The sequence below is a fragment of the Anolis carolinensis genome, chromosome 5 (assembly GCF_035594765.1).
Source record: "Anolis carolinensis isolate JA03-04 chromosome 5, rAnoCar3.1.pri, whole genome shotgun sequence".
In the NCBI taxonomy this organism is placed as follows: Eukaryota; Metazoa; Chordata; class Lepidosauria; order Squamata; family Dactyloidae; genus Anolis; species Anolis carolinensis.
This window is the reverse complement of record NC_085845.1, coordinates 184,786,548-185,274,134: the sequence shown is the minus strand read 5'-3', so window position 1 is coordinate 185,274,134 and position 487,587 is coordinate 184,786,548. Positions and strand designations below refer to the sequence as shown.

General features: G+C 40.4%; 8 protein-coding genes and 4 long non-coding RNA genes across 47 annotated transcripts in view; 5 read left to right on the top strand and 7 right to left on the bottom strand.

Annotated features, from left to right (window-relative positions):
- Positions 1-803: 803 nt before the first annotated feature.
- Positions 804-60,331, bottom strand: ipo8 (importin 8). Of its 4 annotated transcripts, none has more exons than XM_008110420.3 (26): positions 60,114-60,331; positions 53,175-53,256; positions 51,849-52,005; positions 50,422-50,580; positions 49,610-49,766; positions 47,335-47,424; positions 45,416-45,510; positions 44,542-44,626; positions 43,966-44,100; positions 36,586-36,685; positions 34,722-34,798; positions 33,326-33,442; positions 32,074-32,163; positions 31,399-31,564; positions 29,315-29,475; positions 28,918-29,043; positions 28,637-28,703; positions 27,112-27,237; positions 25,435-25,532; positions 23,833-23,928; positions 22,223-22,443; positions 15,994-16,199; positions 14,259-14,480; positions 12,873-12,989; positions 12,548-12,643; positions 804-6,592 (listed from the first exon to the last, which is right to left on the bottom strand). In XM_008110420.3, exons 1-25 carry the CDS (start codon positions 60,195-60,197, stop codon positions 12,588-12,590), a joined length of 3,090 nt encoding a protein of 1,029 aa, XP_008108627.1. In that variant the 5' UTR covers positions 60,198-60,331; the 3' UTR covers positions 804-6,592; positions 12,548-12,587. The 4 variants fall into 4 exon arrangements, with proteins under 4 accessions (XP_008108627.1, XP_016849079.1, XP_003220871.1 ...); XM_016993590.2 differs by having other exon boundaries at positions 12,548-12,640; XM_003220823.4 differs by lacking the exon at positions 12,548-12,643.
- Positions 53,665-55,631, top strand: LOC134299166 (uncharacterized). Its single transcript, XR_010006321.1, has 2 exons — positions 53,665-53,713; positions 54,848-55,631. It is a non-coding gene; the product is annotated as an uncharacterized LOC134299166 (long non-coding RNA).
- Positions 60,332-71,851: 11,520 nt separating the features above from the next.
- On the bottom strand, positions 71,852-108,730 carry caprin2 (caprin family member 2). 14 transcript variants are annotated; one of them, XM_008110408.3, is made up of 21 exons: positions 108,634-108,729; positions 96,871-97,139; positions 95,472-95,534; positions 92,900-92,986; positions 92,215-92,453; positions 91,871-91,953; positions 90,742-90,933; positions 90,214-90,257; positions 87,896-88,612; positions 86,717-86,758; positions 86,274-86,390; positions 84,335-84,466; positions 83,979-84,054; positions 82,838-82,890; positions 81,947-82,060; positions 81,296-81,451; positions 80,608-80,791; positions 78,064-78,252; positions 76,013-76,116; positions 74,991-75,054; positions 71,852-72,743 (listed from the first exon to the last, which is right to left on the bottom strand). In XM_008110408.3, exons 2-21 carry the CDS (start codon positions 97,120-97,122, stop codon positions 72,175-72,177), a joined length of 3,477 nt encoding a protein of 1,158 aa, XP_008108615.2. In that variant the 5' UTR covers positions 97,123-97,139; positions 108,634-108,729; the 3' UTR covers positions 71,852-72,174. The 14 variants fall into 14 exon arrangements, with proteins under 14 accessions (XP_008108615.2, XP_062837183.1, XP_062837186.1 ...); XM_062981113.1 differs by having other exon boundaries at positions 76,013-76,113; XM_062981116.1 differs by having other exon boundaries at positions 78,064-78,189.
- Positions 108,731-117,514: 8,784 nt separating this feature from the next.
- On the bottom strand, positions 117,515-134,287 carry sinhcaf (SIN3-HDAC complex associated factor). The gene is made up of 6 exons (XM_062981124.1): positions 134,107-134,287; positions 125,759-125,909; positions 124,660-124,759; positions 124,090-124,216; positions 122,915-123,065; positions 117,515-121,230 (listed from the first exon to the last, which is right to left on the bottom strand). The coding sequence occupies exons 2-6, from the start codon at positions 125,884-125,886 to the stop codon at positions 121,068-121,070; spliced, it is 669 nt and encodes a 222-aa protein (XP_062837194.1). The 5' UTR covers positions 125,887-125,909; positions 134,107-134,287; the 3' UTR covers positions 117,515-121,067.
- Positions 134,288-136,765: 2,478 nt separating this feature from the next.
- Positions 136,766-267,128, bottom strand: dennd5b (DENN domain containing 5B). Of its 4 annotated transcripts, XM_062981105.1 has the most exons (23): positions 266,782-267,128; positions 209,455-209,520; positions 195,377-195,486; positions 191,888-192,554; positions 187,150-187,337; positions 174,664-175,200; positions 174,159-174,390; positions 173,498-173,648; positions 168,783-168,876; positions 164,657-164,767; positions 162,488-162,619; positions 159,444-159,596; positions 157,752-157,830; positions 156,134-156,215; positions 153,131-153,259; positions 150,126-150,247; positions 147,403-147,548; positions 146,066-146,184; positions 145,388-145,575; positions 144,419-144,501; positions 143,394-143,520; positions 141,525-141,699; positions 136,766-139,913 (listed from the first exon to the last, which is right to left on the bottom strand). In XM_062981105.1, exons 1-23 carry the CDS (start codon positions 266,918-266,920, stop codon positions 139,730-139,732), a joined length of 4,014 nt encoding a protein of 1,337 aa, XP_062837175.1. In that variant the 5' UTR covers positions 266,921-267,128; the 3' UTR covers positions 136,766-139,729. The 4 variants fall into 4 exon arrangements, with proteins under 4 accessions (XP_062837175.1, XP_062837177.1, XP_062837178.1 ...); XM_062981107.1 differs by lacking the exon at positions 209,455-209,520; XM_062981108.1 differs by lacking the exon at positions 164,657-164,767 and having other exon boundaries at positions 266,782-267,127.
- A 5,697-nt stretch (positions 267,129-272,825) lies between these two features.
- Positions 272,826-274,855, top strand: LOC134299165 (uncharacterized). Its single transcript, XR_010006320.1, has 2 exons — positions 272,826-274,241; positions 274,325-274,855. It is a non-coding gene; the product is annotated as an uncharacterized LOC134299165 (long non-coding RNA).
- Positions 274,856-283,361: 8,506 nt separating this feature from the next.
- On the top strand, positions 283,362-302,139 carry etfbkmt (electron transfer flavoprotein subunit beta lysine methyltransferase). Of its 5 annotated transcripts, XM_008110403.2 has the most exons (5): positions 283,362-283,641; positions 291,025-291,150; positions 296,768-297,156; positions 298,350-298,480; positions 301,564-302,139. In XM_008110403.2, exons 3-5 carry the CDS (start codon positions 296,837-296,839, stop codon positions 301,905-301,907), a joined length of 795 nt encoding a protein of 264 aa, XP_008108610.1. In that variant the 5' UTR covers positions 283,362-283,641; positions 291,025-291,150; positions 296,768-296,836; the 3' UTR covers positions 301,908-302,139. The 5 variants fall into 5 exon arrangements, with proteins under 5 accessions (XP_008108610.1, XP_062837181.1, XP_008108611.1 ...); XM_062981111.1 differs by lacking the exons at positions 283,362-283,641; positions 291,025-291,150 and adding an exon at positions 292,384-292,529; XM_008110404.3 differs by lacking the exons at positions 283,362-283,641; positions 291,025-291,150 and adding an exon at positions 294,840-294,925.
- An 8,206-nt stretch (positions 302,140-310,345) lies between these two features.
- amn1 (antagonist of mitotic exit network 1 homolog) lies at positions 310,346-329,219 on the bottom strand. The gene is made up of 7 exons (XM_003220791.4): positions 328,980-329,219; positions 328,449-328,581; positions 325,020-325,164; positions 315,521-315,738; positions 312,281-312,337; positions 311,966-312,077; positions 310,346-310,893 (listed from the first exon to the last, which is right to left on the bottom strand). Exons 1-7 carry the CDS (start codon positions 329,033-329,035, stop codon positions 310,820-310,822), a joined length of 795 nt encoding a protein of 264 aa, XP_003220839.1. The 5' UTR covers positions 329,036-329,219; the 3' UTR covers positions 310,346-310,819.
- A 33,445-nt stretch (positions 329,220-362,664) lies between these two features.
- LOC134299164 (uncharacterized) lies at positions 362,665-372,482 on the bottom strand. Its single transcript, XR_010006319.1, has 2 exons — positions 371,328-372,482; positions 362,665-364,427 (listed from the first exon to the last, which is right to left on the bottom strand). It is a non-coding gene; the product is annotated as an uncharacterized LOC134299164 (long non-coding RNA).
- A 12,096-nt stretch (positions 372,483-384,578) lies between these two features.
- On the top strand, positions 384,579-415,682 carry resf1 (retroelement silencing factor 1). 2 transcript variants are annotated; one of them, XM_008110401.3, is made up of 5 exons: positions 384,579-384,589; positions 387,785-387,898; positions 405,946-411,272; positions 412,211-412,288; positions 414,624-415,682. In XM_008110401.3, exons 3-5 carry the CDS (start codon positions 405,974-405,976, stop codon positions 414,770-414,772), a joined length of 5,526 nt encoding a protein of 1,841 aa, XP_008108608.2. In that variant the 5' UTR covers positions 384,579-384,589; positions 387,785-387,898; positions 405,946-405,973; the 3' UTR covers positions 414,773-415,682. The 2 variants fall into 2 exon arrangements, with proteins under 2 accessions (XP_008108608.2, XP_008108609.2); XM_008110402.3 differs by lacking the exon at positions 384,579-384,589 and adding an exon at positions 386,526-386,865.
- Positions 415,683-438,178: 22,496 nt separating this feature from the next.
- On the bottom strand, positions 438,179-443,316 carry LOC134299163 (uncharacterized). Its single transcript, XR_010006318.1, has 2 exons — positions 443,177-443,316; positions 438,179-438,418 (listed from the first exon to the last, which is right to left on the bottom strand). It is a non-coding gene; the product is annotated as an uncharacterized LOC134299163 (long non-coding RNA).
- bicd1 (BICD cargo adaptor 1) overlaps positions 442,467-487,587 on the top strand; it is a 134,383-nt gene continuing 89,262 nt past the window's right edge. For 4 of the 12 annotated variants that reach the window (XM_062981095.1, XM_008110393.2, XM_003220819.3 and 1 more), the window contains exon 1: positions 442,468-443,315. In XM_062981095.1, coding sequence (XP_062837165.1) covers positions 443,103-443,315 — 213 coding nt within the window. In that variant the 5' untranslated portion in view covers positions 442,468-443,102. Of the gene's footprint in view, positions 443,316-487,587 lie in introns of all 12 variants that reach the window. The other 8 variants (XM_062981097.1, XM_008110394.2, XM_008110395.3 and 5 more) reach the window with 3 other exon arrangements.

Below are 487,587 nucleotides of genomic sequence, written 5' to 3'. Positions count from 1 at the left end.
AAGATGCGATAATTGACTTTGCTCTCTGACCCATCATTTTTCAAGTAGTCCTCCTGACATAATATTATGGAACTGAGTCTGGATGGCAAACTTTGTTTCTTCTTAAATCTTTATTTTCTCAATCTCCAACTCTAAAGTCATATTTGCACTTGATATGTACCCATATCAGGATTACTGCCATCAATGCAGTCCTATTCTGGTATCTCCAAACTAGGGATAATAAAAATACAAAGAGAGCAATCTCAACCCTGTCCATCATGCTTCTGTTGCTCTGACTTTGGGAAATTGGGATTCATTTTCACATCATGCATTTTAAAATAAAGGAGAAAGCAGATTCTGCCACTCTTAAGTTCATTCAATAGAGACCCATCTTTGGTAAATAAGCTCACTCACTCACCTTATATAAACTTTATATTTATCTGGACTAAAGAAGCCTTTGTAGGCCCAAGCTCATCAATGTTGGCAATACAGGGCACAGCTACAAAATGGAGCTAACTCATCTTGCCCAGCTCTACCATAAGCATTCTCCTTGTATATGTTTCTATTTTTTAATACCACTTAATTTTAACACACTACGTGGCAGCATTCATAAAACAAAGCTATCTTAACAAGTGTGCTTCTTTTACAGTCTCATGTTGTGCCGCCTCATTGACAAGCAACAGACAAATTAGCAAGTAGTCAAATGATGTTTGGTATTCTGCACACTGCTGGGGCTTTTTAACTTCTGAGCAGACCTTGAAATGTGATTTATTAGAGAAAAAAGGCAAAGGTCAGAGTTCCACACAGAAAAAGAAACTAGTATATATAGGAGACCTCAAAGCAGACACTTTTATTATGGAGATGTCTAGAATTTTATTTTGTGTTCTGGATCCAATGAACTGCCATACAGGTACAGCCACAGATTCAGTATGGAGGCTAAAAGCGGCACCCAGAAGTAAAGAGAACAAAATCAAGGCAATCCAATACACTCTTGGAAGTGCAAGGCAGACAGAGGGCAACAATGTTAGAAGACATCCTGTTAGCAAGCACACATAGGACAGATGGTCCTCAGGCTCATAAAGAGTGGTGTTTCCAATATAAACATGTTGTTTCCATAGAACAACTCCTACAGAAATGTCAATAACTGACATACATGTGAAAATACAGCATGAAAGTAAGTCTAATATACAACTCACTTAGGGACTAATTGGCAAATCACAGAAGAATGATGAACCACAAGACAATCCTAGAACCAATTATATGGATGATCCAATGAGTATTCACTTGTGCGAGGGTAGTGACCACTCAGAAACATTATTTCTGAAATACAGTAATCAAATGTCAGAATTTGCTCAAACTAGTATGACATCATATTTGCATCAAACACCCGCAGGTGTATTGCTAAGCATCTGGTTAAACAATCCCAATCTCAGCAGAGAGTCTGGATGGCACAGCAATCTGTTTTGAGTGCTGGGTCCAGACTTAGGAAGACTCAAGTCTTAACGCCCTGACATAGCCCAGGTTATATACAGGTGGTCTTGAAAAAACACCTCTGGATCATTTTCTTCAGTGTGTGTGTGTGAGAGAGGGGAAGTTAAAAAGGGAAAGAGCAAAAGAGGGATACTTATGCCATAACCTGAGTTTTTGTGAGAGAAGTCTTAAACAAAAACAACCTTTAACAACTCGGAATTATAGAGCAGCAAATCTCATAGGTCTCTTTCACATTACCTACTGAAGTGGCCTTTTTGTCTGTGTTGGCCAATGAAACACAGGGCACACTGGTGAAAAATGAACTGAGTTAGAAGAGACTTAGCCACCACTTTAGTTGTAGCAGTGGCCTTGCCCAATCAAGGGGGAGACTTGAGAGAGATGTAGAGCGCACATGATAAGCAGAAGGGCTCTCAGGTGTTGCTAGGCTGCGCTAATGCCTCCTCTTTGGTTGCACAGGCTAGGCTTGATGGGATTTGCATTCCAACATTTCAAGGCCACACATTTTCCAAATCTGATCGAGTTCTTTCTAAAATGTTGAACTGCATAGAACACATAGGCCTGATTGCCAAGAGAACATTAAAGATTTTCCCTAGATGGAGGGAAAGTGATCTAGTATGTAGAGTGTAATACAAAGCTTTTGCTACTTGACAGCTTGGGAAGTAGTGCTCTCTCTCTTTTTCTCTCTCTGATTTAGAACAAATCGCTTAGTAATCCTAGAAAACATTTCACAGTGGAGACTTTTTACAAAGAGAGTCCAGTGTAAAGGAATATTAAAACATAAGAGGCACATATGAAAAACACACACACACGAGATGGTGTTCTAGTTCAGCAGGAGTCAGTAGTGGATTTCTTCTCAGCTTTATGGTCACCCCTCTCACAATTCGTCCAATCTATACAGGATCTCTCCTGGTGCCAAAGGCCAATCAGGAAAGGCTCCAGCATCCTGGAAACTCCTTCACAATTCAGGCTGCCTGTGTGTGGAGTTGTCATAAAACTGAAAGTGGTTTCTCTGCTCTTGCAATGTGACTCCACCAGCCTACAGTACAGTTTCATGTGTAGTTACACAAAATTTTAAACTAAGTTAAGTTAAAGCAGATCAAGACTCATTCACAATTGAGGAGAAACTGTTCTTTCTTGCATTCTCCTTGTAGGAGGCTACTGTTTCAATGCAGTGTTTGTTTTGTTACCGTAACTATGGTGATTCCTTCAACTTTAGTCAAAGGCAGAACAAAGAAAAGATGGAGATTCTGCCACCTGGCATCAATTTTCTTTTGAGAACAAGGGTTTGAAATTTAGCAAGAGGGAACAATTAGGTTTGCCTACATGTTTACGGTTCTGGTAGATTAAACAATACAAACAACTCCATATTTAAGAACCCAGAATGCCTGTAATCATCACGACAGTAGCAGAATTTGGCACCGGTTGTTTAAAGACAGATGGAATACTCCTACGGGTTGCATGCCCATGACTTAGATATCTGTCACTCTATTACTTAGTAATAAGCAGGGTGAATTGATGTTGAAAAACATTGTCTTTGAGGTGATGGGAGACAACACAAAAATGCTACTATATACTGTCATAAACATGATGGCCTCATTTATACATGCCAGTCACTACCTGTTGGTGCAGTCAACAAGCACTGAACAGACAAATGTGAAGCAATCACTCCTTCTTGGGCTTCCAAGGAAATCTGTCTCAAGACAGCCCTGTCATATCTCATCTCAACATCAAAAAACAGTAAGATAGATGCAGGGGGGTGCAAAATGATGAGGCAACATGTGAGACCAATGAGATGCTCAAGTATTTCTCAGTGCAAATGCCTATTAGGGGGCAGGCACTTCTCTAACAACTGTCTATATAGGTAGCAGAATCTCAGCATCTATTACTCTCCAGGCACTACCCACCATCTAGTTAACTGAGCAAGTAGTCTTGTCCTAATCTTCCTTGCACACCATAAACTAGGATATAGGAGAGAAGATTTCCCTCTGTTGTGATAGTTTTAAAAACATAGGAAGAGTTGGGGAAGGAAACATTAAGACAGGTGCCCTTTTCTCATTGGTAGCCTAATGTGGTGTGTTCTAAGAGGAGAGGTACCACATCAGATGAACCGGCTGGGTCTGTTATACTGCCAAATGATTTGGATGTATCAACAGTGCTATAATACCATGCAATGATTTCCCTGGTATTCATTGAGGACAATCAGTACATATTTTTGTTCCTCTCTGATTGAGCTATGGACAGAATCCTGAAAGATACTTCCAATCCTCTAGAAAAGGCCTGGAAAATTGTTGGTGCATGATGCTAGTGGTTATACTTTTCATACAGTTCCAGGACAGTAGCATGAGAAAGCAACTAAACCTCATGGCTTTGAGCAGCTTGTTTCCCCAATGCCTCATATTCTTTATGATTACAGCACTTACGTCCTTCTTCCTCCTGTCATGACTTGCCTACACTTGAACACTTATTCCAGCACAGCACATCAGCAGGATTGCTGCTGGGATAATCAATTCTACAAGGAATTATTAAAAGAAGAAAAGTGAGATGATAAAAGCAAAATGGGCCTAAATGCTAAGAAATTTTCAAAGTATTTGTAAGGAATACAATGATACTACTTCTAGCATTTATGCCCAAACATCAACTCTTATTTTCTCCTATTTTAAAAACTCTTATTTCCACACACTCTCCCTATCTTTTTCCATCCTCATACCAAACGCATAGTGACAGTTTCCAGAAAGGCAAAGGAAATGGATTATAATAGGCTAAAACATGTACACTACATGAAGTGTCTTTGGGACACAAAGGACAAGATCAACAAGGATCCAAAACAAATTAAAAAGGAGGTGGGAGCTCATCACTCCAGATAAAAACCTAAATAGAATGTAAATGTTAACTTGTCAGAGTCTAAGTGAATTGAATTTTTGGAAGGAGTGCACCTCTTTTAAAATGATATCAGAATGAGATTGAGTGGTGCTTGCCAATATATTCATTTCACAGGTACACCAGTCAGTACACCAGTGTTGCTTTTGTATACTGGGAATCTTAGCCCAAGATCAAAGTACAACATATAGCTGTAACCAAGTCAGTTATGAAGGCTGCACTCATGTTCCAAACATAGCTTTTCCTTTCCAAATCCACTGAGGTAGGTGTCTGATCTTAACCCTCATGCATGTATATTTTAAAGCAGGGGAACCATAGTTAAGATATGTTCACATCCTTCAGCTTGGTGTATCTGTTTTGTATGAACACAAAAACAAGAAATATCTCAGAAGAAACATCTGTCAAGGATGGCTAGAAACCAGAGCAGCTTGAATACCACACTCACAAAAGGAATACCCAATATTGCTAAGTTAAGGAGAGGGCAGCTAAAGAGAGAAATAGATGACATTTGAGCATGGGAAAGGTCACCTGATAGTTAAGGACTCAGTCCAGTCCACATCATACAGACAGTGATCAGTAGTGCTAAACACCCACAACCCCTCCCACATTTTCAGCTAGGTATCAACTATCTGACACCATTCTGCACCAATCTTCTAATTGACTATTCCACTCATGTTTTGCTCAGAAAACAAAGGAAAAATCAAAATGATCACCCAGTTGCCTTATACAGGATAAGGGAAAGGCAACCAATAAAAACAATTCTTTAAATCCTAGGTTTTCATTGCTGACATGGGTTGGAAGAATGATAAGGATTCTGTGCAAGTAGAAAGCACTCAAGACAGATATCATAAGGCTGACACCTACTTACAAAGCCCACCATCTGATTACTGATACACTAATAAAATCCACAATGGCACTCTCCTTTTTAAAGGTGTGGAAATCCTCTTGATCTGAAGGGGCAAGGCCAGGAGCTTCATTGCAATATCAACAGACTTTTCTCGTAAAAGATCTGCATGTCTTCCAGTTTCACTGAAGCAGTGGCTTTCAGATTATTCTCATGAACTCTTAAGGTATCTCAGATCAGCCAAAATACTTGAAGTTAATTTTACAGCCCCCCAAATAGACAAATGCCCACTACCTATAGCAGATGCAGATTCTGGGAACGATAAATCAGAAAAATAACATTCTCAGATTCTGCAGCACACACATTTTCCAGAAAGACCGATTTACCACTGCTGTATCTTCCCTTAAGGTAGGCATGGGCAAACTTTGGCCCTCCAAGTGTTTTGAACTTCCAGCTCCTACAATTCCTAAACACCTGGAGGGCCAAAGTTAGCCCATGTTTGCATTAAACAATGTAAGTTGCCAGGGTGCTTTGGACAAGTTCTGATCTATACATGACAACAGAGAGACCCAGTTGCTGCAGGCCAAGAATGGGATGGAGACAAGGCAGGATAGAAGGGAGCTCCCACCACCCAGGGTAGAATGCATGAATGAGGTCCTCTTAAGGGGGTGGGTTTTTTTCATGGAAGATCTGCTTTCTGAGAACACTTACAAAAACATACTTTTTATAACTCTAGGGAACATTACCTGAATGTACACAAATGCAGAAAAGTGGAAAGATTTGTGATGGGATGTTTGTGACTGACAAAATGCAGCCAAAATTAAACTAGAGTAAGGTAACTGAAGAGCATGGAAAACAAGGTCTGAAGTGTGCCTATAAATGTCCTTCCTTTAAAAAATGAAAAAATACAATGCACTCCAAAATTCTTGTGTTCAGGCAATCCATATGCAACAGAAGGCACTGTTCTCCACGGGACCCCTTCATTTTCAATGGCAAAGACCTGAGAGGTGCAACTCCATCCAATTTCAGGCATCTGCTGCTCTGCTTCCTTAGCAGAAGGAAAAGGGACAGAGACTTTCTTTTCAGTTCAACAACTTATAAAAATACCACAAGACTTTATACATTACAGTAGCTGGTTAGAAAGAGTGTCTGAGTAAGAGGGTGAGAAGAGGGTTAGCCAATGCCTTTCCCAAAAGGGAATCTTCCGGAGCCTTCCCTTGTCCGTTCACAAGTCACAAATGATGCTGTCGTTTTAATAAAATGCAATAATGAAATATTCTGTAGTCTCTTTAAAGCATTTTCCCCTTCAGTTGGTTCCCGGAGCACTGCCAAAGTTAAATCCTGAGACCAATTCTTTATTATTGAATGTGAAGCCCATTTGCTGTTCTATCCTTTTTCTTTCTAGAATTAAGAGAAATTAGAAGTATATTAAGACAGATAGCATGTATGCCTTTATAGGACCAGTGACCCTTATCTTAAAAGAAGCAGCAGCAGCAAGTGGAATTTCTACAGAATTGCTAGTCCACTGATTCATCCATTTATGAATCAATGGAATTTACATAAGTATCTGCTTACCACTCGGTTGGAAGTAGCAATTGGATTTTGGCCATATGAAAGTTAAAATGAGCTTAATGCAATGTATGCAAATCACCCACTATCCAATCATTTTAACTGGAGGCAAATAAGAGGGAATCCAGTTCTTTTGATATACAGTACATATAATGCAGAACATCCATTGCTATGCTATAGATCGAAGAAAAAGTAACTTGGACAGTGGTGATAAGCTAGTTATAAATATGATTCATTATTATTTGTTGGAGCCCCCATGGCGCAATGGGTTAAACCCTTGTGCTGACAGGACTGCTGACCTGAAGGCTAGCTTGCTGATTTGAAGGTTGCTGGTTCGAATCTGGGGAAAGCACGGATGAGCTCCCTGTTAGCTCCAGCTTCCCATGTGGGTACATGAGAGAAGCCTCCCACAAGGATGCTAAAACATCAATCATTTGGGCGTCCCCTGGGCAACATCCTTGCAGATGGCCTTCTCACACCAGAAGCGACTTGCAGTTTCTCAAGTCGCTCCTGGCACACAAGAAAACAACATTAGTTAAACATATATCCTGTTTTTCCTTCCATGGGTTCAAGGCTCATCTCTTGTCCACTTTATCCTCAAACAATCCTCTGAAGTAGGTCAGGGTAAGAAGGACAGGTTGCTTACCTGTAACCGTGTTTCTTCGAGTGTACTCTGTGAATTCACACTAATGGAGAAGGCTGCGCCTGCGCAGGCTCCAACGGATACTTTTCCAAGCTAAAGTTTGAAATTTGGCGGTAACCCCGCCCCTCTCCCCAGAGGGTATAAAGGGCGCCCTCCGCGCTCGCTCTCCAGTTCCTACGCCGCAAAGGCAGCGAGAAAGGGAGAGGTTTGCATGTGGGGAAGGAAGGGCGGGATTGTGTGAATTCACAGCGTACACAATCACAACATTGTATGTGAGCGATAGTCTGTAAGAATTACAGAGGTAAGTATAGACCGATTCCTTGAAACAGAGGTAGAGGTATTCATGAAATACATTTCAGTGCAGTGGGTAAGTATAGTACACAAGCACTACATTAATGAACCCATGAACATATCGTGTAAATAAAGGCTGAATGACAGCGGTGAACCTGTAAGAAAGGACAGCAAAAAAACTGGTTTTGAGTAAGGCAAGTAACGTTAGGAAAGGCAGGAGGAAAGGATAGACCTGGCAAAGGCCGAGTCCCTGAGGTTCTTTGAGTCCATCCTGTAGTGTGAAACAAAGGGACACCCCTCAGGAAGGCAGTAGAAGTGGAAAGGCCCCTCGTTGATCTAGGGCGGATCGAAGAGGGGGGTTGGCGTTTAGCCAGCTGGTAAGCGAGTTCGATAGTCTGAGCAATCCAGTGTGAGAGTCTTTGAGACGAAAGTGGTTCGCCCAGCTTATGGGTAGCATAAGCCACAAACAGTCTAGTTGACTTACGTATGTCCTTAGTCCTGTCCTTGTAGAAAAGGAGGGCTCTCCTGACATCCAGGAGATGAAGTCTCCGCTCCAAAGAAGAAGAAGGATTAGGAAAGAAAGCAGGGAGTATTATGTCCTGGTTAAGGTGAAAAGCAGAGACCACCTTAGGTAGGAAGGTGATGTCCGGGCGAAGAACAGCCCTGTCGTGGTGGAAACGGAGGTAGGGTTCGTCCACCCGAAGAGCAGCCAGGCCTGCGCACAGAGGTGATAGCGATTAGGAAGGCAGTCTTCCAAGAGAGAAGGTGAAGGTCAGCGGAGGCCATAGGGTCAAAGGGAGCTGAAGCTAGTTGAGAAAGGATGAGTTCGAGGCTCCATCCGGGAGTCGGAGGTTGAACTGGAGGGTGCAGGTTGTTGTAACCTCGAAGAAAGGTCTTAATGAGGTTGTTAGAAGAGAGAGAGGGTTGTCCCTGACATTGGAAATGCCAGGAGAGAGCAGCGAGATAGGATTTTATCGAGGCCAGAGAGAGTTGACGATCCGCAAGAGAAAGTAGGAAGTCCAGGACCAGCGGGATCGAAGTAGAGGAGGATCGACGTGTCGGTCCCGAAGGAAGGTTTGGAATTTTGCAAGCTTGTAAGCATAGGCCTTTGACGTGGCCGGCTTATGGGCGGCACGAAGGATCGCCTGCAGGTCTGGGTGGAGAGAATTTAAGGAAGTATCCTCCAGGCAGTCAGGTGTAGGGACGGGACGTCGGGGTGGAGGACCTGTCCCCTCTGTGAAGATAGTAGATGAGGGAGAGTTGGGAGAGTGCGGGGAGGATCCGTGGCCATGCAGGGGCGATCAGGATGGCCGATGTCGGCGTTAGATAGAGTCTCTCTATTACCCTCGAGATGAGAGGGAAGGGAGGAAAAAGATAGACGGGCTCGAGAGTCCAGTCGAGGAGAAACGCGTCTCCGAGACAGCCCGGAGTCGAGTTTGGAGGTAGTCTCGCTCCGAAGCGAGGAAGTTGAGCGTTCGAGGGGGAGGCAAAAAGGTCCAGAGCTGGCCAGCCCCAATCGTCGAAGACGGATTTCAGGATTTCGGGATCGAGACGCCACTCGTGGGGGGAGGTCGTTATTCTGCTTAGAGAGTCTGCTAGCGTGTTTTGAGCCCCCGGAAGGTGAACCGCCGACAGGGTTATGTGTCTCGCTATGCACCATAGCCAAATGTCCAGCGAGAGAGCCATCAGTTTCCTCGAGCCCGTACCCCCTTGTTTGTTGATGTAGTACATAGCTACTGCGTTGTCCGTTTGGATCAGAACAGTCTTGTGGGGAAGAAAGCGAGCAAACGCCTGGAGGGCTTTGAAGACTGATAACAGTTCTAGAAAGTTTATGTGGTGAGACTTCTCCTGGATGGACCAAAGGTCCCTGACAGTGAGGCTTGACATGTGGGCTCCCCACGCAAAATTGGAGGCGTCGGTCGTGATGGTGACTGACGGAAGGGAGGGATGGAAGGGAAGTCCCACACAAACGTTCGCTGGGTCCTGCCACCAACGAAGGGAGAGGCGAACCTGGTTCGGTACCGTGAGAAACATTGAGCTCGGATGCCGATGGGGTTTGAAAGAGTCTATAAACCATCTTTGAAGAGGTCTGAGACGTAGTCTGGCGAAAGGAGTAACCATGACCGTGGAGGCCATGTGACCCAGAAGGACCTGGACAGAATGGGCTCGGATCCTGCGGTTGCGGAGGAGGAGAGAAAGGTGTTGTTGAAGGGCTAGGAACCTGTCCTTCGGTAGGGAGGCGGTTTCTGTGATGGAGTTGAAGAGAGCTCCGATGAAGCGGATTTCTGTGGCCGGGAGGAGTTGGGACTTTGCAACATTCAACTGAAGGCCCAGCCGTTGTAGAAGAGAAAGAGCTTGAGAGACGTGGTTTTAAAGGGATGAGGGGTCGGACGCGACAATCATCCAATCGTCCAAATAAGGAAAGACCATTATGCCCTGTTTTCTTAGGTGCGCGGCCACCACGGCGACCACCTTCGTAAAGACCCTTGGGGCTGTGACGAGGCCGAAAGGGAGAACTGGGAACTGGTAAGACTGTCCCAGGAGCTTGAAGGAGAGGAAGCGCCTGTGAGATCGACGTACTGAGACGTGGAAATACGCATCACGTAAGTCTATAGAGGCAAAGTAGTCTCCGTGTCGGAGCATCGGGAGAATGGAGGCCACCGAGACCATTCGAAATTTTGAAGGCAGAATGAAGAGGTTAAGGCTCGCAGGTCGAGGATGGGCCGAAGACCTCCGCCCCTTTTGGGAACCGTAAAGTATCTCAAGAAGAAACCTCGAGTGTCCTGCTCGGAAGGAGAAGGCTGGATTGAGCCCTTTGCCAGAAGGGAGTCGACCTCGGAGCATATTTCCGGTGAAGGGTCGGTGTGAAGGATGTGACCCGTGGGGGGCAAAGTTTCGAATTCCAAGGCATAGCCGTCTCTGACAATGCGAAGAACCCAGGCATCTGAGGTGATAGACTCCCATTCGCGGTAGAAAGGAGCTAGGCGATCGAGGAAAGAGCAGAGAGGAAGGTTCTGGTCGGAGCCTAGGAAAGGCATGGCAGTGGCAGTAGTAGTGAAGGTAGAAAAGTCCCCGAGAGAGTGGGCGTCAGGCCCGTCGTTGGGGTTGTGGCATAGCTGTGGCACCTTTGCCTCGACCTTTTGGGACCTGGTGCTGGCGGCGAGGTTGTTGCTGATGACTGTGGTGACTCGAGCTCGACGAGCGTCGAAATGGTTGGTGACGAAAAGGCTGAGGGTAGCGACGGTACCGTTGCGGGAACCATCGGGTCTGCTGAGCCTGAGGTTGATCGGTCCCGCACTTTGTTGCGAGGATCTTGAAGTCATGATTGGACTTCAGTTTGTCATCAGTACCAGAGTTGAAAAGGCCCTGAGTGTCGAAAGGAAGGTCTTCAATCACTTATCGAGAGGAAGAAGAGAGTCCTGAGGACCGAAGCCATGCATGCCGTCTGATCGCAACTGCGTGGGCAATCATCTTTCTGGCGGTATCGCCAGTGTGTTTAGCCATTTGAATCTGGTGGTGTGCGAGGGAGTCCGGCTCCTGTTGGAGGGTCGAAAGGACTGACCGGTCTTCGTCAGAAAGTTTGGCGAAGAAAGGTTGGGCTTTTTCCCAGAGGATCTGTTGATAAGCGCCCATGCAGGCCCCGTAGTTCGCCATGTGGCAAAGGAGGAGAGCGCCAGAATATAGCTTGCGGCCTACCGCATCGAATCGTTTACCTTCCCTGTCGGCAGGGGAGTTGGACTGTCGACCCGACGATTGGGAGGCCTTTACCACCATGGAGTTTGGATCAGGGTGATGCTTGAGCCATTCCAGGGCTTTATCATCGGTTCAGTACCAGGCCTCTATTTTCTTAGAGATTGGAGGTATCGAAGATGGAGTCTTCCAAGATGCCTGGATTACGTCCAGGAGGTATGGAAGAAAAGGCTGCAAGGTGGCTGGCGGGGCTTGAGCTTGGACCCTCTTGAAAACGGGGTCGGTAACAGCTTTTTAGGTTTGCTTAATTTCCATCCCCAGAGCGTCTGCCATTCTGACCATCTGGTCGGAGAAAGCCCGGATAAAGGCCAGGCAAAAGCGGCAGGTACCGACGACGTGACTTTCACCGAGGCAGAAAAGGCACTTAGCGTGACCGTCGGAATCTGGAATCTTAGCGGCACACTGAGTGCACCGCTTAAAACGCGTGGTCGACATAAGAACGAAGAGTCCGAAGTGAGCTTTGCGGCAGAAAAAAAGGAACTGGAGAGCGAGCGCGGAGGGCGCCCTTTATACCCTCTGGGGAGAGGGGCAGGGTTACCGCCAAATTTCAAACTTTAGCTTGGAAAAGTATCCGTTGGAGCCTGCGCAGGCGCAGCCTTCTCCATTAGTGTGCATTCACAGAGTACACGAAGAAAAAAAAGTAACTGATCCAAGGTCACGCAGAGAATTTCATGGATCGGGGGAAATGCATGCTGGATCTCTTAACACCCAGTTCACCATTCTAATGATAAACCCATTTTTTTAATTACATCGTGAATATCTATTATACATGTATAGAACTTTAACATGTATAGAATACATTGTCTCCACTCTGATGATGCTTCTTTGCCCTTTTGAACTGAAAAGGTGTCAGAAAATTGGTGATGGTGGAGAGGAATACAAATGCCTGGATTCCTTTTATGTCAAGATTCTTCATTTTCTACATGTTGTTGTTGTCAGCAGTGCGGCCTTACACACTTATTGTCTGCAATGACTTATACATCACATTTTTCTTAGCTTATACCTATCTCTACTATTTAACTTTTTCAGAGAAAAGGGAAAGAGAAACAAAGAGTAAAAAGAAGCATTTAAAACCAGTTCTCTCCCTCCTCTCCCTGACTTACTCTAAAGCTTGGCCTCTCCTTTTTAAAGGTGTGGAAATCCTTATGAAACACTTCCCTTCCGCTCCACCCCAGAGAGGTTCCAATATACAGAAGCTTCTTTCAACAGACAAAAGTAAAGAAAATTAAAATCTTCACCACCTGCTCCTCTTTTTGTGCACTCAGAACAAAAGCATCTCTCCTTTAAAAAAAAATTGTGTTATTTTAAGCCTGGAACAGCTTGAATTACATTACATGGTTACAATGACGAAGGATGCCTATTTACACAATTACTCTCTCTACAAATATCTTGACAACAAACATTAACTGCTTCAGAGAACAGGCAAACCTGCAGAACTCCTCCGGTGTTCAGCTAATGCACAGATTTCCTGCAGCTGGGTCTTCTGATCATTGCTGAGTGGAGTGGTCAGCAAATGGTACCAGGCCGCGTCTCGGCTCTGTACTTCTATCAACAGAGAATTAATAGATCTTCTTTTAAGACAGTTTTAGAAAGCTAAAACAGATACAGTTTCAATATCCTTAGCAGCCATAATGCAGCAAATGTTAATTTTATTCTTCTACCTTGTTCGTGTCCTATCCTTGGCATTTAAAAAACTGAAGATATTTTTAAACATAAATGAATTGTTATGCTGACACTGTTGTTGCTGTTATGTGCTTTCAAGCCATCTCTGACTTATGGCACTCCTAAGGCAGTGGTTCTCAACCTGGGGTCCCCAGATGTTTTTGACCTTCAACAGTTTACAGCTGGTAAACTGGCTGAGATTTCTGGGAGTTGTGGGCCAAAATACCTGGGGACTCACAGGTTGAGAACCACTGCCCTAAGGCTATCCTATCACAAGGGTTTTTTGGGAAGATTTGTTCAGAGGGATTGGCCTTTGCCTCTGAGAGAGTGTGACTTGCCCAGGGTCATCCAGTGGGTGTCCATAACCAAGCTGGGATTTGAACCCCAGTCTTTAGTTATAACCAATGCTAAAACCACTATTCTATGCTAGCTCCTATATTAACTGTTCGCTCATACTCCACCAGATGTTGGACTCCAACTGTCATCAACTCCAACCTGTGTGGCCAAAGGACAGGAATGGCCAACTACATCTGGAAAGTCGTGGGTTTACTACCTCAGTTCTAGCCCAATTCTTGCTGCAGAGACATCTTCTCACTCAGGCTGGATCTACACTGCCATATATACCAGATCAAAGCAGATAATCCAGATTGTCTGCTTTGAATTGGATTAAATTAGTCTACACTACCATATAATCCAATTCAAAACAGATAATCCAGATTTTATATGACAATGTAGATGGGGCCTCAGTCCCATCATTCAAAAATCTTTAATATTAGGACTGAGACGGAATTCAAGACAGCTAACCTGCAAACCCTCAGATGTAATTCTTATAATGGTGGCCACTGGAAAAACAGTGGTTCATCAGTCTTTGCAAGAAAATCATCTGAGGTTTAGGCTTTCTTTCTTTTAAGAAAATTTAGAAAAAGTTAGTTTTGAACTATGTTAGCGGGGATTATGAGAACTGTGAGCCACAGTAGTATCTGTATCTTGGAGCAAACTTCCATCTTAGTAGATCGTAGATATATATATAGCTATATATATACAGCTTGCTGAATACAGATTTTATTTTTCAAAGGTAACAATGAACCCTGCACCTCCATTCTTGGAGACAAAAGTAGTCATTTATTTTTGATGCATGTTAAATGTTAATACCTATTAGTGCCTGTGTAAAGAATTGATATTCATCCACAGCATCTTCCAAGTCAATGGGAGTGCTGAAGCCTTCTAAAGCAGTTTCTTCTAAAGCATCATCATCCCAGTCATCGTCGTCGTCATCATCATCTTCATCCCCTACATCACCTCCGCCGCCTGCATGGTTCTCCTGCATTTCCTGGGTTACTTCATTTGCCTCCTCTTCATCACTTGGAATCTCTTCTGTAAATAAGTTCATTCTTTAATAAAGCACTAAAGCACTTCAACATATGTGGAATATAAAAGAAGGCAAACACATTTATTTGCACCTCTAAAAAAATCCCACTAATCAAACAAGCAATTTGAGTTCTGCACTTAAACTAATGGAATTTCTAGTGAGCATCAAAGTTAATGAGTAGTCCTTAAATTATAATGTTGGTGGACGCAGCCAGGGCACAAAAAGGAAAATATATATTTTTAACTGAGGTTATTGGATGGGGTTCTTTCCAAGTTACTTAGCTTCAGAAATTAGCACCAGGAAGCTCTTTTGAAAATAATTATATAAAGGAGCCAGTTTCCATGGACACAAAGCTGACTCATGGACACAGAGTGTTTTCACTGCCATCTAAGCAGACCCTTTTGCTATGTCTCATGAACAAATAGTTATAATTCATCACTGGGGATAAGGTAAAGCGCTACCCACTAGGAAAAAAGTGAGAACAGTCACCCCACTAGGCAAGTGGATTCCTGGAAACAGAGAGGAAAGCCAGATGGCCACTGCACTTCACTTGGTATGACTTCTGGTTGTGGGATTGTTGTTTACTTTGAATAGTACAAATGGCGGTGTTTAGGTGTATTTCTCATGCTATTTTCTCCCCTGCTCCCATACTCCTTTTGGGATTCAAGCCCTGGTTCTTTGGGTTGCTTAGCCTTCTTTTCCTTTATGATATTCTGTTCTTGACTCCAGAAGAACTAAACACACACCAGACAGGTGCCATCACAGGTTTGATTTTTTTTTGGCAGGGTGTCTTATCTTGCCATGGCAGCTTGTGTGCCTTGCCACATAATCCTAGTCTCTCTGTATTTCAGAACCTGCCACTTTTCTCCCAGGGCCTCTTCTGGGAAGATTACTTGTTAATGCTATTTGTGGTCTGCATGTTATCATTTATTTTTCACAGGGATGGCAACCATTACTACATAGTGGCTGTCCTACTTTAGATCTTGTATTCTCATCCCACTCCATGTCTGCCATTTCCCCCCATTAGCAAGAAAAATGAAAACAGTGCTGATATCACAAATATCACAATGGCATACAAGGAGGAGAAAGAATGAGGTCTGTGGATAAGAGTGCCATCCTTCAGCAAATTTAGTAAGGATTTAGACAACTCTAAGATTGTCAGCTGTTTCTCCATCTGAACACCATCAGCAACATGAAACATCCTGAACTGTGATGAAGACAAAATGATGTTTTGGATATAAGCAAAACTAAGGGTTAAAAATGAGACTGAAAAAATGAAACCAGTCTGGATTTCTCCAGACATCCTGCAAAGGATGAAGGAGATGAGGTAATGTGCCTATGAATACCTCCCTCAAGATTTTTTGAAAGATACAAGCCCTCCTACTACTTGCTAGCTGAAATATATGATGACATGCTGAGAATAATAGTTGAGAAAATAATCATTGCTGTAGCAACCATTTCCCCCTTTCCAGCTCCAAAATAATTTCAATCAGAATGTACAAAGGAATCTTTTGGTACCATTATCTTCTGTGTCGTTCTTTTCAGCTCTAGCACGCTCTTCATGTTCTGTATGCTGCCGGGTGGCACACACTTGTTTTAGGCCCAAGACCAAGAGGAGAACGGATGGAACAATTTGCGCAGCCACTGCGTCGACAGCAGGAGGTCGGTTTGGCAGCCCTATCAAGATGCTCAGTCCTATGATGCACATCTTCCTGTCATGAAGGCTGAAAACACACACATACACCGTTGGCAAAAACATATCTGTAGGCAAGCCTTTGGCATGTAAGCTGGTTTGCTGTTTTACAGAAACAAGCTGGTTGAGCACTGGCTCTAATTATTATGCTTAACACAATTTATCTGAATTTTTTATATTTAAGTTAAGCTGATGAAAATAGCAAACATCTTTTAAGGTGTTTTTATTATTTTCAGCTGCCTTGAATACCGTTTGCATAGAAAGATGAGGTATATAACAAATACATTTTCAAAATGTTACAAAACCTGATGGAAGCTCTACGGAACAGCTGCATATAGATCTTCACATTCTTCAAGATCCTTCTAGTTTTTTTTCTTCTTTCTTTTTATGTTTCGGGAGACTAACACTGCTTTGAAACTAGTAAAAAAAACCACGGTTCATTCCCTTTGTATTATGATCAGGGTTGATAGGCACCTCTCCAAATGATACACAAGAAAATGTATCTCCCTTAGATTGCTTTCTATCTGTAGCAGGTCATTGCAATCCAATTGAACACCATGGCTTTAGCCTGCAGATCCCTATTGTAAGCATCGTTCCTGATGGTAAGTGAACAACAGAAGGCAGTTCAGCAGGCCATATGCAGATTTTCCTTTGAAAAATGTTTTATGTAATTAACTTTAAACAGGCCAGGCTTTTCCAAAAGAGCCTCTGCTCTGGCTCCATCTACTCATATGGAAAAGGCTCTCTTGGTGATATTGTGTTGCCATTCTTGGTATTTTGTCATCTCAGAATTGTTTACTACTCAGGCCATGGTGGGTTGTCCAATGGTGTTTTACACTGTGTCATGTTGTGTTTTATATTGTTCTATTATAATGCTGTCTTATTAATTTTACTATGTTATATTTAAACTATATTGATTGGGCTTGTCCCCATGTAAGCCACCTCGAGTCCTTTTGGGGAGATGGAGAAGGGATACAAAAATAAAGTTATTACTATTATTATCTCTACATTATGCTTTTTAAAGACTGGTTTTGACACATTTTATCAGTAATTTTTAACGGAAAAACAATTCATTGCATACATACTTCAAAGGTCCTAAACATATAGTCTCAATTTTTTTCTTTAGGAGAAACAGGTGTTATGCAATGTGCTGGCCTTTTATTTGTCATTATTGGGTTTTTTAATATTTTATGTTTTCTTCTGGTTTTAATTTTAGAATAATTTAACTACCCTAAGTTGATCTGAATCCCAAACTGGGATAAAAGGGAGATTACTACTACTACTAGTAGTAGTAGTAGTAATACTGCTGCAGAAAATCATGAAACAAAATCAGACAGGAGAAAACAAATAAACCCATGTGAGAGACTAAATATCTAAGTTATAGTAAAACTTAATGTAGGGCTCACATAAATTTGATCTTCATTATTACCATTCTCAGTTGAAGCTATTCGAAGATGCACAAAAAGGAACGCCTCTAGAGCCACAGATTATGTATAACAGAGAAATCTATGATAGGAAGACATATTATCTTGGTATGGAACGAATACATTTTTCTGAAGAGGTATAGTTATACTTTATGATCAAGTGAAACTGGCTATCATGGTCTGTATCTATAGGCCCAACTGTTCATTCTCCCCTCTATATCTGTTTCCACTCACATTCCCCCTGAAAGTAAAAAGAAGACCATTTTGAAGCTCTTTGGGAAAGCCTGGCTTGTTTAAAGTTAATTACATAAAACATTTTTCAAAGGAGAACCTGCATAAGGCCTGCTGAACTTACCATCAAGAATTATGCTTACAATCATGTTTCCAAAATAGCTCATTTAGTAGAAGGAATAGGGATCGACAGGATATGACCATGATGTTCGACTGGACTGCAGTGCCCAGCTACAGATAGACAGCTATCTAAGGGAGAGACACTTTCTTGTGTACCACTTGTGAGATGCCTATCCATACTGATTCAGAATACAAAGAGGATAAACTATGTTTTTACTCTGTTCTCAAACCAGCGTGTTAGTCTCTCAAAACATCAAAAAGGAAGAAAGGGTGGCAGCACCTTTGATTTTTTTTTGTCTGAGCTTTTTTGGATATAAACCTAAGTTGCTTTTAGAAAAGCATAACTTGTAAGCAGTCTGTTGCTAAACAAATATATGCAGCTTACTAATGAGGTAGATGCTGGCCCTTTGGCAAATTATAATGACATGGGGCCAGCTACATATCTGAGAGCAAAATTAATCTGAACTAGGTTAAAAAAGGAATTCTGCATTCTATAATTAAAATTAGTAGAACGATTTAAGTAAATGAGAGACACAAACAAGGAACTGGAGTGGGAGATGGAAGAGAAGTAAAGAGAAGAGGAGAGTTTTTAAATTAAAAAAACTAGGAATACTGTTCCTACTGAAGACATAATTAGCATTCAAAGTATGTGCCTCTACATCAAATTAATGCTGCAACAGAGCTTAAAATTGGAGGTGCTATTTTTTAAAAAAACCACTATTTTGCAGATCCATCAAGTAACTCAAAAGAGGATTTGGGGAGAATATACATTTTCAAGAATAAGAAGGATAAATCTAAATGGGTTTTAGGAAAAGGGAGATCACGAAACAACAACTAATAAGAGTGGGCAAAGGATGAGGCAGAACCTTGCAAGGCTTAAAAAAAAAGATTGTGGCACAGATTGGAGATGTCCTCAGTTTCTTCTGGAATTTTAGGAAAGTTATAGTCTAGAATATATAAGAGTTTATCCCCAAAATGAATCGAGGCAAATGATTATCAGAAGGAATAATCTTTAGCACTCAGAAAGGAAGAGAATAAAAATTCCTACTCATGAATTATAGAGAGCTTTACACCAAGACCTGATTTCTTTCTCCCAACTAGACTGATTTTGTTTGCTTTGGGGACTGAACTTGTTGCCTTTTGCATGCAAAGAATGTGCCCCACCACAGAACTAGAGTGACCTCATTAGGATGGCTGCCCTTACAAAACCACTCCACAACAGTTGCCTCTAACATTAAAAGGCTGCCCTGCAAGGCAACCCACATAAGAGATAACCTTCAGACCATAGGCATTCTTCAACAACTAACTGCTGAGATAGTTTAGTAATTAGGCAAAAGTAATGAGGCATGCTATGAGTAAAAGATCTGTACTTTAACCTACCACAAACCCACTAGCTTTTTAAATGTCATAAATTGAGAACAGCTGTCATTTATTCTATAAGTGTGCACAACTCAAAAAAACTGCATATGTGAGTAAAACTAGTGTGGTCATTACTGACACCATGAATCAAGATCATATATGGATCACTCGAGTCTATCATTATTAATAATAACCACATTATGCTAGAAAGAACCTCTTTCAGAAACCTTATGAAGTACTCTTTCTTGAACATCAAACGACACATGAGAAAGCAGTACTGAATACTGAATTAAAGCAGTGCCATGACATGGAGCAGATGCCTTATGGCCAACTTGTGCTTCTGCACACAACTGTTAGCAGCTCACAGGTCAAACCAGAACATGAAACATTATTCCTACTGCTTGTTCTAATTTCAAAACCATCCCAACTTTCTTCTTCTTTTTTAAAACAGAAATGTATATCTTGAATAAGATTTTAATTGCAGTTGCAATGTGGGGGTCTTAACAAGTTGTCCTTTTGTGCCCCATGCCTACAGGCTAATTGGAAATGATGCAAAAAGCTACTCAAAGGGAAGGAAAGTACATAACATTAATTCCAAACAGAATTCTCTTTTTTAGATTTAGTACAATAAGTCAAAAAGCCTTTTTTAATTCTTAAATTCATACTAAAGCTAGGACACCTTGAAAAGCTGGATATTACCCCTAACCACAGAATGTAGTAAAGGTAATAAAGTCATTTTACAACACACCAGAGCGGTAAACGTCACATTAAAACTACATTTACGAGATGCTATAACGTTTTGCAGATATGTAACGTCAAATCCAAGACAAGAGCAAATATTACAATATGTCAAGGCAACCAAAGCAATTAATGGTCTCTGTTTCCAATTAAAGACTTCTTGCTAGATAGCAACTTTGAAGGACTATTGCCTGTTACTATTATAGTAATCCTCTACATAAAACAAATTCTGATGGGCTATGTATACATTGCATTACAAGTATCCTACGCTTGTTGAAATTCATTTTTAGTTTTGGTCCAGCTCTCTGATCTGTTGAGGTCATTTTGAATTCTGATCCTGTCTTCTGGACTATTAACTATCCCTCCCAATTTGGGTCATCTGCAAACTTGATAAGCATGCCCTCTAAACCTTCGTCCAAGTCACTAATGAAGATGTTGAACAGTACTGGGCCCAGGACTGACCCTTGCGGCACCCACACTTGACTAGTTTGCTTGCAAGAAGGTCATGGGGGACTTTGTCAAAGGTCTTACTGAAATCAAGATATGCTACATCCACAGCATTCTCTGCATCTACTAAGCTTGTTACTCTATCGAGAAAAGAGATAAAATTAGTCTGGAATGATTTATTCTTGAGAAATCCATGTTGACTTTTAGTAATCACAGCATTCTTTTCTAAGTGATTGCAGACTGCCTCCTTAATTATCTGCTCCAGGATCTTTCCTGGTATTGATGTCAGGCGAACTGGGTGGTAATTGTTTGGGTCCACTTTTTCCCCTTCTTGAAGATAGGGACAACATTTGCCCTCTTCCAGGGTGCTGGGACTTCTTCTGCTCTCCAAGAATTCTCAAATATTATTGTCAATGGTTCTGAAATAAATTCTGCTAGTTCCTTCAATACTCTTGCATGTAGTTCATCAGGCCCTGGAGATTTGAATTCATTTAGAGTAGCCAGGTATTCTTGGACTACTTCTTTGCTTATTTTGGGTTGCATTTCCCCTATTACTTCATCCGCTACATATTGCTCTGGTTGAACACCAGTCTCCTTTTGGGAGAAGACTGAGACAAAGAAGGTGTTGAGCAGCTCTGCCTTTTCCTTATCCCTTGTTAGCATTTCTCCATGCAGAGGCCCTACCATTTCCCCTTTCTTCCTTTTTCTACTGACATAACAAAATAACCCCTTTTTATTGTTTCTTTTATTGTGCCTTCAGTATTTTGGTGTTAAGAACCTCCCATCATTAACTCCTGTTGCTTTGAGAATTCCTATCCATAGGATCACACTCAGTATTTGCCTGAATTTCCTGAAGTCAGCTCTCCTAAAATCTAGAATGAATGTCTGACTTCTCTTAGTTTCCCATTTTCTCTACAGCACATAGTCACTCCCACCTAAGGATCCAATATACAGACAGTTCCCAAGTAGTTACAAACAAGATAGGATCTGAAGGTTTGTTCTTGTTGAATTTGTTTGTATGTCGGCACAGGTATATTTTTAAGTGGAACTACAGAGATACACACACACACACACACTAGCTTTCGATGGTACAGAGAAGGGTTAAACCCTCGTGTTGTTTGTTTTATTGTTCACCTCACTTTTTGTCCCTGTAATAATTGGATTTTGAAAAAAATGGCTTGTTGTAGAAACAAGGATTGGTGAGAAAGTTTCAGTGGAGACACCTTTTCCCCATAGTAACTCTTTCAAGGGTGAATTTCCCTTCCGAAGGGTAGATGTCTCTCACTTACTGTTGTCTCACCCCTGGCGCAGTGGGTTAAACCCTTGTGCCAGCTGGACTGTTGATCTGAAGGTTGGGTTGGTGACCTGACAGTTGTCAGTTTGAATCCGTGAGATGGGGTGAGCTCCTGTCTGTCAGCTCAAGCTTGCGGGCACATGAGAGGACGTCTCTGTAGATGGCCAATTCTCTCACACCAGAAGCAACTTGTAGTATGTTCTCTAGTAGCTCCTGACACAATATTTTTTTAAAACCCCTATTCTTAACTATGAGTTGTTTGTAAATTAGTGATTTGTAACTTGGGGACTGCCTGTATTATAAATGCATCTTAATATGGATTTTAAATATAAGTTGCTTTGGGAACTAGTCTCTGAAAATTGTGATTAAATATTTAGTATTTTCACAGGAATCTCGGAAAGTTAAAAAAGAAAAAGGAGAATAAAGCATATTGACACTTACCCAAGAAAACAATCTGTATCATTCATCCACTGATTTATAAACTGTGCAGTGATAGGTTCTGGGTTGTGAGAAAATCGGATGTTTTCTAAAGTGTGCAAAAGGAGGGCGGGATTATAATAAAGAGCAGCAATGGCAACCTGCAGACACATAGTGCGGAGCTCACTGGTTTTGACGCCTCGTGTTAAGCGTTCTAGAACAGCTTCGACAAAGAGAGGGATACACTGGGGATCGACAAAGGAAATGTTGGGAGGGAAAGAAAAAAGGACAAAAGAAACAAGTTTAGACACATTTTCAAAGCATTAATTCCCCAACCTGTTGGAGTCAAATATAATTGTCTTTCATTAAATGCTTTCATGATGCTTGCAATTCTGTGTTGTTATGCCCCTTCAAGTTATTTCCACCCAAAGACAAACATATTATGAGGCTTTCTTGACAAGATCTGTTCATGGGGATTGGCTTCTTTGAGAATGAAAGACTATGACTAGTCTACTGTTATTTGGTGGGTTTCTATGGCTAAGCAGGGGCACAAACCCTGATCTTCAGAGTTGTTATTCAACACTCAAACAACTACACCATGCTTTAAGGGAAATTATATAATTACTGCAGAAGAATCTAGTTTCACAGGGCTTGGATACCTGCCACTCTGGCATTTTCTCTTTCCCTCTGTCCTTTTCCCCTTTACTTCCTTACCCCTCTTTTTTGCTAGTGTTTCTTTGTTCATTTAGCTCCTAGGCCCTAACTCAGCAGCAGGCTTGTTTATTTCTCTCTGTCTTTTAACTGTCTGAAGGGTTTGGGGTCCCTGCTGAGCATCACCTACGGCTGCTTAGAGATTTTCTGGAGAAATATATTTTCAAGGTTTGTTTGCATATTCCTCATTCCTAGTAAATAAAAGTAGTACTGCACGGCACAGTCAGATTTAACTTAAATAAAATTAATTAGCTCATTTAATTAAAGCAAAACAATCCTTAGGTTCCTTACAGGTTTCAAAGCCAATCAATAAAATGAAAACAGTCAGGCATACATTCTATAGGTCTTCTCAGAACTTGACCACAGAATAGAAGTAGAAGATTTACGAATGTCTAAAGACGTATTCTCTCTAGGAACCGCTAGATAAAATATTTCAATTCGAAGTTGACCATAAAATCAAATGGGGGGACCTAGAGATTCCTAGAGAACATATTAATCACATTCATGAATATTCACATCTATAAAAGTTTAAATCACAAGTGTGGAGGGAATACTGTATGTTAAAGTATGATAAGCAAAGTACTGCTTGTGCCATCTGGTGATTGTAATACGTAATAACATTCTGATATTAGAATATGCTGTCGAAGGCTTTCTTGGCCAGAATCACTGTGTTGCTGTGAGTTTTCCGGGCTGTATGGCCATTTTCCAGAAGCATTCTCTCTTGACATTTCACCCACATCTATGGCAGGCATCCTCAGAGGTTGTGAGGTCTGTGGAAACTAGGCAAGTGGGGTTTAAAGAAAAATGCTATCTTCTTAGCATTTACCCCAACCTATCTAAATCCTATATTCAGATATGTCATTTTCCAACCAGTATCACAACTGTATCTTATAAGAAAAGCAAAGGTGTGTGCAGAACATTACCTGATCAATGCCTCTCCCTTTGCACTGCAGAATAATGACCTCCAAGAGCTTGGCTGCATGACACTCAGCATCCTCGCCTGCGTCACCAGTTAATACCTAGCAACAAAATCCATGACAAATTTAGGAGAGTAGCTGACAAGGCAAAGACAATACTTCCTTGGAGAAATTTAAACATGGATACAAAAGACACTGATACATGCAAGGTGGCACAGTGCATATGTGGAAACTACTCTGTCTAATTCATGTAACATTTGACAAGGCACACTTCATTAGAGAGCGACCTTTCATGTGAATGAACTGCTATATAAGAAGACAAGATATGCATTTCGACTGCACTGAAAGAAAAGTAATTATACCTCTGGGTTTTTGAACCTCAAGCTGCTGGACAGTTTTTAGCCAGTCTTCAACATGCAATTCTTAGGCAATGTGTTGAAGTGTCTGACAATTTCTCAGCTCCAGGGGTTTTTAGACCAGACAGATTGTCCAGATCCATTCTGAATCTTCAGGCATGGTTAGGAGATAACAAGACCTGGCTCTTTACTTGCATTGAGCTGATACTCTACTCTAGATTTTAATTAGAACTTTAAAGGAGCTATCGAAGATGCTAAGTATCATTAAAGTAGAGCTCCTACCCTGCATGGCTAAAGATGACACTAAACAGAGCAGATTCACTGGTCCAAAGGCATTACAGCCACCAGCCAACACTACTCCTAGGGCTGGCATTTATATATGGTTTACGCCCAGGCAATCTGAAATATCCTGTATCCCCATACAAACCTGCCTGAATTTTGTGACACAGAGATGTCTGGTGAGGACAGTCTTCTTGGTGACTGCCCTTAAGTCATGGAATTCTCTCTGACTGTAGTTTTCCCCTCACTACATTCATTCCACCAGAAGGGAAATAACTTCTTATTAAAGCAGGCCACCACCTTTTAATTGGCATTGGCAAAAAGATCTTTTAAAGGAATGCATAGTATTTTATCTAAACTATGCTTTAAAGCTGTTTTAATCATTTAACATATTTTAATTGAACTTTTAGTTTAATATATTAAACTCTTCTATTGCACATTGTTCTTGCAATAGCATAGAGAGCTTCATGTTACTGGAATTAGACTGAAAGGAGGAAAGCAAAGACAATTTTACACATGTGCTGTCAAAGGATTTCATGGCCGGAATCACTGGGTTGCTGTGAGTTTTCCGGGCTGTATGGCCATGTTCCAGAAGCATTTTATCATGACCTTTCGCCGACATCTATGGCAGGCATCCTCAAGAGATTGTGAGATTACAATGCGGGCAAAACATCAGTAGAAAATGTTTCTGGAACATGGTCATACAGCCCAGAAAACTCCCAGCAACCCAATTTTACACATGTCTCTCTGGCTGTTGACACAAAGATGTATATAAACAGAAATGCTAAAGATTGTGGAACAGACTCATCCTGCAAAATGAAATTATAAACAGAAATTAAAAAGAAATTAAAAATTTAAATTAAAACTGAACACAACTCGCTATGGCCTTTCATTTTTATAAATTTTAATTCTCATTTTTGAACTTATTTTGTGTACAACAGTTTGCAAAAATTTGAACAGATGTAAAACTGACCTTTTTACACATACTGTAAATTATCTCCAAGTTTTTGGGATTTGTCAATAAAGTATCAGTATCAACAGTGACATAGTTGTGCAAGAGAGGCATCATATCTAGACAGAGAAAAGCAAAAGAGTTATTTTTGAGAGGAAATGGAAATTTAACATTGAATTGTTGTTATTCTCTTTTTAAACTACCCACTTCTTAACATAAAACTTCTTAAATTCATAAAGAAACAGAGTTTTACATAGTTTATGCAAATCTGCTGTAAAATATGTATATCTTGGTCTTCTTTTAAGGTCTACAGGGAATTTCTACAGAAGTTATCACATTTTTATCCTCCCAACAACCTTGTAAGCAGAGCCTCAAAACTTACTTCCTTGAACTACAATCTCCTAAATCCCAAAGGCAACACAGCCAGAGGCCTTTCGAGCCGAGGAATTCTAGTACTTCTGGTGTCCCCTGCCCCTAAAAAAGTAACTTTTCCAAGCTTGCTGGATAGTTTAAGTTTGGAGACAGCAATTTTTCAATTGCTTGCCAGTAATAGGAGCGAGTGTGGCTTAGTAGTTTGACACTGGGTTCAAATCACTGTCAATCATGGAAACCTGTAGTATGATCTTGAAGAATTCACACACTCTCCTTCAAAGGAAGAAAATGGCAAAACTCTTCTGAAAATATTCCACAAGAAAATCTTAAGATAGGTTGCTTAAAGTTGAAGGCACATAACAACAACTGCTTGTAGTTCAGTAGCAACCTGAACCATAGCCATCCTCAATTTAAACCCTTTGCTCAATAATTGGCAAATGAATGCAACAGTAAAATGAAGTAGCTGTTTTAGCTAACATTTTACAATCTATTCAATGTTTTATTTTGTACTGAACTGCTTTTATCCATATCACCCATTAATGATATAAATCCTACATCAGTACTCCACAGTGTAAATAAGTACCAACCGAGTTATGTTCCACTTCCATTATACAACCTCTACACTGGATAGCAATGTAGTTCAATAAATGTATATAGGAATTGAGTGCACATAGTCATCAACATATTCCACAATGTACATGTGCATACTACTCTTTTTATTGCACAGCTGCATGCATTAACCATGTGTCAAACTCTATTTCTGTCATCTTAGCCTTGGATATATCCACTAAAAAACCCTCCTCAGCTCTGAAGAAGGCACTGCAAACAACATCATTATGATTTTGACTATGACTATTAAATTAAGCCTGTCAATCTGTAGAGAGATGGTAGAAGTATGGGGATAATTTCTGAATACAGATGAGTAGCTGAATAATGTTTGGGAGTAGGACCTAAACAGATGTTTATCTCTCCCCATGACTACCAGAATGACAGGGAAATCTACAAAGTAAGGAAAATCATGCAAAATTAACTTAGTATTTATGGTTTATCTAGACTCATAAAATGGAAGAGTACACAGGCTTACACAGGGCTTTCCGGGGCACAGCCAACCCTGAACATAGAACAGTGAGGGGAAAAAACCTTCAAGGTTGCTTTCACTCACCTGAGACAAATTGACAATTGCCACACTCTATCATAGCTTTCCAAACTACTGCAAGCCAACATTATCCTTCAATCAGGCTACTTCCACAACTTCGCTGTTTCAGTCTCTTGGGTTATTATAACATTTATCAATTTGCTTTCAGAGTATACTACAGAACTCATTACCTACAAAGTACTCGAAGCAATCCTGCTGAAACACTTCATATAAGACACCCAAAAGCTGCCACATTTGTGGTGAAATAAGGTGGCATGTCAAGCTGTATGCGAGAGAGAGGATTTCTTCATAAAATTCTGAAGGGAAGCAATAAACACAGAGAAAAATTAGATTTGGAAAGGTGGCTTTACAAATTTCATACAAACTGCAGGGGTATTTTCTAGCCGTGAAGCATTTGTGCAGCGATTTTAACTCAAAGCGATCCTTTTCCATGGTATTTTGATAGCAAGGTTACTAGGTTATGTGGAGGGTAAGGTAATCAATGGCATTGCACAGATTTGATTCAGAGCTTAAACAAAACTGCTTATTAAGTGGATGCATAGAAAAATTAAAGTGGTGGGACAAAACAACTTTATTTATCATTCCTCTTGCAACTCTGCTAACTTGTCTTGACTGAGAAAGCACTCTGAACAAATCCTCAAGGGGTTTAAATGGAGTGCAGAAATTATTTAGAGCAGTTAGGAAATCAGTCAATGGATGTAAGCTTCCACACAACAACAACAAAAAGAAAAGAAAAAGAAAAGAAGAAGAAGTGGAGAATGGGAGATAGGAATACGTACTTTTAGTCACTCACTGAAATTTTCCAACTTTGTTACGTTATCCAAATGATAATTGGGTGAATTCTGGGATCTGTAACTTTTCTAAGCTCTGATCAACTGTCTTTGGAATATTTGGAAAAATAAGGCAGGCAGGCTCTTCCAAGAGTGCCATGTACACTGATGGTGCTATAATGGATAATGATAATGATGGATTCTTTGTTCAATTTTCTACCTCAAAGAAAAAGCCTCATGAACAAAGGATGCATCTACATTGTAGAATTAATGTAGTCTAACACTACTATAATTGCCATGGTTCAATGCTATGGGATCCTGGAATGTACAGTTTGGTAAGCCACAGCACTCCTGGTCAGAGAAGATTAAAGGAGTTCTAAAACTACAACTCTCAGGATCCCACAGGACCAAGCCATAGCAGTTAGTGGCAATAATTCTACAGTATAGACACATCCACACTTAATCACTCTGGCAATGGGTTTTAGCTATTTATGTTACTCTTTCTTAAACTGAAGTGAAAATGAACCTAAAAGATGGCAAACTTATTTAGATCATCCAGTGACTCTGTGGTTTAACTGCCCTTTGAACCCAGAAATGGACTGGTGCAAGTGCTAACTCTCCCATCCTCTCCAGCATTGCCCACCTTAAGTAGACATGAAGAATTAAATTGGACATTTTTAGTCATGAGCCGAAACTATAGTGGTTAGTAGAAAAGTACTGCCCACAATATCAACAGAAAGACAAATAGAAATTGAATCTATTGATTTAAACTTAATATGAGAAGAAGAGAAGATAAAGATGTAATACATTCAGTATCAGGTTTAAAAGCAACTTGGTTCTCTCTCATACAAAAATAATCTATCAATATTTCCAAGCAAACAATCTACAAATAAATTTTAGAAGGCTTGTGTTGAAAAAAAAGTACCTATTACATGCTTTTGCAAGACAAGTCCAATGATTTGTAAGCAAATGCTCTCCAACTGTTGAGTTATCTGGAAGAGGATAAAAAAGACCATTTGTATCAAATGTTCATACTGAAATAACAAATGTTCTCTGTTTAAATGAACAATTTCTCTAGCAAGCTTTACTTTATTTTCCAGTTATTACTAGCTGGAAATCTTCATGCAAAGATCTCAGGAGGAAGACTAGACCCACACAGGATCCCCTATTACCTTGCATGGTTCTAAAGTGACAAAGAAGACTCACCTCCTTGTGGTCTTGCACAACGGTCAGAATCGTATCAATTGTATGCAGGATCCCCATGGCCATAACAGTTTTATCCTCCATTTCTTCATATTCTTCACTTTGAAGAACTTTGCCAAAGATCTCTGCCTAAAGAAATCAAATACAAAAAAATATATGTTGGGTGAATAACCACATATTGAAGAATGAATCCTGGCAAAATAGAAGCTCTCCTTCTTTCTTATATGGCAGAAAATAGATTCCAGGGCTCTTGCAAAGCATGATCTTTGCAAACCTGAAGATCAGATGTGGTGATCTGAATTGGCCCCAACTGCCCCAACTCCTGCAACTCACAGCTACGGCTCTACAAACTAACATTCCCATGCCCAGCACATCCCTTAACAAACAGTTCAATTCTTACCAAATGTTGTGTCATTTCAACAGCAATTGTTGCTACTTCCTGGCTATATTCACAAATCAGCTTCTGGATTACATTGGTGAGATCATCGTTCTCAGTCTCTCGGACAACAAGCAGTAGCTCCTGCATAACAGCCCTGATGCAGGGCTTAATGTATTCTTTTGCTAGGAAAGAGAGAGATATTAAAAAAGAGGTGATACCAGGGATCTCTTAACTACAGTTTTAATCCTAGAGAGAGGTGAAATTCAACAATTTGTTCATACGCCAAAGGCCGAGGGGCCATAGAAGACTAAGTGATATTTAGATATAAAGAAGACCATCTTTTTTTTTTTACAGCTACGAGGGTTGAATGAAAAGCAATGCCTCCACCTTCGTAACTCCTCAACAGATGGCAATACTGGTAAGCGGCAGGTACTGGCTTGTTCAGTACACTCTCCTCTACACTTCCATTTGTCGGGAAGCCTTAGCATTGAACGGTTGTGTTGTTAAAGTGTGAAGGATGGAACCCTGCGCAGACGGTCGGTCAATGCGACTTAAGCAACATGCAGTCATTGAATTCTTGACAACAGAAGGTGTCACCCCAAAGGAGATTCATCAGAGAATGCAAGCTGTTTATGGTGATTGTGTTGATGTGAGTACTGTGCATTGTTGGGCGAGTAAGTTTAAAGATGCTGAGGTGGGAACATCTGACTTGCGTGACAAAGAGTTGGACATCCTGTGACAGCAACCACCGAGTTTCACAAGTAAAAGGTTGACAGCTTGATTCAGGATGATCGTTGTATCACTCAAATTTCAAGCATAATCGGCATTTCACAATCATCATTGCTTTGCTTGGCTATTGGAAGATCTGTGCACGATGGCTACTGTGAGACGCTGGTTGTGGAAACAGAGTGTCGACTTCTTCCGTGACAGATTCAGAAAACCTTTTCATTGTTGGCAAAAATGTACCAAATTCTCTGGTGATTATGAGGAAAAGTGAATAGAGGTAGTTAAAAAGCACATTCTAAGGATTATTTATGCGTTTGATTTATTAAAATATTCCCATCCAAACTGAAGTAACGAAGTTGGGGGCATTACTTTTCATTCAACCCTCGTAGATAACATTGAAAGTTTAGGTTTTGACCTTGTTTTTCACTTTTATGATCCATATGCAGGCATGCACAGTCTGTCTTCTCTTTCTGAAGGTTTTACTGCTATTGGGAGTACTAACAGATTATATGGCAAACTTAGGATGTAGAAAGAGCAGGGCTGTGTCTGTGCTTTTAAAAAGCCATAGATGCACAAAAGTCATCATGTGTGTATAAAATCAATCAGACTTTCAAAGGAAGACTGATGCTCTCCAAAGGTATGTGATCTTCAAAACCATCCCTCTATGGGTTGAACTTACACTCGGCTGTAGTTTTGTGATTTAATATCACACAAGCTCAGCAGATATGCCAAATCATGCACCATGTTCATTCTAACCTACTCTAACATAATCATAACATTTCCCCAAAGTCCTTGAAAACCCAAATACACAGACAAAAGTCAAAAGAAACAAACTTTGCCTAAAGATAGATGTTCCTAATGATAGCTCAGAGAAATAGGCAAAATAAATCATGGAGTGATAGTGAAGGGAGTTAAACTGGAAGCAAATGACTCTGGCCTGGGATGAGTTGCAATGGCAAGAAAAGGAAAAAGAAAATTATATATATATTTAAAAGCAAAAAGGAAATAGTCTGCTTTGAAGATGTTAGAGAAAAGGGAGTCAAAGAAGAGCAAAAAAAAGGGTGAGGATACCAAAAGAAACAGAATTCTGCCCTGCAGACTAGGACACGGAATAATGGCTTCAAACTACAGGAAAGGAGATTCCACCTGAACATCAGGAAGAACTTCCTCACTGTGAGAGCTGTTCGACAATGGAACTCTCTCCCCTGGCCATGGTGGAGGCTCCTTCTTTGCAGGCTTTTAAGCAGAGGCTGGATGGCCATCTGTCAGGGGTGCTTTGAATGCGATTTCCTGCTTCTTAGCAGGGGGTTGGACTGGATGGCCCATGAGGTCTCTTCCAACTCTACTATTCTATGATTCTATGATTCTATGATTCAAACCTTGCTCTTGGTGGCTTATTAAAGACTGAAGTGCAATGGCCGCCTCTACTTTCACAGGCATTTCTTTGTCATCAATCAGGCATTTCTTTGTCAGCTCAACGGCATTCCGCAGATTGAGTTCATTGTGAAATTTCAAAGAGCTGAATGAATGAAGGGTCCAACAGGACTGAGGGATAAGAAAAAAGCAAATGAAACAGTACCAAAGTTTGGTTATTTTGTTCAGAAACAGCTTACCAACCATCAGTCAGTGAACTCAGTTTTAGAACCATCTAAGTGACTTACACAGCTCAATTAAACACATCTGTACAAATCAATTAACATTCGTAATACAAAAATACTTAAACTATAATTCAAAATGGACCCATGAACATGTGCAAGAAATGACTGTGCAAGGTAAAATCCTTCATATGACAAATGCTGTGGTATATGTTCCCTTGATCATCAGGATGGATTCTCAGAGTCAGGATAGTCCTTCAACTATAGTAGGAAAAAGCAGTTAAAAGGTCCCAGTGTACCCCTTTGAATGTCTGCCATTCAAACAATAAACAAGACAACTACTACCACAAGGAAAATAATTGGATACTACCTCAAAGCTTTCTGAAATCAGTTGAAAAAAGCTATAGTGATATTAAGACAGCACCATTGAATGATGTATATACATAGATGTTTACTTACTCTTGCTCTCAGATATCCCAGATTTGACATAAACAATGGGAAGACATGATTCTGCAGCATCAGCTCCATTTGATCTTTGAATACACTCTTCTGATGGAGTTAACAGAAGCCATAAAAACAGTTAATCACTATTTTGATATACAGTATAATGTCTCTAGAATAACTGAATCAACACAAATCAAAATAGTTATCTAGCTTAAAGTTCAGCCTTTAAAGACATTCTAAACATTTTATTTTTATTTATTAGACTTGTATACCGCTACTCCCAGTTTGGCATGCAATAGATTAAGAATGCAATAGATAAACATGCAATAGATTAAGAATATTTCATTGCTTAGTTTCAAAGTGACACATTACTGTTCTTAATGGGGTTGCTCATTCTAAAAAATTAGGCTTGTAGGCTGGGGTTGCTCCCAAAAAGCCAGATTGCCACAGTGGCCAATAGTAGTTGGATGAAGTTGGGTGGCCCTATTTCTTTTAAGCTTTCGGCAGGCAGACCAAACAGTGCTGTTCCGCATGACATTCACTATTTGCAATTGTTTAAAAACTGGTTTCTAGGCTTGTTTTAGACTGCTTTTAAGAGTTTTGAAGGGATATTTTAAGTATTTTAAAGATGACTTTATTTTTAATTAGTTTTTATTTGTTCATTGCCTCAGAAGCACTAGTGGACTGGAAGGCAACACAGAAACACACTAAATAATAAAAAGAATGAACAAGAGCACTGTAAAGCTATTTTTGGAACTATAGCTCTAGAACCATGCAAGTCGACTTGGAAGTAATGGTGGGAGAGTTTGGAAGTTGTGGTGCAAAAAGTAACTTTATCTTAGAACAAGCATGCACAACCTAGTGTTTGAGACTCCAGCTCCCAGAAGACCTGGCCTGACAATTTCATATTTAAGATGCATAAAAGTATTCTTGTAACAGCAGATCAGAGATCTCTTTTCAGTTTTGAAGATAAAAAGACACATTTGTGAAATACACCTGCCCAAATAGAGGGTACATAAATGGAACTGAATGTTTAAATACGATTCTAGTAGGCCATAGCTCTTTAAGCACCTGATAGTATATAAATCAAATATATATATGCATATGGAACAGAGGAACCATGAAATAACTTCAATTAGAATTAAAGAACTACTGAGCACACACCACCTGGACATATACTTGTTTTTCAGATATACACATATGCATTCTGGTTTCTACATTTAAACAAGCAATCCTATATCTATCTTATGCGTACTTAGTCATTTACCTTCAGCAAAATATCTGCTAGAGAGCCAATCACATGTAATGCACCATCTTTCTTCCTAGGGTCAACATTGGGTTCAGTCAGAATCTGATAGCAAAATGCCATCATTTTTGGTAACACCTTAAAAATGGGACAAAATACAAAAAAAAATGAACATTACAATTAATACTACAACACTTTCCTTTCAGAAATAACCTGTGTGTGTGTGTCCGTGTGTGTGTGTCCGTGTGTGTGTGTGTGTATGTGCTTGTGGCTCTCAATTTTGAGAAGGAAAACACATTTTGGAACCTTTGCCACATTACAAAGGAATACAGAGATAATACAAGAAAAACAGATTTGTGTGCTTGTTTATGGGAAAGTTGACCTATCTCTGGGTATGGGGTTTTTTGGGGTTTTTTTTTTTTTTGGAGTGTTGAAACACATATTTCCTCTCACAAATAAAAGATACTCATTTTATAGAAAGCAAAATGATGATCAGAAAGAGACACCAAGGACCAAACCACATATCCACCCTCCCAAATACAAAACAGAAAACAATCCAGGCAAAACATATAACCTTCTGAAACCACAAGAAGCTCTCTCTCATGCATTTGTGTGGAAGGGCCCTCAAAGGCAACAGAGAGAGAGAGAAGACCCAGTCCTCAAAATCCTCTCATAGGATGTTCCCATCCCCAGTACTGCTTTCCACTGACAGTTTTTCTTCTTTTGGGTGGAAAACCTCAAAGGATAGCTAGGGATGCATCCACCTACAATTTCTTTTTTCTAGGATTCCTCTGGAGCTCATGCAGAACCCAGGGGGGTTCTCAAAAAGGAATATGGGCTAAAAGGCTGGTGCTTCACTTTACAGAACACCAGATTCCCATTTTTATTTTTAGAAATCTAAAAATAATCAAGAGGAAGAATCAACGAGTCAGCAAGTAGAATGCAAGAATTGAGAGCACCCAAAAAGAGCTCTGCTCCTGCACAAGCAGGAAAAGAACTGATGACCCTTAGTAGCACCATTTAGAATTTCCTTTAGCTCCAATGTCTCCTCATGTGGTTTTCTGCCCATTGCTGGGCAGTGGAAGGGAGAAACTCCTATATGTAGGTTCTTCCCTTTATCACCAGCCCAGACAAAACATGCTGAGTACCAAAGGGCATACCCATGGTCACCACATTGGAGAACCACACCTAATCTTAAATTAAGAATCAGTTACTAACAACATGACAAGGGAAGAGATCATATATTCCACCCTTGAGCTCCAGGGAAAGAGGGTTTGCAGAATGCAGGAGAAACATGCCATGACAAATACAATTATAAAAGACAAGGAGATTAATACAGATACTGCCAAGAACCTCTGGTTGATCAGGAAAACAAACCCGCAAATGCCATAATGCTTTGACAGATTATAATATGTACCTCTTTTCGCTTTTTTGCTGCAGTGTACAGAAGAAGCTGAGCTGCTGTTGAAGGGGATGCATAATCCTCAAACACGTCTTATGAGGTTTCCAAAAAACAGAAAAGAAAAGAAAAGTGAAAATTTTGAACAAATCACTCTGAAGTAGAGAAAACAAAGTACAAACTAGAAAGTGAATGAATTTTTGGATGTCACCTTAAAAACCTCCTAGAATTCTTGCATGAAAAAGTGTGTGTTTTATTTTATACTTCAGGACTGTGTGGTTGCTGTTACTATGCAGTGATGGCTCATGAAGCTTTTGTAATACTAGTAAGATACAGAACATGTCAGATGATATTTAAAAAGTTTCTTTTTAAAAAAATCAGCAATTACTAACATAGAAAATTATTATAGTGGGTCCTTGGTATCCATTGGATTTTGGTTCCAGAACACCCAGTAGATATCAAAATCCATGTATGCTCAAGTTCCATTATATAAAATAATATAGTAAAATGGTCTTCCTTATATAAAATGGCAAACAATTAAAAACAAGTGCCAGAGAGATCCTGAAGATCTGTGAAGCAGTGGGAGGCTTCAACAGAAAACAGCAACATATCAGTATATTTCTTAATTGTTGCAAAATCAAGGTTGAATTTAACGTCCCCCCCCCAAATATTTTCAAGCCGTAGTTGAATCCGTGAATGCAAAACTACTGGATATAGCAGGTCAACTGTATATTATATGTTTCCTCAAATAGTCTGCCCAGCCAGATTTTGGAGAAATTATTTTTGAAGTACTGCATTGTGCTCATGTTTTAAACTATGCTATCAGGTATTTGGGAGGTGATGAGGAGCAGACTGCTGGAGATGTTTTGGGTCGGTATTTGGGGAATGTTTTAACTTTTAAATGTAATTTTAATTATAATTATTGTATTTAAACTTTTTAATTGATTATACAAATATCTGTTTTAAATTTTTGTGTTCATTTGTGTATATTTTAAAATTCTATTGTGTTGTGTCATGTTATTGTTAGCCACCTTGAATTCTTATGGGGAGAATAGCAGAATAAAAATAAATGTTGGTTGGGGGAATTCATAGAGCTGTAGTCCAAAAGGTAATGTTTCTAAGCTCTATTCTAAACTTCCTAAGTAATAGCAGAGTAGTGTGAAAAATGTGTGTGCATCTGCAAGCAATCATGCCATCAAATTTAAGGCAAGAAGCAGCAGAGTATGAGGTCTAAAAATACAGTATTGTGTGACAGCTACTTTGAAAAAGACCTGAAGAATAATGCAAAATCAAAGTCTGCTTAAAGTACATCCTACCCCAAGAGATTTTGCAACCCATATTAAAAGAATCAGGAGGAACCTATAACCATAGAATAATCCAACAAAACTTCACTGGCACCATCTTTTTAAACTGAAACCTAGTACTTTAACAGTAGTATTAGTATTATTGAATGTTATGCAAGTGGTGTTCTTGGCCAATTACCCTCATTACCTATAGAAAATTTACTGTAATTTTAAAGACTTTTCCCTTTCTCATCAGGTAACTGTTTTATTGCTGGCTTTTAAATGAAATATTTATAAAAACGAGTTTACTACTTAACAATATCACTAATGAGAGAAAATCCTAATGCATTTTTGTCTACCCAGTTCCATCTCCCATTTTCGAAGTTTCCTTTCTTTTAAAACACTATTGGCTCATAGCTCATGGGTTCATAGTTCACAGTTCAGGAAGCAGAAATCCAAGGAGGAAGAAGACTGAATAGCAAAACAGTGTTGCCTTGAAATTGGGAATGTTCATTTTCTTTATTTTAGAACTCTTTGCCATGTTATTAAAATAGGAACAAATGTATAACTGTTTTTTAAAAGAAGAGCTGAATGAATACCAAATTTCATGCGGATATACTCATAGGGGTCCTCTTGCCAAAGCTCTTCATCCTCATCTCTATAACACATCAGGGAGAAGATCACATCTTCACACAATGCCTTTACAAAGAGGGAAAAAGTGATGGCTCAGAGCGGGATAATTGCATAATTGCACTGTTAAATACCTATCCCAAAAAGTTATTCCAATAAAGTATCGCAATAATACAGCATGCTACCCACTATAGTTACTTAATGTAGCAACTGATTGAGGTCTTCTCTATCACCTTCTCATATCTCCTGATTTGAAGTCCCCTCTATCCACTATTATGGATCTCAGTTACTCTCTATTGGGATGAGATGTAATTCAAGGCTCTTTTTTGTTTCTCCAACATTCAGGAAGGGGTATGCACTCCTTAATGCTTTCTAAATGCATGTAAGAATGTTTTGGAAAGTTATAGCTAAAATCCCTTGCCTTGCTTTGATCAAAATTGTCACGACCCAGGCGGCAGAGGCACCAATAACCATACACAGAGGCCAGAATCTAACTAATATCTTTATTGAAGAAATATATAAAGTTAATAAAAACAAGTATAGAAAATAGTCCAGAATTAGACCCTTCAGGAAAGGTCAGAATTAGTCCAAAAAAGCAATGTCCAATAAGAAATATTAAGGTCCAAAGTTGTAATCCAATAACCGAAACACTCACTTTGCCAAGCAAAGTGAGGGGAGATGACAAGGTCCTTAGTCCATAAAACTTGAGCGTGGCTAGGAAATAACTTGATACTTGAAACAAGGCTTGAACGTGGAACAAGGTAACTAAGAACAAGAACAAGGTCCGTGGAATAACTTGGTAAAATCCGTGAAACAAGGCAAGGATTAGTCCTGGGAAACAAGGCAAAGTCCGTAGGTAAACAAAGGCTGGGAAGCAAGGCGAAGGCTGGATAGCAAGGCAAGGCTTGAGCTGAAGCGAGGCTTGAATCGGAGCGCGCTGTCCAGACACAACTCGCTCCGTAGGCTGACGAATTGACTCCGCGAAGTTGCTACGCGGGCAAAACACCTATATAGAGTCCAACTTTCTCACCAAAGCGGTTCTCTGGGAATCAGAAAACGAAAGCTAAACTCTGAGACCAGATGTTAAACTCCTTAAAGATTCTCACGAGAACCAATGTTAATTGGCAACATTCTTAGCTGCTATCCTCGCACTCCTGCGCGAAGCTGAATCCAAACTTCTCTGTTGTTTACAAAACTCCCGGCGCAAGAACACGGGAGAAGTAGGCTCTGGGGTTGTTTGACATACTTCTGGGGCACAACTTTCTTGCAGGTGCAAGGTTTCCAGATCTGCCTGGGAAGGATCTGGCTGAGAGGAATCCAGTTCAGACTGGGAAGGTAAAAAACCCAAGTTTTCATCTTCATCAGGGATTACAATGTCCTGAGCAGGACTACAAGGCCCATGGTTCATCACACTATCCCCCTCCTCAGGGCCCCTCCCAAACTGGGGTCCTCTCCCCGAGGCGCGAGGTCGCGGTTTGGTGGGATAGGTCAGATGAAAGCGACGGGTTAGATCAGGAGCATGGACTGTGGAGGCGTCTTCCCAAGAGCGTTCCTCAGGCCCAAAACCCACCCAGTCAATGAGATATTGTAGGCGGCGGCGATGAAAGCGAGAATCCAAAATGTCCTCAACCTCGAACTCCTCCTCCCCATTCATCAAAACAGGAGGGGGGGCCGGTTGGTCTGTATCAGGACGCACACCATCCGCCGGAAGGAGCAGGGAACGGTGAAACACTGGGTGAATGCGCATTGAACGCGGAAGTTGGAGTTTGAAAGTCACGGGGTTTAATTGCGCCACCACTGGATAGGGGCCAATGAAGCGGGCATCTAACTTCCGGCATGGGCGGTGGGAGGGCAGAAAGCGAGTGGACAGAAAAACCCGATCTCCTACCTTGATTTCGGGGCCCGGCTGGCGGTGTTTGTCAGCGTGGCGTTTATAGTCCTCCTTGGCTTGGTCCAGTTGCTGGAGCAAAAGTTGTTGCACCGCTGTGAGTTCCTGCAGCCAATCCTCTGCTGCGGGAACTTCTGAAGTTTCAATGACAGGGGGAAAGAAACGTGGATGGAAACCGTAGTTTGCAAAGAACGGCGTTTCTTTTGTAGAAGCTTGAACTCCATTATTGTAGGCAAACTCAGACAGTGGTAACAGAGAAGCCCAATTGTCCTGTTGGTAGTTTACATAACAGCGAAGATACTGCTCCAAAGTGGCATTGGTGCGCTCCGTTTGCCCATCTGTTTGGGGATGATGAGCTGAAGATAAGCGAGAGTCTATGCCCAGTAGTTTTTGTAGTGCCTTCCAAAAACGAGAGGTGAATTGAGATCCACGGTCTGTGACTAAACTCTTGGGCAATCCATGTAGTCTGAAAACATGCTGAAGAAATAGATCCGCAGTTTCTTTGGCCGTGGGGAGGCCTTCGCAGGGAATGAAATGGGCTAACTTGGTGAATAGGTCCACCACCACTAAGATCGTGGTGAATCCACAGGAAGGTGGTAGGTCAGTGATGAAATCCGCGGAAATTATTTCCCATGGGCGAGATGGGGTAGGAAGGGGGTGCAAAAGCCCTGAGGGCTTCTCCCTTCGTATCTTGGAGCGCTGGCATACTGGGCAGGTGTTGACATATTTTTCCACATCCTTGCGGATCTTGGGCCACCAAAAATCTCTTAGGATCAAATGCATGGTTTTAAATAGTCCGAAGTGTCCTGCTGGTTTGCAGTCATGACACAGACGAAGCGCTTTTTCCCTGCCCGGTCCGGGTGGGATATAAACATGATTTCTATAGCAGAGCAGCCCATCTTTAAGCGAAAAGGGAAAATGCAGACCTTGGCGAAGTTGGTCCTGCGCCCAGGCATCTGCTTGCTGACTAGCCCTGATTTCTTGAGCACAGATGGGTCCTGGAGTAGGGGAAGTTGAACCAATGGGACTGGATTTGGTGTTCCCCACTGTGAGCGTGGCAAAGTTCTCAGGTTGTAGCAGTTGGGATTCAAAGGTCTCCTTGCGTCCTGCAGCGTATTCCGGTTTACGTGACAGGGCGTCTGCTTGCTTGGTTTGAGCTGGGGTCACATAATGGATCTGGAAGTTGAAACGTTCAAAGAATAAAGCCCAACGTTGCTGCCTCTGATTTAGTTTGCGGGCAGTTCTTAGATGTTCTAGATTACGATGATCAGTGTGGACTTCAATGGGGAATTTGGCCCCTTCTAGCCAATGTCTCCAAGTTTCAAAGGCTGCCTTTATGGCCAGTAGTTCTTTTTCCCAAATGGTGTAATTCCTCTCTGGTGTGGTTAGTTGACGAGAATAAAAGGCACAGGGGTGGAGGTGATCTCCCACCGGTTGTAAGAGTACAGCCCCAATTGCCACATCAGAGGCGTCCGCTTGTACCACAAAAGGGGTTCCAGGATTTGGGTGCTGTAGAATTGGCTGGGAGGTGAATAGTTTCTTCAGTTGCTGGAACCCTTTCTCTGCTTGATCAGTCCAGCGGAAAGGCTGCTTTCCACGGATGCAGCTAGTGATGGGGTCGGACCAGCGGGCAAAATCTGGAATGAACTTGCGGTAGTAGTTCGCGAACCCCAAGAAACGCTGCACCTCTTTCTTGTTAGTTGGCGCCCGCCATTCCAATACTGCTGAAACTTTGGCTGGATCCATGGAAAGCCCTAGAGGCGAGATGCGGTAGCCAAGGAAATCTACCTCTTGTAGATCAAAAGCGCATTTTTCTAGCTTGGCATAAAGTCCATGATCCCGCAGTCGTTGCAACACCATTTTGACGTGGTTCTCGTGTTCTGATTGTGATCTGGAAAACACCAAAAAATCGTCCAGGTAGATTATCAAGAATCTGTCTAGATAGTCCTGAAAAATATCGTTGACAAAATGCTGGAACGTTGCGGGAGCTCCGCATAAACCGAAATTCATAACTCGGGACTCGAATAATCCGAATTTAGTCTGGAAGGCGGTCTTCCACTCGTCCCCTTCTCTGATGCGAACTAGATTATAAGCCCCCCGAAGATCCAGCTTGGTGTAGACCTTGGCTCCTCGAAGTCGGTCCAGTAGATCCGAGATTAAGGGCAGGGGATAGCTGTTCCGCTTGGTGATATTGTTCAATGCTCTGTAGTCCACCACCAAGCGTAATTCCCCTGACTTCTTCTTCACAAACATCACTGGGGAGGCGGCTGGGGATTGAGAGGGTCTGATGAACCCCTTGCGAAGGTTTGTCTCTAAGAATTCCCTGAGAGCTTCTTGCTCTGGTTCAGTCAGGGAGTAGAGATGCCCTCGCGGGATCGGGGCCCCCTCCACCAAGTCAATGGCACAGTCATAAGGTCTATGTGGGGGTAATTTTTCGGCTTCTTTCTCATTGAATACATCCCAATACTCGGAGTACTTCTTTGGCAAGGTGATGATGGGCTCGGAGTCTGTGGCATGGCATACCTTGGCTACGAGGCAATGGTTTTGGCAGTACGGTGAAGCAAACTGCAGTTCTCTGTTGGACCAGGAGATGTTAGGGTCGTGGAGTGTCAGCCATGGAATTCCCAAAATCACAGGGAAATGGGGAACCTCGGTAACAAAGAAGGAAATCTCTTCCATATGTTCCCTTATCCACATCCTGGTGGGTTCCGACCACTGGCTTACGGGGCCCGTCTTGAGGGGACGGCCGTCTATGGCTTGCACCACACGGGCATTCTTGAAATCATGATATTGTAATCCCAGAGAGTCGGCATACTCTCTATCGATGAAATTGTTGGTAGCTCCAGAGTCTATCATGGCGTGGATCATGACGGGTCCCCTTTTTGCTGACCATAATGTGACCACGAGAAGGAACAGGACCCCGGTTGGCGGCTCTTGGATGGATTTTTTGACCGGGTTGGCGAGCCTCTCTACACCCGGTCGTTGGCTTCCCCCGCCGGCTGTGTGCCAGTCGGCTCAGACGCCTTCGACTCCGTGGAGGACGCCGCCGCAAGACGGGCGGCAGGCTTCCCTTTGGCTGGGCACTCTCTGGCGAAGTGGCCCCCGTTCCCGCAGTACCAGCAGAGGTTCAAGCGTTGACGACGGGCCTTCTCGGCGGCATCTAGTCTGGGACGCACATTGCCCAACTGCATCGGCACCTCCTCGCCTCCTCTGGGGTATGGGGTTGGCGGCGGGGGTCTCCACACCGGACGTGGCTGAACACTGGCGGGAGCGGGGGGTTTTGCCCCGGCTCTACCGCCCTGGCCTCGAACCCATTGTTTCCTGTTGGCAATCATGACTTCAGCCCGTAAACATTGATCAATGAGTGCCTCGAGGGTCTGGGGAGGATCCACCTTGGAGATTTCTTCCAGCATTTCAATGTTGAGACCCTCCCGAAATTGTCCTCTGAGGGCTACATCGTTCCAGCCGGTGTTGTGGGCCAGCACGCGGAACTCGGCTATGTACTGAGACATGGGTCTGTCTCCTTGAAGGAGGCGCCGGAGTTTGTGACCGGCTGCCTCCAAATTGTCCTCGATTCCCCAGGTCTCCTTAAGGTGATCCAAGAAGCGTTGTGCTGAACTTAGGTGGGGGGAGGCTTGATCAAACAGGGCCGTCGCCCAGCTAGCCGCTGGTCCGTCTAGAAGACTGTAGACCCACGCCACCTTGATGTCTTCTTGGGGAAACTCGGCATCACGGGCCTCTAGATAAGCTTGACATTGGCGGCGGAAAACATGAACCTTAGCAGCTTCTCCAGAAAACTTGGTAGGCAACGCCATGGCCGGGAGGCGAACTCCGCGCTCCCTCAACCCTTTTATTTCTCCATCCTGCGCGTTGAGTCTGTCACGGATGCGGTCCACTTCGTCCTTGCTGATGGTGTAGCTGAGCGGCTGTCCAGCCGGCGCGGCTCCGGTAGACATCCTGGCCTCGGTTAGTTGGTGCTTATGGGTGGCGGAGTCAAACTGTCACGACCCAGGCGGCAGAGGCACCAATAACCATACACAGAGGCCAGAATCTAACTAATATCTTTATTGAAGAAATATATAAAGTTAATAAAAACAAGTATAGAAAATAGTCCAGAATTAGACCCTTCAGGAAAGGTCAGAATTAGTCCAAAAAAGCAATGTCCAATAAGAAATATTAAGGTCCAAAGTTGTAATCCAATAACCGAAACACTCACTTTGCCAAGCAAAGTGAGGGGAGATGACAAGGTCCTTAGTCCATAAAACTTGAGCGTGGCTAGGAAATAACTTGATACTTGAAACAAGGCTTGAACGTGGAACAAGGTAACTAAGAACAAGAACAAGGTCCGTGGAATAACTTGGTAAAATCCGTGAAACAAGGCAAGGATTAGTCCTGGGAAACAAGGCAAAGTCCGTAGGTAAACAAAGGCTGGGAAGCAAGGCGAAGGCTGGATAGCAAGGCAAGGCTTGAGCTGAAGCGAGGCTTGAATCGGAGCGCGCTGTCCAGACACAACTCGCTCCGTAGGCTGACGAATTGACTCCGCGAAGTTGCTACGCGGGCAAAACACCTATATAGAGTCCAACTTTCTCACCAAAGCGGTTCTCTGGGAATCAGAAAACGAAAGCTAAACTCTGAGACCAGATGTTAAACTCCTTAAAGATTCTCACGAGAACCAATGTTAATTGGCAACATTCTTAGCTGCTATCCTCGCACTCCTGCGCGAAGCTGAATCCAAACTTCTCTGTTGTTTACAAAACTCCCGGCGCAAGAACACGGGAGAAGTAGGCTCTGGGGTTGTTTGACATACTTCTGGGGCACAACTTTCTTGCAGGTGCAAGGTTTCCAGATCTGCCTGGGAAGGATCTGGCTGAGAGGAATCCAGTTCAGACTGGGAAGGTAAAAAACCCAAGTTTTCATCTTCATCAGGGATTACAATGTCCTGAGCAGGACTACAAGGCCCATGGTTCATCACAAAAATGAAGTGCTATGACACATGCATGATTACCACAGGAAGCTGTAATGCCACATCTCTTCCTCCCTCTTCAAGTTACATTAAGCAAACTAAAATGCAACAAGAAGTTTCATCATGTTGCAAGTATTCCTGCTTCTGTTCCATGTCACTGACTGCCACATATAGCAGTACAGAAAGTTGCAAATCAATGACATATCACACATTTAGCATAACTTTTTATGGGAAGAGAAGGGGATGGAGATAAAGGCTCTTTAAGTGGCAGCCAAAACTGTCAACGACTTCTGAAAAATCCATTCTAAACCCGCCAAACAGTGCGACTCAAAAATATGCACACGTAAAACAACCATGCTATTCATTAATCTTTTTTTCACATGACTTTATTTGCATACATTAATATTTTATCAACACTGTAATGTTTTATGATAAGTTCTAACTGAAAACCTTCAGCAGTTGCTTAAGGGCATACATTATTATTATTACTGCGCTCACCTGCATATGTGGTTTCATCTGCTTCCAGGTTATACAGTGATGGACTCCTTGGTTCAAATAATTTAATGTTTGTTGAAGGACACGAGGAGCGACATATTCTTTCCTCCTGTATTGGTCCAAGATTTTTAGAAGGACCTAAGAGGAAAAGAAATAGATTTGACAAAACCTCCTCATAATCTGGGTGTCCGCAGAAGCATTTTCATTGATTTTTAAAACTCTTTCAATAACAACAGTTAAAAAGGTACATTTATCACATTCCCCGTTGCTTTTTAGTAATACCTAATGAGCATGTGATGAAATAAAAGGAAGACTTTAGAAATATGTGGATAGCTACTGGCAAGATAAATTAAGAGAACAAATCTGTATGGAGTTTCTGCCCAAACAGCACAAACCACTTTTCATTTTCATGGAGATGCCTTGTAAACAGTTGGGGAAAAGCAGCCATCCACACCACTGCTCTTCCTTCTCTCCCCAAGTAAGGGAATGAATGCCTTTAACTTGGTTGTACATGGGACAATTTCAAATGCAGCTGGAGAGCTGCCATGCTATTTTACACAACAAATAACAAATCTTTACCTGTTGGATTCCCACGGCATAGGTTTTCAAGAAGAACTCAGAAAACGCAAAATATTCTTTTGTTACATTTCCAGGACTGCCATATCTTAAAGAAGCCAAAGTATAAATATATAAATATTTGTGGTTAACAAATACAAAAATACTACAGGAGCTTTTATGTCAAAGAGAGATATGTACTATTGAACCTTTCTTGTGTCCTGATAATCCTTTTCACTCACAGTGTTTAAGACATATTATACTATTCAATCTGAGGGGGGAAAAGAGATATTGAGCCTTTTCAAAATTGCCCCAGTCTGTGGAAGCAATCTCATAGATAACATAGTAATTTTAGCAGGGTTTTCTGAAAACCTGGACACAAGATCAGAAAATCATGGGATCGCACTATTTACCTGTTCTTGACAGCACACACTGGGAAATTGCATCCACCAATTGGGTACTGACAGGAGCTTGATAAGTGTTACAGCTCAAAAAAATAAGCAAGTCTCTCTAACTCAAATCTAATTTCCACCAAGAGCTCATCAAATAGTTTTGATAAGTTTCAGTCTCTAAGACGAGTGGAATAAAGCTGATCTATCATACTGTTTTACTGTAATGGTTATAAAGTGCAAAATACATCATAGTATCTTTGGGGACTTACTGGCTTCTTCATCAGGCAAAGATGGTAAAAATTATACAGAAGAAGAAAAGAGTCAATTACCTTAACCTTCATGGCCACAAGCCCTTCGCCATGAAGGTTAAGATAAGACAATTTATAAGATGATAGAGGGAAGAATAAGTCTTGTCATTATTAAAGCAATGGAAAACATTAATACTTAAATTTAAAATGACAAAAACGGAATGTAGAAATTCTATGTGTCTGTTACCAGCATGTTACCTTTCAAAAAGACGAGCAACAATCCGCAAAGCCCACTTCTTACATTTCCACCACACCAGTTCCGGCCTATCATCTTCATCGATTTGTAGAGTCTCCTAATCAAATGAAATAGTTCAGTCAAGCATATATAAATAGACCCTAACTAAGAAAGTAAAATGAAAATTAATATGTATCATTGGAACACAAATTTATCTCTTAATGTTGCTGAGCTGACAACAGGTCATTTATCACAAATTCTTAAACTTGGCTTCAGGGCCAGGCAACCTGGTCTCCGCCAGATGTTTGAATGTAGAGTTCCTATTAGCCTAAAGCAAAATGGCCAATGGACTGGGATTAAGAGGAATTATCATCCAAAACCTCTTAGCTCCAATCCAAGACAGTCTGTGTTTAAACAAAAGTGGAGCATGTATTTTTAAAAACAATAAAATAATCTCTCATATACCTAACATAAAAACCACGTTAACAATGATAACAAAAAATGTCAAATGTTGCCAGAACCATAACAGACAGTCACACTATATAATATCAATGTCATGTTTACTAATCCTGTACCCATGGGTTTCTGAAGGTTTCAGTTTCAGTTGGAGATCAGTTACAGGCATAAACGTTGATACTGAGGATACTGTGGACATTAACACAGCAGACATATTCAAAGGAAGGATTCTTGGCTATCCGATCAGTCAAACTGAACATTTCTTCCTGTACTGCTAGTCTTCACTTTTCTGCCTTTAAATCTGTACTTTGAGAAACTTTGGCAGTTTTTTTTCGTGTCAGGAGTGACTTGAGAAACTGCAAGTCGCTTCTGTTGTGAGAGAATTGGCTGTCTGCAAGGACGCCGCTCGGGGGATGCCCGGATGTTTGATGTTTTCACCATCCTTGTGGGAGGCTTCTCTCATGTTCCTGCATGGGGAGCTGGAACTGACAGAGGGAGCTCATCTGCATTTTCCCTGGATTTGAACCAGCAACCTTCAGGTCAGCAACCCAACCTTCAAGTCAGCAGTCCTGCTGGCACAAGGATCTAACCCATTGCACCATTGGGGGCTCCACTTTGGCAGATACTGCAAGAAATAGACACACTGGACATGTGTTTTTTTTTTCGTGTCAGGAGCAACCGGAGTTGCTTCTGGAGTGAGAGAATTGGCCGTCTGCAAGGACGTTGCCCAGGGGACGCCTGGATGTTTTTGATGTTTTTACCATCCTTGTGGGAGGCTTCTCTCATGTCCCCGCATGGAGTTGGAGCTGAAAGAGGGAGCTCATCCACGCTCTCCCCGGGTGGGATTCAAACCTGGCAGCTTTCAGGTCAGCAACCCAACCTTCAAGTCACGAGGCTTTTATCCCCTAGGCCACTGGAGGCCTTGTATGAACTGGACATGTTCATACAAGGGAGCAATCTTGTGACCAGAGGAGCACGCCTTAAACAAAAGCTTTAAGGCCATCAAATAAACTGAGAACTTATTTTCTGAAAAGAATCAGCTTTCCACACAAACACATTCATTTCTGAATCATGCCTTATCAAATGGGACTTACTCCTAGATAAGCCCCATAAGCAGTCTAAAATAACCCAGTAGAACCAAACAGGCCCTAAACATCCAAACAGGAAGTTTCTGTTAGCCTTGCTATGCCTGAATAACATGTAGCTTTATGTGAATATTTAACTGAAACTGGAAAAATGTAAGCAGAGTCACAGTGACCACAAAGGTTTCTGGTTACGTTCTTGTATTTATCATCTTGCATTTCATAAAATTATTACATTCTTGCTGAGCTGGTCAACACAGCTACTGGAGATAACAAAAGTTTAAGGCCACTGAAAATGAAGGAAGTACATTCATACACTCATGCTAAATATCCACTTTCCCATCTGCCTACCAGATGTTTTCCAGTAATGTAAAGCGTTTTCCATTAAAATAAAACATACATACAGGAGGAACACTTCTGTCAATGACAGATCGGAAAATCTCCATCCACTGAGTCATGGTTTGGTTATTCATCAGCTGAAGTGGCAGTGCATACTGAAATAAGAGAGAAAAGGGGGGATAAAAGTAACATCAGTTTGAGATCAAAAACAAAAAAAAATGTACTACATCTCTAGAATTTTCTATGGTGCCTTCTGGAAACTATTCTTTGCTTTTATGGTTGGTGGAGATGCCACTTCACAGAATCATAGTATTGGAAAAGACTACAAGGGCTGTCCAATCCAACCCCCTGCCACATAGAAACACAAAGATACTTCCAACAGATATCCATCCAGTCTGTATTTAAAAGCCTCCAAAGGAGACTCCACTACACTCTGAGATGTCATTTCTACTGTCAAACAGCTCTTACCATCAGGAAGTTCTTACTAAGGTGGAATCTCTTTTCCTGAAGTTTGAAATTCCTGAAGTTCCATGTCTCCAGAGCAGCAGAAAACAACCCTGCTCCATCTCTAATTTGACATCCTTTCAAATATTCGAATATACCCATGTCATCTTTTAACATTTTTTTCTCCAGGCTAAGCATGGAGGCCCAGCTCAGTAAGCCACTTCTCACAGGGCATGGCTTCCAAACCTTTACTAATAGGAAGTATAGTATAGGCAGGCAATGCTTTTTGCTTCATAGGACATAGTAGCATTCATGTGGCATCTTTGGTACACTAAAAACCTACATGACAGCTAACTAATCATCCATGGCTAACAGCCAGCAAACACCTGTTTTGCACTTCCCATAATTTTAAATTTTGAGGATTTGTTTCTTAGTTAGACTACTGGAATATGCAGAATCAGCAGAAATATAGAGAAGGGTTTTTTTTCATGGTAAAACAAAGACCTAACAAGCAACAAAAAATAAGAGCTAAATTCATTTTTTACAAGGGCCTGTTTCACCCCCTGAATCCTGCTATAGACAATAACGGGCCTCACAACTGAACCATGCCAGCAAACCCTTTCCTATTTTTTAAGCTCATTTCACGTTAAAAGTAAGACATGCACTCGAGCCAAACACCATTTTAATGCAAAAACGTGGCTCTTTTAACTACTGCCACATTGTTGAATTAAGAGATAAGCCACAATAAAGATTTTAGTATGATTATAATTTTGCTCAAAATATATCAACAAATATTTGCTTACCAAAGCAAAGCAGTCCATAATTTCACTTCATTATAAATCACAGGAACTAAACTTTAAAATCCCAACATATGAACACTGCCTATCAAGACAAGTCACCCTAGAAACCTCATAGACAGCATTTAATTTTCATAAAGATAACCTCCCAAACTCCCCAGGGGGTGGAAGTACACTGCAAGAAGTTTCTTGGACTGTCTCTAGGAAACTCATAACTGAGCCCTAAGACAAATTGACATGGCATGTCGGTTCTAATCTGAAAACACCTCACTAAAAATTACAATCTGCCAGCAGCAAGACTCAGATGTGGTTTCACAATGTGTGCAATGTGTGCTGTCTGCCAAGTTCCAGTTTCTTAGAGATACACTCCCCTTGGTCATGCTAAAACAGGGTTGAAAGGGGACTGATCCAAGCCCAGGGAGTGAAATATTGTGATTAATTTTAAATAAAGGGGAAGGAAGTCTCTTGCTTTGATAATATGTCAGTATCTTCTTACTGATGAGCGAATAAGAAAACACACATAAGACACATGGATAAAGTCCTCATGAATGGCAACACATAAAGAAATCAATTCTTGAAACACTTTTAATAAAAAGCACTATCATCCCATCTTAGCACTGAAATAGGTATTCACAATAGATAAAATAGTCACATTTAGATATTTCCAACATTGCAAGACATGTCCACATCATTCTGATACCAGAAGTGACACTGAGTTGGCTACTTTGAGGTGGCATGGCAGCCCCATTTTACTACAAAACTGTGGCTCTTGGAAATGTGTTTTGATTCCTACCCATCTTTGCAGTTTTCTTTATCTGAGGACTGCTAATAGCTTATTTAAACATTTTAACTTGAAAAAAAGTGATCTCGACAACAAGACACTCTGAAGCATTCATATGTAGCTCATAGTCTAAAGCAGGCAAGGGCAAACTTCAGCCCTCCAGATGTTTTGGACCAATAGGCTGGTAGGAATTGTGGGAGTTGAAGTCCAAAACAGCTAGTGGGCCAAGGTTTGCCCATGCCTGCTCTAAAGAAATCAAGGATGTTTTTATCAGAAATTCATCACACTTCTGAACATATTTGATGCTTAGGCTCATACCTGAACAAGTGCATAGAAATTTTTTAGGATTTGTTTCTGAAGGAGCACTGAATAGTGGGAGTTGTCAGGAAGGAGCTGGATCATCTGCTGTTGAATCCGAGGCAAAAATATCTGCATCGCAGCAATGAGGGGATCACGCTCCTCAGCCTTCTTGTACCTGCAGACACAGACAGACTCAAAATTGGTCAGGTGACACTGTTTTGTTCATACACCAGTAATTCTACATTTTGAAGAAGGAATCCTTCCCTTTCTTGTAGATCTGCAGGATAAAGTGCAAAAAATCTTTAATAACCATATTCAGAATGGATGGGTAAAATGTTTAGCAAATTTTTCTACTGCCAATGTTATTCATTTTCTCACTCACCAAGTTAGAAGTAACTTGATGGAGGGAGTTGCAATTGACTCCCAGTTTAAGGAGGGATCAAGTAATTTATGATATATCAGCCATAAACTTGAAACTCAGTAAAATATTAATCAGTTTCTCATGAAGTCAATGACCGAGCACACTTAAATTTACCTGGAGAAGAAATTGTTTTTCCATAGAAACAAAGACAGGCAGAAATGGCAAGATGTGTGCTTCAATTTATGTACACCTCAACTCTGCCTGTCCTATGTAGAGTAAAAGGATAACATCCCAGCAGCTTTCCCCTGAACAAATGGATAGGCTGCTCTCACTCTCTCTCCTACCACCTCTGAAAAGTTATTCTTACAAAGAACCATACAAGGGTACAGGAATTAGTTAAGATCTCTCCAGACACTGTCATCTCTATCAGTTTCTGGGAAAGGAACCTCCATAACGACAAACTACTTACTCATAGGTTTTCACAAGTTGGTACAGGCACAGTAGGCTTCCTAGCCAGTTCCCGCTATTTGGAGACTGCAAGTAATAGCCTATTTTGTCCACCACTGCTGTCCAGTGTCCCGGGAAGTCATGTTTTATGATAAAACGGAGACACATTGTCAGCTGAGCCCTGAAAGAATGGACAAGAAAGAAAGAAGGAAAAAAAGATTATATTGATTATATGAAAAAAGAGAGGAAAAATTCCAGGAAAGAGTCAGAGGTAGATGAAGATTGTCTCACATAAATTGGCCCCCATGGTTTTCTGCCACCAGTTTCCCTCTGGAAATTATACTCCTATGCAAATAGATTTTTTAGTGTTTACTGCAATTTGACCAATACATATTTGTACTGCAAAGAAGACAACCTGGAAGAATTTACATCCTGACAAACAAGATATCAGTCTCTTTAGACGCCTGGATGGTAATTTAGGGCATTTTATGGTAAACATTTGAAAGAAATTGCAAAATTTCATTTTGATCTCAAGCAGGGTTTGGGCAGACTTCAAACATCCCCAGATATCATTTTTGAGCATTGTAGAGCTGAAATCATATTGTCCATTCTAGATTTTGCATGGGCTAATGATAGTAATGTGCAATCATTACTGTTTGCAAACAAAACAATAATTTTGGCCCTGGGGGGAGTACTAGGGAGCCACATGCAACCTATGGCTACATTTTGCCCGCTCATAATTAGGTTTATATTTATTTGCCTTTATTTTAGATGAAACCCAAGCACAGGGTATAACTTTTGGTCTTTCAGACTTTTTTGCCTATCACCTGCCTCGCCCAGCTTAGCCAGAGGGTTGGGAAATTATGGGAACTGTTGTCCAACCATCAGAAAGGCCAATCAATCTCCAAATCAATCTCTGGCAGCACTATGCAGTGGAGGTGAAATACTATACCATGCTTCACCAACCAGCAGCTAAACATGGTCCATCTTACATCCCTATTCAAATCTAATATCCGCATAATGTTAATAAAATGCACAAGGAGGCCAAATCTTATTGTCCATTTCCAGATCCTGCATGAGATCACATTATGCCATCATTACTGTCTTCATCTGGACCACTTAGTAGGCAGAATAAGGAATGTTCGCTCTCTTGCTTCTCTAAACATTGCCACTAACAAGATATTTGAATAGTTTTTCGATTTCCTTATCATCTGGGAAACAAAAGGATACAGACATGTATACTGCATATCACAAACAGCACTTACCATTACCCTTAATAAAGAACTATTTCATTTTTAGGGGGAAAAATTAATATAAAAATTTGAAGAATAAACAATACAAAGCAATATCTGTATAATTTATTCCAAACATAATTATTTATTTCCATGCTAGATGTATTAGATATAAAAGTAAGAGATTTTTGGCAGATGTTCTTGAACCCTGACAAACCTCACTAAGTCTGGAGAACGAATGATTCCTTCCACAATGTTATCTCGAATCTGCTGTCGATCATTTTCATGAATGTTGAATGGAAATATCACCTCACCAGGTGGTGGCTCTCGATCTGGCCAGTACTGTGTCACCATGTTCTTCAGGTAAATAGCCGCTGAAATGGAAGAAGATGAAATACCAGTGAATATGTTGGGGGGGGGGGCACTAGGAGGGACACAGATTAACAACCTATGTCTGAAACAAATAACCACAGAAATCTGTTATGGGAGTCCTAGTGGGAAATAACAAACATGTATTTGTAGCTGAGCAAAGCATTAAAAAGAAACAAAGGCTCCTTTCAGTCACACAGAGGTCTGTTACACTGAAGTGGCTTCATAGCTGCTTGGGAGCCTGTTCCTTGTAGATGAAACTGATGGCATGAGTCTTTCCTCTTGACTGATACATCTCCCTTCTGGTGGCATGACAAACAAGTGGAAAATATATCTTCATATGGATATCTTTTACAGTCATATGGAACACACCATAAGGAAGCAACTGCCTTGCATCTGTCACTGCCACAGAAGAAAAACGGGCCCCTTGGGAAGTGCAATCTCATACATATGAAGAGGCCTGGAGCTACAAAGCATAACCCTTTCACTGTTCAGTGTGCACTTTCTATAGTCAAGAGTTAACAAATTACAATCTAATAATTCCAGGTACACACAATCTTTTTTAATTCATATGCATTACTGATTCTATTTACTACATAGATCTATATACTGTACTAACAAACATAAAATGATTGCAACAGTATACCACAGGAAACCTGACACAAAATACTAAATTAGGGTGGGAAGGACAATAAAAATAATCAAATAACAAATGAAAACAATATTACCAGGTTGCTTTCCAGGGAAAGCTCAAATTCACACACAAAAAAACCCTTGAAGTTCTACAAGGGAAGACTCAAAGTCCTAAAAAAAAATCATGTTGGTAGCCTTAAGGCAGACATTCAGGCCATGCAACATCATGAAAAGGGCCTCTCTTGAAGACCACAGTAACCACATAAGGAGATAACCAGGACTGCTTCCTCAGTATTTGCATCCTGTAAGATAGAACTGGCTATAAACTGAATACAGTGATGCTTTGCAGTTTACACTTTATGCCAGCTGCTTGACAATTTAGATGTAGATCTTCCTAGAGAAAAATGAATTATTGCTAAGGAAGGGGTGTATTTTTTGTCCTGACAATCCATCCACATACTAGGATAGCAAGCATTTATGTCAGCACAGGACAGGATATATTCAGTATGTAGAAGCAATTTCTAGAGTAAATTTAGCTTACCTGCCTGCCGGACTGGGAATTCCACTTGATCAGAAACAATGATTTGTAGCAGACTAGGAGCAAAGTTGATAATCTTGTAAGACTGAAATGTAAAAAAAGAATTAATCAGCAAAGCATGGCATATTGATAAATGTTGAAGATTTAAGGGAGAGTTCCAGGTCTGGTAAGCACTTGCAATGTCAAACAGTTTTACAGAATATTTATTTGAAGGGAAGAGTGAAACATATGCTTAACGCTCTCTCACTGAACACAGACCAGATTATATTCAATGGCATAGCTGTGTCAATCTGGATAAGAATACAAAAGCATCTGGTAGTACCCTTGAGACTGAGAGGACACAAGGGCACTACCAGATTTTGGCACAAGCTTTTGTAGACTCAGTCTGCTTAATCAGTGTTGCAGTGAAAGTATTATTCTGTTCCAGAGTCCAAGGCTATGTTTGATAAACAGTGAACAGGGTTTTTTTTAACATATGCCCACTTCTAATTCTGCAGAACTTCAGAGTGGAAGATATTTTAAAAGTTTCCCTTCCAAATGAGGTATGCACACATGTTTTCATTATAGGCACAAACTAGATTTGGATACATAGTATTTTTAAAACTGAATGATCAATACTGGGAAACTGAGAGACTTGCAAATTGTTGAAAAGAAAGTTTGAGGGCCCATGCTTTAAATTTTCTTTCTCTTGTCTACATTATATTTTAACCCTTAATGGCAGGCATTGACTTTTACATATTTCCAACAGTTGAAAATCTGAAATGGAAATGGATAAACCTTACTAAGCAAAAAGTTGGATACTAGATGTAAAATGCAGAGAAATTTACTATTAATTATCATACAAGAAGAGTCAACTTTGTTACAGAACCCAAACAGCATTAAACCTAATAGTAGACATTTGACGATACTTTCTTCCAAAGAGTTTTGACAATGTCCCATGTTTCAGCCATATTTCACGTTTCTTTGGATTTTTAAAACAGACAAAAAAAGCTGGACTAAAAATTGTTCTAACAAATCTATTGCATTTGTGTTGAGCATGTATTTAAATAGACAAACAGAAAGATAGCAAAGAAGGAACAATGTCAGCGAGCTGAAACAAATGTTTCACCTCATGTGAACGTGTGCTTTTTGGTTCTGGGCATTTGGATATTGTGGAGTATCTGTGGTTTGGCAGCTGCAAAAAAGTCTTATGTGGACATTTTTATAATCTCTTTGGGTATCAAAAACACCCCAGATAAAAGTACTCACTAGAAGGTGAATCTTTTAAATATACCTGGATAAAAATTCAAACATTGTCCTAGTTCCAAGAGCTTTCGCAATGCAAACTAGAAGTTCTGTGTGCCCAGAATCTTTCCTCCACATGTTAGTGGAAAATTCAAACTTTTGGGGTGTAATAATGAATTGTTCATCCAGTTTTGAACCTATTTGAATGTAATCCAACAAGGCAAAAGGGCAACTATGTACTGTATGGGACGTCTTAGTCTCATTGACCATATCTTAACCAACTTCTGTAACTTAAATACATTTTCCACAGAAACCAGATGGCTTTGAATTGATACAGCTGACAAAATTTCCTTCACAATTCCTCCTGGTTCAAATAGAGCTCTTTTTCTATCCAAATATTTGTGGCACTTCTTAAGCTGCCTTGGCTCATGAATTTCTTTCTCCTCCTACAGGTCCAGCCACTCAACGGTACCAAAATATACATGAACATAAAGTAAATCTAAGACCAGTCCTGGTGAATCAGCACTAGCCACTCCTGGACAGCACCCAACAGCATCTATTGATGTTTTCCTCTGGATATATGCTGTCTAATTTCTTGACACATTCTCTGCAGTTTCACAGGATGTTAAATTGAAATGAAAATAAATACTACGGGGATTTTATCAAAAGGCTAAGAAAATGTTTATAAACCAATTCCCAGCAAAATTGTGAAAGCTACCCACTGCATGGCTATCACCCTCCTCCCACCAGACTCAAATCAAGGAAGGGCTTCATGAGAACCACCACTCCTCTTGATGTTCCTCCAGCAACAGCAAGGGTGTCCCTTTGGGCAGCTAAACCTGGCAATTCTAACTGGATGGCCCCCCAAGAGGGTCTTCCTCCAGGGGCAAACCAAGAATGGGCAACTTGGAAGTCCCTGAACAGACTCAGAAGTGGAGTGGGCAGATCAAAAGACAACTTGGCAAGGTGGCACTACCTGGAGGAATCCTCCACCTTGTGTGACTGTGGAGCTGAACAAACAACTCAGCATATGTATGCTTGCCCACAATGCCCTGCCTCATGTACGGAGGAGGAGTTGTTTAAAGCTACAGACAATGCGGTTGCTGTTGCCCGCTTTTGGTCCAAAACTATTTAGTTGCTTGTGATTTCTTTTTTTTTCCCCATTATTTGAAATGTATTCGTTCTACAATGCTTTTGACACAAAATAAATAAATAAAGCAAAATGATAAAACAAAAGCAACCTAATACTCAGAAGTGTGTATTTCAATCCATATTTAATCCTAGAGAAATGCACCGATCAAGACATCAATTATTAAGCATCACAAGATTCAAACCAGAAGCTCCCAAGGCTAGGCAGCTGTTGCCAGCATCATTAGGACCGCAGTCAAAAGGAACTGCAAACAGTAGACCTACAAACTGGATGATACCAGATGTGTTTTATCAACCCATTGTCCGTTATAAAACATCAGATCAGCTACATCTTTTCAGTCAAAATAACTTGTTTCTTAACTGAAGAATACCCTCAGTCAAGACTACACAAAGGTGCAGTCCAAGTGAATAATGACCATTCTGCCTTATGAATGTGTACACACCATTGGTTCTCTCCAGTCTCTTCCTCATAAAAAACTATCTTCAAGAAAGAGCATCCTCCAAAAGGTGTGAGTAACCAAAAAAGAGGGTCCACTATAAAAATATAATAAAAATCCTTTCATATCAGTATTGATATATTTCATATCAGTATTACATTTGCAGATTCCTTCATACCATCTATTTTAAATATATTGTAACACACACACACACTTAACCCTTTCAGGCCAATAATTTTTTCCACATACAATGGGTCATTATTTAGCCCACCAAAAATAACATTGGCAACACAGTTGATGTAAAATAACCTACCTAACTACATATTATTTAAGATTATCCTTAGGGGGACAGTGTGGTGTGTTACTGATCCAGAAAAACAGCTCAAAAATAAAGTTTTTGATTGGCACAATATTTGAGGATCTTCTTGTCTCTATTTCATTGTCAGAATCAGAGCCAGAGTTTTATAGCGGTACCAAGAAATAGCTTTTAAGGCCTGTGTGGATCTAATATGGGATAAAGACATATTGCTGTTTGTACTTGCTTTGAAAATTTATTTGTATCATATACTGCCCTGAACCCATATTTTTCCTATTAGGAAAGTCCCAAACAATGCTTTTGCCAAATGAGCAACAGATTAACTTTCTACTGAGTCCTTAAATCCTTTATTTAGAACATATGAAACCAAATGCTGGCAGCACAGGACTTCTTGGATCACTGGGAGAATCTTGTTCACTAATTTTTCATTCTGTCATGTAGCATAGCTCAACTGTTTTGTGCCATTTTTAACAATGTATTTGCCACAGAATCATATTCTTGACTTGTGGCTGAACTATTTTTTTGTACATCTGGATTTTATACCCCAACCTAATGGCGGGCCTCTGCGTGGAGAGGGTGGTGAAATGCTAACGGGATAAGAAAAAGGCAGAGCTGTTCAACACCTTCTTTGCGTCAGTCTTCTCCCAAAATTGGTGTTCAACCTGAGCAATACAGAGCGGACAAGGTAATAGGGGAAATGCAACCCAAAATATGTAAAGAAGTAGTCCAGAAATACCTGGCTACTTTAAATGAATTCATGTCTCCAGGGTCAGATGAACTACATCCAAGAGTATTGAAGGAACTAGCAGAAGTCATTTCAGAACCACTGGCAATAAGCTTTCAGAATCGTATTTATTCCCCACCTCTCTTCACAGCTCAAGGTGGGTTACAACATTGCTAAAACACATAATCAAAACACTTAATTATTTTAAAATGCTCTGTAGAATACAGATATTAATACCAAAACACATCTCCACAAAATACTCAAGCACAGCTGGTGGGGAGGAGGGAGAGAGCTTTCTCAGGGGTTGCCCCTCCCCTTCCGGTCACCTCTGGAACTCCCTTGTAAAAGAGATCAAAATGGCCCCCTCTTTAGGTAAAGGTAAAGGTTTCCCCTGACGTTACGTCCAGTCGTGACCGACTCTGGGGGTTGGTGCTCATCTCCATTTCTAAGCCGAAGAGCCGGTGTTGTCCATAGACACCACCAAGGTCATGTGGCCGGCATGACTGCATGGAGTGCCGTTATGTTCCTGCCAGAACGGTACCTATTGATCTACTCACATTGGCATGTTTTCAAACTGCTAGGTTGGCAGGAGCTGGGGCTAACAGCAGGCACTCATTCCGCTCCCGGGATTTGAACCTGGGACCTTTTGGTCCGCAAGTTCAGCAGCTCAGTGCTTTAACGCACTGTGCCACCAGGGGCCCTGGCCCCCTCCTTACTCTCTCTTAAAAAATAATTGAAAACTTTCTTATGCACTGAAGCATATAGAGAGGAGGAGGCACAGAAGATCAATGTTTAGATACCATGGAAAAGAAATGGCTTGTCACTCTGGCTACATGGGCTTTTACATTTTTAGTTTTTTTAATCTTTATCGGATTTAATCCTCCAGTCTGTTATTAATGTTTAACTGAAAAAACGTAACTTAGTGATGTCATTGTCTAATGTTTGGCGCTATCTTTACTATTATTTTGATATGGATGTTGGGATGTTTTGGGATTTGGGTGGTTTTGGTTTGTTTGTTCTTTGTTTACCATTGTACGGCATCTAATTTTGCTGCAACTTGTTGTAAACCACCCTGAGTCCTCACAATGTGATTGTGGTTTTCCTGCCCCTTGGAAGGAGATTGGACTGGATGGCCCACGAGGTCTCCTTCCACTCTATGATTCCATAAATAAAGTTTATTATTATTATTACACATCAAAAGTCAGACAAAGTGGAAGTTTAAAATGTAATTTTGTCATTAAACTGCCTGAATTATTGGGTTGCTGTGAGTTTTCCAGGCTATATGGCCATGTTCTAGAAAGATCTCCTGATCTTTCACGCACATCTATGGGAGGCATCTTCAGAGGTTGTGAGGTCTGTTGGAAATGAGGCCAGTGAGGTTTATATATCTGTAGGATGTTCAGGGTGGGAGAAAGAACTTTTGTCCTTTTGAGGCAAGTGAGAATGTTGCAATTGGCCACCTTGATAAGCATTTGATGGCCTTGCAGCTTCCAGATCTGGCTGCTTCCTGCCTGGGGGAATCTTTTGTTGGGAGGTGTTATCTGGCCCTGAATGTTTCCTATCTGGATTTCCTCTGTTTTTTTTAGCGTTGCTCTTTGTGTACTCTCTTGATTCGAAAATTTTGTAATACTGGTAGCCAGATTTTGTTCATTTTCATGGTTTCTTCCTTTCTATTGAAATTGTCCACATGCTTGTGGATTTCAATGGCTTCTCTGTGTAACCTGACATGGTGGGTTGTTAAAAGTGGTCCAGCATTTCTGTGTTCTCAAATAATATGCTGTGCCCAAGTAGGTTCGTCAAGTGCTCTGCTATGGCTAACTTCTCTGGTTGAGTTAGTCAGCAGTGCCTCTCGTGTTCCTTAATTCGTCTCTGGGCAATGCTGCGTTTGGTGGTCCTTATATAGACATGTCCACAGCTGCATTATATACAGTAGACTCCTGCAGAGGTGAGAGGATCCCTCTTGTTCATTGCCGAATTTATTTATTTATTTATTTACAGTATTTATATTTCGTCCTTCTCACCCCGAAGGGGACTCAGGGCGGATTACAATGAACACATATATGGCAAACATTCAATGCCAACAGACAAACAACATATATAGACAGATACAGAGGCATTTAACATTTTTTTTTCCAGCTTCATGATTCCGGCCACAGGGGAAGCTGTTGCTTCACTGTCCACTAGTGGCTGTACTTCCTCATTCCTTTCCTCGTGTTTTGCTGGCAGTTTTATGATGTTGTAAATTAGTTAAAATAGCCTCCTGCATAAAGCATATCTAAATTTCCCTACTTAACAGATGCAACTGTCTTTCGGGGCTGCATAGGTCAACAGCAAGCCGGGCTATTTAATGGTCGGGGGCTTAACCCGACCCGGGCTTCGAACTCATGACCTCTCGGTCAGTAGTGATTTATTGCAGCTGGTTACTAGCCAGCTGCACCACAGCCAGCTACTACAGAATGTAGTATTTATTGGATTTTGTTGGAAAATTATTTAAAATATTGGGCACAAGGTTACCATGAGGGCTGGGCATGACATAAATATTGCGTTTAGACTCGGGTCCCATTTCCAACACATCGCATTATGGAGCTATATCAGGCATGGGCCAACTTGGGCCCTGCAAGTGTTTTGGACTTCAACTCCCATCATTCCTAACAGCCTCAGGCCCTTTCCTTTTCCCCCTCAGCCGCTTAAGCGGCTGAGGGGGAAAAGGAAGGGGCCTGAGGCTGTTAGGAATGGTGGGAGTTGAAGTCCAAAACACCTAGAGGGCCCAAGTTGGCCCGTGCCTGTGGTGGACCTTTTTGGACTTCACTGCCATCATCTGTGGCCATCATGGCTTCCCTTCCTCTTCTGGGGCTTTTGGCTGAGAAGAATTGGCAAGACTCCCTTCAGAGGAAGAAGGCCCCATTTGCCAGAAAAGGGTGAGAAAAGGCAGCCATGAAGGGGAAGGAGAAAAGCCAAGCCATCTTCCTGAGGAAGGAACAAATCTCCCTCACACAGAGAGGGAAGAGAAAGAAAGAGCCGCCAAACCCGGAAGTGCCCCCTCCTCCCTCTGCCAACAAACAGTGGGGCCGGCCCTGAAGAAAGACTCTCACCTGGTTGAGTTCATTCTCAGCCGCCAGCCTCAGCTTGGGGTCGATGGTGCCTTTGAGGGCCTGGATGATCCTGTTGGGATCCATGGCCTTTGCTTAGCGAAAAGAAAGAGGTCAGCGGGAGGGGAGGGTTGTGCTTTAGGGGGAACAGCCGCTCCTCAGTCGCTCACCCGCTTGCCTCTCTCCAGAAGCCATTCACCGGTTTACGACAGTCGGGGGTTGTCGCGAAGCACCTGCTTTACGTCCTCTTCCTCTCGCGGGGCTGGAATGCAGGGCGCCATGTTGCTGTACGGAACACATGCTATTCCCCTCTCCTTGGCCTACATCACCTCCCTGAAACTAGAAGCGGCCATGATTGGTTACGGAAAGAGCACTCTGCTTCCAGACTTCATCCCTTCTGCAATTGTTGGTTAGATGCAACAAATGATTATGAGTCGGATGAATTTATTAAAAACTGGAGGAGAGAGTTTAAAGAGCGAGGTTCACTTTCATATTGATCCAACAACTGTAAGTACAGTAGAGTCTCGCTTATCCAACATAAACGGGCCAGCAGAACGTTGGATAAGCAAAAATGTTGGATAATGAGGGATTAAGGAAAAGCCTATTAAATGTCAAATTACATTATAATTTTACAAATTATGCATCCAAACATTATGTTTTACAACAAATCGACAGAAAAAGCAGTTCAATACATGGTAACGTTATGTAGTAATTACTGTATTTACGAATTTAATAATAATAATAATAATAATAATAATAATAATAATAATAAGTTTATTTGTATCCCGCCTCCATCTCCCCCGAAGGGGACTCGGGGCGGCTTACAGCAAAATCAAAATACAAACAATGATAAAGTATAAAACATCAGGACAAAAACAAAACCAATAAAAATATACATAATAAGTTAAAAACACAACGCAGAATTAAAACATCAGGTTAAAAACAATGAGGTTGCAATAGTGGATAAGCAAAGTGTACGGTGCACATTATGGGTAACAAATTCATAAATAGATAAAGTGCATTAGAATCATTTTAGGTCACATTTGGTACGGTAGGGAGGAGTCCTGAGTAATATCAATCAATAAGGAGTCGGGAAGAGCGACCAGTGCAAAAGGTCGAGGAGCATAATAATTGTGATGGAAAAAAGATGATCTTAACCAAAGGCCTGAGTGAAAAGCCAAGTTTTCAGACTCTTCCGAAATGCCATCAAGGTGGGGGCTTGCCTGATCTCCCTAGGCAGCGAATTCCATAACCGGGGGGCCACTACAGAGAAGGCCCTGTCCCTCGTCCCCACCAACCGCGCTTGCGATGCTGGCGGGAGCGAGAGGAGGGCCTCCCCCGATGACCAAAGAGACCGTACAATTTAGCACCAAAACATTGACTAAAAAACATTGGCTACTAACAGATTGACTGCACATAAAGATAGAATTGCATAAAATTTACAATAACAACAATATTAAATCCATAACAAGTTCAATCCTTGCTGCCTAGAGAAACAGCTGTGGATCTGGGTGGGAGGCAAACTGTTGGATAAGTGAGACTCTACTGTACTTACAGTTGTTAGATCAATATGAAAGTGAATTTACTCTTCTTCCCTGTGAAGTGTTCCTGAGGTGCAGTAATATATTGAAACTTACTTGTTTTACTGAATAAATAACATAGTCCCAGTAGGGCTATACACAACTTACTGAGATTACAAGTATTTGGTCTAAGTCAAGTCCTTCATTTCCCCCACAAAAAACTAATCTTAAAGTTCTCATTTTCAGAATGATCCTCAGAATAATTGTAAACTATTTCTCCCTATATATTATAATGCTGAAATTTCTCTCTAGTTGAGACTAGCAATTGGATTGAGGCCTGACAGTATTATTGTCAAGGACAGAACGCCACAAGATTCAAAGTAACAGAGTTTATTAGTTTACAGAACTCAAAAATGCCCGTAAAACACAAGGGCCAGGCAATTTTTGCCTTTAGGAGCAAAAAGGGGCAAAAGTAAATGTTCAAAAGATAAACCGGATTAAACCGAAGTTTAATCCGGGTAAAAACAAACTGCTTTCTTCAGCCTGGGTATAAACAAAACGAAAGCCAAGGAACAAAAGATACAAAGAATGCAACTAATTGGCAGCAGATTCCTCTCTGCTGCCAACACTGTGTTTAGAGTAACTTGCGTCGCTCCCACACACACACACAGCAGACAGGATTCCAACACGAACAATTCAGCCAGGGATTTTAGCAGTAGAGTAGACCAGTTCCGTTCCGTAGATCAAAGCCAGAAGCAGACGTTTGTAGTTTTTCCAAGTCCAAGAAGGGGGGAAGACAAGCCGTGGTCAGTTCAGTCCGAGTTCTCAAAGCAGGAGATGGCGTCCGTCAAGAAGACGACGGAAGGTCAAGCTAATAAGAGTAAGCACAGGTTTGCACAAACAAATGCCCACACAATCCCTCCCGCCGTCTGACCCTGGATTCCAATCAACTTACGTCTCAGCACAGGAAAGCACACAAGTCTTCAGGGAAGCGTCCCACACACACACACGAATCCCAAGCGTTTGCCCAGATTACCTTGCCCGACGCAATTTGCAATTGCTCCCAAGCCCCATTTTATGCCAGTTACAAATCTTCATCACTGTCAGCTGCCCTCCTTAACCCGGGCGTTTCCTCATCACTTTCCTCGTCAGAGCTGGAACACCTCTGACTACGCCCAACAGCATCTCCAGCTGTGGATCCCGTCCCATCCCTCCAGCTACGCCATGGGTCTAATCCTGAAGGTCCCCATTCATCTTCTGCCCCATCATGGCCAGTGGCCCCCAATTCCTCCCTTACCCGAGTCCAATCCATCTCATCCTCCTCTGAGCTAACCAGCCCTTCCTCCATTCTCTCCGTGAACCCTTCGAAAGACTCTTCGTCAGAGGGTGCTGCAAATATGTCTCGCAGTCTTTTTCTCTCTCGCTCCTCGAGAGTATCCGACTCTCGAGGAGTCTTACGCCCACGCCTATCAGAAACAGAGCCACGAGGCTCAATCATAACACTATCCCCTCTCACAAAGGCCTCCTCCCCCGATGGCGGAGAAGTGGCAATGATACCCTCCGCTATAGCACCACGACGACTAGAGGTATCAAGTTTCAACAGCGAACGATGAAAGACTGGATGGACCTTTAAACTAGACGGTAAACGTAAACGAAACGCAACAGAAGAAATCTTTTTAACGATAGGAAAGGGACCCAAATACCGAGGCGCAAACTTTCCCCCAGCCTGTTTAATATGTTTGGAAGATAACCACACCAAATCCCCTTCTTCCAACTCCTCCCCTGCCTGCCTGTGGCGGTCAGCCTGAGTCTTCTGCGTTGCCTTAGCTTCCAACAGTAAGCGACGGGCAACATCATGCAATGCAGCCATTTCCGTAGAGCGGTACACAGGGTCCGAAGAGACCACATTGGTCGACGGCGCCACACCTCCCCGTGGGTGAAAGCCATAAGTAAGCTCAAACGGCGTATGCTGACTAGACGTGTGCACCGCATTGTTGTAAGCAAACTCCGCCACCGGTAGCCACTTCACCCAAGCCGTGGGTTGATCTAAACAAAAACAACGCAAATACTGCTCTAAGAGCCCATTAACCCGTTCCGACTGTCCATCCGTTTGCGGATGGAAGGCGGACGACACGTTTAACTTAGTCCCCAAGCACTCATGGAAGTGTTTCCAAAAGCGTGACACAAATTGCGGAGCCCTATCTGAAATAATCACCTCGGGTGCTCCGTGCAAACGATAGATGTGCTTAGTAAATAGTAAGGCCAACGTAGGGGCCGCCGGAATGGTTGAACAAGGAATAAAATGAGCCAGTTTACTAAATAAATCCACCACCACCCAAATACAAGTATAACCCCCAGACTTAGGCAAATCTGAAATAAAATCCATGGAAATGATTTGCCATGGCCTCTCCGGAACAGGTAGAGACGACAACAACCCTCTAGGGCGCCCAACAGGCGTCTTACTCTGCTGGCAAACGGCGCAGCTGTCACAAAAGCGCAGAATGTCTTGCCGCATCTTTGGCCACCAGTAGCTCCTGGTGATAAGCTGTACGGTCTTGAACCTGCCAAAGTGCCCAGCCATGGGTTCGTCATGGTGGGCTCTAATCACCTCCAACCTGAGGGCCCCCACTGGTACGTAAACCTGCCCCCTACGCACCAATACCCCGTCTTGATCTTGGAGATGCGGCAGTATGGTACGGTTACCTGCTGAGAGCAGCATCAGTTGCTCCTGTGTCCACACATCATCTTTCTGAGCCTCAAGGATCTGGTCATGTAACCCGAGCTCATTATCTACAACACACAGCGAGGCAGTAGGCAAGATGGTCTGACATACAACCTGCTCATTGGTCTTAAATTCTGGCTTGCGGGATAAAGCATCGGCCCGCAAGTTTGCCTTCCCCTCCACGAACTGCACCTTGAAGTTAAACCTGGAGAAAAACAAAGCCCAGCGGATTTGACGCTGGTTTAACTTCTTTGCTGTTTGCAAGTGCTCTAAGTTCTTATGATCAGACCTGACCACGATCTGGTGCCGTGCCCCTTCAAGCCAGTGCCGCCACACCTCAAACGCCACCTTAATCGCCAACAACTCCTTCTCCCATATGGTATAGTTCTGCTCGAAGGGTGTTAGTTGCCGCGAGTAAAATCCACAGGGACGCAAGGTCCCTGAGGAATCCTTCTGAGACAATACAGCCCCCAACGCGTAGCTAGAAGCGTCCGCTTCTACCACGAATGGTTTGTCAACATCAGGATGGGTTAGTATGTTGTCCGATTGAAAACTAGACTTAAGTTGTAGAAACGCCTCGTGAGCTTCCCGCCCCCACACAAATGGCTGTTTCTTGCGCAGAAGCTGCGTCAAAGGTACCGTGAGCTTTGCAAAATTCGGAATAAACTCCCGGTAGTAATTAGCGAAACCTAAGAACCTTTGTACATCCTTCTTAGTCCTCAGCTCCTGCCATGAGTTGACGGCGTCAACCTTATGTGGGTCCATTTTAAGTTCCCTACCTGACACTACATGACCTAGGAACTCCACTTCAGGCACATGAAAGACGCACTTGGAAGCCTTGGCGAAAAGCCCATTAGCCCGCAGTCGGTGCAGAACCTGCTTGACATGTTGACGATGTTCTTTCTCGTCCTTAGAAAAAATCAAGATATCATCCAAATAAATCACTAAAAATTGGTCAATTAGGTCCCTGAACACATCGTTCATGAACCTCTGGAAGACCGCAGGAGCATTACAAAGCCCAAAAGGCATGACTCGGAACTCGTGGCATCCGAAACACGTGTTAAATGCCGTCTTCCATTCATCCCCTTCCCGTATACGGATTAAGTTATAGGCCCCCCGCAGGTCAAGCTTGGTAAAGACCTTAGCCCCTTGCACCCTTGATAACAGTTCCGAGATTAAAGGGAGCGGGTACCTATCCCGAATGGTGTATTTGTTTAGGATCCGATAGTCGCAGACCAGCCTAAGTTCCCCAGTCTTTTTGGCTACAAAGAATACTGGTGCCGCAGTTGGAGAACTAGAGGGGCGAATAAACCCCTTGGCTAAATTTTCATCTAGAAACTCCCGCAAAGCTTGCCTTTCCGGTACAGTCAAGGCATACAGCCTCCCTGCTGGCAGTTTCGCACCTTCTGCCAACTTGATGGCGCAATCATATGGCCTGTGCGGTGGTAATTTGTCCGCTTCTCTTTTACAAAATACATCAGAGAACTCCCCATACTCAGCAGGCACTCCCTCCATATCAGAATGAGTAACATTTAAAGTGCAACAATCCTGCCTCTTTAAGATCACTTTACGTGTTGCCCAATCTACTTGTGGGTTTACTACAGCTAGCCAATCCATCCCCAGGATCACATCATATCTAGGCAAGCTCGTAATATCCCACACAAACGTTCCCGTTACTCCCTGCACCTCCCACGTTACTGCTGAGGTTTCCTGGTTAACCACCCCAGTCTCCAGCAGTCTCCCATCTGCTCCTTCCACCCACACGTCGCATGCCTTGCGCACTTTAGGAATGCCATGCTTCTTAGCAAACTCAATATCTACATAGGAGACCGTGGCTCCTGAGTCCAGCAGTGCCAAAGTAGAAACAAGTTCCCTTCCCCCAACAGATAATGTAATGGGTACGAAAACATGCTTCCTCCCCTCAGTTGACTGCTTGAGGAGCCCTAGTGCGTTGGACTCACGTCGCACTAGGGCTGGCCTTTTCCCGAAAGCTGGGAAGGTTTCACATTACAATTTTTGGCAAAATGCCCAGCATTCCCACAGTACAAACACAAGCCCAGCTGCCTCCTACGGCTCTTTTCCTCTGTAGACAGCTTTTTAAAGACCCCAAGCTCCATGGGCTCTTCCCCCATCACCACAGGTGCCCTGGTTACATGCATGGGTGGCGCACACATTGCTTTTGAATGTTTACGAGCCTCGAACCTTGCGTCTAAACGCAGCACCTTAGCTACTAAGGCGTCCCAGCTTTCAGCCGGCTCCAAGCGTGCTAATTCATCCTGGAGCATATCACTTAACCCGGCAGTAAATAAAAGCATGAATGCATTTTCCCCCCAATCCAGCTGGTGGCGATACAGGTTAAACTTATTTAAGTAATCCAAAACAGTCCCCTTTCCCTGTTTCAACCGATACAGAGCCCACCCAGCGTTCTCCGTGCGGAGAGGATCCCCAAAAGTATCAGTTAACAACTTTTTGAAATTATTCAAATTGTCCTTGACTGGGTCATTTCCCAAAATTAAATTAGTGGCCCATTGTCCTGCGGGACCGGTCAACAAACTCAAAATAAAGGCCACCTTGCTAGTGTCTGTAGGAAAAGCATGAGCACTGAGCTGAGAAAAATAAAGCTCCACTTGTGCCAAAAAGGTTGGCAACTTGCACCTGGTTCCGTCAAAGCGTTCAGGAGTCAAAATATGTCCTTTCACGGCATGAGCTGTTTGGCTAACGGTCACAGCCGTTTGCAATTGGTCTAATTTGGCCCTTAACTCATCCATCGTCTTCCTGACGGGTTTATTGCTGCAATAAACCTTTTATGGGCGTCGGGCAATCTGTCAAGGACAGAACGCCACAAGATTCAAAGTAACAGAGTTTATTAGTTTACAGAACTCAAAAATGCCCGTAAAACACAAGGGCCAGGCAATTTTTGCCTTTAGGAGCAAAAAGGGGCAAAAGTAAATGTTCAAAAGATAAACCGGATTAAACCGAAGTTTAATCCGGGTAAAAACAAACTGCTTTCTTCAGCCTGGGTATAAACAAAACGAAAGCCAAGGAACAAAAGATACAAAGAATGCAACTAATTGGCAGCAGATTCCTCTCTGCTGCCAACACTGTGTTTAGAGTAACTTGCGTCGCTCCCACACACACACACAGCAGACAGGATTCCAACACGAACAATTCAGCCAGGGATTTTAGCAGTAGAGTAGACCAGTTCCGTTCCGTAGATCAAAGCCAGAAGCAGACGTTTGTAGTTTTTCCAAGTCCAAGAAGGGGGGAAGACAAGCCGTGGTCAGTTCAGTCCGAGTTCTCAAAGCAGGAGATGGCGTCCGTCAAGAAGACGACGGAAGGTCAAGCTAATAAGAGTAAGCACAGGTTTGCACAAACAAATGCCCACACAATCCCTCCCGCCGTCTGACCCTGGATTCCAATCAACTTACGTCTCAGCACAGGAAAGCACACAAGTCTTCAGGGAAGCGTCCCACACACACACACGAATCCCAAGCGTTTGCCCAGATTACCTTGCCCGACGCAATTTGCAATTGCTCCCAAGCCCCATTTTATGCCAGTTACAAATCTTCATCACTGTCAGCTGCCCTCCTTAACCCGGGCGTTTCCTCATCACTTTCCTCGTCAGAGCTGGAACACCTCTGACTACGCCCAACAGCATCTCCAGCTGTGGATCCCGTCCCATCCCTCCAGCTACGCCATGGGTCTAATCCTGAAGGTCCCCATTCATCTTCTGCCCCATCATGGCCAGTGGCCCCCAATTCCTCCCTTACCCGAGTCCAATCCATCTCATCCTCCTCTGAGCTAACCAGCCCTTCCTCCATTCTCTCCGTGAACCCTTCGAAAGACTCTTCGTCAGAGGGTGCTGCAAATATGTCTCGCAGTCTTTTTCTCTCTCGCTCCTCGAGAGTATCCGACTCTCGAGGAGTCTTACGCCCACGCCTATCAGAAACAGAGCCACGAGGCTCAATCATAACAATTATCCTGGAAGCTGCAATAAGGAGCTACAAGCCATACACTTCTATGAAGAATGGAGCTATTTTGATAACTATAGCTATGTAACTAGCTATGTTGTATTTTTCTGAAAGGGAAGCACTCTGGGCAGGATATAATTTCTTAATAAGGCAGTCTCTTCCCCTTCACTGTGACTCTCGCTGTTTAAGATAAAAGAGTTTAAGAAGAAACAAGTAATACACAAAAATAGCCTGGGAGCAGGAGCTGTATGGAGCACCAGGACTGCACTTTGAGCATCGCACTCTATATAGTTCATTGCTTCAGGGGTGTCACACTATTGTTTGCCTTCAAATAGTGAAGATGTTCTTCCTACATTGGACTATTCCTATTTCCTCCAAACAAAGCCTTGCAAATTATTTAGATTCTACTCTTGGTTTCTCCAGAGCCACATGGCTTTTGTCAGCACTGAGTTCTATTATTTGTCTTTGTCCCTCCAGCTCAGCTGGGGGCAGACCATTTTATGCAATGTTCAAGAAAAGGGTCCTCTGTTGTTAATTTGTTTTGTTTTTGCTTTTTTGGTTATGTTTCATGGGCTCTTGCCTATCAAAGCATCCAGCTGGTGGTTTAAAGGAGGTGAAAGCTGTCCCCCAACGTCTTTTGAAATAATGTTGTCTTGCCTAGTTTGAAGTTGGTGAGGCTGAAAATCTTGAAGGAGCTGCTGCATTTGCCAAGTCCAGGAGCAGGACCTTGAAACTTCCAAACATAGCTCTGCCTTCAAACTAAGTTTGTAACCCACTGTGATATTCTCTCTATCCACTGAAGATAATGAACTGATATGGTAATAGGTTTTCTTTCTTTTCATGTCCCAGATCTCCTTGTCCACTTTTCTTCTTGTCTTGTACAGTTCTTCCTATTCTCCATTATCTCTTTCTATATTTTGTTTTGGTGACTGATGACTCAATTGCATTGGCAATCCTCCTTAGAATTATTCTCTAACTTGTCTATTATTCTGTGTCTTAAATCGCTTTCAACTTACAGCAACCCTAAAGCAAAACTATCTCTTCCCCACCCCAGGGCTTAAGAGTTTGACTTGCTTAGAATCGTGCAATGATTTTTCATGGCCAAATGAGGATTCGAACATTGACCTTCTCCCTGTTCCTCATGAACCAGTCCTCAGCATTCTGAAGGTTTAGGTTCATCTTTTTCATGAAGTCATTTACTATTGTGGAAAAACAAAACCTCAAAAAATATCTACAATGAGTTGAATAGATAAAATAGTATTCAAGTTCTCTATGTGTTTGCCTAATTTTTTCAGTTTCGTTGGAGGTGTAACATCTATTTTAAAATAGATACGACAACATTTTAATGTAAATAAAAATTCATCGTCATCTGTCTCATAAATGGGTTTTTGTGCCTGAGCAGAGACTATTGTGTTGAGGTCGCAGCTAGATCAGCCAAAGAATCACAGCTGCAGGTAAGCAACTGTTTTCCTCTTCTCTGGTAAGCCTTCGTCTCCTGAAAGCCTTCAGGATTAGCGGGTCACCTTTTAAGCAAGTAGAATCATTCTCCCCAACCCCAGTACTATTTAGACTAATAAAATAAGTAGTAGATATTGTTCATTCTGGGCCTATGCTATCCTTTCAGCCACAGTAATTTTGCCATAAGAAAACCATGACTCCCAGTATGTTGTATTCTGAATAAGAAGGCATACTCTTGTGCTTCAGCATCAAGGATATGATTGTTACTCAATTTGGCTACTAATTATGTACTAGTAATATCCTTGACTACAAGCAGACCCTGGGTTATGAATAAGATAGGTTCAGTAAGTTTGATCTTAGGTTGAATTTCTATGTAGGTTGGAAGAGGTACATTTTTGAGTGTTATTTCAAATCCAAAAAACATAGTTTTAAAGTTTTGGATAGCATAGGAAAGGATCAATACCCTTGTAACGTTTGAGTCTTTATGTCCCTGTTCAGAAAATTTCACCTCATATTGTGTCCTTGTATTTATTTATTTACAGTATGTTTATTCCGCCCTTCACCCCCCCCCCCCGAAGGGGACTCAGGGAGGATCACAATGTACATATACATGGCAAACATTCAATGCCATTAGACATATGACATATAGACACAGAGGCAATTTTAACATTTTCCAGCTTTCGGCTTCATGAGGGTATGCTCGATTCCGGCCACAGGGGGAGCTGCTGCTTCATCATCCACTGTGACACTGAGTCCTTGATGGAGTACTTCCTCATTCTTCCACACGCTGCTGGAAATTTTTATGATGTCGTAAATTTGTTAATTAGCCTCCCCGCTTAAGGCGGTACCTAAATTTCCTACTCGACAGATGCAACTGTCTTTTGGGTTGCTTAGGTCAACGAGCTAGGTGCTCAATACGACCCGAGCTGGCTTCGAACTCATGAGCTCTTGGTCAGTAGTGATTTTTCCCATGATAAATCTTACAGGCATGATTTCCCCTTCCTAGGGGTAGACTTCCCCGAGCCATAGGTGAACCTTCTTCTGGTCTCAAACCAAGTCACCCTAACACCTGGAACCTTACATTAAGAAGGTAAAAAATTTTCCCCTGAGATTAAATTTAGTCGTGTCCCACTCTGGAGGTTGGTGCTCATCTCCATTTCTAAGATGAAGAGCTGATGTTGTCTGACTGCATGGAGCACCGTTACCTTCCTGTCAGAGCGATACCTATTGATCTACTCACATTTGCATGTTTTTGAATTGCTAGGCTGGCAGAAGCTGGGGCTAACAGCAGGCCCCGGATTCAAACCGCCAACCTTTCTATCAGCAAGTTCAGCAGCTCAACGGTTTAACCTGCTGCACCACTGAGGGCTCCTACATGAAGTAAACAATCCTAAAAGGTAGGCATTTGTTCCAAATGAGGAAAGGTAGATGCCATCATGGTACATGCTACTTAATAGCTACAAGGACATAAATCTTGTATTAGATAAAAGCAGAAAACTAATAGAGCAAAGCATTTCAAAAGATTGATTCACATCTTACTAGCATCAGGACAGTTTTTATTCTGTAATACAAGAACCAGGCCTTTCTCCTGCTGCACACATTATTGACTACTCCACACCGCTCCAACATAAGCAGTTAAAATGGATGTATTGTGTTAGGAGGAGCATTCATGTAGGACTCATGTAAGGAGGTTGACTTCTAACAAAAATTGAAATGCTTCTAAAATTAGTTTAATACTAGGTTTTTAAATAGCTACGTTTCATGTTTGTTCTTGTAATTCTAAAAGTAGTGAGGAAAGGGCCTATAAAATTATCTAAACTATTTGCTTTGATTCTTTAAAACTGGCTTTTTAATATAGAAAAAAATATTCTTTTTATCTTTGTATAGCAAAAACATTTAACTAGGAATTCTGGGCAAAAATCTCCACCAATCGCTATTTCCTCCACTTGAACTGTAGATTATATTTGGGGCTTTCTACATACCAATCCATGTATGAACTTTCCCTCTGAACAGTATCAAAGATCATTTGTCCTCATATTTATTTCAGTAGTACAGACACCAATACTAAGGCATATTCAATTTTTTTATTTTTAGGCACAAGGCATTGTGGATAGCCTAGTCTGGAGGCAAATTTGAGTAGTTTACTATGATGATAATTACAGTTCAAGAATAAGTGCAAGCAAACATTCACAGCTTTACCATCAAGGCTACATCACAACTGATAAAGTGCCACATCAGTGCTGATCCAACTCCATCTCATTGCAAGACAGATCCCTATACCCACATTTCAGAGTTGTGTTATAAGCAGTCAGTATGCAGTGCAAACTATTTCCCCTAGTTTTCACCTTCCTTCACCAAACTGTTTGGAGCAGCTTTATTGTAAACATAAATATTCAGTCTTGATACAGGAGGTATCCTGAGAATGTAGAATATTTCCAACTACTTCCATAAATAGCTCCTCTATGGAGACGCAGCCAAATCTGGTCTCCTTGAAAAAGCTGCAGGACTGCATGATTACTAGCAGTCTCATGATCCGGAGCACCATCATTGGCATATGCAGATACTAGAACCTCTTCGTTTTTCATGAGGTTCACATACAGCGGAACATTCACAGCCAGCTTCAGCATATGGAATATGAACACATAGGTGCCATTGACAGGACAATTGAACCTACCAAGTTGGATATCAAAGGTATTGCCAAGGTTGTTTAACAGGAGGTCAAACACGATGGGCTGGTCTAGAGTCCCAGGAGCCAAGTTAGAAGTTCTAGCAGCAGAGAAGGCAACTCTCATCTGCTGCGGGAGGGGATAGACGTGCACAGGAAGGATGGTGGCTGCTTGGCCTGCCACTGGCATGTCAACAGGAGTAATGCTGCGGGAGTCACCCTGCCCAGAATCCCCACTGTTAAAGGCCTCACTGTCACGCTCTGGGCTGCTCACCTGAGAAGAATCGCTCCAGCCGGCTGTTGAAGATCATGAGCAATGGTTAGTTCTGAAATACTCTTAAAAACCAGTAAAAATAAAAAACACATTTTGGACTCTTTATGTTTATTTTCTCAAGCCTATATGTGTAAATTACTTTTTAAATGAGTCATCTGCACACAACCTAGACCAGGCCTGGGCAAACTTCGACCCTCCAGGTGTTTTGGCCTTCACCTGGAGGGCCAAAACACCTGGACCTAGACACATGTTATAGTTCTCCTCCCTTACAATTTCCTATTAATATTCCTTTTGAATAAAGATGGAGACATACCTTCAAGAGATAAGTGTTTTCCAACAGCCCTCTTTTATTCCAGTTTTAACTTTATAGAACCTCATCACACTAGAGCTTGAAACCAGTTTAAATCCAATTTAGGGAGGGGGCTTTAAACAGCTCAGCCAAACAGGTCCTGAGCCTCACCAAACTACCAACCTCAGAATTCTGCAGGAGGCAGAAACCGGATTTAAAGTGGATTCATGCTCTAGAGTGATGAGGCAGTAAATCATCACATATACAGTCTATGTACAGATTGAAAGTATCCTGCTATGCTTCAATCACCTTCATTCAGCTTTCTGATCCCCAAGAATTCCTAATCTGGCCCAACATTTTGGTCAGCATTTCAAAATGCTTCAGTTTAGTGATGGAATCAGAAGTGAATGCTATGCAGACTTCCTGACCCACAAGAGCCTGCCAACTAACACTGTGTAGAGTCCAGCTATAAGGGCAGAATTGTTTCACAGTTGACACAAGGGCCAAATAATTCAACGCTGCAAAAATTCAGTTTTGCTGTCAACTAAATTTCCTGCCCCACATTCCCCAAAGGGTGAATGTGTGGGGGATATGTAGCCAGTATGCTTCTGCAGTGATCCCAATGCTGAAGTAATTCAAGTCTATCTTGAACCAGGAATTGTAGAAATTTAGATACCAGTTTTAATAACAAGCAGAGTAATACACATCCACTATTAAGGGATTTTTGTTTAGTGATTTATCAGATCCACTGCATGTTAAGTCTATCTGGTTGTTTGCTAGTGCTTGTATAATTTTACAACTACTCCCAGGTCCTTTATATATTGTCCTTCAAATTAAGACTGAATTACGATGACTTTTAGTAATACGCAGCAATAGACACTTAACAAGTTTAAGCTGCAGTCCAAAGCAATTCTAGTAAGGTATAAATGTAACTTGAAATAGTTATGCATTTATAAATGTGCATATAAAAGATTGTTCTAAGTGGAATGTATTTCATATACAGTGAATGCTTTCTCACATTAGCAATTGAGATGCCTGGTTCAGTCTCACAGCACAAATGCACATTTAGTTTGTGTGATTTGTAGCATCAAAAAAGGACACATCTTAAAAATCTGTGTTTTATTTAGTGTAGAAAACCAAGGTACCAATTATCAACTGCACTGTCAATCAACACTAACTGAATGGATGCTTTCTGGTAGCTATGACATTTGAGTCTCTGCTTCTCTTCCATTTCTCTCTGTTTTCCTCAATTCCCTTCTTCTGAAGTATTCTCTACCACCGGTTCTACCTTGAGCTCTACCTGATGAACAATTCTCCTCCTGTCTGCTGTCTTGCCTGTAAGCTAAAACACAGAAACTTTTAAGGGTTTTATGAAGACTGGATAGAGTTAATGGCATGGTTCAACTGGGCTGCTGTATTCTGTTTAACAGTCTGAATGTATTATTATGGTATATGAACTGCAACCGAAACTCGACATTAGTACAAGTTCACTTTGAGCCTCTTCCAGCCTAAATGAAAACTTGAACTCCATAGCCAGAAACTGCAGGGAGTGAGCAGAAATCCTGCTATATCTTCAGCTAGAAGTGAACAGCATTCTATAGAGCTGTACTTCAGCTGCATGAACAGCTATTTGCAGCATGTTGCTGCAGGAGTTGAAGCTCTTCTGTCAACAGAAGATGCCAACAATGGAAACCCTGCTCAGATCGATCCACATTTTGTACTCAACAATTCTGTTAGAACATAGCTCTGAGCTTGAAACTCAGAGACAAGGGCATTATTGTCACTTTAGAAAAGAAAGGAAATAACTGGAAGAATGTTTCTGCTTTCGCTGCCCATAGATGTTTGACAAAACAAATAGCATTGGTTCCAATGGCAACAGCTCAGTCAATCACTCCGTTAATGGCTATTCCAATAAAAAAACATATTGTGTGCAAAGCATATTTGGAGAATGAATAACCATGGAATATAGTTCAAACTTTACCTCTTGAATTGGCACGGGCACTGCTAACACCTCCTCGTTTATAGTTCTGCTGATAATTCACATCCTAGGAAAAATAATATTTTTTCTATTTAGTAAAAGCAACAACCTTTCCAGCCATATGAGAATTTCAGCTTCAGGTATCTGGGATGGGGGTTCAGGGAAGTGTGCTATAAGAGTTTTATGAAATGACTTTTTTTACTACATGCCCCAGAATCCACAGGTCAAAGCTCACCCCTCCGGAAAAAAAAAATCCTATTTCCAAGCTCTGGCTATTCTTGTACCACCATGTGAGATGTCTACAAGGCAGCCACAGATTTGGGTAATCCACAGCCCATGTACTTAATATCATTGAAATTAGAGGAATTCTCAATAAGGGTTGTTGTGTGTTTTCCAGGCTGTATGGCCATGTTCCAAAAGCATTCTCTCCTGACATTTCACCTGCATCTATGGCAGGCATCCTCAGAGGTTGTGAGGTATATTCTCATTCCCATAAAGCATGCATAGCCTAATCATGACCATGTCGTATTCCAATGATACTGAAGGTGAATGTGTTTCCTTAAACTAGCATGTGTCTATATATTGGATTGTGCTTTTTCCTGCATGGCAGGGGTTGGACTGGATGGCCCATGAAGTCTTTTCCAATTCTATGATTTCAAATCAAGGGTATGCCAGATGATCAACCTTTGCAGGAGGCACATCTATGCAGATAACTTATTCTAAAAGATGGATTCATGCCATTTGTCAATTCAATAAACATGACACATAAACCCCAAATTATACACATTTTTACAGATGAGATGTAGATACAATATTGGGTATATTGCTTTAGCTCTTTCTAAATGACATTTCAATATTACCCTGTAATAAATCACATGCACTTTAAATGATGTTATATTTGTAATGCATCCCTAATCTAATTATGTTGAAGTCTGTACCTTCTTTTACTTTCTGAGCAAACATCAAAGCCAATACATACAGATTTAGTATATTTTGCAAGGCTGCAGCACAGAACTTGACATTACCCTCTGAGGATACTGTATGGGAGGATAATCTCTGCCAGGAAGCTGCAATTGGCTGTAGGGACCATTAGGGGCAGAAGGTGATCCCCTATATGCCTCAAAACCTGCTGGATGAAAAGATGATAACATTTTATCTTACCAAATATAGTTTGGTTTAAGAAAAAAGTCGTGGCATACTGGAACAGTAAATTGCTCGAAAGGGAGCAGTATGGACTCCTATATCTAACCAAAAATATTATTTGTAGATACTAAACAAAAAACCAATGTAGTGCAGAGTACTGGGGAGTTTAGATGTTTGAAACATTTTGCCCCAACCAACATATCAAATAGAGGAGTAATTTTTAATAGCAACAGTTGGTCCAGACTAAGCACAAGACTGTAGAAACAGGATTATTTAGTTCTTTAATACTTGAACAGATATTCAAATGCTAGATAGAATAAAAAATAGTATCTACACAAGCATCCAGATGTTAATACTAGGCATGCATTCTGCCATTCAAATGACCATCTTCATGAATAGTCAGGGGCCTATAATAATGTTGATGAACCTAGCAGGAAGACCTTCTTATGAAACTGGTATATCCAAGTATACCAAATTAAACGTAGAAAAAACACGAGAAAACTGTGGAGGGCTGTTTCTCTATGGAACTGCTGCCATACATTTCCAATATGCCCAATGTCCATTGGTTAGTCATAATTAGTCAATAAAGCACGAGGTAGCCATTCCTGTTGTGGCATTAACTCTTCAACATAAAACCAGCCTATATGCAAAGCAAATTGTAGCTACCAATTTCCACAAGTGAAACTGAGAATGGACTAATTCACTGACATTCTGGGGGACAGACTTCAGTGTGACACACACGCGCGCGCGCACACACACACACACACCTGCTAAACCAGAAAAACTCCCAGGTATTTAAAAAGGCCAGTGGCACCCCACCCCCATCAGTCTTTTTTCATTTTAACACAATTATTTTGAACATTAAAATACATCTGGTCCAGAGGAAATAAGATTTGAACAATTCACTGTACAAAGCAAGTGCTTCTGTGACCATGATTGGCACAGTGAAGTTGTTACTTTGAAGGCCCATTCCTGTCTAGGAAAAGGAGCCAACCATGCATGGATGTGACTGCCCAGGAGGATCCCTGTCTCCTCTTTTAGTTCTGTTCCCAAGTCATGAAAAGCTCTTTCTATTCTTACTGGAAAGTAAGAATAGAAAAGCAGAAGACTTGTCAGCAAATGGCATGCTTGGATGGCTCATCCAACTTAGCCAGAAGTGACATCCAAGGGCCCTGCAATGTGCCATTCTCAGCCAGCAAAGAAGCCATCTATTCATCTATGTGAGTTCTACCAAAAAGAACCCAATTAGTAAAAGTGTGTGTATGTGCGTATACATATACAGTAGAGTCTCACTAATCCAAGCCTCGCTTATCCAAGCCTCTGGATAATCCAAGCCATTTTTGTAGTCAATGTTTCCAATATATTGTGATATTTTGGTGCTAAATTCATAAATACAGTAATTACAACATGACATTACTGCGAATTGAACTACCTTTTCTGTCAAATTTGTTGTATAACATGAAGTTTTGGTGCTTAATTTGTAAAATCATAACCTAATTTGATGTTTAATAGGCTTTTCCTTGATCAGTCCTTATAATCCAAGATATTCGCTTATCCAAGCTTCTGCCGGCCCGTTTAGCTTGGATTAGTGAGACTCTACTGTACAAGAATCTATAGCCAAGAGAAAGCAAGGGGAATATAGTTATGAACTTTCCTTGGCGATGCAAGATGAAATAATTGAAGGAGGACCCAGGAATCCAACAGAAAAGGAATAACTTAAAAACAAGCAATCCTTCGTCTCACCTCGATGGCAATAGGTCACCTATGAAAGAATGGCTCCTTTTCCAGTGGTAGAAAATTGACATTTTCACACCATGTAAAGAAACTGGTGGAGAGAAGTCTGGAAGCTGCACTTTGTTATCCTCTGCTATTTGTAAGTAGGCTGTATCAAGTTGCAACCACCGATAAAAATGTCTATAGAAATCATACATACCTTTATAGCCACCAGGAGAGCGGTAAGAATTGGCCACTGATCTTCCACCTCTGAGGGAACCTCTGGCGGATCCACCACGGTTTGTGACAAAAGGCTGAGGTGGTCTAGGGAAAGTGGCTGTCTGTGCTGCATAAAATGTGAGACTACCATTGCTTACAGGAACAGCTCCCTCAACCTGGTAATTACCTGCTTAAAGTGAGAAGCACACTTTTTAATTACTCCTATATTCTACTGCATAAAAGCCAGATGACTTTTCTCTTAATGTATTTTCCAGCCTTTAGCAGATTTAAAACTAAAGAGTTCCAGGATTGTCTACAACACTTGCTTACCAACACTGCTACTGCCATACAAGGAAGCAAGTACAAGCATGATTGTTTAGGCTTGGATAATGGACCAAGTGAAATAATCAATTAATTCAAGAGTTTTCTTCCTCCACTATAGGAAAATATATATAACTGCATATTGATAAGGGCGGTAGTTATTTTACAATGCTAACCATACTAGGTTGAACATATACCACTTCCCATCAAAAGCTGTCCACATATCAGAAAAGCTTGTAAAAACATTGTAAAATTTGAAGGACAGTAGAACAAAACTAGCAGATATCTAAAAGAGCAACATAAAGTAGTTGATGGAAACAGCACAGCCATATAACAGCTATGAAAATAAAGTGCTGTTTGTCTGTTCCCAGATGATGTGGGCACTATTAGGGAAAATACTCAGAGAAGATCCTCTCTTTGATAACCACTGGTCACATCTCAGACAACAAAGAAAGCCTGAAAAGTATTTTTTGTGAGAATTTCAAGTGCAGGCACCATAGAAGTGCACAATGTTCAAAAATTCCTAACAGTCCTGATGCTCGCGATGTATTTTATGAATGTTATTTTACTGTTATTGTTTTAATTATATGTGCTGTTGTATTGTTTTATCTGTTTATCAGGCTTGGTCCCCATGTGAGAGATGGAAGCGGGTTATAAATAAAGTTTTTAAATTATTATTAAATTGGCACAAGCCATTGTTTTCCTGTTTCACAGGTTGAGATCACAGGAAATACCTCAAAGCACAGATGTTTCTTAGTTTCACCATATTTAGAAGTGGCAAACAGAAAACACAGCAGAAAAGATACCCTCCAAGGAGACAATAAACCTTCCTGAAAAGGGCCTTCTTTCTGCAGAGGATTTGAGCTGCTATCACTAAAAAAGCTTCCCTAATGCCTTCCCTAGTGAACCACACAAATTAGCAACAATCAGAGTGTCTTCCCTCACAATTTAATCTAATCTGCAGATGTCTGGTTCTGAGTCACTGCTAGACATTAAATGTATTTTTGTAAATGTGGCAGTACTGTGGCCTATAAAAATGGCACCTCACCTCACCTAGAAGAGATGAAAGGGAGAATTTCAGGTATAGACAGGCAGTCCCCAAGTTATGAACAAGATAGGTTCTATAGGTTTGTTCTTAAGTTGAATTTGTATGTAAATTGGAACAGGTATATTTGGTAAGCATAAACCCAGCTGAATATATACGGTATGTGCATGTATGTATGTACATACACACTGATAGATAGCACAGGAAAGGGTTAACATCCCTGTGGTGTTTCCTTTGCTGTCTGTGCATCAGTTCTGAAAATTTCACTTCCTTTTCTGTCCCTGTGATAGTTAGATTTTGAAAAAAATGGTTTGTTGTGGAAGCAATGATTGGTGTCAAAGCTTCAGTGGATTCACCTTTTCCCCATGATGACACTTTCAGGTGTGAATTTCCCTTCCGAGGGATAGATTTCTCTAACTTCCTGTTGTCTCATCCCCATTGTTAACTATGAGTTGTTTGTGAGTCTGATGTTTGTTAACTCAGGGACTGCTTGTATAGTGAGAGAGACTCTCTGATGTGGCTCTCTACATTAATTCCCTCTGATTTAGTAGGAAAAAAAACCAGTCAAGTCCAAGGCACAACATTAAGAAAGTTGGTATATCTAGTTATTTCAGATGAAGGTAGGACAAGCAGAGCAATTATGAGAAGCAGTAGCAGGCCTCATTGCAAAAAATCATTCAATTGAGAAATAAACCTTCCTTGTTCTATGGAAATCACACAAAAGCAGCCTAACTCTGAAATAAAAATGCTTAAATGAGCATTACAGCTCCCTTTACTTATTTATTTATTATTTTATTTATTTTATTTATATACTGCTCTTCTCCCCCATGGGGGGCCCTTTAAAACAAGCATGGAAAAAGTTTGGCCCTCCAGATGTCTTGGACTTCAACTCCCACAACTCCCAACAGCTGGTAAACTGGCTGGGATATCTGGGAGTTGTCTAAACACCTGGAGAGCCCAAGTTTGCCCATGCCTGCTTTAAAAGGTTCCTAGCTGCATATCTAATGAGCTTCTTCAATGTTCGATTAGGAGGAAATTAACATTAAGCACCTACCCCCAGCCTTACTGATGTTATTGCTCACTAAATACTGTGAAGCACAATCATTGGTATATCCACTAAGTAGTACCCTAATTTCCTGATCTCTGCAATCACAATTCTTGCACTAGCGCTTTCCTTACCGTTTGGTAGAGACTCTTGAGGAAAAGCAGTTTGTTCAGCATTTTGAGAAAGCTGTAGTTTATTCTGGGGAGGAGTCTGTGTACTTGCTGTGGAAACATTTACATTATATCCTGTAGGATGCAGAGAATTTTCTTTGATATCCTGCTCTCTACGAGGGGGCAAAGGCGCATTCACTTTGAACACCTGCAACAGAATACAAAATGAGGAAAATTGGGCTTACTTGCGTAAGTAAACTATCTGAACCTTTTACTGCCCCATCTCATCAAAGTCCTTAGCCCAGAGCAGAAACTGAAGCATTTCTCATTTGAGCTGTATTGTGAATAATAATAATAATAATAATAATAATAATAATAATAATAATAATAATAATAATAATAAATATCCCGTGTTATCTCTCTAAAACAGAGACTCAAAGTGGCTCACAATAAAACCAATACAATATACGGCAATATAAAACCTAAAATATACATTCAAATAGAATTAAATATTAACAGTATTAAAATAAACAGTTTAAACCTTTAAAACCAAGTGAACAGATCTATTCCATTCTCAGAAATATTACAACCAACCACATTTTATAACCACTCTTCCCTACAACATGCATGGATTGAATTTCAGCTAGGAGAAAACTTTGGATTTGTAACCTTTGCTTTATTTAATCATGTTTGGTTCAACTAATGCACTTACAGTCTGCATGGCCTGAAAAGGAGGGGCTTTTAGGTTAATAGTGCTGCTGCTTGATGGAGGAGACTGGAAGGCTTTCCCTTGGGATACTGGTGATATGATAGTCCTTGAAGGTGCCAATGGTATCTCCGATTCACTTGGAACAGCAGCAGTAGTAGCCTTGAGAGGGGAAAAAAGCATCATTATAGTCATTTCAGTGGGAAGTAGTTTAAATTTTTAAACCCTGTGCCATCAAAAAGCAGCGGTTTCTGCAAGCCAATAGTTGGGCTTGCCAAAGAGCAGAATAGTTTCTGTTCACAATTTGGATCTTGCGATGCATTCCATTTCCCATCAGTCACCAGTGACTATAGGAAACATATTTGAACTAGACACATTGCCTCTTTAAATGTTTGTATTTGTAGAACTTAATATAGATACAGCTCTTTATGCAAATGGACTTTGTCATATTAAGCATTTATTGTTTATCTACTTAATATGTTAATAACTATACTGCAGCAATTCTACTGCTATTCAAGTTATCACATACCTATAGCTTTTGTGAATATTCAGGGCTGTTTCTAGATAATCTGTGTAACACAGCCCTAACAGCACAGAAATAGCTATTCATCAAAGTTCAAAATTTCAGTTTAAACATATTTAATGTATTGAACTTACCTGACCAATTTCACTCTTTGGAGACACTAATGACTCAGAAATCCCCTGGCTTGCCTGATATAAAGATGAGGATGAATTAAACATCTCAGGTTCTTGAGAGTTTGAAACAGCTGTCTAGAAATACAAGCAAGTTCAACATACAGTTGAAATGCAGCATGAGAACAGAACATTTCACAATAGAGAAATGTGATCTATATGTGATCTATCTAAGAATGGAACCTTATTGACTGGGGGGAGCTGTTGGTCTTAAGTAGAAAACTGCAAAGCTTCCCAGGGGTGCCTCTTGCACTCCAGCCAGGTTGGCGGAGGCGAACAGAGACTAAACACTAATGACTACTTCACAGATCAGTAATATGACTTTTAAAGATGTGGCTACAATTCACATACCTAACATAGAATTAAGCTTTTGTATTGATGATTTTTGAATGAAAGCAAGCCGTTGACCCTATAAGAGGGATTTACAGTGTCTCTGAAGCTGTTATAAAACAGAGTGTTCCAAACTTCGGCTGGGATCTCCATAATGCTGTGTACAGTTAATACCTGGTGCTTGGGAAGCTAGAATCAATTTGTGTGGACAATGTGAAACTGTACCGTATAAGAAATAGGTTATTCAATATTCAACAAATAGTTCAAGCAAGTTATACATCTGTGCTTTCACCAAGATGTTTTATTTTTAAAAAATATACAGCTCAAGCATCAAAAATGCTTTGAGATTCCTCTTAAGCAAAAGTTGTATCTTAAACGACCTGTTTTTTTAAATCTTTATTATGACAAATCTTAGAACTGTTTTACCTGAATTGGTAAATTATATACCTTACCTAATTTCAAGATGATGTAAAGCAATTTCATTATTTGACACATATCTTGAAAAGTGTTAAATTTCACTCTTACCTGTACTGGCTTTTCAGGAAAATTATTTTGGCTTGAAAGTTGCTCATTAGAAACTAAAATTTTAAAAAAAAGGGGGGGGGAGAGAAAAAAAAGTTTGGTCATAGCCACAATACATTTTACATTTCTGAACAGCAATTCTGCAGGCAATCTACTTCTATACAGTACAGGCAGTCCCCAAGTTACGAACAACATAGGTTCTGTAGGTTTGTTCTTAAATTGGTTTGTAAGCTGGAACAGGTACATTTTGTAAGTGTAATACTCCCCCCCCCCCCATATAAATAAACAAAAGCTTTAGAACAGTTAACACTTCTATGGTGTTTGTTTTGCTGTCCGTGCCCCTGTTCAGAAGATTTCACATCACTTTCTGTCTGGATTTTGAGAAATTTGGCTTATTGTAGGAATAAGGATTGGTGATAAAGCTTCAGTAGAGACACATTTTCTCCATGATAACTCTTCCAGGAGTGAATTTCTCTCCCAAGAGGTAGATTTCTATCACTTCCTGTTGTCTCATCCCCCGTTCTTAACTATGAATCATTTGTAAGTTGGAAGTTTGTAACTCAGGGACTGCCTGTATATGTATTTTCTGGTAATCCACTGTTCAAGGCAACACAAACAGGTATGCATCTATTACTTAGGTGAATTAATCTGTCTTTCAGTACTTCACTTTGATTTGTTTTAATCCTCATAGCATATTTATACAGTATATCATGAAGAACTAAAAGCCTTCTCACACCTAATTTTTTTTTAAAGAAATTAGCTGGCTATAATCAAAAATTTGTTTCCATATAATAATTTTCCTCACAAAAATAATCAAAAGATTAACAAAACTTCAAAACACATTATTCGCCTTCTTTGTTCAATATTAAATGCTGTAAAAAGAAAACAATCCTCGTGTTGGTGGTGGGAATTGTAAATGTTTTGTATATCTACGGCATGTATTTTTTGTGTTTTAAAAAATAAATTTAACAAAATATACATTAAATGCTGTTCGAATTTGTCTCCCTCCCATTTCTCTGTCATTATTGTTTAAGATTTATGCTGCTGTCTGTGATCTGCTTTTTATGGCTTTGTAACTTATCTTGTACTCAAGAAGGCTTTAATGCAAAATACAATATAAAACATTTTAGATAAATTTAATTACCTGTAGAATCAACTGGAGGTGCTTGGGATGAATAAATGGCACTTTGTGAAGGTTTATCAAAATCTAGAAGCGAATCCTTGAAGACAAAGCAAATTAAGAGAGAAATCTATTCAGAAATGTACAGCAGGAGTCATGTGTCTTTCATAATGCAGGGAAAGTTTCAAAATAGAAATCTGTATTACATGGACTGTGACACAGAAGAGATGTATAATATTTTTATAATATATATTTATTTTACAATATTTATTTATGTATAGCCTGCTCTCCCATCTTAAAGGAGACTAGAGATTACATCCTGACTCTCCTACATTACAGATTAACTTTCTAGTGGTACCATGTTAACATAAGAAACATACTTGCATGAAATTGTAGGTCCCCTGTATCTGAGTCATTAAATCCTGCAGTTTTTCCCTTCTTAACACTGGATCCTTTGGAAGACTAGAAACAGAGCAAAATTCTGCCGCTGTCTGATGTACAGGTTTAGTAACCTAGTGAAAAGGAGATAAAAGGGCATTAGGAAAACTGGAAAATCAGTGTTACCAAGCCAACCAAAAATGTTTGCTCCAGGAGCATGTTCTATAGTTTAAAGCAAGAGTGGGCCCTGCAGGAGACTTTAAAGGCTTCACCTGGCTCCTGCAAACAGAAATAATCCCTTTTGGTCTCCAACCATCCTTCATGGGACATTCTGGAGTCTTCCTAACCCCCTAGACAACATTTTAAGAGGGAAAAAAATCTTATTTGAAAACTCACAACATTTTGATTCCAAGCATGAGGAAATGTTCTCAATACTCCTTAAGAGATTGTTTTGGGCATTTTGGAGAGGAAAAAAAATTAGGGACACCTGCACGTTGCCCACTACTTGGTTAAAGAGATAAGTGATTTTTTTCTAAATGGAAATGTGCATTTTACATTCCTCAACTCTAACTTTAAACACAATTACCATAAACTGAAAAGGCCAATGAATAAAGCAGAACTTATTTCAAAGTAAATATTCATAGTCTGTGCTTCATATGTACAGTCATCAACATATTTCAAATGTTTTTTTTCAGAATTCTTCCGCCTAGATATGTTCCTTTCAAGCAGATGTGCTCCAATACATTACTTAAGAGAAAATTTGGTACCAGAGGCATAAAGAACAAGAAAAGAAAAAATAGGTTCCTGCACCACATGAAAAAAAATAATTCAAAGATTTCAAAAAACTTTTTATTCAAAATTACACACGTGAAATTAAACAAACAGAAGAAATAAGCCTCTTATAAGTAAACAAAATCATGTTCTAGAGATCACTTAAAGACTTTTTCTAAAATGCTTTCAGAATTTTCTTTCACTAGTTTCCACTTTTCTAATGATTTCCACTTGGTGACTGAACTGATATATCTGTCTTTTGTAAAATGCTGCAGATAGTTGATGAAGTAGGCTTATCTGCTTTCCCCTCTTCTCTGTTTTGTTGTTCATTCATGCTTGGTAAAGAGTTCTGAAGGTAGTTGCAGTTTAACTTGCCTGCTGTAGACAGGAACACGTGGCTACAGGAAGATCAGTGCAGCAGAAACTCATTCTTTCTCCATTCAAGCTTTATTGGTAAAAAATAACCAGATTGTTGTATGTCTTTCGGGCTGTGTGGCCATGTTCCAGAAGTATTCTCTCCTGACGTTTTGCCCATATCTATGGCATAGATGTGGGCGAAACGTCAGGAGAGAATACTTCTGGAACATGGCCACACAGCCCGAAAGACAGACAACAACCCTGTGATCCCGGCCATGAAAGCCTTCGACAACACAATAACCAGATTGGTGTAGTGGTTTGAGTGTTGTTCTACAACTTTGGAAACCAAGATTTGAATCTCCACTTGGGTATGGAAAACCTCTGGGTGAATATGGACAAATCACATTCCCAAACTAATCATGCCAAGAAGAGCCTGTTATAGGCCCACCTAAGGGTAGTCAGAAATGACTAGAACGCACACAACCGCAGAGAAACTGCTGTAGCCTGACCTCCTTTGCCATATACCCAATGCTGATGCTGCTAAAAACTTTGCAGCTAAATAGGAGCCAAACAGTGGTGCTTGACAAGCACAAAACAGCTATGTAGCTTCTTTTTCAGAGGGTCTATTAATTGAGACACGTTTGTAATGAAGATCCAAGCCATTCATTTTTATGCAACCCCACACTTTTCCTGTGAAGACTAGAATTGTATATTTCAAACAAGGTATTTCAGCTGTTCACATGAAGAGTCAAAGTGCTGCAAAATGCTTCAGGTATCATCAGTGTCTATTTCTATATGATCTGCCTAGCCTACCTGCATAATATTCTGAAAATTCCTAGACAGTTTACAGGATTCTCCAACTGATGAAAGGCTCTCTTTCCTCCTGACAGTATCAGTGCGGTGTCCACTTACTCCATCTGTTTTTCCATCCTATGTAAAGTAGAAGTCCCATTTATTAAAACACAATTCCATGTCCTATCTTGGAAGCAAGACTGTTACCACAGTAATGCAGTGCTAAAAACAAAAGTTTAGCAAGTGTTTGGATTCTTGTTAGTAATTACGCAATATTCACAAAGCCACAAGTCTTACTTTAGAGATCTATTCTAAAGCTAATATTAGTAGAAATAACAGCTTTCATGCAAATACATCAGAGGAGAGTGTGTGTATGGACACAGTATCAAGTTAACTTCTTTCTTTCTTTCTTTTTTTTGAAACCTCAACACCATGATCACCCAGTGGAATTTAGCTTTACCCACATATTTCATATCAGATTCAAGCTTCAGTCTGCGCTCTCGTCTCTAAATAAAAAAAACAATTATGACGTTGTTAGCCCAAATTAGTTACACGGTAAAGATGGAATCTAATTTCAGTTATTGTATTTCATCAGCCTTGTCCAACCCCAAAGGCTTGCAGTAGATCAGTGTGGTCCAACCTGCGGCCCACCAATTAATTTTTGTTGGCCCTTGCCCTTTTTACTAGAAAAATATTTTAATTATGTTATTCAATATTAATTATGTAATTCATTTTCCTTCTGGAATGTCTCTGGCCCTCACATTCCTATACTAAAGTTTGATTGGCCCTCGGATAACTAAAGGTTGTACCACACTGCAGTAGATAATGGAACTTCAAAAATTGTTCTCGCCTCTCAGGAGTGGTATTCAGCTTCTGTGAAAGTTTTCCTGCTGATTCATATTACTACTCCTATCAATAAGGATTTTGTAAGCTATTACAAAATTACCCTAGATAATCCTGACTTTTTATTTTGGACACATCTAAAATGCAGTGCATTTTGAAGAGATAACAACTAAGCAAGATGTTACCAATGTCTTCAAACTAGCTATTTCTACCTTATCAGTATTTCACTCATCCAGAACAGCCAAAACATGGTCTTCCTAGCTTGATTATAATACACTCATTGTGTGATATCTGTGCACACTGTGCATACATAGTCATTTAAAAAAAAAAAAAACAAGATGCAACATTCAATTTCACCCAAGGAAATTGCATCTTTCTTTAGCTACACAGCAGCTAATTTAACTTTTGAGTTTAAGTGCCCTGGGTCAGACACATTTAATAATTTTTATGCCAAGACTTAAAACCAGAGGTGCAAGCGCCTTCCAACATTCCCCTTCTCGAATACATAATTGCATTTCTATAAAATAAGGCAAGCCATAACACAAATATACATAATCCAAAGACACGATCATGATCCTTACTTCAGAACCATTTACTCTTTTATAAATGCAATCTATTCATACTCAAAGAGTTAAGACTGCTTTATATAAACAGAGTCCTAAGCAGACCAACAAGTTGTGACAATAAAAGCCATGCTCCAACAAAAGTCCAAATTTTTACCAAGTAATTACACTTATTACCATAGCCTGGAGCTTTACTACCACAGACCTTTACAGTATTATTGCTTGTACCAAACTCACTTCTTTGGGTTCCAAGTCAAGTTTCTTTGGTCCAATCTGCTCATTTGGCACAAGATTTTCTGCTCCCCAGATCTTTGGAGGATTTTGCAATGGCTGTTGAGGTGTTTGCCGTGGTCCTTCAGAGCTTTCCCAAGGCCTGGGCGTTTGGGGTTTTGGCTCTGCTTCTTCCCCTACATGTGCCATCCATGGTTGTGCAGGTTCCTGTTTCTTTTGCTCTGCCTCCTCTCTGACACATGCAACCCATGGCTTTGCAGGTTCAGGTTTGTGTACAGTATCCACCCTGGCCTGGGCAATCCATGTTTTTGAAGTTTCCTGCTTTTGTTCCAGCTCTTCCTTAGTTTTGGACATCCAAGCTTTCGTGCTATCTTGCTTTTGTTCCTGGTGTTCTTTAACTGCAGTTATCCAGGGTTTGGAAGAGCTCTGCTGGTCCCCCACCTGTGCAACCCAAGGCTTTGAAATTTCCTCCTTTTGATCGTTATCATCTACTTTCACTGCAGCTTCCCAAGGCCTCAAAAGTTCAGTTTTTCCCCCCTGCTGCCTGGCCGATTCCAAAGGTTTTAACGTGTCTTGCTTCTGCTTCTTCTGTTCCTCCATGTCAACAAGCATCTCCCATGACTTTGGAAGTTCATTCTTTTTACTGTGTTCTATTTCCCAAAATTTGGATTCTTCAGGCTTGATAGTATAATCAACTTCAGGCAAGTATCGCCTGTTAAGAAACTGCACAGAGCAAAAAAACTTAAAATGCACTGAGAGCAATAGAAAAATGACACTGATCTGACTAATTCATTAGCCTCAAACACTTGTAGCAAGCTTTACAAAATGATTTTTTAGGCAAAAAAGGAGGCTTAAACTTGGTCCTCTCCAACTAGCTTGACTCAAGGCAACTGAGGTGGAAATAAAGAAGACTGTTTATGAAATTTATCTGAAAGGATTGTTTATTGGTTTTATTTGTAAATGCCTTTCCCTAGTTATTTCTTCTTCACCTGGGTCTACTACATGGTATTTTCATATTTCAAGACAGCAGTTAAATGTCAGGCATATCTGTGGAAGCAGATTAACTGTGAAAGCACTTCCTGTTTGTACTTGTTTTCTTGGATCTATTTCCAGCCACAGCCCCCAATGACAAAAACACCTACCCAAATCCTCCACCTAAACATCTAAACTGACCTGTTTGCTTTTACAAATGTAATATTTAGAAAAGACTAACATTTAATTGCCAAGCTGCTCATTTCTAGCCAAGCTACCAATACATAGGTAAAGGTAAAGGTTTCCCCTGACGTTAAGTCCAGTCGTGACCGACTCTGGGCGTTGGTGCTCATCTCCATTTCTAAGCCGAAGAGCCGGCTTAGAGCGCCGTTACCTTCCTGCCGGAGCAGTACCTATTGATCTACTCACATTTGCATGTTTTCGAACTGCTAGGTTGGCAGGAGCTGGGGCAAACAGCGGGTGCTCATTCTGCTCCCAAGATTTGAACCTGGGACCTTTTGGTCTGCAAGTTCAGCAGCTCAGCGCTTTAACACACTGTGCCACATACATATTCATTAAACAAAGCCAAGGCTTTTGCAATGTTTCCCTTAAGCAGATTGGGAAATTCACAATATTCCCATAACACTGTGATTAACTGGCTTTCATTTTGTATTTTACATAACCACTTCTGATGATGAAAGGCCATTTTCGATGCCAACCTCTGCTCTTCAAAAAAATACAGTGTCAGAACTGCGAATTATATTTCCCACATTGCTCTAGGTAGCAACACATTTGATTAGCCCAACTGCTTGAACAATGTGTGAACCAGTATTAGGACAAACAAAGTCAGTGATTTAAACTGGAATTTTCACTGGAAGTTTAAGTCAATGATTGAAATCACTCTGATATAAACCAAACCTTTAGATTGGTGGGTTAACTAACTCCTTCCTTCCCAACCACACTGCAGTTCAGAGTTGGCTAAATTTTTACTTACTTATCTTACAGGCATGTTTCTTGCAAATTACATCCAGTTAAGACTAATGTGGCTGACGTCTTGATTAAGCAAATGTAGTAATATCATAGTGAGTCTACATAGCTACAGATATTTTCTTTCCCACATCCAAAAGCTACCATGACCTATTGCGCATTTTACTACCTTGCATCTCTTCTGAAGGACAAAAACCTTTAACACATATTTAGCAATTGCCTTGCTGAAGCCTAATTATAGTTTAAAAATGTGTTCAAAGGCAGTTTTCTGCTGTATTATGAGAACTTTATCACTTCGGCGCTATTGTAATGTTGTAGAAATCTCTTCTGTTTAAGTATTATACCACATCTATTTGAACACATACCTCTTGCGGCTTTATCTCAGACTGAATGTGATCCATCTGAACTTCTAGGAAGGAAGATTAAAAGATCTGAAATTACTTATGAAGCTGAGTGATTCATTTTGGAATAAATTAATAGTACCATTGACAAATTACACTCCTTTTAAGCATTCTTACATCTGGTTTTGCAATAAGCTAGAAGCTTCACATTTAAAATTAACCTAGCAACTACTGCTTTGAAAATTTGCAAGGGTTTACATCTCTCTATGTATTTTGGATGCCATCTGAGGCCAAAAACTATGTTAATAGCTTTTTTGAAACTCTGGATATTCAACAACTTCAAACTGTATTTTAGTATTTTTAATTACTCCAAAGCCAGTAACACTAAATAGAACAGTTAAGCATGGTCAGAGTCCTCCTAATTTGGCTGATCACATTGTGAAGGGATACAACATGATGGCAAAAGCCTAGTTCATATCTTAGCTTACAGAGCCAAATATTTCCATCAGTTGTTAACCTGATATGAACTTAACCTTTTAGTATATATATTACCTGGTTCACTGACAGATTCCAATTTTGAGAGTTGTATTGTTTTTTCAGGTCTTTTCTCTTCTAATTTCATGTCAGATTTTCTAAGTATTTCTTCTTTCAGTTCCTCTTTTTCTGGTACATTGCAAGGTGCAGGAATGTTTTCAAAATAACCAGAATTTAATAATTTAGACAGTAACTCCTTCAAGTGCTTATCTGCAGGACAAATACAATGAACATTAGGTAAGTTCAGTGATTATACCTTTGTCTATATGGAACAAACCACCTCACCGCAACATACATATGGCAAATATTTAGGGATAGTACAATGCTTTGAGGAAAGATTATCTAAACCAAGAACAAAGAATTTGTAAGAAAACACACAAGATTGATGTGATCCACAGAAATTTTAGTTAAGCAAAGGACAGGAAAAACCTTCAAATACAAATTACTAGCAACACATCTAAGCCTGGAATATCTGGGCAACATATAGTCGCAGTCCAAGTAACATTCACAAGTATCTATGACTTAACAATATATGGCCTAACTGGCAGGAACTTAGCATGACAACAAGAAAACCCCAGTCTAGAGAAACTGCCTGGAGATAATTTCAAGAAAACATACTCCAAAGCCAAGATATCAAGGTCAAATTGTTTAGAAGGCTAAATTTCTGTCCAACAGATGTTCCTCCCACTACAAAGACAATAGCATGAAAAGCAACTGGCTCCTATTAAGGAGACTGGCTTCCTAGCCATAATCATTACTTGTACACTCCGACATACTATAGGCTCCAAAGGGGATTTTTTCAAATGCAATGTTTGATACTTTTCTCCAAAGTAGTTAAGATACATTTTTAAAGCAGGAAAGCAAGGACAACAAGAAGTAAAGAGTAATGTAGAAGAGGGCATCATTCAGCCTTTGAAATACTACCCTTAAAAGCAAGTATAACTAATGGTGAGGATAGAGGGAAGATGTTGCTAAACCTTATCATGAGAGATATAAAAGTCCTACCAAAGGTATGTAAAGGTAAAGTCTGAACTGTAACAAAAGCTCTTACACCTGTCTTGTGATGTAGTATTTGACATTACAGGCAGGATATGTTAGATATGAGCCTGACCACTTCAAGAAGCTCTTTAAAGTAAAGGCTACTTACAAGTTGTCCCAGCCACTGCTTTTTCACTGCCTTCTAGCAGATCCCAAAAGTAGAGTGATGATTGTGCCATTTGGTCTTCAATACTTCAAAAAAAAATATTATTTGAAAATACATACAATAAAATTTAAAGAGGAATTAACATTCACCCAAAATGGCAGAAGGGGAAAAACTAGTTATTAATGCTCCTCCATGCTTCAAATGCAAGGAACACTGCCTTCACCCTCCTCTTAGATAACCAAGAAATAACCTTTTACAAAAGGTAGTAATCAACAAGGGATAGGGAACATGGATGAAGGACCTGGTGTCAGCATCTTAAAATTATTTGAAGAGAGAGACTTACTGACCTAACCATTTCATTCCTTCCTGAACATGTCAATTTCGCAAACTTGATGAGGTAGTCTAGGTCTTTAGAAGGTAGGAACATTGCTCCATTCTGGCCACTTCTGAAGTCTTTCTGCACATGCTCCTGAGTGAAATTCTGCAGCACATACTGGACCTGCAGTATGGTGCGGAGCTTCTTTTTTTCTGCCTCAAGCTTCAATAAAGTCTCCCTTCTCTGTGCTTTCCTCTGCATCTTCAGCAGCTGCATTGAAACAAGAAAAAAGATGCACACTATCAAAGTTTGCAACAGATTTTGCCAGTAAGTGTACTCTAGCTTGGGAAACGCTATTCATGTTACCTATATCATCTCATCCAAAAGGTAGAATGTGCAATTGTTAAAATTTTAACAACTTTAACATTTTATAATCACCATCAATGAACTATACACATTCTCAGAGTTTAATTAGTTGCACATGTCAAGGCAGAAAAGGCATAAGCATTTAGGTGGAACAATGTCAGCCTTCATACAAAAGGGATGCCTGTCTATCAGAGCTAAGGGACTCCAAAAGAGCATTTTAAGTCATAATAGGGGAACAGATAGAAGTCCTCCAGGAACAGCAGAGAACCTAGCAATACAATGCCACTCCCCACCAGTTGTATATAAAGTCAGCATAACACTGTCCCATTTCTTGACAACAATGTACTTACATCTTGACTAAGCCCTGAAAATGTCTTCTGAAGTTCTTTAGCAAACTCCAAGTTATGTATCACTTCATCATATTTTTCAACCGCCTCCTGTAATTAGCCACATATTATTAGTCTTCACTTAATGTGCCCACAATTTACTAAGCACTGTACATAGGCTAAGAAGCAACACCATCCCTCCCCAAATGTTTGTAATCTAAAAGGCAAAGAGGATGGACTCCGCAAATTCAGGGCCCTTTCAGACAGGCCCTATATCCCAGGATCAGATCCCAAGGTTTTTTTTTGTTTGTTTGTTTTTTTTGCTTTAAACTGGATTATATAACTCCACACTGCCAGATAATCTGGGATAAACAGAAAAACTGGGATTAGATCCTGGGATATAGGGCCTGTCTGGAAGGGCCCTCAGGCACCACTTCTTGCAATGATCAGCTTGAAAAGGAGAAAAAAACCAAAATGGGAGCCAGATATTATGAAGTATCTGGTCAGAATTTTTCCATCCAGCAACTCATCAGCCTGAAGAAATGTACTTCACTGCTAACTGTATTGCTTTATTCATATAAATAAACATTTGGATTTCAACACTGGTCTAGGTCAAGAACTAGCTCTTCTAGCACACTTTTAAAGAAAAATTACATTATCATGTTTACAAGTAATTGTGAAATAAGACTTGCTTGACTTCAAATTTTTTATTATCAAGAGGTGGTAAGCAGTACTACAAGTAATGTCTGAATTACTAAACAAAACAGGCCCAGAGAAAATTATAATAATTTCTGCCATACATAGTTAAATAGCCCTTTTGAAAAAGGTATGTGAACCCATATACAGTTTTCTATAAGCACAGTTGTAAGGTAGTGGTTGATGATAATCTGTAATAATGTTTATAGAGTAATATTCTGACATGATCAGAAAGCTGTAAAACATTATAATAGTAGTGCTTAGTCATTTTAGATGGTAATGCACTTTGAAATACATGTGCTTTCTCCAAATATAGTTAATGACTGGGCATCTTGTGGATTTCCTTCATAAAATCATCCTGAGTCAAAGTCAACCTAGCAGCAACTAGCAAAGATTATGTTGTGTTATTGAATGCAAACGAGTTACACATCCATTACTTTTGGCTATAAATCCATTACTTTGGGTTACAGAATGCCAGTATTTGTTTTTATGTATGGTATGATATACTTGGTGATGCTTTCACCAATTTGCTAAAAAAACAGTGGATAGCTCTCCTATTGTCTTAATCTAGTGTCTAAATGCAATCATTTTTGCACAAAAATGAGCCAATCAAGATTCAGAACATCAAATATTACTGGAATTGAAATACATCTAGCCTAATACTGTAAAAAGTGCCAAGAAGCTGAGTTAGGATGAAGAAAGCAGATTTACTATTCTGTGAAATACTAAAAAGCAGCCTATAGAATATTGGTCAGAGCACACAGGCCATGCTACATCAAACCATATGATGAAGCACTACATCACTGCAAAGGCATCTCCAGTAATTCCTGGACACAGTAAGAATACATCACTGGAGGCACTGTTGTCTATGTTTAAAGGCTGTGTCTGAATCACACACCAGAAGTTGTTAGGGGTTTTTTTGTGTCAGGAGCAACTTGAGAAACTCTAAATAGCTTCTGGTGTGAGAGAACTGGCCATCTGCAAGGACATTGCCCAGGGGACACCCAGATGTTTCTGATGTTTTACCATCTTTGTGGGAGGCTTCTCTTATGTCCCCACATGGGGAGCTAACAGAGGGAGCTCACCCACTCCCCCCGGTCAAGCAGTTCTGCCGGAACAAGCATTTAACCCACTGCACCACCGGGGGCTCCTCAGAACAGAAGTGAAAAGCATGTATTATGATCCACAAGCCAAAGAAGACACAGGTCTTCAAGTGCTTATTGATGGTAGTACTTTACCGATTTAATGTTTATCTTGCTTTGTAAGAAGCTTTTTATAAAACAAGGTAACCATAAAACCTGCCTGAAGAATAAAACACAGCCATGAAGATCAGTTTTTAAATTTTGCTTATAAAGTCTACACAGTGGACTCTTGGTATTTGGTGCAGATTGGCTTCAGGACCTCACCTGGCTGTCAAAACCTGTGAATGTTCAAGTCCCATTATTTATAGTGGCACAGTAAAATTGTGTCCTTTATATAAAATGACAGCAAAGCAAGAAATTCCAGAAAATCCTGACAGAATAGATCAAGACAGGCATGAAAAGCTATACTGAAATAGTGCCATGTAAGGCACCTGAAGTCCACAAATGAACCTCAGTGGTATAGAACATTTTTCCAACTCAGTTTATCTTCTCGGGTATTTCCAGGCATTTTAAATGCTTTATTCTTTTTTACAATTTTGCCCATTCTTGAATTTCAGTCACCAAGAGAAGATGGCTGTCAATGTATATTTATGCATGCCCTTTCCAAGTCAGTTTTGGCCCTTATAATTGTTTGAAGATAGGTGATGTGAGTCAATTTTTTGCTTCACTCATGACCCTTACCATGTTATCTGAGTTCATCAAATAAATGGTTTTAAATGTTTTCAATTGAGGATAAACAACAAGAACAGAGAGCTTACCAACTGGTCCTGGTTGAGGGACTCCCCTCTTTTCAGACGATCTTTATAGTCTTCTAATTTGAGCTGTGAATACACATCAAACAAGCACAGAATTAAAGCAGAGATGACCAGTTTTTACCTATTCACTGTTATTTTCAAGTATTGGCCTAATTACTTAAGTTATCTGAATTCAATTACATACTGTATTTCTTCAGTTTTAAGAAACACTTTTTTCTCAATATAAACATTTCTAAAAATGGGATGTTGTATCTTGTGTATTTTTATTCCTGGTGGTGGTACTGAAATTAGTGTGTCTTACAATCAATGGCATCTTATAATTGAAAAAAAAAACCCAGTACTAATAAACATTATAACAGCTCCCAATATTGCTATTTCTAGGCAAAAGAATAATCAAACATATTTACATCTTTACCAGGAAATCAGTCTCTCTTGAAAACAATGTCTGCAAAATTAGTACTGATTAACCAACTATTATACAGTTGGCCCTTACATTTTGACAGGTTTAATTAAAAGCCAGAAGTTGACTGCAGACTCATGCTGAAGGACCTAGGTATTCTCAGAGTGAACATCTCTCTAGGAATCTCTGGATCCTCCAGTATGATTCTATACTCAACGTCCAGCAAAAGTTGACCACAATGTTGTACTGGAAGCCCTAAAGATCATATTGTCAAAGGCTTTCACAGCCGGAATCCCTGGGTGTTACATAGTTTCTATAGGCTGTATTGCTGTGTTATAGCAGCATTTTCTAGCATCAAAATGTCCTGAGAAAATGTTGTTAGAACATGGTTATAAAACCTAAAGATTCCTAGAAACGTGTTCTCAAATAAAAAATTGATTTTCACTTTTGTAGAGGTCCTGTGACCCTAACCCCATCAATACAGCTGACCATATTGATAGCACTGGGAGATTACATGGAAATTCAAAACTGACCTGCACATCCAACTTACATGCAAATCAATGTCAAGCCTAAAGAACATAGCACAGAAAGTCTGTGATGCATATGAACTGCATGCTGTCACATAGGAAAATATTCTTACATTTCTAGTGCCCTAAATGTCATTTAAAAGCTGGCAAAATTCCAAAGCAAAACCATTATGTATGCGATTTCTACTCACAAAACTATAATAATATAGTGTTTATAAGGTTGGAATAGACCTCTGGAGACCAAGGTTTGATTCCCCACTTGCCCATGGAAAGTCATACGTTTATATTTGGTGATTCACACACTCTCAGCCCTAGAAAACCCCATAACTGTGCCACCTTAGCGTTGCCATAAGTTAAAATGACTTGAAGGCACATAACAACTGCAAAGTGCCAGAATATGTAACATTTTACAATTTCATGAGCAATAAATACATGTCCCTACCCTAAGGAGCTTATAACAGTCTAAAATGAGTACCTTCTTTTTCTCAATGTTCCTGATCTTGTGTTTTAAACAGATAAGCCCATTATCAATGTATGTTTCATAGGCCTGGGAAGTGGTGGTGGTAGAATTCAAAGCAGCCTGCAGGGGGCTCAAGGGAGACTGATTATCCCCTCGAGGACCTTGAGCCACCTGCTGCTTAGCCAGCTTCATGCTCTTCTCTTCCTCTTCTTCAGAGTGGCATGAAGGCGAAGGGTGACGGAGCGGCGACTGTGAAAGCTGCACCATTGAAACGACGGCTAGGACTGCAAGAAAGAAAAACTATCTTTGCTCTTCACTCATAGCAACTTCACTATTCACAGTTAGAACACTAGAATATCTGCTATGAAAAGCATTTTAATGGAGGAAAGATTTCCACAAATGAAGAACTTTACAGAACTTAGTTACACTCTTATACACACCGATGCTAAAATTTAATATAGATTTTCAGCATGCTCAAGGAATAACCACCACTGAAGCGTAAAGACTCAAACAATATCAAGTGTTTAAACTTTAAACAGCCAAAGATCTGGCAATATAGTCTGCAAGAGACCTAAAAGGGTGTAAGTTTGAAGAATCAATATTCACAGTACTCTATCTGTATAAACTCCTTCCTCCCCTTTCCTGCTTTGGAAAAGTTCCTGCTGGCATTTATTATTCACCAACCTCTATTTCACCACATACACATCCGAAGTCAAATATCGAAATATCACTTAAAAGACTCTGGCCTCAACAACCATGTTATTCTCTCAGAAACACTGGAGGGAGAGTAAAAAATGTCAACTCTATTTCCTAAATGCACTAGAAATAGCAAACATCAGTTGTTCCATATCCTAGAGACAGTAGAACACAGAAAAGAACACAGGCATCCTCTAGCAAAAGGTATCTGTCATAATGAATTTATGGGAATAAGTGATAGGGTAGATTAATTATTGGAAATAAGTAAGGCCAGACAATTAAAACAGTGGAAGAGAAAATAATATTTTGGAATGAAGGAGGATAAATAGTACTGTTAATCTGCTATAGCCAAAAAATAGTCACCCAATTTCTAAAAGCCTATAACTGCAGACTGCAGAGCTCTTATTATTATTATCTTTATTATTTATACCCTTCCTTTCTCCCTATGGGGACTCAAAGCAGCTTCCACACTACATAAGCTTGAAAAGTGTAGTACAAAGATTTAAAAAACCATCTATGGAAATCTACCCTAGACTTGTTGTTTTGCCACAAATTGTTTACTTTTTATTTTATTGCTTACTATTACTTGATGTATTAAGCATATCTCAAATGCTATATTTGTATATTTAAATTTCTGATCTTGTTAGTTTGAGTTATTTTTAAATTATATTTTGATATTATTTATTATTGATGTTTATTATTATTTATTGTTTATTATTTGATCTGTTTGTCACATCTTGTTGACATTGAATGTTTGCCATTTTTCTGTTGTACCCTCAGGGAGAGAGGGCAGGATAAAAATAAAGTATTATTATGTATTAAATAGTATCAGTGTGGTAAAAACAGAATTAAAATACAATAAATACGCTTACAGATAAAAGAGCAGTTGTGCCAGTAAGCAAAGAGGGGAGACAAAGGAACACCAGGGCATCTTTATTTTCAAACAGTGCCAGTGATGGATGGCACAAGCAAGCCTACTCTTCACATTTACTCTAAAGTCACCCCTCTGTGCTCAGCAAGGCTCCCAAATAAACAAGCACAGGACTCCAGCTGGACAGCAGAATCTGCCAGTTTGTTCAGGAGCAGTTCTCATTGATGCCTATTGTATTACTGCCTTCATCATGATATTCACATGGGTCACTCTGGCTTTGGTATGAGGATAATAATAGAATTATTATACCTGATGATAGATACAATTATTATTGCATTTTACATTGTTGTTATGATTATACCAAATTATGCTTACAGTAGACTCTCAATTCACGAACCCAAGCAGCCAGCAAAAAGGAAATTAAGAAATAATATCATTGGAATTCATCCTTTTAGCCTAGGCATGGGCAAAATTGGTCCCTCCAGGTGTTTTGGACTCCAATTCGCACCATTCCGGACAGCCTCAGGCCCCTTCCTTTTCCCCCTCAGCCGCTTAAGCGGCTGAGAGGGAAAAGGAAGGGGCCTGAGGCTGTCAGGAATGGTGGGAATTGGAGTCCAAAACACCTGGAGGGACCAACTTTGCCCATGCCTGTTCTACAGGGAAAGGAGGAGGGCGGGAGGGAGGCCTCCGCAGCCCCATCCCCTTCTCCTCCGCAGAAGCGACGGTGATTGGGCAGAAGCGGGCCTCCCTCCCTCTCTTCCCACTCACCTCATCAGGCAAACCAGCTCCAGCCCAGCCCGGCGCCGGCCTCCTCGCTTATAAACCCCTCCTCGCCCTTGCGCGAGGGGAAAGGGGCGGGGCCTCCGCGTCCGGCCAATCGGAGGCCTCTTCCGCCCTTCCCTCCGCCCCCTGTCGCCGCGTGCCCGCCTCCTCGCGCGCTCGGCCCCGCCCCCGCGTGGCCCGCTGGACCGTTAACTGCAGGGCTTGCGAGGCGGCCTGTTTTGAAGGATTTGGGCCTGCTGGTTTAGTTACTGTTAAAGCAGAGACACTGAGGCAGATTTCCCCCTCAGGAATAGAATCAAAGCAGTTTGACATCACATTCACTGCCATGGCTCAAGGCTATGGAGAGTTCTGGTGCCTCCAAGGATCCCAAGACAGCTGAAGTGATGTCTAGCTGCATTACTTCTACATAGGGCCCTTCCACACAACCATATAACCCCGGATATATTGGCAGAAAATCCCACAATATCTGCTTTGAACTGGGTTATCTGAGGCCCCTTCCACACAGCTGAATAAAATGCCACACTTTCTGCTTTGAACTGGAAGATACGGCAATGTGGACTCAAGATATCCCAGTTCAAAGCAGATATTTATTTATTTATTAGCAACATTTATATCCCACCCTTCTCACTCTGAAGGGGACTCATAATATAATAATAATAATAAATTTATTCTTATATCCCGCCCCATCTCCCCGAGGGGACTCGGGGCGGTTCACAACAATAATAAAAACAGTGACAAATTACACATTGTAAAATCAAACATGAAAAGCAGTCATACAATCAATACATACATCACATGTTAAAAACAAGGAGATAAAACAGTTCTAGGCCGAAATAGAGGGCTTCTGTAGCTTCGTGGCAGAAGTACTCAGCAAGGTATCAATAATCATGGCAGAACGCTCTCTAATTAAATTAAATGGGCAGACAAATCAACCCCCCAAAATTAGTTGGGGGTTTACAAGTATATATACATACAATATGTATGGCGGTTTACAAGTATATATACATACAATATAATATTGTGGATTATCTGCCATGGTATTCTGGGTTATATGGATGTGTGGAAGGGCCCTAGATTATATGGCTGTGTGGAAGGATCCTGAGTTCATACTGCCATATATTCAAGTTCAAAGCAGATAATGTGGTATTTTTCTCTGTGTGGAAGGGGACTCAGTATTAAATAATGTCATCACACTTAAAATATTACTTCAGAAGTATACTTTGGGTATCCCACCCCAGAATGCTGGCAACTTCAGCGTTTTGGATATACAATAGAGTCTCAATTATCCAACATAAACGGGTCGGCAGAACATTGGATAAGCGAATATGTTGGATAATAAGGAAAGATTAAGGAGAAGCCTATTAAACATCAAATTAAGGTATGATTTTACAAGTTCAGCACCAAAACATCATGTTATACAACAAATTTGACAGAAAAAGTAGTTAAATTCGCAGTAATGTTATGTTGTAATTACTATATTTATGAATTTAGCACCAAAATATATTGAAATATATTTTGGATATACATATGAGTCCCAAGCATTTGCACATACATAATAACAACCTCCAAATTGCCAGCATCCACTGTATAATGGAGAAAGGCAGGGAGTTTCAGAAAAGCATCAATTTCTGTGTTGTTGAAGGCTTTCACTGATTTGTCATTTGTTTTCTGGGCAGTATTCTCTCCTGACGTTTCGGCCACATCTATGGCAGGCATCCTTAGAGGTTGTGAGGTATATTGAGGTTTAAAATTCCTGTTTTATTGACTATTCTAAAGCCTTTGACTGTGTGGATCATAACAAATTGTGGCAAGTTCTTGGTGGTATGGAGATACCAAGCCACCTTGTTTGTCTCCTGAGGAATCTGTATAACAGCCAAGTAGCAATGGTCAGGACAGACCATGAAACAACAGACTGGTTAAAGATTGGGAAACTGGTTCAAGATTGGGTATGGCAGGGTTATATATTCTCACCCTGCCTATTCAACTTGTATACAGAATGCATTGTGCGGGGCTTGACGAATCCAAGGCTGGAGTTAAAATTGCTGGAAGAAACATTAACGACCTTAGATATGCACATGATTCCACTTTGATGGCCGAAAGCAAGGAGGAGCTGAGGAGCCTTATCAACAAGGTGAAAGAAGAAAGTGCAAAAGCTGGGTTGCAGTTAAACATCAAAAAAAGCCAAGATTATGGCAACCAGACCGATTGACAACTGGCAAATAGAGGGAGAAAACGTGGAGGCAGTGACAGACTTTGTATTTCTAGGTGCAAAGATCACTGCAGACGCAGACTGCAGTCAGGAAATCAAAAGACTTTTCCTTCTTGGGAGGAGAGCAATGATCAATTTTGACAAAATAGTGAAAAGTAGAGACATCAAACTGGCAATGAAGGTCCACATGGTTAAAGCAATGATGGATAGCAACCTATGGATGCAAGAGCTGGACCATAAGGAAGGCTGAGCGAAGGAAATATGCTTTTGAACTGTGGTGCTGGAGGAAAATTCTGAGAGTGCCTTGGACCGCGCAAGAAGATCAAAATAGTCCAGACTCCAGGAAATAATGCCCGGCTGCTCACTGGAGGGAAGGATATTAGAGGAAAAGATTAAGTACTTTGGCTACATAATGAGAAAACAGGATATTGTGGAAAAGATCATGATGCTGGGAAAAATTGAAGGAAAAAGGAAGAGGGGCTGACCAAGGGCAAGATGGATGGATGTTATCCTTGAAGGGATTGACTCAACCTTGAAGGAGCTGGGAGTGGCCACGGCTGACAGGGAGCTCTGGCGTGGGCTGGTCCATGAGGTCATGAACAGTCAGAAATGACTGAACGAATAAACACACACAATAGTAACCTTGGAAATGGGACCCACCATTTATGTTTCGTATACAACTTCAGAAATATAGCCTGAATGTCCTTTCATACAATATCTTTCATAATTTTGTGGATTAAATAAACACTATGTATACTGAGTCTCCTTTGTGGAGAGAGAAAGTAAGGTACAAATAAACATAGTAATGATCACCAGAAGCCAAAGATGTCACTATCTCAGGCACCAACAAGGCTGATTTTGGTATAATTTGGATTTTGGCATTCTAAGTACGGGACACTCAGCCTGTAATTCGTCACCATTCTAGCCTTGAGGCCCTCATGTTGTTGGTTGATTCATTTAACTGGATTTCCAAAGTGGATTGTTTTTCCCTTTAAGAAGTTTCCTATGGAAATTGATGTTATGGAAAAGCAGTCAAACATATTTCTACAATCATGCAAGATATTAAATTCAGGTTTCCTGTCAGACTTATGGCTGGCTGTTTAGCAGCCTAGTAAACCGACCACTTTATTGGGTATTAATAATGGGTGAAAAATCATTTCATTCTGGAATGTTTACGGGGTTTTCTACCTATATGGGTCCAAACCATTTGGTTTATTCCAAGAGTCAAGATAAATATGCAAAAAACTGACGTCAGAGAAGAGAATCAGGACAAAAAGTACAGCTCCCCTTCAGCAAGCACCTGCCTCATTTCAGCATCCAATGAAGAAAATATTACCTTAATGTAGTTGTTCTCAACCTGTGGGTCCCCAGATATTTTGGCCTACAACTCCCAGAAATCCCAGCAAGTTTACCAGCTGTTAGGATTTTTGGGAGTTGAAGGCCAAAACATCTGGGGACCCACAGGTTGAGAACCATTGCCTTAAGGCCAGGTAGATATCAGTAGTGGATACAAAAGCATGTTGGATCTCTAGGCAGGAAAGCCTGATTTTGAATAAATCATGAGGAAAAGAGGGTGGAGCTACAACAGCCTCTTTACTAGCCAAAAAGACTGAAAAATAGGCTCATGTGGAGAAGGAAAGAATCACCTATTCAGACATTATCATCTCTTCATCAAAAGAGTTGAGTTTTGGAGTCTGGCTGCTGAAAGAGACCCAACTTATCTCTGCACCTTACACATCTCTACTTTTCAAACTATATTCCAGAGTTTTAGCTTCTTCCAAAACTCATCAGTGATTCCTCTTGGAAACTTAATAGGAAACCTTTCTTGAAAGCTAGTTTGACCAATACTGATCTTCTTTCATACTATGCCCTCTCATTGTCTTGTAGATAAGGAATATGGGCCATGTGGTCCTCCATATGTGTTGAACTGGGGTTCCCACCATATCTCACTCAGTGTAGGATTGATTGGAATTGCAGTCCAACATCACCTCCCTTGTTGTAAGCATATCTCAGTTCACAGGATATTGAGGACCCACATATCTGTTCTTTAGTAAATGTCGAGATGTGAATTTGAAGGGGACTCTTAAACCTTTTGTTGTCTAAAAGAGAGTCCCAGCAGCTGTAGCCTGTCATGCAAGTTCAGTTGCTGAAATTCACTCTTCAGTGCAGCTGTTAAAGGTACAGCAGACCTGCTTCCTTTTACTTCTGGTCACCAATCTGTGAATTAAATTTATACTTTACACTAGGGCTGGGCAAACTGTGGCCCTCCAGTTGTTTTGGACTTCAACTCCCACAATTCCTAACAGCCGATATCGGCTGTTAGGAATTGTGGCAGTTGAAGTCCAAAATACCTGGAGGGCTGAAGTTTGCCCAGGCCTAGTCTATACTGTAGAATTAATGTAGTTTGACACTACTTTAACTACCATGGAATCCTGAGATGTATGGTTTGGTGAAGCAGAGAAAGTAAAGACTTCTAGAGAAGTAGACACTTGAATACTGATGCTCCAGGTTGTGTCTACTACTATGTTCCACCAGAGTAAAAAAACTATTTGCATCTGAGGAGCTAATACTGCCGTATACTGTCATGCAGTACATCCCATTGAAATAAGGATTCACATACTCATTTCTATAAGCGCTTGCCTAGCCCCCTTCTCTCACACAATATTTTTGGTCATTATTTCCCTTTGTACAGGTTGATGAGGAAGGTTTTCTCACTATGTTTTATTGTGTCCATGTGTTGCACATGAAGTCAGGGGAGAAGAGAGAGATTAGTATGACAGTCTATTTGTATGATATGTTCTTTCTCAGATTGTTTTTAATGAGATCCTTCATTTGTAATTTCTTCTATAAAATAAGTAACCCCACTGTTGGATGATGGCATTCTGTCCATAGCATATATTCAAGACTGTCTCTGTACATTTATTAACTGACTAGCTGTGCCCGGCCACGCATTGCTGTGGCGAAGTGTGGTAGTATGGGAAATAAAATATTGAGGAATTGGTGGTAGTTAGTATATGTTATTTCCTAAAGCTTGTGAATATACGATAGTTCTGGTATTTTCTTTTTTCTCTTTTTTTTTGTCTGTTAGAAGCAAATATGAATGCTGCAATAGCCAGAATGATTAGCATGTAATGGGGAGAATCTATTATTGGGAGGTGTTAGCTGGCCCTGATTGTTTCATGTCTGGAATTCCCCTGTTTTCAGAGTGTTGTTCTTTGCAATATTTTGTGTTCTTCTACTGTCCGTGAGGGGCCCCTGGTGGCACAGTGTGTTAAAGCGCTGAGCTGCTAAACTTGCGGACCAAAAGGTTCCAGGTTCAAATCCTGGGAGCGGAATGAGCGCCCGCTGTTAGCCCCAGCTCCTGCCAACCTAGCAGTTTGAAAACATGCAAATGTGAGTAGATCAATAGGTACTGCTCCAGCGGGAAGGTAACGGCACTCCATTCAGTCATGCCGGCCACATGACCTTGGAGGTGTCTACGGACAACGCCGGCACTTAGGGTTAGAAATGGAGATGAGCACCAACCCCCAGAGTCGGTCACGACTGGACTTAACGTCAGGGGAAACCTTTACCTTTACTACTGTCTGTGTAGATGAAGAAATGCCCATATGCAGTGCTTGAGTGTATACACTCAAAAAGAAAGGCTGGGCTTTGATGATGCAAGGCTATTCAGTGCTGGCCAACAGTGGATTCCCCTAGGCAGGAAGCAGCCAGGCAAGTGGGGTTTATATCCGCTGTGGAATAATGTCCAGGGTGGGAGAAAGAAATCTTGTCTGTTGGAGGAAAGTATGAATGCTGCAATTAGCCAGAATGGTAAAGGTTTTCCCTGACGTTACATCCAGTCGTGTCCGACTCTGGGGGTTGGTGCTCATAATAATAATAATAATAACTTTATTTTTATACCCCACCTCTATCTCCCCAAAGGGGACTCAGGGCGGCTTACATAAAATAAAATAAAAACAATAGCAATATAAAACACAACAATAGACAAAAAACATGCACAATTATAAAAATTTAAACATTAGCCAATAAAAACAAATGACAAGAACTAATAAAAACATGGATTAAAACAGAGAGGTTGTAAAAGTAGACTGGGTAAGGTGCACCATATAAATATTGTAAACACGAGGTGACTGATAAAGTGCTGCAAGTTCTTGGAAGTGCAAATTGGGATGGGAATAGACCCTGTGTCTTTATCAAGTTGACATAGGTAAAAAGTGCAAACCGGTACAGGAATGGTCACAGATACAGATTGCTATGGGGATGTGCAATCTTTAACTAAAGGCCTGAGTAAAGAGCCAGGTTTTCAAGCTCTTTCTGCATGCTACCAGGGTGGGGGCTTGCCTGATTTCCCTGGTGAGTGAGTTCCAGAGCCGGGGGGCCACCACGGAGAAGGCCCTCTCTCTCGTCCCCACCAACCGCACTTGTGCCGGAGGTGGGAGCGAGAGGAGGGCCTCGCCCTGAACGAAGAGATTGTGCAGGTTTGTAGGAGGAGAGGAGATCACTAAGGTAGGAGGGTCCCAAACCGTTCAGGGCTTTGTAGGTGATCACCTGCACCTTGAATTGGGTCCGGAAGGTGAACGGCAGCCAGTGGAGTTCCTTAAGCAGGAGCTCATCTCCATTTCTAAGCCGAAGAGCCGGAGTTGTCCATAGACACCTCCAAGGTCATGTGGCCAGCATGACTGCATGGAGCGCCGTACCTTCCCGCTGGAGCGGTACCTATTAATCTACTCACATTTGCATGTTTTCGAACTGCTAGGTTGGCAGAAACTGGAGCTAACAGCAGGCACTCACTCCGCTCCCTGGATTTGAACCTGCGACCATTTGATCTGCAAATTCAGCAGCTCAGCGCTTCAACACACTGTGCCATTTATTAGCATTATTATTTTCAGTTTGAAAGCCTGGCTGATTCCTCCCTGGAGGAATCCTTTGTTGAGAGGTGTTAGCTGGCCCTGACTGTTTCCTGTCTGGAATTCCACTGTTTTCAGAGTGTTGTTCTTTATTTACTGTCCTGATTTTAGAGATTATATTGTTCTGCATTATCATACCACAGTAATATAGATATGTATAATCTTATATTATCTGCTTAGAAGTGGATTATATGAGGCCCCTTCTACACAGCTGTATAAAATCCACACTGAACTGGATTATATGGCAGTGTGGACTCAAGATAATCCAGTTCAAAGCAGATACTGTGGATTATCTGCCTTGGCATTCTGGGTTATATAGCTGTGTGGAATGGCCTTGAGTCTACACTGCCATATAATCCAGTTCAAATCAGATAGTCTGTATTTTATAGGCATGTGGAAGAGGCCTAAGGGCTATATCCAGGGCTATAAAGGTAAAGGTTTCCCCTGACGTTAAGTCCAGTTGTGACCGACTCTGGGGGTTGGTGCTCATCTCCATTTCCAAGCCGAAGAGCCAGCGCTGTCCATAGACACCTCCAAGGTCATGTGGCCGGCATGACTGCATGGAGTGCAGTTACCTTCCCACCGGAGCGGTACCTATTGATCTACTCACATTTGCATATTTTCGAACTGCTAGGTTGGCAGGAGCTGGGACTAACAGCAGGCACTCATTCCACTCCCGGGATTTGAACCTGAGACCTTTTGGTCCGCAAGTTCAGCAGCTCAGCACTTTAACACACTGTGCCACCAGGGGCCCCGATCCAGGGCTATACACAGCCCTATATCCCATAATTTCAAGGCAGAATATTCCACATTATCTGAGTGTTGACTCAGATAACCCAGTTCAAAGCAGATATTGTGGGATTTTCTGCCTTGATATCCTGGAATAAAGGGCTGTGTGGAAGGGCCCTAAGTGAACCCTGGCTGTCCCCCGGGTACCATTGTGCTGAGGGAGTTGCTATGACACAAAGTGAATGGGGTCTAAAGGCGGCGGGGCACACCCTTCTGACTGGCAGCCAAGGGGAGAACCTTCCTCGTCCTCTGCCCCCCCCCCCCCCAATTTTCTAATGGGAGGTCTATGGCAGCTGGCTTTCTCTCTACCTGCTCTTCTCCACATGCTGGGCATCCCCATCAGCTGTAAACACAGTGCCCTCCTCAGGGCAAGTACAGAGAGCAAAGGGAAAAAGGGGGAGCATGCCATTCGGTCCAAAAAGGGAGGAGGTGAAAGTGAAAAATAGATATAGGCAGATCTGGGTTTTTTTTCGGGGGGGGGGGGGGGGTTGATGGTCACTCCTTGGAAAGTGATTAGTTTTGTGGCCAAATTTTGTGTGATTTGGCCCAGTGGTTTTGTTGTTAAATCCATCCTAATTATGCACATTACATTTTTATATATATAGATGGAAAGATACCAGACTCCTGAATAAGATGGATGGCCCCATTTTTACAATTATTACCCAAGTGTCTACATGGCTTTGCAGCTGTATGACTCTCCCAGACAAACAGTTAAAGGACTTACAATCATGATTCATTCTTTCTGTCCCTTTCAATCAGAGAATTAAGGTCAATTCAGAACATTAGCTATTACTGGCATTTCTAATGATAGGGAGGTTCCTGTCAAGCCAAGTTATCCACATAGGTATGACCCAAAATCTAATTTTATCTCTTTAATCTTGAAGGTATAGCAGATCCATTGGGACAATCATACTACTGTATTTCCAAAGGAGTTAACAACATGTTTTTAAGAAGATTGCAACAAGGTATGACACCTATGGCTGTATAGAGTCCAGAAAATAATATCTACAGATGTACTGCCTTTGAACATGGGAGTTTCCCATGTGTCCATATTTAGTGGCCACTAACAAATCCATCCGCTATTTATTATGCAGTAACCCCTGCCAGCAGACACATTATCCTGAGTTTAAAATGGTAAATTATCTGATTATAATGAATTCAACTAATCTTTTTTTGAAAAAAAATTCAGCTAGTGACTATCACAAAATCTTGTAGCAGAGAATACTACCTATACATTAGCTATATTTTTCTTGAAGAAGTCCTTTGTTACTTCTGAAATGACTGCCAGTAAGTTTAATGGATGAACTCGAGTTCTATTATTATGAGGAAGTAGTTTTTCTCTGTACTTTATCCACATCATCCATAATGTTATATGCTCACATCATGTCCCACTTGTCTTATATTTTAATTGGCCAAGATCAAAGTACTGGTTATTATCTTTTAAAGGCCTACAGAGCTAGAACCCAGAAAACAAAATGAAACAAACAAAAACTCCTGCGTGAGTATGTCAGTTTACTTACATATTCTGGCAATGATAGATAATCCTTAGCCCATAGGTAGAATGTGGTCTGTCGGGTGGTGTCTATCTGCAATAAGCTTCTTCTGCTTTATCTCCAATCAGAGATAGGAGGCTTTTTAACACTCCAATAGCAGTTGCATTCCAGGGAAGGTGTTGCATAGAACTAGTTTACAGTTCAAAGTCAAACCCATAAATTGAGCTGGAAATTTCAATTGCAATTACAGATAAATCACAATTTACATTGCTCTTATTTGCAAAATGTTAAATTTACAGTGTTTTCCACAACTAAATATCTACAGAGCATAGCTCTATCAGAACACCTGTGTAGTGGAATAAAGCAACAGAGTGAGAGGGGTGAGCGAGTTGGAGTTTGGGTATATGTGAAAAACGGATTTGATTGTTTGATCGTAAGGCGAGTTCCGACTGTACTACAATAATGTGGTTTCTAGCTTTGCAGACTGGTCACCAATGCCCAATTCCTCAACTTCTCCCAGTTTTAAACAAGTTGTGCTTCTTTCCCAACCTCATAATATATTGTTTTTTATTTTACAAATTGTGCTTCTGACTCACTCCCCTTCAGGCACTGTTTTGAAACTGTAAACCATAAAGATACCAATGCTAGTAAGCAAAATACCTGAAGATTTCCTGAGAGTACTTTCTATTGAAAGTAATGGGACTTACATTTGAGTAAACAGATATAGATTTGTGTTGCAGACATTCTAATAAGAGTTAAAAACAGACAGTATACCAGTTTAAATAGTGTCTCAACTTTGAGGCAGATGTCATTGTTCAGATTAAATTTATTGCACATTTGTTTTTTCATCAGACAGGAATAGCATTATAACTTTGATCTTTGGTCTGATAACAGGGAAAGCTGTGCTAAATTACATGTATATCATTTTTATAAGCAGTGGACAAATTGCTAATCTAGATGAACAATCACTTTTGTTATTGGTTCAGCTAATTGCTTTTAGGGACAGTTTGACCCTTGAATATTGATAATTATGACTTGAATATTCAGGGCTGAAAAAAATTGAGAATTGTGCGTCAACTAAATATGGATACATCCATGAGACACTACATACTAAATGGCTGTTAACCCATCTATCTCATTTAATATTAATACACTATTGGCATTTGAAAATGGAAGAGGGCAGATTTTCATTGCATTTGATGTATTGTTTGAAATGTACATACTATAGTATGCCAATAACGGATGTTTGTGACAGGAAATTATATAGCCCTTCAAATGATTTAGTAAACTCTGTACCTTTAAACCTTGCTTAAAATCCTTGCTCCAAAGGGCAGATTTTTTTAGAATTAAAGATGGGCAGAAATAATTGAGTAATACAGTAGAGTTTCACTTATCCAAGCCTCGCTTATCCAAGCCTCTGGATTATCCAAGCCATTTTTGTAGTCAATGTTTTCAATATATTGTGATATTTTGGTGCTAAATTCGTAAATACAGTAATTACAACATAACATTACTGCGTGCGTATTGAACTACTTTTTCTGTCAAATTTGTTGTATAACATGATGTCTTGGTGCTTAATTTGTAAAATCATAACCTAATTTGATGTTTAATAGGCTTTTCCTTAATCCCTCCTTATTATCCAAGATATTCACTTATCCAAGCTTCTGCCGGCCCGTTTAGCTTGGATAAGTGAGACTCTACTGTAGCTACATTTTGTGTTTTCAATACTTGGGATCATCCACAGATATACTGAACTTTGTTTGTTTCTCTCCTTCACATCCCTTGTATTTCCACTTTGTGTGACTTTCTGAAAGCCCCCAGTGGGTTTCCAAGGCCAAGCAGGGATCCAAAGCTTGGGTCTCCAGAGTTATAGACCAGTGTTCAAAGCATTACACCACACTGGCTCTAGGGTTGTACTTCCTTCAAACCATTACACCACACTGGCTCCATGGTTGTCTTTCCATAGCCATAACTCAGAATATTCTGAGTTACACAGAAAGGCACAGAAAGACTCTGCTTCTTACAGAGATACAAATGAGTATCTGGTGACTCTATCGAATTGTAGCCTCTTTCACATTTCAGTGATCTGTGGAACCTGTTCCAGAATGGGTGTGATAATCTGTTTCATTGTTACAAAACATTTTATGTTACCAAAGATTTCAAAAGAAGCTATAGTGGATTGCAGCCCTGCATCTAAGTACTCAAAACTGAAATTTCTTGTCAAATAGACTGAAAAATTTTAAGGTGCCCAAAACTCCTTTTTATTCTTCTTTAAAGTAATTTTGTTTCCAACACATGATGGATTTCAGTATATTAGGTTTAACATCTTTTATGTATACTCCTTGAATATGATCCACATTTAGATCTGTACAATTGCTGGAAGTGAATCTCCAATACAGCCTTCTTTGCTGGTTCGGTGTTTCCAGCTCTTTGGATGTGCTACATACAATGTGTTGTCATAGGCAGGAAAATGCAAATATCTGAAAACTGGATGGAGCCATCTTCTACAAGTTGAGCACTTTTCTCTATGAACAGATTTTGGATCCCACCCAATAGCACAATTGCTAGCCATGATTAGCTCTTCCTTTTAGATATCTTACAACTTTTTAAAAATCTGCATTGCAAAATTACATTTAACATTTTAAGATGAGATAGCAAAAAATAAACAGACATTAAATAACATTCAGCGGTACATCTGGAAATACGTAATGTTCATCAGTCTGATGAACTACGGTAATTATTTTTACAACTTGAACCTATGAAATCGAAACACGACTAAAAATGAACCCTATGTGTTGCTTTATGAATTAAATGTTAGAGAACAGATCTAGTGGCAGGAACTGGAATCGAATGTATATGTTCAGAAAAGTAAGAAAGTTGTCCTGCATGCACAATGTTTGTAGGTGCTTTTGTGACTATTCCTCAATTTTGCTGTATAATGGAGGCCTGCCAAGTTGGAATGCTGCTGTGTTTGCAAAACTGTCCAGCAGCCACTTGCTCAGAACAAAAGTGACAGGAGCCTGTATTGTCGGGAGCACAAAAAAACAGCTCTAACATCATTATAGAGCTCTCCAAGCGGAATTAGAAAGTGCAACTGTGAGTGTCCCCTTGCTAATCTTATTTGTCTTTGCCTTATAAACATTCCTGCCACAATTAATGTTTATGCCGGCATCTCCAGCAGCACCTATAAGATCAATGCTTTGCTTGCAAATGGAGATTTCTTAACATGTAGAGACTTTTCAAATGCCACTCCTGAATGCACAGATGAGCACGTTAGCTCAAAACAGTGAACAAAAATGATTCCTTTCCACCAACATTATCTACGGATGCTTTCATAGCTGAATGGAGACATATAAACTTGCTAGTCCCTCACAAGAGAAAACTTGAGTCTTGTGCTTAATACCTCTACTACTGTTGTCATTACACTGTTACGAAATACTTATTCATCACTTTGGGTATGTTGTGTATCTACAATATTTTGCAATTTTTTCACACACACACACACACAAACACAAGTAAAATGTGTCTGAAGCCTCCTTTCTGAACAGGATGGGAAATGAGGGAAGCTAATAGTTAAGGATTACAGTCTTGATGCAGAAGCTGAGGACCGGTGAATGATCAGAGACACAGAGATGTAGTACAGACCTTATAGCAGGGATAATTCTAGAAGTGTGGAGAAGGCCCCAAAATAAAAGGGCTTAATATTCTGTTGAATCTATTGAATGCCACATTAACAGCATAGAAGCAGAAACTTCTACAGTGTGAATCCATTTCCTTTATGCTGCCATTTAAACAGCTGGAAATGTCCTTCTCTTTACTCTATACTATTAAAACACCTGAGAGTACACCCATATCTCATTGTAATTACTAGAATCCACCAGATCTTGCCTCCAGCCCTGACTACATAGACACATTACTGAGCTATATATTTGATCCATTGGTAAAAATAAAAATAAAAAATGGATGTCCAGCTTCAAGATCTTGCCAAACATTATCATCTTTTTCAATGAGCCATATTGTCTCATGATATGTCCAGAGCTAAACAACCAAAGTATGACAGTCTGAGCAAGGGAAACCCAGGATGTTTCAAAAAAAAATATTTATTTATTTACTTACAGTATTTATATTCAAGTAAAATGAAAAAGAATGGGAAATACTGGACATTGCCAGGGACCTTTTTTCCTTTCAGGATAAGTCTAGAGAGAAGCTATTGTTTATTTAAAAATATGGGTCAGTGCCTTGTGATCTCTGCTCTTTAACACAATAGCTACTCGATTTGTCAAGCTTGTTTAGTTGTGTGGGAAGCAGACAAGAGAAAGTGGAGAGTGAAGGATATATTTTATTTCTTGTTGGCTAAATGTAGAAGGATCTATTGAAAGAAAAAGTCACCACACTGACTAATGAGTTTCTGTTGAGGAAGGAATGTTTTGCTGAAGTTTTTAGGTAAAAGTAGAAAGCTTCCCCAAATAAGCTATTTATCCTCAGATGGTAGTGTGTATCTGTTTTATGATAGCATCCTTCCCTTCCTTATTTTCCCTAAAGGCCTTTTAAAATGTGACGTAAGAGAAGGTTTAGAAGCCTTTTGCGGTTGCTAGGTATCCATACTCTGGACCAAACTGGAATGGTAACACTATGTTCTTCTGAACAAAAAGAATGACTTATAATACTCATATCAAACTAATGCCAGTGTCTAGGGAAACCTATGAGCTCCCAAAAATACTATAAAAGCACAATACAGAGATGGTCCTTAAAACAATTTGTGCTTGTAAATACTTGTATGCCCATGCCACTGAAATGCGTTCTGGGTCAAGAGGAAGCCAACACTTGGAGATTGCCTGGCAACCACTGGCAAACTTCCCAAACTCTTGGGACTGGAAAATTCTCCAGTCTTCCCTTTAAATTAGACTTTGCGATGTGGCTTGGAGAATAATTATATTGAGTGGGCCCTTCTTATTGATGTTTTCATCCTAAGAGGATGCTGCCCAACAGTTAAGTCTTAGCAGTTAACACCTACCACTGTCCAAGCACTGCATGATAATTATTTTCAAAATATGGCACTCTTTCTATGCATACAGTACTAGATGAAGTTTAGCAATAAGGGCTGAAAAGGGTCAATGCACTGAATGCACTATTCTTTTTTAAACGAAAGTTTGTCTTTTAAAACCCCTACATTTAAGAAATGTTTATTCAAGAACTTATAACAAGAACTTATAAGTGCTGCTGCATGCTGGAGTTGACAACTGATATTTTTTAAACATGCATGACCTATTTACTTAGTGAAGATCAGAATGGTTTACAACACTGATGTCAAAAATGCATTTAAAACCATGGATTTTTAAATTTCTGCTGTTCAGTGATTTAATATGCACTAGACTGCATTTTATTGAAATAACTGTTATACAAACCTTTACTGTACAATTAGCTCTCCTCATCATCTTGGATTAATCCAGAGGTGCACATGGGTGAAGAAAATGCCAGGAACTCCACAAAGGGAAGAAAGGTCTGAGACATGGGATAATGCCTACGGTAACACAGAAGCACATCACTCAGAACAGCAAAAGGAGGAGACAAGTACATGACCAATATACATACCTGGATGACCATAAACCCTAAAGGACCATAAGAAAGTAGCAGCAATGGCCAGGTCTCTAAGGTGGGCTATCTAGAAGTAACTTCTAGCTCTACTTAACCACATGAAAAAGTAAGAGTGTACAATTTTTGTGGGATGGGAAAGTGAGTTGGTAGGTAGACAAGTAGAGGACACAAAACCCAGTAGCTGATCTGCAGGATTTCCACTAAATAAAATGCACAGTTTATATTAATTTTAGAGTTATGCTTCCATTGTACAAGCAGTGTCACATGAAACAAAGGCCAGAATAATCATGTTGGACTAAAATAGAGGACAGTGATTTTTAAAAATGAGCTCTTTTGTAAACTGCTTCTAACTTTTTGTGAGATGAACTTTGTCTTGTTTTGAGAAGAGGCCGATTCAAAATGTTATTTTTGCAAACAGTGTTAACAGCAAGTTTATTGTAGAAATTGCAGATTGGCCAGAGAGAAACCTTGGTACATGTCTGGGGGGGGGGGGGGAGGAATGGGAGAAATTCAGGCTGAGTTCCAAAATGAGATAAAGATATGTCTTCTCTTGAGCTTGGAAAAGTTACTTTTGGAGCATGCAGTTTCCAGAATCCCCAACAACTACAACTCCCAGTTTATTGGGAGATCTTGGGAAATATGAACTAAAAATAAAGAACAGTCTACTATCTGTGCCTTAATTTTTATGTGACAATTTTGGCATTTTAAAAAATTACTTCTTTACATTCCTGATTTTGCTATGACTTTTTAAAAACTAAATGTTGAACTATCTATGATAAAAGCATCAAAATAAATAATTTCTGTATCAGCTCAGTCATAAATAAAAATAGGGGTTGTGATTAAGAAATGGAAAAATGACTAAAACATGGGAAGGCAGCTGTGAAAGAACTACATAAGTGCAAAGATATCTTAATAAATAGGAAAGCAGTCTCATCCATAATGTAGTATTTCTAATTTCCGGTGCATAATGCAAACAAGAAGAGCAAGTCAAGTCTGATTTCTGAATGAAGACAGATAAAATCTGATACACAAAAAGCTGAAACTGAATTCTGCAGGAACAGATCTTGAAAAAGATTTATAAGGGGACTACAGTGTCCAGAATCTCCCTATGGAATTGCTAAAGTAGTCCTGAAAATAAATTTTACAAACTAAGAGCAAGTGTTAGGGCATAACAGAGATGTACAACATTGAAACGTGGAGGATTTCTTATGCAAATGACTCCACCTAGTGGCTTTAAAATAGAACAAGCCATGTGTGCTGAAATTCTTGTTCACTCTTCTCCAGACTTGAGAAGCATTAATGTGTACATTAAATTACAACCATCTCAAAACAATTGAAATATAGACATTGTTTTTTTTTGTTTTTTCGTGTCAGGAGCAACCGAAGTTGCTTCTGGAGTGAGAGAATTGGCCGTCTGCAAGGATGTTGCCCAGGGGACGCCCGGATGTTTTGATGTTTTACCATCCTTGTGGGAGGCTTCTCTCATGTCCCCGCATGGAGCTGGAGCTGATAGAGGGATCTCATCCGCACTCTCCCCAGGTGGGATTCGAATCTGGCAACTTTCAGGTCAGCAACCCAACCTTCCAGTCACTTAGTCCACTACGCCATCTGGGGGCTCCACTGTTAAAACTATTTTAATTCCTTTTAAATAATCTTGGACAAACATTTTTTACTGTATAGATGTGTAATACCCATGTCTTACTCAGTTTCAGATACAGCTTGGTCTAGTGGTTTAAGTATTGGACTGAGATTCTGGAGACCAGGGTTTGAATCCCTGCTCAGCCATGGAAAGTGGAAACTCACTGGGACACCTTGGATAAATCTCTCTCTCAGCCTCAGAAGGCAAAGGCAAACTCTCTCTGAACAAATCTTGCCAGAAAAAGTTGCATTAAGATCACTGTAAATCAGAAATTACGTGAAGGTACATAACAATTTAGGAGCCCCTGTGGCGAAGTGTGTTAAAGCACTGAGCTGCTGAACTTGTAGACCGAAAGGTCCCAGGTTCAAATCCCGGGAGCGGAATGAGCACCCGCTGTTGCTCCAGCTTCTACCAACCTAGCAGTTCGAAAACATGCAAATGTGAGTAGATCAATAGGTACCGCTCCGGCGGGAAGGTAACGGCGCTTCATGCAGTCATGCCGGCCACATGACCTTGGAGGTGTCTATGGACAATGCCGGCTCTTCGGCTTGGAAATGGAGATGAGCACCAACCCCCAGAGTCAGACATGACTGGACTTAACATCAGGGGAAACCTTTACCTTTACCTACATAACAATTTACATTTAAGATAGGTAGGTGCAAAATTGCAGCAACAGGCCATTATCTTCTTTATTCACCAGCTCTGCCAGCATACTTACTAAAGGCTGCAGCACAAGAAAAGTCTCCTTTTCTTGGACCCTTGACATCCACTACGGTTTGGCTCCAGAACTGGGAAGCAATCTGGTCATCTCCAATTAGATAGGTCTCTAATCTGCTGCATCAGAACTTTACTTTTTGTACCAATTACTAACATAATCTGTTTTAATAAAATCAATATAGGATTAACATGTGCTAAATCAAGGTAATTCTTAATTGCTCTACATTGAACCTACATGTTTCTCCTTGTATTTCTTTTCTATCTTTCCCCCCAGTCCAGTTGTTCAGGGATCTGTCTCTATAAACACATACATCAATTTGTCTCCCTACAGCCAGTGAATTCCTGTGTGTGGTGTAGTACTTTGAGCGTCAGACTACCACTCTGAAGACAGAAGGCCACCCCTCCAGGATGAAGAGGAACCATTGGTGGGCATTCTTTTGGTTCATGATATCGTCACACCTCCAAATCAGATTGCTACGTGATCTCTGGTTGAAAGAATAATATCTGCTAGCAAAAAGGAACCTCTAAAAACATGCTAAACAGTCTAAAAATGCCAATGCAATGAATTGGTGTTCACAAAAGATTGAAGTTTGTGGATCATGTCTTTTGAAGAACATTTTTGTTCACTTACAATCTTTATGGCACTCCATAAGTAAAAGTTAAAACCTAAGTGTAGTTATGTTTGAGTAAGTCCAATTGATTTCAATAGATCTTAATTCCAGTTAAGTCAGCACAGAATTGTAAACTAATTCTTTTAATTACCAGTCAGTTTTTTCCTTACTTCACTCTTTTCTCAAGGAGTTACCATACCTTTTCGGATCAAAGCATTAGCCCTAAATCTGCCCATCACTTGTGTTCCAGCTATTTATATTCAAGTCAGTGTAGCTGGGATCCAATTCAACTGTCAGATCAAGAAAACCAAAAAAGAAACATATGTTAATAAAAGAAAGAGAAATGTTTATATTTTTCTAAATAAGACTAAAAATTTATTCATTACCCTAGTTTTTAAAAAAGGCTTGGATTACAAGTGTATGAACAATGTAAAAAAAGTATAAAAACAGAGGTTCCATAGATTTCTACTACATTAATACAAAGTGCATAACTACATACAATTCATTTTGTATTACTACACAGGATGGAAGAGGAAGGCAAAGGGCAAGACAGTCTGCTGTTGTAGTAATAAATAAATAAATACAGAAGTGGAAGAGATGATCCAAATTATAGCACACAATTTCATAGTTTAGTTGTTAAATGCCCAGAACCATTAACCCATTTTTAAAAAGTGTAATCCAGTAAGGAGCCAACAAATGTACTGCATGTACCCTCCAAAGATTACCAACCCAGCAAAGCTGCCAAGTAGCTAGTCAATTACAAAAATGATTGATTTTATCCTCCCTTTAGAATGTTTCTCCATATTTACAAATGAAGGCAGGATATTGATGAATGGGAAAGAGTACTAAGGTAACCTAAAAATATAGGAACACATTATTTCGGATTTAATTTTTCCTGACATATCACATGGGCTCAAATTTAATGGTTTAATGAAAATGTGGAAAAAAGCCTGAAACACATAGGCCTATTTGAAGTAGTGCATTGCATAAAAGTAGAAATTCTCATGGTATTCAAATAAAGTGATGAAAAGTGTGATGAACTAAAGCCATAGCCACTATCTTGACTCTTAAAAGCAGGGGCACGCATTCATCATATCTAACAAAAACTTTCTTGGACCACCTGGACTTTAAAACAAAAATAAGATTCTAGTCTTTATGCCTGCTTAAGGTTATTTAAAATTTACTTCAGTCACTAGATCATACAACTACTCCTACAGTTAAAAATCCTCCTGGATTACCTAGTCCTACTATTGCTATTGGCTGGTTCTACACTGTAGAATTGAAGAAGTTTGATACCAGTTCAACTGCCATGGCTCAATGCTATCGAATCATGAGATTTGTAGTTTGGTGACACACCAGCCCTCTTTTGGCAGAGAAGACCTTGAAAAATTACAACTTCCATGATTCCATAGCACTCAGCCATGGCAACAGAAGTGGTGTTAAACACCATTAATTCTAGAGTGTAGACATATTTGTTGTCAGTAGGGAAATTTTGCTCCTAAGACATCTGTGAAAGTAATTGACATTGAAAGCAGAACAAGGAGACTGCAGCAAAGGACAAATCTAAATACAAATATGCTTTGAGGAGATTTAACTGGGCAGTTCCAACAATTAGAAGATAGGATTGTGAAAAAGAAGAGCAAAATCTAAAGGCACTTCTGGGAAATGGAGAGGAAAGGCATTGTAGCAGGAAGGGTTTTGGGAAATGCAGCATCCAGTACCAAGAACTAGTGAAAATGGACATTTACTGAGGTGGTTTCGACAAAATATATAAAATACATTTGACAAGCCAGACCCATTTAGAGACAATATTAAAAAGAAGCAATACTAGAGCCCACTTCCCAATCCTAGGGTTCTTCCAAACGTGTCATGCTGTAAGTCTTATCATTGCAGCCACTGGCTGGGGATAGTGGGAGTTGTACTCCAACAAATCTGAAGGGCCTTCCATACCAGGGAATGCTGCAACTGCTATTGCAATAGTGCGGGAAAGTTATGTGTGCATAAATTATACAGGCAGCAGCTGATATCCTTTTAGTGACTTACAAGTAAGTCCTGTTCTGGATGGGACACAGAACACAATTTCTGTTACCCTTGTGCTCCATACAAAAACCTCTCCCTGCCTTGCAGCTATCAAACCATAGGAAAGGCTGCTGTGCTTCTTTTTTCCATCAGTAATGAGGCAGGGAAGGCTATTAGCACAATGAAGATACTACTGCTGCTCCTGGCTTCTAGGGGAAAGAAAATCAGTGCACTCCACTGGACCTTAATTTCTCTCCCCGCAACAAAATGAGACCAGGTACATTTTTTCCATGGCTGAAGTAACTCTGCTCCCCAATCCCTCTCTTCCCCACCAGTTAAGTGACATGGGACTCTCTCTAGAGTCTTGACAGCCCATAGATGGCAGGAAGACACACAACAGTGTGTATGGACTTCCATTAATTTGTAGAACCTTTGCCGGATTGTATTTGAAAAAGAAACCCTCACTTTTGTCAAGAAATGCAGAACATGCCTAGGGCAACCTTAAGTGAGCCCAGATGTTTTCAACGAGGATCAGGAAAAGTACAGGGGAGTTATTGCAGAGTTCTTTTCCTTGGCTGTGCTGTCACATTAATGATGTGACAGAGACACAGAATCCAAAGGAAAGAAGAGAAGTCTTAAACCTGAGGTTTTTAAAATTGGCATGGCTCCTTTCAAATGTAATCTCTATTACCATGTTATTTCTATACAGCTGCTGAGATGAGGTTACAAAATAGACCACATAAACCCTCTCTGACCTTGCCAATAACGAACAGAGTGCTGTATCTACTCTGGGATGCAATTCTTTAATTGCATCGCATGATAGATAATGCTTACTTTCTTTTTATCAATTTGATAGAATTATAGGAAGAGGCGACAAAAAATCAAGCCAAAATAAGGCTTACACATTATATATATGTGCTGGATTGCAGCCTGAACTGATCCCAAACCACAGAAAAAACTATTTGGTACTAAAACTAGGAATTGGCACTGTACATTTGCCACATCCTATTATAGACATAAACAAGATTACACTTGTGATGATGGTTCTAAAAATACCATGTCTCCCTTGAAGATTAATCTCTAACTTTCACCGATAAACAGTGAGCGGAATACAGTGCATAAAAAAGATTTAGTCCAGGATTCCTCCACTCAACCCCTAGTTTGTCCAGCCTTACAACAGCCTTGCTAACCTTGCCTTAGTCTGATCCCATTCCTCTCGCCATTCCTATGTACACCATTTCTGAATCTGGAAAAGTTAGTTTAGAATAGCTCCCAGAATCCTGCAGCCAAGCTTTCTCAGTTTGTTCTTTGCAATATGTTAGACCCAACTGAGGTGAAACATCACTGCTGAAGCATCAGTAGTAAGTAAGCTCTCCCCATTTTCACAACATAGACATTGCAGGGAGGACTTGTACAAAATTGAGTACCCAAAGTTCATGCCTTAGAGCATTAAACAATATTTTTTCTCACAGAGAGAAAAAAAAATGACTGGCTAAAATTTCAGCATGTCAAATGTGAGCACTGCATCTCTAATAGTAATAAACTCTACATATCTATGTTACCAACCTCATTATCATTCAAGCAAGAAGTTGTGTGGGGAAAGGTTTGAACAATAATAACGTGCAGCAGCATTCAGCTCGACTATCTATTTTAGAGTATCTTAAATATTATTTACAGTCCTTTTTGAAGAGATGTGAATAGAATTCTGAATGAACAGAACTGACATAGTAAAAAACAAACAAACCCTCAAAACAGTTTCAAGGAAGAAACTACAGTCTTTTGGCAGCATAGCAGGCCTCCAGAGTGAGGAGTCGGTCAGTTTCAAGCCTTTCAAGAGAGAAAGAGGTTCCATTTACACCGTTTTCAGTGAGCTGTGGAAGTCACCACTCTTCCTGGTTGGAGATTGTTGGAGACTGGGACCCTTGAGGCTCAGGCTTCTCGACTGGAGACTTCTTGTTGCTGCAGCAGGGCTTGAAGAGGTGAGTGTCTATAAGGACTTCTCCAAAGCGGCCTTTGTAAATAATTCCGCAGCAAACTTTTTGTCTTTAAGTAAAACCAAATACAAATTATTTCACATTCATCGTCTCCCTTTTGACCTAATAGCTTATTGCTGCAGTGTACAAAATGTAAATAATCACAGTAACCTTAAATGAGTAAGAATAATAAAACCACAGCACCAAAATAAAACATCACAAAGCCGCTACACTATCTATTGCAGCCAAAATTGTATCTTTAAAATGTTTAATGGAGCGGATTATAGTCCATAAAAGCTTAAGCCAAATAAAACTTATTATTATTATTATTATATTTATTTATACCATGCTTTATTTCCCCAAAGGGGACTCAAAGTGGCTTGACATAAAAGCATTGGTATCCAATTCAAAGTATACAAACATTAAAACAGAATGGAACACAAAAAAACATTTAAAAATTCAATTAAAACCACCAAAACATATTCAAAGTTAAAAAGAGTCTTGATTGGTCTTGATAGGAAATGCCTAAATTTTATGTTTTTATAGCTCAGCTGTGTCTCAAAATGGTTAACTATCCTTAGGGATTTACAACTGTGGGACCACTCTGTTTTTAGTGCCCACCAAGTGTATTTGCAATGGCTATAGAATGCAGAGGGAAAGTGGTACTTAAATGAACCTAAATCTAAACTGTTGAGAGCTTTTAAATCAATATTGTCTTTCCAAATACAGGAACAGAGACAGAAGTCATTGAGATTCAATTGGCCATAATATGTTCTGATTGTTGAGCACCACTCAGGGATTCTGGTGGTTGTATTTTGTTCCAGCTGCAATTTGTGAGTTCTCATAGTTAGTTCAATAGAGATGATTTTGATAATTCAGCCAATATGAAATTAGGATATGGTGAACTATGGGTCCAAGTAGGCAGAACATCTGCTCACAGCTGAAGTTACATAGCCTAGAAGGCTACAGCCATATCTTAACCTGGATCTAGAGTATGCCTTGGATTTGGGGTGTGAAGGATACAACACTTCGTATTTATCCTGCCGTAAGTACAATAGGTGCCAAGACAAATATTCGCTAATCACCTTTTAAAGCCATTTAATGGAATGACCACCATTGTGAAAGCCAAGTCCATGAATTAATTTCCTGATCACAACTCACATTACAAAGTAAGCTAGGCTATGCAAGCATTTCAGCTGAGAACAATCCTGTGGCAACCAGCTAATCATAAAGTAAGAGGGATACTTACAGATCAATACAATTGCTGGCTACTGTCACAACATCTATCATTTCTTGCAAGCTGGGGTTAATGGGGGGAGGGGAAGAAGCCCAAGGCTATGGATTTGCTTTCAAGACAACAAGATGGCTAGTGACCCAATTCATGCCCTGCATGCTATCCAGTTACTTTCTCTACTTCCTTAAACACCATGTTGACTCATCAGCTGTCTGCAAATGTTCTCTAATAGCTGAGGCATCGGAAGCAAGGCAGCCTTGTAATTAAGATTATCTTTTATTGCAATTATATGCCTTTAAACCTCTGTCCGTCCGTCCATCCCCCCCACCCATCACTTCCTGCTTCTCCCCCTACCTTCTCCTTTGGCTATATCTAAGATTATAAGTCCCATTCTAAATGCAATTTTAAAGTTGGAAGTGTTATGTTATACAGAGCAATACTCCCTACTAGAACTTCAAAAATAACACAAATTACTAGCATATACAGAGGATTTTTTTGGTTCTGGGGCTTTTTCATTCACCTTTTCCAATACGTAAGATCTAAGAAAGAGAAAACAGGTGTGCGGCCAGCACCAGGGCTCATCTCAGTGTCTGAACCATCATCCGATTGGTTGCTATAGCAGGGTGACTGGGCTGGAGAGGCACTTGAAGTGGTGCTGTGGGCATCAGAGTCTGAAATAGAAAAAAATTATGGCATCACACCAGGTCTCTCTAACTCACACACACATGCACATTTTAGACCAGGGCTAGAAATTATGAGGTCTTATATGCCCTCTAAATCCTCCCTCCCCAGAGAGACCAAATTAGCGCCCACCATGGCCACCTTCCGGAAAGATCTGAAAACGTTGTTCTTCCAATGCGCCTTTCACTAACCGGTTTAACATTTTGGCTTGGCTTTTCAAGACTTATTTAATATCTAGACTTGCACTTTTTTCACCAACCCCGTCCCTGGAGTATATTGCACAAGCCCTGGTCCGCCTTTTAGCTCTGACCATATCTCAGCTATTGTTATCAGTTGCTGCTGAGTTTGTTTTTAATGATAGTTTACATGTTTTTAAGTTGTTTGTTTTGTAACATAAATGTATTTTATGTTGTTGTATTTTAATTTTTGTTCCACTGGGCTTGGTTCCCATGTAAGCCGTCCCGGGTCCCTTCGGGGAGATGGGCCAGGATATAAGAATAAAGTTATTGTTATTATTATATTATTTTTCAGTCTTTAGGGGACCCAAATGGTTTTTTTAAAAAAATCTCCTCCCACCCCAAGGAATGTAATTCTACTTGAAAACAATTACAGAATCCTGTTGGTAGACTATACAAGCAGCTGCATTTGTTCCAGGGTCATGTAATCATGCTGAGGGAAGGCAGACAAGCTCAGCCTGTTTGGGGTAGTCTGATTTTCCAATACTTTTTTTCTTTCTCAGCTGGGGAAAAAACCCAGTCTTTTCCCTTCTATGAACACACCAGTGCATTTACACTGTCATTGTGTATCAACAAATCCATTACAGTTTCACATATGGATGACTTTGGAAAGCACCACAGAGGAAAGGAATACTCAAATGATAGCCCAGCATACACCCCCTACCCCTAAAGATCCCCAACAGTGGTTTATAGTGCCCACATTCAGATTTAGATGGAGCTATCTCCACCAGAACAAGCAAAACAATAATTAAATAGAAAGTACATAGACTCAACATACTATGTCGCTTCAGCTCTTTCTGCAACTTGCTTATCTGATTGCTTTTTATCCTGTTGCCAGGAAGACTTTTCATCTTCTTGGGCTTCAGTGTTGTTTTGAGACTTGGCCCAGCCCTCGCATCCACCACCTGGAAAAAGACAGCAAGGGAAAAGTTCATCCCACTAATTCTAATATGTAGTCATAGGCCACAACAGCAGCTTCTATTAAGTTAAAGCAGAGCTCAGAAAAGACACCTTTGCCTAGAATCTCCCAAACAACATGGTTCCTGGATTCTGGAACATGCTATCCTAACCCCCCCCCCCCCCAAAAAAAAATGTGAAGAGCTAGGTGAAGGTGATTTGTACTTAGGAGTCTGCCTGCCAAAAGCTGTAAAAAGCAGAACAACAAAAAAATGAAAACCGAATTTGTGTACCGAGAATATCAACCCAATTTGAATGTCAGGAAAATCTGGAGTCTGAGATTACGTAAACTGAATGACATTTCAGAATTAGAATATTGTTCAAATCCGGGTTGTTAAAAGGATAATATTCTCCAAAAAAACAAACAAAAAAACCCACAGTATGAACTCACATGATTCCAATTCTTTTTTGATCCGGTTGGCAGCTTTTTCCATCTTTTTACCAGAAGCACACACGCATTGCAGATATCTCCTGAGCGGGCCTCATGCAGACTGTAAAGGAAAGATCATAGTTCAACGACTTAACTACATGAGAAACAAGCTACATAATAAAGAAAACACCACAACGAAGGACAATTGACTTTGTCACATTTTGAAACCCAACATATCCTACCCCTAAACCATTTGGTAATTGACCTATGGCAACTTGGTTCTGTTGAGAACCCTTCCAAACAGTATAGTTCTGAAGCAGGTATGAGGTGGAAGGAGGCTGAAGAGCACCCAACTGAAGTCAGTTTGTAGCTTTGGTTTCCCTGTTTAAATGTATGCTATAAACATTTGGAAAGGCATCACATCCACTGTCTTTACCTTCCTGACTGTCTCTGGTAGAATGTCCAAAGGGAGACATTGTGCATGTATACTGAGAGCCAGCAAAATTATCAGGGAGATTTTGGGAGCACTAGTCCAAAATGAAACTTTGCTATGATTTCATTTTGCTGAATGCGTAAGGTGCCAACACCTAACTGCAATTATACCAGGTAGGTAAATTTATGGAGGAGTAACAAAGGTGCACATAATCCTATCCCCACCTTTCATTTATAAACAGGTAGTACAGTGGTCTAAATATCCTGAAGGCATCACATCTCATTGGATCTTGGACGTTAACAAGGTCAGGACTGGTTAGCACTTTGATGGGAGGCTACCAAGGAATACTAGGTGTTGTGAACTATTTCAATGCTCCACTTCTGAGCATTCCTTGCCTAAGAAAATCTCATAAAATGTATAGAGGACTACCACAATTGCCCAAATTTACTCAAAGGTTGGACTGAAGAATGGTGCATAATGACAAAAGGCCACCCAAGACACTGAAAATAGTGACAAACAGGATGGTTTTGTTTCCGGCTGCTCACTGGCTAATCTAGAGTGGAGACTAACATGCCAGGAGTCTATGTGGAGATGAAAGCTTTCCTGAGGTTGGACTCCCTAATGTAAGGAGAATTTCAGAAAAGAGTTAAACAAATAGAGAGCAACTGGAATGGCAACAGCTCTTACCCAAAGCAGCTTTGGAAATCCTTTTCGTAACGCTTGCTGTCAGTGAACCGAGAACTGGAAGACTTCGCTCTGCAAATGCAGCATCCGTCTAAACTCCGATACATCTTCGGTTTGTGGAAGCCAAACATCTTTGTTTCCCCTTTTCTTTTGCCTACAAGGGAATGGAGAGGGAGGGGAAAAAGATCAAGCTTCAGAGGACAAACTTAAAAGGAAGTGATGAACCTCCATCACCTCCGTAGACAGCTCTGCAAACTGATACCACATCACAGTAAAAAATCCTCAGTGGGAGCTAATAAATTATACAGCATCACAGCCCCACACCATCTTCTGTAAAGACAGGTGTCTCAGATCCATTTCCATCTCTGTCGAACACCACCACCAGCTGTCTCTCGCTGCAACAACAGAAATCATGATAAATTCACCTCATTAACAAGGTGACTTTAAAATTGGACTGTAGAAGTATTCTGAGTTACCCTGTTTGTCTCAGATCAGATTTCTCCTCTTTAAAATTGTGGATATGAGAGAGGGGATAGGATGTACATTTAACCCAAATAAAAGCTTTCGTGAAAAAGATATCTATGTCCTGAATCCAACTGTTATCCTTAACTTGGGCAAACCCACAAAATTAATCACTATATGGTCAGTAGCAGCAGCAAGCCTTCATATATAAAAGAAGTGGGAGAAATAAATTATCTTAAAAGACTTGATGGATTGCTATTTAACATATCACACAGAGAGAAGAATTGACCTTGATCAATAGTTACGGGAGATGAAGATTCTTTAATGGAGGCACAGTTTCTGTGTATCTGGTACATTAATGATAATAAAGACAAAACTAGACCTAAGTTGGACACCTCTTTTTGAAATGGTACCTTCTAAATTGAGAATGAAACCTTCCTTAAGGGATCTATTAAATGGCAAAAGTGGCTATACAGGGTGTTTGAAAAAAGAACTCCCTAGTTTTAATGTGTTTATACTTAAAACTAGGGAGTTCTTTTTCAAACACCCTGTATTTGAAAGACAACAGGATTTGTAATAGAAGTTGCAGCAATTTCTATTTTTGTTTATATGACTGTATTATATTGTTGATTTTGTATGTGTGAATATACTTTCATTAAGGACAACCCTACTTTTGTGCTTATATTTCAGCATTACCTGGTGCCAGCTGTATCCTAAAGCATACTTGATTTTTAAAAATGCTGAGTTCCATCTGCTGTCAGCCATACATACTTAGAACCAATGTCAACATGTCTGTCATTCAAAAGAACTAAAAGAGGAAATTGCAAGAGAAGTCCACCTCAAACCTCTAGCACCCCATCATTGCACCTGGATTTGGTGTTACTTCCTCTCCTTCTCTTTCTTTATTGCTCCAAAATTAATCACAAGCCAATATATTTATAATGGTTTCAGCAATCAAAAATAGCTAATTTAATAATGGGTCACATCAGCAAAGGAGGGTGAAAAGAGACAGAAATAGCTTAAAGACTTTCTTTAAAAATAATTATACTAATTAGATTTTAAAAATTAAGAGAACAGAATCGACTGTACCAATAACCGAGGATTGACTGCAGTAATAACAGAGACAATGTATAGGGTTGTTTGGTTGGATGAGCCTAGACTAACATTTGGTAATACAGTAGAGTCTCGCTTATCCAACGTTCTGTATTATCCAATGCAGTCTGTCTCCCACCCGGATCCACAGCTGTTTCTCTAGGCAGCTACACGCAATGGGCCAACACGCCCAACAACACAAGTGCAGCCACACTCCCAAACAAGTGGCAGACTTGTTGTAAAACATGATGTTTTAGTGCTTAATTTGTAAAATCATAACATAATTTGATGTTTAATAGGCTTTTCCTTAGTCCCTTCTTATTATTCAACATTTTCGCTTATCCAACGTTCTCAAGCCCACTGTTGGTCTTAAAAACCACACGATCTCAGACAGAAGTTTAGTATTACAAGGTCACTCAATTTTGGCAAAGTACTAAAAGATGCCAGCTTGTACCAATAAGCTAGATGGCCCAATTTGACACTTCCTGACTTCTGACTCTGATATGTTTGCTGTTCTTGCCAACTATGAAACTTATTCTTCCTAGTTACAGACTATTTTTGCTGCATTGTACAATGTCTGACAAGGAAGAGAGATAAATAGAGATATATCAGTTTCCAGCTTTGGAATCCAACTATTGTAATTATAAATGAACACATTTTCTGCTCTTGCTGGGTAACAGTTTACCGTTACCCTAAAAAGGGATTTCAAAAAGACACAAGTGCTGTTTTGGGCAGAGGGAAACTACAATTATGAGGATAATTACAGCTTTGATTAGCCAGATACTCAACAAGAACATGCCTCCACCTAAGCACAAAAAAGGTGTGGAAAATCTGGCATTAAAAAGCAAGGAGGGGGTTTATTTTGTCACTTGTTTTCTGAGAATCTGACTGTCAGGCAGTTCTCAACTGCTAGTGTGGAGGGTTAACTGATCTGATCCAAAATAATGATGTGAATGGTTTCACATTAACTTGTTTTAAAATTTTCAACTTATTTATTATATTTTCAGGTTAAAGTATTTTATATTATTTTAAACAGTTTTAATCGGCATATATTTAACTTCTAAACTTCTCTGAGATCTGATGACACAGAGGAAGGCAGAATATACTTAAATGAATAAAGCAAATAGTTGTGACCAACAGAAGAATGGCATTCAGATAGTGCTGGACAGTTTTTCTCTCTTCAACTGCAATTCACCAGACTTTCATGTTCTGTATGATACGCTATATGAAATTTAGCAGTTCTGTGGTGACAGAAAGGGGAGTCTTAGGGAATGTTTTTCTTGACTTGAGAGGGAAGAGAAAAGATAATTCTTGGTCTTTTAGCACAACACCTTTCTCAGCAGAACACAACACATGGTAAGGGAATCAAAGCATTTGCTATGATGATGTACATAAAGACCATTTTCTTTTAAAGAAAAGGGAGTATTATCTTGGAAAGCTATAAAACATTGCAACTAAAAGCAAATAGACTTCAAACAGAGCAGTAATAAAAAGTTAGTGTTCCCGGAATGCTGCTATCCTAAAACATTTAATATCCCAAAGAGGTTTTATAATCCTCCCTCCATTCATGGCAACCTAATGTGATAAGCCACTCACATTTACTGATGGAAGCGCCACTAACACAACATGCATTGACACACATATTTTAAAAGAACCTGCAGGCAAAAATTAGAAGGAAAAAAAGGGAGGAATTTGGACTGAATATTGAAGCTTGTTTCCAAATCTAGATGTAGCAAGTCTGGGATAATTCCAAAACCTGGTATACTTTTAAGCCAGCCTGCCTTTGAGTTATGCTTACATGTAAGAACTGTATATGTTCCCAAGGTATTTGTATTCTTGCTGTATTGGAACACATTAATTTGCCAAACTCTCTGCAATATATCTTTTGTGAGGTGTCTTAGCTGTGATGTATTGTTGTGCCAGTGAGAGAAACCTGAAGTCTATGCTTAAATAAAGACCAACGGACAATAATAAACAAACTGATGTACAACAAGGATATAGTAAAATCTAAGTGGAAAGTCAGCTCTTCATTTGTGCAAGTAACTATTTTTTTCAATTAAAACCCATACCAAACAAGTCCAGTATTGCTTCTACCGAGCCCTATTATGCTTCAAATTGTAACTAGCAGAAAGAGTGAGAGACATGCTAGTCTGATAAAAGACATAGTTCTTTGTTCTCCTGAGTCAACGCCAAACTACTACCTAAAAATGTGCAAAAGGATAAATAAGCAAGACATTTTCAGCTAATCTCACTGACAGCTTTGGGCTGAGGAATGCATGCTCCTCCCCTGCTGGTGTTTGGTTTACAGTAGAGGCCTCTCAGAGAATTCCTGATGGAACAAAAGCTTTCAAGAATGAAGGACTGATCTCTTGTTAAGTTTCTGCTCAAGCCCTTGAAACATTTACTAAAAAGCAAGACCCGCTATGTTCAATATAGCACAATTTTTAAGAGGTCTGCAGTCAGAGGTGCTGAATTTGCCCAGAGAATTCTGGAACTTTACTCTAAAACACACTGAAAAGTGACATTCATTCCAAGTATGGAGGAGAACCAAAAGGTTTCCACACCACCAGAAAAGACCCAGAAACAAAATCTAGGAAAGTGTTACGGAAAGAGGAATAAGCTGATTCCACACCCCACTAGGTGAAGGTACAATTTAATCCAAGAAGAAAAAGGAAAATGATACTCTTTTTAAAAGAACATTTGGCACTGGGGTAAATGCTACTCTTCAAATCATGATATTGGGCATCTGAACGTTCACTGAAAAGTGATCCCATCAAGTACTGTATGTTAGTACATGCATGCAATATGGGCATGAAAGATCTTTGCAATATATAAGGACTTGCTAGCCTATCTTCGTATTGCAATGAGATTTAGTAACTATGTCTTAGAAACTATTTTGTTATTATTGCTGCTGCAGAAGTAAGAATTCTGTTTTAACCAAGCCATGCTCCAAATCCCCTTCTACAGTCAACACAGTCAACATAGACACAGAGCTAGCTATTTCCTTGGAGCTACATGCGCTTCATGCATACGATGTAAAGAGAAGAGGGTGTGTGCAAAAACCCAAACTGGGAGTAGCTTGCTCCATGCAACAGGTGTCACTTTTACTTTTGTGAGTGGGCCTGTGGGTGTGAAATTGTGCATATGGCAAGTGGGGAGGGCTGCATGTGCGAGAATATATAGGGCGTTGGAAATCCCTCCCAGTAGCTCTGACCTCTTTCTCTGGGGAGATTTAGCCCCCAGGAGCATCCAGGAGATTAAAGGCGATCTTTGGAGGGTCCTTTCCATGGCAGCTCTAAAACAACTCCTGCAAAACTACATAGAGCCACCCCACTGTTAAGCCAGGCATCAGCAGAGACTTCTGGGGGTCTGCCAATTCCAATGTGCCTTTGCAGCACATTGAAGGGGTGCAAAATGATAAAATGTCTGGCAGCCAAGCTCAATAAGGCACATGTATTTTTAGCTTGGAGAAGAGAAGGCTGAGGGAGGACATGATAGCCATCTTTAAATATTTAAAAGGTGGTCACTCTGAAGAGTGGGCAAGCTTATTCTCTGGAGGCGAGGACACAGAGCAATGCAATGTATTCAAATTGCAGGAAAAGAGATTCCACTTAAACATTAGGATGAACTTCCTGACAGTAAGAGCTGTTCGGCAGTGGGATATGCTGCCTCGCAGGGTGATGGAGTCTCCTTCTCTGGAGGTTTTAAAGCAGAGGCTGGATGGCCATCTGTCGGGAGTGCTTTGGTGGTCTGTTCCTGGATGGCCTCTGGGGTCTCCATGATTCACTGTTCTCTTTGTGTACTGTGTTGCAAGATAGGATTTGGAAGGGATTTACTTGGTTTGAACAGAATTCTTACCAAAATAAGTTAGCTGAAGTAGTGTAAATTATATTTAGTTGGCCCTACGTATGACAGATCTCCTCGTCATCAACTGCCCTGTTCAGGTCTTGCAAACTCAAGCCCGTGGCTGCCTTTCTAAATAGTCAGTATGCATTTTGATTTGGATAACACACAGCTGAATCTGTTTACAAACCAGAGGGATGCGACCCCCTCCCACCCCGTTTTCTTTCAGCATGAGCTCACGCCTGAAACAACAATAGCGTGAACTTTGGTGCCTCCCTCCTCTTTGGTTGCAAGCCTAGGCATTCGCGCCTGGTGGCTGAGTTGAAACAAGAGCGGGAAGCATCTTTTTAAATACTGCAGCTGGGTGCAACTTATACCCTATTTTCATTTTTCTTATTTTTTTAAAACTGTTCAAGAGCGCTATACTCAAAACAGGATTCCTCGTGAATGGAGATCTCTGCTACCTGATTCTTCCAGCCTGTTTGGAAAACTAGGTCGCCTTTTGCGCGTGGTGGGCAGCGGGTGGGTGGTCTTTGTTCAAGGCAGGGCTTGGCTCCTGTGGTCTTCCTCTTGTTTGGAGATACGTGTTTATCGTGTTTATCGCTTCCTTGCTTGGAAATTCATTCCCACTGTAGTCATTTTAAACATATATTCAATCTCACCCCCTTCTTTTTTTTAAGTCCACGACTCCAGGTTAAAAGGAAAAGAGTCAAAACAGGCACTGAAAGAACCTATTAATATTCCTACCTCTAAAGATGCTATACTAGACTGAAACACACAGACACACAGACACACAGACACACATATAGCTGCTAGCTTTCATGTCAACTCTGGATTTTAGTCTGAATTTTTAAAAACTTAACCATGTTATTGAACCTAATTTTGGAGATAGAGCTCAGCTCACTGCACAGCACATTAAGCTTTGAATTAGATTGACCATCCCACTGATATGGAAACCATAACCAGGTATAGGACTAACAATCCTCCCTCCAAACAACAGGTCTCTTCCCATTTCTGACCTGCATTCATATGTGGCATTCATAGACTAAGCATCTGTGACTGCAGTCATATCGGTTTGGCATATTTATATGGACTCAGCCAGACTTAATCTCCAAATCCATTGGCGCATAGTGACTATAGTGATGACCTAGCAAATCCACATTTAATCTCACAAATCACTGGAGGCCTGGTGCTCTCTTTCAGCCTGACCTACACTGCAGAGCTGTTCTGAGGATAAAGCTGAGAAGATGAACGCCAACCACATTACCACAAATCAATTGGTTGGAAAGGGGTTTTTAAAATTTAAACTATGTGTGCACAGATATAGGTTCTCCATAATACAGCTGAATTCCTGAGAGATCTGTCATTGTTCCAGATCTACAATATCTGCCACTATGTTTCCCAACATGACCCCTTAAAGCAGGCATAGGTGAACTTTGGCCCTCCAGGTGTTTTGGACTTCAACTTCAAAAAGGAATGGTCTGATGCTGTTAGGAATGGTAGGAGTTGAAGTCCAAAACACCTGGAGGACCCAATGTGTGCCCATGTGTGCTTTAACCAATGCAGCTTTTTCTGAATTAGTGCCCCAAACAACCCCAGTAACAGGCCTAAAAACCAAGACACCGAGAAAAAACTTTTGTTGTTATTATTGTTCATATCCTTCTTCTCTGTCTTGACTGAGACCCGAAGCAACTCACAACCTTAAAAACAATACAATTTAAAACATACCGATATATAAAATATTAAAGTAAAATACTAAATATTAAAGTAGAATATTAAAGTTCAGTTTCTGGCATGGGTTTCAACTTGTACATAACTGTGTGCATAACTTGCTTTGCAAGTGAGCCTCTTGTTTTCCTCCGAGCTTGAACCAGGATCTCTCCTTTCCATGTAAAGACAATTTTCTCCAGGCATGTTGTTTGGGAACCCTTGCTGATATCCAACACCAAAAAAAACAACCCCAGCCTTGATCTGCAAAAGAAGGCAGAAGCTCGCTTGAAAACAAAGGGCTTCTGGAGAGCATGTGGCTGGGAGCTTTGCAAACGGGGCGGTTCTTAATCTTGCGCGCAGTCACAATCCCTGTTGCACACTAGTTTCGGGGAGGGTGTCCCACTTCTTGAGCATAAGATTTACTTATTTAGCACAGAATTATTATTATTTCAGTGGCAACTTTTAAATTCAGGAAACTTGGAAACTTTGGCTCCTGCCTTTATTGCGAACTCCCAATCAGGATTCCACTGAATGTTTTGTTGGCAGTTCCGAGTGAAATCACAGCACGATAACAGTGTTGTTGTGTGTGACGGGACTCATCCATGGAAACCATCCACTCTTTTGTGGAGCCTGTGAAGAGATCTATACCTTGCTTTCAAATCCGGACTGTTGCCATGTATGAATGACATCAAGCCGAAGCCAGGGAGGAGGAGGAGGAAGAGGAGGAAAGGCATCACTGGGGAGAGATTCTGAGGAGTTTACTTTTCTGAAGGTTCCATAATAATAATAATAATAATAATAATAATAATAATAATAATAATATCAATAACTTTATTGATAACCCGCAAAGTTGGGCCTTCCCTCCAGGTGTTTTGGACTTCAACTCCCACCATTCCTCACAGCCTCAGGCCTTTTCCTTAAGCGGCTGAGGGGAAAAAGGAAAAGGCCTGAGGCTGTGAGGAATGGTGGGAGTTGAAGTCCAAAACACCTGGAGGGAAGGCCCAAGTTTACCTCAAAGTCTTACAAGTACCACAGCCCCCTCAACACAGCCATTTCCATGTTGTCAAATAGGCCTTGTGTGAGGCTGGAGTCCAAAGCACCTGCAGGCCCCAAGCCACATGCTCGACCTGCAACAATGCCTTCCCGCTCCAACCAACCAACTAAACTCCGGCTGAGTCAAGCCTCATAAGTTTTCAACTATCTTCCCGTTTGTATTTTAAAGTTGGCACTACTTCTGTTCTTACCTCCCACAAATCACTCTGGTGCTCTTCAGTGCGCTGCCACCTTCCTGCCTTCCTCTTCTCTCTTTTTCTGCCTCCTCTTCCTCCCTCGTTTGTCTCGCAGGGATGCCAAAAGCAAGCAAGCGAGCAAGAAAGCGCCGGGCTCATTGGCTTAACCGCCAGCCCCGCCTGCGCATGCGCCATTCCCACGGCTCGCTCCTCAATGGAGCGCCTCCTTGGCTTTCTTGCATGTATGTCTCTTTAAGGCAAGGAGGAGGAGGGAGCCGAGCGAAGGGGAGAAGGGGCGTGGCCGCTGTGACGTATGGAGGTGACGTCACAAAAATAAGAATGGGTAGGATTCTTGAATGAGAATGTAATTCAAAGCTTCTGGGTGGCTCGGAGTTTCCCGGGCTTTATGGCCATGTTCGAGAAGCATTCCCTCCTGACGTTTTGCCCACATCTATGGCAGGCATCCTCAGAGGTTGTGAGATCTGCTGGGAACGAGGCAAGTGGGGTTTATAAGTACAGTAGAGTCTCGCTTATCCAACGTTCTGGATTATCCAACACATTTTTGTAATCAATGTTTTCAATACATCATGATGTTTTGCTGCTAAATTTGTAAATACAGTAATTACTACATAGCATTACTGCGTATTGAACTACTTTTTCTGTCAAATTTGATGTATGACATGATGTTTTGGTGCTTAATTTGTAAATACAGTAATTACTACATAGCATTACTGCGTACTGAACTACTTTTTCTGTCAAATTTGATGTATGACATGATGTTTTGCTGCTAAATTTGTAAATACAGTAATTACTACATAGCATTACTGCGTACTGAACTACTTTTTCTGTCAAATTTGATGTATGACATGATGTTTTGGTGCTTAATTTGTAAAACCATAACCTAATTTGATGTTCGATAGGCTTTTCCTTATAATCCAACATATTCGCTTATCCAATGTTCTGCCGGCCCATTTATGTTGGATAAGTGAGACTCTACTGTATGTGGAATAATTTCCAGGGTGGGAGAAAGAACTCTTGTCTGCTTGAGGTAAGTGTGAATGTTGCAATTGATCGCTTTGATTATAATAATAAATTTATTTTTGTATGCAGCCTCCATCTCCCCAGCAGGGGACCCAGGGTGGCTCACATGGGGAGCATGCCCAATAGAATCACATAAAATCATAAAATAACAATTTAGACATCAAACAACACAATTTAAAAACAATTTAAACAGGTCATAGTTAAAATTGGCATAGTTAAAATGTTAAACAATCATCCAGGCATTAAAGGTCCAATATAGAGTAGCATTGCATTGAATGGCCTTGTAGATTCAAAGCCTGGCTGCTTCCTGCCTGGGGAATCATAGAATCATAAAGCTGGAAGAGACCTCACGGGCCATCCAGTCCAACCCCCTGCCAAGAAGCACAAAAATAACAAAAAGCACCCCCGACAGATGGCCATCCAGCCTCTGTTTAAAAGACTCCAAAGAAGGAGCCACCACCACACTCCAAGGCAGAGAGTTCCACTGGTGAACAGCTCTCACAGTGAGGAAGTTCTTCCTAATGTTCAGGTGGAATCTCCTTTCCTGTAGTTTGAAGCTGCTGTTCCACGTCCTAGTCTTCAGGGCAGCAGAAAACAAGCTTGCTCCCTCCTCCCTCTTCATAATTTTAGTTTGTCTTCTCTGAACCTGCTCCAACTTGCAACTGTCCTGAATGCATTACAGCTGGCCCACCGTATCCGCAGGTTCATGGGTTCAGCCATGGTTAACAATATTTTTTGGGGAAAAAAGATGAAACCTCAATTTTTCTGTGTGCTGAGCACTATGCTGATATGTAGCGTTACACTGCTTGTAGCCCCTTGTCATTTCACAGGTCCGAAATTCTCCCTCTAGCACTTGTTTGCCATTTTTATAAGAGACACCACTGACCAAGCCATTGGCTGTTAGGAATTGTGGGAGTTGAAGTCCAAAACACCTGGAGGGCCAAAATTTGTCCATGCCTGCTCTAGAGTATATATAAGCCACATTAGGTTCCACCTGATAGTAATGTCTCAATTAATGGTGTGTGTGAACCAGTTGTGTCTGTAAGGTTAAACTTTTACCTTGTGTTTCTATTTTTTATTATGTCTGGTGTTTTTAGATTGTTTTAATCTGCTATTTTAACTGATATTTTGTTTGTTTTTAACTTTTCACGTGAAATATGTTTTAACCATATACAGCTTTTAAAATGCAGTAGGCTGCCTTTGGTCCTGTTCCTAGAAAGATGGGATATAAATCTAAGCAAGCAAGCAAACTGCAAATGTAGAAAGGATGAATATTAAAACATAGAAAATATCTGTCTGTGTGACTCTTAAGGATCTCCTTACTCTCTATCAGTGTCATCAAAGACACACAGATGTCCTTTCTTTGCTGCATAGCATACAAACATATTACCCTTAGAAAGGCTGATATTACTGCTAAGCAGCTTGATAATTTCTGAACAGGCAGAACACACCAGTAGGGTGTTTTGTATTAACTTTGTATAGAACTGATCTTGTATATCATGCATTTTGCAATAGGTTTCTACATCTTAACTTGCTAGAGAAGGTTGCCAGTTTAGGTCTAATGTTACCCTCAGTGTGTGTGTGTGTGTATGTTTTGTTTACTGACTTTAATAAAGTACTCTTGGACAGACTGTATTATTCTCACAGTTTTATTTGTAAAGACCATTGCATGAAAAGCTGCATTTAATTGTAATCCAAACCCTGGGAGAGGGGAAAAGAAAATCCAATGCACATCAGTTTGTGATATGTATGCTAAAGTGCTTGAAATAACAATACTTTTACCGATACCCACTTCCTTAACATTATCCAGTCTTGATTAACTTACTAATCATGTAAAACATAAAACCAGCAACATATTCTGGGGTTACTTAAGGGATAGGGAGGGGGGAGTTCTTTAATAAACTATACTTCATCTACTTGTACAATTTCAACTGTAACATACAACATTTCCTTAATAAGATATTTACTTCTGAGAGTAAGAGAAAGCAAAATACATATAACGGCAGCATTTTTCAAACACACTAAACCAAAACAAAAACAAACCCCAATTAACAGCCCAGTCCCAAACTTTTTTATTCAGAAGTCATTTCCATGTAAGTAATTGGAAATTACTTCTAAATATAAGGGCTGCAGAAGATGAAATAGTGAATCTTCCAGCACCGAGATCACCTCATTCTGGTTAGCCTGAGATTTGTGAACTGTTCACACACTAATCCATATTTCAGTTCTATTAAAACACTGTATCAGTATAGCAGTGGTATTAAAGAATATTTGAGGGCCACAGTTCCTGAATACAGAATTAACTGTAATTTACCAGAATGCTTTGGTCATTTTAAAAATTCAGTTTCTCACATCTACAAAGGCTTATTAATACTGATGTCAAAAGGGTGTGCCAAACTGTGGAGAACCACAGCTAAGTCTTCACCCTTCCTTAGAAAAGACAGTAGTTTCTTTAATATTCGAAGTGCTCAAAGCTGTCTGGCGGTTATTTTTTGTTTGCAAAGTTGCACATGAAAGGAAGAAAACAAAACGTCCACAAAGAACTGCACTCCTGAAGTAGTCAAATAGACAGGTCTATCGGAGATCGATCTCATGCTTCAAGGGTTGGGAAAGTACTACGTAAATGTACAGCACTGTATTGCCTAAAAGGAAAGAGACGTATATAAGGATGTTCTTATATAAGTAAGAATTGACTTCACAGGCTGGCTGTAGAGCAGAAGCATGGGCAAACTTAGGCCCTCCAGGTGTTTTGGACTTCAACTCCCACCATTCCTAACAGCCTCAGGCCCCTTCCTTTTCCCCCTCAGCCGCTTAAGCGGCTGAGGGGGAAAAGGAAAGGGCCTGAGGCTGTTAGGAATGGTGGGAGTTGAAGTCCAAAACACCCAGAGGGCTCAAGTTTGCCCATACCTAGTATTGAGTAAAATGATCCAAAACACCGAGTATCAGAATATAAGTGAATGATCTGTAGTTTGAGTGGAAAAACCAATCATGTTGCCCAAATAATACTGGTTTCCTGAAGATTACTTGGGAAAAGTATGGCATCTACATTCCTGAAAATGTATTTGAAACCACATCAGTGTAACCCAGTGGTTCCCAACCTTTGGGGCCTCCAGGTGTTTTGCACAGAGTTTCTGGGAGTTGAAGCCCAAAACACCTGGAGGCCACAAAGGTTGGAAACCAGTCGTGTAACCCAAGTTGGTTCTGAAAAGTCAAAGGAGAAGGATCAACAAGTAGAAAGAATTCCTATATGTTCTCTCTCGTGCCATCTCTAATTGGGATTGTCGGCTTGTTCACAGTACAGTTGGATGAGATTTTGAACTCTTCGTTTTTAATCATAACTGAATGCCGCAGGTTTATTTAGGGAGCTTATTTAGTTCAGAGAATACCCAGCAAAAATATACTCAGAAATACTAATGAATGTATGAGACACATTCATGCAGCCAAATCTTTTTGAGATGAATCTAATAGTGAAAGTTACATACTATTTGAATAAATCTGGTGGCAAAAGATTCAAGAAGTCAAAGATATTGGTAAAATATCCAGACATGTGTAAGCCACTAGTTGTTTCAGGGTTTTCTAACTATTAATACTCAACCAAAGAAGGGAATCCATATCATTTCAAAGCATATGGAATAATTGTATAGGAATTTCTCCCAAGCCATGTACGTATAATAAATGGTTGTATTTTCTTTCAGACTCCTCTTCCTCCTCTTCCCTTTCCAAGAAAGTTTCATTTTCAGAACACAAAAGTCTAGGGCTTGGAAGGGAAGAAGAGTTGAAAGGTCCCTTAACCCTTCAAAATTATAATGTAGTTCCCAACCACCCTTGTCCCACCTATTCGCATTTTAATGTAGCAAAAATTCTTCAGATGCCTGTTTGAAGCTCAAGGATTTTGCACGTTCAGTGTGAAATCATTGCTTTGCACCATTTGTGCTGATCAACAAAGTCAAAGAGAGGATATTCAGAAACCTATCACTCACAGCTTATTTGATGCACACCAAAAACAAAAAAAGGTTCAGACCTAAAGGATATAACAAGAGACCAACATGAATAGGGCACAGAGCAAACGGTATACATTCCACAAGAAGAGCACAGCTACCCAGAGAGTCTTCATGTCTTCACGAAAAACGCCCCTCTGCTAACCTTTGTACAGTATATTTACACACAAAAGTGGCTTTTCCCCATGGTATGCGCAAGAAATGATCCCTTCCCTCCCCGAAACCTATAAAGTTATTTCAAGCTATTTCCCCCTGAACCCGAGAACACTGATTCTAAGAAAAGTTTCTTGTTGGTAATATTTCTGAAGGAAGATAGCCTCTATTTACACACATTGAACACATGAAAATACTCTATTTTTTATACTACATTTCTGAGTTGAAAACTACAATACTGCAGCTTAGCTTGTTTGCAGCTTCAGGGCAGAACAGTGAGGAGACTACATGAGAGTGGGTGACCCCACACCTATCAACAAGCTGATTTTAAACATAACAGTGGAGCACTACCAGCAGCATCTGCATTTCAACAAATCTGTCCTCTCCCAAATTTGATAGCATGTCAGTTGCTTGGGAGGTGAAACAGGGAGTTGAAGGGCGATCTGCTACACATCCACTCCTTTTATGAGCGATCCTTCCAGGGTAACGTTGAAATCCTGCAGAGTCTGCAGGACTCGGATGAGGGAGTTCACTGCCATGCGGTCGCGTAGCAGAGCATTCTCTTCATACATACGAGTGATGGCTGGACATTCTGCCAACAAAGGAATCCACTGCGGGAGCAAGTGATCTCTGCAAAAGAAAGGATATCATCATTGAGCAGTCTACATTCAGAGAGAGTAGCTCAGGCTTGTCCAACCTGAGGCCCATGGGCCGCATGTGGCCCAGGCCACCTATTGTAAGCTTACTTAAAACATTATGTTTTGTTATGTTTCATAACTCAGTTGAGTGGTTCTCAAGCACAACTCTGTAGACGACAACAGAATGGAATGAATACCATATTTACTCGAATCTAACATACCTTTTTTGGCTAAATTACATCGTGAAAATTGAGATGCATGATAGAGGAGGGAAATACAGTGGTGGCTATAAGACAGCTGATGGGAAGTAATGGCGGCCACCAAAAGGCAGGCAGGAAGGCCAGGTGGTGGGTTGCACTACATTAGATAGTAAAATCTTTTTTTGTAATGCACACCTTCAAAACTGAGGTACGCATTACATTCGATATTGTATTATACTCAAGTAAATACAAATATTTTACATCTACAAATATCAGAGCATTATCTATAATTCACATTATAATTACAAACAGTTCAGCCAGAAGACTTGTTTGACAATTTTAAAATACCCTCTGAATGAAGCAGTGCAAATTCAGGATTATTCTGCAAGGACTATTTTTTGCTTATCTATGGTGGTGGAGATCCAAAAACTACGTATGGAGTCTTTTTTTATTATTTTTCTCATCAGTGATTGTTAATGCATTTTGTGCATGACTCAAGACCATTATTCTTCTTCCAATGTGGTCCAGGGAAGCCAAAAGGGCTGGACACCCCTGCTGTAGCTTAGTTATAACATAACATTAAAATATGACTAAAGAAAAAACACACTTTGGTTAGGTGCGCCACCTGAATATCTCAACCACAGTTAGAGTATGGGCTACAAGCCAGAATGGCAAGTCATAGTTTCACATGAATTTGCAAACCATTATTTGCATTAAGTAAATGGTTAAGCCTACATCCCCAGCCACAAAATCATATTCTGCCATATACAAAGTAGAAGTAACCATATTGATAGGGAAACATTACTAAAATATACTGGAGAACCCAAATCCCACAACAACAGTTATGTTGAGGGAAAACAACAGTAAGTGGATCAATTTTTCCACAATGCAGACACAAGGCTCCAGGCTAACCTGTCCTTAGCATCAGAAATCCTCTATTTTAATTTTGAAAACAAGAAAACCACATCTATTTACATTTCTATGAAGTTTCTACTCATGAAAACTACAATGCTATATCAATCGGACAGTGAACATGTCCAAGTCATTTAATGTGACTATAAATATTTATTTATTTTTATCCCACCATTCTCCCAGCTTAGGGACTTAAAGGCAACTAACAAAACATATGACACTATGCAAATTAAAACAAAAATTAAAATTTGAATATAAACATTAAAAAGTCATTAGTTCTCAGTTTTGAACCTCTGGATATTTTGTACTTCAGCTCCCAGAATCCTTGACTATTGGTCGAGTTGGCTGGCATTTCTCAGAATTGATGTCCCAAATATTTGAATGACCAAAGTTTGAAAGCCAGCAGTAGCTCAGAATATTGTTAAAACAACAGTATTTTTGTAGTATGGACCATCACACAAGAGCTACTTCACAAGCAAACACATACTTACCGGGTTCCAAGGCAAACTAGAATTTGAAATTTGCCATCTTTTCCTATGTTCCTTGGAGCAGTATTGATGGCATTTACGTAATGGCAGAATGTTTTGCAGGAGGATTTTTGGAGGAGTACGTCTTCTTCGCTGTCCCCAATCTGATCAGTAGTCTCAAAGTATGCAACAGCCTTTTCTGAGTACAAAGAAAAAAGGATACAAGGAACTCACTGTACACAAAATGAAAAGACTCCCTGGCCTTGTTTATCTTAAGGAGGCCATATTTAACTAAGGCTATAGAAATGCAACAACTCAGTCAAAACTTGGTGAAACTGACCGAGTAAATAAGGAAAAATCCTTTTTGTGATTCCCCTCCCCAACTTTGTCATATAGAATAATTTTGCTAATTAGTACATTTATTAAGATTAAGTAAATATGAAGGACCAGCATCACACAACATCCAACTATAATGTCAGCTTTCTATGAAGGACAAAAGAGGGGCCCATTAAAAAAAACATGGCAGATATTTTGCATTTTAATCAGTTCGGGAACATGACTTTTTGGGGAAAATGAGGTGTCATTTCTTCACCTCACAAACATTTTTTTCCTTAGTCCTGACATACAGCCAAAACATAACAACCTGTTTAAAATGTGTGAACCACCTTAGAAATCATCATCATCATCTTCCATTCAGTCCAGAAGATAACAAAGCACACAATAATAAAATCTCTACCTATACAGAAGCACATGTTGGACAGCAGTCCCCAACATTCCTCAAAACCGGCCATATTGACTAAGGTTGCTGGAACCTGCTGTCCAAAAACATTTGTAAGAATGCATGATTTCCATTTCTGACCTATCAGGGCTGTAATTATGTCAGTACTAAAGAAAATTTAAGTTTCTCCACCAAGTTTAATCTAAAATCCATACTTAAGAAAAGCCTGCACTGGGAAAACTGCCCTGCTGTCATTATGCAGGTTGAGCCTGCTTGCGCCATTGCTTTTCTTCCTTTTTATTATTAGACATAATCACCAGTAAGCAGGCACTAAGGTCTACACATTCATGCAAATTAACATCATGCAAATACTTCCCAAGTGAAGAAAGCTTAAAGTAGCCATTCTGTAATTATATACTGAGTGATTTGGTGACTGGCAGCTAGCCTGTTCTAGAATCGTGTATTACCTTACAGTGAATTCTTATCCCATTAGGACACAGTACCTATGGATTCGGAGGGAATTACTGCCCTAAAGACATCTCTGGCAGAAAAGTATTATGTTGCTTTTACACCAGCTTGCCAGTTAAGAACCAGTTTCAAATAACAAGCTTGTTCTAACAAAGGAAAGGTATGAAACTTGAGTATAAACCCACCTTTGTTTACACAGAATGCTCTTACGATAAATACAGTTCTGAAGGGCTAAAGTAGCTAAATCCTAAAAACTAGATCAGAGTAGAGTCTAGGAAATTAATTCTTGGGCTACAACCCTTGGAACCACCCTCCCTCAGCCAGGGTATGTATAATTTCAGACTATACCTTCCAGAATCCTGCTGGTTCAAGATATCTTGGCTGTCTCTGAGCTCTTTCTCATGTTAACTTTGCAGCACTGTTATTATTCTGATGTAGAAAATCTAAATACTGTTTTCCTTCTGTTGGCAAATCTGTTTGCTATTTGAAATTGACCCACATTTGTTAATCCTAGAATTGGCCCAACCATTAGGTAGTAGTTACTGTTTACCAACAGGTTAACAACCCATTTCGTCACTATTTCATGAATTCCAACCATAATAAATCACCAGACTACTTGAAAAGGTTCTTGTTTGGGACTATGGCTCCATGTTTCATTCCATCCCACCCTTCCCAAAAATCCCAGCTGAACCAAGCTTCCTCATTACCTATGAAGTCCCAGATGAAAACGTTCTTATGGAAAATGCGAGCCGACTTGAAACCATGGTGGAAGACCTGCTCAAGTGCTACAACCAAGCCATTTTCTCCACACAAGAGAACGGTGAAACTTCCTCTCTACAAAAAGAGAAACAATTAAAATCTACATGAATTTCTGATTTTTTTTTTTACAGTAGTGATGCTCACCCATTGGCATTTGTAAGAAGTAAGTATCTGGTATTTACTGATGGGAGACCAAATGCTGTGGACTCAGGGCTGGCCCTAGGAAATTTTCAAGCGTAAGTAAACCGTATTTTGGTGCCCTCCCCCCAAATGCAGTAAGAGTGGAAGAAGAGAGCCATGGAGATTTCCCCAAAGTGCTGGGCCTTGGCCGGAGGGAGGAGTTTCCTCCCTCTAGCCAAGGCCCAGCCTAGGGAAACCTGGGGCGCGTTGTTGTTTCCTAGAACTTTTGTTTGCCCGCCTCTCTCTCTTTCTCTCTGGCCACTGTACCGGGCGCCTCAATAGTGCCCCAAGGGGATTGGGTCCTTCCACATTTGCATACTTCACTTATCAGTTCAGCCGCCCCTGTGTGGACTCTATTTCAGAGGAAGCAACTGGCAAAGCCACCTCTGAGTATTCCTTGCCTAAGAAAACCCTATGCAATTCATGCAACTTGAAGGTACACACACATATGGAAACGGGAAATAATGAAAGTGAGGCTGCAATTTTTTAATTATTTGCTCCTCTGGTGGACAGCAACACATTTGAAAATTTTACAAAGGGGGCACAAGGCCATTGCCACAATGACAGACCTGGCCAGAGATTGGAAATGTCACAGATTTCCCAGAGCTCCCAACCAAAATGGCCAGTGGTCAATTGAGAAATTCTGGGAGATATAGTTAAATTGGTAATTTTAGTATGATACGGAATATTCAGCTTTAATTATTGTGCCGGTCACTAAAACCACCTGTCACTAAACAGCCAAGTGACAAATATTGCTCACATTCCTTTTATAGGTTTTGATAAGGAACCATACCTCTTTCTCAGGTTTATGGAAGTGCTTCACTATATTGTTCACAGCTTCCCCAATTCCTTCTTGGATCTGTCCAGCATTGGGTTCTGCATTAAAACAAAGGAAGAAGGGAGTGGAAGAGAATGAAATTCACCTAAAGACAGTGATACAAGAAAGTAGGCTTGACTTTAGGATATCACTGGTTGCTATATCGTTTGCTTTGGCACAAGGGTAGAAATATTGTATTGTTTCAGATACTGTTGGACTCATCATTGACATCCCCCGATGGCGTAGTGGACTAAGTGACTTGAAGGTTGGGTTGCTGACCTGAAAGCTGCCAGGTTCGAATCCCACCCGGGGAGAGTGCGGATGAGCTCCCTCTATCAGCTCCAGCTCCATGCGGGGACATGAGAGAAGCCTCCCACAAGGATGGTAAAAACATCAAAAAACATCTGGGCGTCCCCTTGGCGTCCTTGCAGACGGCCAATTCTCTCACTCCAGAAGCAACTCAAGTTACTCCTGACACACACACATACAAAATCATTGACTAAACTGAAGCTTTTGCAGTTTAATAAACTTTTCCATGTTTTTATGATAGAACCAATTAGTAAATGACATTTATACCCAGGAACACAAATCATGTAACATAGTGTAACCAAATTAAAAGCAGAATTCCAGACTAGATTAATCATTACTAGATACAGCAGGATGTTTAGGGTTTTTTATGCTCAAAATACTCACATGTGGCTCTCCACTAGTAGAAAAGGCCCACATTTAGGAAAATGGAAAATTCTGAGTTGACGTGATTGCAATTTTTCTCCATTTTTAGATATACAGTATAGACGTATTAAATGTGGGACTGCACTTGCAACACTGTATTCACAGTTTATCTTGAAAGGTCTGTATTTCTCATTGGCAAATAAAAATAAACGTATTTCCCTCTTGATGTATGGTAACCTTTGCCTGCTATCCTTGCAAAGAGCTAGGTCTTACTTGTGTTTTTCCCTGTGAGGGAAGTGATGCTCAATCTCCGAACTGAGGTTGGGGATTTCTGCTGCGGAGGGGTCCGGCACTGCTTCCCAAGGTCTTCATCTGATGATGTTGAAATCAGCTCTCCGATAAGAATCCTCTCCAGGCTTCCGTCGTCAACACCTTTCCCCAGCCACCTTCCACATGGAAACCTGAAATGTTACATGTTAAATGTTTTTAAGAGCATATGTTTGAAAGAATCTAAGTCTTAGGGTGCAGAAAGCTCTAATGCCTTCAATTGACTCTGTTCCTCCTCACCATTAGCAGAAATAGGTGAAAATAGATGCATGTAAAGTAAACAAATCTTATTTCCACGTTACAGAACTCTTCTAGAAGGATGTCATTTTGGTGCAAAATTTCATTAATATCTGTGTGTGTGTGTGTAAGAAAAACAATAACATGCAAAGTACTCTTTCTGTGGAACTGTTAAAGCTGTCTGGCAGTACTTGTGGTTTCCAACATCCAAGATTAAAAACCAGTTTAAAAAATATTTTGCATAAATACATATCAGCAAACAGATACATCTCTTTCAGCACACAAGAAAATGACAAAACTGATCTAAACATTTAAAAAAGTCACCATCTTCATCTATTTTAACATGACAATTTCCAAAGAGGATTTGGTTGACTTTTCCTTGCTTACTTATAGGTGTGCCCTGTGATTTCGTTCCTGACCATGACGCAGTCCACCAGCCATTTGGCTAACAGTCCAGAGTTGTCATGACCTATCTGAACAGTGGTCAGCTTTCCCAAGTTCTGACACTGTAAAAAAAAGGACAGGTTTAAAATCAAATATTAATTATTTTCAGTGACTGATCTCTGATATAAGATCTTGGCTCATACTTTAAGCAGAGGCTCTTCTTTTGTCAGCAGAGGTTAAATGAGAAACAGCTCACATCCTCACTTGACTTCCCTTTGCTATGTTACATGCCTTGAGGCGACAGTATAAATTCCCCCCATTGCTTCAAAATAAACATCTCTGTGGACTCTCATTTGGTTACTACCCTAAATATAACTGTTATGCCTTTGCCCCAAGGCAATGATAAAAACATCATTTTAGGAACAATGCAGAGAAATTGGGATATCCTCCTCAACTTTGAATTGTTTTTAATATTAATGATGTTTAATACTGTTTTAATATTTGTATATTGTATATTTTAAGTGGTATTGTAATACTTTTAATTGTGAGCTGCTTTGAGTCTCCGTATGGAGAGAGAAGGGGGGATATAAATAAACATAATAATAATAATAATAATAATAATAATAATAATAATAATAATAATAAGTAGTAGTAGTAGTAGTGGAAAATGGACATGCAAAAATACTGTGGGACTTTGAATCCAGACTGACAAAGTTTTGGAACACAACACGCCAGCATCATGGTTGTGGAAAATAAAAAAGTTTGGATTAATGATGTTGCCATACCAGGTGACAGTCAAATTGACGAAAAACAACACAAAAAACTCAGCAGTTATCAGAACCTCAAAATCAAACTGCAAAGGCTCTGGAATAAACCAGTACATGTGGTCCCAGTGGTAATCAGCGCACTGGGTGTTGTGCCAAAAGATCTCAGCCGGCATTTGGAAACAATAAACATTGATAAAATTGCAATCTGTCAACGGCAACAGGCCACCTTACTGGGATCTGCATGCGTCATCCGAAAATAAATCACACAGTCCTAAACTCCTGGGAAGTGTTCGACTTGTGATTTTGTGATACGAAATCCAGCATATATATCTCGTTTGCTGTGTCATACTATGTCTTTGTGTCAATAATAATAATAATAATAATAATAACTACTTTATGTCTGGTGGTTTGGAGGGGGGCAGAGAGGGGCAGAAGGAAAATAGAAATTAATCCTCAATGACAGAGGGTGCTAAGCAGCCAATTTCATTCTTTCACTTGCAGTTATAAAGTTGCTTGCTCAGGGCAGACCAACTGTGAAACTGCAAGAACAAAACAGTAGGGTATCACACTCACCTCAAATGTCATTTCTAGGAGGTTTTTTGGAATCTGCATTATTCCAGTATCTCCCAGTTCTCCCGAAACACAAATCCATGGATTTGATGTGGTGATTGCATTGCTTAGCTTTTTGATGGGGATGATCACTGTCCTATATGGAATCACTGTAACAGCAAACAGTACAAATTAGTGATTCAATAAGTTCCTGTAAGGAGGAAGGCAATCACTATTGTATGCTTCCCATGTAGAAACAATGCCAATGATAAAAATTGTTAGATGTGTATACGAAAGACAGTAGTTTATCACTGTTTACATATCTCAAAATGCACATATCAACTGCATTTGGACAATTAAGGTCATGTCCAGTTTGGCTCCTTATTGTAGCTTCATGCTGTCTTAGATCTTATACATGTCTTATTGTGACTTTTTGTAAGACAGACCAAGTATTTAGAAATGGGGAACATGATTAAAAAAATAAAACAGTAAGTCAAATGTATGCTAATTCTTCAATGCAGAAGCAGTATGAGCAGAGTATACTGATCATAGTGGTTTTTTCTACATTCTGCATAGCTCCATCATCAGGCAGTAATGTTAGTAGCCACTAGATGTTGCTGTTACTACACCGTCAAAAATGAAGGTCAAACAAATTTAGAAACTGCAGAATCATGTCACTGCTATTTTTAGAAGGTAGGAAGGACATCAGAAGGCAAAACCTTTATCACTCTGTTTCCACAACAGAGAATTGGACGACATATGCTGCCATTTTGGAACACCTAACTCTCCTCTGAAAAACTGAATGAGTATCTATCAATGGAAGTGCTATTTCTGACCTATGGCAATCCTAAGGTGAACCCAAATGTTTTCTTTATTACTATTGATTTATTTTATAAGTAGGGGAAGGAAAAAGAATGGACGTTTTGTTGTTGTTGTTTATTTATTCAGTTGCTTCTGACTCCTCGTGACCTCATGGACAAGCCCATGCCAGAACTCCCTGTCGGCCGTGGCCACCCCCAGCTCCTTCAAGCTCAAGCCAGTCACTTCAAAGGTACCATCCATCCATCTTGCCCTTGGTCGGCCTCTCTTCCTTTTTTCTTCTATTTTCCCCAGCATCATTGTCTTCTCCAAGCTTTCCTATCTTCTCGTGATATGGCCAAAGTACTTCATCTTTGCCACTAATATCCTTCCCTCCAGTGAGCAGCCGGGCATTATGGACTGGTTGGATCTCCTTGCGGTCCAAGGCACTCTCAGAATTTTCCTCCAACAACACAGTTCAAAAGCGTCTATCTTCCTTTGCTCAGCCTTCCTTATGGTCCAGCTCTCGCATCCATAGGTTACTACGGGGATAGGCTACTACATGGACGTATTAGAAGCACCTTTTATATGTACCTGTTCCTATATGTCAGGCATGGACAAACTTTGGCCCTCCAGGTGTTTTGGACTTCAACTCCCACAATTCCTAACAGCCGGTAGTTTGCCCATACCTGCAATGATAACTTCCATCCATACAGCGGGGCTTAATTTTATGTTTATCTAAGAGGCAAGCCAATGCCTACAGGGTTCACATACTGTGTATTATTTGCACATAGGTCGACCTCATGTATAAATTGAGGGCAGGTTTTCGGGCCAAAATTATAAATTTTGATTCAACCCATGGAGAAGTTGAGGGTAAATCTTAGGGGCATGATACAAAGGATGTAACTTTTTCTATTTTAAAGTATATTAAAAACGGAGATTTATACAATATTAAAACATACAAGTTGAGCCTCCATTATCCTCCAATCCAAATCCATAAACCTTCATCTTTGAGGAAAAAGGTCTGTCTAGTCAACTTTCCAGCAACCACTGGGGTTTTTTCCCCCCGCCCAAGGAGTCTTTGCTCTATTGCTGTCAGAAATTTAAAAGTGAAAAAGAAGAGAGTGAAAGGAGAAGGTACCTATAAAAAGCAGCTATCCGAGATGCTTCCAAAGCTGTGAGTACACTTTCCACCCTTTTCAGAAAGAAGCCATCGTAGCTGGGAAGGAAGGAAAGCTCCAAATAGATCTGGATGTGCCACCAGTTGGCACTACAGCTGTCATTTCTGAGTTATTGCCTACAAGACCTGCAGCAGGAATGGGGGAACTTTGGCCTTCCTTCAATGACCATTACCAAGGCCAATGTAAGGGAACCATGGAAGCTGTTGCCAAAAACATCTGGAAGGATAAGGATACTTTCCTGGCCTAGTATCCAGCAGCAGATTCGGCAATATGGCAAGGAGAGTCGCACATAAGAGCCAACTTGTGCCCCAAGCAGGCTGTGTATGTGCTTACCATTTCAAAGTATGCCCCTGCTAATGCTCAAAAGTCTAAGTTGCTCAGCTGCAACTGAAGAGCTATGCATTACAATCCAAAGTAGGATATTTAACTGATGTCTGCTGCTAAGAGTGACAAGAGAGGGGGGAAATGCCTCAGCCAGTAAAGAGATTAACATCCTGCTTTGTCTGCTTTGTTGTTACCTCAAACATATATCAAGTTGCCATGAGAGCTTCAGCTAACAGGTGGACGTGTGAAGTATTTCATATCAATATAATAAAATAGAAATGAATGTACACTCTTGCTCCCTAGAATGGCGCACACCCTCTAATTCCCCCGAATAATGCTCTGAAGTGTTGATCTCAAGAGCCATGACTGCAGGCTTTGTTACGAGATCACAATCAACCTTTTATCACGCAGCTGCTGAGCGCGCTGGGATTGCTCTCTACTCACTGATGGTGGTGAAGACACTTGTGAAGCAGAAGTAATTCACAGCATTGAGGGAGAGCAGGTGATAGAGGAACTGCTCCCGCTCTTCCTCACACCGCAGGAAGGCATAACGTTTGTACAGTTTCCTGCAACAAACAAGAAAGATACAGTTATATCTCAATTCAAAAAACTATGATAGTGAAGCTTCTTTTTACAAAGCCTTTTTGCATTTGCCAAACTCACTTTCTTCCCTATTGTCTGTCTAGCTGAATTTCTTTTAGCAGCATTGCCATTGGAAAGGTGGAAGAGGCAGGCTGGGGAAGCACCAACTTTTGTTTTCAGTGTTTTATATGTAGTAAAAAATACAATAAATTATGAACTGGGAAAGAGCCAGACTGTACTCTAGCCAGCATGTTACAAGAACACCTTGTTAACTTATCACATTTATATGTCAAGTTTCATAGGACCTCAAGTTAGTATGCATGATCTTCCTCTCCATATTTATCTTCATAACTCATCTTGTAAAACAGATTAAAGTAAGAAAAATGACTGGTCCAATTTCTAAGGAATCAAAGCTTTGTTTTCCTCACTCCTATTACAACTCTCTAACTACAGTAAGACACTAACTCTCCAAAAGTATGCCAGAAAGTTAATTTAATAGTGTCAGCTTTGTAGGAGAGGAAATATTATCTTGATAATAAAAGTAAAGGCAAGCACTTTGAAATACAGGAGGAAGTAAGTATTCTTGGCATATTTAGAGTGCTGCAGACAATTTCTGGAGCACAGAAACGATCAGTCACAATTTGGATGAAACCCTCAGCTGATCTGTCATGCAACAAGGGCTGAGATGAATGGCTTTCTTGGTTCTGGCATCAAATCTCTTGGATGCCCCTCCTTTGGTCATATGCCACATTCTTGTCTTCTAAATGCCTTTTACTGTGCAGTTTCAAACCTGCTGCTTTTAAAGGGTTTTTATAACTGTTGCTCGACATTTCATTAGGGTCTGTGCTCTTTATTTATTTATTTATTTACTACATATCTGACACTTTTCAAAAGATGGGTTGCTTTCTGTTCATAATTTTGTACACTAGTTTGTACAGTTTTAAAAGCATGAGCACTTTACATTCTAAATAAGTAATAAGAATGTCTTCAACTCATCTTTCTATGTTTCACTCTGCCCTCAGGCTCCAAAAGAGCTCTCTAACTTTCAAGAGGCTTTTTGAAAAGATAACAAGAAAGCCACAATAAAATCATGCAGTCCACTGTGCTCCACAAAAAGCCCGTCCTCAGGTTTGTTATCTTGGATTTGAATAAGAAATTAATCTCAATTTGATTTGTAAGGTTGGCATGAAGAGTTTAAACACCTCACTGAGGTACAGCAAAGATAGCATGGCGCTTCCTTTTAGGAAGGGCAGAATTTATTGCAAAATGGTTTGATGTAGAGAAATCTATTTTTTAATTATTTGGAGTAATATTGAATTTGAACTTATATGACACTATACAACTGCAAGCTGCAAAAAGATTCTCAGTCCCTGACTGCAACTAAAGAGCTGTGTACTACAATCCAAAATAGTATTTACTCAGAAGCAACCTTTTAACTGGGGCTAATTATAGGGAACATATTACACTCCTATTAAAACAGCTCCACTGGTTGCTGATAAGTTGCCGGGCCCTATTCAAGGTGCAAGTAAGGGTCTATAAAGCCCCAAACAGTTCGAGCCCCACCTATCTCTGCAATCGCATCTCCTCCTACATACCAGCGCGGACTCTTAGATCCTCCAGGGAGGCCCTCCTCTCACTCCCACCACCATCCCAAGCCCAGTTGGTGGGGACGAGGGAGAGAGCCCCACGCCTTTGGAATGCCCACCCCAAGGAGAGAAGGCAAGCTCTGTCACTATCCTCCTTCTGCAGAGACCTGAAAACCTGATGGTTCCTATAGGCCTTTGAAAATGTTTAACTCCCTGGCCACTGGCTAGGACACTGCTTGCATATTACCCTGGTGGCCCTGCAATACATCATTGCACTCCTTACAGCTGCTCAACAGGCCTTGAGATTGAGAAATCCATGCTCTAACCTGGGCACCAGACTACACTTTACCCAACCCCCATCTCTGTGTTTACTTCATTGAACCTGCCCTGGCCCAGCTTTTCATAGTTGCCTGGGCCTTCTCTGCAATCTTGTCCATTGACAGTTGAATTTCACCCAATGGATCAGCATTGAATCTGGTTTTAATCCTACATGAGTATATTGTGTTAATAGTAATTATGTTGTTGTTTTATTATGGTTGTGTTGTATATTTTGTGTTGGTAATTGAATGCTTTACCTATGTTAGAAACCGCCCTGAGTCCCTTCGAGGAGATTAAGCACTATACAAATAGTTTTATTTTATTTTATTTATTTTATTTATTTATTTATTTACAGTATTTATATTCTGCCCTTTTCACCCCGAAGGGGACTCAGGGCGGATCACATTATATACATATAGGGCAAACATTCAATGCCCATATACACATAGAACCGAGACAGAGACAGACGCAGAGGCAATTTAACCTTCTCCTGAAAGGATGTTCGATTCTGGCCCCAGGGGGGAGCAGCTGCTTCATCATCCACTGTGACGGCACTTCCTCATTCCAACATCGTAAATTAGTTAAATTTGCCTCCCCACTTTATAAGTGGTACCTTATTTCCTACTTGATAGATGCAATTATCTTTCGGGTTGCTAGGTCAGCAACGAGCAGGGGCTATTTTTTTTAAAATTGACGGGTGCTCACCCCGCCATGGGCTGGCCTCAAACTCATGATTTATGAGTGATTTATTGCAGCAGGATGCTCACCAGCCTGCGCCACAGCCCGGCCCCTTATCTTGGTGACTTGGTATTATTATTATTATTATTATTATTATTATTATTATTATTATTATTATTATGACTCCCTATGGAACTGATTCATACGAATATTTGCACCAAAATGCTTCTTCAAAAGGAGGAACATCCCTCCCACCCAAAAAAGGATTATTCTTTGAGAACATACTTTGCCAAGGCTTGATTGGAAAGAAGCTGCTTGAGATGTTGGGACAATAGTTTCTTTTCAAGGGATAGCCTTATCCAAGCTCGAGCTCGACCCACATCAGTCTTTATCTCACTCATGTTCTGGATGTGCCTGAAGGAAAACAGATAACATCCACAACATTTATTTTTATCCACATCCAAAGAGACAGAATCTTCAACCATTCTTTGCAAGTCATGCATGTAGTTTAGGGAAAACTTAAATCTTACTTAATGCACATGGTTTGAGGCCATATCAACAGCTTCTCAAATTACCTGAGCAAAGCAAAGCTAATGGGAGAAAGTTTGGAACATAAGAAAGGAGTATGTGGCATAACTCCTCCCCAAAGTTGGATTAAGATTACTGTGAAACAATTCCTCGAATAGGGGCACACTGTATACACAAGAGAGAATGATCACTGCCCAACACATATTTTGGTGCCTCAAATGTGAGACCTGTTTCTGGGTGTATTTGACCTGCTGATTGCAATCATGGCACCGGTTTCCACCATCAGCTCTAGTTTTTGAGATACAGAACATATGTCATATAAGTATCGTCATTTACTTGCCCATAGAAAACCTTGATAACCATATCTAAGAAACTAGTGCTGATGAGGTCTATACAATGCCGGATGAGGTCTATACAATGCAGTTTTCTGAATCAGTGCCCCAAATAACTCCAGGAACAGGCCTAAAGACCAAGACACCAAGATTTATTTATTTCTTGCTGTGTTATCTGTATCATGGCTTAGAAATTAAATAGTATAACACAGAGTGAAAAATCTTCCTCTTTAAGCCCTGTAATTTAAATGAAACTCAGCAACTATCCCAACAGAATTTATTCAATTACTGATGTGATTCACTAAATGCTGATGACCATAGAAACAATGGGAGGTCCAGGAACTGACTGGTAAAGAAAAGGAAGCCATCTGACCCCTTCCTTTTAGCTCTGTGAGCAATTGCTGCAACCGAACCATTGATAATCTGGCCCCACTCCTCCCCATTCCAGGACTGCCTCAGTCCCATGAAGAGAAACACTGAGCATGCATCAACTCCAGGTTAACCAGAATAATAGCAGCAGAGAGAGCAGGGATACATCACAACAAGTACAACCCCAAATGCTGCATTGTCTACTGCAAAATTTTCAACAAAATCTCTGCCAGTATTTGTTCTGCAGACACTCTGGCCCTGCTAAGTTTTGCATAAGATGACACAAGTTTACTGTGGTTCTCTTAATGGCTTAAGACAAGTAAGGCCTACAGCAAGCTGTTGGAAACTCCATCAGGCTGTTTTAAAGCAGTGAGATAATCCCCTCTCCTTCCCAGCAGCTCCCTTTTGTCCTTTGTTCAGGGCTCCCTTCCTCGACCAAAGGCCCAACACAGTCAACTGAATCATTCCTGAAAGAGGACTGTTTCTGGCATCTGTTTTCCACAGAGCAGCTCCCCTCATTTTTGGCTCAGGCTTTGATAGGCAGATCTTACGGCTTCCAGCATAATACAACTGGGCATGAGATCAGAAGTCCTTGAGAAATACGATGCACAGCGCATTAGTCACTCACATCATGATGAAAAGCCAATGCTGTAGCTATTTCAAGCACCTCAATAGGGGACCATATCAAAGTAGATGCCTCCCACTCCCTTCTTTGATGGGGAGCTCCATTTAATGCACAAACACAACCAAGCGATATAAATCATTTTCCAACGGCAGTGGGGAGCCAGGTGTCCGCGGCTATTACCATCCTCCAGGAGAGGCTGGGTTTTTCCCACCTCTGTATGCAAAAGCAATTTCAATGCAAGATGCCCACGAAGAAGATCAGGCACAAATTCTGACAGTTTTATTATTTTTCAACTTTGTGAGATGCTGTGATTTGAGAGCGAGAAATGAAAGATGCTTTAACTCAGGGGTGGGAGCTCTGTGACACCTCAAATATTGTTCCAAAAGGAATTCCCAGCAACTTTAAGTAACAGATCCAAAGATAAGGAATGATGGGTGTTGCAGTCCAACAACACCTGGAGAACCACATGTGGGGGGGGGGGATTATACCTGGGACAGTGGTTTGCACTGGTCCTTAGGGGCTGGATGGACTGCCAAAATTGTCCCAGACAAAAAAACAAATATTGGAAGTGTCCAGAAGTTTACATGTGGTGAAAAATGTATTTTTCTAATGTTAAACATTGTATGAAAGAGGAGGGATTGAATCAATTTAGAGGGCTATTTGTTCTATCTGGAAGTTTCCAAGACAGGCAATCCACCCTTTCTGTTGGCTAGAAAAAGAAATATATATATAGTGGTCCAGGAAGTCTAGAAACACAGAGAACTTCAAGAATGATCTACCCCTGCTATTGGGAAATTATCATTTGGAAAATTGTTTAGGGAAAAGAAACAACCGTGTCAGTATTTTAGTAGAAAGGCTTAATGTAAAATGAAATACAAGTTGATTGCAGTACTAAATAGGGGCAGCATTAAAGGGTTATTATTTTTTTACAAAATTGTTCAGACATTTGCCCTTGTTTCCCTCTGTGGCTGAGAATATTTGAACTACCCAGGGCTGAGCAAGGATTTGAATCCTTGTTCTCTGAAGTCCCAGCCAAGCTCTCAAACTACTACTCCAAACAGAATCTCTATAAAATCCATATTAATGGATATAGTGACTAACCCAAATAAACCTTATGCTCAAATGAATCAGAACTATTGTGTTACTACATTGATCATATATCAACCTACCCAACCCTTGGATTTGTGAGAGAAGAATCCCATCCATGTCTTATTCCTCCACTATACAATACTGGTAAGTCTTGGACAAGAAAGGCAAATATATATTTCACAATCACAAAGCCACAAAATGCAAATAAATAAATAAATAAATAAATAAATAAATAACTTTTAGGCAGATGTCTTTGACAAAGAAGGCAATATATTTTTCTTTCATTTTTTTCTGGTGCGGAAACATCAACTTCCAAGACAACCTTTTCTGAACTGAGTGTTGTACCTCATATCGCTGATGACTGAGACTCTCAGGATAGGTAACATTAACCCCGTGTCAGACTTCCTTCTTTCTGGTCCAGAAGCAACTGTAGAATAGAGAGTGTGGGGAAGAGTTGTAAAAGCTGTAAAAATAATCCTAAGATTAATTGAAATTGCCATCTCTACAAGAAGGACGCTATGGAAAGAATTTTCTATTTGTTTCCTGCTTCAGCACTATGGCAGCTTGCTGGTCACCTCCTCCTGCTACCCCTCTATTCTGCCTTGGTCAGACCACACTTGGAATACTGTGTTCAGTCCTTGGCACCGCAGTGGATGGGAGATGTTGACAAGCTGGAATGTGTCCAGAGAAGTGCAACTTATGATTAACGGTCAGGAGAACAAGTCCTATGAGGAACGGCTGAAAAAGCTGGGCATTTTTAGCCTGCAGAAGAGAAGGCTGAGAGGAGACATGATAGCCATGTATAAATATGTTAGGAGAAGCCATAGGGTGGAGGGAGCAAGCTTGTTTTCTGCTGCCCTGCAGACTAGGACGTAGAACAATGGCTTCAAACTACAGGAAAGGAGATTCCACTTGAACATTAGGAAGAATTTCCTGTGAGAACTGTTCAGCAGTGGAATTCTGCTCCAGGCTCTGGTGGAGGCTCCTTCTTTGGAGGCTTTGAAACAGAGGATGAATGGCCATCTACCAGGAATGCTTTGAATGCAATTTTCCTGCTTCTTAGCAGGGGCTTAGATTGGATGGCCCATGAGGTCTCTTCCATCTCTAGGATTCTATGATTCTTTCCAGTTAAGCTGGAACAAGACTCTGAAGATCTAAGAAGAATAATCAAACAATGCTTTCTTTGCAGCTATTAGATCTACTTATCCCTTTCCTTAAGGACTTCTGCACATGAGAAAAATCTTAATGTGAATTGATAAAATTGTTAACGTTTCAGAAAGATCGTCATCATGACAGAAATGTTATACCTAATATGCTATAATCTGATTTCTTCTTTCTTTCTCTCAAATTTTCCACAACACTGAGAATACACATTTTAGCATTAAAACTTTTACCCACAGGGGATCACAAAATAAACTACATGTTTTCAGTGCTCTCCCTATAAACTTCCAATTTTGATTGTTTCTAAGCATTTAAAAGTATCCATAATACTTATAACCAAAGTAAAAATTTGTCCTACTGTTGTTGTTTTTACTCAGAATTAAGGACATAAAATTGGAAATTGAGAAAGAAACTTATTTTAAACTGAATGAGGTCCATTTCTGTAGTTAGTACCCAAACAACATGAAGGGTTTAGTTGAAAAAAATCTGCTTTCTGGCAAACTAACAGACAGTATTATAAAGTAAAACAATTTCTATAACTGTAACTCTATACACAAAACCAGTAAAGTCTTGCAGCATTTTAAACATGATGAAATCCTTTCATGGATTTCTCCAAATAGAATATAATATCAGAAACTTCTCTTTTGGGAATGCACCTGAGGCAATTCAGTGGCAGGTACTTTCTGAATAGACATGTGTAAGATTGCACTTTTAATCTGTTTAATGCTTAGACAATTTCAGGATTTTAAATGAAAAATAAATAATAATGAAATAGAGTAACGGCAACAGAGATTTGACTCACTTGGGGATTCTGCCAGTTGCTCTTGTTTCTCTTCTCTTTCCTGGTACTGAATTAAATGAGACCACAGTGCAGATTTTCCCTTTAAAAACAAACAAATTACCAGACATGTAAATTATATGAGAGTCGTGAGATCAAGTGGATAAACAACAGCAGAAGGCTGAATCCCGCAACTGTGGATTTTACATCTTTTCATTTGGGATTCAATTGAGCAAAACACTTGGTGGACATTATTATTTTTCACCTTTATAAGTCTCCGTTGATTAAAAGACATATTTCAGTATTACAACCAGCCACGAATGTTAGGTCAGGCTCGGTGACAAGAGAATGGCTTCTCCTAGGTTGCACAACCAATGTACAAGATGGGCAAAGGACTTGAATCAGGTGGTCTCCAAAAACAGCCAAACATAGTTCTAGCTATGGGTAAACTAAAAGAAGTAAATATATAGGAATTATTCAGAACACATTCCACTTTGCTCCAAGTGAAGCTATAAAGGCCAAGGAGTCCTATATGTCTTAACTCTGGGATCAAGACTACACCATGTCCTGCTACTAAGCTGCAATGCTTTGGACTGAGTGGTAGCACCTGAATAAGTGAAACTTATCATTCTAGTTAGAAAGGCCAAATTTTCACCACATATCACTTAGAATATATTCTAGTCTCACTTATGTCCATGCTATAATGATCCAAAGATTCTTGCTTAACCATGATGTGTTTCCTTCGGGGAACACTTCCATGTAACAAGAAGTCCAAGTCCACCTCAACAAAGAGGAAACATAGCCCAGTGATAAAGAATATGATTTTACATATAAAACAGGACCCAAGTTCAAGTCCCATTATCTCTAATTAAAAGGCTATCAGGTAACAGATGTTGGAAAAGACACCTGCATCAGACCTTGGGGAAGAAATACCATGTCTGAATACCATTAGAAACTAAAAAGTAAATTCATGTTTTCCATTACACTTGCTGTGGATATACATAAAATATAAACACACAAAAAAAATAAATCAGATGATTCAAAATGACATAATTAAGTCCTTTATCAACCTGAACTAAAACCAAGGTGCTGATTCATGAGAGGACTCGTTTATATGGATCTGTATTTTAGGGAATGCATATTGTTTCATACAAAAACAATTTACACACAATTGCCTACCAATCCTTGCACTATAAATATGTGAACTTCTTTATTTCATAGAAATCTATCAGTTTTTCCAACCACTCCCCATTCAAACCTTCATAGTTGAATGCATAGTCTAGCTCACTTCAAATTTAGAACAATTCTTAAGGAACGTTCATTTTACCGAAGAAGCCAGGGGAAGCTAGACTGAACTATTATTAACATCAATTTTTTCAAGAATGGGAAGGGTAGCAGGAAGATTTGTGGACAGATATTAGGTCTGCTAATGGAAAATATGAGTAGGGGATAACAAAGTAGTGTGCCTATTCAGATGAGTTTTTTCTATCTATCTAGAATGACCAGTAAGGTCAGTGGCCAGGAACGATGGGAGATGAAGGTCATCTGAAGTGAACCACATTGTCTGCCTGTAAATAATAGGCCAAAGAACAACAATATATGGGTCGATTACTATGTTCCCAGATAAGGATCACTCTAATGAGGATCAAAAATGGAAGGAAGAAAAACAATAAAATGAAATAATGCAGAAGCTAAAGAGTCCTTCAAGTTACTGACCTGTTTGACTTGTAGTCCATGGCTCCAAATTCTTTCCAGCAGGTCACAAAGGCTAGCAATTAGTGTATTTTCTTCCAGTCCTGTTATATTGGCTTCACCATGTCCCAGTTCCACTGCTTCATGGCCCATCTTCTCTACCAGCATACGTTTGGTCTGCAAAGAAACATTTTAAAAAGAAGTTTAAGCAATTTACAAGCACCACTGGTCAAATGTCTAGGAACCCTTGCACCTGAAATGAAGTAGAACAGCTGTCAGTAACCACTTCAAGACTGGAAATCCTTTGCTCTGGTAAGTGAAATTGGGACCATTTCCGCATATGGTAAAATACTTTGTTTAAACCTCTGCAAGTTTTATCAAATATTTTATTGGTAATATCCATGTTTATGATATATTGTTGCAATATCATAATTGTATAGTATTGTATTGCTGGCTTTAATACTGTGTAGAGTGTAAACATCAGAATATTTATATACTGTATAAATGAAAGAGAAGACAAGACCAGCTGTGGTTTCCCACTTTGATAACACTATCACCAGAGAAACCTCCCTGTTGCCCAAGCTGTTATCTTTTCAGAATCAGGTAAATGTCTTTTTTATTCCAGATTTCATTATGTTTTAAAATTGGGTTCTTTTATAATGGATAGTCTCCTTTATTGTTATATTTAATTGGCATGCTGTAAATAGGCCTGAAAACTCAACAGCAATATGTGTGTGTACATACCCTTCAAGCCACCAGTTGAATTATGTTAACCCAATGAATGTCATATATTCCTTGGCAAGTAACATAGATAGGTTTTAATAAAATGAAAAAAAAACTCCATAGCAATGGATAAGAATCTGTCATGCTTTGTTTTAATGCCACATATTCTTATTACTGGTGGGTGGACCTATATTTACCTATAACTCGATAAACAGAAAACACTATGTATTTGAAATGTTTTCTGTTCCTGTTTTGAAAGTGTTATTTCCTGTTTAACTGTGCTGTACTTGCTTTGAAAGTAGTTGTTATACTCCAGAAACCTTGTTTTTGTGGCTGCCACAAACTATATTGAATTTACTGAGACTCTATGAGATATTCACTGAAAAACTATAGCAAAAATGTGCTGCAAAATGTCCCGCAAAAACAAAGGTTTTTTTCAGTTTAATAAACCTTTCCCATGTTTTTATGATAAAACAATTAGGAAATGACAATTATAATCCAGTAACAAAAATTATGTCACATAGTGTAATCAATGAGCAGGTCCTAATTATTTCTTCCAAGAAACTATATGTAGAGTAGATGGGAAAATACTGACCTCAATAGGGAACCTATTTCTTCTGCCAATCACAATAAGCAAATCACCATTCCAGTTGATCTATGTATGCATTCACATAGTATCAGCAGGAAATTGCTCTACAGAAACAAGCATTTAGGTGTTGTATAGGCCAGGAATGCAGTACCTGTGTTCCTAGTTATTGCTAGATTATTACTTGCACAGTGACCATGGGGTGTGTTTAATAATAATAATAATAAAACTTTATTTATACCCCGCCACCATCTCCCCAACGGGGACTCGGGGCGGCTAACATGGGGCCACGCCCAGAGCAATACAATATAATAACATATAAAAACAACATATCATAACACAATTAAAAGCAATACAATAGATGATAATAGACATTACATCAAGAAATCCAAAAAACAACAACAACAACAACAAAAACAGTTAAACAAGGGCAGGCCGCATGGACACAAGGATAAAACTCGGAGTGAGAGGGACAGAGGGGGTACTCCATTGTGGGCAGGGACACAAGAAAGTAGGGCAGTCTAGAAAATAAATGCTGAGGGGGGAGTAACACAGACATATATAGCAAAATTACTCACCGAAAGCACAGCGGAAGAGCCATGTTTTCAAATCTTTCCTAAAAGCTAACAGAGTGGGAGCTTGCCTGATCTCAGTGGGCAGTGCATTCCATAGTCGGGGGGCCACAGCAGAAAAGGCCCTCTCCCTTGTACTCACAAGGCGGGCCTGGGATATAGACAGTGGTGATAAAAGGGCCTCCCCGGATGATCGTAAAGATCGGGCAGGTTTATGGTAGGAGATACGGTCACGGAGGTAGGTGGGGCCCAAACCGTTCAGGGCTTTATAGATGATGGTCTGCACCTTGAATTGGGACCGGAAAATGAACGGCAGCCAGTGGAGTTCCTTAAACAGGGGAGTGGATCTCTCCCTGTAACTTGCCCCCGTTATTAATCTGGCCGCCGAGCGTTGGACCAATTGTAGTTTCCGGGCCGTCTTCAAGGGAAGCCCCACGTAGAGCGCATTACAGTAGTCCAGTCTAGAGGTAACTAAGGCATGCACCACCGTGGTCAAGTCAGACTTGACTTTACCTTGTGCTCATGAGAATTGGAGTTTGTCTATAAATATGCTATTGTTTATATCATAGTAAATGAGCAAAAATATTGTTGTGTATGTGATCTACAACACAATATATTGTATAATATGTAAAGGTAAGTAGGAGCCCCCAGTGGCGCAGTGAGTTAAACCCTTGTGCCTGCAGGACTGATGACTTGAAGGTTGGGTTGCTGACATGAAGGTTGCTGGTTCTAATCCAACCCGGGGAGAGCGTGGATGAGCTCCCTCTATCAGCTCCAGCTCCATGTGGGGACATGTCAGAAGCCTCCCACAAGGATGGTAAAAAACATCAAAACATCTGGGCTTCCCTGGGCAACGTCCTTGCAGACGGCCAATTCTCTCACACCAGAAGCGACTTGCACGAGTCGCTCCTGATACGAAATAATGTTATGTTATTGATAAGGTCAAGCACAGAAGTGTTTGTGGTGGCAGTGAGTGTACAACTGTGGTCCACTTTGCTACCTATTGATCGGGGGATCAAGTAAAGGTCTCCACATCTAACAACGTTTGTAAGTAGTATTGCTGGTATACTGTACTCACAAGGTCAGGCTAAATACTGAAGGATTATGGTGGTAAGAAATACCCTGGAAGCTCCTGAACACAAGTGCTTTCTGTTTTTTCAGCAAATCATGTTTTATTTAAGACTCACCTTCATTCGACATTCTTTGAGTAAACCCTCCACAAATTTCCAGTTTGTCTGAGCAATTACAGCGGGAGAAAGATCAGAGAGTTTGGGCTGCCTCAGATTTTTCCCCAAAGTCCTTGCTTCTTGCATGTACTTCTAAATCCAGGAAGAAAAGAAAACTAGGATGAGTACAAAAAAGCAAAGACTTCTGACCTCTTTAATCTTATGTAACTGGCACTCACATTGCACTAAAAGGTATGTGCCACAGTGGTTTAGCTCAAATTTTTAAAAGCAGGAAGCAAGAGGGCAGAGAATACCCATGCAGGATTTATTGCTTTGAGGGAAGACAGTTGCTACAATAATGCATGCTCTCTGGGGAGTTTTTTTTGTAGAGAGCTTTTAATGGTATCTCAACAGCACAAGGAGACTGCTTCAGGAAAATGCATATGTTTGTACGCCAAATATATACATGTTATACCTAGCCTCAAGAGAACAAATTTACCATTTTGGTACATCTTGGACCCAACAGGCAACAGAACATGGGCAAAGGGTGCACAGAAATGGGTAAATTTATATGCTGAATCTACTTCTCTATTATTTTTTGTGAATAGACTTGTTTATTTTCATATCTGATACTATTTTGCTACTCCTCAATGGGTTTCTTCAAGTCTGCTGGATTGGTCTCTTTCAACTATCAGCCAAGTAGGACTAAGTACCGGTATTACCAGGACCTGGCTTGTCATCACATACGTCTCACGTGCCTGATAATATGCTCCAGTTGTGGGAAGGCCATAGAATTTCCAACAGTAGCAATGTTCACACTTAAAAAATTGTCATTGGATACAAGTAGACACTGTCATACCCATATTCTCTTTAGATCTACACTGCAGAAAAGACATGTGATTGCTAGAGATGGAGAACTGTTCTCTTTCCCTAAATTCAGAATCACTTCTTGAACTACTAGTTAGCAACTTGCGCACCTCAGTTCACGATCAAACTAGACGTGGTACTAACTTTGAATCTATCCTAGGGATGCAAGCAATCCAGAATGGGAATATATTTTGTAGAAAGTTTTTTTAAACCCATCTTAAAAATTGCTCCTCTTCCAAGCTATTATTTCTTTATTGAAGGTAGAGGAAGAAAATCACAAGCATGGTTAATAATTGCATCTGGATAGACATCAGTTACAATCCTGCTACAATTTATGAGCAATAATGCTGTTCATTATTTTCTGAGCATCCCTCATGAAGAATTTCTTATTTAGACTTAGGTCCCATTTCCAAGGTATCTCATTATGTACATATATACAAATGCAGACATTCCAAAATCCAAAACACTGTTTCTAGTCATTTTGAATAAGGAATGATGAACTGTAACCTCTTCCAAATGATGAGATTTGTCCAGTTTTTGAAGTTGTGGAATTGCAATATTTACTTACCACGTTTTCATTAATTCAACAAATCTACCCTTAGTGGTGACTATTAAGTAGATGTGGGCCAATGGCTAAAGCTAATATGTTACTTATAAAATAACATCCCAGGCCCTGAAACAATTTGCATTTTCTCTGTCAAATTAAAGTAGTGATTGTCTAAGTCCCAAACAGTGAATGACCTAACAAAACATGAGTGAAGAGAAAGATAAAGCTGTAAAAACTAATGAAAGAAAAGAAAGAGGAAGAGGATGGGTGGTAATAATTCAAAGTGTGGTTCTAATCAGACAAGTGACAAAACAATCTTACTCTAATTGCCTTTGCAGATCGCTTTAAAAAAGCAAATGGGATTTAGATATATATTGGAATATCTCAGTCTTTCCAACACATTTTTGGTACCTCAATAGTGTTGCAGAAGACAAAAGAATCTGAATCTGAATGTCTTTTTTAGGTTTCTTATTGCAAAACTGATCAAAAGTGTCACAGCAGAAATCACCCAAAGCTTGGAAAATGTCCTGTTTGAGATGACAATCCTCAGAACTCGCCATACAGCATAGCCACTAGCCAGAGGAATATGAGAGTTGTAGTGAAAATGTTAATCCCTCCTTCCCACGCGCACACACTTAGCTCTTGAAAAAGTTGCATGATGAGAGCCACACTTCAAACTACCATGGAGATGTGCATAAAATTCTAGCCCTAAAAAAAGCAGTGGTTTGCGTGATGAAGACGAGAGGCAGCTCTCGGCAAAATTAAAGAAGACATACCAGGCAACATTCAGAGAATGATTTTTTAGGTGGCCGTGCAGGAGGGGGCGGGCCCTGGTCCCACTCCCAGAAAGCCATTGAGTTCTGACGAATCAAGAACTCCTCCGATGGCTAAGACATAACCAATGGTAGAGACAGTAGATGGAGAAAAAGAAGAAGGCGGTATATGCATGCACAAGGGTAAAAGCAAAAACAGAAAGGGAAAAAAGAATAAATTCAGCACTGAAATGAACAAATTAAAAACCACAGGAGTGTAATATTGAACAATACAAGGCAAGGCTCCAACCCATCATATTTAATAGCAACATAATGCTTACAAGTACCACTTTTCACATACTTTCAATAACTGAATGATTATGATAATGGACCTACAATTAATCAACTGAATTTTAGCCAAGTAGATATTAATATGTTACAGAAACAGAATAAATAATGATTGATATAGATGCATATATTATTTATAGGTCATTTGATCTAATAACCCATTGGACATACATTTAAAAGGAAACAAATGTCATACGTTATCAAAGCTATACATACAAATTCAGAACTTATCCCACCCTTCCACCTTTTCCAAACTGCAGGCTGCAATGGTATTAAGTTCAGCAGAGAGGCAACAAAGCATAAAAATGTTCTACTTTGGAAAAATGAAAAACAAATAAAAGAAGCAAAGTAACTTTAACAGCTATGAAAAAGTATAGTAATTTGTTTCTATCTTTAAAGGCAAGATGAGGTCTAACAACTCATGCAGAAATTTGCAAGTTTCAGGTACAGCTATGACGGTACCTATAAAAGTACTTTCCTCGTTTTAAAGGCTAAAATAGCATATCTGCCTTTGTACTACCACATGGAATAGGATCATTCCAAAACATTTTGTTGCTGTAGTGTACCCTAAACCAGTCAGGTCATTTCATCTCCTGAGACAGCAATGTCTTAATCCTGCTTTCCCTCTTTCTAGTAGTGAAAACACAGCCATGATAAATTAAGCAATTAACAATTGGCTGCCCTTTTGCAACCACCTATATCTGCTACCTGAGGCACATGGCAGGAATGACCCTGCCATAAAACTGAGTTGAAACGTAAAGACAAGATTCCCTTGCTTTCTGGGCATTTTGTTCTCTAGGAGAGATATATTTGCAAATCAAAAGTATATGCTAGAACTTTGATTTGGAGCTCTAAGGGCAGAACAATATACTGTAAATAACAGTGTGCAATAAACCTTTTGCTTTTAATATGTAGGGAAATGTACTCTATATCTCCATGCTATCATGTTTTGGGTTTCCCTGGCACCAACAGTCAATGATGTAGCAAGTGAGTAAGAAACAATAATGTCGTAAATGCTATATGTTTTGGAGGTAAATGTAATTTGGAACCTATTTTCAGTACTAGTCCCTTACTGAGGATAACTTACTTCCACTCACAGCATGCTGGGTCAAAGATGCACAATTCTTTTATTGTCAAATATAACTTCCACAGACAATTTAAGTGTGCACCCCAGGGGTTTCTCTTGTGCTTCTCAAAAAGACCAATGCCTATGATTCAGTGGAAGCCAACAATGCATGCCAAGGACAGCATCCCCTTGGAAAGTAATGAAAGGAAGTAAAATAATGGTTGTCTTCCTAAGAAAACGAAATGTTAGGAATTCTCGAAAGGAGTTCTCTTGTTACATCTCTTGGCCACAGGTGATTTTGGTCCATTTGCTTAATAAGGTCTTCACTTTTTTAAAAAAAGAGACAGAAAAAAATATTTTAGACATTTTCACTCTTCACTGGTTCACATGTCCAGTGTGCTGGATGCCAAAGCAAATGCTCAGTTCTGGTTTAAAATAAATGCTAAGCAAATCACCATGCTAATCAGGCAGGTGATGAGTAATGCTTTCCCCCCAAAAACGTTTGTTAAATTGAATTAACAGAGAGCTCTTATATTATAGGCTTACTACAATCTGTTCTGACTTTTAAGAATCTGCAGAAACTGTATCTGGTCCATGATTCAGATCGAGCAAACCGTAGAGACCTAAATTCATAACCCTTTGTCCTCAGAAGATAAATGGGCACTCCCCTTACATTTTACTATGTGGCAGAGGCCTTCCTATTTAGTCAGTCTTTTGAAATGTCAGTTGTGCTTTCTTCGAGCTACATTTTTATTTATTTTGTAATTTTATTATATTCTATTATGGTAGAGTCTCACTTATCCAACATAAACGGGCCGGCAGAACGTTGTATAAGCGAATATGTTGGATAATAAGGAGGTATTAAGGAAAAGCCTATTAAACATCCAATTAGGTTATGATTTTACAAATTAAGCACCAAAACATCATGTTATACAACAAATTTGACAGAAAAGGTAGTTCAATACGCAGTAATGCTATGTAGTAATTACTGTATTTACGAATTTAGTACCAAAATATCACAATGTATTGAAAACATTGACTACAAAAATGTGTTGGATAATCCAGAAAGAGTCTTGGATAAGTGAGACTCTACTGTATTTATTTTAAACTGTTATTATCTACTCCATGGAGCCCCGGTGGCAAAGTGTGTTAAAGCACTGAGCTGCTGAACTTGCAGACCGAAAGGTCCCAGGTTCAAATCCCAGGAGCGGAGTGAGCGCCCGCTGTTAGCTCCAGTTTCTGCCAACCTAGCAGTTTGAAAACATGCCAATGTGAGTAGATCAATAGGTACCGCTCCGGCGGGAAGGTAAGGGCGCTGCATGCAGTCATGCCGGCCACATGACCTTGGAGGTGTCTACGGACAACGCCGGCTCTTCGGCTTAGAAATGGAGATGAGCACCAACCCCCAGAGTCAGACATGACTGGACTTAACGTCAGGGGAAAACTTTACCTTTTATCTACTCCAAATAGTGTGTAAATACTAAAAAAGCAGAATATAGTCCACAAACAATTATAAACAAACTCATTCTCAAGACACACTTTTCCTTTTTGCAAAATAACTTCTTCATATTTTCTTTTCCAAGAGCATTCTGCTACAGCTTGGGAGAACAAGCTAGTAATCCAGAGAAACATATCAACAGTTTTGCAATTCTGACCCCTTTGAGAGCAATTATTATTGTCCTCTGAGAACTAGCCAAAATGAAGGCAAGCCAGGCAACATTTTAGGCTAAAAAAAGATGGCTGCTCTTCCACATAAATGGAGGCAGTTTGAAAGGGGAATGTGGCTCATACCACACTGATGCCTTTGGTAAATAAGATTTGTATAATTTTTTTGGAACATTATTTACTGCTTTGGGAATGGATGGGTTTGGGAATGGGAATGGAGGTGAATGCAGGTGCTTCTGAGGTTCTTTTCCCCACTGCTAAGGGAGCCACAACCCAAAGACACACTGAGGTCCACTTAGTAAAGGTAAAGGTTTTCCCCTGATGTTAAGTCTAGTCGTGTCCAACTCTGGGGGTTGGTGCTCATCTCCATTTCTAAGCTGAAGAGCCAGCATTGTCTGTAGACACCTCCAAGGTCATGTGGCCAGCATGACTGCATGGAGTGCCGTTACCTTCCCGCCGGAGCGGTACCTACTGATCTACTCATATTTGAATGTTTTCGAACTGCAAGGTTGGCAGAAGCTGGGGCTAAAAGTGGGAGCTCACCCCGTTCCCCAGATTTGCACCACCGACCTTTTGGTCAGCAAGTTCAGCTCCACTTACATCACACAATTAGAGCCCATATTCTAGGATCCTATAAGATGTTGCTTGACAGTTAAAGTAGAACATAGTGCTATAATTTGGTAGTGTGAGAGCTAGTTGTAGGGCAATGAAATCTGCTCTTCTGTAAACAAAATTTAGTACCTCTACAAAGGTGATGAGAGAGAAACAGAGAGTGAAGAAAAAGAAATACTGATGTCCAATTACAATAGTAATCACGCCAATACATATTTAGGTCAAGTTTCTATTTTTTTTCTATTTTTTGCACATTTTTGAAAAAAGCATGGGTTTGACATTTGGCATTGTCTATGTATAAGATCTCTCTTGCTCAGCATTAAATTACGCAAATATGTTAATGGGAAAACATCCAAATGACTAGAAGTAGTTTCACGTATTTGCTCAGTAACTTATGATTTTATAAACTCTTCACAAATGCAGTGGTCCCAGCTACCTACTGTAAAGCACAGTACTTACCTCTCTTAAATCATTATCCAAACCAATGTGCTCTGAATGTTGTCGGATGCGATCTTTCCGGCGCTGTGCTGTAGCACTACGACTCACCCACCGACTAAGGATATTTCATAGAAAGGAAAGACAGTGAGGAAACTGTATTAGAAATTTCAATAATTTCGATAAAAACGAGTTTCAACACTGTTATCACACATTTTTACAAGCCTCACTTCTCTGCAAACTGCTACAAGTTCTGTCTCCTATTTTTAGTTCCACTTAGAGTAAACCTATTGAATCACTGAGACTCATCATTCAACCATCAGTCTTCTCTAGCTGGGGCTGTCAATAGAATTCGGACCATTATGACACATTAAAATCTTGTCAAAATGAAATAGTGGAGTCAAGGCAGCATATCATTAATACATTTTGAGTTACTCTTTGCTGGTTAATATAAACAGAGAAATGGAAGCAACCTCAAAGTTCAAATTAGTCCCAAATTCACATTTTAATATCCTTGATAAGCAGTAAACTAAGGAGCGTTTACCATGTTGCAAGACAGCTTCATGGTGTAACAGCTTGTGCTATCAAATTGCTAGCCCTAATGTTTAAATCATGTTTAAACCATTCTTATATTTTGATTTCTGAAACAACAGAAAAAAAAACCTTTTCATCCTCTGCGTGAAGCCCTTCAAATCTTGAAAGATGGTAGTTTTAATTCAGGCTCAACACAACCAACTCTGGACAGGACAGCCCTCTCCCTAACACCTCTGTCATCCTACTATACACATTCCCTTGTTCATCTCCAAGTATATATCTGTGTTTGATGACATAAAAATGTGAGGTTGCTATTTCCAGTAGCTTCAAACATTTCTACTCCACGAATACAGGAGCAAAGGACTTCCTTTTCAAGACAGTGTCCTATCTCAATTGGTTCATGGATAGTTAGCATGTGGTGTCTGGCTGCCAGAACCCTTTGGTAAAAGAAAAAAAATACTTAAAGAAATATTTCCTAGCAGTTGTTCTCCATTTATCAAGATAGCCAGTGACTAGGATGCAATCCAACAGCAACAGCCTAAGATAATTCAACATCCAATGGAGAAAGTTCATAACTCTCTACCTTCTCAAGTGGTTATAATATGACCAAATAATTGACAATGTTAGATCGTTAGTAGTATATAATTATACATTAATGGTTGGTGAGAGAAAGATGAATGCAGTTAGCACTAGGTGAGATGCTATCAAGTTCATGTTTGGTGGCATCATTGGAACACGCAAGCTCCAAGTTCATGTTTGGTGGCTTGAGTTGAGTCTCAGAGAGACAAATCCATGCAGAAGAGGATTTGGAAGAGATCTGATGAAACAGCATGCTTGGCAGATGGCTCATGTTCTGCATCATACTCTTATCTCTGAGGGTTTTTAAATGATAACTTTTTTAAATTAAGCCATATTGAAGGCAATATTGGTAAAATTGTGTCTTTTAGATACATGTACAAAAAATGTTGCCTATCTATGAACAGGGCAGTCATAAATACAATTTAGACTTACAGTATGTAAAAAAACCCATGAAACATTAAGAACTCTACACAACACAATTCATATCAAACGGGCTTGGTTCTCAGTGGAGGACTCCTTCTGTCTCCTACGTTCATATCACCCAAATTCAATGATCCAGAGTTTGAAAGGCCAACCAACTAGAAAAAGCTTTCTTCTGAATCTTTGCTCCAGGGGAGCAACTAAGATCACAACTCCAAGTGTAGCACATGTGCCTGCTGGGCCACATGAGCTTTGAGCTTTTCCTCAGGCTTTCTTGAAGAATCTCTATATTTAATTCTGTTCCTCAAAGCTAAAGTCAGTACCTTGGAAAAGTTTAATGGTCTTCATGAATGTTACAAGTTCTAGTGCTTTGAACTGGTTACAGATGTCTGGAGGGATGAACTGAGTTTTCCCCTTCTGGGACAGCTAATCAAAACTATCAAAGACTAATCAGGGAACATTGCTCAAACTGATCCTTTTAAGATTAAGAAAAGCAAGAACCTCTTCCAGCATATCCTTTCCTTTTACATTTATGCGAAATTATTCCAACCTACTCCTGAATAAACAATCACAGGATTACAGAGGGGCTGCTGTACCCACGGATATTTAGCTCCAGGAGTTCATGTGACTATGAAAAAACAAGGATTCTCACAGTTCATACTATCAAATGGTAGTGATCTCAATGTGCACATTTCAGCATATCTGCATTCATGTTGCTGCCATTTAATAATAGGGGGCATGATGATTCATGGGTAGATAAATTTGCTGATCTGGAGCACTAGATCCGGAGAGCCTACTGTAGACTATTAAGCTGTGCAGCAATATAATTTTTGAATGGTTTGAAGTGAATTGTTTATATCTTTATTGGTCTCAGGTTCTCGAAGTCACAGGTGTGTTAAAATCATAATCAAAACAATTTCAGACTGATAGTTATCACAAAAACTTCAATTACTTTTCTTGCAATAGGCTTGCTCCAATTAAATTCTACTGGCATTGAAATTTTCATGTTGTCTTTGTAACATTTCAGTTAAACTCTTTGCAGTCTGAAGCAAAGCGCTGCAACAGACTGCCTGACACCATTCTGTCTAAAGACATAATACACCGTGTTTTCATTCTTTGTGGGATTTTCCAGTGTTAGATAAAGAAAGGAAAAGAATACAACCACGCTATCAGTCTGATTTTCTTACCTTGACTGGGACCAGACCGTGGACATTAAACTGAAAAACAGCATTATTTTGAGGCAAAATTCTATTTATTCCCTTTCTCTCATCTTCCTCACTGAGATAATAGACTACATCTTCATGATGTGAGTGCATGGCCACATTACTACATGACCAAGGTTCTAAGTACAGAAGGAGGACCAACTCAAATGCCAATTATATTCCATAACATAAACAGACCTACTTAAGATTGTTCCCCTTTTTTCCCAATGAAATTGATTAGTTGCCATCCCTGGAGGGATACTCCACAGATGGCAAACTTCCTTTTAACTAACCATGGAAAGCTCGTGTAATTTTTTGAAGCAGGGCCTCCTTCTGGGCACCACAATTTAAGGGGGATGCCGACAAGCTGGAATGTGCCCAGAGAAGGGCGACTAAAATGATCAAGTGTATGAAGAACAAGCCCTATGAGAAGTGGTTTAAAGATCTGGGCATGCTTAGCCTGCAGAAGAGAAGCCTGAGAGGAGACGTGATGGCCATGTATAAATATGTGAGAAGTCATAGGGAGGAGGGAGCAAGTTTGTTTTCTGATGCCCTGAAAACTAGCATGCGGAACAATGGCTTCAAACTCCAAGAAAGGAGATTCCACCTGAATATTAAGAACAACTTCCTCACTGTGAGAGCTGTTCAGCAGTGGAACCTTCTGCCCCAGAGTGTTGTGGAGGCTCCTTCTTTGGAGGCTTTTAAACAGTGCCTGGATGGCCATCTGTTGGGGGGTGCTTTGAATGTGATTTTCCTGCTTCTTGGTAGAGGTTGGACTGGATGGCCTACAAGATGTCTTCCAACTCTATGATTCTATATGTTGGCCTTTTTCTGCCTTCATCAGGTTCAGCCAACAGCCAAGGATTATGGGAACTGTAGTCCAACATATCCGAAGACATAAATGTTTCTTCTACAATCTCAATGGCTGGACATCCCATCAAAAGCACATGTAATTCTTACAGCTATTGCATAAAGAACAGTTGTAAACTGTAGTGGTGCATCATATGATCTCATGTTCAGCTCACATACCACCCAATGCAGGTCTAATATAAAGCAACATTACATGTAAGTAATTACAAATAATTACAGGATTATCAGTGAAGATTAGAGAATTAAAGAGATTATTTAATCACTTTGGAGTACATATGCCTGACTCACTTTTTGTTAACTGCTATCTTAAAACCAGTGGAAGAAACCAAATTAAGATGTATGTTCCACATGACTAGAAATGAGCTTTTATTATAAAAAATGGGAAGACACTTGAGACTTGAAATGGAAACTTCTGAACATGGGTTAGATTTTGATAGTCTTAACTACAAATATGAAGTACTCAGTTATACAGTTTAAACGCAGGAGACAAACTGCCAGTGGTACAATAAAGGAACTGTCAGTGATATAATATGTGCTACAAAATGATATGCAACAGCTGAAGCTGCCATTCATCTTCAGGACAGTCTCATAGAAGGAGCATCAGACCAACAAGGCAAAAGCAAGGTATGATGTTACAACAGTGGTTCCCAAACTTGGACCTCCAGCTGTTTTGGACTTCAGCTCCCACAGTTCTTAACAGCTGGTAAGCTGGCTGGGATTTCTGGGAGTTAAAGTCCAAAACACCTGGAGGCCCAAAGGTTGGGAACCACTGTGTTACAATAAGCTTAGACTTGCTATTTTGCAAAAGCGAATGATAAAAGCTTTACCATGGGAAAAACCAGTCCAGTCTAAACAAAGGCTATCATGCTTCGGGCATATCATGAGATAAAAAATTTGCTTAAAAATATGATATTTGGTAAACATGAAGGCAGTAAGAAAAGGAGTAGAACATATTAGAGGTGGATAGACTCCCAAGGAAGCCATGGCCCCAAATATGTAAGACCTTGACAGAGCTGTTAATAACTGGGTTACTCTGACTCTCCTATTCATAGGGTCACTGTAAGTGACAGCAATTAATAATACTACATGAAGAAATGATATACCCATTCTAAGGATACATTTGTATAAACATACTTGTTATTGGTAGGTCCAGCTGCTAACACATCAGATTGAAGCTTGGGGAAGAAACCTTGCTCATATTTGCCTTGACCTATCTTCATATCAAGCAGGTGCGGATGAATTGCTGTGTGATCTATCTTCGACAGACGGTGTTCAATAGCTTGAGCTGGGAATAGTAATTGAAACACAACATTACTTCAGTCTGGGGATCTCTCTATCGCAGTGAGGAACTATCTTTAGAGCCTGCCCATTTGGAGAATTCTTGTGTCATTGCACATGTTTGAGGATACTTTGGAAGAAAGCTTGTAAAGCTTATAAACTTTTATCCAACGAAATCACTTCAGCTATTATGTTTTGAAAGAATGAGCTGAGCTGCCAAGTTAGATTTTTAATGCTGAATGTGTTGCTGGCTTTGTTTATGTACAATTATATTAGTACATTCTACAAGTATTTTAAAATAGTTTGGTTTTCTTATATTCCATTTTAATATTGTATTAACAGTTGTTTCTGTCATAGAATCAAAAGTAGGATATAAATCAAAATAAACAGATATCAGAATTTATAATTTAAATAGTCTTAAAGATAATTCTCAAGTACATATTTTTTAAAAATCCTCTTCTACTTATTTGTAACATTGGAAGTTTGTCACTCTGAAAGCTCATCAGTTTGTCCATACCTGCTTCTTTCAAGGTGTTGCACTTCTGATATATCGATGTTCTTAATGCAGGCGCCCTGACATTATACAGTCTTATCTTCTCTATCCTTGAGTCAAACACTCTAAGAAATGGATCTTTTTCTTCCCACTGGGACATAATTTTATTGTCGATGAACGTTGCAAACATTTGGGTTTCAATGAAATGTGAAAGGAATGGAAGGTAAGGCTCAGGCTGATCAGACAGAAATGAAGCCTAGAGGAGAAGAGAAGAATGAGACAACCTGAAAACAACACTGTTAATCTCACGCAACATAGTCTTGAGCATTTTGATTAATTGGCCAGTTCTATCCTATGGATATGTTCAGAAAAGCCTTTTTCACACTATGCAATTATATGATTCCACTTCAACCAACCTGATGTCAACCAAGGGAATCCCATAGTTTGCAGTTCAATGAAATGTACCTTTAATTCTCAGCTAGGAAGCCATTGACATAGCTCAGAAAGGAAAGAATATGGTTCCCTTTACCTTGTCAAAATTTTGCATCTGTTCCCTATTTGTCAGCCACGATTCTCTATCCTGTGCTGCTTGAATGACAAAAGCTTCATAATCGGCAAACATCTGCGTGAAGCGGTTAGCAAAGACCTCCCGAAGCTGCACATTCAGTTTGTAGTCCCTCAGCTCCCCATCTTCACACTGGAGCTTAACGTCTTTCTCTTTTTCTACCAGAGGAGCAGTAATGCTCATCTTATCCATTGCAATCCCTGTCCTTTTGGCCAGCGCCTGGAGGCGAGCAATGGTTTCATTGCCTTTCAGGAGCTCGTACATGTTGATGGTGTTGCTGGGGATGTTTCCATTCTTTTTGTCATTGGCCAAGTCATTCAGAACGAGGTTCTTCAACTTGGTAGCACTCTCGCTACAATGGAAGTTGCCTTCAAGGGGAATTTCAAACTGAAGGAGCACCTCCGAGATTTCTTGGATGAAATTCAGCTTGTTGGGAAACTGAGGAAGTTCCTCTGGCAACTCGATAAAGTGGTTATCAATATCCACAAAGCAGAGGTTGGCCTGGAAAAAAATAACAAAATATACAACATGATTAATATCTATACTAATCCTCAATAGCAAAAATGAACAGACTGTTTGGACCTAACAGCCAAAATGGTTATTTCTTCACTTGGCCAGTGAAACATCTTAAAATACAATAAAAATGTCACTTCTTCAGCCTAAATTTGCCTCAAGGATAGTACTGGGGCACAACATAAATTGACATCAATAAACAGTTCTCATTCTACCGCACAGAAACCATTTGTGAACACCTTACAATGTTGGCACGACAGCAATGAAACACAGCAATAAACATCATATGGCTATTTTCATTTTAAAACACATTCTGGACAGACATTTGAGAGTAATGCTTCATCATCTAGTGCTTTGGTGTCTGATCATTTCTGAATTTTCATTGTACTATTGTGGCATGTTGCCTGTGGGTGTTCTTGTCTCATCATGTCTTATTGTGTTTCCAAATTTATAATTATATTCTATTATGATTTGTTTGTCAGACTGGTTATTGAAGATATGAGTGTTACATTTGTACGTTGATATACTTCAGCTAACATAGCCTCTCACAGTGAAGAGATCATTTTTCACAAAGGCTTTTTCTGCCTTCTCAGATCCCATTTCTTCCTCATCCTCTGTCTAACTAGAAGCATAAGTATGCTGAGTAAGGAAGAGCTGGAGAAAACCAGACTTTATGTGTTGGGTTGCAACAATATGTCTATAGCAAATATTGTAAGTGAATGGTTGCTGTGAGTCTTTCGGGCTGTATGGTCATGTTCCAGAAGCTTTCTCTCATGATGCTTCGCCCACATCTGTGGCAAGCATCCTCCCAACCTCCGAGGATGCCTGTCACAGATGTGGGCGAAATGTCAGGAGAGAAAGCTTCTGGAACATGGCCATACAGCCCAAAAGACTCACAGCAACCCAGTGATTCCAGCCATGAAAGCCTTCGACAATACATTGTAATATATAACAACAACAACAACAACAACTTTATTTTGGTACCCCGCCTCCATCTCCCTGAAGGGACTCGGGGCAGCTTACATGGGGCAGAGCCCAACAATACATTTAAAATGTAATTACATAAAATGCAATTATAAATGTAAAACAGAATAAAACAAGATGAAACATTATAACAATAATAAAAGCATCAACCAGCAGCCAAGTTTGTAAGTGAAGTTTGAGCAAGAATGGGATTTTACTAATCAATTCTGGCATAGATGTCTGCACCTCACTACAACAAACGTCGTCAACAGCAACTGCTTTGAGAATCCCTTACTGAACATTCACTAACAGCAAAAGGGAAGGAGAGAGCAGTTACTTTACCAGGATTTCTTAGCATTTTTTAAAGTGCCTAACCAACAGAATGGAAATAATAAAAAGTGGAAGCTTGTGAAAGAAAAAGGTCATCATTGGATGCATTTTGGAAGTTGCCTTCAAGTAGTCTCTAGAAGATTCCAAAATAATTACCCACTTATGCAAGGCTTACCTGACCCGGCTGCTTCATTACACATTTGTATCTTATGAATTTTTAATACGATGGCAGTTGAAACAGTCTGTACTGCTCTTATTTTTTATTGTGTAGGAACTATCTCTATTTTTCAATGCTATCTCTCCCCCCCCTCCCCAGTGTTAAACCTTCTGTTAAAGAATTATGCCCAGGAATACATCTATTCATTAGATGAAGGATACATGAGTAAATTTTCAGAAATTAAATACTGTTTTCTAAATTTCCAAATAGAGAGGGTCCAGAGAAGATATGGGATTTACTTAACATTCAGCAGATCTACTCCTGATGTGATTAACAATGGGATTTGGACTGAAGTGAGACTATGAACAGATTCATTTAAAGTATAAAGATTGGATTGCATGAAAGTTTGAATAGGAAGCAATATCTTCACTGGAATATCCTTAGGGACATATATAAAATAAAAAATTAAAATGCTTTCAAATGACTGGAACATGGCCAAGGCAACAGACAGAGATGGCCCAACATATTTTTATGCCACAGGCACTTTCATCCATCTGCTTCGCTCATATCACAGTAAGAATAAATCTAACAATGAACCATTTGCTCCCCTCTCATGCAGCCCAAATTCTTTCACTTGAAGCACAGGCTTAACAACGTACGGGCTACACTAACTGTGATATTTTAAAATGTACACACTGGTTTCTTTACTTAAATTGAATGAAATGAGAAGCAAAATCACCTTTAGTTTAGATCACCCAGGGAAACCTCTGAGATAAAGTGGTGGCTTGGAAAAATATATTTTCTTAATTCAACTTGTATCTGAAATTCAATGTGCACAAATTTCACTGTGCTGAAACCTGCTTATTTCCCCAGAGGGAACAGAGGCCTCAGATGTACCAAGCATGGCAAAGTAGCTTAACGGGAGACCTAGATATTCACAAGGGCACTGGCAACACGTTCTTGTTAGTCTTTGAACTGCTGTTTAATTGGTACCAGCGCTCTGTCAATTTCTCCAGGGCATGTCGCAGAAGTCCACTTGCGGAGCATTTCTAGCAGGAAGAAAAGGCCTGTAATCCAAATTTAATTCCCAAATTACATTAATTATCTCGCCTGTATGTTTAGAAATGTTTTTAAACAGGGTGTTAAGTAGGGGAGGACTGCGAATATGGCATTTCAAGGTTATTTTTTGGCATTTTGGATGCAGAATACAATTCCCGTGGCTTTCTGTACTGATACTGGCATGCTCCAAGCAGAGGGAAATATAGTCTGCAGAAGCAATTGCTTTGCATACAACAGTGAAATAGTCTGTGATGCTGCAATTCTTTTTTGACTTTTGGCTTAGGAGATGATCTTTTTATCTATTAATATTTAATTTCAAAGGCTTTTAAAATATGAGGCTCTGCAGAAACATTTTAAAAATATGAAAGGAGACTTGAACCCAGAAAGTCCTCAGGGATCCCTAAAAGCACCCAAAGATACTGCTAATTTTGATTAGCACCCTTAAGAATCTATGATGGCCAGCTGTAAGGACAGGTTGCTTACCTGTAACCATGTTTCTTCGAGTGTACTCTGTGAATTCACACTAATGGAGAGGCTGCGCCTGCGCAGGTTCCAACGGAAAACTCTTCCCAAGCTGACGTTTAAATTTTGGCGGTAGCCACGCCCCTCCGTCCCCGGAGGGCATAAAAGGCAGCCCTCGGCGTCTCCTCCCCAGTTCCTACGCCGCTAAGGCAACGAGAAAGGAAGAGGGTTTGCCAGAGGGGAAGGAAGGGCGGGCTTGTGTGAATTCACAGAGTACACTCGAAGAAACATGGTTACAGGTAAGCAACCTGTCCTTTTTCTTCGTGTACTCTGTGAATGCACACTAATGGAGACTAGCAAGCTTAGGTCTCGGAGGCGGGCTAAGCAAACCCTGACAACGAGAAAATGTCCAAACATATGTTTATTAAACATCAAAACATGGTCCGAGGACCCATCAAAATATTGCATTAACACAAGCCAAACACCGAGAGCAACCCGGTAAGGCATGATATAACCATTTAAGAGCACATGTGTAAGTAGGAACATCATTCCCCCAAGGGGGGAAGGCAGTTGCAAATAAGGCACAAATTGTCAAAGAGAACAGTGCAAACATGTACCGAACAGGAAAATCGACAAAGAGTCACATGAGAAAACATCCACAGAGAAGTCATAAATGCATAAGGTTTAGGACAAGCATGAAGATAAAACTGCCCTAGCAAAGGCTGAATCCTTTAAAGTTTTTTGGTCTACCCTATAGTGAGACACAAATGTAAGGGGGTTGGACCAGATCGCTGCCCTGCAAATGGAGTCCAGGGGGATGCCCCTTAGGAAGGCGGTCGACGTGGAGAGACCTCTCGTCGAACGCGGGCGAACCGACGGAGGGGGAGGTCGTTTGGCTAGTTCATAGGCCAGTTCAATGGCCTGAGCGATCCAATGGGACAGTCTTTGCGAAGAGATAGGATTGCCCAGTTTATCTGGAGCATGGGCCACAAAAAGTTTTGGGGTCTTTCGAATGTCCTTAGTACGGTCCCGGTAGAAAAGAAGTGCTCTACGCACATCAAGGAGGTGCAGTCTCCGCTCAAGGGGAGACGAGGGGTCCGGGAAGAAGGCGGGAAGGACAATGTCCTGGTTAAGGTGAAAGGCCGAGACCACCTTGGGAAGGAAGGTGATGTCCGGACGGAGAACGGCGCGGTCATGATGAAAACGGAGGTAAGGTTCATCAACCCGAAGGGCCGCCAGCTCCGAGGGTCTGCGCGCTGAGGTTATGGCCACCAGGAAGGCAACTTTCCAAGAAAGGAGACGTAGGTCGGTCGAAGCCAATGGTTCAAAAGGCGAGGCAGTGAGCTGGGAAAGCACGAGCTCGAGGTTCCACCCCGGAGTAGGAGGTTGAGACGGTGGGCAGATGTTGTTGTACCCTTTCAAGAAGGTTTTGACAAGGTGATCGGAGAACAACGACGGTCTACCATGTTGTTGAAAACACCAGGATAGAGCGGCCAAGTAAGATTTCATAGAAGCAAGAGAAAGTTTTTGGTCTACCAGAGACATAAGGAAGTCCAGCACAGTCGGTACCGAGGTTGGGAAGGCAGTAATTCCCCGGGAGCGAAGAAAGGAACGAAAGCGAGAGACTTTATAAGTGTAGGCTCTGGTTGTAGCCGGCTTGTGAGCTGCGCGGAGGACCTCCTGTAGGTTCTGTGGGAGGGAGGTCAGGCGAGAATCCTCCAAGCAGTGAGATGTAGAGAGGGGAGATCCGGGTGCAGGATCTGGCCGTTCTCCCTGGACAAGAGATGAGGTAGAAGGGGCAGAGTGAAGAAGGTCGCTCTGGAGAGATGAAGAAGAGCCGGGAACCAAGGTTGACGAGGCCAGGCTGGAGCTATCAGGATCGCCGACGTCGGTACCGACCGGAGTTTCTGTAGGACCTTTGGTATGAGAGGAAAAGGCGGAAAGAGGTAGATCGGTTCCGCCGACCAGTCCAGAAGGAAGGCGTCTCCCAGGCAGCCTGGAGAGGAGGACGAGGGAAGTCTTGCCCCGTATCGAGGCAGCTGAGCATTCTGGGGAGAAGCGAAAAGGTCTAGAGTGGGGAAGCCCCATCTGCGAAAAAGAGAAAGAAGAGTCTCGGGGTCGAGCATCCACTCGTGGGAGGAGGTCGTCATCCTGCTGAGGGCGTCTGCCAAGTTGTTCTGGATCCCGGGAAGGTGAATCGCCGAGATTTGGATGTTGCGGGCTATGCACCAATACCACAGCTGGGAGGAGAGGAGCATCAGCTTCCTTGAACCCGTGCCGCCCTGTTTGTTGATGTAGAAGACTGCTACTGTGTTGTCTGATTGGACGAGGACAGATCTTTGGGAGATCAGGCGGGAGAAGGCTTTCAGAGCCTTGAAGATAGCAAGGAGTTCCAGAAAGTTTATGTGATTGGCCTTCTCGGAGGGAGACCAGAGGCCTCGAACAGTGAGACCGTTCATGTGGGCTCCCCAGCCGAAGTTGGATGAGTCCGTGGTTATGGTGGTGGAGGGGGGAATCGGGTGGAACGGGAGACCCCTGCAGACGTTGGAGAGGGATTTCCACCAGAGAAGCGACCGACGAACGTGGGGCGGGACCGAGAGAAACCTCGAGTTGGGGTGGCGAAACGGCTTGAAAACGTCTATAAACCACCTCTGCAGGGTCCGGAGATGGAGCCTGGCAAACGGGGTCGTGAGGACTGTGGAGGCCATGTGGCCGAGCAGTACCTGGATGGATCGGGCCCGAACCCTCCGGTGGGTCTCGCAGAAGATGATTTGTTGGCGAAGGGCTAGAAACCTGTCGAACGGGAGAGAGACAGTCCGAGCGATTGAGTCGAACAGGGCACCGATGAAGCGAATTTTGTTCGACGGGGTGAGGTGAGATTTGTTGTGGTTTAGCTGGAGACCGAGAGATTTTAGAAGAGAGAGGGTGTAGTCGACGTGACGTCGGAGGAGGGCAGGGTCGGATTCGACCAGAAGCCAGTCGTCTAGATAAGGGAAGACTGTGATCCCCTGGAGCCGGAGGTGGGCAGCCACGACAGCGACGACTTTGGTAAAGACCCTTGGGGCCGTAACGAGGCCAAAGGGTAAAACGGTGAACTGGTAGGTTTGGTCGAGAACTTTGAAACATAGGAAGCGCCTGTGGGCTTCTCGAATCGCTACGTGGAAGTAAGCGTCTCGTAGGTCTATAGACACAAAGTAGTCCCCGCGTTGAAGCATCGGGAGGATGGAGGTGATGGACACCATCCTGAACTTGGTCGGACGTATGAAGGTATTGAGAATACGTAAGTCCAGAATGGGGCGGAGGCCCCCGCCTCTCTTCGGGACCGTGAAGTATCTGGAGAAGAAGCTTTGAGGGTCCCGTACCGATGGAGAGGGCCGAATAGCCCCTTTGGCGAGGAGGGCGTCGACCTCTGCAAGAATTTCTCGAGAAGGGTTGGAGAGGAGAACCTGTCCCGTGGGCGGGAGCCCTTCGAATTCTAAGGCATAGCCTTTTTGGACAATTTTGAGAACCCAGGCATCTGAAGTAATAGATTTCCAACGGTGAAAGAAGGGAGCCAGGCGGTCCAGAAAGAGACCATGAGGTTGATTTGGCGGAAGAGAGAGGTGCAGAGGAGTGAGAGCCGCATCGGTACCGAAGAAAGAGTCTCTGGAGGAAGAGATGGCGTCAGGAGCGCCGGTGAGGTTGACCAGCGGTGGGGGTGGTACGGCCGCGTTGTCTCTGCGGCTGAGCCGCCCGTCGAGGGTGTTGGCGGTTCTGGTTGTTCGATACCGAGGGACGCCTGAAGGATTGTTGGCGGTAAGAGGGAGGCGGGAAGCGCCGAAAACGTTGAGGGAACCACTTGGTGCGGTGTGTTTGGGGTTGGTCACCACATTTAGTGGCCAGAACTTTAAAGTCATGGTTGGTTTTGAGCTTATCATCCGTACCGGAATTAAAGAGGCCCATGGCGTCGAAGGGGAGGTCTTCGATGACTTGCCTGGAGGAGGAAGACAAGCCGGACGACCTCAGCCAGGCGTGGCGACGAATGGCAATGGCGTGGGCGATCATTTTGCCGGCCGTGTCGCCCGTATGCTTAGCCATCTGGATTTGATGATGTGCTAGCGAGTCGGCCTCTTGCTGGAGAGTGGACATGACGGACCGGTCTTCATCAGACAATTTAGAGAAGAAGGGCTGAGCTTTTTCCCAAAGGATCTGCTGGTATGCCCCCATACAGGCCCCATAGTTCGCCATTCTACAGAGTAGAAGGGCTCCGGAATAGAGCTTCCGACCGACCGCGTCAAACCTTTTGCCCTCTCTGTCTGCAGGGGTAGTGGATTCGCGACCGGAAGACTGAGAAGCTTTAACGACCATGGAGTTCGGGTCGGGATGGTGTTTAAGCCATTCTAAAGTGTCGTCATCTGTACGATACCAAGACTCGATTCTCTTCGAGGTAGGAGGGATCGAGGAAGGAGTCTTCCACGAAGATTGGATGACGTCTAGGAGATAAGGCAAAAATGGCAACAGCGTGGCTGGAGGGGCCTGGGCTTGGACCCGTTTGAAGACCGGGTCAGTCACTGCCTTGGAAGTCTGCTTGATTTCTAGACCCAGGGCATCAGCCATTCTAATCATTTGCTCGGAGAAGGCCCGAATGTTGTCGGTAGGCGAAGGAGGGTCCACCTCATAGGCGTCATGCGGAGGAGAGAGATCAAGGCCTAGAGATACCACCGAGGCCGAGAGAGCAGAATCAGGGCGATCTATATCGATCTCATTGTCCCCAGCCCCTTGAGGGGACTGAGGGGGAGATGACAACACAGTCTCTGGTGGCGGCAAAGCCTCAAGAGCAGGAGCCATCTGTGGCCGAGTTTCTTTGGAGGCCGAGGCCTGGGCCGCTCGAGCCAGGCGAGTGGTCTGTCTACCCCGTTCCGGTGTCGAGGTCGGGGGAAAAAGCTGTTGACGAGACGAACGATGAGAGACGGCAGGTCGAGGAGATGGCACCCTGACCACTGTCTGAGTGGAGTGGTGGGGTGAGTCCTGCAACTCGCCATCAGAAAGTTGCTGAGGAGAAGGTTGGCGAGGTCGCTGAGCGGGAGCGATCGGAGAGGATCTTCTAGAAGAAGTCGCCGAAGAAAGGACGTCCATCTTGGAGGAAGCAGAAGAGGAAGAGCGTTGGGTTGCCCTCTTCTTAGCGAGCGGTTGTTTTGATGGAACCCTCAGGGATTTACCCGGTGTGGGAGGGACCATTGCTGAGTCGGATTGGGTCCGACGAGCTTCCTCATGAGCCCTTTTGAAGGCGATCTTCATCGCAGAGGTCGACGGAGGAGCCCCGAGATGGGATCGAGCCGAGGATACGGAAGCCACCGAGCTCGATGTCGAGGAAGGGCCGACCCGACCAGAACGTGTCGACACTGTGGCCGTGGTGAGTGTGCACGGTGGTTTAGCGGCTTTAGACGATCTGGAGGCTCTGGACGCCTTAGACGAGACCGAGGGAGCTTTAGCTGTTGGAGCCGACATCGATCCCGGATTAAGCGGCGGCTTCGTGCCCGAAGTCGACGGAGCAGGTTCAGGGGCAAGTGATTTTTCGTAGAGAGCCGCTCTAAGCCTCGCGGCTCTATTCTTCCTAGCCTGAGCCGTTAGGGCCAGGCAGAAACGGCAGGTACCGACGACATGTGCCTCCCCGAGGCAGTAGAGGCACTTGGCGTGGCCGTCGGAATCAGGAATTTTAGCGGCGCACTGAGTGCAACGCTTGAAGCGAGTCGTAGACATGAGAATCCGAAGTGAACCTTGCGGCGGAAAAAAAGGAACTGGGGAGGAGACGCCGAGGGCTGCCTTTTATGCCCTCCGGGGACGGAGGGGCGTGGCTACCGCCAAAATTTAAACTTCAGCTTGGGAAGAGTTTTCCGTTGGAACCTGCGCAGGCGCAGCCTCTCCATTAGTGTGCATTCACAGAGTACACGAAGAAAAAGGATTTTATCTCAAGTGCACAAGTGGTTTATATTTAGCCCCAAGCTTGGAAATAGCCTGGAACAATAAAAGGAATGTAGAAATGTACTGTAGTTCACTAGGATTCACTGCCAGAAGAGCAAATCATATCACTGTCTCTAGAAAACCCTGTTTCAGACCTCTACCTCTTCTTTTGTTACTAGAACAGTAAATTTTAGGAGACGTGGCAGCAGAATGAAAAACATTAATATTTTTAAAATCGTTGGCTGCTTTGCGGGGAGGGGAGTTGGAGAAAATGAATTAACAAAGTTGAGTTTGTAAGAAAATTGATCACTTTCACTCCCCAAAATAATGAAGTCTGCTAACAGTTGCATTTACTTGTTTGGTTGGTTGCATACCACAAGTGAAAAGGTGTGCTTTTCACCTTAAGAACAGACAAGCATCTCAAACTCTAAGGCTCACCTGGAGCATTGCAACACACCAAAATACTTGGGAGTTACCCTGGACCGTGCTCTGACTTACAAGAAGCACTGCCTGACTATCAAGCAAAAAGTAAGTGCTACAAATAATATCATACAAAACTGACTGGAACAACCTGGGGATCACAACCAGATACAGTGAAGACATCTGCCCTTGCCCTTGCACTTTGGTACTCTGCTGCTGAATATGCACACCCAGTGTGGAACACATCTCATTATGTTAAACAGTGGATGTGGCTCTTAATGAGACATGCCACATTAACACAGGATGTCTATGCCCTACACCGCTGGAGAAATTATACTGTTTAGCCAGTATCTCAATACCTGACACCTACCAGGAAGTAGCAGTCAACAATGTAAGGACCAAGGAAGTGACATCTCTGACCCATCCCCTGTTCGGATATCAGCCAGCAAAGCCTTAAATCAAGAAATAGCTTTCTAAGATCTACAGAGATACTTTAAGGAGCACCTCAGCAAGCGAGAGTCCAAAAGTGGCAGGCTAAAACCCAGAATCTCAAGCAGTGGCTGATACCAGATGAGAAACTTCCATCTGGGCACACAGAAGACTGGGCGACTTGGAAGGCACTGAACAGACTGCGCTCTGGCACCAAGAGATGCAGAGCTATTCTTAAGAAATGGGGCTGCAAAGTGGAGTCCACGACATGTGAGTGTGGAGAAGAGCAAACTGCAGACCACCTACTACAATGCAGTCTGAGCTCTGGCACATGCACAATGGAGGACCTTCTTACAGCGACACCAGAGGCATTCCAAATGGCCAACTCCAAGGAGGCAGCTTACAACATAAACGCAACCACTGAAAACCCATTGAATAACTAATTGAAAACCATGTTAACTCTAAAAATGTGACATTTAATTGCATTTTCAACAACATTTCAGAAGAAAAATTCAATAATTTAACATAATTAAGTGAAAGAAAGAAGGAAAGCAGTGCCATTTTATTCTCCTGGATACCATAGAGTGATCCAGATTATGTTAACACTGGAAGGAAATGGAAGGAGCTTAAAAATCCACAGGGATTTTAAAAAAATAACATTGGTCTTAGATTTTCACAAATGATTTCAGCCCTGACAGAGATAATGAATCAATAATTTATTTATTTATTTATTGCAACATTTATATCCCGCCCTTCTCACCCGAGAGGGGACTCAGGGCGGCTTAAAATAAACACACATATAAAAATTATACAATACACTATAAATCAGATTAAAAATTATTAACTTACATCAACATTCATAAAAACATTCTAAAATACAAATGGACATGTTCAAGTTCAAAAAGACTGGGTCTTTTCTGTCTGCTTAGTGTAGACAAGACCATAGTTCTTTACAAAATGTGAATATTTAATATGGAGATGTTCCTATAGTGTGGGAACAGATAGTGTTTAGATGGCTACTTCTATATCTCTTTTGCAAGTGAAGAACTCATATGCATAACTTGGAGCTTGGGAAGGCAGATATTGTAGCACTAATGATAGAAAGATGTTTGTAGTATAAGCTTTTCACCAGTCTTTCTCATCAGATGCATGGAGGGAAGTAGTTATGGACAGATATTTATATCAGGAAGACATACAATTATGCAAAGAAAACCCTGTGATTGTGATGTCATCTGAATCAGCGGCAAACCTTGCCTATAATTAGTATAACATCAGTATAAACAAACCAAAACCCATTGTGTGATGTCACTTTTTTTAAAAAAAAACAACAACAACATAGTTGGGATTATCCACATTCCAGATTCATGTGCAATGGTAAATTATGTTTAACTGAAAAGCAGACAGTTCTAAACTCCAAATATGTGTAAGGCAATTGTCACCCGTCTGTCTTGCAGCAAAAACAGACGTTTGACTCAATATTCTTTATCCTCAACCTAATGCTCACCAAATGTTCTGAATGACGACTATCACTGGACTCAAATCCCAATATTCCTGACCACTGGCCATGCCGAATGGGGCACTGAACTGAAGTATAACACATTTGGAGGGTTATATTTACCCTGAGTAAATCAGCATCTGTTAAATTTACAGTGATTCAATGGATCTATTCTGATTTAACTAATATTGAATTTAGGCTGCAACCCCCCTCTGATACAACTTTGGAACAGAGGGAAAAGGTGGATATGCTAAAAGAACAAGTTTTAACTTTTACTATTCAATCCTCTTTCCCATACCTCTGCTTTACTCTATACTGAGGTCTTGTCAAGAGCAGATCTTGGAAATAGCACATTTTGTATCTACAACTTTCAGAATTTCCTAGTCAGCTTAGCTGAGAACTTACATTTTTGGCCTACAACTCTAAAATATTGGGTGCAATAATTCTCAAAAGGTACATTTCTAACTTCCAGCCTAAGGAAATTTCAGTATAAACAAAGAACCCAAATATAGAGTAAACAGGATACCCAAAGGTCAAGGAACACCATCCCACAACACACATGCAAATACAGACATATGATAGCAACCAATGAAAATGTTGAGCTCATGGCAAGTTATATAAACAAAAACATCCTTGACTTTGGGAGCCCAAATTTTATACAGCACAGAGCATCATGGCTCACCTCTTGGGGAAGTTCAAGTTTGGAACGGTCTGTTCCTTCCTTGGATTGCAGACCCATCAAGTAAGGTACAGGAGCATCAAGGAAATGCAGGAGAGAGGCAGGGAGAATAGGGACATATACGTGTTGCCACTGAAATGGGAAGAGCAGCGTGGTGATCCCCTCTGCGACCGTCATCAGGCGCTGGTAGTCTAAAAGGAGAAGTCCAACACAGAATTACTTTTAAAAACCCCATTACTTTTGAAACTCCCTGAATATTTCAGCATCAGACAGATGGCAAATGCAGAGCAATTCGTATACCACATAGGACACTTCTGATATAGCCATTCATTGGCCGGATTTAATGTGTAGAGCAAGTTCACTGCCTGTTTGAAATGAATTAAAATATTAGCTCTAGGCCCACAGCGCTAAGAAAGCTATGAAATTTTAACTAGATGCATACATCCAGCTATGATACAAAATTTAAAAAGGGAATTTAAGATAAATAACAGAAATGCTCAGAGAACCGCAAAACATAATTATGTGCATTGCTTTGTCAAATCGCCAGAGGAACAGCAATATGCAGATGGGATGAGAAGGCACGGGCAGAGAGGAAGAACTGCTGTCATATCTTTTTTTGCTCATAATTGCTCATTAGGCTGAATTTTCAGCTCACGAATTAGCAAGTTCCAGGTTCTAAGCCAGACTGCAAATCTCCTTTCAGACAAAATGGAAATTAGATACATCAGCCCTCTCAAGCTAGTGCCCTCCAGATGTGCTGTCTGGTGCTTATTTTAACTTTGCTTTCAAAATTGTGTATTATAGCATGATGGCTCGAGAAGAAGGGATTTGTGGCCCAATGTATCAGGATTAGAAATTGGGAAAATGTGAAGTACACTGATATAAGACATCTCCCAGGACAGATGTTTAACAATTCCATTGACATATTCACAGAAAAACTGTCATTTTGTTCCTGGATTAGTTTATTTTTATTAGGGAATGGTTTGTGAAATAATTGAGCTACATATTTCATTCTTTTGTTGTTCACAATTATTGTAAAAACGCAAGTTCAGCTGCTCACCAAACCATCCTTTAATATTCAGATATGCAAAGTATTAAAAATGATTTTATTCATTGAAGATTTTTCCAAAAAGTCTTTTTCATTTGAAAAAAACCTATGAGCCTGAAAATAGTAACTAGCAGCTACACATTGAAAAAGGGCAATTCAGCAAAAACAGCCCAAACACCTCTATATAGTATACAACACACTATGTTAATCAAAACTAACAGACTTTCCCTTTCCCTGCAGTGGAGGCATGCACATCGTAAAAATATAATTGACCGCCTCCCAAGTGCATGATCTGTTTTTATACCACATCTATCTCAGAGCATTCAGCACAGGAAAAAAAAAATTTGCGTCCAGGCCACAATTAAACAACCGCATGGCCAGAGAGAGAAGGTGGTCACTGGCAATCCAATTCCTCGCTTCCTGCTGGAACAAGGCATTTTTCCCAACAATGATAACTGCAAGAGGAAGACATGCACTCCTAGCAAGAGTATAACCAAGAGGCAATTTGATTATCACGTCCATTTGAGACACATGGGCATTAATAATGTAACTACAGTTTTAATTTTCTTCATTGCCAATAGACAGGGCTGTAATTCATCCCCTCTCTCACGCGTAAGAGAGATCAGATTTCACTGTTCAAAAACAAATCTGGCTACAAAGAGAGACCTGTTGTTCAAAACAAGAAAACAAAGGTTATGATGCCAGAACAGGATTTCCAGTCACTTCAGGTTTCTATTTTCCAGGGATCCAGAGGTGGCAAATATGAACCAAGGCCTTGCTCACATGATTTAAACTCATCTCTTCACATACACCTCAATGGATGACTACAGCCACAGACTCAAAAATGGAGAGAAGAATTAAACTTCCCCAATCCTGCTATGACAGGAGACGCAAATTAGTCCGTTTGTTCCAGAAAGACATCCCATTCCTCTCTGATATCAGGAGATGGCAAGAACATTGCTTTTCTCTGAAAAGCCCATACTCCTCTGAAAAGTAAACCTACCAGGTCCTTGCCCTATCGGCCTCTGTTTTCTAAAGAGCAGGGGTTAATGGAACAATCAACCTCTGGGGTATTCAAATTTTGCAAATACCTTTTAATTCTACTATTCAGAGCCAACATTATTCTTTTTTCAATATCATGGAGGGAGATTTGTCCCCACTTCAGCGGTGAGAATCCTGCTGGAGTCACAAATGTAGCTTAGAAACGTAGCTATACTTTGGGTTGCTGAGTTTGGCTGTGTTCCAGAAGCATTTTCTCCTGACACATTTTTGCACACATCTATGGCAGGCATTCTCAGAGGTTCAACAACACAGTGGCTGTACGTTTTTTTTGATGTTGTGGAATGGGTGTATTCAGTTCATTTACATTAAAGCAAAACTTTACAGGGGCAGCCTAAATCCTATTACTGAATTTGAGTACCCCCATTGAATCACTCATATTTGTCTATCTATTGAATCACCATTGACCAGTGGATTCAGCAGGTCACTTCTAGTTGAAACTAATCAAGAGAACTCCACCCATGGAATTCTACATTCTTTAATTTCCTTCATGTTTATAAGTCTCACTCAGTGCACTTTTGCCCAGTTCATTTTATGATTTTATCGCTGCGTTTCAACTTGTGTTTAACAAATGTTTGTGACTTTATTTTATGCCTTTTAATTTTCATTGCATGTTTCTTGGTATTTGATATTATTGTATGTACGTTTTATATTTGTAAGCCGCCCCGAGTCCCCCTGGGGAGATGTAGGCGGGGTATAAAATAAAATAATTATTATATTATTATCTTGGTGTGTATCTACATATCAGGGTCTTCCGTACACCACTTTATTCACTGAGATTGCAGAAGAGCTACCATGAAACCCCCATTGAACAATAGGACAATTGGCAGAAATACTGGCAGATACTCATTGGTACGTGTTGGTATCCAGCATAAGAGTGGTGTACTACAATTGTCATGTAATTACATGGTATAGATCTAGAATGCATAGTACAACGTAGAATCTCTGTTTTCAAAATAATAATATATATTAACTTGGATTTGGCTCCAGGGCCCCTGTAAAGTCCATGGATGCGCAAAACCAAATATATACAATGGTACAGTAAAATGGTGTCCCTTGTATAAAACACTGGATTTTTTTTGTATTTTCAAGCTGTGAATAGCTGAATTAGTAGATGCAGAATCTGTGGATAAGAAAGTCTATCTATCTATCTATCTATCTATCTATCTATCTATCTATCTATCTATCTATCTGGTCCTCCATATCTAAGGATTCTGCACCCACTGATTCAACCAAGTACATCTCAAAAATATTCGGGGAGAGGGGGGAATCCAAAAGACAAACCTTAATTTGGAATATTATATAAAGGATCCCATTTTACGGTGCCATTGTGTATAATGGAGCATGAGCACCCACAGTTTTTGGTATTATGGGGACTCTGGAACCAAACCACAATGGCTACCAAAGGTCGACTGCATCTTGCCTTTGTAACCTGTTCTGAAAGGTTTTAAGACTTTTTAAAAATTAAATGAGTAAACATGCCCACAAATTGAGAAAGGCTTTAAATAGCTAGGCAAGGAAAACTCATATTCCTCTTTCAATTGCATGCAGACATACATCCAGAACATATTTCCTAGTTTCTGCAGAACTGACAATTTTAATTCACTTCTCTCCAGCACCAATCTTGTGGCCGGAGCAGTTTCTTACTTATCCTCAGAAAGCTGCATTAATGTCAGAACAGGGTTATTTTGAAACCATTTAAATATACCCAAACGCCATATCCAAATTCATAACACTATCCCTGGAATAAGGAAATGGTATTTATTCAATTTAAAGTAAAAACTTTCACAGAACAGCTGAGAAATTCAAATATAGAACTCAGTTTAGATTCTTAGGGAATTGCTTTTAAAAGTCAGTCCAGAACATCTTTAGGAAGCTATTCAAAATGTGTTAAAAACATTGGAGGATAAAGTCTTCAGCTTAGTTATTTGAAGAAGTTATTACCCAAAATAGAAATAAAACTTTTCCCTGCTATATTCCTGAAAGCTGTAATTTCCTGTGGGAAGTCAGGAAGGTAGTGCTTCTGTATCTGTATCTTTAACTTGTTTTCGAAACTAAAATTGTAACCAACTTGTAACATCATTATCTGCCTGCTCTTCTGCCATTACCTCTCTCTTCCTCTTCAAACAATACACCCTTTTAGAAACAAAACATATATCTTCCGTTTATTCAATCTTAGTAAAGAAAGAACAGTAAAGGATGAATATAGGAAGAGAGAGAGAAGGTAATGGCAGAAGAGTAGGCAGATAATGATGTAGGCCTTAGAGGCATCCACACTGTAGAATTAATCCAGTTTGACACCACTTTAATTACCATGGATCTATGCCTTCTCTGTCAAAGAGTGATGGTTCCTCACCAAAGTACAAGTACCTGGATTTTATAACACTGAACCACAGCAACTGATGTTGTGTAATAAGCATGAATAACTGAAGGAGTATGCATTTAGTTATTATTCAATTTATATCCCACTTTTCTTCCAGGCAGGGATTCATAGTGGTTATATCTTCAGAAGAATTTTTTTCTTTACTTATGGTCCTATAATAACTCCAACACTACTTTTTGTAGATCCATTCCTACTTTTTGCAGGGCAGAGAATAATCAACAATTTGACCATCTTAGAACTTGTTTGCTTACCTTGAGAATAAAGAAGGATCTGCATTTCTAGGAGAACACATGTAAACACCTGGACGAGGTTCTCCAAGCCCAGCAGTTCAAAGGTCTCCCGGAGAGCGTAGTCAAAGAGTGGGAGCTCATTGGGGCCAGGCCTCTGGCAAATGATGGGCTCGTATACCCCGTAGAATTTCAGCGACCTTCCTGGGGGCGGAAGGGGCACTTCATAGAGGATGTTGTGGATGTAGCTCTCCAGAGGTAAAGGCGGGGGTTGCTGACATGTGACGGCCTTATAAAGCTGGATGAGGAATTTCTTGCAGGCTTGCATGAAAGGCAAGGGAGTAATGAGGCAAACACATTTGGAGACATAGAGCGTATCCCTGTTGATGTCATACGAGTTGTAGCGTTGCATCTTGGCCAACGACGTGGCATCTCCTTCGTCCAGACTGCTGGCCAGGGAGTCCATGCTACACGAAGACGAGGCACAGACGCTGTTGCATTGCTCAGCATTGTGCATTTGATACAGAGTTTGCATGGCTGTGCAAATTTGCTTGCTTGTGACCTCCTCGAAAAAGGTAAGCACAAACCCGTATGTGCGGGAGCCATCTTCCCGGGTAATAATAAATGAGTGGAACTGGGGGTCTCTATTATCAGTCTGAGTCCTGAAGGAAAGCCCTTTGGGCATACACAGCTGCAGAAAGAAGCAGGGAGAAAGCAATGCAAACACATCAGTGGACATTCCCATTTCACTTAGGATAATCCACTAGAACACCTTTTGCACAAGACCTGATGAAAATAACTGGGAATATAAAGCAAGTGTATAATTCCCATATGGGTTAAAAGAATTTTCAAAAAAGATTCCCTAGGCAGACTGTGCTTACTGTGATTATTAAAAAGAAACAAGGAAGGAGGTGGGCAAAACCATCTTATTAAGCCATTTAATTAAAATCTGCACTCTTAAAAACTGAATCCCCCAGCCTCAGGCACATAAAGACATTGCCTCAATGGTATATTTTTATCAGGCCAACAGAAAGACTTTGTGCAATTATACTGTTTACCACTCTTCATAAATTCATGTATAACATCATGCATTAGCTGTAACTATCTCAGTAAATAAGATAACAAAAAGCTATTTCCTTGAGAAGTAAAGTGGATCGGACATTTTAAAAAGAAAGCAGAGTGAACTAATAAAGAGCTATTCTTCAGCTATTTAAATATTAGTGCTACATGCCTTTATAATCAGTAAAGTTCTTCCTATGTTCTAAATATCATTAAGCAGCAGCAACAATATCCAAATTACTTATTAAATCTGTCAGAAGAAGAGCAACTATTTCCTGCAATTAGCCTTGAACAACCCCCACTGGTCTATCTATATACAGATTTTTAAAGACATATTCTGGAATGCTGATGAGATATTTTATGCATGTTCTATATAAATATTTCTAGGTATTAATTAAAAAAGAAGAAACTGTAATGAAAATTATGCACAACTCAGATCTGTCACTTCTCATGCACTCATTGCTCAGTATACAGATAACACTGAAATTCCCTATGGAGAGATTTCTGTAAATCATTTATGGCTTTTTAAATCCTTTCTTCCTTAAAGCCCAGGGTGCCTCTTGTTTCAGTTCCATTGAAACTCGTATGTTACCTTAAATATTAAGAGTAATCATGCTATACTAAATGTTTTTTATTTCTGCTGCTGTTTTAAAAAAGAACTTAAATCATTTGCAGAGAAAAGGTTCCAGAAATCCTATACCTTATCATCAGCCTTGCTAACAATAATCTGAATTGGCTATTCTTCCTTTTGCAGATGTTGTGCCTCTTTTTGAGATGATGATGAACAGAGATCAACTGAGAGTATTTGGGAAAGGGACCAGCATAGGAGCAAGCTGAAGATACCTGATGCTTAGTCAAAACAGCCCAGCCTCCTTGGTCAGCAATCAGATGCCATAGAAAAGTCAGAATCAACATCCGATACTTCTCCATAATGGAGAAAGTGAGGATTGCAGGTCACATGAGTGCCTCAAAAATTCAAAAAGGCCTCTAGTCATCCCAAAGCCTTCCAACTCTATATATTTACTTTTCTAATATTTTCGTTCCCAAATAACAGAAAGTGACAGAACAACATTTCTGGTCACCATTTTGAAGAAGAAAAGGAGGGGACCAAGGTATTTTGTTGCTCTGAAGAAAGTCAGTCTGCTGAAAAAGTAGGGCTGGGAATTAGAACCCTGACTCCCACGTAGTTACCTACATCTGTTGTAATGGAAAATGCCCTTGCCAGCTCCAAAACATGTAATGAATTTTAACTGTTGACATGCCTCATTTAACAAAGTCTCTGACAAAGAAACTCCTTTTTACAAAGTAGGCTTATGCCTTCTGACTAGAAGAATTTTCTTAGCAGCAGCAGCAGCATTGAATGAGCAGATTACTGCAATGCACTCTACATGGGGCTGCCCTTGAAGACAGCTCAGAAACTGCAGCTAGTGCAAAGAGCAGCAACAAGGTTGTTGACTGGAGCTAATTATAAGAAACACACCACCCACCTATTAAAGTAGCTCAACTAGCTGCTTATATGTTTCCAGGCCCATGTATAGATTATTACCTACAAATCCCTAAATGGTTCAGGTCCAGTCTATTTATGAACCCCCTTATGAACCTGTTCGAGCATTAAGATCTGCCAGGGAGACCCTCCTCATGGTCCCACCTCCACCACAAGCACGGTTGGTGGGGACGAGGGAGAGGGCCTTCTCAGTTGTGGCCACCTGGCTCTGGAACGCCTCTGCAGGGAGATTAGGCAAGCTTCCATGCTCTCAACTTTTCGGAAGGAATTGAAAACCTGGCTGTTTAAACAGGCCTTTGACAATGGTTAAAAGGGGTTGGAAAAACAGAGACAATGGTTAATACAATAGCTAATGGCCCGAGGACTGAAATGGGATGATAAAATGGGACTTTTGATATTGGTTTGCAGATGCACATCTGCATTAAACAATGCAATAAAGCATTGGAACCAAACCTCAGTGGAAGCCAAGGAATAGAAACCTTGGAAAACAGAAGGCAAAATCTTAGGAGGGCTGCAGGCAGATGTTTAGGGAAATAACTGCTAAAAGAGAGGGTAATCAAGAAGAAGACTATGTACAAATTAAAGACAAACTAAGGCTGAAAAAAGGCATAAATTAAACAAACCAACCTTGCACTGCAAGCAGCTAAACACAAATGACAGATTTAGGCTGTTTTCTTTCACTTACAAAACACATCAGATCAAATGAAGAGCCGACTTTCTTTTACACAGTCATAACTATCACCACTGGTAAAAGATATGATTCATCAACAATAGTCAACAAATAGCATCTGGAGAAAAAGTGTTTTCAAAGTAACTTGCAAAGGAATAGTGAGTAAGCTTTAGAAATGAAACCGAAAACTGTATAACTAAGAAGTAATACTATATGAGAATTTATGCTACATGTGGAGAGAGGAGGAGACAAAATAAGGAATAATCTAATTTTTACATACCATATTGACTGCATCTTGATCAAACGGATTCCATTCAATGTTCTGAGGGTAATGAGCCAAGACTTTTGACTTGAAAGTTCTTCTTAAGGGGCTCTGATCAAAGTTTTCTCCTGAAAGACAAGAAAAAGCAAGAAAATGACAACTGACTGAAGGGAAGGCTAGAGGAAAGGACTCTTGCATTTATATTTAGCCAGCTTCTTTTTTTAAAAAAGGAAAGAACTACTAAGTGAACACACAAAAGCTCCCTAACCAAGGGGTGCAACTACAGGGAAGATAATGAATGTACTGCCCGCACCCAAATATCCCCACCAAATAATTTCCTTCCTCCCTTCCTCCGACCTTCCTGCCACAGCCACACCTCTGATGCAACCCAATCCAATCCTTTACTAGGATTTATAATTTGTGGCATTTTTGGCCTCTAAAAACTATACCAATAGGACTGATGGGTCTCTTCTACAAGAAGGGATCCAACATCATGAGTTATGCTCAAGATCAAAGTTTCAAGAGCCTCCAGCTAAGGCACACACAGGGAATGACATAGAGCATCACTTCTAATCCCAATCTTAGAGGCAAAAAGATCAAATGGAAAAGGGCGGCATATTGAATGGTACAAGGCCTGTGATGTCTGTATGAAGAAGTGGTTCTGAAGATCTTCCTGCCATCACATTTGTGTATTCAAGAAAGAGGCTGGAGGAAAGCTCCAGCAGACACAACACATTATAGTCTCAGAGTTTTGAAAAGTTATTTTTGGAGACTTCTCCTCCCCAAATCCCCCAGCTACTGGAAATAACTTTTCCAAGCTTTGATCAAGGCATGTCTAAAAGGCTTTGCCTGGATTCATCCAGGGGGAATATTCATTTCTTTGAGCAGAGATAGGAATCGCGCGGCCTTCCTGATGCTCAAGTGCAAACTCCCAGAATTCTTCACCATTAACTAAGCTAGCAAGGGATACAGGAAGCGTTAGTTCAATAATATCTGGAGGGCTGCACAGTTCCAAGCTCCAGTCTAGATAATATTCTGAACTCCTGCAAGAATCGAAATAGACCTAAGGTGAAATGTGTCTTTGCATTTGTCAGGCAGGGCAAAATACAAATGTGAAAATAAGGCTCACTGTAAGTAGAAAAGTGGGGAAGGTGAATAAGTCATTGCTTTATTGCAGATGATGGGACAATCCCTCTTTTGAAGCTGATAATTGCCCTGGTGCTAAGAAGGGATTTCTTCCCAAACCAAATAGAATATTAAAGGCAGGCTTTTCCTCAAGAAGGGGGAAAGAATGCAGTCTCCATTTCATGCTAGCGAGGATAGCAATAATTAACTCATTCCAGCAAAAGATATTTGCATTTATTTATTTCCAAAACTATGTGTTAAATGTTGCAGCATCACATTCAGGTTGGCTCAGAGTTTGGCAGTGTCACTGCCGCTTTCTTGCTCAGATGACTGCATTTAGGAGCAGACAACGCGTGGAGAAGAGCAAGAAGGGGGTGGGTCAGTGGATTGGTCTTCCCATAGACCTTCCCACAACTGCTCTGAGTTGAATGAAAGCTCTTCTAGTACTGAACTAGGGCCCAGTATGTCAAGGACAGAACGCCACAAGATTCAAAGTAACAGAGTTTATTAGATTACAGAACTCAAAAACGCCCGTAAAAACACAAGGGCCAGGCAGTTTTTGCCTTTAGGAGCAAAAAGGGACAAAAGTAAATGTTCAAAAGATAAACCGGATTAAACCGGAGTTTAATCCGGGTAAAAACAAACTGCTTGCTTCAGCCTAGGTATTAACAGAACGAAAGCCAAGGAACAAAAGATACAAAGAATGCAACTAATTGGCAGCAGATTCCTCTCTGCTGCCAGCACTGTGCTTAGAGTAACTTGCGTCGCTCCCACACACACACAGTAGACAGGATCTCCAACACGAGCAATTCAGCCAAGGATTGTAGAAGTAGAGTAGACCAGTTCCGTTCCGTAAATCAAAGCCAGAAGCAGACGTTTGTAGTTTTTCCAAGTCCAAGAAGGGGGGAAGACAAGCCGTGGTCAGTTCAGTCCGGGTTCTCAAAGCAGGAGATGGCGTCCGTCAGAAAGACGACGGAAGGTCAAGCTAATAAGAGTAAGCACAGGTTTGCACAAACAAATGCCCACACAATCCCTCCCGCCGTCTGACCCTGGATTTCAATCAACTTACGTCACAGCACAGGAAAGCACACAAGTCTTCAGGGAAGCGTCCCACACACACACGGATCCCAAGCGTTTGCCCAGATTACCTTGCCCGACGCAATTTGCAATTGCTCCCAAGCCCCATTTTATGCCAGTTACAAATCTTCATCACTGTCAGCTGTCCTCCTTAACCCGGGCGTTTCCTCATCACTTTCCTCGTCAGAGCTGGAACACCTCTGACTACGCCCAACAGCATCTCCAGCTGTGGATCCCGTCCCATCCCTCCAGCTAAGCCATGGGTCTAATCCTGAAGGTCCCCATTCATCTTCTGTCCCATCATGGCCAGTGGCCCCCAATTCCTCCCTTACCCGAGTCCAATCCATCTCATCCTCCTCTGAGCTAACCAGCCCTTCCTCCATTCTCTCCGTGAACCCTTCGAAAGACTCTTCGTCAGAGGGTGCTGCAAATATGTCTCGCAGTCTTTTTCTCTCTCGCTCCTCGAGAGTATCCGACTCTCGAGGAGTCTTACGCCCACGCCTGTCAGAAACAGAGCCACGAGGCTCAATCATAACACTATCCCCTCTCACAAAGGCCTCCTCCCCCGATGGCGGAGAAGTGGCAGTGATACCCTCCGCTATAGCACCACGACGACTAGAGGTATCAAGTTTCAACAGCGAACGATGAAAGACTGGATGGACCTTTAAACTAGACGGTAAACGCAAACGAAACGCAACAGAAGAAATCTTTTTAACGATAGGAAAGGGACCCAAATACCGAGGCGCAAACTTTCCCCCAGCCTGTTTAATATGTTTGGAAGATAACCACACCAAATCCCCTTCTTCCAACTCCTCCCCTGCCTGCCTGTGGCGGTCAGCCTGAGTCTTCTGCGTTGCCTTAGCTTCCAGCAGTAAGCGACGGGCAACATCATGCAATGCAGCCATTTCCGTAGAGCGGTACACAGGGTCCGAAGAGACCACATTGGTCGACGGCGCCACACCTCCCCGTGGGTGAAAACCATAAGTTAGCTCAAACGGCGTATGCTGACTAGATGTGTGCACCGCATTGTTGTAAGCAAATTCCGCCACCGGTAGCCACTTCACCCAAGCCGTGGGTTGATCTAAACAAAAACAACGCAGATATTGCTCTAAGAGCCCATTAACCCGTTCCGACTGTCCATCCGTTTGCGGATGAAAGGCTGAAGAAACGTTTAACTTAGTCCCCAAGCACTCATGGAAATGTTTCCAAAAGCGTGACACAAATTGCGGAGCCCTATCTGAAATAATCACCTCGGGTGCTCCGTGCAAACGATAGATGTGCTTAGTAAATAGTAAGGCCAACGTAGGGGCCGCCGGAATGGTTGAACAAGGAATAAAATGAGCCAGTTTACTAAATAAATCCACCACCACCCAAATACAAGTATAACCCCCAGACTTAGGCAAATCTGAAATGAAATCCATGGAAATGATTTGCCATGGCCTGTCCGGAACAGGTAAAGACGACAACAACCCTCTAGGGCGCCCAACAGGCGTCTTACTCTGCTGGCAAACGGCGCAGCTGTCACAAAAGCGCAGAATGTCTTGCCGCATCTTTGGCCACCAATAGCTCCTGGTAATGAGCTGCACGGTCTTGAATCTGCCAAAGTGCCCAGCCATGGGTTCGTCATGGTGGGCTCTAATCACCTCCAACCTGAGGGCCCCCACTGGTACGTAGACCTGCCCCCTGCGTACCAATACTCCGTCTTGATCTTGTAGATGCGGCAGTATGGTACGATTACCTGCTGAGAGCAGCATCAGTTGCTCCTGTGTCCACACATCATCCCTCTGAGCCTCAAGGATCTGGTCATGTAACCCGAGCTCATTATCTACAACACACAGAGAGGCAGTAGGCAAGATGGTCTGACATACAACCTGCTCATTGGTCTTAAACTCCGGCTTGCGGGATAAAGCATCGGCCCGCAAGTTTGCCTTCCCCTCTACGAACTGCACCTTGAAGTTAAACCTGGAGAAAAACAAAGCCCATCGGATTTGACGCTGGTTTAACTTCTTTGCTGTTTGCAAGTGCTCTAAATTCTTGTGATCAGATCTGACCACGATCTGGTGCCGTGCCCCTTCAAGCCAGTGCCGCCACACCTCAAACGCCACCTTAATCGCCAACAACTCCTTCTCCCATATGGTATAGTTCTGCTCGAAGGGTGTTAGTTGCCGCGAGTAAAATCCACAGGGACGCAAGGTCCCTGAGGAATCTTTCTGAGACAATACAGCCCCCAACGCGTAGCTAGAAGCGTCCGCTTCTACCACGAACGGTTTGTCAACATCAGGATGGGTTAGTATGTTGTCTGATTGAAAACTAGACTTAAGTTGTAGAAACGCCTCGTGAGCTTCCCGCCCCCACACAAATGGCTGTTTCTTGCGCAGAAGCTGCGTCAAAGGTACCGTGAGCTTTGCAAAATTCGGAATAAACTCCCGGTAGTAATTAGCAAAACCTAAGAACCTTTGTACATCCTTCTTAGTTTTCAGCTCCTGCCATGAGTTGACGGCGTCAACCTTATGTGGGTCCATTTTAAGTTCCCTACCTGACACTACATGACCTAGGAACTCCACTTCAGGCACATGAAAGACGCATTTGGAAGCCTTGGCGAAAAGCCCATTAGCCCGCAGTCGGTGCAGAACCTGCTTGACATGTTGACGATGTTCTTTCTCGTCCTTAGAAAAAATCAAGATATCATCCAAATAAATCACTAAAAATTGGTCAATTAGGTCCCTGAACACATCGTTCATGAACCTCTGGAAGACCGCAGGAGCATTACAAAGCCCAAAAGGCATGACTCGGAACTCGTGGCATCCGAAACACGTGTTAAATGCCGTCTTCCATTCATCCCCTTCCCGTATACGGATTAAGTTATAGGCCCCCCGCAGGTCAAGCTTGGTAAAGACCTTAGCCCCTTGCACCCTTGATAACAGTTCCGAGATTAAAGGGAGCGGGTACCTATCCCGAATGGTGTATTTGTTTAGGATCCGATAGTCGCAGACCAGCCTAAGTTCCCCAGTCTTTTTGGCTACAAAGAATACTGGTGCCGCAGTTGGAGAACTAGATGGGCGAATAAACCCCTTGGCTAAATTGTCATCTAAAAACTCCCGCAAAGCTTGCCTTTCCGGTACAGTCAAGGCATACAGCCTCCCTGCTGGCAGTTTCGCACCTTCTGCCAACTTGATGGCGCAATCATATGGCCTGTGCGGTGGTAATTTGTCCGCTTCTCTTTTACAAAATACATCAGAGAACTCCCCATACTCAGCAGGCACTCCCTCCATATCAGCATGAGTAACGTTTAGAGTGCAACAATCCTGCCTCTTTAAGATCACTTTACGTGTTGCCCAATCCACTTGTGGGTTTACTACAGCTAGCCAATCCATCCCCAGGATCACATCATATCTAGGCAAGCTCGTAATATCCCACACAAACGTTCCCGTTACTCCCTGCACCTCCCACGTTACTGCTGAGGTTTCCTGGTTAACCACCCCAGTCTCCAGCAGTCTCCCATCTGCTCCCTCCACCCACACGTCGCATGCCTTGCGCACTCTAGGAATGCCATGCTTCTTAGCAAACTCAATATCTACATAGGAGACCGTAGCTCCTGAGTCCAGCAGTGCCAGAGTAGAAACAAGTTCCCTTCCCCCAACAGATAATGTAATGGGTACGAAAACATGCTTCCTCCCCTCAGTTGACTGCTTGAGGAGCCCTAGTGCGTTGGACTCACGTCGCACTAGGGCTGGCCTTTTCCCGAAAGCTGGGAAGGTTTCACATTACAATTTTTGGCAAAATGCCCAGCATTCCCACAGTACAAACACAAGCCCAGCTGCCTCCTACGGCTCTTTTCCTCTGTAGACAGTTTTTTAAAGACCCCAAGCTCCATGGGCTCTTCCCCCATCACCACAGGTGCCCTGGTTACATGCATAGGTGGCGCACACATTGCTTTTGAGTGTTTACGAGCCTCGAACCTTGCGTCTAAACGCAACACCTTAGCTACTAAGGCGTCCCAGCTTTCAGCCGGCTCCAAGCGTGCTAATTCATCCTGGAGCATATCACTTAACCCGGCAGTAAATAAAAGCATGAATGCATTTTCCCCCCAATCCAGCTGGTGGCGATACAGGTTAAACTTATTTAAGTAATCCAAAACAGTCCCCTTTCCCTGTTTCAACCGATACAGAGCCCACCCAGCGTTCTCCGTGCGGAGAGGATCCCCAAAAGTATCAGTTAACAACCTTTTGAAATTATTCAAATTGTCCTTGACTGGGTCATTTCCCAAAATTAAATTAGTGGCCCATTGTCCTGCGGGACCGGTCAACAAACTCAAAATAAAAGCCACCTTGCTAGTGTCAGTAGGAAAAGCATGAGCACTGAGCTGAGAAAAATAAAGCTCCACTTGTGCCAAAAAGGTTGGCAACTTGCACCTGGTTCCGTCAAAGCGTTCAGGAGTCAAAACATGTCCTTTCACAGCAAAAGCTGTTTGGCTTAAGGCCGTTTGCAATTGGTCTACTTTGGCTCTTAACTCATCCATCGTCTTCCTGACGGGTTTATTGCTGCAATAAACTTTTTATGGGCGTCGGGCAATCTGTCAAGGACAGAACGCCACAAGATTCAAAGTAACAGAGTTTATTAGATTACAGAACTCAAAAACGCCCGTAAAAACACAAGGGCCAGGCAGTTTTTGCCTTTAGGAGCAAAAAGGGACAAAAGTAAATGTTCAAAAGATAAACCGGATTAAACCGGAGTTTAATCCGGGTAAAAACAAACTGCTTGCTTCAGCCTAGGTATTAACAGAACGAAAGCCAAGGAACAAAAGATACAAAGAATGCAACTAATTGGCAGCAGATTCCTCTCTGCTGCCAGCACTGTGCTTAGAGTAACTTGCGTCGCTCCCACACACACACAGTAGACAGGATCTCCAACACGAGCAATTCAGCCAAGGATTGTAGAAGTAGAGTAGACCAGTTCCGTTCCGTAAATCAAAGCCAGAAGCAGACGTTTGTAGTTTTTCCAAGTCCAAGAAGGGGGGAAGACAAGCCGTGGTCAGTTCAGTCCGGGTTCTCAAAGCAGGAGATGGCGTCCGTCAGAAAGACGACGGAAGGTCAAGCTAATAAGAGTAAGCACAGGTTTGCACAAACAAATGCCCACACAATCCCTCCCGCCGTCTGACCCTGGATTTCAATCAACTTACGTCACAGCACAGGAAAGCACACAAGTCTTCAGGGAAGCGTCCCACACACACACGGATCCCAAGCGTTTGCCCAGATTACCTTGCCCGACGCAATTTGCAATTGCTCCCAAGCCCCATTTTATGCCAGTTACAAATCTTCATCACTGTCAGCTGTCCTCCTTAACCCGGGCGTTTCCTCATCACTTTCCTCGTCAGAGCTGGAACACCTCTGACTACGCCCAACAGCATCTCCAGCTGTGGATCCCGTCCCATCCCTCCAGCTAAGCCATGGGTCTAATCCTGAAGGTCCCCATTCATCTTCTGTCCCATCATGGCCAGTGGCCCCCAATTCCTCCCTTACCCGAGTCCAATCCATCTCATCCTCCTCTGAGCTAACCAGCCCTTCCTCCATTCTCTCCGTGAACCCTTCGAAAGACTCTTCGTCAGAGGGTGCTGCAAATATGTCTCGCAGTCTTTTTCTCTCTCGCTCCTCGAGAGTATCCGACTCTCGAGGAGTCTTACGCCCACGCCTGTCAGAAACAGAGCCACGAGGCTCAATCATAACACAGTATTAGCAGAAACTCAAGTCAATGCCAAGGAGCTATGGGAGAAGAAACCGTAAAATTGAAAATCCATCAATTTTTGGTGGAAAATCCATCAACCACCTCTGGGGGAAAATGAGATAGTTTGCGGTATTAGATAACAATGCACGAGTACCATTAAGTGTAAGAGTTTTAGAAACAATGGGTTGAATTATTTGCTTTAAACTGGAATATATGAGTCCCCACTGCCAGATAACCTGGGATGAACAGATAATTTGGAATCAGATCCTGGGGTAAAGGGGCAGTGTGGAAGGGCCCAAAGCTAATCTTATTTCTGAACTCCTCATCCACTGGAGAAAGGCACAATTATACTGATTAGCCATTTCAAACTACACAGAAGCAAACCCAGTTTTGCCCAGTAGTGTATTTCTCACGAACAAAGCTGCAGTTTCATGTTAGGTGCGGTAGTACAATTAACAGATTTGCAAACACATATTTATCTAATTTTATTAAAGTTATTCATTTTCTGATGTACATATAAAGAGTTTTGTGCCCTAACTGTAATTTAAAATTTGAATGCATAGCTATTTTCAGCTTTTCCCCTGACAAGACTGGCAACCCATTATGTTTAAATTCACACTCCCTTTATCTACTTGGGTTGGGTTGGTTATTCAATTCCATCTGCCCAAGCTTTCCTCACTGGGAGAAACAGTGTATAATGAAACCTAAATAAGAAGAGCAGCTGCGAGAAGGAAGACTAAATATAACACCTCACAAAGCAATATACTCTATGTAGACTGAAAACTAAAAGTCTATAATCTCTGCAACTAATGGTGCAGATTATCCCAGGCTCCATGTTGCCCTGCTGTTTTGGGACTTCACAAAGCCAGCATCAAACTTCAGCAATGCAGTCATTTTGTATGAATTCATTTTCACACTAGAACTAGGTAGTGAGGAACTAGCAATTTCTTTTCTACTTTAAGTTGACAATATATTATTAAATGTTTACAATGCAGAATGGAGTTGTACAGTTATGCACAAAAGAGACAAGCTTCCCTGTTATTATGAGTTGCACTGTCTTCATAAAAGCATTTTTTTCCCGTCCAGCAGCATACCATTCTGGAATCCCAAAATGCAAAATTAGTCCACTTACGCTACACAGAGTTTGCTGCCAAATAAATACTGCAGTCTTGGCAGGTCATTTCCAGTGATATTTGTATCCAGCCCTAGCTCTAAGCTATTGGGAAGCAACTTCTGCTTCTACCATATAAAGAAGAGAATCCAATTATCACCAAGCCCATCTACACACAGTAGCCTTCAGGGCTACCATGAGATATAAGCTGTGATGCACTCAGGTTTTGGAATTCAGGGATAGGATGTGACTTAGTGGCCTATGAACCTCTGTAGACAATTGCACTATTCCTCTGAAGTGCAACGCAGAAACACAGAAAAGGGTAAATATTGCCCTTATTTTAAAAATTAAGGATGAAAGCTGAATGTTGATGAATTTATAACAAAACAAATGGAAACCAAACACTACACATCTAGACAATCTCTGGCACGAATTTGAATGATAGATTTTACACATTAAAACTACAATTATGATTCATTTTTGGATAAATAAACTAATGAAAATTGTTGAACAAGCAATTAAAAGGGTTCATCCATATGTGTCATACTTCATGGCAGCTAGAAAATACTGAAGAATAAACTTCTCAATGAGTAGCAGATGACAAGCCAACTGTTTGCTAACAGGTGAGTGCCACAGATTCATTACAGGAGAACTGAAATCTCAGAAAACTAAACTTCATAAATCTGTTGTGATACCTTACATACACTATGAATATATGAACATACTGCTGGGGGAGGGAGGAATAACAAACAAGTAGGAGTCTTCAAAAAACAAAACTGAAAATGTATGCATTACTTACCTTCCATGAAATAAACAGTTCCTATGATCATTAGGAAGAGTTGAGTAGGCAAATATACAAGCAGAAACTTTTCTCTAACAAAGATCAAGAGATCTAAATAAAGGTTCCCACCACCACTGTCTCGGTTATTACTAACTGCAACAGAGAATTTTTAAAACAATTCCATCTCTATGGGAAGACTAAAGATACAGCCATAGCCCCCCGCATTATTGATAATAGAAATGCAATCCTCTACGTAATTTTGAATCTGTTAGCCATGTAAGGAATAAATGCAAAGAGAAGAAAAAGAGAGTGCGAGTAAATTTTACGTAAGGCAGAAAAAAGAGAGATCCACTTGGAAACCAATTGCTCAGTTTGATGAACAGAGTATATAGAACTGTGTGTTTTACTAGAAACTGTCAGTATTGTGAATATTCCAATTATGATATTCCACAAAGTGAATCTCATTAATGCAGGTTCACTGCTGATTGCATATCTGATGGAGTCATGCCCTTAGTTATAAGCATAAGGTACAAACAAGTGACACTGATGTTTAACTTTGATATATACATGGAACAGCGCAAAGATCACAAAATAAGTTCCCAATACACTTAGCGTCTAAACTCCTAAGGCTGCAGTTTTACATTTACTTGGGAGTAAGCCTCACTAAATATTTTAGGATTTGCTTCCAAGTAAATATGTACGTGACTGGTGCCGCACAAACAGTATCATGAAAAGGATCACAGTATTATCCACACAGAACTAATATGAATTGTAATTGTTCACCATGTCATTGAGTTTGTCAGTAAATGTTTAATAGCATGGGGACAATACAAAAAAAGATGACATTTATATTCAATTAGTTCTCTTCTGTGGTTTCTCTGTAAAATCCTAGGTAATTCAGGTTTACATTGGCGTGACAAAGTGATGGATGAAGTTTAACTAACACATTTCCACTTTATTTTTGATGTTAAGTGGTTTCCATTAAGCTGTTACAAAAAATATCCATGCCTGTTACCTAAAGTGTATATTTGGGGCGGAGGAGGAATCCTAAATAAATATACATACTGCTAATTCAGGAAACCTGGAGGCCGGGAGTGTTTTAAACATATAATCACCAAACAAATGGAGCACTAATGAAACACAGCGGTCTTTTCCGTTCGTTTATCTTCAACCTTCAGCATTTAAGGATTCCAGTTAGTTACTAATTCTGCTGAAGTGCACCCTGCTACATACTGGATATTAAAGTACCTCTGATTGCCTTGAGGAAAATCCATGACATTTGCCTGTCATGACAGTCATTTTTGTCAGCTGCCAATTCTAATTAAACTGGTTCAGTACTTCTTAGCAAATCTGCTGTTTTTCAGTGGATTTGCCCTTTTATTTCCTATACTTTAGAGATATGTTTTAAAAATTACAGAAGAGAATGTTATTAAGCCTGGTATAGAATTACAGGCTGTTTATTTTTAAAGATAGAGTTCAAGTTCATGTACTGCTTTCTTCATACAGAACAGTTGGTAAAAAGTTTCCGATCTGCAAAACCATGCACAGATTGCTACAAACTGTCTAATTGCAGCAAATTATGGTTAGTGCAAATCGTACTTTGTTCTCATGCCAGGATCAAACTGAGTTTTGGGTGTTCACTGGATCACTGGTTTGTGCAGAACACAATCTGCTCCACTGAAACACAATGGAAAATGATGGCTTGTTGAGGGTTAGAATCTGAGGTTTTAATTTCCCCTCATATATAAAGGAGAGAACAAAATCCAGTGAACAATTAAGAGAAAATGTGCAACAGGGGCCGTCAGGAAAAAGGTGGCATGTGCTGCTAAGGCCATTTGGGGGGGGGGGGGGGGGGGGCACATAGGCTTTTCAGATATCAAGCCTTATGCCCTGACTTGTTTGGTATATCAGTGTTTATGAAGTCTTTGTTGATCCTTTTGGCAAAACATCTTCTACTATTCTCTGTTGCCTGAATTTTGATAGCAGCACACAGAATAAATTCTTGCTTCATATGCTTCTGAAAGAATCCTCATCCAGAATCCTATAGGCTCAGAATTCATTCCAGATTTAAGTCCAAGCAACAGCTGAAACCACCTTCTTCTAAATTTCATGCAATATTATTTTGTTTTTAAATGAAATCCAAAATAATTCTTGGCCAGAGGGCTCTTTTATCCTGATCTGCTTCTTCTCTGGCTTCTGTTGCTAATTAGTATTTGTGTGAGTGTCTTAGTATGTTTTCAAGTGGGTGTTTTTCAAACAGTGGATGACTTGGGTGAGGGATTAATTATTAATTCTGCTTTGGAAACTGTTAGCCAAGAGGATAGTTACACGTATTATAATAAATAAAACAGATTGTTTCATTTTGGGGACTTTAGGATTTTCTCTAACTAACAGATTGCTAAGGAAGGAATAGGACTCATTCAGTCTCCTCCTGATATTGTTGGACTGCAACTTCCAGTGCTTCTCACTCTTAGTTATGCAGGCCTGAGCTGCTGGAAATGGAAATCCCAAAACAGCTGTACAATTCCCACCTCCGCAATGAGAAAGCAATATACCCTGTTTCCCCGAAAATAAGACATCTCCAGAAAATAAGACCTAGTAGAGATTTTGCTGAATTGCTAAATATAAGGCCTCCCCCAAAACTAAGACCTAGCAAAGTTTTTGTTTGGAAGCATGCCTGCCAAACAAAACACCAGAGCATGCAGGATCAGTAAATGTAAATACCATAGATTGTTGTACATGGAAATAATGGTAGTAACAAGAAAGTCTTCTGTTTGTCTAGTTATGCTGGTTTATGATGACTACTACTGTACAGTATATAATAAATGTGAATTCTTCTTCATGAAAAAATAAGACATCCCCTAAAAATAAGACCTAGCACATCTTTGGGAGCAAAAATTAATATAAGACACTGTCTTATTTTCGGGAAAACACGGTACCAATCAGATTTCACCAAATTGCCATGAGGACTGTGGGAGCAAGATGTACTGAGAAAAAATACTTAGCTTCTCCAGACTAAGAAGTCCCCAACTCAAAGAGGTATATGACAGAACATAATACAGCATCTTAGGGGGTGCCATGTAGTAATTTGAATGCTGGACTAGGACTGAAGGAGATCAGCATTTCAATGACAAAATTCCTCTGAGTAAATCTTGCCAAAAAAAACCCCCCTTTGACAGGGTTGCCATATGCTGGACTCAACTTGAAAGTACGTTAACAAGAATACAAAATCCAGCAACAGAACATGGGAAACGCACAGTGCTGATCCCTGTGCTGAATACAAGACTTTGCAGCTCTCTGGATAGACCAGCTCCCAGTCCATCTCTGAGCAAAAATGCCAGTGTTCACCTACAAAACTTACAGCCCAGGTATATCAGCCTAAAAAGGAGCCAAATCAGATCAAAAGACCTGGAACTGTGCTTCCCACAGCAGCCACTCAGCCTAATTTAAGACATCTGGATTATATGGTAGTGTGAACTCAGATAATCCAATTCAAAGCAGATATTGTGGATTATCTGCCTTGAAATGTTGGGTTATATGGCTGTGTGGAAGGTCCCTCAGATGCCACTGGGAAGCCCACAGGGAAGGCGTAAGGGAAATAATCTGCTCTCAGTATTCATCAACAACAAACATTCAAAGACACTTTCTTTGTCTGAAGTAGCATCCAGCCATTATGACTAGTAATCTTCTATATGCCTGCTCACATGTGAGCCCAGCAGTGTGTTAAATTCCACTTCAGAGGCTCCTCTCCATCTCTCACTGCTGCTTGAGGGGAGGCAGATTATGTAAGGCCTTTTTATGGTGGCATGCCACATTTAGAACTCCTTCCTAAATAACAGTAGTTCAGTTGTTGTTCTGACTTTTAATTAATTTAATTCCCTTCTTTAAAATAATAAAGATTGCATGGGGAGCCATTTTTGGAACCTGTGTTGAAGACTGGGACATTACATGTCCACATAATTATTATATATAGAAATGAAACCAATCTTTTGATGACCTCTTTGATTACTTTTGCACAAAATGGGGATCCTGAAACATAATCATGGTAAACTGATGGAAAACCAATTATCTTTTGATCGTTATTCAGACTTGACATAGGAAAATAATGGGCAATAGAAGAAATATATATATATTATCACTGATTACTGATTAGACTATAAAGCTCCCAATCATAAGAAGGGTATTTAAATGAATAAAAGCAAAGATGCAAGATGGAAGCAGAGACAGAAAGTTTGGAGTTAATTTAAATGAGTATGCCCGTTCCCATCCTTTTGTTTTTACCTGTTGTTCTGTTTGCAGTATCTGAGCTCTTGCCAAGGCGATCAGCTTCTAACCACTGGTATAAGACTACATGACATAACAGAAACAAAAAGCACGTATGAACAAAATGAATGGAAAATGCAGACACAAAAAAAGGTTAAAGAGAGACACAAGAGATATGCACTATGAGGTCAGTGACTGTTTCCTTGTAGATGGAGAGCAAAAGACAAGACAATGAATGTTAGAGATGCATACATGCATATTCACATATAACACTGTGTGGAGTAAATTTCCTGCAATAGCACAAGTGAGATGAATAGAGTTCTTATCATACCAAAACCACCACAACCACTTCCCACGCATTTCAAATCTGTTTAGGCTCACATGTGAAACCGGTTGTTAAAAACAGTGAAACACATGGAGGGCCAGTTCAGATGTCACTGTTTCTATAACTAGCATCAGTGAAGGGTCACTATGTGGCAGTGTTCCACACAGAAGAAGCAGTAAATGTTAAAGAAGAAATGGCAAGCTACCTTCCATACTGAGCTTGGAAAGGGCACTTTTTGGACTACAACTTGAAGAGCCCCATAGCCATGGCTGGGGGATTCTCATAGTCCTCCAAGATGCAACTTGTCCATATCCTGGTTCCAGGACATTCTTGCATGCTATAGAAAGAGCAGCAATATTCCTTGAAAAATTAAAGCTGTCGATCTGGTGCATGTAAGAAGTCTTAGGCAGCACTGATTCTGTCAATTTCTACCAATATGGGGAATAAACAGAGAAAGCAGGAAATGCAAAGATTCCGCTATCATATTCCAATGATGGAAAATCCCTGAGGTATGTAGCCTGGAAAAGCAGTATTGCATCCCTAAGTCCTTAGGAACATTGCTGTGAGAGCTGATTGAGAATCTGATGTCCCCAGCTTTAATCTAGAAATAAAAACTGTGACTCGCATGGACATCAGGTGTCTGTCAGGACAAGTCAGTGGTTGACCATTTGAGATGGGCCCAAGCAAGCTTTGGGACTAGCCAATAGTAAGAATTGAAAAGGGAACTCAGGATTTAAGGACATAACCAGGAAGGGCGAGGTCAACAATCAAGTAAGGTGAGGCCAAGACCAAAGAATAAGCAAGTTTAAAGGGATATTCCAGATCTCAACGAGAGTTTCCTGGTTGCCTGAACCTTGCTCAATTAGAACAGAAAGTCCTCTTACAATACTTCCTATTCAGGAGGATTCAATGGCCAGCTGGATAGATGGAGTCAATTCAGGGCTTAAAATTGCTTCATTGAGAGGATACCATTCCTATGATTAATTATGTGAGAGTGTTGCATACAGATTTGGCAGCTCCTGGAAGAGTTTGGGAAAATGCCAGTGCAAATGCTATCTGCCCAAGCACTGCCCTATCATCATGTCACTGACTCTATGCAAATCTCTGCTGACGCATTCCCTGGAAGCCACACAGGACTGGCATTCATTGATTACATATGACTGTGTGATGCTCAAGGGGAGAGCTAAGAAGCATTAAAAATACTACTTTCATGTGCCAAAAAAAACAAGTGCTTCAAGGAGTGACAACTCTTAACACATCTACAAACAGAATGAAGTGAAGTGTTAAGTACAGCAACCAAAAAAGAATAATTGTTTTAATAAAAAACACAAATAAGTAACATCAGCACATAGAACTATAAAAAATTGCCTAAACCAAAAAATCCAGATTAACCAGTATGCAGCTAGATAGTTGTTTTCTGTTAAAATGTGGTGCTAATAATTTGATAACTTCAATCTCAATAGTATACAGTTACTTTTATCAAGAAAAAATTGTGATAAACTTGGGTTATGAAATGAACTTGCATTTAGTACGTGAACAATCATGAGTAAAAGTGACACACACCAGTAGCATGTTGGACATTATGCCATAAATGTGCCATATTCTATGCACACGTTCAAAGACCAATCATCCTCATCACTGCCTGGTCTGCACTACACAAATTGAGACTGAAGACCAGTATAGGCACCCATATCTTCACTGAAATGCTTCATTTTATTTATTTGATTGGTTATCTCAGTGGTTCTCAGGTTGTTCACTCAGGTTAGAACAGTGGTTCTCAACCTATGGGTTCCCAGATGTTTTGGCCTACAACTCCCAGAAATCATAACAGCTGGTAAGCTGGCCGGGATTTCTGGGAGTTGTAGGCCAAAACACCTGGGGACCCACAGTTTGAGAACCACTGGGTTATCTAATATCTAGGCTTTCCCCTATATGGGATCCAAATGGACAAGATTTAAAAATTACACCAAATTCCTTTTGAAATTGTAGGACCCACCTCACTTTCGTGCAGAATTACTATGGTAATGAAATTTGATAGTCACACCATAGGAACAACTTCAAATGGGAAAAAAGAAGACACTAACAATAGAAAAGCACACACCAAGAAGCTGCTGTAGAACTAATAATACAGTGCTAGAGAAATGATGTCCTGTTAAAAATTAATTTAAACTACGAGTACAGTAATTTACTGAATTACCTTGACAAAATAAATTCCATGTAAGCAACCATGGTAATTGAATGTATCACTTTATTTACACAGTAACATTTTTGGGACTGTGCAAGCATCTTCTCATGTGTTTGGCATCAAACACTCTATAATCCAGATTCCCAAACTTGATGAAAGCGAATATCTAGCTAGCTAGCTAGCTCAAGACAGGGATCTCTCTCACTCAAACGAATAAATAGTTGATATTATGGTTGATGCCTCAGCAACATATGGTAGCAGACAAAAACCCACAGACTCTACACTGAAGGTGGATAACATGGGGTCCCCCAAATGTTGCTGGACAGCACTCCCATAATTTTTCAACATAGCTAATCTGAGGAGTCCTTATATGAATTGTAGACCAATAATATCCAGAGGAACACAGGTTACCCACTCTTGATCTATAGTATTCTATACCATTAATACATTTTCTTTTTACTAGCATCCAGGCTAGAAAAAGCAAAAAAAATATATTGGAAATTCATCACTTGATTTTTAATAAGAAAGAAACCAACACATCCTAAGGTTTGGCAATAACTGGCATACAAGTAGACTTTATTTTCATTTGTTATGTAAACCATAAATCACATGACTTCCCTTGATCTTCCAAATCACATGGAGAAATGCAGTTGGATAATGACAAACTCAAAACCAGTTTACAAAAATACTGAATAAACACCTCATGATTTCTGTAAGAGTATACTATCCCAGTTGTACTGTTAAATTGCTTTTATAATGTATTTCTTACTTAAATGTTTTGGGAGACAGATAGGATAAAAATAAAATAAATAACATAAAAATAAAGTAAATAGAAATGGGTGTAATACAACATTTGTTTTCAGAACACCCTTGTGAAGAAATTGCTGAGTCATGCAAAGAACGCTCATACTTCTGGCTACTCATTGCTTTAGGAGTAGATGGCCCAAGTAGTGGCCAGTGCATGATTGACAGCAGCTTCTTGTCTGAAATGTCCATTTTTAGAGAGCAGGAAATGATACAATCAAGCAAAACCATGACCACTTGACCAGACAAGTCAGTGAGAGACAAATATACATTTTTCATTGACTAGAACCATAGGCTGGCTTAAGTAATCAAAATTCAAAAGTAGTATAAAACTTGTATTTTAGTGTCAGCCATTGTCCCTCCTATACAAGATAGTCTGGCACCCATATGTATGTGCTCTTGCTCTTTCCCCTTTTTGCTTTCCTTTAAGCCTGAATAAACCTTACTCTTAATGCAAGAAACATGTAGTCATTTTGTATATGGCTAGAAGCTTTTGAAGTTGTTCATCTTGGTCTGGGGTGACAGGGAGATAAACTACAAGCAACTCCCACAGCCATGGAGAAGGAGTTCATCCACGTCTCCCACAAATGTGCCTGATGATGGTGGTGGGATTGACAGAAATCCCTCCACAAAGATCTTAAAACTTAGTCTGGCTCGTATAGGGAATATTAAAGACATTTTTCAAAAGCAGAAGAACTATCTTTTGTTGTCTTTGGTGGTCTGTGGAGAGCCTTAGGGCAAAAAACTGGCCTTTCTACCTCTACAGTTACACAGATCTGGCCTTTAAAAGATGGAAATGACAGCACATGTTAAACATTCAAGAGGCATTAACCTGCACTGCTAACAGAAATGAATACACCAGCAGTATACTAACAGTGCTCCAGGAAGGAGACAAAAACAGTTGTGTTTATGGGGCCTCCGAGATCTCATTATTGCAAGCCATTCTGTTTTGATTAGTTTCCATGCAGGACTGAGACACCCACAGGCGAGACCTACAAACACACTGAAGAACAAGGCATCCAAATATTTTCAAATAAAGCTCCCTCATTAAATCCTTACGGGCTCCATTAAATTGAATGCTGGTCTATTGGCTTGCGCTATGCAGTACATATATCCTCTTTTTCTCTTTCACACACAGGCTGACTGCCTCTGAAAACAAAAGATTTAAAAACACAATCTAACAAGGGTATATTTTTCCAGCCACACTATCCTCTACTTTCTGACCTCAATTGAAGTACCTTCCACTATATCGAAGGTAATGTTACACAAAACAACAGCTTAGGTTTCTTAATACAGCTCTCAAATGCTGGTAGGACAGAGACTCAAACCAAAGGAAGCAACTGTGCAGAAAATAAAGCTTTTGCCTATACTGCATTCATGATAAATGCCAGGTAAACCCCAGACTTCTTGTTTAGAGTTGAGAAACCCAGCATATACAGAAACCATGCATTGCCTCTAGGGAGTAAAGGCTCAATTACGGTTTCAATCATATGCATAATCTTCCCACATCTGATCACTTCCACTTCATGTATATATTGAACTTCAACCATGCTCCCCCCTCTACATTTCGATTGCTAGCTGCAAGCTATTTTATAACATCCATGATACATCAGGCTTCTTCCAGCGACAAGAGATGTAGCGTTGGCATTTTCAGAATTCTGGGCATGGAGAACACAATTTCCTTTTAGCCTCAAGCCTTCTTTTTCATCATGCCAAACATGCATGGCACTTCCTTTCGGCTGACAAGGCTGCATCTCTATTCTAGCACGCTGCATTCTAAGGACAGGCAGCTAACATTTTTCTTATGCCAAACCCTCCATTCACCACCTAGCAAATTTGATAATTAACAATACCCACAAGGGGAGGTGGGTAATAAATGAATTATTATTATCATTAATAATAATAATAATAATAATAATAATAATAATAATAATAATAATGATAATAATAATAAACTTTATTTCTATTCTGCCTTATTTTCCCGAAGGGACACAGGGCAGATTCCAGCAAGCAATGGCATACATTCAATGCCTTCAAAAAACAGATAAATATTGGCATAAAATCCCAACAAGACCCCACATATGAATACAGTGTTCCCTCCCTACTTTGCAGTTCACTTTTCGCTCTCTCACTGCTCCGCATTTTTTTCTGAGCGGTGGCGCATGAGCAAAAGGTGCCAATTTTCCTTTTGCGCATGCGCTCTCCTTCTCGTCAGCGTCCAGCCAGGCCATTCTGGATGCCAACAAAAGGGAGGCGCATGCGCAAAAGGGAAACCGGAGAGGAGGCCGCCAAGAAGAAGCGCAGGAAGAAGGCTTGCGAAGGGGAGAAAGGCCACCTAACTACTAATATAATGTATAAATATTAAAATAAATATAGTGCCCCTACTTTGCAGATTTTCACTTATTGGGGGTGGGCCTGGAACGTAACCCCCGCAGTAAGTGAGGGAACACTGTACAGCGTTAAAAAACTAATATCAGTGAACTGAATATAACATCAATAACCTCAACCAATATAGTCAGACAGAATCATACAAGAATTATAAAGTGACATAAAATCTAAATAAATGTTCACAGTAATTTACAAATGCGAACTGAAGTTCAACAGAGTTGTGTGGGTAATTATTATTAAAGAACAATCACCACATTACTTAAGAAAAAATTGGACAGATATAACTGGAATCATCTTAAAATTAATATTAATAAAACTGCATAACAAAGCCAGTACAGTGCAGCAGTTGAAACACCAGACTATGACCCCGGTGACCACGGTTTGAATTCCCGCCCAGCCATTGTAACCCATTGAGGTGAGCTTGGCAAGTCACCTATAATCATAAATTTCAACTTGCCAATAAAATATTCCCTCCTGGTAGAGGCTTTGAAATTGTATTTTCCTAAAACTGATATCATTCGAAATTGCTTATATTTAATATGGGTTTATGGGTTTATCCATGCATTCAGTATGGTGTTTTAAGACTGTAAGGTAAAGAACTATGATCTTGAAAGATCAGTAAGAGATAAGTCAAGGGAGGGAGGGAGGGAGGGAGGGAGGGAGGAAACCTGTTTGGGGTGTACAAGTCAGGAGCAAAGAGCTGGGTAGAAAATATCAAAATAACACACTAATAATCACAGCATTATCTAATGCAGTTGAGTCTCTGCATGGACTAAGCAAACCAGGTCACAAAAGGCTTATAGGCAAAGGATGATTTTCCCCATGCCTTGTTCCTTAATCCACATCTGTGACCTCCTTCCCAAACGCTGTCAAAGCTTGTTCCAGCAATCAGCTTCTCTGTGCAACTTAACCTCCCTCAGCATGTCTGCAAAAATCTGGGATGTGAGCTCAGATGTGGCTGTCGAGTCCTTTCATCTTTACAACTCGTTCAGGGATTTTTTCTCGTTAAAAACCCCCACAGATTTAGCAGATACCAATGCAGCCAAGTACCAAAGGAGAGGATGGAAAACAGGAATGGGTAGGTTTCAAAGATAGTATGTTGAGTGACTTTATTTTTAAAAAAAGATAATTAGTATTGCTCATCATTAGAAATTATAAGGAGATTATAATTGTGATTAGAAAGATAACTTGTAATGCTCCTCATTCCTGTTATTTTGAGTTACATTAAAATTTACTTAGGATTAATAGAACAAGCGGGATAAATTCTGAAAAATTCCACTCAAAACCCTTCTCAAAATGACTAATCAGCCCTTTAAAAGAAACTGCCAAAAGCAAATAAAACAAAACTAGAACCCAAAGAGAGAAAATGCAACATTCCCACTCACTGTGCTTTTCAAAAATATAATATTGCTGCTAACATCCTTGTTACCAAAACAAAACAAATTAACAGCTTTCTGCAAATGACAATGTTGCTTGTAGCTTGTTAACAGTGGATTCAATACATGCATTCTAGGAAAAGGACCAACAGGTTCTTTCCGTATTTCACCTCTATATCAGATTGTCTGGTGAAAGAAGAGACAAAGCCCCAACCCTTATAACATCTCTGTTATTGTTGCTGTTGTTGCGTGCCTTCCAGCTTATGACAACCTTAAAGCAATCGTATCACAGGATTTTTAAAATGTAAATTTGATCAGATAGGATTTGCTTTTGCCTCCATCTGTGGTTGAGACTCTGACTTTCTCGTGTCAGGGATTTGAATCCTTGTCTGCGAGTCATAGCTCAACATTCAAATCACCACTCTTTAATATATTCGCAGAAGAGGAAATACTTGCTGTTTGCATGACAGAGAAAGCCTGATGAAATTAGTTCTTTCCTACAACCATTAGGGAAAGGAGCTCTCTCTATTTCACCCAGAAACTCTACCTGTATATTTGTATGCAGTTGATAGTGTGAGATGTTATTATAACAAGAGATAATACAAAAGAACCACAGTAAAATGTCAAACGCCATGGGTGCAAGAGAACAGCAGGCAAAGCAATTAAGCAAGGGTTGCAGTTAATACAGAAAAAGGATTTGATTGTAGGTACTTAGGACCCAGCTGTTGTTTATTGGAATAGGACCTGAAGGAGGGAGCAGCAAAGCTTAAATCCCTGTTCAGTTAAGGAGATCCACTGTGTGACCTTGTCACTCTCTCTCAGCCTCAAAAGGCGAAGGCAAACTTTGTCAGAAGAACTCTTTCCAAGAAAACCATAATAGAGCATTGCCATATATCTACCTGAAAGCACCTAGCTACAATGCAGGGAGAAGAAAACGAGAAAAAACAAGTAGCAACCCTACAGACTTGTTGAAATATGCATGTTTATTGCTTGATGACTCAGCGCTGAAGTCATTTAACGCATCAGCTGTGAATCAGCTGAAAATTGCATTGTGTGAGACGGCAAGAAGACTCCATCTGTGTTTCTCTTCCAATTGGAACAAAAAAATGAGTTTGAAGATACAGCAGGAACTATTTGGTCCATCTCTGTGGAATGTGAAGGCTCTACTTCTTACAAAAGAAAGAAAACCATTTTCTCAGAATAGAGACTGCAGTCAAGAAACCAGGAGATGACTAAGGATGCATCTATTCTATAAAATTAATGTAGTTTGACACCACTTTAAATGCTATGACTCAATGCTATGGAAGTTGGAAGATTTAGAATCTCTTTTGCTTTCTCTCCCAAAAACTACTGGTGCCTCACCAAATTACAAATCTCAGGATTCCATAGCTTTGAGCTATGGCAGTTAAGGTGATGTCAATTATTTTAATTGCATTACTTCTACAGTATAAATGTGCTCTATGACTTGGAAATAAATTATGAAGGAACGAGACCAGTTCCTGAAATGTAAAAATGTATCACTGAATACTAGTAAGGATGGTCCAAGACATCATACTTTCCATTCCTATGTGTGTATGTGAAAGCTGGACAGTGAAAAAAAATCTGATAGGAAGAGAATCCACTCATTAGAGAAATGGTGCTGGAGAAGAGTTCTCTAGATATCATGGGCTACTAAAAAGAGAAAATCAGGTATGAATTCTCCCTAGAAGCTACGACTAAACTGAAACTGTCGTATCATAAGAAGCCATGACTCACTAGACCAGGGGTCCCCAAACTAAGGCCCGGGGGCCGGATGCAGCCCTCCAAGGTCATTTACCTGGCCCCCACCCTCAGTTTTATAATACATTTTTATATCAGTTTTTATAATATAATATAATATATTGTATATACATATAATATTGATAAAAATATTATAATGTTATACAATATAATAATAATACTATATAATAATATTAATTATATGTTAATTATATTACATATAGTATTGCAGTATAGTTCAATATAGTAATGTATAATGCTAATATTGTGCTATGCTAATAATATATTGTATGTACATACAGCTGCTCTGAGTCCCCTTCAGGGTAAGATGGGTGGGATATAAATGTAGTAAATAAATGTAGTAAGTAAATAAATAATTAATTTTAGACTTAGGCTCACTCAAATTCTGAAATGACTTGAAGGCACACAACAACAGCAAACAACAATCCTAATTAACTTGACTATCTCATTGGCCAGTAGCAAGCCCATACTTTCCATTGAAGTCCTGATAGGTTTATGTTGGTTAAGATTGTTTTCATTTTTAAATATTGTATTGTTCTTTCATTGTTGTTGTTTTGCACTACAAATAAGACATGTGCAGTGTGCATAGGAATTGGTTCGTTTTTTTTTTTCAAATGATAATTCGGCCCCTCCACAGTCTGAAGGATTGTAGACCGGCCCTTTGCTTTAAAAGTTTGAGGACCCCTGCACTAGACAATACAACAATGCTTGGTAAGATAGAAGGCAATGGGAAAGAAGAAGGACTGTATTTGAGGGAGATAGACTCAATCAGGAAAGCCACAGCACTGAGTCTGAAAGGCCTGAAGACAGTTAAAACTACAACAATCGTGTTCTAGAATCCTATAAAAAGCAGCCGCATCCATCATGAAGATAATGTTTACCAGTAGCGAAATCCATGTTTATCCATTACTTACATTTTATGGATTTCAACTGACTTTCTTCTCAAGTAAATACCTATAAGAGTGCAACCCACGAGTCTTGACAGTAACCAAGTGAAAAAAGGAAGTAATAATTTCAAATTAGAAATGGGGCAACACTGGCTTTAAAAAGCAACAGATACGATAATGAGGTGCTGATGCCTTTCTTGTAAAAAAACAAAAAACAAAAAAAACTTCTCTTCTGCATCTATTTCCGAGCATGTGCTTCGCCCTGTTGAGGATATTGTGATTTCTCAGCCACATTTGTTCTCCTTCACAGCTAGTTGCCAGCCATCACACCGTAAGGAGATTAATCTGGAGCAGGTGGCACAGTGAAGTGTTCAGCTGTTCCTATTTGTCAGGATGGGATTAATGATCAATGAATAGGAAGAAGGGAACTGATTTGGGTCTTACAGGAAAGGGAATCATGCCACCCTCCAGATATGATTAGAATTAATCGCCAAGCATTCCTCGCTATTGATTCAGATAGCTAGAACTGTATTCCAATAACATCTGGAGGGGCATTCAATTCCCACCTTTGGGTTTTTTTTCCACCAGGTTTTGGTAGTTGTATAAGCAGCAAAGACTTGTTTGCAGCATTAAAAAAAAACCTATTCGTGCCCAAGAGCCTTACCAAATAAGGAAAGCAAAAACAAAAACAATCAGGTTTCACAGTATCTGACAGATGACACATCAGTTGTTTACAGAGCTATTTATATAATGTCTGTCTTGAGAACAAAGCTAAAAAATCCCTCAATAAAACAGATACAAATACAGCAAGAAACACCAGCTATACAATAACTACACAATATGCTGTTATTGTACAAGACTTCAGTCAAATGCTTTACAAACGAGGGGTGCCCTTTTAGCACATTAAAGGGCCACCTCTGAGTAGTAGGTACATATGGGAGGAAACTCTCACTATTCCTGAATCAGCATGGCTTGTGGTCCAGAGAAGAAAAATTTCCAATCTCTGAGCCTTATCACACCACTCTATTGTGCTGCATTATTCCATTTGGGAAGTCTGACTTGGCAACAGTGGTCCACGCTCTTGTTACATCCCGCTTAAATTACTGCAGTGCACTCTACGTGGGGTTGCCTTTGAAGATGGCCCGGAAGCTCCAGCTAGTACAACAGGAAGCAGCCAGACTTATAACTGGACCGGCGTACAGGGGGCATACTATTCTTCTGTTGCGTCAGCTCAATTGGCTGCCAATATGCTACTGAGCCCAACTCAAAGTGCTGGTCTTGACCTATAAAGCCCTAAACGGTTCTGGTCTAATTTACCTGTCCGAACATATCTCTTCTTATGAATCTATTAGAACTTTAAGATCTCTGGGGAGGCCCTGCTCTCGGTCCCATCTGCCTCGCAAGTGTGGCTGGTGGGAATGAGAGACAGGGCCTTCTCAGTAGTGGCTCTTGGCTGTGGAATTCCCTCCCCAGTGACATCCAGCAGGCTCCATCCCTTCTAAGTTTTAGAAACAAACTAAAGACCTGGCTATGTGCACAAGCGTTTAACGAATAAGTTATGCGCTAAGTCCTTGGACGAATGGATTTATGCATTTCATATGTTTTAAGTTCTGTATACTGTCACATGAGTAAATTGTTTTTTAACTATTTTATGTTTTTTCGGATTATATTGTTGTTTTACTGGCAGTGAATTTTTGCCAGGTCTGTATGCCACCTTGAGTCCCTTCGGGAGAGAAAGGTGGGATAGAAATGACGTAAATAAATAAATAAATAAATTTTGAAATCAAGTCCAGCCATTGTTATGAAAATAGCTGATTGCTGATTTTTCCATTCAGAAGCTTCGTACACATGATTTAACAAGCTCCTCTCTTGAGTACTGGACTCTTTACAGACAGCATCCAAGCAGCAGCTCAGTTTCTTTCTGGACCATCTTTTTCTAACTTGGTTCCCTTTGGTTGAGTTGAGTACAACTCAGAACCCTCATGCAATTCAGGGAGGACTGTTTTGGTTCAAAGGCAAATGGAGAAAAAAATTAAAGTTTTTGTAAAAAATATCTGCTGCTATAGACTGGTTGCTTGGTTTGTATTGTTGGCATACACGTGTATGAACATAGTCATACACACTCACAAAGACACACATCTTTGTTGCACAATAGGAAACTGTATGGGGAGGAGGGACTGGTGGAATTCTAAGTACAATTCTTTTGAATAATGATATTTCTGAGCTTAGCATACTGATGCAGAGACTTGCCTATTTATTCCCTGAATATATTTATGTACTCGGGAAAGCACACAAGGGGGAAGCCTTCACAGCACCGTAAATATTTATCAAGCCAAACAAGAGCCCCAGACCTTGCAGCTGTGAGATGGTTTGTATTTTTGTTCTTTTTATCCAACTCTGAAACTGATCTGGTTTTTTTAAACACAAAATGAGCCATCAAGCCTGGCACAGAGCCAGAGGACTTAAATGCAGACACACTGAGCCATCTGCCTGTCCCTTGGATGCCTCCTGACAATTAAAGCCAACACAGCAGGGACTGTCTGATAATGACATACTTCCTTTTCCGACAGTGGCAAGGGGAGATGTCAGGTCTTCCATAGTGGCAGCCGAAAAGCAAGTCACTAGAGCCACCTTTAAACAAATGAATGACACCAGTGCAGCTGACCAGCAGACTTAATGAGGTGGTTGGACGCTTGGCCTATGGGAATGTTTATTAAGCACTGTGGATGCTACAAAGCTCTTCACATTAATAGCAGTAGCTGACAGAGCTTAAACAAATTTCCCTTTGCCCCTGCCAACAAAAAACTTACCACTCCATGCACACAACAAAGCCAAAACCCAGAAGAAGGGGAAATTGCATCATCACCATAATCTTCACAATTATTCCGCAAGTAAAAGAAACAACAGGGATTGAAACATTTTTCTTTCTTTCTGACTGAGGGGTTTTGGGAGTTGTAGTACAAAAAGTAACATTTTCAAGCTTTGGCAGGCACACATTAGTCAACATGTCTAGTAAAATACAGTGAACTGAGTCTGCAAAAAAGGTCAATATATCATATCAAGTTTAATCTCAGTTTGGCTATGAACTGGAAATTTCCTCACTCACCACTCACATTCTCAGCTTTTGTGCTGCCCCAGCTTTTATTACTGTCATTACCAGTGTTTTAAGGTAATCACTATAATCAGCATATTGATAAATACTGGTTGAGAGCTAAAGTATCCACTTATGGCCAGTCGACAAGCACGCAATCTGCTATAAAGGTTTCTTTGCTAAAATAGAAACAAAAATACACAAAAGCGTATCTAAACTCTGTTCCAAATAACCTGGCTGATTTTCACTGCATTTTTATTCTGTTTAGTTCAAAATGGAATCTTTTAAAACAACTCTTTCTTAAACAAAACAAAATAAAAATAAATAACCTAGGCTTCCACAATCTATGACCTTCCAGAAGTAAACAACCACAACACTTACCATTTCCAGTTACATGGTGCTAAGTGTTGTAGACTAAGTGTTCTAACTCTGGAGAGTACTAGATATGGAGAAGGATAATGTAATCACTAGGATATTAAGGGTCAAATGGTAATATCAAGCTAGTAAGGTTGTTAATATGCAGACCACATGTAGGCAAAAGACAATATAAACTGCAAAGGTGCCGCCACATAGCATATATAAGAGGCTTTATATCTATGCTAAGGAATAGCTAAGAAATCAAAACCCTTTGCAAATATCACTATAAAGATAAAACTTGCAAAATTAGTGCCTGATCTACAAGCCCTATAACAGAACACACTACTCAGGTTTGTACATAAACAGGTCTATAAGAACAAGGTTGCAGCATCAGTAGAGGATTCAGAGCACAAGCACTGCAGTTTCTATACTTTGAATAGATCTTCTCTTTCCATTCAGCAATTCCCTTGTGCAATTGCTGCTCTCTGTTCGTTTTTTCAAAAAAAACAATGCAATTAAAGAAAAATATATAATATTAAGACTTTATTTATATCCCGGCCTATATCCCCGAGGGGACTCAGGGCAGATTCTAACAAACAAAAAGGCAAACATTTAATGCCTCAACACAACAACAAATACAAACATTATAACACAAAATAACCCAACATATAAAAATACATTACAACATGACACCTAAAGTTAAATAAAACATAAACTATCAAATAAATTATATCTAACCTAAAACGTTAACATCAAACATCAAAATATATATGTTTGTGAATTGTTTGGTTGCAGTTCTAGTTTATGTATACAGTAGAGTCTCACTTATCCAACATAAACGGGCCGGCAGAACGCTGGATAAGCGAATATGTTGGATAATAAGGAGGGATTAAGGAAAAGCCTATTACACATCAAATTAGGTTATGATTTTACAAATAAAGTACCAAAACATCATGTTTAACTACAAATTTGACAGAAAAAGTAGTTCAATGTGCAGTAATGCTATGTAGTAATTACTGTATTGACGAATTTAGAACCAAAATATCACGATGTATTGAAAACATTGACTACAAAAATGTGTTGGATAATCCAGAACTTTGGATAAGCAAGTGTTGGATAATTGAGACTCTACTGTATTAGGTGTGGACTAATATACTTGGAGATTTCTTTCTGTTATTTATTCCTTGAAATATCTAACTTGGAGGTCACATTTATTCAGAAGAACTTTTTTCTTGGATGTATTCATAGTTGCCTTGTCTTTGCACTCAACTTGCTGGGAGCAGAAAGAGTATGGTTCTCTTGTGCTGAAGAACTGTTACAGAATGGTGGGTCTCTATCTGGAGCAATGCTTAATTTTTCAGAGAGCAAATCTTCAGATGACCCCATGTTATTCAGATCATTCCTGCTGGAAGAACTTGAAAGCTTCCCTTGTTTTGGCTGTCCTGTTGTTACGCTATTGTTATTTACAGACGCATTTTAACAGGCTGAAATGTGTTTGGTTTTTTAATGCTTTTGTCACTCTTTGATCGGGATAAATGCATCACAGATGCTTTGGGTAATTTATCCAGTTGCCCGGGACTAGAATGATTTAGAAGTCTTTGCAGGCAATGAGAGTCCTCCGTCATTCTGGCAGGATGACTTGAACACTTCTGTAATGAAGGTGGCAGTTGGGAAACTGGGCTTTCCCCCACATAAAACGTCTCTCTCTTAATCGATGTTGGGGTTTTATTGGTCACTATTCCTCTCTCAAGGATCTTCAGTTTTGATTTTGATTCTTGCACAAACTTGTCCACAGTCGCTGACTTTGCTTCTTCCTGCTGGCCAGCATTTTTTCGTTTGGTTTTGCTTGCACTTTGTAGTTGCAGTGCTACCAGATGGGTTTCCTTAAAAATTTCAACAAATTTCTCTCCAGCAAGAGGACTCCATGTTGGTGCATCCTGAGCTGATGGTGAGCATTTATTCTTTGGTCCTTCTTGAGATTCAAGCAAGACAGGAATACATTTTTCTTTATGTCCCATTGGTCCAACAAAAACTTCATTGTCATTTTCACTCAAAGGAGACAGTGAAAGGTCAAAGTCAAATTTTTCATCCGTCAGGAGGGGAATGTTGTTATTCACACACACACTGGGTTTTGCTTCCATCACCTCACATTCTGAATGCAAGGCTGCTTTCAAGTCCTCCATGGTATAAGTGTCCGTGGTTCACTCTGTCAGAGGCAGCCAATTCTTGACAGGCCGCTTCTTGGGAGCCTTCCTTCATAGACGCCGAGGAAGTTTGTCTGTCACTCAGGCGCTTGAAATGGCCGCTCCTATGTATTCATAGGAGGCTGGCCAACTGTCTTCCTCTGGGGCTTTCCCACAGTCACACAGCAAGAATCCATGGCTGAACCCTGGTCTCCCTGAGTCCTAGTTCAACACTGACACCAGTATACCGTACTGGTTCTTGTAGGAAATACAAACCAAAACTACCACCCTTGGGCATGCACCAAAACAACAGAACAAGTTAAAATAAAGGAGTTAATGTAACACTTGCATTTTTGCGGTCTGTCTGCATTTGCCTTTCCCCACTGTCCCCCTCTACAGATGAGGTTATATTTGTTTAACAAGCTGCCACCGGGCAGCAGGAAAGACTTGGCAAGCCAAGAGTGCAAAGAGAGCAGTAAAAATGCTTCTCACAGTATCTCAGTCTCCCTTTCCATCTCCACTCAGAACACAGCAGCATTTTGATTCACACTTCCATTGCCTCCCCCCAAGGCCTTTGGTGCTCCTGCTGCTTGTCTCAATTGCAAGAGAGGCTTCCCAACATTGGCTTAGCACTGATACAATTCTGGTGTTGGCTCCCCACAGGGGCAGGGGATGGGGAATGGGGAGGAGGGAGAAAAGGAATGAGCAAAATAGCCTTGAATGTGGGCACGGCCAACAGCTGTCCCCAATCCTCCTCATTGCTGGGAAGTCTCTTTCCTTGTTTACCAAAGCTGAGGCTCAAATGAGAGCCATAAGGAGGCAACCAACACTGGAAATGCTAGACCAGTTAAGCACTGAAAGGTAGAGAGAAAAGGAGTCTGGGTCACTGGGGCATGACAATGGACAGGCGTTAAAAACCAGTGAGAGGCAGAGAAGGCACTGCACCATATATTTTAAAAATTTCTCTCAAAGGAGAAAACTGTTGACATTTTGCATTGTTTGAAGAGAACTGCAAAATGGAAATCTTACCAACACAGCTACAGGCTCTGTGGCATCATCCGTCTAAGCCAAAGACCAAAACAAAACCTTGCCAGGAGCATGTAATTTGTGTCAAGGATAAACCATCCCTATCTGAAGCCAGCTGTTTAGTGCCATTGAGCCTCACTGGTTCCCATAGCACCGCAGGCCAGCACTGAACACATGCTGTTTAATGTAGCTTTTTTAATAAAAGAGAGGAAGAAGTTAGCTCAGTGAATGCAAAGAGTCCAACTCTGCCACTGAACAGTCTCCTGCTGCAGTCCAGCAAGACAAAGACTGGGATTAATGAAGCTCAGCAACAACGCTCTGGAGATTACAAGCACAGTTAACAAGATTCTCTGATGTTTCAGGACAGTAAGAATCAAGGCTGCACTCAATAGGGGAAGAGAGGATTTTTCCAGAGGGAGATCAAACTCTTTGCTTCTTAAAGTTAAACTTTTGTTCCAGCCAACCAATACAAAATAGGAACCACTGAGGTGCTTGAGTTTACAATTGTGGCTAGTGTTGCACAAACTGTAGTGTCCACTGAGACCCGAAATTAATTGGATGACATTGGAACAATCACTCTCAATTTCTTTGCTTGATCCACTCCATAGGTTGTTGTAAGGAAGAAAAAGAGAACTATATATGCTACAGAAAATAAATGTTAAGTAATAACTATTATAATACATAAAGATCTATTTTTTGGCTATGCAGTATCAATTCCTCTGATTTGCTGTATATGCAAAATGTCTTGTTAGCTATAGCCCTGGATATATTACTGATCAACTAGATTCAAGCAAGATGGTTTTAAACTGACACTGTTCTTTTCCGAGCAAGTGCAGGGTCAACAGCTTTGTTGCACTGAGATGCAGTATTTTTTTATGTCTAGCCAAAAGCTGGGAACAGCATTTTCCAAACAATAAGATAATTCGCCCAAATTATTGATTTAAGAGAGAACTTCCACCCAAATGCTGCAAGCCTGGAGGCTATTTTGTCTGTGGAAAAATCCAAACATCTTCTCCTGAGAGATTCTGTCTCATCATCCAGCCATGCATACCCCAACCTTCCCCTCCAAGACTTGCTTCTTTTTCACACTCATCAGGGCAAATAGTTGCCAAGGTATTACCTTGCTTATATAGACAATAGAAGTATTATTAAAGTGGTTAGTGGCATCAGTAAGTTGTGATCTACTATACAACCTATTAAACCAGGGGTGCTCAAGTAAGACTACCGCTCTACAATTTGACAGTTCAGGGATACAATTAGAATCTAGTGCAAAAGTGAGCCCAAGCTGTCGTCGTTATCGTTGCCATCAAACGTTGGACTCAATGCTGTTTGCAGAGTTAAAACAGATAAAGCTAAAAATCTTCAACATATGACAGTTAAGATATAATTATACTATCAACAGAATTAAAAGCAGTTCAAAGATTGACCATTAAAAAGAAAAACAACAGCAAAGTGGATGTCATTCTAATGCAGTGGTTCTCAACCTGGGATCCCCAGATGTTTTTGGCCTACAAATCCCAGAAATCCCAGCCAGTTTACTAGCTGTTAGGATTTCTGGGAGTTGAAGGCCAAAAACATCTGGGGACCCTAGGGTGAGAACCACTGTTCTAAGGTTTCTAAGAAGGGAGCTCCAGAGCCTTGAAGCAGCTACTGAGAAGGCCTGGGAACAGCTATTGAGATTTGCATCAGAAGATGAACTTGTGAAGATGGTGGGATGGAAAGAATGGCTCCCCAAAATATTTCAAAACAAAGGCAGATTCATATGGGAAACTGGACCTGAGCTAGATAAAGCTTTATAGGACATAATCAGCGCTTAACACAGAACTTCCATTCCAAATGCTAGAGGATTAAGGGCTGTAAAAGTCACTCCACATATCAAAACCAAACTTTCTCCTCCTTCAGCACTGCTCAACCTGCTATCCGTTTCTCCCCCTGGAAACCTTGAGACTTTACGTTGGCCTATTGAGAACTGTCAACACTCAGAAGCTGAGATGAGCACTTTGCTACCAAACTAAAGCCAATGTTGGTATCTGTTGGGCTTTTAAAATGTGGCATTCTGCAAATAGGGTGCTATACCAAGAGAGATTTCTCTTATGTATTTCACATTCTGTATTTTTTCTTATAGTGGGAGGCTGAGGACATTCCACTACAGCAAATCTTAATACAGGTAGTCCCCAAGTTACGACCAAGACAGGTTCAGTAGGTTTGTTATTAAGTTGAATTTGTATGTAAGTCAGAACAAGTACATTTTAAAGTATAACTTCAGCCAAAAAAACACACATATTTTTAAGCTTTGGATAGCATAGGGAAGGGGTAACACCTCTGTAGTGTTTGTTTTGCTGTCTGGGCCCTTGTTCAGGAGATTTCACCTCACTTTCTTTCCCTGTGAGAATTGGATTTTGAAAAATTTGCCTTGTTGTGGAAACAAGGACTGGTTATAAAGCTTCAGCTGATACAACTTTTCCCAATGATAACTCTTTCAGGAGTGAATTTTCCTTCCGAGAGGCAGATTTCTCTCACTTCCTGTTGTCTCACCCTCATTCTTAACTGTGAGTCATTTGTAAGTCAGATTTTTGCAATTCGGGGACTACCTGTAATCAAATCAGATAGGTATATTAAGGGAAAGGTGCCTCCTCTGTCTGCCTTTGGGTTGCTTTCTGCATTCAAGTATGTTTGAATTCAAATTATAATTCAACAGAGTTACAAATCGGACTGTAGAATCAGATTTTGTTTTTATTTTTTCATGGAGATCTTTTTTTCAAAAAGAAGCTTCTTTTATCTTAGGGTACAGTTTAAAAGAGAAGAATTAGGACTATTCATCCAAAATCAGAGATAAGTAGGAGATAAACAAAGTACTGTTTGTTGCATTAAGGATTATACAACTGGATAAAGCTTCTGAATCATCTGACCTTTCAGTGTCTTAAATTACCATTGTGAAAAACAAATGGGCAAACTGCTTCGAGGACTTTAAATATCATATGCACAAAAGCCTTAGCAAACATCTGGAGGAATCTAATTTCTGAAGAAAAGGAAAGACCTCCGTGGTAGTCTGCTGTCGGTAAGATTGCGAACTCATGGCAGTGGCTTCTTTGACTGAATCAATCTATCTGTAATGCTGCCTTCCTCTACTTTACTATATCCCATTTTGCCAAGCATTATTATCATCTTTTCAATCATCAGGATATCAACAAAGTACAATATACTCAGTTGGCAACTCATCATATCCATGGAGTGCTCTGCTGATAGCAGATTTCAAATGAGTTGGCTGCTTTTTTCAGTATCCAGTTTTAAAGCCACACACAGAAATCAGAAATATAATGGCATGGATGATTCTGGCTCCCTCTGTCCTTCTCGCCAAATTAAGAGAAAGAAAGATGGTTGTTTTGGAAATTGCTAAGAAAGTACAGTACTTATATATGTTCTTCACCTAGATAAAAAATGGGGATTCTCAGATTTTGCAAGCCACAAGCAGAAAAGCCATATAAAAAGACAAAGAAAACAGCAACAACCAGGATTTGGTGCTACTTTTCTGAAAGCGTACAGCCAAGCACATCCCTACAACATCCTCTGTAAGAGGCAGATTATTTCTGACCACACTAGAGGTTAATTGCTTGTGAACTCAAACACAAGTAGGGCACAGAAGTGATTTTAGAAAGAGGATAAATACACATGCATTTAACTGGCTGCGATTATGTAAATACTGTCCTATAAAGTGTGAACAGATACAGTACTTCCAAACATGAGATGGCAAAAACAGCCTGGATATCTTTGTTAAGAACTCTGCGGGGAAATGCTAGCTTTGATGTATGTTGCCAAGGTAGATTCTCTGAATCACTTTAACTTTCTTAATAAATCCATCACTGGCGTTGATAATGTTTGGTGAGTCAGTGCTTGGAAAAGTTAATTTTTGAGACTAGCTGGTGAATTTCAAGTTTTTATGTTTTCACCACCTGTTTTACCATGATTTGAATGCTTCAAACACAAACTCATTTCTTCCATTAATTGGATCATATACTTTACTTCCAAATAAATAACATTTTTTTATCAAACAACCATATTTGGTGTTAGTCAACTTCTTTCAAATCAGCTCAACTTTAGAATTCATTAGCTTTGACCCCACCACCATCCTCATCATCATCCCACATTTTCTGCAACCACAGGGCACAAGACAGTTTGCAAAGGTTCTAACAAATGCAGTTGAAAGTTCAGATCATACAATAACAACAAAATACAAATGCTTCAGTAAATAAAATTAAAAACAATTAAAAGAATGCTCATTAAAAAGAAAATGATTAATATGTCACTAAAATAAAAATAAATTAAAATACCTAATGGGCAGAAGGAAAGAAAAACAAGTATAGACAATGCAGCACATTATAAAAGAGTACCTTTCCCAACAAATAATCAATCCCCCAAAACCTGTCAAAATAAAAAAAAGTCTTCACCACCCTATGGAAGGATAGCAAAGCAGATGCCAATCTAGCCCCTCTAGGAGGAAAGATCCAAAGATTTAGAGTAGCCTAATGTGTGTATATGTGCAACCTGTGCATATACCGTTCATTCTGTAAGATTTTCTTAGGTGAGGAATACTCAGAAGTGGTTCTGCCAATTTCTTCCTCTGCAATATCCTCTACCTACTTGCGACTGACATCTTGCTAGGAATGAAGACACCTTGCAGAATATTGCTCCCACACACAGGTGGTTGTGGGATTCACAAACATGTTATGTGCAAGATGTCTTTGGATTTATATACCTAGAAAGCTGTGCTGAATACACAGTGGCAAAAACATTGTAAACCCGTCAGTTCACATCAAGCTCATCTGCTTTCTATGATTTGGGTTTGGAAAAGCTCCCAACCATACAGAGTTCGCATATGTTCCCTTCTAAAATGTCTGCTGAAAACATTTCCATTTCTCCAAGGAAGTCTAGGCCAGCAGTAATATAGCAGGAACCAATATGTTTCCATCAAAACAGGTGTTCATGACTAGAGAGTTTATTTCATTGCCATTTGCCTTTGTCTTCCAGCAGTGAATATGGATTATGAAACCATAGGACATGATGTGGCGTGGGGAGAGAAGATATAATCCACTAAGCAAGACTACAGCATGTCCACAACACAAATCTGAGCTAGTGATTGGAGGACTAAACGATATACCACTTAATGCAGCACAAAAGAGGTATATGAACCAAAGCCTTAAGGATTTTGGGAGAGAACCTTTTCTCAGGCCTACTGCCATCACCAGCCCGTGAATTTCTCTTTCATGGGGGTCTGGGCTAGATCTCTTTCCACTTCAATTTCATCAGCCCTGTGTATTTAAATATGGATTTAGCAATTAATGGGTTGCCTTCTCCCGAAGAGGCTAGTTCTTTTATTTGTATATGTTTGGCTCTTATTTTTGTATAAGAATGAGAAACCCCATAGAGCATCCAATGGGATTCCCAAAAGAAACAATACTGCAAGATGTTCAAATGATGGTTTGTAGTGAGGCTGCCCAGGGGACTGAGGAAATTCGTAGGCATTGCTGTGCACTTAGAAAAGCATACAGAAAATGTTAAATGTTCAACATCAATCTTATTGGTTGTATCCATTGTTTGTATGATGGGAATGCAGCTCACACAAATCTTCTTTTTCTTCATTCTGAATCCAGGCTCCAAAAGTTGGAGGAAAGGGCATTTGGACTACATTCCCAGGATCCCAAAGTTAATAGTGAATGACCACGCTATATTCTGGGAGTTTCAATTTTAAAAGGTTTTTTTTTCTTTGCTTGAGAGTAGAGAGGGACTCCCAAATTGTTATGTTGTACAGAAGTACAAGGGTAAAGGAAATCACCTAAAACAGAAGAGAAGACTTTTCAGGATGTGTACACACAAACTGACAGCGATGAGCACACCACCTCATAGTTTTACCAGGAGAATGCATCAACTTGCCACTGCATAATTGTTTAGTTTTACTTCAGCACAACATATATGGATTGCTACAATGAGGCATCTATATAGTAAGATAACTCTTTTTATTGACAGAAGTTTTTTTAAGGCATCTAATAATTCAAATAAAAAGAATAAATGAATATCAAGTCACAATACAGATGTGGTTTTAGTGCAAAGCCTGATGTGTTTTGCAACTTGCCAAAGTTGCCATAGAAACAGCAAAAGAAGATAGATTACAATTCTTTTGCTTCTGTGAGTATGTCTTCAGACTAGAATGTCTAAACAAGGTTAAAACATAACAAGGTCAGGATTATCTAAAGAAGAAACCTGCCATACTTCTGACTGAACCTCCCTCCAAAAATTCAAGAGACAAGTACAGCAATGGATTACTGTCAACATGCTAATACCAAATTTGTTATGCCGGTGAAAGTGAGGTTTCCATCAATATATGATTTTAAAAATCTTATGTTCTTCAAGCAACAGTGTTGAATTGTTATGTGGAAACAGACAGGTTTCAAGAGGGCATGTGAGATGTAATCAATGTTCCTGTAAGTAGGACAGACACCCACCTAATTCTGCCAAAGAAAGAAGGGATATTTTTGTTTTTACACGATACATGCATCACTTGTTGTTAAAAAGTGATTTTCTCCGTTCTTGCACAAAAGAGAAAATGCTTCTTTTTAAAAGGATAATCTATATATAATTAACACTTTTAAAAAAAAAGAACGAACAACTTTTCAGTCCATTATGGTTAACTTGATTGGTCTGAGAAAGCCAATAATAATAATAATAATAATAATAATAATAATAATAATAATAATAATAATACACTTTATTTATATTCCGCCTTTCTCCTCTAGGGGACTCAGAGCGGATTACAGTATTTACATACATAGGCAAGAATTCAATGCCTTTACAATCATATGCACACAAACACAAACAAAGACAAATGCTTCTCCTTTTATTTCCGGTTTTGGAGGCAGTGCTCATTTCTGGCTCCTGGAGGTGCTCTTTCTCAATTCTCAAGCCGAGGAGCTTGCAATGTTACCCCCTGGTCATGAGGCCACCAAGATTGCTTGGAGCATCTCTTTGCCTTTTCCTGCAGAAGCGGTACCTATTTATCTACTCACATTTGAATGTTTTCGAATTGCTAGGTTAACAAACGGGAGCTCATCCCTGTCTCACCAATTTGAACTGCCAACCTTCAGGTCAGCAGATTCAGCGGCACAAGGGTTTAACCCATTGCGCCACTGCAGCCCCCACAGCTAAGTAATACTTTGCTGCAGTATTAGTTATTATGTTTATTTATACCCCACTTTATCTCTCCACAAGGAGACTCCAAGCGGCTAGTTTTGAGTAGGTATCAGTGTCAGGTATTCACAGAATCTCCTATTTTTGCTCAAAATCCATCTTTTATGCACAGACAATGAAAGAAACACTATGACCTATATCCACACTGACATCCAATTGTTAACATATGCAAGCAGGTCCAACTTACATAGCTGAAAATGTTGGAAGTATTCCCTCATGCAATGATCCAGATTGCTGAATTTGCCTTTTATCCTGTAAGAATCTCCCCACACACATCCATTCAATGGCCAGGGAAGACAGAGAATAACGTCAGAGCATCTGGCTGTACTGTGATGCACAACTGTAACGCCATCATCCAGGACTACTTGGGACTGCTCTAAAGGCTTTAGAAGATGAAGTCATTGTTATGCATCCAGTTATACTAGAGATGCATAAATGTCACAGGCTGGAGTACACATTAGGGTACTTAGAAAGCTGCATGTAGCTGCAATAAAATCCAATTTATGGCACCCAAATGTTCTTTAGGAGACGTGGGGGCATTTTCATAATAGAAGGTCACCAGGAAAAAAAATCTTTCTACCCCTTGGGAGCTGTATGGGCCTCCTGCGACATATATATGGCACTTTGCCTATTCTTGGGCTATAGGAACACAGTAACAAACTGAGTGTCCTACAAATTGTAAATACAATTAATGGCCAGAATTTTCCACAAGAAAGATTTTTATCAGTTGAGATTTGAATCCAGGTTTTTCTATTCTACATCTTGATGTCTTGTGACAACATACCTCACTGGCTCTCATTGTAACTATCTACTTTTAGAATACAAGTGAGATAAACCTAACTGCCTTAAAATTATATCCATCAAAGAAAAGAGCTAAACTACAGTTAGGAGCCTTAAGTCATGTATTATTACAGATGATTCAACCCTCCCCTGATCCCAAAACACCGCCATCTATTTTCCCAGAGAAATTTCCACTCTGTTAACATTTGTTTTCCAATATATAGGAGATCTGAGGTTGGAGAAGAAGGTTAAGTGAAGGATCAATAAAACACTTCAAAGGGTAGATTTATGGAACAAAATAAGCTATCCTCTCCTTTCTGAACTCATGCCCTCCAAGGCCTGTCAACACCACATGATGCTGCCCCATGGGTAACATTTCTGTAATTGCATTTCTGATTTAGCTAAGTGATGTGGGCCCTCCATGTCGCCAGACTTCCTGTCCCTTATTGACTATTTGTGAAAAAGAGCTATAATCCATAAGTCTTTCCACCCCACTCCACCGGTAGATTTATAACCTGATATTTACTACACTGATTTAAGGCCTCTCATAAGGACCAGATTTACCTTGCTGAAGGTTCTTAGCAAACACAGAAGTGAACATAGCATATACATTAGTTTTTTTTTTTCTCCTTAGGTGCAATAAACATTTTGACAGTTATTTTACAGACTGCAAATAGTGTATGTTTCCCTGAGAGAAAATCTAAGGGGATATAATTATAAGATGTGCACAAAATTGCAAATTTTCTTTGTCTAAAGGAGAATCAATTATGTCCTGGAAAGTATGGTCGTGGGCCATAAGCCAGCGGCCTAATGGGATGGTGATTTAAGAGAGGCACCCAAGAAAGGTGACATAAGAACAAACCTGAAGCAACTACTGTCAAATTTTAGGCTTCTGCACAAATGCAGCTGTGGAAGCAGAGAACTGGAATCAAAATAGATTCCATCTTCTCTCCACCATTGTTCAATGGTATAAAATATCCAATAGCAAGGCCTGGAAAAGTTGCTCTTTGGACCACAACTCCTGGAATATTTCCAGAAATTGTAAACCTATAGATTCAATGTCTTTTATAGTTCAAACTGAAATGCAGAATGAATTCACCACTACAGTGACACACACAGTGGAGGACGTTATCTTCTAAGTATTTTGGATTGAGAACTGACAATCCACAGATCAACTGCTCTAAGGCTGGAAATTAGGATTTTCTTATCCTAACATCCAATATCTGAGCAGAGAGCACCCTATAAGTGTTATGGAACTGTGACCATCACTGATTACTTCTTCTAAAAAAATACTTGATAGAGCAGCTTCTCATTCATTCAGTATATAGTAAGCATGGGCAAACTTTGGCCCTCCAGGTGTTTTGGACTTCAACTTCCATTACTAACAGCGTAACAGCCGAAATTTGCCCATGCCTGGTATATACTCATATGTAAGTCTACCTCATGTATCTACCGAGAACTTATTTTGAAACTAAAATTAAGGATTTTGATATGACCTGTGGATAAGTAGAGGGTCATTTTACGGAGAATAAAAAGTGCCAGTGCTGGCTCAAGAGGACAGTCATCCATGGCCACTATTGCCATTTTCTCATCCAGGGATTCAAAATGACCAGAAGTGTCATCATGGCAGTGAAAGTAGAGGGGGTGGTGCTTTGTTTAGTTTCTTCTGAGATGGACTAATCTCTTGACTTTCACCATGCTACTCAAGAGAAAGTGATGGATCCTTTTTATATATGAATTAAGGTATAGTATTTATATTGTGACCCAAATATAAGTGACCCAAATTTTTCAGGTTGAATTTTTCAAGAGTTATACATGAGTATAGGGTACTTTAAAAAAATCAACTTGTATCTGAACATTTCCCACAAGGACAAGAAAAGGAATTCCTTTTCTTCACTCCACACTTGAAAAAAAAAGCATGAGGCTTCATGAAGATTTTGTACCTGACAGCTAAGTAGAGAAGCATTAATATATGGACTAATCCTTTCACAGCACCTATCTAGGCAAATCCGCTTAGACGTTTAGCCATAGCTATCTTGTCCTGATGTTTTCCTACTTCCTCACCTATAAAACTGCAAAGAAATTTCATGTGAAGGAAGGAAACTGTCTCAAAGAACTAACTTAAGGATTTGTTTGTGCAGCTAAAGGAAGAAACTTCCTTCATTTATGAAGAATGTGGGGTGCTGAGATTTTTTTTATGAGGGCAGAATAATTGAATGAGCCATGGTAATGCCCTGGAGAGGATTTTCATGAACAAGGTCTCCCTTGCTCCTCATCAAATGTGGTGTGGCTAGAGATACCTTATCCTTAGGCAAACTTGAAGCAGATGCCTCAGGCATCAGAAATGGCAGTTACTGCAAGGTATTTGCTAAGTAACTATTATGGTTTTACTGTCAGGGCAGGGCAACAAGGACTTGTGGGATACAGATAGAAGATATCACCAGATCCTATTCTGAGAAACTAAATGGGGTTAAGGAAGGAAAACCACAAGGGAATACCAACTGCTTTAAGTTGGCCATTAGTGGGAGGGAGGCAGCCAGCAAGACACAGCTGTGTCGTATCTTGTGCATTACATGGAACAATCCAAGAAAGTCCTCAAGAGCAGAGCAAACAGATGATTAAATGCTGCATGTTACAAAAGCTTTGAGGGCAGACAAAGGCAACAACAGATAAGAAGCCACCAATCATCATGATATTCATGCGAATGGATTAGAACCACTTTCTGTGAAAATTGTGTGTTGGTCACTGTGCACCGATCTCCACACATAAAACATACTCATGCACAGGCATTTCCCAAGCAAACCAAAATCAACAAAAGTCCCATGGCAATCGGTGAGTGACAACCGGGCAGGACTGTGAAATTGAGAAGCCCATCCAAGTACTAACAAGATCTAATTCTGCTCAGCTTCCATAATCAAAAGGTAACTGGTGTATAGGCTGAATGACACTTAGTTTACCATTAATGGAAGGAAAAAATGGGGCTTTTAACTGATTAACTAAACAAATGAGAGAGATATTTCCCCCAGCAGTTTACAAGTTACAGGTAGACTAGGGGAAAGAGACCAAAGAATGAACATGAATGGGTAAGTTCCCTTGTTAACTGATTATTAAATTCCATCTGTGGATCTGTACTCAGCAATAAAGAAAAAAAGGTCACTGTAAAGAAGCCAGGTGCTATGTTTAAAAATTGTCAGAAGTGATTGCTTTCTCCCCGGCCTACTCCCATATCTGAAAGAACAGAGCAGACAGATGCAAACACACACACACCATGCAACACACTCTGCTTCCACACACAGCTGCAGCTTTATGTTCAACAATACAGAGGCCCATATGTTCTGAGCATAATTTATTACAGACACACATCAATTTTTTTATTACCCAAAGAGAAAAGAATTAGATAACGTAGCCACTAGGGATTCCATTCGGTAATATTCACTGTTTCAGCATTCTGTGCAGGAAGAAGTCTTGGGTTTGGCTTTCTGTTAGAGTCTTAAAAAGGCTTTTTCTTCCATTTGTATTATTCGTGTAGTTTTAAAATAACCATTTCATAACATGTTATAGTGGGGGATATTAAAATAGAATTCAAGGATATATCCAGCAGTAATTGTGACTGAAATTGATCTGACACACATTTAAATTTCTACACTTTTTCATTTTGTTTCCATGAAATATTCTACCCCTTGCCATTCTCTTATATTAAGACGTATTTTCTTAGTAAGTGTAGAGGCTCGGAATAATTCTCACCATATTCAATCAACAACAAAAATGTTTTGCGTGGAAATTGTATAATTGCAGCTCAGTAACAAAGGTTTTCATAAGCAGATGGCCGCCTGGAAGTACTACAGATGCTTTGTCTGTAGAGTGCAAACCAGGCCCCAATGCCCATCAAAGTCAAGCTTCACATTGTGAAGCACTGACCCTAACAAATCCATTTTGTTTCTCTGTCACTGTGCTGCACTCAACAAATGAATCTGGCACAACAAGAGCGGGTGGTGGAAGAAACCGAAGGAAGCCTTAAATACATGTTCCAAAATATTAAATGCTTAACCATTTCTAACTCTGCATATACTAGAAGGAATTGGACAGCTCTTTTATTTAGAAATATGTAAGGCTGGAATGATATTTACTGATAATCATTCCAGATTTGTTCTGAGTGAGAGGGTGCCACTTGCGCAAAGTCACTTAGTGGGTTTCTGTGGCCCATACAAGGATTTAAATCCTGGTCTCCAGAGCTATAACACAGCCAGAAAAAAACAATGTATGCAGAGAAGACAACAACTGGCAAAAACAAAAGAACCGTGTCACAAGAATCCATGTTTCTTTCAATCAATCTGGAACAGCTATTACTGTATCTGTAGACTTACTGACCAGAACTTATGAGAGTTGCTGTAGCCAATCAGAAGCTTGGTACACTGTATTTTGGAATACAATTCACAAATGTCTCCAAACTAGCTAGAAGATGCTGGTAATTGCAGTCCAAAAAGTATGTTTTCCCATTTGTGATGAAATGCAGTTTTGGAAAAGAGAAAGTAATGTTCTAAATACATAGTTGTTGATTCAGGCCCTTTATTAGAGGAAGAGGAATGTGCTTCCGTAGTTAAACAAAAGCCTGAAGTTTGAATGAAAGGGAGATTTGCGCTTCCCAATGTTTTCTCAAGAACTGTAAATTCCAGAGTTCATCATGCAAAGGCAGGAAAAAGGGACAAAACTGCAGCATAATCAGACACAGTGATCCAGCACAGTGGGAACAAGTATGGTAACCAATCAAAGTTACACAATAGTCAATAACTTTTGTGGGACCTAATAACAAGGACAGGAAATAAGTTGCTTTGAAGCATGGGAGAAAAGCTCCAGTGTTAACCACAGTGTCCTTTAGAAACTATTTCTTTTGTGTTTGTATCTATGGGATGGGAACTGTAGTATGAATGGAAAAGGGCTCATTCTATATGTATACCCCAAATTAACGCTTGAGGGAGGGAAGCAAAGGAATTACTACAGCAACAGAGATTGAACGAATATGTCAAGGCACACCTTGCAAGTGTAAATGAAACTGGAGTAGATGGCAGGGTCAACAGTCTCTTGTTTTAATCAGGGACCATATTACAATACAGTTATAGGACTATCAACCTGCTTTAACTGTTACCACTGCATCTTATGAATTCCTATGGTTTGTAGTTTGGTGAAGCACTAGAGTAACTCTCCAGCTGAGACTTAAAACAACCCTCCCTAAACTACAAATCCCAAGATTCCATGGGATGGAGCCCAGGCAGTTAAAGAAGACCTATAGAGCTCTAACTGCATGGTGTGAAAGGTCCCCAGAACCTGCATGAACTGGGAATGAAACCAAAATATCGTAGGCTATTTAAAAATATCTCTGCATTACATCTTGTTGTAGGGCCTAGCCAAATAAAAAAAATATTTCTAACCTCTGATTGGACCATCATTCCTGTTTCATTGTTTTCATCAGCAACAACATCTAAACAAACCAAACACTTGGGGCAGCTCAGGTTAGCTGGGACCAATTTTCTGCCACTTGGACCCTCTGGGGTCATGCAGACAACCAAAAATGTCTTAAACTGAATCAAAACAATAACAAAAAAATGGAAGTGTCCAGAAGGGTTTCTGAAAAATGGGTAAGGTTTGATACTGAACACTACACAGATTTCAATCTTAGTATCATGCAGGAGAAGAAAAAGGATGGTTCTGTGGGAGTCCTGAAGGGATCAACGGCTGCAAGAACAGTCAGAAAGGGTATACATTGATCACTTATCTTGTAATTAATAAACCACTCTTAATTTCCCCTTGAATCTAGAACAATAATAACTCTTTATCAGTGGAGTAACTACATTTCATCTATCAATGCTAATACACTGAAAACCCAGAAAATATATATTTGTCCCTAAGACAACTTTTAGCTGCAACTCAAAGCATCCCCATACCACCATCAACTTGCTTTCCCCCACTCTCAGAACAATTCAGTGACCTGAATCCGAACAGTTAACAACTTATTTTGAAGTATGTAAATCAGGCTGGATCCAATACCTAACTAAAACCATGAATTCATTATACAGCTCATCTTACAGCCTGAGAGTATTATTACACAAATAAAGACTCCAGAACCGAATCCCATCAATAACCTCCATTGTGTGAGGCTCCAAAGAAGCTCTTTGAATTTAACGCAGTGCAGTAAATCTTTATTCGGAACTAAGGTGGATTTAATTACATTGCTTCCTAGTTGTTATCGCAAGTCTTCAAATTTATTTGGTCTGAAAACTTCAAAGAACCTAAACTACAAAACATATATAAATATGGTTAAGGACAGGCAGTGAAATAAGACAAGCTTTTCGAGTACAGAATTAACTACCTTCCAAAAATACTTATTTATTGCTCCACATTAATTGACTGTATTTCATTTCTCCTTCTTTAAACAGCTTTTAATGGTGTAGTAAATTGACATGTGAATAAGGCAAATAAGGGGAGTTTCCTCAGTAGAATGTAGAACAAGACAGACCGAAGGTATACTAGGTTATACAGATAGGTTTCTGGGTGATAGGCAGCAACTATTAAATAGTAACAGCAACAAAATGACTCCTTGCCTATCCTAAATTATACTACTTAAATAAAGAGTACTTGGGGTAATAACTATGAGTGGAATGCAGTTTTTCTGTTATACAAAACAAAAAAATGAACTCAGAATTCTAAATTACAAGAATAATTCTTCCGCAGTTGATACCTGTTGGTGTGATCTACTAAAGCAAAAGGAGGACTCCATAAGCATGAAGTCTGTCCACACAGGCCCTATTGAACTGTGAACCCATGTCTCTCCAGATATTGCTGAATACAACTTCCATCAGCCCCAGTCACCATGGATAGTAGTCAGGGATAATGATGTGGCAGCCAAAACACCCTAGATCCTGTCTGATCTTGGAAACTACACAGGATCAGCTCTAGTTAGAATCAGAATGAGAGACTACTAACTAATACCAAGTGCTGTGGGCTATATTTCAGAGAAAGGAACTGGCAGAACTACTTTAGTATTTCTTGCCTTTAAAACCGCTATGAAATGTATAAGGTTGCCCTATGTCAACAGAAAAACTGAAAGAACACACACATACAGATACACACATATGTGGAGAGTCCTCCATGTGCAAAATACCAGCACTCAAAGCTGGATAAAGAAAGCTTATTTTTCACTTAGACAAGAAACTTGTATTTTGACTGCAGAACCTCATTCTGCAGTTCCAACTTCCAGGATCTGAAATCTCATCCATATCAAAATTGATTGTCACATTGTAAAGAGTTCCAGCATAGCTTTCTTCACAGAGTGACATTTTCCTATAGCAGAGATGAGAAACGTGCAGCCCTCCAAAGGCTGTTGAGCTCTAACTGCCAGCATTCCTTTCTATTGATTGTTTTGGACGTTCAACAACAATTGGAGTTATATGTTTCTTATTCCAGTTGTATAAGAATTTTTGTGAGTGGGAGAGAAAAATAAACAAACACAAAAGTTGACTCTTTTGAAATGATCAACCATGATATTCTTACAGACAAGCTGGTACGATATGGACTAGACAGCGGTATTGTTTGTATAATCTGCAACTGATAATTAAATCTACTCCGCTAATTATATAATGGGCCTTTTGTAACCACAAAACCAGTGATTTAATCAACTTCTGCATATTTCTAGTATCCTTTTAAAGCTAACCTTTTAAAATTGAAAGAAAGGGTTTTTTTCAAGTTTCTCTCCAGACAATTATTGCCATTGAACCAACAATAAACATTTGGCAAAGGGTTGAAAATAGTAACAAATAAGAATAGCATTCACCATCCTGGCTGCTCAGCCAACCTTCAACGCCACTTAATGTGCCCAGGACACAACAAAAGATATCACAATAGCCTCTATTGAAAACAGAGAGATTCCTACTGGAAAAAACACTGACAGAAAGCAATGAACTGAAACTGAAGTCTAGCAGAATTGCAAAAAAATCATATACACACAATATTGTTTTTTCTTCCCCAGGAATTCAAGCAGAAGTGAACAACCCTTTTAATTCCATTACTCTTAGGCCCCTTCCACACTGCCACATATCCCAGGAGCTGATCCCAGATTATCTGCTTTAAAACTGGATTATATGAGTCTCCACTGCTAGATAATCTAGGATAAAATAATAATCTGGGATCAGATCCTGGGATATAGTGGCAATATGGAAGAGACCACACTGCAACACTTTAAATGGCATAAACCAAGGGCTTGCCAGGTTATTCTCCAGTTTGCATTTCCCTCCATAAATATTTTATGTAAAAGGACTATTTGTGTTACCGATTTCTCTCAGCATGTTTTGACTGCCATGTCGCTTATCACATGACAATGGCATTCTATTCTGAACAGCGGCTGCAGACACTGACAGACTGAATTTCCATCATAAATAGAATGGCTGAACTTGTGATGGGTCGAAAACTGAACACAATTCCTGAGGAGCTGAAACCAAATAGAATATCTCTTGAAAGATTATGGGTTCTGCTCAGTCTGCTACGGACTCTTTATCTTAAAACAAGTGGGTTCGCAGTGTAGATGTAATCACTCAAAGCTTCATTAAAGCATTCCATTTCAATGCACACATTATGGCTAAGAATACAGATCAAGATGCAAAACCATGGTTTGAAAATGATTTGCAAAATGACTTGTTAGCTTATTATTCTGCTTTCCAATGTGACAAAGTTGGAAAAAGTGTGGACCATCCCACTAAACCATCAGTTAGCTGAATGTCTGGGAATATAATCAAGATTTTAGCAGAAAACCACAATTAGAACTAACCATGATTAAGTTTCCCAATTGCCCAGAAGCCATGGGTTGAAAAATGCTTGCTAGTAGCAAAAAGAAAATAGTTCAACAGGATATCTTTCATTCAAAAAGCAGAATTGGAGGTTTTTATAGGATAAATTATTCCCTTAATGTTACAACATTTCAAGAGTTTATATTCTAGCAACATTAGATTTTGAGGATAGCATCCATCAAAGGAAAAAAAAACTGCTTACTTGAATTACTATATCTTTCCAGTTTCACTTTAAGGCCCAATATAGATACAACATTTCTCAGTGTTCAAAATATGGCTCATAGTGAATACCAGTCCATGAAATATTGCTTACTGGTCTATGGCAAGTCTACAAAAAAGAAGAAAACTGTTGTAGTTGATGGGTACAAATACGGTGCCAGCCCCCATTCCCACATATCCCACTGTTTAAGAAATACTAATCTAGATTAAGTCGCTGTCTGAAAAATCATAGCCAAACAAGAAAATCATAAAACAGGATTACATTTCCATTAAGCACTATACAATTTACTAAACATACTTGCAAGAGGAAAAACATGGACACAATGGGATTTACTTTTGATTAAAAATATGCCAGATTGCATGGAAAACATTTTTGCCCATACCTCTGCACAGATTAAGAAAACAGGCCAGTCAAATGAACACGTCCCTTAATCAAATGTATAGGATTAAAATAAAATAAAATGTTAATACTGTATTTGAAACACATGGAAAAAAATTGACTGCCACTTCCAGTGAACTGCTTCAGTACTGTGGCAACATCTTTGAGGCTATGAAGCACTATGATGAATATTCATAACGCAGTGACAAAAGACCCGGCAACCTCCAAAGAGACATTACCTCCAGGAAGAAAAAGAAGAAAGAACAAGATGTTTTTCCTTTCCTGCTCTGCTTCAAAAGCTTGTTACCAGTTCCCTGTTGCCTTATGTCTGATGGAGGCCCAATCCACCCAGAATGCACAAAATGTGTCAAAGACGTTTGTTCCTCCAGGAGGGCATCAGAGTGGAATAAATCAGGGCACTAAACTTTCTACGGTCGTGGTGAGGGCAGCCTCTCTCAAAAAGCACTGCACCTGCTGATAGAGACAAAACAAGGAGGCACAAGAGACATTTCTTCTGGAAGGTCATACTAAGAAAGAAATCCTAATCATTTAGGGGACAAAGGAGAAGCACACAATTCTTAACTGATCTTTTAATCATAATAATAAATAAATAATAAAACTTTATTTATATACCGCCCTATCTCCCAGATGGGACTCAGGGCGGTTTACAGTCATAAAAGCAACACAAACATTACATAACAACATAATACACATTATTAAACAAAGTAAAATAATACAATTATAACAATAAATCACACTTACATGACCAGATCAAGGAGACGGGAACCATAAAACCAATATATTAAAATGTATCATTTTAGGCTAGGGAAATCTTGTGCAATATATTCATCTGATCTGTTTACGTTTTGCCGTGTCTTCTAACCTCCGCAGGGGTGGTGGACCCACTAAGATGGTCCGCCCCAGGAGGCTGATGGATCCGGATGGACTCCTGAGGTCTCTTGGGGATCTTCCTGTTCTGGAGACTGGCGATCCTGTCGATGTCCTGGCTGATCGCTACAATAGTGAGCTGGCAAGGGCACTTGACACGATCGCTCCCGAACGTCCCCTCTCGCTGCGTAGAGTCACGTCGACTCCTTGGTTCACTGAGGAGCTGGCTGTGATGAAGCGTGCGAGGAGGAGACTAGAGTGCATCTGGAGGAAATCTCGCGATGTATCTGACCAAGCACGGGCGAAAGCCGCTATTAAGGCTTACTCCGTGGCTCTGCGAGCAGCCAGGAAAGCTTTCACGACTGCCCACATAGCATCTGTGGCCAACAGGCCATTGGAGTTGTTCCGAGTTGTTGGGGAGCTCCTGCGGCCTCCCGAGACCCAGGGGCTTCCCGATGACTTGGCAACTAGGTGCAGCGATTTCGCAGGCAAAGTTGCTCAGATATGCCGTGAGTTGGACTCCAGCTTAATTGTAGTTCCAGCGGAGGTAACTGAGGTACCTGTCTGTCTGATTTTGTGGGATTCTTTCCGGCTTGTTCTTCCTGATGACGTGGAGGGGATCCTTGGGTCTGTGAGGGCGACCACTTGCGCTCTGGATCCTTGTCCTTCCTGGCTGGTTAAGCTGGCCAAAGATGGGTTGTTGGATTGGTTTGTGGCTATAATAAATGCCTCCTTGGGCCAGGGGACAGTTCCATCCTGCTTCAAGCAGGCGGTAGTAAAACCGCTACTAAAAAAGACCTCCCTGGACCCATCTGTATGTAACAACTACAGACCAATTTCCAACCTCCCGTTTTTGGGCAAGGTTCTGGAGCGGGTGGTTGCCACGCAGCTCCAGGAGTTCCTCGATGACACTGATTTTCTGGACCGCTCGCAGTCTGGCTTCAGGCCTGGGCACAGCACCGAGATGGCTTTGGTCGCCTTGGTGGATGACCTCCGCAGGGAGCTGGACAGGGGGAGTGTGACCCTGCTGGTTCTCTTGGACATCTCAGTGGCTTTCGATACCATCGACCATGGTATCCTTCTGGGGAGGCTCTCCGGGATGGGGCTCGGTGGCACGGTTTTGCTGTGGCTCCGGTCCTTCCTGGAGGGCCGCTCCCAGAAGGTGAAGCTGGGGGATACCTGCTCGGACCCCTGGCCATTGACCTGTGGGGTCCCGCAAGGGTCTATCTTATCCCCCATGCTATTTAACATCTACATGAAACCGCTGGGAGAGATCATCCGGAGTTTTGGAGGGCGCTGCCATCTCTATGCAGATGACACGCAAATCCACTACTCGTTTCTATCTGACTCCAAGGAAGCCCCTCGGATGCTGAACCAGTGCCTGGCCGCTGTGGCAGCCTGGATGAGGAGGAACAAGCTGAGGATCAATCCTGACAAGACAGAGGCCCTCCTGGTCAGTTGCTCGTCGGATCGGGGTATTGGGTGGCAACCTGTGCTGGACGGGGTTGCACTCCCCCTGAAATCTCAGGTCCGCAGTTTGGGGGTCCTCTTGGACTCAGCGTTGACGCTTGAGGCGCAGGTGTCGGCGGTGGCCAGGAGGGCCTTTGCACAACTCAAACTTGTGCGTCAACTGCGACCATACCTCGTGAAGTCTGACACATTGCATGCCTTAGTTACCTCTAGACTGGACTATTGTAATGCGCTCTACGTGGGGCTTCCCTTGAAGACGGCCCAGAAACTTCAATTGGTCCAGATTAATAACGGGGGCGAGTTACAGGGAGAGATCTACTCCCTTGTTCAAGGAGCTCCACTGGCTGCCGTTTATTTTCCGGTCCCAATTCAAGGTGTATACCATCACATATAAAGCCCTAAACGGTTTAGGACCCACCTACCTTCGTGACCGTATCTCCTATCATAAGCCTACCCAATCCCTTCGATCATCAGGTGAAGCTCTCCTGTCGCCACTGCCGATATCCCATCTTTTTATATATCTAGCTAAGATGCTATGTGATTTTGTGCTCAAACAGAAACATTACTATTTGTGCATATATATTTGCAATACTCCTTGCCCCAATGCCGTGAAATAATCACTCTTCATTAGTCCAAAAATTGTTTAAATTTGGAGCCTTTCCAGAAAAGAGCACAATCTGTCATGTTCCATTGCTTTCCTAACTAAGTAGGATCTATTTGCTTTATTATTAGTTAATGATTGATATTAAATAAATAGTAATATTGCTACAGCTTCAGCTTAAATACACAACACAAATGTCTGTTTGCAAGCACTATATGTTATTACGTGCTCATAAAGCTTTTCTGTAAATTCATTACCCTTGAATCACACTCTTACATTAATCAACAAAGCTAAAGTGGATGAATAATAATTTTGGATGGGCCACATGATCAGGTTGTATAAACCTACTATACACGCTAGCACTGATTTACGACTGCCTAGCTCATTTAATTATAAGTCTAAAGGTCTTGTTATAATACAGAAATATGGCATGTTGAGTCCTCCTTTACTACCATAGCAGCATTTTAGTGAATCCTGGAGTTTGTAATATGGCAATGCACTAGTGATATCTGGCAAAGAACTGTAAACACCATTCCCAAAACTCTAAATCCAAAGTCCATAGTATAGAATGGTATAGTATAGTATATGGCAGTAATAGTGAAGTCATAATGCTATAATTGTGTAGTGTGACAGGGTCCCTGGTGAGGGCAGAGGTTATGTGACAGCACCTCATGAAATGGCATCCCACTTCATTTCAACCTCGTCACCACAGCACAATATTTTCGATACACAGCTTTCTTGGTATAAGATCAATGTTCCCCAAGACTAGGGTTATAATAGGATTAATGTTTAATTGAAGCTGTAGTAAATGTAAAGGTTTTCCCCTGACATTAAGTCTAGTCGTGTCCTACTCTGGGGGTTGGTGCTCATCTCCATTTCTAAGATGAAAAGCCAGCATTGTCCATAGACATCTCCAAGGTCATGTGGCTGGCATGATCTTCCCGCCAGAGGGGTACCTATTGCTCTACTCACATTTGCATGTTTTTGAACTGCTAGGTTGGCAGAAGTTGGAGCTAACAGCGGGAGCTTAGCCCGCTCCCTGGATTCGGACCGCCGATCTTTCGATCCACAAGTTCAGCAGCTCAGTGGTTTAACCCGCTGCGCCACCGAGGACTCCACAAAAGTATAAATATATTATTTTACCTACAGTTATCTGACATCTCCTATTAAGTCTCAACCCCATTTCCTTGTAGGGTGATGGCAAGAGAAAATATATATTTGGACAATTACTGTAATAGATCTAAATTCATCTGCCAGCCCTAGAGTACACACTCTGAATCAATAGAGCTTACATAAACGACTAACAACTGTCTTAAGGCCATCATATTTAAAATTAAAAGCCATGTTGGTTTGTTTGTTGTTTATTCATTTAGTTGTTTCCGACTCTTTGTGACCTCATGGACCAGTCCACGCCAGAGCTTCCTGTTGGCCATCGCCATCCCCAGTTCCTTCAAGGTCAAGCCAGTCACTTCAAGGATACCATCCATCCATCTTGCCCTTGGTCGGCCTTTCTTCCTTTTTCCTTCCATTTTCCACATGATCATGATCTTTTCCAAACTTTCCTGTCTTCTCATGATGTGGCCAAAATACTTCATCTTTGCCTCTAATCTCCTTCCCTCCAGTGAGCAACCAGGCATTATTTCCTGGAGTATGGACAGGTTGGATCTTCTTGCGGTCCAAGGCACTCTAAGGATTTTCCTCCAGCACCAGAGTTCAAAAGCATCTATCTTCCTTCGCTCAGCCTTCCTTATGGTCCAGCTCTCGCATCCATAGGTTATTACGGGGAATACCATGTTGGTTACCAGAAGTGAATTAGTTCTTGATGTTTTGCTGCCATACTACCATGAAAAAGTGCTATGTCTGCAAAATACGTGCTTGAAAGGATATTATGGCTTTAATGTAAAAAAGTGAAAAGTCCATTTCAAAACAGAAAGGCTACTTGGCAGAAATAAACAAACAACATGGCAGTATACCATTATCCCAAAACCATTTCTCAATGCAATTAAAGTCTGAGATTTCCCTGTTTGGAAGAAATATTGTATATCTACAAAAGTTGGCAAAAAGTGAAAAAGAATCTATATGAAAACAGAAGTAGCATTGAAATATATTTTGAGTACCATCTATTGGAAATATATCATTCATCATCATCATCATCATTTAATTACTTATTAATCGCCCTCCATCCACGATGCTCTAGGCGATTTACAAGATAAAAAAGGATAAAAATACATACATACAAATATTGATTAAAAATATTAAAATAGATTAAAAGCTCTAGTAAAGAGCCATGTCTTGAGTGCTAGGGTAAAAGGCCCCAACTCACACATGGCTCTCATATAGGGCGGCAAGACATTCCATAAGGCAGGGGCAGAAACAGAAAAAGCTCTGCGCCTGGTCCTCTCCAAGTGCACTTCTCTAGGGCCCGGTACATAGAGTAAGTCTCGTTGGGATGGTCGTTGCGACCTCCGATGATGGGAGAAGGAGAGACGGTCCCTAAGATACGATGGGCCCTGGCCGTAAAGAGTTTTAAAAGTCAGGACTAGCATCTTATATAGACCACGGTAATCAGTTGGAAGCCAATGCAGATGCTGCAGCACTGGTGTTATGTGGCATTTCAAGGGTGTTCTTGTGAGTAGCCTGGCTGCCGCATTCTGAACAATACGGAGCTTTCGGGTCGTGGACATCGGAAGCCCAACATACAGGGTGTTGCAATAGTCCAGCCTAGATGTGACCGTGGCATGAATGACTGTTGCCAGCGCCTCATCAGATAGATAGGGTGCCAGTTGCCTCGCTTGTCGTAGGTGGAAAAAGGTCTGTTTGCTGGCAGCAGCGACCTGAGCTTCCATTGTCAGCTGCGAATCTAAAACGACACCCAGGCTCTTAACGGTGGGCGAAGGAGATAGGGCAGCACCATCGAAGGTGGGTAGCAAGTGGGTCAGACCAGTTGAACGGCCATGCCAGAGAATCTCAGTCTTTGCCGGGTTCACCTTCAATCTACTAGCACGTAGCCAGTTCGACAGAGCCTCCAGACATAAGGTGAAATTTTCTGGTATTGACGTTGCTCCAGGCTCCAAGCACAGAAGGAGTTGGGTGTCGTCCGCATATTGATAACAGTCTAGGCCGAAACTCCGAACCAAGCTAGCAAGGGGTCTAACGTAGATGTTGAAGAGAAGAGGGGAGAGAATGGCACCTTGGGGTACCCCACATAGGAGGGGAGATCTGTCAGAGACTTGATCCATATACTCCATGCATTGGCTCTGGTTTCGCAGAAATGAGTTGAACCAATTGAGGGCCTGACCGCGAACTCCGGACATGGCGAGACGGTGAATCATTAGATCATAGTCAACGGTGTGAAACGCTGCGGTAAGGTCGAGAAGTACCAGTAGCGCTGATCCGCCGCTATCAGACTGGCGACGAAGTTCATCTGTAATGGCAACCAGGACTGTCTCCGTCCCATGGCCAGGGCGGAAGCCTGACTGGAAAGGGTCCAGGCCGGCTGTATCATCCAGAAATTGTTGCAATTGTCCCAGCACAGCCCGCTCTATCATCTTACCCAAGAATGGGTATATGTCACATAGGCTCCATCAATAGAAAAGGGAACTGGCATCTACTATTATTGCAATACCTTTGTGGAAATATCAAATGCATACATTAGACAAATCTTTGAATCAAAACAAAAACGAGCATTTATGCATCTATGAGAAATAATCTAAAAAACCCATAAGCTGCCAAGTGCATCATTTAAATCGATTTCAAGTTATGTTGTTAAATATTTATCTTCATAAGTCCCAGAAGGGAAATGTTCAATTCATTTTAATACAGCATTTACGCTGACATCAATATAACCTTCTCATGTTAGTTTCTAAAACTGTAATCTAGATATTCTTGTTTCTTTTCAACAGACACATGGACAGAGCCAGGAACAATTATTGACTACTCGTAGAAGATATAAATGGAATTAATATTTTATAAGGCATCATACCTCGCAATATCAATGGCCAGAGAAAGAGAGGACTGATCTTTGCCGGATGTGTGTTGTATGGCACCTAATTGTGACTTTATATGCGCTGCTGAGTCCCCTTCAGGGTTGAGACGGGCAGGATATAAATATGATAAGTAAATAAATAAATAAGACATCTGGCTGGCCCAGAATGCTAGATCAAATGAAACCCTTTGGAACATGTCGGCCAAGAATCTTTGGAGTTCCAGATTCAATAATATACTTTGGATGGTGATTTTGAAATCAGTTTAAAGTCACCCCCTCATGAACTAATTGCTATAAGCAAATAAGTTAAATGTTCATATATGCTTCAATGACAGAAATTATTTTAAGTACCTTATACACCAGGCATGGACAAACTTCAGCTCTCCAGGTATATTGGATTTCAACTCCCACAATTCCTAACAGCCGTGAAGGGCCAACATTTGCCTGTGCCTGTTATATACTCTTTAGTAAGTCTAGACATTTTTGTCAAAATCAACCCCAAAAATTTGAGTTGACTTATCCATGGATCAATGTGAGTACTGTACCTTAACTCTTATCAAAAAGAGAACCATCCCTTACTCAAACTAGAGTGGCAAAAGGCAAGAGCTTAGTCTGTCCCAGGAGAACTTAAAAGAAACACCGACCCCTCTACCCTCTCTGCTGTGGTGCTACTTTTGGTCTTTTTGAATGTCGGGATGTGGAAATTGTAGTGTTCACCAAGAGTGCTTCCCTTCTCTGCCGAATGACTTTCAACTTATCTGCAGGTCCTATCAAAATTCATATTTTTGGCAGAAAAGACTGCCCTCGATTTACACATGGGCTCGGCTTATACATAAATGTATATGGTAGTCACAAAAACTATAGAACCTTGAAACTCAGTTCATGTTGTGAAAAGACACCTATTTGACAATGGGATAGAGTGGGTGATAGCTTCCTAGCAAACCCCTTATGTATGTGTGTGCCCTTCAAGTCACCTCTTGAAGGGTACACACATACATAGGAAGTCATCCTCTACGTGGCTATCAGCCTCCTCCCAGTAGACTCAAAACAAGGAAAAGCTTCATGAGAACGTTCCTCCAGCATCAGCAAGGGTATCCCTCTGGGCAGCTAAACCAGGAAATCCCAAATGGATGCCCCCTCACGAGGGTCTTTCTCCAGGGCAAACCAAGAATGAGCAACTTGGAAGTCCCTGAACAGACTCAGAAGTGAGGTGGGCAGATCAAAAGACAACCTGGCAAAATGGCACTAACTAGAAGAATTCTTCACCTTGTGCAACTGTGTAGCAGAACAAACAACTCTGCATATGTATGCTTGCCCACAATGCCTTGCCTCATGCAGAGGAAGAATTGTTTAAAGTTACAGTCGCTGTTGCCCATTTTTGGTCAAAAATTATTTAGCCACTTATGTTCCCTCTATTTTATCAGTTTTATACTTATTTATGCAATGCTTTTGATCCAAAATAAATAATCTCTTGATTCATAAGAATCCCATAGATTTTTTTCCCCCAAATGATGTCTTTAGGTTTTGGTAATTTGCCAGTTCCTTCCCCTGAAATATATCCTGAAGTAGCTGGCTTTTGTTGCTAGTCTCCCATTCCAGTATAACCAGGGCTAGCCCTGTTTAGCTTATAGCAGGGGTCCCCAAACTAAGGCCCGGGGGCCGGATGCGGCCCTCCAAGGTCATTTACCTGGCCCCCGCTCTTAGTTTTAGTCTTTGCCTCGCCCAAAGTCTGATATGACTTGAAAGCACACAATACCAACAATCCTACTTAACTTGACTATCTCATTGGCCAGAAGCAGGCCCAGACTTCCCATTGAAATCCTGATAGGTTTATGTTGGTTAAAATTTTTATTTTTAAATATTGTATTGTTCTTTCATTTACTAATACTGTGCTATGGTAACAATTGAATATATTGTGTATAGATATAATATTGATACTAATATTATAATGTAATACAATATAATACTAATAATTATACAATATAATATTAAGTATATATTATATATTAAATGGAATATTACTAATAATATTACGGTATAGTGGTATAGGACAACATAGTAATATATAATGCTAATATTGTGCTATGCCAATAATATAATATATTATACGTACATACAACTTGTAAGCCGCTCTGAGTCCCCTTCGGGGTGAGAGAGGGTAGGGTATAAATGTAGTAAATAAATAAATAGTTGTTGTTGGGTTGTTGTTGGTTTTTTTGCACTACAAATAAGACATGTGCACTGTGCATAGGAATTTGTTCGTTTGTTGTTGTTTTTTTCAAATGATAATTCGGCCCCTCAACAGCCTGAGGGACCATGAACCGGCCCTCCACTTTAAAAGTTTGAGGACCCCTGGCTTATAGGATCAGACAGCATCTGGTGCCTTAGGGCAGTGTTTCCTAAACTGTGCTCCTCCAGGTGTTTTGGACTTCAACTCTTGGAAATACCAGCCAGTTTAACAGCTGTTAGCAACTGTGGGAGCTGAAGTCCAAAACATCTAGAGGAGCAGAGTTTGCGAAACTCTGTCTTTGGGTATTCTGGCCCACTGTTAAGGAATTACAAAAGCCAGAAGATTTTTCAGATGACATGGTTGTTTATTGTTCTTCTTTCTTTACAGTGAAACATGTGAACAATCAAAGTTGTAAGATTCATAAATAGTTCCCAGTCTATTATATTTCTACCTCCTCTGAAAAAAATACTTTCTAGGAGCTCAGTTATTAGATTATTTTATTCTTCTCTTAAATTTGAAGTGCGGGGGGGGGGGGGAGATATTTCACTGCAGGAATACATTGAAGCATATGCAATACATTTTAAATCTCCCTTTACAGATCTAACATCACTCTCTTGTGTTATGAACATGAAATGTATTATGTATGACTTGCCTGCTTCATAAAATAATTAGATTTGCATATGCTATGTACGATGTATATTAAAATACAGTTTTCCAAGCAATTATGAGAAATTTAGTAAGTGACAATGAAAATAATGTTTTCATTGTTGTGTAAGCAATGCTAGAGGGAGGCGGAATTTTACTGGGCATGAGCTTTCAGGGACCACAATGCAAACTGATATGCAATTTTTAGCAGCTGAACACTTAGTCTTTCTCCCTCTGGCTCTATTGGTTCTTATCCCCCATCCATAAGAATTCATCTGAAGCAGGGCTTGGGGCAATGTGGACCACAGTGCAATGGAGCCCAAAATCAATTTCTCTTTCCCCTCTTCTCTCTTTCTTTCTCTTTTACTTCCCACAAGCCCCAGACATGGCCCATTCTTTTCTTTTGAGGAGGGGGGGGCATTATTCCAAAATGTCATCTGAAGCAGTGGTTCTATCCAACTACTACCATTTGAAGTTGTGGCTCTATTCAACATCCTAAACCTCAGAAACTAGCCAAAAATCAGCCAGAAAACTTGCAACTGAAAAATGGAAGTAGGTTGTGCTAATTTTCAGCAAAAATCACAGACATGCTACCTGCTATGAATGCAAAACGTACACTTAACGCTATCTCTTGTAACCTGGAAAAGCTTTCACCACAATATATGCTTATATATTTAGAATCACAATACAGGCAGTCCCCAAATAATGAACAAGATAAGGTCTGTAGATTTGTTCTTAAGTTGAATTTGTTTGTAAGTCTGAACAGGTAAATTTTAAAGTGTAATTATAATACAGTAGAGTCTCACTTATCCAAGCTGAACGGGCTGGCAGAAGCTGGGATAAGCGAGTATCTTGGATAATAAGGAGGGATTAAGGAAAAGCCTATTAAACATCAAAATAAGTTATGATTTTACAAATTAAGTGCCAAAACATCATGTTATACAACAAATTTGACAGAAAAAGTAGTTCAATACACAGTAATGGTATGTTGTAATTACTGTATTTACGAATTTAGCACAAAAAATATCATGATATATTGAAAACATTGACTACAAAAATGGCTTGGATAATCCAGAAGCTTGGATAAGCGAGGCTTGGATAAGTGAGACTCTACTGTATATTAAGTGTAATATCACGTTCAGCTTTGGATAGCATAGGGAAGGGTTAACACCCTTGTGGTGTTTGTTTTACTGTCTGTGCCCCTGTTCCACCTCACTTTCCATCCTTGTGATAATTGGATTTTGAAAAAGTTGTCTTGTTGTGTAAAGAAGGGTTGGTGATAAAGCTTCAGTTGAGACCCTTTTCACCATGATAACTCTTTCAGGAGTAAATTTCCCTCCCTAGGAATAGATTTCTCTCACTTCCTGTTGTCTAACCCCCGTTCTTAACTGTGAGTCATTTACAAATCGGACGTTTGTAACTCAGGGACTGCATGAACATGCTTATATAGACTAGAATCATTATGCTACCATACAAGTACTATTTGTTAATCAACACTATGACAATGATCAATATTTGTGCTATCAGTTCTTCCACATCTGCCACCTATCCAATCATGTGCATAAAACATTTGCCACCAGATTGCTGTTTTTTACTGAAACTAGCACAGATACCGCCCTGAAAGTCTACTGTCAGTTAAATGAGAAGTCACAAAAAGTGAAAGATGAAAACAAACTGCCATCAACATTCTAGTAAAACAAAGGATGTGATTGTGTATTCTGAGCTCAATCTTTTATGCTATGTCAAGTAGCTACTGAAAGCACTCATTTTCAGAAAAAGAGCTGAAGAAAGGAGGGGAAAGCCTAAGATATCACTGAATACTGATTTTGATAGATAATATAACCTCTAATCAGCCTCATTTTCTGCACTATTAGCAGCTGATCTTTCTTCTGATCTCTCAGTGAAATTATGTTCAATAATGTCTAAAAACTGAAAGACTTGCCTGGTTGAAACTGAAAATTACTAACATTGTAATGTTCAATTTGGTGTATTTCCAAACACAAACCAATTTCTTTTACACACTACAGAAGATGTAGAAATCAGTAGATGATGAAAGGCAACATGGGTCAGAGGCTGTATCACAAAATGGCCTTGTCACGGGGAAGAAGATGGCTAGCAAAATCTACATGCATATTCCTGGACCTGAGTATATTCTTTGTTTTACGATATTTCAATTGTTATTTTCCAACATTGGATCCTAAGCACTTAGAAATCATTTTAAGGGAGTAAAGTGCAAACTATAGTTAGGGGTAGGGTTCATGAGATTGCAACACCCAGCAGTTCTAGCCAACAGACTACTGAAAAGGAATGCTGGGCATTGCATTTCAACAACATCTGGAGGACTGCATGATTTCCAGCCCTACTATAGTCTGATATATTGTGGAAGGCTCTGGTTGAGAAAACACAGATTTAGAGGCATCACCAGATGTTATATGACCTCTGTATATTTACCAGTAACTCATCAAGCCTATACTCTCCATCTTGGGACTGAACTTGATCACAGACTTCAATGATTTAAAATATCCAATCAAATTTTTGGACCTCAAGCCTTCTCTCCCCCATAAGCACTCTTCTTTCTAACCTTGTCTGTTGAAGCGTTCTGGAGACTCTGTACACTTATGCGGTCCAAATAAGTTAATACTCATCTCCCCGAATTTTGTTTTCACCTAGAATTCTGTCTCCCTGAATTTACTGTGGCTTACATGTCACTATGCATGTGCAGGATTGCACCATAAGACATGTATCATAACTGACAACTTTTGCTTCAGGCTATGATGAAGTTGACCTGGAAAGGTCCTTCCTCTTCTTGATAATACAGCTCTGAAATCAACTCTTCACTGAAAAATTATTAAATTGCCTTAGAAATTAATCTCCCTACCACAAAAAATACTGAATCCTTTAGGTTCTTATGTCTGCATGTGTCGGAGGATATTAACAGAAACCAGAGATAATAAGTGAAAGAAAAGGACAGTCCACTGAAGAACCACACAAAACCGTCATCTATGACTAAAAGTCAGATCTTGGTAGCTGAACATCTACCCATGATGTTTTTAAAATATGGTTAACATTCCACCTGCACTCACCGCCATTTTGTAACTTGGTCGGACTGTATTCATTACCATGTTACAAATGATGTCTTCTTCTTCCTCACGTGAGCCTTGTAGAGTAGAAAGTTCTCGGTTTTGTATTTTCCCACCTTCCAGCTCAATTCCAACCAAGCCTTCCCTAGATTTTTTTAAAGTGTGATTCAGCAAAAGTGGCATTTGAATGATGCCAAAAGACCAATTTCCATCAAGGCCCAACAACCACAAAAGTTGTGAGCACATAAGTCATGAAGAACCTAAAGAGGAAGGGTTTTTCTTGCCTAACTACATACAGAACAACATTTCCCACTTTTCAAAGCCTTTGGAGGTTTCTACATTCCAAAAGACTGTCTTTATAAATGTCATTTTCCCTTTTCTTCCAACAATATTTCTTTACAATGTGAACATTGAGATATTCAATAGGCAGAGAAGGTTTTCCTTCTCAGAACAAGTATCTTACCTTGATAACAAATTAACTTTAACCCCCTTCAAAGAAGGAACATTTATGCTTCTTACCCTTTATGCCTATTTTTTATGTAGCTGGCATATTAACAAGGGGATAACTTTCAGATTCATTTTTCAAATATGTCATTACATAATAGGTTTCAGGCATTATTAATTGAGGAATTAGTCTGAAGGACAACAGAAGTGATGTTTCTTAAGGTGTCCAGGAAAAAAAAAGAAACCTCTTTGAAACGAATCACTCTGTATTTGGTATGCAGAGTGAACACTGCTGTCAACAACACAGCTGAACTATGAAAAATCTTGATGAAATCCGCTCTTCTTTTTCCCTAGTTGCCTGCTTCCAATGTCAAGGAGAACTTGAACTTGGAACAGTGTGAGCAATGTCACTGTGCCCAAGTAAACAAGGTTTCAATCATCAAAAGTCAAACACTTCCCAGATATTTTTGAATTGGTAAATCATCCATTTCAGATTACCGTATAAGAAATACCCCAGTATCCATTTGAGGTCACTTTGCATAGTTTAATACACCCAGCACTCTTATAAACCATATAGCAATGCAAACAGAAGGTTATCAAAAGTCTGCTTGAAAATGAGATGTTCTTTCTATTTATATTTACGGATCAAAAGGTTAAAGGGAACTCCAGCGTGGACCATTTTAACAGATTAAAACCAGAGATGGCTCTACCATTAGACATAATGACTTGTCCACCTCAATTAAACATTTTTGGTTGTGAAAATGCAGCAAACTGTTATTTACCTAATTTGTTATTATTATAATTTCACTAGGAGAAGTTTTTGATGAATCTTTTCTGCCTCAGGTGCCAAAATAATTTAAAATAAATGAATCATATGGATGGGAGATACCACAAGGGCCATCCAGTCAACCCACCCCTTTTTTCATGTCAGGAGCAACTTGAGAAAGTGCAAGTTGCTTCTGGTTTGAAAAAATTGGCCATCTGCAAGTACGCTGCCCAGGAGACGCCTGGGTGTTTTACTATCCTGTGGGAGGCTTCTCTCTCATGTGCCCACATGGGAAACTGGAGCTGACAGATGAGAGCTCACCCCGCTCCCCAGATTCGAACTGCCGACAAAACCCTCTGTCATTCAGGGATACATACGTAATATAAAATTAAGAGTTGGAAGAGACCACAAGGGCCATGTATTTCAACCAATCTAACTACTCAGTACTATGTTATTCGAATTGCTACTTTCTGCTGTGCCTCAGGTTGCTCTTATTAATGCTATCCTATGCTATTATTTTATATTTAGGGGCCACCAAATTCACCAAAGCTGAGTTCCCAAATCATTCCCAAAACTGTGTTAGGTAATATAATCTAACATAGCGTTCCCCAACCCCAACCCCAACCCCAACCCCCCCCCCCCCCCAACACAAACACACACAACCCAGTATCATGTATATCAGTAGGTTGGTGGTTCTCAATCTGGAGTCCCAAAATATGTTTGGCCTTCAACTTCCAGAAATCCTAACAGCTGGTAAACTGGCTGGGATTTCTGGGAGTTGTAGACAAAAAAAAATCTGGGGACACCAGAGTGAGAACCACTGCAATAGGTGTATTATTCTGAGTGTGAAAAATCTAAGGATGAAGAAACTCTGTTTTAAAAAGTTCTACAGTGTCTTGGATTTAAGTAAAGCAGTAGTTCTCTCCTACCATCCAAAAATAATTGTCTTGTCAGTTAGTCAGAGTCTGAAACATTATTATTAAAGCCTGAAATAACATCACTGTCAGCATCTTCTTCAGGAACACAACAGTGTTTGCTCGTGCTTGAGGGGCTCAAGTGGATTAGCTTCAATTTCCCCTAAAAATAGAGATGTTATAGATTTAGGAAAAATTTCCCCAAATGCTCCCAAAAAATCACCTTCACAGAGCCAGTATTTTAAATGTGATGAGCAAACACTATGTATTACACCTTTTATAAAAAAAAAAAAAGTAGTGACACTATGGATAACTTTGGAAAAACATTCTGTTTTTCCTTAAATTAACAAATTATGGACCACAGGATTGTGTTATTTCCAAAGATATGGCACAATAGCAACTGCCTTCTGTTCATATTCTGATGGTCCATAAATACTGTATGAGCTAAGTGGGTATGTAGTGACAGCAAAACATCATGGGAAAACATCTATTTTCCCTCTTTCCTTGACCTACCTTTGAGTCAAGAGAAACCAAGAACCTAATGGTACCAATGTGTGACTATTGATAGCATCTAGTATGCCAGCTTTATTGTTTGTTCTCCTATTGCTTCCTTGTTCTAGACGATCAACACTAGAAAACTTCTAGGGAGGGATTTCACTATGCAACAACCATCCTGGAATACAAAAGGACTTTTACAGGGGATTAAATTAATTTTCACATCATTCTAAACTACACAAAATGACCCACATTGCAAAAAGATACACAGCACTCCCAAATTTAAAATGTTATGTTGACAACATTGGCATCACAACAATTTAACTTAAAGAAACTTAGATTTGCCACTAAAAGTCTAACTAGAACAAATTTAGTTTTAATGTGTTAATTCCAAGCCCTCTTTAGTCTTACCATACTGCATTACTTTATGCAAATTGCCTTGGGGATCTTGTATATCTTTCTGGATGGTGGGACAGGACAGAAATTAAATAAATAATATAGGCATTAAGAAACCTGACACTGTAACTAAGAGGATGAGATCTTTTAATTCTCATTGCTTTTCATTTTCTTCCCTTTGTTAATCCTCCACGGTACTACAACCCAGAGTCGACCTAATGCATCCAATGAAGCGTACTGTGGGCTACAAGAAATTATGTCATAGTACATCACTTTTAAGACTGGCCCAGAGAACATACTGCATGACTTCAGTGCAGTTCTACTGTTGAAGCTAAGTAGTTCTGACCTAAAATGTGGCTTGGGATGGGAGACACTAACCAATGCTTGGATCACAACTTACAGTGAAAACCTTAAAAGAATGTAGGACACAAGGGTAATCACAGGCCAAATACAATTTCTGCCACACTTTTGTCTTTCTACTATATGGTAAGTAGCATATTTGTGTTATTATGAGATATCTCAGAGATAGAACCCAAGTCTAAACATGAAGTTCATTTACTCACTTATCTTATACACTCTGGACTCCATAGGGAAGGAGTTCCAAAGTCTGGGAGCAGGAACTGAGAAAAGTTCTCTTACATGTTCCTATTGAAAAAATCTGGGGAAGTAGTGAGTAAGAAGAGCCTCTTTCAATTATCTTAGAGGTTTGACTGGTTCATAAAGGGAAATATGGTCCTTCAAATGGCCTAGACTCAACCTATATAGGTCAACAGGTTGAGCTCCGGAAAGAAAACCATTTTAGCACTTTGTAAAATGCCATGGAAATTAATACCAAGAAAATAAAATTGTAGTTTTAGAAAGACAAAGATTAAGGTGAAGCAATAAAAGACAATAATCATTACTAATAATTTCATCTTATTTCCCCATTTCAATAATATACTGGAGGCAGAATAGCTTTTAAACAAACATCTCCTTAAATCTGGGCCCCAACAATTAAATTTGACCTACCAATTAATCAACTGAAGCTTTATTATTCATTCATTCAAAAACTGGGATCCTGCCAAGAAACTAGAAATGGTTCTCACAGAGGCTATCAATACATTAAAAGCATTTAAAGCCAAGCATATTTTTAAGAACAGGAAGAAAACAAACAGCAAACCAGTCCATGGCATCCCTGAATTGCTTCATTGATTAATCAGCTAATTAAGTGGATTAAACCTCACTGCTGAAGATTCAGTACTAAACAACTGAAGACTTTGGTGCAAGGCGCATGACCTTTTATATTACCAAATGTGCTCCAAAAAATGAAAACACACATAGAGGTCAGTATTGGCTCTTTGCTCAAGCTTTAGGTCAGTATTAACTCTTTGGACTAATAGCACCTCAACAAGTTATCTGTGTTCATACAAAATCTCTTATCTTTCTCCCACCAGAAATCCTTTACTGTATGTAAGCAGGATGGTAAACTTAATCAAACAGTCAAAATTACTGTGAAACAACGCATCCAAATCAAATGACAGTCCTAGATAGTTATACTCAAAGCAAACTGATTCTTGAACATTTTTGAGCTTCAAAAGCAAGTAGTTAAGTGTTGGGGGATTTTTTATTTTACTTTAGGAGGTATGTTATTAAGTTTTAGGATCTGATGTAGAAGATCACCCCTGCATATAAACAAAAATGTTTTGCTGGATTGTAGTAACAGATTTGATGCACTAAAGTGGTAGAGCCAAAAAAAAAGCACAGAATCCAACAAACCTCTTACTACCAATTATCCAAAGGAAAGTTAACATATAATTTCGGATCATGGTTAAGATATCCATTGTGTACATTTGCATTCTGCCCAAACGACAGCCTTGACAGCTTTGAGAACAGCAGTCAACACCTTGAAGGTTTAACAGGCTGTGAAAACGTTTATATCAACTGTGTGAACGGCCACTATTTTCAGATAGAGGAACTGGAAATCACTCCAGTTTAAAAACTCTCAAAGGTCATACTATGCAAATCAAGGCTGATACACCTTCAAGGCCCATCATGGTTGTATTTCTTTAAAAGAAACACTTCTATATAAAGCTGTAAACATAACTCATGTTGAGAACTGAAACTAAGACTGATATAGAAATTAAAGTAATGGAGGACAGAGAAAGGGAGCTATAAATACAACATCCCTTGTTGCGTAAAGTATGCATTTTATCTTAGTATTTTTGCATAATAAGCATTAATTTTATTTTCCCAATTTAAAAGTCTATATTCTGCAACAAAAATCAAAAGCAGACCTGTTAGCCTGTAACAAAAAAAATCCAGAATTATCTCAGTAACCAGGAACAACCAGAATATGACAGAATAATGACAAGGATGGCAAAGATAAAGTAGGCCTCTGTATCCAGTAAGGTTTGGTATCCCCTGGATACCAACATTTGTGGATGCTGAAGTCCCATTATTACAGAATGGCATAGTAAAACTGCATCCTTTATATAAAATGGCAAACAAATCAATGCCAGAAAAAGCCTCAGTGAAATGGTGAGCATGTCATTGCCTTTACATCAGTGTTATATGCAGCAAAATCAAGTTTCCTTTTTTAAAATCCCCCCCCCCCCCAATTATTTTCAAGCCATGGTTGATAGCATCTGTGAATGTAGAACCCATAGATGCAGATGCCAACTGTCAAGTCTTATGACACTACAAATTGGGTCACAAAAGTCTATGTCATATAAATGAATTAGCTTTCAAAGTGAAACAGAAGACTGTCATTTTTTAAAAGTTGCACACAAACTTCCAAGGCTGCCTGAATGCTGCATCTGCAACAAGTAAAATATACAAAGGAGTCCCAATTATATTAACACATACACACTGAGAGATTACTAGCATTAAAAGTATTGAATTACATATCCCCAAACAGCACTGAAACTACGAAATGTTACTAATGGATTTGTGCTAGCTGAGAGATTCTGGTAACCCAAAAAGGGTATTCGTAGCTCTGTCCAGCTCTATAAATGCTTAAATGGAGATTTAGCATTCCTACATTGCATCAGAATACATTATAGGGTGAGCATATTCATCCATATGCAAACACAGACAGGTTTCGGGATGCTAAGGCAGCATATGGTACATCAAAGACAGATTGAACGTACAGATCCTCTTTATTAGATCAAAATAGAACTGTTTAGGCAGGGCCTATGTAAGACGAGGGCCTGTGCAAATAATTTGCTTAGGGTTCGATGCAGATGGCACACAAAACGATACCAAAAAAATTCTCTGCTGTTCAACACCAAGACTTCTTACTTTAAAAAGAAACACACAATTCACCACTTACATTCGTTTCAAGAAAAACCATGCAAAGGATTTAATTAAAATTGATCTCTGTTTTAACAAATGCTATATATAGCTCTTATGCTAGAAATTAAAATAGTTCGCTCTCATGAAACATGGCATACACCTACTCAAAAAAATCTATTCAGCTACTTTATTCCATGAAAAATTATAAATAAACCCAGTTATATAACAAAAGCTTCTGGAAACTACATGCTTACTGAACAGTAATTCAAACTAGAATATATAATAAACAGGCATGGGCCAACTTGGGCCCTCTAGATGTTTTGGACTTCAACTCCCACCATTCCTAACAACCTCAGGCCCTTTCCTTTTCCCCCTGAGCCGCTTAAGCGGCTCAGGGGGAAAAGGAAAGGGCCTGAGGTTGTTAGGAATGGTGGGAGTTGAAGTCCAAAACATCTAGAGGGCCCAAGTTGGCCCATGCCCGATCTACAATGTTATAGATAACTGTTGACTACCTTTATTTTACACAGAACAGGCCAAAGAGATGCTGAGACAATGCACACTTTTCTGCCCCCTCCCCATTACTTAGGCAAACTGCAAAATTAGGAGTTTTTTTCCCCCTTTAAAAGAGGCACCATTTTATCTATACTGAAAGCTGTAAACAACACATAACCAAATAATGCCCATTTTATTAGTGTTTTGGAATAGTTCTTGCAGGTCAATCTCCATTATGATAGATTTTCCTTTTCTTGCACAACTGGTTAGCTAGTTATGCAGCCGAGGTTTTTGGCATTCATCCCACTTTTTATCTGTCTGCAAATCCTGCTGAAACTACTAAAAATTATATGACCAGTGTTCTCTGCTGCATGTACAAATGCTTTTAGGATTAGCGCTGATGGATAAACACAATTTCAATCAGTTCATGAGCAAACTACTAAGGCCAAAAGGACACTGCATCCAGACAGCTTGGGGTCTGGGGTAAGGGCATGGAGAAAATTAATAACATTTGTCTATCATTGATGAGCAATTGAACAGAATAAGGATCTAAGGCTTTGCGAAATTGGCAGCTAATGCACAATAATGATCTGGACTCAAGGCTATTGATTTCTCTGGAAAGTCTCTTCCTCTTAAAAGTAGGGTTTTCCTTAAGTGACGCCTCCATAGCTTATTTCCTTTCTAGAATATCTGAGATTCATAGGTCTGTGTGAAGTGTTGTGCCTCTGAACTTTTTCAGGTGCCCACCACAGCAATTAACTCAGTATGACTAATAGGGCGAGGATGCATTGCAGCTGGAGGTTCATCCTGTGTTACAAATGCATCTACAGTTTGCAAGGCACGTTATCTCTGTTACATAAAGGCTTCCTTTTCCTGTTTGTTTGTTTGTTTAGATAAAATCTTATTCTAAAGCTTTTAGACACCATAGGAAAAAAATGAAATGTTACGCAATCCCTGCCTAAAGGGGTACAGTTTCATCAAAGCCTAGATTCGTTCTACATGACTCCGAAAGGCAGACAATCAAACCCAGACACATGCTGAAATATTACCCTATATGCTCGTGTATAGATCTACAAATTTTAGTCAAAAAAAATAAACCCAAGAAACATGTGTTGGCTTTTTTCATGGGTCAATCTGAGTACTGCACCCTAACTCTTAGCATTAAAAAAGGAATAATCCCCTTCCCTAAATAAGGCAATAGTGAAGGCCCCAACTACACCGACATTTGTTGCATATCAAACTGCATTATGTGGTCATTGTAGACTCTTATAATGCATACTGAACTGGGTTGCTGTGAGTTTTCCGGGCTTTATGGCCATGTTCCAGAAGCATTATCTCCTGATGTTTCGCCCACACCTATGGCAGGCCTCCTCAGAGGTTGTGAGGTTTGTTGGAAACTAAGCACACAGAAAATGCTGGACCACTCTAACAACCACCATGTCAGACTACACAGAGAAGCCACTGAAATCCACAAGCTTGTGGACAATTTCAAGAGAAAGGAGGAAACCATGAAAATGAACAAAATCAGGCTAGCAGTATTATAAAAATAAAATCAGGACAGTAAATAAAGAACAACACTCAAAAACAGGGGAATTCTATACATGAAAAAAAAACAGGGCCAGCTAACACCTCCCCACAAAATTTCAAAATCAGGACAGTAAATAAAGAACAACACTCTGAAAATGGGAATTCCAGACAGAAAACAATCAGGGCCAGCTAACACCTCCTAACAATGAATCCCCCCTGGCAGGAATCAGCCAGGCTTTGAAGCTGCAAGGCTTTTCAATGCTAATCAAGGTGATTAACTGCAACATTCACACTTGCGTCCAACAGACAAGAGTTCTTCCTCCCACCCCGGACATTCCAAAGATATATAAAGCCCACTTGACTAGAAATCTCACAACCTCTGAGGATGCCTGCTATAGATGTGGGCGAAACGCCAGGAGAGAATACTTCTGGAACATGGCCATTCAGCCTGGAAAACCCACAACAACCCAGTGATTCCGGCCATGAAAGCCTTATTGAACACATATTGAACTGGATTATAGTGGGCCTATACTGCCGTATAATCCAGTTCAATCTGCATTATAATAGCAGTGTATATGGGGCATGAAGTCTATTCTGAGAAAACCTAAAAGAACCAAACTCCTTTATCTGCAGTGATACCACTTCTGGCCTTTTTGGGTGGCTGGAAGGGGAAACTGGGGGGGGGGGGGGGGGGGGCTGAAAGATTATAGTAAGAGTCTCACTTATCCAACACTCGCTTATCCAACGTTCTGGATTATCCAACGCATTTTTGTTGTCAATGTTTTCAATACATCGTGATATTTTGGTGCTAAATTCGTAAATACAGTAACTACTGCATAGCATTACTGTGTACTGAACTACTTTTTCTGTCAAATTTGTTGTATAACATGATGTTTAGATGCTTAATTTGTAAAATCATAACCTAGTTTGATGTTTAACAGGCTTTTCCTTAATCCCTCCTTATTATCCAACATATTCGCTTATCCAACATTCTGCCGGCCCGTTTATGTTGGATAAGTGAGACTCTACTGTACTTCCAAATTATCCATGGATCAGATCAATGCCCATAATTTTGTCCCCCAAACCTGCCCTCGACTTATTGTACAAGAGGCCGCCATACAAATGTGTATTTATGGTAAGTCTCTGCTCAATTTATCCATTAATCATATCAAAAAACATAATTTTGGCCTCCAAACCTACCCTCCACTTATTATAGAAGAGGCCAACATATACATGTGTACAGTAGAGTCTCACTTATCCAACATAAACGGGCCGGCAGAATGTTGGATAAGCGAATATGTTGGATAATAAGGAGGGATTAAGGCAAAGCCTATTAAACATCAAATTAGGTTATGATTTTACAAATTAAGCACCCAAACATTATGTTATACAACAAATTTGACAGAAAACGTAGTTCAATATGCAGTAATGCTATGTAATAATTACTGTATTTATGAATTTAGCACCAAAATATCACGATGTATTGAAAACATTGACTACAAAAATGCGTTGAATAATCCAGAATGTTGGATAAGAAAGTGTTGGATAAGTGAGACTCTACTGTATTTATGGTAAATCTCTGCTCAATTTATCCATGGATCATATCAAAACCCCATAATTTTGGCCCCCAACCGTGCCCTCGACTTGTTATGCAAGAGGTTGACGTATACATGTGTATTTATGGTAAGCCTCTGTTTGTGACCACCTTTTAGTCCTGACACAGCAGTTGAGCAACCATCCCTTCTCTCTTCAAAGGCAATGATTGCAGCCGAAGTGGTGGCAAAGGTAGCTTTTGTGCCTGCTCTTTGGACCCAGTGTAGTGCTTATGGGGAAGGAAGGGAGGCGGATAGAGCAAGTGGACAGAAGAGCCCAGACCCTTGAGGTGACAGCAGAAAAGCGGGGATTGAGGTGTCTCTGCCCGGAGGAGGAAGAGGAGGACTGCACTGAAACGTGGTGCCTCTTGGCAGTGACATAATAACCAAACCCAGGCACTGCAGTTGGGAGGCATCACGATTTGGGAGGAAAAGGAGGGAGGGAGGGAAGATGGGCAGGAATTAGGGCTGGAGAGCCATTTGGGAAGCAGCCAAAAAGGAAGGCAAAACAAAACAGATAAGGAGAGGGATGTGCGAAGGATAATAGTTCTACTAATTGTGTCGGAGGGAGAGAGACATCAACGCAGAGCGGGGCGAAGGAGAAAGGGAAACCGGAGAGGGAGGCAAAGACTGGGCAGGAGGAACAAAAAGCGGCCCCTTCTTTGTCTCCCTCCCTCCCTCTCTCCCTTCCTTACCAGCCAACTCGTCCGGCTCCAGCCCGCTGTCGGCGTCAATCCCGCAGAGCACGAAGTAGTGGGCGAAGCGGCAAGAGGCCGAGCCCGAGCCGGAGCCAGGCCCCGGGGGAGGAGGCGGCGCCGCCGCGGGGCTACTCATCCTTCTTCGCTCCGGGCGCTTCTTCCCCTCGGGCTCAGGTAACGGAGGGGCTGCTAACCCCCGGCCCGCCTCCGCGCTCCTGCCATAGCCGCCGCCTCCTCCTGCCGGGCTTCCCTTCTTTCCCTTCCCTTCCCCGCAGGGCGCCCCTTAGAGCCGGGCTGCGTCTCCGCCGGTCAGCCGAGGAGGAGGAGGCCCCGCCAAGCGCGTTCCCGCACGCCCGCCCCGACTCCGCCCCCTGCCGGGAGGAGCCAATCAGCACTGCGCCGCCCTTTCGCCCTGCCTCCCGGGCGGGATATTTAAATCAGTGCCAGGCAGACCGCGGCCAGAGTTACAGCGTTGTTGTTTATTCGTTCAGTTGCTTCCTCGGTGGCGTAGTGGATTAAAGCCTTGTGACTTGAAGGTTAGGTTGCTAATCTGCCAGGTTCGAATCCCACCCGGGGAGAGCGTGGATGAGCTCCCTCTATCAGCTCTAGCTCCATGTGTGGAGATGAGAGAAGCCACCCACAAGGATGGTAAAACATCAAAACATCTGGGCATCCCCTAGGCAACGTCCTTGCAGACGGCCAATTCTCTCACTCCAGAAGCGACTCAAGTTGCTCCTGACACGAAAAAAAAGTTGCTTCCGACTCTTCGTGACCACGGGAGCTCCCTGTCAGCTGTCGCCACCCCCAGCTCCTTCAAGGTCAAGCCAGTCCCTTCAAGGATACCATCCATCCATCTTGCCTTTTGGTCGGCCCCTCTTCCTTTTTCTTTCCATTTTTCACTGGCTACCGATAAGTTTCCAGGCCCAATTAAAGGTGCAGGTTATTACCTTTAAAGCCTTAAATCGGGTCCCCAAACTAAGGCCCGGGGGCCAGATGATCACTTTCCTTACCTATGGTCCTATGAGACCGTCTAGATGGCCTTTGAGGGTCCCTTTCCTTACCTATGGTTTTATGAGATTGTCTAGATGGCCTTTGGGGGGCCCTTTCCTTAGCTATGGTCTTATGAGATCATCTCAATCAGGGGTCCCCAAACTAAGGCCCTCCAAGGTCATTTACCTGACCTCAGTCCTAAACCTTAGAGTTAGGGTTGACCTAAGTCTGAAATGACTTGAAGGCACACAACAACAACAATCCTAATTTTGGACTATTTCATCATAATCCGGCCCCCCAACAGTCTGAGGGACTGTGAATCGGCCCTCCGCTTAAAAAGTTTGCGGACCCCTGCTTTAAATGGTTCAGGACCTGCTTATCTTTGCGATCACCTCCTGCCCTATGAACCCACATGTGTCTAAGATTTTCCGGGGAGGCCCTCCTCTCGCTCCCACCTCCCTCCCAAGTGCAGTTGGTGGGGACAAGGGAGAGGGCTTTCTCAGTGATGGCCCCCCGGCTCTGAAACTCTGTCCCCAGGGAGATTAGGCTGGCACCTTCATTGTCCACCTTCCGCCGGGAACTGAAGATGTGGATGTTCTGGTGCGCTTTTGAATGAATAGGCCCACTAGACATGAAACTGTTTACAAACTTGTACTGCACTTTATCATTGTCCCTCACTCTATATGTTTGATATTTTAATTCGACCGTTCCCCATTCTCCGGCTCATCCTGATTCCATTCATGGACCTTACTCAATTTTTTTGCACCAGCCACTCTGTATATGTAGAAACTCATGTTCAGGTTTCTAAAGTAATTGTTGTGTTATGTTGTTTATATTTATATTGCTACATTGTTTTAAATTATTGATTGTATGTAAACTTACGTTGTTGCTGGGCTCGTTCCCGTGTAAGCCGCCCTGAGTCCCTTCGGGGAGATGGAGGCGGGGTACAAGAATAAAGTTATTATTATTATCATTGTCTTATCCAAGCTTTCCTGTCTTCTCATTATGTGGCCAAAGTACTTCATTTTTGCCTCTAATATCCTTCCCTCCAGTGAGCACCAGGGCATTATTTCCTGGAGTCTGGACTGGTTGGATCTTCTTGCAGTCCAGGGGACTCTCAGGATTTTCCTCCAACACCACAGGTCAAAAGCATCTATCTTCCTTCACTCAGCCTTCCTTCTGGTCCAGCTCACACATTCATAGGTTACTACGGGCAGGCCTGGTCCAACCGCCAGGCGAGGGAAACATTTGCCTGTGGCGCCGCCACCCCCTTCTCCTCCTTTCCAGGCCTTCCCACGGTGGGAAGGCCTGGCCCTGCCTCCCGTGCCATGTGGTCCCACCTCCCGCACCACCGGGGGGGGGGGGCAAAAAGTACCTTTGCCTACTAAGGAAAATTACCTCAGGACAGCTCTGACTACGGGGAATACCATTGCTTTAACTATGCGGACCTTCGCTGCCAGTGTGATGTCTCTGCTCTTCACTATTTTATTGAGAGTTTTATTCTGAGAGTGCCTTGGACCGCAAGAAGATCCAGCCAGTCTATACCCCAGGAAATAATGCCCGACTGCTCACTGGGGAGAAGGATATCAGAGGCAAAGATAAAATACTTTTGGTCACATAATGAGAGGACAGGAAAGCTTGGAGAAGATAATGATGCTGAAGAAAAAGGAAGAGGGCCTGACCAAGGGCAAGATGGATGGATGTTATTTTTGATGTGACTGGCTTGACCTTGAAGGAGCTGGGGGTGGGAACTGCCGACAGGGAGCTCTGACATGGGCATGATGTCACAAAGAGTCGAAAGCGACTGAATGAATAAACAACAACAAATGAACATCAGGAAGAACTTCCTCACTGTGAGGGCTGTTCGACAGTGGAACTCTCTCCCCCGGGCTGTGGTGGAGGCTCCTTCCTTGGAGGCTTTTAAGCAGAGGCTGGATGGCCATCTGTCGGGGGTGCTTTGAATGCGATTTCCTGCTTCTTGGCAGGGGGTTGGACTGGATGGCCCATGAGGTCTCTTCCAACTCTACTATTCTATGATTCTATGATTCTATGTCTACTATGTCACCAAGGAAGAGGAAGGGGATTAAGGGGGAAGGTTTCCCCTTGAAATTAAGTTGAATCAAGTCCAACTCTGGGGATTGGTGTTCATCTCCTTTTCTAATCTGAAGAGCTGGCGTTGTCTCCTAGGTCATGTGTCTGGCATGACTGCACGGAGTATCGTTACCTTCCCACTGAAGCGGTACCTATTGATCTCACATTTGCATGTTTTCAAACTGCTAGGTTGGCAGAAGTTGGGGCTAACAACGAGAGCTCACCCCATCACGTGGATTTGAACCGCCAACCTTCCAGTCAGCAAGTTCTGCAGCTTAGCGGTTTAATCTGCTGCGCCACTGTGGCCCCTTAGAAACCGGTACTGTTCCATTATCTGGGCAGAGGCTCCTAGCGGGCCGTAAACAGAGATGAATAGTCCGTTTTACACAGTGGAAGGTGGTTCAAGGGCTAAAAACTGAGAAAATAGTTTTCCTCCTTCAACTCCCACCCCCTATAAAATGAATTATCCTTCTCTGTCTAGGCCCCCTTTTTGGAGTTTACTATAGTTTTTCACAGAGCCTCTACCAAGTCAAGACAGTTTGTGGCAGCCAAATGAGGCCAAGGCCGTTCCCAAACTTTTTTTTCTTATTTAAAATAAACTACCGGTACTGCAATACTGAAATGAGGTGTGCACAATTGTGCATCCTAAAGAATGCTGTTAGACTGCGTAAATTATACAGCATTTTGGAACCATTGCTAGGATTCTCCAGCAATAGAAATGGGAAGTGGGGTTATCTCAAAGCTCATCTAGTTCAGCACTGGCTGTGTTCCAAAGGGGGTATCTTTGTGTAACACGCTTTAACTTACTATGGTTAAAATTCCCCTAGTGATATACACAGATCTAAGTCCAATTAGGGGGTGTGGTATCAGTTGCCTGAGAGTTGAACTAGACTTTGGGAACTTGGGGTTTGAATCCTCACTCGACCTAGGCTAGTCATACTCTCTCAGCCTTAGAGGAGCGGTTCTCAAACTGTAGGTCCCAAGGTGTTTTGGCCTACAACTCCCAAAAATCCCAGTCAGTTCACCAGCTGTTAAGATTTCTGGGAGTTGAAGGCCAAAGCATCTGGTGACCCACAGGTTGAGAACCACTGCTTAGAAGAAACCAGGATGTTGGCCCCTCCACATTTGCAGATTTAACCTTTGCTGATTTTATTATTCACAGATTTGCTTAAAATATTAACTCTAGAAATCTCTATCTCCTAAAAATTTCTGGAGAGACCACTTCTCTAAGAATCTCTGGGACTTCCAATGCACGTCTATATTTGAAATATGGTTGACCACAGAGATGTACTTAAGGAACAAGCAATTCCACACTGTTCCATTATCCAAGAGGAGGCCGCTAGAGGGCGCTAGAGAGAGAAGGATAGTCCATTTTCTGGAGGGGGAGTTGAAGGAGGAAAACCATTTCCCCTGTTTTTGCTGGTTAGTCCCTCTCCCCTCCTTCTCATATCATAAACATGGGTTGTTTCCACGATAGGAACATGGGTGGGAGGAATAACAGGAAAACAAGGGAAATGGTTTTCCTCCTTCAACCCACCCTCCAGCTTCATAAAATTGACTACTCTTATCTCTCTAGCTCCCCCTAGTGGCCTCCGCTTGGACAATGGAAGAGTACCAGAAATTCTTAGGGATGTTCTCTTAGGTAAAATAAATAATGGGTTTTTTATTTCTGTTTCCCCCTGCTTTCATGAGGATCTTGTACACCTAATCCCAGTGAATGTGGAGGACTGACTGTAATAACCTTCTTCTGAATAAATCTTGCCAAGAAAACCTCATGATAGAGTCACCATAAATTGGAATGAACTTGAAGGCAGATGAAAAGAAGCTCAACTTATGCCCATAAAGCTCTTTTTGCTTGTCAGTGTGCAAAAAGGAATTCACTCCATTGAGTAATCACACACATACACAGCTAAATACACAATGGGAAATTCTGGAAGACAGTTTTAGCTAACAATTCAGTTATCCTTTCATAATACTGTAGAATAACTTATTGCAGTGGTTGCAACCTTACTCTGCCCAATGACAGAGCCGGTCTTGAGAGGGCATGAACATAGAGGTATCTCTGAATGGAAAGTTTTCAGGGACCTGTTCAAAGTACACAACCACAATACTATGATTACTTGTCACTGCTACATCTTTTAGAATCCTAGGGCTCATACTTTGGGGAAACACTAGAGCACCAGGATGGAACCAAGACATTTAAAGTCGAATCATACTGCTATATTTATGTAGTGTTTTGTGGACCTTGGCTCTTCAGATGTCTCTCAGTTTTTGCCCAACAGAAAGAAAGAACTAATTGAAAAAATGTGCTTTATATTGCAGGACTAAATAAAGCATAATATAGATTTTCAGAATCAGGACTGGACTTGTGGCTGCTTCTGAATTTTTATTTCATTGGTTTCTTGGTAAATTTACGCAGTACCCAAAGGATCCCGAAGATGGAAAATTGGCCTTTAGATCTCCTACAGTTAAATATTCTCGCTTTGCTGTTGTTCATAGAATCACAACACTAGAAGGAGCCTCATGGGCCATCAAGTCCATGTTAATCTGGCTCCCCTGTTTTTCCAGCTTTATTGAAATACCTCACTATTGTTTTGATGTTTTATGCATGATGTTTTCAATGTTAGATGATGGCATAAAAAGATCCCGCATCTGAATAAATAAGTGTGCAATGAAGCTAGTTTGCTAATCCGGGGGGATTTGATTTGCTCAGTGCTATCTTCTCGTAAAAGCGCTGTGTCTTCAGCAATTCAGAGGAGGAAGGTTCAGGGCCGGCTAGTGATTTCTTATGTGTCTGTGTATAGCAATTTCCTTCCTGCGATTGTCCTGACATACATGCTTGACTCATCGGCTACCATTACTGCTTGCAAAATCACTGTGGCAGCCTTCCCCAACCTGCCTCCTTCCAGATGGGCTAAATGACAATTACAGATTAGCTGGGGATAATGGGAGTTGTACTCTAACACATTTGGAAGGCACCAGGTTGCAGAAGGCTGATCTGCACTGCAGCTATTGCATGTTGCTTCGTGAATCAGAGTCTGTGGTTGTTCAGTAGCTTCAGTTATGATTTAAAGTTTAAAAGCAGCCCGTGGGAAATTACTGTTGTATACACACACCTGGATTGTAGTGGCAGCTGCAGGTGATTTTGATATTAGTGGTGCACTCAGTCCCCTGGGAGTTTTAATCTGAATTTTAAACAAGCTCTTCTAAGTGCTATATCTATTTTGGGAATAGGATTTGAATAACTCCTCTGAAGTTCTGACTAAAAACTGGCGTGGGATTTCACTGGCTTGCTGAAATGCTAGCCACCATATTCCAATGATTATTCCACACACTATTTTTAACCATTTAAGAACACTGCAATTGTTTGCTTTAAGTTGTTTTGATGTTGTTCATAGTTTAATTCATTAAAAAGTTGAACTGTATTTTTAAACTATGTTTTATTAAAGATGGTGTAATAATAATACACTTTATTTATATTCCACCCTTCTCCTCAAAGGAACTCAGAGCAGATTACAGTACTGTATATATAAACAGATATAGACAAACATTCAATGCCTTGCTACAAAACAATGAGACATACATACACAAAGGCAAAGGCTTCTTTCATTTCCAGCTTCTGGAGGCGATACTCATCTCAGGCTCTTGGGGGAGGTGCTCCTCTCCACTTCCAAGCCCAGGAGCCTGCATTGTCACCTTCTGGTTGTGTGGCTGGCAAGACTGCTTGCGGCGTCTTTTCCCTTTTACCTCCGAAGTGGTACCTATTATCTATTCACATTTGCATGTTTTCGAACTGTTAGATTGGCGGGAGCTAGGGTTGACAGCAGGAGCTCACCCCGTGTTATGGTTGAGCCTTCTGGCTCCGATACTAGGAGACGGGGTCGTAAGATTCCTCGTGAGTCAGACTCTTTTGAGGAGCGTGAAAGGAAACGGCTCCGGGACTTATTTGCAGAACCAACAGATGAGGACTCTTTTGAGGGTTTTACCGAGGGAATGGAGGAAGAAATGGTCAGCTCGGAGGAGGATGACATGGAGTGGACTCGTGTGAGGGAGGATTTGGGTGTCCCCGGTAATGAAAGCATGGGAGGCGATTGGCGGGTTGCAGGATCAGACCCATGGACGGGCTGGAGGGATGGAGCGGGATCCACAGCTAGGGATGCTGTGGGGCGTAGTCAAAGGTGTTTTAGCTCTGATGAGGATGATGATGATGAGGCACCTGGGATTAGGATGGCAGCTGACAGCGATGATGAGTTTGAACTGGGATAAAATGGGGTTTAGGATCAATGTCTAATTGCGTTGGGCAAGGTAATCTGGATGAACGCTTGGGCTCTTGTTGGGGAACTTCCTGAAGACGGGTGTGATTCGTTGCTGGATACGTAAGTTACTAAGGACACTGGGCATAGACGGCGGGAGGTACTGTGTGGGGTTTTTCTGTGCAACTTGTGTTTAATCTTGATAGCTTGGACCTCCGTCGTCTTTTTGACGGACATTAATTACCTACTCTGGATTGACGCTGGACTGACTGACTTCGACCCCGGATTATCCCTTCTGTGGCTATCGGTGGGACTTGTGGAATTCTAGACGTCTGCACTTGGCTTTCGACCTCGGACCGGATTGAGACCCTGCTGACTGCCGTTACCCTGATTGATGTGCCTGGACCCGGATTTCGCTCGTTGCACGGAGGAGTAAACAGCCTGATTTACTCATTTGTAGCTTTTGAGTAGCAGAGAGGAATCTGCTGCCAGTTTATTGTGTTCATTCTGACCTCTGTTAATCCTCTTTTGTTTGCTAATCTTGCCAGGCTGAAGTAAGCACTTTTGATTTAATCCGGATTAAACTCCTGTTTAATCCGGTTTATTCTTTTGAACCGTTTTAGTTCAAACGGAGCTGTTTTTGTTACTTTTCACACTGAAGTCAAGTGTTTGCCTAATCCTTTGTTTCCTACGGGCATTTTCAGTTTTGTAACCTCAATAAACTGAGTTTTACTCTATTTGGTGGCGTTCTGTCTTTGACAGATTGCCCAACGCCCGAAAAAGAAAGTTTTTCTAGTGAGGTATCAACGTCAAGAAGACGATGGAGGAACTTAAGGCTCATTTTGATCAGCTGCAGGCTGCATTTTACGCTGCACAAGCAGCACAGCCAGCTAAAGGACATGTAATGACTCCTGAACGTTTTGATGGGTCTCGAAACAAATTGCCCACTTTTTTGGCACAAATTGAACTTTATTTTTCTCAGATTAGCGCACAAGTTTTTCCTACGGACACCAGCAAGGTGGCATTTATTTTGAGTTTATTGACCGGTTCCACGGGACAATGGGCAACTAATTTGATTTTGGGGAATGACCCAGTCAAGGACAATTTAGATGATTTCAAGAAATTATTATCGGACACTTTTGGGGATCCCCTCCGTATGCAAAATGCTAGCTGGGCTCTTTATCGGTTAAAACAGGGAAAAGGGTCTGTTTTGGACTATTTGAATAAGTTTAATTCTTTTCGTCATCAATTGGACTGGGGAGAGAACGCGTTTATGCTTTTGTTTATTGCTGGTTTGAGTGATTATCTCCAAGATGAACTGGCGCGTTTAGAGCCAGCAGAAAACTGGGACGCTTTGGTGGCTAAGGTTTTGCGTTTGAACGCCCGGTTTGAATCTCGTAAACAGTCTAGGGCAATGTATGCGCCATCTGTATCTGCGCCTAGGGCACCTGTGGCAAAGGGGGAGGAGCCTATGGAACTTGGGGTGTTTAGAAAGTTGTCAACGGCGGAAAAAGACCGTAGAAGGCAATTGGGATTATGTTTATATTGCGGGACTGCTGGGCATTTTGCTAGGAATTGTAACATTAAGCCTTCTCAGCTTTCGGGAAAAGGTCAGCCCTAGTGCGATGTGAGTCCAACGCATTAGGGCTTATAAAGCAGTCACTTGAGGGGAAGAAACATGTTTTCGTACCCATTACTTTATCTGTTGGGAGAAAAGAACTTGCTTCTACTCTGGCACTGCTGGACTCAGGGGCTACGGTCTCGTATGTGGATGTTGGGTTTGCAAGGAAACATAGGCTTCCTACAGTACGTAAAGCATGCGATATATGGGTGGAAGGAGCGGACGGGAAACTACTGGAGTCTGGGGTGGTTAATCGTGAGACCTCAGAAATAACATGGGAGGTACAAGGAGTAACTGGAGAATTTGTATGGGATATCACACGGTTACCAAGATACAATGTAATCCTGGGAATGGATTGGTTAACTTTAGTAAATCCTCAAGTGGATTGGGTGAAGCGTACTATAGCTTTTAAAAGGCAGGGATGTTTTGCTTTAAATTCTTCCCAGATTGACATGGAGGGTGTGCCTACTGTATATAGGGAATTTCAAGATGTGTTTTGTAAGAGGGAAGCGGATAAGTTGCCGCCTCATAGACCATACGATTGTGCGATTAGATTGGTAGAAGGCACTAAGTTACCAGCAGGAAGGTTGTACGCTCTAACGGTACCCGAAAGACAAGCCTTGAGAGAATTTCTTGACGAGAACCTAGCCAAAGGGTTTATTCGCCCATCTAGCTCTCCAACTGCTGCACCTGTGTTTTTTGTGGCTAAAAAGACAGGGGAGCTTAGACTAGTATGTGACTATCGGGTTCTTAACAAGCACACCATTCGTGATAGATATCTGCTACCTTTGATTTCGGAATTACTATCGAGAGTTCAAGGGGCTAAGATCTTTACCAAACTTGATCTACGGGGGGCGTATAACTTGATTAGGATACGGGAAGGTGACGAATGGAAGACGGCATTTAATACGTGCTTCGGATGTCACGAGTTCCGTGTGATGCCTTTCGGATTATGCAATGCACCTGCTGTCTTCCAAAGATTCATAAATGATGTATTTAGAGATTTAATTGATCAATTTGTAGTGGTTTATTTGGACGATATATTAATTTTTTCAAAGGATGAAAAGGAACATCAGCAACATGTGAGACAGGTGTTACAACGTTTACGGGATAATGGGCTTTTTGCTAAGGCCTCCAAATGTGTATTTCACGTGTCTGAGGTTGAGTTCCTGGGACATGTAGTTTCGGGAAAGGAACTAAAGATGGACCCGCACAAAGTTGACGCAGTCAACTCTTGGCAGGAACTCAAGTCTAAAAAAGATGTACAGCGATTTTTGGGGTTTGCTAATTACTATCGAGAGTTTATTCCAAACTTTGCTAAACTTACTGTACCTTTAACACAACTCTTACGTAAGAAGCAACCGTTTGTGTGGGGACGGGAGGCTCACGATGCGTTTATACAGTTGAAATCCAGTTTCCAGGCTGATAATATACTAATACATCCAGACATTGATAAACCATTCATACTAGAAGCAGATGCTTCTAGTTATGCGTTGGGGGCTGTATTATCTCAAAGGGATTCATCAGGGACCTTGCGTCCCTGTGGATTCTACTCCAGACAACTAACACCTTTTGAACAAAATTACACCATCTGGGAAAAGGAATTGTTGGCTATAAAGGTGGCTTTTGAGGTGTGGCGGCACTGGTTAGAGGGCGCACGTCATCAAATCGTGGTCAGATCTGACCACAAGAACTTAGAACATTTACAAACTGCCAAGAAATTGAATCAACGCCAGATTCGATGGGCCTTGTTTTTCTCTAGGTTCAACTTTAAGGTTCAGTTTGTGGAAGGGAAGGTAAATTTACGGGCGGATGCATTATCTCGTAAACCTGAGTTTAAAACTTGCGAGCAAACAGTGCGTCAGACAATATTGCCTACTGCTTCTTTATGCGTGGTAGAAAACGAGGCTGGTTTACACACTCAAATTCTAGAGGCTCAAAAGAACAATAATTGGACTCAAGAGCAACTCATATTGCTTTCGGTAGGGACTCGTACTGTGCTACCTCATTTACAGGAACAGGAGGGGGTATTGGTACGTAATGGACAAGTTTATGTACCGGCGGGTGCACTCAGGTTGGAAGTCATTAGGGCACATCATGATGAGCCGATGGCTGGGCATTTTGGTAGGTTTAAGACTGTACAACTTATTACCAAAAATTATTGGTAGCCTAAAATGCGACAGGACATTCTCCGTTATTGTGATAGCTGTGCAGTATGTCAACAGAGTAAGACGCCTGTCGGGCGCCCTAGGGGATTATTGTCTTCATTGCCTGTTCCTGAAAGACCCTGGCAAATTATTTCTATGGATTTCATTTCTGACTTACCTAGGTCAGGGGGTTATACATGTATTTGGGTGGTGGTGGATTTATTTTCTAAAATGGCTCATTTTATACCTTGTTCAACGATTCCAGCGGCTCCTACATTGGCTTTACTTTTTACCAAGCATATTTTCCGTTTGCATGGGGCTCCTGAGGTTATTATCTCTGACAGAGCTCCTCAGTTTGTATCTCGTTTTTGGAAGCATTTCCATGAGTGTTTGGGAACCAAGTTGAATGTCTCCTCTGCTTTCCATCCACAAACGGATGGACAATCTGAGAGAGTTAATGGGCTGTTAGAGCAGTATTTGCGTTGTTTTTGTCTAGAACAACCGAGTGCTTGGGTAAAATGGTTGTCGGTGGCCGAGTTTGCTTATAATAATGCTACGCATACGTCTAGTCGACACACACCATTTGAGTTAACTTATGGCTTCCATCCGCGGGGAGGGGTGGCGCCGTCAACCAATGTGGTTTCCCCTGATCCGGTGTACCGCTCCTCTGAAATGGCTGCCTTACATGATGTCGCTCGTCGGTTGTTATTAGAAGCTAAGGCAGCTCAGAAAACTCAAGCAGATCGCCAAAGACAAGCAGGGGAGGAATTAGACGAAGGGGATCTGGTTTGGTTATCCTCTAAATATATTAAACATACTGGGGGAAAGTTTGCACCACGGTATTTGGGACCCTTCCCTATTGTTAAAAAGATTTCTTCTGTGGCGTTTAGATTGCGCTTGCCGCCTTCTTTTAAGATCCACCCTGTATTTCATCGCTCTTTATTGAAGTTGGATACTTCTGGGCGCCGTAACACTGTAGCCGAGGAGGTCACTGCTGTGTCCCCACCTTTGGAGGAGGAGGCCTTTGTGAGAGGGGATAGTGTTATGGTTGAGCCTTCTGGCTCCGATACTAGGAGACGGGGTCGTAAGACTCCTCGAGAGTCAGACTCTTTTGAGGAGCGTGAAAGGAAACGGCTCTGGGACTTATTTGCAGAACCAACAGATGAGGACTCTTTTGAGGGTTTTACCGAGGGAATGGAGGAAGAAATGGTCAGCTCGGAGGAGGATGACATGGAGTGGACTCGTGTGAGGGAGGATTTGGGTGTCCCCGGTAATGAAAGCATGGGAGGCGATTGGCGGGTTGCAGGATCAGACCCATGGACGGGCTGGAGGGATGGAGCGGGATCCACAGCTGGGGATGCTGTGGGGCGTAGTCAAAGGTGTTTTAGCTCTGATGAGGATGATGATGATGAGGCACCTGGGATTAGGATGGCAGCTGACAGCGATGATGAGTTTGAACTGGGATAAAATGGGGTTTAGGATCAATGTCTAATTGCGTTGGGCAAGGTAATCTGGACGAACGCTTGGGCTCTTGTTGGGGAACTTCCTGAAGACGGGTGTGATTCGTTGCTGGATATGTAAGTTACTAAGGACACTGGGCATAGACGGCGGGAGGTACTGTGTGGGGTTTTTCTGTGCAACTTGTGTTTAATCTTGATAGCTTGGACCTCCGTCGTCTTTTTGACAGACATTAATTACCTACTCTGGATTGACGCTGGACTGACTGACTTCGACCCCGGATTATCCCTTCTGTGGCTATCGGTGGGACTTGTGGAATTCTAGACGTCTGCACTTGGCTTTCGACCTCGGACCGGATTGAGACCCTGCTGACTGCCGTTACCCTGATTGATGTGCCTGGACCCGGATTTCGCTCGTTGCACGGAGGAGTAAACAGCCTGATTTACTCATTTGTAGCTTTTGAGTAGCAGAGAGGAATCTGCTGCCAGTTTATTGTGTTCATTCTGACCTCTGTTAATCCTCTTTTGTTTGCTAATCTTGCCAGGCTGAAGTAAGCACTTTTGATTTAATCCGGATTAAACTCCTGTTTAATCCGGTTTATTCTTTTGAACCGTTTTAGTTCAAACGGAGCTGTTTTTGTTACTTTTCACACTGAAGTCAAGTGTTTGCCTAATCCTTTGTTTCCTACGGGCATTTTCAGTTTTGTAACCTCAATAAACTGAGTTTTACTCTATTTGGTGGCGTTCTGTCTTTGACACCCCGTCTCATGGATTCAAACTGCCTACCTTCAGGTCAGCAGTTCATCAGCACAAGGGTTTAACCCATTGCACCACTATGGCCCTACTGTACATCGGTAGAGCATGGCGATAGTGATGATAATAACTAAAGAGCATCACTTAAAGCAGTGGTTCTCAACCTGTGGGTCTCCAGGTATTTTGGCCCACAACTTCCAGAAATCCCAATCAGTTTACCAGCTGTTAAGATTTTTGGGAGTTGAAGACCAAAACATCTAGGTCTTCACAGGTTCAGAACCACTGACTCAGAGGGAAGGAACAAAGCTTAGTTGACTATTTATCAATTTATATTGTATTTTATATTATTAACAAAATCCCACATCCAAATATTATTAATTGATATTTGACAGAAATTTTCTCTGTTAATAATTACATGAATTATATCACCTCATTACTTCCAAACAACTTAAACACACATCCCATGCATAGGTATATTTTTTATATTAGATTGATTTTTTATTTGATTCAGCTTCAGTTTGCTGCCAAGTATAAAACATTCAGAATGTTCATGGGGAAAACCATAACAACACTGTTCAAACATGAAGCTGTATAAATTATTTCTTAGATGAATGAGGAGGAATATATGTGGCTCATCAAGATGTTGGGCTAGCACTCCCACAATCCTCCAACAGAAGCTGATAGGATTTGCAGTTCAACAGCTGGAAGGTCACAGGTTTTCATGCCAGGTTTAAAATTATGTTCATAAGCAATAACAGGCCAAGGCCCATAAATGTCACTATGAGGTGCTTGGACACAGTGAGGTACAAGGAGGAAAATGGTCAGAAATTCATCCCCTTTTGTAATCATAGTGAAAGAATGTTGAATTGGAGTTGCCTGACCATTATTCAAATTGCAGCTTAGTTTTATTTATTTTTAATACAGTAGAGAAGCAGTCTTTCTTCCAATTCCCTTTCAACAGCTGGCCTGCACATAATTTCACAAAGTGCTTTTGAAACTCTTACAGAAGTGAGCAACTGCTAAAAAAGTACACGTAAATCTGCAATGTTCTGCACACTTATCGAGGAACAATGCTTGGAAATATCACTAAAAAAACAGCAATTCATAGGCACCACCAGCTGGCTGAGTAGGGTTGCCATATTTACAAGACTCCAGTTTAGGCGGGTCAGAGATGGTGAAGCATCTTCTGCAATTTTATTGGGCTTTGCTTGAGGAAAGAGCTATGATTAAATATGCTGCAGCAGCTTGAAACAATTTCTGAGTATTAATTGATTTGTTGCTGCAACCTCTAAAGACTCTCTAGGAGGTTTATGAATATACTGTACTTAGCTTCCTTCTTCCCTCCTGTTGAGCTGTTAAAACCCACCCTACAGGTTGCTCTGTGTCTGTTCTCTGCTTAGAAAGCTAGATTAACCATCAAGTAATACAGAAGGAATAATCTACTCATTTCATGAACTGGGAAAAACCCCTTTAGCCAAGTTTTGATTTTTAAACATGAAAACATTTTCACTGTATTTAAATGACAAGTTGTGGAACGTAATGCATCACAACATCACCACAGGTCTGTACCTACTTCTCAAAAGGGCTTGGGGTGATCCTGACCTGACAGTATTACCTGGAGTCACGGGCTGGCTCCACACTCTAGAATTAATACAGTTTGACACCACTTTAACTACTGTGGTTCAATGCTATGTAATCATGGGAGCTGACATTTGGTAAGTTGCCAGCAATCTTGGACAGAGGAAGTTAAAGGTCTTGTAAAACTACAACTCCCATGATTCTATAGCATTTACCCATGGCAGTTAAAGTGGTGTCGGACTGCATTAATTCTACAGTGTGGATGCACATTTAGTCATCCATGCAATGGTTAACTTCCAAATTTCAGTAACAACTGCCTTTGAATATAGTGGAGTCTGCAGCTTGTCCAAAATATCCAAAATACAGTCAGTCCAGATGTTGCTGTGGGCCAGGAAGTGTGAAAGCTGTTCTGGCTTTCCGTACTTTACATGCTACAAAGCCTAATTCAAAGTGCTTGGCATCAGGCTATCTGAAAGAACACCATCACACTTTACATTGAGATTCATCTCAGGGTTTTTCCAACTGGACACCAAATTATAAGGTCTTTCTCAAGTTGAATTCCTTTCCCTTTCTGTTGGTTTTGGCTTTGCTTCTTCTGCTCTCCTAGTCATGCAGACAGTTATTTTCCTCTTGCAACACAAATACAGATGCTTTGTGTGTGTCTGCACATGATTTAAATCCTGGCTTTCAAGATCCCAGAACGTTGCCACCTCCCATCATTCAGGTTCTTAAGATTGTCTTTTCTCACTACATAGATAGTAATTTTTTCCCACTTTTGAAGGCAACTGAAAGAAACTACAGATTAAAAAGAAGCCATGAAAATGCACCGGACCCTTCTTCAGGTCAATCCTGCTTTGTCATGTAAATGCAGATACATTCACACAAGCTTTGTGTTAATCTTTATACTCAAGTTCTATATCACTGCAGGTGGCAGAGACCAATTCATTGTGTTTTTTAATAAGAGCTTGGAAAAGTAGACTACAGTTCCCAAAACTCACAGATTACTGTTCAAACATTAGGAATTTTAAAACTTATTTGGTTTAGCACACATAAAAGTTATTTGTGCTCTTATTATAATATGTGGCTTCTATGGGACCATATGTAAAATCACTGCAGCTTTTCCCCCCACAAATTTGTTTCTGAGGATGCACCTACATTGAAAGAGTTTTGGGTTCTGAAAATTTTTCCCAACAGAGACACGAGAGACCTTTTTAGTGTAAAGGAAAAACGCTGGCATTTATTTATACCAGCTGGGGTTGCCAGAGGCAGATAGCCTGCCGCAAAACAATTCTGACAAACACGAACAAGCCACTTTTATACCTTTGGCATTTAAGCATTATCACCAGAGATCAAAAGGAGCATATAGAAGATAAATTATCAGTCTTGTATCTATACCAACACTTTAAGTTGTGCAGCTGTGGTATTATCTGTTATCACAGACAGGAGGGGATTATCAACTTCCTCCTTGGCTTGTGTATAGTTGGAAATTACAACTTTCTTCAAGCCTCCTCTAGTAATTTGTTAATCTACGATTTTGTTTACTTACTGTTTTGTATGTACGTATGTTCTAATATGCACCTTCTTTTCCTCTATGTTTCTTGAGAGGTTATGGGAGGGGCTGCAGACCACATGATCTGACCTCAGACTCCATTTCAGACCTCAGATTCTTCTTAGGGCCCTTCCAGACAGGCTGCATATCCCAGGATCTCATCCCAGGTTTTCTGTTTATCCCAGATTATCTGGCAGTGGACACTCATTTAATCCCATTTAAAGCACAAAACCTGGGATCAGATCCTGGGACATAGGGCTGTCTGGAAGGGCCCATAGACTTTGGACTGCTAAAAGCAAACACATGCCTGCTGTTGTTTGTAAGAAAGATGCCCTGTGCCATCTGCACAGACATTATCTCAGACTTATCTGACACTGGACTGATAAGCTATGTACCTGTGTTATGTTGAACGCATGAAGTGGGTAAACCAAATATGTTATTTTACCAAAGTCTATTTCATTTTTGTCTCTTGAGTGCATGATATAAAACTAGTTGTTTTATGGGAGAGTAGATGTATTTTTTGGCAACAGATAAAACATTTCTGAAATACTGCTATTTTGTGCACTGGCATATTCCCTGTTGCTACCAGATCAGAGACAATAGGTTCAGTCTAATAACTGAAGACATTACCTTGCATTTTACATTTGGCTGTATACCATATGAGAAAATTATACTCAAATGGGTTTTTTTGGCTCTTCTCTGAAAGATCAAACTTTTCCCAAAAGGTTTTGATCTCTAAATGGTTATGAATGCCATTTTCCAAAATGTATATGTCCAATCTTGACACTCCCAGGGAAAAGATAAAATTACAGCTGTCCTGCAGCTGTTCTAACTGTCTCCCTTTCCAGGCCTTGTTATCAGAAACCTTTTGCATTTCCAAATTTCACAGCTGCAAGGCCACTGAACAAAAGTCTACATTTTGCGAAGTGCTTAAGCATCATAATGTCCATTATAAAAATGATATGAAATAATACAAATATTGCCCTATAACACTGTAGAATTAGTGCAGTTTGACACCACTTTAATTTGCCCTGGCTCAATGCTGTGGAATAATGGACTAGCCTATTCCCTAGCATTAAGCCATAACAGTCAAAGTGGTGTCAAACTGCATTAATCCTACAGTGCAGATGCACCCTCGGTCGGTTGTTGTTTAAAGATATTATTATTATTATTATTATTATTATTATTATTATTATTATTATTATTATTATTATTTATCTATACCCCACTTTTTCTCTCTTCAAAAGAGACTCAAAGTGGCTTACATTAAAAACTTTTTAATACAATTTAAAATCCACAAATATACAAAAATTAATAAACAGAATTAAACATCAATGGTACTAAAAATTAACAGTTAAAACCCCTAGTATCGAGCATGAATATTTAACATTGATATTTTAAGTATTCCAATTTGTTTTGCATTGCTTTTAATTTTCTTATATGTCCAATTCCATGTGAATAGTGTGATGGTTTTGCTGCACCAAGTGACAGGCAAGTTTTATAAACTAAATAAATACTGTAAGAATAAACAAGAACAAGTACATTTCACGCTTGCCTCAAGCAGACGGGAGTTCCTTCTCCTACCCTGGACATTCCACAGATATATAAACCTCACTTGCCTAGTTTCTAACAGACCTCACAACCTCTGAAGATACCTGCCATAAATGTGGGCAAAACATCAGGAGAGAATGCTTCTGGAACATGGTCATATAGTCCAGAAAAATCACAGCAACCCACAAGTACCTTTGCTTCTAAAACTTGGGAGGTGAATTCCAAGTGCACCACTGAACAGCAAGAAAGGAAGTTTGGAGGAGTTTCCAGAATTTTAGGAAAAACCGCAGTTTTAAAATGGTGAGAAAACACACACCAGTCCAATGAAGAGTTTTCATGCTTTCAGCAATTCTTTAAACTGGAAGGCGAAAATATCACACAGACTTAAAGGTATCCTGTGAGAATATCTCTGGGCACAATTTCCACAAACTCTGTATCTCTGTTTGGGAGCTCTAGTGATATGATTCAAGAGTGTACACTAGAGCTTCGTAGTAGGGAATTCTAAATGCTTTGTCAAACTATAATTCCCGGTATTCAATAGAGACATAAGTTAAGCAGCTTTACATATGCAGTATAAACATGTACTCTAAGCAAGAATCTTTTCATTATTTCATTGGAAGACCCCTAATTTACTTTGTGTGGCCCCATCTATACTGCCATACAATGTCATTTGAAACTACATGATATGGTCAGTGTAGACACATATATAATACTGCATTATATATGTCTACATGGAACATATAGTGCAGGTTTCAAACTGCACTTCTACAGCAGTGCAGATGGGGCCTGAGTTGTAATGCAGTATTTTTTAGCACTCAGTGCACTAAAATAAGTGATCACTAGATGTCCTCATAACCTTAGGAATTTGAAGAAATCTAGGCAAAAATCCATATTGTGTTATTATTGTCCATATATCTTAGGCCCCTTCTACACTGCCAGATAATCCAGGATATCAAAGCAGAAAATCCATATTATCTGATTTGAACTGGATTATTTTAGGGTCCTTCCACACAATAGTTTAACTCAGAATATCAAGGCAGAATAACCCACAATATCTGCTTTGAACTGGAATACCTGAGTCCGCACTGCCATATAATCCATTTCAAAGCAGATAATGTGGATTTTACACAGATGTGTAGAAGGGGCCTTAAATACTGTATATCCAGAAATCCCAAATACTTCACAATCACCCAAAGGGGTGGCTGAGGTCCCATCTACACAGCCCTATTACGTAGTTTCAGACTAAATAAAATAAGTCAAATCTGGGTTGCTGTGGATTTCTGGGCTGTATGGCTATGTTCCAGAAGCATTCTTTCCTGACGTTTCGCCTGCATCTATGGCAGGCATCCTCAGAGGTAATAAGGTATTGTAGCGGAAACCAGACTTCCCCTCTTCTCGGCTTGTGTGTCTGTGCGGACGCAGTGGAAGTAGGAGACAGACAACTGGAGGTTTTTTCCAAAGAAAGCAGTTTACTAAAAGTTTCCTGCAGCTGCAGAGGTTCATCCCACGCACAACTAGATGCTGAAAAGGGAGAACCCCGCAGACAGGGTCGAGTGTCTATTTATACAATTCAGTGGGTTCAGTTTTTACGACCGCCCACATATCAAACCATTGGTGCATATTTGTGGTGCAGTATTACATTTCATTACTTTCGTTTCTCTCAAAACACATGATTTCAGGGAAACCATGTGATAACCCATCGGCTGTGTTCCTGGCCTGCTCGTACCTCCTTATATGGCCATTTCCTCCTACCCCTTCATTCCTGCCTTATTCCCCCATTTTTTTTTTGCGAAGCGTGTATACAAAAGCTGAAGCAAACTAAATGAGCAGACTTATGGGTCCCTCCAATCCCTTCTAGCTTGCAGCCAAGCTATCTTTTCAGTGGAAAATGAGCGCAGAATAGCATTTGTACATAGTTTCATCACCAGAGGTAAACAACACATGAGGATTAAAAATATTAATCCGGTTTTAGAAAGGACATAGTCCACAGTAGAATTCTGATCTAGCCCAGTCATTTGGCTTCTTCCGATGATGGATTTGTTGCTATGGCCAGAGGTGGCCATTCACATACATGTCCAACTTTCAGGTCTTTTCAGTCTTTGGCATAAAGTCAAACTGGGGATGTGTTTCCTCTTCCTTGATCAAAGGAATAATGTTCAGTTAATTTGAAGAAAGTCTCTTTGTCCAATCAAGTCTCTAGTCTCTAAGAATTGTCTCTGTGTAAAGAAAAGTCTGTAAAGAAAATCTCCATCTCTCACAGGGCTTTAGCTGTCATACTTAGTATACCCAGCGTGTGGGTGGGGTAGACTTAAACTGTTTTGGATTCCAAAACAGGCCTTCCAGTAATAATGCCTTATGGATCTCCATTTTTGGAAAACAGGCCTCTCAGTAACAATGCCTTATGGATCTCCAATTTAGGAACAAGAGTCCAAAAAAAAAAAAAAGCTGAAAAAGAAAGCAGGAAGACAGTGAGAGAGAATGGGGGAGGGGGAACGGATTACCCATCTGTCGATCATCCTGTTCGGCATCACTTTTGTCTCAGCCAATCTTGTTGAAATCCCTTGTCTCTCCACGGGTGGGGCAGGTAGGCCACTATTCAGCTCCCAAACGACCCCTCCATGGCCTCTTGAGAAATGATTCCTCCATGGGCCTTCTTTCGCGATCTGCAGTAATCCTTTTTACTCTGGTCCTGCTGCAATGGTTAACTTATTTTATTCTTTGTCACATTGCCTCCGTGCTATATCCTCCTTTTGGCTTAAAAAGCAAGGTTGTTAGATGGCATATGAAAAAGTCCCTCATTGTCTCTCAAATCCGTCAAAAATCCGAATTATTTGCAATGTCCCATTTACAAAAGGTCCTATCCAGGAGAGTTGGGTCAAAATAGAAAATTGTATGTTGTTGAGTTGGTCAGCCCTTACAGCCTCCAGCCTGATGCCACACTCCATCACAGCCTTAGCACTCAGCAACACCTATAGGCCTTCCCAGGCCTCTCAATAAGCATGTCTCATAGACTTCTGGGTTTATCCCATACAGGAGTTCAGGACCTGTAGCAAAAAACAATGAGAGGGAAAAGAAGGGGAGGGAAATACTCATCCTTCCAGGCTGTATGGCTCTTGAAGCACTCTCTCTAGTCGTTTCGCTCACATCCAAGGCAGGCCTCCTCAGAGGTTGTCCCTTTGACAACACACTCATCTGTCTTGAAATCCAACAAAATCTTTCTTCTCCGCATCTTTTTCTTTTCCTTTCCGCAAACGATTTAACAATCGTGTATCCACTTGCTGCAATGCAATCTTCCACTCCAGTCCTGCTGCAGTGTTAAACTTACTCAATTCCCCTTTTACACCGACTCGTTGAACAGCTCAAAATTTGTTAGTAACACACGTTGAAAAGCCTCCTGCCGCTTCTCAAATCTGGCAAAATCCAGGCTGGGGGCGATGGAAAAAAATGCCCCTATTTGCATGATCTAATGTCCCGTTTAAAAAAGTCCTAGTCCTTCCTTTCCGTAACCTTTAGAAAGAGTTGGGCCAAAATCACAAAGTCCAGAATCCAAATCTCACAAAATTATTATGAAGCAACATGAGACGTAGCCAATTATATCATGTCTTTGGTTCTCAAAAGGATAACTTTTTATCACTTGGGCACTAGCTCCCTTTTTGAATAAAATGTCAATCAAAAATTTAAAAATCAATGTCAGTTCTTAATCCTTCTGTGTCAGGAATATGGGGTCAATTTTTTTTTCAAAAACAAATATATATATATATATTTTCTTGCACTGCCAACTTGTGACAGTTTTCCATACAAAGTCTCTACAACCAATAACTCCTCTCCTTGTATTCCAAAGTGCTGCAAAAAAAAAAAAGAACCTCCAACATTTCCCTATAACCTGTAAGGGGTTTAAAGTCTGTAGCACCATGTTCTCTAAAAACACTGAAGCATTGTTCTTTCAAAACAAGGATTTTTTTTTTTTCAAGCCTAAGACCATTTTTTTTTTCAAAAAAAATATCTACAGCTTCCGAATTGCTTCTGAACAAATCTACTAACATTGTTTATAACTCTTTATGCATTTTGAATTCAACACATACATCTCATTCACACAAGGTCCACAGGAATTCTGATTAGTGGTTAGTTGTTTAGATAAAGTCACACACTCTATCTCAGCTCATGAAACATTCTCACCCAGTTGTCCCAAAATAAGTCCAAAAGCAAGGATTTAAGATCCAGGTGAAAGACAGAACCCCAATATATATATATATATACACACATTTACATCATCATTTTCTTTCTTTCTTTTTTTCATATTAAATTCACATTACATTTTTACAGCGGCTTTCATTGACCTTGGCTGTCCACTGGAATTCCATTATCTTTCTCTGGGCATTTCGCCTGAGTTTTAACAAGAATAACAGGGAGTTTTTACCTTGAACTGTTGCCAAGATTTTCCCACTATCTTTTTGGCATGAGGCCCAGGTGCAAAGGAAAACTTTTTAAGAAAACAGCCTTTGTTCCTCAGAAATAACAAGGAAAAAAAAAACTTTCTGAGCCTCAACACCACTTTAACTCCCTCCCTTTTTCTCGCCTCTCTGCAGCTTGTCAGCAAAAGCAAACTAACACAGACCCTCTTCGAATCAGATTTTTTTTTTTTTCAACCGTAATAAAACATTTCTAGATATTTGTGCTCAACATTTTTTGTGTAAATCTATAGACTCATTTTTCATTTTCACTTCAATATTACCACGAAACATGCAGAACTTGAAACTCATTATTCCCCACACATGACAAAGAAATCAAACAGTTTTTTTTTTTTTTCCCTTTCCCCGGGAGTTGCGACTCCTCATGAGCCCTGCACGACTTGGTCTTGGGGCACCCTCACAAGTCTTGTTCTCTGGGGAATTCCTTCTACGGCTCTACTTGCAACTGAGCCGAAATTGTCTAACATACACTGTAATGGGGTGGTGGATTTGAACCCACTGCCTCCCATCCTGCCTAATAGAGGGGACTGCCTTGGACTGGGCACCTGGACACTCAACGGTGTGTGTCAGGAATCACAAGACAGAACCCCTTTATACCTCCCTGGGAACCTTTGTGTCCCCCCCGGCGCTGTTCCCTTAGTGTCTCATTTTAACCACTATACTTGCCAGATTGCTGTAGACGTCGGACCAACCTTCGCCCCTGGACTTTTCCCTGGATCCTTTTCCCTGCCTGGTTTCTTTGGAACCTCGCTGTCGTTGCGGCTCCCACCGTCGGCCGGCGTTGGCATCAGAGGCAAGTACCGCAGCCGGTCTTACAATATTCAGGGGCCCCTTCTCGTCTCACGGTAGTTGCCTCTGGCCCCCACCGCCGAGTTGGGACCGTCCCGCCAACGGGATCCGTCTCCGATCTCCTGGCCCGTCTTATTGTGGAATCACGTCGGGGTCACCAGAAAATGTAGCGGAAACCAGACTTCCCCTCTTCTCGGCTTGTGTGTCTGTGCGGACGCAGTGGAAGTAGGAGACAGACAACTGGAGGTTTTTTCCAAAGAAAGCAGTTTACTAAAAGTTTCCTGCAGCTGCAGAGGTTCATCCCACGCACAACTAGATGCTGAAAAGGGAGAACCCCGCAGACAGGGTCGAGTGTCTATTTATACAATTCAGTGGGTTCAGTTTTTACGACCGCCCACATATCAAACCATTGGTGCATATTTGTGGTGCAGTATTACATTTCATTACTTTCGTTTCTCTCAAAACACATGATTTCAGGGAAACCATGTGATAACCCATCGGCTGTGTTCCTGGCCTGCTCGTACCTCCTTATATGGCCATTTCCTCCTACCCCTTCATTCCTGCCTTAGTATGTTGGAAACTAGTCAAGTGGGGTTTATACATATATCTGTGGAATGTTTAGGGTGAGAGAAATAACTCTTGTCTGTTGGAGGCAAGTGTGAATGTTGCCTCTGGCCTCTTTGATTAGCATTGAATGGCATTTCAGCTTCAAAGCCTGGCTGCTTCCTGCCTAGGGGAATACTTTGCTGGGAGCTTCAACAGCACACAAAATAAGTTACACTTCATTATATGAGCCCTATAATACAGTTTCAAACTAAATAAACAAAATAAGTTAAATCTCATTATATGAGTCTATACACTGATCATATAATGCAGTTTCAAACTGTATTACCCGGCAGTGTAGATGGGTCCCGAGGTAGTAACAACCTTGTGATAGTTCAATGCACACAAATTTGTTTTGTGTGCAAAATAATTCTCAACATTGTGTATAGGAAGGTGGAAGGAGGAAGTCCTGATGTCGCTACGTGATAGAGAATGGAGCAACGGCATCCCCCTGTGACTGAATCCGAACTCAACCTCCAAGGCACCAGAAGCTGGACTTTGAGACAACATAAAAGGTAAAGATTTCCCCTGACGTTAGGTCCAGTCATGTCTGACTGGGGGTTGGTGCTCATCTCCGGCGTTGTCTGTAAACACCTCCAAGGTCACGTGGCCGGCATGACTGCATGGAGCGCCGTTACCATCCCGCCGGAGCGGTACCTATTGATCTACCCACATTTGCATGTTTTCGAACTGCTAGGTTGTCAGGAGCTGGGCTAACAGCTCGCGCTCATTCCGCTCCCGGGATTTGAACCTGGGACCTTTTGGTCCGCAAATTCAGCAGCTCAGTGCTTTAACACACTTTGCCACCGGGGCTCCTTGAAATTCTCTTTTTAAACCCATGTCTCTCTCATTGTCTGTTCTTTTCTGTCCTGTCTGTCCAAACAGCATTGAACGTTTGCCGTGTATGTGTACTTTTAGTATTTTAGAATGTTTTTAGGAATGTTGATGTAAGTTAATAATTTTTAATCTGATTTATAGTGTATTGTATAATGTTTATATGTGTGTTTATTGTAAGCCGCCCTGAGTCCCCTCTCGGGTGAGAAGGGCGGGATATAAATGTTGTAATAAATAAATAAATACTGTGATCCGACCCGAGTCCCTTTGGAGAGATAGGGCGGAATATAAATAAAGTGTTGTTGTTGTTGTATAAAGCGACATTCTGATTATATAAAGTATATATGAAACATTTATGTTTAAACCTGGAGCTCATCTCCAAGATATCTCAAATATTTCAGAATCCAAAAACAAATCATGACACCCACAGTGGTCCCAGGCGTTTCAGATAACCAATTTTGCCTTAAGAGGACTTGAACATTTATCTTTACCATTCGCACATGACACATAAGGATAGTAGTCTTATTAATTCATTATTGCCTTTCAAAATACAGTAGAGTCTCACTTATCCAACGTTCTGGATTATCCAACGCTTTTTTGTAGTCAATGTTTTCAATAGATCGTGATATTTTGGTGCTAAATTCGTAAATACAGTAATTACTACATAGCATTACTGCGTATTGAACTACTTTTTCTGCCAAATTTGTTGTATAACCTGATGTTTTGGTGCTTAATTTGTAAAATCATAACCTAATTTGATGTTTAATAGGCTTCTCCTTAATCCCTCCTTATTATCCAACATATTCGTGTATCCAACATTCTGCCGGCCCGTTTATGTTGGATAAGTGAGACTCTACTGTACCTGTCTTCTTGTGAACTTACCTCACAATGAACGGTTCCGGAATACAGGCCTCTGGCTGCCTTGGCAATGGAGAGCCCTTTGTATGAAGCAGGCCGGCCTCCTTCAGGCCTGGACACATTTAGCCATATTATTGTTGTTGTATTGTGATTTCTGCCTTGGCCTTTAATGAGGAGGAACAATATCTTCAATAGATACGAGGTAAAAAGAGCGGCTTCTACACTTGGCAGCACTACCCTGTTTCCCCGAAAATAAGACATCCCCGAAAAATAAGACCTAGTAGAAGTTTTGCTGAATTGCTAAATATAAGGCCTCCCCCGAAAGTAAGACCTAGCAAAGTTTTTGTTTGGAAGCATACCCAGCGCCTGACAAACAGAACACCAGAGCATGCAGGATTGGTAAATGTACATACCAGTTATACATGGAAATAATGGTAGTAACAAGAAATTCTTGATAGGATTCACAGCTTGTCTGGTTATGTTGGTTTGTGATGACAACTACTGTACAGTATATAATAAATGTTCATTTTTTGTTCAACAGTAAATGTGAATTCTTCTTCATAGAAAAATAAGACATCACCTGAAAATAAGACCTAGCACATCTTTGGGAGCAAAAATTAATATAAGACACTGTCTTATTTTCGGGGAAACACGGTAACTCCTACTAACTCTACACCAGGCCTGAGCAAACTTGGGCCCTCCAGGTGCTTTGGACTTCAACTCCCACAATTCCTAACAGCCTACCGGCTGTTAGGAATTGTGGGAGTTGAAGTCCAAAGCACCTGGAGGGCCCAAGTTTGCCCAGGCCTGGTCTACACTGTAGATAATGCAGTTCAACACCACTTTAACTGCTGTGGCTCAATACTATGGAATCCTGGGAGTTGTAGTTTTACCAAAGCCTTCTCTGACGGAGAGTGCTGTCGCCTCCTCACCAAACTACAAATCCCAAAATTCCAAAAGTGGCATCAAACTGTGTTAAATCTACAGTGTAGATGCACCTTGTTTCAGATGCAAGTTTGTATTTGTCTACAGCAGGAGAGAAGAAATGTTGGCCTTCTTAGTGTAGGGGACCCCCGGCTTGGGGTCTCCTTGTCGTCCATGGCAGGAGGCAGCAAATGATGAGAGACCAGTCTCCAGAGGTAAAGCAGAATCTCTTTATTACTTACACAGCTCTGAAGTGGCAGACAGTCTGAACTGCAAATAGTTCGATTCAAAAGACTGCTGCTCCGAATAAGTCGAGGGCCAACCCTTTTATAGTCAGTGATAAACATCTTACATCACAATTTCAAAATGTCTTAGATCAACAGTTTGATTTCCATTATGCACGCATTTCTTAACTTTTCTATACTATTTTTAATTATGCTGATGGTTACGATTCCGCGAAACAAAGACCACAAGGAAGTGGGTTAAGGTACATTTGGATGGGAGGGGGACTGTTCTTCCTACCGTGTTTCCCTGAAAATAAGACAGTGTCTTATATTAATTTTTTCTCCCAAAGATGCACTAGGTCTTATTTTCAGGGGATGTCTTAATTTTCCATGAAGAAGAATTCACATTTATTGTTGAACAAAAAAATGAACATTTATTATATACTGTACAGTAGTTATCACAAACCAGCATAACCAGACAAACTGTGAATCCTATCAAGAATTTCTTGTTACTACCATCATTTCCATGTACAACACTCTATGGTATGTATCTTTACCGATCCTGCATGCTCTGATGTTTTGTTCATGCTTCCAAACACAACCTTGGCTAGGTCTTACTTTCGGGGGAGGCCTTATATTTAGCAATTCAGCAAAACTTCTACTAGGTCTTATTTTCCGGGGATGTCTTATTTTAGGGGAAACAGGGTATATATTTCTTTGGGTCTCTCTCTGGGTCACAGTGACCCAGACTTGACTCCCTTCCTCCACCCTGAGGTTTCACGGTGACCCAGACTTGATTCCGAGGCTTCATTCTGCTGACATCCTGTTTCTTTATCTCTCCGCCGCACCATCTTGGGCCTCTTTGGCTAATGTGACAATGACCAACACAGCAACTCTTCTATCTCTATGTATGACATTTGTCTTAGCTGGCTAACCACAAGTACATTACAGAATAACAGACAAAAGTCTCCTTTGTTGTCTCCTCAATCTTACAGAAAGGGAAAAAAAGCTGAGGGGTCTTCTTTAGTTCAAGTTATCAAGTTATCAGCAAAGCTTCTTAATCACTTTAATCAATATATTCTGATGCTTTTTAATTGATAGCCTCTATCAGGGTAACCCATGCAGAAGGGAAAAAAAATCCACAAAGCAGTGATAACTTCATGCAGTTAGAGGTATGGAAAAGGTGTAGTAAAATTCAAAGCCTGGCAGTAAAGAAAAGGCTTTGTAAAGGGCAAAACTAGGCTTCCTGGGTTGGGGACTTCAACTCCCAGAAGCCCCACTGAGCGCGGTCTATTGAAAGGCATTCTGGGAGTTGAAGTCCAAAACCCTAGAGGACCAAATGTTTGGGAACCACTGCTCTAAAGAGAGAGGTCTAGGAAGCGCCAACACTTCCGGTTCCCACGCGAACAAATGAGGGAACAAATGGGGAAAACATAGGATAGAACACCAAGTAAGAACCGGAAGAGGGTAGTACATTGGGGTGTGTATATTTTAACTGCTGTATTTGCTGCAATTTGTGAGCAGAAATACATTAAGTTGAAGTTTTATTATTGATCATTGTGGAAATCTTTCAGTGCAGCTGGTAAGCAGGATTAAATATTTCTGCCAATGCAGCATGCTTCCCTTTCCCTCAAAACTATTTACTTAATTGTTTAAACATGCTTTTTTCCTGTTGATTTTTAAGACAGGAAGGAATGGATGCAGTTTGACATCAGATTAACTTCACAGACTCAATGCTATGGAAACATGGAATTTGTAGTTTTAATTCTTTCTCTGTCAAAGAGTACAGTTTCCCAGGATCCCATAGAATAGTTGGAAAGAATGAAGACAACAATGAGTTGCTGTGAGTTTTCCGGGCTGTATGGCCATGTTCCAAAAGCATTCTGTCTTGACGTTTTGCCCATATCTATAGCAGGCATACTCAGAGGATCTGTTGGAAACTAGGCAAGTGGGGTTTATGTATCTGTGGAAGATCCAGACTGGGGAAAGAACTCTGGTCTGCTTGAGACACATGTGAATATTGCAATTGCAATTGGCCACCTGATTAGCATTATAATTGTATTATTTTACTTTGTTTAATAATGTGTATTATGTTGTTATGTAATGTTTGTGTTTGCTTTTATGACTGTAAACCGCCATGAGTCCCATCTGGGAGATAGGGCGGTATATAAATAAAGTTTTATTATATTATTATTATTATTGAATGGCCTTGCAACTTCAAAGCCTGACTGCTTCCTGCCTGGGGGAATCCTTTGTTGGGAGGTGTTAGCTGGCTCTGATTGATTCTTGTCTGATCTTCTGTAAATTTCATGAAAATGAACAAAGTCTGGCTACCAGTATTTAAAAACTCTAAAATCAGGACAGTAAATAAAGAGCAAAGGATTCCCCCAGACAGGAAGCAGCCAAGCTTTGAAGCTGCAGTGCCATTACATTCTAATCAAGGTGGCCAATTGCAACATTCACACGTGCCTCAAGCAGACAAGAATTCTTTCTCCCACCCTGGTCATTCCACAAATATATAAACCTCACTCGCCTAGTTTCCAAAAGATCCCTCAACCTCTGAGGATGCCTGCCATAGATGCAGGCAAAACGTCAGGAGAGAATGCTTCTGGAACATGGCCATACAGCCCTGAAAAATCACAGCAACCCAGTGATTCCAGCCATGAAAGGCAACAATATTGTAGTTGTAAAGGGTAGCAATCAAAAGTAACAATTTCTGCTCAATGTATTGTCGAAGGCTTTCATGGCCGGAACCATTGGCCTGCTGTGAGTCTTTTGGGCTGTATGGCCATGTTCCAGAAGTTTTCTCTCCTGATGTTTCGCCCACATCTGTTCCAAGCATCCTCAAAGGTGTGAGGATGCCTGGCACAGATGTGGGTGAAACATCAGTAGAGAAAGCTTCTGGAACATGGCCATACAGCCTGAAAGACTCACAGCAACTCATTTTCTGCTCAATTGTACAAATTCATACTGAGAAAGATGCCTGTCCCTTTTCTAACCTTATTGACAGCCAAGTAAATGATAGCCTTTCTAAATAAACTTTTACATACTTTTCTATATGCACTATAGATATCTCATCTCATTTCCAGTTATAGCACTTGTATTTTTGTTTTATAGGACTTATATTTTAGACTGCAGGCATGGGCCAACTTCATCCCTCCAGGTATTTTGGACTTCAACTCTTACAATTCCTAACAGCCAGTTGTGGGACTTGAAGTCCAAAACACATGGAGGGCCAGAGTTGGCCCATGCCTGGCTTAGAGGATGATTTTCTTTTTCACTTCCAATCTAGACACTTTCTGCTCTAGGCAAGGATTCCTGATGATCTGAAGCTGAAGAGTTTGCCAAGTCAGGCATCCTGATGATTTTAATAGGAAGGAGGAACCTGCTGCAGTTATGTGGGAGGAATATCTTCAGGAAAGGTATAAAGCAGAAGAATCCAAGCAGAGGTTTACTTTGGAGGTGCTGCCATCATGGAGCTTCAAGTCAACTCCTGCACCCGGAGATGAGAGCCTTTCTGGAGGACAACACTGAAGTTATCAATCGTGGGAACCTGACGCCGGAAATAAGTTTGCGACTGATGACTTCTCGCTGCCACTTTTGGCATGAAAAAGCTGCCTTGTGGCCCTATGGAGAGCCCTACTGGGCCTTCTACTGGCCAGGAGGACAAGGACTAGCCAGGTAATCTTTCCAAATGTTAATCTGTTGCAGCAGAAGTGAGAAAGAGTCACATGACATTTATATATGTCAATATAAGTGGGACAGCTGAGGCCCCATTTTGGAAGATATAGGCATATACATTTATTATCGTGTCACAGGTGATTTGAGAACATACTGCAAGTCGCTTCTGGTGTGAGATAATTGGCTGTCTACAAAGACATTGCTCAGGGAATGCCCAGATGTGTTTCCACCTAAAGTTGACAGGCGGGAGTTTACCCCGTCTTGCAGATTCAAACTGGCAACCTTCAGGTCAGCAGTCCAGCTGGCACAAGGGTTTAACCCATTGTGCCACCGCAGCTCCTAGACATATAAATAAAAAATAACCATACCAAAATTGAGATTGAAATGTATAATTATGTAAAGTAGCCCGCTAAGTATCAAGTCAATAATGCATTTTGAAATGTATCCATTTATGTATGCTTATAAGTATATGCACTTACTATAGTTGTATCATATTAGAATAGTCTTTACAATGTTCATTTAAGTATAAATTAGTTGTCTGTTATTTTTCTTTTCTGCCGCCATTGTTTTTCATGTCAACCTATACAACTTTTTTCTGCCATTTATCACATTTAATTTAATTTAATTTAATTCCCAAATTGGGACATGCTTCAAATGGATCAACATATCTTTTGATGGTTGTACTGATTTATCATTATAGAAGTCTCAAGTCATTAACCTCAGACTATGGTTGCCCAAGAGGCAGAGATGGTAGCTTCAAAGGCCACTTTTCCTGTATGGAGAGGCACGGCATCTATGAAATTTGTGCTTATCAGCGTAGTTTCTCAAAGTGCAGAGATTTATGTGGGAAAAGCAGACATGGATGAACAATGTTAACTCAGTAAATTAAGTATAAATGTTTACCATTTAGTCAAATCCTAACAGCTGGTAAATTGGCTGGGATTTCTGGGACTTGTCGGCCAAAACACCTGGGGAGTTTGAGAACCCTTGGGTTAAAAAATAACAGTTTCTTTATTTGTGGTTTTTTACTTTTGTAAGGACCCTATGTTCCTAATTCCAGCAAACGTGGAGGACTGACTGTAATTGTTATCCTATCTCTTGATATACTGTAATGTTTCTGGTCAATTTGCTGTTACAACAGACTTTGTCATGAATGTTATCTTCATTGTTCTTATTTTTCAAAATACACTCAGATACCTTCTTGATAATCCCAAGGTTGTTAGAAGAAAGAAGGTTCTAGATCTCGGCAGTGGCTGTGGAGCGACTGCCATAGCGGCCATGATGAGTGGGGCATCGCAGGTTGTGGCCAATGACATTGATCCTGGTAAGAGACTCCCTTCTCAGTGCAAAGCAGTTTCAGTCACCTGGGAGGAAGAATGGCCATATGAGACCACAGAATGATTTAAGAACCTGTTGTGACAAATTCTCGCTTAGTATAAGGTTCTCTGAAAGGATGGTGGCTCTTCTTGGTCAGTTGCTACTGATTATTGCCCAAGTCAGTTTCTCCCTGGATCAAGTGCTATAATGTTATGATTGCCCAATGTTCAGACTCACAGTTTTCAAGTAACAGATACAACTTCGCAGTTATAAAAAATGATATATAAAACCAGTTGCAAAAAAATAAAAATTCAAAATTACTAGTATGAATTACTAATAAAAACAGTAATTCATACTAGTATATCAAACATGTAGTTGTCTTATGCCCATATTACAAACATGGAAGTATAACCAAATTATATTTATTAGGCGAGCTAGAACAAGAAAATAAGTAGATCAAAATTCAGTTTCTTAGGCAAATAAATCAATGAGATCCAAACAGGCTAAACACTGATTTTTCTGGCAAGGATAAACTGCCTGTCTCTTCTCTAGCTGGGCCTCTGGACAGGCATTCCCTGAGTTACAAACATCCGATTTCCATATGACTCCTTGGGGTGTTGAGACAACAGGAAATGAGAGATAATCCACTCCTAGGAAGAGAAATTAACTCCTGTAAATGTGAATGAAATTGTAGCAAAAAAAAAAGTGTCGCCACTGAAGTTTTATCACTGATCTTTGTTTTATGATAACCATTTTTTTTTCAAAATCCAGTTGTCACAGGGGCAGAAAGTGAGGTTAAATTTTCTGAACGGGGGCACAGACAGCAAAACAAACACTACTGGGGTATTTACCCTTTCCTATTCTGTTCAATCCAAAACATTAAAAAAATGGCTGGAGTTACATTTAAAAAATGTACCTGCTCTAACTTACATAAAAATTCAACTTAAGAACAAACCTACAGAACTATCTCATTTTTAACCCAGGGACTGCCCGTATAAGGTTTTGCCACCATACAAATTCATGGTTTTAAGAGCATCAGAGCTGTGTGTTTTTGGCTTTGGCCACTCTCAAAATGCAGTTTTCATTATCTAATAAGGCTGTAGTAATGTAGTGTAGAAGTTTGAGGTCTGGATGCTGAGAGACTAGGATGCCATTTTCTGCTTAGCAGTGGAAAGCCACTTGGGCATCCACCGAGGGCGTGAACAAATGTATATATATATATATTTTAAAACATGGTAGAATCACTTTAGGGTTGCCATAAGTTGGAAATGACTTGAAGGCAACCACAACATATTTGTCCCTGTCCTATGTAAGATGGGTCTTTACATATGTCCTAGCTTGGTTAACATGTTTACCACCCAGCCAGCATAGCTGGACACCTGTGTACCTTGGCTGGCCTTCCAAATGAGTTTGCTATGCCAGGTAGGGAGTCCTGCCAAGTTCTCCTACCTCATTATTTTTAATGAGAAAGAACATAGAGATGCTTACTCTGTTGACACTAGGTCAAGCTGACTTGTGTTTAATTGAGGCACCTCCAGTGCTTTCCTAGATGTTCTGCTCAGGTATCCCTAACTGGGCAGTTCCTGCCCCAGTGTTCTTGGGCCATAAATATTATCAAAATGTGTAGTATATTCCATACTGAAGAGGGAGGCTAAGCATCAGATCATATCTCTTTCAGCAACTTTGTCCATTAGATGGAGAATATATGCTCCTCCAGGTGGTGCTGGTCTCCAATCCCAGCAATCCCTTACCCTTGGCTAGCCTGACTAGGGCTGATGGGAGTTTCAGTTCATCAACTGAACCCCATCTAGAGAACCCCACTATGCTTAGGCTTTGAGAAAAAGGAATGATTCTCGTAGATAAAGTGATCAGAATACTTTGATGTTAAGCACATTCTTGGAGATGGGTTAGCCATGTGTGATGACTCGGAACTTCAGAGCAAAGATCAAGATGTGTATATAATGTATCTTTCCAATGCCACCCAGTATTGTGCTACTACACACGCTCTTTCTATGCAATCAAACACATGTAAGTTCAAATGGGTGAACAAGCAAGCTGGCTGAGGACAAATGCACAACTTCCCTTTTCTGTGCCCAGTATAGAAACGCAAATAGGCTAATGGTGAGAAGCCCCTCTTCCACTGAACCGTGCATATAAATGGGCTGCAGAGGAAGGAAAGTTTCATATTTTTGCCATTCCCTTACAAGACAGCAAAGTCCTTTGTAGTTTAACTTTTGAGCTTTTTTTTTTTTTTTTTTACGAATCTCTCCCAATTCTATTATTAAATTGTTGTTGACTAAATTCAGAAACTTGCTTCCTTTCCGAACTAAATGATGGTAACTATGGGTGTTGATATGATGTCCAGAGTATTGAAGGTTTGAGCAGAAAGCATGCTGGTCGGGGAGGAGGGCTGCCACCAAACTGTGTTACGTTCCAGAAAGTTTTAAATGATGCCCTGCACAGGCATAATAAACCCATTGTTGTGTGTTCACAGATGACCACATTAAGAACTATGGTCCTAAATAAGCAGCCCATACTTATCACTGGTTGAGGATTTTTCCAAACTCTGTTCAAAAAAGGATCTCCAGCTATATCTTAACCACAGATTCCTGCTGGGCTATTACTGATGAGTTTCCAATTGCTTTTAATTAAACTGGGATTTAATGTTACCATTTCATTATGCTTAATAGTCTAACTTTGGGTCCATTTTAAGTCATTTTTTTGTTTTATTGGGTCCCAGTTATGGAAAAAAGCTAGGAGACCAATTAAAAAAATTAACCAATAACCTTCTTAGCCAATGAAACTAAGCCACCCAAAGCTAGATTGCTGGGCTATATAGCAACATTCCAGCTGGCTGAAGTCCTTGGTGGACAAGCTAAAACTGTTACTCAGTTATTCTTCTGTATTTAAAATTGTGAGTTATTTTTAATTATAGTTATTTTTAAATACATTAAAATTGTTTGTAATTTTTAGAAAATTTCCAGAGGGCTTGACTTTGCTTTGAAATCTGATTTAGTCATGTATTTACTGTTATATTTATTATTATGCTTAATTTGAATAGGGACACTGAATTTTTTTATTTGTTCCCAGTTGCAGCAGCTGCCACGGTGCTAAATTGTGAATTGAACAATGTGAATCCCTTCCCCGTTCTAACGGAAAACCTGATTGGTACAGAGCTGGACAGCTGGGATATCATTGTCTTAGGGGACATGTTTTACAGTGAAGAGCTTGCAGATAGCCTTCACCCATGGCTGAAGAAATATGCTCAGGCTCCTGGGACTCAAGTACTGATCGGGGACCCTGGCAGACCTTATTTTGTGAGCCACCGAATTCAGAAAGAGTTGCACAGAATCAGTGAATATGTCCTCCCCGAGGCAACGGCACAAGAAAATAATGGCTCCACCAGCACTGTTGTCTGGCACTACCAACCCTGACTGAAGTGGATTACTTTTGTGTAAGCAATTGTTTTTAAGTGACAGAGTTGAACCACTTAGACTGGAAACCCAGATTGTTTGGTGAGAGCACTTGCAATTTACTGTGATTAAATGACTCATACCAGCTGATGATACAACTCAAGAAAATAGCACAGCAAGAATATATATAATTTTATATTGCCTTACGATGATCCCTATTTAAACACTGAAAATAAATGTGTCTGAGATTTTATTCTTTAAATTTTTTTAACAAGACGCTTGCCTGAAATATTTTTTGATTTGTAGGGGCATCTCTTGATGGTAGTAGGTCTTGATGAAGCTTCTAGACACTCCTTGAATGCCCATGGCTGGAGAGCAGTGAAGGGACATCTTTATGCACAACTAATTGCATTACTAGAAGCACTTGATTGGTCATAATGGTGTTGAGACTCACTAGGTAAAGGTAAAGGTTTGCCCACCTAGGGGGTGGTGCTCATCTCCATTTCTAAGCCAAAGAGTGGCATTGTCCATAGACACCTCCAAGGTCATGTGACCAGCATGACTGCATGGAGCGCCGTTACCTTCCCGTCAGAGCGGCACCTATTGATCTACTCAAATTTTCATGTTTTTGAACTGCCAAGTTGGCAAAAGCTGGGGCTAACAGCAGGAACTCACCCTCAGGGGCTGTAGCCAAGGGGTGGGGGTGGGGTTAAGGGTTCAACCCCCCTTGAAAGTTTTCTGTTTTTTTTAAAAAAAACTGGTTTACTCGTGAATTTTAACTGATTAACCAAATCCCCATAAATGTCCACTGAAGTTTATCTGTCTTGAGTGTCCACTAAAGTTTTGTGCTATGGAATTACTCTTCATGATTCGCTTAAAAAAAATCACACACACACGAATTTTTTTTCTGGCTATGGTCCTGCTCACTCTGCTCGCTGGATTCAAACCACCGACCTTTCGGTCAGCAAGTTCAGCAGCTCAGTGGTTTAACCTGCTGCTCCATCGGGGGCTCCTGAGACTCACACTAAGCATAATAATAAATATAGAAGTAAATAAATACATGACTAAATCAGATTTCAAAACAAAGTTAAGTCCTCCTGAAATTTTCTAAAGTTACAAGTTTTAAATTTTTTAATAAAATAACCAGAGTAGCGACTCGCAATGTAAAATACAAAATACCAATTGAATAACAGATTTAGCTTGCCCAAGAGCCATCTGAAGTGTTGCTATACTATTTCATTCACACTTCTCTTTCCTTTGTGTTCTCTTCTGGTGCCCTTATCAGAAGTTGACAAGAATAATTTCCCCCTCATCCTGGCTTTGCATGTTTTGACTGTCTCCTTATCAACCCCCCCCCCTCTCTGTCAAACCTTTTGCTGGCTTGGTAATTTTCCATTTTCCTTCATTTATCTTTGTCCCAGTCCCTTCATTGGGAAGCAGGATATTTGACTAGATATAACCTTAGTAGGTAGCCACTTCTGTACAACAGTTTTACCAATGTATATGTTCTAATGTGGAACCTCTTTGGTTCTTCTGCAAACAATGATTAGCTGAAAAGATCTCTGATCAAATGCTGAACACCATTCTCTCAGGATTTGGTCTTGCAGTTGGTAAATAATGCATTAGAAATCATTGTGTAAAGGAAATGTCACCTTTGAGCACAGGTTAATTGGTTTAACACTGCCATCTTTGTAGACAGGATAAAGTCACAATCTCCTGTGAATTGTAATCTGTAAAATGAAACAATGTCTTGAGTTATCTTTGAAATACACAACTTTAAGGAAGTCTTAAGGAGTTTTCAATCCTGCAATCCCAAATTCTAAGATAATTGCTTTAGGGATGAAACGTCAACTGACTACATGAAACTACATGAAACGTCAACTGACAGCTCTTGAACTGCCTCCTCCTGTAGAGCTCTGGCTGAAATCCGTAGCCCAGATTTTGTTGACATCAAGAATGTGGGATTTTAAGATAAGAATTTTATTAGCTCATTCTCACAATGCTGCTTTTGGTTAGCTAGTCCTCTTAATCTTTGCACTATTCCAGGCATAAGTGCCAGTGCTCCCTAGCTTCTCATAAGGAAGGTCCAAGGGGACCAAAGACAGGTAAATGACCCTTCTAAAATCTAAAATTAATTGTTGGAAACATTGTCTTGTCCCTGGTAAGGTACAGAGGTGTATCTTGAAAACCTGACTACCTGGCTTGACATTGTGATTCCTTAGACAATTGCACATGACTCTCAACCAAGACTGGAAACTGAAATACCCACTCATGCTTACCTATATTGTTATGCAAGAGAGTTTAAACTCAAAGTTTCAGTTCTTTTTGATACAGTTAATGATCCTGAATTTGCATTCATGTTTAAAAACCTAGAGTTATTGCCTCCACCAAACACTTCAGACATCACATCTTGGTTCTGCAGTTGATTTTTTACTGCTGTGCTTCCAGTATAATGCCTTTTGGGAATGGTCTTGGAAAGGATTAAGGAACCTGTCCAGGCAATAGTTTTGTGCAGCCATTAGTAATGGCTATTTGGTCTTACGTTTTGACCATTTTTGTTTCTGTTTATAAAGAAAGACAACTTTGTTGTCCACATGTCAGTAACCTTCTTGGCTCGGCACTAATTCAGACATGCCTGTACTCAAACACCAGTAGGTTATAAGACAGGATAGTTGTTGATTATTAGGATTGTTTACTGTTTAGATTATCCCCATTTGGGAACAGGGAGAGGAAATCTCTGTTTGCTTTCATAAAAGCTGGCTCCAGTGCTTCTTGCCATTATTTTATTTATTTACAGCATTTATATTCCACCCTTCTCACCTCGAAAGGGACTCAGGGTGGATCACAGAACATACATATGTGGCAAACATTCAATGCCGTTATACACAGACAGGACAGACAACAGTACAGATAGAGGTATTTAGACATTTCCCATCTTAGGTTGTGTTCAGTTCTGGTCCCGGGAGTGGGGAGGGGTGCTGTTGCTCCATCCTCCATGTCAAAAAGCCCTGTTCACAGACTTCCCCCTTTTTTTGATCACTGGCATTTTTCTGGTGTTTCCTGGTATTTCTTTATGGCAAAGGTGACACCTATGTGATGGAAGAATCAATGAAATTGTATGATTGGGGTCTGGCTAAGGCCTATTAAGGTCTGGCAAGACTGAAGGGTTCATTAATAATGTTTTCCAAGAGGCAAACATAATTTCTAGTGTGACTTTGAAGAGGGATTTATATACTTAAGCAAAATGTGAATATAAATATAATATACTATGGAAATAAAAATGCATAAAAATAAATCAGAAAGTGGCAGCTGGAGTATTAGTGCAAAAAAAAAAGCTACAAAGAGATTGCTCTGTACCCTTTTCAGATGTTTTTCCCATGTTCAGCTGTCTTATTTACACAACCTAAACCTGCAAAGTTTGTGGGTTTTGCCCTGGTCAATTGCCTTAAACAAATGTCAAAGAAATGTCCAAATGTCCTATCAACAAATGTCCTGGTCAGGTGAAAGATTAACAGAAATGTTATTTGGGTCAATCCTTACACTACCTTCTGCTGAGGGAGAAAACCATCAGAGACTGGTAAATGGAATATTTTTATTTTTATCTAATATCTAATTATAATTCTAAACTATACTGTAGTAAAGGTAAAGGTTTCCCCTGACGTTAAGTCCAGTCATGTCTGACTCTGGGGGTTGGTGCTCATCTCCATTTCTAAGCCGAAGAGTGCAGACAGCACTCAACTCAACTCAGAACAGAACTGAACTGACGCAATCAGCAATGCACACACACTTATGTCTGGACACTCCCCAATTCCAGCCACACATCAAGGTCATCACAGCTTCTTAGCAATTAACTCTTTCCAGACTGTAGCACACTCTGGATGATGCAATCAGTATGCAATACAGGCATGACACAAATTGCATTTAAACACTACCAATACACAAATCCCACATTAACAGAGCCGGCGTTGTCTGTAGACACCTCCAAGGTCATGTGGCCGGCATGACTGCATGGAGCGCCGTTACCTTCCCGCCGGAGCAGTACCTATTGATCTACTCACATTTGCATGTTTTCGAACTGCTAGGTTGGCAGAAGCTGGAGCTAACAGCGGCAGCTCACACCGCTCCCTGGGTTTGAACCTGGGACCTATACTGTAGAATTAATGTAATATCTTTTTGGCCATCCTCACAATCCTAAAATTGAATCTTGAAAATGACATTACGGAGGAGGTGAAGAATTTGATTAACTTTGGCATGGAAAGTGCTAATGAAAAAAACCACTAAACTGACAACAACTGACCTGAGAACCTTTGGTGTAAACAACACATTTAAATAATCAGACACAATGGCTCTTTAAGTTAATGAAGTCAGACACAATGATTCTTTAAATTAAGGAAGTTAAACAATATCTGTTCCAGAATTGATGTAGCTCCAGTAAGTCTGAGCTGAATGACAGTTATCAAAACAACGAAATAATGTGTTGTCGAACACTTTCTAAATAACCAAATAATGGATAACCAAAGTGCTACATAAGGAGATCCTTTTCTCTCTTCGACTTGTGTCAGACCTGCAGGAATGCAGAATTTGAACACCTGCCTCCTCCCAAGAAGCCTGATGGGCTGAAAGAAGAAGGATGGTGAGTATGAATATTAGAATATATGTGATGCTTCCCCTTTTTGTCTGTGCCACCAATATAGCTATTATAAAACAGTACTAGAGTCTCTGTGTCTACTTTTTCTGAAAGTGTCTGATGTACTCTGTCCTACTGAAAATGGATTAAAAAACTTTTTAAGGTACAAAAGGTATTCATGACACCTATGAGATCCTGGAGTGACAATCCCAGTTAGCTAGTGAGAACATCAATATAATAGCAACACAAAATTGAACTCTTAATTGTCAGGTGTATGGTTTCTTTGTGAATGGCCTATATCCTGCTATATTTCAGAATCTACCTGAGTTCTGTTTGGCCATATCTGTCACCCTTGGGAAGATCTTACTAATCACACCTAAAAAGACTCAATCAAGCTTGTTTGTTTTTCTTGGAGCCATCTTTCATCCAAACCAAGACTTGGCATTAATGTATCTGTTACTCATAACAGAAAACAAAGTAACTTCACAAAATGTCACAGACAGAACGCCACCAGATAAGATTCAACACAGTTTATTAAAGATACAGAACCAAAAATGCCCGTAAAAGACAAAGGGCTAGGCAAAAACTCGCCTTCAATATGAAAAGACACTAAAAAACAGTTCAAAAGATAAACCGGATTAAATGGGAGTTTAATCCGGGTTAAACCAAAAATGCTTACTTCAGCCTGGCTCTTAAAACAAACAAAACTGGTAAACTAAGATTCAATGAAACATAAATAACTGGCAGCAGATTACTCTCTGCTACTCAACAGCTGTGGTTGATTAACTAAGTTGTTACTCCTCCGAGCAGCAAGCGAACTCCGGGTCCAAACACATCAATCAGGGCAGAAGCAGTCAGCGGGGTCCCAATCCGGTCCAAGGTTGAAGGCCAGGTACAGACGTCTTTAGTTCACCAGTTCCACCGATAATCACAGAAGGGATAGTCCAAGGTCGAAGTCAGTCAGTCAGTCCAGCGTCAATCCAGAGTAGGCAATTAATGTCCGTCAAAAAGACGACGGAGGTCCAAGCTATTAAGATTAAACACAAGTTGCACAGGAAAAGCCCACACACTTCCTCCCGCCGTCTATGCCCAGTGTCCTTGGTAACTTACGTATTCAGCAAACGAATCACACCCGTCTTCAGGAAATTCCCAACAAGAGCCCAAGCGTTCGTCCAGATTACCTTGCCCAACGCAATTAGCCCTGGATTCTAGACCCCATTTTATGCCAGTTTACAACTCCTCATCGCTGTCAGCTGTTACCCTAATTCCAGGTGCCTCATCATCATCCTCCTCATCAGAGCTAAAACACCTTTGACTACGCCCCACAGCATCCCCAGCTGTGGATCCCGTCCCATCCCTCCAGCTCGTCCACGGGTCTAATCCTGCAACCCCCCAGTCGCCTCCCATACTATCATTGCCGGTGGCACCCAAATCCTCCCTCACACGAGTCCATTCCATATCATCCTCCTCTGAGCTAACCATCTCTTCCTCCATTCCCTCGGTAAAACCCTCAAAGGAGTCTTCATCAGTTGGTTCTGCAAATAAGTCCCGCAGCCGTTTCCTTTCTCGCTCCTCAAGAGAGTCTGACTCCCGAGGAGTCTTACGACCACGTCTCCCAGTATCGGAGCCATAAGGCTCAACCATAACACAAAAGGTAGCTACAGTGTTTCCTCACTACTCTGTGGTTTGCTTTTCGCGGATTCACTGTTTCGCAGTTTTTAAATAAACACTAAAATAGTATTATAAATCATAAAATAATATTATAATATTATTATTATACTTCTTTCCTAAGGAGAAGCCGAAGGAAGGAAGGAAGGAAGGAAGGAAGGAAGGAAGGAAGGAAGGAAGGAAGGAAGGAAGGAAGGGAAAAGGAGGCTGAAGCAGCTTTGTTTTCACCTCACAAGGCAGTGGCAGTGGCGGGAGTGTTCCTACTTCATGGATTTTCACTTATTGCGGGTGATCCTGGAACGTAACCTCCATAATAAGTGAGAGGACATTGTATATTTAAAAATGCCAAGATCATCTTGAGCAATACTTTGATTAGGTCTAGCAATGGAGTTGCCATAAGCCGAAGTCTATTTGAGAGCAATTAATAGAATATCTGTGTGATGAACACTTTTTTAAATCTTAGAAATGTTCTTTTATTCAGTTTTCAGTGGGACAGGTTGCATTAGGCACTTTCAGAAAAAGAAGTATTTCTTTAAGAAATTTATACCCCACCTTTCCCCACTTAAGGGGAAAGAGCTTACAGCGGATTAAAACATGCATAATAAAAGTTAAAACATTTAAAACCAAATATTCGTAGTTGCTGTCACACATCCTAAAACGTGCATTAAACTATAATAAACATTAAAACTTTAAATTCACCCATAAATATATCATACAGTCCACGTTCTTCCTCAACTTTAGAGTCCCGAGTTCAGCCAAAGGAGTCCTTAAAAAAGGTTTTAAGACTCCTCCTGAAAGGGGTGATTTGGGAATACCCCAATTCACATACAATACCCGAGTTTGCCAAGCCGCTATGAGACCACTCAGAGACCAAAATAGTTGAGGACAAAACACCTTTATTGTAGCTACAGACAGACAGTAAGCAACACGTGGGAGTGAAGCCAGCAAAAACTGTCTGCCCCGAGGCGAGAGCTCAGGGGTCCTTTATACCCAAGTTGTTTGTCACATTTCTAGTTCCCCTTTCTGAACTGGATTTACTGGAAATCCCCCAGTTCAGTTTGTGGTTAGCAGGCACATCCTGAGTTGTAAACAAGTCCAGGATGTAGCTAACCACGAACTGTGAAACATTTCAACAGGTGCAGCAAAAGTACATGTATTGCATATATTTCTCAGAATCGGCTTAACCGCAAGCTTGACCACAACTGATTCTTGCTAAACATAGGACACATGCCATCTGTCACAAGACAGCAAGTTGCAAATTTTATCTTTATTCTAAAAGGGAGACTGATTCTCTAGTTTCAAGCAGACAGGCAATTCAAAATGGATTCACTTTGGTTCAGTGATCCCTTCACTCCTAAGGAGACACACAGACTCTAGTACTGGGTTTTGTAATAACTATATTGGTTACACAAACAAAAGAGGTATTACCTTTTACTCGGCATTCACACACACATACATTGATTCTACATGCATAATTACCATCCCTCCTTCCTTCTTCTGGAGAAGACATGTGGGTCAGATCATGTTCCCAGCATATCTGTCGTTCTGCTGATACACTACTTTTCTTCGTCCTTTGGAAAAAGAGATTGCAGGTGACCAGACTCTGCATTCCCCTGCAGATCTGACACACTTTTGCTGAAAGAAAGGAGTCTTTTATATAACTTTTTTTTTGCTGTTGTTGAAATTGTAAATGATTGACAGTTGTTTTCCAGCTAAAACTGCTGACTCCATCAGTTCCAGACAGATGTTGGTTTTCCTTCTTAATGTAAGGAACCATTGTGTTGACTTCCTTAACTTAAATAGTCTTTGACTACGTAAACATGTTGTTTTCAACCACAGTTCAACAGGTCAGCAATGTCAGCAGTTCCCATCAGCAACTTTTTATTACGATTCATGATTTCTTCACCACCTTCTGTAGTTTTCCAGGCCTCAATCTTCTTAGGGTGGTATTTTCAATCTTGGCGAGACCCCAATCATACACCAATCATATAATTTCATTCAACCCTTTTGTCACATTTATCATATTTGCACCTACTGTGTTCTTCGCTGAATTAAAACTGGCATCCTGGCCAGTGGGTGTCAGGAAAGAGCTAAAACTTTTTCTGATTAATCTGGAAACCAGAGCAAAAACCTCACACTCAACTACAAAAGAAATAAAAGAAACTTGAAGGTTGGTGCTTTTATTTCAACATCAGAAGCAACACAAATACAACATGACTCCAATTATAACCAATATCTTGACACATAAATGGTCTTCATAAGTAATGGTTGAGCATGAAACATTTCTTCAGGACTTGTTCCCATGCCTTGCTGACTCACTACGTCCTACATTTTGGCCCCTTATCAGTACAGAATGTTGTATTTGGACTGTAATGGTTCGCAAGTATTTGTTCGAGCCCTCAGATGCTATCCTTGTGCAAAAGCTAAAACAAAGGTCTTCATTATTTTAAATATCAACATATTATTAATACAACTAGAGATGGGCAAGAAGGAACATGTGTGGCAACTTAGGCTGTCAACAGGAATAAATACAATCTATATTACCTCATGAGATGTTTTCCGAGCAATGGTTCTTTCCTGAAAAAGAACTACTGTTTACAACTTTATAGAAACAAAAAACAATAAACAAAACAAAAAATCAGTAAACAGTCCACGAAATCTGCTTAAATTTCTTTGGTCCAACCAGCTGCTCCAGGGCTATTCTTGAATGATCTGTGAAACATAGAGAGGGAAAACAGAGATGCAGAGGGATTACAAACAAATGTGATCATTTTACAACATTTATAAGTTTTGTAGAAATGGCAGTAGCTGCCAAGGAGGACTGGTCCCTAGGCAGCATTAGTGCTTTCTTGCTCTGCAAAATAACTTCCAATGTATTAATGAGTCAGATCAAAATCCATAATCATAACCCCCAAACCTGCCATTGACTTATACATGAAATTGACATACATATTTAAATATGGTAATTAGAATAAGTCAGTAGCCCATATCAGGTGCCATATTATGCCTAAACAGAGACAAACTTGAAATATTTAATCCATGGGGCTTTTGGGCAGTTTCATCTTATGCTTTCATCTGCAGAAGTCATAAGATATTCAATATTCCAAATTTCAGAGAGAATAGGCAGGAAATATCTGCTATTTGATAAAGGTGGGAAAGAGAGAGAGCAAGGAAAAAGAGTAAACATGCAGGGGGCAGAGAGAAGTTTGGCAGGACAGAAAATAAATGGGAAGAGAAGAAAACAGAAATAGCATGAGATGTGCGATTCTAACTCAGTGAAGCTGGCACAGAGGGACAGAAAGACCAGTGGGAAAGAAAAAGGTAAAAGCAAGAAGAAAAAAAGTGCCAAGATGTCACGGGAATTAACAGGTTTCAAACGAGGCGAAACTGGTATTTTAACTTGTCTTACATAAATGGGAGACCTTGGAATCATTACAGTGCGCCTCTTCTGTATTTTATTAATTATTTATTAACAACATTTATACCCTGCCCTTCTCATCCGAGGGGACTCAGGGTGGCTTACAGAAATTGGCAAAATTTAATGCTGAAAGAATACAATCATAAAATCAAAACAATACATATAGATCAGTTAATAATAATGTTAAAATACATTATAAAAACCTTAAAAACTGCATTGTGGAAAAGCAACTTTCAAGTTCTACTGTTTCCCATCTAAAGGAATCTAGTAGTTGCATGCTTCTTTCTTATTATGGCTCCTCAGTCAATAATTTAAAATACATATTAAAAATCAACCAGAACTCTTTGCTTTAACACTTCAAATCACCTGTTATCAGTGGGCATCCATGGAAAAGAAGAATGTATATTCTTGGACAGCAAGTGAGGACAGCTTCCACAGCTACATCTGTCAGATTCACACAATGTTCCATATGGATCTCCTATTTAAGAAGGACAAATAATGGCCTCAGACAGAAACAATGAAAATGAATCCATTAAAAATAATTTGAAACCACAATCCCTATGCATGCTTACTCAGAAATAAGGGAAGGGACTCCAGGGAAATGGATAAGAGCCAGCAACCAAAGCAATATAAGTGCATTACTAAGAATTATGATTTAAATTGAACAAGTTGAAAAATTACCTTTAAATTGTTTGAACAATTTCCGCTAACAAGAGCAATTACACCATTGTCAGTAACCTGAATGGGAGGAAAAAGAAGATTTCTTGTTGACACAGAAATTATACGATGCAGTAATGATTCAAGTAAAACAAAATATTTTGAAAATCAAATAAAAACAGAAATTATTAATCTTAAGCACTATAGTCTTCAGTAATAAAGCAACTGTCATTATTGCATATAAACCCCCAACGATGCTGTTTCAGGAGTCAAGACTAAGTCTACACTTACTTGGTCTAAGATACATCGAGTCTAATAGGAAGCAAAGTAAACATGTCCCTCTAGAACTATAGCTTTTCTAACTCATCCCAATTTAATGGAACTAATGATGCAGGAATCTAAACTGAGTGCAGGTCATGGATACCAGCCTGTAAGCTACTTGGGCAGTTCCTGTTTTTGCAGTTCCAGGCAGCCAGCCAGAATAGACTGTTTATCCATTCTACTTTCGATGAAACGCCATTCAGCTCTGATGGCCCAAATTTGGCTTTGCCTCACATAAATTTTTCAGATTGCAAGGGCTGGGAAAAAGATCTATTGTTATGTGTTTACCCAAATGAAGCTTTTGCTAACTACACAAGTGTCCAATTCATGAAACAAGATTACATATATTTAGTTAAGTGGTGGGTGACTGTGATCCTTAAGATACTTTTAGTGCACAGCTCCCAACAACCTTTACCAGCATTGCCAATCATGAAGGTTTATGGGAACTGGAGTCAAATTAGCTCTGGAAGACAGCAGCTGCCCACCATTGGCTCTAGCTGTTACAGCATGTGATATATGGTAGACTCCTGCAGAGGTAAGAGAATCTGTTTGTCCTTTGCTGAAAGTAGCTTTTGTTGGATTTTCTTAGTGGGTCTGTAGATAGTTTGTACATTGTGTTTCTTCATCAGCTTCCCTATGCGGTCAGTGATTCCCTTGATGTTTGCTAAGAACACTTTTCCTCTGGGTGGATGATTGTCTTTACTCTCATGGCTTGTTCTTAAGAAACAAGCCACGAGAAAATCCAACAAATGCTATGTTCAGCAAAGGACAAAAGGGATCCTCTCACCTCTGCAGGAGTCTACCGTATACCATACAGCTGTGGACAAGTCTACATTGAGAATACCAAACGCAGCACTGCCCAAACACTAATCAAGGAACATAAAAGGCACTGCAGATTAACTCAACCAGAGAAGTCAGCCACAGCAGAGCACTTGATGAACCAACCTGGACACAGCGTATTATTTGAGAACACAAAAATGCTGGACTATTCTAACAACCAGCATGTCAGACTACACAGAGAAGCCACTGAAATCCACAAGCAGAAAGGAGAAAACTATGAAAATGAACAAAATCTGGCTACCAGTATTTAAAAACTCTAAAATCAGGACAGTAAACAACGCTCAGAAAACGGGGGAATTCCAGACAAGAAACCATCAGGGCCAGCTGACACCTCCCAACAAAGGATTCCCTCAGACAGGAAGCAGCTTTGAAGCTGCAAGACTATTCAATGTTAATAAAGGTGGCCAATTGCAACATTCACACTTCCCTCTAACAGACAAGAATTCTTTTTCCCACCCTGGACATTCTACATATATATAAAACCACTTGCCTAGTTTCCAACAGACCTCACAACCTCTGAGGATGCAGTCCATATATGTGGGCAAAACGTCAGGAGATAATGCTTTTGGAACATGGTCATACAGCCCAAAATACTCACAGCAACCCAGTGATTCCAGCCATGAAAGCCTTTGACAACACATAACATTTATTTATGCTCCCTGGACTGGACTGTTTAGACTACATCCAGCAAGATGTTACCCAACATTCACATGAAGATGACCCAAAGCTTATTCTAATCAATATAGTTACAAAGCCAGTATGTGGTGCAGCACAAGCCTTGGGTTCTAAGGAGCCTTCAGCAACATGGCTGTAGTGTGCCTTTTACCTTTTCACAGGAGTAATCCATTTATTTATTTTTCTCTGGGCTCAGTTTCAACTACTACTGAGAAACACAGGGCCACCAGATCTTCCTGCTTACCTCCAGTGCATGTTGGATATGTTACCTCAGGGCAGAAAGGCTATAGCAGATGAACAGATGGTAATAGTAAGTATGATGAAGGTGTATTGGGAAAATATAATACTTGTATTGGAAACTATATATTGAATGTAATCATATTAGAAATAGAAAAAATGTAATCACAAGCAGATTGTGTGCATATAGCCCCAAAATACACTCTGCTTAGCAAATAACCGTCTCCCCATAAGCAGAGACCAAAGTTCACCCTAAGTGCCAGAGACATATGTCAAGTGTCAACAAGAATAGATAAGCTAATAGACAAAAGACAAATTAAGGCTTTTGGGATGTCAAGATAAGACCTGGCGTCATGTAGAAGTGCTAATGACTCTCTGACAAGCTAAGATAGGGGGGAATTCTTAATTAATTGATCCCTGAGAGCCTAGATAGAAATTCCTTAGATAAGGCCTAATGGAGGGTCAGAGGTCTTGAAAGTAGCCTATATTTTAGGAAAATGCAAAAGTAGCTATTAGTAAAGTGCAAAGTAAGACTTTTTTGACACTGATTGGTGATGGATAATGCCTATATGACGTAAATAGATGAAGGCAAAAATAGTATATAAGGACCTGTGTTTCTTTCCTGATTACAGGAGGTCCTTCTTATTGTTTATTCTCTCTGGCCACTGAGAATAAAATGTCTTTTTCTACCGCAACTGGAACTCTTTGTCTCATTACCTCAAACCTTTGTCTGCCATTTCAAGTACAGCAGTAAAAGAGTCTGATTTCAGCAGTAGAAACCCTATTATGGTACAATATAAGCACTGGCAATCTATGGCAACAGCTTTGAAGCCCAAATGACACATCCTCCTGTTGCAGGCTCATTGATGTTGAAAGCCTTTTCTCTGTTAATTTACATCTCCCAGAATCGCCTGGGAATATGCATTTAAAAAAACCCAACCCAAAACATTTTTCCATGTCCAAACACCTGACAGCACCCAGATGAAGATGATGGTGCAAAATAACTCAGTACTATCAATTTTTATTAATAGAATATTGTTATTATTATCATTAATATTATTTCACATGAATATTGGTTAAAAATTTCCAAACACTGTTCTTATAACAAAGCTAATTCTTAGTTATTAAAACTGTCTTTTTAACTTCTTACATCATTCTGCCAAGACATATTTTTATTGCCCCTTATCTTACTTGAGTAGATGAAAAGTCCACACTATGCAAGTGTTTGCAATTCTGCCCGAATGCCTGCAGTGATGCATCTGTGATGCTGGAGCAACCACCTATGTTAACTATTCGTAAAAGTGGACAGTGAAGGGCAAGAGAAAGGACTCCGCTGTCTGTAAGGTTGCTGCATCGTTTAAAAGAGGCTTCATACAAATAGGGGCATGACAAGGCCAGTGCTGAGACCCCTGTTTGAGAGAAAAAACAAGTAATTTACATAGAGACAGACTTTTATCTCCATATGAAGTGTGCAAAAAAGAAATTATTATTTTAAGGACAATGTAAAAAAACATTTGCAGCATCCACGTGAAAAAATACAGTGTCTACTGAAGTAAGTTTTAATTGCTGTTTTATTGGGATTTATTAAGTTTTTGGCATTTAGCACTGAGTCACCGTACCAGATATAACTCATATACAAATATCTTATTAGTTAGGAATGAAGTCTTAGAGGCTGATATCTGATGTAGTTAAATTGTGGACAGGCCATTTCCATTAAAATTAGCAAATTATTAGTAAGTGAAAAATAGAATTGCCTAGTATCTCTTTGCAGCTGCAGTTTTTCTGATGAAGCATGTGGTTGTCTCGATAGGACAGAGTATTTGTTTGTTTATGTTAGCCTGTTACTATACTCAATTTCTAAAATTGAGAGGGATAACCTTTTTATAGTCCTAACCAATCAAATGAATGGCATGGTGCCTGAAAGGGCTCAGAGCTATAGATCTTTTAAAAAGCTTTCCTCCTGCTGGCAACACATTCAAACACATGTTCAGAATGTCTGGATTTTACCATGACAAATACTAAACCCTCAGTCTGAGTCAATCTGAATAAACTTTTAAGTTCTGGCCACTTCTGACAAGATATGGCTGTAATGAATGGTTAAATGTCGAAGAACACATACATAGCCTGGAGAACAAGAGGTTTTTTAATTGTGTCAGAAGCGACTTGAGAAAATACTGCAAGTTGTTTCTGGTGTGAGAGAATTGGCTGTATACAGAGACATTTCCCAGGGGATGCCCGGATGTGTTACCATCCTACTGGGTGGCTTCTCTCATGTCCGTAAGCTAGAGCTGACAGACGGAAGCTCTCCCCATCTTGCAGATTCGAACCGCCAACCTTCAGGTCAGCAACCCAACCTTCATATCAACAGTCCAGCCAGCACAAGGGTTTAACCCATTGCACCACTGCAGCTCCGGGTAGCACAAAAGTTGAACCATGGAAAAGAGAGAGGAGAGAAGAAATTGCAAAACCATTGTGATTTGGCAGAAAAAATATCTCTTCAGAAAGGGACAAGGAAGTGTTCCATCTTAAAGACAGAAGAATTGTGGGACAAGACATGCTTGTCTGGAAGAGAAAGCAACAATTGACTAATTATGGAATTTGAATTAGTTTGCATGATTGATAAAAGGTTTTTGCAAGCCTGCCAGGTGAAGTTTGCTGACTCTCCTAGAGAACTGTTAACCCTGAAAAAACCAAGAATTAAATATACTATAATGACGGACACAAAAAATAGAGGAGGATTTGGCTTCCCAAATTTAAAGTTGTATTTTGAGGCATGCACACTTACTTGGATTAAAGATTGGGCAAACTTACAAAAAGATGACATATTAACATTAGAAAGTTTCAACCTTAGACATGGGTAGCACGCGTGCCTTTGGTACAATAAAAGAAAAATAGGAAAAAAAATCGGTAACCACTTTATACAATCTTTGATTATAAAAATTTGGGAAACATACAAAAAATATTTTTACACAAAAATACCAATGTGGATTTCCCCACTTGAAGCTAATCAGAATTTTTTTTTTTTAGGATGGATGGAATGGCCTAAGTATAAGGAATTACTGACAAAGAAGAACGGTTCTTATGAATTAAAAACACAGGAAATAAAACAAAAATTCAACAAAGTCTCATGGTTCCAATATGCACAAATAAAGGAACAATACATAAAAGATAAGAAGATAGGATTTAATGAAACAGAAAAAATTTGGGACAAAATCCTACAAAATGATAAGAAAGATATCACAAAAATATATAACAAAATTTTAGAATGGTCCACGGAAACAAAAGAAATAAAAAATTGTATGATAAAATGGGCAAGAAATTTTGGACATACAATTAAATTGGCTGAATGGGAGAAAATATGGAACAAAAAATTAAGATATACATATTCTATAGACCTTCAGGAGATATTGGATGGAAATGTTCCATCGCTGGTATATCACGCCAAAAAAAATTGGAATAATGTATAAAAATGCTCAAAATTTATGTTGGAAGTGTAAAAAACAAGAGGGAACATTCTATCACGCTTGGTGGACCTGTCCAGAAACCTCAAAATATTGGAGACAAATACATGAAGTAACACAAAAAATATTAAACAGGACATTTCCGATGAAATCAGAGGACTAACTGAAAGCATAAAGGACTTGAACAAGAACGATGATATATTACTAACTTATATTACGACAGCGGCAAGAATAACCTTTGCAAAATATTGGAAATTGCAAGAAATACCATCCAAAGAACAATGGCTAGAAAAAATAGATGAAATCTATGATATGGATAGATTGACCTTCCTATTAAAAGAAAGTGAAGGAAAAATATTAAAAACGACAGATTGGAAGAAATATGAAGAATATAAGAACAAGCAAAGGCCTTGAAAATAACTAAGAGTTCCTGCGGACTCAAATATGGATGAGTCTAGAAAACTTGAAAAGAATAAATTTAACAGAATAATAACAACATGAAGAACAAAGAACGGAAGACCAAAATACACCCTGAAACCTTCACCCCTCCCCCCTTTTTTTCTTTCTCTGTTATTCATTTCCTGTTCACAGATTGTATCTTTTCCTTTTACGTAATGCACTTGAAAAATGAATTAATTTTTTTTAAAAGAGAACTGTTAACCCTATCTGAACCTAGTGTTTCTAGGAAGCAGAGCTTTTTTAATTTGCTGAAGGTGCTCAGCTGTTTGTTTTCTTTATCAGAAAGAAGAGTCTATCAGGATCCCTCTTTTAAGCATCGAGTATGGTCTCAGATATTCTTTCATAAATAAATAAATCGACATCAGGAACAAAACTTTGAAAAGAGTGTTTATGGAATGCAATTCAGATGTTCATAGACAGCATGGCCTATGTCCATTATGTTTGGTTGAGTCTGGATGTTGCAATTCAGAAACATATTATTATAATATTATATTTCTGTATATCCCACATTTTCTCTTAAAATAGACTCAAGGCAGCTATAACTTTTTAAGATCAAACATCGGGGTCATCTGGGCAGCATTACAGACAAGAGAACCAAGCATGAAAAAGAAAAAGAAAAAAAAAGGCTTGGGAGGTTAGGAGAGAGGTGAGAAAGAGGTTGAAGAAACAAAGCCATGATAAAGTGCACCGATAGAGCTCTGAAACTGAAGCTGCCCATCAGCCTGACAGCCTCTTTCACCTTTTTCTTCAAAACGGCTTGCTGAGAGATGAGACCAGTGAAACCCAAGCAACTAGGTGAGCATAAGTGAAAACGGGCATTAAAAAGTCATTTGTTGTTCAACAACTCTTCTGTACAAGTTCTTTTAAAATTGATAATGATAGGAAGGATAAGGTTTTTGCTTTTGTTCAATAGTTCATATGACTGTATTTATTTCTCCTACAGCACAGCTGAATATACACTCAATTGTGTTTTTTGAAGTGGAGACTTGAGTACTTTTTCTCTAGCTGGTATTACATCTGACTCATAAAGTACAACTTTAGGGAATTACTTTTTTCTTGCAAAACAGTGCATTTCTATGGCACCTTCAAGATTAACATATTTATTACAGCATATGCTTTCATGGTCTATAACTTCCTTAGTCCGAAACAGGCTCTGCATATAACAAAAGGCTTAGTTTTTAATACATTGTAGGACTCTTCATGCAATAATGAACCCTAACATTTATTTCATAGAAGAACCTATGATTGTTTCTTCTCTGAGCACAGTTTTCTGTATCCCTCTTTTTTCCTTTTATAACCCTTCTTGCCTGTGCCCTTATCCATCACAGAGAATGTCTTCAGTTTGTTTCTCTCTGGCGTAAACTCCAAGCACCCAAGGTGCAAGCTAAGACGATTTGCAGACAACTTCCCAGGACAATAAAACTCTGAAGTGTATCTAATAAAAACAAAAACTAACAAACTAGCTAACAAACACAGCTCCCGGCTGTGCCTATCAGGAGAACCTATGACATTTCAACCTTTTGTTGTTTTTGCTCTAATATGGTTAAGAGTTAAAAAACTAGAAAAATCTGAACACACAGATTATAATAAAGGTTTAAGGTGAAATAAATCAGATATTAACAATGGGAATTTGCAAAAACTAGTTGCAGAACATTTCAGTTTTCCTGGGATTTTCATCTGACTTCAGAACAGTTGTCCTTGAACCAAACATGCAAATAGCCCTAAAAAAGGAAGATTTAAAAGAGAAACAGAACTGGAATATATCCACAACCGCTTTAGTTATTCAAGGTCACAGGTCCTACCATGCTGGTTTGTCATGCTTTTGTATACGCTTTCTAACACTGGTTGATGAGATGTACTACACAGCTGGTGATGCTGGGAAGAGGGACTGTTTTTCATTCTCAGTTTGGGATAATGAGCAGCTGTGTGGGAGAGGGAAACCAAGCCTGAGCTGCCAAGGTCATTCCTATGAGAAACCTGATATAAGAGTGAAAGAGTAAGGCTTGAAAAAATGGTGTACTGTGGTCATCTGTTTTCTGCAGAAAGTTGCCGGAATCAACTAAGAACTTGTTTTCTGAACTAGAATTTGCTAATGTATTCTATTAGTCTACAAAAGCTTATACTACCAACCACTTTATCTCAATTTCTAATGGGCTACAAGGTCACTTTGCATACAAGGTCACTTTTCCAAGAGGAAGGCGCATCAAGCCAACCCTGATTGGGACCACCTTCCACCTGGAAACCAATGTCCTCAGTGTGGAAGAACATGCGAGTCAAGAATAGGGCTCCACAGTTACCTACGTACATTTCCACCGCCAAGCCACTGCACTTGGAATGCCATAATACACGGACAAAGAGGGTCGCCTCAGGTAGGATACTGATATGCCGCATTAACATGGTTGTCTTTGAATTCAAACATCATAACAGCATGTGGTTAGGCAATTTGAAGTTCACAACATAGCTTTTCAAAAGATTGCCTGATATTGTTATATGTGGCAACCTAAAATCAACAAAACAGCCGAAAAACAATTCCTACTTTATAAAAGTAAGCTCACTATCAATGTAACTATTGACAAAAAGCACTTCAAATTTATCTAACTAATTTTTTTTGTAAATGGAATTAAAAACATAGTTAGCTGCACTGGTTTATGAAGGGGCAAATATCCAAACTCCACAGGTAGGCAGTACCAGTGTTGTCAAACGCGGCACCTCCCACCCCAAAAGATGTATCATCCACTTAGGACATTCAAGAAAAATAAAATTATTTCCTTTTTCCCGCTCTGTGACCCCACAATGGACCAGCAGAAGCCAATGTCCCTTAATGTCTACTTTGACCTCACCAGGTCTATGAGACAGAAAATTCAAAATCTACCTTAATTAAGACAACCAAATATCGCAAGAGCCTGCAAACTTAAGATTCAAAGACTTACACAAATTGTTGTGATATTTTATTTGGGCCTGAGCTACTGTGAAATTGAATGAGTTCAATACCATACTTGAAATGACAGCAACCGCTGCTGACATGTATCATGTTCTGCAGGTGATGGTGGTTGGGGATGTCAGGCCTAGCTGTTGTTGATGGAACGAGTTAATTTAAGTCTTAGTTCTACAGGGCTGAGTAATCTCTAAGTAGGAGTTACAGGTGAAAGAAAGTAGTGGTGGAGATATGCAAGAGATAGGTTGCAGCTGGGTTGTACTGGATATAAGGAGCTAGCCTGGAGAATGATACTTGGGAGAAAAGTATTTGTTTTATTTTGGCTGTGGGTGCTGCTGGTTTTAGATCTAATTTTATGCTTATCTGCTGCTATTAGCTGGTTTTTGGCTAATGAGAAATGCACACACATTCTTCTGTCTTTGCCATTGTTAAGACAAAAGGGAATAGCAGGGGGTTGGACTGGATGGCCCATGTGGTCTCTTCCAACTCTACTATTCTATGATTCTATGAATATTCTTTTTAACATATTTGTTCTGCAGATACATTGATAAGCAGGGACAGATCATGCAGAAAGAGGAACAAACTGGGTAGGCCCTACTATCATTTGAGGGACAGGCCCCTGAAACAGTTCTGCTTACATGAAAACTGTTTTGATTGTGCGACTTGCTTACCAAATAGTGATCTGGAAACCTATCTCTCCAGTTCAGGACTCTCTGTGGGTTACAAAAGCTCAGAAACTTTGGAGGACTTATGGCATTGCTATGCATTATGACCCATTACTAGATCTGTTCTTACGTTTCTCCAGCTAGGTTCCGCAATATCATTCTTCTGTATTCCTTCTCTGCCAAGGAGACAAAACCCAAGGCCATGGAAAGATACATTTTGGGAATGGGTACAGGGTAGAAACTTGTGTTAGGAACTTGTAAATTTTCTGATTTATCATTAGTCAAAAACATTCAACACACAGAGTGCCTCTTCTCACCATCAACCCTATACACTTCAGATGGCTCAGAAAGTCTGGAGAAAAAGCTCTAAGAAAATCTCTAATGGAGATAGATGAGGCAAGGGCAAACTTCAGCCCTCCAGGTGTTTAGGATTTCAACTCCCATAATTTCTAATAGCCTACCAGCTGTTAGGAATTATGGGAGTTGAAGTCCAAAACATCTGAAGGGTCAAAGTTTGCCCACGCCTGAGATAAATAATTAGCAGCCAAGGAAAACCAGGTCTAAATTTTAATTAAAAAAACTGAATAAAAAACAGATAATAGATTTGATATTTATCAAGGGACTATGAGGAACTGCTGCCAATCAGGGTAGATTGTGCTATAGGGCAGGGCTTCTTAAACATTTCCATTTGTGACCCCTTTCTGACCAAGAAATGTTTACCTGAACCCAGATGTATAAAATAGTTTAACAATCAAACTTTTACTGATAATTTGGCCAAATTAGACAAATAAGAGAGAAAAAAGGAAAGGAGGAATTGAACAGATCCAAAATGAACAATTGCAGAATGGACCCCAGATAGAAACTTAGTGACAAAATGCACAGTTGGAACAAGAGAAGCCACAATTTAAACTAGGAGATATGACAGAAGTTCAAAGTCGGATGAGGATGATAAAGCGAAATTTCATGAAAGGACTGAAGAAGACAGTTGCATCAGACCTTTGAAGCTAACTCTGAACACACTACAGGAGATAGGCTGCTCAAGGAAGATATTGTAATGGCTGAAAAGACGAGTGAGAGAAGCTCCATTCTTAAATGGCATTTGGTCGACCTCATAAAAATGGATGCCAAGAAAATTAGTTTTGAATGACTATGGATAATTGAACTGCAAGTTTTTGAAATGATAGGAAGAGATAAAGTTTGATTGTATAAGAAATTAAGAAGAATGGGATTTTAACTTGTTGATCTATATATATGTATATTAGACAATCTAAATTAACTCCTCATATAAGAAATATTGATTAATAGAGGCCTAGTACCTGCTAAGTAAATTTGGGTTATTTGTATAGAAATACATAGTTTTGAAGGGGTCACTGAACCAGAGTGACTCCATGTTGGATGCCTGTCTGTTTGAAATCATTAATTAGTCTCTCCTTCAGAAATGATCTTAAAATTTGCAACTTGCTGTCTTGTTACAAAATAGCATGTGTCCTGTATGTTTAGCAAGAATCAGTTGTGGTTAAGCTTGTGGTGAAGCCGATTCTGAGAAATGTATGCAATACATGTACTTTTGCTCCACATGTGACGGTTTGTGGTGAGCTACATCCTGGAGTTGTTTACAAGTCAGGATGTGCAGCCCACCGCAGGCCGTGCTGGTGGTTTTTCCAAGGAACTAAAATGTGATAAACAAGTAGGGTATATATATGACCCCGGGCAGATTTGCTCGGGGCAGACAATCTTTGCTCGCTTCACTGCAGCGTGAGGCTATTGTCTGTCTGTAGCTACAATAAAGGTGTTTGTCCTCAACCCTTTGGACTCCGAGTGGTTCTCATAGCAGCTTGGCAAGAGCCCGGTATTTATAAGTGATTGGGGGACTCCCAAATCACCCCTTTCAGTTTGGGTAGAGGAAAAAATAGGGGGAGGATAAATATGTGTACAAAATTTACTATATATCACTAACTTACCAACAAACATAGTAATTAAATTGTCTTTTTAAGATAAAGTTTGGCAATAAACAAAACTGAACAAGAGTTAAAAGAAATAAATTAACAGGAACAATTAAGAAGAACTTTTAAGAAGAAAAAAGGAGAAAAGAAATATGGAACAAGACAGAAAACATAAGACGGTTCAAGAAGACAAGACTATTAGGTTTCATAGAAGATAATATTCTTTTTGATATGTAGGAAACAGTGTTCCCTCACTTATTGCTGGGGTTAGGTTCCAGGACCACCCGCAATAAGTGAAAATCCGCGAAGTAGGGACGCTATATTTATTTTAATATTTATTCATTATTTTAGTAATAATACACTATTTTAAGTTTTTATCAACCAATTGTGTGTTGATAAATTGCCGCCTCCTCCTCTCGTTGCCGCTTGGGCTCCTTTGCCTTCTCCTTCCTTAGGCTGTAAATTGTAATTTTTTATGATTTATAATAGTCTTTTAGAGCTTATTGAAAAACCGTAAAACAGCGAATCTGCGAAAAGTGAACCGCGAAGTAGTGAGGGAACACTGTATATAAAACTTGCAAAACTTTAATATCACAAGTAATGAGTGTTTGGGTAACACAAACCAAAAACTGGATGTAACACAATCAAATGTTATATAATGTTTCTCTCCTTACCCTCTATACCGTTTTCCTCTCCCTCATTGATTATTTGTATAGAAATACATAAAGTTAATATTTAATATTTAATTTACTAACACTATCACAAGTAGCTTACCTTACCTTCTGGAGAAAAAAATTGGAAATGAGTAATAAAATTGGAATCTCAAAAAAATTGCTGATAATAAGCATTTGCAAGGCTTGCTAAACAGACCTGATATCCCATTTTATGAAGTATAACTGAAATATACACTGGACAACAGATTTGTGTAAATATCTAAAACAGCCACTAGGTGATCTTCAAAAAACCTGTTTGTGATCCTGGACCCACAGTTTAAGAAGCCCTGGTCTAGGGAACATGGGGGACAACTTCTTGTTATATGAAATAGTTCAAAACTATGAAGAAAGAGCATATGTACAGCCTTTGGAGCAGAACAGAGAAACTCAAGGTATTTAGTTTACCTGTATTAAGCAATGATTTTGCAATGTAATTTGAAATAAAACCCTGAAATGAAGCTCCCCTTTTCTTCCGTTAGTACTGTTTTAAATAAACATCACACAGAAAACTTACCTTCTGAGGTAACAGCCAATCTCTTATCTTTCCAAACATTAACATTAATTTTTTTAAGTTGCTTGCAGTTACAAAGCTGTAGCAGAGCATTGTCTGAGATATCACAGTCCCGAAGGTCCAAAGTCTCTACTGCAGGGTGCAGAATCTAAAATGTAAAAATTATAGTCTCACTTAACATGGTACGGCACAGCACTCTTTCTCTTCACCTGTACATTCTAAGCTGGCTAGGAAAATGGGGATTGCTATCTAATACACTGAAGGCACCATATCCCATCTGATCTTGGAAGCTAAACAAGATTAGCCCTGGTTAGTACTTAGATGACAGACCACCAAAGAAAACCAGGTGCTGTAGGGTATATTTCAGAGGAAATTTGAAATATTTGACCAAGAAAACTATGAAAGTCATGAACTTGCCATAACTGAAAACACATAAACACACACTGGTATGGCATACAGTTGTTCTTGGTGAGCATAGCTCAAATAATACCTCTAAAAACCACTGGATGATTTTAATATCTGTCAGAGTCTGTCTTTTTCCAGCTGAATTGGAAAAGAAGGCATGGGTGTCTAAGTGACAGATAAGAGCTTGGGGAAGTCATAACAAAGTTGGGAGGAAAACTGTGGTTGTGGTTTCCCCTCAAAAAATATCAGATAAGCGAAGAAGCAGAGAAATTGCTGATTATATATTCCACTGTCCTCATACTGAACTAGGTGCTTCAATAAATTGTTTGATCCCTCTAACTTACAATACTGAAGGAGCACCTGCTGGGATGCATTTAACATCTCCTAAACAGAGGATGCCTTCAGGCAACAAAAGCCAGGCAACCTCTATGTAGATACCCTCACTGACTGTCTTTGCAAACTTCATGGATATTCACATGCTATTTCAAGTTTGGTAATTGCAGCATTTACACTTGCTTTAATCAGATAAGCGCTCTTTCTCCCACCCTGGACATTCCATAGGTATATATATTTACACTCCACTTGCTTCACTGCCAACATAACCTCTGAAGATGCCAGCCACAGATATAGGCAAAACGCTAAAAGAGAATAATGCTGAAACATGGCCATACAGCCTGAAAAACTCACAGCAAACTAGTGATTCAGCCAGGTAAGCCTTTCATCAATAAACAAAAAATATGTAGAACTTTATAAAGACTATTTGAAGTCTTCCTCCAAAATATATCCAGGGATGCCTTTTGTTTCACTGGCTATTTTTCATATGATTTCCATTAAACAGAAGCTGGGTGCCCATCTGTCAGGAGTGCTTTGACTGGGTGCATGGCAAGGGGTTGGACTAGATGGCCTTTGTGGCCTTTTCCAGCTCTATGATTGATAAGATGTTGCTAGAAATTTTCTTCCTTTTTTATACTGCAACAGATTAACTTGGGTACTTTTTGGAAATAATTTCTTCTGTTTTCTACACAATGCTTATCCATCATTTTGTTCCAAAATGATAATCAGCAAATTTTTCCACTGCATTACCCAGTATCTAGTTAGTCATCAAGGAGCCTTTTGTGAGAAAATTGTGATGGAATATTTGCAAAATGTATCTCATTACAGCTTTAACCTTGGACAGATCATCTCAAAATGTTCCCACAACTATTACATTTTGCATTGAATTTTATCTACTTGTTATTGAAACATTCATCAGTAAGTCAAAGCGATTCAAGGGACCAATCAACATAGTTCTGCTTTTATTTCAAGCTGACAATTTTTGTATTGCCTCAAGCAATCCACTATATTGAAGATGTATTCCTGCTTGGCTATTTTAACAAATTTACCATGATAAATAGACCTGAAAGGGGCATATAAAGCTAAGAAAAGAACTTTAATAGTATTTTGGCTGCTAAGAGCCTCATCCACACCAAGATTTGAATATTGCCATAAATTTGCAGTTCATCCAAAAATTACAGGAGATATATAGGCGTGTTGTTCTCATAATAATAATAATAATAATAATAATAATATTTTTCGTGTCAGGAGCAACCAGATTTGCTTCTGGCGTGAGAGAATTGGCCGCCTGCAAGGACGTTGCCCGGGGGATGCCCGGATGTTTTGATGTTTTACCATCCTTATGGGAGGCTTCTCTCATGTCCCCGAATGGAGCTGGAGCTGATAGAAGGAGCTCATCCGCGCTCTCCCCAGGTGGGATTCGAACCTGGCAGCCTTCAGGTCAACAACCCAACCTTCAAGTCACGAGGCTTTTATCCCCTAGGCCACCGGAGGCTCCAATAATAATAATAATACAACAACAACAAAACAACTTTATTTGTAGACCGCCTTATCGCCCCAAAGAGACTCACTTTGAGTTGAAATTATTTATAAAATTAGTAGAACACCCAAATCATATGTAAAACTTCTACTGTTTTCACTCTCTTCAAGGGAATGTGATATGCCAATAAAATCAGAATGGAAGGCAAGAGAAATTTAGGTACAAATATCAGGGGCACTGCAATGGGGCAATTTTTTTGTGTGTCAGGAGCAACTTGAGTCGCTTCTGGAGTGAGAGAATTGGCCGTCTGCAAGGACGTTGCCCGGGGGACGCCCGGATGTTTTGATGTTTTTACCATCCTTGTGGGAGGCTTCTCTCATGTCCCCACATGGAGCTGGAGCTGATAGAGGGAGCTCATCCACACTCTCCCCAGGTGGGATTCGAACCTGGCAGCTTTCAGGTCAGCAATCCAACCTTCAAGTCACTTAGTCCACTACGCCATCTGGGGGCTCCTAATGGGGCAAATATATTGTATTTATTCTACTGTTAGACACTGTCTTACACACAGAGACACATCTCCCGCTTTCTCTTCTCAGACCCCACATCAATATTATAACAAGAGTGGGGTTGGGGAGGAAGCTGCAGTCTCCCTATGACACCTATGTCAAGACACCTTCTCAAGAACTTTTACTCAGAGTTTGTAGTTATCTCAGTTGAAAACGATGGTTTGATCAGGGGTGGAGGAGACATTTCGGGGGCATGTATAAAAGGGGAAGTCATAAGGAGGAGGGAACAAGCTTGTTTTCTGCTGCCCTGGAGACTAGGACGTGGAACAATGGCTTCAAACTGCAAGAAAGGAGATTTCATCTGAACATTAGGAAGAACTTCCTGTGAGAGCTGTTCAGCAGTGGAACTCTCTGCCCCAGAGTGGTGGTGCTTCCTAATGTTCAGGTGGAATCTCCTTTCTTGTAGTTTAAAGCCATTGTTCCGCGCCCTAGTCTCCAGGGCAGCAGAAAACAAGCATGCTCTCCCCTCCCATGGATTTCTCCTCTCATATTTATACTCGTATATGGCCCTTATAGTGTCTCCTCTCAGCCTTCTCTTCTGCAGGCTAAACATGCCCAGCTCTTTAAGCCGCTCCTCATGGGGCTTGTTCCATTTTTTTAGACACAACAACAAACAATAACAAAAAAAGCCGTAAAAATGAACTTTACCATACTAATATTCGAATCGGTGATCAGTCCTCGGACACTGAGTGATTTAATTAACTTATCTTTGAGGTTGGGGGGCAAAGGCTTAATCTCTGCAGCGTATCTGGATATGTTTCTTGTTAAGCAATAAAGGCATCTAAAAGAGGAGAAAAGGATTATTTAAAAGAGACCATTAAGAAGATAAGATACTTTCTTGTTAATATAAAGAATTAGATCATTGTTCGACCACATTCAACAAAATATAATTTGCCTTATTATTTTGTGCAAAGACAGGCCTGAACTGGTCACTGTTGTTGACAGACAATACTAAGCACAAGATGGTGAGTGAGCATGAATGGATGCATCTAGACCAGGCCTGGGCAAACTTGGGCCCTCCAGGTGTTTTGGACTTCAACTCCCACAATTCCTAACAGCCGTTAGGCTGTTAGGAATTGTGGGAGTTAAAGTCCAAAACACCTGGAGGGCCCAAGCTTGCCCAGGCCTGGTCTAGAAGCGCCCTACGTGAGCTAGAATGCTTCCCCTTCCGCCACTTACTGGTCTAAGAGGGACCTGACGGCCCCGCACCTGCTGCCTTCACCGAGATTATTCATGGTCGCCTCTCAGGCCGGAGAATCCCTCGAGGAAGGGGCCGTCCCTCAATTCCGGACACAGCGCCCTCTAGCTTCATAGGACTCCTCAATCATTTTGTCTCCCTAACAGAAAGGAAAGAGGTGAAGAATTTGCTCGGAGTCCCTAAGAGAGAGATGGAAGCAGAGCATGACGGGAAATGTAGTTTGGAGGTATGGCGGCCATCTTGGTCCGCTCTGTTGAAAGACCAAAGGCTGTCCTAGACTTTCCTACAACGCTGTTGGCGTCCCGAAGAGAGAGGCCGAAGCGGAGCATGTCGGGAAATGTAGTTTAAGGGCATGGCGGGCCGCTTGGCCTGCTCTATTGAAAGGCGAAAGGCTTCCTAGGCTTTTCTACAATGTGTATCGATTGATTACTTAATATTAATTCTATACTGTAGGAATCATAGTATAAATCTAGGATTAATATTAATCCTTAAGATTATTGGAATATTTTTCGTTCTAAAAATTAATTATAAGATTATTATTAATTAATAATAATAATAATAATAAATAATAGCTAATTAACAGTAGTTGATTACTAATTAATAATAGCCAAATAATTAACAATAGTTGATTGTTAATTAAAATAGCAAAAGGATCAATAGTTGCTAGTTATTAATAGCTAATTAATTAACAATAGTTAATAATTAATAATAGCCAATTAAAATACTTGAATATTAATTACCAATAGCTAATAAATAATAGCTAATATTAATAATAACAATAAAGTAAAGGTAAAGGTTTCTCCTGACGTTAAGTTCAGTCTTGACCGACTCAGGGGGTTGGTGCTCATCTCCATTTCTAAGCCGAAGAGCCGGCGTTGTTCGTAGACACCTCCAAGGTCATGTGGCCGGCATGACTGCATGGAGCGCCCTTACCTTCCTATTGATCTACTCACATTGGCATGTTTTCGAACTGCTAGGTTGGCAGGAGCTGGGGCTAACAGCGGGCGCTCATTCCGCTCCCGGGATTTGAACCTGGGACCTTTTGGTCCGCAAGTTCAGCAGCTCAGTGCTTTAACACACTGTGCCACCAGGGGCCCAATAGTAGATTGTTAATTAATAATAGCCCCTGGTGGTGCAGCAGATTAAACCACTGAGCTGCTGAACTTGCTGACTGAAAGGTCGGCAGTTTGAATCCGGGGAGCGAGGTGAGCTCCTGCTGTTATCCCTAGATTCTGCCAACCTATCAGTTGGAAAACATACAAATGTGAGTAGATCAATAGATACTGCTCCGGCGGGAAGATAACGGCACACCATGCAGTCATGCTGGCCACATGGCTTTGGAGGAGTCTACGAACAACACTGGCTCTTCGGCTTAGAAATGGAGATGAGCACCAACCCCCAGAGTTGGACACGACTGAACTTAATGTCAAGGGAAAACCTTTACCTTTACTAATCAATTACAATAGTTAATTATTAATTAACATCAGCTAATTAATAAATAATAGCTAATAATAGCTAATTAACAATAGTTGATTAATTAATAATAGCTAATTACATTTAAAACTAACAATTCCTCCCCCACTCCAACAAATCCCACCCACAACTTCCCCAGCAGCATGTCTCTTATTCTTCCCAAAACATCTCCTAACAGAACAAGGTCTTAACATGTTTGCGGAAGGCCAGCAGGGATGGGGCCACCCTGGTCTCTCTTGTGAGGGAGGTCTCCCATGTTCCCACCAAGCATGCTTGACCGTATGGTGAGGAAGAGAGAAGGCCCTCCCTAGTAGATCGCAGATGTCTCCCAGATTCATTGAAAGAGATGCGGTCCTTCAGATAACCTGGTCCGGAACCATATAGGGCTTTGTAGGTCAAAACCGACACTTTGAATTGTGCCCAGAAATGTATTGGCCATCAGTAGAGTGGTTGCAACACAAGAGTTGTATGGTCCCTGTAGCCAGCCCCAATTAGCAGTCTGGCAGCTGCTCTTTGGACCAACTGAGCTCTCTTCAAAGGCAGCCCCACATAGAGCGCATTACAGTAATCCAATCGGGATGTAACCAATGTATGTACCACTAACCGAATGTGAAGGGACCATAAGCCAGAAAGTAGTAAACTATTGCCTATGTAGCTTTGCCTGTGCATATGCCCCTCCCTTCCTGTGAGCTGGTGCCTTTCTCCAGGAAGTTCCAAAGGGAGAAGAAAGATCAGAGTAAACAAGTTAGGTCATTGGTATCACTTGTGCCAAATGGGTGTGGAAGGTGAGGAAGACCCTCAGGCATTGGTCAAATATTAGATAAGCCGAAGGTATATAATCTTTGTTTGCTACGCACATGTTGCGACGGCCATTTGCATAGTACGGACCCACTAAAGTGGGTGCCTGCAGCTGTTTGCTTTATCATTAGCTGTGATAATAATAAAAGGCTTGTTTTATTGCTCTCCCGGAATTCTCTCTTTTACTTCCCCTCTGGGCTAGTCTCTAACAAATGTGGATTGTTCAAGTCTCAAAGAGCCACTGGATGGACAGGAACGATCTGCTGTTTCAGTCCTGCCGAGAGGATTAATTGAAACGTCCTTCACTTATATAGGGTACTTGTTTACAATATTCCTCCTCCTCTCTGTATATTCCTGTCCTATCACAGGCCACTTTTGCCCAACATTCCTTCTTGTTTTTGTATATTCCTGTCCTATCTTATGGTTACCTTGCCCAACATTCCTGTGTTTGTGTCAGAAGGATCCCAGTTTAGCAAGTTTATAAAAATCCCTGCTTCACTTGCCAAGTCTCTGATCCCATAACGGATTTTGTTCAACTCCATCTTCTTGTGGGTTTCTTCAACTTTTCCAGGTCAGTTCATGCTTCATTTATTATATCTCAGCCTCAAACCCCAATGAATGAAAAAGTATGGCTGTATATTGAACTATCAGAAAGCAAAGGCAGCACTTCCTCAGCCACTTACGTTATTGAGTGCAAAAGACCCCCCCCATGCAAAATATTAAATTGATCAACATTATGCTGCTGCAAAGTGTTCCATGAGTTAACGCAGCTGGGGATCTACAATTAATTTCAAGAATGGAAGATATCCAGCAGCAGCCAGCAGCGCCCAGGAAGCTCCACAACCCCCATCCCCATTGTCTATAACCTTCAGTAAAAGGATTAACTTTATCTCATCTTCTATATTTTGCCAGTGGGTCTAGGAGGGGGCTCACACATACTTCCCACTATCCATCCCTGAATTCCACTCCTCTTTCTATCCTTCCCCAACCAAACTATATATCCCATAGCCTCATCCTTATCTTGAGACCAGGGACCCATACTGCCCAGTTCTACTCCAGAAACAACCCTAGACACAAGTGAAAAGCAAATAAAAAGAGCTTTACTTCAGCCAAAATAAAGATAATGCAATTTAGAAAACAGAAAGTACTATCTTGATGTTAATCCTCAAGCAAATGCAAAACAAAAGTCTTTACTGCAGACATCAACTAAAGTCTTTGATAAACAGCCTTATGAGTTGCCAACAGGGCCGGCCGGAGATATTTTTTGATGTGACGCGGGGGTGCTGAAAAGCGCCCCCGCCACCGGCGCCATGGCCCCGCCCAGCGTGCCCTGGCCCCGCCTCCCACGCTGCGTGGGAGGCGGGGCCAGGGCGAATAGTGAGGGGGGCGGGGCCAGAGTTGGCCCCGCCCCCGCCCAGCGTGCCCTGGCCCCGCCTCCCACGCAGCGTGGGAGGCGGGGCCAGGGCACGCTGGGCGGGGGGGGCGGGGCCAGAGTTGGCCCCGCCTCCCACGCTACCCCCGCTCGCCCGTCTGGCCTTTTGTAGCAGGCCAGACTTCAGCGGAGGTTCCTCCAGGCCGCGATCGCGGCCTGGAGGAACCTCCGCTGAAGTCTGGCCTGCTACAAAAGGCCAGACGGGCGAGCGGGGGTAGCGTGGGAGGCGGGGCCAGCTCTGAGGCCGCTCCCCCCCGCCCAGCGTGCCTTGGCCCCGCCTCCCACGCTGCGTGGGAGGCAGGGCCAAGGCACGCTGGGCGGGGGGGGAGCGGCGTCAGAGCTGGCCCCGCCTCCCACGCTACTCCCGCTCGCCCGTCTGGCCTTTTGTAGCAGGCCAGACTGCAGCGGAGGTCCCTGCAGGCCGCGATTGCGGCCTGCAGGGACCTCCGCTGCAGTCTGGCCAGCTAGGAAAGGCCAGACGGGCCAGGGCGCACTGGGCGGGAGGCGGGGCACCGTCAGGGCGGTGCCCCGCCTCCCGCCCAGCCTGACGGCGCCCCCCCCGGGCCTGCGCCCGAGGCGGCGGCGTCAGGGGCCTCAATAGTGGGGCCGGCCCTGGTTGCCAACAACAGGAGGTTTCAGAGATTCCACGCTACACACAATGCCAGGTTCAGGCTCTTTCTCGAAAGTAAGACAGTTGCAGCCAGCACTGGGTTCTAGCCTTGCTGCGAATTTATAGCCCTGAGCTTTCCAGCACAGCTGACCCTAGGGCGAAGTCTGATTGCTCAGCGTTTTCTCTGCTAGCCTAGCTGACCTTCTTGTCTTCTTTCTCCCTTTGTCGCTCCAAAAAAGTAGGGATCTCTGCCATATCTGTTATCTCTCCTCCCTCGTCTTCTTCCTCACCAGTTAACCCTAAATCCCCAACGTGTAGCTGCTTCTTCAACCACCTGTCCTCCTCCTTCCTCTCCCAGAATCAGAAGAGCAATCCACAACGCATACTATGCCTGTGCTCCCATCCCTGCAGACATGGAAACCATACAGGGTCTCCTCATGCTTCACAAACCCCTTGCGTACATTCCCCTTAGCAGGCTCCGGAAGCCCTTTTGTGCCCACTTGTATTTCCTAATGTAGGGAAACCCATTCGGGGTCTTAACAGGGTTCATCACAGAGGGTGGTAAATGACAAGAATCTAGTCTCCAGAGGTAAAGCAAATCTCGTTTTTATTTTCTGCACGGCCGTGGAAAGATGAACAGCCAGGAACGCAGTGTTCCCTTCTCAAGTGGCTGTCACCACGAACATTACAAACTGAGCCTTTTTATACTCTTTGACAAACAACTTAAGTTACAAGTTTAGGCAAAAGGTCAAGCTTTCCATACATGGTTATGTCTTAAAGTTCTGCATCCTCTTTTGCTTTTTGCTATGTCTGCATTTTCCAAATAAGGCAATAAAAATATAGGCAAAAAGTCATATAAGCAATCAAGTTGCATATCGCTCCTCCCAGAGTGGGAGGGGATCTTCTTTCAACCAATTCCTTGGTTCCTTTGACCTACTAAGCCTAACCCCTTCCTTATTCTGCTGACACTTCAGTCTCTTTCCCTTACTTGGCAGACTTTAGACAATGTGGCTTTTGTCCCGTCTTGTTGAATAAGTGGTTTTTGTCCTTGTCTTGCCAAATAACAGGAAATGTCTAGTTCCCTATTTTATCTCCTCATTCCTCTAGACAGGAAAGGGGGCATCTTCCTTAGTTTCATGCAGAAGCTTCTAATATATGATCAAAGCATTTTTAGGCTTTTTAGGCTTAAGCCTCCTTCAATAACTTTAAAATCCTTTCCCCATCTTTTCCCCCCCATGAAGAAGCCCAGGGGAGGTAGGAGTGCCCTGCTGCTCTTCATGCGCCTCTTCTGTCCATGTCCAATCACTCATGGGTTCGGGTCTCCAGGAAGGGAATCCCCCACAATTCATGAGTTCCATTTATGTGTGTACATGTTAATTCTTATGCTTGATATCTTTATATAAAATACATTGATGATTCCAGACACCGAATCAATCCTGAGGTGACCTTTTACTGCCCTGGGAAAGTGAGTCAACAGTTTTTTCCTGGGCTCCAATTGCATTGATCAAGGACTCATTTACATGCATCTGACAATAGTCTGGCTGAAAGTGATAGAGGCTATCAATTAAAAAGCATCAGAATATATTGATTAAAGTGATTAAGAAGCTTTGCTGATAACTTGATAACTTGAACTAAAGAAGACCCCTCAGCTTTTTTCCTTTCTGTAAGATTGAGGAAACAACAAAGGAGACTTTTGTCTGTTATTCTGTAATGTACTTGTGGTTAGCCAGCTAAGACAAATGTCATAAATAGAGATAGAAAAGTTGGTCATTGTCACATTAGCCAAAGAGGCCCAAGATGGTGCGGGGGAGAGATAAAGAAACAGGATGTCAGCAAGAATGAAGCCTCGAGATCAAGTCTGGGTCGCTGTGAAACCGCAAATCTGGGTCACTGTGACCCTGAGAGAGACCCAAAGAAATAGATAGGAAGAACAGTCCCCCTCCCATCCAGATGTACCCTAAGATGTACCCTAACCCACTTCCTTCTGGTCTTTGTTTCGCGGAATTGTAACCGTCAGCTAATTAAAAATAGTATAGATAAGTTAAGAAATGCGTGCATAATGGAAATCAAACTGTTGATCTAAGACATTTTGAAATTGTGATGTAAGATGTTTATCACTGACTATAAAAGAGGTGGCCCTGGACTTATTTGGGGCAACAGTCTTTTGAATTGAACTCTCCGGAGTTCAGACTGTCTGCCACTTCACAGCTGTGCAAGTTAATAAAGAGATTCTGCTTTACCTCTGGAGACTGGTCTCTCGTCATTTGCTGCCTCCTGCCACGGACGACAAGGAGACCCCAAGCCGGGGGTTCCCAACAAAAGGAGAACTACAGCATCCATTACAAGGACCGCCTTTCCTCTGAATAAGTCATATGGACATACAAAACTATCTTCCTCTTGACATAGGGTTAGCTACAGTATGTCCCCCTTCCAAAGACAATGACATTCCCCTTTGTTGGTTCTCCAGCCATTGACTCATTTAATCCTCTCAGGAGGGACAATATTTCTCTGCAGTGGACAGAACAGAAAACAACGTTGGAGGTGTTTGAAAGCATTTCACCAACATATCCTTGTCAATAAAGGTTTTTCGGGGCTTTGTAGGTTCTTTTGTTTATCCCATTCTGGGACCCTCATAATCCAATCATAGGATCACTTCCAGCACCGTTGTTTTCTGGACTGCCAGTCTCTCTTCTTCATTAGGCAGAGGGAAATCTGCATCGAGAGTAAGGCGCACTCTCCCGTTGGGCGGCAGGGGCCAAGCTCCTGCCTTCGCTGGGAACCACCTCTGACGTCATTGGGACTCAGCCAATCATGGTGGAGCTGGTACAGGTGGGAAATTTGAATGTGCTCTGTATAAAAGTGCCTGTTTTTCAATGTAATGTATCTCAGCTTATCTTTTGCAGATTACTTTTTTGCTGACATCACTTTCAGCTGATTGAATAAACTACCTCAGTGGCTTCATCTTCAAATTTTGTTTATTCTGAAACTTTGGCTTTCTCGCTTGCCAAGTGCACAGATTCACAGAACGGCTGCTTGCTGGTGCTGATAGCTGCTTAACAGGCTCAGTGTCCCAGACTCAAGTTCCAGTATCTGCGTCTTGGATCTCAATATCCTCGGTTGTTTAAATTGCCCTATTTCACTTATGTAGACAATTTTGGAGCGTTTCTGGATGAGGAAACTCTCAGTTAATCTGTCCTCATATGGCTCTATGTAGTTTCTGGTTGTTTGAGAGTTACTATTAAAAATAGGCCTAACTCATACTATTCCCCATACTATACAATATCATACTATAAACTGTATTGATATATTATATTGAAACATGGTAATTAAATGTAAATTAAGACAAACAATAATAAACTTAATGTAACATAGTTTTACTGTATTGTAAAAGCAGGTTTTTTAAAAAAAATTTAAAGTATTATTTCTTGGAAGTTTTTTTGCATTTTGCTTGAATTCTAGATGTCAGAGTCTACCGCACTCAGCCTATACTTTTTGTTTTGTAGCTCAGAAATTAGGGTTAACAGCTGACTCTTTGCCATTTTAATGGTTGTGTAGAAGAGAAAATTTTGGTTGTCACGCAGGTAAAATGTTCTGAAGTTCCTTCTATGCAGATATAAATGAGGCACCTGGCAATCAGAATATTAACTATGCTTGCCTGGTGTCCCTTATGGTGGATGTCTCTTATTTGAAAGACATAAACATTATCCGTTATATGACTTGAAGCTATCCCTTATTATATCCCCTATTTGAGGATTGGAAATCTTTTCCTTTTATATACATTGAAAAAGATGATTTAAAAGTCCTATATTTGGGGGAATTGGTCCATCAAGAAGACAGAAATGTGTACATGTCATTTATTAATTTGGACTATGCCTTTATTTTACAAAAGGCACTAAATTAACTGAAAGCAATAGTTTCTTTTTGGTATTTAGCTAGACGTTAGTTGTTAATAGTGTCCGATAGGAGAAATAATACCAAAAGAAATCCTTTTGGGAGGCTTAAAAAAAGGAACGGTTTATTTTAAGGAAAACCAGCTGGAACTGACTCTAGCGTGGATTGCTCCAAAAGACACTAGAGTGAGGATGAAGAGCTGACCTCTTTTATTTATACATTTTCAGAATACAGACAAACAAAGAACATATTTCTACATACGTAGCATCATCACTATGTCACTTTACACATCATAAAAAGCTCATTTTACCTTTTCTGCATACATGGAACACATATATGCATGTTTCAGTGAAACGGCAGGGAAAAGGCTTGAGGCAATGAGACAAAAGAGAGTTCCGGAGGTCTGAAAAAGCACAATTTATTCTCAATCGGCCAAGTGAGAATATTGGATCCTCCCAGTTCTTCAGGAAAAAAGGGTATTGAAGAAAAGAATTGGGGTTTATATACCCTTTATAATCATATAGGCATTACAATGTGTCTCATAAATTCTGCTTTTTACATTCTTCTCTATAGCATATTTTTAACTCCAAGATCTCTGACCTTCCATTAGTGCCCTATCTTAAAGAACTTCCATTAGCGCCCTCCTCTTATCCCTCCTGGAACCAGGCTGTCTAAGGCAGCCATTAATAACAAGAAACCTTCATTTCTCTTCAGGACAGGAGATTTAATATCTGCTACGTAGAGGAGAGGATGTATTATCAAGAGTTATATGTATGCATGCTTCTGTGCTTTACTATAAATATACATTTCTAATTTCTATTTCTAATATGATTTCATTCAATATATGTTTTCCAATACAGTAGAGTCTCACTTATCCAACATAAACGGGCCAGCAGAATGTTGGATAATGTTGTGGATGATAGGAAAGATAACACCTTTTTATTAGGGATCACAGATAGACTATTAGTCTGTCTGTACTTTTATCTATCTCACCACGGCAGCGAGAATAGTGCTGGTACAACTATGGAAATCAGAAGAAATACCCAGTATGGAGAAATGGCTCAATAAAGTAATGGACGTAATGAATATGGACTTACTAACACAAAAACTAGCGCAGGATAAAGCATCAAACAATAAAACGGATTGGAAACCGATGAAAGAATACTTACAAAAAGAGAAAATTAATTTCTATATAAAGTTGGACTAAGGAAATTTCCTGGGAAAATAATATAAAGTAAAGATAGTTAAATATGTGTAACTACAAAACCAAAAGAAATGAAGGGGAAAATAATAATAATAATAATAATAATAATAATAATAATAATAATAATAATTTTTGATTGAAGTCAAAAATCAGAAACTCCTCAAAACACAGCAGACAAAAAACCAGTACAAGAAAAACGCACTACAACTAGAACTGACAGCTGGCACAACAAAACATTGCATGGAAAGTTCCTTGACAAAATTGAAGGAAAAGCTGATAAGGAGAAGACTTGGCTATGGCTCACGAATAGGACCCTGAAGAAGGAGACAGAAGGCCTGATCCTTGCAGCCCAGGAGCAAGCCATCAGAACAAATGCAATTAAGGCCAAGATCGAAAAATCACCTGATGACCCAAAATGCAGACTGTGCAAGGAAGCTGATGAAACCATTGATCATATCCTCAGCTGCTGTAAGAAAATCACACAGACAGACTACAAACAGAGACACAACTATGTTGCCCAAATGATTCATTGGAACTTATGCCTCAAGTACCACCTGCCAGCAGTAAAGAACTGGTGGGATCACAAACCTGCAAAAGTATTGGAAAATGAGCACACAAAGATAATGTGGGACTTCCGAATCCACACTGACAAAGTTCTGGAACACAACACACCAGACATCACAGTTGTGGAAAAGAAAAAGGTTTGGATCATTGATGTTGCCATCCCAGGTGACAGTCGCATTGACGAAAAACAACAGGAAAAACTCAGCCGCTATCAGGACCTCAAGATCGAACTTCAAAGACTCTGGCAGAAACCAGTACAGGTGGTCCCGGTGGTGATCAGCACATTGGGTGCCGTGCCAAAAGATCTCAGCTGGCATTTGGAAACAATAGACATTGACAAAATTACGATCTGCCAACTGCAAAAGGCCACCCTACTGGGATCTGTACGCATCATCCGAAAATACATCACACAGTCCTAGACACTTGGGAAGTGTTCGACTTGTGATTTTGTGAAACGAAATCCAGCATATCTATCTTGTTTGCTGTGTTATAATAAAATAAAATAACAACAACAACAACAACAATAATAATAATAATAATAATAACAATAGGACCATATCAAGAGCTCTGGAAGTAATAAGGACATTATAGCAACTGTATATATGTGTTGCACCCCAAGGCAGCATGAGCACTTGAAAACCAGACAAAAACCAATATAACACACTATATCTTTATTAAGCAATTATAAATCCAAAGGAAGTTAGATATAGAGTCTGAGTAACGAATAGTTCTTTTTAGAAGGTCAATGTTGGTTCCAAATGGGTAAAGGGAAAGGTCCGATATTATAATCCACAATGAGAACTTGATAGCTCTCCAAAGAAATCAAAGCGTCCATGAGTTGAAACAGAGAAACAAGGCTGGCAGAAACAGAGTTCAATCCACTGGAAATACTTCGTAGCAATCAAGGCAACAAGGTTGTCAAGGCTGAGGCAAACTTGAAACAGGCACAAGGAATAACAACTGAAGTAAAGTCAAGGTCTATTCGAGTAGATGGCACGGCCCGACTGGAACTGGAAAACTTGGCTTAGAAACAAATAGGAGCTGGAGACGGAGAAAACCTCTCTCCAAGAAAGCAATGTTGACACCGCAAGAAAATCTACTGATCGAAACACTTTTAACAGATTCCGGACTGTTCAGAATTTAGAGAGTACAAACTCCCAAAACTTTCCCATGGGAACACTAACCATTATACCATCTATTTGCCAGTCTCTGGCTCCGGCGGACCCCTTGTTTTGCACTTCTCTCCCTGGTTGCAAAATCTCTACGATTAAAAACCCCGTTCCCAGGCATCTCAGCAACATCCGGCTCTATCTGAGAGGGAGGAATTTAAGAATCTTCCTCAATTAGTAAGTCTCCAGAGCCAATATCTTTGGGCACCTGCAGCTGCAAAAGCCCCTCCGTGGAGGGTGAAATGTCAGTATAATCCTCAGCATTATCCGTGTCAAAGTGCAAGTTTCTTTCTTTCCTTTCTTCTTTTTCTTCTTCTTTCTCTCCCCCCCCCTCTTTTATGTGTGTACGTGTGTTTGGTGTAGATGCTTTCGGGTTTTTTTCATATATATATACTTTTCTTTTCCTATTTAAGATTGTTACTCATTCAGTGTGTTGAGGTCACAAATTCCCTCTCTGTTTCCCATCTTCCTGATACCCACCCTTCCCCCCATCACCCTGGTAGAATGGTGTTAAGATGTCATGTATGTATTTTATTACATTGAGAAAAGAATTTTTTTATTGTAATAAGAAATGTTCAAGTTGCTTATAAATTTCACAATTAAAAAATATTGCAAAAAAAGGCGTTGACATTGTCTTTTATACATTTTCAAACAAAGAAACATGGCCTAACATAATCTCGTAATCAGTACGTCTACATACATGGGCATAAATATGCATGTCTCAGCACTTTTCTATCTAAGCACTCTAAGCAGCCTGTAGCAAGTTACAGATAGTAAGAGAGATCTGTCAAGAGCCCTACTCCATTAGCTAATGGAGGGCTTCTCCATTAGCATGCCTGGCACCATCTCATACTGCAATGTATAAATAACAGGCCCCCCTTCTCCTCCCTGTCCTGTCAGCTTGTGCATCACTAAAAATCTAACACAGAGAGAGTCTGTTTTTTCTACATTTCACTGCTTCTAATGTGCATACAATATATGTCTAAAAATCTGTATTTTCCAGTTCCTCATCAATAAGAGAAAATATTGGATAATAAGGAGGAATTAAGGAAAAACCTATTAAACATCAAATTACGTTATGATTAAGCACCAAAACATCAAGTTTTACAACAAATCGACAGAAAAAGCAGTTCAATACAAGGTAACATTATGTAGTAATTACTGTATTTACAAATTTAGCACCAAAACATTGAAAACACTGACTACAAAAACATTGACTACTAAAAGGCAAACTGCATTGGCTAATACAGAATGTTGGATAAGCGAGACTCTACTGTACAAGTATTAAGTTTTCCAATATATCTTCAGCAGCAGCATTTTGCTATCTAAAGCACTCTGAAAGCAGCTTGCAGGTTCAGCTATAGAGATCAATCAAGGGATCAATCAAGGGGCCTATGTTTGACCTGTCAGGGGAGAGATATCCACTCCCCTCCATTAGCTGGAGTGTATAGATAATAGGTCCTCCTTTCTCCTCCCTGTCCTGCCAGCTTGTGTGTCCCTAAGAATCTAACACATAAAGATTCTGATTTTTCTACATTTCGGTGCTTCTAATGTGCATACAATGTATGTGTGAATATCTATATTTTCCAGTTCCCTATCGATCGCTCCTTCCTGATAGTAATCCTTGCATGCAATGAATTTCAGATACAGTATTTCTTATTGTTATTTTGGAGAAAAAAAACTGACAACACTCCATAGTGCAGAGGTCCTCATAATGCTCATGGGCCAGATGCAACCCTCCAAGGTATTTATTTATCATGTCAGAAGCGAATTAAGAATACAGTTATAATGTATTTTTAAAAACCCATAAAGTTAAAAACTTGGCATTGTGCTAAATGTCCTTTGACCAAAAGCTGGCCACTTGGGAGTGCCTCTGGTGTCGTTCACCTCCAAGGTCATTCACCCGTCTCCCACCCTAAACCTTAGAATTGGGGTCGCCCTGTTATGGTTTGCAAAGAACATCAATCTGCAGAGTCCTAGTAAGTTGGAAAAGCTCGAGTTTATTCAACTGAGGTGCAGAGTCAGCTAACACTTCAAAACTCTGACAAACCTCTGAGCTTGCAGGCTCCCTTTATATGGAGTCAGATAAGAAAGAAACATGCCGGTATGCTGTAAATTGCTGGCTGTAGACTTGAGAGCTCCTACAAACTTCTGCAAAAGCTATTTACTTTAACCATGAACATCTTCTAGCTCCTGCTGCATCAAGCAAAGTATAAAAAAGCCCTAGCCCATCTGGTGCAGCCTTGGCAAACAAAGTATCAAAACTCAACAGCCAAACCAAACATGCCTCTTATAATTTTTATACTACCTTCTCGGCCCTAAGCCTGAAATGACTTAAAGGCACACAACAATAACAATCCTTATTAACTTGACCATCTCATCAGCCAAAAGCAAGCCCTCACACCCCATTTCAATATTGGTAAGTTCATGTTGGTTAAAATTGTTATTCATTTTAAATATTGTATTGTTCTTTCATGACTTTTTGTACTACAAATAAGATATATGCAGTGTGCATACGAATTCGACCATGTTCTTTTCAAACAACAGTCAGTCTGAGGGACCGTGAACTGGCCCTGTGCTTTAAAAGTTTTGAGGACCCCCTGCCAAAAACAATCAGGTTTTCTTTTAATTAATTAATTTTTATTTACATACATTAGCAACTTACAGTGAAACAAAACACAAAACAATGAACATTTTACAAACACATAACTCCGCCACCAAGGCCTGAACAAGTATCTGGTAATATGATTTATAATCTTCAGATCCTTTGTTAACAAGTACGTACATTGATTCAAGTTTTTTTTATTTCACCTGTCAGTTGGTTCTCATGTTCCCTTTCCTGTTTCTTCAGAATACCTGAATATTACTAAACATCCTCTTAAGACTGCTTTCATTGCATCCCAAAGCACCTCATATGAAGGGGATTCCCTTTAATTCAACTCCCAAATTTCTGTCCATTTTCTTTAAATATTTTCCCTTCTAATTTTTTTGTTAATAAGCTTTATATCCATCCACATTCTTTTTAGGGGTTCGTAGTCAGTTTGATATTCTTTACCCCTTCAGTGTTATGAATATATAATCAATTCTAGTGAATACCTTGTGCACTGCTGAATAATATGTATATTGATGAAGGTATATTGGGAAAATAATACTTGTATTGGGAAACACATATTTTTTTTTTGTGGGTAAACAGTTTATTAATGAAACGTTACATAACAAAACAGCAAATTATCGCAGATATAGTCAGATAACAATCATTTTGAAATGTACATGCATATCTACATTAGTCAACCAGCCTGCCAATTCTAACACAGTACATAATATTATTATTTGTTACTCAAAACATATAGAACTGCTCTTTCCACATGTCATCCACCACTCTCAATCCAGGTTTCTACTCATTTTTTTAAAAAAATTAAATATAAGAGTTTACCCTAACATTCAAACATAACAAAAACATACAACGTATTACACACAACAAACCCTGCACGCACCCAAAACCCCTATCCCACTTAAAATAAAACCCCTTCCCCACACCCGTGCACCCTTCATCATGACTTCTAACCCTGAAGCACTATGAAGCCTTTAAGCCAATTTATCTATCCTTGTTAATAGTAACCCTAAATTCCTAATGGAACTCCTCTATGTTACTGACTCCTTATTCAGATATGCTATGGCCAGCTTCCATGTTTCTAAAAAGTCCTCATTACTTTTGTTCTTCCTACTGTTGGTAAGTTTGGCCATTAGCATATATTCCCGCATTCTTTCTCTCCAATCCTTTTTAGTTAAACCTTTTCCCCCTTTCCAGTCTTTGGCTATGGTCAATCTTGCTGCTGCAAAGCTATATCGGTATATTTCTTGGTCCTTTTGGTTATTGTTTTCTCTATGTAGACCTAATAGACATAATCCTGGGCTTTTTTAAATCTTATTATGTAGCATTTTATTAGTCTCTTTAATTACCTTGTCCCAAAATGCCTGTATGGTCATACACGTCCACCACATGTGGATGAATGTCCCTTTTTGTTTCCTACACCTCCAGCAAATACCTTGTTGTGATTTATCTATTTTTGCCAATGTTGCTGGGGTGATATAGCATCTATAAAACATTTTATATTGATTCTTCCTAATTGATCCAGATATTGTGAATTTGAATTCTTTGTTCCATAGGTACTCCCAGTTATCCAATTCTATTGGCCTACCTAGGTCCTTGGCCCAGGATATCATTACTGTCTTGACTGTATTGTCCTCCATATTATAACTTAATATGTATTTATATAATCTGGATATTAATCCTTTATTTCCCTTTTCCCATATTCTTTCCAGTTCTGATTTTTTAGTTGCGAAACCAACCCTCATATCTTTTTTATATCTTTCATGCAATTGGTGATATTGAAACCAATCATTAATCTCCAATTCTTTCCGCCCTTTTAATTTCCATTCTTCATTTTCTCTAATAAGGTATTCTTTATATGTTCTTGTTTCTACGCTTAAGGCTGGTCTTATAACTGCTTCTAGTGGCTTCAGCCAAAGGGGTGTTTTCGGTTCCATACTTTTTCTGTATTTTTTCCAAATGTCTAATAGTCCCCCTCTAATTATATGTTTATTAAAGTCTTTATTTAATTTGTCTCCATCGTACCATACATATGCGTGCCAACCGAATCTTAATTCATATCCTTCCAAATTTAATAGGGTCTTATTTTCTAATTTTATCCATTCCTTCATCCAGGACAGCGCTGCAGCCTCGTAATAGGTCCTTAGATTGGGTAAGCTTAGCCCCCTTCTTCCTTTATCGTCAATTAAATTCTGGTATGCTATCCTCGCTCTTTTTCCTGCCCAAATAAAATCTGTAATCTTTCTTTTCCATTTCTCAAAAAATTTTATTCCTTTGATAATGGGTATATTTTGAAACAGGAATAGCATTTTGGGGAGTACCATCATCTTTATTACTGCAATTCTGCCCATCCATGTTAGTGGGATTGTTTGCCATCTAGTAAGATCTTTTTTAATGTCTTCCCATACTTTGACGTAATTATCCTGGAATAAATTGATATTTTTGTTTGTGACCCATATACCTAAATATTTTACTTTTACTTATTTTACTTTTACTAAATATATTAGACTGCTGCGGCCTCCAGTTTCTTACAGCTTTTAGCATCTATTTTTTTTACTAAAAACTTAGATTTTTCCTTGTTTATAATAAATCCTGATATGTCACCATGTCTTTGAATAATGTCCAATACTTTTTTAATACTTTGTAGCGGGTTAGTTAGAATACAGACTATATTGTCGGCATAAGCCCTAATTTTTAGTTCTTGGCCACTGATCTTTAAACCCATAATTTCCTTCTCTTCTCTTATTCTGACATTTAAGATTTCCAGACCCATAATAAATAATAGTGGGGACAGCGGGCAACCTTGTCTGGTCCCTTTTTGTATGTTGATGTAATCTGATAGTTGACCATTGATGTTTAACCTTGCTCTTTGATTAGTATATATAGCCCCTACTGCCCTTTTGAATTGGTGGCCAACTTCAAATTTTTCTAACACCTTTTCCAAATAATCCCATCTAACATGGTCAAAGGCTTTTTCTGCATCAATAAAGAACAACGCCAAATCTCTATTTGGGTCTTTTTCTGCTACTTCCAGGGTGTTCAATATCAGTCTGATGTTTTGATTTACTTGTCTTCCTGGGAGAAACCCCACCTGATCTTTATGAATGATCTGTGCTAGAGCTTGCTTAATTCTATTTGCCAATATAGTGGCAAATATTTTGTAATTGCAGTTCAGCAATGATATTGATCTATTATTTTTAATTAAGTCTAAATCTTTATCCTGTTTAGGGACTAAAGCAATTATGGATTCCTTCCAAGATTCTGGAAGTTCCCCCTTTTTCAAGACCACATTCATCACTGACACCAACTGTGGTACTAGCTCTTCCTTAAATGTTTTATAGTATAGGGTCGAAAGTCCATCTGCCCCAGGGGACTTATTTACTTTAGCCATATTTATTGTCCTGATTACTTCTTCTGGTGTAATTTGTTTGTCTAAGTCAGATTTCATTGCTTCTGAAATTTGTTTTAAGTTTGTCTCCTCCACATACTGGGAGATTGTCTTAATCTCCCCCTGAGTTTTTTTTGTATAAGTTGGCATAGTATTCTTTGAATAGTTTTTGTATCTGTTATGAATCGGTGACAGTTTCTCCTTTATTTTTTTATCCTCATTATCAATGGTTTTTTCTTTGCATCTTTTATTTGCCAAGCTAATAATTTCCCTGGTTTGTTTGCATTTTCAAAAAAGTTGTATCTATTATACATAACTTTCCTTTCTATTTCACTAGCAATTAGCTGTTCGTATTGTTGGTGCAATTTTTTTAGTTCACTTTGTAATCTTGTCTTTGTACCTTTTTCTTTTTCTATTTCTAATTCCTTTGTCCTGATTTTTGATAACAACTCCAGTTGGGCCTTATTTTTTCCTTTGTACCAGATTGAGTTTTGTTGTATCAATAACCCTCTAATTACTGCTTTACCAGCATCCCAGACTATTCCCTCCTTCATTTTTTCTTTAGCATTGTCCTTAAAGTAATTATTAATCCCCATTCTAATTTTTCCCTATGTGACTTGATTTTCAAAATATAATCATTCATTCTCCAGAGAAGATTGAATTATTACCTAGAGTATTAGCCGACCATAATCCGATATTAATGAAATTAAGAGTTGGAAAACATATATTGAATGTAATCACATTAGAAATAGGAATAAGAAAATATATAACCACAGCAGAATGTGAGCATATAACTCCTCAAAATACATTCTGCCCTAGCAAATACCTCGTCTCCTCATAGTAGAGACTAAAGTTCACTTAAAGAAGCTTCAAAAACATGAAGAGACATCTGTTAAATGTCAACAGGCCAAATAGCCCGTACCAGGGAACGGGGAGATAAATTGAGGCTTTTGGGGTTGTCAAGGGTGCTTTAGGCAGCTTGGAGCCAGGAGAGGTGACAGGAGGTACTAAATGGAGGTTGAGGGGGACACTAAAAGCCTAGATAGGGAATTCCTTAGATAAGCCCTAATGGAAGGTCAGAGGTCTTGAAGTTAAGCCTATGCTTTTAGTAAAGTGCAAAAATAGGACTTTTTTTGACACAAATTGATGATGGATAATGCCTATATGATGACATAGATATCATTGTAAAGGGTATAAAAATCCTAGAGTTTCTTTGTTCGGGACCCTTGCTTTCCTGATAACAGGGAGGGTCCTTCCTATGTATTCTCACTTGGCCAGTTGAGAATAAACTTTCTTTTTCTACAGCGTCGGAACTCCTTTTGTCTCATTGCCTCAAAGCCGTTGTCTGCCGTTTCAATATAGCTTTTTATTCCCTTTCATTATTCTCAGTATACTATCTAAGTTGTAATTATTAATCAACTGAACAAAATCACATCTCGCTTGTAAATCCCCTTTCTTTTGTGATGATGAATCCAGTTCCTGGTTAAATGTTGTGTAAAAAAAATAAAGCATTGGGTTATTTAAAATGGTAAGTTACACTGCAATATTTTTTGTATGGCATGCTGCTTTGAGATCGCATGATATAGTGTGTTGATGAAGGTGTATTGGGAAAATATAATACTTGTATTGGAAAATATATATATTGAATGTAATCATGTTAAGAAATAGGAAAATATGTAATCACCAGCAGATTGTGTGCTAGCCTTAAAAATACATTCTGCTCAGCAAATACCTGTCTCCCCATAGCAGGACCAAAGTTCATTCTGAGTGCCAGAGACATATGTTAAGTGTCAACAAGAGTAGATAAGCTAATGGACAAAAGACAAATTAAGGCTTTTTGGGATGTCAAGTTAAGACCTGGCGCCATGGGGGGTGTGCTAATGACTCTCTGACAGCTAAGATAACAGGGAACTCCTTAATTAATGAGAACCCCTAATGGATGAGATGAGAATTCCAGAGATAAGGCTAATGGAGGATCAGAGGTCTTGAAAGTTTCTATATTTTAGGAAAATGCAAAGATAGCTTTTTAATAATGGCACAGTGAGACTTTTTTGACACTAATTGGTGATGGATAATACCTATGTGACGTAGATAGAGGCAGGCCAAAATAGTATATAAGGATCTGTGTTTCTTTGTAATTTTACCCTTTTTCCTGGAGACAGAGGGGTCTATATTGCTATATTCTCACTGGCCACTGAGAATAAATGTCAATTTTCTACAGCCACCGGAACTCTCTTTGTCTCATTGCCTCAAATCTTTGTCTGCCATTTCAGTGTGATAAAATGTATGTTAGTAACTAAATTAAATTAATTATTTAGTAAATACATTATTAAAAACAACACTCTGTTTTTAAGCAAGGACAAAGTCATATAAATGAAATTCATACTTTTCTAATTCCTTCATGCATTTACCTGTTATTTATTCTAACAACAAATAATGTAAACACATTATTATTTATTATAATGTTGAAGACATTGGTTTTGTTGTTAGGGAAAAATTAGTTTTGGCTCAGCTAGAGGAACCACACAGACATCAGATTTTACTGTTTACAAAGAGTGGTGATGTAGGGGCAGTGACTCACCAGCACTCCAGATGAACTCTGCACGAGCTCAGGAGTCTCCTAAAGGCCTGGGCAGAGGTGCAAGGAAGAGGCCACAAGATGGATTATTCTTACAACAAAGTCCATTTATTGCGGGCCTAGCAATAAGGTGAATATAGTGCCCACTGCACAAAAGTTCTGTCGCACCCTGAAATGCACGGCTTTTTATCACTTTCACATAAAATTGAAAGCATGTTCTCATTGGTATACAAAAATCATTCATTTCATTGGTCTAAGCTGGCTAATACAGATTTCATTGGATCTCTATGACTCTAACAACTTGAAAGGCAAACATGTGGTATCGAACAAGGCAGACTTATGATTTCATGTCTCTGACCCTGGCTGTTTTCATGAATCAGTCTCATCTGTTTTTCTGTTGCAAGCGTAAACTCCAAACTACTGGGGAATTAGGGAGTACTAGCTAGCCAGTTTTGTCCTGATGTTCTTTTATCCTTGAAAAGTCACTTTCCCTCTGCAGCAACGTTTTCCCAAACGTCAGCGTTTTCTGCAAACAAAGGCCTCTGCAAATAAGGACATATGGCAGTAAATCAGGACATATGGGACTAACAGTCTTTGGAAGGTAATCCTAAGGTGACACTGTCATGTGGTTTTATAGAAATAAGATGATAGGTGTATTTATGCTAGAATTAATATAGTTGAACAGGACTTTAACTACTATGGCTTAGTGCTATGCAACCATGGGAATTGTAGTTTGGTGCGGCATCAGCACTCTGATAGAGAAGGCTAAAGACGTTGTAAAATCACAGCTTCCATCATGCCATAGCATTGAGTTCTGGCAGTTCAAGTGCTTTCCAACTGCAACAGCAGCAGCAGCAGCAACAACAACATCCTGTCTCGTTTCTTCCCAAGAAGACTTAGAATGGCTTCTACAGAGCAGAACCCTGTGTGCTTTATCCAAGGTCAACACTGGGTTTGCATAGTCAAGCTGATGAAGGTATATTGGAAAACATAATACTTGTACTGTGTTAGAAAACATAGAATGTAATAATATTAGAAATAGAAATTATATTGTAGGAAGCTGTTAAGACAATGGATCAATTGGGAACTAATAGGAATCATGAACTGTCTCATTTGTGCAAACTTATGGGGAATTCATTCAATCTCGTTCTTCAACACCTAGAGACTTTGAGCGAAAAAATTGACCATCTTTTTAAAGGACTTTCCCTAGTAGTGAACAACTCCATACATTGTAACATCTTGGATGAAGAGGACGGTGTATTTACCAACCCAAATGAGGATTCCTTGACAATGGAAACAGATAGGAAGGGACGGGAAGACCGTGAGAATCATAACGCAGACGTAACAATAGGAACAATAGGAACAAAGATCTGCGAGAAAGAGGGAGGGCTCTCCAGGGATTATAGGGGACAAGGGAGGGCTGGGCCATGGGAAACAAATGTAAGTGTACATAGGACAAGTTCTGTTGACCCCATTTTAGGAGACAACCCCTGGCAGTGAGACCAAGAAGATGCCTGTTGGCAGAAACCCAGGCAAGTGATTTACCTGAGCTGCCCATTTCGAGTGAGTCCCTGCTATGGCAAGCATTCAGATTAGGCCCAATTGAAATTAGCCAGAAAACAAGGAGATAAGGTGATTTTCAGCCAAGGAAGATTTTATTATCTGCAGATAACATGCTAGCTAGTGATACATTCACAAAGTAGATAGCATCCAGAATACAGTTTCATAGCCCTTTTAATACATAGGCTGCAGCCAAGCCCCTAATTCTGACCAGTCACAGCCATTGGCCAGTGTGGGCTGGGAACAAAGGATGCTTAAGTGTCGATGAATGGGGTTCCTTTTACTGAACGGGAAAAATAACAAAGAGATTGAGGGCATTTTCTGGCCCTACCCAGGAATGCTATTGTCTTATGAGATGAACATGGCATGGCCCCTTAATAGGGCTGGCCTAGCGGTTCCAGACCCCAGAGAAACAAAACATCATAAATTAATACAATCAGGCAAAAATGACAGAGAATGGGTTTGGCTGTAGACGTGCAGATTTCCTTCCAATGCGAGAGGTCCCATTCAGCAAAGGCGGTGAAATTGGTTCTTCCCCAGAGGGCAGGGAAAGGTGATTACTCTATTGTGTTACAATGTCTAGATGAAGTCCAAGAGATGGGTGAGGCTGGAAATTGATGAGGAAATTCCCAGCTTGGTTTCTTTTCCCCAGGCTATGAAATTGTGTGGGATGCAAGACGTCTTTGGGTTCAGGAACAAGGTTTCCCCCAAAGGGAAAGAATGGGGATCTCAGGAGCATAAAACATTAGGTTAACACAACATATAGGCAAAATAGGAACACATAGGAAAAAACATGGATCATTTAGGACAAATTATAACAAGCCAGGCTTCCCAGAGGAAAAAGGGAAAGGAAGGCAGGCAGAGTGGAAGAAAAGGAGGAAAGGGGGGGGGGGGAAACGAGTAAAGAAGAAAAAAGGGAAAGGGAAGGAAAAGAGGGAGTAAAGGAGAAAGAAAGGAAGGGAAGGAGGAAGAAAGAAAGGAAAGGAGTGGGAAGGAGGAAGAAAAAAGAGAAAAAAAATGAGATTTCAGTGAGTGGGGACCTGGCCTAGGTAAACTAGACATCCCAAGGACCCAGGGCTGGTTTTCTCATGCAACAGTTCTAATACATATAACAATTGAGATAGCCCCATACCAGGAAATCTCCTGTCTTGTAAGATAAATGAAGGCTTCTTGTTATCAATGGGCGCCTCAGACAGCCTGGTGCAGAAAGGATAAGAGCAGGAGCTAATGGAAGTTCTTTAAGATAGGGCACTAATGGAAGGTCCAAGGTCTTGGAGTTAAAAATATGCTATTGAGAACAATGTAAAAAGAATTTGTGATGCAAATGGTAATGCCTAGATGATGCATGCATATGATTATAAAGGCTACATAAACTCCATCCATCTTTTGTTCCATACCCTGTTTCCTGGACAACCAGCAGAGTCCAATATTCTCACTTGGCCAATTGAGAATAAATTGTGCTTTTCCAGACCTCCGGAACTCTCTTTTCACTCATTGCCTCAAGCCTTTTCCCTGCCATTTCAAAGCCCGGATTCAAAACCTGTTCTCTTGGGCTCAACGCTTAAACTACTATAGAAAATAGAAATAAAAACTACTGTGGCTCTATATTATGGTTTACATGTGAACTTCACATCAACTCAACTGCCATTTTTTTCCATAGAGATGTTCATGTTAGGCTGTTTCATTTTAAAAAATAAGGAAAGAGGGGAAAGGGAATTTTAAAGGGAGTCCTTTAAAATTTAAATAAGCTTATCTATGCATTATTATCAGTATATCTGAGGAAATGGGCTCTGTTCTGGCAGCATTTCCTCCTAAGTTTCACCTGCATCTGTGGCTGTAGATTGATTAATTTCACACTTCCTCCCCATGCTATTGGGGACTTCTTGAAAGACTATTGGTGTTTTATGTAAAAATCCTTTGCATTCCTGTCTAAATTTAATGGGATTACTTTTGAATACAATTGCATAGAATTATGCTTGTAGGTTCAGAAGAAACTTCTTGGGGAGGTTAAAGAGATAATTAAATTGCAAAGATTCAAATAGGAAGGAAGATAACGAATATGTACTTAACTAATGAGTCCCTTTGTGATCTGGTTTCCCAAGTTGTTAAAAATGGGAACTTTTGATCCTTCTGAAATGTTTTTAATGATCTTGTTCTATTGACATATTTATACTAGATTTTGTTTCTGGGAGGGGGTGGGTAATGCATTGTTATTTATTTTTGTACTGTATCACCAGAGGCACTCCAAGTGGCCAGCTTCTGGTCAAAGGAAATGTAGCATAATGCCAAGTTTTTAACTTTGTTTGTGGTTTTTTATACACTATAGCTGTATTCTCAATTTGCTTCTGACATGCTAAATACATTTTGGCTGGTCATGGGCTGCACACACTGTCATGTTGTGTGCCTTTATGGCAGCACTAATCTGACTTTACAGTGGGTTTTTTTGGGGTTGAGAGTATATGATTCGCCCAGGTCACATGGTGGTTTTCTATGGCTGAGTAAGGAATTGAACTCTCCAGAATTGTAATTTAATGCAATACTAGATATGTATCTTGTAACCAAAAAAGATCACTGAATTAAGCTTAGCAACGTATAGGATCCCAGGTAGGGTCAAAGAGAACATGTATTCAGAGGGTTATTGGATAGGGTATACCTTATAAGGAATGGAATGAAGCACTGAGGCACATAAAGTTAGAAAAACAAGAGGCCATACAGAGGACAAGAGGCCCAGTATCATAAAAGGAAAGGAATGTAGCTTGCAACAGAGGGTCCAGATGGTATACATTAAGGATAAAAGTAAGGAAAACAGGAAAGTCTTCCAAGCCACATGTGCAGTGCAATTGACCAATAGAGAGAGCCATGATTGCCTCATGTACGCCTCGTGCACAAGAAATATAACCAATCAGAACTCATATACGCCTCGTGCACAAAATATGTAACCAATCAGAAAGTGGCTGATGCAACGTTGATAGTATAAATTGTCTTTCACTCGTGCCTTTTGGGCGCGGCAGTTTGGTAGGCACCAATGTATGTGTGTCGCTGCTTGCCTTTCTTACTGATCAGTCTGAAATATAAATCTGTGTTATTTGCTCTGACTCTTTGGACTCGGTGTCGATCTGGATCTGTGGTCTGGCAGGTTCCCGAAGGTAAATTGAAGGGGTTCTCCTTCAATATCAATTATATCAGTGTAAACAAAAAATGTACAGACATTATATATATGCAATGAAACAGAAGAACATTTTATTAAGGAATAACAAGAGACCCCTTCGGAGGTCTGAGAAATCAAAGGATAATTTGAACCAACACCAGGCATGCTTTACAAACAATAGTATAACATGTCATGTGATCAAGAAAAAAATGTGGAATCAATACACCAAAGGATTATAGAAATGAAAAAGCAACAGATTTATTCAAGGATGGACCTTATGAACCACAATTTTGGAAAGTGATGTGGAAGCTACTCTCAAAGAACTTAGGACAGACATGTCAGACTATTGGCCCTCCAGATGTTTGGGCCTCCAGCTTGGCCAGGAATACTGGGAGCTGAAGTCCAAAACACCTGGAGGTCCACAAATTTGGCACCACTGATTTAGGAAAAATAAATCACAAGGAACACACAACATACTAATAGAGCTATTTCAAGCTACAAAGACAGAATTTGTTCAAATTTTGTATTAAAATGCCAACAAATGTAGAACCAAAACATTTATTAATTGGAGATTCTCATTCCACTCCCCAATAAAGGATGCATTAGGGATAGGTCTCTTCAGCCACCTATGGACACACCCCCAAGACACCAGAAATGGAGGACCATCATCCTCGACCTACGAGGAATTGCCTAAGTAAGGAATAAGTAAGTAAGTAAAGGATGCATTAGGGATTGCAGTAACCACTGGACCATTGCATTAATCTCCCATGCAAACAAAATGATGCTCAACATTTTACAACAAAAGGTTTTTATTGTATTTGGAGCAAGAAATGTTTGATGTCCATTCAAGGTTCAGAAATAGAAGAGAAACAAGAGTTCATATTGCAAACATATATAGGATAGTGAAGTGTCCCAACAAATTTCAGGGAGAAAAATAAATATGGATAGATAATAAAAAACTGCATTGCATTGAAAGAAATGGGGGTTTACAATATCTAATTATCTTGTTGATAACCTATATTCTGGATAAGAGGTCATGGTCCAGATTGAAATGGCAGACAAAGGTTTGAGGAAATGAGACAAAGGGAGTTCCGGTGGCTGTAGAAAAAAAGACGTTTATTCTCAGTGGCCAAAGAGAATATAGACCCTCCTGTCTCCAGGAAAAAGGGTACAAGACAAAGAAACACAGATCCTTATATACTATTTTGGCCTACCTCTATCTACGTCACATAGGTATTATCCATCACCAATTAGTGTCAAAAAAGTCTTACTTGGCACTTAACTAAAAAGCTACCTTTGCATTTTCCTAAAATATAGACTCTTTCAAGACCTCTGACCCTTCATTAAGCGTTATCTCTGGAATTTCCATCTAAGCTCTCAGGATCCATTAATTAAGGAATTTCCCCCTATCTTAGCTGTCAGAGAGTCATTAGCACTCCTCCAGGGTGCCAGGTCTTATCTTGACATCCCAAAAAGCCTTAATTTGTCTTTTGTCCATTAGCTTATCTACTCTTGTTGACACTTAACATATGTCCCTGGCACACAGGGTGAACTTTGGTTTTGCTTATGGGAAGACAATTATTTGCTGAGCAGAGTGTATTTTTGGGCTATAGACATACAATTCTGCTTGTGATTACATTTTTCCTATTTCTATTTCTTAACATGATTACATTCAATATATAGTTTCCAATACAAGTATTATATTTTCCCAATACACCTTCATCAAGATGATGATGATGATGATGATGATGATGATGATAATAATAATAAATGTATTTCTTATCTGCCTCTCCTTGTGGATTGAGATGGGTTATAACATAGTTAAGACACATAATCATTGTAAACATTCTATAAAATACACATATTAAAGCATGTTTCTATACATATTAAAATACACAGAACAGATTCAAACACAGAACCCAAGTTTAAAATTCATGATTAAAACAAACTGGGTAGGCAGAAACAGAATGGTTTCCCATAGGTTTAGATAGGCTGCATTTTGTCATTCTTTCTGTTTATCAGTTTGAACATATGTGGAAAGCTGTGTTAAAGTGGTTGGAGAGAGAAGCCTTTGAGACCTTTCTGAGGTCTTGGTAGCAGGTAAACATTATACTTTCAATGTGTTGTCGAAGGTTTTCATGGCCAGAATCACTGGGTTGCTGTGAGGTTCCTGGACTGTATGGCCTTGTTCCAGAAGCATTCTCTCCTGACCTTTTGTCCAAATCTATGGCAGGCATCCTCAGAAGTTGTGAGGTCTGTTGGAAACTAGGCATGTGGGATTTATATACCTGTGGAATGTCCAGTGTGGGAGAAAGAACTCGTGTCTGTTTGAGTCAAGTGTGAATATTGCAGTTGGCCACCTTGATTAACATTGAATGACCTTGCAGTTTTAAAGCCTGGCTGCTTCCTGCCTGGGAATCCTTTGTTGGGAGGTGTTAGCTGGCCCTGATTGTTTCCTGTCTGGAATTCCCGTTTTCTGAGTGTTATTATTTGCTGCCCTGATTTTAGTGCTTTTTAAAAATACTGGTAGCCAGATTTTGTTCATTTTCATAGTTTCCTCCTTTCTGTTGAAATTATCCTCATGCTTGTGGATTCCAATGGCTTCTCTGTGTAGTCTGACATGGTGGTTGTCCAGCATTTCTGTGTTCTCAAATAATATGCTGTGTCCAGGTTGAAACAATCAGGGCCAGCTAACACCTCCCAGCAAAGCATTTCCCCAGACCGGAAGCAGATAGATTTTGAAACTGCAAGGCCATGAAATGCTAATCAAAGAGGCCAATTGCAACATTCACACTTGCCTCAGGCAAGAGTTTTTTCTCCCACACTGGACATTCCACAGGTATGGAACTTGCCCAGTTTCCTACAAACCTCACAACCTCTGAGAATGCCTGCCATAGATGTGGGCAAAACGTCAGCAGCGAATGCTTCTGAAACATGGCCATACAACCCGGAAAACTCACAGCAACCTATTATACTTTCAGCTCATCCGTCAAGAGGCCCTACCATTTTCCTTCCATTAGGTTTATTGTCAGCCTGTTACCTGATACCTGGAATTTACAGATAACAGATCATTCCCTTGCCTTTCTATTGAACAGATCTCTTGAACATTCCTTTGCCTTCTAGCGACTGTTTAACATATGTGCCTCTGCCACCAATTTTTGCATATATCCCATCAACCACCAGGGAGTCAATACACAGAGCCACTCAAAAATGGAGGGAAACTCCAACTTAGAAAGTGATGGCTAATATGCAGACAGGCCCTCTTCCTATATTGATGCACAGAAAGACACACTGAATTCTTGTGGTGAAGTAAAAACAGGTTTGTGAAGTTTATTTGAACTAGAACAGGATGGTTGTGTATTGGTTTCAGAAGTTTAACAGGCTGGTTACTTAAAAGAAAATGGTTCTTTAACTTGTCTTCCTCAGAACTATGTTCCCTCACAAGATAACAGATCAGGCTTTTGAAAACCCCTCAGTCTTCCCTTCCAGAGGCTCTTACCCCGTTTCCCCAAAAATAAGACAGTGTCTTATATTAATTTTTGCTCCCAACGATGTGCTAGGTCTTTTTTTCAGGGGATGTTTTATTTTTTTCATGAAGAAGAATTTACATGTATTGTTGAACAAAAAAACATTTATTATATACTGTACAGAGTTGTACGAGCTCAGGGCTCCCATTCTTTTCAGATTCGGATCTGTTAGGGAGGGAGACAGAAATACATTTCTTTCCCTAAATAAAATTGGATCTTTGATACACCAGGCCTGTATCTAATTTGTCCTTCCTTTTTGTCCTGACTCTTGACCAAAGTGAGATTGTTAAAAAGCTGGTGAGTTGATTCAGCTGAATGGTTTGGTGGAATATCATAGCTAAATATAGAAATTGTAAAGTTTATTGTAAACTTTATTGTAAACATGTAAATTGTAAAGTTTATTTTGCACCAAAACCTCTACTAGGTACTATTTTCAGGGGATATCTTATTTTCGGAGAAACATGGTAACATAAGCACTCTCTCCCTTAGAGGCTCTACAACAGGGGTCCCCAAACTAAGGCCCGGGGGCCGGATGCGGCCCATCGAAAGCATTTATCCGGCCCCCACGGCACAAGGGCAGAAGGGGGTTGGGCTAAATGACCCAAGGGGTATCTTCTTCTCTTACAACCATTATCATCATCATCATCATCATCATCATCACCACCATTATTGAGGCTGGGTGACCATCTGTCAGGGGTGCTTTGCTTGTGCCTTTTGGTGCAGAAAGGCAGAAGAGGGTTGGGCTAAAAGGCCCAAGGGATCTCTTCCAACCCTCTTTATTATTATTATTATTATTATTTTATTGTATGACACAGCAAACAAGATAGATATGCTGGATTTCATATCACAAAATCACAAGTCGAACACTTCCCAAGTGTCTAGGACTGTGTGATGTATTTTCAGATGATGCGCGCAGATCCCAGTAGGGTGGCCTTTTGCAGTTGACAGATTGTAATTTTGTCAACGTCTATTGTTTCCAAATGCCGGCTGAGATCTTTTGGCACAGCACTCAGTGTGCCCATCACCACCGGGACCACCTGCACTAGTTTCTGTCAGAGTCTTTGAAGTTCAATCTTGAGGTCCTGATAGCGGCTGAGTTTTTCCTGTTGTTTTTTGTCAATGCGACTGTCACCTGGGATAGCGACATCAATGATCCAAACCTTTTTCTTTTCCACAACCGTGAGGTCTGGTGTATTGTGTTCCAGAACTTTGTCAGTCTGGATTCGGAAGTCCCACAGTATCTTTGTGTGTTCATTTTCCAATACTTTTGCAGGTTTGTGATCATAAGTTCCAATGAATCATTTGGGCCACATGGTTGTGCCTCTGTTTGTAGTCTGTCTGTGCAATTTTCTTACAGCAGCTGAGGATATGATAATGGTTTCGTTGGTTTCCTTGCACAGTCTGCATTTTGGGTCATCAGCTGATTTTTCGAACTTGGCCTTATGTCAAAGACAGAACGCCACCAAATAGAGTACAACACAGTTTATTGAAGTTACAGAACTAAAAAATGCCCGTAGGAAGCAAAGGACTAGGCAAACACTTGTCTTCAGTGTGAAAAGTAACAGAAACAGCTCCGTTTGAATTAAAACGGTTCGAAAGGATAAACCGGATTAAACAGGAGTTTAATCCGGATTAAATCAAAAGTGCTTACTTCAGCCTGGCAATTTAAACAAACAAAAGTTGGTAAACAGAGGTCAAAATGAACACAAAAAACTGGCAGCAGATTCCTCTCTGCTACTCAAAAGCTACAGATGAGTAACTCAGGCTGTTTACTCCTCCGTGCAACGAGCGAAATCCGGGTCCAGGCACATCAATCAGGGTAACGGCGGTCAGCAGGGTCCCAATCCGGTCCAAGGTCGAAAGCCAAGTGCAGACGTCTAAAGTTCCACAAGTTCCACTGATAGCCACAGAAGGGATAGTCCAAGGTCGTAGTCAGTCAGTCAGTCCAGCGTCAATCCAGAGTAGGTAATTAATGTCCGTCAAAAAGACGACGGAGGTCCAAGCTATCAAGATTAAACACAAGTTGCACAGAAAAACCCCACACAGTTCCTCCCGCCGTCTATGCCTAGTGTCCTTGGTAACTTACGTATCCAGCAACGAATCACACCCGTCTTCAGGAAGTTCCCCAACAAGAGCCCAAGCGTTCGTCCAGATTACCTTGCCCAACGCAATTAGCCATTGATCCTAAACCCCATTTTATCCCAATTCATAACTCCTCATCGCTGTCAGCTGCTATCCTAATTCCAGGTGCCTCATCGTCATCATCCTCATCAGAGCTAAAACACCTTTGACTACGCCCCACAGCATCCCCAGCTGTGGATCCCGCTCCATCCCTCCAGCCCGTCCATGGGTCTGATCCTGCAACCCGCCAATCTCCTCCCATGCTATCATTGCCGGTGACACCCAAATCCTCCCTCACACGAGTCCACTCCATGTCATCCTCCTCTGAGCTAACCATCTCTTCCTCCATTCCCTCGGTAAAACCCTCAAATGAGTCTTCATCTGTTGGTTCTGCAAATAAGTCCCGGAGCCGTTTCCTTTCACGCTCCTCAAAAGTGTCTGACTCTCGAGGAGTCTTACGACCCCGTCTCCTAGTACCGGAGCCAGAAGGCTCAACCATAACACCTTAATTGCATTTGTTCTGATGGCTTGCTCCTGGGGTGCAAGGATCAGGCCTTCTGTCTCCTTCTTCAGGGTCCCATTCGTGAGCCAGAGCCAGGTCTTCTCCTTATCAGCTTTTCCTTCAATTTTGTCAAGGAACTTTCCATGCAATGTTTTGTTGTGCCAGCTGTCAACTCTAGTTTGTATTATTATTAACATTGAGGCTGGGTGACCATCAGTCAGGGGTGCTTTACTTGTGCTTTTGGTGCAGAAAGGCAGAAGGGGACTGGACTCAATGGCCCAAAGGGTCTCTTCCAACCCTCTTTTTCCTTATTATTATTATTATTATTATTATTATTATTATTAATAATAATTATTATTATTATTGCTCGGTGGCCAACTATAGTCCGGCCCTCTAACGGTCTGAAGGATCGTGAATTGGCCCCCTGTTAAAAAGTTTGGGGACCCCTGCTCTACAATATATAGCGCCCGAAGGCTATTTTAACTTTCCTCCCCACAGAGGTTATTTTCTACCAGCTCTAAAGACTTCCCTCCTTTTTCCACACATTCTTCTCCTTGACTGAATAACTCTTTCCCTCTCTGGCGCTTTCTACCTCCTGTTGCTAGGCAACACTCTCAAACTCCACCAACCAATCAGATTCCACTACCATATAAGGAGCTGCTTGATCTCTCTTCCCCTTGCCTGGCTCAGCCTTTCCTCCCAACGCCCAGAAGTTTTTCTACACACTGGCCTGGCAAGGTAGGCCCATTCTGTGACAGACTGCATTTTAGGAATCTAATTTCCTATATTTCAATGTGCAATACATACAATATATGTGTGTGCTTATATATATTTCCTACTACATCCCTATCATTATTAAACTCAGAGGAAGAGTGTGTGAAGATTGGAGGGAAAAACATCAATTTAAAGGAAGCAGAATATCATTCTATAAGCAGATATAGAACAACTATTGAGGAAAGTCAAAAAGAATGTATGAAAGTTGAATTAGAGTTACAGTAATTATTAATAAAACAAATAATCAGAGATTAAATGCATAACTTTAGATAAGGAAGATAAAATAGTCAAAGATTTGCTATGCCTTAGGGCAGGGGTCCCCAAACTTTTTTAACATGGGGCCAGTTCACCGTTGGAGGGCCAGATTATAGTTTTTTAAAAAACTATGAACAAATCCTATGCACACTGCACATATCTTATTTTGAAGTTAAAAAACAAAAAACAAAAAGGGAACAAATACAGCCTCAATGTTAATCATCATCATCATCATCATCATAAAAATAATAAAGAGGGTTGGAAGAGACCCCTTGGGACATCTACTCCAACCCGTTCTGCTTTTGTGCACCACACCATAATCAAAGCACCCCTGACAGATAGGTAAAGGTTTCCCCTGACGTTAAGTCCAGTCATGTCTGACTCTGGGGGTTGGTGCTCATCTCCATTTCTAAGCCGAAGAGCCAATGTTGTCCGTAGACATCTCCAAGGCCATGTGGCTGGCATGACTGCATGGAGTGCCGTTACCTTCCCGCCCAAGCGGTACCTATTGATCTACTCACATTGGCATGTTTTCGAACTGCTAGGTTAGCAGGAGCTGGAGCTAACAGCGGCCGTTCACGCTGCTCCCGGGGCTTGAACCTGGGACCTTTCGGTCTGCAGCTCAGTGCTTGAACGCACTTTGCCACCGGGGCAAATAGCCACCCAATAACAACAACAACAACAACAACAACAACATACTAAACATGGTTGGAAGAGACCCCTTGGGCCATATAGTCCAACCCCTTTCTCCCTTTGTGAACCAAAACATAAAGCACCCCTGACCAACAACAACAACAACAATAATAACACACTAAAAATCAGGGTTGGAAGAGATTGCTAGCCTTCAAGAAAAATGAATCCATGACAAGGCTGCAAAGGAGGGAGCCTGCGTGGCAAGCTAAAATGGGAGGCCTCTACCTTTTGCCACAGGCATGCCTCCATTGTTATTTCGCCTCCTCCATTGCAGGAAGGTGCACACCAGGTGAGGGAGGAGGAGGAAAAGGAGCGTGCGAGGCAGGCAAGGGGCCAGATAAATGGCTCCGATGGGCCGCATGTGGTCCGCGGGCCGTAGTTTGGGGACCCCTGCCTTAGGTCATACAGAAATAAAAGTGAAGTCTGTAATCAAGGTATCAGAAGAAAGGCAGGATTGAAGGAATTACAGTAGAGTCTCGCTTATCCAACATAAATGGACTGACAACATTGGATAAGCGAAAATGTTGGATAATGAGGAGGGATTAAGGAAAACCCTATTAAACATCAAATTATGATTTTGCAAATTAAGCACCAAAATATGTTTTACAACAAATTGACAGAAAAAGTAGTTCAATACATGGTAACGTTATGTAGTAATTACTGTATTTACAAATTTAGCACCAAAACATCGCAATGTATTGAAAACATTGACTACAAAAACATTGACTACTAAGATTGTGTTGGATAATCCAGAATGTTGGATAACCGAAGGTTGGATAAGCAAGACTCTATTGTATTTAAGATCCTGCAGTGAAAAGGTACACCATTGAATACCAAAGTCAGGATTGTCCATATTATAGTACAGTAGAGTCTCACTTATCCAACATAAACGGGCCGGCAGAAGCTTGGATAAGCGAATATCTTGGATAATAAGGAGGGATTAAGGAAAAGCCTATTAAACATCAAATTAGGTTATGATTTTACAAATTAAGCACCAAAACATCATGTTTCACAACAAATTTGACAGAAAAAGTAGTTCAATATGCAGTAATGTTATGTTGTAATTACTGTATTTACGAATTTAGCACCAAAATATCATGATATATTGAAAACATTGACTACAAAAATGGCTTGGATTATCCAGAGGCTTGGATAAGCGAGGCTTGGATTAGTGAGACTCTACTGTATTTCGAATTTCTATGTATGGTTGTGAAAGAAATCTGGCAGGAAAAGAATTAACCTGTTTAGTGGGTTGCTGTGAGTTTTCCGAGCTGTAAGGCTGAAAGGGGTGATTTGGGAGTCCCCCAATCACTTAAAAATACCGGGCTCTTGCCAAGCTGCTATGAGAACCACTCGGAGTCCAAAGGGTTGAGGACAAACACCTTTATTGTAGCTACAGACAGACAATAGCCTCACGCTGCAGTGAAGCGAGCAAAGATTGTCTGCCCCCAAGCAAATCTGCCCGGGGTCATATATATACCCTACTTGTTTATCACATTTTAGTTCCTTGGAAAAACCACCAGCACGGCCTGCGGTGGGCTGCACATCCTGACTTGTAAACAACTCCAGGATGTAGCTCACCACAAGCCGTCACAGGTGGAGCAAAAGTACATGTATTGCATACATTTCTCAGAATCGGCTTCACCACAAGCTTAACCACAACTGATTCTTGCTAAACATACAGGACACATGCTATTTTGTAACAAGACAGCAAGTTGCAATTTTAAGATCATTTCTGAAGGAGAGACTAATTAATGATTTCAAACAGACAGGCATCCAACATGGAGTCACTCTGGTTCAGTGACCCCTTCAAGGCCATGTTCTAGAAACATTCTCTCCTGATGTTTCGCCCACATCTATGGCAGAGATCATCAGAGGTTGTGAGGTCTATTGGAAACTAGGCTATTGAAGTTTATATATGTCTGTGGAAGGTCCTCGGTGGGAGAAAGAACCCTTGTCTGCTTAAGATGTGTGAATGTTGCAATTGGCCAGCTTGATTTGCATTTAATGGCCTTGCAGCCTCAAAGCCTTGCTGTTTCTTGCCTGAGGGAATCCTTTGTTGGAAGGTATTAGCTGGCCCTGTTTTGGAAAAGGCAAATAAAAGAGCCCTAAGGCAAATCGTTTTGAGGGGACATGACTCAATGTTAGGGGACATGACTCAAGACAGCAATGTCAGCAAAATACAAACAAAAGAGTAAAAGAGGAATAATGTGCTACAGTTGATTAGACAATTAAGGAAACCATAGCCCTGAGCATGGAAAATATTAGCATGGAAAATCTTGTTAACAGGGTATCTTGGAGATTTTTCATTCACTGGATTATCTCATTCACCATAAGATGAAGTCAATGCAATAGTAATTAATAATGATTATTAGGTAGTTTTGGTGGGTATTGGTACGTTCTAGAAGATCCAATGTATATATGAACCAGCAAATGCTTTGGCTTATATTTGCTTATCATATACATCTATCAATCTATCAATCAATCATGTATCATATTGATGACCCTCTGAAGGGAGGGATTGGATGGAACCTTCCTGCCTGGCAGAAGGGAGTTGGACTGGATGGCCTTAGAGGACCCCTTCCATAGAATTAAGAGATGATAGAAAGATAAACTCCAAAACATTTCAATTAATACAGCATACATCAAAATATAATTTAATACATTTATATTCAAGGGTTTAATCTGATAAAGCATGAGGTACGCAGCTGGGTCCTTTTGGAGATTCCGACTAAATGGTTTGATAACATATTAATCATCAGTTAAAACAGATGGAGCTCATTATTCAGCTGAGAACTTGAGATAAACTCCACTCAGTGGTCTGACTCCTTTACTGTGACTACTTTCTTTGCTTTGTTGTTATGATTCAAGTCCAGCACCTGTTTATTCCTGACCTTAGATCTGTCTCTGTTGCTTTTTATTTTTTGCTTAACTCCAAAGGGCTTCTGAATTCAGCTTCTTGGACTTTGAACTTTGGTAGTGGCTCATGCTTCCCTGTTTATAGTTTGGTTTCATGCTTCTGATTGCAGATGTAACTTGTGGGCATTCCGGCTTGACCCTCAAGGACTCCTATGTGAATAATGTCAGCCTGGACTCCAGCATATAATTTTTCAGTTTCTTCTTCTCTGCCTCTGTAATTGAAACATAAACTCAGATGATGTTATCCCATTTCTTATTAGATTTTAATTCCCCCCCCCCCCCCCCCCCAGTAAAACATTGCAATTCTTGGCTTTGGATTGTGGACTTTGGCTGGTTTTTGTTTTGGACAGAGTTTCTGATAAACAGGAATGTTTACAACGGTAGCAAGGTCTGCTAATAGAATATGTGGTATCATTAATAGAATACTTATTTACAGGCATACTTAGCTGATTAGTAACCTCAGAGGTTGAACGGGACCCTTCAACCTCTGAGGCTGCCTGCCATAGATGTGGGCGAAACGGCAGGAGAGAATGCTTCTGGAACATGGCCATATAGCCCGGAAGACTCACAACAACTCAGTTTTACAAACCCCAACAGTTAATTTCATATGGTTTAACATTTTTTTTCTGGGTGTGCTGGGTCATATCTGTAGCTGCCCCTGCTAGTGCACCCCAACTCCAGTTAATATAACACATACTTATTTAAGAGTCTCCTCTTCATCCTTCACCAGTGAATCATATCCATGAATCTACTTATAAGAGAAAGCTCAAGAGTGTTTAGTTATGATGAAGCTATCTGGATGAGGGTTGGGAATTATTCTACTGTCTTGAACAACATTTATCTTCCATCTCCCCAATGCCTTGGGTTTGGTAAATCCTTTTACCAATCCTTTTTCCAATTCCTTTCAGGAATGCCTTAGCTTGATTGGGTTAGTTTGCTTGAAACCCAGCCAAGATCTGCTTGTATGATCAACTTATATGAGCCAGTAAATATACGCTATATACATTCATAGCATGCTCCAGAGACTTAATTTAAGTTATAAGTTTGGGTGGAGGGCAGGTCAATATCTTGATAACATATTCTTTCATTAGTATTTGTGACATTATATCCTTTGTTCAGGGTGTACATTGTTTTCTCTGTATTGTAACCAAGGATTCTCTCAAGATACATGTGTAAACTCATACATGCTTTGACTGTATACATACTTGTAAGATAGAAGTGGGAACATTTTCAAGTTCTGGGAACCACATATGATGTCCTCCATGCACTCACCCAATATTCAAGTAACATCTAGATAAGAATCAAGTAACATCTAGATAAGAACTTTGTCAGGAGCAGCTGGAATCAATGCCTTCCTATCTGATGTTGGCATCTTCCTTTGCATGCTCCTTGAGTTCCTGACATGTTGACGGTTGTAGAAATATATCAATAGAAGCTTTACCAGAGTTTCCGAATCAAGATAAACCCTGCAGTATAATAAAATGTCGCTCAGGCTTGTGAAGTCGAAGGTGACCCCCCGCCCAGGTTAAATATAGTAATTTATAGTTTTGCCAAGGACACCTAACTGGGTAATAAAAGTTAAATCTTGGACAACTTGCAAAGGGAACGCTTCCCATGTTAAATCTGTGTACTTTTGACCAATGGTTATATTCTATATTTTACATTTCATATATTTATAGCAGAAGGTAACTGAGAAATTTACTGGAGTTTACTGTAATTTACTGAAAACCCTGGCAAAAAGAGTGTTTGACCTTTTGGCCTGAGGCAAGAATTAACGACTCTCCTAATCCTTTCCTACACCAGTCAATGACTCACAAACAAAAGGATTCCCTTTTGTCTAGAGTTGAGACATATCTAGGCTAAAGGTTAGCAAAGAAAAAAAATATTTTTTACAATCTTGTCCTTATTTCTCAAAATTTGAAATGTATTCTTCTGCCTATCTTTCTGCCTCTATGTATCACCTTTGACACATATTTTTCTGTTCCTTTAGACTAGACTCTACTGACCATTTTGCTCATTTTCTCTTGCCATTCATTTCCCCCTTCTCTCTCTCTGATTCTAACTACCTAACCCATAATCCCCTTGTGCCGGATTTCCTATCCCATCTCATGTGTGTTTTCCTTTGTCTCTGGGCGCGTTGCCTCTAACCCCAGGCACGCTTCCTCTACTATCCTTTTCTATAATTTCATATTTCTGCCCCACAAGAAGGCATAGAGAGGTAGGAGCCCCTCAAGGGCCCTCATGGGCCCCAGCTATCTGTAACCCCAGATCTCCACAGGGGCAGGCATCTCCACAAGTTTGGATTCCTCTCAACCCCTATGGATTCCTTATGTGTGATTTCCCCACTTTGCCCCACCCCCATGGGAAGTGCAGGGGAGGCTGAAGCCCCTTGTAGCACCTTGGATGAAACTTGCATATGTCTCCCACCATGATGGAGATGCTGAATATCCTTTCTCCTCCATTATGAACCCTATATGTGTCTTCTATCAATTTTGTTATGCTTTTTATTATATTTTATGATTTCTTATAAAGTGAAGCAAGTGACCTCGCTGTTAACTCTGGCCAGCATTCCTTTGACCTGGGTGCCACAAGCCAGCCCCCTTTTTCTCTGCTGGATTCTGACATTAGAGTGATCATATACTTCATATCTGGCTTTCTTTCACTTGATTCATCTAATGGAATGGTAGGACTTTATCAGATAACCCAGATCTTCCTAGACTCTGGTTTTGGGCAATCCATATCTTGATTTGCTTGCTGACTTCCATGTGTGTCTGTGCTTTATTTGAAATGGCAGGCAAAGGTTTGAGGTAATGAGACAAAGAGAGTTCCGGTTGCTCTAGAAAAAGACATTTATCCTCAGTGGCCAGAGAGAATAAGCATAGGAAGGACCCTCTCCTGTTATCAGGAAAGCGAGGATACAGAATAAAGAAACACAGGCCTTTTTATACCATTTTTGCCTTCATCTACCTACGTCATATAGGCATTATCCATCACCAATTAGTGTAAAAAAAAGTCTTGACAGTTGACATATGTCTCTGGCACTTAGGGTGAACTTTGGTCTCTGCTATGAGGAGACTAGGTATTTACTAGGCAGAGTGTATTTTGGGCTATATGCACACATTCTGCTTGTGATTATATATTTTCTTATTCCTATTTCTAATACGATTACATTCAATATATAGTTTCCAATACAAGTATTATATTTTTCCAATACACCTTCATCATCTTGAGACTCCTTAGTTGCTTTGTTGACACTGAGTCTTCTTTGGCCTATTCTGGTTCTATTGCCACACTAATAAGCCTAGAACCTGATTCAAGGCCAACCTAACTGAGTGAGTGGGGTTATAGTGGTTTTGAGTTCTGTACTGAAATTCTGGAGACTTTAATTAAATCCCCACTCACACATTGGCAAGTCACCTTCTCTCATCCTAAGAAGAAAGCAATCTAAAGCTCCTCTGAACAAATCTTGCTAGGAAAACCTTATAATAGGTTTGCCTTAGGATTTTGAAAATGACCTGAAAGCATTGAACAACAAACTGAGCTGGGAGATGTTATGGCTGTACTTTGTCTCACAAAGAAAATAATACTGAGATGATCATCCTACCAAAGTAGTTTTTCCTATTCAGCATGATCTCAATTTCAATAGAACTTTATTTGCCATATGCAGAGGTCCTATTAGAGAGATGTAGTTCCTTACCTGGCGACATTCACTCAAAAAAAATTACTCAGCCTTCTTTTCGTATGTACATACAAACTCGTTGCTGTTCCTGTTGTGTTCTTTCAAGTTGTTTTTGACCCTAAGAGAACCTATCAGCAGGAGGTTTTCTCTGCAAGGTTGTTCAGAGTAGGTTTGCCTTTGTCTTCCCTTTGAGGCTCAAAAATGTGACTTGCCCATGCTAACCTAGTGGGTTTTCATGACTGAGGTGAGCAGAGATTGAAACTCTGGTTTCCAGAGTCATAGGGCCCTTCCATACAGCTGATTAAAATCCCACATTTTCTGCTTTGAATTGGAATATATGGCAGTGCAAAAAAAAAATTGCTTTAATTTTCTCCCACATACCTAGCTTGGTGTCAAACTTCAAGTATCTTGTGAGTTCACAATATTACTTTGGTCTCATTGCTACTGTGAAGTAGCTACACCATGTTAGGAGATACCACAGTTTCTTCGAGTATGGATGATCTGATTTAGTATCTCAATTTTCTCCCAATATGGTGTAAGAGAACACCTTTCCACTTTCTGGAACTTGCCAGGACACTAATTGAGATCACCACTCGAGCCCAAATCAGTTCGAGCAATACACAGTTTTTTTATTTCAGACTGATCAGTAAGAAAGGAGGAAAGACTGCACTCCTACAACAGTGCCGATCCCAAGCTGCTGCGCCTAATAGCACGGTTGGAGAGAATTTATACCTTTAGAATTACATCAGCCATTTCTGATTGGTCACTTCTTCATAGCACACAGTATTTCATTGGCTGCACACTCTGTGCATGTGGTATGCATGAGGCAATCACGCCTGTTTTCATTGGTTAACTGTTCCGTCCATGTGTTCTGTTCTAATCTTGGCATAGCATATGTCCTGTATACACTCCCTGCAGCAAGCCACACTCCTTCCCTAATAGGGTATAGTATTCCTCTCCTTCCATATATAGATGGTGGAGAGATTGCCAAGTACCTCTACAAAGTCACATCTGCATTCACTTTCAGCTAACCAGAATCAGCTACAAATAAGAACCGAGGGAACTGTACTATTTTCACCCCATGCATAATATTATAAATCTATAATTTCCCTTAACCTTTGTTCCTTATAGTTAGATGGACCAAGTGTCACTTTCCTATTATTGATGGACTGCAACTCCCCTCAGCATCATACAGTAAGGAAGAAGGCTAGGAGGTATGCCCTTGCTTTCTTTATTTAGCCTGGAAGAATTTGCATTTTAAAAAATTATCTCATATTCTCAGGATGATTGTAGGATTCTGAGAAATATTGTGAGAGTTGTTTTCTAGGTTTTTGAGCATTTCATCCTCACAGATTTATAGCAAACTTGTGAACTCTACTGTCTACATACAACAGAAATGTAAGAGTTCTGAGATTGTCAGTTCTGATAGAGCCAGTTGGGATGAGATGTTTTGATAAAAGTCATCTGCTAAAACTATGATTTCAGAAAAAGAAAGTTGCAAGTTTTTTTCTACCCTGTACGAGCCCCCCTTGAATGATATCACTCTCTGGATTACATTTTCTTTACAAGGGAGGAATGCAGAAGATTGATAATGGAAAGCCTAGCTAGAAAAATATAGATAACAAACCTAGCAACGGGTTAGTATAGCAACAGATGCTAGTCTTAGAAAGTGTGTGAACATTTGTATGCCACAGCTCATTATATTAGTAAAACACACTTCCAGGTGCAGTTTCTATAAAATATTAATATGGTAAATAATAATAATAATAATAATAATAATAATAATAATAATAATAATAATAATAATAATTTGTTTCCTACCTCTTCTCAAGGTGAGGTACAACATAGTAACTAAATACATGGTTATTATGGGACATGTATAAATGACTTAGAACCCCGGTGGCAAAGTGTGTTAAAGCACTGAGCTGCTGAACTTGAAGACCAAAAGGTCCCAGGTTCAAATCCCGGGAGCGGAGTGAGCGCCTGCTGTTGCTCCAGCTTCTGCCAACCTAGCAGTTCAAAAACATGCCAATGTGAGTAGATCAATAGGTACTGCTCCAGCGGAAAGGTAACGGCGCTCCATGCAGTCATGCCGGCCACATGACCTTGGAGGTGTCTACAGACAACGCTGGCTCTTCGGGTTAGAAATAGAGATGAGCACCAACCCCCAGAGTCAGACATGACTGGACTTAACGTCAGAGAAACCTTTACCTTTACCTTATACATGATTTGCCAAATAAGCATGCTCCAAGATATATAGAGCATCTGTGAAGTAATGATGTTGCTGTGATGTAGAGGTAGTTGTTAACTGCTATCAAGCTGAGTTTGATTTTTGGTAAGCAAAAGAATACGGGATCTCGAAGTCACCTTGTCATCAATTACCTTACCCAGTGTTATAGTCTCAGGCCATGGCTTCCTTGATTGAATTTATCCATCTGAAAGGAAGTCTTGCTCTTTTCCTATTTCCTTTTACTTCACCAAGCATTTTTTTCTAGAGTCTTGCTGAAGTAATTTTGAAGAAAATGTCTGAACTCTTGACTTGCCCCCTCCCCTTAATATGTATTGAGTGTGTTTTGCTTAGCCTTCGAGCATATGATGCTGGGCACAGGGATGTACGATTTATTCACTTTGCTCAGCAGGGGCAGCCTATGTGTATAGATTCTGTACGTCTAAAAAATGGCATTTGAACCATATTGAGAGGATATCCTTTTTGCCTATTTGAAAGAACAAAGTTCAATTCACAGAAGAAAAGTTGGCAATACTACCAAAAAAACCCCAAAAACATGGAGCAGGTAGTTCTGTGCTGCAATCCTGGGCAAGCCATAAAATTGTTAGTGATATTCAGTCTATCTTCCACACTCTTAATCAGAAAAGACACACACACACAAATACTGCTTTTAATTTTTACCTCTTTCTGGATTCTTTCAGACTAGCTGTAGTTGAACCCTGTAAACACTATTGCGTGAGCACAAACACACACTCTCTTAACAATAAACAATATACTTTAAATTGAACATGTATACACTCTCCCAAAAGTGCATCCAGTGAGATACAAATGGAGGACTTGACTGCAAGTACACTAAAAAGAATTTACCCTTTCTCCCCTCTTAAATACACAACTGGAAATAGCATTGCCCTATTCAAAGTGAAAAGGGTAATACTGGCAACTACAGCTCCTTCCAACTATACTAATTCCTCTCTTTATGAATTCAACAAGCAAGTACTGTCTTCTTTAGGGCTTCCTCAACCATTGGACCAAACCAATATTCATGGGGGTTATATTACAACAACAGCTGGCCATTTACGCCAGTGTTCCCCAACTCTAGCCGTCCGGAAGTTTTTGACATCATTGGTCAAAGCAGGTGAAGCTTCTGAAAACAGAAACAAAAAAGAAGTGGAAGACTAGAGATTGCTATTTTAAACTCAAACTCACCTGAGTCCTAGGAACCTCAAAGCTGCACCATTCTCTCAAGCCAATTAAGAGACAAGTGGAAGGAAGAACCAAGAATTTTTATTTTAAGTTTGCACAAACCAGGAATGACTGTGTGCTAGGCATATCGCAAGTGAGTCCTACCAAACATTATCAGTAGGTGTTTTTTATACTTTTGTTCTACAGTTTCCTAATGTTCCATATATGGATACAATGTACTAATTGGCTGATGTTACACATCCGGCTTATCTATGCTAAGTTTCCTATATGCATGTATGCATGCGGTTCTTTATATGCATGGTATCTGTGTGTTTTCAGTAAGTACAAAGAGACAGATGTTTTCTGCATGTCTGTGGTCTATGTGACTGTTTTGTTTCAACCACAGCTAAGAGATAAGAAAATTGGGTGTGACAAAAAGCAGAAGTGGTGCTATGTTGTTTGGAACTTTTTGAGCAAGAGATGTCTACAGGAGCTTCCTCTTTATGAGAAGAGCTATTAATTGCCCAATGATTTCCTTTTATCAAGTGTGCTTAAGATATCATGTGGTCTAGAAAACTGGAAGGGGAAATGCCAAAATCTGGAGCCACATTAAGACTAGGAGGCGGTTCACTTTAAAGACCTCATCAAATGGAGGTCCTTAAGTGGGGCATCCGTTGGGTAGCGGGGCAAATCTGTTGGGCAGTGGAGTAAACCATCAGTAAACCTCCCCCTTACCATCACACCCGGAAACCCATCTTTCCCCGGCTTGATCCTGTGGTGTCCCTGGCTCACTTTATGAGAACACGGGTAGTCACCTGGTTTCTCAGGGCAGCCTCTCAACATGCTGCCAGTGCATAGCCGGGATGGCGTCCACCAAAAATAGCCCTGCGCCATGTGATGGGCTCCATCCTGGTTGCATCTCATCAGCATCCTAAGACAGGGCTCTTTGCCTATGTGATGAGAGCCTTAGTTCAGAAGGTTCACTGGACCAAGAAGAATGGCAAAGTGTGCTCATAAACTGATGAAGAAAGTGGTTTCTTTTCTTCCTAGTAGGTGCATATGTTGTTTGGTGCTGATAATCAGTGGAAAATTAACAATGGTTCAATTAGTGCAACTGCTCCAGGCCCTTCACTCGTTGTCAAAGCCTCAACCCCCCCCCCCCCAAAAAAAACCCAAAAAAAAAAAAACCACAAAAAACAAGCCGAGCATACATGAATAGTCCCAGGTTGAGTTAATAAGCCCACAGATATGCCAAACAACTACAGGAATACACAAAAGAGAAATCCAAATGCCCATTTCATGGTCAAGAGCCAATTACCAGAAATGTCCAAGATACAAGGTTGAGTCAATGTCCAAGTGTATTACAGGTTTCAGGGAGCAAGAGAGATCAAGAGTTCAGGCTCTTGGCTCAAGCACTGACATTGCAGTCAGCAAAGAGATATTACCTGTTTCTGCTCTCTTTTCAACTAGCCTCAATGACCTTCACAGCTGAGATCTTTTCCCCCTAAATCCTCAAAAGCTGTAACAGTTAACCCTCTCCTCGCCCTATTCAGAAGACGTCTCTTGCATTGGTCAGCAGGGTCAGTAGTTGCTCCTTCCACAGATGTTACTTCAGGATATGACTAAGGGAAATACTGTTCATTGCTGGGCTCCAGCCCTACTGAGCCTTCTATCAGCACTCCCTCATCCATGCTTTCCATGTTGTCCATGACACTAGTCATGTGCCGAATGCTAGACAAAGAGGTGTCTTTTTCTCCTCCCCCTCTTCCCAAGTTGTTTCCTGAATCTTCTGAACATTACTGAATAATGAATGCAGAGAGTTCAGGTTCTTAGATGCATCCAAATAGCTGTGATTAAAAAGGGAGCCCACACAAAAATCTTTACGCTGCTGTCTCCTGTGCTTTGTGCATATATTGCATATTTGTTTCCTTTATATTCTATTTGTACCTATGTGGCATGAATGGAGTTTTAATCTGTGCAGTGTTGGAAGGTATGGAAGGAAAAAAATGCTTCCAAGAAGTTTCAGAATAGTTAGTTGTTAATTTGAAGTATGGAGAGGTCTCTGGCTATCACAAAAGAAAGCTATAGCATGGCCGCATAGAGATTCTGGATGCACTACATTCCCTAAAAGTAATGTTTTTCAAATTCTGAGCACATAACTATTTCTCAAGGGTCAGAGATCAAATTCAGACCACCCCAAAATATTTTGCATCATATCATGAATATCTCACAATATCTTGTTGCCAGGAAAATCAATTATCCTCTACATCCTGTAGTGAGAAGAAGCAGCTAAGCTCAGAAGGAATAGGAAAACCTGAGGAAATTGACAGATGCCTTTAACGTTGGCCCCCTTCTACAAAGCCAAATAATCCAGGTTATCAAAGCAGATAATCCACATTATCTTGAGGGCCCTTCCACACAACCATATAACTCAGAATATCGAGGCGAATAATCCACAATATCTGCTTTGAACTCGATTATCTGAGTTCACACTGTCAGATAATCCAGATCAATGAGGATTTTATACAGCTGTGTGGAAGGGCTTGAGTCTACACTGCCATATAATCCAGTTCAAAGCAGACAATCTGGATTTTTATGGCAGTGTAGAAGGAGCTGTTGTCTCTTTAACTAAAAATACTCCACTATACCACTGGGACAATTCTAGTAAATGTAGATATGAGTATATAAGAAGATGTTTTTCTCACATGATGGTTTGTATAAACTAGTGAGTGTCAACAGGGTGTATGTGTTTGAAAATAATCCAGCAAACAAAAAAGCAATGGGAAACTGTGGTGTCAAACTTCAGAATATAACTGACAAGTATAGTGGAATACTTATCTTCTTTGAGCACATTGATAACACTGAGTATTAGAATGGTGCATACAACAGGAACTACTTGGTATAAAGATAAAATTGAGATATGCCTTACTTCAGATGGATCAAGAACACAACTCTAGACACATCCCTCAATTTGTGACTTAGAACACAGTTCTGCTTTGAATTGGGATATATGGTAGCGTGGACTCAGATAACCCAGTTCAAAGCAGATATTGTGGGTTATTCTGACTTGATATTCTGGGTTATATGGCTGTGTGGAAGGGCCCTTTGAAATGCAAATTGAATTAGTCACACCACCTTCCTGGACTTTATTAGAATCTTAAGAGCCTATTGTAATGCATTATATGCCTTTTAGGATAGAAAAATTCCTAGCAGTTTAGAAAAAGAACAAGAAATCTGTTTGATTTTCTTCCATCTTTGTAAGGCCCCTTCAACACAGCTGTATAAAGTCTACATTGAGCTGGATTATAAGGCAGTGTGGACTCAGATAATCCTGTTCAAAGCAGATACTGTGGATTATCAACCATGATATTCTGGATTATATGGCTTGTGGAAGGGCCTTAAAATGTGATCTGCACTCTTACACTTGTAACATATTCTATTATAAGTTAAATATTGCTTATCTGTAAATCTGTAATACTCCAAAATAGTCCAGGTAAGTGATTAAGGCTGAATCTGCACTGTCCTATATCCCAGGATCTGATCCCTGACTATCTTCTTTGAATTGGGTTATATGAGTTTACACTGCCAGATAATCAGATAATCTGGGATCAGATCCTGGGATATGGGGCAGTGGAGATCCAGTCTGAGACAGCTGTGCGGATTGCTGTGAGTCTTTCGGGCTGTAAGGGAACTGGGACTCAAAAAGATCTTGTCGTGGGTGTCTACTACAGACCTCCGAGTCAGGATGAAGGACTTGATGAAGCCTTCTGTCAACAGCTGACCAAACAGTCACAAAGAAGAGATATAGTAGTCATGGGCAATTTCAATTATCCCGATATCTGCTGGAAAACAAACTCAGCCAAGAGTACAAAGTCCAACAAATTCCTCACTTGCCTTGCAGACAATTTTATGGTACAGAAGGTAGAAGAGGCAACAAGGGGATCAGCAACTCTTGATCTAATCATAACAAATGTGGAAGACCTGATCAATACAGTTGAAGTGGTTGGATCCTTAGGGGCAAGTGACCATGTGCTCTTGCAGTTTGCAATACAAAGGAAGGCTGAAACTAAGACAAGTCAAACACGCATTCTGGACTTTAAGAGAGCTGACTTCCAAAAAATGAAGGAATTACTGAGCGGCATCCCATGGACGCCAATATTAAAAAACAAGGGAGTTAAGGATGGATGGGAGTTTTTCAAAAGTGAAATACTCAAGGCGCAAATGCAAACAGTGCCAACAAAGAAGAAAAATAAGACAAATGCAAAGAAGCCAGAATGGATGTCCAAAGAACTTCTAACTGAGCTAAAGCTCAAAAGTGACATGCACAAGAAGTGGAAAAGGGGAGAAATCACCAAAGAAGAATTCAAACGTATAGCCAACACCTGTAGGGAAAAGGTTCGCAAGGCTAAAGCGCTAAATGAGCTCAGGCTCGCCAGGGACATAAAAAACAACAAAAAAGGCTTTTTTGCTTACGTTGGTAGAAAAAGGAAGAAAAAGGAGGTGATAGGACCACTGCAAGGAGAAGATGGGGTGATGGCGACAGGGGATAGGGAAAAGGCAGAACTGCTCAATGCCTTCTTTGCCTCGGTCTTCTCACAAAAAGAAAGCCATCTTCAACCTCAGCAACATGGAATGGACGAAGGATTGGGGGAAATCCAACCCCAAATAGGGAAACAAGTTGTCCAGGAACACCTGGCCTCTCTAAACGAATTCAAGTCCCCAGGGCCAGATCAGCTACATCCAAGAGTATTGAAGGAACTAGCGGAAGTTATTTCAGAACCACTGGCAATTATCTTCGAGAGTTCTTGGAGAACGGGAGAAGTCCCAGCAGATTGGAGGAGGGCGAATGTGGTCCCTATCTTCAAGAAGGGAAAAAAGAACAACCCAAACAATTACCATCCGGTCAGCCTCACATCGATACCAGGCAAGATTCTGGAAAAGATCATTAAGGAAGTGGTCTGCAAACACTTAGAAACAAATGCGGTCATTGCTAATAGTCAACACGGATTTACCAAAAACAAGTCATGCCAGACTAATCTGATCTCTTTTTTCAATAGAGTTACTAGTTGGGTCGATACAGGGAATGCTGTGGATGTAGCGTACCTGGATTTCAGTAAGGCCTTCGACAAAGTCCCCCACAACCTTCTGGCAAACAAACTAGTAAAATGTGGGCTAGACAAAACTACGGTTAGGTGGATCTGTAACTGGCTAAGCGAATGAACCCAAAGGGTGCTCACCAATGCATCGTCTTCATCATGGAAAGAAGTGACAAGTGGAGTGCCGCAGGGCTCCGTCCTGGGCCCGGTTGTGTTCAACATCTTTATTAACGACTTAGACGAAGGGTTAGAAGGCATGATCATCAAGTTTGCAGACGACACAAAACTGGGAGGGATAGCTAACACTCCAGAAGACAGGAGCAGAATTCAAAACGATCTTTACAGACTAGAGAGATGGGCCGAAACTAACAAAATGAAGTTCAACAGGGACAAATACAAGATACTTCACTTCGGCAGAAAAAATGGAAATCAAAGATACAGAATGGGGGACGCCTGGCTTGACAGCAGTGTGTGCAAAAAAGACCTTGGAGTCCTCGTGGACAACAAGTTAAACATGAGCCAACAATGTGATGCGGCAGCTAAAAAAGCCAATGGGATTCTGGCCTGCATCAATAGGGGTATAGCGTCTAGATCCAGGGAAGTCATGCTCCCCTTCTATTCTGCCTTGGTCAGACCACACCTGGAATACTGTGTCCAATTTTGGGCACCGCAATTGAAGGGAGATGTTGACAAGCTGGAAAGCGTCCAGAGGAGGGCGACTAAAATGATTAAGGGTCTGGAAAACAAGCCCTATGAGGAGCGGCTTAAAGAGCTAGGCATGTTTAGCCTGCAGAGGAGAAGGCTGAGAGGAGACATGATAGCCATGTACAAATACGTGAAGGGAAGTCATAGGGAGGAGGGAGCAAGCTTGTTTTCTGCTGCCCTGCAGACTAGGACACGGAACAATGGCTTCAAACTACAGGAAAGGAGATTCCACCTGAACATCAGGAAGAACTTCCTGACTGTGAGAGCTGTTCGACAGTGGAACTCTCTCCCCCAGGCCGTGGTGGAGGCTCCTTCTTTGGAGGCTTTTAAGCAGAGGCTGGATGGCCATCTGTCAGGGGTGCTTTGAATGCGATTTCCTGCTTCTTAGCAGGGGGTTGGACTGGATGGCCCATGAGGTCTCTTCCGACTCTACTATTCTATGATTCTATGTATGGCCTTGTTCCAGAAGCTTTCTCCTGATGTTTCGCCCACATCTATGGCAGGCATCCTCAGAGGTTGTGAGGTATGTTGGAAACTAGGCAAGTGAGGTTTATATATCTGTGTAAGTTCCAGGGTGGGAGAAAGAACTCTTCTCTGTTGGAGGCAGGTGTGGATGTTGTTGAAAATGAAAAAAATCTGGCTATCAGAACAGTAAATAAAAAACAACACTCTGAAAACAGAGAAATTCCAGACATGAAACACCTCTGATGAAGGTGTATTGGAAAAATATAATACTTGTATTGGAAACTATATATTGAATGTAATCATATTAGAAATGGGAATAGAAAATATGTAATCACAAGCAGAATGTGTGCATATAGCTCAAAATACACTCTGCCTAGCAAATAACTGTCTCCCCATAAGCAGAGACCAAAGTTCACCCTAAGTTCCAGAGACATATGTCAGGTGTCAACAAGAATAGATAAAGCTCCATGCTAATGGACAAAAGACAAATTAAGGCTTTTGGGATGTCAAGATAAGACCTGGCGCCATATAGGAGTGCTGATGACTCCCTGACAAGCTAAGATAGGGGAGAATTCCTCAATTAATGGAATTCCTTAGATAAGGCCTACTGGAGGGTCAAAGGTCTTGAAAGTAACCTATATTTTAGGAAAATGCAAAAGTAGCTTTTAGTAAAGTGCAAAGTAAGACTTTTTTGACACTAATTGCTGATGGATAATGCCTTTATGACGTAGGTAGATGGGGGCAAAAAGGGTATATAAGGACCTGTGTTTCTTTGTTCTGTACCTTCGCTTTCTTGATTACAGGAGAAGGTCCTCCTATTGCTTATTCTCTCTGGGCACTGAGAATAAACGTCTTTTTCTACAGCCACCGGAACTCTATTTGTCTCATTACCTCAAACCTTTGTCTGCTATTTCACCTCCAAACAAAGGATTCTCCCAGACAGGTGAAACGCCAGGAGAGAAAGCTTCTGGAACAAGGCCATTCAGCCCGAAAGACTCACAGAAACCCAGTGATTCTGGCCATGAAAGCTTTTGACAATACAGCTGTGCTTTTGCTTTTTGATCGTTCAGTGTACACAAACTTTATTTCATGCACAAAATTACTAAACATAGATGCAAATGCAAATACATGTACATATCGGTACATGCAAATGCAAATACTGTAGAGACAGCAAAGCGGAGAAATGCTTGGATTAAAAGTAAGCTGCAGTACCTTCTTGCTTATTTCCACATTTTCATTTGGATTTTGCTAATAATTTCTCTACTGATCCCTTTCAGCAAACATTTAATATTTTATTGCATTTCATGTAAATTGAGGATTTTGAGCTAGATAATGTGACCTCCCCTCAACTTTTTGGTAGCATTTTAAACTTAGTTTCTACTGATTTTGAAAACAAATGTGTTATCTATTTTCTGTGTTTTTTTTCCATAACTGAATACCAGCATCTCTGTTCCTGACCTTGACAAATTGTATGTTTTTTCTGTTTTCTAAAGTGCTATTAAACTAAAAGGGATCTTAAGGGACATCTAGTCTAGATCCCTTCTGCCAGATAGGAATGAAAGATACAGCACTATCATTGACACAATGATTGCATTTAAAAAAATTATATCCGTGCTTATATGCCTTGACTTTGTTTTATGTTTGTACTGTGTTATTTTGAAGTTAATCTCCTTATGTTGCTGCAAAGACAATGAGAGAAAGTGTTTAGAATCATAGAGTTGCAAGAGAGCACAAAGGCCTTCCAGTCCAACCCCTTGCCATTCAGGAAAAGCACAGTCAAAGCATCCTTGATAGATGACCATCCAGCCTCTGTTTGAAAGCCTCCACCAAACTCCGAGGCCGAGAGCTCCACTGTTGAACAGCTCTTACGGCCAGGAAGTTCTTCCTGATGTTCAGGTGCAATCTCCTTTCCTGTAATTTGAACCCATTACTCTAAGTCCTAGAACTTCATCCCACAAAGGGAGGAAAGTGAGCAAAATTGTCTTTTTTTGTGTGGCATTTTATAGGGTTCTGTCTTTCAAGAAGATGGAGAATTTACTCACCCCAACACATAGGATGGCTTCTCACCTTTCTAGCTCAACCATTTCAAGGATATAAGCACACTTTTTAAAACAGGCATCCTTCTTGAAACACCAGTTTCCATGGAATCGTTTCCCTTAAGCCTCTACACTAAAGGAGACAGGAATCCTTTTCTTTTTTCTTTCTTTTTTTTTGAAACACCACTTTCTATGGAATCATTGCCCTTAAACCTCTAGGGTCAGAAATTTGCCCGGTTTCAATCTGGGTCCATGTTGACTGGGGGATGTGTAAGGATTTGGCAAGAAGCCAAGTATGATAGCATATCTATCCAGGTGCTTAACTGCAAGGTCAAAATGACAAGGCATGCTTAAGTGTCTGATGAAACCATGAAGTAATGCCAAAGCACCATGGATGATGCAATACAATATTGGATTGGCTGGGTTTTGTATAGAAGTAGGACAGATAACTTGATGGATGTTGGAGTGAAAGATCTGCATTGGAGAATTTACTGAGAGTAAGAGGAGAGAACATCATTTTTGTACAGAGCTGTTTGTGTTACTGAACTGCAGGATAAAAGCCTTCCTGATTTTGGAATGAAACCTCTTCTATTTGCCTGTGTGTGCTGTTCAATCAGGCACCACCAGGCTATTTAGATACTTAGAGCTAGCTTTCCTCGCTCATACAATGAGCACAAGATCCTAACAGAATCCTCATGATATCAGGAATGGTTAGAGTCTCCTTGGTGGGAAAAATAAACAGCTGTCATTGAAGGGCTTGGAGCTGGAGCCATTTGGAAAGTTATGCCTGGAAAGGAGCAGGCAAAGGTGTGTTGAAGCACTTCATGGTGGGATCGTTGACCAAGTCCACTTTGTATAATGGGCGAGCCTCAGAAACACAATGGGCTGTAATGTAAATGTAATCGGCTAATTGAAAAGCAACACAGGTTTCATCTCAGGAGATTTAGCTTTTCCAGCTGGCATTGTCTTCGCTTGATGAACTTACCTCATGGTAGGTGTGGAGCCGGCAAAGCCCCTCAGGCACACATACACACAAGCAGGATATTTTGTTTAAGATTTTCCCAAACACGCTGGGCAAATATCTGTTATTTTTATATAGAACACTAGCTGTGCCCGGCCACGCGTTGCTGTGGCGAAGTCTGGTGGTATGGGAAATAAAGTATTGAGGAATTGGTGGTAGTTAAGGTAAAGGGTAAAGGTTTTCCCCTGACGTTAAGTCCAGTCGTGTCCAACTCTGGGGTTTGGTGCTCATCTCCATTTCTAAGCCGAAGAGCCGGCGTTGTCCGTAGACTCCTCCAAGGTCATGTGGGATGACTACATGGAGCGGCGTTACCTTCCCGCCGGAGCAGTACCTATTGATGCACTCACATTTGCATGTTTTCGAACTTCTGGGTTGGCAGAAGCTGGAGCTTACAGTGGGGGCTCTCTCCGCTCCCCCAATTCAAACCTGTGGCCTTTCAGTCCAGAAGTTCAGCAGCTCAGCGCTTTAACACGCTGCGCCATCAGGGGATATTATTTCCTAAAGGTTGTGAATATACAATATTTCTGATTGGTTTTTTTTGTTTGTTGGAGGCAAGTATGAATGCTGCAATTAGGAAAAATGATTAGGATGTAATGGCCTTGCAGCTGTAAAGCCTGGCTGTTTCCTCCCTGAGTGAATTTTTTGTTGGGAGGTGTTAGCTGGCCCTGATTGTTTCCTGTCTGGAATTCCCTTGTATTCAGAGTGGTGTTGTTTGCGATATTTTATGTGGTTCTACTGTCTGTGGCCCTGAGAAAACAGAGGATTTGCCAGACTTTGATGATGGGAATACTTTGTTGGGAGGTGTTAGCTGGCCCTGATTGTTTCCTGTGTGGAATTCCCCTGTTTATTTACTGTCCTGGTTTTAGAGATTATACTGTTCTGCATTATTCTATCCCAGTAATTATTTCATATTAAAGTAGAATCTCACTTATCCAACATTCGCTTATACAATGTTCTGGATTATCCAACGCAGTCTGCCTTTTCATAATCAATGTTTTTGTAGTCAGTGTTTTAAATTCATTGTGATATTTTAGTGGTAAATTTGTAAATACAGTACAGTAGAGTCTCACTTATCCAACATAAACGGGCCGGCAGAACGTTGGATAAGCGAATATGTTGGATAATGAGGAATTAAGGATAACCCTATTAAACATCAAATTAAGTTATGATTTTACAAATTAAGCACCAAAACATCATGTTAGACAACAAATTTGTCAGAAAAAGTAGTTCAGTACACAGTAATGCTATATAGTAATTACTGTATTTATGAATTTAGCACCAAAATATCACGATATATTGAAAGCATTGACTACAAAAATGCGTTGGATAATCCAGAACGTTGGATAAGTGAGACTCTACTGTAAATACTACATAGCATTACTGCGCATGGAACTACTTTTTCTGTCAAATTTGTTGTATAATATGATGTTTTGGTGCTTAATTTGTATAATGATTACCTAATTTGATGTTTAATTGGCTTTTCCTGAATCCCTTCTTATTATCCAACATATTCACTTATCCTGCCGGCCTGTTTACGTTGGATAAGTGAGACTCTACTGTATATTTCTAATCTTATATTATGTGCTCAGAACTGGATTATATGAGGCGCCTTCTTCACAGTTGTATAAAATGCACACTGAAGTGGATTATATGGTAGTGCGGAGTCAAGATAATCCAGTGCAAAGCAGATAATATAAGATTATAAATGGGTTATATAGCTGTGTGGAAGGGCCTTGAGTCTACACTGCCATATAATCCAGTGCAAATTAGATAATCTGTGGAAGAAGTCTAAGTGAGGCCTAAATCTGCCTGTCCCCTAACTGAAACCTGGCTGTCCCTTGGTTGCTAGGCAACCAAGTGGGCAGAGATTAGCCCTCTAAACTGGCAGCAATTGGATAAAAAAATTATTGCTCTCCCTCCAATTAGGACTTTATTTTTCTTTTCTTTTTGTTGTATCAACCTTGAGGCGTGGATGATGGGTTGTGTTGTCAAATTTTGAGGTTGGGGGGCCTGTACTTTTGTTGTTTTGTGAATTGCCGTGATGCCATCACTCTTTTATATATATAGATATATGTGCGGGCCTCAAAAGGGCCATAACCATGTTATAAATGATGCTTTAAGAAAACCCAGGGATGTATTGTGTTGAAACAGGGGATTAGCAGATCGGCTTTTTGTCTGCGGTTTGTGGGCACACATTTCCTCTTCATTTTCCCTCAAGATTTATTTTGGTAAAAGATTAATTAATCCTCTCCGGAATGTGTAGTTTCCTCAGCTGCTGGAATTGGTCTATTCGGTTAATTATTTATCATGTCAGAAGCGAATTGAATGTACAGTTACAATGCATCTTTAAAAAAACACTACAAAGTCAAAAACGTGACACTATACTAGATTTCCTTTTTGACCAGAAGCTGGCCAATTGGAGTGCCTCTGGCGTCGCTGTGAGAAGATCCTCCATTGTGCATTGTGGCTCAGGCTGCCCTGTAGTAAGTAGTCTGTGGTTTGCTCTTCTCCACACTTGCATGTTGTGGACTCCACTTTGTGATCCCATTTCTTAAGGTTGGCTCTGCATCTTGTCATGCCAGAGCGCAGTCTGTTCAGCGCCTTCCAAGTTACCCAGTCTTCTGTGTGCCCAGGAGGGAGTCTCTCATCTGGCATCACCCACTGATTGAGGTTCTGGGTTTCAGCCTGCCACTTTTGGACTCTCGCTTGCTGAGGTGTTCCTGTGAGTATCTCTGTAGACCTTAGAAAACTATTTCTTGATTTAAGGCATTGGCATGCTGGCTGATACCTGAACAGGGGATGGGCTGGCGGTAACTTCATGTTAGATGACAAGATCATATTGGTGGCCCCAATCCCTGAGGAATACGAGCACTTTATTCTGTTTTAATATGTGTATATTTTAAATTGCATTGTTAATGCTTTCCTGGTAGTTGCTTTGATACTACAGTAGAGTTTCACTTATCCAACACTCGCTTATCCAACGTTCTGGATTATCCAACGCATTTTTGTAGTCAATGTTTTCAATATATCGTGATATTTTGGTGCTAAATTCATAAATACAGTAATTACTACATAGCATTACTGTATACTGAACTACTTTTTCTGCCGAATTTGTTGTCTAACTTGATGTTTTGGTGCTTAATTTGTAAAATCATAACCTAATTTGATGTTTAATAGGCTTTTCCTTAATGCCTCCTTATTATCCAATATATCCGCTTATCCAACATTCTGCCGGCCGTTTATGTTGCATAAGTGAGACTCTATTGTACTTATGGAGAGAAAAGCTGGATATAAAAAAACAATGATGATACCTTTTGGAGTTTTGATTTTTTGACGACATTGTGGCAAATATTTACACTTCAGGCTGACCTGATTTTGCAGCTGTGCGTATTCAGGACCTAGATGAGTTTGCAGCTGTCCATGTGATTAATGATTAATCCCTTAAGTGTGTACTTAGCGAAAAGTGCCTACATATACCTTTTTCGGCGTCAGTCTCCTGCATTAGCAGTGTGGTCTGGTCATGATCACAGTGTTATGCAGAAGAAGCTGCCTCTTTGCAAACGACAAGCCGGCGGCAGGGAGCGCTGGAGGGACGCTTTGAGTCCAGAAAGAGCTTTTTGCGGGGCTTCTTTTTTTTCCATCTCCTCCTCCTCTTCCTAGGGGGCGGCTCCAGGGAAAGGAAGGCGGGGAAGACAAGCCCCGAGAAGCGAGGAAGATGATTTAGGAGCTCTTGGAAGAGAAAGCGAGAGCTGCCCAGGAAAGCAAACGCGGCTCAGTAAGGGACGCAAAGCAGGCTGCTTTGCAAAGTCGGAGGCTTCTTTCCTTCTCACCAAGGGAAGGCAACGTTTGATCGTTACTGAAACGGGTCGGGCACGGATTCTTGCTCTTCCTCTTGGGGTGGGCGAAGGAGGAGGAAGAGGGGAAAAGTGGCAGCGGATTGGAAATGGCGAGAGTCGCGGCTTGGTAAGTTTTGAATTGTAGTTGATGTTTCCTAATTGTTGCAGTTGTATCTGGAGGTTTGCAATTGTAGCGGGAGGTTTCCTAATTGTATTCTTTTCAAGTGAGACTCTGAGTCCCATATTTAGTGCGATATTACTATTAGTGTGTCAGTTGAGCATCCCATAAGCCTGAAATCCTCCAAAATGAGACACGAGAGAGAGACTCTCTTGCTTTCTGATAATTTAGGGCGGACATGTGCAAACTTGTGCCCTCCAGGTGTTTTGGACTCCCGGTAGGCTGTTAGGAATTGTGTGAGTTGGAGTCCAAAACACCTGGAGGGCACAAGTTTGCACATGCCTGGTTTTAGGGACACAAACTTTGTCTCAATTACAAAAATATTGTGTATATAGCATTACACAAGCGTCTATGAAATATACATTAATATCCTGTTTAGATTTTGGTCTTGGCTCTTAAGATACCTCATTATGCAAGTATAGGCAAATACAAGCATTTCAAAATCCGAAAAAAACAAACTCCAAAACACTTCTGCTCTCGCGTATTTGGGATAAAGGAAGCTCAATATATGTTATTATTCATAATACAATAAGCAAAAAGCATGTTTTTTTGTTGCTGCGAACACACCCTTTGCATGCCTTTCTTTACATTATTATTAAGTAAAGAAACAGAATAATAAATGGTGATGAAGCCTGGGAGTTAGCGACCTCCAGAATACTGTGTCTCTGTGTTTTTGTGAAGTGAGGCAGAGGGCTCTTCCACACAGCCGTATAACCCAGAATATCAAGGCTAAAATCTCTCAAAATCTGTTTTGAACTGGATTATCTGAGTCCATGCTGCCAAATATTCCACTTCAAAGCAAATAATGTGGGATTTTATTCAGCTGTGTGGAAGTGGCCAGACAGAGAAAAGGCTTTCTAATTTCGCTTTCCCTGCCTTTGTTTAATTCATTCCAGCTGTTCCTTCCTGCCTCCAGGCATTTCCTGTTTTTGATGTGTGAGGGCTGCTGGAATATTTTTTGGTGTCTCCGGGCTCTGAGATCTGCCAGGAAGGCACTTATCTCGGTTCCACCAAGTTCCCAGATCCAACTGGTGGGAATGAGAGAGAGGGCCTTCTCAGTGGTGACTCCCCGCCGCTGGAATGCCCTCCCTAGAGAGATTAGGTTAGCCCTAGGCCCCAAACATTTCTCTAGCCTAAAAACAAGGCATTTTAAATGAGCCTTTGACCTTGAGTTGTCTTCAATGGCTGCACATGAGGACTGATTGCTTACTCCTGCACTTTAGTTCATTAATTGAAGATACCCAGTTTTATCTGCAGGTACTACAGCATTTTATACATTTTAAAATTTTATTAATGATGTTATGTGTGTTCGTTCTGTTTGCGGTTGTAATTTTATGTTACTGTTTTTATGCTTATGTATTAATTTCTGGTGTGCATTTGTGAGCCACCCTGAGTCCCTTCGAGAGATTGTGACAGGGTATAAATAATTTTTTAAATTATTACCTAGAGTCTGTTCCCTGAAATTGTTGACAGGACATGTTATGTCTGAAATTTGCTGCTCTTATCTAATGATAAGATTATGTAACGAGCTATGATAATTCGGCTTGCTGGATAGTACTTATGCGGAATGAACTGCGGACATTTCACCTGATGTTGAGGTGGTCATACAGTTATGGATAGGAATTATGAATGCTGTAGTTAATGCAAGGAATTAGTCTTGCTGAATTTTTTAAGCTTGTTTAGGTAAAGGTTTCCCCTGACGTTAGGTCCAGTCATGTCTGACTCTGGGGGTTGGTGCTCATCTCCATTTCTAACCTGAGGAGCCGGCATTGTCCGTAGCCACCTCCAAGGTCATGTGGCCGGCATGACTGCATGGAGCGCCGTTACCTTCCCGCTGGAGCGGTACCTATTGATCTACTCACATTGGCATGTTTTCGAACTGCTAGGTTGGCAGAAGTTAAGCTTGCTTACACTTCAGGAAATCCGCCTGTTTACACTTCAGGAAATCAGCTTGCTTACACTTCAGGAAATGTGCTAAGCTTATTATGCAAGATAACGGAAACAAAGGGGGGGATGTTGCACCTGCTCGGCCACCACTCGGTAGGGGCTGATGCAAGAATAAGAGGGTATAAAAGCTTTGCCAGCCGTGCTTCTGCGCGGCAGTTTGGAATCGGCATTACTCTGTATATGCTGTCTGTCCGCCTTTCTTACTGCAGTCTGAAATAAACCTGTGTTTTGCTCTAACTGTTTGGACTCCGAGTGGCGAACCTGGCAAGTTCCCGGAGGTAAGAATAGAGAAGGAATGTGATGATTAATGATTCATATAAGTTGGAAGATGTAATGATTAATAATTTATATAAGCTGTGTACATGATGTATAATGATTAATGAGTTATCTAAGGGGCTGGGCTAGCACAGCGGGTTAAACTGCCTGCTATAGAAGATCCTGCCGACCAGAAGGTTGACATTTCAAGCCCGGGTCGGGGTGAGCTCCCACCTTAAGCACAACTTCTGTTCACTTAGCCTTGAAAACAATGTAAATAGATAAATAGGTACCGCTTTGGCAGAGAAGTAAAAAGTGCCTTGCATAATATGCCAGCAAAAATCCAACCAAGAAAAGCGTCCATGATGACTAACTCCTTGGCGTAGAAAATGAAACAACAGCACCTCCCTGTAGCTGAGTCGTGCATAGCCAGATGTTGGAGATGAAAAGAGGGAAGCCTTGCCTCTGTTTATGTACTGTTTGTCTTCGTCAAATGTATAATGGCGTTGAGTGTTTGCTGTATATGTACGTGTAATCTGCTCTGAAACGCCTTGGGGAAATAGAGCCAAATATAAATAAAATATATTATTGTATGTTAAAAGACAACTGTGCATGTGCAAAAGATTACAAGATTGTAGTAATCATCAAAATTCCATTGTCAATTAGCTCTCTACACATGCTTGTAAAACACTATAAATTGGAAAGCCACTAAAGCAGTGCCTTACTCAGTATGAGCTGATGTGTCACCACTATCCTGCAGATAGTAAAGAATGCTGAAATCCTGACTCCTGTCTGTTTTCCTTCTGCTGCGATCAAACTGAACCTGATAGGCAGGTTTCTCCAACCGTTGCTACTGCCATCTGTCCAGGAGTCAATGATTTTGTGCTTTTTTTCTCTGATGTGTAGTCAGAAACCAAATTTCATGGAGCATTTTTCTTTCAGGTAACTGGCATTGCAAAGCTACAGCTAAGAAGAATTGGTAGCCAGACCAACAGGCATTTACGAAATGATGATGTGATATTGCTGTTTACTTCCAACTAGAATAATGGGCCCACTGTGAGTAAATCTATTTGAACATTTCATTAGCGTATGTATAGTCTTTCCTCTATGTTCATGTGAGAATTGCTGTGCATTGTAGGAAAAAAAATTACCCTTACCCAGAATCTTGTCCCTGAAATTGTTGACAGAGTACTTCTGCTTGACATTTGCTTGACATAAGTTGACTAGAACAAAACCACAAGGTTGGGTTGCGTAAATAACCGTGAACCTGTTGAGACAGCTTATTCAAGCAGTTATGACTTTTGGCTTACTAGATCGTATTTACCTGATGTTGATTATGGACATTGTACCTGATTTAATGATCAATATAAGTTGGAGGCAACTGCACATGTCTAAGAGTGCCTTAGTAAAATTTCATTGTTAGTTAGAGTTGTGCGCATGCTTGTAAAATGCTATAATTGCAAGTCCACCTCAATAGGGGTGAGGTGGTTTCTTACTCAGTATGAGCTGACTCTATCATCCATATTTTTAAAATCGTAAAATGCTGAAATCCAAATTTCCTGTCTATCGTTTCTTTTAGCTGTGCTCAAACGAACTTGACAGGCAGATTTCCCCAACATTCACAGATTCTGTATTCAGATTCCACCACCCACAGTTTGATTTTTTTAAAATCCAAAAAGGAAATCTTGATTTTTTTTTTCATTTTTATAAGGGACAGCATTATATTTGAGTGTGCAGATTATCCACTTCGAGTCCTGGAATCAAACCTCAGCAGATCCAGGGTCCACTATGTATCATGGGCTGTTTTATTAGCAAGTAACTACTCTGGGCAAAGTAAATATTGTCTCCAAATAAAAATTCAGCCCCTTGTGAGATTTTCCTTCCATCCCCAATTTTCTAGCCTTGCAGTAACTTAAAACTGTGTTTAAGAACACGGCTGAAGAAGTCATGCAAAGTTACCAAGGGAATCCAAACAGGAAATGTGAGATTTGTCAAGATTTGGCCGGGCTTAGCACAGCAGGCTAAAACGCTGTGCTGCAGAAAAATCCTTCCGATTGAATTGTCGGTATTTCAAGCCCGGGTCGGGGTGAGCACCCGCCATAAGCCCCAGCTCACATGCCCACCTAGCAGGTCGAAAGCAGAAATGCAAATAGATAAATAGGTAACGCTTTTAGTGGGGTGGTAATAAAGGCACCCTTAAGGGCATCAATCAGAGGAAAGCTCCTCTGCATGGAAGATGGAGTGACAGCACCCCCAGTGGCCAGAGTCAAGCACAGCTTCCAAGATGCTGGAAATAAGATGGGAAAAACTGCCTTTACATCTATTTGTACTGTCTATCCTTGTTAATTTTATAATCGGCATTGAATGTCTGCCATATGTTCTGTAAGTAGCTCTGAGTCCCCTTCGGGGTGAGAAGGGCGAGGTATAAATACTGTAAATAAATACATAAGTATGACAGCACATCCAGGTGGCTAATTGCAAAGTTAAAATGATAAAGCAAGTTTAATGTCATGGGTTAATGCCAAAGCACCAGGGATGATGCAATACAATATTGGCTTGGCTGGACAGCCAATGTGATAGTTGTTGGTGTTGCTGCTGGTCATTGATGGATCTTGGAGTGAGAAATCTACATTGGAGAATTTGCTTAGAGAAAAATGTGATTTTTGCACAGTGCTGTTCATGTTTGTGTTACTGAACAAGATAAAAAGCCTTCCTGTTTTTGAAATGAAACCTGTGCTGTTTGCCTGTGTCGTAGATACTAGCTTTCCTCATAAAATGAGGGCAAGATTCTAACAAGATTTGCAATTTCTGTTTTTTTGCAATGCTAGAAATGTGGACTGAAGGGCATTTTACTTTGTAAAGGACAGAATTCTTATTTGAGGGGCAGTGTCTGCATCCCCCCCCCCCCTTCAGTGAATCCGTAACAAGAAGATGCCTAGGATGTTTCCATCTGGAATTCCTTTCGGTTTTAGTCATTGTAGTAAAGGATCCCTAGGAAAATGCTTAAAAAGATCCAAAGAGTCTCAAGACAATGCTCAAGACCAGGGGTCCCCAAACTAAGGCCCGGGGGCCGGATGCGGCCCTCCAAGGTCATTTACCTGGCCCCCACCCTCAGTTTTATAATATAATATTTTTATATCAGTGTTAATAATATAATATATTGTATATACATATAATATTGATAATAATCTTATGTTATACAATATAATACTAATAGTAATACCATATAATAATATTAATTATATATTAGATATTATATAATAGTATAGTGGTATAGTTCAATATAGTAATATATAATATTGTGTTATGCTAATAATATAATATATTGTATGTATATACAGCTGCTCTGAGTCCCCTTCGAGGTGAGAAGGGTGGGATATAAATGTAGTAAATAAATGCAGTAAATAATTAATTTTAGACTTAGGCTCAGCCAAAGTCTGACATGACTTGAAGGCACACAACAACAACAACAATCCTAATTAACTTGACTATCTCATTGGCCAGTAGCAGGCCCACACTTTCCATTGAAATCCTAATAGGTTTATGTTGGTTAAAATTGTTTTCATTTTTAAATATTGTATTTGTATTGTTCTTTTGTTGTTGTTGTTGTTGCACTACAAATAAGACATGTGCAGAATGCACAGGAATTTGTTTGTATTTTTTTTTCCAAATAATAATTCGGCCCCTCAACAGTCTGAAGGATTGTGGACCGGCCCTCTGCTTAAAAAGTTTGGGGACCCCTGCTCAAGAAAATCCAAAAATCAAATGAACAGTCTCTTGACTATTTGGAAGTACAAGGCTTTCGGGTGTTTTCAAAGTACAACTAAAAATAGCTTCCCAGTATCTTAATTGTATTCCTATATTCTGTTTCTTTGCTCTAAACTAAAATGCCAATAGAGTGCTTGTTAGTTGGCAACACAATATGACTCTGTACTCATGAAAATCTCTGCCTATTAAAATGTTTATTTTTAATCACAATATTCATGTAACCAAAATCTAAATTGTAAAAGCATTTAAGCTACATGAACACCTCATTCTGGGCTGGAGTTTAGAACTCCAGACAGATAGCTTTAATAAAGAACTGTTTTATGTCATCCAAATCAGAAGTCTTTCAAGTGATTTTTGAGTGATTACCCTTACAGTAGAAAACAATTCTAAACCAGATAAGCCTGTGTTATAATCCAGTCCTTGCTGTTCTTGAGTGTCTAACAGTAACAAATGAATCTGAAATACAAGTCTTAATTTTTGTCTAGCTCTTTCCCTCTCTCTATTTCCCTCCTAGGACTCTCCACTAAGGGTTAGTAATTAATAGATACCATCTCTTTTGGTTTACCTTACCTTCTCTTTACTGTCCTTGTGACTCTGGTTTTCTGAGCCACCATTCAAAAAGTAATTGCTTTTGCAGTTCAGAGGCTGGGAGATGGGGAAGCAAATTAGCCAAAACATACTCTTGAGTGTTGTCCCCTGGCTTGTGTTATTTCGTACTCAGAAGACATAACTGTTTTCCCATCCATCTGTGGCCTTATTTTTTTGATCTGCTGAGGTTGCAGTTTCTGATGAAAACAAAAAGCTTCTATGGATTGGCCATGGGATTCATAGCAGCATACTATTGCTTATGGAGTGTTAGTTCTAAATGTATCATAGTACCAAGTGTGTGTTTGTTGTTGTTAAGAATATCTCTTAAAGGACATTGTGTGAGTCAGTGCAACTATTCATATGACTATATATATGTTACTCTGCATTTTGAAGAGTAAACTTCTTGTTCTTTACTGATCATCTGTGTGGCATATCTTTTCTCTGGCAAGACAGTGTGTGGACTGGTCAAACGTGAACTATGCGTGATTTTTCATTCTGCCACAATCTTCCCATTGCATACCTTCTTCATACTGCTGTCTTGGCTTTCATTGTTCGTTGTTTTGGTTGTTACTCTTTCCTTATGGTGCCATATTTTTGTCTTTAATCAACATATTCAACTTTTTGTTAAAGTTCTGCTTGCAGCTGCAACTTCAAATGCTGACACCTGCTCCTTAGAGATACCTGCAGGACCTTCAGGCGGCGGGGGGGGGGGGGTGTCTTTTGTTTGGCTGGCCCTCCGTTGCCAACATTAAATATGTGAGGTACTTCCAACTTGTGGCATAGTGGAACAGTCCTTTTTGTTTATTTATCTCGTCAAAAATGTGAAACGGTCAGGAGGAGGTCAGGCTATATGCCTACGCGACTATTCCACCAAATAAATAAATGATTGTTTAATCTTTCTTTCACCTTTTGTAACTTCTTGAATTATATTCAGGATACCGAGAAAGTATTTATTTAAAGTGAAACAGTAACTTAGTTTATTTATAGTGTTCTTGTAGCAAAAGCGTAATGGTTACAGTGGTTTAAATACTTAATAGTGTTGCCCCCATTTTAGGAGGCAACCCCTGGCAGTGAGACCAGGGAGAAGCCTGTTGGCAGAAACCCAGGTTAGTCATCAGCCTGAGCTGCCCATTGTGAGTCCCTGCTTTGGTTTATTGGGCCCGATTAAAATTAGCCAGCAAGCAAGGAGAGAAGGTGATTTTCAGCCAAGGAAGAATTTATTATCTGCAGATAAGATGCTAGCTAGTGATTCAATCACAAAGTAGATAGCATACAGAATAAAGTTTCACAGCCTTTTTTATACACAAGATGGAGAGGGGCTTGGTTCACTGGCCAGCATGGGCTGGGACAAGGGATGATTAAGCATCGATAAATGAGGTTCCTTTTATTGAACAGGAAAAATAACAAAATGATTGAGGGTGTCTCTGGCCCTATCCAGGAATGCTATTGTCTTATGAAATGAACATGACATGGCCCATTAATAGGGCTGGCCTGCCGATTCCAGACCCCAGATAAACAAAACATCATATATACAATCATGCAAAAATGACAGGGGATGGGCTTTGGCTCTAGAAATGCTGATTCCTTCCAATGCAAGCGGTCCCGTTCATCAAAGGCGCAGTGTGGTAAAATTGGTTCTTCCCCAAGGGCAGGGAGAGGTGATTTCCTTCGCCTGAATAGAAGTATTGTGTTGCAATGTCCAGGTAAAGTCCAAAAATATAGGTGAAACTGGGAACTTGATGAGAAAGTTCCCAGCTTAGTTTCTTTCCCCCAGGCTATACAATTGTGTGGGATGCAAGACATATTTGGGTTCAGGAACAAGGTTTCCATCAAAGGGAAGGAATGGGGATCTCAGGAGCATAAAACATTAGGTTAACACAACATATAGACAAAATAGGAACACATAGGAAAAAACATGGAGCGTTTAAGCAAATTATATACATGAGAGACATAGTTTTCCAGAGTACCTTTAACAAGCCAGGCTTCCCAGTAAGTCATGGCCAGGGGTAATCTACCCCTGGTTGTCATGGCACATCATATAAACCTTCAGAGGAAACTGATGGCAAGGCATCTAAGGAGTGCTCTTTATCTTTCATTGGGTTAGTGCTCCGGCAGGCGCCAGAGAGAGAAAAAAGAGAAAAAAAGAGACTTCAGTCCAGGACATGGCCCAGGTAAACTAGACATCCCAAGGACCCAGGGCTGGTTTTCTCATGCAACAGTAGTTAAGAAACGATGTTTCAGTACAGCTTTCCTTCAACCTTTTTCTTTTTCATAAAAAGGGTTGCTATATTACTACATAGAATCAGATTTTTGAATATCTTTAACTTATGCTTCTGACTACTTATCCAACCACCTTTCATTAATGTCTTTCCTGACTCCTACTTACTAACGACTATCATGACGTTCCAGATAACCCTCTCACTTCCTAACTGACTTCAACTCCCATAGAATGTTCAGTTGGGTTTTTTTTTCTTTAACTGTCATCCTTGACTCATCTTTCAATTCGCTCATTTGCATTCAGCCAATCAGGTCACTCCTATGCAAAATAACACCTCTCCTGGTGCGGTTGCTCACACGCCAGCCCTATAATATAGGTGAAGTCACAACATCAACAAACATTTAAAATCTACGTTATAACTAGGCATTTTGTTACACTGTCAGCCTCAATTTCCACTGTTTCTGTATTCATGGATCCAACCATACATGGCTTGAAAATATATTTTAAAATCTGAAAAGCAAGTCTTCATTTTGACATTTTATATAAGGAAAATCACTATGTCACTGTATTTAAGTACAGTAGAGTCTCACTTATCCAAGCCTCACTTATCCAAGCCTCTGGATTATCCAAGCCATTTTTGTAGTCAACGTTTTCAATATATCATGATATTTTGGTGCTAAATTCGTAAATACAGTAATTACAACACAACATTACTGTGTATTGAACTACCTTTTCTGTCAAATTTGTTGTATAACATGATGTTTTGGTGTTTAATTTGTAAAATCATAACCTAATTTAATGTTTAATAGGCTTTTCCTTAAGCCCTCCTTATTATCCAAGATACTCGCTTATCCAAGGTTCTGCCGGCCCATTTAGCTTGGATAACTGAGACTCTACTGTATATCAGACCATTGTATATGTCACTGTACCCACGGATTTGGGTATCCACAGGAGATCCTGGAACCAATCTCAGCAAATATTAAGATCCACTGTATTTTTTTAAAAGCCTGGAAACCTTTTCAGAAAGCAAGTTGGAAAGTTGGCAGTGATTTTTGACATCCCTACCATTCTTTCCTGCTTCTGGAAGTGGTAGGAGTGGCAGTTCTGTATCTAAACAGATTTCAGGATCCTGAAAAGCACCAGAATCCTGTTGAAGTGTTAAAACAAATCTGCTTCCAGATTCGTATTTTATCTGTTGTAAAAACAATTTCCATGGCTGGTTTGGCCCATAGTGAAAATTGGCCCCAGAGTATAAGTCACCTACCCTTTGTCTGGAAGTTAGGTACTTGTGCTTTGGCTCCTATCTGGCTTTATATATTGATCTCTTCCACCTTTTGTTTTTGTTGAGAAAAAAAACCCCCAGTGAGATATGCAATTATTGTGTGGTTTCCGTTGGGAAAATGTGTAACTGAAGCTTTGTTATTCGTGTTGGTACTAGGCAACCACTGAGGTTTTCCTAGAAGAGGAAGTGAAAGTGGATCAGTTTATCAAAGCTATTTGCTTTATTCTCCCGGTGCTGAGAGAGAGATACTGGGTTACTAAAATGCAGATTTCATATATTGCGATTAAATATAGTACAATCGTGGACATGCTTAAAATTTTACATTATGTGATTTTATTTTGTAATGGTATCTGTTTTTATATGAATTGTTTTGTAGATAGTTTTATATGAATTGTTGTTTTTACATTGTTTTTAGGCATTGAATTTTTGCCTATTTATTGTAAGCCGCTTTGAGTCCCCTCAGGTAGAAAGGCGGGGTAAAAGCGATGTAAATAAATAAATAAATACAACAAACCTAAGATACAGAATGATCAGCCTAAAATAGGAGGCAGTTTAACCCGCTGTGTCACCGAGAAAGATGTAATGCTTGGTATTTTTTCCTCTCTTTGAAACCTTAGAAGAGACGAGTGTTAGAGTAGCTCAGACCCAGTTCTTAATGCAATTATTTTTAATGTAAATAAACCTTTTGTGATTTTTTAAAAGTTGGGACTCTTCATTTTTGCTTCCTAAGCTCTAAATTCTTTGCAACTACAGTACATCCAAGGGCACTTCACACTTTGCTTGCTGTGAGCTGATTGCTTAACTTTTAGTATCCTGTTTGTTTTCGGATGCTTTGCTTATTTTTGGGTAGTTTTCTCTAATACACGGAAAATCCTAACAATGGCAAATGTTGTTTTCGAAAATTGAGCACCCCTGACAGCTGTGGTTTGTGGCTTGTTGCTGGGCAGAGTTGTGGGTGGAGCTTAGAGGGTAAAGAGGAGCTCACATAGGAACCAACCAATGGACTTGCATTCTGCTTCTGCTACATGTTTGGCAAAACTATAAAAGGGTTCTTCGCTTGCTTATTTGGGGATCTGTAATTTGGACTTTTGTTGCCTGGCTCTAGTTACACGATTTAATAATAAAATTTGCAGATTCCGTTTTTCATGTCTCAGTTGTATTTTGCTTACAACACTACCACTCTCTGGAACTCTTCCCTCCCTATAGAGACTGGGATGACCCTGCATGGCTTGCTTTTCAAGGGTAGGTGAAAAAAATACCTGGGGTTTTTCCCTGTGTTGTTTGGGCCAGGAATGGCTGCCCTCTTTAAAAAATGCTCCAGCTGCAGAGGCAAGTTGCCTGACACGGACGGGCATGACAAATGCCTGCTCTGTTTGGGGGGAGACTCATTTGATGAAGAACTGCTCTGCTTGTAAGGTGTTTACTCCCCGGGCTCGTAAGGACAGGCAAGCTTGTTTGAAAACACTCCTATATGAGCGCACGTTGCTTCCAGCCATGCCACAGCGCCAGCCAGGGGCTACCCCCCACCCCGCTGCCGAGTTAGGCTGGCTGCTAATGCCTGTACCACTTACCTCAGGCAGCCCTTTGGAGGCGGATAAGAAACCTTGCTCCGGCTCGCCCTGCAGCTCTAGGCCCGCCCCCATGCTGCAGGGGAGAGCAAGAAGCGTAAAAAGCACCGGGCAGCGGTGGCCGTGTCTTTGGAGCCAGAGGCAGCCACGACATCACGGGAGTCTGCACCTGCGCCCCAAAAGACCAGCGAGGAGGTGCATGGGCAGCGCATGCTGAGGACGCCAGGCAGGGGGCAGGACTTGGGTGTGCTCCCTGATGCGGAGCTGGCCCATCCCCCTGCCGGAGGCAGCGTGGGGCTTGTTGCACTGGTGGCCTCAGCTGAGTTGGAAGCTCCTTCTAGGCACGGCGCTGAGGAGCAATGGCGATGGGCGTTGCCTTCAAGGTTCTCCGTGTCGGTTGTGAGTTGCCTGATTCCGCTGGGGCAAGCCTCGTGGGCACCCTCCTTCTTCTCCTCCTGTTGCTCCTGCACTCCTCCTTGTGGGCCCCTCCCCGCCTTCTCCTTGCCCCCGAGATGCCAGGGTTGGAGGGCCCTGGGGCGGGGCAGGCTGCTCTTCAAATCCAGGATGCCCCTGCACAGGACCGGATCTGTAGATCTCCTGGGGGAAGGGCTTATGTGTTTGGCCCCATGCTGGTTCCAGAGGGCTGGCGAGACCAGCCCCCGCTGTTGTCCCCGCGGGGCCAGCTTAGGCCTTTGGCGCCACCACTGGCAGTGGAGGTAGGGGAACCCCAACCCATGGATGTTGAGTCGCGCTCCGGCTTGGAATCGAGCGCTTCGAGGGCGGATCAGGACCCAGCGGATCAGCTAGAGCCGTTCTCGCTGGCCGATGCCACCGGCTTCACGACATTTCTCTCCTGCTTGGCTCAGGCACTGAAGGCTCCTATGTCCACCTCGCAGAAGCCGGTGGAGGACTTCTTGTTCCCTTCCGATCAGCAACAGCAGGCGCCGGTGCCCGCTACTATGCTGCCAGTGATCCCCTATCTTCTGCAACTAACAAAGACTGGTGACCTGGCACAGTCCCTGGTGGCTCCGGTGTCCAGAAGGAATGACCTCCTGTATCATATTGATCTGTCTTCGGCGCCATGGGTGGCTAAGCCGCCAAAGCCGAACAACATGGTGGCTGACATGTTGCAAAGTAAGCGTTCAGCAGACGCAGAGCGTGCCAGCGGACAAGGAGGGGAAGAAGAAAGATGGTCTTGGGAAGAAGGCTCATGTGGCAGGGGGGTTTGTCACCCGCCTGGCCCATTACGGCGCTTATTTCGCATCCTGCCAGGAGTACTTGTGGAGGATGATGGGAGCCTATGTGAGCAGCCTTCCCCAGGAACATCAAGCCTTCACAGGGCCCATTTACCAGGAGGTCCTGGGGCTCTCTAGAGTGCAAAAAAAAAAAAAAACCATGGCCAAGCATACGGCTGATACTGCAGGGAGAAAGTTTGCCACGTCCATGACCATTCGGCGCCACGCCTGGCTGCAGGTGTCCATGCTCTCTGAGGAGGGTAGGACGCTCGCCAAGAACATGCCTGTGCATGACACCAGCTTGTTTGACCCTGAGACAGATGTGCAGCTGAAACACTTGCAGAAGGTGTGGCAGGCTGTGCACAAGTTCGGCTACACACCGCAGAACACCTCCTAAACGGTTTGGGACCCACCTACCTTAGAGACTGCATCTCCCCCTACGAAACCGCACGTTCTCTTCGCTCGTCGGAGGAGGCCCTCCTCTCGCTCCCACCACCCTCGCAGTCGCGGTTGGTGGGGACGAGAGAGAAGGCCTTCTCCGTCGTGGCCCCCCGGCTTTGGAACTCGCTTCCTAGAGAGATCAGGCAGGCCCCCACCCTCCTCTCCTTCCGTAGGAGCTTAAAAACCTGGCTCTTTCAAAAGGCCTTTGATACTTAATCTGGTGTTGGACGGATCGATCTGCCCATTTTATAATAGCCCCATTCTTGAGGTGCTGCCAATGCTATATTGCACTTTGTCCATTTTAACTCTGAAATTACCTTCCCCATTTCGGCCCATTTCGGCACATGTTGCACGTTGCCTGGGTTCTATGAATTAGTCTCCAGTGTTAATATTGTATGTTTTATGTTGATTTTAACGATTGTTTTTACTGTAATTTATGTTTTTATTGGATAACTGTTTTATTGCTGTGTTTTGATATTTGATTGTTTTATCGGGCAAGGCCCCATGTAAGCCGCCCCGAGTCCCTTCGGGGAGATGGGGCGGGGTATAAAAATAAAGTTGTTATTATTATTATTATTATTATTATTATTATTATTATTATTATTATAAGCCTATATTTAATAGTAAGCAGTCTAGAGGGAGGTACAGAACCCTCCTGTAAGCCTCTACTGTATAAGACAATGTCTTATTTTCGGGGAATACGGTATGATGTTTCCTTGGTATTTTTGAAAGACCTTTATTGAACTCTGACTTCTTTTGTATATTGCTGTTTATATCCTGACTACTACTTTTGGATATAACCCTTTCCTCCTTTTTATATTCTTTATTCAATAAACACTTTATTATTATTATTATTATTTTATAATATCTTTATTAGAGATTTTATATATAAGAAATAAAAGAAAAAGGACTATATATTAGTAAAAGATAATATTTTCACATCGAAAGTGGGAGAACACTTGTTGTTGTTAGAAAAGTAGGAAGAAAAAAAAACTGTAGACTTCCATCACCCTTTAACAGGTTCTTAGAAAAAAGAAAATTCTGAAGATCGGTCAAATCCATATCCCCTTCGTCCTCATCAGTTAGTAAGATTGTATTAGCTCAGCAGATAAGATCAAGCTTCATTTGTTTTAAATAGTCCTTTACCAGGTCCCAATTAGTTTCTTTCTTTGGCAGACCTTGGCTTGGAGATAACCAGAAAGTGAGCCTGTCCATATTCATCACGTCCATGACTATATTCAGCCATTCCTCCTTATTTGGGATCTCTTTTTGTCTCCACAGCCTGGCATATGTTATTCTCGCAGCAATAGCCAAATAGTTGAACAGAATCTTTGTCTTTATCATATTCTATGTCTAGCATTCCAAGTAAAAAGTACTCAGGTTCTCTTCTGATTTTTATTTTTAATATTGATTGTATAGCTTCATTTATATCTTTCCAGTATTTTTGGGCAAGACCACCGGAGTTATATACCACCTATATTGCATTTTTAGCCAATTCTCTCGCATATCGTACGCATAAGTATATCTAAGGCCCTGATTCCATATCTTCTCCCAACTTTTTAATTGAATCGGATGTCCCATGTTTTGGGCCCATTTCACCATGCACTCCTTTTATCTGTTCCGTTTCAGTACCCCACTCTAATAATTTTTTATATAATTTCGTAATTAATTTATGATCAGTCTTCATTATATTGTCCCAGAACCCATTTCTGTCTGCAAAACCTGTCTCTTTATCTTGCCTAAAAAGGTCATATGCCTCTCTGTAATGGAACCAAGAACATTTCGGAAACATGAGTTTAATGTCTTTTTCCTCTTTTAAATCAAATTTCCCTTTTTGTTTGATTAATAAATCCTCATAAGTAGGCCATGTTCGCCATCCCAATTCTTTCCTTTGGAAGGCTTCCAAGGGTGATACCCACAAAGGGGTTTGTGTATAAAATTTAAGTTTGTACCTGTCCCAAATTTTTATCAGGCCGGCTCTGATAAAGTGGTTGGAAAAATTTCTTTCTACCTTTGACTTATCGTACCATATATAAGCGTGCCACCCCTTCCGAAGATCAAATCCCTCCAGGGTTAGGATCCTTCATCTTTTTAGAGTCGCCCATTCTCTGATCCAACTTAGGCACACAGCTTTATAATAAAATCGTAAATCTGGTAAGCCAAAACCGCCCCTTTTTTCCGTCTGTTAAATTTGTCCTTTTAATCCTAGGTTTTTTGTTTTGCCAAATAAATTTTGAGATGTCTTTATGCCAAATGTTAAAAATGTTTAAGTTGCTTATAATCAGGAGGGACTGGAATAGAAATAGCAGTTTGGGTAAAACATTCATTTTATGTAATGCCCCATGGGCCTTGTAGTCCCAGTGCCACCGTGGCTGATGAAGATGAAAACATGGGATTTTCGCCGGCTCAGCAAGAGTCGGAGTTTTTCCAGATGCCTGATGTTGATGTTTTTGCCCAAGAACCCATTAAAACAGACCTTGAGCAGTTCTCACCCCCTTTTGTTAGGAGACAGTCCTATGCTGCGGGCAGGGGAGAGAAGGAGCAGGTTCGGAGGAGTTTGAGACTTGCAGCTAAACAAGACACTGATTAGCCATGTTCCCCTGGGAAAATCTAGGGAGTCTCACATCTGGAGAGAGCTGTGTTTCGTTTCCTGTTCCCTAGGGAAAGAGAACGCTGGACACCTGCTTTGCAGGAAAACGAGACCTAGTTAAATGTGCCTGGCACAGTAGGTTCCGTGCGGAGTCAACAGAGCAGCTTCAGGAGTGATTTCGTGTTTCTAACCTAGTGTGGACTTCGCGAAGTCCGCAATTCCAGTTTCCTTGCTTTGCCTATCCAAGTATTCAAGAATTGCCTTGCCTTGTTCCTAGTCACGGACCTTGTTCCTAGAATCAAGTTTTGTTTCCAACCTTGTTGTGGATTTACCTTGGACCTTGAAAGACCCTGGACATTTCCCCACACTATTGCTTGGCAATAGTGTGTGTTTCGGTTTGTTGGATTCTACTTTGGACTCTAATATCATTTATTGGACAAAACATTTCTGGTTTATACTTGACCTTATCTGATAGGTCTACTTCTGGACTATATTCTCTACTTGTTTTTTATTATTTTATATATTCCCTTAATAAATATATTAGATAGTTATTGGCCTCTGTGTTCGGTTCTTAGTGCTCTGTTGACCAGGGTGTGACATTTTAATAACTGAAATTCTGCCAAGGAGAGATAACTTTAGATGTTTCCAGTTGTCCAGATCCTTTTTGACTTCCTTCCATTTTTGTTCGTAGTTGTTTTTCATTAATTGAGAATTTTTACCTGTTATTGTTAGACCTAAGTTTTGAATTTTATCAACCACCTGAAGATCAGCAAGTTTAGATAATTCTTCTTTTTTTCTCTTTTGTCATGTTTTTAGTTAAAACACTTTATTATTGGACTATTGGCCTCAGGTGTGGTGCTGCGTGGACATGTGCCTCAGGGCTAGGGTGACACAATAAGTAATTTATTTACAAATATTACATAACCATATTTGTTCTTTCTATTTGCCTTACCTGATATCTTTGAAGAACTGAAGGGGTCACTGAACCAGAGTGACTCCATGTTGGATGCCTGTCTGTTTGAAATCATTAATTAGTCTCTCCTTCAGAAATGATCTTAAAATTTGCAACTTGCTGTCTTGTTACAAAATAGCATGTGTCCTGTATGTTTAGCAAGAATCAGTTGTGGTTAAGCTTGTGGTGAAGCCGATTCTGAGAAATGTATGCAATCCATGTACTTTTGCTCCACTTGTGACGGTTTGTGGTGAGCTACATCCTGGAGTTGTTTACAGGTCAGGATGTGCAGCCCACCGCAGGCCGTGCTGGTGGTTTTTCCAAGGAACTAAAATGTGATAAACAAGTAGGGTATATATATGACCCCAGGCAGATTTGCTCGGGGCAGACAATCTTTGCTCGCTTCACTGCAGCGTGAGGCTATTGTCTGTCTGTAGCTACAATAAAGGTGTTTGTCCTCAACCCTTTGGACTCCGAGTGGTTCTCATAGCAGCTTGGCAAGAGCCCGGTATTTTCAAGTGATTGGGGGACTCCCAAATCACCCCTTTCAGAACAAAGTGCAATTATACATTCATTCTGGTAGTTGTTTTGTTTGACAACTGTACATAGTCCAGAGAAAATGCCCATCAAAAATGTCCTGTGGCAAAACACTCTGGTATGTCCACAATAGATGAGAACTTTATGGGAGATAATTGATTTTTTGAGGATTCCATTACATAATTGCACTTCTTGATTTGAGTACAATACAGAAACCCTTTTAAAAAGCTTTTGGGTCATATGCTCTCTCTACTGCATTCCAAAGGAAGGTTTGGGGAGTTTCCATATCCATAATCTGTTGTTTGACATTTTGTTTTGACTAAGCATGGTTACAGTTAACCACAGTTAAGGCTTTTGATAACTCGCTTATTGTTATTAAATTGAGCTGGGAAAAGAATTTTCCATTTTTATTATTACAGTTGCATGTAGAATCAGGCCGAGGGACTGTATGGAAATCTGGAGTCTACCAGAGCTCATTACTGCAGTCTTAAACATTTACTAAAAGAAATACCGTATCATTTGTCAAACAGTCTGTAATCATGTGCCATAATGTGAAGAATTTTAAAGATGGACATTACTTGGACTGGGGAGAGGTTTGTTTTTATATTTCACCTACATTATTAGTCTGATTTCAGCTGGCTTTTTTATTTTAGTAAATTAGCTGATCAAATGGATAATGTTATCAATTAATGGCTTTCTTGGTAGCAGCACAAACATTTTTATCTCAGTTCTGAGTGACTTTTTTGTATTTTGTAATCACTATTGTAATTCACTTGGTTTTACTGACCCATTCATACTACAGAATTATTCCACTGAAATAGTTAACTTTGAGGGTGATTGTAATGCTTAATCTAGAAAGCTGTCTAGAAGAGTAGACTTGGGGGTCTTTTTAATGAGGAAATTTGGGGATTCCAGGCTTATAGACTGGAGCTTTAGTACAACATGAAATAGAGGTTGAAACTGATCTCTAAGCAATCAAGGCAACCCGTAGTTAGTTGGCTTACATACTTACGATTCCCTGTAACAGAATGCCTAGTTATAATGTAGATTTTAAATATGTTTGTTGATGTTGGGACTTAACCTACCTTATAGGGCTGGCATGTGAGCAGTCATGGTTCTCAGGTGAAGGAGGCTATTGATTAAAAAGTCAAGAAATAAGGTGATTAAATAGCTATCGCCTGAAACTCAACAAAGCCCCTCGGATCTTTGTCTTTCAGGGCCGAGGAGAGAAATAGAGGAAACTGTTGTTTCCTGTTATTCAGCAGAACATCTGCTTTGTGGTAAGACTGGAAAGAAGGTGTAATGCTTAAGATTGTTTGGTGAGGGTGCTCCCTTCGGCAGCAGTGCTCGCTTCGGCAGCACACATACTAAAATTGGAACGATAGAGAGAAGATTAGCAAGATTGTTTGGTAAGGGAAAGAAGTCTAAGGGTCAGCAAGTAAAAAAACTGTCAGCAGGATAGTCTGTCCAGATGCATCTTTACCTACTTCCCTTTTCCTGTCATTTTGCAAAAGTGCAGAAATAAGCATAAGTAAAAATAATATAGAAACTAGACTTATGATCTAATATGGAAATGTAATCATTGCTGAACTCGTGATTTAAGTTATTTGTTAAAGGGTGTATAACTACCCAGTTTAAATCGAGTCAGGGCGGCAGCCTTTTGAAAGGAGCACAGAGTTGTTCCTGACTATCCGTCCTCTACACAGCAGGGTAGAAATAAAAATGAGATTTGCTTTACCTCAGAGACTGGACTCTCATCATTTACTGCCTCCTGCCACGAATCGTTATGAGACCCCAGACCAGGGGGTCTCACACGGAGCAGCAGCACTAGGAAAGGAGCTATTTTGCATAGAGTGACCTGATTGGTCATATGCAAATGAGCGGGTGCCAAGATTTGAAAAATGAGAGTCAAGGATGACAGTTAAAGAAAAAAAAAGAGAAAAAACCCAACTGAACATTCTATGGGAGTTGAAGTCAGTTAGGAAGTGAGGGAGTTAGCTGGAGGGTCATGATAGTTTGTTAGTAAGTAAGAGTCAGGGAGGATGTTAATGAAAGGTAGTTGGAGAAGTAATTAGAAAAATAAGTTAAAGATAATCGAAAATCTGTTTCTACGTAGTAATATAGCAGTCCTTTTTATGAAAAAAAAGATTGAAGGAAAGCCGTACTGAAACGTTTCTTAACTACTAAGCAATTATACCTTTGTAACCATTATGCTTTTGCTACTACAAGAACACTATAAATAAACTAAGTTACTGTTTCTCTTTAAATAAAGACTCTTTCTCAGTATCCTGAATATAATTCAAGAAGTCACAAAAGGTGGAAGAAGGATTAAACAGTCATTTATTTCTTCGGTGGAATAGTTGCGTGGCCAGCTACGCGACTATTCCTGACCTCCTTTTGACTGTTACATTTTTGACGAGATAAATAAACAAAAAGGACTCTACCACTACACAATAAGTTGGAAGTACCTCACATATTTAATATTGGCAGCAGAGGGCCAGCCAAACAAAAGACCCCTCCCCCACCCCGGCCTGAAGGTTTCTGCAGGTATCTCTAAGGAGTGGGTGTGTGTCCCACTCCCATTGTCTGTTGTACGAAATATGTTAATTTGCATTGTTACTCAATTTTAAACTTCTTAGGACAGCAGAATGCTCTGAAGTAGCTCCTTTTAAGCAAGTAAATCAAATAACAGCTTTTACTGTATATACTCGAGTATAAGCCAACCCGAATATAAGCAGAGGCACCTAATTTTATCACAAAAAACTGGGATAGCTTATTGACTCAAGTATAAGCCGAGGGTGGGAAATGCAGCAGTTAAGGGTAAAATTTCATTAATCAAGGCATTGAATATTTACCGTATTTCAAAGAAAAGCAATAAACTAGTTCTATAAGTGGAAAAGTAGGGGCAACAAAAACAATATGGTATCAACAATAACCTAATAATAATAATAATAATAATAATAATAATAATAATAATAATAATAACAACAACAACTTCATTTGGATCCCACCCTATCTCCCCATGGGGACTCAGGCCGGCTTCCAACATAGTAACAGGCAAAATTCAATGCTTATATAAACAATGCAGAGCTATATACAGATCTATAATTATAGATACTAATTTCGCATATGCATTTCCCCTGAAACGTTTGCAAATCCCTCTGTGTGTGTGTGCATTTCCCCTACAATATTTGCAAGCCATATATATATATAGACATGCCTACATATATTTGTGTGTTCATTTCCCCCCCCCTGTAATATTTCCAAGCCCTATATATAGGTAGGTAAGAATATATTCATATCTATCCAGACATCTCTTTATATAGATATTTGCAGAGACTTGCAAATATATGAGGGTAAATTCATATATAAAAATAATGTATATGTATGGCTACAGATACACAGGTACATGGATCTATATGTATAAAGGATTTGCAAAGAGCTGCAAACATATGAGGGGAAATTCATATATAAAATTAATGTATATAGATAGATACACATATAAAGGTACATAGAGATTGCAAAATCTTGCAAGGGGTTAATGCCTATATATCTGTAAGAGAGTTTAACAAATATTTCAGGGCAAAATGCTTTCATAAGATTAATGAATATATATTTTTCTTCTTCCTGACTTGCGAGGGTGTCACTCTTTTCAAAACATTCCCTTGATTAAGAGTGAAGGAGGCTTTGCAAAAGTAAACACACTGATAAGGGAGGAGAAGAGAGAAATAGATCACATATTGCAAGCAATAGCCTGCAGGCTCTGTTTGCCGGCCTTGAACTGATTATAAGCCGGGGGATGCTTTTTCAGCTCATAAATAAGGGCTGAAAAACTCGGCTTATCTTTGAGTATATACGGTATCTATTGATGTGTAAGGGCCTACCTTTCTGCCTACAGTAATACTATTTGTCTTTTTCTTTTAGATTTCTGAAAATATAAGAACTTAACAGCATGATGGACCGGAACATGAGTTCATCTGACTCTAGCTTACAGACCAAGAACTTTGAACTCCAGGGACCACATTTGGAACAGCAATTTTCTGCAACACGTGGCTTTTCTCAAGACCATGCACCTACTCAGAATCTTTGTGTTTATCCTGGAAATAACCAAACCTTAAATAGTCCATCTAATACTATGACTGCAAAAACGCTGCCTTTGCACAGTACTGGAGCTACCAGTGCCTTACAGCCATTCCATCCTAAACGACCAATAGTTGCTAAACCATCTTTGTCATTTGGCCAGATGACAACTGGCATCATTCAGAATTCATTTGTGTTGGGAACTGTATTACATGGTAATACTGGAAATTCTGTACAAAATATACCTCAAAAAAGAATGAATCCCTATAAAGTAATGGGAAATCAATCCCAACAAATTTTTTCTAATTCTGTAAGAACTCCAGGATATCAGCAAGTTTGCAAAAATAATTCATCACCAAAAAGCCCGGCAGCAGTTCATTATTACGTGAATGGAACTTTCTCTAAAATGGGTGCTGCAGTACCTCTTAATTCTTCACCCAGCCATTATTTACATCCTCAACAGAACTTTTCTTGTGTTGTTCTCCCTGTTGGCCAAAATAATCCTAATCAAATAAATGGCCAGAATTCAAACATGACAGGAACTGTACAGTCACAGCAGTATGCTTCTGAACATATAAATCATGTACCATACAATGCATCTACTTATAATCACAACAGAAATGCAACTCAGGTTTCACTATGTACTGTGCCTAATCAAGTTACCAATAAAAACCTGCGAGCACCACCAGCCTATCCTGTCCAGCCTATACAAACCAACTACGGACAGCTTTCGTTACCACAACCAGCTGCAAATATGTCTGCTGAAAACCTGCAAAATTATCACAGTCCCATACCAAATCTAAATGGTACTTCATATTCTGCTTATTACAACCAGAAGGGCCAAATCTCTAGAGAAACAAATATAGTAGGGAGCACTGCCTATAATGTAAATGAACAAGGATCTGAAAATCAGCTTTCTAATGAATCATCAAAATTATCAGTTGATTTCTGGGAGAACCCATTAAACAACATGCAAGCAACAGGAATACGTTGTGCTGATGGAGTCTTAACACAACAGACAAGTCAAACTTTGGAACTACCAAAGAATCTAAACAATCTAGAAAACATTTCTGAAACCCGCTCTAAAAATAAAACTAAAATAACAAAAGAAAGTCTAGAAGTGGATTATAAAAAAATTCTGAAAATACAACATGCCTTATCAAAGCTTGGAGAAATTTATAATAGAAAATGCAAAATGTTTCTGTCTGCAGAACAGAATGAGCAGGCTGCTGCTCACAACCAAAATCTTAACCAATCTTCTCCTGGTAATATTACTCAGAATCAGCCTTCACATGTTGCCAATCCAGTGCTACAATTTTCTTCACTTGATGCCACTCAGAATCAGTCATTTTCTCCTGCTTCCTCTGATTCTAGTCAGATTAAAGATATTCACTTATTACCAGTTTTACGGAGTTTACTTGAAGGTACTGCTGATGAAAATATGATACTTAGTGCTTGCTTAGCAAAAGACTCTACAGATCAAAATAAACAATTGGCCATTGATGGAAGCTCATCTGGCAGTAGTGATAAATCTGAATACAATATTAAAAATCCTGTTAATCCAAAATCCCATCTATCTGAAATGAAACCTACCCAAGATCCTTTACCACACATGAAAAAAAATAATTCATTTCATCATTTTAAGATCAATAAAGATGCAATAGACACTCTTCATCATTACTTTAATCGCAAGCTTCAGAGTTTAGTTCAAAGTCCAACTACTTCGTGTGGATCTTTATCAATGAACAAAGGAATAAAAGAGAACACTGAGGGATCCCATCAGATGCCATCCATATGTCCTACATTGATGCAAAAATCTGTGAAAAATATTAACATTGGGAGTGAACATATTTCTGATGCATCTAGTTCAGCTTCTGTTCTTTCTGACAGATTTGCCGTTGTGCAAGGAGCAGGAACTGTCCAGAATGAGAACCACACAACTTCTGCAGCTTATTTAAAAAATAGAGGTGTTTGTTCTATGGAGGAGCTCCAAACAAGTCTTGCTTTATGGAAGAAGAGTCTTCCAGAATCTCTCAATGGAAAGTTATGTGAAAGTACACAATCTATTGGTTTGTCTTCCACAGAAGGTGGAAAAGATTATAAAATCATACAAAGTTTGCAAAGTTGTACCAATAAATTTATTCAGAATGACCAAGCTCAAGTTACATTTCAGTCAGATGGGACAGCTCAGACTTTTGTTCCTATAGCTCGAAAGACTCATGATATAGAAAATTCCAACCTGCTAAAGGGTGCTGAACCTCAAGTAGCTATTGTTACTCCTTTAATGTTGTCAAAAGACTATGTTCAAATTGCTGTACAAAATAATAGCCCAGTATCTCAAAATCTTAAAGAGATAAAAGACACAAATTGTTCATCATCTGAATCAATTAAACACCGTAAAGATTTAGATACAAGTCACAAAGCAAATATATCTACACAAGACAATGGAATAATCAAAGCTGAAACTCAGAATAACTGCTGCTTTGAGCTAAGTCAAGTAAGAAATAGTCACTCGCCTCCAGAATTAAAAAGCCTACAATCCGAACTTGATTCAGGAGATTATTTGCCACCTGACAACCAAGTTTCTCAAAAATGTGTACTATCTCAAGCTATTTCAGATTTGGTAGAAGCAAGAGATATTGATGAAATTGTAGAGAATGACACAGTGTTACAGATATCAAGTGTGTGCAGCCTGGTGAAAGGTGATGCATGTTACAATTCCCAGATCGCTAGTATTTTTAATACCAGTCCTTTGACATCTAGCATGGAAAATGCCACTTCTTTGAAAGATTGCTTGCCTTATCTTCAGTGTAACAATCAGCAGTCTGTTATTCTGGAAACTGGACCTGAATCTGAAAAAAGCATAAGTGTTACAGAGAGAAATGCCTTGTTGCCATCACCATCCACTTTAAACAATGCTGTTGAAGAAATATTAAAACAAGTACCAGCTTTAGAGATGGATCAAAGTTACAAGACTGCAAATGAAATGAATGAAAGAAATTCTGAGGAAGACAAGAAAAAAGAAAAGAAGTTTGAACAAAATGTATCTGGTATTGATGTTCACATTTCAGATTTTGCCAGTGATACCCAGGAATTATGTCAAAATAAATATGACCAGCTCAGTTCTAGTGTTGCAGATGACATAGGTGGCATTGGCAAAGAGGGTACGGCTGAAGAAAACACAGAATCTGGAAGCAACACGGAAGCCCCTGTAACTTTCCTAAGTGATCAGCTGACTGAACTTGCAGAAGAATTTCCTTATGGACTTTGCTATTCGAAGACACTGAATGAAACTGGAAGTAATGATTCTGTGCCTAAACTGAATGATTCTGGAAATGTTCAGAGCTCAGAAAAATTTCCTGATTCCTCTGACGCAATAGATCAAATTCAAATAATACTGAACTCTCAACAGTCGAAAGAAGTACTTCCTGAAGACAAGCAGCAGTTCTCTAACAAATCAGTAAACTCTGAAAGTAATGATCTCAAAACAGATTCAGAACATAAGCTGACAAGAGAGAATGTTAGCCTGAAAACTGATAATGCTATAGATGTTGAAACTGGAGTGACCTCATCAGAAACAACTTTAACAAGCAAAAAGCAGACATATTGTTGCTTACAAGGTTGGTTAGCTTCATCATATGCAATGGAGCCTTGTGCATGCATGCAAGCTAAAGAATCTGCTTCCAAGCAAAAAGTGGATCTGCTTTCAGAGTCTGAAACTGCAGGGAAAGATAAGCCAGAAGCCAGTGAGAATTTTAATGTCGACTTTAGACTAAACAATCAATTGCCAACTTCTACATTGGATACTGTTACCAAGAAAGTTTCTTCAGAAATGCAAAGTGACAGAACCTTGAATAAGATTTCTGGACACACAAAGGCAAAGGAAAACAAGCCATACACCAGAGATCAAACAGCTCCTCCACTTCTATCCTCAGAAAAGCTAACTTTACTCAAAACTGAGCAAACTAATGCGCACCTAGAGAAAGAGTTGTCGCACGATGCACCTTCTCAACCCTTAAAGACAGAAATGGAAGCAGTTGAAATTGATGTGAGGCGAGATCATGTAGACGCAGGAAGGAATTCATTTACAGCTGAAGCACAGCATCTTTCAAACATGGCAGATGTAATTGCCAGAAATCTCTGCAGATCTGATTCCTCTAGCAAACAAAGAAATGAAAAACTAGATGTAAAATTAAAGACAGATGCTGATCGACACAGACCTATAATAAGTAAACACAGAACAAACGGCGAAAGATATAAAATTAAGTGGGACTCTAGTGAAACGCACATGATTAAGGGACCCATTAAGAGTCTGAAAAGAAAAAAGGCAATTGAAAGAAAGCGTAAAGCTTTGGCAGTCCACCATAATGATGACATAAATGATTCAAATGCAAATGGTGTTGGCTCTGATCTTAGGAAGCACGAGAATCCCCAGTGTATGTCTACCTCACATTCACAAGAACATTTAAATGTAAAGAAATGTATAATAGATTTGGAGAAAAAATTTGGATACAAGAAAGTAAACTATAAAGAACCAACGTCTTCTGAGTCTACTGTTCACCGTTCTGACAGTACTGAAAACCATTCTGAGTGCACTAAACCAAAAATGAAAAAGATAAATTTGGAAAAATATGCATATTCAAAAGACAGACAGAATGCTTGGAAATGTAGAAGTTCTCATTTAGAGAACAACAAAACTCTGACACCACAAAAACAAAGGATGCGACCCCTCAAAGCATCTAGGATGTTTTCTCCAGGCAAAGAAGCAATGTTAGATGCTAATAAAAGAGACAAGAGGGTTGAGAGATCTCTTTCCGATAAAATGTCTTGTTTTAGTAGAAGAACTGGTAAACTGTCCCTATCTCTTCATAGGGAACCAAAGAAAACCTACTTGAACCGAGTTGCATTTAAACGGACTACGCACAAAACTATTTGTCTAACAAACTTAGAACCATGGCATTCCAAATCGGATTGGCAAGTGAAATCAAGTAGTCTTTCAGGATCGTCTAAAGATAACAGCAAAAGCAGCTCATCTCCCCAAAAGCCTGAAGAAGAGAAACTATCAATTCAATTCAAAACCTGTCCAGATATACTGTTTAGAAATCCAGTCACCGAAGAACAAGCATTAGATGAAGAAAACCCTCCTGAGAAAGGCAGAACCCCAGTCACAGGTATGTGATCATATTCCTACCACAGTAGGATAGCTAAAAGATCAAGTTATCCTGTTATATAATGTCTAGGTCAGACATGATCTGAGAATAATATTAAGAGACTCAGACCTAGGTTTGTCAGTAGTATTGTTGGGTTTCAAATAAAGTGAATAACCATAATCAACATAATTTCCCTTGAATCCTCATTTTTTAACTGAGTCAATCCTTTCGTTATCCTGCTTGTTAGTCTCTCAATTTTCACGGTGATAAAGAGGACATTAGCTCTTTCAACTTAAGTGGATAGCTTCTCATATGCCTGTCATGTAAATATAGGAATAGATCAAATTCGAATGTAGTAAATTTAGGAAGCTTTCTTTTCCCAACTCATAGTATCGGGGTTTCCCTTTCCTGAATGGGCCACTTGTGAAGCTGTGATTCAAATGTTGGCCGGTCAAAATATTACTCCTTGGATTTCCTGGAACTCAAGGCAATTGTATCAAAGTACCTACTTTGGATGCTAAATGTTAGTTTATTAAAACAAGGAAAATAAAGTTAGGCAAACATAGTGAAAGTCTGGTTGTAATATACCAAAACCCAAGGTACTTTTTCAAAGATATCCAGCTTTGAGTTCTGCCTTGTGTTTTTAAAAAAAAAATGCTTGAATGTTTCAACAGTAATGTAGGATCTAATTGTGAAGCATATAGTGAGAAAATAATGGCCAATTCCCTAACACCAGAACCAACTTGCAGTTTCTCAAGTTGCTCCTGACACAAAAAAGTGGCTTTTCCATATTATTTTTTATACACTTACAGCTTGGGGTAATCAATTGTAGAGAAGGATGTAAAATAATGGGTTTCTGTAGGCTTGCATATCCAACATATTAGTTTGAACTGCAAAAATAATTGACTGCTACATTGGTAACATTTTAAACAACAGATATTTTAAATTATTACTTGCAGCTATCAAAAGTAAAAGAGAAGACTGGATAATGGGTGCTCCCACAAAAAGGAAAAAAACAGAGGAAAATAAATCTCAAGGTAACTTTGTTTCTTGACTGATTTCTTGCCAGGACTATTAATAATTGTGAGGAATCTCATCACACTTCTTTCTCTTTATTATGAATGGCACTGATACAATATTTTATTTCCAGATTGAGTTTGGTCTCTTGATGAGGTATTGGAGAAATTAAATATAGCAGACTAAGTTTATACTGCCCTCCTCTTTCCATCTCCCTTTATAACCTTTATCATCATAATTTGATTTACCGTATATACTTGAGTATAAGCCGACCCTAATATAAGCCGAGGCACCTAATTTTACCACAAAAAACTAGGGAAACTTATTGACTCGAGTATAAGCTGAGGGTGGAAAAAGCAGCAGCTACTGGTAAATTTCAAAATGAAAATAGATCCCAATGAAATTATTTTGAGGCATCAGTAGGTTAAAGGTTTTTGAATATTTACCGTATTTCAAAGAAAAACAGTAAACTACCTCTGTAAGTGGAAAAGTAGAGTCAACAAAAACAATATGGTATTAACAATAGTTTAATAATAATAATAATAATAATAATAACTTCATTTGTACCCTGTCCTATCTTCCCATGGGGACTCAGGCCAGCTTCCAACATAGTAACAGGCAAACATTCAATGCAGAGCTAGATATAGATCTATAATTATATATACTAATTTCACATATGCATTTTCCCCTGAAATGTTTGCAAATCCTCTCTATATATGTGCATTTTCCTCCTACAATATTTGCAAGCCCTACATATTTGTGTTTATATCTATCTAGAAATCTTTATGTGTGTGCGTATGTGTGTGCATTTTCTCTGCAATATTTACAAGCCCCTATATATCTATATTAATATATATATATAGACATCTCTCCGTATATAATTATATCTGTACAGGACTTGCAAAGACTTGCAAACATGTGAGGCAAAAATTCATGTATAAAATAATGTATACATATAGATACAGATATACAGGTACATGGAAATCTCTAGATATCTATATGTATATAGGATTTGCAAAGACTTGCAAACATATGAGGGGGAAATTCATATATAAAATGTAGATAGATATAAATATAAAGGTTCATAGGGATTGCAAAGGCTTGCAGGGGAAAATGCTTTTATAAGATTAATGGGTACACACACACACACACACACACACACACACACACACACACACACACACACATATATATATATATATATATATATATATATATATTCTTTCTGACTTGCAAGACTTCTTTCCCTTTTCAAAACATTCCCTTGGTTAAGAACGAAGGGAGGCTTTGGAAAAGTAAACACTGATAAGGGAGGGTAAGATGAGAGATAAATATATCATATTGCAAGCAACAACCTCCAGGCTCAGCTACCCGGCTTGACCTTAACCCGATTATAAGTCGGGGGAGGCTTTTCAGCTCACAAAAAGGGCTGGAAAACTCTATCTTTGAGTATATACTGTATTTATTTCCGTATTAAAAGCATTGCATAAATTAGTATAAAACTGATAAAAATAGAAGGAGCACAAGCTGCTAAATATCTTTTGACCAAAAACGGGCAACCGCGATTGCATTGTCTGTAGCCTCAAATAATTCTTCCTCTGTACATGAGGCAGGACACTGCAGACAAGCATATAGATGCGGAGTTGTCTGATCTGCTTCACAGTCACACAAGGTGGAAGATTCTTTTGAGTAATGCCATTTTGCCAGGTTGTCTTTTGATCTGCCCACTCTGCTTCTGAATCTGTTCAGGGACTTCCAAGTTGCCCGTTCTTGATTTGCCCCTGGTGGCAGACCCTCGTGGGGGGCTATCCAACTGGGATTTCCTGGTTTAGCTGCCCAGAGGGTTGGCCTTGCTGTTGCTGGGGGAACATCAAGTGGAGTGGTGGTTCTCATGAAGTTTTTCCTTGATTTGAATCTACTGGGAGGAGGCTGGTAGCTATGCAGTGGATAGCTTTCACCGTGTTCAACCTTATTTCTCTCACAGTTATCAGCAACTATCAACAGGTGTAGATTTGAGACGTCTTGTGATTATTCTGCATGTTTCGTTCAATGCTTTATTCACCTGCTTCCATGGGCAGACTTGTGCCAAATAGGGCAGGCATACTCAGCAGTTGAGTAAAACAAGACCAGGGCTGATGTTCTTATTAATTTTGGGTCTGTATCCAAATCATAATTTGATTAAACTCTCAGAAATGTACTATAATTGTTATCATTTCACAAAGCAGCGACAACATTTATTTCAGGAATCTTACAGTTTTGTGGAGAGGGACCCTTATGCTCTTACCCTATGCTGAATTATCTAAATCTTTGCTTTAAAAATATTTAACTGGAAAAAAATCGCAATTATTTTTACAGTTGATGAAGAAATCCCACTTGAAACTGCAATAAAATTACTGGAAAGAAATGAAACATTTGGTATGCCTCTGAAAGAAACAACATATGAGACCTATCGGAAAATGCACCTGGAAAAAAGCAGAAGCTTGAATAGCAGTCCTGTGGATTAGATGTCTGTAAATTTCAGCAATACTTTGAGCATGTTTCCTGGAAGATACATGCTCTCATCTTATTTCTCCAAAGCCATCAGAACTTTTACATATGTAATAAAATGCAACTGATAAATTGGAAACTGTTGAAATAAAGTTATTGAATATTTCTACATGTTAGAGGTTTTGTTAATATGTTTCCATCACTATTTAAATTGTTTTTTAAATTCTTAACACATCAAATATGTCACAATATTGAAATGATAAACATTTTTGGTGTTTTTTCATTGTAATTTATCAAGATGAAAGCACTGCCATCCCAAAGATAACCCAGGAATGTTGGCCTGGAATCTTGCCCTGGATATTTTGAGGGGCATATAATAATTTCATGTTGCCTTCTTTGGGGTGGTAGTTGAATAAAGTGGGCAAGCCTCTGCAGTATTTATTGCAGGCATTGGGAATTATGAATGCTGCTACCCAGTTTATCTGGTTCACTGACTTTATCAGAAAGCTGCCTTTTATATTGTGTTTAACTTCTGTTATTTGATATATGAATTTATGTATGCTGTTTCTAATGAAAGAATGCAAAGGTTATTGTTAAATACTCGTATTCTGGTTAAAATGTTAATGGATATGGAAACCCAACATTTTGACCAAAACTTCCTCGAGGGTTCAGATTTCATTTGAATTCTCATTCAGTTATATATATTGTACACATCTTTCCATAAGCTATATTAGCTAACTACAGACTTGTATACCCTAAAAACTGTTAGGCCGTTGAGTATTCTTTTATAAGTACCTTTTGTATTTTTTGGTATTTTGGAAATTATTTTGTAATATTGTGGCATTAATAAATGTTCTGTTTTTTTAAAAACTGTCCAGTTATGCGCGCACACACAATAATAACAATAAAAGTACATTTATTTTTTCAGCTGTGTATATGTATTTGTAAAAATTACCTGCTTAAAATGGCGAAGATTCTAAATGGTGCTTTGATCCAAAGATTGTGTGATACTATTGCTATTTCAGTTTAGAATTAGGGACCACAGTATGAAGTCAGAATGACATAAAATTGAGTTTGTAATTGATGTGTGGGGTCATAAAGATAAGAGGTTTCAGTGCATCTCAAACAAAAATGAATAGGCAGATAATCTAAACAAGTCACTTGCAAGTCTTACATCCCATATTTTTCAGTTAGGCTCATCATGTGTTCCTAAATACTGTAAGCCTTTTTTTTCTTTTTTTTTCTCGAAAAATTGAGTAACTTGGTGTATTGTATAATTAACAATACATTTGTGAAACTGGGCTGAAGTAGAGTAATGGATGTGTCTTGGCATAGGAATGTTAGAGCTTGCCATGATTCATTCCTGGGAAGTTTTTCCATTTTCTAGGCAGTTAATAAAACAAACTCTGTCTTGGGGTTCAAGCCATTCCTTAGTTCTGTCTCATAGGTTTGTGAGGTGGGGTAGGAGTTTTCATTCAGCATAGAGGTCATCTCAGTCCTACTTTGTTCTGAGTTGCATTTTCCAAAGAGCCAACATCTGTTCTGGTGTCAATGCATCAAACTATATGGCCGTGGCATGAGGAAACAGCCAACAGAAATTTGCCATTTTCAGAAGTGGTTGTGAAAAACCTTTGATTTGCCTCCATAAAATACATGCAGTCATATTTAATCTTTTAGAAGAACTGATAAGTGCAGGTGTAGCCCTCCAGACTGAATGGTGGTCTTACATGATGTTTATTCTCATTAGTTATCCCAACTGTGGTTCTTACTGTAGGAACCTTGGTCAGTATAGAATCGTAGAATCATAAAATAATAGAGTTGGAAGAGGCCAAATGGGCCATTTAGTCCAACCTCCTGCTACACAGGAAAAGCACAATATAGTTTAATGGGTTGTCAACATAATCTGCTGTCATTGTTAAATGTAACAGCAACAGTGCAACATAATAGACTCCCTGGATAGGAAACAGAAGATGGGGGTTCTGTCTGAAATTGTGTTTTTACTCAACATATATTTGAACTGCTGTTACTGAAGCTAAAATATGTGTATCCATGGACATTTCTGACATACACATAATATAAAATTATTCCTATGTGAGAAGGGGTGTTAAACCTATGAATTGTGCAAGATACCATGTGTCTACAGATGCGATGAATTAGTTTCCAAGCCAAAGCAATCAGCCAGATTCATTGTTTCAAAGATGGGTGATCTGCCAAAACCCAAACCTGTTTGTCTAGCTGTTTGTCCACATATATAAAACCTCTTCTGTTGACAGCCAAGCTTTTCTACCTTATCAGATAGCCAGTGGCAGCACTCTGCTTCAGAGAGGGGCGTGGGAAATCCAGCGCCCCACACCCCACATCGCTTGAATCCAAGGGGGGGGATCACATGGGCGGATGAGTGCACGTGGCTTCCCCTCATAGATTTAATGGCAATACGGGAGTTCTCCTGTGTTGCCCTGCTGGTGATGTTATTGTGTATTTATTTATATCCGGCTTTTCTCCCACGGGTGGGGCTCAAACCAGCAAAAGAGGGTAAAAAACAACCTAAACATATAAACAATAAGCCAGCACAATTATATAAATAGGTTTAAAATTAACATTTATCATTACCATGCAGTCATGCCGGCCACATGACCTTGGAGGTGTCTACAGACAACGCCGGCTCTTCGGCTTAGAAATGGAGATTAGCACCACACCCCAGAGTCAGACATGACTGGACTTAACGTCAGGGGAAACCTTTACCTTTTATCATTACCATAAAGTCCCTGTACCTCAGGCTACTAAGATTATCGTAAAAACATCAATTAATTAAAAGTATCAAGCTCCAAATCTTTAGCCTTAAATCTTGCCTGACTAATATGGGCTGTTTATTGTGGGTTGTCGGAGAATGCCTGCTTCCATAAAAAGATCTTTACTTGGGAGTGAAAGGCCAATAGCAAGGGGGCCGAACAGACTTCTATGGGCAGGGAGTTCCAGAGACATGGGGCCACCACTTAAAAGGTCATCTCATTCCCACAAACCGCATTTGTGACAATTGTGGGACTGAGAGAAGGGCCTCTCCTGATGATCTCAGGTCTTGTGTGGGCTGATAGGAGGAGATGCTGTCCGTCAAGTAGGCAGGGCTTTAGGTTTAGGACTTGCCAGCACCTTGAAATTGTTTGGCATGAAACTTGGATCCTTTGTTTCAAGAGATAGCCCCTAAGCTTTCCAGATATGGGTATAGACTTCCTGGGCCTGCCTCTTCCCAAGAGAGCTGTTCCCTTGACAGCTGATTGGTTCTTAGTACAGTCATCCATCATCTTCTCCCCCCCCAGGAATCCCTCCCCCCCTGCCTGAAGGCAGCAATATCACTGCAGCACTGAAGGGGTCAGTGAACCAGAGTGACTCCATGTTTGATGCCTGTGTGCTTGAAACCTGAGATCAGTCTCCTCCAAAAATGATCTTAAAGTTTGCAACTTGCTGTCTTGTGACAAGATAGCATGTGTCCTATATGTTTAGCAAGAATCAGTTGTGGTTAAGCTTGTGGTTAAGCCGATTCTGAGAAATGTATGCAACACATGTACTTTTGCTCCAACTGTGACGGTTTGTGGTGGGCTACATCCTGGAGTTGTTTACAAGTCAGGATGTGCCTGCCGACCACAAACTGTGCTTGTGGTTTTTCCAGTAAAGCCCAGTCTAGAATGGGGAACTAGAAATGTGTATAAAAGACCCTGGGCAGATTTGCTCGGGGCAGACAACTTTTTCCAGCTTCACTGCCGTGTTGCTGTTGTCTGTCGGAAGCTTCCTGAAATAAAGGTGTTTTGTCCTCAACTCTGGTCTCCGAGTGGTGCTCATAGCGGCTTGGCACGCCCGGTATGTATAAGTGATTGGGGGACCCCAAATCACCCCTTTCAGCACCAGCCATTCAAGGCATTGCTTCAGACCAGTCCCCGGCTGGCCAATCAGGAAATAGAACAGGTGGAGAGATAGAACTTGAATAACTTGAATGTATAAAAACTCATGTCTGTGCAATGTATAAGAATGCTTGTACATTTTGGGCATCTTTTGCTGTGCATTGCATCCTTTCTGCAGATTGTATTGAAGCCTCTGTCACCTGTCTTCATCTTGTTGAGTCTCTCTTTATTCAGGAAACAAACATTGGGGGTTAGTATAGCTCACCAGGCAGGATCCTCCTTAACAGCGGTCCGTAGTCTAAATATGACTTACATACTGTGATCCTTAATACATTATTGCACATGCCCTGTCAATACCTGTGAAACTAGAATTAAGCCAAGTCTGAAGAGGGTTTTGGTAATCATGTTGGCTTGAATGCAGATACAAAGCTCCCATGAGTGAGGAAGCCAACTTTACACCAACACATATTATAGTATGAATAATGTTCGGACCATCATCTTTGCGACATTTGTGAGATAGATAGAAGAGAGTTGAGGAGATAAGTCAAGAGAAATGTCTATTGAAAATGATTGCAGAATATTACTGCCAATTCCACTAGATGACAGTGTGGTGATGATAGTCTTTGCGAGGGAGCTATCTGTAGAATGATTTTCAAAACCTATTCCAACTAGGCTTATGTTTTCAAATGTGTCACAATTAAAATGACTAACATTGTAAGGAAATAAGCATCAAAGCACTGTACATTTCTTATCATAGGTAATAAGCTATTATTAAAGTTACAAGCCCCTGAGTTGGACCGTTACAATTACTGAAATGTGATTTTGTATTGTTCTTTCTCAAAAGTTAGACAAATAGTTAAATTTCTCAATATTTAAAATCCTACATTTAAATGCTACTAACCACTAGCTTGTAGTACAAAACACTCTTATTGCCATGTTAATATCCACAACAGAGCGCAAGGCAATGACACAAATATCACAAGCACTGAGACTGATCCTTCTCCATTATGTAAGACCATATTTTCATGTTTATAAAAACAACTAAGTAACATTGCAAAAGGAATTGTGTTATTCTTGTTATGTACCTTGAATGATAGAAAGGTAGCAATTAAAAGCAAGTTATTTCCTAGTCATTTCCTAGCTCACGTTAAGACAACATACTAGATAATGAACCAAGTATATGATTTCATTCAGAAAGCACTAGGCAGCACTAAATGATTTTTATTTAGCATTAATTTTCCTCAGAAAGAAAAAGATGGAAGAAGATGAGAAAAAACAGGGAAGGCTCATGAGAGAATGACAACATTGTCAAGAACCCCTGTAAAATTCATTGAATGAGGCAGAGTGTATGTGTTGTCGAAACACTCACACTTGCCTCAGGCAGACAACAGTTCTTTCTCCCACCCTGGAGATATCCCACAGATATATAAACCCCACTTGCCTAGTTCTCCACAGACCACACATGCCATAGATATCAGGAAATAATGCTTATGGAACATGGCCATACAGCCTGGAAAATTCACAGCAACCCGGCAGAATGAAGTTTTGAGAAAAACCCACCTGGAATTCTGATATTTTTGGAATTGTTATACTTGTAAATGATGTAATTTACCTAATTGGGTGGAATTTAATAGAAGAGTAATCCTGTTTTTTTTTTTTTTCAAACTAAGGGTTTTATGCCTTCTTTGTTCTCCAGAATTCCATGTTATCCTTCATTCATTATTAAGAACTATGAAAGTTGATTCTTAAGGGATGTTTCTGGTGTGTTTGAGATAAGATTTTTCTGATGTGTTTGACATAAGATTATTACTTTTTTACTTCAAGAGCATGCCTAGAAGACTACTAGGTAATAGTCCATTGTCACCTGCAAGATAGCAGGAGTTTTTCATTATTATGAAGCACTTTCAAATTGTATCTTTCTAAGAGATAAATGCTTGTCAAGTAAAAAATAACTTTTAAAAAATGATGGGAAAGTAGTGATGCTACATATGGGGTCATTGTTGCACAAATTGGTTTGAATCAAAATTCCACACTTTGATTTGATTCCTATTTTGATATGACATGTTGTGTCTTCCAGAACATTATGAAATAGCCAGCAATGTCTATGCTATAAATATGATGCAGAGCTGACAGAATTTGATGATCCAATTCTGGGTTCATAACTGGCTCGTCACTGCATCTGTGTTTAAGTGAAATGCCATAAAGTATCTTCATCAGAGGGCCACAGTGGCACAATGGGTTAAACCCTTGTGCTGGCTGAACTGTTGACCTGAAGGTTGAAGGTTCGGATCCACGAGATGGGGTGAGCTCCCATCTGTCAGCCTTAGCTTCCCATGCAGTGACATGAGACCATCCCAGCAGGATGGCAACACATCCGGGCGTTCCCTGGGCAAAGTCTCTGTATTCAGCTGATTCTCTCACACCATAAGTGACTTATCTCAATTTGCTTCTGACACAATAAAAATCAGGCTAATAATGGCATTTTTTCAATTATCTAATGTAACATTAATGATGAAAGGATGAACTCATGATAAAAGATTTGTGCTCCATGGGTTGCTGTGAGTCTTTTGGGCTGTATGTCCATGTTCCAGAAGTTTTCTTTCCTGACGTTTCGCTCACATCTATGGCAGGCATCCTCAGAGGTTGTGAGATATGTTGGAAACTAGGCAAGGGAGGTTTATATATCGGTGTAAGGTCCAGGGTGGGAGAAAGAACTCTTGTTTGTTGGAGGCAGGTGTGGATGTTGTAATTAATCACCTTGATTAGCATGGCCCTGTGGCCTCCCAGACAGGAAGAATCCAGGCATTAAGGCCACAGAACAATCAAATGCTAATCAAGGTGATTAATTACAACATCCACACCTGCCTCCAACAGTTCTTTCTCTCACCCTGGACCTTACATGGATATATAAACCTCCCTTGCCTAGTTTCCAACATATCTCACAACCTCTGAGAATGCCTGTCGCAGATGTCAGGAGAGAAAGCTTTTGGAACATGGCCCTACAGCCCGAAAGATTCACAGCAACCCAGTGATTCCAGCCATGAAAGCCTTTGACAATTATTTGTGCTCCATGTTATTGAAAGGATTGCTTATGTTTCAGTATGTGGTTATTGAGAGTGAAACTTACCTTTTTATTTATCATCTTACATGGCAATTCCAAAAAACCAAGAAAATGCTCACATTTTAACTAAGAATAAACTATTAATAAAAGAAATCCTGTACTACAGAGCTGGAAAAGGGATATCATGATGATGATGATGATGATGATGATGATGATGATGATGATGATGACGACGACGACGACGACGACGACGATGATGATACTTTATTTATAACCCACCCTATCTCCCCGAGGGAACTCAAGAGTGTTTGGATATGTATTTTAATAATTGCAGTTTACATTGATGACAGTAATTTATCTTAATTTCATATAAAGTTCATTAGTTATTCTATAAAGTCCACATAGTATTTGTGATGACTTTGATTTGAGAGCCCTACTGTTAGGGCATTAAAGAGAGAAGAAACAACAGCTGTCAGATTTCTGTTTGGTATTTTAGTTGTTTAATTGCTTTGTATGTCGTTCTGTTGTCATTTGTATACTTCTGTTTGTTTTATTGGAGATGAAATAATGTGACTGGATAAAGGGGAGGGCAGAACCAATTAGTATTTGCAGGCATCGAATGTGATGCTCCTTTGGTTTTTTCTTCTCTCTGCATTATCAATAGGTCACTTACCTAAAATTAATATGGGTGGGGTTGGGAACTTTGGTGCACTCATGCTTTTTTCAATCCTTGATTTTGGCTTTGCAGTTTAACCCTAATTTTGACTTGTTTTTCGGTTGGTTCCAACTTTTGGCTTTATGCTCAGCTCTGAAATCTGTCCTGTGTTTTATTCTGATTTATGTTTGTTTTCTTCATTGACATCTGATTGTTTTTTGAGGTCTCTGAATGCCTGATTTACTTCTTGGCTTTGGTCCCTGGCTCCTGACTCATTTCAGAGGATTCCCTATAGTCTAGCTTTGGCGACAACAGTGAAGGACCTTTGTCTCTCCCAGTGCATTCTGCTAGGGTGGATATGAACCAGCAATAATGTGAAAGAGCAGAAGAAATGTGTCTTTGTTAGTCATTATAATTTAAAATTAATTAATGGAATATGCCTATATGTATAAAATCTTGTTTGATCTTGGAGGCTCAACAAGACCAGCCTTTGGATGGGAGACTGCCAACGAATACCAAGTGCTACAGGTCTTATTTCAGATGAAAGAACTGGGAAAACCACCTCCAAGTACTCTTTGTCTAAGAAAACCCTATGAAATTAATGGGGTTACCGTAAATTGGCAGGCGACCTGAAGGCGCGCGCGCGCGCGCACACACACACACACACACAACACAAGGCATTCCATTACATACTGTGCAACTGCATGGAAAAGGCAGAGGCAAAAATGCAGCGACTTTGATAAAGTGTCAGAGGGAATACCATGGATTTTGCTAATCCCCTTTGGGAAGTGCTTCAAAAGATGGATTTTGAAATTTTGCCCACTAAATGTCAAGGAAATGTGGAGAACACAGGAGAACAAATGAAGACTGCAAGGAGGAAACAGAATGGAGACCGTTTTTTTGCATGATGTCATTTTGCCGTTTCTCAAAATGGGTTACAAGAAAAAGCCAGGGGCTTTTCAAAAGTGGACAAATGGCTCTTTTGTATAGTAAAGAAGAGGCTGAAGTGCTTTGAGGACAGTTGACGATTCAACAAACACACTACCCCATTGCCGACTTGAATGTTTCTATTTTCTAACCATATCCTTTTTTTCAAGGACATCATTCAATAGCAATTTGGAGCACAGGAGAAAATCGGTAGAGCTGCTGCTTTATGCTTCATATTCGTATTGCATAATGTCCTTGGAAAAACCTTCAAATGGGAAATATTTAAATTGGCAATGAAGTGTAATTTTAAAAGCTGTTTTCCAAAGCTACTTACCTTTTGTGTGGTTGCTATGCAAGAACCTATAATTTTGTTGTGAAACAATTGACCCCCTTCCCTAAAAATAAAATTGATACACAGAAATTATGAATGTATTTTATTTCTTCATACAAATCCAAAATAGATCAATTCTCCAACATCCCAGCCAAATCTAGGCATTTGGGAGGAGATTAACTAATCATTCAGCAAGATCAGGATGCCCTGGGGGAAGTAGAAGGGAAGTGTGTGCTTAAGCCTCACCTTAATCCTCCAACAAAGGAGTTTTGGTCCCCACTTTAAAACTCTATGTGTCTGTGTTCCTTGGAAATATACTTTATTGTGTGCACATGGTTATAAAATAGTTGTTACCTTTGCATACATGTTTTATATTTAAAGTAACTAAGATGCGCTGAAATAGAGATGTACAGATATGGTCCAGCACATCTAGGAAAATCTTAAAATGTTCTATATATGTTCTTGAGAAACTTTTCCAATGTCCCACTGTGCAGGTGAGCTTACCCCATGGAGACAATGCTGACAGGAAAGCTCCCATCCAGATAAACAAAAAAGCCAATCTCCTGAGGAGATCCAGGTGGTGGGAAATGCCAGCAGCACTTTGATGAAATCTGCATGTTCAATGGAGAATGGGGATTTTGAAGAAGCACCAAAAAGAAGGGTCTGCTTGATGCACCTTCTTTTTGGTGCTTCTTCAAAATCCCCAGCACTGTTGGTGAAACTGAACTCCAAAAAGAATGCTTGAGGGCCAGGGCTTCCCAGTTTTTGGTGTTTATGCCACATTTTTTAAGGTTAGGTTTATCCCATCTTTAAATCTCTTTTTCTGTTCAGCAACATTCTGTTTTCTGCCCTTGAGGTGAGAATAAAGTAACTGCTTTGGGAGATGGTGATTGTGAATTTGGACAAAGTAGCCAGTCCAGCAAAGCTGATGGCAGAGAATCATAGCTTCTTTGCTTCTTCCAGAATGCTGACATTTGTCCACCTTTCTTCCCAAGAGATTTGCAAGATTTTTCAGAGGCAATGTTAATGGGATCTTTCTAGAAATTGAGAGTGACGTTTTTAGATAGTCCATGTTTTGCAGGCGTACAACAGAGTTGGAAGGACAATAGCTTTATGAATAAGCATCGTGGTATCCCTTCAAATGTCCCGATCTTCAAACACTCTCTGCTTCATTCAAAAATGCTGCATTCAAATAGCTCAGATAGTGTTGTATTTCAGTGTCGATGTTGGTTTTTTGGAGAGGTGACTGCCAAGGTAGTAGAAATGGTCAATATTTTCTAATGTTGCACCATTGCACTGTATTTCTGGCATCAGAGGGATTGGCCAGTGCCTGCTGAGAGAGCACTTTGGTTTTCTCCATGTTCAGTAAGAGGCCAAGCTTTTCATATGCTTCTGCAAAGGTGTTTAGAATGGCATGTAGGTCTTCTGAATGAGCAGAGGCTACATTATTGTCAGCATATTGGAGTTCTATAACAGACCTTGTTAATAAAACAATAATAAAACTTTATTTATACCCCGCCCCATCTCCCAACAAGGGACTTGGAGTGACTACAAGGGAATCAGAGCATTGTTGTGACCTTTTGGCTTTCAGCCTGCTGAGGTTGAATTGTTTGCCATTTGTCCAATAGGTGATTTCCACACTGGTGGGAAACTCAGCAACAAGGTGCATAATCATTGCTGTGAAGATGGAAAATAAGATTGGGGCAATAATGCATCCCTGTTTGACACCTGATCCTGCCTTAAATTGATCACTTTGGGAGCCATTGCTGTCTAATACTGATGTCATCATGGAGGAAATGCAGAGTGTTCACAAATTTATCAGGGCATCCAGTTTTTAGGAGGATGGTCCAGGGAGCATTGTGATTCAATATGTTGGCCATTGCAAGGTTTGTGAATGTCATGCACAGAGGTTGTAATGTTAGACCTCTTTAGTTTATTACAGTATTCTTCAACATTTTCAGGGTGTTCTATGGATAGATGATCCTTGAGTGTTGTTTGGAGAAGGGCTACTTTAGAGGGTTCTTGGAGGGCTTGGGTGTTCATTTTATGCATTATCTTTCTTCCTTGGAGTCTTTGTCTGGGAGCAATTTTGGTGGGTATTGTGGATCGAATTACTTGGTGGTCTGTCCAGCAGTAATCACCAGTTGTCATGGCTCTTGCTAGAAGTACTTTGCGGCAGTTTCTGGTAGGTATAGTTACCTAGTTTGAGGGGCCAAAGCTTTCACCGGGGGTGTTTCAATGATGTCTTAAATTTAGTGGTGACAAGGTTGTGCTCTGCACATTTGGTGAGAAGTGGGATTCCATTTGAGTTGTTGTTCCAACCCAATCTTTCTCTATAGTTCCTGGACACAGGTCGAAATATCACCCAACTGTTACATTCAAATCACCCAGGAGGATGATTTTGTCCTCCTTACGTATCTCAGAAAGGATGGTATTCAGCTGACAGTAGAATTTTTCCTTGATGACTTTGTCAGCAATTAGTGTTGGCGCATAGGCACTTCTGATAGTTGCCTGCTAGTTTTTAACAAGACTAATTCAGAGGGTTGAGAGTCGTTTGTTAATGCCAATGGGTGTTTCGAACAGATGCTTCACCAGGCTGTTCTTGATTGCAAAGCCAAGCCTGTGTCTTTGTCATTCTTGTTCAAGCAGTCCCTTCCAAAAGAAAGTGCCGTTTTTTTTTCTTCCCTTAGCTATCCATCTTCTGATCTCCCTGTCTCTTAGAGTGCTGCTATATTGATGTGAAAGTGCCTCAGCTCCTTCGCAATAATCACACTCCAACATTCAGGATGCTCATTGTCTGAGTTATCCAACAGTGTCCATATGATTCACATTCCAAAGTTCATTTGTCTTTTTTGACCACAAGATGGTGATCCCTCTGGATGTGGCAGTCCAGTCAAGGATAAGTGAGAGAGGCAGGCTATGTTTAGAAACCTTTTCTAGCCCCCTCTCCATATGTGGTGAGCAGAGTGGATCTTAAATACACATTGAGTTAAAATGACTGCATCCATATTTATCACCTATGTGCCAGTCTGTGGCTAAGAGCTTCCAGATTTCACAGTCCTTCCCCTGTCGACACTTATTGATCCCCATGGGACTTTTTAGTTTTGGTATTGTGGAGAAGTCATAGTTATTATGTTTAATTTTTACTGTTAGAGTATGTATTTGTGTTTAGTTGACACAGTAGCTGAAACAGAAGCCATCTTGTTTCAATCCACAGTAGTGCTGTTACCAAGGAGACGGAGCTGGCTAGCTCACCAGAGGGAGAAGTGGGCGGAGCCACAAAAAAAAGAAAAAGAAAAAAGAGGGAGTTTTTAAAAGAAGCCAGGAGTGCGTGGCTGGAGACTTTTCAGTCAAATAGGGCTGAGGAGACAGGCCTGGCCAAAATCTTTAGTCAAGGCAGACTAAAGGGAGCCTAGTCAAGATCTCTAGTTGGGAAGGACTAGTGATCAGGAATTAGATCGGTAGTAGATCAAATTAAAGGTTTTTATTGTAATTGGGACATTGTTCACTAAGGAGCTCAGCTGAGGTTAGAGTTCGCTACAATTTATATCATCAGTAGGAGAGTGAGAGTGGAAGTACACCAGAGACTACTGTTGTGGTGGTTATAAGAGTTATTAAACCACTTGTTTATCTAAAGTCCCATAAGTAAATCAGTCAACCTGCAACCATAAGCTTTGTACGCAATAAACTTGTTGTTCTTTGTTAACAACCGACTCATCTCATCTCATCTGCGTCTGTGGAGCCAAATTTCATCGGTGATAATTCAAAAGCCTCACGTTGGTGGCAGTTACCTTAATAAATCACCTAATTTGGGGAAGAGTAATAGTCACAGTTACCTCAGAAAGGGAACAACAACACAGAAATCCCTAACTACAGAGACAGAGGCTGGGATCTTGAAATAAAGATCACCCCCTGTAATCCTTCCCCTCATATAAAGGTGATATATATATAATCTAGAGGGATTAAAAGATTCAAAAATCCCCTCAGCAGTGGAAACAGCATTTATAATTTGCTTTGACACCATTACAATTGGCTTGAGTCTAATTGGCTTTAGCGCCATCGCAAATTGGTGGCAGCGGTGGGATTTAAAAGGATTCCGCCCTGCCACACATCATCGCAGTATGTATTGGAAGACACCTGTGTGTGAATTTATTTTATGTGTGGAGATCACACCCAATCAATGCACAGTCATCACAGAAAGAGATTTTGATCCAGGGGCATGGTAACCTCGACAACTGGTGACTTCTCATATGTCACAGTCATCATAACGTACCATGTTATCATCCTCTTCCTCCTCCACCATTGAGGTCTTTGGATCGTGCTTGGTCTGGTTCCTCCCCTGTGACCCTGCCAACTTGGGAGAGCCCTCTGGAAGTACATGAGTCTGATGGGTTCGCCCACAGGTTCACTGGAACACACAAGCCCCCTCACTACGACACCATGATAACTCTTCATTTTTCCTGCCACAAGCAGGACTTCATCCACCTCTGATGTCACAGGGATTTCCCAGCCAATAAGAACCCGGATTCAAACTTGACCATTTTTTAGTCAATCAGGGGAGGATGCTGGGACTTTGAATGGCTGTCAAAGGGGATAAAATGTCTTGTACTGTATTGCATGATTAAGTTTGATTCCTTTTGAGTGAAGACTCTGTATCAGACATCCTTTCAGACCTGAAAGTAATGAACTTCTGCTCCTGTTGTCTTCAAACCCGTTTGCATGTTTATCTGGTTTAAAAATAGCAGGCGCACTGGCAGCAGATCCAAATCCTGCCCCTTTGGCAGATAGCTGAAATTCAGCTTCAGTTTCATCTTTACTCAAATGTGGGAGATTCCTCTATGTGAATAAAATGTACCCTTCGGCCAGATTTTCAGAGAGGTTACTTTTTGGATTTCAGCTCTTAGAATTTTTGCAGTTTTTTTTTACTAGGATTCGGAAACATTCCTGTCCCACTTCCCCAAAAAACATTTCCCCGAACTCTGTTACTTTTCCTCTTGAGTCAAACTCCATTTTCAAATTTGATTTCGTCAAGTTCCTATGGTGGGTCCTCCTCTTTACAAAAGCCATTTGAAATGGATGCTGGATGCTAGAAACTTCTGCCTCCTCACCCCTTTCTTACTACAACTTTGATTATCAATTAGTTTCTTAATTATTTGTGGTTTATTTTTTCATGGCCCTACTCCCTTAACCTCAGTAAATGCAGAGGGCTGACTGTAAATGTTTGGCTGGTGTGATCCTGTTTTGTTTGTTACCTGCAGAACAGAGCTGAATACAAGCTCTAATTCACACACATACACATCTTATAAAAATATTCCCCTGCACAGCATGTGTCTTTTCCACCTTGCTATGTAATGACCTCAAAAATTTCAGATATCTGCCATAGAAGGTCAACATCACAAGATACCTTCTCTGGCCATTAACTGGGAATTTACAGGCTTGTTTCCAGGTCCCTCATCTAATTCATTAATTTTCAAGACATGTACCTTCTTAATGTGACTCTGTGACATGCTTGCAAATCAACCCTACCTCAGGCTTTTGCAGTTTGCTTCCTAATAGACTAATCTCTAAATGGGCTATCTTATCTTGCCACTTTGCTTCCTAGTTAGATCTTGAGTTGGGAGCTATAAGAATGCCATGCTGTCAGTTTGGGTACCCTTATTTGCTCTTGAGAAGCATTCCACACATTGAGGTGGCTCTGGAAACATGACTTGACTGCATTTTTGTACTTCCTTTAATTGCTACATAACCTATTTTCCAATCTCCTGGTGTCCTAACTTAACAAATATGCTATTCAACCTTCACAGTGTTATTTTGCAAGAACTTCCTCAGCACCAGAAAATATAAATAACAGAGATGCAACCATGAAGGTGAGTGGTGGGTGCAGATGATTCTAGTTCAGCCTAACAGTAGTAGCATCCAAGTCATGTTTTACCAATGGTTGTTACACATAAACATACTTGTTTATAAATGAATGTATTTGTATGTAAGTAAATGAGCTCTGTGTTGAAGAATATAAAAGAAAGGAAAGGCCCATTTTCAAAATGGAGAACTGCAATGCATGATAATATGGTACCTTTACACTTGAAGCAGAGGAAAACTGGACGTTTGAACCCTTTTAGATGGACAAAAGAGGGATCCATTAAGATAAGGTATTTGAGGAATCCCACTTCTCAAACTGTAGAAGGAATGTTATCTTTCCATTAGAGAAAGGAATTTCCATTAGCAAAGGAATAGTCTGTTTATGTTACTAGACAGAACATCTGTCTAGATTTGGACATCTACAAGAAGTGGACAATGCTGAGCGATAAGAGATCAATTAAGTATCAGGGGACCATTCAAGGTGCCAAGACTGAATGATGAATGACCACTTAGTACCAAGGGATTACCTAAAGTGCCAAAGAACCACCTGTTACCAAGTGATAAAAAGACTGAAAAATGATGACATGATGAGAGATAAGAACCTGTTTTGTTACATGGTAAAAGAGGGTATTTCCCATGAAATATTGTCAAATACTTTGTTGCAAAAATATGTCATATTAAAATGATGTATAGATTTGATAAATGTGGATTTTATATGTGTGGGTTTGAATGAACTGAATAAAAGAAATGAATGAATGAATGAAAGCTAATAATTTTGGATACACCATTCTGAAGATTGAGGCCTGCAATGACTAAACCATTAACGACCTGCTTGAGGAATTGTAATTAAAACATGCTAATGAGAAGTGAAATGGTTGACCTGCCCTAGTAAACTGTGATAGGAACTGTGACAGCAATAAGAGAAATGTTTACATCTGTTTGTATCCGTCAACATTTACTGCCCAAAAACCAGTATCTGTTAAAAAGGAAGTCAACACGAGGCTCCTTATGTTTACCAACACCAATTAAGAAGAGTCAACATCTGTCAGGAATGGAGATGGAATCAACATCTTTGAAGCTGGAAAAAAATCTATCATTCATTTACAATTTTGGAACAACATCAGCAGACTATTCCTATAAAAAACTCGATCTAATAATTCTCAAGTGTGACAGACAGCTGTGCTGTTCACTCTCCATGCTCTATTGAAAGAGATGGTGTACCTTGGGAGTGTCAGATCTGTTATGGGAAAGTAGGATTCTGGACATTTGCCTCCTTTTCTCAAGGGAAGAGAAAGTGTAAGGGTCTGCGGGAGTTCGGAGAAATCTCACTCCCTGTCACAAGAATTGCGGGCGCAGGAGAGAGGATGTTATAGGTTGTAGATATAAATAAATAGAAGCTTTATCACAGTTTCTGAACCAAGGTATACCCTGCAGTATAATAAAATGTCACTTGGGCTTGTGTAACAAGTAACAGTATATTTACTTCAGTTCAAAAGATCAAACAGGGCAACAATATATACAGCAGACTCTCTGAATTCACACAGAGAACAGAGGGAGTAAACAGTCCTTTTATACAGTCTTTAAATGCGCCTCATTTGCCTTATAAACAATCAGGCTTCGGAGAGTTGGCAGCCATTTCCTTCCTGACTATTTCTAGTAAGCACTCTCTTCACTTTCCGAGGTGAAAGTAGCAGTTAAAACCGTTTATCTCAGCAGCAAGCTAGAGACAGTAGCCAATCGGAATTCTGGTTCCTGGCTGAATCAGCCAATCAGCTGTCGACACATGTCTTTCCAGTAAACCCATTCCATCATGGTGTCTTTTTACAAATCCTCACAGAGAAAGATGAGCTGCATCAGATGATGGCAACCAAGTTTATTTGCTGGCAAAGGTGAACTCACGCACTAATAGAACTGTTACGCTGACGCAGTGGTGTCATACCCTTTTATAGGTTTTTGGTGGATCGTAAAGCTTTTTTCTGTTGATCCCTTTTACATCCTCTTTTCTTATTCATTGGTCTGTTATCAAGCATTCTTTTATAATTAGCTCACATAAGCTTAAGCATGATTCATTCTATTGAGTACATGTCCTGGAAACTTACTGCAATTACTTGTTTACCAGTTACTTGATGGCCATTGGCCTCTTTTGCACAACTTATCAACCACAGCTTCTCCATTATCAACCACAACTTCTCAACTGTTTCTTTCTTTCCAGTCACTTCTCCACTTCCTTATATGATGAATCATTTTCATTTCTTTTCTGCGCCCTCTCAAAAGGAGTGGGATTTTGGAGTCATGATACGTTTGCAGGAAGTCAGTTTCTGCTGTAGGGAAAACAGCGATCTGATCTTTGGCATTGTTCATAGGGAAAGAGGATGCATTTTGCTGTTATGGAAGTTTTGGAACTGTGCGTTGGCAGGCTGCACAGAAAGCAAGGTCTTGCTTCTCCAAGAAGGGATAAAGGATATGGTAATCTTTGTATTGCATGAGGATGAATGAATGTGTATGTGTCATGTTAATGCTGTGTAAAAATGTACTTCCCCTTTGTTTGTTAGCCAATGTAACTGTAGGTTGTGGAGTCAATGTAGTTGCATAGAATCTGTATGTCTGTATGTCTAATGTCGTTCTTTGTATAAAAGTTCTGATACCCTTTCTCTTACTGGAAAATTGCAATAAAAAGAACCTATGCTTTAAAGTTATTGAAAAGTTATTAATAACAAATAGAGGTAGATTATAAACATTGCAATCTCATTCTCTATTGGAGTAGCAACTTTATGAGTCCCTCTGGGGAGAGAAGGCAGTCTAGAAATAAATTATTATTATTATTATTATTATTATTATTATTATTATTATTATTATTATTATTATTATTATTATGAGACAAGGCTATGCTATACAAAATTTAAAATGTTTTTTCAGTAGATACAAATCTATTGGGGCGGGCTGTGGTGCAGCTGGATGGTAGCCAGCTGCAATGAATCACTACTGACCAAGAGGTCATGAGTTCAAAGCCAGCCTGGGTTGGATTGAGCGCCCGACCATTAAATAGCCTAGCTCGTTGTTGACTTAAGCAACCCAAAAGACAATCGTATCTGTCGAGTAGGAAATTTAGGTACCACTTTATGTGGAGAGGCTAATTTAACTAATTTATGACACCATAAAAACGTCCAGCAGCATGCGAAAGAATGAGGAAGTACTCCATCAAGGACTTGGAGCACAGTGGATGATGAAGCAGCAGCACCCCCTGTGGCTGAAATCGAGCATACCCTCATGAAGCCGGAAGCTGGATAATGTTAAATTGCCTCTGTGTGTCTGTCTCAGTCTCTGTCTGTTTCTGTATGTTGTATGTCTAATGGCATTGAATGTTTGCCATGTATATGTGCATTGTAATCTGACCTGAGTCCCCTTTGGGATGAGAAGGGTGGAATATAAATACTTTAAATAAATAAATAATCTGTGTGATGTGTCTATGACTAAACTAAAACACATACTATATATGATGCCAAATTATCCTATTAAGAGCTGCAAGAGCTCTTAAAATTACCTTCAGACTATTTGTGCAAGGAATACTTAAACATAAATGATTTTCTTGTTTAGACTTGGGCCCCATCTTTAAGATGTCATATTATGTACTTATGTGCCTGTATGTACCTGTGTGTGTGTGTGTGTGTGTGTGTGTATATATATATATATATATATAAATTGAAATCCCAAATATTTCTGTTTCCAAGCATCTTGGATAAGAGATACCAACCTGTATACGGATTTCATTAGTCCTCCACCTTTTGTCCATTCATTCTAGCATTGCTTTGTTTTTCATAAAAATTATGTCCTTGGTGCTTTAAAGTATACCTTTATTTGTGTGTGTAAGAACACCTACCCACAATAAATCAAAACAGAGATTTTTGCTTGCAACAATGGCAAAACCTGTATTTTGTCTTCAACCAAATGACATTTATTTCTTTGCTGGTCTGACTTGATTAAAATGTTAGTGCTTCCTCCATGATCAGATTAGATGTTATCATTCCATGGTAACCAGCTTGTAAAATAGCAGGTGAACTTGCAGGGTGCATTCTTGTTCATGCCGCTGAGCAAACGGATGGAATGAACCTCTGCTTCTATTTATAACAGCACAGTCTGTATTCACCCACTGTTGAAAAATGCCTGCAAAGATACAAAAGGTTTAAAGCAGTGTCATATTTTTTTTAGTTTTACCTCTCTGTCAAGAAGAAGAAAGTATGAATGAAACACAAAATGAGACAACAAACTGCATAGGTTTTTGTGGATTTTGCTTGAGTTAACAAAAGTGAGTGGCCATCATGGGCTTCTGCATAAGATAACACCCTTAGGAAGAAGGATTAGATGTGATGTGCCTGTCTGATGAGGTATTTTATGAAGAGGTTGCTATGGCACTATGGGAACACAGATGGAGTAGTCAAAGGATGGAGAGAGAGATTGTTGATGCATTTCTCCCCCTCCAGAATTAAAGGCAAAGAGGAATAGCTGCTTGTGGATCAGTTTTCCCATTTTTTCCCTATTGTATTGCCCCACTCCTACAGAAACAGTAGACCAAAAGACACATGCATGAAGACACTTTTTCTTAAACTATGTTCTATTTCAATAAAATTCAAACGTAATATATTTATTTAGTCCGGAGGAGGAGGAGGAGACATCATCAAATATCCTTAGGTGTGGAAAAGTTTATGTACGAGAAGTGGCTGGGTATTTTTAGCTTGGAGAAAGTCAGCGTCTAAGAAAAGCCACACTAATGTGCAATTCAGCTTCATTGTTGTGTTGTTTCTCATTGCACTATTAAAAAGGATTCTGATCATAGAATCATCCAGTCCAACCCCATTCTGCCATGCAGGAAGACACAATCAAAGCACTCCCAAAAGATGGCCATTCAGCCTCTTCTTTAAAATCTCCAGAGAAAAAGACTGCATCAAACTCCGAGGCAACATATTCCATTGTTGAACGACTCTTATCATTGGGAGCTTTCCCCTAATGTTTAGGTGGAATCTCTTTTTCTACAATTTGACTCCATTGCTCTGTGTCATAGTCTCTAGAGAAGCAGCAAACACGTGTATGTCCATGGCCGCGGTAGCGCAGTGGGTTAAGCCCTTGTGCCATTGAACTGCTGACCTGAAGCAATTCGAATTTTTGAGACAGAGTGAGCTCCCATCTGTCAGCCCTAGCTCCTTGCCAACCTAGCAGTTTGAAAACATGCAAATGTGAATAGATAAATAGGTACCGCTTCAGTGGGAAAAGGCAAAGAGATGTTCTACTAGAGAGATGGGCTGAAACTAACAAAATGAAGTTCAACAGGGACAAATGCAAGATACTTCACTTCGGCAGAAAAAATGGAATGCAAAGATACAGAATGGGGGACGCCTGGCTTGACAGCAGTGTGTGCGAAAAAGACCTTGGAGTCCTTGTGGACAACAAGTTAAACATGAGCCAACAATGTGATGCGGCTGCTAAAAAAGCCAATGGGATTCTGGCCTGCATCAATAGGGGAATAGCGTCTAGATCCAGGGAAGTCATGCTCCCCCTCTACTCTGCCTTGGTCAGACCACACCTGGAATACTGCGTCCAATTTTGGGCACCACAGTTGAAGGGAGATGTTGACAAGCTGGAAAGCGTCCAGAGGAGGGCAACTAAAATGATTAAGGGTCTGGAGAACAAGCCCTATGAGGAGCGGCTTAAAGAGCTGGGCATGTTTAGCCTGCAGAAGAGAAGGCTGAGAGGAGACATGATAGCCATGTACAAATACGTGAAGGGAAGTCATAGGGAGGAGGGAGCAAGCTTGTTTTCTGCTGCCCTGCAGACTAGGACAAGGAACAATGGCTTCAAACTACAGGAAAGGAGATTCCACCTGAACATCAGGAAGAACTTCCTCACTGTGAGAGCTGTTCGGCAGTGGAACTCTCTCCCCCGGGCCGTGGTGGAGGCTCCTTCTTTGGAGACTTTTAAGCAGAGGCTGGATGGCCATCTGTTGGGGGTGCTTTGAATGCGATTTCCTGCTTCTTAGCAGGGGGTTGGACTGGATGGCCCATGAGGTCTCTTCCAACTCTACTATTCTATGATTCTATGATTCTAAACAATCTTGCTGGCCACATGACTAGAAGGTGACAACGCAAGCTCCCCGGCTTGAAAATGGAGAAAAAGCACCTCCCCAGAGATGAGCACTGCTTCCAGAAGCCGGAAATGAAAGGAGAAGCCTTTTCCTTGTTTGTGTTTGTTGTATGTCTCATTGTATTTGACTGTAAAGGCACTGAAATGTTTGCCTATGTAAATGCTGTAATCCGCTTTGAGTCCCCTAAAAGAGAAGGGCAGAATATAAATAAAATGTATTATTATTGTTATTATTATTATTATATGGCTCCTTTTTCTCCTTGCTGATCAGGTGCACTAGCACTTATAGCTATGTTATGGAAAAGGCTACAGATGGGACCCTGTGCTAAATCTCAGGTGGCTTGAAATCGAAAGAGATTTTACCGACAGTAGAAGCCACAATTAGAATTACAGTTCTCTACAAATATTGAATGAAGCAAGTTTTCATACCCAGAGGTGGTGACCAGAATGACAAAACTATTGAGAAGCTACACCTGATGAGGAGCTGGGAATGTTTAGCTTGGAAAAGAGAAAGTTGAGAGGGGACACAATAGCCATCTTAAATGTTTGAAAAGATGCCACATTGAGGAAGGGGCAAGCCTGATTTCTGCTGTTCTAGAGATTAGGACATGCAGCAATGGATTCAAATGGTAGGAAAAGAGATTTTATCTGAATATTAGAAAGAATATCCTGATGGTTATTGCTGTTCAACTGGAATATGCTGCCTCAAAGTGTGGTGGGGTCTTGTTTTGGGAAGTTTTTAAACAGAGACTGAATGGACATCTGCCATGAGTACTTTGATTGGGGATTCCTGCATGGCAGTGTAGGACTGGATGCCCCTTGTAGTCTCTTCCAACTCCATGATTCTATGATTAAAACCCATCATTAGGAAATACATTTAAGAGAATCAACCAAAATGTCACACAGTTATAAGCAAGGTTTCAAATTTCCCAGAATGTTTTGCAGCTAGTTTAATGGGAAAGCTCACCCAACTGTGTAATTTGGTGCATATCTACTTGTGGATGGGTAGTTTTCTGCATCACTGAAAAGCAGAATGAACAACACTCAACAGTTACAAGATCAGAAGAGGCATTCTAAAAAGGAAATGATAACCCATGAACAAAAGATTGTTTATTTATAATATACTTAAATCGATAAACAACAATAAAGACAGTGAAGAAAAATCAATACTCAAAAACAGGGGAAATCCAGACAAGAAACAATTAGGGCCAGCTAATCACCCCCAAACAAAGGATTCCCCCAGGCAGAAAGCAGTCAGGCTTTGAAGGTGATCAATTGCAACATTCACATTTTCTTCAAACAGACTAGAGTTCTTTCTTCCACCCTGGACCTTCCACAGATATATAAACCCCATTTGTCTAGTTTCCAACAGACCTCACAACCTCAGAGGATGCCTGCCATAGATGTGGCCGAAACGTCAAGAGAGAATGCTTCTGGAACATGGCCATACAACCCGGAAAACTCACAGCAACCCGATAAAGATCTCTATTATTTAACAATGTTGAACAGTGTGATCGAGGTGACCACCCTCCCCCCCCCCCCAGGACTTTGTAAAAGATAGTTCAAAAGTCAAGAATTTATGTTCTATATTCCATATATTTATAGTAGAAGGTGATTGAGACTTTTTTTACTGGAGTTTACTGTGGATTATCCCTGCACTCTGAGGCAAGAGATAATAACTTCATGAATTGTGAAATCATGCTGCTAGAACTCCACTCCTATGACTTTCCATATTGGGTTCCCCAGATGTTGTGAACTTCGTTCTTATCAAATGTTTTCAATTGTTTATATCATTCATGATTCCCCTTTATGCAATGTAACCCACCTTTATGGATTCTCCCTTGCTTCCTTGAAATCTATCTATCTGCCTATATGTATTTGTACTCTTTGGGATCCCCGGAAAATATGTGTTTTTCCCAGCTGGGTTTATGTTCCAACTTTATTTTAATTTTCATTCTATTTCATATAATTGTCAAATCATGAAATCAAATGGGAAATATTTTGACCCCAACATGAACCCCTGCTCCTATGACCCAGGCTTCCTTTCCCAAAAAAACAAAAGGATAATCTGCCACAGCTTAACCCAATCTAATTCAGATTGCATGGACAATATAAGGCTTGAGTCACCAAATTCAGAGTATAGTCCTAAAGGTGATTCAGCCCCCAGAGCAAACATTGTCATATCCCAGGAAATTCCAGGACACCTCAGGAAGGCGCCCTGTGGCTCATCAACACCCATCACCACTTCCCCTCTGACACCCCAAGGCATATCTAAAATCTGTGAACGTGACAGGAACCCGGACATCCTTGATGGGTGCCATTAATTCCTTTAGAAATCGGTCTGGCAGGAGTTAATCTGATATTTCCTGCCCTGGCACTTCATTGTTTCAATAGCTCCCGCCTCCTCCTCTCTGATTGGCCCGAGTGGGGACAAAAAACGGCTCCCCATTGGGACAGCAGAGCAAGGCGGGAAACGAAAGCCCGCCTCATTCAACCTTCTAGCCTATCCGCGATCAGATGGGCGGGGGAGCGGGGCGGGAAATTCAAAGGGCTGTCAGACCGAAATATTGTATAAATATGGCTTTATTTTGAATGTATGATACGCTAGTAGACTGAATGATCGCTACTAGTGTCCTTTTCAGCTGAATCGCTCAATAAAGACTCCTTGGCGGATTTTCCTTCATCTTTGGCGGACCTTCTTCATTTCGGCTCCAGGTTGTATTGCGGCTCATATTCTCTTATTGGCTCCGCCAAGGTCCGTTCTCTCAGGACCGGATCGGCTCTCTCCTTAAGGGGCCCGATCCCCTAGAAACGCGGTCGACAACAACAGTAAGGATTGTTTGAATAGAAGTCACAAATACATAGAGAACAAGAATGGCTAGAATATTAACTTTAAAACAGGTTCCAATAAAACTTTTTCCAGGAAAGCGAAAACAATTTCTTCATGAAGTAAAAATATTGTGGGCCCCAAAACTTTCCTAAAGAGGAAAGTGAGAATTTCACTGCATGCCAAAAATAGTCAAAGGAGCAAGATTACCAGTAATCTTTTATGGAAGGCCCAGAGTTGTTGGGGATATGAAAATCCAGGTACCAAACTGTAAAGGGTTTTAAGGGCAATTGCAAAAAAATAAAATAAAATTGATCCTACACAAGAAACTAGGCACTTGTTTCAACTAGAGTCATATGTTTCCAATGCCATATATAAAGTTGGAGAATTCCCACTGGGTCATCAGATGACCATGGGCAAGTCACATTGTCTCAACCTCAGAAAAAATGCAATGGCAATACTCTTCTGACCAAATCTTGACAAGAAAACCCCTCTGACTAACCAGTGCTTTAAGGGTCACCCATGGCTTGAAAATGAAATGAAGGCACACAACAAACATGGTTTCTGGGCATAGCAGTGAAAACATCTTTTGGAAGCTGCAGAGGAAAGAGGATTTTCTCATAATACATTGGGAGCAGTATACCAGTGCAATTGTATTGTTAAGTTTTGGGGTTCTATGTACATTTGTACCAATGTTACTGCATGCCTTCAAATCATTTCCGCCTTATGGAGACCCTAAGGTGCATTTGTTGTTGTTGTGCACCTTCAAGTCATTTCTGATCTAGGGTGACTGTAAGGAAAACCTGTCATGGGCTTTTCTTGGCAGAAGAGGTTTGTCATTGTCTTCTTCTTGGGTTGAGAAAGTATGACATGCTCAAGGTAGCCCAGTTGGTTTCAAGGTTGAGGAGGAATTTGAACCCTTGCCTCACTGAACTACAGCTTTCAGGATTCCATAGCATTGAGCCATGGCAGTGAAAGTGGTGTCAAACTCCCATTCACTCCACAGCACAGTGGAGTCCAAATGTTGTAGTCCAAATGCTCAAAACACTACAGCATGGTGGCTTTGTGGTAAACTGATCACAATGTTTTGTTTGAAGGGGGCTTCTGTCTTTGCCTTCTTCTGAGGCTGAGAGAGTGTGGCTTGCCCAAGGTCTCCCAGTGAGCTTCCATGGTTGAGCAAAGATTCAAACCCTGGTTTCCAGAGCCCTAGTCCAACACTCAAACCATTACAACCACACCGATTTTCCATGGCTACTTCAGCCATTGCCTCATTGTCAATATGCTGGGTGACTTTGGGCAGGTTGCATGCTCTCAGCCTCAAAGGGAAGGCAGAATGCCTTCAAAACAAAACCCTGTGATAAATTCACCTCGGAGCCAGTGGAATGTGGTGGTGAGTGCATTGGATAAGGGCTCTGGAGACAAGGGTTCAAATCCCTGCTCAACCTTGAAACTAACTGGACTATCTTGAGCAGGTCACACACTCTCAACCTGAGAGGAAGACAATGGCTTCTATCTATCTACCATCTATCATTCCATCATCTATCTTTCTATCATCTATCAGTTTATCTCTACCATCTTTCTATCTCTTTCATCTATATATATTGTTACAGATAGATGATAGAGAGCAATGATATATAATGATAGAGATGAGATGGAAAGAGAGAGATGGTAAATATAAAGTGATCACTATCGTCTTCTATACTCTTATCCAAGAGATCTCTTTATCTCACAAAATGGGGTCCCTCATCATGGTGATGATGAAGTTATCTTTGACTGATTCTCTTTTACACTCATCATTCTACTCTTCCTGCTTTCATCTTGTTATAGAATCCCATTTTACCACTTACTATTTAATCAAGTTTTAGTGTGTTTGAATTCATTTTAGTAAACTATCACAGGAGCTTTAGCATAGAAGTGGTTAGTGTATATTGGTCTTTGTAATTTTTGATTTTATCTTTTATTGTTGACATGGTCAGTGGAGTAATCAATAAACAGCTCTACTTTGTGAAAGATATAATCTATCATTTATTCCTATCTGTCATCTATGACTACATCCAGGGAAGTCTAGCTATCCCTTTATTCTGCCTTGGTCAGACCACACCTGGATTACTGTGTCCAATTCTGGGCACTGCAACTAAGGGAAATGTTGACAAGCTGGAATGTGTCCAGAGGAGGGCAACTAAAATGATCAAGGGTCTGGAGAACAAGCCCTATGAGGAGCGGCTTAAAGAGATTGATATATTTAGCCTGCAGAAGAGGAGGTTGACAGGAGAAATGATAGCCATGTTTAAGTATTTGAAAGGATGTCATAAGGGGAAAGGGGCAGATTTGTTTTCTGCTGCCCTGGAGACTAGAACTTGGAGCAATAGGTTCGAATTACAGGAAAGAAGATTCCACCTCAACATCCTGATGATAAGGGCTGTTCAGCAGTGGAACTCACTGCCTTGCAGTGTGGTTGCCTAAAATGATCAAGGGTCTGAAGAACAAGCCCTATGAGGAGCGGCTTAAAGAGCTGAATATGTTTAGTCTGCAGAAGAGAAGGCTGGGAGGAGACATGATGAGGGCCATGTATCAAGATGTGAGGGAAAATCATAGAGAAGAGGGAGAAAGCTTGTTTTCTGCTGCCCTGGAGACTTGGACACAAAACTATGGCTTTACACTACAGGAAAGGAGATTCCACCTGAACATTAGGAAGAACTTCCTCACTGTGAGAGCTGTTCAGCAGTGGAACTCTCTCCCCTGGAGTGTGGTGGAGGCTCCTTCTTTGGAAGCTTTTAAGCAGAGGCTGGATGGCCATCTGTCGGGGGTGCTTTGAATGCGATTTTCCTGTTTCTTGGCAGGGGGTTGGACTGGATCGCCCATGATATCTTTTCCAACTCTATGATTCTATGAAATAATAGTAGTGATTCTACACAGGGTCCCATAGAAGCCACATATTATAATAAGTGCACAAATACTTTTTATGTGTGCTAAAACAAATAATGTATGCTAAAACAAATTGGGGGGCCCTGGTGGCACAGTGTGTTAAAGTGCTGAGCTGCTGAACTTGCGGACCAAAAGGTCCCAAGCCAGAAAAAAGTTTTGAAAATTTCGGGGGAGGGGGGGTTGAACCCCTAGCACCCCCTCCCCCGGCTACAGACCTGTCAATATCTGCTTTAGATAGTGCCTGGCGGGACTCTTAATGTTTTACGTCTCATAGACTTAGCATGGGGATTTGGTTAGCCAGTTAAAATTCATGTGTAAACCAGGTTTTGTTTTAACCTGAAAAATTTGGGGGGGGGGGGGTTGAACCCCTGGTCCCAGGTTCAAATCCCGGGAGTGGAATGAGTTCCTGCTGTTAGCCCCAGCTCCTGCCAACCTGGCAGTTCGAAAACATGCCAATGTGAGTAGAGCAATAGGTACCACTCTGGTGGGAAGGTAATGGCGCTCCATGCAGTCATGCTGGCCACATGACCTGGAGATGTCTATGGACAACGCCGGCTCTTCGGCTTAGAAATGGAGATGAGCACCAACCCCCACTGGACTTTACGTCAGGGGAAAACCTTTACATTTACCTAAAACAAATAAATCTTAAAATTGCTAATGGTGGGCTGTTAGGAATGGTGGGAGTTGAAGTCCAAAACACCTGGAGAGCCAAAGTTGGCCCAGGCCTCGTCTATCTCTATCATATTTGTCACGTATAATTTCTCCCTGTTATCTATCTATCTATCTATCTATCTTCTATGTATAATCTATGATTTATCGCTAGCACCTGTCTGTCTCTCCTACCTACCTACCTATCTGTGTGTGTGTCAATGTGTAAGCATTGTGTGTCCTTCTGCTCTCCTCAAATTGCTGGACTTTCCCTTTTTCTTTGGAGCAAGAGAGAGGCCATAAGCGTGTGTGTGTCCCCCTCAAAAGGGAGGAAGAGGAAGAGGAAGAAGAGGAGGAGGCGCTGCTGCCTTGGCCCACCTGCCTTCCTCCTCTTCCTCCTCCTCCTCCTCTTTCCCTGCCGAGGAAGGGAGGGAGGGAGGGAGGGAGGGGAAGCGGGAGGCGGGCAGGGCGAGGCGGCAGCGGCCGGAGGAGGCGGAGGAGGAGGCGGCGTCCGGGCCATCGTCTGCCGCTGCCCTTCTGGCGATGGTGGTGAGGCTCGCCTTGTCCCCCGGGGCCAGGAGACGGATAGGCAGGCAGACCCCCGCCCTGTCTGCCTTCCTCTCCATCCATCCTTCCTTCCTTCCTTCTCTCAGAGGCTGCAGGAGAGAGAGAGAGAGAGAGAGAGAGAGAGAGGCGAGAGGGAGCAGGTGGAGAGACTGCAGTGAAGGCTGCCCTGGAGACATGGCGGACCGCCGGCTCTGAATAAGCAAAAATCGGGAGAAGAGAGTGGGGCAGAGAAAGAGAGAGGAAGCGCACCATGCCCCCGGATTGAAGGAGAAAAGCCCAAGGACAAATGGTGCAGAGCCGCCTTGAGGGGCTTCCAACTCCATCCCTCCTCCTCCTCCACCATCACCATCCTCATCTTCTGCTTCATGGCGCATCCCTCCTCTCTCCTCCGGCCTTAAGCTGAGGTCGCTGGCTCACCGGAGCTCGGGAGCATCCCAGGCAAAGCCGCCCCTCCATCCCGTCCTTCCATCTCCCTCTCCTTTCTCCTTCTCCCTCTCCCTCCACTCCCTCTTCCCCAAGGCCATGGCTGCAGAGGAGGTCTCCGAGACGGTGGACCATTACAAGACGGAAATCGAGAGGCTGACCAAAGAGCTCACCGAAACCACCCACGAGAAGATCCAGGCGGCCGAGTACGGGCTGGTGGTCCTGGAGGAGAAGCTCACCCTCAAGCAGCAATACGACGAGCTGGAGGCCGAGTATGATGTCCTGAAGCAGGAGCTGGAGCAGCTCAGGGAGGTGAGTTCCCCTTCCAGAGGGACGGGTGGCCCCTCGCCTTCAGCCCTGCCCCAAGCCACCTTCCCCTCGCCTCACTCTATATCAGGGGTCCCCAAACTTTTGAAACTGGGGGCCAGTTCACGATCCCTCAGACCATTGGAGGGCCGGACTATAGTTGGCCACCAAGCAATAATAATAATAATCATCATCATCATCATAAATATTTAGCCAAACCCCCTTCTGCCTTTGTGCACCAAAGCACCTCTGATAGATGGCCACCCAGCCTTAATGCTATTAATAATAATAATAATAATAACAACAACAACTGCAAAAGGCCACCCTACTAGGATCTGCACACATCATCATCAGCCTCCGGTGGCCTAGGGAATAAAAGCCTCGTGACTTGAAGGTTGGGTTGCTGACCTGAAAGCTGCCAGGTTCGAATTCCATCCAGGGAGAGCGCGGATGAGCTCCCTCTACCAGCTCCAGCTCCATGCGGGGACATGAGAGAAGCCCCCCACAAGGATGGTAAAAACATCCAGGCGTCCCCTGGACAACGTCCTTGCAGACGGCCAATTCTCTCACTCCAGAAGCAACTCCGGTTGCTCCTGACATGAATAGTAATAATAATAATAATAATAATAATAATAATAAATATTATTAATAATAAATATAAATAATAAAGCACCTCTGATAGATGGCCACCCAGTCTTAATGTTAATAATAATAATAATAATAATAATAATAATAATAATAATAATAATAACAACTGCAAAAGGCCACACTTCTGGGATCTGCACACATCATCCGAAAATACATCACACAGTCCTAAATACTTGGGAAGTGTTTAACTTGTGATTTTGTGATACAAAATCCAGCATATCTATCTTGTTTGCTGTGTCATACAATGTTGTTGTGTCAATAATAATAATAATAATAAAGAGGGTTGGAAGAAACCCCTTGGACCATTTATCCCAACCCCCTTCTGCCTTTGTGCCATGGGGCCCGGATAAATGGCTTCAATGGGCCACATGTGGCCCGCGGGCCGTAGTTTGGGGACCCCTGCTCAATATCTTCTGAAGTACCCCATGATCTCTTCTGCTCAGATCAGTACAGATAATATTACTGTTTGGTCATTGAAAATAAACCATCTCTCAATGTGTTGTCGAAGGCTTTCATGGCCAGAATCACTAGGTTGCTGTGAGTTTTCCAGGCCATATGGCCATGTTCCAGAAGAATTCTCTCCTGACGTTTCACCCACATCTATGGTATCCTCAGAGGTTGTGAAGTATATTAGAAACTAGGCAAGGGGGGTTTATATATCCCTGGAAGATCCAGGGTGGGAGAAAGAACTCTTGGTTTTTGGAGGCAAGTGTGAATGTTGCAGTTCATCACCTTGATTAGCATTGGAAAGCCTTGCCAGTTTGAGAACATAGAAATTCTGGACCACTTTAACAACCACCATGTCAGGCTACACAGAGAAGCCACTGAAATCCACAAGCAGGTGGACAATTTCAGCAGAAAGGAGGAAACCACTCAAATGAACAACATCTGACTACCACTATTTTAAAAAGCTCTAAAATCAGGACAGTAAATAAAGAACAACACCCAGAAAACAGGAGAATTCCAGACAGGAAATAATCAGGGCCAGCTAACACCGCCCAACAAAGGATTCCCCCAGGCAGGATTCAGCCAGACCTTGAATCTACAAGGCTTTTCAATACTATCTGCAGAATTCACACTTGCCTCAAACAGACAAGAGTTCTTTCTCCCACCCTGGATCTTCCACAGATATATAAACCTCACTTGCCTAGTCTCCAACAGACCTCACAACCTCTGAGGATAATTGCCATAGATGTGGGCAAAACATCAGGAGAGAATGCTTCTGTAACATGGCCATGCAGCCTGGAAAACTCACAGCAACCCAATCATTTCTCAGTTTAGGCCAGATATACCTATCCTGGGATATGAATACATGAAGCAGGTGGTGTGATGTCCTCATAGAACTCGAGGCTCAGCAAAACCTCAGAAGATGCTTAAGAGAGGATTAGGGATGTACAACAACAACAAATAATAAAATGTTGTTGTTGTTGCTGACTAGGGATGTGATATTTCAATTCTACTGTTGATTAAAATCCCAGAAATATTTCTTTGCATGAACATACATTCCTGCTTTCAGATATTTGATGCAATGATGCTTTAAATTGCAGAAAGGGGTATTAAAAAAGAAACATTTATAAACACAAGCTTTATTTACAATTTTTTAAACTTCCATAAAATTGAACTATAAATATTGGAATATTCTGAGGTTATTTATGTGCTTGTTTTATTTTATTTTTAGCAGCATCATCCACCATCTTTTCATCAAAGTATTTTTTATGACAGTACAGAAATATGTGTTTGATTTGAGGCAAATATGTTTGCCTGACTTGGTTGAAATATTTACTATTTAAAAATGCACTGTCAAATCTTTGCATGTCATTGTGTGTCTTAATTTGCAGGTCATTGAATTTCCTCTAGTTTTTTTCTGTATATATTTCTGGAAAAAGAGTTACAACAAATATTTATGCCTCTGTCCTGCATTATTTCCTTCCCAAGTGTCACATTGGAGCATATTATTCTATTAATTGGAATTCTGAAATATTTTTGTTTGTCATATTTGATAAATTATACTAAACACCTATAAACAGAAGTAAGCCCAAAGAGACACAATGAGACCTATTTCCAAACATCAGCCACAATGTGCCAGAAAGCTTAAGAAAAAAGTAAGCTTTCCAAAATGTACCTTCTAAAAATAAATGTTTACTTTCTTTCCTCAAGAAGAGCATTAGGATTTTCTATGTCAGTTTTAAATGTAGCTTGATTTGCATTTGTTCTCCAAAACCTTTGAATCCCAGTATTTATGATTCATGGAAGATTGTTAAAACCTTATTATATATATAATAACTGTTCAAGGAATGAAAGGGAAATTTGGACAACAGTAGACAGACAGACAGACAGACAGACACACACACACACACACACACACACACTATATATATATATAGGTGCCATCATGCACAAATTGTGGTAGAATTAGGCCTAGATAACTGCTGTCAAAACCTGAAGGGTGTGTTTGAAAGATTTAACACTAGGCAAGTAATTGCTGTTGTTGTTGTGTGTCTGGAAATTGGTTTTGAATTGAATTATGGCAATGCTAAGGTGAACCAAATCATGAGGTTTTCTGGGGCTGAGAGTGCATAACTCACTCAAGGTCTCCCAGTGGGTTTTCATGGCCAAGGAATTAAACTGATCTCCAGAGTTGTAGCCCAAGTAATACCTTGAGAGATAATCAAGGCATTGCTGAATAGCCTGACTTACACCTAAATGAACTTGCTTTCTAAGGCTCCATCCACACAGCTGCTTTGAACTGGAATATATGGCAGTGTGGACTCAGATAACCCAGTTCAAAGCAGATATTGTGGGATTTTGTGCCTTGATATTCTGGGTTATATGGCTGTGTGGAAGGGCCCTAAGATGGGCAAGTCTTCCTTGAAGATGGCTGACATAATTTGGACATCATTAGTGAACTGAGGAAGGAGTCAGTTACAATTGTGTCGAGTTGCCAAGCATTTAAGAGTCTATAATGTACCAACAGTGAAATGTCATAAAGAAACTGATGACTCTATGTAGGTTTTGTTATGGGAAGTAATAAGGCAAGAGTATTTGGTAGAGGCTGCATCGCTGGGGTTAGCTGGGAATGACATTCTCAGGGCAAGGCTACATAAGAGCCTTACCCCCAGAATATGCTATTCTTATCCTTTCCCAATAAGAAATTATTGGAATTCTTGCTCTGTGGGACTCAGAAAATTCTTAGTATTGTCATAAATCTACAATTTTAATTGGATTTGGGGGAAATCGGTGACAAATAATTTAATTTAATGATTAAACAGTTAACATTTTGGTTGATTATGAAATGACCACAGCAAATCAGGTAGCAGATTGAAAACAATAATGCAAATTCTTAAAGAAGAATGTGATAATGCTATCATATAAACAGTCTCTTATCTTCTATAGTAAAGTATTCCTCTTTTAAAGATGGTTTCTGCTGCAGTTGCCATCTAAAAATAAAGCAAAATGCTTTATTGCTTCTAATCTAATCATATGCAAATATATGTAGATTTGATCCAATGATTTATTAAAGAAGCTAGAATGGATTAATTACATGCATTTTAAAATATGACAGTAATAGGCTACAAACCTACTGACTCAGGAGTAAGTCCCATTACACGTCTTGCCTACATGAGTAGACAAGACATGTGTTGTTAGTGTATATTTACAACTAAGAACCATTCACATAACAACTCATGCAAAAAGCAAGATTGCTTTGCTTAGTGATCAGTTTAGGAGAAGAAAGAATTAAGTTTTCATAAGCCTTATCAGAATTGGGAAATTTATGTTTGTTTTTAATGTGTATATATTTGAATGACAGGGTATTTATCCTCTTAAACAAAATACATTCCTAAATAAAATGTTAGAAGCAAATCTTGCATGTCTGTAGATGATAATGATGATGATATCCATTATGATGAGAAGATTTCTATGGAAGGAGCTATGTTAGTTTCCAGTATGAAGGTTGCCAACTTTTCTATGCCTTAAGCTACTATGGCAGTGAGACAATCAAGAGATGCAGTTTTATCAACTATGAAGGTATACACATAGGTAAACTGTTATACACCAAATATCCGCTTGTTATGTAGCTATTAATAGCACAGAACATTTGTCAGAAAAATATGGAAATACTAAGTGCAATGATGAAAATATTCAGGTTTTGGTACATTTTTTAGAATTCCTTATGGTGCTTCAGTGGACAAAACAACCGTTTTCTTAATCTATTTATAGGACTACTTGTCTTAGAGCATAAGTGAAGAGAATACATAATTTTTTCCCAGCTATCCAGTATTAAACCAGAATGTATGATCTGTGGGCTACTTGTTAATTTCATCATGGGCTATGATTGCTAATACTAAAGGACCTCCTACAACAGTGGTTCTCAACCTGTGAGTCCCCAGATTTTTGGCCTCCAACTCCCAGAAATCCTAACAGCTGGTAAATTGGCTGGGATTTCTGGAAGTTGTAGGCCAAAACACCTGGAGACCCATAGGTTGAGAACCACTGCCCTAAAAGATTTGAAGTGGCCATGGGTTGACCACCCATTGCAGTCCTTGGATATCAATAATCTAATTCATGGGTCCTATGCATTAATTTTTCTAAATAAATGTACCATATTACATTTTTAGACTACATATCAATTTATCTTCTAAGCCAGAGGAGAAGAAGTATGGCTCACATGCTGTTGCCAGCTAATTTATGGCTCTCCAACATCCTCCTAAGACCCTCATGATATTTTAGGCATGTGGTTTGCTTCAGCGCCATGGACCACTAGAAGCTGAATTTATTAATTGTAAATCACAGTCTATTATGTACATGTGGTTATGGCAGTTGAGGGCAACTAATGAAAGTCAAATTCCTGGAACCAGTCACTTCCCCTGATGAAGAGAAGTTGCTGATAAAAGTCAGAATTATTATTGATGATAAATGTTGATGATAGGCTGATTTGGAGGACTCACATTCATGGGTTTGCCATAAGCTGATTTGATGCCAGTTAGCAACAAAAAGCACATCTAAATTTAATTCAGTAAATGCATACACATAATTAATAATTTATTTCTCATACTGGGTGACAGAGGAATATATGCATAAACTGTCTTGTGAACAACTCCCTGATATAACTGAACTCTATATATAGCCATATCCCTATAATAAACAGAAGTGTGGCAGTGATACCATCTTCAGGAACCTCTGGAAGACCCTCATAAGATCCTGGAGGATGCTGTTATCATCACAGATGCAACTAGAGAAACATAGCTGTACCCTGTGTCTGTCGCACAACCAGATACTAAATGTGTGGGTAGGAGTGCTGCTTTGGTCCAAGCTCATTTGGAATACTGTGCCCAGATCTGAGCACCACAATTCAACAAGGATATTGTCAAGCTAGAATATGTCCAGAGAAGGGTGATCAAAATGGTCAAAGGTCTGGAAATCAAACCTTTAAAAAGCTGGGTATGTTTAACTTGGAGAAGAGAAGGTTTGGGGAGAGATGGTAACCATGTTTAAATCTTTGAAAGGATGTCATGTTAAGCTCGTTTTCCATTGCTCTGGAGACTAGGACACAGAGCAATGGATTCAAATTGCAGGGAAAAAAGCATTAGGAGGAACTTTATGACGATAAGAGCTTTTTGGGAGTGGAATATACGGACTTGGAGTATGGTAAAGTCTCCTCTGGAGGTTTTTTAGCAGAGGCTGGATGGCCATCTCTCAGGGGTGCTTTGATTCTGTGTTTCTGGATGGCAGGAGGTTGGGATGGATGGCCCTTGTGGTCTCTGCCAACTATGATTTTATGAGAGAGCTGCGTTCTTCATGAAACATATGGTGTAGCTTGATGTAGTTTGGTAAAATGAAATGATGCAGGACTTCAGCTAATAAACAAACAAAAAAACCAAAATTGCAATTGTCAAGCATAATTCAGAAGGTGGTATCCATACATTTGTCTGTCCCTGTTTTAAGTGGTGGAATGGTATCAGTTTCCCATATTGGTTACCAATATGGTGCCAGTAAGAATATAGTGCTGAATACAGATTTCAGTTGTATTACATCCCATTGAGTTCAATGAGTCTTCTTTAAATGCAAGTCTGAATCTAACATGTACAGGATACTGATAAAGCATTAAAGATTTTTTTATTAAATCAGTTTGCAGTACAATAAGATTGCCAACACATTATTGACTGTATATTGTCTCTGAAAAGCATTAGGAGATTGCTGGACAACTTTCTTTTTGTAGAATGGAATTTCAAGTAGGTCTTCTATTTAGATCTGGTGAAGTAATTGTAGCTGGTGATGAATTTCATGTTTAGTACAATATATAGAAAATGACAGTTATAACTCGTAAGAACTAATAAATGTTTATGGACGACTGTACTTATAGCAATGGACATCATGGCAAGGATTTTATATTTCGTGGACATATAGTATGTATGCCACCTTGTTCCTCTAGCTGTAACTCATTTGTAGGAATGCATAATGCCATTGCTATCCTGTCTTACAGTGTTATATGTCTTTCCAGAACAGCAAAGTTCATGACAGTGATATTGGATTCATTGACACAGTTCAAACAGTCCTAAAAAGATGAAGTTTTACAGGTTCTTTTAAAAGTTTACACATCTGTCTAAGGGTTCAGATTCTTTCTTGTAAAAAATAAAACTATACTTCTCCTTTAATTTACCTTTACATTTTTGTAACAGATGTGACTTTGATAATTTGTAAGTCCATCCATCTGCCTTTTCCACCTGAGGTTTTTTGTTGGCATAAATAAAGAATATCCCTTCTTAAAGAAGGAGAAAATAGAATGAGTTTGAGTAGTCATTTTGAGTCTCTTTTGCGACAGAAAAAGTAGCACAATAATAATAATAATAATAATAATAATAATAATAATAATAATAATAGTCCCAAACCACCCACTTGGAGTAGAACATCATAGTGCTATATCCATCTTGAACTGCATAGTGGAAAAGCCCTACTCTCTAATTAAAGCAGCTTATAGTAGCATTATGGTATCAAGAACTATTGTTGTTGTTCGTTTGTTCAGTCACTTCCAACTCTTTGTGACCTCAGGGACCAGCTTACGGCTCTCTGCCCCCATCTCCTTCAAGGTCAAGCCAGTCACTTCAAGGATACCATCCATCCATCTTGCTCTTGGTCGGCCACTCGTCCTTTTTCCTTCCATTTTGCCCAGTATCATTATCCTCCAAGCGTTCCTGTCTTCTCATTATGTGGGTAAAGTACTTCATCTTTGCCTCTAATCTCCTTCCCTCCAGTGAGCAGCTGGGCATTATTTCCTGGACTATGGACTGGTTTGATCTTCTTGCTGTCCAAGGCACTCTCAGGATTTTCCTCCAACACCACAGTTCAAAAGCATCTGTCTTCCTTTGCTCAGCCTTCTTTATGGTCCAGCTCTCTCATCCATAGCTTACTATGGGGAATACCGTTGCTTCAACTATGCGGACCTTCATTGCCAGTGTGATGTCTCTACTCTTCCCTATTTTATCGAGATTGGTCATTCCTCTCCTCCCAAGGAGTAAACCTCTTCTGATTTCCTGGCTGCAGGGTTATGGTCAGGTGTAATGCATTGCCTCTTTCCCCATCCATCAGAAGGAATATTCCTGTTTCCCACTATGTAGTAACAGCAATAGGGAGATACATCTTCACATAGCCCAGAACACAGCAAACCATTTGAAAATCTGCAAGCCCAGACTTAACTGTTAATGGGAAAGCTATGGATTTAGTTTCTAGTGATTTTTTTTCTTGCTTAAGGAATGCTGAATGTGTGTTGCCTTGGCTGCAAAACAGCTGATTGCAAATGTTCACCTTCAGAAACAGTAGCCTTCTGTGCAACAAAAGGTTGTTTATGCAAGTGACTTCCAGTTTCTCTTTGGCAAAGGATTTGTGTGTGTGTGTGTGTGTGTGTATATATATATGTATGTGTGTGTGTGTGTGTGTGTGTGTATATATATGGAGAATAAAAGTGATCTAATACAACAGTAGAAGAAAAGCTCGCAATTACAGGGTAGCTTCCTTTGGCTGAACTGGCAATGACTTCACTTTCAAGGGATGGAGAGGACGAAGAGGGGCATGGGACTTCTCAGTGTGCCCTTTGTGTGTGTGTCTGTGTGCCTTTCTGTGCCCATTGCCAGGCTGCTAAATCCCTTTTCTTGATATGAACACTTTCCATTCATGGCCACCCTACCTGAGGAGAGGCAACTTCAATCCTTATGATGTAACCACACTGAAGGAATAGGATGCAAGGGGTTTGCTTCCCTTGCAAAGCAGTTGTACCAGATTCTTAGCAAATTTTCCAAATTCAAACCACAGGGCCAAAAAAGTACCAAATAGGAACATATTATCCATTTGTTTGAGCCATTTTTCCCAGTTGATTTAAAGAAATTATAAATAACAGGTGCCTAAAATTCAGAAGGCTTTGTATGGTCCCTAGAACATTCGAAGTGTTTTTATTTCTGTATGCAAGGCTTTCCTGATTTGTTTGGGTATGTTTCACATGTGTATATTATTTTTGAATAAAAGGTTTGCTGAAGTGTGTTGGAGCTATCACTACTCTTTCCATGTTACTTCTGCCTTTGCTAGAATTTTTTCTGTTAAACAGAAACATTTCTATCTGTAGTTGAAAACAATGTCTGATAAATAATTACTCTGGTTTCTAATTTTTTTGAATATGTGATATTTTCTGCTATTTTCTCATTTTTTCTTCTGTACATAAACTGTGCATTCACATATACAATCCTGTTACTGTTTTTCTAACCAGAGAGACACATTTTAATAAAAGTAATTATACTTTAGGATCCTGGTATTATACGATGTTCAAGCCAAAGGGCCTTCTCGGTGGTGGCTCCCCGGCTGTGAAACACCCTCCCCAGAGAGATCAGACAAGTTCCAACTCTTTTGGGCTTTAGAAGAGCCCTAAAAACATGGCAATGTGCCCAGGCTTTTAATGAATAAACAATAAAGATGACACAGATTGACCTATGGATAAGGCACGTGGTTTTCGGATGAACGGATTTGAGCATATATATTTTAAAATTTATATACTGTAATTTTATATTGTATTTAATTGTTTTTAAACTGATTTTATGTACTGTTGATTGATTTTGTATAGGCATCTAATTGTGCCAGTGTTGTAAGCTGCACTGAGTCCCTTTGGGTGAGAAGGGCAGGATATAAATATTGGAAATAAATAAATAAAATAAATAAAGAATGAATAACTAGATATTTATAGTCTACAAGGTTGTTTGTGCTGGTAGCCCAACTCATGGGCAACTATTGGTTTCCTATGTGAAAGAGATGAACTGAAGAGCTGATGTCATAATTACATTTGTTTTCTAATTGGAAAAACTGCAAGACAAATGGGGAGGACCCTGCTTACATAGAAACTCCACATAAGCGAGCCATTGCTCTTGGAGACAAAGCATTTAGAATTTGTGGAAATGCCACTTTTTAATTGGGCCTTCTGAGAGGCTAGAATGATATAATTGCTATTTTCAAGCCTTTTGGGTGGCTCCCAGTGTAAAGAGTGCTCTATTTTAAGATTAAGGCTGCTATTTTTAGTTCTCCAGAAGAAAAGTTTTCAGAAAGCACAAGATTATGACTGAAAGCAAACCATGCAGGGATTCTGGCTGTAGGAGGAAGAAAGAAATGACCCCGTTTGTGAACGTCTCTGCAATATGTTTGAAGCTATGTTTGAAAGAAGAGTTACATAAAAGGCCAAGATCTTTTTATAGGACTGCACAACACGTTAATGCGAGATTAAATATCTTTTTGAGCCTCACTCATTGTATTTTTTTAAAGGAATCTGAATAAAACTATTATTAGATTTAGGTTGCAGTTCCATGCATGCAGCGATAACAGTAAGTTCTTTTCAGTTTAATAGGATTTCCTTCTGAATAGATATGCATATGTATCTCTTAGTTTGTACTCTTCAATCTGATTTCCTGGGACATCTCCTTCTAATTGCTGGATTTCAGTGTTCTAGTAAAATATCAGGTACAGTCATCACTCCACATTTGTGGTTTTGACTACTGCAGATTTAATTATTCAAAGATTTGATTTAAAAATCTCTCTAAGAATATCAAAGTCCTCCAGTGTGACTTTATGGTCAACTTCCTCCATTTATGCCAGACAGAGAACAGCTCTTTAGGAATCTCTAGGACTTCCCATGTTAATTTCCAGCAGAAGTTGGTCATAGAGTCATGATGAAAGATGTAGACCAGTGGTTCTCAACCTGTGGGTCCCCAGGTGTTTTGGCCTATCGCTCTCAGAAATCCCAGCCAGTCTACCAGCTGTTAGGATTTCTGGAAGTTGAAGCCCAAAACATCTGGGGACCCACAGGTTGAGAACCACTGATTCAGATATTCCTGTGGGATGTGTCTGCTGCATTGGTCACATTCCAGCCCTGCCTGGCCGCCTAGGGAACAACAGATGTTGCATTCACATGGGGTCAGATACAGATTTTTGAAAATTAATTTTTTGGATTACAACTCATAGACTGTGGGGGCAAAGCAGGCCAGTAGTAAAAGTATCCAATAATCTAGTATTTTACATCCCAAGCGGGATTTATTTATCCTGGTAGAATCAGAGAGATTGGGATAAAGTGTGTTTAAAAATGTGTGTTTGTGTATGTGCCTTCAAGTCGTGTGTTGGCTTATGGAAACCCTGTGAATTGTCTATCAGGATGGAAATTGCCTTATTGTTGGAAAACACTTATGAGGTTTATGAGTCTCCTTGTGGAGAGAAAAAGTGAGGCAATAATAATAATAATAATAATAATAATAATAATAATAATAATAATAATAAACATAATAAACATAAAATATACCTCTATATGATGGGACTCTCGAGACCTCAGCTACTCTCAGTATTAACTGAGAGTAACATTTTGTAGTAGATGGGCTGTTTACCAATACCACTCTTACTTGTCTTAAGTATTGCATAGTTTGTTTCTTATTAAGTAATAATTTCCAGGGCACATCAGCTACTTAGAATCTCGGTTGTAACTCTTACTATAGCTAGTGCTATGTAATGCTTCAGGGAGGCTGTAATGTTTCAGGAGGTGCTCAAACTAACCAATTGAAAATGAAAAGTTATGTCCCTTTTTCTTTTGAGAAATGAAATCTGTTGTCAATATGCAGACATCAATGGGAGTAGCTGTGTTTGTCTCTAAGGATCCCACATAAGCTCTAAGGAGGATTATTTGTTGACAGGAATACCATACAAATGGAAGGGCAGCCTGTTTACAGCAAAAGGGAAGCATTTTGTGGCACTTTAAAGATAGGCACATGCATTGTTTGCCATATTTCTTGCATATTCACTAAACCCACAAATGTAAGTGTGTGTATGCACTTGCATACATTTGGAGAGAGGAACAACACAGAGTAGATTTAGGCTTAGAACATTGTTGTGCACATTATGGTTTGTGATATTTTCTGTAACAGGAAAGATGACTATTAATTACAGTAGCAATTGGTGGTGACCCAGTAACTGAAGTCATACCAGCAGGAGCTCACCTGTTTGTTCTGCTTGTTTTCCAGTGCGATACAGCTGACTGCTTGCCAACAGTGCCCTTCTGTCATCTTTATATCTGACAGCTGGGCTTACTCTTCATGCATCTGAATTGAACTCAAGTCTATTAAAACCTGTATCCCAAAAAAATATTTAGTCTTTAGGAGTACATAAAAAATATTTTTGATTTTACTGATTTTACACTGACTTTATATATTTTGGTTTTGCTGCTGACATATTGCCTTAGCTGTTGCTGTAGTATTACATTACCCAGAAATTCAAATATCTTACAAATATTAGTGATAAGATACAGATGAAATAAAGTAATTCCATATTTTTGCAATTTTCTCAATGGCAAGAGTGTTATAAAATCCCATACCTCCTGAATAACTCTGATGCATTCTTTTGTGAGTCTGTTGCAAGTTTAATTCTTGATATTAATAATTTTAATCATGTTTTTCTTTTTTTATTTGTGACTTCTTTTTGTTATAAATGCCAATGAAGGCTGCTGCTGCTGCTGTTGCTTCTACAAATATTAGCGACATGAGGCAGTCAACCTATGGGCGAAAACAAAAGCAGCTTTGTGAAATTTCTGGTAAATCACACAAAATTTTCAGTATCCTGCATTGCAATTAAAATGCACTTTACATAGGAATATAGTAATTGTAATGGTGGCTGGTTATATATTGTTTATGGTAGATAGCTTCTGTTTACAATGCGTGCAGGAATCAGAAACATGTTTGCATAGAGTGCTTTAAAATATGCAATTGATTTTTCCTCCCATGTCATTTGTGAAGAGAGGTCATGCAGCTTTGCAGGTGACAAGAAGATTATGAATCTGAGAGCATCTTGGGGGTGGGGGCAGGGTGCCTCGGCAGAAGAGGGATGAGGGAGAGCCAGTGGAAATGAGTCAGCACAGCTCAAGTAATGGCGAATGCATGCAGCCTGAACAACGGCTGGAATCAATAGGAATCTCAAACAGAAAGGGCATGTGCTGATATAATGCACACTGGAGCGATCTGTAATGAAAAGAATGCACTGCATTTTACAGTTCGAAAGGAAATAAGAGCTGTCATGAAGAGGAATGGTCACAACACATACACACTTCTTGGAGTGAAATATTTTGTCCTAAATGGTTTGACTTTTCTTTTAAATAGATGAAACACTGTTTTCTAAACCAGCAACAAATATCTTTCTCCTCATTCATTCACTGCCGTTTTATTAATGAGATCGTTATCTTTAAGTGTTACTTTTCCTCCACAGAATGTTGAAGGTTGGGGACATTGGGTTCTTCAACAATTTCCCTTAACAGGCAGTGACCAGATTCAGTCCTATTTATTTATTTATTTATTTATTTATTTACAGTATTTATATTCCGCCCTTCTCACCCCGAAGGAGACTCAGGGCGGATCACATTACACATATAAGGCAAACATTCAATGCCTTAACATAGAACAAAGACAAAGACAAACACGGGCTCCGAGCTGGCCTCGAACTCATGACCTTTTGGTCAGAGTGATTTGTTGCAACTGGCTGCAGCTGGCTGCTCAACAGCCTGCGCCACAGCCCGCGCAGATGCAGCGTGGCTGAATCATGCATCCAAATCCTTCTTCGCCTGCAAAGAACTTAAGATGGTCTCTTTCCACCACCATTGACCCTCTTGAAAGAGCTGAAAATGACCACAGTAAACTGGTTGCAAAATGATACTATCAGGATAATGCGAGTCACACAATGGTGGGAGCAGAGTTCAGCACAATCTGTTGATGTCATTATATAGTGGCACCCAGTCCTTCTTTGGAATTTGCAATTTCTGTTTGCTACATTAGCAAAAAGGTCCATAAATGTAGAGAATGTGACTTTCCCACGATCACCAATGGGTTTGTTATCTAGAATCCTGATAGTTCCCAATCAGGACACAAAGATATGAGGGCAGAACCAGATGTTGCCGTTATTGCTTCATTGATCAAAGAAGAATGCCATGCAGAGTCCCAGATCTGACATGCTTTCCATTCACAGGCACTGGTATTTTATGGACATTCAAAATAATAGACATTGTTCTGATTGGTGCAAAGTTGCAGTCTGTTCTCTCATTGGTGTGCTGTACATTCATTGTTGTCAAGTTTTACAGCTGTGATTGGCAGGTTGTGTATGGTGGGAACTTTTATTGGAGGAAATGTGAGTCTGCAGCTATGCTGGTGTTCATCCCCGTTCTGGTGGGGAAATGAGTGTTGGTTGAGAACAACAGTGACAATAGTTGTGATCAAGGTGGCATGGACCTTGGGTAATGAGATTTACTGTTGCCTCTAATGCAGTGGGTCCCCTCTGGGTTTTTTGGAGTTCAACTCCCAGAAATCTCAGCTAGCTATCAATTTAGGAATTGTGGGAGATGAAGTCCAAAACACCTGGAGGACCAAAGGTTGGGAACACTGCCCGAATGGGAGAACAGGGGAGCTGGGCTGCGCAGATGGCTTTTGGAGGGTCACCTTAGGTGGGACGTATCATGTCCCTGCATGATCAGCTGATTGATTGTTGGCATTCTGATCTATTGTCTTAGATGTCTTGGTTAATGAGAAAGTATATACTTTTTGGTGATCTAAGCTCATTCTATGTTGATGAGAAGGAGGAAAGGCTTCCCAGTGGAGGTTTTCCTGCTTCTGAAATCAATGGGGAGCATCTGAGTCCAGTTTTTGGGGCTACAACTTTTAGCATCTGGAGCGGGGATTTGTTCCATGATTTCCCAATGTCCGAATGTACTGTTCAGATCACTAAACCATGCTTTACGTTTTCCCAGTGCTATTTTGAGCCATCTTTGCATTAAAACCTAGGAAGTTATTTTGTAAACTATTTCATAACCATTACTCATTGCAGTGTTTTAAAATGGTCCATTATAATTACTTATTATGGTGTTGGAAAACCAACACGTGACATTACTTTTCTCCTATAGGTGTATAATAAAAGAACTAGAGCTGACCAGGTTAGCGAAGCATGTCATAGGCTTTCAGCAATGAAAAAAAGTACTTTGATAAAGTTAAACTGAACTATGCTACTTTCATTTCATTGATGTATTAAATTTCATTTGCATTAACATGAGAAAGAATATCTCCTTAAAGTGATTTTCTACTGTGGTTAATTTTATTCTGGTATAAATAATGACCTTAGTTTTAAAATGTCATAATGGATTAAATAAATCTTTAATCATCTTGGTCTAGCTATTGAAACATCTTTTCTTTCTTTTTGCTAGTTAAAAATGAAGATTTGTATTTTACATTTGTAGATAGTCATGTCATCCCAGTAAGAGGTTCTTTGGAAAGCTCTGTTGTGAAAAAGTGCCAGAGTAACTCCGGAGATCCTTCCCTGCTTGGTCTGCCTCAAACTCAAGAACACACAAAGGTGGAGATCCAGTAGATTTTATTTTACTGCACAGTGATCAGTCCTCAAAAACAAGCACATTGCACACCAGAGTTATTCTGGTTTTTATGCTCAACGTGAAGAAACTTGGCACAAAATCTTAGTGTTACAACATATTTAAGGAATCACCAGTACCTGCAATTTCACTTATCCACATATTACAAAATATGTCATCTTTAGCAATTTTTACATCCTTCAGGATGACTCTAGTAACTTTTGGTCAAGTTGTTCATTTCAGGAAGGTTTGCTATTATCCATAGTTTCCTATTTCTGCTAGGGATGCATGATCCATCAAAAAATGGTTCAAAAGTCATTACAAAACTGGGAGGCTCTGACATTTCGTTTCTAAAATGTGTTTCTAAAGTTAGTGAAAAATTAGTTACTATAATGAGGGTAGTGAAATTTTGTTAATATTTCTTTAGTAATTGCGTAAAATTACTATAATTGGGGAAACTTCAAGGGCTCCTTTCTCCCTCATTTTTACAGCTATTAGGATGAAACTCATTACAATGGTAGAACACATTTACCACTCTTAGTCCACCAAATTTCAGAATGCTTCACTTATCCACGGATTTTTGGGAAATTTTCAAAGTTTTTATAAACAACATTTTTAATAATAAAGAAAACATGTTCCAATATTATTTCCTGTTTAATTGTGTCGTCCTTACTTTGAAAGTAATGGATCTACACCCGGAACCTTTTCTTTTGTACCAATCACTTTGTTAAATGTGTGGATGACGATATTAAACTGGTGGACTGGATAGCAAAATGTGCTAAAACACATGCAAAGACAAAGTCTTTGTACTTTAATAAACTTTTGCCATGCTATCATGATAGAACCAATTAGGAAATGACATTTATAACCCAGATACAAAAACCATAGTTTAGAAACCATCAAAGCACCCCTGACAGATGGCCATCCAGCCTCTGAATAATAATAATAATAATAATAATAATAATAATAATAATAATAATAATAATAACAACAACAACAACAACAACAACAACAACAACAACATGTTCCTAGTTTGAAAGTGTTATTTCCTGTTAAATTGTGTAGTCCTTACTTTGAAAGTAGTAGTTCTACTCTAGGAACTTTATTTTTGCACCAAAAACTTTGTTAAATGAGTGGATGACAATGTTAAGTTGGTGGACTGGATATATTATAGCAAAATGTGCTAAAACATGATGTCCCTCGCACAAAGACAAAGTTTTTGAAGTTTAATAAACTTTCGCCATGCTTTAATGATAGAACCAATTAGGAAATTACATTTATAACCCAGGAACAAAAATAGTAATTTATTGGAACTTTAGCTGGCTATAGAGGGGCAAATCTCTTTGATGCTGAGCAGTGCAGTGCATTCTGAGAAATGAAGTTTAGGGCAGGGTCTTTTGAATTCTCTGGCATAGGGCTTCTCCCTTCCCAAACTACATTTCCCAGAGTTCTTTGCTGTTCCCAGCAAACACTGCTCCCTCTTTTCCCTGCTCCTAATGGTGAGACTCCATCAATTTACTCAGGAAAGGCAAGGTGAAGGCACTAAGGCAGCCTTTTTGGCTTTGCTTTCAGCTTTGCTTCCTTGCACTGAATATGAAACTGACTTTGGGAGCCTTCCAAGATTTACAAAACTAAAACAAAAAAGTATGGGTTAAATTTTGATTCTTAAATTTTTGACACAGGCCACGCCCATATATCAGATTTTGCCTCGTAAGTTTGACAAATTTGATCTGACTTACGAGGACTAACAAAAAATGCACAGCTCTAGTTTCTATACGAAGATCAGTAATGTATTTCCTGTAGATATGAGGGTTGTGCTGTATAATGTTTTGCTTACTAGTTATTTGTACAAATCACACTCACATGGCTTCATTGAGAAAAAAATTAAGATAGTATGATGGATATATAAGCTTCAACAACAACCAATTCCATGTCAGCTTAATTCTAATTCCCTCATAATGTTTTTTGAAAAAGCATGCATGCAAAATTGGATAAAATGGGCTCATGTCTAGTGAAGCTTATGTTACAATAAACAGTTCAGCTCTTAAAGTGCCATAGGATTCTGCAATAGGATTACTGCCCTACAAAGATGTGAAATGAAGCAATAATTAGAACCTTCTGAACTAGGCCTGGTGGTTAGAGGCAGGATGGTGGATAAGGGAGAAAACAAATACTTTGCCTATGTGGATAATAACTTGATTTAAAAAATCGAGTCATTATTTCAGCATAAATCTGCATTGAGCCCTACAAAGTGGCCACAAGGAAGCAGGTTCCTAACCCAAGGGACTTCAAAATTCAATAGAAGCACAAGGGGGAGGGCAAGAAAATGAAGGAGAGCGTAAAGAGAAAGAGGATTAATTGTAGCTAGAAACATTGTAGAGGGATATATGTTTTTTGTCAGAGATATTGACAATTAACAGCGTATTTTTAGGATTGTTGTATATCTTTTGGGCTGTGTGGCCATGTTCCAGATGTATTCTCTCCTGACATCTATGGCAGGCATCCTCAGAGGCTGTGAGGCATGTATTTTTAATTACAAAAATGATGTACAGGCACTGAAATGGTGCGATGACAGCAAAACCAGCAGGTTGTGATGAGCAGGTGTGCCTGTGGAGTTGTTGGAGAAGAGCCGAGCCTACCAGGTGAGAGAGAAGCTGAGGACTGTGTGTGAGAGAAGCCTGAAAGAATCCCAAGTTGCATTTGTAGGAAGAAATATTTGCAGTAATTTATGATTAGACGTCTTCATGAAAGAGAAGGAATACAACTGAATTGCTGCCTCTTGTGGAATCCATCAAACTCTCCTCCAAAAGAAATATTTTGCATTCCTTTTAGATGTGCGCATTTCTTAATTTGACATTTTTCTGAGCTTTCTTTGAGAAGTGAATTAAATTGTCCCTGCCTACAGATCTCCTTACTTCTAGAATAAATACAAAACTGCATAGTAGCTAGTTCTGATGGCCTCATATACAAAGTACAGTAGAGTCTCACTTATCCAACACTCGCTTATCCAACGTTCTGGATTAGCCAACGCATTTTTGTAGTCAATGTTTTCAATATATTGTGATATTTTGGTGCTAAATTTGCATATACAGTAATTACTACATAGCATTACTGCATATTGAACTACTTTTTCTGTCAAATTTGTTGTTAAATATGATGTTTTGGTGCTTAATTTGTAAAATCATAACCTAATTTGATGTTTAATAGGCTTCTCCTCAGTCTCTCCTTATTATCCAACATATTCACTTATCCAACGTTCTGCCAACCCGTTTATATTGGATAAGTGAGACTCTACTGTAATAGAATAAACTGTACTGTATGCATATTGGTATTCCATTTCTTATATATGATAGTCACATTCTGTAAGTTAGTATGTGCTAGTTTGCATTTTTGGAAGTGCATTACCATTGAGATCTTTAAAAAAATAAATTACCTGTGTGCATAGCCTACTCACACAGTACATGCTAATAGTGATTTCAGAGTAGTAAGGTAACAGTTGTATGTAGGAGGGAATTCCAGCAGCTGTAGTTTGTCATGCAAGCCTACATCAAGTCATGTTCTCCTGCTTGACAAATTATAGCTGCTGAAACTCCTACTTCTACACCAATAGCTGTTAAAGGTATTTTCTTTTTTCTTTTTTCTTTTTTCTATTTTCTTTTTGCATTTGGTCATCTGCCAACTTACTTACATATGTACACATAGGAAAAGCTATAGTGTGCACAGCATGACACAGAAAGGAAAAAAAAATGCAACATTATTTCAAAATAGAACCCACAATATGCACCAATTTGGTGAAATATTTTCGGTTTCAACATTTTAGCAGGTGTCTGCAATTTAGCAACGTAAGTATCAAAATAATCATTAAAGGGGGAATCTCATTTACAAATTTAACTATCAGTCTTCAGGTGTGACTTCTATAGCTATGGTAGCAACACCTGAAGAGAAAACATCTGTTCTTCCTGCAACCAAAGAACTGTCAAACGTGGAAAGGGGTGCTTTCAGGCATTTACTTTCATGTAACACAGCTGTGTAATGCAGTTGGTGATGGATGTACACTTTAAAGCTATAAATAATAATATATGCCTCTCTCTCTGTGTGTGTGTGTGTGTACACCATATATACTTGAGTTTAAGCCATGTTTTTCATCCCTTTTTCGGGCTGAAAAGCCTGCCTCGGCTTATACTCGGGTGAGGGTCCTGGTTTGCTTATATTCAGGTTGGTTTATACTCGAGTAGAGATGATACATTTATTATTTTTCTCTATTATTACTGGTATTATTAAATTTGTTATTTTCCTCTATTGATTATTATTATTACATTTATTATTTTACTCTATTATTATTATTACTATATTTATTTTACTCTATTTTTATTATCATTAATACATTTATTATTTTACTCTATTATTATTACAAGGATACATAAGCACATTTACATTGGAGAAGATGAGAATAATGACTTAATCAGAGTTGGTTAGTCTGAACTTAAATTACAGTGTTATGTAAATATTCAAAAGCATTTAACCTACTGATACCCCAATTAATGTAATTTTATTGGTATCTATTTTTATTTCTGAAAATTATCACTCTTGGCTCATACTTGAGTCAATGTTTCCCCAGGTTTTCTTGAGGTAAAATTAGGTGCCTCGGTTTATATTCAGGTTGGCTTATACTTGAGTATATACGGTATATATGGAGCACATTAGGGCCAGAAGGAAATAAAAGACCAATAACATGACAGAGAATTAGATCTTTTGTTAAGACTTCTCTGGTTGAGTTAGTCTTCAGTGCTTTTTCATATTCCTTGATTTGTGTTTGGGCAATGCTACATTTGGTGGTCCCTATGTAGACTTGTCTACAGTAGACTCCTGCAGAGGTGAGAGGGTCCCTCTTGTCTTTTGCTGAATTTAGCACTTGCTGGATCAAGGAATCAAGGAACATGAAAGGCACTGCAGACTAATTCAACCAGAGGTGTCAGTCATAGCAGAGTAGTACTTGATGAACCACCCTGGACACAGCATATTTGAAGCTGAAAGGCTATTAAATGCTAATCAAGGTGGCCAGTCGCAACATTCACACTTGCTTCAAACAGATAAGAGTTCTTTCTCCCACCCTGGACATTCCACAGGTATATAAATCCCACTTGCCTAGTTTCCAATAGACCCCACAACCTCTGAGGATGCCTGGCATAGATGTAGACAAAACATCAGGAGATAATGCTTCTGGAACATGACCATGCAGACCAGAAAAATCATTGTAACGCAAATAATCTTTTGCTTAAAAACTTGGTGAAGGAAGAAAGTTGCATGGCTGAATATATCCTTTGAATGCAGAACATTCTGGGTTCAATCCTGGCTGTCTCTTTATACAATAATAGAATACTTTAATTGCACACACGGTATTGCAATCCCTTCATAAAATAATAAAATAGCAGAACTTGCATGGAGAAGAGAGAATACTGTGCTAGATGAATAGATAGCAACCTTATATCAGCTTGGTCTATGTGCCTGATATAATCATACATTACACCTAATAAAACATGCCTTTTATCTTAAAGTGTTCTGTGCAAAATTGGAGGAGAAAATGTTGATAGTGAAGGCAATTGCATGGAACAAAAATAGCAATACACACAGCATGAAAAAAATTATTGTGGTCCATGTATTTTGACTGGTAGTATAGCTGCAACGCTAGCTGGAATATTTCATTCAGAAAAGTTGGAAGAAGTAATTGCAAATTGGTTGGTAATATAATACTATTTTACACCTTACAGTCTCTTCTAGGAGAGAAATCACACAAACCAAGCATGAGAAACTAGTAGACCGAATTTTTTATTATTGTTATTGTTATTTGAAATTTGAATCTTGAGTTTATGAATATGAAATTTTGAAATCAGCTCTCTTACCATTTATTCTTCTTGATTGTTGCAAGTGATTGATTATACCAAATATTCCTAAATAAGGAATGGACATATTTTTGAGAAGGATCTGAATTAGGAGATAAGTGGTATTCTTAATTTATTCCAAATGTTGGGAAAAAAATTCAATTTTCATGACATGTTTACACATTTCATCTGCATTTCTCCCATTGAATTCATTTTTGTGTGTAATCTTGGGAAATATTCAGATATGCTCCTGCCCATTTCTCTGATTTGCTTAGGCAGACTTCGAAACTAGTGGGATGATGGAGGCGGCACACAGGGCCTCCTCCTCCTCCTCGAAGGCATTGGCTGGGGCACATGAGCTTGAGGAGCCAACCCTGGTGGAGTGACTGTGGGACAAGGATCCCTGGCCCTCTGCCACTTATTCATGGAGATGTCTATCTCTTGTTGCCACCACTTGTGCTCAGGTAGAGGGAGAAGATAGGATGATGGAGGATGGTGATGTCCAGCTCTGGACCAGGGAGAGGTGGCCATGGCTGGACTCGGGCACCTCTCAGTGAAAAAGAAATCCTTGTAGAGTGGCACACGCCTCTGCAGCCCAATTAAGCAGACAAGAGCAGGCATGGGGAGGAAGGCTAGGGTCAGTTCCATGTTTATTACTGCCCCACGTTTTAAATTGAAATAAAGAAACCTTGTCATCCATTCATGGTTGAGCCTCCGCTGGCCTAGGGGATAAAAGCCTTGTGACTTGAAGGTTGGGTTGCTGACCTGAAAGTTGCCAGGTTCGAATCCCACCCGGGGGGAGCCCGGATGAGCTCCCTCTATCAGCTCCAGCTCCATGCAGGGACATGAGAGAAGCTTCCCACAAGGATGGTAAAACATCAAAACATCTGGGCGTCCCCTGGGCAACGTCCTTGCAGACGGCCAATTCTCTCACTCCAGAAGCAACTCTGGTTGCTCCTGACATGAAAAAAAAAATCCATTCATGGTCTCCCTGAGTCTTGTGAGGCTTGAAGTCCCTGTTAAAAATGGTGCCAGACAGCAGTAGAGGCAACAACAAATCTGGGAATAATCTACTTCACAAAATAGAACCCCTTTTAAAATAGAGGCTGTTTGGGGAAACAAATGGAGAAAGTTTGGGTTTAGAATGTGGGGGGAGAAAAGATACTTTCATCATGACTGACAGAGATTATGATACCTCATTTTGATGTAAGATCTGTTAGGAATTAGTTGTGACAGCCCTCTCTTGTATCCAGCCTGGCAATCATCATAAAGTGCAAGATTCTAGTGAGTTAGGATTTTTTTAATAATGCTGTATTATAATCAAAAAGGTGATGGATGCATTTTCAGTCTGAAATTCTGTCTACATATGCCATCTTTTGTTAGCAGATGGAGCCCCCAGTGGCACAATGGGTTAAACTCTTGTGCTGATCGAAAGGTTGGTGGTTTGAATATGGGAAGCAGGGTGAGTTCCCGTCTGTCAGCTCCAGCTTCCCATGCGGGGACATGATAGAAGTCTCCCACAAGATGGTAAAACATCCAGGCGTCCGCTGGGCAATGTCCTTGCAGATGGCCAATTTTCTCACACCAGAAGCGACTTGTAGTTTCTCAAATCACTTCTGACACACAAAAAATGTTAGCAGATATCCAAGACTGACTTATCACTTCTACAGGAAGTCACACAAAGGACTATTTGAAATATACAAACCATTCAGTAAATTAACTGATGCTGTTGTCATGCATGTCGACATGCGGTTTTGTTTCTTAAAAAAGCAATTATAGCCTCTCTTTTTTGGAGTCCCAGCTAGCACTATGCTACTGAAATCTGAAGAGCGCAATGGCTATTCCAATTTGCTACTAAGACACTTTCATGGTTTTGTTTTTATATGCAAGAAAAATGATGGGCGAGGCTATATTAAATGCATGAGTTTCACGCCCATCTTAAACAATGCTTCGCTGTTAGGAGGGCAAAAAGTAAAGTTCAGTAGCATTGTATTGACTTGCTACTAGAATGTGCTTGCTGAGAAAATATGTTTGAATATTTTTCCCTTTACTGTAATAAGTTAGATCTGATCCCTGGTTCAGAATTAAAATACGATGTAGTTTTGCATTATGTGAAGGACTATATACTGGATTCCACAGTATGTTTTTCTGTCATAAAGGCATAAAGAACATCTTGCTACTGTAGGTATGACCAAAGAAACGACGATTCAACTACATTCCAGTTTTTAAGATCCCGCCCAAAACTTCCCTGTTATTCCCACTACATTATCTGTAATGCAGTTCTCATGCATTACATATTTGTGGAAAGCAGACTCTTTACCTGTGCAATTTCTTTGCATGCAATTTATGGGGATACATGCTGGTAACTAAATGTTGTCATTCAGGATGAGATAACAGCAGCAGTCAAAGCCAAATGTTGCTGAAATGTTACTGCGCTGAATATTTGCTTTGTTCTGAAGGGTGCCAGTAGATTGCTGTGCACCACATTTTAATGAGCATTTACATTATATTGGAAAGAGGTATTACTTACAGCCAGTAAAATCTGCTTTCAGTGCTTTTTATTTCTGGCACTGATCTCATGCTACAATCACTGGTTCGACTGTCATTTGCCTGAAGGCACAGTCTGTTATTGCTTGACTGTCCTTAGAATAAGTTTCACCGATATCTTATTAATATATTAATATATGAATGTCATTTTTTGAACTAATACTGTACTGGTCTTTAGATAACTTCATTGGATTAAAGTGTAAATATAGGCCATTCAATTTGTAAATGCATGGGGTTTAATATTAAAAGCTTTGCTTATGCCAATTTTAAGTCAAATTGTAGGTGAATTTTTTGTTTAATATTATTTTTCATTGATTTTAAAAGGAAGCTGCTATGTATGTACTTGAATATACCATTGGTGTAAATACATACAATTTAGTATTTTTATTTTCTTGGTTATAAAAATCCTCAGATTGGATGCTTTATAAAGAAATTGAAATTAACAGAATTTTCTTTATAATTGGGTTCCTTGATTAATTGCAGCCATATAAGTACTGTATACACAAACTCATGCATTTAACTCATGAACAGTTGCTCTGGAAGAAGATTGGTTTAGATTGGTTTACCAATAATCCATTGTCATATAAAAGAAGATCTCTCATCTGGCAATCATTACTATCATAAATGTAGAATAAATCATGTAATTAAGATGGGATATCGCAGACGGTCAAAAGGACATGATAGTCTCTGATATAACTGTGTGGAAAGCAATTTGTTCTGTATGGTATTTGCTTTATGCTATTAGTTTAATGATGGGGTATTGCCTATGTCAGCTGTCATTACAATTGGATTAAACTCTAAATGGCAAACATGAGGATTATAAGAATAATTTTTCAATGTTGCATAATTATTTTACAGATTTGCTTCAGTACAGAATTGCTGATGTAATGTTCCTTGTTGTGATGAGACTGCAGTGACACTGTACAGCTCTGAATATAGCTGATCTCATTTGATTATAGAAAGTAGTCAGGATCAGGCTTGGTTAATGCTTGAGTGGGAACCAATATGTAATCAGAAGTACACCTTGAGCATCCTGTATCCAGAATTCTGAATTACTCCAAAATCATCCACATGAGTGTCAGAGGTAGTGATATCTTTGCTCTTTTATGGTTCAATGTACAGTACATAAAGTTCGTTTCATGCAGACATTTGTTTTTCAAAATTAAATAAAATCACCTTCAGGCCATATATATGTAGTATATATGAAATAGAAGTGAATTTTGTATTTTGACTTGGGTTGCATCTCCAAGATATCTCATTATGCGTGTATATGCAAATACAGGTATCTTGAAATTCAACACTTTTCTGATCCCAAACATTTTCGATAAGGGATATTCAATGTGCAGTAACAGGGATCCCCAGGGAAAACTCAGAGTCTTACAGGAAATCTTGGAGACTCATTTAGAGATGATAGTATTGGGTTAGACAGACCAATAGTCTGACACCATTATAATGTGTTTCTGTGAAAAGCAGATGAAACCTTTTGGATCTAATTGTGATCTGACTGGATCTGAAACTAAGATCATGATCCAAATGGGCTCCTCACCACGCCTTAATGGCAAGAAACAAGCTGGAAAATGAGATTAGAGTCTATGCCCTTTTGTAACTAAACTATAATTAAAACAAGATACCTATTCATGCAGCACGTAGTCCCATTTATTGAATTAAACTAAGAAGAAGTCATGGACTTAATGTGGAGCCGCCCATGGACTTCACTAACATGTATTGAACAGCCTAAATGAAAAAGCTTGTGGAGATACAACATATCCAAAATACATTTGCTAACTTTTGCAAAAAATGATAGAACCAATTCCGTTCCTTTTACACTACAACAATATTCATAATAGAAATATTTATTGCCACTGTGTACATTCCTTAGCAGAGAGATGTAGCCCAGACCTGTGTCTTCAAGTAACTAAAAATTCATTCCATTTGGGTTTTATTCCCTCATAACTAAATATGAATAATAGCCTACTATTTCCTTTAGATTTTTTGCTTCAAGGACAGTAAGTGTCTATTCTGTTCAAGCATTTATCATTAAAAAGAAAATCCCATTTTTAATTTGAGAGATCCCTCTTTTCACGCTGAATTCAGAGTCCTAAATCTCCATTCCCTGAAGGATCACATAGGATCCAGATGGTCCTTGTTCCCTAGATCCTCCATCGTCCTGTGACCTGATACGTAAGTGAAAAAGGGAGCTTCCTGCTTGATTTGCAACTGTTAAGTGCCTCCCTTGTTTAAAGTGACAGACTAGCCAAAGTAAACAATCTGAAAATGTCATGTTCTTTAAAAAAACACATACCCTATGACCCTGTTACCTCCCATTAAAAACCACACACACAAACACACACTATGTTAAAAGAGAAATATCTCTAGAACTGTTCATAGAATGGTTAGTAAACTTATAGAATGTAGCTTTGGGCTGTATATTCATACTTCCCTGACTTAATACATGGAAAACAACATGTGAAAACACTATATAAAGTGGACTCTGAAATACTGTACCTGTACCTCCTTTGTCTCATTTAGAGCCTGGCTCAACTGCGTATCAATTTCTGCTGCAGAAATGAATCCTTTCCCCCTCTTTGTTCTCATTGCTTTGCAGATTTGGACTAATATGCTAGGCAGGGAATCTCATACTTGTGACACAAGGCATAATGGAAGTGACATATAAATATTTAATAATCTCAGTTGTTTTGAGGACTCAGAGGTGCTGACAAAGTGTTTATAAATGGCACCTTATAGCTAATTAAGTCTTGCTGTTCTACTGCCTGAACAAATGCTGTGCATCCAGAATGAAAAAGACAATTCATCTTGTATAGACCATCTCAAGTTCGAAGACTATGTCAGATCCTTTCAATGCAGTTCCCATATAAGGCCTATTAATTTAGTCATTTCAAGCTTGCATTCTGAACACAACACCATTGATTTTTTTATCATGTCAGAAGCGACTTGAGAACATACTGCAAGTTGCTTCTGATGTGAGAAAATTTGCCGTCTACAGAGACGTTGCCCAAGGGACGCCCAGATGTGTTACCATCTGGGAGGCTTCTCTCATGTCCCCGCAGGCTAGAGCTGACACCCCATCTTGCAGATTCAAACTGGCAACCTTCAGGTTAGCAACACACCCTTCAGGTCAACAGTTCAGCTGGCACAAATTTTTAACCCATTGTACCACCGTTGCTCCCTAACACCCTTGATGACCACATAGAAGATAGCATGGCTGTCCTGTGCTTTTTATAACTACTAAAAATCAGCAAACCTTGATGATACATGAGCTGTTTTTCTCCATAGAACTTAAATCTTGATGAGTTGGATGGAATGTGAAAAACATTATCAGCCATAAAACAGATGCAGAGTAGCAAGGGTTTGACCAAAAGGCCTCTTTATCTCCATGTCAACAGGAATGTACATTCATTGTCTCGCCTTTTGTCTGAACTTTAAAGATACAGGTTCAGCTGTATTATTGGATATGTTTTCAGACACATATGCATGTATACATTTTCTGACTACATGATCTTTGGACATTTGTAGTAGTGCAAACATGTGAAAACATGGCTGTGTGCACAAGCTTTTAACGAGTAATATGATAACGTCGACATGGTCCGATTGAAGGCTGAAGCATGAGGTTTTTAGACAAATGGATCTAATTTACTTATGTTTTAATTTTTATAATGTATTTTAATGATGTATTTTTATAGTTTTAATTGATTATATGTACTGTTTTTTGTTTTATTATTATGTTCTTGGCATTAAATGTTACCAACTGTGTAAGCCGCCCTGAGTCCCCCCGGGTGAGAAGGGCGGGGTATAAATTCTGGAAATAAATAAATAAATAAATAAATTACACAGCTAAGATTTGACAATACATAAATATAGAGAGCAATTGAAAATGGAAATTTATTGAACGTACATGAGCCAAAATAGCAAAACAATAAATGTTGTGGTAGAGATGTATGAATATCAAAGGACAAAAGAGCAATAGAAATAACTAATTTGATTGCTTTAGAATGTGAAGATCATAAAGATTCTAAGATTTAGGCTATTATTACAAGGACTGTTGTTTCCTACTTCCTGTGAGTATTCAACACTGAATACTTACTAATATTGTGGAGGTCATTTTTCCTTGCAGGTTTAATTGAGGATCTTGGGTTTGCCTATTTTTGTCTGGGAGTCTGCCATTTCTAAACAAGTTCCAATTCAGCAAGCAATTTCCATGAAACCCATTATGCACAAGTCTTTGCAAGGATGTTGTACAAATACACACAACTTGGTAATGAATAATCTCTTCTTCATTCACACAGTCGTTTCCAACTCTTCGTGACCTCATGGACCAGCCCATGCCAGAGCTTCCTGTCGGCCGTTGCTGCCCCAGTTCCCTCAAGGTCAAACCAGTCACTTCAAGGATACCATCCATCCATCTTGCCCTTGCTTGGCCTCTCTTCCTTTTTCCTTCCATTTTCCCCAGCATCATGACCTTTTCCAAGCTTTCCTGTCTTCTGCAGAATTCTGGGGCTTGGAGTTAAAATGCTCAGCCAGAGAGGCCATAGGTCTCACTAAACTATATGCCCCAGAATTCTGCAGGAGGCAGTCACAGGATTTGAGATGGGATGTATGCCATCTTTGCCTTCTCTTTCAGCTCTAGTGTGATAAGACTGGTTAGCTACAGCATTTTCTGGAGAACTGGAAGTAATGTAAGAAGCTTTCTTCTATTCAGTCTGGCCATTAGACCATTAAGATCTAATGATAGAAAACCTTTTTTCCTTTCTTTCTGTTGCCCCTGCTTGTTCCTTCGAGACTCCTTTAGCCAGGTTTGCAGTGTTGCAGTGAAACTGATCAAATGTTACCATCATCCCCAGAAAATTAATCTTGCATAGAAAAATCCTTAGTAACCTACCAACTTCCTAATTAAGTTGTGTAATGGTTGTGCTGCATGAGATAATTCTGTCCTCTAAGGGACTGCCCTTTGTCACCTCAGTTCTCACGAGTACTGAGTGTGTTTAATGTCTCTTCTCTGTGGCAACATTCTCCACATGAAGGCTTTCATTGTTTTATTTTTACACCAAATACTTTTATCAGGGTGATGTATAAATTACTTTGACAGTGTCTGAGAGCTGGCATGTTTCATGACACAAAACCTTGGACTAGGATATGAGAGCAGTGACCACTTATCATAGAATCATAGAATCATAGAATCATAGAATCATAGAATCATAGAATCATAGAATCATAGAATAGTAGAGTTGGAAGAGACCTCATGGGCCATCCAGTCCAACCCCCTGCTAAGAAGCAGGAAATCGCATTCAAAGTACCCCTGACAGATGGCCATCCAGCCTCTGTTTAAAAGCCTCCAAAGAAGGAGCCTCTACCACGGCCCGGGGGAGAGAGTTCCACTGTCGAACAGCTCTCACAGTGAGGAAGTTCTTCCTGATGTTCAGGTGGAATCTCCTTTCCTGTAGTTTGAAGCCATTGTTCCGTGTCCTAGTCTGCAGGGCAGCGGAAAACAAGCTTGCTCCCTCCTCCCTATGACTTCCCCTCACGTATTTGTACATGGCTATCATGTCTCCTCTCAGCCTTCTCTTCTGCAGGCTAAACATGCCCAGCTCTTTAAGCCGCTCCTCATAGGGCTTGTTCTCCAGACCCTTAATCATTTTAGTCGCCCTCCTCTGGACGCTTTCCAGCTTGTCAACATCTCCCTTCAACTGCGGTGCCCAAAATTGGACACAGTATTCCAGGTGTGGTCTGACCAAGGCAGAATAGAAGGGGAGCATGACTTCCCTGGATCTAGACGCTATACCCCTATTGATGCAGGCCAGAATCCCGTTGGCTCATGTTTAACTTGTTGTCCACAAGGACTCCAAGATCTTTTTCACATGTACTGCTGTCAAGCCAGGCCTCCCCCATTCTGTATCTTTGCATTCCATTTTTTCTGCCGAAGTGAAGTATCTTGCATTTGTCCCTGTTGAACTTCATTTTGTTAGTTTCGGCCCATCTCTCTAGTCTGTCAAGATCATTTTGAATTCTGCTCCTGTCTTCTGGAGTGTTAGCTATCCCTCTCAGTTTGGTGTCATCTGCAAACTTGATGATCGTGCCTTCTAACCCTTCGTCTAAGTCATTAATAAAGATGTTGAACAGAACCGGGCCCAGGACGGAGCCCTGCGGCACTCCACTTGTCACTTCTTTCCATGATGAAGATGACGCATTGGTGAGCATCCTTTGGGTTCGTTTGCTTAGCCAGTTACAGATCCACCTAACCGTAGTTTTGTCTAGCCCACATTTTACTAGTTTGTTTGCCAGAAGGTCGTGGGGGACTTTGTCGAAGGCCTTACTGAAATCCAGGTAGGCTACATCCACAGCATTCCCTGTATCGACCCAACTCGTAACTCTATCGAAAAAAGAGATCAGATTAGTCTGGCATGACTTGTTTTTGGTAAATCCGTGTTGACTATTAGCAATGACCGCACTTGTTTCTAAGTGTTTGCAGACCACTTCCTTAATGATCTTTTCCAGAATCTTTCCTGGTATCGATGTGAGGCTGACCGGACGGTAATTGTTTGGGTCGTTCTTTTTTCCCTTCTTGAAGATAGGGACCACATTCACCCTCCTCCAATCTTCCGGAACTTCTCCTGTTCTCCAAGAACTCTCGAAGATAATTGCCAGTGGTTCTGAAATAACTTCCGCTAGTTCCTTCAATACTCTTGGATGTAGCTGATCTGGCCCTGGGGACTTGAATTCGTTTAGAGAGGCCAGATGTTCCTGGACAACTTGTTTCCCTATTTGGGGTTGGATTTCCCCCAATCCTTCGTCCATTCCATGTTGCTGAGGTTGAAGATGGCTTTCTTTTTGTGAGACTACCGAGGCAAAGAAGGCATTAAGCAGTTCTGCCTTTTCCCTATCCCCTGTCACCATCACCCCATCTTCTCCTTGCAGTGGCCCTATCGCCTCCTTTTTCTTCCTTTTTCTACCAATGTAAGCAAAAAAGCCTTTTTTGTTGTTTTTTATGTCCCTGGCAAGCCTGAGCTCATTTTTCGCTTTAGCCTTGCGAACCTTTTCCCTGCAGGTGTTGGCTATACGTTTGAATTCTTCTTTGGTGATTTCTCCCCTTTTCCACTTCTTGTGCATGTCACTTTTGAGCTTTAGCTCAGTTAGAAGTTCTTTGGACATCCATTCTGGCTTCTTCGCACTTGTCTTATTTTTCTTCTTTTTTGGCACTGTTTGCATTTGCGCCTTGAGTATTTCACTTTTGAAAAGCTCCCATCCATCCTTAACTCCCTTGTTTTTTAATACTGGCGTCCATGGAATGCCGCTCAGTAATTCCTTCATTTTTTGGAAGTCAGCTCTCTTAAAGTCCAGAATGCATGTTTGACTTGTCTTAGATTCAGCATTCCTTTGTACTGCAAACTGAAAGAGCACATGGTCACTTGCCTCTAAGGATCCGATGACTTCAACTGTATTGATCAGGTCTTCCACATTTGTTAAGATTAGATCAAGAGTTGCTGATCCCCTTGTTGCCTCTTCTACTTTCTGGACCATAAAATTGTTTGCAAGGCAAGTGAGGAATTTGTTGGACTTTGTACTCTTGGCTGAGTTTGTTTTCCAGCAGATATCGGGATAATTGAAATCGCCCATGACTACTGTATCTCTTCTTTGTGCCTGTTTGGTCAGCTGTTGACAGAAGGCTTCATCGAGTCCTTCATCCTGACTTGGAGGTCTGTAGTAGACACCCACGACAAGATCTTTTTGAGTCCCGGTTCCCTTGATTCTTATCCAGATGCTTTCAAGCTGGTTTCCCAGATTACAGTCTTGCATTTCTTCTGCAATGTAACTGTTTTTGACATATAAAGCTACTCCCCCTCCTCTCCCCTTTGTTCTATTTCTGTGAAAGAGGTTATAGCCCTCAATGGCTACATTCCAGTGATGGGAGTCATCCCACCAGGTTTCAGTGATGCCTATGACATCGTATGTGTGGTGCTGTGCTAAGAGTTGGAGTTCGTCTTGCTTATTTCCCATACTCTGAGCATTGGTGTAAAGACATGTAAGCCCCTGTGACCTCCCCTTGAGCTGTTTATTTGGGATTATTGTGCTTTCCGTACTTGGTCCTTGCTGTGTTTGTGCAGCCCTCTGTTTAGCCTTTTGGCGGTTCCCTGTGGTCATGGGTAATACAGTGTTTGCCAGGCTGTTGTTCCCCTCCCCCAGTGGATCTAGTTTAAAGTGCGCCTGATGAGGTTTGTGAGTCTGTGTGCAAAAAGATGTTTTCCAACTTGTGTGAGATGCACCCCATCACTTGCCAGTAGTCCATCCTCTTGGAAGAGTAGACCATGGTCAAGGAAGCCAAAATGCTCCTCTTGACACCATTTTCTGAGCCAGTTATTGACCTGTACTATTTTTCCGGCCCTTGTAGAGCCGTGTCCTACAACGGGGAGGAGGGATGAAAAGATAACATGTACATTATACAGTTTTAGCTTTGTTCCCAGAGCTCGAAAATCATTTGTGATCTTTTGAAAAGTATGCCTAGCGGTGTCATTGGTACCTACATGAATCAACATAAGGTGGGGAGGGTGATGGGGCTTTAGGAGCCTGCTGAGCCTCTGAGTGATATGGTGTATTTTTGCCCCTGGGAGGCAGCATGTTTCTCGAGCTATCCCATCCGGTCTGGAAATGATGGCTTCCATTCCTCTAAGGAGAGAGTCACCTACTACCAAGACCTGTTTCCTTTGAGGATTGACAGGGTCCCTTTTGTGCAAGACAGTGTGTATGTCCCCTGAAGAGTGTTCCTGTTGAAGTGAATCGTGTAGGTGTAAAGTGTTGTCCTCCTCCTCAACATCCCCAGTGCATTCACCAATGACAATCCATTGAGATACATCTGAGAGCCCATTACTCTCCCAAGGATGTTCCTGTTGCTCCTGGTCTACGATTGGGGATGAAGCATTTGCATGATTACATAAGTGTGAATGTGGTGATGCACTGTCCCCGTCAGGGCTAGCCCCTGCGCATTGATCAAGGGTGGCCCACTGAGTGGTATCTAAGAAACTGTGGTCCTCCACAAGATGAGTTTCCTGATTGTATGTTAATGATGTAAGAATTTCAAATCTGTTGTGTAAATCCAGCTGAGCAGAGGAGGTCTGCGGAGGCTGCCGGGTCCTATGTCTCCTTCTATGGGTGACCTCCTTCCAAGCCTGAGGGTTGTCTACCTGTGAGTTGATCTCCCCATAAGGTTCCTGATCATGGTCATGGTGGTGTTGGTGTGATGCAGGCTGCAGATCTACAGCAGAGTGTTGTGCAGTGTCCAAGAAGAGCTCGAGTGCCTGAATGTCTTTAAGAGTCTTAATACGGTGCTCGAGCTGTTGGATCCACTGCTCCATCAGAGTCATCTGTTTGCATTTGGAGCAGATGTAGTTGACTAGTTTTTGTGTGAAAAAGCGGAACATGCCACAGCTGGTGCATGTGGTGGGAATGTTTTGCTTTTGCTGCATCTCTTGGTGAGTGTGGTGGCCAAGTGGGATCTTTGTACAGTTAAGTAATATGCACGCACTTTTATGTGCAGACTGCCCCAAACCACCTCTTTGTGTATTTGTTTATGTTGTTTTGTTTCCTGTATGTACTGCAAAGGATATTTAGTAAAAGTGTCTTAGCCAAATCCTACCTGTCTTAGCCAAATCTTAGCCAAATCCTACCTGAAGCCAGGGAGCAAAAATGTCCTCCTGCTGCCTCTGCTTCTGCGAGAACCAACTGCCCTTCAGAGATCAGCCTCTGGCAAATGAAGCTTTCCCAGAAACTCAATTAACAGGGAACAATGCCTGCTGTCAATCAACTTAAGTACCTGGCTCTCTTTCAACACAACAGTCACTTTAGTAGTCACTACCATTTCTTTGCAAGTTTTCTCCTTTTTCCCACTCTTACTCCACTAAATAGTGATTAAAAGCTGTTCTGAAGATGAGATAAAATAAAAGCTGGAAAAGAACTTGCAGAGTGTTCACCATGGCCACATTGATTTCAAACAGACTTAGATCTAAATAGGTAAATGGTAACTGTTAAGTAGTTTGTTACACTATAGCCCTGGAGCACCTTTTCACTAAACATCACACAATGTTCAGATAATCCAATAAGTAAAAGCTTATTAATGAATAAGTATAAAAGGAAAAAGCAAAGTCAAAAAAGAATCGGCAAAGGTACAAAAAGTAATTCCCAATGTGATCAAGAGTTCATCAGCTTTTGAACCAAGGCATCAAATGAAATAAAAATTCTATGTATTTGCAGTTGCGATATGTCAGTACTTGGAGTGCTTTCTTCGCTGATACCCTCTTTGGCCATTGAGAATAAACCTCTGGTTTTGCCTTCTGCCCTGTCTGTGACTGATTAGCCTTCTGGATTAACTAGGCACACTGGGCTTCTGAACCCAAAGTTCTTGCAGTGGCAGAAATCACTCAACAAACCCAGCCAAACCCAACCCTTCTGAAAAACTATAAAAATAACCCCAAAGCAAACTCTGATTTTTTCCCCCTTGTGTTCAGGAGAGATACAAGCCAGAGAGATGTGATCCTGTCAGATTTACATGTCACAATAATTAACCACAAGCCTGTTTGGTCTTTCCTGCTGTGTTGGAGAAACAAATAGCTACTATAAATCACCCTGATGGTTGAGCCTCAACTAGCCATAATTCTCTTGTTGTAAAGACCAGACTGGTTGTGAGTATCATGCAATGATCAGTTAGATGGAGGAAACTTTGTTTAAGAGCCTTCCCAAATCACAAAGACTATGTGGAATTTGAACTGATCACTATAGGAATTTATACTTTACATGAAATGTGTGATTTGACTTTATATTTGTTTTTCTCCCATTTTAAATAGTAAAAAAGGGCATGGAGATTTAAAAATATATTTTTATATGCAGTTTTGAAACAAATCTGTGCCCTCAATGCTACTATTTGCATCAGGAAAGACACTCCCATTGGCACGGGGATTGAAATAAATAGGTAAGATGTGACTGACATGCATGTATCTTCAAAACAACAATGGCCACAGAGCTAAGAATGCTAATTGAGGAGATATTTCTAGACAGCACTCTCTGAGGTGTTAAATGGAACAAGGTTATTTTAAGATGTGAGCACGTTATCCATGCTTCATGGGCTTGCTGCAGGAACATCCATATAGTCATTGTTTACATTGTGTGAAAGGTAGGGTTACTCTGACCCAGTTCTTGAATATGTAAACTGCCACAGATGGAACTGAATGTCTCAGGGGGAAAAAGCTTGTAAAATATAAAAAGAGCTAAGCTAAATGTCTGCACAAAATACAAGTTTGGTATGATGGTTCATATATCCAGAATGCTTAAAAGGGGTTTGGTCAGTCATTAGGAGCTCTCAGAAATAGGAGCTTTCAGAAAGGTCTCTTCCAAGTAATGAGAAGTATGGCCACATTCACATCTTTTTGTTCCATACGGAAAGGAATGTGCTAAAAAATTCTGTGTTGATGAACAAGTAAGAAGATTAGTTGAGGCCAAGTTGCTAAGTGACTGTATTAAAGCCTTCCATGACAATTGAGTCTGAAGGGTATCTATTGACACCCAAAAAGGCATTTCTAATTATATGCTTAGCTCATCAATGTGGCAATTTCCAGCAGATTGTTTTATCTGCTTCCTTTTATTTGGAAGCATGGTGAATCTTGCAGTAGCACAGCTTATTCTTATTGATGACCTGAAAGCTGGCCTTTTTCAGGGGAATATTTGGCATCATCATTGCTGTGTTGGAGAAATGCAACAAGAAGCTGAACATAAAAGTCAACAGAATGCATAAGTAGTGGATGAATGAAGAAAACAGCAGTGGGTAGATGTGGATAGATTCTGGCACAATGAGGTCTCAAATGTTCCAGAAGTAAAGAGTGGGAACTAATAACCGATCCCATTTAAATGAGCTCTGTGAAGTGAGAAGGCTAGTCAGACCTTTTATATGCAAAATTATTGTCACATTTTTTAAAAAAATCTCTCTTTGGCTGCTATGGATACAGAGAAATTTGGATGAAAGATTGTAGTTACAGTTCCAAATTCTGCAAATATTACAGATGGTATAGTTTTTTCATGACGGATTTGTCTAGTTCAGTTATCAGCTTCAGTTCCTCCCACCTTGATGATCTCAACCTGGTGCCAAAATAGCACTTAAAACAAGGGTTGCAATTGTGCCAGTTTTCATCTCTGCACCTCTCCTAAAACCCCAGTGGGGAGTAAGAACATATGTCCTGTGACCTGAAAGTTGTGCCATGTCACTGCCTCAGCCATCTTTTCTTTCCCTTTACTCTCTTGTTATCTATTTGAGACTATTTTTCCCCTGTGACACAATACATTACAATGTACATTGATAGTGCAATAATAAAAAATAACAGTATGAAAACATGTAAGAAAAAAATAAATTCCATTAGCACAATTAGTGTATATTTGTTAATAGTTGCTAGACACAGATTACTATTCCCTTTTGGGATATACCTCTTTCACAGCATGCATTTCTGGATACAAAACTGAACAGATTTTCTTACTGATTTACAGTGGAGAGTTCTGTTGGGTGTTACCTTGTGTGAACTGGAGTTCTGCATAACAGGCAAGGATATTATACTCTCAAATGACAGCATGGAAGGACATTAGCGAAATCAATATTCCATTAGTGATGCAGGCTCCATTAACAATAAGTCAATATGACAGATTATTTTCCATCAATGCTGACATCACATTCGTATACACATTTTCCTGGATCTCTGTGATATAGCTGTTCTACTCACTTTGGGGTGCATATAGTTTGACACCATTTTTAACTGCCATGGGTATTGAATCATGGGAACTGTAGTTTGAAAAGGTCTTTGACCTGCTTTGCCAAATAGTACTGGGGCCTCACCAAATTACAATTCTTCTGATTCCATACCTTTGGCTCAGTCACTGCTCTCAAATTCATTAGACCAGGTTTTAGCATTTCAGAATTATTATGAGACTCAGAGAGATCCATGTACAGTGTTCCCTTATTACTTCGCGGTTCACTTTTTGCTCCTTCGCTGTTTCGTGGTTTTTTAATAAACACTAAAATAATAGTATAAATCATAAAATAATATTATAAATCCCTCTTTCTACATCCCTCCTAAGGAGAAGCCGAAGGAAGGAAGGAAGGAAGGAAGGAAGGAAGGAAGGAAGGAAGGAAGGAAGGAAGGAAGGAAGGAAGGAGAAGCCGAAGGGAGAGAAAAGGAGGCTGAAGCAGCTTTGTTTTCGCTTCACAAGGCATGCAAGTGCTTGAGAGGCAAGGAGGGGACAGAGATTGCCAGTGAGATTGTAAACAACACAAATATAGCATCCCTACTTCGTGGATTTTCACTTTTCGTGGGTAGTCCTGGAATGTAACCCCGCAATAAGTGAGAGAATACTGTACCTCCCTACTAATGGAGGTTTCATTTTCAAGAGGTTCAAAACAATTGGGGTTCTGTGTTCTTTATGTCTGAACTGATTCTAGCAAATACTAAGAAAGTAAAAAACTTTTCTTTTGGATGTGTAGAAGGGCATAACCAAGCATTTCTGAGGCTTCTTGTATCTGCAGCAAAGATTGAGGACTCGTGTCAAGAAAAACTCAAATCAGAGGGATCAGAAAGCTTGATAACAGAGCTTTCATTTTAAATAGTATAAGTGGCATTGTAACAGTTCAGCAGATAAGCTGTAATCTGTCCAGCTGCTGTGGGAAGCTATTGTACTATTTTTAGATCTATACATTGTGGCTGACTAATAACTGACTTAATGATATTTTATCACCCTTGTATCAAACCCACTTCATTCTGCTTATCCTCTTCGGCACAATTGAGAGATTTGCAAAGCTTGATATACCCTAGAACTGCTCAGTGCTTTGGTGCTTGATTATTGTTGTTTTTTGTGATAAATATTTACATTTGTAGTAAAACATAGCTTTCTGTGATGGAGAATTCAGTTTGGCCAGACTCCTGGCTTAGAGTACAGGGTTGTAAATTATCTTTAACCTATGAGACAGCCTCCAAATCATTGTCAACTACTTTCTCATCATGACCATTTGGTTGTAAAACATCTGCAACTTCTTTAAAATGGCCGTGATAATTTATTCTGCAAGAAGATACTGATCAATAAAACCAGGGAGAGAATCCCTGTTAGAAGGAGCGAGGGGGAAGAGGAAGGCAATCATGTCCATCATTGTTTTAAAGGGAACACTACAAATACTTCAAAAGAGGAGATGATAGTACTTCCAGTTGCTAGAGAAACTGACCTTTGGTAAGCAGATTTGTTGATTTTATAGATCCACACTAACTGATCACTGTAAAAATTTGAAAGGCCTGTATCATCCAGACCTCTGCAAATTTAGGGCATCTTTCTGGATCCTATTAATTATGTCCCAGCCTCATAACTGTATAAATATGCTTTTTAACCTGAAGCTTTATTCACTCTGTTCTAGAAACATAGAATCATAGAGTTGAAAGAGACCTTGTGGGCCATCCAGTCCAACCCCCTGCCAAGAAGCAGGAAAATCGCATTCAAAGCACCCCCGACAGATGGCCATCCAGCCTCTGGTTAAAGTCTCCAAAGAATGAGCCTTCATCACACTCTTCGGCAGAGAGTTCCACTGCTGAACAGCTCTCTCACACAGTTAAAAAGTTCTTCCTAACGTTCAGGTGGAATCATTAAGATATATGCAGTGCACATAGGGATTTGTTCATGGTTTTTTAAAACTATAGTCTGGCTCCCCAATAGTCTGAGGGATCAGGAAAATTAAGAGTGAATAGCTCATTTTGAAACACTGCCACCCAGTGGTCAAAATATGTTTAAAGTTGTTATGACAACTGGAGCCATGGATGCAGAGAGCATTGGAAATATCTGCTTAAAAGGCAAGTTCATTAGAATGTCCCGGATGGTGGAAGAAATGAAGTTGTTGAAGAAAGAATTTACAATTTGAGAGAAAAAAAAGGTTCAAGAGTTAAAGTTGGAACTGAAGAGTTGAAGCACTAAAGAAGCAAGAGACAAGTCAAAGAAATAAAACAAGTTAATGTGAAAGTTGAAAAATTGGACTGTAAGACTGATTAATTAAATAAAGATAAAGAAAAGCACTTGAGTAATTTGGCCCTAACAGAACTAAGGGTAAAAGAATATTGCTTGAGATTTAGATTGATACCAGATCTCTCCCAAGAAGATAACAGTGGTTAATTCCTTGGCAAAATTTTTGGATAAAGACTGTGTGGCTGGACTTACACTTAAAACATGTACCTGTTCTGACTTGCAAACAAATTCAGCTTAAGAACAAACTTACAGAACCTATCTTGTTCGTAACTTAAGGACTGTCTGTAGATGTTGCTGTTACCAGGTTTTCTTGTAGGCAGGTTATTTTACTATATTTCTGCATTAGCTTTGATAGGATCATTCAGTGATTCCTGATGCAAATTCACGGAAAATAGTTACTGCTGTCTTCCAGAGAGATGGAAGAGGGAGTGGTGAAGGTGTCCTCTTATTGCTTACTATGCAAGATTGACAGACTCTTTAGGCTGCAACAGCATGTAATGAATTCATATATCTCTGAGGAATTAATGAAAGGTACTCATGCAATCAGTAAACAACACCTTAGAAATAATGTGGGGGGGGGCTTCAAATCATTAAATTATTCTGCAAAAAGAACATTTTGGTGCAGAATAATAGCTAGGATACGTATTTCTTTAATGTAAGAATTTGCAGGACTGGATGCAAGACGAGATGCAGACATGGACAAAACATGTTGCATCTTAGCCCTGAGGCACCTCTCCACCCAGCACCACACCAGAGACCATTAGTTCAAATATGAAGAGTTTATTGAATAAAGAATAATAAAAAGGAGTGAAAGGGTTTAACAGGTAGCATATAAACAGCAATATACAAAAGTAGTCAGAGTTCAGTAAAAGTCCATAAGAAATCCATAGACATTTCACAGGAACTAGAAATCCAAGAACATAGAAATAATCCAAGGTAAAATACAGGAACATGAACACAGGAAATTTAATCTAGACAAAACTCTTCTAAGGTACATAGGCAAGACATGAACATGAAACAAGAATCATAGACTTGAAAACTTGGCAGCATGAGCAGAAGACTGATTCCAACAGTAAAATTCTCTGAATTGCATAGAATTAGCCACCTACATTTAAACCCACCAAAGCATTCATGACCTTACACTGACCACATCTGGATCTGAAACTCCTTTCCCTAGTTCTCTGGGAATGTTTTAATTGCCTGCTTTTCACGCCTTGAATCTGGAGATCTAATCTACACTCCTTTGAGACCTCTGCACCCTCTATTTCTTCCCAGGGCCTATTCTCCAGGGAAACTTCGCTTTCACTTTCCCCGGTATGCACAACATGGTTCTGACCTGCAGATCACCCTGCATGCTCTCAGACTCTTCATTTTGAAACCCATCATCCTTATCAGAATTGTCTGGCCCTTGCTAGGCTGCAAAAAAATAACTTTTTATTGCTCTACATTATGTGGCAGTAGAAACGTGCTGGTTTCCATGTGTACATATAGCAAGAAGGATTATTCAAGCTCAGATACAGTAGAGTCTCACTTATCCAACACTCGCTTATCCAACATTCTGGATTATCCAACGCATTTTTGTAGTCAATGTTTTCAATATATCGTGATATTTTGGTGCTAAATTCATAAATACAGTAATTACTACATAGCATTACTGCGTATTCAACTACTTTTTCTGCCGAATTTGTTGTCTAACATGATGTTTTGGTGCTTCATTTGTAAAATCATAACCTAATTTGATGTTTAATAGGCTTTTCCTTAATCCCTCCTTATTATCCAACATATTCGCTTATCCAACATTCTGCCGGCCCGTTTATGTTGGATAAGTGAGACTCTACTGTATCTTGTATCTGTTTGATATTTAGGAGAGAAATGTACATATAGGATGTTCAATACATTGTGGAATACATCTCACCACGTTAAAACAGTGGATGTGGCTCTTAATGAGACATGCCACATTATCACAGGGTGTCTATGCCCCACACCACTGGAGTATTATACTGTCTAGCCAGCATTGCACCACTGGACATTTGCTGGGAAGTATCAGCCAGCAATGAAAGGACCAAGGCATTGACATCTCCAGCCCATTCCCTGTTTGGATATCAGCCAGCATGCCAATGCTTTAAATCAAGAAATTGTTTTCTAAGATCTACAGAGATACTTGCAGGAACACCCCAGCAATCTAGAGTCCAAAAGGGGCAGGCTAAAGCCTCAAACAGTGGCTGACGCTGGATGAGACTCCCTCCTGGGCACACAGAAGACTGGGCGACTTGGAAGGCACTGAACAGACTGTGCTATGGCATCAGACATTTAGTATACAGGACATTTAGTATAATGCCAAGTTTTTAAACTTTCTTTGTGTTTTCAGATACATTACAACTTATACCCTTGATTTGCTTTTGACATGATAAATAAAAAAATGCTGCATTGTTTTTAAATTTACTGTGCTTTGGTTGCTTTTTATTATTTTTAATTGCATGTTTTAGTTGTTTTATTGTGGTTTAATTCCATTTAATATTTGTAACTTTTAACTTTATTGTATTTGTTTAAATTTACCAGTGGAGACTGTGTATTAATTGCACAGTCCCTGCAAAAACGAAAAATCGAGGCAAGCAGAATACTTTTGTGTGTGTGTGTGTTCAAATATTATCGGTATGTTAGCATTTGAATTTTTAATAACAGCACTGCTCTTTTCACAAAAGAGCCCAGGCTGCAAATATATAGACACATCAGCTTCTAAAATGTACATGGCCTGAATACTACTTTTATAATCGTGCATTGGCTGTTATAGGGCAATGATGCAGTTCTTTCACGTATTTTTAACCATATGCTTATTTTCTTTTAAAATTGCATTTTTTGTCTTTTAACTCTTATTCTTTTCACATTTTTAGCAAACATGGGAAAAGTAACTTTTGGAAGGTGTAACTCCCAGAAAACCCCACCTGGCAGAGCCACTAAGTGTATTTACTTATTTGTTAATTACAACATTTATACCCTGCCTTTCTTAACCCCGGAGGGGACTCAAGCAGCTTTACATATAGACAACTATTTGATGCCTCAAAACAATGTACAATTAAAATAGACATTTTACAATAGAATTATAAAATACATTAAAACATTTAAAACAATACATTCACTATTAACCACGCTATCCACAGTGTGTACATGAACTGACATTTGAAGGGCACCAATGTAAATGGAAACAAGCCCCAGACTGATTGCAGTTTGGCCAGATTCATCCTTTTGCTCCCATTAGAATGAGCCTACAGCTTCTTTGGTTTGGGAGAAAATGGTGGGAGGCTTGCTATGCCAGGCTTTTCATCCAGCCAGATCTATCTAGCTATCTAGCTATCTATCTAATGCTATGGAAGGTAATGGAGAGAAAGGGTTTGAGTTTAGCTTTTGGGGGCCCAGGTTGAAGAGACAGAGTAGATTGTTTCTTCAAAATCATTACACGTGCTGCTGCTGATGGGAATACAGGACGAAGCAAATTTGTATGTTCCTGTGATATCTGTCTGTATATCTATATTAGCGAGTTAGTGTAGTGTAGTGGTTTAATTGTTCGGCCAGGACTTCGGGGACCACGGTTCAAACAGCTGCTGGGCCATGGAAATCCAGCGGGTGACTTTGAGCAATGGCAACCTCTCTGAAATAAATATTGCCAAGAAATGCCCATGCCAAGTTCCTCTCAGGGCAGGCAGAAGTCCTGAGAGATTTGAAGGCATACAACAATAATATTATGTTAATGTTGATGTGTTTCTTTGCTCTGTTTAACTACTTTTCAAAGTAATAATCAAATGCATTGCTTGATTTTAAATTTCTCCTCTCTGGACACCAAAGTATATAAAAAAAAACCTGTGTGAAATAGAAATTGATATGCAGTGGATGAAAAAGAGTAAGTGCGGAAAACTGTTTTGTGTTTGTAGTTATACCCGTTCCAAACATGCTCTTCTGAAGATAAGGGCTATTTCATGCTTTAATTGTCCATTACTAATTTTATATATAGTAGGCTCACAGCACTCAGTTCCCATAGTAAGTTTGATTAAATGGACTGCCGACTTGGGCTGTTTTGGAATTTGCAGTGGAAAATAAACTCCTTGAAACAAAGTTGCTAAGCTCCTGGTTGTTATGTGATGTAGTAAGATGCCAATCATTTTGAGAAATTGGGATGAGTTGTGACACTTTTGAAACAATGTCTTGCTAAAGGTAAAATGTTATTTTAGGACTGAGAACAATATTCACATCATTGGTAAGGTTTTAAGCTTTCTAACTGGCACAGAAAAGAATATACAGCAAGGGTACAGAAAAGGCAGTTGGACATTCTCATAGTCTCCCACCATGAGCGGTACAACAGAAGAGAGATCCATTCAAATATCCACAGGTACACAGCATCACCACAATCCAATGACTGTGTTGAAGCTCATAGAGCACACAAAGTTTTATTTGCACAATATTGACCCCATATCTGTGGGACCTGTACTTATGATTTCATCAACCCACATCTCACAAATATGTTATCTCTAAGAATTTTCAAGATCCTCCAGGGTTTATTTTTTCATGTCAGGAGTGAGTTGAGAAACTGCAAGTTGCTTCTAGTGTGAGAGAATTGGCCGCCTGCAAGGATGTTGCCCAGGGGATACCCGGATGTTTGATGTTTTACCATCCTTATGGGAGACTTCTCTCATGTCCCTGCATGGGAAGCTAGAGCTAACAGAGGGGCCTCATTCACGCTCTCCCTGGATTCGAACCAGCAACCTTCAGGTCAGCAACCCAAACTGCAAGTCAGCAATCCTGCCAGCACAAGGGTTTAACCCACTGCACCACCGGGGGCTCATCCTCCAGGGTGATTCTGTTGTATTCTTACTGGAAGCACAGTGCACTTTCACACTGCCTAAAATATGGAATGAATCAGTATTAAAATGCCAGTTTGTGCTGCATTTTAAGGCCATATGCTGGTGGAAAACCTTGCCTCATTGTCACTGGCTGTGCCAATCTGGTATTGGCATGGCTGTGCATGGCCAGTGTCATCCGTCTTTCCCTGCCCCCCGTTTTGGCCCCAAAACACAGAGAAAAGCCTCTTACAAGTGCAGGAGTCTGCTCTGTTGCTCCGTCACGCTCAGTGATGCCGCGACAGAGCTTTGGAGAAGTATAGTTTTGGAGTCACCATAAGTTGATGGGCGACTTCAAGGCACTTACTGTTCTTATTCTGAGGAAATAGCCTGGATCTCATTCTTATTAGAGTTCCATGCCAGGGGCATGA

What these genes read in the sequence shown, in the direction of transcription:
- ipo8 (XM_003220823.4), bottom strand. Translation starts at nt 60,197, where the DNA reads ATGGATCCCAACAGGATCATCCAGGCCCTCAAAGGCACCATCGACCCC. An exon ending in CTGAGAATGAACTCAACCAG is followed by an intron (nt 53,257 to 60,113) that starts GTGAGAGTCTTT and finishes TTTACATTTCAG; the next exon opens with TCTTACAAGATTATCAACTT. An exon ending in TTGTGCAAGACCACAAGGAG is followed by an intron (nt 28,704 to 28,917) that starts GTGAGTCTTCTT and finishes ATCCTCTTCCAG; the next exon opens with ATAACTCAACAGTTGGAGAG.
- caprin2 (XM_008110408.3), bottom strand. Translation starts at nt 97,122, where the DNA reads ATGGTGCAGCTTTCACAGTCGCCGCTCCGTCACCCTTCGCCTTCATGC. An exon ending in TTCCTGAAAAGCCAGTACAG is followed by an intron (nt 82,061 to 82,837) that starts GTAAGAGTGAAA and finishes TTGTATTTCTAG; the next exon opens with ACAGCTGTTTCAAACTCTCA. An exon ending in CCATACAGTATCCTCAGAGG is followed by an intron (nt 75,055 to 76,012) that starts GTAATGTCAAGT and finishes TATTTTTCCTAG; the next exon opens with GATGTGAATTATCAGCAGAA.
- sinhcaf (XM_062981124.1), bottom strand. Translation starts at nt 125,886, where the DNA reads ATGTTTGGCTTCCACAAACCGAAGATGTATCGGAGTTTAGACGGATGC. An exon ending in GATTTCCAAAGCTGCTTTGG is followed by an intron (nt 124,760 to 125,758) that starts GTAAGAGCTGTT and finishes TTTCCTTTACAG; the next exon opens with TCTGCATGAGGCCCGCTCAG. An exon ending in CAAAAAAGAATTGGAATCAT is followed by an intron (nt 124,217 to 124,659) that starts GTGAGTTCATAC and finishes GTCTTTTTCCAG; the next exon opens with GTGGTGGATGCGAGGGCTGG.
- dennd5b (XM_062981105.1), bottom strand. Translation starts at nt 266,920, where the DNA reads ATGAGTAGCCCCGCGGCGGCGCCGCCTCCTCCCCCGGGGCCTGGCTCC. An exon ending in ATGGACTACAAGTCAAACAG is followed by an intron (nt 157,831 to 159,443) that starts GTCAGTAACTTG and finishes TTGTTTTTAAAG; the next exon opens with GGAAAATCTGCACTGTGGTC. An exon ending in CCTCACAGGGAAAAACACAA is followed by an intron (nt 144,502 to 145,387) that starts GTAAGACCTAGC and finishes GTTTTAATGCAG; the next exon opens with AACCCAATGCTGGACAGATC.
- etfbkmt (XM_008110403.2), top strand. Translation starts at nt 296,837, where the DNA reads ATGATTTTAATAGGAAGGAGGAACCTGCTGCAGTTATGTGGGAGGAAT. An exon ending in GGAGGACAAGGACTAGCCAG is followed by an intron (nt 297,157 to 298,349) that starts GTAATCTTTCCA and finishes AAATACACTCAG; the next exon opens with ATACCTTCTTGATAATCCCA. An exon ending in GGCCAATGACATTGATCCTG is followed by an intron (nt 298,481 to 301,563) that starts GTAAGAGACTCC and finishes ATTTGTTCCCAG; the next exon opens with TTGCAGCAGCTGCCACGGTG.
- amn1 (XM_003220791.4), bottom strand. Translation starts at nt 329,035, where the DNA reads ATGAATAATCTCGGTGAAGGCAGCAGGTGCGGGGCCGTCAGGTCCCTC. An exon ending in TGGACTTTTCATCTACTCAA is followed by an intron (nt 312,338 to 315,520) that starts GTAAGATAAGGG and finishes CCTCCCATTCAG; the next exon opens with GTTACTGACAATGGTGTAAT. An exon ending in ATTGTTCAAACAATTTAAAG is followed by an intron (nt 312,078 to 312,280) that starts GTAATTTTTCAA and finishes CTTCTTAAATAG; the next exon opens with GAGATCCATATGGAACATTG.
- resf1 (XM_008110401.3), top strand. Translation starts at nt 405,974, where the DNA reads ATGATGGACCGGAACATGAGTTCATCTGACTCTAGCTTACAGACCAAG. An exon ending in AGGCAGAACCCCAGTCACAG is followed by an intron (nt 411,273 to 412,210) that starts GTATGTGATCAT and finishes TATTACTTGCAG; the next exon opens with CTATCAAAAGTAAAAGAGAA. An exon ending in AGAGGAAAATAAATCTCAAG is followed by an intron (nt 412,289 to 414,623) that starts GTAACTTTGTTT and finishes TTATTTTTACAG; the next exon opens with TTGATGAAGAAATCCCACTT.